Genomic DNA, 551636 nt, shown 5'->3' on the forward strand with positions numbered 1-551636 from the left:
CGGCATTACAAGAGTATAGACACACTTTTTTAAGTAAAAATTAGACACTCTATCTGGGCCAGCAGTAAATTTTTAAGCAGCTCATTAATCTCAGCAGCTCAGTAATCTTAGAAGGGCAAATATTTGTAATCTAAAGATGGTATTTAATGGATGGATATGTACGTAAAGGTTGTTGTTATTTGGTGAATACACAGTTTGGAAACAGTTTATAAATAAATTAGCTATGTCTTGATCAAAATAAGGAGTTAGGTAGGTTATGACTAGATCGCTTATCATTTTGCTGAAGCAAATTTTAGACAGTTGTTTACATTCAGCTCTTCGGTAGGAAAATCTTATGTAGTCATTATCAGAATGATTATAATATAAATATAGTAAGCATGTTTTTTCTTCAGAGTCAGTCTTCTTAGATTAGAAGAAAACCACTTGGAAAAAGTTGAAATTTTATATTTCTTCAATGGCACAAAGTAAGCAATTTCTATAGAAAAAACTTCATCGAATAATTTTGTAATAAGATCAATATCATTAATCATATATAACTGCCAGTCTATGAAAGCAAGGAAGTTGATAAAAGCTATGTAATCGTTATTCCGAAAATCATAAAACAACTCATCATAAACTAACTTATTTCTATTTGTTTCTTTCACAGCGAGGTTTAAGCAACATTCATAACCCACATGATGGATGCTAGGATCTAAAAGGGGATCGCTTACTTAAGATATTTAGCTTCCTAACATTAGAAAAACCCAAATCCAAAAATACATTACGATTATTGGAAATATTATTAAGTTGATATAATTTAGAAAGGCTTTACCAAAGGCTTGAGCAATATTCACAACTGGATCACCTTCACAAATGCAGTTTTTTGTTTCTTCATGATCACATGTGGTCACAAATTTTATAGAAAATTTTTACGAAATCGAATGCCCACATTTAAATCCATTTTACTTTGTGGAGAATCGAGACTAATTTTTTGCTTTATTTTTTTGAGTACTACAGAAGTAAATATGCAACAAAAGATACTGTCTGTCTAACGGAACACCATTCCTAGTTTTCAGGAATTCAGGTTTTCCTCACGTTTCATGAGCCTGCTCACATCGTCATGTAGTTTGACCAAATGAAGGTTGCAGCAGTCGTACCAGTCCATACCTTCATGACGGTTCTACAGGTCTAACCAGCAACGTGTTAAAATATAATTGGCGTTAAATGATATAGGTCTGAAAGATACAGCACCCGTAATTTTTTGTTTTAGAAATAACCAGTACTGACAGTTTTTAAGCAATTTAGAAGTGCCTTCTTTTTGTCAAGTACTTTATTTTTAATCGATTGGTTATATATTACTGTCAACGTATATTGGTTGAAGACATATGAGTAATATTGATACAAATCCTTTGTATGTACATCAATATTATGTTACAGTGCAGCACAGGGTTGATTCGATCTTATTTGGTAATTAATCTACATGAGTTTATACCATTATGCAAGGATTAACCGTAAACTTATTCTAGAGATTAGCGTTTAATTGAAATTTACCTGTGAGCTTAGTAAATTAATTTCCTTCCTTCTGTTTTCGAATTTAAATTTAGCTTGCAGAAATATATTTACCGAATTAATTATTTCCAAACAAGTACACTATTGCAATTTGCAAAAGCAAACAAATGGGTTATTGTTGTCTTTATCGCATTCAGCTTTCATGTCAATAATTAGAAGACGTGCCTATAACTGGTGCGATATAACACAAATTATAACTTTACTAGTTAACAAATAAAACTGCATACCTACTGTAAAATGGTGGTAACTTAACAGTTTGATTTTGGAATGTTTGTTTTTTAAGTTATTGTTTTTTAAGTATGCCTGGAAAGTTTTCAGAAAAATTTAAAAGAGACAAAAATTTTTATTTTTTTCTTTAAATTAACGTGCATATGTGACGTTATAAAACTTACCTTGTATATATGTGTAGATACAGGGTGAGTTGTTAGTGCGACATCAGTCCATAATTCCATTATGGTATAGAATGTCCAAAAAACTTATTTAAAAAAAATGTAGGCAATAATATTCTCCATGCTTGGAAAATATGTAGAATTCTACAGGGTGATTAATGCAAACATAAAATTTTTTAAATGGGACACCCTATATATTTTTTCAAATTTGTATTCTTCTCATAATTCTTGTTCTTATAGTATTGGTTTTTCATTACTAAACGGGGTATTTAACAAGTTATGACCATTTTTATTTCGAAATCACTATGAAATCAGCACCATGTATATAAAGAAGTAAGGCATAAACAATTATTTATTTTATTTAATAACGTAATTTGTCACAATTTTGTTTAGAAGTTGATTTTTCTCTAGGAATTTAATGACCTTGTTGATTGGGTCTTTGCTGTTTAGGACCTCTTTGAAGATAGAACTGGTACAAAGCTGTTGGCGTAATCTAGTATGAATGGCATAAAGAGGCGTATTTTTGGTATAATCCACACTCTTATTTTTTTTTCTGTACATTCTAGTTCTAAAATATAATATTGAAACTAACGGATTGCTGCCAACTAAATTGCACAACAATTAATTCTAATTATTTGACATTTTAGTACTTTAAAACAATTTCAGCTCTTGTCAATTTTCTTTAGCAGAAATACCAAAAATAAAATAGCAAAAACTTACAACGAATTTTAGTTGTCTTACTATAAACTTTGATTGTAGTCTATACAGCTTCATTTATTGACGAATAAATGGATGTATGGATTGAACTAGTTCTCAGATGTTCCAGACTAAAGCTTGTTATCGAAAACTATTGCAGAAGGACCCTGTGTAAATTCTGTCTTCAGTAAGAAGACAGCTGGACATGCTTTATCATCTTGTTGACATAAGGTAAACCAGAAATTAAGAAAACCATGATATAGGTTTCTCAAAAATAATAGCACAAAAATGATTAAGATACACCTATCTCAGTACAGTAGTGTTCTTGCAGGTACGATTTGAATTAACCTACCCCCAGAATTAGAATCCGAACGATCTGACCCTCAAGACGATCTAAACGGAAGCCATTGAAGTGTGCTTCGATGAGATACCTAGCGTCATCGGCTATGTTTTCATTAAACGATTTAAATCAAACGCAATATTTTTTGACGATGAATCTTAAGCAGGATATTTGTTTGTTTAATTTGAGTATTATTTTAAAATCTATGCGAAATCGACAGAAAAAAAGCAAAGTAAAAGCAGGACTGTATTTGATCTCGTTAGCGACTTATGACTGTACAAACAAACACTTAGAATATGCTTATTAAAATTTACATGTCATACAAAGTAAACAAAAAAATGGTTACAGCTAGATCAATAAGTGATAGATTTGGTTTCTATATATTCCTCCTGGAAAACTTATTTTCCTTCCATATTCTTTTGTGTTAAGTTTAAATATATAACCGCCTACATAAGTTTGTTTTGTTCACAGAATTGTAGCAGTCAATCTCCATTGTTGGTTCTTTGTCCTTGTTCTTTTGCATTAAATGCAAAAGAAAGATTTTGCTGTTTATATTGTTATAAGTTGCTTAGGTATAACCTTGCTTAAGCCTACGCTTCTTTAAAGAAGGTCTATTCCCTTTTTTGCGAGTGCTTTTGAGGGAGGTGATCAACGTTAGTTGTAAGTGAATAGTTTTTGGATGGTACGCTGCTATAGAGCGAAGGCTTTGATAGTGCTAGTGTAGAAAAGGAGCGTAATGAGGACGTAAAGTTATTCTATCTCCCTGACTGGAGGGAATCAAACTTTTAGGGGAGCGCGGTGAGTATCTTCCCTCTGGGGTGGCACGGAAACCTTAGAGTTTGCTTAGCTCTGTCGTTGGAGGACGTCTATCTTGCTGAGGGAGCAGATTATGTTTTTTATTGATAGTAGATTCGTAATTTGGTGAATTTATGCTGACGGATAATCTGCGCATTTCCTCATGCACCTTCTGAGGATTTTTCTTTCTGTTGCCACAATAGCGTTGGTTTGACGATTGTTTAGTGACGCATAGACACACGTCTAATATTCGATGATGGGCGTGATGAAAGCTTTTGTTTGAGGTATTTCTGAGTTTTTCAGATAGCGCACCTAAGAGTTTGGCTCTTTTTCTTACCCTATCTACGGTATAGGGGGCAAACATCGTATCTGGGCCACATACCTCGAAACGATAAATACTCTCTTCTGCAGGTCATCATGCAAGGAAGAGTAGAGGAAAGAAAAAGCTTGGGAAAAAAGAAGAAATCTTGTCGGAGGAATATTAGAGATTGGACTAACCTGAGCGTTGAACAGATATTTCACGTTGCGAAAGATAGGGACGCGTTTACAGAAGTTATCGCCAACCTTCGTCAGAAGACGCCACAATAAGAAAAAGATATACGGTGTTTTTAATGTCAATATCCCAGTTAGGAGTCCTGCTAAAATAAACTCCCAAGTAGAACACCAAGGTTCTGAAATCGAGATTTTCTCCTAGTAGGTTTAACCGGTTTCTCCCAGCATGGCGGCTGCGAGGGGATATGAATAAAATTATTTGCGTTTTGGAAGGTTTGAGTGTTACTCCCATTTGTTGCTCCACCAACCAATTCTATTTAAGTGGCTTTGTGCTCTTTTATTATATGTAACTGCAGAGAGGAGTGCAGTATTTTACCAAATAGTAGTATTGACTCAGAACTAGTTAATGGGTGGGGGTTGTCATTGTTGTAGATTGTCATTGTTGTAGACTTTGGTGCTACATTGGTGCTACAATTGAGCCCTGGGGACTCCACCTTGTGAAGTAAATGGCGTGGATAACGTGTTAGGGACCTTGACACGGATTGTCCGATTAGATAGATAGTAATATATAATTTTTATATTCCAATCCGGCAAGGTGGAGCTTTCCGATAAGGCTGTAGGCCAAACCTGATCAATGGCCTTCTGGAGATCGATAAAGATGCCTATAAAGTTCTTATTTGTTCCGTTGATGGATTGTGATCTGAAGGCTGCTGCTTCAATCAATGTATTTTGTGAGGATTGTTCAGTTCTGAATCTAAATGGGAAGTTTGCGATGATGAAGTGTGCGTCTAGGATTTCTATGTCTTTCCTTTAGAATCCTTTTGTAGACTTTACCTAGGGGTGAGTGTTGGTTAAGGCTTTCCCTGGTTTGGGAATCATGACTGTGTTGTCTAACTTCCAAGAAGTAGGAAAGTAGTCTAACGAGAGGCATGCATTGATTATGTTTGCAAGCAACGCAACAATACTCTCTGAAAGTTTTTTGACATCTTCTGTGAAAGTCAGCCAAAACAGGAGATGTGTTTTTACCTCAGTTACACATCTGAGTTCATGGAAATTCTGCTTTTCTTTTAAAGGACAGTAAACGTTTATTACATACAAACCTTTCTGATGTTGCTTTCCCTTCCATTAAAACATTTCTTTTTTTTATTGTCATTATTCCTTTATTAGATACAGATACGGTTTGTTACAGAATTGTCATTTTTGAAAATCTCAAATATATAAATTTATCAAAACTTACAGAATTAAAGATAAGTGGGTAATTTATAATAGATTATATTACCAAAACTTAAAAGTTTTAGAATATACTACGCTACTACTACGTTAAACCTATTACATATTGCCCAGAAAAAAACCATAATTAGACGTATAGACCATATAGACTTTACCGTTAGAAACAACAAATTAAATTATTTTCGCTAAACCAATTTTATCACGACAAAGTAAAAATAAGTGACAAATAATGGTAATTCATCAAGGATAAAACAATTTCTTCGGTTTAAAAACAATTATACACTAATAATATTTTCAGGAAGTCTCTAAATAATTTTAATAGTCTAACATGTGACAAATACTTGTAATTGTTTGCAAGTACTTATTGTTTGATACATAAAAACAATACAAAAACATAATAAAAAAGTTTTTGCTGTGTTAAAATCAACAAAACATTTCTTAAACAAATATATTTAAACAGGATGGACCAATTCAAACAGTACAGTTTTAAATATTTTTATGGGATCTTGTTTTTCCGATAAAACTGTATAAATAAAAATAAAAATAAAAATAAAAACGTTTATTGCCTAATAAAAATTTGACATGTCATTAAATATCTCATTCATTATTGCCTTCTTTCTTCGGCGTCCCGCTCTTGCACCGTCAGCTTCTTGAATATTTGACCTCTCGGCATCCTGGACTTCTTTGTGTGGATTTATCCTCGTCTGCTTCTGTAGGTACTAATTTAAGGCACCGTACCTACTTCCCTGCTTGGCTGTTTTCCGGCAACCATCCGGCTAGACCCTGATCAGATGGTCGATCAGTCTATGGGTAGATCTAAGCATCCTCTGGATCCTGTTATTCTCGAGGATGCCCCTGGTCTTATGGAGTCTTCTTGTGGCCTGGTGGAAGAAATACCTGGTCCTTTTCTCGGCCACCTCCCTCAGTGGTGTATACTGGAGCCTTTCTCTGATGGTTGCATTCGTGATTCTGTTCTCCCATGATGTTCCGTCGATGATCCGGTAGCATGATGTTTCCGTGGCTTCTAGTCTTCTCCAGTGTGTCTCTGCTATGGAACTCCACACTGGTACAGCATATAGCATCACCGATCTAACATAGGCCTGGTATAACTGAATCTTCTTGGCCTTGGACAGCGGACTGGTCCTAAAAATGAAAGGGAGAATTAGTCTTTTAGCTGCATTAGCTTTTACCTTAGTTTTTTGTGTATGCACCCGGAAGTTGAGTTTTCTGTCGAGGTGGACTCCTAGGTACTTGATTGAATCTTCTTCTTGGATCCTATTGCCTCCTACTCTGATTTGGTTTCGTGGTGGTCTCGAACTCTGGCTGAAGACTATGAACTGCGTCTTTTGGGCGTTGATTTTTATCTTCCATTTTTCGGTGTATCTCGTGATTTTGTCCAAGTGATTTTCCATATTCCTGATGATTCTTCCTTCGTCTTTTCCGGATGCATACACTGCTGTGTCGTCTGCATAAAGAGCTGTTGAAGTTCTTGGATCTGTAGGTAGGTCTGAAACAAAAATGTTATACAAAATTGGAGATAAAATGCTGCCCTGAGGCATTCCTTCCTGAATATCCTGGATTGCTGACATCTTTTGGTCCGCTGAAACTTGGAATGTTCTGTTGGACAGATATGTGTCACAGATGTTAATGAGGTAGTGTGGTAGCCTAGCTTTGTTCATCTTGAAGATTAGTGCCTTTTTCCAAACCGTATCATATGCTTTTTCTATGTCCAGTATGGCTAGTCCTGTCCTTTGTTTCCTGTTGAATTTTATTTTGGTGTCGCTGATGATTCTTGCTAGCTGTAGTTCGCAGTTTCTTCCTTTTCTGAATCCGAATTGGTCCTCTTGGATAATTCTTCTTCTTTCTGTGTGCTTCATCAGTCTCTTGTAGATGATCTTTTCCAGAATGTTTCCCATGGTTTCTAGGAGAGAAATAGGCCTGTAGCTTTCTGGTCTTCTTCCATCTTTCTTCGGTTTTAGAAGAGGGATGATCTTGGCGTGTTTCCAGTTGCTCGGAAAATGTCCTTTTTCCAAGCAAAATTTGAAGATATAGTGCAGTTGCAATATGATCTTCTTTGGGAGATAAAACTGTAGAAACCTGGATTTTGCTTTCAAGAGGGACATCTTTTGATCGTAAAATGGAAGCCGTATCTTTAAACCAATTGAAGTGGACACACCTTCAAGAATATTAACCCACTAGTGCCTAGTAAACCGTATGGTAACAAGTTTTACTTACGACAAATGGCCCTAAGTTCTTTGAGTAGATTTCATTATTTCATGTTAGCTTAGTCGTCAGAGAACTGACCCCTAAAAATTATACGAACAAGCTGAATTTTGCAGAGAATATTAAATTTAAGACCCCAAAAAAGATGCAAAAATGTTTACCAAAAAATCGATTTACCAAGAATCAGTACGCCGTAGAAAAAAATGTTTCAAATAAAAAATGTAGCTGAGATAATTTTAAACAAAAATGTTTATTAGCACTTTTTGTGTAAAATGAACCGCTCTCAAAAACAACGCTTGAAGCGGCCGTCGATTTTAAATGTCAGTTACGTGCGCGAAATCAATGTTCAATAAAATTTGTATCAGCTCGACGGTAAAAACTCGATATTTTTTAATCCAATCGAAAAATATCAAGATGCGTTTTGAAGGTAAAGATGCAGCTTTCGTATGCAGTTTTTGCATTTTGACGCGAATAAACTCAGTTTTTATAAAGGTGTTAGGTAAATAAACGTGGCGCAATTTTTGACTATTTTTACGATTCTCGTGAGATCAATAAAATTGATCCCTTTCATTGACAAGTCGTAGTAAAATTTCCATTTTTGGAGATCAATCTTTAAAACCTATGACATGAAATTTCAATTTTGAGTTGTGACAACAAATATAAGGCATTTGAAATAAGAATAAAAAACGCAGAATTTAATGAAAACGCAGAACATTTCAAAAGATCGCACGTCACGCGAAATACCTCCAAGAAGACGATTTTGGGTGTAGTTTATATCAGAAGTTTGGTTTTTTTAAAAACCTTTTGATAAGGTTTTGAAGGTTAGGCTCTAGTAATCGAAACTTTATAGTGGCCAATTCTTTGTTTGAATATTAAGTGCTTGTTGTTTATTGGCTCTAATTATTTTACGTCACTAGCCTCCTTAGTAATGAAGATATTGTTATTAAATAAGAACTAGGATTTTTTTAAAATAAGAAAAAAAATCTAAATATCTCGAAAATAATTCATTTTTGGTATAAGACATTGTGCAAAAATTTTATCTAAAATTTCATGTAAAATTTTAAAATAAAAGAAAAAATATAAGGTTCTTTTTAAAATAAGAAAGTTACGTCTACTTCCGGTATAACCAACAATCAGGACAACATTGTGTTTCAACTCAGTGTCATCCAAAACCTACAACTTTAAAATTTCAGATTTTTAACACAACTGTATCCGCCATTACCTTTAATCAAAACTTGCCGAGCCACACCCTGTATATTATTTTCTTGTCAAGAATTTTTTATGTGACAAGTTGACTTTTTCTATAGAGTGTAAGTTACAATCAAATATTTCTACTGTAAACTCGAAATTATTTTGTAAAAGTTAAACTCTTACGAGTCGCGTTTTTTTTTGTAGGCCTACAAAAGTGGAGTAGGCCTGGTTTTCCCTGTAGGCATACTCTAATAACTATCACGACAATTTTGGGATAATTTAAGGAAAAAAAATATCCGTCAAGTTCTAGATATTACCTTATTATTAATATTGGTTGTTGATATTGCTATTGATTATTGGATGAACTATTGTTTTGATGTCTTTAGATATTTTACCAGACCAGCCTACTACCATACACCTACCACCTACTGCCATACATCAATATAAATAGTATTTTTAGAGTTCTGTGATCTAAAGCTTCATCTTGATAAACATTCCTTAATACATTCAACGAAAACTCTCAATGATCACTCGTTACTATGAACTGAAAAATGTTCTTCATCACCGAATTTACAGTTTCATCTTGTGGATGGCCAATTTTACCTCCAGTATTATGTTTTAAGAAAAATTTGTAACAACTGTCATGGTATTTTGCATCAGCAGCGACTAAATCATACTCAAAATTAGTCCAAGAACAGCGTTGAAACATCATCAGAACAGTCTTTAGCTAATTTCAACAGGGATTCTTTAAATTTTAGTTTGAAGATGCTGTGCTTTCTTTTTCTCAGCGCAACAATTTTTCTCCAATCTACGTGTATCGTAACGGATTTTTGAAATATCTTCTTAAAGTGTCTTCTTCTTCTTCTTCTTCTTCTTCTTTGTGCGACTAGGATTACTCCTGTTTGTCTGCCTCTTATTCTGTTTTAGTCGTTGTTGACTGTACATTATCTTTCCACTTTTTTGGCGGCCTTCCAACGGGTCTTCTGCTATACGGCTTGTTGTTTTTACAGATGTTCGCTAATCTATCTGGACCCATTCGGTTGACACGTTCGTTCCGGTTGTTTTCTTGTTTATATCCACCTGTTAATATTTTGAATTTTGCATTATTAGCGTATACTTCTGTTGGTTTGTCTGTCTCTTGATATGCCCGCTATTGATCTTAATACTTTCATTTCGATATTGTTGATTTGTTGTTTTGTCTTTTTTGTATCGGTCCTTGTCTCCGCTGCATATGTTAGGATTGGTCTTACTGTTGTCTTGTATACTTTTATTTTGCTTTCCGTGGTCAGATAGTTGTTTCTCCATATGGTTTCTCGGAGGCCACCACTTACTCTTGCCGCTTTTGATGCTTGCCTTATGGTCTCTGTTTTTATACCTCTGTCACTAGTGATCTCTACTCCTAGGTAATTGAATTTCATCATTTGTTCTACAATTTTGCCGTCTATTTCTAGTTTGCATCTACGCGGCTCTTTCCTTATCACTATATATTTAGTTTTTTCTACTGACGTTCTCATATTAAGTTTGTTTGCTGTGATATTAAAGGTGTGGAGCTGCCTTTGTAGGTTATCTTCGTTATCAGCAATTAGTACTGCATCATCGGCATAGTATAGTATCGTGATTTTATGCGTTCCCATGTGGTATCCGTGTCGTTTTCTTACTTCGTGAATTATTTGATTCATCACCATATTGAATAACAATGAGCTGAGCGAGTCTCCTTGGCGGATTCCTCCTTTTAGTTCTATGCATTCTGTTTCCCCTGTTGGCATTATACCTCTGGTCTTGTTGTTCTTGTTAATTTCATTATTTGTCCTTATTATCTGGTGGTCTATTTGTTTAGCTTGTAATATATTTAAGATGTAATTTCGCTTCACCCTGTCAAAAGCACTTTTTAAATCTACAAACCACATGTATGCTGGTTTTCCATATTCAATAGACTTCTCTATTATTTGTCTGATAATAAAAATTGCTTCTATTGTGCTGCGGTTCTTCCGGAAGCTTTGTTGTTCATCTGCCATGCTCGCTTTTTCCTCGATTTTATCATTTATGGCTGCCGTTAACAAATTCTAACTGCCGGCAATCATCCTAGCTATTCGGAGTTTTGAGACGGCTGCTCTGAAAAATTCATTTGATGTACATCAGTACATCTCTCTCAGGTTGCGCAGCCATGACATTCTACGCCTCCCTATGCTTCTTTTTCCTTGGATCTTTCCCTGCATAATCAGTTGAGGCAAGGTTTACTTCTCTCCACGTGTAATATGTCCGAGATATTCCAATTTTCTTGTTTTAATTGTATTTTGAATAGAATATTGTATGTATAGAATAATTGTATAGAATACCCAGATGGTTTTTAAGGCCACGGAGTAGAGGGGATACAGTTAGGGGCTGACTATATTTTGAATAAATGTTTTCAGAATAGTAAAATATAAATATAACAGATACACAAATAGGTATTTATATTTGTCTTGTGCCTGATATTTAAGTATATACGTGGCTTATATGTGCATAAAATATCATACAAAATGTTACTCTTAGAATCGCAATATCACAGGAATGGTAACTCTTATAAAAAACAAATCATAAACAATATTTTTGTAGAGAATTTTAAGATTTACAACTGTGGTATAAGGTTTTTTTTGATAAAACTTACCGCTTCCGAGAATAATCTAAAAAACCTCAAATTTTGATACACACATACGATCGATGGACATTTTTAAAACTTTGATTGTAATGGTAAACCCTAGCGCTCCACCAATGTTTGGCGTTTCCCTAATTTTTATTATTTGACCACTATTTTTATGTGGTCTACAGTAGAAAAAGCCTTGACTACATGGAAAAGAAAATGCGAAGGCATGGGAGTACCGGTACGGAACGAATACCTATATACGTTAAGCTTTGCAGACGATCAGGTAGTGATTGCACAAGACCAAGACGACCTCAGCTACATGATGAAGAAACTACAAGAAGAATATACCAAGGCTGGCCTGGATATTAACCTTGCGATTACAGAGTACCTATCTACAAGTGAAGAAGACATAGAAGATCTACAGATTGATGACAACGTAACAATCAAAGGAAAGCTTAAATTCAAATACCTGGGGTTTATAATCACGAAAAAGGCAAGAACAGAGGAAGAAATTACACAAAGATTAGGACAAACAAGAACAGCAATCCGACAACTTAACTCAGTATGGTGGGATAGACACCTAAATATGAAGACAAAAACGCAGATTTATAAAACATTAGTGCGAAGTATTATGACATATGGGGCTGAAAATTGGATCATAAACAAGAAAAACAGCAGTAAGATAGTAGCAACAGAGATGGAATGCCTGCGAAGATGCTGCAGAGTAACGAGAATGGATAGGAGAAGTAATGACGAAATAAAGCAAAGAACATCAATAGAAACAGACATACTAACATATATAGAACAAAAAAGATTAAAGTGGTATGGACATGTAAGAAGAACTAGCGACAGCAGCTGGATAAAGAGAATAACCGAATGGAGCCCCATAGGAAGGAGGAAAAGAGGACGACCCCGAAAATACTGGAGGAACGAAGTAAACGACGCCATGAGTAAGAGAGGCCTAAACGATGGAGAATGGAACAACAGAGAGAGATGGAAACGATGAGCGAGATGAGCGAGGGAAGGCAGTGAATACTGTAGAATCCCTAAATATATATATATATATATATATATATATATATATATATATATATATATATTTTTATGTCTAAATTGACCGGATTATAATAGTTATACCATATTACACGGATTCAAGCCACTTTCCGTTATTTATCTGTGTTGCACAGTGACTTACTCTTTCTTCTTCGCATCACAGAGGGCAACCTAGATTGGTGGATCTGTGATTCACCTAAATTTGCCTTGCAGACGACTAATTTTTACTATTACATGGTTTTGTACTATTTTATATAACTCAATTCAGATACAGAAATAACGTATTTTAAAGTTATCTAATTTATGAAAGTAACTTTCGAAACAATCTGTTAAAAGAACACAATTGTTTCAAATTTGAAAGTAAAAAGTGCGAACCTTCGTTAAACATATTCGTCCATGTGTCAACGCAGGGGATGTATTTATGTGTATGCATAACAAAAGTATACAAAAATCTGTCAACGACACACTATATAAATTATAAAGATTAAATGTATGCGGGCGACATCACTTTAGGGTTTAATTTTCATAAAATACCTTTCTTTGTCTTTTGTAGATAGTAATTTTTAAAGTTTACAAATTGTTTGCTGGGCTGATAGTCAAAGTAATACGGAAAATCTTTTTATGAATTCCTAAGATTTTAAATATAGATTACAAAAAATAATTTAATGGAATTTCTTAGGGTTAATACAAATAAGAAAAGAATTACCTTAATATATAAAGTTGGATTTAAGTCTTAATTTCTTCTGTCTAACCTTATTTTATATTACTTTGCTATCCGTTGTCTATTTTTACATTAGTAAATTCGCTAGGAAAGATACGTTGTATCAAAAACGTTCCTGTCTAACATCTTATTTTAATTGAAGATAAGCTAGTTAGGGCCCTGAATGAAGAGTCTTCCTTACGTTATAGTTTACATCTTTTATGTGGTTTTTCCTTTCTTCTTCTTCTTGTGGTGCCTAACCGTTACGGATATTGACTATTAGCATGGCAATTCTAACTTTATTGAACGCATCTCGAAATAGTCCTGAAGTGGTCAAGGAAAACCATTTTCGTAAGTTCTGGAGCCAAGATATTCTTCTTCTTCCTGGTCCCCTCTTCCTGTAGACCTTTCCCTGTAATATAAGTTGCAGCAGGTTATATCTATGATCGTTTCGCATTACATGTCCAAGATATTCTAGCTTGCGCTGTTTCACTGTGGATATAATTTCACATGTTTTATCCATCCGACGTAGAACCTCAATGTTTGTTATTCGGTCCACCCAGGAGATCCTCATTATCCGTCTATAACACCACATCTCAAACGCCTCGATGGTTTTCCCATGGATGCCTCGGTTAGTGTCCATGATTCAACCCCATAGAGCAGCACTGTAAATACGTAGAATCTCAATAAATGGATTTTCGTTTTTAAGGGTAGGTCGTGGCTCTTAAATATCTTGCTCATTCTGCCAAATGCTGACCTGACTTTTTCAATTCTTTGTTTTATCTCAACTAAGTGATCCCATTGGTCGTTTCTGGTGGTTCCTAAATAGTAGTATCGGGGCACTTGGAGTATTTGTTGCTGATTATACTAGTAATTGACTAGGTGGAAAATGCTTCTTACTGATGACCATGTACTTTGTTTTCTTGATGTTATCATCAAGCCCGTATTCTTGACTGATTCTCCACAATTGCGTTACTAGTGTCTGTAAACCTTCTAAACTGTCTACAAAGAGGATGGTGTCGTCTGCATATCTGATGTTATTCAGGCGCTCACCATTTATGAGAATGCCCTCTTCGATATAACGTCTGAGACGTCGTCTGAATAACATAATATTTGGATCTCTTTGTTCCCCATTCTGTAACCATGACCTTTACGTACTGCTTGTATTATTTCGTCCATTATTATATTAAAGAGAAGTGGGCTTAACGAGTCACCCTGTCTGACTCCGCTTTGTACTGGTATACACTCTGTTAGTTTTCCATTTATCTTTGCCTGTATTCGATTATGAAAGTAGATATTTTTTATGGTTTGTATAATATTGATTGGTATGTTCCTTATATACAGTAGGTGTAAGACGTCTTCGACTTGGATGCGATCGAAAGCCTTTGTCTGGTCTATAAAACATATAATAAATAAATATATAAAACAGATATGCTGGTTTATTCGATTTCCTTTTCGACAAATTTGTCATATAAGCTTCAGAGACCAATATATCAAGATCATATCAAGATTATTTAACTTTATAAATGCCTTAATTTTGCCTTTTTGCCTTTTAGGGTTGAACATTAAGTTTTGATAACATCGTTATGAGAAGGCCGAACATTTTATCCATTCTCTCCAAGTTTTTGGACCACTAATTCTAAACTGTTACTTGTTTCTGTTGTATTCAGTTTTTGCTGTGTAGTATTTGAGATAGATGCGGTAGTATGATTTGGTCCCTCCACAGCGTTTGAGGAACTTGTCGGGCAATGAGATTGTATTTTCTCCTTCAACTTTGGAAATTGTTTTCTTTAGCGCTCTTTCTAGACCAAACATCCTCTGTAGTTGGCAGGATGATTCTCTTCGAAATTTGTGCACTTCACATATTTATTTCGTGTTGGGTTTGGAAATTCGGATGACAAGTGATTGGCTGTACATTTTACGCATCGAGGCATTCTGTTGCAATATTTGTGAGTGTCCGAAATGTTGACACCTGTGACATTGCGGAATTTCTCTTTTGGGATGTGGTGGTTCAACTTCAACTATTAAGTTAAGTAGTTTATTGATTTTATAAATGTCTTTATTGTTTGCATTAGTAACCAATTCTACGTGGAAAAGGGGTAGATGCTTTTATCCTCTTTTCGTTTTATGTTGGAGATGTTTTTGACTGAATATCCTAGTTCTTCGAGTGCCCTTTTAATATCATTAATTTCTGTTGAGGGGTGAATATTGCGGATAACCACTGGAAATCCACGGTCGTGTTTTATCTGATATGTGTGAAACTGCGTTTTTTTTTTTTGGTGTTAAACTTTTAATAATATCCGAATAGTTTTCAGGTGAATCTACTTGGAGTTTAATTTGGTTATCCCTTAGACATTTAGACATGGTATATAGATTTGGTATGATTTCATCAAGCAGTTCGCGTAGCGGTTTTATATATTCGACATTCTGAATGAATATTGGTGGAGGTTTTTTGGATTCGGCATTTTTAGTTTCTTCTTGTATATCATCAGTAGCTAAAGGGCTATATCTAATGGTCGTTGGCGTAGGTTTCTGCAACTAATAATCCTGAATAGTAGTTTGCTTTTTAATTCTACGCGGAGGGCTATCTTCTGATCGCTGATGCTTCTTATTTGGAATTAACGTCCAACCTGTATCATCATCATGCTGACGAGATTGTTCAGTGGCTTCTGTTTGTTGTGCTAGTTTGTTGTCTGACAAACATGTCGACGTGGAGGCACAATGAGATGAGCTATTAGTGGCGTTTATCCTGATTTCATTTGAGGAAATACTGTTTGTTCTGTTTTTAAGCGACCGTGGAGGAGTTCGTGCCAGACCGGACTTTCTTATAGGTGGATTCTCATATGCTGCATCGTTTTATCGTGGGAGAATAACTCTGAATATTATCTGAATTTGGAATTTGATTTTCCCATTCCATTTGAGCTACTTATTTAACATAATGTATTTTACAAAAATATTTTTATGTATATAATGGTTTTTATGTATTATTATTTTTTTGTTTGCTTTACGATAGAAGAATGAATCCAGATCGACTCTTCGGAGATAAATTCTCCTCTTAAAGCTACTTAGTTTTTATATATCCAGTAATAAATACTTTGTTTTCCCTTTCTATATTATTTTTTTGAAGTCTGGCAACACTGTCGGACGTTGAGACGTAGGCCGTTTTCTTATCACAGAACTGGATTGTAGATAACCTTACTTGTTTTCGATGTTATTTTATGGATGTTTGATCGTTCCAAATGAGTTTTTCTAGTGTCAATTATACACTTTCTGCACCAGTATAATTAGTTACTGCTGATGATGACAAAAGTTTTTAAAAAACTACCATTGGATGGGTTATAACCAATTCTTGAAGAACGTTAACTAATATCTAACCACCAGTTTCGATTCAGATAACAACATGCCATCACTGAGCAAATAAATAGTCTTCAATTTTATTCATAAAACTCTAGAAGAAAGGAAATACTGTTCAGCCGCCTTTTTGGATATTTATCAAGCCTTGGTTTACTTTACAAACGACAAGTTCTTCCCTTGAATTATTTTCTTATTCTCAAGTCCTACTTCCATGATCTGCATTTCCTAGTAAGTCATTACGATCAGTACATAAGTCTAAATCCAATTAAAACAGGGGTTCCACAGGGTAGTGTTCTGAGACCTGATCTTAAACTGATATTTACAGCTAATCTACTTACGAGCAACGATATTATCACAGCAACGTACACAGATGACAACACAATTTTAGCTTCACACCTAAACCTCAACGTTGCTTTCCAGCTACAACAGGTCAATCTTAACAAAATACAAATGTGGCTGAGACAGCGGAAAATAAAAGTAAACGGGAACTCTCTCTTCAATTCTGACCACCCGGATGGAGTGTAGTGGTCAACGTGATATCATCTTATATCCGTCTCCAAAGATCTCTTTGTCTGATCATTACTTTCATAACATGTCCAAAGTATTTTATTTGTTGGAGATGGACTTTGCCCTCCAGCTTTGCTTTGTTGTTTGTAAATTGCATTAACAACATATTTCAAGTTTAAGTATGTTATTGGTTAAAACAGTGGATCTATTTAATTATATCTAATTAGCCTTCTTCGGTCCATCTTTGGACATAGGTCTCCCCAATCCTTTTCCATTCTTCTCTGTCTGTCGCTGTAGTCATCCACCTAGAGCCCACGTGCTTATTGATATCTTTTGCCCATCTCATTTGGGGCCTTCCTCTGCTTCGTTTATATTGTCACGGTCTCCAACTTGTAAGAATTTTATTCCATTGATCTTCTTTTTGTCTTATATTGTGTCCGGCAAATCTCCATTTCAATTTTGTAACTTCTTGTCTAACATCCCTCACTTTTATTATCTCTCTTATCCACTCGTTTCTCTTTTTATCCATTAGTTTTATGTGCAATATTTGTCTTTTCATTTCTCTTTGGGTTTTTATGATTTTGTCCATGTTTGCTTTTGTAAATGTCCACATGTGGGAACCGTAAGTGAGAACACGGAGTACGCATTGATTATATACTTTGGTCTTAAGATGCTGTGGATATCTTTTGCTTGTCCTAAAGTTTTGGGAAAAATTTCAAAAGCATATACCTCTGACCACAATAATCTTATATTTTTATTAAATTATTCAACAATTTAACTTAACTATCCTTATTATAAATCAAAATTCAAATGACAGACAAGGGACCATTATTTTCGATTTGCCTAATAATTCCCCTGACACGTTGCATCATCCTTTGGACGACTTCGGCGTCAATTTCTCTAATTTTTGTATATATGCGGCGTCTTAACTGTTTCTGATTTTGTGCTTCCCATCCGTTATTATAGACTTTCCGACTTAATATTGACCAGAACTCTTCAATTGGACGAGCCTGAGGTAGGTTGGGGGAATTGTCTGCTTTCGGTACAAAGGTAAACTAAAGTTTCGACTTGTTGACGAAATGCACTCGCCTTAACGCGCGGCAACATCTCGGAATTCTCTCTAATGATCCTCTGTGTATTTTGGAGCTTTCCTTCTTTTCCGGTAGATAATATTGTTACTCGATAAGGTCCTATATACTGTAGTCTTTCCAACATAAAATCTTCTGGTCAGTTTTCGCTGTGAGACCCCAATTTTGTTCTTAGCTGCTTCAATCAGTCTTTCGTCTCTTATATGGTTCAAAATCCGCGGTCGGCCACTTTTACGCAAGTTAACACATGGTATCCCTTCTTCACATTCTCTGATTGTGCGATAAATTGTCGATTTGCTTATGTTTTGATCTCGATAAATATTAACAATATCTCGTTTCGACGTTCGCCCAACCATATTATACACACCTCGACGAATATCAATTTTATAAGACATTTTGCAGAGCACAAACCAAAATAATCTGCTTTGTTTATTAAATGTCAATAACTGATGACATTTCAATTCCATGGCCTTCTTTGTTAAATGCATTTTGCTTTTCAATCAGACCAGGTGAAATTTTTCCCAAAACTTTAGGACCATACGTTAGTTTGCCAAATGCCGCCCATGCCAGTCTAACTCGTCTTTTTATCTCTGCTGTTTGGTTTTCTTTGTTGTTTTATAGTTAACAAAGAGTAGTTAGTGTGAATTTTTATTGTTGTCATAAATTTTATTTAATAAAATATTTTTGTACACTTATCTTTGTACAAAACATCGTTCAATTTTTTTTGTAATATTTATTTTGTAATCTCTACTAAAGAATCGATTAGAAAGAGCCTATATATGAAACAAATACATACTACGTTAATTTAATTCTCTATACGTGTACTTAGTGTTATTTTAAACATCTTGTTATAAATCTAGACCCCTTGCTGCTATTAAAATATTAAACTGCAAAAAATTTATAAGGGTTAAAGGGCTCCGAAACCCTTGACGAGACACTGACTAACCACCGTGATGATAGCGAACTACCGAACCGCATACCCCTGCTGTGTCATTTTTTAAATCTGTTTAAAAGCTCCATCAACCATAGTGGGGACCAGTTGTGCTAGTACGATCTTCGTACCATGAGGTAGGTCGATGGTTGAGTGTGTAGACCAGTTTAGCGTATCTTATGCGTAAAGTATAGAATATCCGCTGCCTGTGAACTTCAGTGTTTGGTTCTGTAAACAGTGTTTTGAATTGACTAAAAGACTCAAGTTCACCTGTTTGATGTTGCTTTGTTCATTCTGCTGAATTAAGGTTAGTCTGAAAATTTGTGTTTGATCGTTTAGTGTTATTTTGTAGTTTGCTTATTTATTATATTACATTGTACAAAGAAAAAGTAGAATAAAAAGTATTTGATAGCACTAACTTTATGATGTTTACTAACAAACGACAATGTATATATATATATATATATATATATATATATATATATATTTATATTTATATATATTAAAAATTACGTTTATATGGGATAAGCCACAATTGATTGTAATGAAAAAATTACATTTTTTTAACTAATGTTTGACGTTTAAATTTCTACTCCGGAAATCGTTTAAAAAAAAAAAGATTTTTGGAGGGTCCGTCTATATTTATATATTTATTTATTATATTTGATAGATGCATTACTTAATATTCCTGTTTTGAATTGTTTTCTGATACATTATTTTTATCATCTTTCAATCTATAGTGGTGTTTCTCCAATATAATTTTCTTTAGTAACGAACTATGAAAAGCCTGATAACATGCTCAGCGTATTCTACCTATTATGGTGTAGCCTTCCTTTATACTTTACCTTCCCTTACATAGTCCTTCTTCATTTCTACCCACGATTATCTAATATTCTCTTTTATGTGTCATGTACCGGCTTGTTTCCTTATGTCATAGTCGAATCTTAAATTTGAACGTCTTCTTGGTCTCTTGACGCATCTTGGATACCATAGTGTAATTCTAGTGGACCATCTATTATCAGTTCTTCTCGCAAAATGTCATGCCGACTGCCATTTTAAAGATTTAATTCTCTGGATTACATCAGTGACCTTGGTTCTCTGTCTGATCCATTCTATTCTTTTTCGATCTCTCTTTGTTATACCTAGCATGGTTCGCTCCATTGACCTTTGAGTGACGTTGAGTCTCGCTATTATCTCTTTCTTTGGTGTCTAAGTTTTGCAGCTGTATGTGATGATACATTGATAGTAGTCATGGTAGTATAAACTGATCTCATGCTTTTTTCTTCAGGTAAAGTGGCATCCTGGATTTGAACAACTGCATTTTTACTAAAACATGCCTAAGCCAGTTTCATTCTTCTGTTGATTTTTGGGAGTAAGAAGACAAATTTATTTATTAGTTGTCCCAGGTATACATACTCGTCTATTGTTTCAAGTGCAGTATTTATTATTATTACTTCTTGGACATCCACTAGCTCTTTATACTTTTTCTGTAAGTTCACTTGTAGGCCTTCAATGCTAGCTGAATTTAGGTCGCTTATAAGTTCTTGTAGTTCTGTAGGATTATTAGCAATCGAACGATGCTCCATCAATGGATAGACCTTGTTCTGCCAGTTCATTATTCTTACATTACACTGACATCTTGAATTGTAGCAATCTTTTTGGTTATAAGTCAATTTCGTTCTTAGTAGTTTCATTTGGTGCTACTTAAGTCTATTTTTTGTTTGATTTTTTCTTTAAAAATTTATTTGCAATAGTCCTGTTTTGGTAGTGTGTAAGCTGAATCAGTCTTTTGTTTTTTCATTTCTCTCACCGACTCCATACTTTCCCATGACTTCTACCTTGTTGTTTCTCTTTCCCTCTTCTTCTTAAAGTGCCCTCTCCTCAATGGAGGTTGGCTACTACAATTTTAAACTCTTCTCTATCTTCAGCTGTTCTTATTAGCTGTTCAAAATTTAGCCCTGTCCATTGTCGGATGTTTCTCTTTCCCACTTCAGCATTAAAGTCACCATATAAGTCCTTAAAGTGACATTTTTTGCTATTTAATGCTTCAGTTATATTATTGTAGAGTTCCTCTATTTTTTCGTTATGGCGTATATTTGTATAATTTGTAAATTGTATCTCTTTGATACAATTGATACAAAAGTAAGAATGCTGCGATGCTACGTCTTCTCTGTCCTTTTTTATGGTGTTGACTCGTGGACCTTGAACGAAGATATGTGCATAAAACTGGAAGCATTTGAGATGTGGCTATATCTCTCCTTCAAGCCATCCTGCAAGGAAAAATATTTGGAAAACGAGGTCCAGGAAGAAGAAGAACATCTTGGTTAAAGAACCTCAGAATCTGGTTCAATACAACATCTGTGCAGCTTTTCCGCGCTGCTGCAGATAAGATAAAGATTGCCATGATGATCGCCAACATTCGTAACGGATAGGCACATCAAGAAGAAGAATCTCTTTGATAGTTGTAAGGTTAAGCTAGCTACTCTATCCGAGATACTAGTTATTTCTTATACTCTTCGTTTCCATTTTTTGTGGATTAAGAATCCAATACGGCCTGTTCTGCCCGTTGATATTCGTCGGTAATACAACGTGTTTTCAAACACTTATTTCGATACCTCTTCATCTTTCCGTCTTACTTCGCTGAATCCTATGATGTCCCATTTTATATTTTCAGTTTCTTTTACCAGTTTTGTAGATCTGCATTGATATTATAGTGAGTTATTGTTTTATTTGGGTAGCGGTTTAGATTTCGAAGATTCTTAGCACCCTTTGCACTCCTGACTTCATCCCAAAAGCTACCCTGATACCTTCGCGAAAACTCTGATATACATGATTTATTATCTACTGGTGATATCCACAGTGCTGGATGCTTAATACAATTTCAATTCTTGTTGGATCAGATAACAGGTGAGTCCTAGGTGACACTTTGTGTCTTCTCCATGCTCCAGTAAAGCAGAGCTTGGTATATAGAGTTATGAAGAAAAAATAGTAGTTAGGAGTGTTTTGACTAGTAGGAAGCGCTTACGACATTTTGATAACTGCAAAATCTGGCTAAAATCTACTCCTTTTGGATCTTATCAAAAATCATTCAAAAAATTTTGCCTTCAAATGAACTGTAGTAAAAAAATGTATATACATTTCCTTTGTTTTCGTAAACACGTAGCAATACACTGCTTCTCTATTTACATTTTACATTTACAAATTACATTTTTCTTACATCTTTTATTGCTACCTCCCACTATTTACAGATTTACGGTTATTGATTTACAACATACTTAGTTGGCGATGATACGCAGTTAACTTTGAATTCATCTGATGTGACTATTCACTACGAGTAACTAGGTTTACAGCTTTTTAATAATCTATTAGATCAGACTAATAATCTATTATTATTAACCTCGATGATTCCTTGTCTAGCTACTTTTATATTATATCAACCTGTGACGAATCGCAGCGTTACTGGGGTAATTGTTGATATTTCTGTTGTTTTGTTTAGCCTACAAGGCTTCGCTTTGCTGCAACGAATGTGATTTTATAACAGACACGCATATGTTGTACAATGTGTGCTGTAAACTTCTAACTGCTCTTATAAAATTGAGCAAACAACTATTTAATTTATTAAAGTCTGTTTAAATCGTTGTATTGATTTCAATATTCTTAGGATATATATTTTATATATAACATCTGTCTCACCTAATGCTTTTCACACTTCCCAGAAATATCATCTTTTCCAACTGCTTTTCCATTCTTTATTTTTATTTTGAAATGCTTGAACCACATCCTCGTTCTTTTTCTATAAGTATTTAAATTGTCTACCACTAACGACTTTAGTACGCCATCAGGTTTATAGAATAATTGTCACGGTGTCACAGGGTGTAAACTTTTTGTGTCATTAATTGATTCTTCTTTTAATTTATGTACAATCATTACACACATTATACATATTATGTACAATCAGATTGGATTGTTATCTGCAGATTGTTTTAATGAAACGAAGTTGTGTAGCAATATTATATTTTAATAAAGTTTAATATTGCTGGAACAATAAAAATCAAAATACTGATACATACAATACTAAGAATCTTACCCGACGTTGACCAAGTTACTACAATATTGCGCAAATAATATTCATGATGTTTTCCTTTATCGCTAAGTAAGTAAATTACATTTTTTTAGTCTTTAATAATTTTTACAGTACTCTTTGGTTTCTTTTGGTTTCTTTGTTAATGACAGTAGCTACTTCATTGCGATTTTGTGGGGTGTTATCTCCAGAGTAATAAAACACCTAGTTCTATTACACTTCTGTCGCTTTTAGGCCCTCGAATTTCACTACATCCAAGCATATCTATCTTTAAGCGTTATATTTCTTGTATCAGGTTATGAGCTTCTCCCTGTTGTAATCTTTATCCAGTTCTTTCACCCTGGGTTCTGTTCATTTCGCTTCTTGAATACAACCAGTTTGTAACATCTTTCTTTCCACCATATCTGTCAACTTAATACTCTTACATGTAAGATTTTTAAAATTTCAAGGCCTTATCCTGATTTTCATAACATATAATCTATATTTAATGTTTCATTACAATTTTCTTATGTTGAATGTTTTTTCATCATTATGGTCTGAAACATTTTTGGACTTTAATTTAATGCCTTTACTACAAGCATTATATCCAACATGCCTAGATAACAGGAAGTTTATATGGGATCCAATATTGCTTAACTAATGTTTTGTATAAAATATTTTGATTTCAACTCTTTTTTTATTTCAAAATATATTAGAATACTGTTACTTTTCCTGTTAATAATTGTTTATGTGTTAGTCGATTAGCATTAGACCAAAATCTTTTTATCAGAAAAGATTTACACTTGAATCCTCGATTAATTTAAAACCTAATAAAATTATTGAATTTATTAAATTAGCAATAACATAACCAATATTAAATTAGCTGTATTAATGGGTAAATTAACCTTGAGGTTGAATACATCGCGACATAGGAGCTGAATGCAGAAAATATGGTTGACAAATTCAAACGAGATATGACTTACCGTCTATATATTCAATATTATAAAAAAGAAAGGGTTATCATAAATTCTTCTCTTATGCAGGTCCTCTAGTAAGCGATCGTGGTTAAACTTTAATCAAAATATTAACGGCAAATGTAATTAAAGTTAAGGTGAGCTATGAATTTTAGTGAACATGAATGTTTTACTTTTATTATAAATGAACTTTGATGGATAAAGTGTTACCCGTTACCATTCCATTACCCAAATGTAAGGTAAATATCGAGCACAGTTTATTAATTAAATCTTGCCCACGTACTTTCGCTTCCTAGAGCATCTTCACGGGCATTTCGTCAATTTTGGCCTCTCCAATAATCTGTTAAGATCTTCATAAACATAAAATTGTACATAATACTACACTACATAAGGACAAACAGTTAAAATTTTAAAAAGGCGGAAGTTAAAGTTGCCATTAGTAGAGAGAATGTATTATAAATACCTACCAATATCTTTCATAATATTACTATCTACAAGCATTAATCAAAAATAATGTTGCCCCCAACTAAATTACTTTATAAGAAACTTGAAACTCGGTTCATACTTAATAGTATCCTTCAGATTATTACAATAGCAATAACCAAGAAACAACCCAAATGCCGAAAGAGAAACAAATACCTAGAAGAAGACAATTGCGCTCTACAGGAAACAAAAAAGAAAGGAAAATGACAATCAAAATTAGGTGAATACATACTAATCTACAGTGGAGTATCAAAAGAAAACAGGACCAAAGAAGCTTGCCAGCTAATAGCCAGCCTTGCTAATACATCAAAGAAACCAAAATCAAATCAAAGAGTGTCAATACATATCAGAAAGGATTGTAACAGCAAAGATAAGAATGGAGAAGGAAAACCTGAACATTATCGAAGTATATGGCCCAAAAAATAACAAGCCTCAAACAATAAGGGAAAAGGTGTTTGACAAATTACACTAAGCAGTAGATCAAGTCAGAGGGAAAATGATATTATTGGGGGATTTTAACGCTCGAATTAATACCCGGAATTACGCAAAAACGAGAATGTTAAAATCTTCTGGAGGAATAAATAACTCATTTTTGACCACAAAAACCAACACAAATATACAGTTAATAACACCCGTGGACAAAGATCTATGATAAATTACCTTATAACCAATAGAGATATACATCCATCAAAAATAATCGACGTAAGATGCCTCAACTCAGCAGATGTAGGTAGCGATCAGAGCCTAGAATTATGTAAAATAGGAATCATCATAAAATATTTTACACCTGAGAGTTGGTAAATATAACAATCAAATGACACTTACTGCAGGCACATTGAAAAACATACAGAATCATATCAACATAAAAAAGAAGAAAAATAAATCAATTTATTCAGTCTCAGCAACTAACCCCAGCTCTTCTGCAGATAATAGAAAATTGAAGATAATGTTTTATCCTTCGTCATATTTTGTTTTCTATTTCCGCATTATACAGTGTGTCTGTAAAGTATGTCGTAAAAACATGGATAACTGTCACCGAAACCCTCTCTTGGTTTTATCTGATGAGGCTAGATTCACATTAAGTGGCGAAATCAATCGTCATAATTGTGGATACTGGGCAAAAGAGAACTCCAACTGGACGAGGAAACATCATACACAATACGCGCAAAAGGCAAACGTATGGAGTGGTATTGTAAGAAATATAATCATCGGACCCTACTTTTTCGATAACTTCAGTTTTTAAGGGGGTATCTCGTACCTACTTTAGTTAATTTATTCCCCAGTAGACTTGATGAAAGTTTATTGTTTCAACAGGATGGTGCGCCTCCGCATTATGCTGTAGATGTTCGAAGGTACCTAAACTAATTTTATTCGAACAGGTGGATTGCAAGACGTGGACATATTGAATGGCCAGCGAGGTCGCCAGACCTCAATCCTTTGGAATATTTTATGTGGGGTCATTTGAAGAATGTTGTTTGTAAAACGAATCTTGCAAATATTGAAGACTTTAAAACAAGAATTCGTGAAGAAATAAACAATATTTCTCAAGAAACCATACACAAGGTTCTACAAGAATTTGTACAACGTTTGGGTTACTGTCAAATACAACAAGGACTACAATTCGAACATTTAAGATAAAGTCATGTATTAATTACTGGATTACTTTTAAGTTATTTATTATAATTTATTTATAATTTATTAATATTGAAAATCAATAAAAATTAATTCTTTAAGCTCATATCTTTCAGCTTATATCCGTTCGACCCCCCGTATTATACTTTTTTGGAATCAGCTCATTTTTATCTAAAAATGTCCTAGAATACAGGGTGTTACATTTAAAAAGGAGCCGATGACGTCTTCACCTTAATGTGTATCACCTTACATAATGTATAATGAAATTTTATTGTAAAATGTAAAAGACACCAAGAGTTCTGCTTGAATTTACGTGTAAATAGTCTTTATCAAAAAGTTGTTTGGTGTAATTTGTGTCATTATTAGTTTTATCGATTTTCTCTGGATGGTATGGCAAAAATCCAATATTATCTTTAACGTCATCAGCAGTGTTTAGATCCAAGAAAATCGTGTGATGCAATGGAGGAACAAATGGTAGCATATTGATTATGTCTTGCTTTTTCAACTCCTTAACAGATATATTTGAGTCTTCCAGTCAGCTTTATGTTTAGAACATTAAGGTTTGCCATATTCTGCAATGTTCCTTTGTACATTATTCAGTTAATATTATCTTTTTGTAGTCTGATCCATTGAATTTTCAAGGAGTTCTCAGGATTGTTGTGAGCGTTTTTCTTCCTCTTGGAACTTCATTTAAAACTGGTATAGTAGGACCGGAAGAGTGGAAATAAACTCTTTTTGGCTAATTATGGAGTGGTTACATTTACACCAACATCAGTTCAAATAAAGTAAAAATTAGTATCCTTTTGGTTAGAGCACAATGTTATTCTCTATCTATCTCTCGACACGGATTTCTGCTGAATCGTTTGATAACTAGCAACCTCCTTCTCGCTCTTAATAAACGACCGTTGCCTTTGGACTGATATGAGCAGATTGCTATTTTTTATATAGATTTTTCCCGGGCAATTGATAAGGTGCTTATAAAAAAACCAAAAAACCAAATATGTGACAACATCTAAATACCCAATACGATGTAAAATCGAAATTTATGGGAAAATAATTAAGCAGGAAACAAGTTTTAGATATCTAGGAATAGATATAACTAGTTACGGAGATGTTGAAGAAGACGCACGACAACAAAGCTTAAAAGTAGGTAAAGCGGCGGGATCTCTTAATGACACAATCTGGAAGAACAAACACCTAAGACAAGACACAAAAACAAGAATCTATAAAGCATCAATTAGACCTATATTAACATACACGGCGACAGACACATCTAAAACGAGATGACTACTAGAAACAACAGAGATGAAAACACTCTGAGGAGTATTCGGCAAAAGTCTGTTAGATAGGGAAAGAAGCTAAAACATAAGAAGAGCATGCAATATAGAAGATATAAATGGAAGGGTGACAAAACCGAAACAGGAGTGGAACGAACATATTAGTAGAATGGCAGAGGATGAATAGCACGAGATAAGTCACCAAATTGACGAAGAAGTATTGGCAGACCAAGAAAAAGATGGTGCGATAATTTAAACAATTTAGGAGGCTAATATTGAAGTAGAAACAGGCTTTAAAGCCTACATATAAGAAGGAAGAAGAAGAAGACGCATTATTGTGGTTAGAAAACTTTCTCTCTGAAAGAACTTTTTCGGGCAAAATGGAAAATGACAGTGTTCCACGTACAGTAGCCAATGGTGTCTCTCAGGGATCAATATTAGGGCCTATTCTATTTTTGCAGCACGTATCTGATTTCACGTGTGGATGGCAGTCACAATCGGTTTTATATGCCGACGAGTTATATTAATATGCAGATATCGTTATTGTGATATTTGTCCATATCGTTAATACTCTTCAGAGTGACTTTAACCAGCAATCAGAATCGAGCGTGAAATGGGCTATTCCAATAAATACACGTAAGTGTTGTGCCTTTTAATGTGGATATAATAATCCATATATAACAATATAAAAATTATTATCTGTAATAAAAATTGCAGATAATAATTACAAAAATTTAAATGTGCGTATTTTTGTTCAGCATTGTATTATAACCATATTTTGTAATAAAATAATTTCAGTTATAACAGTATTTATTTTAATGGTTCATTGTTAAAACTCTAACATAAAATCTTCTTTAAAATCTTTTATATTGGCGATACAGCCTATGTCGTTTATTGTAGTTGGTCATATTATTTACCTCCCACCGATTTCTTAATGGATTTGTAGACCATAAAGCTATTAGAGAAAATGTAAATTGTCTATAATCTGCTTTTACAGCGTTCGAGGAGTTCCAATATAAAAGATTTACAGGTTATAGATTCCGGTAAATTTATGGTACGGGAATTAAAACAGGGAAGAAAGAAACGGCAATTTTAAGTATTACTTGTGATGGATGTAACGATCCATTTGGAATTATTTTAAGAAATAAATGTTCATATCTGAAAAGTCATAATAAGTACAGTTGGTACAGTATAAATCCCAATGTAGAATATATTGACGTGGCTTGTTTCTAAAAATAAATATTGATGACCTGAACTAAACTCTTATTAGGCGTACTTACTGCTATTATATTTGTAAAAGCTCGTTTTTAACATAATCTCATTAAAAGGCAGTTTATTGTTAGTTAACCAATCTTTTATTTCAATCTTGGTTTAAGACATTGCTGGTACTTTCTCTAGCAATATGCGGGTACTGCTAAACTCAGCACCAATTGGCATAAATGCCTTTATATATAGTATAAATTCATCACGGCGATGAAAGCGGGGATTTTAAAATAGACCCGGATATATTTGCAAACTTATCACTGGCCTACCTGCAACCCATGACAGGTAAATGGTTGTACATCGCTAAAGTAGTAAATGCAACAAAACAAGGAAATTTGGGTTAAGAAGAACTTGTGTCCTATAAAAAGATTTTTATATGTGAGGTCTGTATACACCTGTTAAATACACCAGTAGGCTCAAATACCAGATGAATGGTTATGTTTCATGGATTTTCAAAAAGCGTTTGACCACGTCCGCTATGGTAAACTTATACACGCACTAAGAAACATAATCCTAGATCCAAAGAATATTACTCCAAGTAAATAGAGAGTCAAACAAAACAGATGGGAATTTAAACGGGGGTCAGGTAGTACTAGCACTATGGTAAAGAACTAAAGGTGTAAGAATTGGAGAGGATCTATACAGATATTACCGATGCAATTGAAGCTTAGCGGCTAAATTAGTTTTTAAATTTAAATCGAATGGCCGGAGAGAGATGACCAAAGAAAGTTTAGAAATGGACGCAACTCAAAAGAGATATCGATGAAACAGTGGCGAGCAAAAGCCTAACACAAAAATATTGTTTGGATAGAAGACGCTAGAAGCTAGGATGCAAGAGGCGGCGCCAACCGTATAGTAAATCGCTTGTATAATATTATAATATACTGCAACTTCATCGTTCTACCGTATATTTAGATAAGATGTTGAGTAATTGTTTTTAACACTTTTTCTCAACTACGAAGAATTAATTAAACGCGCTGCTACCTTGAACTACCTTGAGAATATAATTGAATATTTACATATATAAATAGTTTTCATTAATGATCAGACGGCAATGCATGCGAATGAACTAGTTCTCAGATAACTATCAGTTTTAGGATGCGTTAGTTTAGATTTATTTCTAAGGTATATAAATTTATACAAATTAGTTTAATAAAAATGAATTCCACCGTTTATGGGCAGTAAAATTTAAAGTTTGTCGGTCCCAACAGGCAAAGATAGTGTCTAATATAGTGTATTCATCACATTTAAATCTTAATCTAATTTCGTTTAGATCAAAACATTGTAATTTTAAATTTCTTATTAGATTTGCAACCCTTAATTATACGAAAAAAGATATTCCCATATTTAAGCTCGTCCCATGGTTAATATTACTATAAAAAACATGACTCTTATTATTCATTGTATAATTATGAGCATCTAGTATCTACCAGATCACTAAAATTTTAGAAAATATAAAACAAGAATATACAAGTGAGCTAAATAACTATACATCAATAAGACTCCCAAACTAAATGTATAAAGTTTTATTAAAGATAACACTAAAGTAATCACACAGTTTGTTGCTGGACTTTTTTTTACCGTTTCTAGGTAATTTGGGTCTGCTGAATCCACAAATGGTACTAGATTTGCTCCATCAGATAGTTTTCAGAAAATACGACCAAACAGATCACGTTTCTAACATATAGAGTAATTTAACGTAGCACTACCTACATATATGTAGTGATACTACCCATCAAATAAAAAAAAACACGAATAAAAATAAGTTAATAATAAGTACAACAATATACTTACAAAAATCGTCACACATATCTGCAGAAAAAAATTAACTTTACATCTAACCTAACCAGCATCACAGCACAAATCTGTTATTCGGTGTCACCTAAATACTTCCATTTATAGGATTTTATTGCAAAGGCTTTAAAAGGACGCTCTCTTTGAAGACTCCAGCAGTAATCCGCCTTCGTGTAAGTGTCCCACCTCCCGTGATACCTCTCTTCCATCGTTTTGATATCTTGGTGGAAGCATTTCCCTTGTTCCTCACTAAGATCACTAAGGTTTTCTGTGAAACGGTCTAAGTGCCTGTGGAGGTAATGAATTTTAATACTTATATTACAACTGTGTTTGTTAAAATTGTTGAGCATTTCTTTCACTATATTCCAGTAATTTTCCGATTTATTGTTTCCAAGAAAATTTTCCACAACTTTCACAAAACAGCCCATGCATTACATTCCATTTCAGTCATCGATTCTGTAAAATGCGAATCTTTTATAAGTTGTCGTATCCGAGGCCCATCAAATATTCCGGCTTTAAATTTTTCTTTACTGTGTGCAGGGAATTTGTTGGGCAAGCATTCAAAACAAGCACGATTCTGGTCTAGGGCCTTTACAAATTGTTTCATCAGCCCTAGTTTAATATGTAACTGAGATAATATTATTTTCTCTCGGTTGACTAATGCTTCGTTAATTACGTTATCTTCTTCTTGAAATAAAGCATCTCTAAGACACAGGAAACAAGGATATTTTGTATAGTCACCTTGTTGTCCCAGGAGAAAGTTCACCATCTTAAGATCAACACAGATCGCTCACTGATGTTGGTCATACTTGATGTTTTTTAGCACCAGCGATATTGTTTTATATTCTTTAATTTTTGTAGAATGCCCAATTAGTATACTTCCATATTATTGTTGCCATTATGTAGAAGGAAACACGTTAAATTTCGTTTGGAGCAGTCGATAAAAAGTCGCCAATGATCTGGTGTATACACCCATTTTTTCTAACAGTTTTTTAATATTGTTACAAAAAACCATAAAACCATATCATCTTGCTGAGAAAAAAGGCAGAAGATCTTTTTCTCTATTACGGTAGTATGTAATTTTGGTGTCAGAGTGAAGAAGATTCTTTTCCTTTGGTCTGGAGGCAAACAACTCGGAAGAAAATTTTGGAAGGTTCAAAATTCTGATAAGATGGCTTAGCTCTTCCTGAGTGAAGCGCTCAGGATCATGACTTCTAACCATATTTTATACAGATATACAGCTGCACTATCTTTTAAGCTAGATAACTGCCTACGAGAGTTATAATGCAGTTACCCCCGGTACACAGACTGGTCTAAAACTGGAGAAGGGTCAGGTGTAGGAATATTCAGTACTGGTGGAAATGAAAGCATTTTTATTTCACAGGGGAATATATGTCTGTATTTCAGGTAGAGATTTACGCAATCTAGGATTGTACAAGGGAAATTAACAAGAGGGCTTGGGTGCACTTGTAAGCCTTAAGGTGAACTCTAAGCTTCTGTGGGAGTTCCAAGATGAACTACATGGACTGGATGAACACTGATATAAGTATTAGGTCTTTGGGGAATACCTTACAATGGAAGAGCTAATAAACTTTCTAGATAAGTTGGCTTTAGAATTGCCAAAGAATACCGTCTGCAACGAGTAAAAACTTTAAATGCAAACATAGCATAACTCTTAGTTAGATAGTAGTAACTAGTAAAGCTCAATCGGTCAAGTAATGGCAACATATAAAATGGCTGGAACAACATACGCTAATAGGGCTAAATTATTGCAGAAAACAATAAGCTTGAAATCATGAGTCCTCCGTACTGGCGCCAGTTAAGGAACACTTGCATACAATGTAGCTTAACAGGAAAACTGAAAGATTAAAAAGTGATCAAAAGATTAATAAATGGATCCAACATATGATAGCAGTCACCAGAGCAAGCAGGTTTTCATAAAAGTTTCATTTACTAGATCATAAAACACTCGAAACCTTGATCTCTATGTGGGTTGGCCTATTTAAAAATACTACAGAATATAACCCGATTCAAATATATGATATCTATGCTACAAGGCGTTTGAATCAATAAAAATCTTACAATATTTGAATTACTTTTGGGCTTACTACTTCGCCACTCTTGTAGAAGATTATGCATGTCTTTAAAGCTTCTGGTTGTAATGGCAGTATCGTCCGCATTCCTAATGTTAATTATTAGTTCCTAATTTATCAATATGCCTTCTGTATCAGCATAAAGTACTTTGTCAAAGATCGCTTCAAAAAAATTGCATGTCGTTCCACATCCTAGGCGAATTCCCTTTTTAATTGTTATGTTTTTTGACGGCTCTTTATTGATTCTTATTTTTGCTGTAGCAGACAAATTTAAAACACGCCGTCCTATAAACTGTATCATATTTAATGAAGAAACAATGGGTATTCTGGAGGCACCAAAAGTCTATAAAAAAGGATTTGAACCTCCTCCTATAATTACATTATAGCAACTTCGATAACAATCGAAGAAAGCAACAGCCGACATATCTGATTAATAGGATTAAAACAACGTATGATGAATGTGGACTGAAGCTAAACACCACAAAAAAAAGGTAATATTAACTAAAAGATTTTCAGTTAAATTATTACCAGAAGTGGTACCAACGTATGGAGAACAACTGGCGAGAATTAACAGTATCACTTACCTTGGTCGTAATCTGAAGGATAACTGGGGCATGAGCAAAGAACTAAGAATACGTATAGAGACAGCCGAAGCTGCATTTTAAAGAAAATCTTATGTGGAAACAATATTACTTTGAGATTGAAAATTAGATTCATGAGATTTATGTTATGAGAAAGGTTATGTGTTATTTATTCTTTTAGTCCACATTCAACAAATTAAAAGATGTATTAGAAACTGTTTTGCAACAGCAGATCACCAATCCCACCCAAACGGAGTAAGTAAGTGATTGCGATTACGATATACTATACTAGCCCATATCTATGTAATAAATAAAAAAGCAGGGTTATTTTTATTTAAATAAAAATAAATATTTCCTTGTATTCTTTGTTGGATATTATTATATTCTCTTCGGAAGTAATCAACGGTAGTTTCATTGAATAAATAATAATATAATATACCGATAAAAAGCCATAAGAGATAATATAAACAAGCACTAAACAGGTTCAATGATAACTACTCACGAATACTATTACCTATTGTATGTATTTCAAGGTAATTAGAGAAATATGCTAATTATTTTCACATACTTATATTTTGTTTAATTTGATTAGCATTTTGTTGATAAATAGACTTTCGTTTTTTGAAACATCTAGGAAAATATTATATTAATTATAAAATAAACTTTTGTCTTAGTATATTTGACTATAAAGACCGAATTTTTGAACTATTATTTCGGATAAAAGTTTATTTTTACCATTTAAGCGAATTCTTGCATAGAACAAAAAAAAATAGAAAACTAAGATGCAGCAAATACACAGCTTTCATTCAACAAAATCATGTCACTAAACTGAATTACTACTTTAAAATTTAATTTCTACTTCTTCTTTTGATATCATAAACCTGGATTGTTTTTACCTGTCTTTTTTTCTCTGATAACGGTTAACCCATACCTAGGGATACCTGGCGTGTGCTGGATTTAGGGTAGACGATTACATCCGAGCCCATTTACCCTTAGAAGAAGGATGTCATGCAAATAGATGCCTTCTATTTATATATATATGTTATCCTGCCTACCAACTAAAACCACACTCTTCTACTTGTGCGCAGTTGCACTCTTCTCTTATCTATATCTGATCTCGGTCGTTATTCCGGCTGGTGTTTCTCCTCTTCTTTCTTTTTAATTACTGTTCGAATGTAATTATGTACAATTTTCCATCCCTCCTTACTTCCCGTCATCTTCACGATCATCTCTTTTACAGTAACAGGGTTCATACCTATTTCTCTATACATTCTGTTTCTCTCCACTGTCCATTTACCACACTCCAGCATTGTGTGAGTAACAGTGTCAGAGTATTCACAATATAGGCATTTATCTGTATCTGTCTTTCTGAATCTATGAAGATATGTTCTAAAACACTCATGTCCTGTGAGCACTTGCATCAGAAAGTAATCCAGTTGCCTGTGACTACAGTCCACCCAGTTTTTTAGGCTCGAGATCAGTATCAGGTCCACTGAGCAACATCTCTCGTATTGTTTCACTCTTCTTGTCATCTTTCTATTGATCTTTCTCTTTCTTCTTTTTTTATGGCTGCTGTCCAATATTCTCTTCTCGTATAGAGATGTCTTCTTTCTACTGCTACCACATGCAGAGGAACACAACCCGTAATAGTCTAAAAGGCCGCCGCAGATACAGTCCTGTAGGCGCATGTACTTGCAATAGACTTGTTCTGTCTACTCGTATACTCATGAGTCCTTTGTAGGCCCTCCTCCTTTCTGATCTGGGTCCTCCAATGTTAGGCATCACCCTCCTCATGGCAGCCGCACTATTCGCTGCCTTCTGGGCTACCACATGTATATGCTCCCGCCATATTGTTGTAGTGTCACTCTCAGATATTTGACGCATTTGTTTGATGTTAGTTGTACCCCTGCACATTGGAGTTTCATCCCTTGTCTTTTCCATTTACCCTATAGAATGATGGCTTCAGTCTTATCTGCTGCGAGTTTTAGCCCGTGATCTGTCATCTAGTCCTTCACGACGTTGCTCGTATGTCTTACCCGAAATCGGAGATCCGGCTCGTCCCGCGCTACTATCAGCACAGCGAGATCATCCGCAAAAGCCAAGGGCGTTATACCTTCTCCATATTCTCAGTTCGTGACCCCGTCATATGCCAGGTTCCATAGCGCTTGACCCAAGACCGATTCCTGTGGGACTCCAGCCGTTACGTCAACGAGCGTACTCTTCTCAACCATGATCTTTCACTCGAAAAGATATTGCGCCATTACATTCATCAGATAGTTAGGACACTCCTTCTCTTCCAATGCTCGCATTACCTCTTTTCACTGCAGAGTGTTTAATGCATTTCTCAGTTCGAAGTGCAGCAGAGTCACCCAGTGCTCTTCCCTTTGCAGAATCTGATTCTCGGGGATAGGCCTTCTGATCTCTCAATCTTGTCGTCGATCCGTCCTCTCAGCATCCTCTTGTATAACTTTCCGATACATGGAAGGAGGCATATGGTGAGATATTTCTCCACAGTTTTAGGAAGCAGTACCAACCTTGATGTCCTCCAAGCTTCAGGAAATGTCTGTGCTTCAAGCAATGCATTCATATGCTCCAAAAGTCGCCCAGGTTCCACGCGTCTTATTTCTTCGGGCGGTATCTGGTTTGGTCCAAGGGACCTACGTGTCTTCAATATCTCGACCAATTCATCTATGGTAAAGGGTACGGCCAGCTCAGCTCCCTCGTTTCTCCATACTCCATGTTATCTGCCGGACGGAAAAAGCTGTCGTGTTACCTTAAGCTTTTTGTCTAGTTAAATTTCATATAAGGGGTACGCATGGAACTTTTTCATTGCGAGCCTATATCCCTGACCAAAGATGTCGGCATTCAGCTTGTCACACAGTTCTCTCCAATGCCTTTAGAGTTCTCTCTTTCGTGCGCTATATTCTATTTCGATTAGCTGAATTTGCTCGACGACAACAGAGTTTATCCCTGCTCTACCCCTTGCCCTCGTTATCCTTCTCCTCATGGATATGCAATCATCTCTGAGCTCTTGGATGTTCGCACTACACCAGTATGGCATCTTGCTTACCCCTCGACCACCTATTCTACTGCCTTCTACAGCTTCTTTCATGACTGGTCCCAGGTTTTTCACGTTTTTGTCTTTTCATTCATATCACTCAGCACCGATATCTTACATTTATAGTTTTCAGAGGTCGTCTTCCACATTTGCCTTGTTGCTTTCATATCTTCTTGTCTATGGATATTTCTCATGACTTTTACAGATCGTAAAAACATTATTCTTATACTGTCTTCTGGTTCTCCGATGATCCTTCTTTTGCATCTGATCTTATAGTTTTCTATTATCTTTTAAATAACTAATATATTTTAAATAATATATAAAGAGGCATAAGTATAATTCGTTAAACCACAACAAAAAAAATGGGAGAAAGAAAGTGAAGATTTTAAAAAACATTAACATTCATGGAGAATAGATTAGTGAAGATCGATAAAGAAAATCTACGCAATAAATAAATCAATAACAAATATGCTTCTGTTTGGTGATGATTTTCTTCTTAACTAAGTTACTATGTTCCAAAATATTGATCTATTTCTTGTACAGGTTTTCTCATATTGGTTTTAGGTGGATTATAAAATTTACGTACGATTATACGTAATTTTGTATGTTGTTAAAATATTGGCGTCAATCTATTTTGAAGTATTTTTAAAACTCCTCAATTTATTTTTCTTCCTTTAGATAATATTTAAATCTATAGACCACAAAAGCCGGTTGTTTTGTGAATCTCATAGTTACTCAAGTGAATATAACCTTGTTATTAATATAATTATACCATCCTGTAACATATCATCATTCTAGCATATCCAATCAATGAACACCTAAAAAGTAAATAAATATTTAGGCATCGCACAAAATTAAGAATGAATTGCATTTTACTATTAATTTAAAATACCAATTTTTCATTTCTGTATACTTTAGATATACAAATTTTCTCCTTGTTCGTTCTTTATTTGAAGATGCTCTTAAGAGGTCTACTAAGCTGCAGGTATAAAATTATCAAAGGTGTCTCAGTCAGGAAATCATCCTTCGGCCAACGTTTTTCTTCCCGTTGGACTTTCCTTGCATGGTAAGTTTTAGCATTTCATATTTTTAATGCCTAGTAATGTGGCCGAGGTATTCCAGCTTTCTCTGTTTAAGTCCCAACTTTTAGGTGATTTTAAAGATATATATTTTTTTGTGATTGGTGTAAAGCATTCCAATATTTGAATCACTGGAGAGAGATTTATATGTCCATATTTCTTTTATGAGCTAATGTAGTGTCATTATTGATATTGTGGCCACCTTTTTTTATTTCAGTTCAGGCGGGAAATTATCTATCCCGGGTGTACAAAAAAGGGTGTACCTATGTAAAATTATTATTATAATTTCAGTGTATGAGGACTGTATTAAATAAGAGTGGTTCAAAATAATTAGAAGAGGTAGTAAAGGGTTATACAGATAATCATCATTCATCATTTTGGCTTTACAACCCTGTGTGGGTCCTAGCCTCCCCAAGAATTTTTCTCCAGTCGTCCCTATCCATCGCCTTCCTCCGCCAAGCACGTATTTCCATATTTCTTATATCTTGGTCTATGTTATCTAGGAATCTTGTTCTGGGTCTTCCTCTTCTTCTTTGACCAATAGGTCTATCACGGAGCGTTTTTCTTGCTGGGTCGGTTTGCTCCATCCGCATTACATGGCCTACCCACCTCAGACGTCCTATCTTTATGTGTTTTACGATATCTGGTTCCTGGTATATCCTATAGAGTTCGAAGTTGTATCGTCTTCTCCAGACACCATTTTCATTTACCGCTCCATAGATGCGCCTTAGTATTTTTCTTTCGAAACATCCTAACATGTTTTCATTGCTTTTTGTTAAAGTCCAGGTTTCTGAACCATATGTTAGGACTGGGCGTATTATTGTTTTGTAGAGTTTTACTTTTGTATTTCTTGATATAACTGTAGATTTAAAAAGGAGATTAAGCCCAAAATAGCATCTATTAGCCGTGCAAATTCTGCGGTTTATCTCTGCGGTAGTGTCATTTTCAGTATTGACGAGCGTTCCCAGGTATACAAATTCGTTAACTGCTTCGATGACGTCATTTTCTATAACAAGTGGCCGTAGTGTTTGTGGTTGCGTACCTATTTTCATGTATTTTCTTTTGTTGGTGTTTATTATTAAACCCATTTTTGTAGCCGCTTCCTTTAATGCTACGTACGCCTCTCGTGCTGCGTTTTCCGTTCTCCCAACAATATTGATATCATCAGCATATGCTAAGATTTGCACAGATTTGTTATATATTGAACCGGTAGTTGTGATTTGTGACGTACGTATTACTTTTTCCAGAGCTAGATTGAATAGTATACAGGAGAGTGGGTCTCCCTGACGTAGCCCGTTATTTGTTTTAAAAGGTTCAGAGACTTCCCCCTGGATTCGTACTTTGCATTCAACTTTTTCAAGGGTTAGTTTGGTTAAACTTACCAACTGATTTGGTACTCCTAGGTCTATCATTGCTCTAAACAATTCTCTTCTATTTACAGAGTCGTAGGCTGCCTTTTAGTCTATAAATATGTGGTGCTTGTCTACACCGTATTCCAGTGTTTTCTTTAGAATTTGTCTTAGGGTTGAAATCTGATGAATTGTTGATTTACCACCTCTGAAACCTGCCTGGTATCGTCCTATTATTCGCTCTGCATATGGTGCCATACGATGGCATAGTATATTGGAGAATATTTTATACGCTGCATTTAGGAGCGTAATTCCTCGATAGTTAGAGCATTCAAAGATATCACCCTTTTTGTGTATGGTGCAAAGTATTTCAATATTCCAATCATTGGGAAGGGACTTCTGTATCCATATTTCTTTTATAAGCTGCTCTAGGGCTATTATGATATCGTGGCCACCTTCTTTATATAATTCCGCTGGGAGATTATCTATTCCGGGTGATTTGTTTCTGGCTAGTTTGTTTACAGCGTCTTTAACTTCCAGGATCGTTGGTGGATCCTCCTCCCTCTCGTCTGCTCCGCTTACCTCGCAGCTTTCGTCTTCTGGGTTTTCTTCTTCCTCTATATTAAGTATCTGGTTAAAATATTCCGTCCATCGGTTTAGTACGTATGTTCTTGTTGTTAAGAGATCGCCATTTAAACTTCTACATTAATTTGTGTTTGCCTTAAATTCTTTTCTGTTGATGTTTATACAGATAATAGCCAAATCAATTTTATAAAAAGTCCTACCAATACTTCTATTACACACACACTCGCGGTATTTATAGGCTTTAACTTGCAGTTGTTCCTCGTACCTGGGGACCTGTCTTTGCCAGTTTCTAAACACGTGCCTCGCAGTACTAACACTAAGATCAAGGGATAGAGCATATTTGCATTTGTTGACTCTACGATTCAAAAGAGGATTCGCGGTATTTTTCGCGTAACTATCAGAGAGAGAGAGAGAGGGAGAATATCTGTTACTAATGGCAGTCAACAGTCGAGTGAGAGGACGTCTGTTACTAGCGAAAGTCAATAGTCAAGTGTAAGGACGTCTGTTGCTAGCGAAAGTCAACAGTCAAGAGAGTACGTCTGTTGGTAGTGGCAGTCAACAGTTGAGAGAGAGTGGTCGTTTTCTATGTTAAAACTGTCTGTATTTCTAAAGGAGTGGGGTAGAAGCGAGAGTAGAAAGGGATGAATTAGGGTAATGATTTTAAAATTGAGTTAGATAATAATAGAAATTAATACAGCGAAAATATGACATGGTTTTTCGCATGTGAAAAATTGAACACGGGGTAATTTGCTTCTGGCTATATTTTAACTGTCTTTAACTTCAAAAATTGTTAGTGGTTCCTTTACGTTCTGGTCTTTCAGGTTTTCTCCTTTTCCTCTATATTAAGTACCCAGTTAAAGTATTCCACCCATCGATGGAATACTCTTTTCCTTATTGTTAATAGGTCACTATTGTCTATGTTTACTGCTGTAATAAGAATAATTTCACCTATACATAGGAAATACAACAATGTAGTTGGTTATGCAGCTTTTGTTAAAAATAATTCCTATTTTACAAGTCATCTTTGTATTCTTTTAATATATCATTTTATATTCACCTCATATTTTTATATTAAATGTTAGTAAAAAATATGCTAAATATAAAAAAAAAATATTTATAACTTTGTGAATCCTTTTTGGAAATTTTGTTATTGTTAAAACTACACTGTGACTCACCTAAACCAGATTTGTTTTTTTTTTTCGTCATTGACGTAATAAATTGTATATTTCGTTTAAAGCTTGTGCTTGGATCAGATGCAACTAAATTTTGTTAATTATTAAAAAAAAACTGCATATTAATTCGCAGAATATATACACTAGATTATTTTTACATTGATATTAATACTTTTTTTACTTCCACATCTAAATCTTTGTATGAAATGAAACTCATCAATCAGACTGATCTAATTTTAACAATTTAATAGCTACATATTATACATTTAATGGAAATAAATCGCTAGAAAATTATCCTTTTTGTCGTAAAATTGTATTAATTATGGAATCTTATCTGTATGTAAGTTAAAATGAGTTCTGTAATTTACAAAGAGACTTGAAGAAAACATTTGAAAAAGTAATATTTAAACATGTAATACATCTTTTGTGTAATAGAGAGACACTGCTGGAGATTATAAAAGCTATTGAAAACGTCTATCAAAACAACAAGATGGAAGTCAGAATACATGGACAACTTACGCAATCTATAGATTCATGCAATGGAATAAGAGAGGGAGATTCAGTAAGGCCTACGTTATTCAATCTTATCGTGGATAAAGTCATAAACAGCGTCAATAAGGGTAGAGGATACAGAATAGGGAACAATGAAATTAAAAATTTCTGTTACGCAGACGATACAATATCGATAGCCCAAAATGAAAATAGCCTTCACAGACTAGTTCACCGATTTAATACAAAAGCAAAAGAATTTAACATGACAATTGCAACTAAGAAAACCATAACAATAGTAATTAGTGACGAACAAATAAGATGTCGATGGAGTTATCATTGAACAAAATATGAATATAAATTAACTAACGATTATACTGTCCAGCTGTGAAGACGTCTAAAAATAAGTAAGAGATCAAGTTCAAAGAGCACATAAATAAGCAGGATGTCCTAATAACACTACAGGGTGTTTCAACAAAAGGTAACCCCGTCTCTAGGGTAGGTAAAAAACTGAAAAATAATTGGGGTTTGTTTAGTAAAAAATTTTTGTAACGCCATCCGTTTTCAAGATACGGGGCGTTGAAGAAAAAAAAAATTTACGCATTTTTTATGATTTTGCCGAAACTACTGGCAACATTGTAACAAAATTTTATACGAATATGTTTTGGAAGCTGATACATCCCATGAATTTGTTTTTATATCTGATTCTCAGAGAGGGCGCTAGTTACAAGGATTGTACTAAGTATTTGTCAATATAACTTTTTTAAGAGTATAATTATTAATCAAAATTTTAAGTAAACTTAAACATCATTCAATTTTACACGAAAAAGGTACCTTTGGTAAATTTCGATACTGTGTACCGTTTTCGGAATATTTTGATTTGAAAATTATGAAGTAATAATTGATGCTGGTAGTAATGATAAAGTTCTAATAGGTATACCTCTATTTTTTCCAAGTGTGCCATGGAAATCTGATATTTATTGATTGTTATGACGATAAATCAACAATAATTAGAGTTTTGAAACCTTGTTATTTGTAAATTCAAATCAAAATGTACTCAAATGTTGAATACACTGACATGTTATTAACCTTACGCGAATGTTTAGGATGTTCTAGTGCAGCTGTGACACGTTATGCAGAAAAGTTTCCTAGAAGAAACTTAGCAAGTAAAAAAACATTTAGAGCCGTTGAACGACGTTCTCGAGAAACTGGGAATGTGAGACCAAATAAAATAAATTCTGGTAGACCAAGAACAACAAGTACAATTAATACAGAAAATAATATTTTAAATTTACTTGATCAAGATCCAACAGTTAGCGTTAGGAATATAGCAAGACAAACAAATACTTCTTCTTCAAGTACTTGGCGGATACTGAAAGAACAGCAATTACATCCTTATCATTACAGACAAGTCCAAGAGCTCTTGCCAGATGATCTACCGGTTAGAGTGGATTTTTGTGAAACATTGCAACAAAGGACAGCCCACAATCCAAATTTTTTAAAATGCATTCTTTTTATGGACGAGGCCACCTTTACGCGACAAGGTAAGTTTAACTCCCATAATGCGATGAGAATCCACGAGTCAAAAGGGTATCACATTACCAACACTCATTTAAAGTTAATGTTTGGGCAGCAACTTTAGGGAACAAATTAATAGGTTATCATATTTCTACCTGGAAATTTAAATGGTCTTGATTTTTTAAACAATTCCTTATTCGAGATATTAGAAGATTTAACGCTAAACGAGCGAAAATCTTTATTTTTTATGCACAATGGAGCTCCACCACACTTTGATAGAAGGTGTCGTAATTGGTTGAGTAATCATTTTCCGAATCGATGGATTGGTAGAGGTGCAGAAGCTCCGATTTATTGGCCTCCTCGGTCATGCGATTTTAACCCTTTGGAATACCCAGTTTGGTCGTATATTAAGGAAAAAGTCTATGCTACAGAGGTAAATTCACGCCAAGAATTGGAAGAAAGAATTCAACGTCAATTTAATGACATCATAGCTGATCCCCTACCGTTTAGAAGGTTAATGGAATCTTTAGAAAAAAGAATAGACTTGTGTATTCGCGAAAACGGAAAGCATTTTGAACACTTACTGTAATTGAATTTTATTTTATGTTCTTAGTCATTAATTTAATTTTCTTCTTGTGAGTTTTGTTTAATTACTAACTATTTTATATCAGCATCAATTATTACTTCATAATTTTCAAATCAAAATATTCCGAAAACGGTACACAGTATCGAGTTTTACCAAGAGCACTTTCTCGTGTAAAATTGAATGATGTTTAAGTTTACTTGAAATTTTGATTAATAATTATACTCTTAAAAAAGTTATATTGACTAATACTTAGTACGATCCGTGTAACCAGCGCCCTCTATGAGAATTAGATATAAAAACAAATTCATGGGATGTATCAGCTTCCAAAACATATTAGTATAAAATTTCATTACAATGTTGCCAGTAGTTTCGGCAAAATCGTAAAAAATGCGTAAAATTTTTTTTCTTCAAAGCCCTGTATCTTGAAAACGGATGGCGTTACAAAAATTTTTTACTAAGCAAACCCCAATTATTTTTCAGTTTTTTACCTACCCTAGAGACGGGGTTACCTTTTTTTGAAACACCCTGTATATGACATAACTGACATATTAACATTAAAATAAAATCAAAAATTTATAAGGCCAGTGTAAGATCAATCCCTACCGTAAGAGCCTACGAATCAGAAACAAGACCCGACACAGCCAAGATACAGAGGAACCTAAAAATAGTAGAAATAAAAAAAAATAAAAATACTCAAAAGAATTACAGAAAACACGCTAAGAGAGCGAAAGGAGTGGCGAGATCAGATTTAAATGTAATGTACAGATTATAAACGAGTGGAGACTATACAGAAAAAAGAATAGAATTCGTATCAGTAGAATGATGGACGCAACAGTTGCTAACATAGCAAAAGATAAATCATTGTGGTAGAAGTATAATCTGACCGCGCAAGAGATGGAGTAACATCTTCCATAATGTCAACAATCCGCGAGTAAACAAGGATAATTGCTTATACAGAAATAAGAACAAGAAGAGATTTTGAAAAAATTATTTGGAAGTTTTTGATAAGAAAAACGGGAAAATTTCAATACAAAAGAACAAAGGTGGAAACGTATATGGTCAGTGGGCATAAGTCAGTTAACGCTAGCTGACATGGTTCAAAAATAGTTGGGATGGGGCAGTGGTGCTTGCCGTACTGAATTGGTGCGTGGCGTTGTCGATGTACGATGTTGCTGTAGTATCATGAAATTGGTGCAATGAGAGATGGGAAATACATTACAGAAGAACGAATCTGTCTGTTGACTTCGTACCTGCGTTATCATGTAGATTATTAGACGATATTCAATGAATTTGCCACGACGTATCCAAATAAGCCTGTTCTTACAAGGAAAATGGTTTAAAAGTTGCATAAGAAGTTTCAACAAAGTGAGTCGGTGTTAGACGCTTAGCGTAGCGGTTGCCCTTCTGTGGAAGGGACAGAAGACAATATGGAACTCGTTGCTCAAACATTGTTGAGACACCCAAGCAATCTGCAGTTCGTGTATCGTTTCAATTAGATTCCAATTAAATTTCAACATTGTAGGTCAGTGTTAGATGCTCAGCGTAGTGGTTCCCGTTCTTGCAAGCGACGGAGGAAAATATGTAACTCGTTGCTCAAACACTGTTGAGACGCCCAAGCAATCTACAGTTCGTGTATCGTTTCAAATAGTTATATCTCGCCGAGATTAACTCTACGCATTTTAAAGAAATTAAATGATCACTGTTATCGTAAACGCTTATACATGCGCTAAGGAAAGACGACTCTGACCGTAGACTTAAATTTTGCGAGTGGTATACTGCTTGTGCAGAAGACGACGCACAATTTTATAAACAAAATCTTTGGAGTGATAAGCGGAGTTTTAACTAAACGGGCGGATTAACCGACACAATTGTGTTTACTGGGCAGATGAAAACTCTCACGAAACTATTGCTCATGAGTTAAATCTTCAGGCAGTAACAGTGTGGGCTGTGATCACGCCAGTGGTCTAGTTGGTCCGTATTTTTTGAGTGCACCTTAATGCAGAAAATTTTCTTGAACTGCCTATTGATTTGAAGGGTACTTTTGAAAATAATCGAGAGTTTGCAGGTATTTGCTATTGGTTAAGATTGCGCTTCGATGCACTTCGAACTTGCAGTTCGCGAATATTTGAATACCGAGTTTGGCATGTGGATAGGAAGAAGAGGAAGAAGTGAGAGCACCGTTACGCGCCATGTGATTTTGTTCTGTGGGGAGTACTCAAAACCAAAGTGTTCGCCACCCTATTACGATATTAAACATTTTTAAAAACAAGAATCCAAGAGGAGTTCGATGCAATCCGCAGGAACACAGAATTCTTTGATAGAACCTGCAAAAGCGTAAATAAGCGTGTCATACCTATATTGACGAGGGTGGTCTGCAGTTTGAACCCAAACAGTAACTTTAAAACCATAATTACTTTTGTATATAAATAATCAAAACAATAAACCAGTTTTCTGTATAGTTTTTTTCTTTTTGTTTGGTATGCAAATTGGTTAACTTACTTATGCCCACCCCGAATAAAGGCACATGGAGTACATGCACAGCAAAAATTATGAAAATCTGAGAAATGCTCAAAGGGAGCAGTAGAAAAAGACATAACTAAAAAATCAGAACTGAGTTTGTCAAAACAATTTAAAATTGCCTTGCAATATTTAAATAACTAATATAATCTACTACAGTATTTTAAGAACTTATATCTCTAGAGTAAAAACTGTACTATAAAAAGGCAAAATTTATTTTAAAATAATTGTGTTGCCCAGTATAATATTAGTTCGTATACGTTTTCTCAAACTATCCAAAAATATTAAGTTTTTACGAACACCTTTAAGGTTCTTAAATCTTCAGACATTTACGTAACTATCATTTATTCAAGGTTAATGCATTTATGTATAAATTTTACTTTATTAGTATAATATACTGAAAAAGAGTTGTTTTTTAAAGACTATTTTTGTCCATTACTAAACTTGGCCAATATCAACAGGATTCGTCATCCTATTTTCAAAACAATCTGCGTTTAGTATTAGAAATGAAAAAAATCAATGCCGTTTGCAAGTTTATAGTGGCAAATTATTCCACACGCAAGAGTCAAGCAATCAACATAATAATATAAACATTATTTGTTTAGTACGCATTCCCTGCATTAAAGAATCAATCCACTGAAAAATCTATATCCCATGACAGTACTAATACTTTTGTATTTTGTATTTAGTAATAATAATTTAACCACAAAATAAAAAAAATTATCAAATGAATTTATCATTTCGATCAATTTCATAATGATCAATTTGTTAATCATTTAAGATCAATATAGATTATGCTTAATCAAAAAGGAGAATTTACCCATCAATAAAAAGCTAAAAGAAAGCTGTTTTATGAGAAAACGAATTTCAACAAACTTAATATTATTATATTAACATACACGAAAATCAAAATAAAGGTAGTAATTTCGAAATCTACACAATATTTACACAAAAAAGAGAATAATAAAAATGCTGGAAACGGAATAATACGGGTGAAGTACATCATCATCCAGCTTTTCTCGTCTACTGCTGAACATAAGCCTTCTCTATACCCATCCAGAAAACTTTTATTTTCCTAAATTTTCATCCAGTTATGTGCTCGATTCTCCGTATGTCATATGTCTATGGCGTCGGTGCTCTTCCCCTGCTTCTTTTACTTTCACGAGGTTTGCATTCCAATAATACCATAGCCCATTTATCATCGCTAAGTCGTACTACATCAGTGACGAATACACGGGGGAAATGGAAAAAGTTCCTCTCTAAGAAGATCCAAAATTAAAAAAAACCTATCATCTATGTCTTTCATGTAGTTTGGGTTTATCTTTTTTATCTCCATTGGTTGGTTTTTCATTCGAAGGTCCCCTCTTTCAAATTGGAAGTTGTCTTCTCCCAAAGCAAAGGTCTAGATCCACTACTTTACTACATATTCTGCAAATCTAGATTTTAGAATTTAAATTTTTTCGATGATGTTTTCTATTTCCGTTCTTTTGCGAATGTCTTCGATTTTAACGCGATCTTAAATTGATCAATACTGATCTTTTCATTTTCGTCTGTGCGATTTTCAGTTAACCAGCATTATTTTTAGTGAGCTTTTAGTAAGCATAAGGATTACACTATTAAATATGTTCTTCAATTTTTCTTTGTATTGTGTTGTTTTCTAATTTTATTGTTCCTCGGATGACCAAGTTTGTTATAAAATTTGTTTTACTTTTTTTATTTGCAATCCGACTTTTTCCTATTCTTTGGTTGCATGTGAAAGTTCATTAACCATTATTTCTGCTCATAGAGAAATCATCGTCCGTGAGGACCATATCGTCGGTAAATCAAAAATTATTAAGCATTTTTCCGTCGATATTATCCTGGTTTTGTACGAATTGAGTTTTTCGAAAACACTTCAGTATTGCTGTGAATAGCTTGAGTGACATAGTGGTCTCCTTATCTAACTCTTCTCCCCAATGGAAATTCGTTATTTTTTTCATGGAGTCGCATACTTGCTTTTCATTTTTTATAAAAGTTATAAATTAACCGTATGTATCTGTAATTCACACGACACTAGGCTAAAGCTTTGATTTTTGCGTTCAATTCTATCGTATCGAAAGCCTTTTGAAAATCAACACAAAAACTAGTACTAGTGGCAGTTGTATTCTACGGTTTTCTCTATTAAGGTTTTTATCGATATGAGATGATTATTCGTACAGAAACCAGAGCGAAAACAGGTTTGTTCTATTGGTTGATAAAAATTTAGTCCATAGGTGACTATTTTAATAAAAAGTATATAAAAGTGGAAGAGGAGAGTTATAGATATAGTTTTCGATTTTCGTACGCTCCTGTTTTATAGATTAATATCATTAAAACTTTGGTCTAATCACTTGGAATTATGCTGTCATATAGACATAAGTTGAGTAGACTTTTAGTTTTCTGTAGGAGAACTTATTTCTAATTTTAAGAGTCTTCTCACTCACTGCTATATATTCTTCTCCCATTGCATTCCCAGTTTTCATCTTTTTAAACGCATGTTTTATTTCGTCCTTGGTAATTTCTAGTATATCTTCTAAAGCCTGATTAACCACCCCCCTTCTCTTTTTATCTCGTTAAGTGTGCTCTGTATTTTATGTTGACCTTCGTTAGAATTCTTCAGCTATTTTATGGATTTCATTTCTGTTATTTGGCTGGTGTCTTCTGAACAACCCAAATGAGGGTGTCGTTTCGGGTAGAGACCATCGTAATCCCGGAAAGTTAATCTTTAAACATCGACAATATTATGTCGTTTTAATTTATAATTTTAAGCATTTATTATGTAATCTCAACATATCGAAATACTTCTTCTTCTCAACACTGCAACTCGAGGTGTGTTTTCGCAGACTTAACAATCTGCCACCACTTGCAAAGCTCAATCATTAGTGCTTTTGCTTCTTCAATATCTTCTCTAGCGGACGCTTACTTAACTGGTTCTCCTACCAGACCAGCTTTACGACAGGCTGATCTTGTCGCTTGGCGTGACCAGCACCTCTTAATCTTTATGCCTGTATTATTTGTACTTTATCTTTAGGGCTATATAATTCATCCAATTCTCGGTTATTTCTTACTCTATATTTTAGTGTGGTATTATTCTTAACATGTCTATATATTTCTATAAGAATTCTTCTTTCTGCGATCCTTAATCGGTTCTCATTTTTTCACATAGTCTCTGCAAAAAATTTGTATGTTTCACATGCAAAAAAAGTGGGAAATTAAACTTGACATGTAATGGATGCAGCATCCCAACATACAAAATATCCAAAAATACAGGGATTCCGGAATATTTTCAAAAAAGAGCACAGCAATTATATTATCGAGTAAATAGAATTTATAATTAATTCTTTGGATAGTAAAGAATATAAAAAATGGTTTTTAATCAAGGGTTGAAACTGTTATAAAGAATGACGAAGGTAAACTGGTTAAGCAGAAAGCTTGAGTCATAGAAACCTAGAACAGATACTATGAGCAACGTGGACGAACTGCTAAATGTGCAAGTAAATAAAGCCAGGCAGCAATATGTGTAGTTTAAGGCGGAATCCATAGTAAAAGTTACTACACTGGAAAAAATGTTAATAGCTATCTGGGAGCTAAAAGAAAACAAAGCCCCAGTAAACCTTACTAAGTATATCTGCATAGTGTTTTAAAAATGGAAGAGAAACTTTAGTAAATTTAATTAATCAGCTGATCTTTCAAATTTGGAAAAAGAAGCAAGTACCAATATTTTTTCTCCGTGTGTCAGGTCGTGTTTCTGTCGCATATGCCATTAATGGTCTGATGACTAATTTGTAAATTCTGCCATATTGTTTCATTCATGCAACCTGTGGCTCTGCTTGCTTTATTCGCTTGATCTTCCATTTCTGTTTCGAACTTTCCATAGCTAAATAGTGTGATACTAGATATTTAAACTCCATGACTTGTTCTATTAGCTGACCCTCGAGCTCTAATTTCGATCTGATCTTAGTAGATTTGCTGTTACCCCAGTCGACAGAGACGAAAATGCCACTGAACCTGTAAAAAACATAGTAACAAGCTGAATTTTACTAAGAATGTCAATTTTGTGGCTCCAAAACATCTGCAAAGAATTAACCACTACCACGCACTGGCTTTCCCCTAAAACCCCATTTGTATGGGGAAAACGGAAAAAAGCGATTTACCAAGAATCTATACGCTGTAGAAAAAATGTTTTAAATAAAAAATATAGCTGAGATCATTTTGAACAAAAATGTTAATTAGCACTTTTTGTGTAGATTGAACAGTTCTCTCAATTTCAATCAATTTGAAATAAAATTTTGTATCAACTCGACAGTAAAAATTCGATATCCTTTAATCAGAGTGTCCTATTCACAAAGATCAAAATGCGTTTTCAAAAAATCAAAATCAAAAATTTAAAAAAGTAGCTTTCGCATCCAATTTTTGTATTTTGCCGTAAATGAAGCCAGTTTTTATAAAGGTGTTAAATAAGTAAACATTTCTAATGGTCACTAAAGAATTTCCAATGTTATAGCCTAATATTTAAAACTCATAGCATGAAATATTAGTTTTTGAGTTTTGGCAACAAATGTACCTAAAATAAACTTTCACATTACGAACGATATAGAACGTTTAAAACTGTGTAAAGTACAAGTTTCAATTCTGTGTTTTTTTAGGCATATTTCAAATGCCTCATATTTGTTGCCAAAACTCAAAATCGAAATTTCATGTTATTGGTTTTGAAGATTAGGCTCTAATAATAAAAATCCCACTACGACCGGTCTTTAAAATTAATAAATTTTATTGATATTATGAGAATCCTAAAAAACGGAAATAATTGCGCAACGTTTATTTATTGAACAGATTTATTAAAGTTGACTTTATTTGCTGCAAAATATAAAAATGGCTTGAGAACGCTGTTCTCTTTACCTTTAAAACGCATTTTAATTTTTGTCGATTGGAAACTCTGATCTGAAGATATCGAATTTTTACCGTCGAATTGATATAAATTTTATTTAAAATTGATTTCGCGCATAACTAACATTCAAAATCACCGATTCTTCAAGCACTGTTTCTGAGAGAACCGTTTATTCTACACAACAAGTTCTACTAAACATTTTTATTCGAAACTATTTCAGCTACATTTTTTATTTGAAACGTGTGTTTTTACTTCGTACAGATTCTTACTAAATCGATTTTTTCGTCCAAATCCCAAAATTGACATTCTCAGCAAAATTCAGCTTGTTCGTATGATATCTCTGACGACTGAAGTATGTCATAACCATGTATTTTGATTTTTGTGGGGAAAATGTTAAATTTTATGGCGGTTATATTAAATTGGTGCAGCATACGTTGTAAATCATCTTCACTTTGACAGATTGATATTGCCTTATCTGCATAGCAACTTATTTTAAGTTGTTTTTCTTCCATTTGGTATCCTTTTTTAATTCTTACTTTTTTATTATTTTATCCACGATCAGGCTGAACATAAGAGAAGTCAGGTAACTAAGCATACCGAAGAAATTAATTAATCTTGCAAAAAGTTGTGTAGAGGAATATATAAGTGCAGTAAAACTGAAAGAAAAATTGTCAAACTTTTTATAATAAATAGTGGCTTTAAACAGGGAGATATGCTATCTCCAGAAGTCGCAGTATTTCAAATTGATACGTTCGAATTCGATGAATGCTTTTTGTTAATATCACTTAACAAATTAACAATATTATAATTGTAAAAATACTATTATATTATGATTTAAATTGATTTATTGTTTTCATCTAAATTTTAGTGTACTTTCCAAAAATCCAAACGATTTACCAAAATATTTTTGTTTCAGGGCACAGTTAAACTAGGATAATCTTTTTTGAACCTCGGTAAGTTTTTGTCTATTGACGAGTTATTTTTAAATTAAATTTCTGGTAGTGATAATCATTATATTAGATAATATAAATATTGGATTTGAAATCAATATAACTCAAAGATTTAAGAACTTTTGGAACAAAGGTTTAAATATAATTAGAATAGTTTTTTTGTGGAATTAAGTTGTTGTAACACTTCATTGTTAATACAACTATGTAGATATAAATCCTTCTACTGTACGTCCTATTGTCAACGCATAAAACTGCCCTACACAACCATTGGCAAAATACTTAGAAAAAACTCTACAACCTCTAACCGAATATGCTTCATCCTTCGTCAAAAATTATTTTCATTTTATCGAACTTCTTAAATAATACCCTATCTTACTCTCAGACATTCTAGTAAGTATCAACATCGTTTCACTCTTTACAAACTTTACTATAAACGAAAACCTAAACATTCTGTAAACTAAATACAGTATCCAGCAAGACCACTTATCTCTCATTAAAAATTGCATGCCCAACACTTATTTAATCTTTCAAAATCAATTCTACAATATCTACCAATAAATGGTGCCTTAATGAGCTCCCCACTCTCTCAATTAATTGCTCAAATCTTCATGAAAGACTTCGAAATCCAAGCATTATCCGCATCAATGTTGGCTACATGTTGACGTTGACAATACATTCGTTACTAGGCTTCACATCAAGGATGCTTTGGTATTTTTTAAAACTTATTTAAGAGGTATATATCCTAGCATTCACTTCACGATTAAGACGAAAAGTAATTCATTCCTACCGTTTCTTAACGTTCTCATAAGAGGAAAATCAATCCCAAGGTTTTTAGTACTATGTTTACCGAAAATCCACGAATACCAACTTCTAATTGCATGTCAACTCTTATCGCTTACCTTCACAAACTAATTAAGCCAATAATATCCTTGTCTTCAGATCAATACGCCTTTGCAAAAATGCAAGTAGATCCTCTAACCACTCTTCTTTAAAACCAAGTCCTCATCCAAAATGGCTACCGCAAAAATCACATCAATAGGAGCATCTACAGGCATCAATATCTCACTCATTTTCAACCCAAAGACTTGGATCCTTATCATACGAAAGCGTTTCTTTCTTGGGGAAGCACTTTTGTTTCATATTATATGTCATTGAAGAAGTAAGAAGTTAATATGTTAACTACCATTTCACTGAGGTATTTGAAGTATTATACTACTACAGAGTCGCTTGCGAGCAAAAATTTAGATCGAGTAAAGGACCAAGTTCTGGGAGTACATTGCGATAAAAGAAAAAAATGTATAAATAAGGATCAAAACCAAAATCGTAGATGTGTCGAACAATTATTACCGATTTTACGGACACAAGTATTTTTGTACGGAAAAATCACGTACTCGCCAAAATTACAACTATCACTGTATAAAAAAAAGGTTTAAATCTTTGTATGTAAGTATATTAAGGGCTACATCAAAAAACACTCTTTTGTGTTTTTTGATGTAGCCCTTTTAAGGGTTTTTTAAATATACCTACATACAAAGATTTAAACCTCTTTTTGTGATACATGGTATACAGCCAGCTGCAGGAATTTATTTTCCTTGTGGATTTTATCACTGTATACGCTTGATAATATTCACTCTGTTCACTGCACTTCCGAGGGATTGATCGGGAAATAAAACTGCTTAGACTTTAGACTCAATTTGATCAAGGTACGAAAAATTGGATATCTCGGTCATATTCTGAGAGGAAAAAAATACGCAATCCCTCAACTAATCATCCAGGTAAAGATTAAAGGCAAGAGAGGAGTAGGTCGCAAACAAATTTTGTGGCTACGGAACATAAAGAACTGGACAGGCATAAATAACACTGGCAATCTTTTGCATGGCGCAAAAGACAGACATCTGGCTTAAGATAATTAAAATAATAATGAAGAAGACTTTAGATTGATGTCAGTTAGAAATAATATTTCTGACTGATACTGACAAAAAATCAATGGTTTAATGAGTGTGTTCTAGAACTGATTGGTTAACCCTAATTTTGTAGAAAGTTCTTTTGGTATTCTTTCCATAAACAATTGCTAAAATTAGATTTCTTGAAGTATTTTGTTCATTTTGCATATGTTTCTTTTAAAATTTGTCTAATATAACACATAATGTTGAAATTCTGAGCAAACTCAGGTAACAGACAAACACCGTTTTCTTTCAACTTAAAGAACAAATTTATTAATTAATTTCGTATACAGTAAAAATAGTTAGTGATGTTTACATACATTAAAGAAAATCGATTTTATAAGTTTTCGCATCCAAATAAATTTTGATTAACAATAATATTAACAATAATAACAAATTATAAATTAGAAAGTACTGTTAGCGAAATTTACGAAACAAGTGTCTCCTTCTTCTTCTTTTGTTTCTATGGCTTCCATTCCATGGTGATACGCCAGCTCAATTTGGTGGTGACGCTGAAAAAGTCTGGCTCTAAACCAACTCAAGGCCACTTAATAAGGGCCAAATAAAAAACTTCCTTTTATATGATGTTAAAAACTTCCTTTTATATGATTTTCTTGCAAAAGCTTTAAAAGGACGGTCCCTTTGAAGACTCCAGCAGTAATTCGCCATCATGTGATTGTCCCATCTTTCCTGATACCTCTCTTCCATCGTTTTGATATCTTGGTGGAAGCGTTCCCCTTGTTCCTCACTAAGATCACCAAGATTTTCTGGGAAACGGTCTAAGTGGCTCTGGAGGTAATGAATTTTAATACTCATATGACAACCATATTTGTTAAAATTAAAACCATAGTCTAAGTGAGATCTTATTAAAGCATTAAAGACTATTAAAAGAGTCCTAGGGTCTGCACCCCACCATACTCTGCAAATTATCAATAAAATATTAATATTTTTCTTGTTTTTAACTAAAATATTATCAACATGTTTGTCCCACTTCAGATGATTTTGAAAAAATATGCCTAAAAATTTAACTTGATCTTTTAATGGTATAATTGTGTTACTAAGTTTGATTTCTGGGGTAATCTTCTTCTTCTTCACGTGCCATCTCCGCGACGGAGGTTGGCAATCATCATGGCTATTCTGATCTTAGATGCCGTAATAATGGGGTAATAATTTTGCGTTTTTCCTTCGAAAACCATACAGCTTCACATTTATCTATAGAGAGAGATAGATGATGTTCTAACAACCATTCTTATACATTATACAATGCCATATTAACTTTATTGATCATTTGTTGGATAACTCATCCTTTAGCATATAAAACCAAGTGTCTATTTATTTTTCTATGCGTCAATTTATTCTTCATCGATTTATTTGGAATCTTCCTTAGTCTTTTACATTCTGTTTAAACAACTTAATGATATATTCATTTTTACCTATATTTGATTTGATGAAAATGACCCCTTTATATATCTTTTTGTTAAAACTTGTAATTTAATTTTAAGCTTATTACAGTTTTATTCTTAAAACCTATCAAACTTTTATGTACGTTCATTTTAGTATCATTTTATGGGCTAACGTAAATGAATACTATGATTATAAATACATTGTGCAAGGTAATGCATAAGGTTACCATTAATTGCCTGAAATTAATGTTAATATAAACAAACATACTCCTATGTTATTTCAACCATTTGTTCATTTTAAAATAGCTTGAAACTTGTCAACGAAATCTGTTAATGGAACTAATGCTTTCACAATTTTACCAAAAATAAATTAATGATACAAAAAGATGCAAAAACATCAAAAAAATTAAGAAATCATTGTAATATTGTATATTTTTCTGTTAATTATATTCATTACCAAGCGGAACATTATAACTACAAAGCAGATTAGAATAAAGTAATTATTATTATAATATTTATGCGATTAATTTGATGATATTTGACATAAGGGGACATCTAGTCAAGATTAGTCCACTTCAAGGACTTTTTTGGTCACTATTTATAAATTGTTTGGATGTATATAAGTTGATTATTTTACATTTTTTTATCAACTATGTTATCGAAAAGGGCTATGTATAGCTAATTGGCGAATCAAACGGAGCTCTCAATGTGACTTAATTTGGCAAGCTTTAATATAACAGTAATTTTTGTCAAATTGTTGTTTAGGTAGTGTGATATGGTATATCACAACGCATTTTCTCCATTTTTATGGCCATAAAAATCCTTCAATCATATGGCCTTCCTTATTCATATGGCCTCCCCATATGAATAAGGGAGATATGAAGTGTATCCCAGAAGATACATAATCAAATATCCAAATTTATTGTAAAAGTTTATTATGTATCTTATAAGAGACATAGTCTAAGATTGTAGATGAAACCTCACAATAAAAGCAGAAACTAAAAGTACTAAATCTAGTTCTTTAGTAAAAAATGAAAGCAAAAAGTGATAAAGTAAGACAATAAATTTTCATTCTAGTCAAAATTAACCAAAACTGTTGTAAAACTCACTTAATGTACTATTATGAAAAGAATTAAAACAATTTCTATCCTTTACTAAACACAATCTAAGAGAACATGACCATTGTGTCTCTACTACATTTGCCTTTGGTATCATAAATAGAAAAATGATCAACTTTATTAAATCGTATTTCCTCTGATGGTCTCGGCAGAACGCACTTTTTAATTTTTCTTTATTTTCTTCGTTTTGCTCGGCAAACACTCTCTTATTTTTTCTGCCCTTTGCTGTTAGAGCCTCTGCTATGCACTGTCTAAAATATTTGAGAGTAATCTTTGGACGTGTGTTGTAAAATATTTTTATGCCTTCTATACAGAATCCATGCGTTATTTATACAAATATCTGGAATTTGTGCAAATATGGACAGATACCAGCGATGAGTTTTTAGGGGAATTCTGTAAAGGCTTACCAGCATACCCATCAGATCTAGGGTAGATCGGGGCTAGTTGTGACAGGGGCATGTTGTGACAAATAGTTTTATAGACTAACCATAGGTAGCAGCGTCGCCCGGTTACCCAGAATTCCACGTCCGCATGTCCTCAGTCTGTTTGTGTAGTTTGGTTGTGATGCTATGCGTTTCTGCCGCTTTATAAAATTATATGTCATTTCGTTGTAACGAAGTAAAATTTTGCTGTTGTCTTTGAATTGTTATTTCACTTTCAAACCACAAGGTAAGAAACTTATTCTAGTTGTAGTAGATAGTTTGTTTATTTCTCTCTAGTAAGACACAGTTTGGTTTCTATACGACGTGTCAAGGTCTGTGCAAGTGGCTTTATGTAAAATGGCGTACGGTGGGGCTAGTTGTGACGAAAGGCTTGGGGCAGATTGTGACAGTGTCACAACATGCCCCTACTAATTTTAATGCATGTTTATGGGTTTGTTACAGATAATGGTGAGAAATTATAAAAGGAAAACGGAACGTGGTCGGAGTAATATAAACAGTTACGAGTCGGCTTCGTTAGATGTTAAGTCTGGATCGTGTAGTTTAAGGCAAGCAGCTGAAAAATATGGCGTTAACCGGATGTCCTTACTTAGATATATAAAAAAACAACAAACCAATCCAGATGGAGTGGTAGAAATGGGTTACAAAAGACCTCGAATGATATTTTCACAACAACAAGAAGAAGAGCTCTGTGAATATGCTGTTCAGGCAGCGAAAATATTTTATGGTATTAGCCCAAAAGAAATGAAAAGTTTAGCTTTTGAATTTGCTATAGCGAACAAAGTTCTTGTGCCTGAGAATTGGGTAGCAACAAAACACGCCAGTAATGATTGGTTTACAAAGTTCATGCAACGTAACAATAATGTGTCTATTCGTGTTCCTGAGGCTACCAGCTTAAGTCGGAGTACAAGTTTCAACAAGCACAATGTCGGACTCTTTTTTGATAACCTCGAATTAGTATTAAGTCAAAACCATTTTACAGCTAATGATATTTGGAATATAGACGAGACAGGGACTGGGACTGTCCAAAAACCGGTAAAAATCATAGCGAAGAAAGGCGAGAAAAGAGTTGGTGGTATCACTTCAGCTGAGAGGGGGACCAATGTTACTATGGTTCTTGCTATTAACGCAGAGGGTAACTCAGTTCCTCCTATGTTCGTTTTTCCACGTAAGTTTTACAAGGAGCATTTTGTACGTGATGGGCCAGTAGGTTGTTGTGGTACTGCTAACCCAAGTGGCTGGATAACAGGCCCGGACTTTTTGTTTTTTATGAAGCATTTTGTAAAAAAAGTAAGGTGCTCAAAGAAATCACCGGTTTTAGTTCTGTTAGACAACCACAGTGCTCACCTATATATCGAAGTCCTTGACTATTGTACAGAGCACGGTATTACTCTCTTATCGTTCCCTCCCCATACAACAAATAGACTTCAACCACTGGATGTTTCCGTTTTTGGTCCATTTAAGAAGTTTTTAAACGACGCCATGTGTGGATGGATGAAATCTCATCCTGGAAACACAGTCTCAATTTATGACATCCCAAGTATAGTGAAAACAGCATTACCTAAAGCTGTAACACCAACAAATGTTCAGGCAGGATTTCGTTCTACAGGAATATGGGAATTCAATAGAAACATTTTTAATGAAGAAGACTTTCTGTGTTCTTCGGTGACCGACCGACCTTTGAATAGGCCTATTGACATCGTAGATGGTAATGAGGAAGCCAGTGCTGGGCAGCTTAAAGAGTTTCAGCATCTCGATGAACCTGAACCGTCGTCATATTATGCTAACCAGCCAGGACTCTCCCATACCTATCAACCAGGACCATATCAACAAGGATCATCGCAGGCCAACCTACCAGGATCATTCCATGCCGAAGTTCTGCCTGTCAGCCCTATGGATATAAGACCTCTGCCAAAAGCTGGTCCTCGAAAAAATAAAAAACGCAAGAGCTTAACATCTGGAATTTTGACTAGCACACCTGTCAAGGAGACAATTCGCAGTGAAGAGTTAAAGAGGAAGGAAACAATAAAGTGCAAAGAGGATAAAATAAAGAAAAAATTATTTGACTCAAAACAACTGTTGCCTAAGAAAAAAGCAGCGCCAAAGAAAGAGACCGCAACAAGAAAAAGAGAAGACAGCTCAGAAGAAGAGGAAGAAGATTACTTTTGCTTAGTTTGTATGGGACCATATAAAAAGTCTAGGTTAGGAGAAGACTAGGTGCAATGTATGGAATGCAAGAGGTGGGCTCATGTAAAGTGCACAAAAGATGATCTTTATTATGTTTGTATAAACTGCCACTCTTCAGAACTACAAGTAGAATCAGCACAAATTGACGATAGCGATTAAGTTTTTTATTTTACTTTAAATTCACTAGATGTTTTTCTACACATTTGTTTCTTACATAAACATTTATCAAACATTTATGTATCTATACTTAACTATAAAATAAATTTATTATGGAAACTTTGTTATTATTCTCCAACTAAAGTTTATTATATTTAAAAATATTTACTGTCACAACCTGCCCCAAGTTCGTCACAACTTACCCCATATTGGGGCAAATTGTGACAATATGTGCATTTTGTAAAACTATTTACATACTGTAAGGTATTGCTTAAAAATTGCTGATGTTCCCAAATAATGATTCCCATTTAAAAATAGTACCTCATTAAAGTAATCTAACAGCCCTAAAAATTACGAAAAAAATGTTAAAAATTATTTTGTCCAAAGTGGCACAACTAGCCCCAGTCTACCCTACTCCAGTCATGTGAAAATTGTTGTGTTTAATGAGAGAGGGACAAGGGATTTCAATTTTTGCTCGCTGACTTTTATCATACCTTTTAATTCTTTGGACAGATGTAGAAGATATATATGTACTAGCTAGGACAACAGGTTTGTTGTGAAACCATTTCACAGCATTTATTTTATTACTGTTGTCACTTCTTGAACAAAACGACCCTCTTCCTTTTTTCTTCAGGGATTTATCATCTTCTAAAACACAATTTTTTAGTAGATCCCTTCTCATTGTTTCCAGGGCTAAAATTCCATAATCATGGCGAAGAACGTAAAACAAATCAAAACTTGAAAATAAATTATCGACATAGATAACACAGAGCACCGGTGATCCCATTGATTGTTTTAGAACACGAGCAACTTTAGCAACTATCAATTGTAAGGATTCTTCTTTTTGTGAAAAAGTATGCTGACTAAAAGTATCATCTCCCCATAAATTATGAAATCGTACACGAAACCCGAAATACCGGCCCTAACAAATATTTTAAAACCCCATTTTTTTGGTACTGTCACCGTGAACCAATCTTTTTCCTTTTATAAGGGACCATCATCTCGTCGATACTCTGGCGTTATTCTTCTTCTATAATACAACAATTTCTTCTCACTATGTTTAAAACTGGCCGAATTCGGTAGAACTGATCGTTGTTTATATATGATCACTTTTAGCGAAGTGAATATAGCCAAGTATGATGGCATAGCTATTATACCCATTAAAATCTTTATTGCTATAAAGTCACTTATCTCATCTTTAGTAACTTACCTGTTTGCTGAATGGAATAAAGGTTTGTATTGTTGACAATCAACTCTAATAGATCATTTGAAATATTCTAATGGTAAAAGTTATTTTCGGGAATGTTCACATGATATTGAAATTCTTCTTTTGTCCAGTGGTATTTAACCAAATTCTGTTTACTTTTGTAATTTGCCTTTAAATTTGTTAGTATTGTCGTTAATCTCTTTAGATGGCCCGAGTATCTGATGTAACGATCGTGTTTTTAGAGGACTCAAAGCAGGTTTATATACTGCAAATAGATTTAGGCGTACTATAAGCAGATTGATGTAATGATAGCTCTGGTTGTCAATGTTCAGTTTCGGATACTGAATCTGTATCTTCTCTTGAACTTCAGAAGATAAACTTTCGACTTCAGAACTTATATCGGTTTTAGAACTTTGAGTTCTAGATGGTTTAGTATAACTTTCATTTTCTTCATCGCTCGAATCATCCATATCAGATGAAGGTGGTGGAAGTAATGCCAAAATTTTTTCGGACCTTGATGATGTCATATTGGTATTTCGCTGAAATCAAGAAAGCACTATACTTATATAACTAAATCAATTCATTTTGAAACGTTTCATTAAAACAAATTCTACTAATGTAATTGGAAATAAAGTGTGGGATAGGTACAAAACAAAAATATTTCACAATCCTGAATATATGGCAAAGTAAACTATAAGATATATAACAAAAAAGTTCCATTAAGCTTTATCTTTGGCAAAGTAGATTATAGGATACAGCTTAAAAAATGGTTCGGTATTGTCACTTTTGGATATTTATATATAAATATTCATATATGGATGATCACAACACAACTAAATACTACAACTTCACCTTCTGTATTAAAACAAAATACTTATTTTTACACTAATATTGAATAAAACTTAGCAGCCTTTTTCTAATCGGCGTTCACTAGACAACCATCTTAAAAACAATTGTGACTAACTTTGAATGATCACTATAGATGGCAGTACAATTAGCTTTTTGAGTTTAGTAGACGTATAGGCAACACAATTAACACACAATAGTGAGTAAATGATTTAAGAGAAAGACAATTTGAATATTTGAAAAGGACGTAGCCTATAAGATACAAATCCAAATTAAGGGTTAATATAATACGAGTACACCTTGTTTAAAAACAAAAAGAAACAAATGCAAATTTATGCATCACGACCAGTTCTATACAATATATATCTATACCATTGATTTCCAAAGTTGTTTGGACCGCGACTCGTCTCTTAAAAACTCCTAATTCTGATCAATTAGATGTAAATAAAAAAAAACAAAGTAAAATAAGCAAAGTAGTAAAGAAACACAAAATAAAGAATAGCAAGAAGGTATAAAAAATATCTTACCCTTTAACAGGGGTCAGGAAACACACTAGTCAAACATCACTTACCTTGGCACAGCGGAAAATAAAATAAAATTGAAAAAATATGTCATTTTAAAGAGATATATTTAAATAGAGAGATACCGTTACTTTGATGTTTTCTGTGTTGTCGAAAATAGACGGAACTGTAGGGTAATCGTTGAGCGATTATTGTCTATACTTGCAGACAAAAACCCCCGATAGTTTCAGTCAAAACAGCAAAGTGGATAGTCCTAATAGGGATTATATTATCACCCAAGCGGTAAAAAAGGTTTGATAGAGGATGCAGGGCCAGACTGTGGACAGCGATGTAGGAACTTGGTTTTTCAAAAAAACTAGTCAGGTTGATATGGATGTGTATGGAACGGTAACGATGTAAGGTGAGAGTTGGACAACAATACTCAGAGACATTTGAAATAAACAATAGACTAAAACAGGGAGATGCACTTTCACCACAACTCTTCAACTTAGCTCTGGAACACATAATCAGAAGTGCAAGAATCGAAAAACCGAATATAGTATTTCATTGAGAAGGACCAAACTTACTACTGGCATTTGCAGACGATATCGATCTAATAGGAAACACAAGATTAAGGATGAAGGAGACTTTCGTGAAGTTCGAGAAGGAAGCAGAGAAGATGGGGCTTCAATTCAACGAAAACAAGACGAAATATATGTATATGAGCCGCAATAACCAAAGCAGAGACAGAACATCACCATCGATGACTAACTTTGAGCGCATTAGAGAATACAAGTATCTTGGAACAACAATAACTAAAGACAATAACGGATCACAAGAAATAAACAACAGGATCCAGGTCGACAACAGATGTATTTTGCCCTCCAAAACCTTATAAAATCGAAACAACTAACAAGACGTACGAAGATACAGGTCTACAAAACAATCATACGACCCGTTGTGATGTATGGAAGCGAAACGTGGACGATAACAAAGGCAAACGAAGAGAGACTATGTGTTTGGGAAAGAAAAATCCTAAGGAAGATCTTTGGCCCTGTGCTGGATGAACCATCAGGACAATATAGGATAAAAACTACCAAAGAGCTCGAAGAACTTTACCCAGACGCCAACATCATAAAAGAAATAAAGTCCAGAAGACTCCAATGGGAAGGACACCTCAGAAAACATTCTGGCGAACGAACAGTAAGACTGGTGTGGGAGGAAGTCCCAACTGGAAGGAGACCACGCGGACGCCCTCGTCTCCGGTGGCGAGATAATATAGTAGGAGACCTAAGCACTATGGGCGTGGAGAATTAGATGGAGGTTGCTCAAGACAGAAAACAGTGGAGGCATGTTGTCGAGTCGGCTAAAACCCACGAAGGGTTGTAACGCCACGGAGTAAGTAAGTAAAGTAAAAAAAAAGGTTTATTGAGGGTTTATTATACTTAATAACTGTTTTGTACAGAAGAGTCACAATGCAAAATAATAATTTAGGTAAGGATTACACGAGGCGCTTAAATTATAACGAGAAGTTTATTGGCACGGCCAGCAAAAATGATATTTTTAAAATTTTTTACAGAAATTGAAATGATGTACAGTGATATAGGACAAAATATAACAACCGTCATTTTGACACGTTACCACATTACTGAATATAGAACCCGTACTTTCCGGATGTCTCAATATATGCGCAAAATTTATATTTTTCTAATTTTACATGGTTTTCAGAACTTAGCTATTACCTTTATCCTTATTTATCTGAGGAGATTAGTTGATATTTAAATTAATAATTTGACACGTTTTTATTTTACATTTTTCTATTTACTGTCTTATAACTACCTATCTTAAATTGGACTTAGCTCGATAATAAATAAAATAGGTAAGACAAACCAATTTATCTAAGTACACTTAATAGTACATGAAAATAAACCGGTTTTCCTTCGAAAAACTTGATGGGATTTGTTAATGTTCAACTCCGAGAAAATAAAGGAAATAAACTTGTGCGTCATTTTAAGGCTTAGTCCCAGGATATAAGGTTAAGATCAAGAGAAGTAAACAAGATATTAATCGATGTAAACAACTTGGCAGTAGCGGACAGCTGTTACATTTATAACTTTACGTTTAACAAGCACAGCGTGGAATGGCTGCCTGAACGTTTACGAATCATATAAAAACAAACGTTTATATTTGGCTTGATATGTACTAAAAATGAATCTTTGATGAAAGTTTAATTTTATAATAACATGGAAGATGTGTTCTAATAGTTTTAATAAATGTAAAACCCACGAACCTTCATAAACCCATGGTCAAAAACTTCGGCTCATTTTTTTAATAATTAAAAAATATCAAAAAGGAATACATTCTGATTATAAAAAAATATATATTTTTTAGATGATGTAAACGTTGGTAAACGATTAGACACATTTAAAAAAATAATATAAAATGATTATAAAATCAAGCAAAATAATTAAAACAAAAAATAGGACATTCTGAAATTTTAAATAATAATTTAATAATTATTACACCTAGTCAAAACTGTTATATTGTTTGAATGTGAACTGCACGTACGTATGAATTGCACCTATTAAAAAACTTTCGAGATTTCCTGTAGTCCACTCGTCAACAAATTTTGAAGCTGAATTTTGCCGGGAATATCAATTTTGGGACCCCAAAATAATGCAGAAACTTTACCACTTTTACCCCCCAAGCTTCTCCATAAAATTCCCCTCGTAGGGGGGTAAAAACCCCCCTAATATTAATATTAATATTAATATTAATATTAATATTAATATTAATATTAATATTAATATTAATATTAATATTAATATTAATATTAATATTAATATTAATATTAATATTAATATTAATATTAATATTAATATTAATATTAATATTAATATTAATATTAATATTAATATTAATATTAATATTAATATTAATATTAATATTAATATTAATATTAATATTAATATTAATATTAATATTAATATTAATATTAATATTAATATTAATATTAATATTAATATTAATATTAATATTAATAATATTAATATTAATATTATATTTTTAATTAATATTCTCGGCAAAATTTACCTTGTTCGTATGAATTTTAGAAGTTCAATGGCATTTTCCTCTCTGACGACTGTGGTACCATAGGGTCGCCTATGAACAGGATCGTAACATGGGGGTGATATTGTTCGAGGTGTAAAATTATATAAAGAACGAATCATTTCATAAAACAGGTTTATGGAATTTGATACCACGAGCAAGAACCCTCTGAGCTGAATATTAATGAGTCTCTTAGAAATATGGTAGTACTTTACTGTCTTTACTTCTAATGAATAAAAAACATCGCTGCTGTTTGATAAAGACGGAGACAAGTTGTTTATTCCTCACATTTAATTCTGGCTAGAATTGGTAGACGTATTAACTGTAAACTTAAGAAAATACTAAGGCCCTATATGTTGAAAGATAACATCTGGAACTTGGAAAAGTTTTTAGTGGTTTTGTATGGAGTTTTTATTTGGAGGGAAAAAATTGATATGGTTGAGGAACTAGTTGTAATTTCCTTTTGGTGTAACAGTTAAAACAATAACTGAATGAGACACGGATCTCCAGAGCTCCAGCAGCAAACCGAAGGATGCCTATGTGAAAAGTAAGCTATGGACATATGTTATAATCATAATGAATGGGGATGTGGTAGTTATCGTAGTTATGATGTAAATATATCAGATGTTGCTTCAGTGTTGAGAGGTCAATATAGTCATATATATATATAGATAGACATGATCATATCTTGACCTCTTAACACTACAGTAACATCTCTGGTTTTAGTAAATCACATCCTACTTCTTGGATTCTAAATGGTATTAATTTTGGAATACTGGGATATTTAAAGTTGCAAACATAATACAGCTAATTATAAAACTTTAAGTAATAAATCATTCCAATAATAATAAAAATGCAGTTTTTATTATTATCTGCTGCGGGACGAAGCGCCAATTCCGTTGCGCAGAAAAATCGCTGTCCGATCCCATATCCCTTCCAGTCGATCCCTTATTCCAATTACACATTCTTAGTCTTATACATTACATTAGTTATATGTCGCAATTTTCAGAATTTTGTGGATGTTGAACAGATAAGTATTTTACTCCTTTACGATCTAAGAAGAGCTGATGTTCTTATTCTTTCTTCGTTCAAAATTAGTAATTTGTTGCTTGTCATAGTCTTTAGTCTGCTGTCATATAACTATTGAAGTCCACCCCTATGCTTAGCAAACAAAATGCTACCTCTAGAACGTCAAGTCTTGCACACATTTTGTTGGAAGATAATTACAGTTTACTGCTGATTTATTTGGTAACAATCAGTAAACTCACTTTACAGGCCATCAAAAATTTTATATCAAGCCTATACTACTCGTAGAACAACGTACTTTACTTGAGCAGTTTATAATAATATTAAAACACTTGCCGTAAGCTTTAGAAATTTTTTTTTAAATTTAAAAAAAATAGGAAACTATTTTTGTCGTATATTCATTTAAAAAATACAAATTATCGAACACGAAGTAACTTAATCAAGAATAAACAATTTATTAAATATCGTAAACATTCTCTCACGTATTACCGAATACAATTATTACGCTGAAGCCGTGAAACAGTTCCCAATAGTTCTTTACGACTATAAATTTAAATGCAAAACACGAGAAATCTAAAAATAAGATGAAACCGAGATTATGTTAAAATATCCATTTTAAAATTTACACCTCCGGAAGACTACCGAGTGTGTCCTACTTTGCAGCACTAAACGTAAATTATACTCCGAATAAATTCTTACAAGATACAGAAACAGATATATTTCAGATATTTAACCTCGGTTACAGTTAAATTTTCTGTTCAAAAATAAAAAAATACATTAAGTATTATATTCATTAAAAAGGGACATGAGAGTGACTTTTATAAAATGATCTGATTTTGTTTACTTTCAATTCAGTGCTATATTTGAGTTTGCGGTTGGTGAAAGACAAATACAAACAATATATTCTAACGGATATTTAAATAAAAAAATTTAAAACCATACACGTTATAGGTAGTTAAAAGTTCTAGTTCTCTTTACTTTAGACACAGGATGCTAAATATTTTTTAATCAGTTCAATCGGTGCAAATGGAGAATATTTGCAAATGGAGAATTTATCGATAAATATTCAGCAATACCAATACCCATCAAAAAGTCAAGCCGATGTGCATGTTGTCAAACCATTGTTATTTAATTTGCACTTGGAAATTCTGCTCAGAAAAGCCCTAGAAGGAAATGGTGATGGCATTAATGTTAATGGACTTTCATATATGCAGCTGATACTGTATTTTGAATCTTCTAAAAATTTTTATTTTCAAGTGATGTTGGCGACCGCCTTGACTCATCTTATACTATTCACAGCAGCTCTAAATAGATCAGTTGATATTAGATCAATTCTTATCAATCTATACTGGCATTGTATTTTACTTTTTTTCTATGTGAAATGCTAAGGCGAGCGTCACGGAACTAGTATCACAAGATGGCGTCGTCACGATTAGCGTTACAAACAGTTGCGAGTAGCGTCACATCTACTCACTACTCTCGATCAATTCGTTTCTAGTCATTTATATTTACACTAAGCAGGTGTAAATTAAAAACTACAAACTAACTTCAAAATTCATTATAAATGTCAAAAATCATAAATATCACCCCATTAAGTTAATAACAATATAAAATCGTCTGTTTAATAACGCCTAAGGTCATAATCAATTTAAAGTGCATATTAAATAAATGTAAAGTCAATTTTTAGTTTAAATTTCAGTTTCAGAATACCTACTATGACCCAACTTTAACTTAAATGGTAGAAATCTGTCAATTATATATTATACCCTCAAAATTCTGAGCTTTTAATTTATTTTAAGTTTGTTTAAAATGTTTTTTTTTTTCAAATTTTAAATAGTGCTGATAATACTGCAAGTTTGAATTAATCCAAAAATAAATTTATCTATATATTAAGTACGCCACTCAAAAGTTTACAAAAACAGAAGAAATTGTTTAGAATAATATGAGGATTTGTATATCTTTGAAAGGCTTTTGTTGACAAAAGATACAGTTATGTCTTTATTTAAACAAAATCAACCTTTAATAAAACTTCGTAACAAAGAGGTAAGTGGTATCATTAAGGTATAATAAACTTTGTCATCACAAATAAACCAATCTATATTAATATTCTACAGTTATTTTTAACATTAATATTTTTTGCTTCTAAAAAAATATAAATAGTGTCTTACCTACTTTCGGGAGATTGTTTGGAAAGATAATAAATGGAAAAATACAAGATTATGTAGGACATCTAATTAGTGAAGACCAAAGTGGATTTACGCCTGGTAGATCTTGCACTGATAACTTGTTTATACTCCAAGAATTAATAGAAAAAAGAATAGCGGTTGGTATCAAAGTACACCTAGCCTTCATCGACCTAGAAAAGGCGTATGATACAGTTCCAAGTCTTAAATTGTGGCAAGCTTTACAACAACTCGCCATTAGTCCATACCTTATAGGAATAATCACAGAAGTACACAGTGGTAACACTACTTACCTAAAAATCGGAAATAGACTATCGTAGCCAATAAAAGTCACTAACGGACTAAGACAAGGATGCATTATGTCACCCTTACTGTTTAATTTATATATTGAGGCAGCCCTCCAAAATTGGAAAAACCACTGCCAGGGAATGGGAATCCCCATAGGAAATGACGTACTGTTCTCCCTGAACTTTGCGGAGTACCCAGTCGTCCTAGGTCAAGATTCTTATGATCTAGAATTTATGATAAAGCGTCTATACAGAGAATATGTAAAATAGAGGTAACAAGTCAGGATGGGATGAAGAAAACAGAATATAATTCAGATGCAAGGTTTGAAGTATTGATAGACGAGGACGTGGAAATCAAACAAGTGGAAAAATTTAAATATGTAGGTGCACCCATTGATAAGAACGGCTTGGGAGAAACCGAAATTAAACACCGAATTAATCAGGGACGTAAAATTGTAGGATGTCTGAACTCCTTATGGTGGGATCGCAACATTTCCAAAAGGAACAAAAAAAGAATAGGGCAAACCATGGTTGAATCAGACCTGAAGGGAAGATTGTTGGCAGTTAAAATGGATTATTTGAGAAGAAGTGCTAGAACATCAAGGATGGAAAGGAAGACCAACGAATCTATAAGAAATAACATGTCATTGACAGCATAGAAAGAAGAGGTTTAAAATGGTTTCTACACCTATTGAAAATGCCTGACGAACGTTGGCCCCAAAAACTTCACAGATGGAAGCACCCTGGAAGAAGAAAAAGAGGTAGACCTCGACGCTCATAGAATGAAGGAATTAGAAGAGCGATGGAATCGAGAGGTTTAGAGGAGGAGCATGCCTTGGACCGGGAGGATTGGCGGAGGAGAGGTCAGCTACGTATTTAGATTCTCCTAGATGTTCTTTTAATGTTTTTGGAATGTGGTGATACAGTCTTTCAACTGAATATATTGGACAGTCAATCAAAATGTGCTTCACGCATACTTTACATTCACAAACAAAACACACTGGTTCCTCTTCTCTCTTCAACAAGTATTCATGTGTTGTAGAAGTGTCTGAGACGTGTTATTAGGACTTGATATTGTCGCTTTGAAGGCCAGAATTTCCATGGAAGGACGGAAGATTTTTTTTCTATCAATTTAGTGGTGCTTCTATTCCATTGGTTTTGCCAAACATTGTGCAAGAACACATGATGTCGAATATAAAAGACCAGAATGGAAAGTTAATAACAGAAGAAAACCAAATAATGGAAAGATGGAGAGAACATTTCAAAGAGCTAACTCATACAGACGTAGACAACATAGTGGAGATACAAGAAATAAATGAAGAACAAAAAGTAGAACCCATAACAACAGAGGAACTAGAAAAGGCAATTGAAAGAGTTAAATTAGGCAAAAGTACCAGGCAACGATCATATTACCACGGAAATGATAAAATTTATGGGAATAGAGGGAGTGGACAGCATGAAAGAACTAATGAATGAAATCATAAAGAGAGCAGAAATACCACAGGACTGGAAGAAAGACATTATACTACCAATACACAAAAAGAGCTACAAGAGAAACTGAAATAATTACCGAGGTATTACTATATCAAGTATTCCTGGGAAGGTATTCGCAAGAATAATAGAAACAAGAATAAAAACCCAAATAGAACCAACTATGGAAGATACAAAATGTGGATTCAGTAAGGTCAGAAGCACGCAAGAGCACATATTCACAATAAGACAAGTAAGTGAGAAAGTAATCAATAAAAATAGAGAAATACATATATGCTTTATTGATCTGGAAAAGGCGTTTGACAGAATACAAAGAAAGGACGTATGGAGGACATTAAAGGAACGTGGAGTTGACAGGATAACAATTGATGTAATAAAGGATATGTACAATAATAATAGAAATACGGTGAGAACCAACAACGAGGAATCCGAAGAATTTACTACAACTCAAGGCGTCAAACAGGGATGCGTGTTGAGCCCACTGCTGTTCTCAGTGGTACTGGATGAAGCAATAAAGAAAGCCAAGAGAAGAATGAGAAAACTAACATTAGGATACTGGCAAATGAAACAGACTCAACTATCAGAGCTTCTATTTGCAGACGACATCGTTTTAATAGCAGAAAACAGAGAAGACCTACAGAACAACCTTGAAATCCTAGAAGAAGAACTGTCAAACATAAATATGAAAATAAATACAGAGAAAACAAAAACAATGATAATTTCAAATAAGAGAAAGACACACGCAATACAATTAAACGGAAAACAACTAGAACAAGTGGAACATTTTAAATACCTAGGAGTAATAATTGAATCAAACGGTAAACATGGAAGACATGGAAATAAATGAGAGAATGGGACGAACAGGAAGCTTATTTAACACTATGAAAACAACATTTTTGGGGAAAAAAGAAATACCGGAGAAGGTAAAAACGGCAGTCGTTAAATCAGTAGTTAGACCTACAATCTTGTATAATAGCGAGTCATGGACATTGACTAAGAGACAAAAATCTCGAGTCAATGCTATGGAAATGAGGTTCCTGAGGAAAATAGCAAACAGAAAGAGGACAGACAAAATACGACACGAAACAATCAGACAAAACCTAAAACTAGAACCAATAAACGATAAAATAGTAGAGGGGCAACTAAGATGGTTCGGGCACGTGTGTAGAATGTCGAATGAAAGATTAACAAAACGAGTGTTTAAAACGAGAGTGCAAGGGAAAAACAAACGAGGAAGACCAAGAGTTAGGTGGGTAGACGAAATCAGAAAAGAAGTTGAGAAGAAAGAATTGACATGAGAAAGTGCACGAAATCTAACACAAGACCGGAAAGCATGAAGACAACAGTGCAAAACTTAACTCCACCAGCCTTACACCTAACGGTAGAAAGGCTTAGGACTAAGTTTAAGCTAACATTGAGAAAGTGAGTTTTAAAAAAAGGTATCACGTTATTTTTGTTATATGCTCTAAGTTTAAGGTTACAAACCGGAGAGGGAACAACACAAGGAAAACATAAATTTATTTTACAGGTAGGATAAATGGAAGGTTCAATATTAAAATCTAATAAGTATCTATTAGCTCGTTCATAGAAAGGTACAGGACCCCAATTTTTCTGATATGTCTGCGGGTTTTTAGTTAAATTCTTCGTTGATTAAACTATTAAGGTATGTTTTACTGTTCTTTGTTTTCGATGTAAATTTTATGTTAAAATATTATATGGTTTTTGTCTTAGATACAATTTTTAAAATCAAATTGTTGAATACATAAACTGGTTACAGGACTATAACTATTTATAAGTCCTTTGTGTGAAACTGTATAAATGTTGTTTATCAGGCTTACCTATTATAGTATGTTAATTGCTACTCTGGTAACTTTTGCATTAATACTTTGGTCACATTTTTTTAATCGATTTCAAAAGTATTTATTTAATTTTAATAATTATCATCTATGACGGTTATTTTTTAATTTTTAATATTATTTACACATCACCAATAAATACTTTATTTAAAGTTGCTTTACATAAGATCTTTATTACTGGTATACAACGATACTAAGCTATTTATTCTTATTCCACTTTTTTTAGTTTGATGCATTTCTTGTACGTCTCTTCATATTTTACAAGTTTATTGGAAAATTCTCAAAGGAACTTTATGTAAATCGGCGATATTGACAATCTTTTATCAAAATATGTCGAATAGAAAGAATTCCTATAATTCTGAAAGGGATTTTTCCATAAAATATTATTTATCCTTTTTGGAATTATTGCTATAACATATATTCGTATTTTATCCATCAGAAATATTTATTGCTGAAGGTTACCCATCTCTGGTGCATTTATTCGGTTGTAACAACTGTACTTTATCTGTAAAATCTTTTTGTCTGTTCCTATATTGTTAAATTTATAGTTCCATTTACCTCCACTGACATACACTTTCATGTTGCTTTATGTTATATATTAAGAGTATATACTATATACAAATATGTAAAAGACATACAATACATTTAGTGCTCAAATTTCAGCGCTATTTGCCTTCATAATTATTGCGAATTCAAGTAATCTTCATACTATTTCGTCTTCGTATTAGTACGAAGTTCTGATACGAAGTTCTTCAATAGTTCTTCGTACATCTAATTTTTTTAACTTGGTTATGATTTCGTCAATTAATTGGTTCATTTGTGTGAAAGTCAACCGAGTATGGTGGTTTTATAAATTACAACTCGTATCAGATATCAGATAATCAAAAACCAGCGCCCACAGCATGAAAATAGCACTCAGGGATTTGTGTTAATAGCTTAAATCATTTTTAATCTCCTCTAAGACCATTTTTATGATTTGGGCGCCGTTAGTATCAATATCCGCAGATTCTGTCATAATATTAGAGTATTTTTCCCACAATTATTGGTCTAAAAGATACACGTGCAGTTTTCTGCCATCGCTAACTGCATTATATGTATAGGACTTTTTTTGTAAAGCGTAATTTATAAAATACATGTAATAACAAGAAAAATTAAGATTACATTTTGACAGGACGGAATTTTAGTTCTTTTTATATGTGGTTAGTATAAAGCTTAAGTTTAAGTTTGTGGGGTCGCCACCCTTGGGTGGACATTGGACATCTTGGAAAAATGGGGGCAAATGTTTTCGCCCTGTATCTCGTAAATTAGCAACACGACAGAAAATTTTATAAAACATTAAATTAAATTTTCTACAACTTTATTTGTATTACTTTTATCGTAAATAGGAAATACAAGAGCTATTAACAAACATAATTTTTTTTGTGTCTTATAACATAGCATCTCAAGACTCGTGTTCTTACATCAATGTTCAGGTGTCTATTACACAAAATCTTCCTGAGGCGATTGAAGACAGCTCTCGCCTTTTCCATACGACATCTTATTTCCTGTGAGTGGTCCTATTCCTTATTTAAGCTGCATCCAAGGTATGTAATTTTGTCGATTATTTTCAAGGAATCATTATTAGCTGTGAATTGGTGCTGTATTACGTCGTCTTTACTTACTACAAGAATTTTGGCCCTCTTACAGTTTAATTTCATGCCGTATCTATCACAGGCTTCCTCTACACGGTCTATTAATGTTTCCAGATCCTCCGAATTATCAGCAATCAAAACCGTGTCGTCCGCATATCTTAAATTGTTTATGATTTCACCTTTGATTTTTATACTTTCTCCTTAACCATCAATAGCTTCCCTGAACAGCATTTCCGAGTAAGTATTGAAGAACGTCGGTGATAAAATGCATCCCTGACGTACTCCCCGTTTTATCATGAATTCTTGTGAGATTTCGTTGTCTACTCGTACAGTTGCCCTTTGCTGTAAGTAAAAATTTTTAATTAGGCGTAAATCTTTGTCATCAATACTAGATTCTCTTGGTATCTGAAATATTTTTTAATGTTGCACCTTGTCAAATGCTTTTTCAAACTTTATAAATAAGGCGTAGACTTCGCAATTTACATCTTGAGCTCTTCGTATCAATACTTTTACGGAAAATAGGACCTCTCGCGTTCCCAGTCCGCTTCTACACCCAAACTGAACACTGCTAATGTTTTCTTCAAGTTTTCTATATATGCGAGAGTGAATAACAAAAAGAAGGATTTTGAGTGCATGGCTCATTAAGCTTATAATTCTGTAATCAGAGCATCTGGTGGCATTTGCCTTTTTGGGGAGAGGGATGAAGGTGGAAACTAACCAATCTGTAGGAAATTCTGCAGTTTCATAGAGTTTGTTCAGTAAACTCGTTAGGAGTTTGAGTTGGTTGTTTTCAAATAGTTTCAATATTTCAGCTTGTATGTTATCAGGTCCAGGTGCTTTGTTGGTTTTTAGTCTTTTTATTGCATAATTATATTACTTCACTGAGCGTTATTTCTGGTCCTGAACATCCAGAAACACTCACTTCTGCCTCTTGCTCTTCCTTGAATAATTCTTCCATGTTTTGCCTCCATCTCTCAAGTATTCTCTCATTTTCATAGAGCAGATTGTTGTGCTCGTCTAGTATTAAGTTATGATTAAGTTACAATTTTATCACAACAATTTTATAGAGGATTTTTCATAGAAAAAATTTTACTACAAATTTGTTTAATTTTATTAATTTTTCTGGATTTTACGCCATTTTGGAATAAGGGGTGCAAAGTATTTTCGCGCTGTATCTCATAAAGTAGCAACCTTACAGAAAATATTACCAGACATTATTTGTAGCCTATTAAATTGTCTACAACTTTATTTCTATTACTTTTTATCGTCAAATATAGAATAAAAAAATTATTAACCAAAATACCTAAAAATATTTAAACAAATTTTCTTTTGGGCTTTATAACTTTTTTCTGGTAATTTTGCAATAAAAAGACATCAAAGCAATATTATAGAGGGTTTTCAACAAATAATTTTTTACTACAAATTTTGTTAATTTTATTAATTTCTCTGAGATTTCCAGCACTCCGAAGTTGTCCCGGTTCTTAAATACTCATAAGAATACGATAAAAACGAACCATTAGGTTTAGTTTTTTATCGTAAATCATTTACTAAAATATAAAAATCGCACCACAGAACATACCAATGAATTGATAAATAATTTATTCACCCAACCACTTGCCGAAAGAAGACTGAAGAGAGTATAGCCAGAAGACCAACCGCACCAGAAGAAGCCAGAAGAAGAACCGTAACCGAACGGTACCCAACTCACCTTAACTTAATTATAGACTATTTACTTAATACTTCGTGTATAGAGTAGTTTGTAAACAAGAAAAAAATAGAACAACGACTACTTCACTAGACTATTTTTTTAACTGATAAAACATCATAGAAACGCAACAACACAAAACTCCTTCATGTCCGTGATTTCTCAGTGACAAAATTATGACATATTCGTCACGAAGGTGTCTGGTAATTCTATTGTTGTCAGTTTGACAAACGTCATTGAGGCGTAATCAATTTTGGACAGATAGAATCAATCCAGACGAAAAATCGTAAGTGGGATGCCAGCCAGGTTTTATTCAAGTTGTAGCCTTTTGGTAATTTTCGGTTATGGAATTTTGGCAAAATCACTCTACTGATGTCTCGTGATATCACTGTCAAAATTTAGTTAGCGAAAATTTTCTCTCTTATGATATTTTATACGATAAAAATTTAAAATCGCACATAGACAAAGTTATCAAGATAAGGAAATTAGCTCTATGGCGAATGGATTTAGTATCTTAAATAAATTAGCTTATTAAGCAAGTTTTACAATTAAAAAACGATACAGAAGAAGACGGAGTCAACTAAAATTATCAGAAAGGGAGTTATACTAATCACCAAGCAACATGAATTTTTTCAAATTTTTCCTGGCGGGGCTTGGCGTTTTCCATTTAGAATTAAGCTTGCCGCTTTTTTTTTAGCCAGTCCGCTCCTGCTGGTATGCTATTTTAAACAATTAGAATAAAAAGGTAATCCTACCAAACATGTCACTGTTCTTGAATAATTCAATGCGGAAATAGAGCTGCTGTAATTGTGTCCAATGATCAAACCATATAATATTATGATAATTATTATTTTCCATATGTGAAATATCAACACCATTATTTATATAAAATTATAGCCTTTTAATAGGAAGTCGGACGTCAATAAAATTTAATGATTTATTCTTCACACTCACCCAAATAATTTGAGTGTATTACAAATACAGGGTGGTGCATCATCGAATGAACTAGGAAATACAATGGAAAATCGTAAACTCTTCACTTCCTGCTTTTCTAATTAATAAACATGGAAAGTCATTAGAAAATATTATAAAAGAATAACATCTTTAGTGAAAACAACTGATGGAACTGTTAAAATTATATACGTTACTTCTTCGTCGTCTTCTACTTCGAATATGGCAAATTGCCTATTTTTCTTCGATGTCGTCTCCTATTCCAGAGGAATATTACAATTCAAACTTTTCCGTAGACAATCTGTGCTCCTTCTGCCGTTAGACTGATATTTCCCTTCCATTCTTTGTTTCTTCGTTGTACTCATTAATTAAGCTTGTTTTTTCTTCATAGGTCTCTAATCGTATTACTCTTTGTTTTGTCTAGTAGTATTTTCCGGTTATTCTTCTTAGGATTTTCATTTCATTTGTCTTCAAAAATATCTTCTTATCGTGCCTGTGTCTGATCTTGCTTTTACTGTGCATGTCATGACAGCTCGAATTACCGACTTGAATATTCGCGCAAGAGCATGTTTGCCAATATTGTGTCCTTAAGACATACTATTGCTCTGCTTACTTTTGCTACTTAGTCATTTACTTTATTTTTAATATGTTTTTCTCGCTCTATAACTTTATTCTCAGGCATATAAATTACATCACTTTCTATTTATCATTTAGTTTTTAATCTCAAGCTTTCACTTTTCTGATCACTCTGATATTACTAAGCTAACTATTACTAAGCATACTGAGCTTAAATTGCTCGGCTTTGGTATCAAACTTGTGTACCATTCGGTGTTCCAACCATGCTGTTTGTTTCTAGCACACTCAACGAACGTGTGGTAGAGACCATGCACAAAGAGCGAAAATTGATCAACACCATCAAAATGAGAAAGGTTCAACTTCGGTCATATAATGATTGGACCTAATATGGTTTACTCTGTTTGATCATTCAGAGCAAAATAGAAGGAAAGGTCGAACCAATGAGGAATTGTTTCATGTAGCTACCGACCGAGAAGCTTGCTTGTTAACATGAGCAGCTTCTTAATCTGACTGTAACCAGCCTTCGCAATCAGGCGTGGCACATAAAAAAGAAAAAGCATTTGTTGTAAACCATTCTTATTCCATGCTATCAGAATTGGATCGTGCGTCGGCGAGATGTAAATATTGAACGACCCATTAGAAACGATGGGTGCCAATGGGTAACACATTCTTTTCAACTTTCTTTTGGAGCCAATTGTAAGGCCTCGTTTAACTTAGTCTCTCAGGTGTGACACCGTCTTATCTTAGAAGTAAATGTGAAAATGAGTTTGGCTAGGACAAATAAACCAAGATATTTTTGGATTTTTGTTGCTGGTGTATTTTATGTAGACATTGCGTTTTTCCTTAGCTGCTTTACGTTTAAACCATGGTTTATTGTTTTTGGTCTGTTTGTTTTGACTGTTCTTTGTCGTATTGCCTTTGGGACATTACTTGTAATATTAGCTTATTGTTTTCTTAAGGATTCTTCAACACTATCAACATTTTTTGCTGAAGTTAGCGTTCTTACTTCAAGTATGTGGATAGGGTACAGTTTTTTGTTAGTGATTACAACGTCGATCAATGACCGACGAAATCTACGATCCGAGCGGTCGAGTGATGATATCACTATACTCCTTCGAGAGCCAACGGATAAAAAGAAAAGAATTAGATATTTTTCACCGAACCAGCATCAATAATATAAACTAACTACATTAGAAGTACAAAAACAATTTTTGTATACTACTTCTACGAATGTATTACTACTTGTAAACATGTATTAAAACCACATGCGTAAAGATAAAATAAACAGAAGATAGTAAAATGAAATAGGTAAATTATACATTTTACGATGGATGTAGTTTTACGTTTGCTTAACGGAAATATGCAGTAAATTTTACGACAAATGTAAAAGGCTATTAAGGCTCGTAATAACGATAAACAGGGTTGTACTCTGGCTTTAGAACAACCGCACACTGTACCTAGTTAATTTTGGATTTATACAAGATGATTTTATGTGCGTTAATGCTTAATTTCTTACATCCTATTAGATTCAAGACATGGAACAGACGTAATAAACTGCAGAAGTTATAGAGGCGCAAACATAGACTGAGATCATTGCCAAGTGATCTCTACATTGAGGGCTAGAATTATAAACACCAGTAAAGAACATAAAATGGATAGAAAAAATGGAATGTACAAAGGTGAGAGATGCGACAATTACAGAACGGTACTTGGAAAACATCACCAACAGGCTAATGTCTCAAAATATAAATGAAGAAGACCAGCACTCTGCTTGATGATAGGAGGGCTAATAATCTCTATTAAAAAATAGACATCGTTTTCAGATCCCAAAGATATTGTCCCTCTGGGGTATTATTTCTTATGTGATGACGAAATGGATGATTGTGATAATGATCCAGATTTTAACCCTACTTCGAGTAGTGATGATTTTGACGAAGACAGTTTTCACCCTGCAAAACTAAAAAAGAAAAGCGAAACCAAGAATAGGCACGAATATCCTGAAGAAATAGATACGAATGGTTTGAAAACTGTCCTGGGAACACATGAACAAACAAAAATGGTAGAAACGAAAACATTTTGAGAAAAATAGTAGTCGATTTTCCGGAAAGATTTTCCGTAACCTAAAGTTCTGAAATTGGGCCAGGCAGAGAAATAGAACATAGGAATCAACAAACTTTTGGGAGTTTGGGAAAATTTGGGAACAATTGAGAAAATAAAAAGCAGGGAATATTAAGATCAAGAACTGAGTACAGCGTCAGAAATTGCTGTTATTTCCGAGATAACTGTACAATTTAAGGACGACAAATTTTACTTATGTACAAAATCAACAAGATGATGCGAACAAAAAAATATTTTGAAGAAAGTTAAACAGGATTCAAACAAATATAACGACCTGGATATCATTGGGCATGTAAATGAGAACAATAATTTGGAGGAAATGGAACAAAAGAAAAAAACGGCATAGATTTTTAGATACCCAAATGGCAAACAACAAAAATAAACATCCAATAAGACAACCCTGTAATTGTAAAATAAAATGCTGCGATAAGATCACTGCTGAAGGTAGAGTACTGGAAAATAAATCGACATTTATAGCGAATATGGCTTTCATCTAAGGTTACCGAAGAACTTTCTAAAAGAAAACTTCAAGAGGAAGGTCGAACAAATATTAATATAAATAATATAATATAAGAAATCAAAAATTGTAGCAAATCTAGTCTCTAAAATGCCTGCAAATAGGAAGCAGTTTTGGGTCGACCTTCCAGAAAACGACGCATCTGTAGATTTAATTAATGAAGGTGTATAGTTCATTTTAACTTATTGACAATATATTTGGTATGTGACGAAAGTTGGTGACAATGTATTTTTTCGTTTTTTGTTGTTAGCTGATGAGTATCAACTACAATGTTAATTCATAATGATGTTTTATCAAATATATTTTCTGTTTTTTCCCATTGTAAAACTGTTTGTGAATTATTTATACTGTTTTTCTTGTAATAAGAAATATAATATTCCAGAGTAAAATAAGGTAAAACAGCATAATAATATGTCATTTTACAAGCATATTTAAAAAGACTGCACGTATCGATTGTTACAATAATTATTATAATAACATACTTTTCTTACATTCCAAATTTCGTTTATCTAACTTTATAAATGACAAAACGGCATGGTAATACAACAAAAAGTCATTTATCTCAAAACTCACTTTTTTCACATACACTATTTTACCTTTGCAGGCAAGAGGTAAACTCAAACCTAACAACAAGGTAGTGAAGATTATAGATTTTACATAATTTAGTAATAAATGAGTTTAAATTTTTGGAATTTACGACCTTAAAAATTTTCAGAATTATTTAATTAGAATTTAAGTCGGTCCTGATCATTTACAAATTTTCAACAATACAAGATTTTTAAGGGGGAATTATTTTTATTACTTTACCATTATTTTTAAAAGGCGGCTAGGCTAATGAAAGCTCTATATTGGTTCATTCTTTATATAAACATTCTTTGCTAGTTTGTATATTTTATACTCTGTAGGCGTTTAATAATAACAATAAACTTAAGTAATACATAAATCTTTTTCTGAAGAACAAAATTTTTCCCGTAGAAAAAATTTATATTCGAATAAGCGTAACAAATGATTTTGAAATATTTTTTTAATTGGTACTCTAATCACTGTCGCCAGTTTGGCAACACTGGTTTTTACTCTGGTTCCATACAACACTGCTGGGAACATCTTCTCGCAAATATGTAGCTAAAATACCGGTTTTTTATTAATGAAAATTCACTAGAATTTCATTTACATATATTTTCAAGCAAGGGATTGCCGCTCATAAACACAAGATGTAAATGCATCAAGGTCGGTCTTTGACTGGCGTTCCGAGGTTGATTGAACCCCACAGGGTAGGAGTTTTAAGTCTGAATTCCCTGAGGTTGTGAGCTGGGTTTTTAATCTCATTTTGTGTTGTAATAACCTGATTTGGCGGCCTTGGTTGCGTTGTGCAATTGTGGGTATATGGACAATAACAAGCTGCTCTGTATATGTATGTTAAATAAGTAAGGCAGCAGACTACATACAACCGTGAACTTGACGTAGATCTTTCTGCAATTTACAATTTTGACACTTTATACGAGGGGTTGAACAATTTTCACGTGATGGTATTTTTGTATTTTTTGGATTCTTTTTTTTACAGTTTATTTTGCACTGCAATGTATAAAAAGTTATATAAAAAAAACTAAAAATTAAATGTCAAATAACAATAACAATTAATTAAAAAAAAATAGTAAAAGCAACATTTATTCATTTCATCTTACAATATTTTACCAATAATGTAAAATTACAACATGTCTTCTAGTGGATTTAGATCGAATAAATGTTACAAATAACGGTACTGCCAGTTTTTAACATAATAACGTATGTCCTTAAAGTCCCTAAAGAAAATTTTAGATTTAAAAGTATCCTTGGTAGGAAGACTTGGAGTGAGACAGGGATGCGTATTGTCGCCAATTCTTTTTAATACCTACTCCGAAGAGATTCTGAAAAAACTCTTGAGGGTGAAACAGCTGAAATAAAGGTAAAAGGAGTTCCCATTAACAACATTAGATATGCGGACGACACTGTGATCTTAGCCGAAAATATTGAAGATCTTCAGATACTGGTGACCAGAATAGCGGAGTATGGAAAAGAGTACGGTCTAACAATGAATGTCAAGAAGACGAAATTTATGAGAATACCGAAAATCCAAAGAAATAACGACAATCTTCTAATAAATGGAACCAACGTCGAACAAGTGGACAAATATGCATATCTGGGAACAATGATTAACTTCACAAATAATTACATTCAGGAGATTAAAATCAGGAAAGAAAAGGCCCTGTACAAGGGATTTAAAATTGGAACTAAGAGTTAGGTTGGCGATGTACTATGTTTTTTCTACTTTGTTTTATGGAATGAAATCTTGGACCTTGAATGCGACATCAATGAAAAAACTGGAATAATTCGAGCTGTGAATGTATAGAAGAATTCTGAAAATATCGTGGACAGAACACGTCACAAACAAAGAGTTCTGAGAAGGATGAATAAAGAAATAGAAATTTTAATTACAATTAAAACAAAGAAATTGAAATATCTCGGACATATTACACATAGAGAGAAATACACCTTACTCCAACTAATTATGCAGGGAAAGATCCAAGGAAAGAGAAGTATAGGGAGGCGTAGAATGTCATGGCTGCGCAACCTGAGAGAGTGGTACGGATGTACATCAAATGAACTTTTCAGAGCAGCCAACTCAAAAGTTTAAATAGCTATGATGATTGCCAACCAATGAAGTTGCCATTGGAAACCAAAGTTAGTAAACAGCTTAAACGATATAAATAATGTCAGCTTTGACAAATACTTGACAAAAACATAAAAACTTGGCATTCGTCAAAGTAGTTATCGTTTAGTTGGACATGTACCAAAACGCGATATTGTAAGAATTTTTAGTGCTCAAAATATTTCTGTGTCAACGATTTACCAGATAATTAAAGAATGCAAAAATGGTATACCACGCCTTAACACATTCGCTGCTGTGTTACCCAGGAGCGGCAATAACTTTTTTCTAAAATATCATTGTAATTGATTAGAATATATAATATTATTAAATTAATTACATAAAGTGTTTATTTATTTATAAAATGTAGTTTGAATTTTTGATTCCGATGGGAGTCATGCGCACCTGGCTAAGAATTTTAGTCTGTCGCTGACTGGCTCCGATCGGCACAAGTCAAATTAGAACGTTTTTCTAGAAAAATAATTATATAACGGAATTTTAGAAAGAAAAAGTTTATTTATTCCATAAAATACAGAAAGATTCACATATTGATTTGATTTTGATTCAATTATGAGTAATTTCAAAGCATTCAACACAAAATCGGGGTTGAACAGGATATTTTTTGTTGTGATATGTTGTCTGCTTTCTAATTTTGTTTTCGAAGCGTATTTTGCAACGCTTTCTCTTTGTCCCTTATTAACCATATGAATTTTTGAAATACTACGTGTGGAGATAGGAATATTTCTTGTTTTTCACACTTTGAAAAACATTGTTGACACTTTAAGTCCTCACTTACACCCTGATAAACATTAACACGTCGGCGTCGTACTAAGTAAAATATACCGTCTTAAAAATCAACGGGTTGCTGTCCCCGATCGGAGTCATGCGCACCTAGCAAAAAACCACTTTGACTCCGATCGGAGTAATGCGCAGCGAAATTGTTAAGTTGTGTTTAATTTTTCACATGTGAAAACTCATGTCATTTTTCACTGTATTAATTCCTATCGTTCTTCAACTCAATTTTACAATTATTACCCTATGCCAACTCTTTCTACTCTCACTTCAATCCCATCCCTTTAGAAATACAGACAGTTGTAAGATAGCAAACGAAAAAGACTCTCTCTCGCTAGCAGCAGACGTACCCTCTCTTCCCTGTTGACTATCATTAGCAACAGATGTACGCTCCCTTTCCTGTCGACTATGGCTAGCAATAAACTTCTTCCCCGTACGAAGAACAACCGCAAGTGAAAGCCTGTAAATCCCACGAGTGTGTGTGCAGCACAGGATTCGTAAGACTTTAACTTGATTTGCTATTATCTGTATAACCCCTTACTACTTATCCTAATTTATTTTGAACCAGCCCTACGTAATACAGTCCTCATACACTGAAATTATATTTAATTTCACATATGTACACCCTTTTTGTACAATTTGCCCGGAAGTGGAAGACCAAGAGTTTTAACTCCTGCTCGGGAAAAAAAGATTAATTCAGAGGATGAAGAACCTGTGAGGAAAGTCTTTGCGAAATGTTGGCCAAAGATATAATGTTTCACGAATGTAATTACTATTTTATTGGGAATAAGCCACAATTGAGGGTTAAAATAGGTTTATTGACTTTTCAATTTTCACTTCGAAAATCGTTCTGTTTTCTGAAATGTTTGTATTTTGAGAACGATTTTCGAAGTGGAAATTAAAACGTCAATAAACTTATATAATCCTTCAATTGTGGCTTATTCCCAATAAAATAGTAATTACTTTAAAATGTCACAAGAAAATAGCTTCAGAACAATGTTTCACGAATGACTGTAAGTAGAACAATTTCTAGAAATAATTTAAAACGATATAAAAGAAAAAAAGCCCTAAGTACACACCAGCCCAGTTAGAAAAATTCCTAGATGTTGCCGCGCAGTAGGACGTATTCATTTTCCTGTAAAATTCTCATTATTGATGATGAAAAATATTTTACTTTATCAATTTCCGAAATGAAGGGCAACGAAATTTTATACACGTAATGTACAAGATGCACCGAACGAAGTATAGGTTTAAGGGAAAAGTGAAATTTGCCGATAAAATTTTGGTATGGTGTGCCATCTCACAAGCTGGTATTTCACAGCCGTTTGTTGGAGAACGCCGAACGACAGATTGGTTAACTGCTCAAAATATAAATTTTGTTTGCCTCTAGAAGAGTTTTGTGGAGATGAAGACTATGGAGGAACATTCAATAACCTAAATAAAAATATGTTGGAATCAGAAGCTGTAATTCATCCAGAAGAAAAAAGAAGGATCAACGAAGAAAATATACATCTATATGAAAAAGAGCAGATCTTCAAAGTGTGGCACAAATTCAGGAAGAAGAAGATATGGAAGAGATTGAGATGGAAACAGAACTAGAGAAACAAAATAAAGAAATTCAAGATATTCAAGTGGAATCTACTGATATTCGTGCAAAATGTGTAGCTCTCCAACCGCGGAAATGGATTAAAGGAGATTTACAAGATGAAAATTCCCTTTATTTGGATATTGAACATAAAAAACTCAATGGAGCACATACACTTCTTCATTTTATTTACGACCACTTACTCTTTTACAGATCTTTAATTTTTTTAATGAAGAGCTTTTATTGTTAAAGACGTAGTTTGTTAGTGGGTACATAACGAATCCAAGGAGACGCATATACTGGAAAGAATGTGATGACGTTAAAAATATACGATACATATTTCAAGTAATATGTATCGTAACCGATTTAAAACCATTATAAGATTCCTCTGTTTTACCGATAACCTAAACATAGATCGTTCAAACAAACCATACTAAATTTCTCCGTACCTTGAAAGTCTCCGCAAATCATTTACTAAATACACTGTATGGGGAAAAATCGTGGTGTCGGAATCAGAAATCTGTTTACCTCATAGATTTCAATATTTATTAAGGAGCCAAGGGAAAATCCAATAAATACAAAAAAGAATTTGGCCTTGGAGGTGGAATAATATTGCAGTTTGCTCAACTTATTCCTAGGGTTATGCCTCCTTGCTTATATGCTGATAATTATTTCACCTCTATGAAAGATATTGATTTTTTAACATCGAAGGGAAAAGGTTACATAGGAACTATACGATCAAATAAAACAGAAAAGTGTTCATTTAGTGAATGGGTTACAAAATTCATACGTGGAATTTACGAAAATTTGTACGACTACAAAAATAAGATTCTTTTATGTAGGTGGAATGACGACAGCATAGTTACTTTGGCATTGAATTACCATTATAAGATGGAAGTTTATCAAACGAACAGATACTCCTTTGCCCAAAACAAAAAAATCAAAGTAACACAACCACATCTTGTTCGGGCCTATAACGAAAATATGGGAGGAACTAATCGGATGGATCAAAATGTTGCCTATTACAAAACAAATATCCAAGAAATGGTATTGGCCTTCATTTATCTGGGATCTTTATATCCCCAAACAAAATGCTTGGTTAATTTACCGTAGAATGAGACACATGAGCTATCCCTGAACAACTCGAAATGGATTTGCTGCAGTTTCATTGAAATATAGCCAAAGCCTTGTTGACGATGTTTGGAATTCCTCCAAGAAGACCTGGTCCATCTCAATTTTCCATAAACCAGATTACAAGATGTTCGATTTGACAACATCGGCCATCTTACTTCTACCGAAGAAAAACGAACCCAATACGTCCTTTGTCACTCAACAACCAATAAAAAATGTATTCAATGTAAGGATGCCTTACATGAAAAATGTTTTATAAAATTTCATATTAATATGCATTAATTTTTTTATATTATTTTAAGGTCAGTTTATTTAAAACTCTTTTATATGATTTAATAATATATTCAAAACAACGTATTCTAAAAAAAATTACATCCTAACTGCCCAGTGTTGCGTTTTCATAACAGCCAATTATCAAAAAAGTTTTTCATTTTTTAAACATATATTCTTGTTAATTTTGTTAGTTTTAGAGCACAAATTTTTCAGAAATTAAAAAAAAAGCATAAATAGTTCTGGGCATGAATGGGTTAACTTAAAATTTTATCAAAAGATTCAATAATGTGAATAATTTATTAAATAATATTAATAACTTTTTGTGAGGACTCGTTCCGGTACTGGTAATAGCAAATCTGATTTTTCTGAGTTTACTTTTTGTTGATCAACACAAAGAAACGAAGAACTGCATGTTGCATCTGAAAATAGATTTCAAAGACGTTTAAAAATAACCCATGGGCTTTTATAAGAACAAAACCCAACCGGTTTTGTAAAATGCTTATTTCCTTTTATGCCTCTAATGGTAATCTTCACATTATTTTGCGCTGGTTGTAGACAAACAAGGTAGTTTTATAGACCTGTTAGTATCTTCTATTTATAAATCATTCTTGATCTCAGACATTGACGAGTAGGATTAACCGTTACGATATCATGGGAACTGATGCAGACACCATAATGTGTTTTTTAGAGTTAATCTATTGATTTAACAACAGATAGAATTTGTTTTGATGTCGATGGTATTATTCATTGCTAAATAAAATTTGTTATTCAAAACTTTCCGGTTATCGAAGGATTTGTAAATCAAAATAGTTTTGTTTGTGTTTTAAATATCAAAGGAATAATTAATTAATTCTACGAAGATATCGTCATATACATTGTCTCACGTATTCCATAGGTTAGCAAGGTCCAAATGGCTAGATCAACATAAAAAGTAATATATTTCATATTTTGTCATAGTAGAGAAATTATTATTTGTAGAAAGAATTAGGGTGCCACCATAAGCTGTACTTGGACGATCATACCTAGCAATCGTGGTATATTTTTCTACAAAAAAAGACTCGTTAACTTCAAGCCAGTGTTCGGTAATCGCAACTATCGGGGAAGATCCTAATTCCTCTAGGAACAAAACTAATGTAACTATAACTAACTCATGTAACTATTTAAGCATTTAAGTATTTTTTTAGTTTGAAAGCATGTATGTATATTTTTAGTTTCACAGGCAACATTTAACCTCTTTTTTTATCCGTTATATTAACGTGGAAATACTTATTAGGTTTTCCCTGATGATGGTCTGGAAACGTTCTAAAACTTGAACCTTTTTGGATAATTTAAATTTTTTTCAAATTAATTTTACACTGCAATTTTTTCAAAATGTGGTATTCAGCCAATAACTGATATTTTCTCTTTTTTAACTAAAGATATTTATATTTCTCAATAATTTTACAATTTTACCTTTTATGGGAAACAACTTAGATACTTCCAACCTCCGAACAGTAAACATATTAGCAATTAGCGATAATTGATATTGAATATTAGCTTGTTAGTTTGGACAAAATAAGGATTTTTTTTATTCAAATGTAGAATTTTATTTATATCTAAAATTTAAACAAAGGCGCAGTGTAAAAGTGAAACTTCTTCTGAAATAAAAACTGTAAGTTTGATTTTCGTATATCATCTATACAAATCAAGGGTAAACAACTATTTTGTATATTTGGCGTAAGGATAATTACCAGTCCTTCAGGTAATGATCCATTATAAGCACCAGGGCCATATTCAGGTTATTTAGCCCAAGCATGAAAATGAATTCAGCAGCGGGAGCTTCCACCTTGGAAAGTTCTGGCAATCTGCTTGTAAACCAACTATTAAAATTATATTCTACAGCTCTTAATCAACCTACGAATAAATTTCCAAACAAAAAACAAGCAACTCTACTTCACTCACTCCCAAACTCTAATATTTAAGTTTACCTGTTGCAGTAACTTCTAAAGTGGATCCCAGAAAAATACATTCTATCTCTAAAATTATAAATGACCGTATTTGTATCTTCTATACCAGTAAACAGACAGTCGATGAGTTTCTAGAAAATGACAATGGAATTGTAGTAATTAATCAAGAACGTATTCAAGCCCGAAGACTAATAACTCCAAATGAACGATTGATTATTTCCAACGTATGTCCAAATATTCCGCACAGCGTTATAGAAAAACAACTGAAAAACTTAAGTATACATCTAATAACTCCAATTGACTTTCTCAGGATAGGGACTTCAAATCCAGCATTCAAGCATATCTTGAGTTTTCGACGATACACTTTTATAGCGCCAATTAACTTAGACAAATTACCTAATTCTATGTTAATTAGAGAATCTACAAGCTATGTGAAAGTCAAATTTTCCCCAACTAGTTCGGGTTCACAAATGCTGTTGGTACTAGAGAGGCTTTGTTCTAGAGAAGTCCTATTCCAGAAATGCAGAGATGTCAACTGCAACGTATACGCATCTGGTTGATTACGAAAAAGCGTTTGATCGAGTACAGTACGCCAAGATGATGCAAATACTAAAAGAAGCAGGTATGAACACTCAAGATCTAAAAATAATTAGAAATCTTTACTGGAATCAGATAGCCAATCTCAGAGTTGAAGGTAAACACACTAACTATGTGAAATTCATACGTGGAGTGAGGCAAGGCTATATTGTGTGTCCTCTAATCTTTAATCTGTACTCTGAAAGAATATTTATGGAAGCTTTGGACCTAACTGAAAAAGGTATTCTACTAAATGGTTACCGGATAAACTTCAGACATGCAGATGACACCATAGTATTTGCGGACAACTTAGAAGACCTACAAGCTCTTATGAACAAAATCACGTACAGTTAACAGTATGGACTCAATATAAACGTTAAGAAGACAAAGCTTATTATAATTAGCAGGAAAAGGATAACAGAAGGTCAACTCTATGTCAACCAATCCCCTGTAGAAAGAGTGACTCACTACAACTACCTCGGCACCATAATAAATGACGGAATGGACCAACAACCAGGAGATTAGAGCATGCATCGGAAAGCTAGATCCACTTTCAATCGGATGGGGGCCTTTGTCAAGAGTCACAACCTCTCTCTTGATACAAAAGTAAGAATGTTGCGATGCTACGTTTTTTCTGTCCTTTTTTATGGTGTTGAATTGTGGACCTTGAACGAAGATATGTGTAGAAAACTGGAAGCATTTGCGATGTGGGTATATTGGAGAATACTTAAGATACCGTAGACTGACCGAGTCACAAATGAGGAGGTCCTCAGAAGAATAAATAAGAACCGAGAGGTACTGACCACCATCAAATCTCGAGAGTTACAATTCTTCGGACATATTATGCGAAATAAATCCAGATGTGCTCTCCTCCAAGCCATCCTGCAAGGAAAAATATTTGGAAAAGGTCAAGGATGAAGAAGAACCTCTTGGTTAAAGATCCTCAGAATCTGGGTCAATACAACATCTGTGCAGCTTTTCCACGCTGCTGCAGATAAAACAAAGATTGCCATGATGATCGCCAACATTCGTAACGGACATACATATCAACAAGATGTTAATTAACCACGAGGATAACAACTACCGAATTTTCTTTTTCATCGAAAAGCAATCTTGCTACTTATTCAAGCAGCAAAGACATTTTGCATCTCAGTGTCCCAATAAAAATAATCAGACTCCTTCAAACAACACCCAATATACTGTTTATCTAAATTCTCTACAGAAAGTATACCAATCAGCTCCCTTTTCAACAATTTCTTCTACAAAATCCTCTCCTACTGAGACTGAAACTACAATACAACAATCAACTCCTTTGTCAATAAATTCCTTTACACAATCCTCTCTTACTGGGGCTGAAATGTCTAGAAAAATCATTTAATTAATTAAATAAACATACTCCGATAAGCTGCGTCCTACCCAATAAGACTCAAATGGATACCTTTGATCAAGATACATCCTCATTCCAGCACCCTAAACGAAACCTATCTGAAATTATATCCCACCAAATAGAAGATAACGAAAATGCCTTCGCTGAACCCAAGCCACGAAGCAAAAAAGCCAAAACTCAACAAGAAAACAACAGAAACCTAGTAGAAGATCTTACCAAATGCACCAGTCAATTCTTCAAAGAAAACTCCAACAATGGATACTTAACACAGGAAGAACTTATGGACTTCTTTGAAAATGCGCATGGTTCTTCAGATCCTCTCAGTGTCGCCAGAACTTAATTGGAGGATATCGAAGGATTGATAGACTTTCTAAAGAAAATACATCATCATCATCATCAGCCTTGGTACTACAGCCCTATAAAAGAGTTTCGACCTTTCCAAGTCTATTACGCCAGTCAGTTCTATCCATTGCCAACTGTTGCCAGTTTGCTGCGCCTATTTGTCTACCATCCTCATGTACACCATCCTTCCATCTGAGTTTTGGCCTACCCCTACTGTTACTTCCCACAGGTTGTGACATAAGGATTCTTCTAGGAGGGTTATTCTGCTGTGATATTGCCAGATGTCCTGCCCATCTTAGTCTTCCTATTTTTATAAAGGATACTACGTCTTTACCACCAAATATATGTTTATATCTGTGATATATCTCGTAGTTGTACCTCCTTTTCCAAACATCATTTTCATAGATGCCACCGAATATTCTTCTCATGATCCTTCGTTCAAATATAAGCAGGAGATTTTCACCTGCCTTGGAAATGGTCCATGTCTCCGACCCATATGTCAACACTGGTTGTATAAGGGTTTTGTATATGGTTATTTTTGTTTTTTGGCTTAACTTTCTGCTTTTCATATCAGTCCAAAATAGCATTTGTTTGCTAGAATTATTCTTCGCTTGATTTCTTTCGTCATGACGTTCTCCTTGGTGATTAGGGAGCCTTAGTATGTGAATTTGTCCACCACTTCAAAGGTAGAATTATCAACCGTGAATTGGTGGCCGATGTTTCTGGTTCTATTGTTGGGTGTTGATGCCATTATGTTAGTTTTATCTTCATTTACTTGCAGGCCCATATCTTTTGAGGCGTTTGACAAGGTGGTATGAGAAGAAAATACACCCTATGTTAAGTTCAAGATATCTTAAATTCCGTTGTTCTAGAGTTAAAAACAAAATTACAGAACACATTTTAAGTAATACTTCTACCAATGATCCTAGCGATTCCGGAGACTTATTAATTAAACTATTTTTAATTCTATTATTCAATGGAATGTAAATGGGTACCATACCCATTTAGATCTTAAAATTCTTATAAATAAATTTCATCCGTCCATCCTATGTTTGCAAGAAACACATTTCAATGGAAATTCGTGTCACAAACTTAAAAACTTTATGTCCAGACTACGATTAGGACACACCAAGATCACACATGATTTCCTACTACAGAAGCAACCCAAACCTATGTGTTACGCTGTTACGCATGTGATAGTGATCTAACAGTACATCACTGATTAGTGGAGTGTCCGTTGTACGCATTTGAAAGACAATATGAACAGTTACTTACAACAATAAAAGACATTCTAAGTGAACATACTGACCGCTATCGTACCACACTTTTTTTTGGTTTCCTCAGGACTAATTAACAAAATCTAATTGTTTTCTTTATTTTTTTAACTTACTTCCAAATACTAAATACTTCCATTATACTAAAATACGAAAAAGCGTGACCCCTGTCAATTATTTTTTCAGAAATAATTTTTTTTTCTGCAGTTGCATATTTTTATGATAAATTATTTTTTTATTTTAATTTCAATTTAAATAAACCGCAAAATATATGCAATAATTCAATGAGTAATATTGATTTAAATTTGTCAATATCATAACACTACTAAAATATTTAAATAAATTAATGTATTCACTATATAAACAATTATTAATTGTCAATATATGAATGAGTTCATGAAAAATTAATTTTCTCTTACCACCGATTACTCATTTTATATAATAACAAATTAAATATTAGTTCCTGGAATACATAAAAATAACTTTGTTTATCACACAAGCTATAGTAAATTAAATAGTATAATTACATTATGTATGTGTCTTAATTGGTGGTTATCGAATAATTGGTTTTGGTTTTGATTTTGGTTATTCCAGAACTCCCCTTGATTAGAAACGTAGATGTTTTGGTTCTCAAATAAAAACATGTTGTTGCTAAACATTATGTATACTTTATAACAGAGGTTTTTTGTAAACCGTAAAGCATTAGAAAGAGTTTAAAACAAGAGAATTGGAATCACTTTAGAAATATCCGTATTAACCTTTTCTCACATGATTTTTTTTAACTCGGCGTAATTACTCGGCGTAAAATTTAAAATTTTTAATATTGATTATTAGAATTTATTTAAGATTTATGTAGTTTGTTTCAAGTCAAAAAGTTTTTCTATTTTTGAAAAATAGCATGTCCACACATGAGGACACTGTGAGATAACGGGGTAAAAATACTGTGGGTTAGAGAAAAAATAAATACTAAGAACAATGATAATATTTCTTCAATGCACATTATACATAATCTATATACTGTGGTACTCCATAAAACAATTGTTAATATTGGTCAAACATAAATGAACTTTGCATTTGAGGCAAGATATACGAGTTTTTCCCTTGCATCCAGGTTTCTTGCAACGCGAAGCATTTTTCGATTTATCAACAGTAGATAAATGTCCTACATTGTCCTATCTTACTTCCTTCACTGGTAGTACATCAATGTTATTTCTTTTAGGTGTTTTCGGTTCAGGCCTTATCGAAAGTGGTTGTCCTCTTTTTTATTGACTGTTTTTTTCTATAGCTAAAAAAATTTCAGCAATGTCTGCGCGAAAGTGCACGAAATCTAAGATTCTTTGCTTTGGTATTTGCAAATTTGTTGCTTGCCTGCTATATTCCAGCCAGGCATTCGTACAGGCTAAATCTATACCATGTGTGGGCATTCGCAACGTCCATTTGCATGACTTAATAATGGTCCTGCACAATGTTAGTAAGAAAATAAATTTGTCAACACCTCCCATTAACAAATTGTAATCCTTTATTACCTGTGGCCTATTTATAGGTCTTGTTTGTTTTGTCCCATCGTTTATAGTTATTGATCGTCCCAATTCCCATATAATTTGATGACATTATTACAGGTTTGTTATCAAAACACTTTGTCATAATTACCCCTCCATCATTGCTGATTATTTCTTTTGTAGTACCACTTCCATGGTTTTTCATTATTTTATTAGCAGAGAAGCTAGGGTTACTGAATCTATTTTATCGTGCAGTACAAATGGCAAAGATATTTTTTGGCACAGAGTTTATAACAACTAATAACTGGAGAAATAATTATCATGATATACCTTGCAATTATCCTCTGTGATGCGATCACAGAGCTTCAAAACTACAGCTGCGCCTTGCCCGAAAACTGTCATTTGTGTTTGATCCAATTCCGTTTTAGATCCCTGATAAATTATAAAATCGAACATCTGTCCACTTGCACTGCAAATTGCACATATTTTTATTCCCTATGGATTTCGTTTGTTTTTTATATATTGCTTCACATTGAATGATCTTTTGAACGGCACCATTTGTTCATCACTTGACAGATTTGTCTCCAATGGAAGTGACAGCAAACGGGCGCGTATTGTTTCGTACAATTGACGAACTTTCCAAAACCTGTCCTGATGCTCAACGTCATCCATTATATCCACAAAATGTAAAGTTTGCCTCAAGGAGTAAAATCTATTTATAGAGATACTCTCAGCAATTTTGGGCACTCGTAATTTTGCATCCCAATAAAATAGGATTCTAGACATAGAACTTTTGACCACCATAAAAAGGCGAAAGATAGCATATTTGGGGCACATTCTTATAAATAATAAATACGAGTTGTTGCAGCTGATTATGAAGGGTAAAATCGAAAGAAAAGCGGTCCTGGTAGACGACAAATATACTGGCTGAAAAATATTCGCGACTGGACCGGGTTAAACACACAGACGCTCTTAAGAAACGCAGAAAATAGAGACGAATTTGCACTGGTTGTAGCCAACCTTCATTCGTGGAGACGGCACTATAAGAAGAAAAATTAATGGAATATGAAAAACTTCCGCACACTTTTCAAGATAGCATATTGGCATCATAATCTATCGATTAAAACAAGTATCAGTTTGTTGGAATAAAATCAACCTTTTTCGACGAAAGCCACCCGCCTAATATGCAAATTATGTCATGCACTATTTGATATTTGTATTTAAAAAAATGTCCAAATCAAAATTTAATTACATATCGAAAATAAGTTATATAAGATAATAGTTGGGTCTTATATACCATTAGCAAGAAGCTTCGCTTTTACCGGGTCTCCCACGACCCCTCGCGCTCTTTTGATGGCTTCCATATTTTGACAACAGGTTTTGATCCGAACACCAATACAGTATATAAAGATTTTTTAAATTATATGAAATTATTCCAAATAGATATTGTAAAATTGTATAATAAAGCTAAAACGAAATGGTAATCTATGCAAATATATTTAAATGAAATAGATCGCTCGGAGACAATGATAAGATTTGATCAACAGTGTTAGTCATCAGAAAATCTGTTGATTACCACCTATTACCCACTGCATAACCAGTTCCTATTTATATCTACGCTAGCATTAATAGCATTGATTATTTGAAGGTAAATTGAGGAATAATTAATATTTGCAATTAAATGAGCATAGGTTTTTACATAATATAAATATGTAGGTACTATTAATAGTAAATCTGGTAGTGTATAACATTTTTCTTAATGTTTGACAGTACGATGTAAATGAACAATATCAATTGAAAATATAACAAGCTATTCGGCAGTATAATTTATCTGAAACCGCAAACATTAGACAATATAACAGAGGATCATTTAAGCCAGGTTGCCTAATCAATTATTATTTTAGATGTTTGTTTTTGAACTGTAAAATTAGGTTAAATGATAAAATATGTTATTAGGTAAAGTATTCCTCATAATTATTAAAATTAACAAAAGTCTACTAAAGTAGAAAGCCAATAATAAGCTATTTAGGTAAAATAAATTGTTTTCAACGGTAGTGGTAAAAGCTTATAAAAATATACTTACCAGTTTTTATTCAAATATCATCAAAATCGCTGTTTTCACTGTCAGAATTTGATTCAAAATCTTCGCTGTCTGAACCTTCGTCTACATTGATAACCATATTACCCAGGACTATATCAATTAATGGCTATTTTGATATTAACTCACGTTCAGTTGCGATGACTTTTTCAGGTATTTTTCTTCATTTCTCCAGCGGAAATGTTTTAAAAAATTCGAGGATTTTAAAGCTGCCCAACCCATTTCAATATATAATAACAAGCGAGTCTTCTGCAGCTGGCACCGCTTCTCGCATCCTAATTTCTAGCGTTTTCTGTCGAAGCAATCTTCAGTTGTTAGATCTCTGGAGGTCATTGCATCGTCGACATCTCTCCAGGATCGTCTTGGTCTACCTCGTTTTCTTATAGTTGGCGGAGTCCATTTTTCTATTTTTTTTTTGGCCATCTATTATCAGGCATTCTCTGAAGGTGTCCATACCAGTTAAGTCTTTTGGCTTCGATTGTGTCTATTATGTCTAGATCTATTTCCATTTCTCTCCGAATATCTTCGTTTCTCACTCTATCAAGTCTAGTGAGCTGGCAACATCGTCTCCAGTAGTTCATTTCCATGGCCTTAATTTTTGATTGGTTTCTTTGGTTTATTTCTCAGAGTTCGGCGCAGTACAGCCCAATACTTTCTATTATTGTTTTAAAAATTCTTCTTTTATTTTCTTTTGTTATTTTTTTATTCCATAATAGTCCGTGTAGCTGTCTGGTGGCTGATCTTGCTTGGCCAATCCTGGAGTGTATTTCTTCGCTACTTCCTGCTTTTGATATTATTTGGACTCCCAAGTATTTAAAATTGTCTTTTGGTTTTATAGTTCCCATTTCGATTTGTAGGCTTTCCGGTTTTACTCCTACAACTAAGTACTCAGTTTTTTGTATATTAATTGTGAGACCCCATTTGGTATACTCATCTTCCAGTTTTCTAAGCATGTAGCCTACATCACTCTCGTCTTCAGCTGGAATGGTTTGGTCGTCAGCGAAGTGTATGGTGTACAATCTATCATCTCCGATTGGGATGCCCATATTGCAGCACTTTCTTCTCCACACTGAGAGTGCCTCATTTAGATATATTTTAAAGAGTGTAGGCGCTATGAAGCAGCCTTGCTTTAGGCCCTTACTAATAGGAATTTCTCTAGTTAATCTATTTCCAGTTTTAATGTTTGCCGTCATATTTTTGTAGAGCTGTTGTACTGCTTGTATATTTTTTTTGCTTATTCGTTGTTTTTCCATTGCTACCCAAAGCATTGAAAGTGGTACACTATCGTATGCCTTTGTCAGATCTATAAAGACTACATGAGTTGAAAGGTTGTGGGCTAATCTCTTCTCGATAACTTGCTTTAGAGAGAATATACTGTCCGTACAGGATCTGCCTGCACGAAAGCCATTCTGTTCTTCAACATCTGTCATCTCTTTTTTAATTTTGTTTTTTATTATTTTTCCATACAGTCTTGAGGATGAATTTATGACACTTAGCCCCCTGTAGTTTGAACAATTCTTTCTATCTCCTTTTTTGTAGATGTTGTTAATATGTGCTTTTATCCACTCCGGTGGTAAGTCGTGTCCATTATAGAATAAGGTGAAGACATACGCCAGTAATTCCCGTAATACTTGTGGGCTGTGTTTTAATAATCCAAACCATTTCAATAGGGTTCAAATCGGGATGGTACGGTGAGAGTCTAAAAACATCATGTCGTTGTACTTGTATAACTTTGTCGATTGCGTATTTTACATAACGAGGTTTATGCAATTTTATTATTTTATACAGATTAGGCTGTAACATAGAAGCAATATATGGAATATTTTTTTCTCGAAGCCATTCCTGCATAACACACTTCTTCGATAAAGATGTGGGACATTTATCTTCCTGTATATTATGGTATGGTGCATTATCCAATACTATTGCACTATTTGTAGGAAAGTTACTTAAAAGTTGTTTTTCCAACCATTTTTTAAAATTTGTAAAGTTCATGTCATCATAATAGTCTCCAGATTTTGACGACGACCCCCACCTCAAAAAAGATCCAGGAACAAAACCTTTTTCATTTCCTTTCCCAATAATGAACCGTTGCCCTTTTGATACGGGTTTTGTAAGTCCATTATTACTCGTGTCACACCTATTGTTTTTGGAAATATGACTCCGTAATAAATAAGTCTCGTCAGTAAACACTATAAATTTATTTGCTTCTCTACAGTCGGTTCACAATTTGTTGATAGCTTACTACAAGTTTAACCCTAATTAGAAAACTGAAATACAGAGAGGATAGGTAATACGATATAATGGTAAAAACCAACCTAAAACTGACGGTTTCAGACGTTTTCGACTAACCCACCTTATATCTGAAGAAATACAATACCTTATAATCCTATTACGGGGGTATTTTGAATGGTTAGAGATGAACGACCAGTGTCGTAGAGTATATGATTGAAACATTTATTTGAACTAAATAAATATATTTTTTAAATTGTACTTATGTAAATTGTATTTTTTAATAAAACTTATTTATTTTATTTAAAAATAAAAAGTTTCTTGCCATTTGTAAAAGATACATTTATTTAATTAAGGAAAAAGGCGCCAAATGTCGCCTGGCAAAATTTCCAATGTGTTTTAAATGTATCCATTATTTTCGAATCCGGAGAAAACTAATAAATATTTTTGAAAAATTTAAATGCAGAATGAAAGATTACATTACTCAGGGCAGAAAGTCCCTGAAAACTTCTACTATGTTTATTTTAATATGTTATGTAACAGGGGTGAAAATAAAAGAGAAAATATAGTATAATTTTTAATTGAAAATATTGCATCCAAAAGAAACTTTTTATTTATTCTAAAAAATATTTCATTCCGCCTTTAAATTTTTTAAAAATGCTGTTTAGTTTTCTCAGGATTTGAAAAAAAATGGATACATTTAAAACACATTGAACATTTTGACAGGTGACATTTTGCGCCTTTCCCCTTTAATACCTGACGATTACAACTATTATTACTTACCTTATATAATTACGATTAGAAAACTATTCAAATTCAAAATAAATAGGATCAACTTCGGAATCCGAGTCATCTTGAGGGTTAATAATTAGCGGTTGTGTCTCTACGGTCGTATCAATTATGTTATCAAGATCCCACATTTTTTGTTCTTCTTCTATTACATGCCTTACTGCATCTTTCCAGTTTTGTTCTGTAATATGTTGTAAAGACTCGTATAACAATTCACGTACAACTTGTATTTTATATAACGTATTTTTTCTAGCCACATAACTTTTCATTTGTGCCCAAATGAGTTCAATTGGATTTATTTCGCAGTGGTAGGGTGGAAGTCAAAGGACTGTAATGTTTCGCCTTTCCGCCATTTTGTCAACTACGTATTCCTTGAACTTAGATTTGTGTTGCCGGGCAATTTTTAGAAGTTCTGCTTTTACCATTCCATCTTCGTAAGGCAGATACTTATTCCGCAGCCAGTCAAGAATATCCTGTTTCTTCCACGCAGTCGTTGGAAGTCTTTCTTCTAGTCGTGAATGATAAGGTGCATTATCTAATACTATAATTGAATTTGGTGGTATGTGTTCAATCATCTGCTCAAAATACTCTTCGAAAACATCAGCTGTCATCTCCTCGTGATAGTCTTTTCTGCTTTTGGACTGAAATTCCAACAAACCATACTTAACAAATCCTTTTTCACTGCCAATGTGAGAAATTATTAATCTACTGCCTTTACCAGAAGGTGGGGAGATACCAGTAGACCAACCTTCCATAAAGGCTTGCCTGGAGCTTAATATATTTTTATCTGACCAAATTTTTTTTAGAGTATGACCTGAGTTTACCCACGTTTCATCCTGGTAGAAGATGGGCCTTCCTTCAGCCCGGAATTTTCGTATGGATCTTAGATAATTTCTTCTCCAACATATTATCTCCTCCCGGTCAATCAAAAGTGATTTTCGGTCTGATTTCTCCCACCGGAAATTTAATTCTTTTAAAACTTGCCACAATTTAGTTCGTCCGATATGAGACAAATCCGGGTCGTCTCTAACTTCTTGTAAAATTTTGTTTAGGTTTGGTATTTCTTTTTTGAAAAAAATCCATGAATTTTCTTTCGAATACCATTTTTGGCAAATTCATCAATTTCAATAGGCTTTTTCCCTCTCTTTAAGCGTTCGTTTGTGTTTGGGTTAGCTATACCGTGTTTTTTTCTTTCTGATAGGAACCTATATATAGTTGACTCTCCTACGCCAGTCATGTTGGCACAACTTTCGACTATGTTGCGAACAGTGTTTGTGGGATTCTGAGAAACCAGAGTATCGTGAACATTCAGGACAATAGTCTTCTCTCTTGGTGAATAGACAGACTTACTGACTGTACGCAACAGTACCGGTGTAAAACTTGATGATGTTGATGATGAAGCCATCACAAACAATCCAACAAAACGAGCACGAGCGAAAGGTACGTATATGTTCGTAGGTATATGGAATAAAAAATCACTCACGCACTGCATATAATTCGCAAAAGAAATATTCGAGACGCTAATTACTGCCGTAGACGCGGACACATGCGATCAAAAACGTACTAAACAAAAAAATTGTTTTCGTTCGTAATAACTTCACCCTTTTAAGTTAAGTTTCGAATATAAACTGAACAAACGAGGCACGTGGCCAAAGCATACCCATTATATTATTAAAAATCTGGGGATTCCATCCTAATTACGAATAGTACCTTCGGATATGAATTCCAGGTTTTCTAGTAAAGTGATTAAACGCGAAGATTAGTATTGAAATATCCAAAGAGATAAGGTATTCTTATTTACAAAAGTGTTAATGGTTAAATTCTTATTTTTATTAATATAATATAATTACATAACATTAGCCGTGAAAGTTTTAATTGTTTTTTTGCTAAATATATTAGTATTAAAATATTATTAATATTATATTTATAACAGTATTAAAAATATTATATTATTATTTAATGAATAAACACCTCAGGAACGCCTATGGTTTACGACCGTTTTACTATTAAAAAAGTTTGAGGCACATTTCGTGCTCTCAACAATTTATGAACAGAGAATAGCTTCCTTAATGTTCCTCGGGTATTGCAGCCTTAAATGTCTAATTTTATGTTTTTCTATTGTCGACTGTTTTTTTCGTTTATTAATTGTAGAGAATTTAAGAGTTTCTCAATTTTCAACCTTAAGACCCACTTTAGCGATTTTTTTGACGCTGGATAAACTGACACCTGGAAACATTAATTATATAAACTTTTTTCTCTCATTCGATTATTTCATATATTTTCTTAGATAATCAAGTTTGCACAACAATAGCATATTTTTTATAATATAAATATACCATCAATTTATCAGTCAAAACAGCTACTCGTTCTTGTACTTTAAATATCTTAATACAATCTATACTTTTCATTGACTGATCACTATAAAGTATTTTAGTTTCGAGTTTTGCCAATAAATGTGATTCATTTGAAATATGCTTAAAAAACGTCGAATTTAAATTTTCACATTACAAACAATCTAAAACGTTTAAAACTTTTTTTTTAAATTACACTACTACGTTTTTCAAAAGAACCAAAACTTCTGCTATAAACTACACTCAAAACCGTCTTCTTGAATGCATTTTCCGTGACGTGCGATCATTTGTAATGTAAAACAATACATTCTGCGTTTTTGATGCATATTTCAAATGCCTGATATCTGTTGCCACAACTCAAAATTAAAATTCCATTTCATAGGTTTTAAAGATTGATCTCTAAATATTATGGACTACTACTTACGTACTTACTACGACTGGTCAATGAAAATGATCAATTTTAATGATCTCACGAGAGTGTAAAAAATGGCAAAAATCGCGCTACATTTATTTATTTAGCATCTTTATAAAAACTAAGTTCATTCTCGGCAAAATACAAAAACTGCATACCAAAGCTGCCCTCTTTACCTTTAAAACCCATCTTAATTTTTATCGATACGACACCTGGATAAAAAAATATTGATTTTTTACCGTCAAGATGATACAAATTTTATTGAACATTGATTTGGCGCGCCTAACTGACATTCAAATTGACGGTCTCTTCAAGCGCTGTTTCTAAGAGAACGGTTTATTCTACACAAAAAGTGCTTATTACAATTTTTGTTCAAAATTATCTCAGCTACATTTTTTATTTGAAATATTTTTTTCTACGGCGTACAGATATTTGATAAATTGATTTTTTTGCGTTTTTACCCCCCTACGAGGGTGGTTAAGGGGGGAAACCCGTGAGCTAAAGTGGTAAACTTTTTTGCATCTTTTTTGAATTCCTAAAATTGGTATTCTTGGCAAAGTTCAGCTTTTTCGTTTGATTTTTAGGGGCCAAATCTCTGACGACGACTAATTATGTATTTTCATTATCCATTTATTGTTTGTAAACTAAACTCCTACAACTTTCTGTCCTATCTTGACTTCTACCATTATAATCAGTGACTTATATTTTTTATGTAAATAATAAAATTAAACCTACTTTTTCATCTATAAATATCGTATTTGTTTACGGTTTTAATTTGAGTACAATTTGACACCACTTTGTTATCTAATTGGCGGGTGTTGGAGAAAAGTGGTATAAGTCTAAATTTTAAGTTTCGAGAAAAGCGCAATTATAGTTTTTTCAAATTTAATATTGTTGTTACGGATACAAATAAGATATTTTCGTTAAACAATTTTTGGAAATGGCTTTGAATTTGTTGGATTAAAATAAATCTACTAGTAAAAAGGACCTAGTTGTACAATTTTTAAAAAAAAATATGACTTATATCACTTTTCACAATTATTTATTAAAGAAGAAAAGCCCTTCCGGAAGATATAGTAACAAATCTAATTAATAATTATAAATAAAAAAATGTGAAACTGAAAAGTTTTATGTTTACTTAAGGGGGTACATTTATAGTCAAATACAACGTAAAAGTTTATTTAATTTTTAAAAATTTCAATTTCTGTGTGTACACTCTCCTCGTCACCACTATTTTCATCCTCGGGTAACGTATTTGGTATATCCTCCTTCGTAGTTAAATTTCTATAAAAATCATGAAATGTTTCTGAAATATAAGGCAATAGCTCTATCATGTTCTTTTTTTTATCGATGTTTATTGGATTGGAACCTTTATATGACAGAGGAATTTTTATGTTTTTAGGACACGTATTACCTTTTCTTAAAAAACATACGCTTTTAAATGGTTCGTCTACATTTAAGCTACTTTTGTATTCAAGGACACCAGGATTCTGTGAAAATCTCAACCATTTCATTTGTTTCCACATGACTTTTTCTCCTAAGTTGTTAATTTTTCTTTGTTGAAGGACATTCTTATACAAAAAAGAAAACTCAAGAAAATCCGATCTGCACATTTCAGTAACTAAAAAAGTTCGCTTATTTCCACATAGTCTTACCAAATTCATCCAGTCTGTTGGGTGTTCTATCGAACATGGATATCTTTTCTTTTTTTTTTTTTTTCTCTATAATTGCGTGATCTGAATCACACTCCATGTGGGTGTGACCAGGAACAAGAAATTTGTGGTTAATGTATGATAGATTGGGACCATCATGAACATTGCAGGTAGAAAATAGTTCTTGTTTTGTCCTGCACACGTATCAGAATATAAGGTGATCTCTTTTATTTCAGGTGAAATATGTGAAATCTGCTTGTATAAGCATGACGCAATCAGATTTGCATCCCGTCCAGCTACGCCCTCATGCCACATAAAACACATTGCTTGATTATCATTAAATCTATGTAATGTTAAATTAAAGGTCCACAATTGCCTTTTATAGAATGCTATTGAAGTCTGAAGATCAGGTGTGGGGAGACACTGTTGCAAATCAAACGTATAAATGATTTTTGATTCATTTTCTAACGCAGCATTTTTATCTATACGCTTAGCCTCATAAACGTTTGATGCTTCTTGTTGGTGATTATCAAGAAGATTTTGAATTTCTTGCATTTTTTGTGCATCTTTAGTTGTTTTCAGGAGTATGATATTTATCGCATGTAGCGCAGGTATCCTTTTTAGGCTGTTTGATTTTTATTTCCATGGAATGGAATACTTCGTGATATTTGAATTTCGATACTGGGGTTTTCTCGTGAGGTAGCCATTTTTTGTATTCTTCATACATTTTTTTTAAGGTATAGTAATGAGGAAGATATATCTTTGATGAGTCACGACGACAATAGTGACTCTCATACGTTGGGATTGATCCAATGTGAACTCTTACTAATTGAATATCTTGTTCGGAGTTTTGTTAGATGGTGAAACAAGACCTCGCAAATCATCATGTGGCATTGCAGAAGCTGAAGAAATCTTATTTTTTGTCACATCGGTTAAAAACCGTTTTGTTTCGTTAAAAGTTTTTAGGAAACAACTTTGACAAACGTTAACTAGTAGTTGACCATTTAGTGGTAAAAAATATTTGTGTGACAGAAGCCTATTTTTATGTTTTTCGTTTTTTAATTTACGTTTTGTGTTTTTTTTTCCGTCTGTTGTTATAAGCCTAGCTATAAAAGACACGCGTTTGATAAAGCTCGCTAAAGACCAATATTCTTTGAAAATTTCCTGTCGTTTTTCTTCAGTTATCCTGTCTTTGCATTTTAAGCGGCAACTTAATAGCTCCTGAATGTCCGTGCTTTTATAACCTTCCCACTTTTCGTGGTGTACGATAACCCAAGGTTTCTGTTCTGCTTTCGTTCCTCACGAATTAGCCTAGTTTCATTTTTTAGCGATTTTCGTCCAGGTTTATTTTTTAAGATTTCTCTCTCTTTGAATTTCTATTACCGTAACTACTAGTATATCTCAACATATATCATCAGTTTTCAATTTTGGAGTTTTGGAGTTTTGATATGTCAACATATAATGTTTTTCCCTATATTTTTTAATGAGAATAGTGATATATTTTTACATATACCTTTATTCACAATCATATTTTACCAATAACTTTTGATATATTTGCACTTGTATCACTATTCACAAATATTAATCATAAAATTATATAGGGAAGACTATTATAACTAGACTTATTTCAGTTTTCTCTATAATTTTTTTTCCTGTCTGGCAGATGGAGGCAAAACAAATAGTACTAGAATATTTATAATATTTTTCACTATATTAAATGATATTAAAAATACTTATATCATGTAACGCAAACAAATAAAACCTGCTTGCCTATTAAATTGACTTATATTACTTCACCCTATCAAAGATACATGCATTTGAAAGTGGTATCTATGTTTAAATCATTTTTTACATTTTTCGACTTATATCACTTTTCCCCAACACCCGCCAATTGTAAGTAATATGGAAATGCGATTTTTTATTTGTATAGCGTAGCAGCCCATTTGCATAAAGTAAAAGCTTGACAAAAATTGCTTTTATTAGTAAACTCGTGATAATTTATGTATAGTGAAGACAACAATAGCGAAAATTGGGTTTTAGATTTTTTGTACTATGTTTAACTTTTGTATTATATATGTATTATATATAAACACAGAATGGGAGACGATCAAAAAATCAATAGAAGAAGGTGCAAATATGCAGATAGGTAAAAGTCAGGTTAAAACAAAAAACGGATGGTATAACCAAGAATGTAGAGAAATAACAGGAAAAAAGTGCAAGCCAGAAATAAATGGCTAAGAACAGATAAAGAGGAAGACAGAGAAGAATATGAAAAATTAAGAAGGAATGCTAAGAAAGTGATAAGGCAAAATAAAAGAAGATGGGTAGACAAAAAAATGCAGGAAATAGAGCAGGAAAGAACAAACAGAAATACGAAAAGTTTTTACAAAAAGATTAAAGAACAAAACAAAAAAGACAAGGGCAAAACAAAAGGAATAAAAAATAGAGAGGGAATAGTGATAATAGAGGATCAAGAATACAAGCAAATATGGAGAGATTACTACAGAGAGCTCTTGACGGAGGAAACAACAGAAGAAGAAATACATAACGAGGAGGAAACGGTGCACGAAGAAGAAGCAGATGAAGTAGACATCGAAATTTTAAAAGAACCAACATTAGAGGAATTGGATGAAGTAATACAGAGAAGCAAAAATGGAAAAGCCCCTGGTAAAGATGGAATTAATATGGAACTAATAAAATACGGGGGAAGGGAACTAAGAGGAAAAATACTGGCACTATTGAAAAATATATGGAAAGAAGAGAAAATGCCAGGGGACTGGGAGGTAGGGCAGATCATAACAGTACATAAAAAGGGAGACCAACAAATCTGTGAAAATTATAGAGGAATACCGTTACTAAATACAACATATAAAATAATGACATCAATAATAAAAAAGAGGTTATCAAAGATCACAAAGAAGACAGTATGACAGTACCAATGTGGATTTACAGAAGGAAGATCTACAATAGATGCAATACACACAATAAAACAAATAATGGAAAAAGCAAACGAGTATAAATTAGAATTGGAAATGTTATTCATAGACTTCAAACAGGCATTTGATTCAATTAAAAGGAACGGATTAATGATGCACTTAAAAAATTAAAAATTCCACAAAAACTCAGAAAATTAATAGAAATGACAATGAGAACTACAAAAATAAGCATAAAGACAAAAAGAGGAGAGACAGAGGAATTCATTATAAATAAAGGGATGAAACAAGGAGATGCCTTATCAACAACGCTATTTAATCTAGCATTAGAATATGTACTACGAAATATAAATAAAGGAAATCTCAGAACAAGAGGTGGTCAAATAATTGCATATGCAGACGATATTGCTATTATTGCAAAGAACAGAAAAATAATGAAAGAAATGCTAGAAGAAATAAGAGAGAAAGGGGAGGTAATGGGGCTAAGATTAAATCAAGAAAAGACAAAAATATTAAGATTAGGGAAAAAACTAATGAAAGAAAAAATCAAAATAGGAAGTTCTGAGTTTGAAGAAGTAGAATACTTCAAATACCTAGGAGTTACAATAAGTAAATCCGGAGAAAGAAAAGTAAGATGAGCATTTATAACACCATAATTAGGCCAATATTATTATATGCAGGAGAAACAATGACGATGGTTAAAAAAGATGAAGAAGACTTAAGAATAGCAGAGAAAAAGATTATGAGAACCATACTAGGACCAGTCAGAACAGAGCAAAATGAATATAGAAGCAGAACAAATACAGAAATTAAGGAAGAACGTAAGGAAGACATCGTAACTAAAATAAAGCAATGCAGAGTTAGATGGTTAGGTCACATTTGGCAAGCAGGCGATGAGGCAGTGACATATGCAATGATAGAATGGAATCCAGGAGGAAAAAAGAGAACGGGAAGACCGAGATCAAAGTGGCTGCAAGAAGTTGAAGAAGACCTCCAAAGGGCAGGAGTCAGAGAATGGAGAGGAAGAACTAGATACAGGAAAAAATGGAGAGATATTGTCAAGAAGATAAGATAAACAAAAAAGACTGATCCACTTAAGAAATAGGATCTAGAAAGCATTTGTTTAACCCCACACTGGGGTGTATCTGTATAGCCATTATATATATATATATATATATATATATATATATATATATATATATATATATATATATATATATATATATATGTATATATATATATATATATATATATATATGTATATATATATATATATATATATATATATATATATATATTATATGTATTTCGTTACTAATATTATATATATATATATATATATATATATATATATATATATATATATATATACACATTGATAGTTGATTAATTTTTATTCTAATACAAGTCGCATTCAAAATCTACTTTGTGAATTTTGAAAAATCACTAGTCGAATTAAAGCAACCAGGGACGGACTAAGGCCTAGGCAACCTTTTTTTTATTAGGGTTTTTTATTATGTTTAGAACCTTGTTCTAAACATCATACCATCGGTCGGTGTGTGTTGGATTCAGGGCAGAGTAAAACTCCGAGCCCATTTTCTCCTGTGTAGAAGAGGTCCTGCAAACGGATGCCTTCCTGTTGCCCTGCCTACCAACTAAAACCACCCATTCTTCATCAAGACACCCCCGTACGTGTTCAGTTAGTGAACGAAACTTAGGGATGTCTTGCGCAGCCTAAATTGAAAATGAAGATTTGTTGCCGGTTCTTAGCGAGAAGTGGTATGGAACCAGAAGAAAATGTATGTAAAATAGAGACATGGCGTTGCCGATGGTATTACCTTAGAGGAACCAGGGGGAAAGTATATGGAATGTAAAGGTATACTAGGTAACAATAAGGTATAGGAATACTAGATAGAATACAAGACTTTTTGTTAATGGTCTATAAGAAATTCAAAGTTCTCTCTGCTTGCCATAGCGACACGTATTAAGTTGTCAGAGTATATCTCTCCTAGCTTTGTTTGCACCTGAAAATATAACGCTTCGCATCCTCTTCTACGTTATATATGACACAATTATCGTCGCTGGTTTTTCGTATACGATAGGTGTAAGACCTGAAAGATCCATGTCGGGTCAGGAACTGCATAAAATAAAAATTTACTCGCTTGAACTTACATTTCTACCACTCTATTACATTGGGTATTAATTTTTTGGTCCATTGTACCTTGTCTATCTGTGCCTCCTATTCTGCTTGCCATTCTGTTAGTAACTGTTCTGTAATTGTCATAATAAATTCTTTTGCACTTATGTTAAATCTGTGGACCAGTCTTTGCAGACTATCTACATTTTGCGCTATCAAATGCGAATAATAATTTTTGTACTAGACAAATAAAGTAACTTGACCAATATTATTCGCCTTTTATTAATGCTATTTCAATTTTATAAACTAAAGTACACTTCTTTAATTGTTCTTGTTGGACTTGAAGGGATTTTAGATTAAAATTTGCTAATTTTTCGTTGCTAGACAAATAAAAATACTTTAATAACGATAAGTTTTGAATATCTTTATGGCACTCAAAAGTGTGTGAAAAGTGCCTTAACCCATTAGCGCCGAGAAAAGAAAATTCTTTTTATATGCAATAATTTTATTTAAAACTACGTAAAAGCAACATATTTTTGTTAAATTTAAGCCGAAATAAAAAAAATTCTTTTTTTTTGGAAAAAAAGGTGGTCCATACGGGACCACTAGGCGTTTGGCAAGATCAAATATTGAAACAATTCATTAATTTGTCCCATTTGTATGAAATGGTTTAAAACATGAAATGCAAAGCCCAACGTTGCATTTTTCACACATTGTACGCCCTTTTGAACTGCAAACTGGCATGGCGCACCTCTTTCTTTTGCCCTCAGGTACAGAGATAATCCAATGATCCTTGCAGTCAAACCTGACTCACTTAGGCACTCGAAAATCACTTCCTGCCGCTCTACCTATTTTTCCAGTTCTTTTAGCGGGGACTTTATATGTCGTTAAGTAGATCTAAAAATTTATTGAATCGTAAACATTTTCTGAGTTTTGTATAAAATATTTTACCTGACAAATACTTCTTCTAAACTCCAAGAGACTAATATTCTTCCCGGATTTCCTACATATCGTCCAAGCATTTTGAAGAGCTGCGTCTATGAGGTACGTAAATATCAGCCAGTACCATTTTTTGGAACGTATGCCGGCTCGGTAACTGAAAAAAAAATTACCCATATATTTTCATTTATATAAATATTGCTCTTTATTTCTTACCAAGATATATTACTGTCCAAAAGATCAGTTTCTCCCATGCTGTTATTATACTGGGAAAGAAGATATGGCCTAGGTACTTGTATTGTCTTGCTATCCTTTTTGGAATATCTTTCCACATTTTTGACCGGCTGAACACCAAACCATGTGCTTGCAGCTGTTACAACTTTGTTGTCCCTCCAGCGAACATATTGAATACAAATCTCCTTGTTCAATGTTGAACAATATTCCCCTCGTGCCCTCTTTTCCATCGTCTTTCTGGAAACAAGTGGACAATCTCTAGGAATTCTATTATCCCTCACAGTACCTGTAACCTCGTACCCATTAGCTTTTAGAGTACTTAACAAGTTTGTACTGGTAAATAAATTATCAACGAAAAACTTGTATCTCAAAGATCCCTTGTTACCCAATTCTTCGATCATCTGTACCATGGGAGCTGCAGCTTTTCCGAAATATTTTTGATATTCTTCATTAGATCTAGGATTTTTTCCCTGATATACTTCAAAGTTTATCAAATATCCGTTAGGTGTATTCATACACCACACCTTATAGCCAAACCTTACAGGCTTTCCTCTGATAAACTGTTTAAAGTATACATGCGGTAAATGTAATGTCGGTTGCCTGTTTTATTATAATTTTATTGTGTTAAACAATACCTTTACAGCTGGGTCCATATGGTGACTGTAGGCACTAATGGGTTAAAACTCACCATTTTAACCCTAATTTTTAAAAATTTCATGCAGACCCTCCGGTATCATCCCAAAAAAAATTTCGTAGCCCTCAATGAAAGTCGATCCTAATCCTCCCTTGTAGGGCACTAGAAGAAGAACTTCCCCATAAATATTGGAGAATTAATAAAAATATTATTTATCCACTCATTCTGTAGTATAATTTGTTATTTTGAAATATAAATAAATAATTTTAATTTGTCGTAAATTCACTAGTAACGGAATATTACTAATATATATGTAGTATGCAATGGTCAATAAAATGGAATGAATCAGCTTAATTTGTTCTTACTTAATTTATGTTCATTGTTATCGTCTATCGGCTGAATGAAATGATTAATAAAAACAAATTAATAGCTAGATTGAAAAGCTTTATTGGGAACAGCGGTATTAAAAAGAAATAATATATTTTGTGAGTGGAGTATTTACAGGCTTATTTTAGCCTGAGTGTTAGTTTGAATGCTTGCCAAGTGGGTGCCGTCCTGAAGCACTGCACTCGTGGGGATATAATAGTCTCGACCTCGGGAGATTTATTTCCTATAAATTTATAATGCAGTATAATGGGCTGCAATGTAATTGAAACCGAACTTCCAACATTACGCGAACTCTAAATTTGTTAGAGTTGATAAGGATGGTCCATGATTATATACTAAACAGAATAATCATGTGAAATTTATAGATATCCTATCCTGAGGTTTCGTTGATAAGTCTTACAATGAAAACCGTGAAAACATATCATATATAAGTTTTTATAGAGGTTTTAAAAAATAAGATACTTCTTATACAATTATTGATAATGAATTGTCTTATGTCAAAACAATAAAAGACTTGGAAGTCACATTTGATGAACAGATGCGTTTTGTACAACATATAAATGATGTAACAGTTAATTCATTAAAACTTTAGGCTTTATTATTCGCAACTATCTGAGACTATTTGTTTGGGCTTTAAGAACTGTTTATTATGATTTGGTCGTATCCAGAGTGGAATATGCATCTATTTTATGGTCGCCACAATACCAAGTTCATTCTACTACATTGGAAAGATTACAGAACAAATTTTTAAGATATTGTGCATATAAATGACAAATGCACAATATTAATCATGATTATATAGATATGTTAAAAACAGTCTACATAAATTTATTAAAAACCCGACGAGATAACTCTCATTTAGTATTTGTGTTTAAATTAATAAATGGTTTAACTTGTTGCCTTGAACTTCTCAAATCTATGAGTATATACAGTGTGAGTCATAAATATTGGGACATAGACTAAGGACAGGTTATTTGGACCAAAATATGGCTATTGGGCCAAATATGCCTTAATAAAATGTTGCTGAGAAAAAAGATACAGGGTGTTAAAGTTAATTTTTGTTTTTAGTTTTTTGCTAATAGTTTCCCTGTATATTTATAAATTGCTATCAAAATTGGTACAGTGGCATAATCTTAGGCAAGAAATAGTATTTTATTTACAATTTTACGTTTTGTCATAGAGGGCGCCACGTGGATCATTCCTAATGATCAAATTGAGTCTAAACTTTTTCTGATGAAACTTTTTAGTAAATTTTATTAGAAAATATGACGTAAACATCATTTTTACGTAAAATTGGTACTCTTGTCTAAATATGATAATTTCAACCGTTTTCGATCAAAACGCAGTCGAACTGCTTAGAGTCTTAAAAAAGGATTTCAAATATTATTTCATTGATGAAAAGTATGCTTTGGACTGTCAGATAATTGTTGTTGGTAAATGTCATTTGTTTAGAGTAAATTATTTTTGATGTGACAGTGTAGTGTAATGTTGCATTTTTTAAAAGTAGTCATTACTTTTTTTGATTGAAATGCCTCGTCACAGTCATTTTACTAATGAAGAAATGTGAGATATGATTTGCGTATACGCACAAGAAATTTTTTGCGATCGCTCGACAGCCAGAAGGTATGGAATGTTATACGCAAACAGAAGGCAACCAAATCACAAAACGTTTGCAAGATTATATCGTAGTTTAGGTGAAACTGGGTCATTTCACACTAAAAATCGGGGTGGTTGACCGAAACAAATCACACCTAATCAAGAAGATAAAATTTTGGTTCGAGTAGATGAAAATCCTGAAATAAGTTCACGACATCTATCAGCAGCAACAGGAGTAAGTCAGTCGTCTATTGTTAGAATTCTAAAAAAAGAGAACCTCCATCCTTATCACTTCACTCCTGTGATAAGGTTCAAAATTTACTTCCAACAGATCTTCCACGACTGAATAAACATTGCAATGACAGACACTTTATTAAGAATATTATGTTCACCGACGAAGCAACTTTTACCAGACGAGGGGTTTTTAATTGGCAAAATAGTCATTATTGGGAAGAAGAAAACCCGCATGCTATTAAAGCTAGACATTTTCAGCATTAGTTTAAATTGAATATTTGATGTGGCATTATAGGCGACCAACTACTAGGGCCTTATGTTCTTCCTTCGAATTTAAATGGAGATTCTTATTTATTATTTTTGGAAAATACTCTTAGTGATATTTTAGATGATCTGTCACTGGATGTAACAAGAAAAATGTGGTTTATGCAGGATGGAGCGCCACCTCATTTTTCATTACCTGTTAGAAATCATCTTAATGACGTATTTCCTTAACGATGGATTGGCAGAGGTAGTGATTTTCAATGGCCACCAAGAAGTCCTGAGTACAACCCGCTAGATTTTTATTTTTGGAGACATATGAAGTCCTTAGTTTATGCCAATGAAATTAATACACGAGACAAACTTTGGAGATACATTCAAAATGTAGCTAATCTTATAAGGGGACAGAATAATATTTTTTTAACGTCCGAAAATCCTTTATAAAAAGAATTAGAAAAGGCATAGAAATCGGAGGAGACCATATAGAGCATTTGGTTTGAGTTTTTGTGAGTTCTTTTAAGTTAAAGTGTGTTTAGTTTTGATTTATCGTCAAAACGGAAACCTTACGTTAGTTGCAACTTTGTTTATTAGTTTGGTATTTGATAGTGGAATTGTAAATAAAATACTATTTCTTGTCTAAGATTATGCCTCTGTGCCAATTTTGATAGCAATTTATAAATATACAGGGAAACTATAAGCAAAAAACCAAAAACAAAAATTAACTTTAACACTCTGTATCTTTTTTCTCAGCAACATTTTATTAAGGCATATTTGGCCCAATAGCCATATTTTGGTCTAACCTGTCCTTAGTCTATGTCCCAATAGTTATGACTCACCCTGTATGTTTCCTCCAGAAGTCTCAGATATGTTGATCTGTTTTATATACCTTTTCACCGTACAATTTATGATATGCACTCACGCATTGAGCAAACGCTGAAAATTATAAATAGTAACAATTTAGAAATATTTGGTACTTTTTTGATTATTTTAATTCATCTTCTTTCATATATAATTAATATTTTGTATTATTTATAATTAAGATTTTAATTTCACTTAGTTTTTAAGCAATTACAGAGATTGATTTTTATACTGTCTGTTAATATATATTTTTTGTAATGGGGGTAATCCCATGTATTAAATAAAAATATTACTGGAAGTTTCGAGTTAAATAAATGATTTATTGGGAAAAACTGATATATTTAAATCGAAATCCTAGGGATGCAAATAGTGCAGTGGAGAATTAGAAATTAATAGATCGGGATTAACCTGGAGACTAGAGGCAAAAATATTGAAACGATAAAAAGATACTAGATATATCAAAAGTCTAGATGAAAATCGTATAGCACAACACAGTTTAATACCGAAAAATTGAAGAAGCAGGTACAAAAAGGAGGAAAGTTCAATGAGAAATTAGAATTACCTAATTATTAAAGAATCCAGGAAATTTGAAATTTAAATGAATAAAGACACCGAACGCAGAAGCGCAGAAGAAAGAACTTAGTATACGGCGACAAATGTAAGATCGTTGCGTTAATAGCAACAATGATAAATGACAACTAAACGATGTTTGCCGAAACAAAGGAATTAAGAACTATAAAGAAGCTCATATAAAACCTAAATAATAAATACACAAACTTTACCAACGATAATTTAAAAATACAAGTGTTGAAAAAAACGGGGGAGATACTACATGTATCTCTATATTACACGTTGTAATCTGTGGAGACTTCAACGCAAAAATTGGCTAAGAACCTAACCTTAGACCGACAATAGGACAACACAGCCTCCACGATATCTCAAACGATAATGGACAAAGGCTCGTAGAGCTAGCGTCGGCTAACAATATGCTTGTAAAGTCTAATATGTTCCAACATAAAAACATTTATAAACAGACTTAGGTCTCTAATGACCACTCTACGCGAAACCAAATTGACCACGTAATTATCGTTGCTAGACATGGAAGTAATGTGCTGGATGTAAGAAGCCTCAGGGGAGCAGATGGAGATACAGACCATGACCTAGTAAGAGCAAAAATCAGGTTGAGAATATCTTTAGAGAAACCTAAGGCCAACGAAGCATTGGGACAGTGGAACATCGAGAAAATGCAAAATGAAGAAATCTGAGAAAATTACAAACAAGAAATTAAACAGCAACTAAATACAGTAGACCAGAGCAATGATGTCGAAAGGCTGTGGCAACAAATTGAAAAATCAATTATGGAGTCAGCAGAACTAATAATAGGAAAAAGCAGAAAGAGAACAAGGAAATGGTTTGATAGAGAATATCAAGAAAAACTACACGACAGACCGATAAAGCGAAACATTATGCTTCAACAAGGAACAGCAGAAAATAAAGAAAACTATGCAACTTCACGCCGAGAAACAAGAAAATTAATTAGAAAAAAAAAGGAAGTACGAACAACAGAAATATGAAGAAATGGAAAGGAATAGGCAACAGTTAAATAGTCGAGCATTTTGCAAATCAGTGTAAAACGAAAAGAAAAGCGTGTCTTCAGACCTAGATGCGTGTCTGTACTCAGAAAAAATGATGAAGTAATAATAAATGAAAAACAACTGTTCCAAACATGGCAAAAATATTTCAAAACTTTACTAAACATACATCAAGAGGAAGAATATAGAGAAAATATATATTTTGAGGTGGACCTACCGGTAGAAGACCCCAAAATAGATGAAACATTGCAAGCAATTAACAAATTGAAGAACGGAAAAGCTCCAGGCTCTGACAATATACTGGTTAAATTCCTTAAGTACGGAGGAGATACCCTACATAGACAAATACACAAACTAATGGAAAGAAGAGAAAATACCTATAAAATGGCACGAAATTGTAATAATTCCCATCCATAAAAAGGGAAACAAAACCAAGTGCTCTAATTATAGAGACATCTCCCTACTTAATACGGCATATAAAATCTTGGCGAACATCCTATTAAGTAGGCTGACACCGTTTGTAGAAAATTTCATGGGGAAATACCAAGCCGGCTTCAGAAAATATAGATCGACCATAGATCAGATCTTTACTCTAAGACAGCTGCTTAAAAAGGGTGGGAATTCAATAGAACTATCCATAATCTCTTCATAGATTTCCGACAAGCGTACGACCACATTAAAAGGGATCAGATGTGGAATGCAATGGCAGAACTTTCAGTTACAAAAAAACCTATCCAGCTTGTTAAGTTATGTGTGAATAGCTGTAGATCCAGAATACGGATAGGTAATAAACTCTCAGAATCTTTCGAAATAAGCAGTGGCCTGAAACAAGGAGATGGGCTGTCACCTCTCTTCTTTAATATCATCCTGGAGAAAATAGTAAGAGAAGCACAACTTAAAACAGAATAACTGACAGTAAATGGATCAAAATTACTACTAGCATACGCAGATGACATTGATATTGTGGGAAACACAGTCATCAATGGAAAGGAGACTTTTAATAAATTGGAGGTAGAGGCAAAGAAAACTGGTCTAAGGGTAAATGAAGAGAAAACCAAATACATGTGCATCAACAGACAAAAGGGACGAGATAGAATAGGGCAAAATGTTACAATAGACCCATATAACTTTGAAAGAGTGGAGAGTTTTAAATATCTCGGAGCAACAATCACTACAGATAACGATATCGCGGAAGAGATTAAAGGAAGAATTCAGGCAGCTAACAGATGTATGTACAGCCTCCACAGTACTATTAAATCTAAAAGCCTAACACGAACATAAAAAATTAGAATATATAACACGGTGATTAGACCGGTGCTCATGTATGGTTGTGAGACGTGGACCCTGACCAAAGAAACTGAAAGAAAACTTAGATGTTTTGAGAGGAAAATCCTCAGAAGAATCTTTGGACCTTATCACGACATTAATAGCGACCAATACCGAATGAGAACAAATGTTAAGTTCAAGCAGATGTATAGAGCGAGCGATATAATAGTCCAAGAGATTAAATCCCAACGTCTAAGATCGGCTGGTCATGTCCATAGACTCCCTAATAACCGCCTTGGCAAGCTAATATGGGAGGAAGCCCTCACAGGAAGAAGGCCCTTAGGACGTCCACGAATGCAATGGAAAGACAATATATGGTCAGATCTAAGAACAATGGGGCTACCCACAGACCCAACCATTATGGACGACCGTTCAAGATGGAAGCAAGTTGTGCAGTCAGCCAAAACCCACCCCGGGTTGTAGTGCTACGAGAAGAAGATATACTTTTAGCACAATGTCTATAGTATTCCACCATGACGGCTAAGAAAGCTACCGCTCCATATGTCTCAGATCGAAACAGTTGTTGAATTAGTTTTAAATCTAAGTTTTCTAGATGCTGTTAAGAAATGTGTCCAGTCATTTATACAGATAATATAGCAAGTATACAGGATATTCATGTATCTTCGATGAAAGTTGTTGTTTATAAGTTACTATTTAAATATTTTGTTGCAGTTGTCAGGTAGTTTTAAATTAATTTGTTATTATAAATTACTTATTATTATGCTAGACCTTGTTGACCACTACAATTGACATCGTTAACATCACGGGTAGATGAACTTCAAAATAATATTAGCAGACAAATGTATAATGTATGTAGCCACATTATGTCTTCTACTAAATAATTAAAATATTCTGGGTTATTAATTTAATAATTAAATTATGTAGAAATGTTTTTATAGAACCACGGGGATTTTTGTTTGGGGCCAAAATTTTTAGAATAATGCAAATAAACACTTATGAATCATATGTTTGGAGGTTCTGGCGAATTAAATAACCTGCATGAGTTTTCCAAAATTATTAAATGTTAACGAAGCAGTGTAATTGGTTTACATCGATGGTCATGTTTCTTAAGTGTGTTGTTGTTGAACTATATTGAAAATACACATTCTAGGTTTGTTTAACATTAGTGATAGAAATTCTCAAAGGTGTCTGGTTCCTGGTGTGTTAGTGTTTTAATAGTTTACTTATGGAATATTCTACATATTAAATTTAAAGTAAGTAAATATATTACAGTAGAAGTTTAAATAAAGATTTTAATTTTCGTTTGCGGGAATTTTAAAAATAATTGTTATAAATAATTGTTAAATTGAGAGTTTTATCAGTGAAATTCCAAAATAAATAACTTTAAATTGAAAAAAAGAATTTTCTTTTCTAATTATGTTTTCTGAGCTTAATTTTTAATGTTCACTTGTGAGTTTTGGTCATTAGCAAATATATTACAATTTTAAATCTGTGGAAAATTTTTAATTACTCCTACAATTTCATCAAATAGAGAGATAGAAGAGTCAAACCATTTTTGTGTTGTTATTAAATTCAAATGTTGTTTGTAGATGACGCTATTTCATTGGGCCCTCACTTGTCTCCATACATACTGCTCGGTGTGAATATTTGGAAGTATTTTTTTTAAGGTCCTTTGACAATTAAAGCTGAATGTTACTACGTCAGGATAATCTTGGTTTCCTCTCAGAAACGCATCAAAGCACTTCTTCTTCTTCTTTTTCAGATGCAAATCCACTAATGGATGTTAGCGATCAAATTTTCCAATAATTCTCTATTTCTTGCAATATGTATCAGAGATTGTATGTCGTTAATTCCTGTCCATTGCCTTATGTCTCGGAGCCAGGACATTTTACCCTCGATTATAAGTTGGAGGAACTGGTATTTTTCATTTCGCATGATGTGACCTAGATACGCCGTTTTCCTTTTCTTGATGGTTTCGAAAAGTTGGCGTTCTTGGTTTATTCTTTTAAGGACATCTATATTTGTGATTTTCGCTGTTCATGGTATTTTTAGGATACGGCGATAGAGCCACATTTCGAAAGCTTCTAATCTGTTTATATCCCTCGTTTTGAGTGTCCAGCCCTCTACGCCATATAGCAGTACTGACCACACGTAGCACTTAGTAAATCTTAGTCTCAGTTGAAGATCGAACTCTGAACAAGTCAGTACCTTCTTGAATTTTACTAAAGCTTGTCGAGCTTGCTCAATGCGACATTTTACTTCCCTGTCCGATGCCCAATCTTCAAAAAGCCACGATCCCAGGTATTTAAATTTACTCACTCTTTCAATGGACTTAGTATTCAGTGTTATGGTGGGGTTTTCAAGTGCATCCAAGTTTCTGGAGATGATCATAAATTTGGTTTTTTTTGGTATTAATCTCTAATCCCATTCGCTTACTGTATTCTCCGATTATAGTGACAAGTTGTTGAAGATCGACTATGTTGTCACAAATTAAGACACTATCATCAGCATATCGTATGTTGTTGATCAATACTCCATTCACTTTGCATCCTCCAAAGACTCTTGAAATATGGCTTCCGAATAAATGTTAAATAAGAGGGGAAAGCACACATCCCTGTCGAATGCCCCTTCTTATATGCATAGGTTTGGATATAGAATTGTCTATTTTTAACTGTGCCGTTTGATGCCAGTACAAGTTTTCAATGCATCTTATGTCTTTTTGGTCTATATCAACTTTCTTGAGGATCTGCATTAACTTGTGGTGTTGGATACGATCAAACGCTTTTTGGTAATCTAAAAAGCATAGGAACACATCATTCTTCTGATCGTAACAATTTTGCACTTCTTCACGGTCAGAAACACGCCTTTCACTCTGTCGTTTACATATAGCATTGTCATTCTACGCCATTTTCCTAGTTGTTACAAGACACATTCCATTCCATTCCTAGAACATTTTACCTATTTGTTGGAAATCTATGGGCATTTCTCATGGTGTTATTGCAGTCAGGATGTCTATGCTTACTTCCTATGAGCTCCTAGGCCTTTACCAATCTTTAACCACTGAATATATAGCACAATACTAATCGTTATGGCAAAATGTTATAATATATAGCAAAATTTTGTTGGATAATCCTATAATCACAATGAAACAATTTATTGTGTAGCAGTTATAGATATGACTAAATATTTATAATTATTATATTATAGAATATAAGAATGTTAAATTATGATGTTAGTTAACCAATTTCATTCAGTAATGAATCAAGATTAGGTTAGATATTCTAATCCTATTTGATGGACATCTTCAGTAATCTAACATTTGCTTTATGTGTTGGAAACTCTAACTGAGCGGCATGAAACTCGCCAACATTGGCGAATAATCTCAAATTGACGTAATAATTGGGAGGCTGTCCCTTGAATACACAGTATGTGCCTTTGTGGTAATGTTAATCACTACGGATATTATAAGATATTATATTATCTGTTAAACTGTTTAGATTAATAATTATATATTGACGTAAATCATGAAATATCAATATTAAAAAAAAATTTGATTTCTCCATTTGAAAATAATATTTCGTATTATATATATTAAGCTCTTGAGTACAATTGAAGGCTGCAATTATTTATTTCATTGCATCAAATAAAGCAATGCAACTGACTCCAAATAGGATAAAACTGTGATATATTCGAAGGAGTCATCTCACCCGACGAGCCATCTCTCCCGGACTTACCCTATCTGGCATCAGTGTCGTGTGCGTATCCAACCACTTATATAGATTTGTAAAATATTGTGCCAGTCGTATTAATCTGGTACTAAGGAATATCCTTTTCTAGTGCAAGACTAAAAAAAAGCACGATAGTCCATCACCATATCTTCTTCATTCGATTTTGCAACGGAAGGATCTTAACGTGTCGTTCTGACACTGCAATTCGACCATAACCTGAACAGTTTCTGTCTACCACTGGCTCATAGGCTGCCTTCTTCTTCTCCATCTCGTAGCACTATAACTCGGAGTGGGATTGGCTGACTGCCTAACTCTTTTCCATCTCGAGCGATCGTTCATAATAAATGGGTCAGTGGGTAGCCCTATTGTTCTTAAATCTGGCCATATGATATCTCTTCATCGTATTCGTGGACGTCCCAAGAACCTTCTCTCTATCGGGGCTTTCTCCTAGATTAACTTGATAAGGTGGTTATTAATTTAATCTTAGAAGTTGAGATTTAATCTCTTTGACTACATCGCTGGCCCTATAAATCTCGGCATTTGTTCTCATTTGGTATTGATTAGTATTCGGGTCTAAATAAGGTCCAAATGTTTTTCTCAGAATTTTTCTTGAAGCTACCTTGATATGCACTAATATATGGTGGGTGTCGACAACAAATTCTAAGGTTTTCTAAAGAATCTGCCTCACTGAAAAAATTTGATCAGTTGTTGATTTATTAGGTCGAAAGTCACACTAACATTGTTCCAGAAATGAACATATCGTTTTAAAATATAAAATAAAAATATAGTTCCTTACACTTTTCTTAGTGTAGAATAAGTAAAATATTCACTAATATGAAGTTTGCTCGGGATACCCGACTTATTGGCGCCACAGCCTCTTAAATAGTTTTCACACCTAAATACAAGAGGAATAATCTACACTTTTACGCACCAAGTATTATTTTATTAGTTAATTCTCACGCATCGCCCTTGAGGCACGTGCATTTTAAAACACTCTCAATTCACGTAAAAAATATTTCTCTACGCCGAAATCGGGCATTTTTCTCATAAATACGGTTTTCTCTTTTACGTGTGATAAAGAAAGAATTATTTGATATTGTAACTGTCAGCTACGTCTATATTGATGCTTTTTTACTCTAAAAATAGTTAATTATAAGTCGATAAACTAAAGGTGATTTTATTTCTCTGGAGTTATATTTGCTCACATTAACAATCCTTATCCTTCAACGGTCACTGAAGAACCAAACCTATGGAGATACATCCACTCACAAGTCCTTTGAAGTAAGGCTTGGAATCAAAAGATTTCCAACCCTCGAATATAGGGAGCCAATTACAAGGCCCCCTCAAACATCTTCCGAGTATTTGTTGCGTATGTATTCAGCAATACCAGTATTGTATATAGTATTTGACAGGTGTCACATAGTAGTGATGGATTTATCGTTATCAATGATTTTAAGATATATCTTCAGCAGGTGACTGAATGACAAGGTTGTTCGGTAATTTTTGAGGTATGGCTAAATTCTTGAGACTTCTTCTTAGGGCAATCATTCTTGGGATATAATATCAGTATTATCATAATTTTTTAAAACGGTGTATTACTGTAGTTATGGATTCATAGGTCATGAATATTAATAGTTCTCTAGGGATTTCATTAAGCCCACCAGTTTTTCAATCCCTTTTAAGGATTTTTAATAGCATATTATGATACTACTATCGTGCTTATCTGATACATACTGCGTATGTCTAAGCGTGTTTCAACTTTTTAGTACTCTGCGCAGAATAAACTGTGGTTAAAGAAGTTCTCATTCCCGACGTGAGAATCTCTTGGACGATTTAGGAGGAAGATAGCTTTAGAATATAGAGCGAGCTTTAGAATTACGAGCTATTAAATACATTCTGGAGATTTATTAAAAGTAAAAAAAAAAATTTTTAACAATTTTTCGTAGTTAAATGTTCTATTTTTAACGCAATCGTTTCTTAACTGCGTGACTAAACGATAATCAACACCGAATCTACAACTTACGCTGCTACTACTGTTTCAATTCAAAATCAATCACAGGAAGTCCGTTTTAGATGAAAAATTATCAGCTTTCAAGTAGCCCGGTTTCAGTTGATATAAGGTGTCATTTACTGTGACAATGTGCATTTAATTAAAGTGATTTGAATTTTGAAACTACTAGAGAATGTAAGTAAATTAGTTTAAGTAGATTATTTGAATGAAGACTAACATAGACGTATCGAAATATACAGACATTTTGTAAAATATATATTATAAGAATTAAGAATTTCTTAATACTCATACTGCGTATAAATAAATTAAAATTGCTACATGTGCTTTCTGTCTTTCTTGCTATATAACAGATAGGAGTAGTCTGTTCTCTAAGTTTTTGCCATGGCAAATTTCTTTCGGTTCTTTCCATTTTGTACCATTGGTTTTTCCTCATTCTGTGTTACTCCTCGTGGCTCTTAGTCTCTCTTTTTTATTTTCTTTGCTGATTTTGTTTCCCATTTTTGTTTGTGTTTGTCTGTGGTTATCCATCCTCACCAAATGTTCTTCTCAATGAACTCCAGAAAATATTCAAATTTAAGCTCATCTTTAAATTCGGAAACACGTAATAATATATCTCTTTTTGTCAAATTGTCTTCTGAATTTTCCTTAGATGCTTCATTGCTCTGGTCTAAATCTTGCTTTTCTGTCTTTGGGACAATGTCCATATTTTACCTCCATAAGTTATTGTTGAGATTTCTGAGAGATTTATTTTCTTTATTTATCAACTTATTGTTCATACCGTATTAAAGGTTTATCGTATTTCGTATTATTTTTTTTTCAGCTTCTATGTCTCCTCCTTTTTTAGCTATCAGTACTTTTAGATATTTGTATTGATTTAGTTTGTCAATATTATGGCGTTTGAGTACAAATTTAGTCAAAACTTTCGTTTTTGCACAATTTTAATCATTTGCATAATTTTAATCGTTTGTACATTTAGATAACCCAGTGGGACAGAAAATGGTGGTACATAGCCATCAAAGTAGATGGCACCTCTGTGCGCTAACCACTGAAATGGAAAGTATTTTGGAGACATTAGTTGGACTTTCCAAGTTTGAATTTGTATCAGCCCAAGTGACTGAAGAGATGGGGTCATCGAAGTAATAGTTATGTCGCTCTATTGACACCGATTCAGATGTGAAAGGTTTCATTAAATTGTACCCCAATACCATAATATTTGACTTTTAATTCATCAAAGCAATACCAAGATTCTGCTGAAAGTTTTTAATTGATTGCTCATTTTGATAGCCCCGAGGGACATTGCAGTAAAAGTAGATGGTACGTCTGTGCCCTAACCACTAAAGTGGGAAGTATGTTGTAGACATTAGTTGAAGCTTCTGAGTTTGAATTTGTATCAGCCTGAGTGACTGGAGAGGTATGGACACCGAAATAACAGTTACATCGCTTTATTATTGATACCGATTCAAACGTTAAAGGTGTGACTAAATTGTGTAATGTTCAGCCATATTTGGCTTTGAATTTACCATTACTCAAAGCAATAGCTTTTGCTGAAAGTTTTAAGCTGTATAAATGATATAATTGTCGAAAAATGTGGTTCATTGGGTTAGCAGCTGCATATTAAAAGCCAAAGTGTACTCTTATTAACGATTTCGTTATATTTCGTTAGATTTTTGTAACATCTTCAAAATTTTAAAAATAATGTGTTAAACTAATGATGCCACAAAATTCATTTGATTTGAACGTACCCAAAAGTTTGGGGGGATTTAGGGCTGCACACCCCCTTTAAAATTTTTCTGTGCTCTTAGATTTTGTTGGTTCTTTTGTATGAAAAATGCATTCAGAACAAGAAAGCAACGCGTCCCTTTTTATTACAAAATGTCAAGTAGTTTAGAAGATAATGCAAAAAATCAATTTTTATTTTATAACTTAAAAGGGCTGTAACTTTTTTGTGTCCACTTTTGTACTAAGGTGAGTTGGATCCAATAAATTTATTTTTCTCCCCGAAATGCGTGATTTAATTTATGACATACCTTTTTGAAACACCCTGTATATTGTACATTGGCCTGAAATTATTAGATAGCCAAAATATGGAAGGCAACCAGATAATTGTACTCAGTACGGTGCAGCAGAGTTGGAATGGAAAAAATTAACTTGGGAAAGGATCACTACTGTCGAATGCGACCATTTTGTTGCAATAATATTAGAAGACTCTAAATTTTCAGAGCAACAGCTAAGACATCCACGAAAGAAGCTACAGCAACCTGAGAAAAAGAATGCCAAATTTTTTAGATCATACAAAACAAAAATACAAGGTTAATGCAAGTAAATAATAACAACCTAAGTTAAAAAGTATCGGCATATCTCACAAGAAAAAAAAATAAGTATAAAAGCTGAAAGGAAGCCAAGTTAGAATGGGAGAAAATTAACATTGGAAATAATTATATATAAATAATTATTATTTTATATTATAAAAATACAGGCGCCTGCAGTGATTCTTCCCCAAGCTATTTTTTTTGTATTCAGCAATAATATTCATTCTTAATTTTATTGATTTTTTCACTACACTCATAGAACTAACCATTCTCATTTACGCTACATGCATTGCATGCATCTCCTTCTTATTTCTTATTTCTCATTAATCTATAATAACGAACCCAGATAATTAAAACAATATTACAGTCATTTTCCGTCCAAAGTTATCTTTTTATTTTTGTAATGGCAACTTCATCCTTAGAAAAATATTTTTGATACTCTGTTTTTGTCCTAACAAGCAATAAACCTTTTTCTTCAAGAGTATTCTGTAGCGAACACCAGATATGAGTTTATTTATTTATTTGTACATGTTTCCATCAACTATCTTATATCGAAAATTGCATCTGTTGTTGACCTGGTTTCTCGAAATCCAGAAAACTGGTTTTCGGATATTTCGTTTTCTCACTGTATATGTCTATTACTCTACACTATTAATTACTCTCACTTGATGAGTTACTAGCAATTACTCCCAAAACTTACCGGTCATGACCTATGGTGCGGAACCGATGACTCTAACCAAGAGTACGACTTCGAAATTGAGAGTGGCACAGAAACGAATGGAACTATCTATGCTGGGAATAATGTTGCGGGATCGAATAAGAAACGAAGATATGCGATGAAAGACGAGTGTTGCTGATATTGTGGAATGAATAGCGGAACTGAAATGGAACTGGGCAGGCCATATAGCGAGAATGCACGAGTTACGATGGACGAGCAAAATTACAAATTGAAGGCACAAAGCAGACAAATGTAGTAGAGTTTGGCCACTACACGTTAATCGGACGACATCAGGCGTATCACCAAAAATTGGTAACAAAGAGCACAAAATCATAAAAAATAAAGGAGTTTAAGGGAGGCCTATGTCCAGCATTGGACGTAATAAATGAATGCTGGATGATAGTCATAAATCGTAAAACCTAAACTTAAAAATAGTTTTAATGTATGCTCGTTTCCAGTGAATTTTATTGGAAGATGCGCGCGGCTGAACTTTAGCAAATACTCTTGTATCTTTAAACGTCGTTTTTTAAACCTAATTTTAAGAATATACAATAAATTAAACTTGATATCAAATCCACGAAATATTCTATATCATCCAATCTCTGCCAAATGCTACCTGTTTATTTGGCATACAACCAAATCTCTAATCAGAAATTTTTGTGGCATTAGTTCAAGTTCAAACATCGTACATCCGTATCTTTTTTCAAAACACATATCAACACGTGATAATCTCGTGCGAGTAAGCTGAATATGTTTGGCTGGCATACAAAAAGACAGACTTAACGCAATTGTTGGAAAAGTAGTTTATTTAGTGAGGCTGGTATTAGCGTATAACAAAAGATAGGGGATAATAGCATTATACCTTAAAGAAACAGTCTACGTTTGTATTGTGTTCATTTAAATATTTAAACATAATCAATGTCTAATGTATATCAAGCAGAATTTATAATGAGTAATAGGTGGGTTGGGAAACAAATTTGAGAAACGTTAGAAACAATAAAAAATAAAATTGCATGAAAAATAATGATCTTAGGTGAATTTAATATAAAACAACTGAGGTAAAGAGATCCATTCTGTACCATCCACTCCACGCATGATTTTCACATAGTTAGTGTGTTCACCTTCAACTCTGAGATTTGCTGTCTGATTCCAGTAAATATTTCTAATTATTTTCAGATCTTAGTTGTTAATTCCTGCTTCTTTTAGTATTTGCATCATCTTGGCGTGCTGTACTCGATCAAACGCTTTCTCGTAATCAACCAGACATGCGTATACGTCGCAGTTCACGTCCCTGCATCTCTGAAATAAAATTTCTACTGAGAACAAAGCTTCTCTAGTTTTAACAGCATTTGTGAACACGAACTGGTTGGGGGAAATTTGACTTTCACACAGCTTGTAAATTCTCTTATGAATTATCTTTAGGAACAATTTTAGATGACTCATGAGGCTTATAGTACCGTAATCTTCGTATTTTTGGCTCCTGGTTTTTTTGGAAGTGCAATAAACTCAGTTTTCAGCCATTCTGTTGGTATTACTCGAGAGTTGTATATGTTGTTGAATATCTTTGTCATTATTGTGTGAAACTTTTTTAATGTCATTAAATAAAAATGAAGCTTCGCACCAGTCTACAGTAGGGATAGCGGTTTTTGACAAAACACCGATTTTCGGTTATACCGTTTTTTTTTTTACTTACGGTTTAACCTGGCGGTTATAACCGGCCAAAATAAACCGGTTTTTCCAAAAACCGGTTTTTGGTTTTTTTAATAAAATAGGTTACAAAGTTACATTTACAAGTTAGTTTGCGATACTACATTCGACTCGATATCAATATAATCAAAAATAGTACTATCGAAAGAACATCAATATAAATATAAATAAAACACAATTTTTAATAACTCCATTTATTCTACTAATTATTATATTTATTTATCTTTCTTTCTCCCCTTCCTTTTACCCTAACAGGGTGTCGGAATATTTATTTATTATTTTATTATTATTATATATTTATTGATTATTATTAAATATAATATAGCGTAAGATTAATATATACATATTACAATAATATACAATAAAAGTATAATATAAGTAGAATGAAGTAATATTTTAAGTAAAAAAGTATAGGTTAGAAGGTTACAAATAGGTTATATTATATGAAATGGATTTAGCATTATGTTGGCCAGTATTTTTCATGAAGCCTATTGAGAAAAACTCGTTCATATATATGTTGGTCGGTTAAGCGTCTTCTCTCATCTGACACAATATAATTCAATGATGACACCAGTCTCTCTGATGCCACCGAACTTCCAACCAACGACATGTATTTTTTAGCTATAAAAGCCAAGCCTGGCATACAGGTTCTGTTCTGCTCCTAAAATAAAAACGGATCACTTAATCTCGGCAGCAAAGGCTGCTGCAGATATAAAGTCAAGCAGAACTGGAACCACTGTTCACCAACTCCAGATCGTGTGAAGACCAAGGAGGGTTTGATTTTAAACTCACTTTAGCTTCTTCATTCTGAAAGGAGCAGGAAGGAGAAAGTTTTCCGATTTCGGTAAGATACGTCCTAACTTCCGAGCCTAAATTGGATGTGACTGTCTCCGCCATAGACGGATTCAGATATAGTTTTTTGAACCTCGGGTCCGTGGTTTCGTAAAAGCTTAGTGCCCCTCTCTTGGAGGCTAGTTATAAGCTTTTGGCATAACTTTTGGGCTGTAATAAGGTTTGGCTTGAGGTTTTTTAAAGATCTTTCGATAATAGACACAAGGGGGATAACATGGCTATCAGTAATGTACTGGGAACTCGAGATCTCTTTTGTGGCCTCATCGAGAGGCGATAAAATTTCAGTCGTCAGATGTAGAGAACAGTAAACCAAAATTATTATACTACTGCTCAAGAGAGAGCGCTAAAATAATTCAGGTTCTATTGTCATTGAATATAAATTATGAGAGTAGAATATAATATGCAATTATTGTATTTAATTAATGATGCAAATTTAATTTACCATTTAAAAATATAATCTTCTAAAATACCCACCAATTTTCCTCTTCTCCCAAATCCAAAAAATTCCCCACCCCAACCATTTCAACTTATAAAAAATTTCCCAAAATCTTTCAAATGAGATTTAAAAAAAATTTTATCAACATAAATATTTTACTTGAAAATAAATTGGATAATGCAATTCATCTTTTATTTTTACTACCATCAAAAAAAATTTATCATGTATTACTTTTAACACGTTTGTATATTTGTATAATAGATACATTTTAACTCGTTTAATACTTCCTGTATGGGTGTATCGTTTTTAAAACGTAGGGAAATCTTTTAAGATTCGTATTCGTAATCGGTAATTCGATATTCATAGTCAGAACATTATTTTTGGTAATCAGAAAAAGCCATTCTCCCACTTTCAATGTCAAGAGTCAAGTGTGTGATGGGTAGCTCTTTCGGGGCGACAGACTCAGTAAAACACAGGTTGAAATAAAAAAACAAATCTATTAATTTAGCATATATACAATAAATAAAATAAAATGAATTCTACGCCGTACATACAATAAATAAAAATGAAGTGAATTCTACGTCCCCGTCTGGGTCCCGCGATGAATGAACTCCCCGGCGAACGTCTATAAAAGAAAAGAAATTAATTATTACTAATAAAGAAATGAAATAGGTGAAGGCGATCACACGCAGACTTATGCTCGCTTCCGCTTCAATTCAGCGGGAGCTCCGAACGCACTCGCAAATAAAATATTCGGCTGGGCAGACACACGGTAATGTTCAATACACAGTACCGATGGGTTCCGCTTGGTTAAGGACAGAGTACGATCCTCAATACGGAAATCTCTCTGTCCGGGTTGGCTCTCAGGTTCATTACACCGGCGAGTCAGGGAGCCTAGAGCGATAGCTACAAGACTGTCTAATTCGGCTACTCACACGCCTTAAATAGCCGTTCCGAATCCCACGTCGTCGTCTCGTTGTAGAAGTGGATGCGCAAATATTGACACTCACGGTTCGAACTGTTAAACGATCAGAACATCGTTACAAGTGTGAAAAATAGATGATGTACCAGATCGCTTCTTATGTAAATATTACTACTACAAATACCTTTTCAACTAAATATTATAATAAAACTTAATTATTTCTGACTGATGTGAGTTTGCACTTTCAGTTTGTTTCTGTATTTATAAAATAAAATAAAATTTGAATTATGGTTTTTATGGAATAATTACTTGTGAATAATAATTATGATTGGTATCCAAAATAATACCTAACCTAATCCTAATCACGGTAAAACCTAATAACCGGTTTTTACTTTAAAAATAAAAAACCGGTTATAACCGGGACAAAAAAACAACCGATAAAACCGGTTATTGCGAAGTAAAAAAACCGGTTTTCGGTTAAAACCGGTAGGTTTTTCCCATCCCTAGTCTACAGTACTGCCTTCTGTACGATTCTTGTTTGATATTCTTTATTATGATTTAATTATTTTGAATGTTCGTCTGTCTATACGAAATCTAGTAATAACATAAATCAAAATTATGATATTGCTAGTTTGTTTTTTATTAAAACAATTGTAAAGTTTTTATTGTGCTAAGTAAAATGAATTAACGAGAAATTAATTGCACTTTTGTATTTATCATGTGCTATAAAACGGATATTCTTTAAATCACACACTAATTTTTATATTATACATTGGTCTATAGGAAAAAACGAACCATAAAAATTTTAATGTTGATACTTCGAAATCGTTACAAGGATCTTATTTAAATGAACATTTAAAACAATTATATAGATATATTAAAAATCAAATTCTTTTTAGGTTTGTGTGTCATTTTACTACAATACGACTATCTTGTGCTAGTAATTAACACCGATTTTAGATATTTAAATTCATTTGCTTCGATGTCATATAGTCATATGTCATATAGTGTGATGTGAAGGACTTTTAGAGGAAGAGACAAACATTTATGCTTTCTAGTAGCCGAGTGTCTCCCAAACTTATTTTTATTGTGACGTCCTTAAGCCCATGAAACCGAGCCCACAAAAATACCTAACAATTTTAGTACTAGCCTTTAGTAACAGATTATCAAAAAAAAACTATTTGAACATTTATAATTTTTATAAGAAAATAAAAATAAAATGCAAAAAAAAGCATTAATCTAAAAAAATTTTTATCTAATTATCTAGCTAATTAGAAAAATGTGCTTGCTTTTCTTTAGTTTCCATTTTGTTATTTTGCTAAATGTTTTCGATAGTTTTTATATAATTTAAGGGAAGTCTTACTCTGTCAAACGCTTTCGTTAGGTTAATCAGATACAGAAATGCTAGTCTATTATACTCTAGTGATTTCTCAGTAATTTGCATTGTAGAAAAATAGTTTAAAGAATCAAAACACCGCAAGAGATAATGCATAAACCTCTTTAAACATACTGTGTTATGAGCACAGTACAGATACTTGTGAGAGGGTTATCGATCACAAAAATATTATTCGTGCTTCGTGCTTCGTCCTATCAGTGATAAATTTTGAAATTATCTTTGTTTTTCTGCACTCCAAAAGGAAAGTTTCTACTTCTGTTGTTATTTTTTCTGAGTTTGGTCCATAGTTTTAACTTATTCACTGTATTTTCTTTATGATTGCGCCTGGTGGAAGCGTAGAAGCCCTCTGTAGCAGAAGGCATCAAAATACGAGTACGACCATCAGTTGAAAAACAATGTAATACAAAATATGTTTGTTTTTTTGTTACCAATTATCCTCCCACAAATATCCTTGTAAAATCGTCAAAAAAAATCGTCGATTACATTATTACTCTAACACTGATAACGCAATTTCCAACACATATTATAGCAATTGATATGGCCTTTCAAAAATTAAAATTGACGTGTTTTAAAATTTTTTTAAACGTCGTTTGTTTCTGAAATACTGAATTTATTCCATACTTTCGCATCATAGTGTATACATTCCTCGTTACTTTGTCAGCCGCATTAGCAACAACGTGCAACATCTTCAATACAAGTTTCCGTATTCTTCCTTCTTTCAAAGTGCACGTAGATAAAATTGTTACATATTATATATAATAAAACAAAATATTTGGAATGGGTGGAACCTCTGGAATGGGTGGAATATAGTATGTATAAATTTAAACAGAAATTACAAAACCGAATTTACCTTCCACAAGAAGTAGAAAATGTAAAGAAAAGATTGTAAAAGTAAATAACTAATTAAAAGCAGAATATAAAAGATATAAATAAAGAAATAAAAAACTGGTTTATCTAAATGTCTTGCTGCTCAAAATGTAACTTAAAAAATGGTGAAATATAATATAGATATTACTTTAAAATGCTTTGACACACAATAGAATTGAACACTATCTTTTAAATCCTCATAAATACTAGTAAATAAGTAACAATTTTGTGTAAACACCATCCATGTCTACCAAAGCTAATTACTTTAAAACAGGAAAAAATAATTGTCACATGATGTTTCACAACATACTTTCCTTAATTGTTTTAAATACTTTTGTAAATTTAATTAAAGTATAAAAAAGTAATTATGTATTATCTTGTTTAATGCTATGTAAATAATTCGTACATGAATGTTTCATTTAATGGAAAAATTCTAGATTCTATTCAGGAAACTAACTTTATACAGAGAACAAAAATGTATAAAATGATATTTATCTGATTAAATTTTTAATTTTGCTAGTAAAAAAGTATATTTCTTTATGTTGGGTCCGTTTCTCTAATTAGTTTACGTGTTTCTATCTTAGCCTCTTCTACTAATAGTGATAACCTCTTTGATGGAATAACACTGTCACATAATATTCTTTAGGTTATTTTTCTCAACTAAAACTGAAAATCGTCGTCATAACCTTAACCATATCAGCCGCTTTTTTAAAAAGTTGTAAGTGCAACCAAATTGAAGTATTAATAAAGTTCGTTTTAAGTCCATAATGTTCTAACTCGTTGATAGTGTTGTATTTATGTTGTAAATTGCATTATAACTCTTCTCTGTAATTTTTTAAATGACTTTATTATGACTATATGTAATATTATTGATATTACTTCGGATGACCATGGTACCTTCTGCGAATTAAGGTACAACTATCCACATCAGCTAAATTGCAGTCCATTAATTCAGCTGTTTAACAATTGAAACACAATTTACCAAAAAGTCATCACCAATTAATTCAATATACATATAATGTAAATTTCCTTTTAAAAGTCAGTTTAAATTTAGTTTAAAAAAGTACTGTTCATTTTCCCGTTGTTCTTTTAAAACCGCCTTGACAGTGACAATATTTAATTGGCGCAGGTAGTAGGATTAGTGGGATAGTATTTAGAATATTCTTGTCGTTTTCAAACGTTTACCCGCTACCTAACCAATATATTGTGCAAATTCTTTAATTAATTAACGATGACAAAAGAATAGAAAAGAAACGATACTAATATAGTACGCTTCTTCATATACCATGTTTTTTCAAAACGTTGGTTACCATCATAGCTACCTTAATTTTAGTCACTGTTACCTTAAAAAGCATGTTTGTGTCAATGAAGAACTTCGATTTAAACATTAAGTCTTTCATCGTCCTGGACAGTGTTTGCCTGCTATTTTCCGTTGCACAATATTTTATAGCAACCTATATTTAGGACTTTCTATTATAAGTCCGAAGTACTCCAGCCTTCTCTTCTTGATGCTTCTTATAATCTCAGTACTCTTGCTGATACGTTCTAATATTGTAAAGTTTTGAATCTTCTCCACCCAAGAACTTTTTAAAATTATTTAACAGCACCACATTTTGCCTTAAGATGACTTAGATCACATAAAAATATGCTATTATAATAAATAATTGTTTTCAATCAGAATTCTAGGGCACACATATTGTATAATAGTGCTTGTCCAAAGTTTTAAAGCACTTTTAAGCTCAACCTTGAAGATTCAGCATTTTTACAATAACATCATTGGCCTAATAAATGAAAAAACTCGTCATAGGCGAATAAATTATAAATATAGTAAACAAACAAGCAATTGGGGTCAATTGATAACCGTTATTCATTTTAGCAAGTCAGTACTTTGTTATTAAACAGATGTAATTTTAGTTACGTGTAGTCAATGATCTTACCATACGAATTCAAATTAATTGCGGTACATCGTCAACTAAGTACTATATAAATAATTATCCATAGGTTGTAAAGATGTAAGAACCGATGTATACATATTATATTCTCACTCTCCATACCATTAAGACGACACCCCCCTTAAGACAGAATACCTACCTTAGTTTAAGACGACCCACCTTTTACCATACAAGACTCGATACCATAAAGTAAGACCAAGAATACGTAGCTGGGAAGTAGGTGGATCCGCAATGCCAATTTTAGGTCTCTGTTACATAATACCAGTCAGTGCGACTGCTATGCGTGATGTCAATGTTTTTGATAGTTTGTCTCCATCTGGTGGTTCTTGCAGAATTTAGAGACTCCGGAAGTCATTCATCTACGTCTGGGCCTCTGGTTGTCGTATAGATCATGCAGGTCTTTACATTGTTCGATCTAGTATGTAATGTAGGAAATCTTTTGTAGTTTTATACCTGAGGCTCAATATGTCTAATATCGTTCTTCAATTGAGATGAAACCTATTCCAACTTGCCTTTATAATGGGAATAGTAGTGCTCATAATTGTTATTAATGGTCTATGCTGCGATTTTGATAAATTATCAAAATCTTTTTTAATGGCATGGATAAGGAAATCATCTTTGAAAAATATAAATGTTAGATCTGGGTTTTAGCCTTTTTTGCATCTAGCGGAAAAATGGTAGGCTTCTGTTTTGCATCGTGTAAAAGTGAGCGTGAAAAAGATGCTTGAACTTCTTCGATTCAACTACGTGTTCGCCTTAAAGGTTGCATTGGTTATAGTTTCATGCAATGTGATGACTACTGAAGTCTCCTGTATATTGATGTATGCGAGAATGAAGAAAATACATCTGGCGGCCATGTTGCGTTCGGTTGATTGTATATATTACCTATTGTGATTTTCTCTATTACGGTTTTCAGTATGAAGAGTTCTTGAGATGAGTAAGAGTGTAGCAATCCCATATTCAGGGTGATTAAGTCAGGCTACTAATCTATATCCTGGAATTCGACCTAGGTTATTCAGTTGTGAGTCGTCTTCAGCAGTGTATATTGTCTGAACCGTGGCTATGTAAATGTTGTTTTCTGCAAGAAGCTTGTTAATGTATTGGATCTTGCTGTGGCTGATACCTTTAGTGTATATTTGGCATACTTAGATTGTTGGTCCGATTGTCAGATGATTCTGAGAAAAGCAGTTTTTTGTTTGTTGCATGGTTTCTGGTAATGTATTCGCCTGAAGATGTGAAAGACACTCTGGCAGTTCGATGTTGCTGCTTATTTAGTTTACCCAGGGTACTCCACGAGAAGGCAAGACACCCTTACATTCCAATTTGGGAATTTGGGAATATAATGGTTTTTATTTTTGCTACACCAACGCCTTATTTTTTTCAAAAATATTTTATTTTCAACGTCCGAACCAAATATTGTGTTCTTTCGTGCGTTGGATCCAAGTACCATCAGTGAGTTATAGCTTACCCTTTATGGTAGTTGGCATGAAATAATTCTTTGCAGCTTCGATTATTTTTTCTTTTAAATATATCCAAGTTTTCTCAGGAGCATCGTCTAGTTGACCTGGCAAAAGTGTGTCGTACATGTCGCATCTTATATCTTTTCTATATTCGTAATTAACATTGCTATACGTCCCTGATAATTTTATTATAACATTGACATTGCTAATCTGCTGTAAAAGTTTGCACGTGAGGAACACATTTTTTATTTCTACTTTAATTTTATTGTTATCAAAAAACAGATAGAACTTTTAATCAAAAAGAGAACTGTTTATTCATGTGATTAAATGTTGTATGTAGCAAAATCACGTGCAAGGATTTAGTTAAAACAAAAATGACATATACATAATTAAAGTTACTGTTAATTCTTTTAACTTATAACATAATATAAACACAATTTTTTTTCAGTAATTTTCTTATCTCTTTTGTATTTTTCCAACCTTGGTTTTTCTTAGTTTTTGAATAAAGGTTAAATGGTTAAATAAAATAAATTGTAAAAAATATCTTTATTCACCTGACACAACAGTATTGAGCTTTAAACAATCCGTTAAATAGAGGATTGACAGGAATACTCACGTGACTTAAAATAATTGATAGCCAAAATTTAAAATTTTAAAATCTATAATTTACAAAATATATAGATTTAGGTAGTATATTAAATCAAACACAATGTAAGTCTTGAAGAATATCTCAGAACTTTGCATAAATTAATTACGAATGTCACTAACTGGCATCACTGACACCAGTTAATAAGATCGTACAACTTTACATACAACGTATTTAAAACACACCACAAATTTCTTACTAAATTATAGCAAGGCAACGGACAAAATTTAATACCAGCATCCGTTATATTTGTTTTCATTACAGTTTTATTGTTGTAGCGGTATTAAGCAACCAAGAAAAAAACATCCTAATTAGTGATTAGAGAAACGTCGTTAAATTGTTATATTGTCAATAAGAAAAATGTCCATAGAAGATATTAAAAAGTTATATAGAGTATTCATTATACAGGGTAATTCTTTGGGAGTTCTTATCAGAGAAAATTGACATAATTAATATCTGAAAATATATTATATGGCTAGATAGTTGGAAATTTGTACGGGAGTGAATCGGCAAAATCATTAAATACCTATGTAAGATATAGTTAAGAGAGAGACAGAAGACATATTTTCTCTCTCGAGAATAAAAATGTCCCTTTTGTAAATATATTTAATATTTATTAATATTATTATTATTTTTCCATTCTGTTCAGATTTGTCTTGAGCCTCGTTAGGCATGTTAAATTATATATTAAAACTTGTAAATATCTCAAGAAAGTTTAAATGTGTACTTATATACACATCAAACAACAATTAAATATTGTATTTTTCAATGTCAGACAAATTGACATTTGTATCAAGAAACAATATTTTTATTTTAATAATATTATTACCATGGTAAATTAAACATATGCGTAAGTAAGTTATGTATATTGTCATTTTTAAATACTTATGAATATTGCATTTTAATTTGTATTGTATTATTATATTGAATTATTTTGCAGTGCATTGTATTGTATTTTTATATTAATAACAAAATAAACAATGAATTTTACTGCAGAGTATTTGTAAAAAATTTTTTTTGCATTCAACTCCTTTCATACATATATGAAAATTAAAATATACATTTTCATCAAAATATTGATTCAATTCTTCATTTTTACTATACTCCTATTACAGGTCAAATGTTTTTATATACAGAAAACGATGCACCAGATACCTATATACCTAATTCTGTTTCTCTTTCTGCTCTCTATTACCTATAATATGTAATGGTTGTGCAGATTGACTCCCATATAAATTTGTAACGGCGAACGCGTGTATAGAAGTATAACTTCTACCGGCAGTCCCACAGGACTGCCACACCCGTTTTTTTTTTAATTGGAAATTAAGAACGAAGTCAAAACATAGGCACAAAAATAAAAACGGATAGTTTGTCTTTGTCGTAAAAAAGCTTTAAGCTGGAATCACAGGACAATTATGTCAGTTGTTGAAAGTGTCGATGGCGTGGAAGACAGGAAAATGTTTCTGAACCAGTCATATTGCTCCATATCTTCGGGAAAATGTTTTCCAAAGTGTTCGCTTAATGATAACATGTGTTATGTAAACATATTTTTTAAAGAGTGATCAAGGTGTTCGATTTTTCTTGTAGAATATCTTGCAAAGCAGGGAAACAGTCAATTGCTTAATATTCTAATTTTCTCTTCCATAAGAGCAACTTCTTCTGAAACCCAGTAATTTTATCTGCCAATTGCAGAATATGAGTATTGTTTCTCTGCAAAAACTTATTAAGATTATTTAATTTGTTAAATATGTCACAGAACTATGCTAATTTTATTATAACCTTTGAACTAATAAAGTTTTGCGCATCATCATGTGATTCTGTATGTAAATACGTGTAAAATTCATTTCTTAATTCGTATACATGTGCGAATACGTTGCCTTTGGACGGCCAACGAGAGTTGCAATAATAAATTAAAGAGATGTGCTTTGCCGCCATTTCTTCACAAAGTTTATGTAAAAGTCTTGATTTCACGGGTCGTGTTTTAATGTAGTTCACCACTTTAATAATGCTATCCATCACAACACTTAATTCAGGTGTAATGTTCTTTGCTAATAAGGCTTCTCTTTGTATGACACAATATCCATTTTACACTTGGAGCCTTGGATTTGATGACAGCTTGTAGTCCTCCATACTGTCCAGACATCGGTCGAGCACCATCTGTACACACGCCTACATAGTTTTCCCAGTTAATATTATTTTCAGTCATAAATGAGTTTAAAATCTCGAATAAATCAGCAGATTTACAACTTTAACATATTTTTATGCAAAATAACAAATCCTCACATATATTTGTTTCTTGTATGTACCGTACATAACATATCAATTGAGCATCATCATTACTATCAGTCGCCTCATCCAGTTGAATGGCAAATAAACCTGAAAGTTTCCTTACAATTTGCTCATTACTATCTTCTGCCATGTCGTAAATACGACGACTAACCGTATTGTTTGAAAGAGGTACATTTTTTATTTCTTTAGCTGCCGATTCTCCAATCATCACTGTTACCATATTATCTGCTGCAGGAAAGATCAGTTCCTCAGCGATCGTATGTGGTTTTTTACATTTGGCAACACAGTTAGCTACCATGTAAGAAGCATACAATGCTTTGGTAGGAATTGATGCTCTTGAAACCAAAGCCGTGGTCTGATATTTTAGCTCTCGCAATTTTCTTACAAAAAAGTCTCTTGGCTAACCTTGTAACTGACTGTGAGTTGATTCCAAATACTGTTTTAGTTTATTAGGAAGCATACTTTCACATATTGTGGAAGTTCTACATTCCCTTTAGTATATATAATAACGGATTTATTACGGCTGTCGCCGCTTCTTCGCCCCCAATTTCCATCTTTTTCTGTCATATGCAGTTGCCTCTTCTAAGTCTCTTGCCGCCATTGCTTCATCAATTTCGTTGCGCCAACTTCTCCGTGGTCGTCCTCTCTTTCTTCTTTCAGGAGGGATCCATTCCAGTACTCTCCTAGGCCATCTGTACTCTGGCATTCTTTTAACATGTCCGAACCAGATTAATTCTCTAACATTCTCTTTAGTAAAGCAGGTAAATCCAAATATTGGTCGTCATATTTCCTATATTTCTTCTTTTTACTTAAATTGACATTACTGCTCTCGCCTGATTCTTCACTTCGGTTTCTATTCTTCTAAATATAATTATTCATTGTTGATAGCAAAAAACTCCATGCGACAGTAGGAAACACGGGGGAGGGGAGCCGACCGGCCAAACAGAATGCGTCCGTCGCTCACTCGACTCGTGTCGCGAATGTCCGGATGATTATCCGATTTTCGGATAATTTCGTGGACCATCGGATAATTTTCGGATTGAACAATTTTTTGAATAATTTCCGATAATTCTAGGCCCTTGAATTATACTTTTCGACATGATGTTATATTTTTTATTTGATTTATTTATTAATAAATATATTTTATACTTATTTAAAATCAAATTAATATGGGCGGTGCTGGACGGAGCTTCATACTCTGTTTTCTGTATTTTAAAATAATGTATTTAAAATTAAATTTAAATAAAGTAATTTGATTTCTTTATTTTTTATATTTTAAACAAATGCAATAAACTGGTCTGTTTGCTCCTAACGCCACCTGTTAACGTATTACCAAAGCATGGAAGCATACGTTGTTTATTTCTTAAAAATCTCTCAAATTCATACCAAAAATCAATAATAATACCTATTTGGGACCAAATAATAATAATAATATTATAATAATAATTCGCGGGGGTAGCAGGTAGACACTTTTCTACGATCCTGGTAGAGAATAGGCCTACTTCAGGGAAACGACCCTGCCCACGCGAGCCATGCTTTGCTCTAAATTCCTTACTGAGAGAAATCGTGCCTTTGTCCTTCCAAAATCTAGTTACCTATTTCCTATCCCTCCCTGACAAAGGGCAGCAGCGATCATCAGAACCAGCTCAAGGCGCAAAGGAAATTATCTTGGACCGGCTTGAAATTGCAATACTACAAGCATGACTGGAGCAGTTTGCATGGGTGTGATACTGCGATGGGGAAGGCAACGGGAAAACCACCCCATTATATTTCCCAAAAATCTAAATGGCAGACGGAAACAAGAAAATAGCCTTCAGCACGGAGCACCCCTTAAATGGGGGGAGGGTGCAAAGAACCCCCTTGTCAACTACTATTGAGGTCCAAGGAAGTGGACAAAGAATCCAAATATATGACAGGATGGTAATGATTGCCACCTGGAACGTAGACAGCTTATTTATGTCTGGGAAACCTGCAAACACTGAAGCCGAGATGAGAAAAATAAAAATATACATCTTGGAGATAAGTGAAGTAAAATGGCCTGATTACGGAAAACAAAAAACAAAAGATAAGTACATCTATTGGTCATATTGGTAGTTTTCTACTATCTTTACCGTCATATCCTTCCATATCTGTCCATAGTTAAAATAGCATCTGTTTTTTAAATTTAGTATAAGCCAATTATGGTATGATGGTCATTTATTAATTAATGAATAATATAAATATATAATGCTTATTAATTAATATCACATAGCAGTTCTTTATTGAACACGCTATCTCTACCGGAAGCTGTCCTGAGCTAGCGATCCTTATGCAACACCCTTTACACTAGAGAGTAGTGTGCAAAAGAAAGAATGTATTTAGAAGAAAAAAATGAAATTAAAACAAATGGAATTTATATCCGATCTTTTAGTTTACCAATTTATGTACAAAATCTGTTCGTTATCTACTCATATTCAAATAATATTCTGTATAAGATATAATTTTTAACAACTGATTGTAAGTATCAACATTGTCGTATTGTTGTGTATATTACCACATCGTTAATAAGCGAATTATTTAATCTTATCCTCAGTAGTTGACAAATAAATAATGTCACGTGAAGCAAAACTGATATAACAATTCTTTATCATCTGTCCACTGAATGGTTTTCGGCGTTATTATTGACCACTCGGAATAAACATCTTCTTTTCAATATTTGCCAATCAACTGGAAATAACTTTCGGTTAATATTTCCCAATTAAAACAGAGGCCTTTTCAGTGCGTCATAAACCTGTGAAGTTTGTTGGGAATTCCATCTAACGGGAATCGAGATAGTTAAAAGAGAGTTTACATTCGTTTATTTGCCTTTTGTGTGCTGAAACAATTTTGATAATAAAATAATCAGAAATTAACTTTCACAGAAATGAGGTCGAAAGTTATATAAAAAAAATTATTATAAAGCACATTCCAGTGGCTTATAAAAACATAAAGGGAATTATTAACAAATAATGTTTTGCAATTGTCAGTTAGGTGAGTATTAAAAACAGCATTTGACAGAGTACGCCATGATAAGCTAAAAGACATTCTTGAAAGAAAGGACATAGATAATAAAGATCTGCGAATAATTCTCAATCTATATTGGAATCAAAAAGCTAACATCAAAATAGAAAATGAGATATCACAAGCAAGAGAAATACGTAGAGGAGTACGACAGGGATGCATTTTGTCACCGCTGCTATTTAATGTTTATAGTGAAAGCATCTGCCAGGAAACCCTTTTGCAAGCAAACGAAGGAATCGTAATTAATGGAGAGGTTGTAAATAATATTAGATACGCAGACGCCACTGTACTAGTTGCAAGAACAGTAGAAGAATTACAACTATTACTTACAAATATAAATATTGTCTGCAACAATTATGGCATAAGTATCAATATCAAAAAAACGCGTTTAAAGATCCACTTCTACTTCAAGTGCCATCTCCGCGGCGGAGGTCGGCAATCATCATAGCTATTCGGACCTTTGAGACGGCTGCTCTGAAAAGTTCATTTGATGTAAATCCGTACCACTCTCTCAGGTTGCGCAGCCATGATGTTCTACGCCTCTCTATGCTTCTCTTTCCTTGGATCTTTCTCTGCATAATCAGTTAGAGCAAGGTGTTTTTCTCTCCACGTGTAATATGTCCTAGATATTCCAATTTTCTTGTTTTAATTGTATTTAAAATTTCCAATGATTCCAGTTTTTTCATAGATGTCGACTTCAAGGTCCAAGATTTCACTCCATAAAATAAAGTTAAGAAAAAACATAGCCCCTCGACAACCTAACTCTTAGTTCCAATTTTAAATCCCTTATACATAGCACTTTTCTCATTTTGTTGAAATTTGCTCTAGCCTTTTCTATTCTGATTTTGATCTCCTGAATGTAATCATTTGTGGAGTTAATCATTATTCGTAGATATGCATATTTGTCCACTTGTTCGACGTTGGTTTCGTTTATTAGAAGATTCTCGTTATTTCTTTGAGTTTTCGATATTCTCATAAATTTCGTCTTCTTGACATTCATTGTTAGACCATACTCTTTTCCATACTCCGCTATTCTGGTCACCAGTCTCTGAAGATCACAGTGTCGTCCGCATATCTAATGTTGTTAATGGGAACTCCATTTACCTTTATTCCAGCTGTTTCACGCTCAAGAGCGTTTTTCAGGATCTCTTCGGAGTAGGCATTAAAAAGAATTGGCGACAATACGCATCCCTGTCTCACTCCACATCTAATTTCAATTTCTTCTGACAGCTATTCGTTAACATGTACTTTTGCTCGCTGTTTATAGTATAAATTTGATATGATCCTGAGGTCGTTGTAGTTAATCTTCTTTGATTTCAGGACATTCATTAATTGTTTATGTCGTACTTTATCGAATGCTTTATTATAGTCAATAAAACATTCGTATATATCTTGATTAACGTCCAGGCATCTTTGTGAAATGTGAAATCTTAAGTGAAAAAAGAGCTTCACGCGTTCCTAGGCCTTTGCGAAAACCAAATTCTGTATCATTAGATTCTATGTCCAGTTTGTGATATATTCAGTTATGGATGACTTTTAGTAGTAACTTTAGCACATGAAACATCAAGCTAATGGTGTGGTAATCTCTGCATTCTCTTGCGTTTTTCTTTTTGGGGAGACAAATAAAAATCAACGTTAACCACTCTTTGGGTAATACGCCTGAACTATAAATTTGATTCAAGAGTGTCACTAAACATCAATGTGCTACTCATCTAGAATTTTTAGGATTTCGATAGGAAGCATGTTAGGTCCAGGGCTTTTCCCACTCTTCATTGTAAAGATCTACGCACATTATACAATGAGTGCTGGAAAATTTTAATAAGGAATTCAATTTTCAAAAATGAAATACAGAATTTTCTTGGGTTAAAATCTTTTACGACGTACATACCAACTTTAATTTTATCTTTATTAATAAACAGAAAATGTAAATTACAGCTAATCTGAAATGTTTACAAAAATGTTAAAAATAAATTGTAGAAAAAATAACATAGTTCGTTCAATTTGTTTATATTTATGATAACCTCAACAAAAGTGTCGATGGGACATCACAATAATGGGATTATTGAGAATGTCCACTACAATTATTTCCATATTTATAAAAACGTACATAGATTCATCTAAGTAATTATGAGATAATCGATGAAAGCTACATTAATAAATAAATATCATTTATCATTGCCACAATGGAAAGTTTTTTTAGCAACAAACGTGAACTTTTAATAATTTAGGTATTTAATCTACTTTATTTACTTGTCTTATAATAATTATTATCACAATAAAAAATGAATCACTGACGTCCATAATCACTTAAATAATGAATGGTTTCTCTTTGCTTATCAATTAGTATTAATTGCGCAATAATATTAAATATTTGCACAATCTGGAACTTTTTGTGACTCCTTGTACATTATGTTAAATGTTATTACTATCGAAGAAATAATTCTTTGAAAAATGTTTACTTATCTTAAACAAAACATAAGTTTTATCACCATGTTACTCTTTTTAAATTATCAAGAAATTGGACTACATACACTGCTCTAAAATAATAATTTTTATTCTTATGCATTTAATAATCACATAAAAATTGGAGACTGCAGTTTTATTTATGTTGTTGTCCTTTCAACTTTTTTTTCTTTTTTCATTCTTCTTAGCCCTTCAATGTTCATAACGTGACACACCCATGACATTAGCATAATTCTTATTGTCTCTATGTCAGTATTAGAATGAGTTGACCACCATAATTTTATGGCATGCTTCTAGTTTTGAAGGCACATAATGTTTGAAAGGACACGTTCCAATCTTAAAATTTTTAAATTTTTTTACATTCTTAGTAATTCTAAATATAGGAGATCCATAAAACTTACTGCAACGTACAAATACATTTTTAAAGTTCACATTCCTGTTCAGAGAAAGATACCTGACGGAACTGTTTAAATAAAATAAAATAATAATCAACACAATAACGTACATAAACTAAGACACGAAGTAGAAATTAGTTTTCATGAAGTAGAGCCATAAATTCACTCAAAAATAGAAAGTCACCAGGACCAGATGGAATAATCAACGAGCTTCTAAAACACAAAGGAGAAAGTATCACTCTAGAGATGACAAAACTTATACAAAAATTAATATTGCACTGCAAGATACCAGACGTATCGAGAAACAGCATAATGATACGAACGTTCAAGAAAGGAGATAAAGAAGACGCCAACAATTATAGAGGTGCGGTGTTCAATACTGAACACCGCACTTAAGCTAACCACAAAAGTCCTAACCAACAAAATCAGTAAACTAACAACTTTATCAGATGAACAACAAGGATTCAGATCCGGAATATCCTTTACTAGGTATTTGTACTAAGACAAATCACAGAAAAGGCCATCGAGTACAATAAATCAGCATATCTATGTTTAATAGACCTCACAAAGGCATCCAAGTCGAAGACGTCTTACACCTACTGTATAAAAGAAACATACCAATCAATATTATACAAACCATAGAAAACATTTACTTACATAATCTAATACAGGCAAAGATAAATGGAATTCTAACACAGTGTGTACTAGTACAAAGCGGAGTCAGACAGGGTGACTCGTTAAGCCCACTTCTCTTTAATATAATAATGGACGAAATAATACAAGCAGTACGTAAAGGTCATTGTTATAGAATGGGGAACAAAGAAATCCAAATATTATATTATGCACACGACGCCGCATTAATCGCTGAGACAGAAGACGAGCTCCAAAGATTAACACATATCTTTAATACAACAGCCAAGAAATACAATATGATAATATCAGCAGAAAAAACCAAATATATGATAACATCTAAGTACCCACTACGATGTAAAATCGAAATTAATGGAAAAATAATAAATCAGGAAGCAAGACTTAGATATCTGGAAATAGATATAACTAGTTACGGAGATGTTGAAGAAGAAGTACGACAACAAAGCTTAAAAGCAAGTAAAGCGGCGCGGGATCTCTTAATGACACAATCTGAAAGAACAAACACCTATGACAAGACACAAAAACAAGAATCTATAAAGTAGCAATTAGATATATATTAACATACACGGCGGAGACAAGACCTGAAACATCTAAAACGAGACGACTACTAGAAACAACAGAGATGAAAATACTCCGATGAATATCAGAGAAAAGTATGTTGGATAAGGAGAGAAGCGAAAACATAAGAAGACCATGCAATATAAAAGATATAAATGGATGGTGACAAAACGAAAACACGAGTAGAACGCACACATTAGTAGAATGGCAGAGCATAGGATAGTACGAATAGCACGAGATAAGTCACCAAATGGGCGAAGAAGTATTGGCAGACAAAGAAAAAGATGGTGCGATAATTTAAACAATTTAGGAGACTAATATTGAGGAAGAAACAGGCTTTAAAGCCTACATACAAGAAGGAAGAAGAAGAAGGAAGACATTCAAGAGTTCTGCAATCAGATGTATAGGCTATTGACGTACTTTAGACAAGAATTTCAACGTTAAAGAAGTTTATTACCATAATAGTATATCGGACACTATGAATCCTAAGACCAAACGTCATTTTGAAGTGGAAGGATAGAAGTTTTTTTCTATGAAGCAATGCTTATACCCCTATCTTCATCAAAAAAGTTATGGGGTAAAAAAATCACGTTTTTCTGTATGTTTTTTTGCTTCGTTTATTGAATATATTTTGTTAAAAAATTTGTTTTTTACTTAAAAGGTGACATTTTGATAGGAAATTAAATTTTAAACAACTTTTCTGCAGATATATATGTACGAGAAGTACATACAATTCAAGTAAAAAATAAAAAACTGAAAAATAAACTAACTTACCTCTTTTTCAAAAACGCAGCCTTTTTTGTCATACTTGAGGATCCATCGAAACAATAAAATCTTAACGTTGCTCTCTTAGTTTCTTTTAGTCCCCTTTTTTGGACAAAATCAACAGCCTAGTAGTCGAATAGGAATGTATAGCTCTGTATTATTGTAGGATTTTGAATTCTTTGTGCTTAGGTCTTGTCGGCTTCTTATTTGTTTGAAATCGTATCTTATTTACAGTGTTTTTTTTTGATAAACAAAATCACTTTTTGGTCATTCCACACTTAGAGTTAGTTTTACGTATTTCTTCTAATTTTTTGAATAAAATCCTTTATAAAAAGGTATATAAAAAACCCAGTTGGGCTATGTTGAATTGACAAAACGTTTTCGAAATAAGTATTCCATCATCAGTGTCCTAAAATAGTATTTAACCACTTAATTAAAAAGAACATGAAATAATTTAAGTTTTGACTAAGGGTAATGTAAAATTTGGTTAATACTTACTAGTTAATACATGGATGTAGCCACTAAATATGTGGGTAAAAACTCTTAAAAAATTATTAAATGAAATTTAGTTTACATTATGTCTAATTTACAGTTAAGATGGTACAGTTACCGTTGGATTGGTAACATGGTGACATATGACTCTACATTAAGTTGCAAGTCCTGAGACGGTATGTCTACGAGGACTTTATCAAAGCAACTGATTGAAATGACAATCTTGTCAGGTTATGACGGAAGTTATGGCAGAGCAGTCAGTGTAACTGTATATGTCTATTTAAGACAGAAGCCAACGTTGTTTAAAATTGTGAAAGTTAAAATAAAATAAAATTATAACAGTAATTTTATTCAAAAATTTTTTTAATATATGGTATACAGCCAAATACAGGAACTTAGTTTCCTTGTGGATCTTCTAATTTCTTATCTTTTTTGTAGCTCCAATAAACCACCGAATTAGTTTAGCTAGAGAAATTTCTAGACTCATTTTTCTTCTACCTTTTTAATTTTCCAATAAAAGATTCCGTACATCACGGTCTATGGACGCTGGTAAAGAAAAATTAATATTTCTGTTTCTAAGGATTTTTCTGTTTAATTTATGTTATATATTATAGTTACCGTTGGATTGGTAACATGGTGACATATGACTCTACATTAAGTTGCAAGTCCTGAGACGGTATGTCTACGAGGACTTTATCAAAGCAACTGATTGAAATGACAATCTTGTCAGGTTATGACGGAAGTTATGGCAGAGTAGTCAGTGTAACTGTATATGTCTATTTAAGACAGAAGCCAACGTTGTTTAAAATTGTGAAAGTTGAAATAAAATAAAATTATAACAGTAATTTTATTCAAAAATTTTTTTAATATATGGTATACAGCCAAATACAGGAACTTAGTTTCCTTGTGGATCTTCTAATTTCTTATCTTTTTTGTAGCTCCAATAAACCACCGAATTAGTTTAGCTAGAGGCATTTCTAGACTCATTTTTCTTCTACCTTTTTAATTTTCCAATAAAAGATTCCGTACATCACGGTCTATGGACGCTGGTAAAGAAAAATTTATATTTCTGTTTCTAAGGATTTTTCTGTTTAATTTATGTTATATATTATGATATAATCTAGATAAAAAAATTGGCTTGAACGATTAAAAGATGTCGATTATTCAACACTATTAAGGCACGCTAGTAATTCTGTAGCAATGAATGTTGAATGTATGGACAGGCATCTAATTGGCAGATATACAGTAGTATTTGTCGTCAAACCATTGTTGTATTTGCAAAGTATTCATTGCCGACCTACCTCTGCATGTTTGGCTTTTAGGAAGTGTATCCATTACCATATTCGCCTATTAGTCAGTACGTCTATTACATTTGGTTATTGATGAAAATGGGAACAAGCTATAGGGATAATTTACAAAGCTGATAGTTGATACGATTTGACGCCTTGCTCTCTGCACTGCCTGTACGGCTTTCGTTATTTGCGAATGGTCGTTGCAGATCTATTTGCATATTCACTGTATATCGTATCCTGTTCACTTAACTGAAACATAATCGTTGGAAATGGTAACTTGAAATTATTACTATTGCTAAACGATTAGAACAAAAATTAGTAGTTTGGACTTGACTTGAAGTTTAATTGAACATTTTTATAGGCAAAACAATTAAATGTATTTTCAGTTTATGGATAAGCGTCATCAAATAAAAATTAATTACGGAACATATTGACTAAGAGAATATTTATTTCAAACGGAATTTTTCCGAATAAATCGGTCACTGTAGGAAAATTCTGAGAAAACCGGAAAAAATAACCGCTTAATTTACTAAAATTAATGCCAAAATACCCTATTAACGAATTTAAAAAAAAAATTAAGAATGTAAACTTTTCGACATTTTACGTTAGTTGAGCCAATTGTTTTTCTCTTTTTATGTTGGCAGATGCATCTTGACTAGCTTATTCCTAAAATGTGTCACTATTCTCAACTCACGGTTTGCCAATAAAAACGAGAAATCGGATTTCACCCATTTGCAGTTTTCAATACCCTCCAGGAAATGGAGAAATTGTAAAATGTGTACGATGAAGTGGTGAAATATCTTATCCTCTAGTTATGTATCTCTTAGATTCCTCTCTATTCTTAAACTTAAAAGCCTTATTCGCTATAGTGATTTTACAATTTCTGAGAACCTTTACATTGAAGTTTAGCAGAAATGCCCACACTTTTACCACGTTATCCTGGTGAATAATGCTTTAAAATTTTATAGTACTGAACCAACTAATTTTCATTCAAATAAACCAAGAATAAAAAGCTACAAAATGTGTGTTGTAGTCAGTCCAATGAGCACTGGCTCAAAGGTTTTTATTTGTTCTATTCATCGAGTATAATGAATAATAAAGATTTAAAGAATGAACAGCATTTAAATGGTTCCAGAGGAAAAACCAGTTGGAAAACGTTCGAAAATAATGTGTCGAACAGATGAAGATGTAAGAATTCCATACCAAGGCTATAATTCTCATAGATCGCCAGTTGAGTATGGTCACTCGCATGGTCGTATGGTCGTCGCCACAAAGGACGAGAAGGTGTCCTATTTATCCGGAGCCGATGTTCTCACCGGCGAGGTTTTTCCCTTAGAAGAGGCATAGTTGGCGAAAGTCTTGGTACTAAAAGGTCCAGCGGTGTGACTCAAAGATCAATTTCGTCGCCACTCTTCCTCCTTGAGACATTCGAGGAATTCCTTGTATTCGTGTTTCCCCCGGGCACGCCGAATCTGCTCCTTAGCATTTTCCGAAAGGATTTCCATCAAATGCTTAAGGATGAACCGGCCTTCGTAAATGAATTCTTCCTGTGAGAGATCCTCGTTGGTGAATCTCACTAGCCTGCCGGGATTCTCGTACATCCGTTCGAGCTCCCCGTTGTACGCACCAGGATGAGCGTGGCGCATGTATTAACGGACAATAATGTTATGCTTAAATGTGCGCTCACATATGGCGCAGATGTTGTCATCATCTTCTCTAGGTCCTCGGCAGCGTAGCCTTCGTATGTGAGTGTCCATACCGGCTTGCATGGCAATTTTGGTACCACAGACGCAGATCACCATCTTGTTCGATGGTATTAGAATTAACTAGATGAGTAAGAAACAATAACTTACTTACCACTTAGAACTTTGGGATCTACGCTAATTCTAAAACCTAAGCTCCTAGAAACTGGAAGGGTGAACAGTCTTATGAGAGTTCGAAAACTGAAAGGATAGTAACTATACTGGTATGTAACTCAAGAGTCCGAAGTAAGGAACTAAAGCTCGAATATGGTACACACCTCCGATCAGGTACACCCTGTACAATCAGCAATCACTCTTCGCCGAATCAGAGTACTTGCTCTAAAAAGTGCTAGTATTTCTGATCCAACGAATATGGATTCCCAGCTCTACCAACGAGGAGGTCTGTACTAGGACGATTTTGGTGGTAAGGTGAAACACGACGTTCACCCAGAAGCAAATATGACTGAAGAAGTTCTTACAAGAGATTTAGAAGACTCAAGTACAAGGCAAACTTTAGCTAATTACGTCTGACGAATGACGGGCCAAGCAATACCACTTTATAGAGCCACCTAACTAAAAGCACTGTTAGGTTTGTTATTTTTATCTGCGGCTTTAAAAAATAATCACCTCTCAGCTGACGTTTCGTTTGATAGCACTTATTATGGCCATAGATATAAAGCAACGATGAGTAAAGAAAGGTTTAACTTTTTGATCAATTCTTTACCATTTGATAACTTCTTGACAAGAGAAGAACGTAGAAAAGAAAGTTGTTTTGATCCAATATCTAAAGCTGGTTCATATGTGACAATCGAAGAACAACTCCTAGGATTTCGTGGCAGGTGTCCATTTCGCATGTATATGCCAAACAAACCTAGTAAATACGGCATAAAAATACTTATGGTTTGCGATGTTGCTACGAAATATGTAATAAATGCAACACCGTATCTGGGTAAATCTACTGTAACCAACGGCATTCCTTTAGCAGAACATTTTGTCACAAGCCTGATGAGACCTTTACATGGAAGTAGACGTAATGTGACAATGGACAACTGGTTTTCCAGTATCCCTTTTGCGAATAAATTATTATCTTCCTCTTACAATTTGACAATGATCGGAACACTCCGGAAACATAAAGGAGAAATACCTCCTGAATTGCTCGATAAAAAAAGTTGGAAGTGCGGTTCAAGTATGTTTGTGTACGATGAAAACATGACTTTATTATCTTGTAAACCTAAGCAAAATAAGACAGTTCTTCTACTTTCAACCATGCATTTTTCTGGAAACATTATTCATAAAACAACAAAACCCGAAATAATCCATACATATAATTCAACTAAAGGGGCTGTAGATACGTTTGACCAAATGTCTCAGATCATTTACTGTAATAGGAAAACTGGAAGGTGGCCGCTATGCATATTTTACAATATGATGAATGTTGCAGGAGTAAACGCTTTTGTAATCTACCATCACAATGCAACTAAAAACAAACAGGAGCCATTATCAAGATTAAATTTTATACTGAAACTTCATGTACAATTAACGAAGCCGTGGCAATAAACAAGACTCCAAACAGTACCAACTTTATCAAGAAGTCTCAAAGAGAGTCTTTCCATGCTTTTAAATTTAACGCATGTTGCTGAAGACCGCCGAGGTCTCCAAGGGAAAGGAAAACGGACTTACTGGAGTTTATGCTCTACAGCAAAGAAACGAATGACAACTACCAAGTGTGGGAGTGCCTTGTGTGAAGAGCATCAAATAAAAATCTGAATGGAATGTGTACATCAATAGAAGGTTATCGTTTCTATATAATTTGTAATGTTTCTTGTACATATTATTACAAAATTATGTTCTGTGTCAAAAGTATCTATTTTATGTTGTTTTTGTTTGGATTATTAATATTTCAATGTTTTTTACCATTGATAAAATGAATAACATTGATTAAATGAAAAACTGGCATTGAAGAACTTTTTGCAGACGAAAGACCAGAAATAGCAGTGGCAGAACCTACAGACGACACAACAGGGCCTGAAATCCTAAAAAGCGAGGTAGAATATGCTATAAGGAACACAAAAGGGGGTAAAGCTGCAGGACCAGATGAAATTCCTGTAGAATTGTTGAAACTAATAGACGACGACGCACTTGAAATAATGGTGAACCTCTTTAACACAATTTATAGAACAGGCATCATACCAAAGAAATGGCTCTCCTCTACTTTTGTCACAATCCCGAAGACGAATAACGCCAGAGAGTGTTCAGACCACAGAACTATAGCATTGATGAGCCACACACTAAAAGTATTTTTTAAAATAATTCACAAAAGAATATTTAATAAATTAGAAGAGGACATAAGCGCCACACAGTTTGGATTCAGAGGTGGACTGGGAACACGGGAAGCTTTGTTTGGTCTGAGTGTGTTAATGCAAAGATGTTTGGATGTAAACCAAGACCTCTACATAGGTTTCATAGATTTTGAGAAGGCCTTCGATAAAGTCAGACACCAAAAGCTGTATGAAATCCTAAGAAGCAAAAACATCGACAGTCGCGACATTAACATCATATCCAGGTTGTACTGGGGACAAACAGCAAAAATCAAAGTTGATAATGAGTTAACCGAAAAAATTGAGATTCGTCGAGGTGTGCGTCAGGGTTGTGTGCTTTCTCCACTATTATTCAATATATATATAGCGAAACAATATGTCAGGAAACGCTCCTAGAGCAAAACATTGGTATGAACATTAACGGAGAGGTAATTAACAATATACGATACGCTGATGACACGCTAATAGTAACAGATAACCTAGCAAATTTACAGTTTTGATGGAAAACATAAACACCCATACCAAAAAGTATGGTCTAAAACTGAACATCAAAAAGACTAAATTCATGATTGTAACAAAGAAGCTATACACCAATGTGAATTTAACCATGAATAATCAGCCAGTTGAAAGAGTTACACAAATATTTAGGGATTTGCTTCACTGATACTAATGACCAGACAAGAGAAATCAAGAGGCGAATAGAGATAGCGAGACAATCGTTTGTCAAAATGAAAAAGTTCCTATGCAGCCAGGACATAAATATAAACTTAAGAACGAGAATGTTAAGGTGCTATGTTTTCTCCGTTCTGCTGTACGGCATGGAAGCCTGGATACTGAAAAAGATAAACATCAAAAACATTGAGGCATTCGAGATGTGGTGTTACAGGAGAATATGGAAAATACCATGGACAGAAAGAGTAACAAATCAAGATGTTCTGCTGAAGATGGGGAAGGAATGCGAAGTCATAAAAACCATACAAACGAAAAAACTGGAATATCTGTGCCACATAATGAGAGGAGAAAAGTACTCTCTGCTTAGACTCATAATCCAAGGAAAAATCTCGAAAAAGAGAAATGTGGGACGTAGGAGGATTTCCTGGTTGCGAAATTTAAGGGAATGGTATGGGTGCAGTTCAATACAGTTGTTCAGAGCTGCAGCCAACAAAGTAAAGATTGCTGTGATGGTAGTCAACCTCCGATAGGAGACGGTACTTCAAGAAGACGAAGAATGTTTTTTATTTGTATCGTTCCTAAATATACTTCTCTTGAAATTAAACCAATTTGTTTTAATTAGATATGAAATAAAAAGAAACTACTAGACCTAAATCAGTGAGTACGTAAAATTTACGTATAGTTAGCATTTACGTATGTTAAAGAAACGTTGGTATTCTAGGGTTAAACCGAAAGCAAAATTTGAAAGAACATAATAAAGGAATATTGACACAGGATGTGAACATTAAGTAGCCTTTAATTTCAAATCAATCTTGAAAATATAAAGAAATTACGAAAAACAAATAATATTTGCCAATTCGATTCTAAAATTTTTTCAAAACATCAAAAATAATTAATCATGTATTAAATCTAGGTTTTGGTTTATTTTTGATTGGAATTATTGAGCAGTGTATAATAATAGACGAAGTGCTGGTAAGCTGTCAGATAAATATCCCAATTTAATGAGTTCTTGATATGCCGATTTAATGTGTTATGTTTGCTCGAAGCTTATCAACATAACTTTTAATATTACACCAATTTAAATATTTGCTCGTTTGATTAAAATCATTTAAATACACTTCCACCGAAGAAAATGGCGTTCATTTGTGTTGTTTTTATCAAGTGATTGGTCACTCAACTTGCACTTTAACATACCTGCTAGTGTTTACCTGGACAAGGTACCAAGGTAACTTTTTTTCGGATGTTATGTTTTAAAATGGTTCAAGATAAGATCTTTTATTGTTTTGTTGTTTTTGTGTTTATGTTGTTCTTATCGGGATTTGATTTATTGGACTACTAGTTTGTTTACTTGAAAAAGCAATACTTTATATTAGATAATTTCAATAGTGTTGTTCGTCGTACTACGGAAACTTTTTTACCTATTGGCTTTAAATTATTGCTGTAAAATTCCATCAGGAGATGTGAATAAAAAGAAAAAATATATTTGTTCATATTTTCGATAGAAATTAAATATCTTGACTTTTAAATAAGGCGCTTTGTGTATGGTGAGTAAAAAAATAATAAAAATATTCATGATCATATTCAAGTGTTAATCATGAATTAGTGTGAGAGACAATTATTATTGCTCGTTAGTAGATATTGCGGCACTTGGCGCTGGGAAAATTTTACCGACCGTGGGAAAAAGCGGCATCCTTTGATGTTTGCACCTGCTCAGGTGTTCGGGTGACATCACGCTTACTGACAAGTCGAATCATTTTTTCTTTTCCTTTCTTTCGTCTTCTTCTTTTTCTTTCGCTAATCTGTTTTTCATCTCATGTTACCTTCTTCTATTCACTAATTGAACGTCCACTGCTTGACAGGGGAACCCAATATTTTATACACTGTTACATATAAGCTTTCGTTCTTTCGTCTAGTGCTCGACACAGATTTTTTCGCCCAGTACTCTACATAGGTCTACGATTCTTTCCTCCAGTGCTATACATAGGTCTACGATTGTTTCCTCCAATGCTTTATATAGGTCTTCTTTTTTTGTCCACGGCTAGACACAGATCTTGTCGCAAATCATCAAAGTGTCCCACTGCCCAAATTAGATAACCAATATTTTCTTCTTTTCGTCCGTTGTCTACTTTTATATTTAGATGCTGATATATACAAGGTAAGGTGAGAAAACACAATTCATGTTACAGTGATAGTGGGGATATGATCACAGACGGTTCTTCGATAACCATCAGACAACAATTCCCCGATGCATATTAAAACATACAGAGAACACTTTACGTACTCAACTCAATAAGTGACAGCCCGGTTTGTAAGCGAGTCTGACAGACACCCTAAGTTTACAGTACTACTCCCACAATGTGGTACCTGGCGTGTTTCTGTGCGGCAAAAGTGGACCATCCGTTTATACTATAAAGGGGCCACCAAATATTCAACGTTGAAATGTGATATAATGTATCGATATGATCAATTATTAAAGAATAGTGACCAAAACTCTTGCGAGTTGCATACTATATTTTATCTACGATCATAAGTTAAGTATTTTAAAAAATCCAGAGTATATAATATACAGAAGATATTTAAAAGGACAGTTGGAACAAAAATTCAGTCTTATCAGCAGTCAGTACGGAGAAGGTGCTACTGACAGAAAATGATATTAAAATGGTAGGTAAGCGAAGGAATGAAATTGAGTGAATATATTATGAAAAAAAAAACATATATTGAACGCAAATGTAACCAATTCGGTTCCAACAAATTTTGTTCTTAACAGCATCCACCGCTATTCGGTACGGTTACACGACCGCCGGAAGAGGTTTTGTTAGTATGGGACAAACAGTCAGTATGAAAGCGAAATGATTGTCTTTTTTCCATCACACACTTGAATAAACATTTTTATTGATTTTATTAGAAGATACTTAAACTGAAAACTAAACTCCTGTTGGGTAACTGGCTATTAAAAACATACTTAAAAATTAAATCAGGAAAGAAGACCATTAAGATTTGTCGATCGATTTTCTTATTATTATTTTAGGTGACAACACGAACACTAGATCCTAATTTAATAGGATCGGTTCATAATTCGCCAATGGTCCATATCAGATATCTTTGTGAATATTAAATTTCAGTAGATGTTTTTTACGATCTAATGCTAGACAACTTTGTTACATTTTATTAAAAAGATGGCAACACGAACACTAAATCCTAATTGAATAAGATCGGTTCATAATTCGCCAGTGGTCCACATCAGATATCTTTGTGAATAATATGTTTTAGTAGACGTCTTTTTACAATCTGAGGCTAGACAACTTTTTTTTACAATTTAGTAAAAAAGTGGCAGCACGAACACGGGATCCTAATTTAATAAGATCGGTTCATAATTCGCCAGTGGTCCATATTAGATATTTTTGTGAATAATATGTTTTAGTAGACGTCTTTTTACAATCTGAAGCTTGACAACTTTTTTTACAATTTAGTAAAAAAGTGGCAGCACGAACACTAGATCCTAATTTAATAAGATCGGTTCATAATTCGCTAGTGGTCCATATCAGATATCTTTGTGAATAATATGTTTTAGCAGACGTCTTTTTACAATTTGAGGCTAGACAACTTTTTTGTTACATTTTATTAAAAAAAGTGACAACACGAACACTAGATCCTAATTTAATAAGATCGGTTCATAATTCACCAGTAATCCATATCAGATATCTTTTGTGAATAATATTTTTCAGCAGACGTCTTTTACGATCTGATGCTAGACAACTTTTTTTACATTTTTATCAGATAAAAACGTAACAACTCGAACACTAGATCCTAATTTAATAAGATCGGCTGATAATTCGCCAATGGTCCATATCAGATATCTTTGTGAATAATATGTTTCAGTAGACATCTTTTACGATCTAATGCTAGACAACTCTTTGTTACGTTTTTATCAGAAAAATATGGCAACACGAACACTAGATCCTAGTTTAATAAGATCGGTTCATAATTCGCCAATGGTCCATATCAGATATCTTTGTGAATAATATGTTTCAGTAGACGTCTTTACGATCTGATGCTAGACATATTTTTGTTACATTTTTATTAAAAAAAGGTGGCAACAGGAACACTTGATCTTAATTTAATAATATCAGTTCATAATTCACCAGTAGTCGCTAACGGATATCTTTTGGTAGTCTTAACATCTTCTAAAACTTAATGAACAAATTTTATAATATTTAACCCTAATATGCTATACATCGTTTTAAGATCTTTAAATTAATCAGTAACTCATAACAGATACCTGGTAACGTTGTTTTACTATAAAAATTTTAAAAGCCAACTACAATATGTGATAGAAAAACAGACAACCAAATAGACGCTGGATAATAGAGAACGGAAAACTAATTTATGAAAAATTCTTAAAAGACACATTTAATACTAATATAAAATATGTACATATAACTAAATAATAAAAAGCCGTGTATTAAAACTACAATAATCAATAATATTAACATTATAAATAAATTTATACATATTTTTAAATTTTCATTTTCTTATAACCAAAAGGAACGGAACTAAAATCTTCTAAAAATTTTCTTTTTGTAGAATGTGGTCGATAATTTTTATGGATTTCCTGTGTTATGACTTGATGTTCTGTTGTTCGTCTAACTTGTTTACTTATGATTTTAATACCTTCCGACTTTACAAGTACCATCTTTTTAATAGTATCAAAATTAATTAATTGCGAGTTTAAATAATTAAGGGAAATTCCCTTTAACTTTGCAACAAAATTTTTCGTCACCATTAGGAAGTATGTATTTATAAGCATAATTTTTGGGGCCTCCAGAAACGAACTCTGAAATATGACCACCACTTAGCTCATCAGTTAAATCACCAATACAGTCACCGGTAGGAAGATCAGGCAGACCGTCTCTGGAAATGTACACAATTGAATCGGTATCATAATATAAAGTACGCTCGCCCACTATGTCTAAATAGGAATACAGTTTGAGGCGGGCTAGAGCCGTAACGTATGAGGCCAGAACGACGTTTACAGTGGAAGACATTGAAAATGCTTCTTCCACATACTCCCACGTAACAACCAGTGTTTCCTCGTTTACAGGAACCACAGTATTTACATAGATCGAGGGATTAATCATCATAGCAAAGAATTCTTTAGGATTGTTTACAATAGAAGTTTTGGGAAGATTTTCTCGCTGTGCAAATTTACCCCAGAACGAATTAAGCATTAATTTAGCTAACGATCTAAGGCCAGGATTAGCCGTTATTTCGGTAAACTCTAACCGAACGTCTTCTATCTGGAGAAACTGTTCGATGTATCGGTTTTTTTCTTCGGCTGTTACACAACCACGGGGCCATCCTGAAGCTTGCTGCTTGATTTTGATGAATTTATTCATCATGTCGGAAAAGAGACCATTTTGATGTTTTGACAATTCACGGGTTTCGTACGACCAGATTTCGTAGGTCTCGACTATTTTGTAACCCTTTTCCAAAGCTTTTACAACTTCTTCAATTACCCATGTTCCTGTAAGTGACTTCTGTTCGTCGGAATGCTGACATTCTCCTTGCATAAAGTCCTCGCTGCATTTACGACAAAGAACAAACATGCATTTATTGTTTATTTTTGCGGGTAGAACAGGATGATAAAGGTTTGAGGGAGGAAGTACTTTACACTTTATTAAACCAGATACTCGTGATAAATCTATATGCCGGCATTCATCTCCTACAAAAATTTTAGGATGACCTAGAGGAAATTTTCCACGCTTACATACCCAAGGGTATAGGGAACAAACATCGACATATTTGATCTTTTCATTTTCTTGAGCCTTATAATACTCCACGGTGTTACCAGTACGACCACCATACAAAGCATCCCTAGCATTTATAGGTTGAGTTCTCATTAAGGGGTGATCCTCAGTAAATGATTTTATCTCAGGCGTCATAGTTTTTCTGAAGGCACACTCCCAGATTTCAACGACTTCATATCCCAGAGATTTTAGATATTGATTTTTGGCAGCAGTTCTGTCATAACGATTTTCCATGCAGTGTGAAGGATCGTCATGAAGAGGAGCCAATCTGTTTTCGGGATAACATTGGGGACAACCATGATAGTAACAACCCTGAAATTCAAACACGATATTTTCGTAAAGACCATCCACTTTACAAGTATTAATAACAGCCTCAAATCCTCGTGCAGCATGCTGTATTTTAATATTACGCTGTTTCTCTTCCCAAAGTAGCCACTGCAGAGCTATTTTTGACTGATTATCTTTAAAACGATAACCACCTTTAGGAATAAGACCTATTGTGTCAGATTGTAGGAAATTTCGTCTAAATACTTTACTACAAGTCGAGGCTACGGTAGTAGCTTCCATAAAAGGACAGACATTTGACGTATTCAATAATTGTTTCCTAAATGTAAGACAAGCCTGTGTTAATATCATGACATCGGAAATACAATAGTCAACGATCTCTTTCTGAAAATCAAAAACATAACCGTTAGCAACTTTATCAGTATGCCAATTTATTAACTTATCACGTGCATCCTCCTTCAAATTATCGATATCATAGAATTTTAGAGAAGGTATAGGTCCGAGATAAGATTGATTTTCCCCTTTATTAAACAAATGTGGGAAATAGCCCTTTTTTAACTCTGTTAAACCAAAAGCTTTTGGTAAAGCTGACAAGGCCATAGGAAAATAATTAAGACTGTCGAGAAAACGAACATTCCCAACACTCATCGAAACTAACTTCGTACCCCGCATGATAAGATCAGGGGTTAAATCGGTCTTTGTGAGGATGTAATTCAACACGAACTGATTATCGAAACCCCCTCCGTTATGTGCCAAAACGACAACATTCTTAAATTTTTTCCTAATTTGAAAAACATATTCAATAAAAACAGAAATAACATTTTCGTTTAAAACATTTAGACGAAAACCGCATGTTTGACAAAACTGTAATTTTTCTTCCTGAAGACAATTGTAACATCGCTGACTAAATACACAGAGATTTGGTTCTTGAAGAAGTGAACCATCTAGCAATATTTTTTCCTGGCGAGTCTCAAGATCATAAAAAATGAACAAAAAATCTTTTGAGGGAGGTTTACCAGAATCAGGCTGCATGTAACAAAGATGATCTGATGGGTAATTTTTACCACAAGTTTTACAGAAGATCTCCCCACAGATATGACTTTTAGTGTAGATTTTGTAACATTGCTTACACCTTTTAATTTTGTCACATATGTCGTTAATGTGAACGTTGAAACATACCTCACCATAAAAGTCCCGGCCGCATTTATCGCAGGGAACTTTAACAGCTTCTTTGGAACAAGCTGGTGAACGACGACATGCAAAGCACGTACCAACGCAGCTGTGTCCGTCTTTATGGTCGTAGGGTTGATAACATTTATCACAGAAATACGTACTGATAAACGCACTGGTCACTGACCTAATTACATTAAAATGGCCTTTATGAAAGAGAAGGTTTAATTTTGGTCCGTAAGTGTGCCCCTCATAAATGACATCACGTCCCTTAGTTCCATATCTATAGACCACAATCTTATAGTCTGTTAGATATGCCTGAAACTGTTGCAACTCAGGAATTCCAGCTCCCTCACTAGGAATAACAACACCAGACCTATCTATTAACTGCAATGCTCTTTCCCGTTGTATTTTCCCTCTATCGCGACATATTTTTGTAAGTTCAGGGTCTTTGTCAACGTAAGCTTTGGCTACAACCAAAGCGTATGCAAGGCATAGGTTATCGTTGTTTTTAATAACAACAATTCCTCGCCGTTTAGAACACTCCTCTTTAAATGAATTGTACTTACGACCTCTACCCTTTCCAGTAGGCATTTTTACGGTAGTAATACCAAGACAAAACGTTTCGGTGTTTAAACCGGTGCTGTTGCTCTGATATATGGAACTTATGTGGTTCCATATATCGTCAACTGTCACCTCTGAGGCTGGTTTAAACCTCATCCATCCCTGGCCTCTAACGAAATCCTTGGAGCAAAAAGTGAAACCGACCTGATCATGTGGCAAAATATTTACAGTACCCTTTCGAACAATATCCTCGATGGCCTTTTTAATCCAACTTACGGGTTCCTCACCTGGCGGTACATCCTTAATTTTAAATTCCAGAGTTCGTCCCTGGACACCAAATTTACGGATTTTCGTGGTTTGATCTCTGACAATTAAAAACTTTTCCATTTTACGTATAATAAACTTATAAATTATTGTAAAATCAAAAAAAAATCAAAAAGTCAAATTTTTCAAAAAAAATTATTATACTCACCAAAGTACGTCTGAACACTAGAAATATCTGGAACAGACTAAATAAAATACTTTAACGTAGGGTATAAGGTAGACTTCTAGCTAGACGGAAAACTGAACGATAATTCCAAAGGTCCCAAAAAGGTTTAGATTTGTGTAAAAATGTGTAAGAATCAATCTAAAAGAGTAGATCTGTTTAAATTTATAAATTTGGTTACACCTTAAAAGTGGGTAACAGTGCTACACAAAACCGAACATGAAAGTAGTGGAAGAAGCGTTGTATTAATAAAAAAAACTATACCTCACTTGATCGTTTCGTTTATTGTAGCGACCACAATGCCTAAACCGTGCGATTGAAGAACGACGTGAGATTGTCAGGATGTACTGCAGAAGTTAAAAACATGTGTGAAGTATGCAATATAGCTAAGGCATATGAAGTAAAAAGCACATTAAAAAAAAAAAAATTGTAAAGATATTAAATACTATGGACTTAATATAAATGTCATATACTATAAATATCACAAAAAAATTATGAGCCGAGAAAGAAGCCATTTATAACATGTTGCTAAAAGCTTTGAGAAAGGTTCAAAGTTCAAACTTTCCCGAATTATGTAATTTTAAATAATTCGTTAACAATTTATAATAAAAATACTAAAAAGTAACCTTTTGTAAAATATATGTAAGCATCAACACAGAACCCCGCACTAATAACATTAGGTCAAAATCGGGGGTAAATGGATACCGTTTACCACTAAATTCTGGTCTATTAGTTATAAGGCATTTAAGAAATAGCAGTATCAATACGACAAAACTTGGTCCAGTATGAAATTTATGGTAAAATTACGGGGCGGTTTGTATTTATAAACAATTTAAAAAATTTAAGAGAAGGTGCATGTAAGAAGGAAAAGAGCTTTCGCAAAAAGTTTATTTATAGTGATTGTTAGAATTAATTCGGAAGTTTTAATTTGGTATCTTTTCTACTTAGAATTTATTTATTGGGAACAATTATTTACACAAGTAACACATCTCGAGAAAATTTATAAACGGACACTTTCGATAACCCTTTAAAATATATATTTACACAAGAATTTTCGCATTTAATATTTTGCGGTTAATAGTGTATATTTCAATAGATATAAAGGACAAAAACGTTTATTAACATGTATAACAAAGTTGTAAAAGCACAGTAAAAAAATTGTCAAACTTTTCCGAAATAAAATAAAAATTAATAAAAGTATAGCATTTCTTGAAGATATATTTAAAAGATTCGTAGCTTACTTGAAAAATGTTAAGATTTTTCACTAATATTTTCTCTTTTTAAATTTGTTTATCTATACATACCAATAAAAAACCGCATATATTTTAAAAACTATAACGATTTACCTTATGAACTCCCTAATAACTGTTAAGTAACCACATATACAATAAAATATATTTTTTAAACCTACAAAACAAGCAAATTTTCATGTGTGATATCATACAGCAAAATTAAAATACATTTACCGATTTACAAGAAATTAATCAACAGTTTGAATTTTTAAATTAAATCTTATTTGTGTAACCTGCCTTCATCAATTTGACACATTTGTAAAGAAATCACTATAAGGTAAAGAGTAAATGGCCTATAAATCAAATATATACACTTTGTAATACCTGTGACAAGATTTTCTCATTTCTGAGGTAAAACAGTTAACTAGCATAAACGCCTAATTTAATTACTAATATTTATAAAAATCACGTTTTAATACAGTTAAACTAAATATATTTAACTGTCTCTGAATAACTTATTATTTTGTGACATGCAGGGCCCTAAAAACCGTATTATGCGATTTCGAAAGGGTTAAGACAGCTTTTTTCTTTGATCGTATTTATTAATTTTCTCGATTGAACGGTAACGTAGAAAAACTATAAAAATATATCCCTTTCTTTCTAACTCCTTTGTATACGTACAACTACTTTAAAGATTCTTCAAATATAAAAACCATCTTAGTCAAAAAAAATTAAAAGCAATATTTTTTAATTATGTTTTAACAGAACGAAAAATTTTTAATATTAAAAAAAAATTTCGTTCATTTTAATTAATTCGGTAGTACTAATATAGAATACCAAATAACGAGTAAACTATAATATCTAAATATAAAACCCAAGACCAATTCCAAGAAATTCCTATATAATTTTAAAATGTTCATTTCCAAGATCCATTTATAGCAGGGTTAGAACTAATTAAAAATGTATAATTTAATATTATCTTGAATTTAATGGTTAGTTAGGTATTAGGAATAGAAATAGGTACCTATGGGCGATAATTGAGAGATTTATTAATAAATCTAAACTTTTGGAAACTCCACTACGTATGACCTTTTTAGAAGATTTGGTTAAAAAAGAATTTACACTATTTTTATGGTCATTATATATATATATATATATATATATATATATATATATATATATATATATATATATATATATATATATATAAATTAAAGTATCTTAACTTATTTGAAGAAATTGATGGATGTATTAGTACTTTTCAAAAGTTGTAACTGCAAAGTTAAAATTTGGCCAAATTACCGAAATAAAAGAAAAATGTTGAAAGTATATAATTTCATGAAGATATACTGAAAAGATTCAAATCTTACTTAAAAGTGTAAGATGATATTTTTCTTTGTTTTATAATTTATTTAAATTTATTAACCTTTACATACCAATAAAACAAACTGCATATTCAAAAAACTATAACAAAGATTTACCTTAACGCACTCACTAACAATTATTACCAAGCAGCCACAAATAAAATAAAGATATTTTAAGTAAACAAAAAAAAATAAGAACAGTTATCACCGTCAACGCGTTAATTATTTCTACAAAACCAATTATTATTCGAAGTAAAATATCATTTAGCTTACCTTTTAATAAAAAATTCACTAAATCACTAGGTTTATTACTTTACCACAAAATATTAATTAGAACTCATACCAAATATCGACTATTATTTTATATATAGGTTAAGAATACAACTTGTTATGACAAGAAAACTGGGGTGAATGTATTAAAACGCATGTGCTCCTCAAAATGCGGGATGCAAAAGTATTAGTATCCATGCCATTGACCTCCTCCTCATTTTGCTCATACTCACTACTTTTGCATCTCGCATTTTAAGGAGCAGGTGCGTTTTAATACATTCACCCCACTTTTCTTGTCATAACAAGTTGTATTCTTAACCTATATATATAAAATAATAGTCGATATTTGGTATGAGTTCTAATTAATATTTTGTGGTAAAGTAATAAACCTAGTGATTTAGTGAATTTTTTATTAAAAGGTAAGCTAAATGATATTTTACTTCGAATAATAATTGGTTTTGTAGAAATAATTAACGCGTTGACGGTGATAACTGTTCTTATTTTTTTTGTTTACTTAAAATATCTTTATTTTATTTGTGGCTGCTTGGTAATAATTGTTAGTGAGTGCGTTAAGGTAAATCTTTGTTATAGTTTTTTGAATATGCAGTTTGTTTTATTGGTATGTAAAGGTTAATAAATTTAAATAAATTATAAAACAAAGAAAAATATCATCTTACACTTTTAAGTAAGATTTGAATCTTTTCAGTATATCTTCATGAAATTATATACTTTCAACATTTTTCTTTTATTTCGGTAATTTGGCCAAATTTTAACTTTGCAGTTACAACTTTTGAAAAGTACTAATACATCCATCAATTTCTTCAAATAAGTTAAGATACTTTAATTTATATATATATATATATATATATATATATATATATATATATATATATATATATATATATATAATGACCATAAAAATAGTGTAAATTCTTTTTTAACCAAATCTTCTAAAAAGGTCATACGTAGTGGAGTTTCCAAAAGTTTAGATTTATTAATAAATCTCTCAATTATCGCCCATAGGTACCTATTTCTATTCCTAATACCTAACTAACCATTAAATTCAAGATAATATTAAATTATACATTTTTAATTAGTTCTAACCCTGCTATAAATGGATCTTGGAAATGAACATTTTAAAATTATATAGGAATTTCTTGGAATTGGTCTTGGGTTTTATATTTAGATATTATAGTTTACTCGTTATTTGGTATTCTATATTAGTACTACCGAATTAATTAAAATGAACGAAATTTTTTTTTAATATTAAAAATTTTTCGTTCTGTTAAAACATAATTAAAAAATATTGCTTTTAATTTTTTTTGACTAAGATGGTTTTTATATTTGAAGAATCTTTAAAGTAGTTGTACGTATACAAAGGAGTTAGAAAGAAAGGGATATATTTTTATAGTTTTTCTACGTTACCGTTCAATCGAGAAAATTAATAAATACGATCAAAGAAAAAAGCTGTCTTAACCCTTTCGAAATCGCATAATACGGTTTTTAGGGCCCTGCATGTCACAAAATAATAAGTTATTCAGAGACAGTTAAATATATTTAGTTTAACTGTATTAAAACGTGATTTTTATAAATATTAGTAATTAAATTAGGCGTTTATGCTAGTTAACTGTTTTACCTCAGAAATGAGAAAATCTTGTCACAGGTATTACAAAGTGTATATATTTGATTTATAGGCCATTTACTCTTTACCTTATAGTGATTTCTTTACAAATGTGTCAAATTGATGAAGGCAGGTTACACAAATAAGATTTAATTTAAAAATTCAAACTGTTGATTAATTTCTTGTAAATCGGTAAATGTATTTTAATTTTGCTGTATGATATCACACATGAAAATTTGCTTGTTTTGTAGGTTTAAAAAATATATTTTATTGTATATGTGGTTACTTAACAGTTATTAGGGAGTTCATAAGGTAAATCGTTATAGTTTTTAAAATATATGCGGTTTTTTATTGGTATGTATAGATAAACAAATTTAAAAAGAGAAAATATTAGTGAAAAATCTTAACATTTTTCAAGTAAGCTACGAATCTTTTAAATATATCTTCAAGAAATGCTATACTTTTATTAATTTTTATTTTATTTCGGAAAAGTTTGACAATTTTTTTACTGTGCTTTTACAACTTTGTTATACATGTTAATAAACGTTTTTGTCCTTTATATCTATTGAAATATACACTATTAACCGCAAAATATTAAATGCGAAAATTCTTGTGTAAATATATATTTTAAAGGGTTATCGAAAGTGTCCGTTTATAAATTTTCTCGAGATGTGTTACTTGTGTAAATAATTGTTCCCAATAAATAAATTCTAAGTAGAAAAGATACCAAATTAAAACTTCCGAATTAATTCTAACAATCACTATAAATAAACTTTTTGCGAAAGCTCTTTTCCTTCTTACATGCACCTTCTCTTAAATTTTTTAAATTGTTTATAAATACAAACCGCCCCGTAATTTTACCATAAATTTCATACTGGACCAAGTTTTGTCGTATTGATACTGCTATTTCTTAAATGCCTTATAACTAATAGACCAGAATTTAGTGGTAAACGGTATCCATTTACCCCCGATTTTGACCTAATGTTATTAGTGCGGGGTTCTGTGTTGATGCTTACATATATTTTACAAAAGGTTACTTTTTAGTATTTTTATTATAAATTGTTAACGAATTATTTAAAATTACATAATTCGGGAAAGTTTGAACTTTGAACCTTTCTCAAAGCTTTTAGCAACATGTTATAAATGGCTTCTTTCTCGGCTCATAATTTTTTTGTGATATTTATAGTATATGACATTTATATTAAGTCCATAGTATTTAATATCTTTACAATTTTTTTTTTTTTAATGTGCTTTTTACTTCATATGCCTTAGCTATATTGCATACTTCACACATGTTTTTAACTTCTGCAGTACATCCTGACAATCTCACGTCGTTCTTCAATCGCACGGTTTAGGCATTGTGGTCGCTACAATAAACGAAACGATCAAGTGAGGTATAGTTTTTTTTATTAATACAACGCTTCTTCCACTACTTTCATGTTCGGTTTTGTGTAGCACTGTTACCCACTTTTAAGGTGTAACCAAATTTATAAATTTAAACAGATCTACTCTTTTAGATTGATTCTTACACATTTTTACACAAATCTAAACCTTTTTGGGACCTTTGGAATTATCGTTCAGTTTTCCGTCTAGCTAGAAGTCTACCTTATACCCTACTGTCATCAGATGCCACCAATCACGCATCTCGATGTTCATCGCCCTTCCTTCTGGAACATATAATTAAATTTGATTGGTTGAGAAATGAAAAAGTTTCATATAAAAGTTAATTTATCTTTAAATATGGGACATTTTCGGATCTCAAGTCAGTAGTGTACAACTCATGGTTTTACCCGTGTAGGGTAGCTCCCTAGAGCACTTTGCTCGAAGGGCTCTGTTTCTTTCTAAGACTCTGAAGCTGAGTTTTTTTCTACTTAGAAAGAATGTGTTTTATTTACCACCCTAATAAAACCACAAGGGCATTGACCTCTTTAAGACAATGCCACAATAAGAGCGTACCGGCCAACTACGCAATATTACACCATATTGCGCAATAGTTGGACAGATTAATAAACATGGAAACTTGCACCAAGTTGCAATCAGATTTTCATACGTTTATTAATTCCTCCGGAGACGACATGGCGCCCAACCTTTTAACGAACTCTACCACGACTCCGAGATGTCAGAGTTCTCATGCTCCGCGATCGAAAATCGCAAACAGTTCCAACACGATGCCTGCATCAAAACCACTCAAGAAAACAGCGGGGAGAAGCATCGGATGTTAGTACACCAAACTAACATGCCGATATCCACCTTCTGCAGCCCTGAAACCGTCGATGTGCCACATCTCCGACGAGCCAGCCTACTTGACGCTAAGTACCTGATGCAGTGGATGTCTCCGCAGTGGCCAGTCACTGCCTGCCCTACCATTATGTGGTCCAGAGCACCACGGAGGCTCAGGCAAACCCACCGGTGACATGCAGAGGGGAAATGTACAGCTAGAGAGGACGAAGCCGCCGTAGAACGAGCACGTCGTCGAGGATGGACCTGCAGATGCTATCCACGACACCGATCACCGCCTGTGAGTGTTTTTGTGCAGTGCAGTGCCGCGATACGCGAGTGCAGTGTGTGTTAGAGGACTTGTAAGTAATTTGACAATATAGACATATTCATTTCGATATATTTCATGTACATATTTGATATATTTTATGCATTTTTTTCTTTCCTATATGTGTATTGTAAAAAAATTGTTTTCTTAAGTTTTTTAATAAAATCATCTTTTTTTATCAGCCTCAGAGTCTCCAAAGCAGGGGGGATGTCATCAGATGCCACCAATCACGCATCTCGATGTTCATCGCCCTTCCTTCTGGAACATATAATTAAATTTGATTGGTTGAGAAATGAAAAAGTTTCATATAAAAGTTAATTTATCTTTAAATATGGGACATTTTCGGATCTCAAGTCAGTAGTGTACAACTCATGGTTTTACCCGTGTAGGGTAGCTCCCTAGAGCACTTTGCTCGAAGGGCTCTGTTTCTTTCTAAGACTCTGAAGCTGAGTTTTTTTCTACTTAGAAAGAATGTGTTTTATTTACCACCCTAATAAAACCACAAGGGCATTGACCTCTTTAAGACAATGCCACAATAAGAGCGTACCGGCCAACTACGCAATATTACACCATATTGCGCAATAGTTGGACAGATTAATAAACATGGAAACTTGCACCAAGTTGCAATCAGATTTTCATACGTTTATTAATTCCTCCGGAGACGACACTACGTTAAAGTATTTTATTTAGTCTGTTCCAGATATTTCTAGTGTTCAGACGTACTTTGGTGAGTATAATAATTTTTTTTGAAAAATTTGACTTTTTGATTTTTTTTTGATTTTACAATAATTTATAAGTTTATTATACGTAAAATGGAAAAGTTTTTAATTGTCAGAGATCAAACCACGAAAATCCGTAAATTTGGTGTCCAGGGACGAACTCTGGAATTTAAAATTAAGGATGTACCGCCAGGTGAGGAACCCGTAAGTTGGATTAAAAAGGCCATCGAGGATATTGTTCGAAAGGGTACTGTAAATATTTTGCCACATGATCAGGTCGGTTTCACTTTTTGCTCCAAGGATTTCGTTAGAGGCCAGGGATGGATGAGGTTTAAACCAGCCTCAGAGGTGACAGTTGACGATATATGGAACCACATAAGTTCCATATATCAGAGCAACAGCACCGGTTTAAACACCGAAACGTTTTGTCTTGGTATTACTACCGTAAAAATGCCTACTGGAAAGGGTAGAGGTCGTAAGTACAATTCATTTAAAGAGGAGTGTTCTAAACGGCGAGGAATTGTTGTTATTAAAAACAACGATAACCTATGCCTTGCATACGCTTTGGTTGTAGCCAAAGCTTACGTTGACAAAGACCCTGAACTTACAAAAATATGTCGCGATAGAGGGAAAATACAACGGGAAAGAGCATTGCAGTTAATAGATAGGTCTGGTGTTGTTATTCCTAGTGAGGGAGCTGGAATTCCTGAGTTGCAACAGTTTCAGGCATATCTAACAGACTATAAGATTGTGGTCTATAGATATGGAACTAAGGGACGTGATGTCATTTATGAGGGGCACACTTACGGACCAAAATTAAACCTTCTCTTTCATAAAGGCCATTTTAATGTAATTAGGTCAGTGACCAGTGCGTTTATCAGTACGTATTTCTGTGATAAATGTTATCAACCCTACGACCATAAAGACGGACACAGCTGCGTTGGTACGTGCTTTGCATGTCGTCGTTCACCAGCTTGTTCCAAAGAAGCTGTTAAAGTTCCCTGCGATAAATGCGGCCGGGACTTTTATGGTGAGGTATGTTTCAACGTTCACATTAACGACATATGTGACAAAATTAAAAGGTGTAAGCAATGTTACAAAATCTACACTAAAAGTCATATCTGTGGGGAGATCTTCTGTAAAACTTGTGGTAAAAATTACCCATCAGATCATCTTTGTTACATGCAGCCTGATTCTGGTAAACCTCCCTCAAAAGATTTTTTGTTCATTTTTTATGATCTTGAGACTCGCCAGGAAAAAATATTGCTAGATGGTTCACTTCTTCAAGAACCAAATCTCTGTGTATTTAGTCAGCGATGTTACAATTGTCTTCAGGAAGAAAAATTACAGTTTTGTCAAACATGCGGTTTTCGTCTAAATGTTTTAAACGAAAATGTTATTTCTGTTTTTATTGAATATGTTTTTCAAATTAGGAAAAAATTTAAGAATGTTGTCGTTTTGGCACATAACGGAGGGGGTTTCGATAATCAGTTCGTGTTGAATTACATCCTCACAAAGACCGATTTAACCCCTGATCTTATCATGCGGGGTACGAAGTTAGTTTCGATGAGTGTTGGGAATGTTCGTTTTCTCGACAGTCTTAATTATTTTCCTATGGCCTTGTCAGCTTTACCAAAAGCTTTTGGTTTAACAGAGTTAAAAAAGGGCTATTTCCCACATTTGTTTAATAAAGGGGAAAATCAATCTTATCTCGGACCTATACCTTCTCTAAAATTCTATGATATCGATAATTTGAAGGAGGATGCACGTGATAAGTTAATAAATTGGCATACTGATAAAGTTGCTAACGGTTATGTTTTTGATTTTCAGAAAGAGATCGTTGACTATTGTATTTCCGATGTCATGATATTAACACAGGCTTGTCTTACATTTAGGAAACAATTATTGAATACGTCAAATGTCTGTCCTTTTATGGAAGCTACTACCGTAGCCTCGACTTGTAGTAAAGTATTTAGACGAAATTTCCTACAATCTGACACAATAGGTCTTATTCCTAAAGGTGGTTATCGTTTTAAAGATAATCAGTCAAAAATAGCTCTGCAGTGGCTACTTTGGGAAGAGAAACAGCGTAATATTAAAATACAGCATGCTGCACGAGGATTTGAGGCTGTTATTAATACTTGTAAAGTGGATGGTCTTTACGAAAATATCGTGTTTGAATTTCAGGGTTGTTACTATCATGGTTGTCCCCAATGTTATCCCGAAAACAGATTGGCTCCTCTTCATGACGATCCTTCACACTGCATGGAAAATCGTTATGACAGAACTGCTGCCAAAAATCAATATCTAAAATCTCTGGGATATGAAGTCGTTGAAATCTGGGAGTGTGCCTTCAGAAAAACTATGACGCCTGAGATAAAATCATTTACTGAGGATCACCCCTTAATGAGAACTCAACCTATAAATGCTAGGGATGCTTTGTATGGTGGTCGTACTGGTAACACCGTGGAGTATTATAAGGCTCAAGAAAATGAAAAGATCAAATATGTCGATGTTTGTTCCCTATACCCTTGGGTATGTAAGCGTGGAAAATTTCCTCTAGGTCATCCTAAAATTTTTGTAGGAGATGAATGCCGGCATATAGATTTATCACGAGTATCTGGTTTAATAAAGTGTAAAGTACTTCCTCCCTCAAACCTTTATCATCCTGTTCTACCCGCAAAAATAAACAATAAATGCATGTTTGTTCTTTGTCGTAAATGCAGCGAGGACTTTATGCAAGGAGAATGTCAGCATTCCGACGAACAGAAGTCACTTACAGGAACATGGGTAATTGAAGAAGTTGTAAAAGCTTTGGAAAAGGGTTACAAAATAGTCGAGACCTACGAAATCTGGTCGTACGAAACCCGTGAATTGTCAAAACATCAAAATGGTCTCTTTTCCGACATGATGAATAAATTCATCAAAATCAAGCAGCAAGCTTCAGGATGGCCCCGTGGTTGTGTAACAGCCGAAGAAAAAAACCGATACATCGAACAGTTTCTCCAGATAGAAGACGTTCGGTTAGAGTTTACCGAAATAACGGCTAATCCTGGCCTTAGATCGTTAGCTAAATTAATGCTTAATTCGTTCTGGGGTAAATTTGCACAGCGAGAAAATCTTCCCAAAACTTCTATTGTAAACAATCCTAAAGAATTCTTTGCTATGATGATTAATCCCTCGATCTATGTAAATACTGTGGTTCCTGTAAACGAGGAAACACTGGTTGTTACGTGGGAGTATGTGGAAGAAGCATTTTCAATGTCTTCCACTGTAAACGTCGTTCTGGCCTCATACGTTACGGCTCTAGCCCGCCTCAAACTGTATTCCTATTTAGACATAGTGGGCGAGCGTACTTTATATTATGATACCGATTCAATTGTGTACATTTCCAGAGACGGTCTGCCTGATCTTCCTACCGGTGACTGTATTGGTGATTTAACTGATGAGCTAAGTGGTGGTCATATTTCAGAGTTCGTTTCTGGAGGCCCCAAAAATTATGCTTATAAATACATACTTCCTAATGGTGACGAAAAATTTTGTTGCAAAGTTAAAGGGAATTTCCCTTAATTATTTAAACTCGCAATTAATTAATTTTGATACTATTAAAAAGATGGTACTTGTAAAGTCGGAAGGTATTAAAATCATAAGTAAACAAGTTAGACGAACAACAGAACATCAAGTCATAACACAGGAAATCCATAAAAATTATCGACCACATTCTACAAAAAGAAAATTTTTAGAAGATTTTAGTTCCGTTCCTTTTGGTTATAAGAAAATGAAAATTTAAAAATATGTATAAATTTATTTATAATGTTAATATTATTGATTATTGTAGTTTTAATACACGGCTTTTTATTATTTAGTTATATGTACATATTTTATATTAGTATTAAATGTGTCTTTTAAGAATTTTTCATAAATTAGTTTTCCGTTCTCTATTATCCAGCGTCTATTTGGTTGTCTGTTTTTCTATCACATATTGTAGTTGGCTTTTAAAATTTTTATAGTAAAACAACGTTACCAGGTATCTGTTATGAGTTACTGATTAATTTAAAGATCTTAAAACGATGTATAGCATATTAGGGTTAAATATTATAAAATTTGTTCATTAAGTTTTAGAAGATGTTAAGACTACCAAAAGATATCCGTTAGCGACTACTGGTGAATTATGAACTGATATTATTAAATTAAGATCAAGTGTTCCTGTTGCCACCTTTTTTTAATAAAAATGTAACAAAAATATGTCTAGCATCAGATCGTAAAGACGTCTACTGAAACATATTATTCACAAAGATATCTGATATGGACCATTGGCGAATTATGAACCGATCTTATTAAACTAGGATCTAGTGTTCGTGTTGCCATATTTTTCTGATAAAAACGTAACAAAGAGTTGTCTAGCATTAGATCGTAAAAGATGTCTACTGAAACATATTATTCACAAAGATATCTGATATGGACCATTGGCGAATTATCAGCCGATCTTATTAAATTAGGATCTAGTGTTCGAGTTGTTACGTTTTTATCTGATAAAAATGTAAAAAAAGTTGTCTAGCATCAGATCGTAAAAGACGTCTGCTGAAAAATATTATTCACAAAAGATATCTGATATGGATTACTGGTGAATTATGAACCGATCTTATTAAATTAGGATCTAGTGTTCGTGTTGTCACTTTTTTTAATAAAATGTAACAAAAAAGTTGTCTAGCCTCAAATTGTAAAAAGACGTCTGCTAAAACATATTATTCACAAAGATATCTGATATGGACCACTAGCGAATTATGAACCGATCTTATTAAATTAGGATCTAGTGTTCGTGCTGCCACTTTTTTACTAAATTGTAAAAAAAGTTGTCAAGCTTCAGATTGTAAAAAGACGTCTACTAAAACATATTATTCACAAAAATATCTAATATGGACCACTGGCGAATTATGAACCGATCTTATTAAATTAGGATCCCGTGTTCGTGCTGCCACTTTTTTACTAAATTGTAAAAAAAAGTTGTCTAGCCTCAGATTGTAAAAAGACGTCTACTAAAACATATTATTCACAAAGATATCTGATGTGGACCACTGGCGAATTATGAACCGATCTTATTCAATTAGGATTTAGTGTTCGTGTTGCCATCTTTTTAATAAAATGTAACAAAGTTGTCTAGCATTAGATCGTAAAAAACATCTACTGAAATTTAATATTCACAAAGATATCTGATATGGACCATTGGCGAATTATGAACCGATCCTATTAAATTAGGATCTAGTGTTCGTGTTGTCACCTAAAATAATAATAAGAAAATCGATCGACAAATCTTAATGGTCTTCTTTCCTGAGTTAATTTTTAAGTATGTTTTTAATAGCCAGTTACCCAACAGGAGTTTAGTTTTCAGTTTAAGTATCTTCTAATAAAATCAATAAAAATGTTTATTCAAGTGTGTGATGGAAAAAAGACAATCATTTCGCTTTCATACTGACTGTTTGTCCCATACTAACAAAACCTCTTCCGGCGGTCGTGTAACCGTACCGAATAGCGGTGGATGCTGTTAAGAACAAAATTTGTTGGAACCGAATTGGTTACATTTGCGTTCAATATATGTTTTTTTTTTCATAATATATTCACTCAATTTCATTCCTTCGCTTACCTACCATTTTAATATCATTTTCTGTCAGTAGCACCTTCTCCGTACTGACTGCTGATAAGACTGAATTTTTGTTCCAACTGTCCTTTTAAATATCTTCTGTATATTATATACTCTGGATTTTTTAAAATACTTAACTTATGATCGTAGATAAAATATAGTATGCAACTCGCAAGAGTTTTGGTCACTATTCTTTAATAATTGATCATATCGATACATTATATCACATTTCAACGTTGAATATTTGGTGGCCCCTTTATAGTATAAACGGATGGTCCACTTTTGCCGCACAGAAACACGCCAGGTACCACATTGTGGGAGTAGTACTGTAAACTTAGGGTGTCTGTCAGACTCGCTTACAAACCGGGCTGTCACTTATTGAGTTGAGTACGTAAAGTGTTCTCTGTATGTTTTAATATGCATCGGGGAATTGTTGTCTGATGGTTATCGAAGAACCGTCTGTGATCATATCCCCACTATCACTGTAACATGAATTGTGTTTTCTCACCTTACCTTGTATATATCAGCATCTAAATATAAAAGTAGACAACGGACGAAAAGAAGAAAATATTGGTTATCTAATTTGGGCAGTGGGACACTTTGATGATTTGCGACAAGATCTGTGTCTAGCCGTGGACAAAAAAAGAAGACCTATATAAAGCATTGGAGGAAACAATCGTAGACCTATGTATAGCACTGGAGGAAAGAATCGTAGACCTATGTAGAGTACTGGGCGAAAAAATCTGTGTCGAGCACTAGACGAAAGAACGAAAGCTTATATGTAACAGTGTATAAAATATTGGGTTCCCCTGTCAAGCAGTGGACGTTCAATTAGTGAATAGAAGAAGGTAACATGAGATGAAAAACAGATTAGCGAAAGAAAAAGAAGAAGACGAAAGAAAGGAAAAGAAAAAATGATTCGACTTGTCAGTAAGCGTGATGTCACCCGAACACCTGAGCAGGTGCAAACATCAAAGGATGCCGCTTTTTCCCACGGTCGGTAAAATTTTCCCAGCGCCAAGTGCCGCAATATCTACTCTCGTTCCTCCTGTAGATTCCATCAATATTGCAAAAATTTAGGATTACTGTACGTGTAAAGATTTTTTGAAGATTTTTTTCAATCCTCCTTTTCTGAATCATTAGTTTCACGGTTTCTGCATTTCTTCTAACTCTTTTTCCTCTTCGCTCTTAAATTCACTCTTCTGAACTTTCATTGCGACTCTTCAAATACCTACTACTTTGTTTCTTCTTTCTTTAAACTCCTTTTAGATACCTAAAGCTGCTGTAGACAAAATTTAATTTTTTATTTCTTTTCTGCACTTCTCTTTTTTAGTTCCTTCGGTCTATCGACAGTTCTTTCTTCTCCTGATATATTTTTCGTTCGTATTTTCTGGTATTTCTCACTTCTTTATTTATGGAGTGTTTTTTTCCTGCTTCTTTAGGTATATTTTTCAGCAATTCTTTCTTTAATGTTACGTTTAATTGGGGAACCAGTACCTAGTCCTTTATTAGTTTCTCTTATCGCGCATATCTGTTTTGTTGCATTACACAGTACCTATATATCTCAAGCGTTTCTAATTTTCTTCCATATTCCACGTATCCTAGCTTTATTAAGTTTTCCATTTTTTTTATTTCTTTTTGATAGGTATAAAATGCGTTTTAAAACTCAATGCAAATTTAAAAAGTTTGCGGATAGTCGCAGTTTCTTTGTCTATTTATTGCTCCTGTTACTAGTCTGTGCTACTTTCTAGTTTGCATCCACTCTCTGTTTTATCATAAATTTGATTTCCTAATATACTATATAATTAACTCTTTTCTTTCGATGCCTCCATTCTAGACTCTAGATTTTCCTTTAAGGAACTTATTATTTCTATTCTACCGTATTATACAACGTATGTTGCCATAAATAGTTCTACTAAATGCTTCGTAATAGAAGTCGGAATCCCATGATGTGGCGCCATACACATTTCGATTAGCACAAAATTTAAATTCCAGTGTTGTTTACAGAGGAAAATCGGGGGGATTATTAGGAATTTACAAAACAATGGGATAACATAGTTAACAAAAAAACTATACAGTTTTAGGTATCTTTTTAAATTTTCTCTTAACTTCTTTCAGCTAAACATTGCTTCTCGTTTAAAATTGTGGGAAACAAAAATTTTATCAATTAGTTATATAAATAATTTTTCCTGGGCTAATTTATGCAAGGTAATTATTCAGTTGGGAAGTACTTTAGTAAGGTATAAATATCCAGTGACCTTGCATCATTTTCTATTTCGACCAATTTGTGAACAAAATCTGTATCATTAGTAAGCAATTACATTTGGTCCTTTTACTCGTTAAAAATGAGTGATTGCGTAACTGGCATAATCAATAATCGTTATTTATATGTTTCCGAATGTTGTTTACGCCGAAGTTTTTATATCGATAATTTGAATGTTTTTTTATATATAACAATATGCTGTCAATTGAGGGACTTAAGAGAATAAAAGTGATCCAAGTGTAAGTGTTAAAGTTCTTTGAATAATTAAAATTCTCCTCGTACATTAAGTACGATCGTACATCATATTATTTTATTATTAAAAGATCAGAAAACAATTCTATCCTTACAAGTTTTCAAAAAAAAATATAACCAATTCAGCTGTATTTTGAAAAAAAAAGCACTTGTACCCTTCTTATTCTAAACGATCAAGTAACTATTATCTGGACTCAAATGTACTCTTAATCACTAACCGGTGAGGTGCAATTTCAGTTACATTGAGCGTGATGTGCAGTCCCACGGACTCCTTTTTAAAAAATAAAAAAAAAAGATTTAGGTATTTGAAAAAATTTCGCTGAAATAAGTTACAACTGGATCAAATTTATTCATAGGTATATAAGTATTATATAAAAAAAAGTTATTCTTCTTAACGTGCCCCATCCCTAAGGACATTGGTGATCATTATGGCCCATTTTACTCTATCTGCAGCCGTTCTGAAAAGTTCTATTGACGTTTTGTCTGAGACAATGGAGCCCACTCCATTGTCTGAGATTTTTCAGCCAGGACGTGCGTCTTCTCCCCGGTCCTCTATGGCCTTCCACCTTCCCTTGTATGACCAGACGCATCAATTCGCATTTCTTGTTTCTTAGTATGTGACCAAAGTAGCTCATTTTTCTTTTCTTTATAGTGTTGAGTATTTCTTTCTCTTTTTTCATTCTTGGTAGCATTTCCGCATCTGTTATGTGTTGTGTCCAAGATGTTTTCCACATTCTTCGATAACATCAGATTTTAAATTTAATGAGTTTTTTCTCTGTCGCCTCTGTAATTGTCCAAGCCTCAACTCCATACAACAGGACAGAGAACACGTAGCATCACAATACTCTAGTTCTAATTTCGATGTTGAGTTTTCCATTGCATAATATTGCTTTAATCTTATTAAAAGCACTTCTAGCTACCTCAATACGCCGTTTTATTTCCGTACTTCTATCACATTCTTCATTTAGTTCGCAACCTAAGTACTGATATCTGTGCACACTGCCTAAAAGTTTTCCTTTAGCATAAACACTGTCTTCTTCAATCTTGTTCTTGCTTACCACTATGATTTTTGTTTTATTTATATTCAGTGCCATTTCATACATTTCGCAGTATTCGGTAATGCGATCAACCAAGATCTGTAGTCCTTCTCTGCTGTCTGCAAGGGGTATTGTGTCATCTGCGTATCTAAGATTATTCAGAAGTGATCCGTTAATAAATATGCCTTCATTAACGTCTGCTAATGCCTCTTTAAACAAAAAAGTTATTTAAATACCTTTATTTTACAATAGTACTGAAATTTCTCCTTATTATAACAAGTCTCCATAATTTCATCAATTAATAAAAATTTTTTTTGCAAAGTTTAGAATATATATTATATATAAAATATATAGAAGGTTTAAGTGAATACTAATTAATAATTTTTATGCAAAAAATTAAACGAATTTATTTAGTAAAAAAATTCTGACGACAGGTGAACTACACTAATTTTAATCATTTATTTTCGTTATGATTATTTTGAAGCACATTTTGTGCATATTTTCTTACTACATGATAAACATATAGGCTTTTTACAATCATAGCATAAGTACAATATCTTTCTATGAAGTTTAGATGGGCATAAATTACAGTATTTCCGAATCTCTAATTTTTCTTCAGGTGCAAATTTTACTGGTTCTTCGAGTACAAGTATTAGTTTCGTATCGAGTTTCTTACATTTAAGCTAATTCTAGGATTTTCAAATGGTTTCCTCATAAAAGGTTCTGTCAGGTTTTTCGCTAGTGCCTTCATGAATTTGATTGGGATTTACGCCCACGGCGTAAGCGTTTTAAAACTACGGTCTGAAACCCATTGCACTCGCAACTTTTTGTTATCTCGGCAGCGTAAAAGCATGAGAATTCGCTCACGAGACGATCCGTCTAGAACTGGTTTATAACCAGTTTTCGTCCGTATTTGTTTTAAATCAGTTGCATCCTAGGCGCTAGATCTAATTTTACATTAAGCAAATTTTACAATCACAATCCAGCACTGTTGTATCTTCCATATTATCTTTGCCAAACTTAGTTTGCTGTGATGCTGATTCCAACGTTTTAGTTTCTTCTTGAGACCTTTTCTAGACACTTGATTGACGGTATTTTCTTTTGATTTATTTTCGTGTTGATTGGAGAAGGTTCTTGTCATGGAAAACTGCTAAAATAAAGTCACGAGTTTTTTGTACATGTAAAAAAATAAGAACTCTTCATTAAATGTTCCCTTAAAAGAAAACTAAAATGTTTCTGAAGAGTTTTAATATAGTAATCACTGGTCTCCATTTAAAAAGAACACCCTTAGTTTCTTTTTTAGGATCACTTATCACACTGTGTCAAAACTGTTAAAGTTTTCTTGACTCATTTGGTGAACATTAAACTTTTTACAAAATGATTGACTTAGCTGGCCCAAAGACCAGCAAACTGACGATTTTCCCATTACACTTGTTGATACAGGTACAGGAACTGCTTTTGATAAATTTGGTAATAATAATATGCGATAAACAAAATATGCAAAAGATTAAAGGTCATTTTTTACTTTTAAACTATATATAAACAATGTAAAATAGCTACTTTATTTTGAATACTAAAGGTAAAGACCGGTAAATTATATGGAAAAGTGACACAATTTTACTGAAAAACCTTAGAACATCTTTAAAATAAGTGTTTGTAAAGGTATTTTTGTTAATTTGGTACTTAATTATTCCAAAAGTATTAATAACTAAAATTCTAAAAATACACAAAAAACTTTGATTTCGCGTGAGATTAATGACAATACCACAAGTATTTAGCTTTAAACTTTTATTTCTAAATTTTATTTTTAAAAATATATAGCTATAATACATAAATATTTAATGTAGCTATCATTTCATAACCTTTTCTGCTAATAATAATAAAAAAAAAGTAAAATTTTACAAAATAAATATTTATTTTAAATTGTTTAAACAAATTACTCTGTTAAATAAACAATTCATAAATTAACTAATACAAAAATATATTAATTTACGTTGATATTGTTTCATTTCGTTGTAATATCATTGTTTTTTGTATCACTTATAGTCTAGGCGGGATCTGTTTTGGATTGGACATTTTCCATACCACGATATGCACCAGTCGCAAACCCTGTGCTAAATTTTTTATTTAACAAAATCTGAAAACAATTGAAAATTTCTCATTTTTTTGCTCCTATTTTCGTTTATAATTCGGAAAATATTGATCCTAGAGAAAAAATTATAAGAAGTTAAAAGTTTCGCTATTCAATTTTACATAATATTTCTTAAGCTAGAAATTACAAATTTAATGTTTATTGTTGAAAAAATAGCAATAATTGGAAAAAAAAGTACAAAAAAATGAAGTTAATCCTTTAAATGTTTTAGACTTTCTAAACTTGACTTACAAGCTCCATATTCCGCCTAGAAAAACCTTTTAATATGTTTAAAACGTATGCTAAATTTTGTTAAGATCGGTCTGATAGGTTTTGCATAATAATTTTGCAACCCAGCCTACTGGAAAAAATCATCGCAAATTGTCAAATTTATAGTAGGCACTAAATAAGGCCCTCAAATAGTTGTAAATTTTTTTACACATAAAGGAAGGCTCAAACTTTCAAACGCTTTTTGTAAAATTCAAATCGGTTCACTAGGAGAGCCTAGAAAATGTTTTAAAGTTTTAAACATTTTTTATATACATTAGGCTTATAAACAAATTGAATAACTCTACGAGCTTTAAACATATCAATTTCAAAATTTATACACTTAAAGAACATTAAAATAGGCGAGTTCAAAATTATAGCGAGCGCTGAAAATTGCATTATCTCGGCTTCTTGTTAACCAATTTTGCTCTTTTTTTTTGAATCGATAGCTCGGACGACAAGGATTTCAAATACCATATTTTTAAATACCATTATTAATTGCAAATTGGGAAATTTGCAATAAACAATTGTATGTTAAACAAGTAATTGCATTTTTTCTTCATGCATTTTTTTTGAGCTTGCAATTTATACATTGAAGTAAATTGTTACTTTTAGTAAACAAATATGTATTTATAAATTGTAAATAAATAATTTAAATTGTTAAAGCAAAGGCGAACAAAAAAAATTTTTCATAAATAAACTCTATGTTGACTCAATCTTCAATAATTTTTTTTAAAGTCTTTTGTGGACGGAGTAAGCCGAATGTACCTTTTTTTTTTAAAGAAGCGTCTTTTAATGTTCTTTAAGTGTATAAATTTTCAAATTGATATGTTTAAAGCTCGTAAAGTTATTCAATTTGTTTATAAGCCTAAAAAAATGTTTAAAACTTTAAAAAAATTTATAGGCTCTCCTAGTGAACTGATTTGAATTTTACAAAAAGCGTTTGAAAGTTTGAGCTTTGCTTTATGTGTAAAAAAAATTGCAACTATCTGAGGGCCTTATTTAGGACCTACCATAAATTTTAAAATTTGCGATTTTTTTCCAGTAGGCTGGATTGCAAAATTATTATGCAAAACCTATCCGACCGATCTTAACAAAATTTAGCACACGTTTTAAACATATTAAAAAGTTTTTCTAGGCGAAATATGGAGCTTATAAGTCAAGTTCAAAAAGTCGAAAACATTTAAACGAATAACTTCATTTTTTTGTACTTTTTTTCCAATTATTGCTATTTTTTCAACAATAAACATTAAATTTGTAATTTCTAGCTAACGAAATATTGTGTAAAATTGAATAACGAAACTTTGAACTTTGTATAATTTTTTCTCTAGGATCAATATTTTCCGAATTATAAACGAAAATAGGAGCAAAAAATGAGAAATTTTCAATTGTTTTCAGATTTTGTTAAATAAAAAATTTAGCACAGGGTTTGCGACTGGCGCGTATCATGATTGTCGATATTGGGCACATTCTGAAGGGATTCCAGCAAAAAATAGCTTCCTATGGAAAATGTCCATTATGGTCTGAATTTCTACAGATCCCGCCTAGTCTATTACACCAAAAAGATTGTTGAGTACTACACTTTCTCATCTACTAGTTGGATTCTCTTGCTCCCATGCACGAAAAACTGTAGGTGATCTTTCCCATGGTCTAAAAGTTTTCTTTAGACACAAATAGACAGTTTAAAAAAAAAACAAACAACAAAAAAATACTACAATTATTATAACTACTCACAACAAAATTTCAACACAACTCAAAATTAAAGCAATGCACATCTATCTATAAACAAGCTAATAGTTGCAAAAATACAACTATAAATATAATAGACTAAAAATTTGCAAGTCCAGTCCTTTAGATAAGGCACATGCCGGTATTTTTACAACCGGATTACTCATCGTAAATCAATCAGTTTAAAACTTGAAAAGTCATACTTGGGCATTAGCACAGTTAAAATTGTTAGACGATTATATTTAGACGAAATATTAAGCAATATAATTGAAATTTTTTCTACTTTTAAGGACAAAAAAGCAAGTTCATTAGCGGAACGTAATTCAAAATTATTCTGCACATTATATTTGAAGCATTATTTGGTTAAAACATCTCATTTTTGGTGGTAAAAAATATATTAAATACATATATTAATTTGTCTGGACTAAAGGTGGTAAAAGATGATCTGGAAGTTATATTATTGTTTGAATTTGCCGACGGACGATAGATAGGTGGTGTTAACTAAATACGAGATAAATTAGACCAAGACCAAGAAAGAGATAGTGCGATAATTTAAACTATTTAGGAGTCTAATATTGAAGAAGAAACAGGCTTTAAAGCCTACATACAAGAAGCAAGAAGCATAAAAAGAAGAAATAGTAAAATCTAGAAATATAAAAAGACCTAATTTGCTTTTTAAGGAAATTTGTATTTTTTTAATTCGTTAAAAATGCCAACATTTCGGAATTTTTAGACTACAGCAAAAAGCTAGTTTTGCAAAAATTAAGCAACTAATAAACAAAAATACCTTTACAAAAAACACAAAAATTGTATAAGATAAATTATATAATCTTATAAGAGTTATAAGAAGTAACAAGATAAAACATCGGCTAAGATGACCAATAATTATATTAAAGATAATATTAACTGTCTACGAGATCGTTTTATATATACATTGAATATTGGTTTTATGAGGTGTAAATATTCACTATTCTCGGTAGTGGTTGATTTTTACACTTATTTAAATATTTTCGAAAAATCCACGATTGCTTCAAGATATTGTAAATATCGTTTTATTCTTCTACGAAATCCGGACATAACACATTGCTCATTCGTTTTCTGAGAATGATTACAAAATCGATAATTAGTATTATTAGATTATTTGCAAAAAGCAACGAATACGTTAGTTTGTTGGTTACTAAATGCTCCTCATCTGTCAATTATTTTGGTTATTGTCAAGGTTATCATAATAAATTCAAACGGCAAAAAAATAATTAACTGCAAAATTCCCTAACACAATAAAAATAGTCATGTTTAACAGCAGAGATCCTATTATTAAAAATATTATTTTAATATTATGCTTACTAATAAACTTTAATGTATGTTATTAGTTCAACGCCTATAGATGTATTCTAACTATTTTCAAATCATTATTCTTTGAACTGGTATTTAAAATATCAAAAAAATTATAATTAACATTTTCCTAAATATTATACTCATATAGGAGTTTTTAAAATAAAAATATGCTTGTACAATATACGGAGTGCACAGTAGATATACATAGGCTAGGTGTATGTATATATATTATGTGTGTGTGCGTGTGTTCATATGTGTGTGTGTGTATATATATAAAGAGCTTACTAATTTAAAAAAGGTGTTAACCTTAACTCTACACAGAAAGTACCAGACCCTATATCCTACACTTTCCCTGCATAATCAGTTGGAGCAAGGTGTATTTCTCTTCACGTGTAATATGTCCGAGATATTCCAATTTTCTTGTTTTATTTTTATTTTAAATTTATATTTCTTTATTCATCCTTATCAGAACCTCTTTGTTTGTGACGTGTTCTGTCCACGATATTTTCAAAATTCTTCTATACGCCCACAGCTCTAATAATACCAGTTTTAGCATTGACGTCGCATTCAAAGTCCAAGATTCCATTCCACAAAACAAAGTCGAAAAACATAGCACCTCGCCAACCTAACTCTTAGTTTCAATTTTAAATCATTTGTACATAGCACTCTTCTCATTTTGTTGAAATTTGCTCTAGCCTTTTCTATTCTGATTTTGATCTCCTGAATGTAATCATTTGTGGAATTCCTGAATCATTGTTCCCAGATATGCACATTTGTCCACTTGTTCGATTTCTCATAAATTTGGATACTATTCTGGCCACCAGTCTCTGAAGATCTTTAATATTTTCGGCTAAGATCACAGTGTCGTCCGCATATCTAATGTTGTTAATGGGAACTCCATTTACCTTTATTCCAGCTGTTTCACCATGAGTTTTCTTCAAGATCTCTTCACAGTAGGCATTAAAATGAATTGGAGAAAATACGCATCCCTGTCTCACTCCACGTCTAATTCCAATTTCTTCTGACAGCTGTTCCTTATCACGTACTTTTGCTCGCTGTTTATAGTATAAATTTGATATGATTCTGAGGTCGCTGTAGTCAATCTGCTTTGATTTCAGGGAATTCATTGATTGTTCATGTCGTACTTTATCGAATGCTTTATTATAATAAAACATGAGTATATGATCCAGGATATGCTTTCACGACTTTAACAGCATTACGGTATCTTTCATTGATCATAATGAAGTCTATCTGGTTCCATGTAAATTAAATCAATATTATTTGTGAATTTTTGTAAGTTTAATTTTAATTCGACCCCAGAAACTTCAATATCAGTCAAGGCGAGTGGTTTATGATTGTCCGTATATTCCGCTAAACTCTTTTGTACTCCCTGAATATTCCTATAATTTAAAAAAAATTTAAATACTTTTTCAACTACTTACAGAAGAATCTACTCATTCAAAAATTTTTATAAACATCGTGGTGAGTTTTTACCAATAGAACTCCCTTTCTGAGGTTTGATAGATTTTGTAGTGTACTTCAAGGCTCCATAAAAAATACAAATAGAACTATTTTATAATTCTATATAATTTATTTTATTTATGGTATGGCAATTACAACACATTTAGAACAAATACACAAACACTAGTAATATAGGTATTTGACAAACTTTAAATAGTTACAAACAAACATCAAGTGTATTTATATAATCAATTGACTCTGAAGTTGCAAACAGGAAGTCCATTCTATATAATGAATCTGCTCTTTTAAATGTCTAAAAAAATCATGTTGATTGATGGTTAGTAGAACACCTTATCTGATTTTTCTAAGATTTCATATACAGTCAAAATAAGCTCGAACCGAATTGCAATGTAAATTTTTATAGAAACTAATTAAAATATCTTGCTTCCTTTACGTCACCTGTCATTATTAAAGTATCTTTTGGAAAAAATGTTGCATCAAAATTATTTTTAAGATCATTCGCATTGAAACATATGAACCAATGTATGCACTATTTACAAATATTTTTTTTTTGTTTTAGATTTTACCAATTATTAAAAATAGACAGAACCAATCACAATGTCAAAGGACGCGAAAAGCATGGTATGGGACTACCTCGTGTTCTTCATCTTTGTCATAGCTAGTACATTTGTGGCAGTTTACTCAAAGTTCTTCGGACCCAAAGAAAAAACAAAAGCAGACTATGTATTTGCAGCTGGCAAAGTGTCAATGGCGGCGATGATGCTGAGTATAGCCAGAGGGACGTTGGGAGTGCGATCGTTTTTAGGTAAGCTTTTTTTAACTATTTTTCTAATACAAGCCCCTTTAATTTCCTTTCAAGCATCCCTGTCTCATACCAGACGTTTCGATGTTGGTACTTGATCACTTTTAATGTTATTGCTCCACTGCATTTTGGGTCTTCCTCGCGATTTTGCGTTTCATTATAATATATATAAAATTAATTCCTTATTATCCGTCTAAAAATGAATACTTATATAAGAAATTTTAACTAATATTACGGTAGTGCAGACCTTGGTGGCCATCGGTTGACATTTTCTCAATTTTTTTCCTTCATTGCAGTTGTCCTCCTTCTATTTGTTGATTATTTTTACCTGCCTCTAACAGTCTTTTTGTAGTCAAAACGAGGAATGGTTTGGCAAAGATCTCAATACACTAATAAGAGATAAGAAAATAAACATATAAAACTTGGCTGGAAGCAGAAGGTGCCAAAAATCGAAAATGATATTCTAGATTAGAGGAGTGGAAAACAAATTAGCACAAAGGAAAAACGACATATTGAAGAAAAAATAAAAACTAATGGATAGACAGATATACACTAGTAAAGACCTGGAAATGTATCAAGAATTTAAGAAAACACAACCGAGAAGTGAAATCTTCGAAATCTGGAGAGATATTTCTATTGAATTTGTAAAATGCGATTCCGATATACGCATAAATACAATCACAAAATTAGGTAATAAATTTTTATAAGGAGAAGACGTACCAAAACGGTGAAACTTTGGTTTAAAAACGATTATAATAAAGAAAAAATAATTATTCAATTTATGACCCTGTCTCTCTATAGATAAGTACCTACGTTTAAAGGAAAACCATTAAGATTGTCCTTAGAATACCTTATTTTCAAATTAAAATGCCTTGTCTACTCAATTTATAATAAGGAAATGTAAAAATAGTAGTCAGTTTATCGATAACAATTTAGTAGTTCTTTCTGCTCTCTCTGTCCCTTTTTGATACTCAGACATTGGTCCATTATGTTATGGACTTTATTCGTATATATTCAGACGTAGGGTAATGGATCCAAATATGAGACCCTTTTTTAAACATCTTGGTAATCGTAAAGTTTAGGGATCCAAGTCTTAAATTAGATACATGGCGGCTGATAATTTACGCTATTAATTAATAAATTAATTATTTTAAAATGTCAAAATTCCCATCTTAAGAAAAGGTGTCTTAATATGAGACCATGTGGTATCCTAATATGAGATAATACGTTATACAGGCTATAAAGGTGATACAAATTATTATAACGCATTATTCTGGAAATAAACTGTAGACATTAAAACACGTTAGCAAAAAATTTGTTACACAGTAAAACTTTGATTGCTTTTACATTTTTAGCGATTTTTAGCAAAAAATTACTTTCCTTTGGTTTATAACAAAAATTGTTCGCACTGCTTGCACAGGAAGTTGTCATCTGTCCCTTTATCAGAAGAATAAAAACATCCACAGAAAATTGGGCGTCAATATAATACACGTTGTCGCTGCTGTCGTGTATAGAAATCTTATCATGTTCTTAATATAATGTTTTCCTTTGGTTTGGTTTGATTTAAGTTTCACTCCAGGTGGTTTTTCTTATTCTATTTGGAACTCCTGAACTTATCCCTTCACCTGAAACGTTTTTCTCTGTCTTTTTTTTCCTTTCTTAAGTATTTTTCCCCTTTTTGGGCGTTCATAGGATTTCGGCTTGCATTATTCTGAACAACTGTTTCTTGGCTACAGATGCTGATATTTTAGCAATACTCTCATTTTTTGCTCACGTGTTGCTTTGTAGATTGTGGATGTAATTAAATCTACTTTGCGAGATTTATCTGGCTTAAAAAGGTCCTTGAGGAGGTCCTAGTCGTGGAAATGGGACTGTGTGTTCTGTGCTGACAACACCTTACTAAGAACCGCTACAGAATAGTTGTGGTTCTGCTAGGGATAATCTTTTTTCTGGAAGTAGATTTGCAGCGCCCGGGATGTGAATAGGAAAGTCTTGGCCACTAAAAATGTGTTTGTTCAGTGGATATAAACCTGTCTTTTTGTAACTGTTGACAGAGTCGTTAATTATGGCAGCTCTGTTGTAGGCGATTTCGAACAATTCTCGGACCTTTAAGTCTGTCACAATCTTGCCAGGGTTTTTATGAAGTCAATCTTTAATAGCATTTTCGTAAAATGTTTTTAATGAGAACAAAAATCCAACGTCAGGGGCTGTGGCTTGAGTGAGGGGCAGGTAGACGATGCTTACATTACTGATTCGTGCCCAGTTTATAAGGTCCACGTTTCTCGTATGGCTGTTATCTACGTCGAGGGCAAGGAAGACCGGGTCATTTTTTGAGGAATTTATGTTTTTCACAAAGTGCACAAACCACATGGTGAATATGTTGGTTTGAAATCATCCTGATGGGTGATAAGCAGGAATGTTCCGTTCATTAACTCATCCTTGGAATTTTTTTTGGCCATACAATTAAAGGCGCTACATAAGATCCCGCAACATTCATGCAGACTATAGTAAGAAGACGCCTTCTTTTGGCAGATATTAAATTGGCAACATTTTGTTTTACCCTTCACCGAAAAAACTTTTACAGACTTATGCTGCACAATTGTAATCCCAATTTCGTTCACATTTAACAGTCTGATCGGATTACTGTTTATCTTTAAAAGTTCTGAAAAACACTGCAAAAACAATTTCACATTTTCCGGGATGAATCCCTTAACCTGGACAACAGACGTTCCTTGGGGTTTTCTGAAAAAAAGTTGGGGATGGCGCTTTAAAAAACCTTTCAGCCACTTTTTACCAGCTGATTGTTTTGTTGTTGAAAACGGATGGACCTTTAGTATATTTCTAAGCAATATTTGACTAATAGTTCTTCAATGTCCACAGACAAAACCTAAGCACACAGCTACTAATGGTTCAGGAGCCTTTTCGGTATTCTCAACATAATGTTTCTTGGGAACTTCAAAGTATTTTAAAGCTCGTTTGTAGCCAATGTCACTGTTTCTCGCAGCTGAGACAGCTTGCATCATCATACCTGAGTCCCAGGTTTTGTGTTTTTTAGCAGGCAGTGTCATCTGAAGTATTAAAAAAGAAACGCTATAGACGTGATGCTATACACGAAACGTTATAGTAATCTAATTTGATATGAGAACAGTCGCCTTCCCCCAGTGTAATAGAGAAAACTGACGCAAGGCAGTCCCTGCATCTCTTTCTAGTTTGCCAGGTTTATCAGCCACATGACCCAAGTGGCCAATGAGAAGGTCACGTGGTCGATAAACCCGGCCCTTCAGAAACAATATATCTTTCTTCTTCTTCTTCTTCTCATGGTGTCATATCGCGGATGTGGTTAACAATTATAATATTCTTCTATTTAATGCTACCGCCCTGCTAGTAGAAGTAAAGGTAAACGATATAGAAACAAATAATATACCGATTGCGAGAGGGGTTAGGCAAGGATGCGTCGTGTCTCCGACGCTTTTCAACGTGTACTCACATGTCATATTCAGAAAAGCCTTATGGTAAAGAAAAGAGGGAATAAGAATTGGTGGAGAAATCATAAACACCATAAGATTTACAAATGACACGGTAATTATGGCTGAGAGTATAGAAGAACTACAAACTTTACAGGATGCAATAAATAGTGAATGCATTCAAATGGGACTTGACATCAACACAGATAAGACCAAATTTATGATAGTATCAAGGAGTCCAATAAATAATGAACAACTAACTCTTGGTGGACAGCAAATAGAGAGAGTTACAAAATATAAATATCTGGGAGCTTACATCAACACAGAATTAGATCCAGACCAAGAGATCAGGATACGAATAGAAATGACAAGGGCGGCGTTCTTAAAATTCAAGCAATTGCTCTGTGACAAAAATCTGGTCACAACTATTGTACGGGGTAGAAACATGGACATTAAAAGCGCAAATAGTTAAGAAGCTTGAAGCCTTTGAACTTTGGATATACTGGAGAATATTGAGAATTCCATGGACTGCCAGGGTTACCAATGAGGAAGTGCTGAGAAGGATGGGTCGAGACAAAAAATTGTTGGGAACAACAAAAGTACGCAAGACTGCATACCTTGGACTCATACTGAGAAATAATAAATATAGTCTTCTGCAGGTCATCATGCAGGGTAAAAGCGATGGCAAAAAGGGAATAGGTAGAAAGAGGAAGTCATGGCTGCGAAATATTCGAGACTGGACAAACATGACTGTAGACGAATTATTCCACGTTGCAAAAGACAAAGAAGCTTTTAAAAATGTGGTCGCCAACCTCGGTTAATGGGGACGGCATAAGAAGAAGAAGAAGCCCTGAACAGCTCCATATAATTCCAAGCCTTCTCAATAGCTCTTAATTTTACCCTGCATGATCTATTACTGTAGGGTATATCTCTCTTCTGTCATTCAATAACGAAAGTATTTATGACGAAACTTTTGTCTTCTGGTTGTAGATGGCAGATATAAGCTTATGTGGTTTCTTCATGACCCTCAATAGTTACTCCACATCATATGGAGTAGACGTAGTACTGGGTCATTCTCATCTTCAGTTATAAATTAAAATTTCTGTTAGTAATACATGATGTCATTTAGATAAATGAGGCTTGTGTCATTTAGTTTTAAATAGAATCGTTAATTTTTACTGGTAGGTTATTATTACCATTATATCACCATACTCCCAGATCTATGAGCATTGCGTACAATGTGATTTTATGTTTACTACAGTTCGTTTGTATTTTTTAGTTAGAAAATTTGGCCAGTAATCGATTTTTTTAATCATTCTTGATATTATTGTATTTTTTACTGGTACCAAGACTTAATTTTTTTAAATATTAAAGTTAAAATGTTTAGAAAATTATTTTATAATAAATGTATAAAAATTATCTTTAGATTTTTTACAGTGTGTAGATACATATAGTTGGGAAACATCCCAAACGCCTACCTTTAAAGTTATGCATTAAACAATGTTTCGAATATGATATCGTATCATATCGCGGCGACCCAAAAACCTCTACCTTGTCATCCATTAAACTAAAAACTTGTTTTTCCCTTAGGTTACCCTTCGGAACTATTCTATAGAGGAGCCACAATGTGGGAAACCCTTTACGGCATGGTCCTGGCCTATCCTATAGTTTGCTTCATATTCGTGCCGGTGTATTTCAGCCTTGGAATAACTTCAGTGTACCAATATTTGGATATGCGGTTCAAATCCCGACTGGTTAAACAGCTGGCTTCGGGAACTTATATTGTAAGAGCGCTTCTCAATCAGGGAGTGACAGTTTTCACTCCTTGTGTTGCTCTTAACACTGTTATTGGAATTCCGTATTGGCTTTCGATCACTGGTATTTCAATAGTCAGCATTATTTTCAATATATTGGTAAGTTATTGGGATGTTTTTTACGATTAGATTGACGGCTTACCGAATGGGCAAACGGTTTCTCTTTTGTACTGTGTTTATATTGCTACGTGAAATAAAATATCGGTCAATATGCATTTATACATCATTGCACTAATTGTTTAATATGTTTGATATAAATTATGCTAAACAACATATGATAACATAACATACATTATGATACAAAAACAACTTTTGACACAAAATTGATTTGTAGTAAGTAACACTTTAAGTAATTATACAAAAAGAAACAGTAGATTATACATTTTATAATATTTAAGTGGGAAAATATTAGAAAAACACAAATATTAGATTTTTTTTGCAATTTGAGAATTTTTAAGTTAAAAATGATTATTTTAACAATAATGATTCATAGCCCATAAGAAAATAGATGGACAAGCATACATCTAACTATTTAATTTTGAGGTAAGGTAAAAAAAAATGCGAAAGGGATAAAAAACGTGGTATTTTCGAATTTTATCTTTATGGAAGAGTTAAATGGGGACTATTACAAAAGAATGTGATAATGTGGAAGAAAAATGTTGATTTATCAACTGAGTTTTGAGGTTATGTACAAAGAAATGAGTAAAAAAACGTTTTTTTTTTATTTTTCGATGCTTTCCGCTCAGAAATTGAACATTCTGCTTTGGCCATTTAAAAGAACGAATAAAAAAAATAGATAAAAAATTACTATTTTAAAGTTAGCCAAAAATTATTAACATAACCTAAGAAATTATTGAAAATTTCAATGATTTTTCGTGAGCTCAATTTTCAATATAAAAATTTGAAAAAAATCAGGCTATTTTATATTCAAAACATACATCTTCATGAATTTTTTCAGATTTTTTAAAGCAAAATTGCGCCCAGAAAAAAATAAAGTCGAAAAAAACTTAGTGCGGGTGCACTTTTGATCATCCTATCCCGCTATAGCCTTTGAGCTCAATTCGGTTTCGGCAGAGTTCGGTTTCAATTAAATTAAATCTATGAAGATAGGCTTTCACAGTAGCATGATTAACAAGGCATCTAACAAACATTGAATATACTCTTCCCTTGGGATGACTTATTGCAGCAAAATGCGCAGTAGGTAAAACAGGGTGAATTTTGAAATAAAGGTTGTTACTTCTGTGACAGAAAGCATTCCATTATATTTCCCAGTTTTCTTTTATTTCTTGTTTACGCAGCGAGACTAAATCACTTCTATTGAGCCAACTAATTGCTAATCCTTTTGAAGTCGCTTATTTAGCAAAATAATCTGTTTTGGTATTACCCGAGATACCAGCATGTCCCTTTACACAAATGAAAGAGACTGAAGAGTGGAAACTTTAGTTGATCTTCAAAAAATTTTGACGATAATATTGTTTTTGTACATATGCATATGCGAATTATCTAAAGCAGACCAGACCATGCAGATTTTGAATACGACAGGAGTACTATTAGGAGGAGAATAAATGGAACATTGTTGGTTTAATTTAACCTCAATTTGTTTTTGATTGTTTTGGATATATATCGCACAACCAACTCCTGGAGCCATCTGGATTTTGACCCATCTGTGAAAATCCTATATGGCTTATCAAATTTAGCCAGTTGTTTCTGAAATTGAATGACGTTGTTATCATGAAATAGGGAAATAAACTTTGGTTTGGGAATAAAGAATATTAAAATTAGATTGGAGGAAATTAGTTTCAGCTGGGATTTCTAAATAGGAAGAAACATTAGGAAATGCTGTAACTAAAGTTGGAGATAGTATTTCTTTTAATTTTGGTTTACTTCCGGCTATCAATACTATGTCATATTAGCGAATGGCAAGTATTGGTGTTTTCGTTGATATACAAGTCCTGTCCGACTAATTCCGGCTTCTTTGGCAACAACTTCAAAAAATATACTTGATAAAAATGATGACAGTGTGTCTCCTTGTCGCACTCCTCGCTGACTTCAAACATCTGTTTCTTTTCCATTTATTTTAACCTTGTTCTCTGTTTTTGTGAGTGTCACTTTTATCATTTTTACTAATTTTTCACTAATTTTTATTTCACGTAGTGCTTTATATATTTCTTTCTGCTTAACTGTCAAAAGGTTATTGAAAATAGATGAATAGGAACACTTAGATTTCTCATATTCGTAACCGTACACTTGTATTTCACACAGCAAGAAAATTTGATCCAATGTGCCGCGCCCTCTTTTAAATCCACATTAATATTTGAATATGACATTATATATTTTTTGTGATATCTTATCTTTTATATATATTTTGCAAGTATTTTATATGTAACTTAGTAGCAATATTCTCCTGTAATTATGGCATAAACTTTTGTCGCCTGTTTTATGAATTGAGCACAGTGTGGCTTCATTCAGTCCATTCTTTTAGTATATGTTCTTGTTTCCATATTTTCTTTGGCAACTTTTCCAAATGCTCAATTAGTACTGGTCAAATTGGTTCCAAATTCTGGAACATTTCAGCTGTTACTTTATTCTTTTCTGGTCATTTATTTTTCTTTAGTTTCTCTACTATCTCTTTTATTTATATTTTTCACCAGGGGGTCTTTCCTCTGTTCTTCTTCTTCTTCATATTTTGTGGTGGGTATTTTATTTAGAATCTCTGAAGTATTATTTTCATCTGTTCGGTATTTCCTCATCACTTACTAAATTCCTTCCATTTTTGCTTTTGTAGTGTACAGATATTCTTTGGTAGCCCTTTTTCTCAGTTTTCACCTCTTGGTATAAATTTCTTATTTCTTTATTTTTAAAGCTTTCTTCTATGCATTTCAGTTTATCTTCATTGTATTTTCTTTTCTTTGACCTTATGATTCTTTTGGCTCGTTTTCTCTGTTCGTTGTATTTTTTCTTGATCTCTGGTGTTTTTCTTGAATTATTTTGAGTCTTAATTTTTTTGCTTTACTTAGTGTTTGTACAATTCTCATCGAATCATTCTTTGTATTCATCTGTTATATTTTTATTACTGGTTTCATTCATGTTTATTCAATATTGCCATTTTCTGCAATTTTATCTAATTCTCCAGTGACTATTTTTTCAGCTTTATTATATTCTTCTTCTGATATTAGTCTTATAGGATTAGTTACTTTAAACTTTTTTGTCCCTATTTTTTAAGAACTGGTATAAGCTGCTTCATTTGTTATCGGACTATAAAATCATCTGCGTCTGCATCTGATCCTTTGTGTTCTTATGTTCCTTATACATTTTTCCATGTCTTTTTCGAAGAGAACATGATTTATTTGGTTTACAGTTTTCCCATCTGACAATCTCCATGTTTCTAGGTGTATTCTTTTGTGTTGGAAATACGTGCTTCTTATGATCATATTTCTTTCTTTTGAAAAATCTATTAAGAAGTGACTATTCTCGTTTATTACTTTAGGCAAGCTATATTTTTCGATAGTGGGTAAGTATAAAATTAAATTCTACCACTACAAATAAGTATATAAGAATTCTTAAAGAAAATATAAATAAAGATACAATTGTGCATATGTCGCTTGTTAGCGTTTTAAAGTTACGCAGATCAACACTGATTAAACCAGAACTTAATGTGATTAAAATGCTTATTAATTACCAAAATAAGACCAAGTTGATATTAAACCCGCTGATATTTAGAAATTGACTGGATAGTGATGCTTCCCAAAGGTCTGACACTAACGATTGCTAATATCAAGGAGGAGTTTAACTGGCAGGAAACTGATAAAGTTTCCCGAAATTTCCCGAATCGGGAAATTAATCTAAATATATATACTCCCTAACCGTAGGCTAACAATTTCCATAAATCGCTATTTGTTTAATTATTCCGATTGGCGAATTAGAATGCATTTATGATTTGCATTTTATTGTTACACTACGAAAATTTGTTGAAATGGTCATAAAAGAAAAAAAATTCTAAAATTCGACATGCAAAACAATAAAATCTTTGTATTAATTATGTACAATTAACGCAATTTTTTTATTTAAATTTTTATTGCTAAAATTAGTTTTTTGATTGGAACAAAGTACGAATTATATATTTTGCTATAAATATACATGGTATAAAGACTAAATGCTTAAATTAATTTAAACCGTGACTAATAAAGATAAAGAACTACTTGAACTACATAAATTTATTATTTACGTGCATAAAAAAGGAAATACATAATGGAATAATTTAGAGATGTATGCAAAAAAAATACTATACTTAAAAATGTACATAATTGTCACTCAAAGTAAAGGTATATCAATTTTTGCTTATGCTTTTCACAAACTGGGGTTTGAAACACAAACTTCTCAGGTACTAGCTGAGGCAAAATTAATTACCTTATTGGTAAACGGTCTAAACGGTATAACTTTTGCAAATGACGCCAAATGTCAATTCGGTGTTGACACTTCAGTAACAAAACGCAGAATACAAATCGACAAGCTTTAAGTCGGTTTACTCCGCGAGAACTCGGAATAATTGTTTACTGTTTTTGCGCAACAATTCGTCGGTTGTGTTGGCGCAGCGTTAATTTATTGCCAGATTTCCTGACCGTCCAGCACCAATATTCCAGGAAACGAAGCTTAAAATGGGACAAAGCCTTGCAAATTTTTCGGAGAAGACCGATTTGCATAAAAATTTGGGATACATTTTAAGATACACTCTACTTCAAAATCTATATTGTGCCGACAGGCGCTTTTTATTTTTAAAGGCTGAAAACTATCCCTACTTGACGAAATCTGTAAAAAAAAGTTTAAAAATAGTGAAATTTGGTTCAAAAGAATTAAATAATAATTGTATGATTGTTGATTTATTTCAACTCTTTAAAAATTCATTTTTAAGGGTAAACACCTCCCGTAATTGCTCAAATTTATTAAAGAAGGTTAAGGAGGATAAAACTTAATTGATATTCTTAATATAATTTCTGAGTATTTTAACCCTTTAAAATTTATTTTTTGTGAAAACTACTCTTTATTCCGAACTCTATAAATAAGTTTATAAACAGTGAATGTTAAAATCACTTTTAAAAGTTCTTCAAGAGCAGGCGATTCTTTCATTTTTAATGGATGCAACGATCCATCTTTTGAAAACCATCCCCAGTAAGTTGGTTTATATTGTAGTTTCCAAGCCACTGCTGGACCTGAAGGTAAGTCCTTTTTGAGTGCTCATCTAAAGCATCTACAGTAGGCACGAGTAATGACAACTTGATATCGGTATATTTTATAGTAGCTTTGATGAATGACTCGTATTGCATTCGGTCGAGTAAAACTTTTAAGTCCTCACCTTTTTTCAATTTATTAAACTCTTGAGTTGTTTCGTACAATAAAATTAAACAGTACCAGTACTGATGAATAAATTGCCTTATCTTCTTTGGCTCTGGCAGTTAAAATTACAAGTATGTCGACATCTTCCATTTTTTTCCAAAAAATTGATTGATTGGATTTTTAAACATAAATTTTTTATTTGGTACCTTAGAAAGTTCTGTAAAAAAGCGTTTTGTGGGTTCTTATCAGAGCTACAAGACTATTAATATAAAAACCTTTAAAAACTCTTAGTTTCAAAAACTGGTGACTTTGAAATGGTTGGTAAAGGTAGTTTTTGCATGTTTGTACAAGTTTTAATTATCAATATCTCACTTAATTTTTGCTGTATAAAAATTTTCGCAAACCAAATTCTGGGAAATTAAAAAAGCTAAAATTGTATTTATAAACATTTTTTCGTATCTCTAATGCTAATCTTTCTATTTTGAAGAAAAGGTCATTTTTAACCAAACTACAAAAATTCGTTATTCGCTTGTAACTCCATTTTTCTTTTAAACTGATAATTCTAAGTAGGTAAAACCCTTATAATGTAATAGTAATATATGAATTAAAAAGATTAAACAAGATCAACGACTAACTTTAGTTAGTGTGGTAATTAGGGGTAATTGTTTCAGCTCATTTTCTCGCTGAAAAAAATAGGGACTGACTTTTTTCATCATAAGTCGTTTAACGACTTGTGATTGGCATTCGACGAAGAGTTAACCTATAAGAAAGAATAGTTCAATTCATATTAGTTACAAAGAACATTAAAAAAACCATTTTGTTTATTTTTCAAAAGATACATTTTTGTTAAATACAGTATTAAACGCATAATTTTTGACTTATTAGCAGAAAACTGACTAAAAACATTGATTTTTTCGATATGAAACTAACACTTTCGATAGCAAATAACTCGAAAACTATTATTTTTATCACAAATGAAATTCAAATTAAAAAAGGAGTTAGACAAGGATGTGTGCTGTCACCAATGATATTTAATCTCTATTCGAAAGAAATTATGAAGAAAGCATTGGAGGAAAAAGAGATTGGGATAAAAGTTAACGGTCAACCAATTAATAATATTAGATATGCAGATGATACGGTTTTAATAGCGGAGACAGTAGAAGACCTGCAAGCCATTTTAAACAAGGTAGTGAAGAGAAAGGGTTAACAATGAACGTCAAGAAGACGAAATTCATGATTATTTGAAAAACAAACAAAGATTAAATGCAAACCTGTATATTCACAATAACGAAATCGAACGGGGCACAAATATAAATATTTGGGAACAAGCGTTAATAACAACAATGACATCACAGAAGAAATAAAAACTAGAATTGCAAAGGTTCGAGCTGCTTTTGTTAATATGAAGGACATTCTGGGAAGTCACGACATTAACTAAAACCTGAAAATGAGATTGGATAGATGCTACATCTTCTCGATACTGCAGTAGGGAGTAGAGACTTGGACTTTAAATAAGAGCAATACCGATAAACTAGAGGCCTTCGAAATGTGGATATACAGAAGAATTTTGAAAATACCTTGGACAGACAAAATAACAAATAGTGTAGTTCTTCGAATAATGAACAAAGAACGGGAGCTGTTGATCACCATCAAGAGAAGAAAGTTGGAATATCTTGGTCATGTAATGAGAGGGAAAAAGTACCGATTGCTCCAGTTAATTATCCAAGGAAAGATTCAGGGCAAACGAAGCGTGGGGAGATGACGTATATCTTGGCTGCGCAATTTAAGAGACTGGTTCCAGTGCACATCTAACCAATTATTTAGAGTAACAGCTTCAAAGATACGAATAGCAATGATGATTGCCAAACTCCGTAGCGGAGAGGGCACTTGAAGAAGAAGATTATTTTTATGAAAAAAAAATGAAAAGAATATTTTTTGGTTAGAATTAACTTTTCTATTAACTTTTGTGGTCAAATTATAATAATTGACCATTTTTCTTTTAAACTAATAATTCTAAGTAGGTCAAACTCTTATAATGTAATAATAATACATACATAAAAAAGACTAAACAAGGCCAACGAATAATTTTACTTAGAGTGGTAATTAGGAGGCTGTTTCATCTCACTTTCTCGCTAAAAAAAATAGGGACTGACTTTTTTTTGTTCATAAGTCACTAAAGTTTTGTGATAGAAACTAAATTTTTTTAAAAATACTTTATATCAGTTTCTATAAGATTTTTTCGAAAAATTCAGTTTTCCCATTATTTGACTTTGAAACTCCAAAAGTAAGCATTCGACGAAGAGTTAGTAAAAGTGCCTTTCGGCATCATATAGATTTTGATTCTTGGACTGCCCACTACTTATTCTCAAATTTTCAAGTAATACGATCTTTTCCTAAAAAATGGCGAGGTGAAAACCTTCGTTTACTGGACTACAAATTGGACATTGGACAAACACTGCGGAGTTTGGCCACTCGCCTTGAAGAGACTGGGATCACACGAGATGTTCCCCTGACCCCGAAGTAGCCGGTCTACTGAGAATATCGCTGCTGTTGCCCAAGATGTGGAAGAGGAGTCCAAAATATCGACAAGATGACGTGTACTTATAAAGTGCAGACAATACATCAGATGTTAGCTGTTGACTGCCAACCACGTCTAGCATATGCTCAAGAAATCCTGAATCTCAACGAAGATAAAGGCGATTTTTCATCGAAATTATCATAAGCGATTAGGCTCATTTCTATCTTAGCGATTATTTTAATAAACAAAATTATCTTTTCTACGCCACCAAAAATTCTTGTATCATCCACTCAAAGTTACTGCATGATGTGCTGTTTATGCTGGAGGAGTTATCGGAGCATTTTTCTTTAAGAACGCCGCAGGCGTTAACGACTGTTGTGGAAAACACGCGCTATTGATCCATAAATACCAAATTTTTTCTTCCTCAATTGGATGAATTGGGTCAAGATAATGTGGTTCCAACAGAATGGTGCAACACCGCACAATACTCGAGCTACAACCGCTAACTCTCGTTTTGGTGATTAGCACTGGCCGGCTAGATCACACGATTTAACCGTTTCAGACTTTTTTATGAGGTTTATTTATTTAACCAAAATAGGTCCTTTGAAAAACCTACTTGACGGAACTTGTGAATGTACAGTATAGAGGACTATAAATAAATGGTTCTTTAAAAATTCAATTTAACATTTTAGTTTCATCCATAGACATTTTGGTCCATATTTATTATTTCCCCTTCGTTCGTTCTTGTAATTCATCTGTTTTTTTTTATTACATCTTACTGTTCTATATTTAGCCCACTATTATATTTTCTCATAGCCATTTTGTATTTGATGATAGTATCTTAAATCTTAATGTTTTGTAGATATTAACAATAATGTGGAAAAATAAGATGACACATTTTTGCACACACAAACTCTGGTAGCATGAAAAGATTATTAAATAATTTTAGGAACAAAATTAAGTGTAGTTAGGCATGGTTTATGATTTAATATAAAAATATTATTAAATGTTTATAACCTTCAACAGTAGATTTATATAAGCGCAATATTTACCATAATTAATATGTTTAGCTTATCTCTACAAGTGCAAAAATATTAATCTTACATAATATTTACATACGTAAAAGGAAAATATATCGAATAAATAGATGTTCCTTTAATTTTTTTAACTATGTAGTTGATCTACACAACATAGCTGTTTCATACAAAATATATTACAATTTAACATCCAAATAATTTAAATATTTCATCAGCGTTGGCGACGCGCAGAAAAAGTCTAGCAGGTATCGATCTTATTTCGTCAAAAGGCATTTACTGTTTACAAGTCTGCGCAATTAACGGGTCCCGTTCGTATTCTGTTAATACCAAGCAAGCAATTTAATTTAACCCAGGCTGTGAAACTTGTACACCCCTTAAGAATGACACTCGGGTGTTACAATTCATTGGGGCGAGGAGGATTACCTCTTATAGTCAGGAGTCACTCCACCGCGCCCCAATGCTCCAGACCATCCCTTTCTACCTATAGCACTCTGATGCGCGATAGGGGCACAACTATCAGCAAAGTGCTTGTCGTGTGGAAGTTCTGGATACAACACGATATCCTATCCCGATCAAAGCAGGTTAGCGTAAGGCACTATTTTCCTGCTATCTCTGGTGACTTATCATCGAATCTGAAATTGCTTGCGTGGGCCCCAAGTCTCCGGGCTACGCCCAGTTCGGCGACTTGGCGCTCAAGGATATGGGTCTCTCGTATCCGGGTTTACGGTTTCTTGTTAATTTTTTTGGTGGCTTTTGCCTTTCTGTTAGTAGTTTTGTAATTTTTTTTTGGTGGCCGGAGCAGTTTTTTAAACTTTTTGGTAATTTTTTTTGAGAGATGTCTAAAAAGTAATATCATTAGTCATTATAAAAATTACCAGTGCTATGTGCTGGGTTGTCTTCTGTTGATAGAGCTACGTTTTTCTAAACTTTATAATATGTTGGCCAAGATTTGCTGTAGGTTTTTTATTCTTCCATCAATGGAAAGCATCATATCTTATTATCTCTCGTAATATCAGGCTTGGGTGGTTATCTAGAGGGTTAGGTTTATTATTATTTAGCTGGGCTCTGTATGTTCTTCCACTGGGTATGCATTTGGAAATTGTTGGACCTCAAGTTTATTGCATATATAGTTTGTGGCTTTCTGGAGCGCAAGCCATATGAGTTGGCATCCGTGATGTATTGGAATTGGGGTGTTAAGTTTTTTTTGTAAAAAATCTCCAAGTAAAGAATGATGAAGACGGGGATATTAGACGCAGCTTTCTTGGTTAACCTGCCTCTAAGTGAGTAGTTATAAAGGGTACTTGGTAAGTGTAGCTTCTTTGTTGCCTAAATTCTGCTTATTTTATTTTATTGGATCCAATGATCAGTCTTTAGAGGAGCTTGTCGACTTTCTAACTAGTATGCTGGTCTTCCTAGTTTAAGAGTAGCCATGGTTTTTATTTATTTAAATAGATTTGGTAGGTTACCTGATTTAAATGTATCTGTAGAAAATTTAGACAACCAGATTTTTGCAGTTTCGAGCTCGAAACTAAAGTGGAAGACCAAGTGAATAGAGCAAACAGAACCGCAGGCTACCTGAATGAAACAATATGGAGAAATAACAATACTTGGAAAGAAATGAAAGGCAGAATTTACAAAACAGTCATTAGACCAATAATGACAAACGCAACAGAAACACGACCTGACACAGAGAGGACAAAAAGGATGTTAGAAACAGAAGAGATGAAAACACTTAGTCAAATATGACGTATATGCAAGCTGGAGAACATCAAGAACTGGATAAGAAATAGAAGAGTAGAATGCAACGATCATATAAGCTGAATGACGACAAATAGAGTAATAAAGACAGCAAGAGGAGGTTCCCCAATAGGAAGGATTTTTGCAGATTTTTTTAATGAATTAAGGATTCCAGGGATAAGCCATCTCTGTCAGATCTCTTGCTAGATTAATTATATTTAATAGCATTTGAGATTTCTTCTTACATGTACCGAAGAAAGTACTCTGGATTCTAATGGAGATATAGTTTTAGAAGTTTCTTATTTATAGTACAGTAGACTCCCTCTATAACGAGAACTGAAATGGCAGACTAATTACCTCGTTATAAGCCGATCTCGTTATATCAAACAACAATAATACTGTGCATACATATGAATATGTAGTTTTCTAAAACAATAACTTCCTATAGTGAAGCCATTCGGGGCAATATAAGATGCTAAATATTGCTATTGAATGGCGTTTTTGAAAAAAAGTCTTTACTTTACTTAAAAAGTTTACTTTTATTGTCAATGATATACGTTAAAACAAAAAATCCTCATTCTGTAAATCTGTATAAAGCGTATTTTCAAGGACAACATAAACTATTGCTTCTGCAATTGGAAAAAGTCTGTCATTTTTGACTGCTTTAAATTGTCCAGTATTCTATCTATCATATTTTCTAAAGATGTGAAACAGTTGTATACTCCTTCATTTCCGTTTTGTCTTTAGATAAAGTTTCTTATAATGTTTACAGCACTTTCCACTTGTCTATTAGGACCTTCTTATTATTATGTGCGAATTGTCAACTCCCTACAATGACACTTGTGAATCATAAATTGTAAATTTCGGAAGAAGTTTATTGCAGGCGGCATTTAAAAAGAGTATTTATTTATAGCAACGGCCGGACCAAAAACGTAAAAAAACACGTTTTTCGATCTTATTTTCTCTCGTTATAACCAAATTTGCCTCGCAATAGGGAGTTATAGTTCAAAAGAAATTTCACAGGACATCTAATGTACCTCGTTATAAGCGAAACCTCGTAATAACCGCATTCGTTATAGAGAGAGTATACTGTAGTAGAAATATTTTTATCCTGTACTCCTCTTGTACTCCTTTATAGTATCTACTTTTGGGAGGCTATTTTTTCTTTCTTTCATTTTCTTCTTCTGGTTTTATGGTTAAATTTTTTCTAGGGATTCAACTTGATTTGCCCATTTTTTTATTATAGCTGCGTAAGAACTCAGAAGAAGTTGGTTTAGAATGGCTTGTTCACCGGTTTGAAGACATTCCTAGTATGTACTGCTTACGATAGCCTCTAGGAATGTATTTATTTGCTATAAAAATTACTGCATCTTTAAACCTTTCATAATTTTTGTATGGTTACGGGATCTATCGCCAGACTTTATCGAGCTTGTTGGTAAAAACGGTAAAAATCTTGATAATAATCGGACTATGCTGGCTAAGGAGATACAAAAAGAAAACGTGATTGTCATCTTTAATTATACTTTATTAAACAAAATATATGATAACAAATTCCTAATTAAGAATCTAATTTAATAGTCCATTCGTTAGAGATTTTATCTTTAAAAACGAGACGAATGCTGAATTTGGCTGAGAATATAAATTTGGAACCCAAAAAAGATGCAAGAAAATTTGCCTGTCCTACCCCTAAAACCCCTAGCCTAGGAGGAAAACGGAAAAAGTCGATTTAGCAAAAATCTGTATGCAATAATAAAAAATGTTTTAAACAAGAAAGTAGCTGAGATAATTTTGAACAAAAATGTTTATTGGCACTTTTTCTATAGAATGAACTGTTCTCTCAAAAAAAACGCTTGAAGGGACCGGCGATTTTGAGATTTTAAATGCGAGTTACGCTCATGAAATCACTGCCGGTTGTTTCTAAAAGCCCGGAGGTAGGGTAGAAGACTTTCTAGCACCGTTTTTTGGGTCCAAAGATTGACATTCTGAGCAAAATTTAGCTTGTTAGTATGATTTTTAGAGATGCAGTGACATTTTTATCTCTGACGGCTGGATTATAAATGTGTAAACGGAAGGAAAATGAAGTGACAATGAACGAACAAGACCCTGTTATAAAAATAATAAAGATGATAATCATTATAAACAAAAATTCTGCAACTCTTCAGAGATTAGATTCTATTATGTTGTCTTTCTTATCGTTTACTTTTTGGGCGTCACCTTTTGTCCTTGCTGAATATTTAGATCTGATAGCTAATCAATATCCGTCTTGTTAATTTTACAAGTTTCCCTAAAGGTCAAGTCTAAGATATAGTTAAAAAGTATTATTACTTATCATATTGAAAAGAAAAAAGTGTTATTATAAGCAGAATAGCAGAATGGATAGGAGAAGCATAGTGAAGACAACATAAGATTATTCACGGGCCAAAAAGAAATATGGAATTCCAATGGAATCAAATTCATTGAAAAAATCTCCTTACTAAAAAATTAAAAAAGTAATAGGTCAAGATAAATACCCTTCACAATAGCCTTAATATTTATGGCTATAAATATTTAACCGTATTATTTTATTATTATTTATATAAATTATATGTAATATTTGTTTATTTATTATATATAATATTATATATTATATATAATACTTGTTTATTTTATATTTATTATATAATAAATATCTATATAATAAATATTATATATAATATTTGTTTTAAATATAGAAGTATACTTTTATTTATTGTTACATTTATTTTATCAAAATTGAAGAACAATACCTATCATTATTTGTGTTTTAGGGAGGTCTCAAAGCAGCCATTTGGGCAGATGTAATGCAGGGCGTTACAATGATAGTAGTTAGTATGGCGATCATATTCCAAGGCTGCTTCGAAGCTGGCGGACCTCTAAAAGTCATTCAAGTAAACAAAGAGGACGGAAGGCTAAACTTTTTCAAGTGAGTACATATTATCTTGTTTACTTATGTTGGCAGTCTCTTTTGCACTCGTTTAACCAAAATATTGCGATAATTTTAATTAGATAACATGTAACATCGACTATCTTGTTTAAAAATTGAGAGTTAATGATATTTTTTGGATTTTGCGTTTTGCAATTTACAAATTAAGATAAATGATTTTTGTTGTATTAAGTTAGTTTTCAATTTCACCATATTACGAAAAGTATTGTTTATTAACATGTCTTTTATCTTTTTATCTCAGTTAATAAAAATCTACAGTTAGCATTTTAAAAAAAATAAATATTGTAAAATATAACTAAAATTTCCCTTTAAACTAATATGTTTGTTGAATTCTATAATGAGTTAAAGTCTACTCTATACTTTATATATAAAACAGCTCTTTAGACCTGGGGACCCATGGCTTTTTTCTTCAGTATTTTTTTTCACTCATCTCTGTTTTTCGTCTTATCCTTCCAGTCCGGTATTCTTAGTTTTCTTACATCGGTTTTAACCTATTCTAACCACGTGCTTTGTGCTTTTACTTTTTATATGATGCTTGGTTGGTTGCAGAGTTCCATTAGTTCCTTATTTGTTCTTCTTCTTCATACGCCGTCATTGTCCTTTGTTCCTCCATATATCGTAATATATGCCTTGCCCCAACTGATTATGCAGGGAAAGATCATCAAAGGAAAGAGATACATATGGAGCCGTAGAATGTCATGGCTGCATAACCTGAGAGAGTGGTACGGATGTACATCAAATAAACTTTTCAGAGCAGCCGTCTCAAAAGTCCGAATAGCTATGATGATTGCCGACCTCCGCCGCGGAGATGGCACGTGAAGAAGATATCGTAATATATTTCTTTCCCATCGTTGAAATTTTTATGTATTTTTTGACTTCACAATCGTTTTATAAATTCCGATTTTCATATTCATGGATATTAACTTAGAGTTGATCATTCTGTTTTGTGCTCCTAAAGCTTAACTTCTTTTTGATTCTTTTCTATATTTGAGTATCTTCTTCGGTTCTATTTGTTATCGTTACTCCAAAGTATTCGAATTGATCCGAATTGTTTTATGTTCGTTTATACATAGTTTGAACTTTTTCAGTATTGTTTCCATTTTTTTTGCATATTTTTATGAGTTCTGATTTTGATCTCGCAATCAATGCAATATGGTCTGCAAAAGCGATAACTTGTTGTCTTTTGTAGTAAATTATTTCATCTATATATCTATCTCTACACAACCTTGTTGTAGAATAGCTTCTAGGGTAAGATCTCCTGATCTTAATCCCTTCCTGTAAGTGAAAGTATCTGATAACCTTTCTTCCAGGATCACTTTATTATTTAATGTTTCTTTTAAATAAGTGATGCATTCGACCGTTACTTGATGAAAATTCATTTTATTTAACAATAAAACACTAAGGACTTTTGATGTTTCAGTATACAGTGTAAAAAACTAAATAATCTAATTTGCAATAGTAAAAAACCCAAAGTTCATTATACAAAAAGTTTTTCTGACCATATTTTTTTCAATATATTTATAAATTTAACAGATACTAAATTTAGTAATAGCGAGATACAACTTTTATAGAAGAAATTTAAACACAACTTGCCTGAACATATTTAGGTATAGGGCATAATATATAGGTATATATAGGTATAATATATATATATATATATATATATATATATATATATATATATATATATATATATATATATATATATATTTAGGGCATAGGTCTTTTGAAATTTCTTTTGATCTGATCATCTTGTTGGAGATCTTCCTTGTGAGCTTCCGCTTTCTAGCTTCACTTGAATGATCAGTATCTCCATAGTGTCTATGTCTGCCTTCGTTGCACCTCCAAAAATTTAATTGTTACAGTTTGATTTTGCCAGATAGTCTTTTACTGATGTATAGTTCTTTCTATTACTCCTGTACCGGATATATTAAAGAGTTGGCCAATCTCATTTTTTGGTTTTTTGAAATATTGGGATATTTCCATATTTTAGTTCTTCTCCATAGCGATCTTGGCTAGATTACATGTAGGTACGCTTTATATCCTCCTGGAGTGTACCTGTGTTTATGATCAGTGATCGCAGATACAAGAATTAGTTTACAACATAAAAGCGCTCAATTTTGGTTATATTTTATGTGGATAATAATTGTTGTGTTGTCTCATCAGTAACTATCATCATTTTTGTTTTGATATATTTAACTCCACACCACACCTTGGATTCTTATTTTCAACTAGCCGTAGGAGATCAATCAGGTCTTCTTGACTGTTGCCAAGGAGTGCAGTATCGTCGGCTTAGCGTAGATTATTTATTTTTCGAACATTTGTTTAGATGTCTTTTTCTCATCCTTACAGCCCAAATTCAGCCTTAATTTGGTTCAACTACTATAAGAGATTAAACTTTCACATACAGATGTGGTCTATGGCATATTCTCTTTTTTTACACTACCACTAGAAGAACTCGTATTATATGTATTCTATTTTTAGAAGACAGAAATACTTATATTGACGGAAATTTATCTAATATCATTATGAGTAAAGAAATCGAAACGATGCTACTTTATCATTATTTATTCCTTTTGCGTTTATCTGTACGCAGGTTTGGCTTCCCTAATTACATTTTTCTGTCTGGAGTCATAACAAAATTAATCCCTTTCACAGACTACTTTGCTTAGCGTCCCACACCTCTCTCTTCTACTCACCAATAATTTGAAACTCTGCTATTATTTTTATAAGGTAATTACAATTCTCATTCTACCTTAAGCATGCCTCACGTATTATAACCTAAGCTCTCTTATTTTTGTATCAATTATGCCACACTATAAAAAGGAGAGGGAGCTAAAATTATGACTTATAGAGAGATTAAAATATATTGGCTCTAGGCTAAACTTTTCTTTCCGATAACAAGCGCATTGTGGAATCAATCCTGAAGAAATCTGAGTTGCTCAACAATTATAACCAACGTTTGAGAAAGGATGGTTAGAAAACTGCAACTCTTAGTATACCGTAATTTCGGGTGACTTTGACTCACTTTCGAAGTTTGACCATAGATTTCAGTATTCTAAATACATAAAAGTATATTTCTTAATTTATTTGTATTTGAGTCTTTAACTACTTTTTTACAAAAATTACACTAAAACACAACGAAGCGCTTACTTTATTACAAAAAAAATAAAAATGTGGTGTGCAAACTCACCCGCTGGTGTCGGGCGACTTTGTCTCAAGCTACATTTTACATTAATTATCTGTGATTATTAGTGTTTGCGCTTAAGTTACCCTACAAGATGAATAATAAATAAACATTTTATTAGTTAAAAAAATATTTATTTAAATTTCAAACAAAAAAAACTAAAACTAAAATGAAACTCTACATAGGACCCTCGGTTTACAAAGAACATCATTTTTAAACAAAAAATGAACAATAAAACAATATACAAGCTTGTTTTTAAATCTGGAAAGAAATATCGGTTATGTCCAAGTTCCAATGGCTCTGTGAAATCAATATTACCCAGGTGGTAGGATTTTCTTACGTTGACTTCGGGCCATTGCCACAAACTTCAATTTTGCCAAGTTTTAAAGTACTTATTGGCACTCCGAATTCTATTGCAGCTTTTCTTTGAGATAGGACTCCATTTCTGATAGCTTCTAGAGCTCTTTCTACTGTGTCTGCAGTGTAATTTCCATAATTTCTACTACCAGCAACACGTTTGTAATTTGAGGGCATCTAAAAAAAAGTCGTTAGTTCTATACAGTTAACAAACTCTGCAGTTGTTACAAGGCTAAATTCAAATTAAAAATCAGCATTTACTTACTTCAATTTAAATATAGAACCAACGAATAACCAAAATCCAACATTCAACAAACTGGGCCAAAGTCACCCGAAAACCGTTAAATTCTGTACCACTTTGCAAATAACAACCGACCTTATTAGCATCTACGTTTAGACTGAAATACTGACGCTAGGCGGGTAAGAATTCACAGATATTCAATGTGCAGCTATGCAATTAATCTTACTCTTGGAAGTATTATTGGTTGCCAACCAATTTTTACAGTCAAGAAATCTTACGTAAAATGGCTATATTTAAAAAATTCATTTTTTTCTTATTATAACCAGTATTACCGTGATTTATTAAAATTTTCCTAAAGTTAATATGGTACTGATGTTGAGGTATAATGAAATTTACATGATAATATATTGTACATACGCACTATTTACTAAAATATCTTTTTCCCAAAATGAGCCAAAGTCACCCTGGCGGGCCAAAGTCACCCGAAATTACGGTACGTGTGGAATTCATTCCACAAAAATTTTCATCGTAAAAGTCTCAATACCAAGAAGTTGCCGTCACGTCTAATCTAAACTGAATATATATCTTCTGAAACTATTTTCTTGTGTCATTTTACTTTTATAATTACTATATAATGGAAATAATAATAATAGAATGATCATCTAAGGAAAATTAGTTGAACAAAAAACATATTTAGCAGAATTACTTTAACAACTCATTTCGAGGTAATAAAACCTGAAGTAATAAAAAAATTAACGATATTATAAACCATTCGTGCTTTTATATATCAACAGCATCAGGTGAATAAGATACTGGAAAATTTTTATTTCATTGAAAGAAAGATTAAAAAAAATAAAACCAATGATAAATATAAAGGAAAATCGGCAGTACATTAGATACCATTCCTATTATTTCCTGACTTTTATAATAAAGGAAAAACATTAATATAAAAATATAAAAAAGTCAGTTACGATTTGATTTCACGTATGGTGCCGCTTAAATTCGCCTATACTTATTTCGTCTAACAAGACTCATCAGAGCGACTGGTGTAGAAGTCCTGAACGTGAAATCAAATATTTGCCGCCATAGGAAGTAATGATAATATACCTTCATACAGACGCTACAGACGCCATCTGAGAATAAAACCAAATACTTAGAAAACCGAAGATTTCTAATGTTCGAAACCAAATTCAGAATAATACCTAAAGGCGGCTACATACACACATGAAAGCTTGTCCGGCATGCTTGTTCAAACTTTTTGTATAAGCACGCTTGAGTGTCTGTAGGGAAAGGTGGTATAAGCTTTGTGATTGTACAAGCGGCTTGGATTGAGAGTATCTTAATTATGCATGCTTGAATTAAGCCTGCTTGCGCAAGCAAAACGATACGTGTGTACCCAAGATTTTCAAGCTTGAACAAGTTGGCGTCCGTTGTGTTGCTTTGTGAGGTAGCATTTGAGTAATTTTCGTCATGACTAGTGATCCCAAAAGGGTTAACCGTGAATTACTGGAAGAGTTTATTCAAGAATACCAAAATCAGCCATGTCTTTGGCACGTTAAATCCAAAGATTATCATAACAAAGCAAAGAGGGATACAGCGTACAAAATATGATTAGAAAAATATAGGTTAATTGATGTTAATGCCGACAAGGATGCAGTTGTTAAAAAAATAAATTCCTTATGGACTAATTATAAAAGAGAAAAGAACAAAGTTAAAGATACGGACCACTCTATAATGGGTGCAGATAAACGTTATGAGCACACACTTTCTAGTGTCTAGGTCTAAGTCTAGTCTAAGTCTGCTAAGCTAATGTAAGAGTAGCTCATCTTGCTTACAACACTTGTTTACACTACGCCGCACGCTTTTTTATTCGGCATTTTCTTTTTTCCACAAGAACAAAAGCGGCCAAAGCGAGCGTATCGTCGTCCGAGCTCGACATATTTTATTAAACCACCTCTATTTTTATCAAACATGCTTGTACGTGTGGTGCCAAAGGCAAATTGTACATACTTGTACAAAAATATTTAACAAGTATGATGGACAAGCTTGCAGTTGTGTCTGTAACTGCCTTATAAGTCTGTGCCATCTATGATTTTTAAAGCAAACAGACGGTGAATATTGGATCAACATGGGGAATATGAAATTGCATTTTACATGTCGATTACCTAGGTAAGAACCTTTGATAATTGATTTCTTAGACTCAAAATAAACGAGTAAATAAAGATACAGAAAAGACAGTTATCATCAATATAAAACTTACAAAATAATATGTTTTTTGTATAAACAGTAATAAAGATATTTATTATTATTAACTTATTAAAATGTAATAACATGTGATAAGTATGATTGACAATTATAAAATAAATTATACCGCAAATCTACACGTGGTAAAATTTTTACTGGTAATCGTATGCACAATTACAATAAAATTATATATATCTAGTTTTTAGTTACTTAACATTTATTTTTTAGCCAAATGTTTTTGTTTTAAAAACAGTAGTTTCTGTCAGTCTTTTTGTAATTTTTTCTTTGCAGTATCAACTTATTTACCCATTTTTCCAAAATCTGCCCGTTGCGCAAATTATTTTCTACAAATGTATTTTTAATTTTTTTTATTTGATTTCATTACTTTCCTTTGAATTTTTAAATTCTTTACATCTGATGATTCGTGTCATTATCCATATTTTTTATTTACAAATCATTCAGCTTATATAATGATCCCATTATTGTGTTTGCTGAATATTAGTTTTTAATTTCACAGGTACTTCTGATATCGCAGCTTATCTAATTATCCATCAGCAGCTTTATTTGTTTCTATTTTTCAATTTACAAAATTCAATATTGAATTTTAGATCTATTGATGTAGGGATTTTCAAGTAGTACAATATTGCTTACTTATTTAATTTCCTTATTCAGATTTCACGGGGCTTCTATACGTTTTATTACTCCGCCATATAAGTGGCTACTCCATTGGCTAGAGTGAACTATTTGAGCCCGCATACTTCTTCCAGATTTGGGCAGTTAAGGAGGTGTTGCTACTTTTGTACCTCATAGCAGGCATATCTGTCATTCTCTGTGTAGCCCTATATTGTTCTTACATCTTGTGACATAGTATGATGACGCTTTTCGATCTGCTTAGAGGTCTCCAGGTACTATACAGTAATTCATACCCTGCTGATATCGCTTCCTTGGGGTTCAAGTAATCAATAAGTTAGCTCTTCTTAAATAGATATTTTCAAAAATCCTAGACTCTGTTTTTAATTGGCTCAATACAGGTTAGAAAGCGTTTATGGAACTTAAATGTTGATGACAGTCTTAGTTAATAAAACAATGGGTGTTTTGGATCTACTATTAGTTTCTTTCTGTCTGCATCTGGAGATTCTTAATACGGAGAACAATTTCAACAAAAGAGTAAATTTTATTTACGATAATGTGCGTTAGAAATCCCATAATATTCTCCCTAAGCCTTTTATAGCGTTAGTTTTTTTGAGAAATATCTATAGGGCAGCTCTGCACTGAAGCTAAGTATTCTTCCGTAGACAAAACTAGCACCATGGCCGTACTATGTTAGTTTTCCAGAATATTTGTGATTTATTATTGTTACAAGGACTTTTAAAAGACAATTTTTTATCCGATTTCCCTCGAAGATATTTTATATTAAAGCAATGTTTCATAGGCTATCTTCTCCAAATTATGTTAATCTTCCTCCTTGTCCACTTCTTGTCAAGATGGTATGCGCTGGCTTGTTTAATTGTGAGGTTCGACTCGGAGAATTCTTCACATAATATTCGTTTACGTCTTTCAAGGTAACTGAGTGTTTTCCGTCTCCATTTTCAAAATTTCTTTCTTGAGGAACTGTAGCAATAATTATGTCGTGTATGTTTTATGTGGTGTATATGATGTCGAAAAAACAAGCGAATACACTTTCTTGAGATAGATCCTTCTTTTGGTTTCTCCATCGGCTTTTCTTTTCTTATATAGCCAATCTCTAATTCCGAATACATACTGCAAAAGCGACGTTTTTGCAGTGTATATTAGGTAAACCAACCATATATTTAGTAATATTGTACACTTGATCAATAATTTTTGGTGGTTTACAATGTCATAGGTCGCAGTAAGGCCAATATAAGTGACTCCGCTAATTTACTTTCCTTCGAAATCATCTGGTATATGCTCTACAAGCTGTATCAGATATAATACTTGGCTACAACATGACTTGTCTGTCCTGTCAGATTTGTTTGGTATTATTTTCTCATCAATTGTTTTACAAATATGGATCAGTACTGTTCTTTTGAATTCTTTGAGCGAATCGCATCTAGTCCTAGGAAATTAGTCAAAGTCAAATAATTAAACTTGCCCAGGTAGGTTCTTCAGAGATGAATTGATTTCCAAGAGAGTTTGTTTCATTCCGAACATGATTGACTACTTCAGTAACTTTCTACTCTCCGGAATTTTTACATTCAATAAAGAATGTTATGCAATTTGATGTAGGTCAAAGTAGAATTTGGTTCATAGGGTCATTGCTGGGAGTTTCTAAGAGTTTACAATCGTAGCGACTATTTTGCCCATATATTTGATTATATTATGTAACCTTACACATAAGTTTTTAACTAATGCTCTAATAACTGCCATTATAATATTTAATTTATTCTCAATTATACAAGTTACTATATTTATGTATGCCTGGGCTATGCCATCAAACTGGGAAAACCAAATCATGATGCTGGAATTAAAAGAATCTTCTTCTTCTTCTTCTTTTTATATAGACATGACTCCGTCTGTTTTTCAATGTGCTTCTAGTAAGTTGTTGTTATATCGTTTTCGTGGTCTTCCTACTGATCGTCTTCCTATTGGAGAACCGTCTCTTACCGTCTTTACTACTCTATTTATTGTCATTCGGCTTATATGATCGTTCCATTCTACTCTTTTATGTTGCGTGGTTTTATGTTATGTGTGCTTAGACCAGTAGCGAGCAACGTCAATCCATTGTGGGTTGCATACATTAGGACTCCGTGGCTGCATTGGCTGAGACACTCTAAACATGAATATATATATATGTACTGTCGACTTGACCTCCTGATAATAACACAAGTTTAATGGCACGATGTGTGCCTATCTCTGAAAGTTGTCTTCACATCTGATAGTCCCATTCTGTAGTCTGCTAAGAGCTTTTCAGATTTTGCTTGATTCATTGTGACCAAAAGCTAGTTCTTCTAATTGTGCCATCGAGTGATGATTTTTTATTGCGATTTATTTTATTGATTGAACTGTAGTTTGATGAACTTTGTACTCAGTTGCTCTGAGAAAACTACATCGTAATTTAAACCTACCTTGAAGCTGGTTGGATAGGTATTTGTGTGTGTTTTGTAATTTTATTTTCAATAAAGGTTTTTAATAAATGTAAAACACTGAAGTAGGAGTAAGATTAACGAGAAGTAATGCAGATTACTTGGTCTTTACATTCCTATTCGTTTATGGAGGTGCGAAGTTTTGAATTTATGGAGGCGTAAAGACTATTGAATATTTTTATTTTATTATTGAATATTTTTATTCAACCTACACCGCCATAATACCATTCACTAACTTACTAAAACTGTCTATATTTCCCAGATTTGTTTAGATTTACGCTTAGTATGTGTAAAGTCAAGTGTAAGGCCTATTGATTATTGTTGAAAAAATTGCTAAAGTAGAAATATTAGAAAATTTATTTTAATCATTTATTTTTTTATTTTATTTTTATAATGTCGTTTTGCAAATACTAAAAATTGAATATAAACGTTATTGTAAAAGACTTGTTTTATTGTTAAATATTTTCCATTTTTTAATATAATAAAGTTTTTTCATCCAATGAATTAATTACAATCTATATAATCTTATACAATCCCTAATTCAAGTTATTAAAAAACACGAAAAACCCTCGACAGGGAATAATTCCTTTCGGTATAATATTTTGTTGTAAAAACTTTTTAATTTGTCGCCTATTGGTGACGACTCGTCGATTCTGAAAGCTGGAACTCCCTTTTTAATAAACTTCCAACGGCATTTCGACTCAGAACTAGGCAGCGGGGGTGTGCTGCCCCAAGTTTAATAAAGACCGAGATTTTAATAACAGATTTGAATATTATTGTAGCGAGGCAGTTGGAAATATTTGTTACCAATAAATTGGGCCAAAATTATTCTGTCCTTCATGTGCTAACACAATTTGCTACTCAGGGAAGTACCTGTTAATACTTTTATAAGGATATAGCAGCTAACTTTAGAGAAAAGTGCCCACTCTAAACCTTTCACTGTTGCAATGTGTTTTTAGTTAAATTATTGTTTTACATCCCGTAGTATCTCTTTAGCCTTACTTATTTTCTCTCATATGCACTCCAATTCTACTATTACGAGTAGATTTAGAATTTAAAGTTAATCTTATTCTTCTTATAGTGCCGTGCATCTTTAGTGCGTTGGCGAATTATCTTAAGGTCAGACGTCTGTCTTTTGCGGCATGCAAAAGATCGCCAGTGTTATTTATGCCTGTCCAGTTCTTTATGTTCCGTAGCCACGACATTTGTTTGCGACCTACTCCACTCTTGTCTTAAATCTTTCCCTAGATGATTAGTTGAGGGATTGCGTATTTTTTCCCTCTCAGAATATGGCCGAGGTATTCAATTTTTCGTACGTTGATCAAATTGAGTAGGTCTTTCTCAGTATTTGCCTTTCTTAAGACTTCCTCGTTTCTCACTCTATGTGTCCATGGTATGCGGAACATTCTTCGCAACGTTCACATTTCGAAGGTCTCCAACTTATTAATGGAAGGTACTCTTAACGTCCATGTTTCCATGCCGTATAACAATATGGACCATACATAGCATTTAACCATCCTGTGGCGGAGATTAAAGGAAAGTTTGCGGTTAAATAGTAGTGGTTTAAATTTGATAAAAGCTTGTCTCGCTTGTTCGGTACGGCATTTTATTTCTTGTTGAGGATCCCATTGGTCATTATCATTATTCCCTAGTATTAAAATGTTTTCACTTGATCGATTGGAGCATTATCTACTTGCAGTTGTATTCTTAAAAGTGCGTTTTTTCTTATTGCCATGCATTTAGTTTTTCCAGCATTTTCTTCAAGCCATATATTTTTTGTACGGTGTTTATTTTATTTAACATCAACTGCACATCATGTTCGTTGTCTGTTATTATCGCGGTGTCGTTGGCGTAACGATTGTTATTTATCGGGAACCCGTTTTTCTTTATTCCACACTCAGAGCTTTCCACTGCCTCTGCAAAAATGTTCTACACAGATATTGAAGAGCATAGGAGACAAAATACACCCCTGTCGCACCCCTCTTAAAATTTAAAATGCTTCTGTGTTGGTTGATTTCTTCAGTCTCACTCGTGTTTTTTGATTCCAATAGAGATTCTGGATAACTCTTATATCTTTCTCGTCAATGTTAGCGTTGTGTAGCATTTTTATCAGTGCGTCATGTTTTACGCTGTCAAACGTTTTTTCATAATCGAGGAATGTTATGACTATATCCTTTCGTTGATCCAGGCAGTTTTGTACAAGCGTATTCAAGCAGAAAGCTGCTTCACTTGTACCCAGTCCGTGCTTGAAACCAAATTGTGTCTCACCGCTTAGATCTTCTAGCTTTCTGAACATTCTTGTGTGAAGGATGCGAAGAAACACCTTAAGCATATGGCTCATTTAACTTATCGTATATAGTTAATATATATTTATATTTCCTTTGTGCATGACCATGAAGGAGATTGGCCAAATTAGGGTAGTCGCACGAAACTGTATTAAACGCTTCCAATTGAGTCGTTGACTGACTAGCAAAACCCTGACGTAATACAGTACTGCCAATGTGGATTTGTGGATTTCCGAAGTGGAAATTGAAACGTTAATAAACGTACTTTAACCTTTAATTGTGGCTTATTCCCGTTTAAATAGTAATTACTTTAACATGCCACAAGAAAATAGCTTCAGAATAATATTAAGAATTTTAAAAGTTTCCTGGGTGGAGAAGAAATTCCACAATACTAGAACGTCTCAGCAAGACTACTGAGATCATAAAAAGCATCAAGCAGAGAATGCTGGAGTATTTCGGACAAGTAATGAGAGGTCCCAAATATAGGTTGCTACAAAATATCATGCAAGGAAAAATAGCAGGCAAACGCAGTCCAGAACGAAGAAGAACCTCATGGTTGAAGAACTTGCGAGATTGGTATGGTGTTGATACAAGCATGCTATTTAGGGTGGCAGTGAATAAAATTAAGATAGCTATGATGGTAACCAACTTTCTGAAAGGACAGGGTACATGAAGAAGAAGAATACCTCTGTAGTTTTCTGGCTGTTTTTATCTCCTTTTTTGAATAGTAGAATTAGTTCGCTCGTTCTCTATTCTTCTGGTATTTTATTTATGTGTTTTATAATTTTATTAATTAATATTGTTAATTGCTCTGTCATTGCTGCTCCACAATATTTCAGTATTTGCTGCTTCCATTAAATTGCAGATCACTACGTAAAACTTGTCACTGCATCATCTAACATTACGAATTACATCCAAATTTGCAAGGATTTAAAATCTTGATATATAACCTTCTGTAAACAACCATCCTACATTTGGCTCTATAGGCCTCTCAATACGAGATCTCTTAGTTAGTGATAAGAAGACTTCTCATAAGTCATTCAAAACTAACTTTTGGCCACTTAATGTCTTCTCTTACCCGTTCTTTTTGTCAGAGTTGTCCATTTCGCTTGACAATCAAACTCGTACTAACGAAATGCCACCAATATTCAGCCAGAAGCCTACACTATCATCTTAAGTATATTGTTTAATGTAACGGTTCTTCTGTAGGTGGCGATCTTAGACGAGTACGTTAATTCTGAATAAAAAGAATATCCCGAAAATTTAATGAAACTAAAATACCTTTTTCTTTTGTAAGACTTCTTATAATCTTCATAAATGTAGAAAGGACTGTTCTTATTTTTATTTCTCAATTTTTAACAAAAAAGGTTAAAAAATCTACTTAAAAATAAATACATCACTCTCGCGCTGAAATTGATTTTATAATTTTACCCCTTTGTATACAAATATTCAAACCGTTATTGAAATAAAATCAAAAGAACCTTATTGATTTGTAATTTCTGCTCTTTTTCATTAGACAAAGCTTATTTCGCGAGCCAAGAAAATGATAAAAATAGCTCAGCGAAATACTGAAAAAGTGTTTTCATGTTTTCTTAACGAAACACTTCTTTGTCGATTGCTAAATATCTTTTCCGCGCCACTGATCTTTCCAGAAGTCAGCTTCGCGGCAAAGAGATTTTGGTTAGCAAATCGAGTCGAGGCATTTGCATCAGAAATGCTTAATTATAAAATTTACTGTTTGAATTTCATTAAAAGGCAAGTCTTGCAAAACAATTAATTCCCAATAGGGGTCAGTTTTAACCCGTTTTTCTACAGAGCCGTTTACAGGCAAGTTTGAATACGCACAAGACTTAGAAACCCTGCTCAAAAGCTGTTGTTATTATTACAGTTCTGTGGCTGGAAGGCAAAAGGGGATAAGTCGATTTTTTGCAAAATAGTGTTATGTATACCATTCGACAGCATTTTTGATTCTGCACAATCTTGGTAAAGAGAGTTAAGTGAAAGTTTACTAATTAAAATATTATTATTGATCAAAAAGGGGTAACTGGGCTACAATTTAATCGTTTCGACTGTTTTAAGGATATAACTCAAGATATCTTCTGGAGAGCAAAATAGTAATTACTAGTAAAATGGTATATGTGCACATATTTTCTAACATTATGAAATTAACTGAGAAGCAAAACGATTTAAGTCATGTTAACTTGAGAATTATTCGAAACGTGTGCTAGTAAAAGGCATTAAATCAAGATATCCCCTTTTGCCGGAATGTGATAGAAGAAATATATATGAAAGTATTGCTAGGATATACAAAGTTATCCCTTTTTGCAAGAATGCGGTGTCCACGCAAATCATATTCGTATCAGTTTCTTGTCAGTACTTGTCTAGATTGTGAAGAGAGCACACGCAAATTTTATCAAGGAATGTTCACTACGATGGCAACTCGAAATAACAATTATTATTCCTCCACGTGTGGTATAATTGTTGATTATTGATCACTACATTCCATATTCTTTTTTAGTAAAAGAAAATGTACAGCAAGATTGTGACTCTTTTACGCTCTCGTCTTTGACAAGACGAGAGCGTAAAAGACCCGGCCTATGATCACATTCAAGAAGACCACCATAGTCATTCTGACACCGAACAATGAGAGGAGAACAACAGGAGAAAAAGGGCTCAGATAAACCAAATTTTAAAAATAATGAAGAACATGGCCAACCAATGCACAAAATATTGAAACGAAAAGTAGGAAAAAGAAAAAATAGACAGGTTTTACGAAATACGGGTAAAGGATATGAAATAAAACAAATAAAGGAAATGCAGTAAAGCTAGGCAGTCACAGTCACTGCGAGATTGTAGAAGAAAGTGTAAAGAAAAAATATTTGATGAACATAGATTATCTCTGTTTTAAAATTACTGGGGAATGGGCAACTACTATAGAAGGGTAAGTTGTATTGCCTCATTAATTCAAATTTCTGACAAGAAGATTACTACTAACAGAAGTGATACTGATAAACCTTCAAAAAATAGGGAAAAGTGTTTTACATATTTTATAGAAATCCAAGGAGGAAGAATCCAATGCTGCAAGGTATGTTTTTGTGCTATTTTTGACGAAAGTAATAAATTTATAGAAACTGTTACAAAAAAGAAAATGTCATCCAACTGTGGTATTTCTATGGCTGATGGCAGAGGCAGGCATGAACCAAAAAACAAAATTTCCGAATCTAAAATGGAACTCGTCTATAGCCACATATCAAAATTTCCTGCCTATGAGTCTCACTACTCACGAAAACATACTAGTAAAAAGTATCTAGTAGCAGAATTAACAAAAGGTAGATGTATCAAATGTTTACCCAGGACATAACATCTGAACCGGTTTCTTATAAAGTTTAGTCTCAAACAATCGATAAATTAGGCTTAAAGTTTAAAAAACCAAGCAACGATACCTGTAACAATTGTGATATTTTTCATAATCATATTAATATCAGTAAGACAGCTGATGCAAGGAAAAAGCATGAGAATTTATTAGCAGATCATCATATAGAAGCTGAAACTGCTTACGAGTCAGAGATTAGACAAATTAAAATGTATAAACAGCAAAAGTCAAAAAATATTTGTATTTGACTTACAACAGGTTTTTCCTACTCCTTACTTACAAACTAATACCGTGTTTTACGTGCAAACGAAATTGCTTCTTGTTTATTTGAGAGTTTTGCTAATTTACCTTCTGAAATGCTTTCTGCTAAAAGGAATGTTAATAAAGAGAAAGAAGAGAGACAATAAGACTGAAATTTGCTGGAGAAATATCAAATGGCTAAGATACACCAAGGAATTTGGCAATATTAATTTTAAAACATCGCTTCAGGAATATCAGCCATTACAAGAAATAAATTTTAGAAGACAAAAAAAGAAGATACACCCAGCGATATCAAGAACATTACTTTAGATAATTTGTATTTAAGCCAAGACAAATAAGTGAAAAAAAAGTAAGCGATCTTTCAGACGATATTGAGTTAGTTGATGAGAGTGCAAAAGAATGTTATCGTGGACTTGCCCAAATCCCACGAAATTCACAAGATCTGGATAATACTGCTGACACAGATCCAGACATAGATAATTATTTTAGTGATGACGATTTTTAATAAAATATTCTTAAACAAATATTTGTGTAATTTATTATTTTAAAGAAACAGCTTCCGAAAAATATTTGTGTTCATCAAAATTTTTTTTCTTCCTGCTAAAGCTATTTTGTTCGTATTATATAGAATATATGTTTTTATTTTATGTTTAGATTGCGCCTTTAATCTCTTTCTAAGTAACATCTTAATCAATTGTTAATTTGTAAACGTATCATCAGATTGCTGTAGAAACCTCCATGTTTAATAAACTTTTTGAAAAAATTTACGTTTTATTTCTTGTTCTGTCAATGCTATATCCAGAACAAAATATTTTCTTTGCTTTATTGTGGTTGCCCGTTGTAAGTAGAAATAACTGCAGTTAACACTACAGTGCACATATAATGTTAGCCAAGTTACTACCGAGTATAAGGGTATAAACCTACATAACCCCCTTTACCAAGATGATTTTATGTGCATTTCAACTATAACTTGACTTATCTCCTTATGCTTTCTTGAAATAATTAAAAATAATAAATATCCTAAAATATTTTTTTTAATTTATCAAAATATTGGACACATAGATATTAATTTAAGAAAAAACACTTAAATATATCTAACAGAATGTAAGTCGGATCTAGAAATATACAAACGTTACTAATATTAATTCTATAAGGTAACAAAAAGACCATATGAATTAAAAATGCCTTTACTCAAAAACTTCTAAATTAGAGTTATCCCCTTTTGCCTTCTAGCCACAGAGTTTAGATGAAGTTTTAAACAGCGCAATTTTTCGGTCATCTTGACCATGTTACTTTTTCTTGTTGAGCGAGTATACATATAGTAGCAAATATTTGCCATTCATTAGGAAGATCCTAATTTAGGCTGTGTCTTCAAGGAATGAATATAGTTTTTTTCCGTGACGGACATGGTGGGTTAGATTTATAACTCTTGAACCAAAGAATTGAATAGTTTGATAAATGTCAGGATAGTGTTCGATGTACGGTTCTATTGTACAATTGATATTGTTTAAAAAGTATTTTCAGAATATTTTAAACCTTTTATTAAGCAAACACAAATGGAGGGCAGTGGACAGATATGATGTAGATGCTATGTTTTTGTCACAGATACTCGTTCAACGTGCTCTGTCAATATCGTCTCTGATACAACTAGGGGAGTATAATTCAAACTTGAGCTTTGACTATAGTTTTAAATTAAAAATGAAAATTTGGATTGATGGGTAAATTGAGCAGGGTATGTAGTGCATATTTTAATGCTTTGAAAAAAACATTCTTGGACATACTTGGAAAAAGTAATAGAGAAAAAATGTTTTTATTACTTTACATTAGCGAAAAAAACCCAATTTCGAGAAGGTCGGTCCTGTTCTAATGTAAAAAGGTCCCTTGTAGGTTAACTGCCAAAAGGCCGTCAACAAAAACTTTTTACGTTTCATAATTTAACGTGTTGGTTGGAAGTTTAATTATTTCGAGATTTATGTACCCTGATAAGTCTTTCGCGACCAGATAATCTTCATTTTATATATATTTAAGCGATACTGAAAGTGTCAGAACATATTTAGTAAACAGGCCAACATTGGATATGAAATGTTGGTATATGACTAATGACCGGGGATATTAATTTAAAATATGACGAGGTCTTTAGATTATGAAAACGTTAAATTTTCCTATATACAAGTTTTATTTTTTGTTGATTATGTCCTCTTTTTTTGGTAATACCATAGAATGCTCCAGATTAATATTTCGAATCACATATTGTCAATCTTCACCATTATTTACTATATTCGACGATATATAAAAAAATTAAATATATAAATATTGTTATTTATTAGAGGGCACATATTATCAGAAACTCGTAAAACTGTTAAAAGAAAAGAATGTGGATAGTCGAGATATACGGGTTATTGTCAATCTGTACTGGAATCAAAAAGCAGCGGTTAGAATCGATAATCTCGTTATAGAAATCAAAAGAGGTGTTAGACAGGGTTGTGTGCTGTCCCCATTGTTACTTAATCTGTACAGCAAAGCTATTTTTAAGAAAGCAATATCAGAGGAACAACAGGGTATATCAATAAACGGAAAAATCTTGAACAACATAAGATTCGCAGATGACACCGCTGTTTTTGCGGGCAGTCTGGAAGCCCTGCAATGCTTAGTAAATAGATTACATCAAGTCAATATAAAATATGGACTACAAATGAACGTTAAGTAGACCAAGTGCATTATTATTTCTAAGCAACATACAGTAGGAAGGCTAGATATCGAGGGAAAGCAAGTAGAAAGAGTAAATAACTACAAAAATCTGGAAAACTGGGTAAATGAAAACAATGAACAAGATAGAGAAATAAGGACACGCATTGAAATTGCAAGAAAAACATTTATAAAAATAAAATCAATGTTTGTTAATCGAGACCTTCCTCTGGAGCTGAGGATAAGAGCCTTAAGATGCTACGTGTTCTTAACTTTGTTGTATGGAATGAAAGGCTGGACACTAAAAGTGGATAATATACAGAAGTTGGAATTATTTGAGATGTGGTGCTATAGAAGGATTTTGAAAATACCATGCACCCAACGAGTTACAAATGCAGAAGTGTTAAGAAGGCTACAAAAGTATTGCGAGGTCATAAAGCACATCAAAACAAGAAACCTGGCATATTTAGGCCACATTAACAGAGGTGCGAAATATGAGATATTAAGGCTCATAATGCAAGGTACAATCAAGGGTAAAAGATCCATAGGAAGACGAAGAATTTCCTGGCTAAGAAACCTAAGAGAGTGGTATAGTTGCAGCTCAGTAGATCATTTCAGAGCAGCCGCCAATAAGGTACATATAGCTGTGATGATAGCCAACCTCCAATAGGAAAAGAAACTACAAGACTCACGTGGTCGATAAACACGGCCCATTAGAAAAAGATGCAGGGACTGTTTTGCGTCAGTTTTCTCTGTTGAACTGGAGGAACAGTAATATATTGCAGCGATCAGTCTATTTGTATTATATGTCTATGGTTATCATTGGCAATAATAACCTACCAGTAAAAATTACCGATTTTATTGAATACGAAATGACACAAATCTCATTTATCTACTTGAGATCATGCCTTACTAACAGAAATCTTAATTTATAAGCGAAGATGGGAATGACCCAGTACTATGTCTACTCCATATGTTGTGGAGTAATTATTGAGGGTCATAAAAAATCACATGAGCTAATATATGCCATCCAAACGAAAAGTTAAGAGGGACAGCCAAGGTAAGAGGAAGAATACCATAATTGTTAAACACATCCGCAACATAACACCACAAGAAGAAGAAGAAGAAGAAGGATATATTTTTTCCTAATTTTCCTTTATTATATTTATCTTTTATAAAAGTACTCTGTTGTTGTTATTTCTTATTATTCTAAAATTATTTTTTGGCCTTCTGTTTTTCAATTTTCACTAAATAACGCCTACTACTTTTTTCTACTCTGTATTAGACAACAGCTGAAATCTGTATCTTCAAAGATATTTTTATCCTACATGTTTTTTATACGCTCAATTGAGGCCATTAAATAAAACAAAACATATGATATTGATTATTTCAACTTTTATACAGAAATGCCTACTGCCATCAACATTAAAAAAACAGAAATAAACACTTAATTACCGTGTAAACACCTCGTTAAAAGATCTGTTACATCGCCATATTCCTCGATGGGTCCAGATCTTCAGTGGCGCTAGACACCTTACTGGAGGGGGGGCTTACTTTGGGTACTTTTACACTCTGTTATTCTCTACACTGACTTATTTTTGTTTGTCGAATTCTATTTGGTAGGTTATACTTCCCTAAACCGGTTAAGGTGTAACATCTAGTGTGTGGATCTTCTGCTTATGTGTTTCTCCTTATGTGCGTTCATAACGGTGACCATCGCATCGTATTCGAGGGTCGGTGATCGGCACCTCGTAGTGTTGATCGTAGAGTACTATGGTCGAGGGTCGAAAAAGTACTAAGCTCGAATACTATGGTTAACTCTATGGTCCGATACCTGGCTCGAGGCTGGGCGCTGCCCTTTGCCAGTGAACGCTATTTTTAAAATAATGCATTTATTTTACATGACGATGATAATATGATACTATCCTATGGTCCGGGCGAGGGTCGCCGCCTCGTTATTTGCGCACACTTAGGCGGAGGATGCTTAGTTTTGATTTATCGGCTCGTTGTTAATTGATTGACAGCTTCGGCACTGAGAAAGTAAGGAGAATTCGCCTTACATCTACTTCTATTGGTTGATTCTTTTCATAAATATTGCTCTGAAGCTGTATTCTTGTGGCATTTTAAAGTAATTACTATTTAAATGGGAATAAGCCACAGTTAAAGATTAAAGTAAGTTTATTGACGTTTCAATTTCCACTTCGGAAATTGTTCTCAAAATACCTGGTATTGTTGTTGGTATTGTTGGAGTTGTTATCGAAAGTCGTCATATGAGTTGTTTCGCTTCTATATTTATGCCGAACTAGTTGGAGTGCGTCGCTATTTCTACTGAGGTTTGGTTGACGTAAAGTTGACCTTTTCCATGGCTTTTGGTTAATACTTATTTCTTTAACTGCAGTTTTTTTTCGCCTACTTAGGCATGTATCCATAGAGCTTGTGAATGCAGGATTGAAGGATTGAAGTTTTTTATCATACCATGTTTAGGTTCTTAAAGTACTTTGCTACAATGTCTATACTTGGCCATAGCGACTCCTTTACGGTTTGGTCTAGAGGAAGTGTGCATTGCATAGCTCTGTAGTTACCAGCTCATTTAACAGACTTAGTGAAAGCGTAACATCTGATACTTTTGTATTGGAAACATTGCACTTATAGGTTTATTAGTTTGTTCAATTTTCTCATTTCGTCTTTTGACATCTGTACACTATGGATGAGGAGAGGCCTTTATTCTAGTCTTGACTCCCTAATCTTTAGTTGTTTTTCTGTCGTTTGGTGATATATTCGTCGCTCTCCAGCGCTGATCTAATTTTATTTTTTTCTTCGTTGGTGGCGGTGTTCAAATTCACTTTCATTTTAGCTTCTGTTGTTACTTTTCCTTGATCTTGTATGTTTTCTTTGCCGATCATGTCCGCTATTTCTCTATCCTTTCCTTGATGTACCTATCCGTGCGAAATGTTGGCGATCATCGTGGCAATCTTTATCCTGTCTGCAGCAACGCAGAAAAGCTGCACAGATGTGTTAAACCAGGATCTAAAGTTCTTTAACCGAGATGTTTTTCTTTTTCCTGGACCTGGCTTTTTAAATATTTTTCCTTGCAAGATGGCTTGTAGTAGGGCATATCTGGATTTATTTCGCATACTGTATTCTCCTAAGGACCTTTTCATTTACGGCTCGATTCCAGAGAATCCGATATAGACACATCTCGAATGCTTCCAATCTTCTGCACATATTTTTGTTCAAGATCCAAGATTCAAAACCATAAAAAATGATAGATAAAACAAAGCATCGCAGCATTCTTAATTTTATACTAAAAGAGAGGTCGTAACTCTTAAAGAAGGCCCCCAGCCGACTGAAGGTGAGTCTAGTTTTACCGATGAAGTCTCTTCTTCTTCTCCTTTCTTTTTTAAGGACTGTTTCTTCTTCCATATTAGCCTCCTAAATTGTTTAAATTATCGCACCATATTTGTCTTAGTCTGCCAATAGTTCTTCGTCCATTTGATCACTTATCTTGTGCTATTTGTACTATTCTCTCCTCTGCCATTCTACTAATGTGTTCGTTCTATTCCTGTTTCTGTTGTTTCACCCATCCAATTTATGTCTTCTATATTGCATGCTTCTCTTATGTTTTCGCTTCTCTCTCTATCCAACAGACTTTCTCCTGATATTCGTCGAAGTATTTTTATCTCTAATTGCTGCTTTATAAGTTCTTATTTTTGGTCTTCTCTTAGGTGTTTGTTCTTCCATGGAATATCAGTTATGTCATTCCATAACGTCGGTGTTTGTCATTTGTAGTATTGTCCTTGATAGATCGTACAAAGCAAGAAAAATAAAGCTAGTGTTTGGTAAATTCCCTTTGATTTAAACTATCTATATTATTTATGACCCCTCTAAAATAATGAATAACGTCTCTGGTATCGTCAATATTGGATTATTTAGATTAAGTGTGAGTGACAGATGGGTATATAGACCAATCGAAAACTGAAGATCATAATCGATTTCTTACAGCAGTATTAACTTAAACGATAGCATATAATTTATTAAAAATAATTTCTTATGGTAAAAAATTGTTTTTCAGTTTCAATATGGATTTAACTGCAAGAGTAACCACTACGTCAGCAATTATTGGTCAACTTTTTATGTCTCTATCAATTTTTGGATGTCAACAAAATTTTGTACAACGGTATTGCAGTATGGACTCACAAAAACAAGTAACAAGGTAAGAAATTGAGCTTTGTAGATAAAATACTAAATTTTTTTCATATAAAAACCGTTTGGCCACTGCAGCTGGTTTAAAGGCCAGTTATTATTTAGTTGACCTTACTATGCTTTCCAGCTCGGAAATCGTTTTCAAAATCCAATATATTTGTATTATTATCAGCATTATCCTCTGACAAAACAAAGAAGCATCAAATTTTTTTATTAATACATGGTAACATCAGTCAATTTTTAAATCCAATTAATATACTTCTAAAAGTATTCTTTGTACTTCTAAAAATAATTCTTAAGTTCTTTTGAACGCTCAATTTTATTATGACAACGTGTTTACAATCACTTTAATCTTTCTTTGCATAAATTAGTTTAAAAAAATTAATAACGGTTATTGAAATATTTCAAAAGAACTCAAATTTAAACGTTAATCAAATCGACTTGGCACCTTTTGTTTGATATTTTGTAATAAATACGTTTATATACGAAAGTTTAAAAGTATATTAAAGAGATTTCTTTTGAAAACAAAAATTAAGTTTTTGTTATGCATTGCTAAATATAAAATTCGGTAAAGAAATGTTTGAAAATGACATAAGAGCATAAATATTTGCGAAATTATTTTTCCGGACGATATCAAAATCGATCAAACATTTTCGCTGTAAACTTTCACGAAGTATTATATAAAAGTTTCTATGGAATATACTTTGTTGCGAAAATAAAAGTGTTCATTATTAAAACTGTAATGAATGACTGTAACAGCGTCTTGGATCAACAGCAAAGTGCTCATAAAAGTTATATAGTGGAACTTTGTATTCCAGGTAATAGGTAAACTTGGTTTATGATTACTTTCAAATCTCTGTTGGGCGTTACAAGTTAGTCAAAAAAAATCATTCCATAGAATTTAGTTTATCTAAAATTATATATATTATTATATGTTATTATTTTTTTTACTTGATTGATTGAGCAAATCAAAAACATAACTTAATTGTTCTCAGGGTGAAAAATCTCCTTATATTAACCTATGTTGTGTGGGTCCAAAGATTTCCTAGTTGTCCTTTATCGGGATAGAGAAAAAAGGATAATAATAAAAATAGTATGTTACAAAAAATTGGTATTCTTTATTTTATTTAAAGAAGAATAAAACAATTATCAAATTTTGCCGTTATCTTATCAATCAGCGTAAATGAATACAATAAAATTTACACAAAAAGATAATTTTAAGTCTTCTTGAAGACAAAACCAATTTAAAGCCAATTTCAATGAATATCTTCAAAACTTTTTATCTTTTTGATTTATCAATATTTACTTTATTGCAAAAACAAAACTTTAACACATTTTACAAATGAAGTCTACTCTTGAGTTAAAATGGTAACGACAATGATGTCAACAAAATTTTCAATTCTGAACAGAAAATCACTGACTTTTCCTTCGTAGATTGTATTTGGACCATACCCAGAATCGTCCACGTTCCACAGCAATGTGATATGCCACTATTCGCCTCGGCTTTCTTCTTTTCGTATCTGCAATTCTCCTGCAGCGACTTTACGAAACACCTGACTCAATTCTCCAACAATTAACACTTGAAATTTAATTCTCCAAAACACTCAGCTACTTCTCAATGACACAAGGACCTCTTTCTGTCAACTTGGTGCCGCTAAACTATTTCTTACGTATTCCAGAAACTGCCCAATTTAGATCCAAGGATATCTTTTCATCGACTTGTAATCTCCTTCCACAATTCTGCTAACTTCCTTTCACAATGTCGATATCCAAACCCACGAACACACCCTCTATCGAGACGCGACCTTTCCTTTCGATGATCAAAATGACAACTGCCACTTTCTTTCATACATCCACTATCAATTCTCCCACTCAAAAAAAAATGTCCAATCAAAAAGCTTTATTTTGTGTACAATCATTAAGAAAAAACCCCATTACTGTTTCCATAGAAACTAAAATTTTTGCTTTAAAACTGGCTTTCCCTTTGGTTACAAATACATAATTCATTCCTATAACAAAATGTTAATTACAATATCTTAATCTTAGGTCATATACAAACAATGAAAAGATTATAATGAGTATGGGCTTTCTAATTCTATATAAAAACATTTTACCTACGAGTGTTTAAAAATCAGTTGTTGACAGGCAAAACTTTCTGTTAATTTAATCTTATATTAATCTAATACATAAATTTTGTTTAGCAGGATGTCTTAAAGATTTATTTAATTGGTCTATTTATTAATTTTTCTTTTCCTCTTTGGCTGAGAAAAAGAAGTTTGACAATATATATATATATATATATATATATATATATATATATATATATATATATATATATATATATATATATATATATATATAAAATGTAATGGCATGTCTTGCAAAACAGGAAAACAAAAAGTAAAATAGATATATCAATGGAAGGCAACCGTATATACGTATTTCTGACTAATGGTCGTCTTCAGTACGGTGCAGCCAAGTTAGAAAAGGAGCATGTTAACTTGGTAAAGGATCACTACAGGATCAATGTGACCAATGTGTGGTATTATAGTTAGAAGACCCTGATGGTTTCCAGGGCCACAACTAACAATACAATAACCGTGGAGGAAGCTACATCTCTCTAAGGAAAGGAATGCCAAACGTTGAAACGTTTAAAAATTTTTCTTTCCTCAGAGAGTTTCCTTTTCCAAGTTAAAATGCTCGTTTTCTAACTTGGCTGCACCGTACTGAAGACGACCGATAGTCAGAAATACGTATATGCGGTTGCCTTCCATCGATATACCTATTTTGCTTTGCGAAACATGCCATTACGTTTTACTTTTATTATTCACTCTCATTAACCTTTTCTATATATATATATATATTTAGATATATTAAGAAATACATTGTAATTGCAGATCGTAATTGAGGGGTTTTTTATCCATATTTTGAGTAAATCTTTTTTATCTGCCTTTTAGTAAAAACCTGAAAAACTTAAGACTTAAAACAGAAATCAAATAAATAGTTATTTTGCACTTAATATATAGCAATAAATTAAATTAATTTATATAACTAGGCTGTAACAAAAAATCTTAAAATTAAGATTGTGCACCAAACCTAATATTAGGGGCTTCCGCATAATTTCCATAGAATAAATGCAAAATAAATTGAATCTAACTAATGCTTCTTATTCAGAACCATGATGTGGAACATTCCAGTAATCACCGTATTATTCAGTTTATCCTGGGTGGTAGGGATGGTGGTTTACGCAGTCTACGCCAGCTGTGATCCCCTTTCATCTGGATACATCGACAAATATGACGAGGTCCTTCCATTTTTCGTCGAAGACCGATTCAGTTATTTTCCTGGCATACTGGGGTTGTTTATGGCCAGTCTTTTCAATGGGGCTCTCAGGTGAGTGATATATAAGCAATTATGTTGTATTGTCGTTGTACGTTTTTTTTACTGGAAATACCGTGTGGAAACGTCTCATTTGTCATGCAAAATGTAACGATGGGGTGGCGAAATGAAAAAGAAAAATTTGTAATAATTTTCGGGAAGCTACAAATCATTTTTGCTTTATGTCGGTAATATACGAGGGTATATTTTTCTCTATTGTTCCTGTGCACGAGAAGTATGCTTTATTTTGGGGTCGATACATCTATATACGACGTGATATGACTAAAAATATATTTATTGAGGGAATATACAGATTAATTATTTTGTGCAAGTCTACAATTAAAGTAAATTAAAATTAAAAGCCCAACATAATACCTAAGGTATTTGGAAAACTAAAAAATATATGTCAAGTTTTATTCGGCGTTAATCACGAAAAAAATACTGCACAGAACATACACATAGACGCATATTAAACTATTTAGGTGGTTCCTCGGGTAATCTGCACTATGTCTCTAATCTCAATAAAAAAGCTACTCGTAGCTCTTTAGTTTAGTTATTTAAAAATGAAAAATGTTTAGTTCTTCACAGATTTTTTTTTTCATTTGTGACGTGTTGTATTCTGGTTATGTTGGGAAATATTTCATTCAAAATTTGAGAAAAATATGAGCATATATTATGTTATGGTAAGAAAATGGAATTTTAATGTATAACAAAAAAACTTGTTCTTGCTTACGTTTATATAAACTGTATAAACTAGTTAATTTGATAATTTTTCGACTGTTCTAACAACCATTCAAATTTCGTCATTTTGTGACATGTGGAACAATTTCACCCAATCATGTCAACATTAGACTGATAATTGCATTCAGTGCAATTTTCAATCCCTATGACAACACGATCGAGTTTGACAACTTCATCCAAATAAATTTCAAAATGTCCACCACAACAAGATTATAAATATTATGCGTGGTAATAGATCTTCTATAGTAGAGAACAGCAACAAATCTAATGTTAACTTAAATTTTAATAATTGTACTTTCACTAACTGTACTTTTAATAAATAAATGTTTCGTTATGTTGAGTTATGATTTTTTTTTCGAAAAATTATCCGCCGAATATCCCTCGGACATTGATGAATGCCTCATAATTTCATGACAAATTTCTCAAGCTCGTTGCTTGGTAACAGCACTCAGCCTTCGGCTTCGTGCTGTTACCAAGGAACGAGCTTTCGATTGTCATGAAATTATCTCGTCTGTTATCAATGTCCTAGGGATATTACTACTGAAAATAAAATCAATAGTTAACTTGTAATAATATACAAAAATAAATAACGCTGCAACATACGATATCACAGAAGTGTTTGTTTTTCTAAGCATTGAACAGAACGGTTAAGTTTACAAGTTTTCAGTTTGCCAGTGGAGAACAGTTTTATGGGAACGTGTATTAACCATAGAACCACAACGTATTCCAGCCGTTTCATTTTTCTTAAGAGCGTAGGCCCAAAATTTCGGGCCAATGCTTTTTAAATGCATTCATTTTTTTCGAATCCTGAGAAAACTAACAAATATTTTTGAAAAATTTAAACGCAAAATGAAAGATTACATTATTACCGAGGGCCGAAAGTCCCTTAGAATAAACAAAAAGTTTTTTTGAATGAAATATTTGAAATTAAAAATCACACTAAATTTTCTCTTTTTTTTTCACCCCTGTAACTTATTAAAATAAACATTATAGAAGTTTTTAGGGACTTTTGGCCCTAAGTAATAATGTATTCTTTCATTCTGCATTTAAATTTTTTAAAAATACTTATTAGTTTTCTGAGGATTCGAAAAAAAAATTTCAAAAGCATTGGACCTCGGTCTGTGGTTCCTAATAGCCTCAGTACTGAATCGCTTATTTCAGAAACAACCTAAGTCACATTTTGGCGATTTTGAGTTTATAACACCAACATGTATTTCTGTGGGTTACATACAATTTAATGCAGAATACACCTAAGTCCCGTAAGCATAGTTGATTTTATTAAAATATTCATATATTTCTGAAACCACCTTAGTCCCGGACTAAGGTTGTTTCTGCACTAAATTGTGAGTTGTCATTTTGTATATCGACGTTTACCATAACCTATAAAATTTATACTGTTTCTATGGTTTGTTCTAATTGCTGCTTACAAAAAGTTGTCTGTATATTGGAAGAAAAACGTTCATATTTTTTTAGTAGCAGGCTCAACGAGAGCCTGCTACTAAAAGGCGAAAGGGAATTAGAAAATCGGATGAATATCAGTGTAATGGTATCAGAAACTATAGAGTTAAAGGGCAAACATATATTAGCTACAAAAATAAGGCCATGGAAGCAAAGCAAATAGGACCTCAGTGCAAGTAAGACAATAAAAATGTATTATCTTTGAATTTGTAAAATACATTTCTTAGGTATCTACTCAAATGTTTTGAAAAAGTAAACGAAGGTCAAAGGAACATTATTTTTGGTAACTTTTACGGTATTACAACAAAAAACGAACAAGATATAGAAGCAATGGAGGTGTCTAGAAAAGGAAAACGTAATGAAGGAGGTAAGGATAGGACAAGAAGTACAAGCTCTTTGTTAATGTTGATCAGACTAAAAAAAAAGATATGCAAAGGTGCTTTTTTAAGTATTCGCGATATTTAAAGAGAAAGCCTAAAGAGAATTAAAAGACTTGTGGTATGTGGTGTGATACCTACGGATAGCTAACCACATAGCTACATTTCCAGTCAAAGAGTTTCATTACTCTGGTAAGGAATTTAAGTACTTAGATGCGAAACTTAATATAAAAATAATACACAAATTATTTATTAAAATGTATCCTGAGAGTACAGTAAAATACAGTAACTACAATAAATTTTTTCAAGAAAATTTTAACCTAAATTTTGATAGGTCACAAATTGACATGAAATGTCTGTGAGGAACTAAATTTAAAAATTAAAAAAGCTTAATATAAAAAATAAAAGCCCTAGTCTTGGTGAAGCAGCAAAAAAAGTAGCGGTTGCCGAAAAAAATTTACACTGCCCTCAAGTTGAGGAATGCATTAAAAGAGATGATGTAGAAGCAATCGCCTATGCACCCATTCCTGTGCAAGACCTATTTTATCTGTCGCAGCTTACCGTTAATGCAGAAGCAGAAGCATGAAAAAGCCCGAATAAATTTTGCAGCTTTCTATTAGATTATATTAAAAAGTATATTGGAACAGATGTAAAAGAACTACGCCTGTTTTATAACAACTGCCCAGGTCAAAACAAAAACCACTGTGTTACAAGAATGTGTTTGGCTTGTGGTATCTCACTGTGTGTGATATATATAAAAATTTAATAGGTAGTTTAGGATTACCAAAAAAGAAAAAGTTAATAGTTTTGAAACAATTATTAAAAAGTTAATAGTAAAATTTCATTATAAATAATACAGTTAAAAAGACATCTGGCATCTGGTGGTTTGTGGGTTCTGACTGCAATTAATATCCAGAGAAATTAAAAATTTACTTTTTAAAAGCTTTCTCTCTTTGTATTTAACCCTGCTGTCCTGTTCGGGTCTATTTGACCCAAAAAAAAATTATTTCTTATTTTACAAATTATTACGCGGCGCAACGTTTTGGTATTCCGTGACTTTGTTACCTAATCTGAGGTCTTTCAATTGCATATGAGATAAAACTTCAACTTCCTGATTTTTTTGATAAAAATTAAATTGTTACCTATGATACGTTCGGGTCAATATGACCCACGTATTTAAACCGTTAAAAATTTCCTGTGTACGTATGTTTAGTTGGCAGTGTTTTATATTTTCTAACAGTGTTTGTCAGTCATGTAAGTTTATAAATAAAAACAAGTTTCTGCAAGCTAGAACTGGTAAAACTTTTGAAGTGTAGCTGAACGATGTCAGGTAGAAGGGCACGTCATGTAGAAGGAAGTGGGGGTGATAGACAAGTAGTAGGACACTGATGATATGTCAAGCACATTCATGCCATTCATATACATTTCAGTCTATTTTTGCATGTTGATAATGTCACATCGAAGAACGCTAACCGAATATGAGCTGCGCGAGCTCGCGAACGTGTCAGACAGTGATGAATACATATCAGAAACAGAAAACCATACAAGTAGTGAAAGTGAAGAAGAAAGTAGTGACGATTCTGTTATTCCATTCTACGTACCACATCCTGTAGAACCTTCTGTAACAGTTCCTTCGAAAGATGGTAATATTCAGTGGTCGCTTGATCCTCCTTATCAACGCGGTCGTTTTTCTACGGCCAATGTTATAAATAATGCTCCAGGAGTTACAAGGTACGCATGTGCACGAATTTTCGATATCAAAAATTCATTTTACGTGCTCTTTTCTGACATAGTTGCAAACCAAATTATTAATATGACAAACATGGAAGGCAAGCGTGTTTTTGGAACCAACTGGAAAGACTTGGATAAAATTGGTTTTCAAGCATACATTGGTCTTTTATTGTTAGCTGGAGTTTTTAAGTCCCATGGTGAATCAACTAAAAGTTTGTGGAATGAAGAAACTGGTCGTAGTATATTTCGAGCAACAATGTCCCTTGAAGTGTTTACAAAAATTTCACAAGTGATACGTTTTGATAACAAGACTACTAGACAGGATAGGAGACGATTAGATAAACTTGCTGCAATACGTGAAATTTGGGGAAAATGGGTCGGAAAATCTACCAAAATTTTTTAACCCTGATGAAAATGTTACTATCGACGAGCAATTAGTAGCTTTTAGAGGTCGCTGTCCCTTCAAACAGTACATTCCAAGCAAGCCAGCGAAATATGGCATAAAAATTTGGGCTTTATGTGACACCAAAAGTTCTTATGCTCTAAAATTGCAGATCTATACAGGAAAAGAAGCAGGTGCCGCGCCAGAACGAAATCAGGGAATGCGTGTGGTGTGTGACTTGACTAATGATTTGAAAGGCCACAATATTACTTACGATAACTTTTTTACATCGTACAATTTAGGCCAACTTCTTCTAAAAAGAAAAATACAATGCTGGGGACTATAAGAAAAAATAAACCGGAGCTTCCAGCACAAATTGCGAATAAAGAAGTTCATAGTTCGTATTTTTACTTCACGCAAGATACCACTGTTGTTAACTATATTCCTAAAAAGAATAAAAATGTTGTTCTTATGAGTACTTTGTATCATGAAAAGGCTATTAGAGACAGAAATGACAAAAAGCCCCAAATTATTTTAGATTATAATTCTAGTAAGGGAGCAGTGGATACTCTAGATCAGCTTGTTGGTACATATACATGTAAGAGAAAGACAAATCGCTGGCTCATGATTGTTTTTTATAATATGGTGGACATTTCTGCCTACAACGCATTCGTTTTATGGACATCAATAAATCCCCAATGGAACACCAATAAACTTACAAAACGGCGAATTTTTCTTGAGGAATTGGGAAAAACACTGGTGAAACCACTTATTCTTTCCAGGAAAAATTTACCAAGAACCAAAGACTCACAAGAACTGGTAAAAAGGACACGAGCAGAAGTGAGTAGAGAAGATGGAAATTCTAGTTCGTGTGAACCGTCTATGAACAATCCAACTCCACCTGCTAAACGATCACGCTGTAAATTTTGTTCTAAAAACGATAATAAGACTAATATTTTATGTTGTATATGTCATAAACATATTTGTAAAACCCATTCTTTTTATTACTGTCCCAGTTGTAAACTGAATTAAATTTTGTAGATATTTGTTATTAGGCTTTTCTGGTTAATGAAAAAAAAAATACCTTTTGTTTTTGTTAATAAGGTTTAATTTACATTAACAACATCATTTTTGTTTAATTAACCATAATTTTTTGTTAGTAAAGTTTTGTTTAGCTCTATTAGCTTATTTTATTTCGATTAAGGAGCGTAAGCCATAGTTGGGTCATATTGACCCGAACAGTACATTTGTGTAGTTGAATCGAACGGGACAGCAGGGTTAAAGCATATAATATAACATATATTATAAGAACATGACATCACTGCAAAAAGTCAATATTTCGTTTTACGAGCTATATTTGTAGCTATCTTCAAGCAGACTAATTGTGAATGATGTTTAAGTTAATTTTATAGTTTCAGTTAAGAATTTATGAAAAAAGTCAAAATCTGCAAAAAACACCTAAATAGGCAAATAATTTTGCATATGTTTTGAGCTTCAGTTATAATTTTCTATTTTTAAACCATTTGATACTTTTTTATTATAATGAAATTTTTATAAAATATTGTAAATAAAAAGTAGATATTAAAGAATTATAAATATATTTGAAACTGAACTTAAAAATTAATTACAAAACAAAAATTTCAACGAATACAAAATTTATTTCCTAATTCATGACGATTTAGTAAGAAATTGTATGATTCTCCATTTAATATAAAACACTTCGATGCACTACTTTATTTGTTTGTTATTGATTTGAAATGTGTTTTCTAGCTTGAATGTCTCGAACTTAAATTCCCTTGCGACAGTGACCTTCGAAGACTTCGTCCGTCCGTTATTCAAAGACATGAAGGACTCTCGACAACTTTGGTCCATCAAATTCATAGGAGTCGTCTACGGACTTGTCATCATGGGAATCAGCTTTGGAGTGGGTCTCTTAGATGGCGTTATTGAATCCTCTATGTTGGTCACTTCGGCTACTTCTGGACCTCTTCTAGGTGTATTCGTGATGGCTTTGTTAATTCCGTGCGCCAATTGGAAGGTAAGTGGCGATTCTTTATTCGATTTTGGTATTTGCGTGCTTCGTCTTTGGGGAATTGACTAGCATAAACAGGGGTGGGTCTGTGTTAGATTTTGTAAGGATCTAATAAAAACTTAAAACTCCTAAATGTCTATTTTTAGAAGTCTTATTATCATCTTGATAAATTATTTTGAGATCGGTCGTGTAATTAAATAAAGCAGAATTATATTAAATTAATACAGACATAATCTGGGATTATACGTGAGTACCTATAATATATTATTAACAATTTAATATTGCTAAAGTAAATATTCTTATTTCGCAAATGTTTGCATTAAAATATATCTATTAATCGAGAACAGAGAACCATTGGGTTCCAAGCAACATTTACAAATTTGTTCAGGAAACGAATTTCAAAGTTTGTTGTCAAATAAAACGGTTATGACAAAATTATACTTTGGCAGATATATTATATTTTAAACTTATACATAAGTAAAAAAAACTTCAAAATTTGTATATTGGTATAAAAACATTTAATTTCAACGAGCAGGGAATGACAATGGAATGTGGAGAAGACGATACAACTTGGAACTTTATCGAACAAACCAGGAATTAAATATCGCAAATATATTAAGATAGGACGTCTGAGGTGGATAGAACATGTAATGCGGATGGAACAAGCTGACCCAGCCAGAAAACCGCTCCTTGATAGATCCATTGGTCAGAGAAAAAGAAAAACCCAGAACAAGGTTCCTTGATAACATTGATGAAGATATGGGCAATATTGAACTACGTGCTTGGCGAAGGAAGGCTATCGAGAGAAAAACCCAGAACAAGGTTTCTTGATAACAGTGATGAAGATATGGGGAATATCGAAATACGTGTTTGGCGGAGGAAAGCGATGGAGAGGAACGTCTGGACAGAAATTCTTCAGAATATAGGATAGTAGATGGTTGTAAAGCCAGAATGATGATGATGAACCAAGAGTGTTTGAAACATAAAAAATATTTGAAACATCTTCAAGGATAAATTATTTAGTGGGGAACCTATTCGCTGATCAATTCTGAAACATTCGTGTGTCTCATTACGCCATTTTGTTACTAACCTCTCTAGAAATAACAATTAAGATCTCTCTTTCTAGTTCGATCCCTCCTTGAGGTGTATTGGAGCTTATGCGTTTCTTGACCAAAAGTGTAAGATTTCTGACTAACAGATACATACCAACAGGGTACTCTAAGCTGCATAGGTAGTTGAATCTGATGAGATTGGAAGATAATGACCTATGCAGAATTAAACCTAGAAGAAGAAAAAGCGGAGCACATTTTATGTTAGTGTCACAGTCTGGCTGAAGGTTGACTATAACTACAGCAAATTGCTCTCTATCTTGAGCTGTTCTTAGTATCGAATGTGTGTCCATGCCTTATTGTATTAGGCGAAGAAAAGCCACCGGCAAAGATCTACCATGGAAGGTTCAGTCCTGAAGATAATAAACCTTTCAAAAATGGTCAGGCTAAATATTGTAATAGGGCTAGAGGACCACAATATATCTAAGAAGGTTCCTGTGAAATAGTTTAAAAGCAACCTTATTGAATATATCTGCCTAATTATCGAGAATTCAGTTTCTTGTAGATTTCTATAAGTTTCTCATGTTGAAATTGACATGAGTCGTATTTAATAAGATCGAATAGTGTTATAAAATACACAGAATTTTTCTTTTTTTCACAGAAAAAAAAACAAAATATCTCAAAAATTTTCAGTTTTCATTATTTTATTTTTAAAAACAGGGGATGGTACTACGGACAACTAAAAAAGAACAATTCTATTCGTAACAGAGAAATTTATTTTTAAAATATTATTTTCAAAGATTATACTTCAAAATAGTTCTTGTATGAAGGTAAAGACATATTTATTTGTTTAGACATTAATATAAATTGATTAATTGGCTTCGGGTACAAATTAAGACTCATTTATCAACATAATCCTTGAAAATTTCTAAGGGTCCAATGTAATTCACGGACAATCAATCTAATTCGAAATATACCGATCAAATTACCATTTTCGCCTTAGATGGATGGTTATGTGCAATTCAGTATTAATCAATTATGCATCGATAGCAGTGAATGAGCATGTTTAGTTTCGCGAGCCATCTCTACGAGAACTGGACCAAGTCGTTCCTTTTATTGATTCATTTCCTTGGTGTTCAGTTCTTGCTCGGAATCAATTGTTTATGTCTTCTTCATTTTAGAACCCGAATATAAATTTATGCAACTAAATTAACATTGATTCATTTGCAAATCTTCTTAAATCTAAAGGGTATGAATTTATTTTACATTGAGCATCAATTAACTATTTTTCCTAGAAGATCATCTTGTGTTTATCCTTTTGTATTTCTCTGCAAATGAAAAAAATGAAAGATGGGAAAAAACATGCACAGAGATAGAACAGCACATAGGAGGAACGAGAAATTCAGAGTCATGGCGCATCTTAAAGTCGCTCCAAAGAAATAAGACAGAGAAAATCAAGATCGGTCAAATCAAAGAAAACGAATGGCAAGAATACTATAAAAAATTGCTAACCGAAGACCGCCCCGAATTCAAACAATCAGAAATAGACGGAATAGAAATCTACACACATGACGAAATCGAATTAAGCCTAGCAGAGGTAAAAAGAACGATCAAAACTCTAAAGAACAAAAAAGCAGAAGGTCCCGGCGGAATACCAAATGAATTGATAAAAAACGGATCGGAAAAGTTATTCCGTATGATACATAAAATGTTTGAGAGAGCACTGAATGGAGAAGACTTACCGGCAGAATGGACCCAAGCATATATGACATCAATATACAAGAAAGGAAATAGAAAAAACTGCGAAAACTATCGGGGAATCAGCATTATATCGTCTATAGGCAGACTGTATGGAAAGACCATAAAGGAAAAATTAGAAATATATGTACAAGATAAAATCGGAGAAGACCAGGCAGGTTTCACAGCGGGGAAAGCATGCTTAGATCACATTTACACGGTCGAACAACTAATAGAAAAAAGAATGGCCAAAAATAGATCCGTCCATCTGGCTTTTGTTGATCTTAAGAAGGCATATGACTCAATACCTAGAACCAAGCTATGGGAAGCAATGGAAAACATCGAAGTTCCACGAAGATTAATAAACGCGGTAAAAGCACTCTACAAGAATAACGAAGTAGCTATCAAAACGGGCAATAGAATATGCAGTCAATTTAAGACGACAAAGGGACTACTACAGGGTTGCTCCACATCCCCCACCCTATTCAAAATATTCCTGGAAAAAACCCTGAAACCATGGAAAAGAAAGTGCGAAGGAATGGGTATACCAGTAAGGAACGAATATCTATATACGCTAAGTTTTGCCGACGACCAAATAGTGATCGCACAAGACGAGGATGACCTCAGTTTTATGATGAGAAAACTGGAGCAGGAATATACAAAGAATGGGATGGAAATAAACCTAAAGAAAACTGAATACCTAACAACGGAGAATACAGAAATAAAACAGCTGGAAATAGACGAAGGTAAACAAATCAAAGGAACAGACAAGTATAAGTATTTAGGTTTCATAATATCAAACAAAGGAACAACGGAGGAAGATATAAAAAATAGACTAGGACAAACAAGAGACTGCATACGAAAATTGAACCCGGTACTATGGGATAAGAACATCAGCATGAAAACAAAGAAAAAAATATATAATACCATGACAAGAAGTATCCTCACTTATGGGTGTGAAAATTGGACAATAAATAAGAAAACTAAAAACAAAATAAGAGCAACAGAGATGGAATTTCTAAGGAGAAGCTGCAGAGTAACAAGAAGAGATAGGATAAATAACATGGAGATTAAGAGGAGAATGGGCATGAACTCCGACATAATAGACTACATCGAACAGAAGAGGTTAACCTGGTACGGACATGTCAGAAGAGCAGACCAAAATCGGTGGATAAATAGAATAACAGAGTGGAGCCCGATAGGAAGAAGAAAGAGAGGCAGACCCCGAAGATCTTTCAGAGATGAGGTGGACGAAGCAATGAGTAGAAGAAACCTACAGGAAGGGGACTGGCTAAACAGTAAAAATTGGAGAAAACGGTTGAGTGAAGAAATACAGTGAAAACTGTGGAAATCCTTGTATATATATATATATATATATATATATATATATATATATATATATATATATATATATATATATATATTTCTCTGCCCACGTTTGGCGACCCTCCCGTGTCCTATATCTATAGTTTCTGTATTTTAATTCCCGTAGCTCAATATTTATGACTTGTTTTTCATTCCGCGTTCTGTACTGAGAAGTGTCATCACTAGTATCGAAACGTATCGAATAGTAACGAAACTTTCCATTGAACTGTAACCGTTGAGAACAAAAACATATTTGTAAATCGTAAAGTGTGAATCGATTCCCATTGCGGTATAGTTGATGTTGAGTTATTCGTTCAAAACCAACTCATCTCTAATGCTATGCTCCTAAATGCACAAACGTAAGTGTTGGTGTTTGGGCTTTGTGTTAAATTGCTTTGTAAATTCACACACACGCGCTACCCGCCACACTATGTGCCGTGAAGGAAGATAATTTATTAAATGGGTCTTTGTTACACAGGAAGATTATGTATATCGGTAATTATGGAAATTAGATTCTCGTATTGATGTCATTTCAGCGCCATCGTCAGCAAAGCATTTGTTTTACTTGATATTAGGATCTACGGAACAAAAAGTTACGTACTAACTTACATTTATTTTTATTTCCGGGTATGATGTTTTTATTTTTTTTTTAATGTATCTATTACCTCGCAAAAATCTATTAATATACGCCGGAAATTCCTTTGTCGTCTACCTATTGCTTTTTTCATTATATAATAATTTAAAATGAGGTGCATGGTTAAAATTAGACTTAAGCAAATATGCAAATAAAATTTGCGCATAAATGAGGAGGTGTCAATTAAAAATCAATCATGTCCACCTTAAGAAGTTTTAGGGAAATCGCAAAAAACGTATTAGTAAATAACCTTACATGAAAAATCGGATAAATTAGCATATATCATTTTATTTATTGAAATTAACTGACTCTTAGTAAATATTTCAAAACTGAAGGTATAAATAAACCTGTAAATACTTTAAAAACTGTAAAAATTTTAAAAAAAGGACATGTTCTTATTTGATTGGACTTCATGGACGTTGATAGAAGGGGTTGATAAAAAAACTCTTAGACTACTTAAAATATCTATTGTATTGTTATAAAAAATATCTTGAAAAATGGCTAACATTTACCAACGACACTTTCCACAAAATATAAATGTTTAAATGTGTAGTCCAATGTCAGGTTCTAGACAATCACAGGATTCGTCCACTTCGTCAGCATCAATTTCGTCGTCCTGGACTTCCATTATTATGGTCTTATACCAAGATAAAACGTCATGTTTCTGCCAGTCATCACCATACATTTTCACAAGTAACGTCTTCACGTCCTTCTTCTTAGCTGCTTTCACTATATTGCTCAGTGGAAGTGACTCTACAGGAGTTGAGAACGACCTTGCAGAATGCCAGCCTTTTTTTTTGAGGCTTGTTGTAAGTTTCAAAATCACTTTCAAACCTAAAATTCTGTGCCGATTTCACTTTGATAACAGTAAGTTCTTGTCCATTGCGGTTGACAGCTTTCTCTTTCCTTACAAAAATCCTCTTCTTTTCAGATATCATTTCAATGTTTTTAAATCGTGTAGCCAAACTTTTAGCATCAATCAATCCCCAATCCTCTCCAAGTTTCCGTACTTCTCCAACAGAACTATATACATTGTAGTACTCTTCCTTTGTTGCAATGGTAGGCTGCTTTCTGAGTAACTTTTCAACCCTTCCGAACACCCGATCAGCGGGGAGGAAGCTATGCCCGCGAACAGGGTATGTTAGAACAATCTCCTCTAAAGCATTTTGCACTGATCCTAAGTAATACACTAATGTGTGAACAACGGCATTGTTTTTGTTTTGACCGGCACACCCATCACAGAACAGATTCAGTCTTGTTACATTTGAAAAATTAGCGGAGTTCAAGAAATTTATAAATGCAGATGAAACTTCGGTCGCATCCCTTCCTGCAAGTTCTTCAGTCCATACGTAAAATATGGGGTTTTGTGCGTTTGATGCTACAATGCAAAAAGAGTAAAAACTTAATTGTCTTTTGTAGAATGCGTCTTGAATAGGAGTTTTGGGAAGTGCTTGAATTTGCTGGAGATCAAAACAGAAAGTAACCTCATTTTCTTTGTTTTCCTTTGAGAGCCCATAAAAAGCATTAGCTCTTAATCTGTGTATTCTTTTCTCCATCATAAATTGGTTGACCACTACCAAGTCTTTCACAGCTTTAGCCTTCTCAATTTTCAGCTGAAGATCTATTTTATTGCATGTACTGCAAACGTCAGAAGCTGGTGATGAAAATCCGATATTTAATTCATTGAAAACTCTCCTAAACATAGATTTCTTAACTTTAAGATTATCAAGTACAGAATCATTGTATATTAGCCACAACTTCTTAATGTTTAAGTCTGCACCAAGATAAATCCTTTTCGATTTTTTTCGATTATAGTTGCTTTCTTTTCCTCTTAAATTTCTCAAAAAAAGGCGGACTGATTCCTTGTTCGCAGCAGATTTGTGACTCTTCCTATCGCCACCCCTCTGATCCTTAACAGCCTTTCCCTCTTTCACCTTTTTAGAAATATTAGTCAATCTTGTTCCCTTCACCATGGTAATATGCATGAAAAGTTTCCTACATACAGGTATAACTTTACCGGTTGATGAAAGTATAGAATATTGTACACTAAAACTTTTAGCCTTTGATTTTTCAGAGGTAGGCCTAGGCCTTCGCCGCTTTATGTTACGTTGATTTATCCAACTGGCAATGGTGTTATCTTGCGTGTTTTTGTCAGGTATTTTGTAGAGGATATTTCGAACAAAAATAGCATCTACAGGCCTAACTAATGCACATTTCATACCTTTGTTCATGTGTTTACATGGAACAAACACACGACATCCCACTCTAGTACTGTATCGCTTAAGCTTGGCTCTAGTTTTTTTATCCACAGTCTTTTTATTTTTACGAGATCCTTCATTGGCATCGCCCACTCTCAATAAGTTTTCTTCATCCATGGAAAATTTCAATTTTATTTAATAAAAACTACTATAATAATATTAAAATTAAACCACAGTGCAATACAAACTCAATACTCGCTATCGACATAACCTAGAGGGAAAACACAGACAATGTGTTGACATGGTCAAATCACGTGACCAAATCGGGGCACTCCTATTAGCTGAATGGACATGTGGTGGTATGATTGAAACCAACTGTGGACATGATTTCATTTGATCTGGGAACCTAATATTGTGTATTCATTTTAAACAGGACATGATTTTTTTTAACCGAAACCGAAAACACCATAGAATAGGATTCACTCTTTATATTATGAAACAGCTGCTAACTCATTTTTTGATTTTTATGGACATGATTGGTTTTGATTGACACCTCCTCAAATATGCACAATTTTACCTAAAAATATGAATATTTATCTAGAAAATATTATGTTTATCAACAAGATTCTACAGATTCAACATTCCACAAATAAGATGTAATCCAATATTTGTGGAATAAAATCTCAGAGTATAAAAAATATCATGGACTGATATAATTACAAACAAAGAAGTACTGAAGAGGATTGGTAAAGAAACAGAACTAATCACCACTATACAAACCAGAAAACTGGAATACCTAGGCCACGTGATGAGGGGACCAAAATATGAATTTTTGAGGCTCATCATACAGGGAAAGACTCAAGGAAGAAGATCTGTTGGCCGAAGGCAGAACTCATGGTTGAAGAATCTACCTGATTGGTATCAATGTAGATCGATTGATTTGTTTAGAGCAGCAAGCTCTAAAATAAAAATAGCCATTATGATTGCCAACCTCCGTAGGGAGACGGCACTCTAAGAAGAAGACTAGATGTGGGGGTATTCAAAGTATTCTCATATTCAAACATGTTATAATGCATCTGTAGATACCTGAATGATGCAACATCCAGGTAAGCCTTTCACCATATATAAGGAAGCTGAGTGCGTCGGCTTTGCTGACGAAAAAGCTCTCACACCGAGCTATATTATAAATGCATTCAAAAAGTGTGGTATATATCCATACGATGCCAATGTCTTCACAGATATAGACTTTCTACCAAGCGCTGTTACCGTTCGCGATTTAAAAGATGATGTAAGGCAAAAAAAGTCCATCGATCTACCAAATACATCAACAAATAAAATATCCGTGAGTGACAATATTCAAGAAAATATATCGGATATAGAAAATGATGCTACCTTAGACACCAGTATTGAAAATAGCAATCAACAGAACGATAAAAATGTCAAGACTGTCACAGATGTTTTTAAAAGCTCAGAAGAATTTAAGGGCTTTCAAAACGCAGGAGAATGCAAAACTAAAAATACGCGAAAAACGGACAAAAGTATCCGTAAGTTAAATAATCCATTTCAGCTGCCAACAATCTTCTCTTCAGGTCTGCATTAATTGTCCATACTTCAAAGCCATAACAAAGAACTGATTCAACCATGGTTTGCCCTATTCTTTTTTGTTCCATTTGGACATGTTGCCATCCCGCCATAATTAGTTCAGACATCCTACAATGTTACGTCCCTGATTAATTCGGTGTTTAATTTCGGTTTCTCCCATGCTATTCTTATCAATGAGTGCACCTTAATATTTAAATTTTTTCACTTGTTTGATTTCCTCGTCCTCGTGTAAGTCTTGGATCATTTTTCCTCGGTTTAGTTTGCCCAACGCCTGTTTAAAGTCTAGGAAAATTATATGTGTTTTTCCGTCGTACTCGTATGTTTTCTCTATCACTTGTTTTAGCGTATGTATAGCTTCTATCGTGGATCTTCCTGTTCTGAAACCGTACTGGTAATCTCCTATGCTTTGTTCTGTATATATGGTTAGTCTGTCTCTAATTACATTAGTCATTACTTTATATGTTACATTTAGTCAATTAATTGCTCGGTAGTTTTTGCATATTCTATGGTCTCCTTGTTTTGGGATTGTCACTATATTTCCCTTCTTCCATTCTTCGGGCAATATTTCTTTGCTCCATATATTCTGTATTAGTTCGTAAATCTTTCTGAATAGTGCCTCCCCACCGTATTTTATAAGTTCTGCACATATTCCGTCGTCTCCCTCTGTTTTCCCGTGAAATAAGCAAGAACCTCCTAATATTTACAGAAGGCTCTTTGTCTTTTCTGTTTATATTTAAAGAATAAATACTATGAGCACAAATTAAAGGGAATTAATTACTTAAGTCTAATATCTATGCTTTTTTAGTCAAGTAAAGGCAAACTAACGCTATTTTTCGGGAAAACAGATGAATACCTCAAAATATAAAAAAAAATATCTTCTTCAATCCGTGAAAATAAAACACAAAATATATCTTAAGATTATCATTTACAGTTTTTATTATGGATGCTAACGATAATTTTTCTATTGCAAATTTTTCATTGATATTAAAACTTCATTAGTATTCCGAAAATACCTCGAGTCGTATTATGTACATATATTTTTTTATATTTTAACGTTTTGTACATCTTTGAAATAAATTAATCTGCAATTACCTGTTTAGTATTCTCACAAGTACTTAACTAACGTCTTGCTATTAAAATTGCCCTATCACATCAAAGAAGATAAAACGAAATTACTACGTTGATTAAATATAAAGCTTTGGCCGTTTTTGTCTTCCCATGTGTACAATGACAACTACATTGAACATTCTTAGACTTTTAAAAATAGTTCGGAGAAAATTCGTTATTTTATTGCAATAAGAATATGAAATACTGAACAAAGTTTGGGAATCGACTCACTAGAATTTTATAACTTGATTTATTACGATCATCAGTTTTATACAGCTCTATAGTTTTCTAAAGCACTCAAAGTTTAGTTTAAAATTACAAGTGTATTAACTTTATTAGCTAGAGCAGTATTTCTCTAAGTACTTTACACTGTAAAAGTATATAAAAAGATTTTATTATCAAACTATTTATTGTACATTGTAAAAATTTTATTTAAAAATGCGAGACGATGATCTGCTGCACTCTGTTTATGTAGCTCATCCCATATTATCCATTTTTTACTTTTAGAACTTTCCTTTGTTGTTTCATTTTTGAAAACCAGCTTTAAGGTTCTTAATACGTCTGTTAAATATTTTTTGTCTAGTCGTCGTTCAGTATATGTTCACTTATGCAAAGTGCTTTCGCTGTCTGTTGTTATCCTTTTTTTAGCTGCCAACATCTAGTCCCGTTGATTATAACTTTTCTTATAGTATGGTATGTTCATAGAGTATACTCATGCTTTGTATCTAGTAAAACTTTATCTTTGTCTGTTAACCTAGGTCTCTTAAAACATTTTCTTTCTGTTTTCTTTTAACTACTGGTTCATGCCCTTCTTCAGGAATGTGCAAAAACTATTTCAGTGTACGCGTTTGTGGCTCCTTCGTCTGTTTCCAAGCCCGACTCATTAATATTTTCATTAGTCCCGCCAGATTCTTGAGTTTCTATTTCCAAGATGTCAATATCAGTATTTTCAGTGACCACGTCAAGTTCTTGAAAAACAGGTACAGCAAAACTCTTCCCTGTATCCATAGTTCCGTCATCCATGTCTGTTCCGTGAGTTTTAATATTTTCATTAGTCACATTAGGTTCTGTAAAAATCTCCATTGGAAGCTCAGTTTTATCGGGAAGAAAATAGGGATCAGCAATGCTGTCATCATCATTCTCATCACTTTCTGATTCATCATTGAATTCTTGTATTAAATTCTTTTGGATCCTAAAACAAAAAAAAATGTACCCAGTTTGTTTTATAAAAGTACCAATATTTGCATTCAAATCGATTCTGATTACATAGGTATATGATCCTGTTTTTGACTTAAAGTTGGTATTAAAATGTAATTTTTAATTTAGCTATGAGTAACCAAAAGGTTTGAGGTTTTTTTAATATATTCTAGTAAAAGTAGATAAAATTACAGCAGTATATTTATTTTAACTAACTTCTATGTCAGGTTACTATTAGTAGGTGTAATTGACAGCAAAATACACGACAATAAAACTGAGGATAAAAGTACATAATGCGAAGTAAAAATAGTATGTTCCTGAATATCTTTAATATCAATCATGCCCTAACCTCAAAAAAACTTATCGTGAACATCTTGGCCCATTTTCACCGTCGTTCACATCGGTATTACTGTTTATCATTGACAATATGAGACGTGTACGCCTTTTAGTTTTATTTGCAATTTTTCTTTCACACAATACAATTTTCTTCTTATAATCTATCCTTTTTTATAGCCAGAGTTTAGTTAGACTAAACCATTTACGTAGAATATTTATCAGGATATTCAGCCAGGAGACTATTCATGGAAGAGTTGTTAAAGAATTTAGAAGAGAATAGTCAGAACAGCGGTAAACTATTTGTATACCTAAAAGCTTGACAAAAAAAATGCAGACCAGTGATTAGAATTGACAATGGGTCATGGGAAACATACTTCACAGAACTATAAAAAAACTAAATATGGAGAAAATGAGAAGAAACAGAAAAAGATATCTGGCCCATATAAAATTCCCAACGAGCTGATTAAAAAAGGAGGAGAAAAGTTATTAATAAGCATCTACAACCTGATATCAGTAGTTGAAATATATAAAGCAGAAGAAATGCCCAAGAATTGAAAAAAAAAGCAGAATTATACAAATAATAATAAAGGAAAAGTAACATACAATAACGTATGGAAGCGAGACATGGACTCTGAACCAGCGGGAAACGACAAAATTACTGGTACTGGAAAGAAAGATACTGCGGACTATCTATGGGTCTTGCAGAGAAGAGACAACAGGAGAATGCAGAAGAAGACACAATAATAAACTCCAGACAGTATATGGAGATGAAAACATAGTACGCTACATTAAAGAATACTGAATAAGATGGGCGGGCCACGTACTAAGATCGAGTGACGAAACACTCCTGAACGCCACGTTCTGAGAAAGGCCCGATAACAGAAGGTCAGTTAGTCGCCCAAGAAAGAGATGAAAGGACGCAGTGGCCAGTGATCTACGCAAAATGGGAATAGAGCAATGGGAAATAGCTGCTCAGGACCGACAACAATGGAGGGAAATAGTAAACGCGGCCAAGACTCACATAGAGTTGTAGAGTCAAATGATGGTGATGAACAGACTATAGCAACTATAGAGAAATATCTCTACTGAGTACAACATACAAAATTCTAATAGCCATCATTAGACAAAAACTCACTCAATTCACAGAGAAAAAATGGTGGACTACTAGCAAGGATTCATGAAAGGCAAATCCACTACAGATGTGATCCACATGAATACACAAGCAATCTCGAGCTAAAACAACAGAAGAAAGTAACATAAACACAATTGCAATAGAAACGTGTGCGACTGTCGTCTCGTCGGAAATGAAGGGGTCTACCCCTTTTGGTCCTTGTACGCTCTGCAGAGTTCTTATAAGTCGAAATAAAAACACCAATTGTAGTTGAAAAATAAACTCAGTCTCAGAGTATGGAAGTAGAACTGGAGCAGAGCCCCTAGAGTGCAGAACCTAGAGATTTCATAGTACAAGCAACAATTAAATTTATATAATTATCTGGGAATATCTGGGAATTCATGCTGAAAGCCTAAATCAGGAAGTTTTTATTGTATGAACAGTTATATCCAGTAGTGGTACCCAGTAAGTTACCCAGTCAGTTGGAGACGTGAAGTCTGCACATAAAATACAAAAGAGGCTCCCTACTGATAATAGTTCCGTAGAGGTGATGGCAAAATGTAGAAGAAAAAGAAAGTTTTCGATTGTGCGTCCCCAAAGATTTTGTTGAATGGTGTAAAATGGCCCCGTTGCATTGTCATCAAATTAAGATTTTAAAGTAACAAACAACTATGATGAAAACAAATGAAAACAAATTTGACTCAAGGACCACAATATTTAATATTGGAAACGGTAGGAAAGATCGCAACCTTCATTAAAGAATGCAGAGTTACCACTTTTTTGTTCAGATGGTAAATGACGTGTCCTCTGAAAAGCTATCAGATTTAGCAGATGTGTTTAAGTTATGTTCTCAAAAAACAGATGGTTTTGTGTAAATCTAGACTTTAAACTTGAAGATGAAACTAAAAATGATGAGTCGTAACAAGAATCAAGGTTTCATTAAAAAAAAATTATTATAAACATTTTGTTCTAAATGTACTGTAAGAAACATTATTCCTAAATTTATTATGTGGAATAAATGATAATCAGAAACGAGTTATTCCAAACTTTTTGTTTATATTTCTATGAAAACATAGGATTATAATTTTTTTAATGATGGTAGTGAGTGATCGGAATTAATTTACTTTAATCCCAAAATTTCGCTTGGAAATCTCAAACCAAACGGTTATAATATTTTATGAAACAATTTTACTTATTTTCTCAAAACCTCATGGCGGTGGCTTAACCCATTATTGCATAAAACCATGCAAATATATTGTACTTTTTATTGTAGTAATGTCCAGATTGATACATATACGTGTAACTAATAACTCCTGTGTCTCCTCTAGGTAGATGAAATCTATCACTCCCAGTATGTTTTTAATAAATGAGCTTAGATCCGATTTACATTTATATTGGATTGGTTTTTTGTCGTTTCCCTAATCACAACATTAAAAACTCCGTCTACGAAAAGCTGCATGCAATTTTAATTTAGGTCCTTTTGAATAAACTTACTTTGTTCTTTAGGCTTAAGACTTCATTATTACGTAATAGTAGATCCCTTAATGATCTCATTAATTTAATTGACAATGTTACACAGATCTCCGAAAAACACTTTTCTCCCTTTTTCGTTCTGGGTCCCCTGTTTCTTTTTGTCCAAAAAGCATAAATCTTTGCTGTTCTTTTTTCTAATTTCGAAATTATAATTTGTTTTAATGAAAAAAGCATTGAGTGTAAATATTAGCAGTTCTCGGAACATGAAATGGATATCCTTTTTTAATTCTGTTTATATTACTTTATTAAGAAATAAATTAAAGAACGTTATCGTATAAAGGTTTTTTTTTATCAACTTTGAAGTTTTTTACGCAAAAAATTTAGAATACAGTGTGAGCATCTGTATCGGAAACCATAAAGTAGTTATATCAACCCATTAGAATTCAAATTACTATTTTTGCTTTGTTTTTTTATTATAAAATTTATCGCTTTTTATTAACTATAATTATACACTTCTTCTTCCTTCTGGTATGTAGGCTTTAAAGCCTGTTTCTTCTTCAATATTAGCCTCCTAAATTGTTTAAATTATTGCACCATCTTTTTCTTGGTCTGCCAAGACTTCTTCGTCTATTTGGTGACTTATCTCGTGCCATTCGTTCTATTCTATCCTCTGCCATTTTACTAATGTGTTCATTCCACTCCTGTTTCCGTTTTGTCGCCCATCCATTTATGTTTTCTAAATTGTATGCTTTTCTTATGTTTTCGCTTCTCTCCCCATCCGACAGACTTTTCCCTGATATTCGTCAGAGTATTTTCATCTCTGTTGTTTCTAGTAGTCGTCTTGTTTTAGATATATTAGGTCTTGTCTCCGCCGTATATGTTAATATAGGTCTAATTGCTGCTTTATAGATTCTTGTTTTTGTGTCTTGTTTTAGGTGTCTGTTCTTCCATATTGCGTCATTAAGAGATCCTGACACTTTACCTGCTTTTAAACTTTGTTGTCGTACTTATTTTTCAACATCTCCGTAACTAGTTATATCTCTTCCCAGATATCTAAACCTTAATTCCTGCTTTATTACTTTCCCATCAATTTCGATTTTACATCGTAGTGTGTATTTAGATGTTGTCATACATTTGGTTTTTTTTTTGCTGATAGCATAATATTGTATTTTTTGGCTGTTGTATTGACGATGTGTGTTAATCTTTGGAGCTCGGTGATTAATGCGGCGTCGTCTGCATAACATAATATTTGGATTTATTTGTTCCCCATTCTGTAACCATGACCTTTACGTACTGCGTACTACTACTTTTATTATTTCGTCCATTATTATATTAAAGAGAAGTGGGCTTAAAAAGTCACCCTGTCTGACTCCGCTTTGTACTGGTATACATTGTGTTAGTATTCGATCTTTGCCTGTATTCGATTATGGAAGTAGATGTTTTCGATGGTTTGTATAATATTGATTGGTATGTTTCTTTTATACAGTAGGTGTAAGATGTCTTTGACTTGGATGCAATCGAAAGCCTTTGTCAGGTCTATAAAACATAGATATGCTGGTTTATTGTACTTGATGGCCTTTTCTGTGATTTGTCTTAGTACAAATACGGCATCTACGCAGGATCTTTCGGATCTGAATCCTTGTTTTTGATCTAATAAAGTTGTTAGTTTATCGATTTTGTTCGTTAGGACTTTTGTTTTTTTTTTTTGATTTTTGTTCAGTAGATTTATACCTCTATAATTGTTGGGGTCTTCTTTATCTCCTTTTTTGAACATTGGTATCATTATGCTGTTTCTCCATGCGTTTGGTATCTTGCAGTGCAATATTATTTTTTGTATAAGTTTTGTCATCTCGAGGGTTATACTTTCTCCTCCGTGTTTTAGAAGCTCGTTGGGTATTTCGTCTGGTCCTTGTGACTTTCTATTTTTGAATTTATGGCTACCCCTACTTCCTTAAAACTGATTTCTATTTCGTGTCTTAATTCAGGTACGTTATTGTCTTGATTATTATTTTCCTTTCCTTTAAACAGTTCCGTCAGGTATCTTTCCCATTCTTTTGTCGGTATGTTATTGTATTCCTTCAATTCCGCCATTTCTTTCCGTTGGTTTCTGATGAATCTCCATATTTGTTTATGTGTACCATAGAAGTCGCTTGCCATCCTTTTTGTAAACTGTTCCCAGTGTTTATTTTTTGTTCTTTTTACCAACTGCTTTGTTTCATTTCGTATTCTGCTATAGGTGTCTCGGGATTCTGGATTATTTGATGTTTTTTACTTCGTGTAGGCCTCTCGTTTCTCTTTTATTTCTTTTCTGAGCCATGGCGTAATGTTGTTGTTTCTTCTGTTCAGTATGATTTTGTGTTTTCTTAGAGCTTCTGTTGCTGCTTCTTTAATGTTTCTTTTTATATCTTCGATGTCATCTATTTGTTTCAGCTCTATCTTTTGTGCTAGCCTCCTGTGGTACATTTGTCTTGTAGAGTCGTTCCACAGTGATTCTACATTAAGCCGGAGATACACATGCCTGTTACTAGCACAATGGCACACCAGTACCTAGCAAGCACCAGCTACTGTCTACAAACTGGCAAGTGTGTATGTTAACTGGCATGCTAGCTAATCGCAAAGAATTTGATTTTTCTTGCTAGTAGCATGCTATGAGATGCAAGGCGCATGCGTGGGGTGTGTCACTGGCATGTGTGAACGCCCGCTACCGCTACAGACATCCCAATAGCTAGCAGCGAATTGTCAGATTTGTTGTGTTGGTGATAAAAATGAATCGTTTCATTTTTACTCTTGTTAATTTAAAAAATGTTTCGTTGGGGTGATGAAAAAACCATCAAATTTAATGCTATATATAGAGAATTTGAGTGTCTTTTGAATTCTAAATCATCTCTATATAAAAATAAAATAGTCCGTGACAATGCTTACACAAAAGTTCAAGAGGGAATGGGTGAAGGTGTTACTATAAAGGAGATAAAGGAAAAAAATGCTCCAAGATTTTCTCGCCTACCAATCCAATTTCTGACATAAATTTTTTTTTTTTTTTTGAGTTCCGCTTCGGATTCATTATTAAATTTCTAACAATATCTGTGGCCACTAGCAATATTTGCTTGTTGAATTCATTCTGAATACCTTCCATGGATCCCCTTTTTTTTTTGTTGGAAATTCAAAAACTTTTAATAACAAAACAAGTACTTTAGTTTCAAATGAAAACGACTCGATTGTTTACTAACATTGGCATGTGTAAAAATTTACCCTGCTTTTTCGTCTTGCCAGTATAGGCAAGCGAGCTACTGGCATGCCAATTACTAACAAATGTGTTTTGTGCTTGCCAGTTACTGGCCTATGTCGGCAACTGGCATGCCAGCTACTTTCTCAATTTACTGACAAGTGTGTATCCGGCTTTAAATATTTCCTCGGTCACATACACACACACACGCAGTGATCAACCCTGCCCCTTGGAACATGTGTATACTAATGTAAGAATGGGATCCACATGTCCGAAGATCAAACCGGTCACACTTCCCTAGTCGAAGTGGTACTTATCTGACCCCCAGGCTTTTCCTCCACCCCTCCTCATCGTGTTACTTACGTGAGGAGGCTTATGATCTGAAAGTTACTTAGGGTGCCCTGGGTAATGGGACACCCTCTGTTTTTAATGACTGTGGTTATGCCACCTAACTGTAGGGGTAGCCACATCTAGGCTTTTCTCCCTATAGGGAGATTTTTCCTTGGTGATTTCCTGTAGAAAATGTTTTGGTGTTAATTTCATGCTTATTTTTGCTAGTACTTGTTTGTGTTGACTCCCTGTGTCTGCTGAGTTTAAAGTTCGGATATCTCGAATCTGCTTTCGCTGGATTTTTCTATTAGTAACTATAAAATCAATTATAGATTTGGCTTCTTGGAGTTTTCAAATGTATATTTATACTGGAGCTTCTGGTCGAAAAATGTTTTATTGATTCTCAGTTCGTTAAAAGCACAGAGATTAGTCATGTTTTCTCCATTTGCGTTGACATGGTTTTGTCATGTCAAACCATGTTTTACAAATTTAATAAAGTAAATTATAATAATAAAGTAAATAATACACATTAAATAAAATTAAAGTTAGTATAAAAAATAGTTGCCAAATCTTGAGCAATCAGTGTCAACACGCAACTGTTAACTCTGATACAAATACAAGTCATAATTGTTTCAACAATCCCAACTGAATTTATTTGTCTGACTTGTGATTTTATGCAATGAACTTTATGAATTATGCAATTGACCGTTTCTTTTTTGTTTTAGGGTGCCGCCATCGGAGTAATTTCTGGACATTTGGTAACTCTTTGGATCACCTTCGGTGGTTTGACGATAGAGAAACCACCTGCAAGTTTCCTGCCTGTGTATACCGATGGGTGTGGTAATACATCTTTCAACGATCACATCTTAAAACCTGAACACAGGTATCCAAAGTGGACACCTACCACAACTCCTTCGCCTTACTACATCTATAACGATACCCATACTTTACTTAACACTACAAGAGCGGCTCCATCGTAAGTATCTTAAAAAATAATTTATATAATACGTTTTTAAATGAATTGTTTATTTTTTATTTATTATATCTACAGCGTCTTCCTTTTTATGGTCTAAATTTATTAGGGTGTTTTCCACTATACTTTTGTAAATGTCGAAAGTCGATTTTTTACCTGATCACTCTTTAAAAAGTCTTTTTTCAGATATTTATGGCGTTATAGAACAATATATAACAATTGCGTCTGCAGTTGCAGACAATATACGTGGTCGTGTGTTCAGTTTGCTCATTTTACAAAGAATACCTCTGAGTATATATAAATATCGTCCAAGTCCAACATAAATAAAAGTTACAGTGGTCTGACAGAACCTTGCTGCATCACCTTAATCTTACAACTTGTGTAAACATCTAAACATCTTAAGTAGAACATCTAAATGTAAATAGATTAGACATGGAGATGTCAAACATATAAATAGTGACTGCTCTTCAAGACGCCCATTGAAAATATAAGAAAAAATGAAAAAAGAGGAAGACAAACTTCTTCTCCTTATCAACTTAAAGATCTTATAAATAAGAAAAAATGAAATATAGATATAAAAAAAAGTTTGTGATTAGACAGTTAAGTAAAGACATCTCAAAATCAATTCGAAAAGATATCAGAAATTACAATACTCAACAATTCACAACATTAATTAATAAAATTATAAAACACAATAAAATACCGGAACTTACAGAACTTATAGAAATAGGCAGCGAAATAAGATAAGGGAATTTATTGAGCCCCATGCTATTCAATTTGATCATGGAGGAAATCATCAAAAGCGTTAACAAAGGGAGAGGATACAGCATGGGAAACAAAGAAATAAAAATACTCTGTTACGTAGAGAACGCAATATTGATAGCCCAAGATGAAGATAGTATGCAAAGACTGGTCCACAGATTGACCATAAGAGCAAAAGAATTTAATATGACAATCTTATCTCAGAAAACTAAAACAATAGTAGTCAGCAAAGAACCAACCAGATGTAAAATAGAAATTCATGGCATCAGTATTGAACAAGTAATGGAAATAAAATACCTGGAAATTACACTGTCTAGCTATGGAGACCTGGACAAAGAAGTGAAAAATCAAGTACAAAAAGCAAATAGACTGGCAGGATGCCTTAATAACACTATATGACGAAACAGAAACATTAACACTGAGATGAAGTCAAGAATTTTTAAAGCCAGTGTAAGACCAATAATACGCACATATGCCTCAGAAACAAGACCCGACACAGCCACAACGCAAAGGCTACTGAAAACGGCAGAGATAAGAGTACTGAGAAGAATTACAGGAAATACGCTGAAAGATCGAAAGAGAAGTGAAGATATTTGAAGAAAATGTAACATACATTGGAGGAGAATGAAGGAGACCCGTGCCGTCAAAATAGCAAGAGATAGGTCACCAATCGGCAAAAGAAATACCAAAAGATGGAATGGCAACTTTCCATAGAGGTATTAATCCATCAATGAACAAGAAGAATTGCTTATAAAGAGGAATAAGAACACTCAGCAAGTTTAAAGGTCCTGCACTGAAAAATGACTGAAGGATCGAAAAATATTTGCAAACTTGTGAGCAAATAGAAAGATTATAAAACAAGTAAGAAAATGCTTGAAAAATTGAGATCAAAAAAATAAATCACCTAGAGCAAATGAGATCCTTTGGACGGGAAATATCGATAAATGTGATAAAAACATTTTCAATGATGCTTGTTTTATAAGGATAGTAACCCCCAACCAATTATATAATGCACAATAACCATAACGTGCAAATAAGGTGACATAGCAGATCTAAAGAAGTATTAGTTTGCTCTTCCATATATAGAAACTATTCTTAAAGATAAAACTATTTCTACAAAACGGCTTGTGAACACACTAGAAAACTAGATAGTTATCAACCTTGATAGACAGGCTGGATTTCCCTCCAGATCTGAAGAAATGATTATCTACGAAAAGTTCTTAAAACGCTAATAGATAATACAATAGAATAAAATAAACCTATATTTCTTATAGTCGTCAAAATCGAAAAAGCATTTGATACAATAGATCATCAAAAAAAGCGTCGAGCATAGTCTGACTGCCGCATTGACTACTGCTGTATGCATTACCATATTAAAAGTATCTACGAAGCAGGTACAGTTTGTGTCCGAATTCATGGAGGCACCGAAAATTCCAGTTATTAGACAAGGTGACAGTGTTAATTAGATAAGGTGACACTATCTCTCCGAAATTATTTACAGTTTTGCTTGAATCTATGTTCAAGTCCAATATTCCAGTGTGTTTGAAAAGGAGGGTTTTTCTTTTCAATAAGAGTTACACAACATGTTACAGAAAGATCTATTACCATAAGATATAAAGTACCCAACCTTAAAAAATGAAGAACAGGAGTTACGAATGCAATTAAAAAAATAACCACGGCCAAATAAAGTTGACATATTTTCAGACTGATGGATGATAAATTGACTAGAAAGATTTTGGAATACGACCAAGACAAAAGGCATACCGAAGCAGAGGACGTCTATCGACTAGATGAACAGATAATATAAAACGCATTACTATGAATTAAACGCAAGAAATTTAAGATAGAAATAACTGGAAAAGAGGCCTACGTTCACCAGTGGAAAAATATAGGCTAACTGCTAATGGTAATGTTCTTTGAGTAAGAAATATTCAGTGAGAACACCCACGATAAGAGTGCAGTCGTCTGAAGCTCTATGAAATGTTTGCATAAAAAACAGAAGGTTGCGATAACCTTTTTACTTATTTTTAAAAATTTACAGTAGACTACACAAGTTCCTTTTAAGATTATCAGCAACGTCCTTATCAATAATGGTTTTATGTCCTGGCAACCATAATTAACTTGCTCTGTTGTACTACGCCAATTGCTTAAGGGACTACGGTTCCAAGTTGTCACGGCAACTTGGCTATATGGGAAAATAAATATTTTGACCGGAAAGAAGCCGCGAGTCTCACATAAGTAAATCATTGCACTTTTTCAACTCTATTATTGCGTTTTGCTACAAAACTTCTAGTAAATAGGCTTGTTACGTAGTAGGATATCAATGCCGTATTATAATAGGGCTAAAAAGATACCATCTTTCTCAGAAGATCTGTTGAACTATTGATAGCTCATTTAATTCTATTGTTTGTGAAGATATTGAGTTCTAGGCTCTGATGTTATTGATGATCTATATGTAGATTCATAAAACTCAGCTTCTGCTTCGTGTTCAATAAATATTGCACCATGAAAGGGAGCATTTAAAAGGTATCCCATTTTTTCCTTTTGGTTTCTCTAAACTCACCGTTTAGTTCTTATATTTTATTAAATCCTTTATTTATGGTCCTAATAATTACCTGAATTTTCGCGTATGTTAAACGGTCTCTACGCACTAGCCTTTTTTTATCCACTGCCTTGTTTCACTAAGACACATCTCGTGCTTTATTCCTGATAGCATAAGCTTCCTTATACATTTTAACTACACTTGTAACTATAACGACACATAAAATCCTTTACAGTTTATAAATTATACTTAATCTACGACAGGAATTATAATTAAGTTTACAAAACTTGCATAGGTATATGTTAAAAGAGCTCGTTTTTTGTTTTAGTGATCCTCTTACTCAGCTCTACTCAGTAACCTATATGTACTACTCCTTTATTGGATGCTTCATTACCATACTCTTCGGATGGACAGTCTCATACTTCACAGGCAGCGAAAGTGACAGATACGACGAAGAGCTCATCCATCCTATCGCAAGAAAAATGGCCAACGTGTTCCCAGGAAAGAAAAGAATATACTCACAAAAAACCATCGACGAAGAAGAGAAAATAGAAAAGAGTTCAAAATTAGATAATTTTGTGCAGCCATCGACTAGTTATGGTAATGCAGAGAAAAAGGGTTCGATAAATCCCACTTTTAATTCGGATTTATCGGATGAATCAGTCGATGGAATTTACAAGACGAAGTTGTGATTTTAGCTAGAGTTACGAAGAACATTGTAATGGTATTAAGTTAGGTGCCTATTACTTTTAGCAACTTCTGTGATCTCTAGCTGTTATGAACATATTTTGGTGTAATTCATACGTTGTGTTTGTTGATTGATTAAAAATAATTGTCAGTTAAATCGTAGATCGTAGGTTTTTAATTTATGAATTAATAGGTTTATTCATCTGACAGTTACAATATCATCCGTAAACAAATATTTTGTTAAAATAAAACCGAACCGAAACCAAAACGTTTTATAAAGCTTTATAGGTAGAAAATACTGTCAGGAAATTGGAGTGATTAGAGTTTTAATGAAATGCTTCTGATGTATAAAAAAGATATTTTTTGTAACTCACTATAACAAAGATGCAATTATTAATTTATTTATTGCATTAGAATTCAAACGCATTATTAAACAAGTTGCTTATAAACAAGTTACAGTAACATACAATTGCAATACACTTTAAATTAGTTAAAATGGAAATTGTCTATTATTATAAACTATTGGTTAAGATTTTGTGAACATAAAGTTTTCAGGACTATTATTATAATATCCGCAATAATCTCTATCTCTCTCCAATGGTGCTACAGCCCAAATCGAGCCATGGTCTCCTCAGAACTATTCCTCCAACCTTACAGTCCTGCGCCGATCTTCGCCAAGTTCTCACATCTAACAAATTTTGCGCGTCCGCTACAACTTCATCATCCTACCTGCCATTTTCGTGGACTTTCTTTTGGTCTTGCGCTCTGTATTTTACTATTCTTGCGCCCTGAATTTTACTATTTTTGTGCCCTGAATTTTATTATTTCGCGAACTAAATTTTACTATTATCTTGAAGATCTAGCTAGTATCAAGGATGCTAGTAGTCTAGTAATGTTGTCAGCGTTTGCTCCTCTTTAAAGTAATGTTGAAATAACAATCACTGATCCTACTCGTACAATATCTAGGTGCATTTTTCTCGTTGACATTGGATCCTACGAATCCTCAAAACCTGATAGCTTCTGGATAATGTTGGACGTACTATTATTTTGACATGCAGTCCACTCTCAATTGAGACAATGCATTTTTTAAATTGAATGCTTCTTCTTCTTCTTTTTATATAGACATGACTCTGTATGTTTTCAATGTGTCTCTTGCCGTCTTTACTACTCTATTTGTTGTCATTCGGCATATATGATCGTCCATTCTATTCTTCTATTGCTTACCAAGTTCTTGATGTTCTCCACCTTGCATCTACGTCGTATATCTGTACTTCTAGCTTTGTCCCATAGTATCTTATCATCAATTTTTCTAAGTGTTTTCATCTCTGCTGTTTCTAGCATCCTTTTTGTCGTCTCTATGTCAGGTCTTGTTTCTGCCGCGTATATCATTATTGGTCTGATGACTGTTTTGTAAATTCTGCCTTTCGTTTCTTTCCCGACTGGGGTAATTGCGGGGTGGATTAAGTAGCTATGCGGTTAAAAACAGCCGGTTCCAAGCCCGGATAAAATTTGAAGAGGGATTGGCAAGATTAGCAACCTACCAATGGTAAAAACCAATACTGCTCAAAGAAACAATGTTCAGCCTCGGAACCGGATTAATACTATGAAGAAATCGAATGCTTTTTACAAAATTGTATTTGACATTTGATTGAAGGCAATTTATTTACACTATCAGTTATCTTCATTATGCTCAACTGCTAAGAGCCAAAACAGTAGAGCGAAGAGTGGAGCAAATACTCCAAAGGTGATACGTTAGAACTTTTGAATAATCTCTTTGACTTCAACTTTTTGGCAGCTTTTCCTAGATACTCTTTAAAATATAGTGATCTGTATAATAAACTGTATCCAGCTCCACCGTTATAACATCATCAGTTTTTTCTATTGTTCTACCCTCTGTAGTGAGGACTCAATCGTCGTCGTACACAAAGTTTCTTAATTGTATTTACAGCATAGCTGCAGTATACAAACTGCTGGTGTCAGTGCTCATAACTAGGTATGACCTAATTATAATAAGAATTTTTTCTGTCAGACGTACTATTGGTTTACAAGGTATATCAAGGACATGTTTGCTGTTTTAATTTTCTTTGGAAACCCGCTTTGATGAAGATAGTTAGTGACTTTTAACCTGCATATTAATTTGAGATCACCTAAAACTTTTCAGAGCTGATTCTTTTGTATATAAGGATATCCACTGGTTTATATATTACAGACAGAAAAGTTGATATTGATATGTATATGTTGATAAAAATTGATATGTATTTTGTTAGGCTGTTGATTAAGTTCTTGTCAGATGCGTTATGTATGTGAAAAATCTCACTCAAGCTTTTGTGAACTTTCCACAATTTATCCAAGACTTAACTAACTATTTTGTCGAATCATGGGGCTTTTGCTGGCTTAATATCCTTAAGAGCTTCTGATGTCTTTATTGGAGAAGGTCGAAAATGTTTGATGCATAAGTTTTTTTATCACTCCCCATGAAATCCATGTTTTTTTAGTGCCCTAGATTTCTTTATGTTATGTAATGCTAATGGCTATCTGACTTTTGGGGTAGTGTACAGACACAGCAAGTTTTCTTATTATTTACTACGCTTGCCCGACTGATGTCTGCTGATTAAAGTTGACCACAGTTTCAGTTTGTGTCTTTCGTCTAGTGACATCTATGCTATGGAGTTACGCTGTTCATTGGCTGTTTTTTGATTATCAGTTTCAAGGAAGCTTTAGTATAATTCTGTTTTGTAACCAGCCACTGATTTATTGTTTGCGATACCCTCGTTTGGCTGTTTGGCTACGTTTTTAACGATACCAAGTGTCTGTGATAATTTTTTCTTTTAAGTATTATCCATCTCAAACATTTGTTCAGATATGTGAGGAACCTAATACAGTTGACTTTTTTTTGACGATAGCTAGGGGATACTTAGGGAGATTTGTCCCGCTACTTCCTATTATTACTAAACGATATTGGTTGTGTCGAAAATCAGGTAAAACTTCTCGTAAAGCTAGGAAAATACGACGAGGTTTTTTTCCCGTCTTCTTCAGGCTAATTTGACAGTCTGTCGATTTTTTACGTCAAGCAAGGGGTGTACCTGTTCGTTTTCTGTCCCTTTTATTAATACTATTCTGCGCAGCTTCAATATTTTTTGTTTACGAATGGTGTTGTTGATCTAAATAGAAAAGTCAGTTTGAATGGTCAAAAGCATCGACTGAAGAAACTAAATGCTCATTTAATCAAATTAAAAGAAGACTCGTATGAAAAATTTAGAAATTTAATACATACAAAATATAAATATGAATAATGGCTCAGTTACGGTAGTAACTAGCTGGCAAGTTCTAGACTAGTGAAATATTGACATTTCACGTGTCATTATCTAGACGCTCGTTGTCTTGACTAAAATATATTAAAGCGAAGAAAATTAATTAATAAAAAAAGATTGGACAGTGTGATGAAGACAGTAAAGCGAGGCATATTCGTGAATATAATTAAAACGATAATTCGACGACAAAAATAGGTATTGATCAGGAACCACAATTTTAATTCAAATGGGAATTATTATTTTAGGAGGGAAAAAATACCAGACAAGAGACTGGAAATAAATAAAAAAGAAAAGGGGTTAAAACTTAAATATGTTTAAATGTATGAATGAATATTATACTTTATAATTTTTATTGGTACTTACTTTACTATCCGGTGTAACACATTTTGTTGTTACTAAGGGTAAAATTTAATAGACTACTTAATAAACGATAATTATTTACACAATAAATAATAAAAAAACGTTCATTTCAAATTCAAAAAAAGTAACTATTTTAACTGTCAGATGGGGAAATGTTTAGCGCTTAAATGCATGTACTATTTATAAAAAATTGGTATGTCATTAGGTTAGCTGACCAAACTTGTTTGTATGATGTACTTTAGCTACTTATCCAGGTGTGTGTGAACTTTTAACAAAAAAGACAAATCTAAAAATTGTATTCCACTTATATTAAAATAATTGCATGAAGAAGACTGTCCAATTATAATATTGTATCACTTTGTAACTTTCAAAAGAAAATTTATAATGTTGACATTATAAAAGAATGTATTAAAAATATTACTTTATGTTAAAATAAAATTGTTATGGCTGAAATATTATGAGGTTCATCGCCAAACGTTCGTGAAAGAAGCTGAACATTTTTTGCTTAAACGTTGCATTTAAGATCACGATTATTGAGTCCATTAGATACGTACTAATCTACATTTTTTCCATTACGAACATTACTTTTGGCCTATTCCACTGCGACCTTTTCAGATCTATTGTGGTCTTCTAGTCCTAGATAACATTCCCTAGCCTGACCATTTTTAAAAAGTCTAATAGCTTCGAGACTATACCTTCCATGTAGCTATTTGCCGGTGGATTTTTTCTCCTAATGCAAAGAACCGCACATTTGCTAGACTGTCACACTGACATAGAATATTCTCTGCTGTTTCTTCTTCGAGGTGAATCTGCACAGGTCATCATCTGATAATCCCATCAGCTTCAAGTGCCTATTCAGCTTACAGTGCCCTGTTAGAAGACCTACTATGGCTTTTACTGTTTTTCTGTCTTTGCTTATTAAGTCTGCCGTAAATTTTGGCGAATGTTCTGTAATGAACTGTTTCGCCTGTCTTTGTCCTGGTGAATTCCTCCACAATTCCAGAGATTTGTGAGCTACCCACTTCCTTGTAGCCGTTCTCTTTACTGTCTTTGCAACGCCGTAGAAGGGTTCCGGTTTAATGAATGGCATTGATGAGCCTTGTTTGGGCATTTCATCTGATTTTTCATTACACTTATGACCCTCGTGCCCCGGTACCCAGGCTATGGTAATCTTACTACTGTCTCATAGTTTATTTAGGGCGCACAGAGAACCCCATACTAGTTTAGAATTGACATTTATGAAATTGAGTGCCTTGAGCGCTGCCTGACTATCTGTGAAGATAGCAACTGAAGGGAACGTTCTTTCCTGCCTTTCTATTTCTTCCACGCAGTGATGGATTGCCGTTACTTCCGCCTGGAAAACTGTCACATCCTTAAATAGACTTACCGGGAAATGATCCCTTGGTTTGTCCCTATTGCGTTATTCCATACAGGCTAATACCTACTTGATTTATATATCAGAATTTTGTTATATATATATTTTGTTGCGATTTATTTACTCTAAGCCAATTTATTTTACCAAAATCTAACTGTTTTACCTTTTGGGTATTTTACCCATATTAATCTAAGTTCCTATACTCTTGACTATTTACTGAAACTGGTACAAATCTATTTCAACATTTATTTCACGTTTTATTTAAATGTTGCATTTTATTATCTGTTTGTAAGCCCCCTACAATTTCCAATTCAACAAACTACAAAAATCCTTTTTAAAGCAAGCTGGTTTTAAAATATTTGAAAGTGGCTCTGAAACTGGTCAAAGAGTTAGATCCTTAAGGTATAAGAACTATGGGTGTCATCACCAAGCTGAATCTCATGGACGAATGTACTGACTCCCACGATATATTAGAGAATAAACTGTTGCCTTTAACACAATAATACATCAGCGTTAGTAATCAGTCTCAGAAAAATATAGACGGCCGGACTAAAAGACCTAAACGTTGCCTTGAAAGTCAAGGGAAGCTTTTTTTAGCTATCTGTCATACCTCACATAGCAGAACGCATGGTCTAGGTATGCCTTATCTATAACGAGTTCTCAACCAACAGCTCACTAAACACATCAGAGACACTCTGCTCAGTTTGCTAGATAAACTACAAAAGCAACTGTTAGAAAAAGATGTGGACTAGTCTAAGACTAAGGTTATGTTAAGGATGATCCAGCAATTGCAGCACAGATGAAAAGGAGATTCGTAGAGAGATCGCCTTCGCTATTAGAAACATTCACGGTATTAGGATTGTTTCATTTACTCTAGATATGGCTTTTGATTCCATACTAAAAAAACAAATATCTCAGGTTAATAAACATTTCTTGCAGTTTGTCGACTTGATCGTGCTGGAGCTATCAAAGATTGTTTGGATATGCAGCGATAAGATGGTCTATTATCCACAATTAAGAGAAGAAGTAGAAAAAATCGTTAATTCGAATATTAAAAGCAGGTAGCAACACTGCCAAGAGTAATTGTGCCTACGTGTTGACTGTTAAGTAGCGTAAGGAATATTAACCACGAAGACTTCATTGGATTTACAAATGCATAAAGTCATTCTGAGAAAGCGACAGCTACAGGCATTCGAAGCACTTTCCTTGACTTTAAGTTGTAAGTTTTGACCTGCAACTTTATTTCTTTTTATAGTGTTTTTACAAAGCACAAGATCAAAATACTATATCTATAATACATCTTTTGTTATTATTTAATACCTATATATTTCAACTCTTTTTATAGGTATTCTTTCCATTGGTTTTGATAATTGTTTAAATAAGTTCAAAAGTCTTTACGTGGTACTTAAAGTGACAAAATATAAAACATGCACCGAGATAAGTAGTAACTTTTAGGTTTAGATACTTTTTTATTTAATTTTCTATGATTTTTATTACTCTGATTCTCTAAGTTCCTTTTTACTAAAACATAAACAGTATTAATAAGGGAGTAGTTTACTGTGCGTGTTGATTTTAACAATAACAAACTCTTATCATAAAACTTTTAGACATATCGTCGACATACAGTGATTAGTTTTAGTAAATAATGCTCAATACCCTTACTTTTAGGTAACAATATGTCGCTATGTAGATGTAATGTTTCCTTTTATTGAATATGTAAAATATATTTTTTTTATATAATTAGTTATTTTTGTCCTACCTTGACGATTAAAACTTATTTATATATTACGCCTATATATATTACACCCTACTATATATTTTTTACCCAGCTCCTGATGATCCAGATAGTTTTTTTACAGTTCCAGTACCATCGAAATCCACATGCATCTACAAGCGATCTACAAGGGGCACTGTAATAAGAGGAAAAAATATGCAAAATAATTGTTAAAACAGATCCCCACGGACACCCATGTACAAATCCCACCCACAATCGATTTTTGGAGGTCCAACTCTGAAGTTATCTGCACATTTTAGACATGCAAAAATAGTGATTAGTAAACCCACATACTTTATGGCTGAATATTTTGGGGAACCAAAAACAGGGATTGGTAAAACACATAAAACATTTTTTTTTTTTTTTGTTAAGCCCATCTTTCTATTCGGATTGCCGAATATAGACCTCTCCTACTTCTCGCCATTCATCTCTGTTATTTGTAAGACGTTTCCACTTTGGTCCTGCAGTTCTTTTAGTATCGTCGCTCCAGCGCATTTGCGGTCTTCCTCGTGGACTTTTGGCTTCATAAGGTCGCCAATTCCCGATTACTTCCACCGGCCATCCTTAAGAAGTTCGTTATGTCCAGCCCATTTCCATTTCAGTTTAGCTGCCTCTTCGACAGCATATTTTACTTTTATTCTATAACGAATGTCTTCATTAGTTTTATGGTCTTTGAGTGAGATACCCAGCATCTGTCGTTCCATAGCCCTCTGAGTTTTTCTGATCCATGTTTATTTTAGTGAATGTCCAGGTTTGAGCTCCATATGTAAGTACAGGTAGGATACAGGGATTAAACACTTTGGTTCGCAGTTTTTGAGGTATATTTTTATTTTTAAGTACGTATTGAGACTCTTTCGAATGCTGCCCATCCCATTTTTACACGTCTGCTTATTTCGGTAGTCTGCTTTTCTTTGCTTATCTTGACATTTTGACCCAGATATGTATATTCATCTACGTGTTCTATCTCTCTTCCTTGGATGTTCCACCGTCTATCTCTTAATCCGGAAATTAGAAGTCCTACGTCATCTAGGCTTTATTCTTCTCGGCCTTTGTAGTATAGGACGTTACCGGACTCTAGTGTTATGCACTCTTCCCCTCTTCTTTTTACCTCTGCTGCTCTGTTCGACCAATTTAGACATGCAAAAATAGTGATCAGTAAACCCACATACTTTATGGCTGAATATTTTGGGGAACCAAAAACAGGGATTAGTAAAACACATAAAACAGTGCTGATAAAATGTTGATTTTGTTCGTACGTTAGCTATGGAAGGACAACCGTTAAGAGGCTATGAGGTGAAAAAGCTTTCATAGCAACGAAAGAGAATTGTTTCTCCAGATTGTAAAGCTACTATAAAGATATGACCAGAATTTAAAATATATGAAAAATGTTATTTTACGATTAATACGTGATAAAATGAAACTTCGGTAAAGGACATCACGAGCAGATTGCGATCGTGCTTTCATACATATATTCTGGTTCAGAATTGGCAATTAAAAGATTATTTTCGTTAGAACAGTAAAAAACGTAACGAAAATCAAAAACTACATTAATAGAAATTCTTTTGACGATAACCATCAACTGATGTATTAACTACCTTTGGAGTAAGCAACAATTGATGCTTACCTGCTTCAATTGGATGAGGTGGTAGGTCACTCTTTTGTCCTGGAGTTGAGAAATCAACCCCGAACAAGCATGAACTAAATATGTGATTAATGGTATAAAGATGCAAAAAGCAACCAAAAACCATTATATTAAAGAACTCTTTATAGATACTACTATAGATATTTAGAATCTATTGTTCATGGACATCAAACACAAAAATTCATTGGGGGAAGAAATTCTCATTGTAAGCTTCTGGGTCTCCCAGGTAGTCAGAAAGCGAAGTTTCCAAGCATATGATTGCATCATGGATAGGTACCTGAAATGTGAAATCTTTATTTATACTAGGGGGATCTAGGAGACACACGAGATGCGATGACTTTAAAAATTTAATATAATGGAACTAGATGAGACCAGATGGTTGGATCTGACAAATTCGAAATCGAAGTATACTAATCAGAAAATAAAGATACGAATTATCATAGTGTTGTAGTGACCTGTTTATATATCAAATATAATACTAATAATAACAGCTCAAGCAACGTGTACAGCTCTGATTATTATTCAAGTGTACTCACCCAATGTAGACAAAGACGAAGGTCATATAAATGTGTTCTATTGTGTTATTTAAAGTCCAGGTCATTATTAACCATTTAGATAGAACCATAATAAAACAGGATTATAAAGCTACACTATGAAAAGATGAATTCCAAGATGTCACTGATGAATTCAGGAAGAAAGAGAAGATTATTACAAATATATAGACTACATGTTTACCAATAAGAGATACCATATTCCATTCTCTCTTCTCTCTCTTCTCTTTGTCAACCATTTTCCATCCACTCCTGAATGTAGGTCTCTCCCAATTGCTTCCATCTTTCTCTATCTTGCGCCAATCTAATCCACTGTTTGCCTGCCACTGTTCTTATGTCATCTACCCATCTTTTTTGAGGTCTTCCCGTGCTTCTTGTTGTCGTCCTTGGTCTCCATTCTAGAATTCTCCGTGTCCACCTGTTGTCATTATATCGGGCTACGTGACCTGCCCAGCGCCATTTCATTTTTGCAATTTCTTCCACAATATCCCTAATCTTCGTTCTACGTCTTATCTCGGTGTTTCTAATCTTGTCTCTTAGTGATATTCCAAGCATGATTCGTTCCATTGCTCTTTGCGTTGTTTCTAATTTTTTAGCAGATTTTTTGGTAAGGGCTACTGTCTCCAAGCCGTAAGTACAAACTGGTAGTATGCATGTGTTATACACCTTTTTCTTTAAGTTTACAGGAATGGAGGTGTTTTTCAAGATATATGCTAATTTACCGAAAGCGCCCCATGCCAGTTGTGTTCTTCTTTTAATTTCAGCATCTTGATTTGGTTTTCCTAGTTTGATAACATGACCTAGATATACATAATGTTCAACATTTTCTATGGTATGATTTTGTATTGTTATATTTGTCTGGTCTCGGCTCAGTATTTTTATTTTGCTGTAGTTCATTTTTAAGCCTACCGCTCCTGAAACTGCATTTAATTGTTGTAACATATCATTTAATTCTTGGATATTATCGGCTATTAAAACTATGTCATCTGCGAATCGCAAGTGGTTTAAGTATGATCCGTCGACGTTGATACCCTTATTGTTCCATTCTAGTTTCTTAAAAATGTCTTCTAGAGCAAGGGTAAATAGTTTGGGAGAGATGGTGTCTCCTTGTCTTACTCCCCGTTGTAGTCTTATGGGATTAGTTTTTGTGCTTTCGTCCAGCTTTATCTGCATGGTGGCATTTTCATATATGTTTTTAATTATGTTAGTGTATCTTGAATCTATACGTGCATTTTCTAGAGATTCAAGCACTGCCCATAATTCGATGGAATCGAATGCATATTCCATTAAGTTGGCAAAAGTGTATGCAGGACCAGATTTGGCATCATAATTTAGCAAATATCAAATTCGTAGTTCCTTTAAAGAAAATAAAAGCTCAACAAAAAAATTCTCTACTAATGCAGTTAATAATTAATTTCCTATGTCACGCTAGTCACAGAATCATAGTATTGGAGTGCAGCAACGCAGAACGGATAATGCCTGTATATGCATCTGATTCAGCTTGGACTAAAACCTACCTCTGATAAGCAGTTTTGAGAAAATCTGCTAAGTTTGTTTTATTCTCTTCATTATGAAGAAATTTATCTTGGGATAATGTCGGTACGGTGCTCTTATTAAACTTTATCTCTATCGATTGGTGCTATTTTGTGCGACACAAGCGCAATCACGACTTTGCTACTGCGATATCAGGGTTTTCGGAGTAGCTATCAAATATTATACTTGCAGATATTCCATAGTGTTCTTGTAAATAAGTTAATCGACATTTTGTACAATTTTGTTTTTTTTATTGTATATATTTTAATCTTGGATTTAACCTTCCTACTCTCCCGAAGTAAATGTTACATTCTTTGTCTATGCGGGTACGGGTGGACCCAGTGGATAAAACTCATACCTGTTGTGAATTAAATTTTAATTTTTTTTTATTAATTCGTAGAAGCTTTTGTAGTTTGATGTTATTGATGTATCAAAACTAAAAACATTTTATTTTTGTAATAAAATGTACAGGGTGGCGCACCGAAAACGAAACAGATGCATTTACTGGCAGATGATTCCTTTTATAAAAAAACGCTTGGACCCGTCGATTTTGTTATCGAGGGGAAAGCCCCTCGATAACAAAGCCCCCGGAATTTGCAGCCCCCTAAGCGGGGGTGGCACCATCCCTAAAATCTTAAATGGAAAGGGGGGTCGAATGATCCATCATTTAAAAGGTCTTTCAACTCCCTTTACAATGATGTAAAATTCATGTACTTCAATTCAGTAGTTTTGGAGATTTATTGATTTAAAGTTTAAATACATCATCGTAAGAGGAGATCAATACATAGCAGCAAAGTTGTTAAAAAATAAAGAATGAACTGACCTGTCAGCCGAGTAAATGTTGAAAATGACCACCATTACTTTCCATGCAATAATAAAGATTTTGCTGAAAACGTTGCCGGACATTTTGCAATATTTGAGGAGTAATTTGATGGCACTCATTCACAATTCTTTGTAAATCTTCTAAGGATGTTGGCTGAGTAGCATAGATTTTGCTTTTTAAGTAACCCCACAAAAAGAAATCCAAAGGTGATAAATCTGGCGATCTTGGGGGCCATTCAACGGCACTTTTTCTACCAATCCATTGACCTGGAAAGGTCTGATCTAAATAATGCTGAACTCTTAATGCGTAATGTGGTGGGGCACCATCCGGTTGGAACATCAACATATTCTCAACGTATCGACCATCATTCTGATTTTCAATTATATCTGTTAGCGCAGGATCTATGGCATTTTGCAGTAATTTCAAATACATTTCACCAGTCAAATTTCCAGGTAAGAAAAAAGGACCAACCAAATGATCGCCAAAAATGCCAGCCCAAACATTTAATTTTTGTGGCTGCTGTGTGTGTACCTCATGGTAAATTCTGGGATTAGAGTCCGACCAATATCGACAATTATGACGATTTACTTCGCAATTAAAAATAAAGGAACATTCGTCGGAAAAGCAAATGTTAAATAAAAATTGTTCATCGTTTGTAATTCGTTCACTCATAACTTCACAAAATTCTAATCGCTTATCAAAATCGTCTTCATTAAGTTCTTGTACAAGGTGAATTTTATACGGATGAAAATTATGGGCCTTTAGAATCCGTTGGATAGTACGTCGACTAACACCACACGAAGTTTGCAATTTGCGGGTACTTAATGTAGGATCTACAATAACTTGCCCTAAAACCCCCACTTCTGTTGCTTCGTTCCTTATAGGATTTTCAATATTACGTTTTTTATTGGCGACTGATCCAGTTTCCCGAAATTTAGCTACAAGTTCTAGAACATATTTTCGGTGCACATTATTGTTCTCTTGTCGCTCATTAAAAATTTGTGCTGTTCTATTAGCGCACTGATTATTTCCGAAAAATATTTCAATAATTTCAACCCTTTCTGCTGGAATATACCATAGTTAATTTATGTATAAAGCAATAAATGATATTTTAACAACAAAGATTGGTCAAATCAATCTCAAACTAATGTACTATTTCCTATTTAAAATAAGTACGTGGCATTCTCTACTTATCTTTCTTCAAGAAACAACTTTTTTTGTCACAAAGGACACTTTAATTGCTATTTTTATTATTAATAAACCATGGGCGTAGTAAATAAAAGCATTTACTTATCAAGAAAATGTTTTTACTCAAATTTCTTCTGAAAGAAGTACAAACTAATTTGATGTACCTATTAAAGTCTACTTTAAACTTTAAATCAATAAATCTCCAAAACTACTGAATTGAATACATGAATTTTACATCATTATAAAGGGAGTTGAAAGACCTTTCAAATAATGGATCATTCGACCCCCTTTTCATTTAAGATTTTAGGGATGATGCCACCCCCGCTTAAGGGGCTGCAAATATTAAAGTGATTTTATGCCAATTTTGTGTCCCCCTCGAAAACAAAATCGACGGGTCCGAGCGTTTTTTCAAAAAAGGAATCATCTGCCAGTAAATGCCTCTGTTTCGTTTTCTGTGCGCCACACTGTATAATAAAACTTTATATTCAATTAAAATTATATATTTATTCAATGCAACTTTTACAAAAGATATTTGAATGATCAGGACAAATAAACCTCTTACATGCTTGACATCTTTACATCCTTTACATTACTTTACATCCGCAGTTTTTACACCTTCTTCGTTTTGGACTTTCATTTGCATTTCCACTTGTTCCAGCTACTGCATGTACATTTATTTGGATTTTTTGTGGAACGTTTAGTTTGTTCTTATTATATTGACGATTTACATGCATATATAACACATATGCGTTAATTACCGCCAAATCTAAAATATTATAAAATAAGCAAAGTCGCCACCCTCTAGTTCCTCTTTTGCAAGTATAAGCTGACGCTAATTTATCTGTTGTATCTACACCTCCTTTGTTTCTATTGTATTTTAAAATAATATCTGGTTTCTTATGTTCTGAAACCCAAAAATTGATTATAGGGCTTCTTTTCTTTTATTTAGTAAAAATTCAACTGAAATAAAAGTTTTGTTCTTTCGCAATGTTCCAATTAGTGTTAGTTTACGTTTTAATAATTCAGTCGCTAAATGGTAGTCAGTAAAAAAATTATCCGTGGTTATGTTTCGCCCAGAATCCTCAACATATTTTATAAGTCGTAAAACCACATTTCTGTCCTGATGTACGTCACGAGGCTGATTTTCTGCTTTTCCTGTATACATTTCTGCAAAATACACATACGCAATTTTGACATCAGATAAAAGCCATAATTTAATTCCATACTTCCCACGTGGTTTTGTTGGAATATACTGTCTGAAGGGCCACTTCACTTTACTTACCACTTACCTCTAAATGATTCAAGTTGTTCGTCGAGACTGAGGCTTTCATATGGAACAAACATTTTGGGAAGTTGTGCTACAAATAAATCAAAAAAACTTCTAATTCATAGACATAGTAGCTCTAAAAATGGGCCTGCCATCAGAATTGCTCCAAAGTTCCTGCAGAGATTCTCCGGCTGTCTGGCATCTTTTTGAACTCCAGCCAGAAGAAGTAAACCTTGAATAAAAATGCAAAATTTCAAGTTAATTTATTTTATAACTGTAATGAAAGTATTTACTTATAAAAGCTTCTAACTCTTCCAGTGATATTTCTTTTACAGTTAACATTTTTTCATTACGTATGCGACCACGTTCTCTGTTAGTTTCCACTAAGAGTAAATTGAGCATTTCATCAGTGAAAAACAATCTCATTGAAGATATAGGTTTATCGATAATTCGTTGAGTGGCATATTTGGTGGAACCTGGCACAGGATTTAGTATATTGATGGATCTAAACAATATACCACGCAATTAGTAAAACCCACAAATTTAGTAAGAAAACATGTGTAGCACTTGAGCCACCACTTACCTTACACGTGATTGGGGTGGTGGATATTTGTTCCAAACTGTCCCATCGCGAGCAGTATATTGTAAATCTTCTTGTTCAGGAACTTCTATTTTATTTTTCAAATTTTCGCTTTCATCTTTGTCATCATCAACCGTAGATACATGATCTTCTTCAGAAAATTCTTCATCTACTAACTCTTCATCACTAGTGACTGTTTCTAAATTGGTAGATTCATCTTTATTTTCTGAGTCTTCTTCAAGGATTTTTCGTAATTCCTCTTCCGTGACTCCTCTCCTGGAGCTCATTTTTCAGCAAGAGTATAATTATTATTCTGTTTTTCACAAATGATTGTACACCACACTCTCAACTCTAAACTTCAAGCGATCAAGTCTGGTACAACACTAAAGATACTCGACAAACGCTTTCGACAATAGAACCCATAAAATCTAATCACCCTTCTCAGAAAAATAAACAAAACAAACATCACGTACATTTGGAAACACCTATGGGTACAGGTGGACCCATAAACAATAGATGTGTTTCTTTAATTTCAAAGAAAACCACACTGATATTTCAAAACGCAAATACATTAAATTGTATATGAACCTTATCTTAAGGATATCATGAAACATCACATCTCAAATTTACGATATAATAAATAACATTTGAATTTTACTACTGGGTACAGGCGTACCCAGCGTAGGTTAAGTATATTTATTAGCTTTGAAAACTCGTTTTTTTTTTCAATTTTACATAGACTTTGTTAAAACTCCCTATGTTTGCATAATGCCAGCTAATATAGGCATATATATCAAAATGGTGTTAAAACCTGTCAATAGCTACATGGAAAAAATGTTAAATTGAATGGAAACTTTCATTACTTACGCCAATTTCATATACGAGTATTTCTTAAAAAAACTTTATGAAACATTGGGGGTAATTTAAAGCTGACAGGTTCTAAAAGCTTATATTTATAATAAATAACGCTCCAGTAAACTACAAAGGTCCATTAATCAGCTATCAACTTGCCACTTTTTCTAAAGTAATGAGACTATCTGCTTGGTATATTGCTTTGTTATTTTCTTATTAACTTTTACAATGTGATGGCAGTTTTAAAAATGTTGACATTATTAATCGAAACAATAATTAGTCATTTTATAACTAATGTATAACATACATAAAATATTATAAAATATAAATGGCTGTCCCACAATTAAGTGTCGATCTTTATCTACTCATTTTTTATTTTCTATACAATATGATGCTAATCTATGGAATAAAATCATTATTTCAGAAACAGACACGGTTAAAAAGGTGTTAAAACATGTCAATTTCAATTTTTGAATGGGAGTAAACGAAGGTTTTTAAGTACAAACCGAGGTCAAGGGTCACTTCATTTGAACGGTCTTCCATTCGCTTGTGCAACCATGCAATTATTTGAATATTTATTCCTACAGGGTTAACCAAAACTGGTTTATTAATACAATTGAGGCCATGAGAGCAAAAGTGGCCCTAAATATTATATAATGAAAGAGAAGATTATAAAGGGTGATTCATTTAGAGGTACTTTTTTCAACAAGAAAAAACAATGAAAAAAATAAATTTTATTTGAAAATATTTATTATCATACAAAAGATCCATTCTTTACAATTACTTCTTAAAGATAATTTCTTTTAAATGTTGGCCATGACTACGATTAAGTTGGTTTATTCTGAAGTTCCAATTTTCGATGACTCGTTCCAGCAAATCGATTGGTATTTCACCAATGACTCGAGTAATATTGGCCTCCAATGCCTCAATCGTATCTGGTTTATTCATGTAGACTTTGGACTTTAGGTAGCCCCAAAACAAAGAGTCGATGGGTGAGATGTCACAGGATCTAGGCGGCCAATTCACTGGCCCAAAGCATGAAATAATTTGTTCACCGAATCGTTCTCGCAGTAAAGCCATGCTTCCACGGGCCGTATGGCAAGTGGCGCCATCTTGTTGGAGCCAAATGCCGCCGAGACCACGAGCTTCAATTTGAGGTACCAAATAGTCCGTTATCATGACACGATAACGGTCTCCATTCACACTAACATTCTGGGAGGCCTCTGTTTTAAAGAAATATGGACCAACGATTCCACCAGCCTATAAACCACACCAAACAGTTGTTTTTTTAGGGTGTAATGGCAATTATTGAACTTCTTTGGGTTGTTAGTCACCACAAATACGGGCATTTTGTTTATTAACGTACCCATTAAGCCAAAAATGGGCCTCATCTGAAAACAAAATTTTTCTCGAAAACAGTGGATCTTCTGAAAGCTTATCAAGAGCCCATCGACTGAAACGGTGACGACTCGGAAGGTCGTTCGGCTTCAGCTCTTGCACTAATTGAATTTTGTATGATTTTAAACCAAGATCCTTACGTAAAATATTCCAAGTGGTTGCCATATAACAAGCCAAGGGATTAAGAACGGCGACGAATCGATTCTTCATTATTTTCGAGTACACTATCCGTTATCGCCGCTATATTTTCTTCAGTACGTGCTGAATGTGGTCTATTTGGTCGCGTGTTATCCAATAATGAAAACTCGGTTTCAAACTTACTAATTGTAAAGCGAATTGTACGTTCGGTAAGCGAATTGTATGTGGATCATAAATTGCTCTAAGCGCACGAAACACATTCCTCACAGAACTTCCATTTTCAAAATACAACTTAATAATTTCTAGACGCTGTGCCGTTCTAAGTCTTTCCATCATGAAATGTCAAACAATACTGAACAAAAGCGAAATGTCAGTTTCACAGTATTCATGCACGATCTCCAAACAAATCCCTACCAAAAATAGTACCTCTGCATGAATCACCCTTTATAAAGAATGGGAAAGAACCTGCTTAAACATTGAAACATACATAGGAGGTACAAGAACTTCGGAGTCATGGAAAGTACTAAGAGAAAAAATTAAATTGGGAAATATACAGGAAAAAGAATGGAAGCACCATTACGAGGAACTGTTCACAGAACAAGGACCACAATTCATTAAAAAAGAAAACAGGCGACGACGAAGCAGATCCCCATAACAATAAATAGAAATAACAGATTGCGAAATGAAAACGGCCATAAAAGCAATCAAAAATAAGAAAGCACTGAGACCTGGAGGCATCTCACCTGAGGCTATAAAGTACGGCTCGAAAAAACTTTACCGGATGATAAAATGGATATTTTAGAAAGCCATAAATGGAGAACAGCTCCCAAAGAAATGGACGGAGGCATATATGACATCTATATTTAAGAAATGAGATAGAAAACGGTACAAAAACTACAGAGGAATAAGCGTAATATCATAAATAGGAAAATTATATGGGAAGATACTGCGAGAAAAGATAGAGAAAGCAATAAAAGGCAAAATCGGGGAGGATCAGGCAGGAGAAGATCATGCATAGGCCACATATACACACCGGAACAACTGTTGGAAAAGAAAAAAGCAAAAAATAGAGATATACATTTGACATTTATGGACTTGAGAAAGGCGTATGACTCTGTGCCAAGGTAAGAACTATGGGAGGCAATATACAAATTAAAAATACAGACGGAACTCATAGAAGCTACAAAAGCTCTGTATAAAGAAAATAAAGTGTCCATTAAAATTGGAACAAGAATGATAGGAGACTTCACCACAACAAAAGAGCTCCTGCAGGGTTGTTCCACATCTCCAACCCTATACTTAGAGAAAGCCTTGACTACATGAAAAGGATATGTGAAAGCATGGGAGTACCGGTACGAAACGAATACCTATATACGTTAACACGTCGCATGCTTAAAGCCTAACGATATGCTACTGCTAGGTGCTGAGAGTATTTTTTTTGTAAATCGTTATAACTGCAATTGGTTTCTTGTTGGCAGAATACATTTATAAAGTTTTTGCTAAATTTTGTCTTTTTTAACGCGTGACGCTCATAGGCGTCGTCAGCACTAGATCATTAATGTTTCATCCATATGCTAAGTGACTCACATGTGCGTCTTTGATTTTTAAATTGCAGAAAGTCATTATTGTCAAAAGAAACATTTACTGGAAATTTTAATAGAAAACATATTACAATAATAATATTAATAATTACAAATTATTATCATTATGATACTGTACAAAACAATTTCCAACACAAAGGCCAGGTTTTTCAGGACAGAAGCTGCACTCAAATATCGTGTCTTTTCTTAATAAATTATTCTTTGAACATACCTTACATCTTTTTCTCTTTATCCGACCTTTAGTATCAACATTTAAAATTTTTGAAATGTTGTGCTTGTCTGTTGTTTGTTGTTGTTTGTACACTGGAGTAACCAATAGTGTTTCAGAATTTTTTAAAAGATGTCTGATAATTTCTAAACGATATTCATATAAATTCATTTTTCTACCAGTATACGGAGTATAACTTTTGTACAAATAATAGGAATTTAACAACAAAACTTGAAATATGTGAATACCTATTTTTTTATACCATCTGAGCGTCTTTCGCTCACATGGATAGTAAGCGAGCATTTGATCTTTGCGATCAACACCACTCATAAACTCATTATATTTGGATATAGGTAGGGGTTTTATTTTTATTTGGTTTCTTTTGTTTTCAGTTTCGATAAGATCATTTTTAAATTCCGTGGATATGTACATAACTTCTCTTTTATCTCTCCACTTTCCTACTAAAATGCCATCTTTGTATTGCCCTACTGTCTGTCCTTGTGCTAGTTTAGCTTCTAAAACTTTTTTAGGGTTACCTTTTCTCTTGGAAATTAAAGTTCCTGTGCAGAAAGTATTGTTTTGTAAAAGCGTTTTTGCTAAATCAACACTTCCATAAAAATTATCTATAAAAAGAGAATGCCCAACGTTAAGTTTATCTCGCATTAGTTCTAAAACTACTTTTTCAGAGTGGCCTTTTCCACTTGCAGAGTCATAACGTCCTGTATATAATTTCATACGAAGCGCTAAGCCGTTGGGTTCTGCCAACACATACAATTTAAGTCCGTATTTGTGACGTTTGCTTTTCATATATATTCGAAAAGATAATCTACCACGCCACAACACCATACTTTCATCAAGGGATAGATTTTTTCCTGGTTGATATATTTCAGCCATTATATTATTGAAGTAATTTAAAAGTGGTTTAATTTTATAGATTTTATCTTCTATTGTACCCTCTTCTGGATTTCGGGCAAAATGTAGACATCTCAAAATAAGCAAGTAACGATCTCGGCTCATATTATTATGGAAACATTTCAATTGAAAAAGAGGATCGGTATTCCAGTAGTCCTGGATTCTATTGGTTTTCCATGTTCCCATATGCAATGTAAGTCCAAAAAATGTTTTAAGTTCGTTAACAGACACAGGCTTCCATTGAGTTATACGTGAATGTTCTGCAACACCGGATAAAAATAACGATTCGGCATAAACATTTGTTTCCTGCACTATCATCTCAAAAAAAAATATCTTCTACAAGAAGGCAAAAAAAATCATATGGAAGACCAGTCCCTGGAATATCTACTAATAACCCAGAAGATTTGGTAAAATTAAAATTTTGCATTCCAATAGGATCGTCTTTCCACGAATCCTCACTTAAATTTGGCTCCTCCTGTATATTTTTTATTCCTATCTGCATTTCCATGTAACGCTTCAACCAATCCAGAATAATCATTTTCTTCTTCAAAATCTAAAAAAAGAAAATATAGCAATTGTACAAGAAAATATAATGCTGCAAAATAATTCTGTTGATAATATTCTAAAAGGTTGATATTAGAAATAAACATTTCAAAACATGTATACAAATGAAGTTATGATATAATTTTGAATTCATTTCTCAAATCTCGTATTGGAATCATATCTGTACTTTATAATAAACATACCTGTGTCTTCATCTGACAGAACTACACTATTATTGGATTCACTGAATTCATCTTCACTAGATGAATTATTATTTAATATATTATATAATTGATCAGTACTATATTTTGATCTTTTACAGTTTGAATTATTTGCATTCAATTTACCACACGAATCTTCGATCTTTTACAATGTGAATTATTATTTGCATTTATTTTAACAAATGTCAATAGTTTGATAGTTTGACAACTAAAAAGCATGGCAACCTATTATGTAGGTACGGAATTCTGTAATAGGTTTTAATAAATAAATAAAATAATACAATTATTGTAATAGATAGATACGGATTTCGGTTGTTGACTGTGATAATCAGCATTATCTTTTCTAATAATATAAATCCAACATAAAAAAGTCTAATAGCAAAAAATAGAATAAGGTTAATTTAAATTTAGAAAATATATTAATTTAATAAATTTGATATGGCAAAATAAAGATAATACAGAATCTAAATTTAAATAATTTTATGAATTAGTTTTTGTACTTGGAGAAAAGATTTTCTTTTTTGATTACCGGTGGCTTTTCTTTGTTTTTTATTTTTATAGTGTTGGTGCAAAACAGAATTATTGTGAGTTCATCTTTGGAAGCCTTACTTGCAGTGCTCATTTCTTATCTTAGGGCATAAGTTATGTTAGATAATGCTTTCGTCGAAATAAAAATAATCCCGACACATCTGCGTTAAAATATCTAGCGGTGAGTATCGCTTCAATAAATTGAGCAGTTTTTCCTTTCAATCAGAAACCACTAAGTAATTTTCAGCAGCTGTTTTGTCATATACAAATTTGAAGCAACTATTCTGTCGCTTTCAAAATTTCTCAAGCCTAGAAGAACTAGAAGCCTTCATATCAATGCTTAGTTCACTTGAAATTTCTACTGCTTTTTTTTGAATAATTTTACCAGAAACAATATTATTTTTTAACCCCAATTTACGAAGCAAATCGATTCAATACGGCACCCGAGAAGAAATTACCGAAACACAAGTGAAATTGAAGAAGGTAATGGAAACATTCTAAAATGAGAAAAAGAAAAATTATAAGTAAAATTGAAGAAGGTAATGGAAACATTCTAAACGGAGAAAAAGAAATAATAAAGGACATAGACAGAGTATTTGTCATTATGTATATAAAAATGCCGTGGCCGGTCTGCGCTTTTGTGGAGGAAGTATTCTGGACAAAACACAGGACCAACCTGTCACTTCTGGAACAGCTTCATATAAACGACAGGCTAATAAAAAAAGTAAACCGAGAATACCTAAATTACTTCAGCCATAAGAACGGGAACTATGGAACTATTGGTAGTAGAAGGAAAGGTAGAAAATGTTTTTGAGAACTGCTTGATAAATAGGTTAACAGATAGTTTTCTCTACAAACTTTTCCAAAAAGCAAACTTTTATACACAAGGGTATTTATGCTAGACAATACAAAACATAGGTATCTTGAAAACTCACATGTGCGTCATCAGCATATGACTGAAGCGATATCTTGACGCTCATAGGCGTGATTAGCATGCAACGTGTTAAGCTTTGCAGGCGATCAAGTAGTGATTGCACAAGACCAAGAAGATCTCAGTTACATGATAAAGAAACTACAAGAAGGATATACCAAGGCTGGCCTAGATATTAAACTCGCGAAAACAGAGTACCTATCTACAAGTGAAGAAGACATAGAAGATCTACAGATTGACGAAAACGTAACAATCAAAGGAAAGGAAAAATTCAAATACTTGAGGTTTATAAACACGAAAAAGGCAACAACAGAGAAAGAAATTAAGCAAAGATTAGGACAAACAAGAACAGCAATCCGACAATTTAACCCAGTATGGTGAAAGAGACAGCTAAATATGAAGACAAAAACACAGTTTTGTAAAACATTAGTGGGAAGTATTATGGCATATGGGGCTGAAAATTACGTTATAAACAAGAAAAACAGCAGTAAGATAGTAGCCATAGAGATGGAATGCCTGCGAAGATGCTGCAGGGTAACAAGAATGGATAGGAGAAGTAATGATGAAATAAAGCAAAGAACATCAATAGAAACAGACATACCTACTAACATATATAGAACAAAAAAGACTAAAGTGGTATGGATATGTAAGAAGAACTAGCGATAGCAAATTAGTGAAGAGAATAACCGAATGGAGTCCATAGGAAGGAGAAAAAGAGGACGACCCAGAAGCTCCTGGAGGAACGAAGTATTCGACGCCATGAGTAAGAGGGGACTAAACGATGGAGTAAGAGGGGACTAAACGATGGATATACAGAAGAATTTTGAAAATACCTTGGACAGACAAAGTAACAAATAGTGAAGTTCTTAGAAGAATGAACAAAGAACGGGAGCTGTTGATCACTATCAAGAGAAGAAAGTTGGAATATTTTGGTCATGTGATGAGAGGGAAAAAGTACCTATTGCTCCAGTTAATTGTCCAAGGAAAGATTCAGGGCAAACGAAGCGTGGGGAGACGATGTATATCTTGGTTGCGCAATTTAAGAGACTGGTTCCAGTGCACATCTAACCAATTATTTAGAGCAACAGCTTTAAAGATACGAATAGCAATGATGATTGCCAAACTCCGTAGCGGAGAGGGCACTTGAAGAAGAAGAAGAAACGATGAAGAATGGGACAACAGAGAGAGATGGAAACGGTTGAGCGAGGGAAGTCAGTAAATACTGTAGAATCCCTGAATATATATGAAATTTTATAAAATAAAAATATACTGTCAAGAGGTTTTCAAATGTTTACAAATCATTAACTAGTAAAAAAAACTCAAACATCGTGCAGCATATCTAACAAAAAAATAAAAATTTTAGCTCTTTTTGTAGATTAGACCCCTTTTGAATCAGAGTGCCCTTAAAAATTATGATAGGAATGTGGATTAGACCTAGAGTACAATACAATTAAATAATATCAATATTGAAAATAAACTTTTAATAAAACACAAAGTAACAAAAATACTTAATCTTCCTCGTGAACTCTTCTGGACGTATAGCGAATCTTATTGTTCTGGTGCTTGTGTAAAATCCATAATATATTGGAGGTGTGAATGAAAGGAATTTCAAAAGATCTTTTTTTTGGGTCGCTTATTGGATGTCTACTAAAGATGATCTAGCTGAAGTATTTTCTTAGTGGTCCTGTTTTTGATATCTAGTGAGTAAAAATGTTCTCGTTTGTAAAAGTTATAAAGGATTCCTAAACTCATATCTGGTGCAAAATAACTTCTCTGTTTACTTTTATGTCTCGTATAATGTGATTTATATATGGGAAATTTAATAATGAATTCTTTTATTTTAGTAGTTTTTTCATCACCTGTGTTATTTGCTGAATTACTTCGTTCTCTTTTATCCTGGGGTGCAACTCCAGTTTGTGATTTTTTTTGTAAAAGTCTATCTACTCTACCATTAGAAATCTGAAAGGTTATAATAAAGAAGGTTTACATATCGTAATATCTACGGGACTATCCCGCAAAGAGAATGGTTAGCCCCTTTTTTGCATGCTTTTACGTATTTATGTATTAAACAATTTTGGTGTAATTCACAACTTCGTGGGTTAGCCCATTCGTGTTTTCAAATTTTTGTCATGATCTATGATGCACAATGGACCTGCCAGAGTGATATAAACTGTAATATACGGAAATGTTGGCTAGAATGGTTTTCTTTAAAATTTTAGGTCGTTAGAACTGATTGCGATCTATTATCAACAACATGTTGGTTAGACCACTTTCGCTCTCATAGCCTCAATTAACTTTGGTTCTAACAAATAATTATCTAATAATAAGTCCAATAAGACAATAATACCATACAAGAAACAGACACTTACAAATATCTGGGACACGAGATCAAAATAAGCAGAGACAATCAAACACATGAAATACAGAGGCGAATAGGCCTGACATGGGCAGCAAAAGTTCAATTCCCATGTGTCTCAAACGAAAGGTTTATAAACAATGTGTTTTGCCTGTACAAACTTATGGAGCAGAGACTTTAACACTCACGCAAAAATCTGCGAATAAACTCAGAGTTACACAACGACCATGAAACGTGCAATGCTGAACGTGAGCCTTCAAGACCACATTACAAACCAACAAATCAGGCAAAGATCAGGAGTTCAAGACGTCATTGAAAGAACCATGACGCTTAAGTGGAACTGGGCAGGGCACTTAGCAGAACACAAGATGGACGGTGGACAAGACGTATTTTAGAATGGAGTCCAGAACCTATAAAAGAAGCCGAGGACGACCGCCGACTAGATAGACCGATGATATAAAACGTGTAGCGGGAAACTGGTTACAAGCGGCCCAGTGTAAAGAACACTGGAAAGAACTGAGGGAGGCCTATGTCCAGCAGTGGACGCGATTGGCTGATTGATGATGACGATAACAAATAATAAATGTTATGTAAACTACAATCAAATTGACGATCTTCGGCAAATAATGCAATAAGAAAGACGGCAGTAAATTCTTTCCTAACGTTTTCCATGACTTCAGGTTTTACAGGATTAATACAATTTCCATTCTGATGTTTCTTGATGATACTTGTTCTATATTATTAGGTCGACTTTGATACACTTTGCTCTTCAAAAAATATCTCCATAAAAAGTCTAAAGGAGTCAAATCTGAAGATCTTGGTGGTCATTCGATAGATCTCCTTCTACCTATCCAACTACCTGGGAAAACGGTATAAAAGTAATCTTATCTCAACGCGTGATCCTGACCGAAGAAGAACATCATGGTTAAAAAATCTGAGACGTTGGTACGATAAATCGACTTTATCATTATTTAGAGCTTCTGTTAATAAAGCCACAATAGCAGATGTTAGCCAACTTAACATTCAATGATCAATAGCGGTCATGGAACAAGAAGAAAAGAAGTCAAAGTATTCAAACGTGTATATTTTCTTACGTTTTTCTTAATAACACTCTTGGTGCATAAACAACTATTAAACCATTATTTGTTAATTGATAATGAGGCGCGTACAATAAGAATTTAAACCAGAAAAAATTTGTGCCCCAGATCTTGTTTCTCTTATACACGCCACAGCCCGAGCGCCCGTCCTATCCTAAACGCTTCATTAACGATTAAAAAACAATGTTTTATAATGATATAGTCCCAAATTACTTATTGATCAATGACAGAACAAGATTTGAACTTGAATTTATGTCTTGAAAATCGTAATTTTGTGGTTTTCTCAGTTTTAAATTATTTGTACCTCGAAAACGATCAAGTTTACAGAAAAACTACAAGAAACAATTTAAAAAAAAAATGTCCATGCAGAAAAAATTTATTTTTACATTTTGTTTAAAAAAATTTGAACAACTTTTCGCTTGGGCGACTCGAACGAACCCGAGCTGCTCGACTTGTCTAAAATAAGTTCTTTATACGTAAAATAAAGGTATGTTCTTTTTTTATTGGTTTACTGCTTTAACAAATAGTATTTTAGCTTTACTCACACATCTTCAAAAAAACAATATATTCAGCACACTCGTTAGTGAAGTGATTAGTAACACACGCCCAAAATTAAGGTTTTACCAATCTTAAAACTAGTTTTACTGATAACAGAAGTAAAAAGCCTGTTCCAAATTTATTGGACTAATGTTTTGGGTATTATCGAGTTGTAATTGGTTTTAATTTGAACGAATCACATTGGCAGTTACTTATTGTGGAATAAATTCATTTTAAATACGAAATTAGAAATTTTTGACAGTTTTCAGCGTTTTTATTAAGAAAATGTGATATTAAAATAAAATAAAAGAGAATAAAATATTATACAAGTAATGTTTGTTAAAGTTTTTCTTTTTATTTTTTGGTTTTTTGGCTTTGGCTACCGCTACTCAGCTCATCATAACAATTCTATTAGGTATAGTTATATTATGATATCAATATTATGTGTATATATATATATATATATATATATATATATATATATATATATATATATATATATATATATATATATATACAGTAAGGTCTCTTTTTATGCGGAATATTTTTATGCTATTTTAAAGTTGTGTGGTAATTTTTCTTTGGCGAATTTTCAAGTTGTGTAAGTTTTGACAAAAGGTAAGTTTTTTTGATTATTTATGTATTGAACTATTATATTGAGACTAAGCAACTGAACCTAACCTAAAATACCCTTATAAAATTTAAACTGTGTGTTCGATGGTGTGGGTCTCTTACGAACCTTTGGTATAGACGGGCCACAGTGTATCGGTATAGATGGGCTAATAATAAGTATTGGGTTTGTATTATTCAACAATTTTTTTAGTAATAAGTATTATTAATTAATTTCTATATAGTTACAGGTTACAGTATGCCTTCATATTATAAGCGGAAATCTACTGTTGGAAGAGGTAAATGGAGCGAAGAAGCACTACAAAATGGGGTTGCAGCTATCAGAGCAAATCGCATGGGACTAAATCGAGCTGCATTAGCTTATGGCATACCTTGAAGTAGCATACAAAGAAGAATGAAAAATAATGATCTAAAAAAACACGATCGTCTTGGACCTTCTTCAACTCTTGCTGCACATTAAGAAATTGCAAAAGTATGGTTTTGCACTCACTCGTGACCATGTACGAACTGTGGCGTTTGAGTTAGCAGAAAAATTTAACGTAAGTCACAAATTCAATAGAAACAACACTAAAGCTGGTTTTGACTGGTTGCAGTCTTTTTTACGGCGCCATCCAGACATATCAGTGCGAAAAGATAAGGGAGTTTCTTTGGACAGGGCAAAAGGATTAAACCAGGAGGTAGTTAAGCAGTACTTCGATCTGCTGCTAAGTATTTTAACCAATAGTCAACTAATAAATAAGCCGAGGCATATTTTCAACGTAGACGAGACAGGTTTGCAGTTAAATAACAGGCCTGGACATGTACTCGCGTCTAAAGGATCCAAGAATGTCCCTGTTATTACATCAGGAGAGAAAGGAGAAACTGAGGAAGTATTTTTACCTCCGTATTTTATTTTTAAAGGAAAACATAAAAAAGAAGAATACACAAATGAAATGCCACCTGGAGCTATGTTTGTAATGTCCGAAAAATCGGCCTACGTAAATGCAGATATTTTTTTACATTGGCTAAAAAATCTATTTATTCCTCGAAAGCTTCAAGGCAAAGTTTTGCTGATATTAGATGAACATACGTTCCATACAGCAGCAGTGGAAGTATTAGAATGCGCCAAAAACAACAAAATTATAATGTTGTGCTTACCCAGTCATACCACGCATTTTCTGCAGCCGTTGGACCGAACTTTTTTCAAATCTTTAAAGGCTAATTTTCATTCAAGATGTCAAAACTATATCAGAAATAACCCAAAAAGAAAAATTACACGTTAACAGTTTGGTGAGTGGTTAGGAAATGCGTGGAAAATCTCAGCAACGGTGAAAACTGGAACATCTGGATTTGCTGCCACAGAAATCGTACCGTTTGATACCGATAAAATTCCAGAGCACGCCTTTTTGTCCACAAATGAGAGCTCCTTAGCTGTAGTATAGAACAAAGTAATACAGAAATAGATCTAAATATTTTAGATCAACCAGGTCCTTCACATGCAGGCATTACTTTAGTCGTTGATGAAGAAGCTGCAGCTGGTACGTCTAATATTGAAGACTCAAATGTAACACCTGGAAAAGTATTGGACACGTTATCACCCGTACCTAAAATTGATGCTGCAAAAAAGAGTGTAAGGGGCCGAGCAAGAAGAGGGCGGAAATTCTTAATTCTGCAGACAAAATTCAAGAAAAGATAAAGAAACAAGAATCAAAAAAGAAGACAGTTCCAAAGCAGCAGAACAAAAGCCGTCAATGTAAAAAGTATGAGTTAGATTCGTCTGATGATGATATGAATGCAGATGTGCCAGTTTTAGATGACAGCGAAGACGAAGAAGAATTTAATGAAAATGAGTGCATTGGTTGTGGTGAAGATTACAGCAAAACATCCAGAAAAGATGACTGGGTTCAATGTTTGATTTGCAAACACTGGTGCCATGACAACTGTACAAAATTTTGAAAATGTTTGTGATTCGTGTGGAAAAATTGCTAGTAAAAAGAAATAGGTTAACATCATTATTTTATGTGTTTCAAATTAGCCAACTCTACCAATAGCAATGGCCCATCTGTACCTACGTATTGGTATAGATGGGCCAATAAGAAGTATTTATGTTAATTTCTATCACTCTTATATTCCTCAAGTTACATGTTTATTTTGCACAATAAATATATAAACTATAATAAGTATTCTTTTCCAAAAATCGTATCATACACTAGTGAATTTTTCAATTAATCTGTGTAAGAACAAAAAGTAAAAGCTTATATTGTTAAGTTGACAGTTGAGCTGCATAATTTATGCAATTAATAAAAAAATTATATTTCTCCGCTATTGAAAAATTGCTCCGCTGAGATTTCGTACACGGAGCAATTAGCCTTTCTTATATTCCATTTACTTTTCGTGATGATTTCTTCAGGTAAATGATTGTTTGTAATCTCTATGTAGATCATAAAATGATTTAATCCCACAGTATCTGGATATATAGACCAATTAATTTTATTGACTAGACCTGCAGTAACAAATAATGTTAACATCGATAGCTGACGTATTTTGATCTGGGTGGGTTAAAATAGTACAGTACTGTGCTTGAAATCATAAGCTGTTTTAATGAAAAAACAGTTTATTTAGCAAAAAATTTTTTTTTGACAAAACTATAAAGGTATATGCCCTTATAGTTTTGTTAAAATATGTCCCCATTTGGCTGCTTTTACCCGTTTTGGCATATATTGTACGAGCTTCTGACAGTTCCCAGGTATCCTTTTATCTCGAAACCAAACCAGAATGACCGCTTCTATTATTTTTATTTTTGTAGTACAGTTGATTTTGAGCAGTCTAGCTTTGCAAATGACCCATAAATTTTTAATGGGGATGAAATTTGGCGAATTACTGGGCCAATTTAAATCATTAATCTTCTTATTTTTGAAAAATTTCATTATTTGCTTTGACTTCTGACAGAGAGCAGAGTCATATTAAAGAATCGCTCCTCCTTGGCGCTGTATCCAAACGATGTTCCAACATGGATTTGTATTTTTGGCTGTTTATCATGCCTTCCATTGGTACCAAAGATCCAACATCCATGTATGAAAAACATCCCCAAGACATTTTTTTTTTGACTTTATGGTGTAAGGTTTTCATTTCCGACTTCCGAATTTCGAGCGCTATTCCTGAACTATAAAGTGAGTTTCATCTGTAAATAGGACTTTTCTCCAGTGGTCTACAGTTCAATTAGAGTATTTTTTGGGCCCACAATAGCCTTGGATTCTTTAGTCGTTCAGTTAGAAGCTGTTTTTTTTTCTGTGGATGCATTGCCCTTCAACCATTCTCCAAAAGTCATAAATCACTACACCTGATGCTGCTAGATCTTGTTGGAGCTCATGTTTTTCTTGGGTCCAATTTGCTCTTTCGAAGTAAACATTTTTCATCTGCTGGTGTTGATTTTCTCTTTCTTCCGGATTTTCCAAAACTTTTTACATCTATAAAGCCCGTTTTTAGTCTACGCTTCAAAATCTTGCTTACTACCCCCTGACTCACTTCACACGTTCTTGTGATTTCTCTTTGTGACATAGAAGTGTGTTCACTTAACGTGATAATCTTTTTACACTTCCTAGGCGTACAAAACAACACAAACTTAGTGGGAATGTTTTAAAACACCATCAAATAAAAAGCAGAGAAAAGTAAGGTTATGTTTTTAATGCTTGGTCAGTTGTTAATGTGTGGATAGTGTTGCCAACTGTGAATAATGAAAACTGTCACAATGGTTCTAATAATTCGCACAATACTGTAGGTTCTTCATTATTAATTACAATAAAATTTAGATCATCTGCAGTTTTATTAAGTTTATGCAGTTTATTACTATATACTATATTATATATTCCAAAATTGTATGATGAGCATTGAAATCTCCACCTATAATTAATGGCCCACTAACCTGTGACGATTGGGATTATCTAGGAGGTGAAGTGGCAGATTAAGTTAAATATAAAATACTTGTTAATTATAGGTTAGGTGCTTTTCTGCTTTTATAAATAACAAAATTTCTACATCTTACTACTTTTATAATGATTGGGCAACATTGTAAAAACTTGACAACAAATTTGAATAACTAATCCATGAGGTGAAACGGAAATATCCTATATTAAGAAACGATCTGCGGCTAAGGAAAAAAAAAGTAAAAGAAGACTTTTGTTTTAAACTTTAATTTAATCAATGTATTTCCTAATATAGAATTTGTAATTCTACGTTGAACGTGATAACTCGTAAACTGGCGGGCAAATTGAATTACACCTAGTTTATGTAATTATGAAGTAGAAGTCACGTATCAAGTGCCTAATTTTTTACTACAATGTTTGACCGCACGAGTTTTAATTTTATTTGTCAAGTTCTGCTGTGGTATTTAACTACAATACCGGGAGAGCCAACAATTTAAGAAGTTTCTTTGTTAAATGGCCGCTACTTACTATTTATGGATAGAAGAAAACAATACAGTGCTAGAAACAATTTTTAAATAAAGTAAATGATCAAAAATTCCTCGGTGCCAATACAGAAAAACATTTTGTATTGTATACGGAGTGATCAGAAATCTATAGATTTATTTTTGTTATAATGCAGGGTATATTAACTCAGGAATTACTCAAAATTAAAAAATGGAAGTCACAACCAAAGAAGATAAAAAGAAATTTTGGAAAGAATACTTGGAGAAACTTTTTCACCCTTAGAACAATACAAGAACCCACAATTAAAGAAAATTTAGGTCCCGAAATCCTACCAGAAGAAATAACGGCAGCCGCCAGACAAATGGAAAGGATGTAACGGCACCGGAACTTAATGAAATTCCTGCAGAACTGCTGAAATTATTACAAGAGAGGAACAATACCAGTAGAGTGGCTCAAATTGGAGTTTGTATCATTGCTCAAAAAACCAGGAGCAAAAGTTTGTGAAGTTTGAAGCTGAATCAGTTTGGATTTGACCTCTAAAAGATATTGATGAAGGCATCTGAATAAATGGATTCAAGCTTAATACCCTGCGGTATTTAGATGATACAATAGTGTTTTCCAATACAATAGAAGGGCTGCAAAACTTAATGAACACAATGACGGAAACACGTAGAACATATGGACATATGGACTGGAACACCAGCAAAAACAAGCTAATGATCATCAGCAAGAAAAACATAACTGAAGCAAATCTGTATGTGAACCAAATGAGAATTGAACGTGTCTCACAGTACAACTACTTGGGAATTATAATCAATGAATCGTGGGACAATACCCAAGAGATTAAATGTTGCATCGGAAAGGCAAAAAGTACATTCTTGACTATGAGCTCTGTGTTCAAGAACCATGACCTCAACCTAGAAATAAAAATAAGGCTCCTTAAATGTTACGTGTACTCAGTGCTTGTATACCAAGTAGAAATGTGGACATTGAAGGCGGAAACTCTATCAAAACTTCAGGCTTTAGAGCTAGGGTTAAACAGAAGGATTCTAAAGATACCATTTACATACAAAGTCACCAATGAAGAAGTACTAGGGAGGATAAACACAACTACGGATTTGGTGAACATCGTAAGCTGCAGTATTTGGGACATATAATGAGAAATCAAGGCAGATATGAGCTACTCATATCTGCCCCATAAAAGCCCCAGAACTAAGAAGAATATCCTGGCTTGCTAACTTGAGGGCATGGTATAGAAAGAGCTTAACACAGCTATTCCGACCGCAGCCAACAAAGTCATCATAGCCAAAATGATCGCCAACGTTCGGAACGGAGAGGTACCCCAAGAAGAAAAACAAATGGAAACCAATGTAGTTGACCAGTAGTTTAACCATCCATGGAGGTATGAAATAGTTTTCAAAACTTCCACTATATTCTTCTTAAGATGCTTATCCGTTACGGATATTAGCATCTAACATCGCTATTGTTACTTTATATGTTTCTGCTCTAAACAGTTCAGTGAGAGAGATTGAAAACAACTTTATATGATTAACATATTGTTTGAACCATGTTCTTTCAACCATCAACTAATAGAGTACCGGCATGTAAGTAATATTGGTTTATTTATTAATTCATTACAGTTTAATAGACTATGTTACCAATTTGTGGGTCGTACCTTGTCTGCTTAAACTTTTTATTCATTTATAAAACCACAGACATGTAATATTGGCATAATTACTGTAATTTATATAATTTATATCACCTACCTATGTTTTTATCTTTGTTTTTATCTTTATTAGACAACACCCTAATATGGGATTATTATTTTCAGCATTTTAACTTTGTATCGTGACCTGAAGATGCTTTGCATATTATAGAAAGCGAAACCGGTCGTCCGATTAGTTAAATTAAATTGATTGTGAGTAAGTCTAACTTATTATTTCTTTTACCTTTTGAAATGGACTCACACAAGCAACACATTCATGATTTGATTAACATATTGTTGTAAGTATTGGATATTCTTGAATCGACGCTTTTATACTAGCGTTGTATTTTTTTTTCTCTATAGTAAAATGCTGAGACCAGCGTCACGGAACTAGTGAAACATGGAGAATGCGTCACTGATACCGTCACAAAATAGCGGTTCTTTGCATCGATTCACTAGTCTCGATCAATTTGTTTCTAGTAATTTATACTGTTTATATCTGTATGCCGGAGGTAAAGGGCACTATGTCACAAATTTGTAATTTTACAGGAGAAGCGTTGTAAGTTTATTTTTGTGTTTGTTTATTCACAGGATGTATGTTAATACACATTATGTCACGAACCCTTGTCTAATTTATTCTTCAGATTATTAGCTTTCAAAATTATATTATTTAAAACACATATTGTGATAATAAGCTTAGTTTATTTTTATTAAAAAAAATTAAAACACAATGTAGTGGACATAGTGCTGTTTACCTCTTCAAGATCTTTTCGGTCATAGTACAAGATGTATACTAAAAATGCATTATACAATGTTAAAATTTAATTTGTTTCTCCTTCATGTCAAAAATTACAGGGTAAAGTATAAAACTTAATATTTGTTTACAATTTATGACCGGAATACTGTTAGAATACTAAAAGAAAGATAATGTATATCCCTCATGCATCAAAAACTTCCTCTTCATCATCTTCTGGGTAATCACTAGCGTTGTTAGATGTAGGTAAATTTTTATAATAAAATTGATGACATTCAGATGGTAAATATGGTAGCAGTGATCAAGTCATCGAACTTTTGGCGAGAAATCGGTAATAAGTCATTAGTGATAGGCAGTAGAACGTCTGGCCATGTAATTTTTTCACTTCTTCGAAATCGTATTATATCAAGTTCTTTAAAATTATTATCATCAAAAGAAGTTTTAAAAAATAGCTTTCCTATAGCCTCTCGACGAACTTGAAGATGAACACAGGCAGATTTTAATACACGTTGTTTTTCAGTGTCAAGTTTTCTTAAGACAAAAGGAGCTTCTTTTCCGACAGATAATGAGTTGAATTGCTTGAAGTCCTCACATTCCATATTGTGTAAATTGTATTTAGTAGATTTTTGGCGTACAAGTTGTTGCCAATCCCAAGGAGTTAGTATTGTCATGTTTGGCACTATTTTCCTTTTCCTTTCAAAGTGACCATGAACAGTGTCTGCTTCCATATGAGTATGGCTCTTTAACAAAAACTCTTGATCTATTTGCTGAATTTGTGGGAAGGTCTTCAAAATCCAGAAATATGCCATTGCAATAAACGTATTTTTATTTTGACCATAACAGTTGTCCGTCCATATGGTTATTTGTTGAATAGTAGAGTCAGGTATTACACTATTTGTCCATTTTAATAAACACGAAGCCATTTCCGCCACGAGCTGCTTTACTTTCATCCCACATCATTCAGTGTACTGAAGAGTCGAAGGAATCATAAATCGTAAAATTAAATGTCCACAATTTTCTCTTATAAAAACTGATGCTGTTTGTAATCAAAGGTGTAGGTAAGCACTTCTGGACATCACAAGTCAAAACTTTATATCTCGGATTATCCGTGGAAAGTTTAATATCTCGATTTTTTAAATCATATCTCTTCTTTGACTCTGCAAGAATAACTGTTATATTATTTCTTAGCTCTAGATTTAGTTCATTCGTGGGCCTAGCACTAAATGAATCACAAACGTCACATGTGTTTGTACCAGGTAATTTAAAGGAAATATTAAATTGTTTGTTAAACACATCAGAATACAACCAGTGTTTAGCAACCAATTTTGAATCAACATTATTTTCAGCACAATAGGTTGTATAAAGTCTGTACATATTCTTAATATTTAATTCTGATCCCAAATATTTTTTGGCGGTTTTTTCTCTGGTATAATGGCTCTCATAGTTAGAGAATGATGAAATATGTTTCTTAACATTTTCAATAATTTCAGGTAATGTTTTATTGCTAGGAGAGTGCTTCCCTCTTAGGTCTGGTTGTACCAGACCTCCTTGTTCTGTCTTTTGTAAAACGTTTACAACCACTTTATTTGAAATATTTAAAGTATTCAAAAACATAACTTTGCAAACGCCAACATTCTAATACGCTTTTGCGGACATTGAGTTTTGTTTTCCTAGGTTACACAGCCTTGTCCGAATGTCGGATTCGTTTTTGACCGGCTTGTTTAATACTGAATTTATTTTGTAACTTCCTTTTCTTAGTTGGGTTCTCATTTACATTGTCGGTATTTCTACTATCTTCGTCATTGGAATTATTACCAGTACTACATACTTCATCATCGGATCGAGATCTTTTTTCAACTGATCATTTGGTTGTTCTCTTAACTCGTGACCTGTTCTCTTATTACTGATTCCCGCCTTTAGCTCTGGCGAAAAACATCTTAATTTTTCATCAGTATCACTAGATGTTTCACTGGGAAGATAGTCCATCATCTGGAAAAAATATCTCTTTTTAACAAATCTTTTTCAAATAATTAAAAATAGTTTTAGGAATACGTTATTCCGTAAATACCTTAAACATGCCAATATAATTTTTCATAATCAACGTTATTCTTAAACTTATCTTAAACCTAAATTCAATATTTTGGCAACACGTGAATGTTTTTTGCACTCCATCAGTTGTATTCACTTATTATAATCACTTATTTACTGCATATAACTAAACAAAATCTGAAATGTAAACAATCAATTCCAAGGCACTGTGTCTAGATGATACTGCAATGTTAGCAATGTACACAGAGGTATAGGGTTTCATGTCCACATGGTGCCCTCTGCCTCTAAACAAAATGTGACATGATACTTTTTTTAAAGTGCTTATCTTCGTTATTTTATAACGTAGGACATAGTGCTTTATACCTCTGTGTGGAGAATTAAAAGTTCATTATAACTGCAGTATAATCCCAATATTGACAAAAATGGACATAGTGCCCTTTACCTCCGACATACAGATATGTTGTATTTATATGTATATATGTTTATATGTTTAAATTAAAAAGTGCATGAAAAATAACTAAAAAAATACAGACATTAAATGAGAAGTGAAAAATTAAAAAAATATCTATCAATGAAAGATTCGTTGTAACGATTTGTCAAAGTTTTAAAGTCATAAATGTCATCCAACTAATAACAATATTAAATCATTTGTTTAAATTGTTATCTAGTTACTAGAGACACCTCTAGTTTTAAAATAATCTCATATAAATATAATTATTATTTTTAAAGATCTTATTTAGTTTATAAAATAATTAAATTAACTTTCAAATAATCTTTATTTATATATATATATATATATATATATATATATATATATATATATATATATATATATGTCTGTCAGAAGTAAACAACGTACGTTTTGTTAATACGTTAGTAGGTGGCGTTAGGAAAACCTAATAATTTATTGAAATATTCCAATATATTTCAATTTGTTGGAACCGGATAATGAAGCCCTGTTATAACATACCTAATGTAGATATCAGACATGTTATGCAGTGTACGAAGGATAGGGCCATGCAAACTAAACAAGAATTTTGTTGACAACGTTGCCGCTCTTTACCACAGGAACCGTACGAACAACATACAGTCAGAGATTCTCAAAAATTCCGTCACACAATTAGATTTTTAGTAAATATTAGAAGAAGTAGAATTTTAGTAATTTCATGCGAGTATAGTAAACAATTTCTTATGACTGCCATAATGAATAACGGGATTTTAATAGGTTCATAATTACTTATTATGAATAGAAAAGATTATTTGTTTAGCGTCGGTTGTGTTATTTTTTGCAAGTTTATATAAATTTAGTAATTGTTGCACCGAAACAGGTTATATTTTCGCGGGGTGTTTCAGAAAAGCAAATCATTATTAATCTTACGAACTATGTCCGTGGTAATGATTCATTATCAAATATAATAACGCTTGTGTCCGAAATGAGTGGCGTTTCTGAAAGAAGTATTTACAAAGTTAGCCAGTATGCATCACCTGCTTGTCTCCAACAACCGTAGGTAAATCATGAAATCGGTAAAACTTTATCATCTCGTGAATAAATTTCCTTTCGGAAAAATAGACCACCAACAATCAACTCTGTTTCGGCTACAGTTAACGCTACGTGGCATTTACCCAATTTTTCAAGAATCACACCATATCGTTTATTGTGCGATATCGAGTTTAAGTTTGAAAAACTCGGTAGAAAGTCGATTTTAAGTAAGAAACAGGAGATAATTTCATGGCGTCGTCGTTAAATACGATTCATTCGTCAATACCTCGAAAGAGTCTACAATATCGTCTATTTAAATGAGTCACGGGTAAACGTGGGTCACAGCTTATCAAAATAATAGGTAGACACATCCATTAAATCGCATCGAAATGCATTTGTTCGTGACCTTACTACACGCTTAAAATCTCCTGCAGCTCCTGGTCCTCGTTTTGTCCCCCTACATGCTCGATGTGAAAATGGCTTTTTTATGGAACAGAACTGACTATTCTGGCAAAGAAAAACATCCAAAGAGGGTCCACTCTTTGAAAATTGGTTCAAGCATAACTCAATTCCTAATTTGCCAGAACACAACTGTTTTTTCTGGATGGATAATGCTCCTTATCATAGCAGGAATTTGGAGAAAGTTCCTAACATTGCTTCCAATAAAGAAGAAATAAAAACATTGCTCCTATAGAAAGATATATTTTTTGAAGAAAATTATTTAAACACAGAACTTGTCAACACTTATAGGGCAAATTACGATCGATATTGAAGATATTGCACAACAACACAATTGAAAATTCATTGCCTACCGCACTATCACTGTGAGCTCAACCCCATAGAGTTGGTATGGAGCGAAGTGAAAAGCTTATCATTATTCTTCCAACTTCACTTCATATTATTTAGCCAATTATTATAAAAATGTTCGTCAAAGAATGTAAGAAAAAAGACAACAATAAAGAAGAAAAGAAGAAACTCAGGGTTTTTTGTATAAGAAGCACACCTCAAGGATATGCTTCTTTCTATGGGCAATGAGTTATTAACCTGGATTATCCAATAGGCTTACAAAGAATAAAAAGACAGGTATACCGCTGTTTAATAGTAATTCAGTGAAACGGAACGATTTGGCAACGCTGCTGGCGAAAAAATAGAGGAGCCGTGGGCTTGGGACGTAAGTGTTGTGAATTTTAAGAGTGGGAGGTTTAGTTATCATGGAAAAGTGGTCGTGTGAACAACGCGCATTTGCTGTGAAATCTTATTACAAAAATGACGAAAGTTGTGTGTTTCGAGCGTTTCGTTACACTACCATTAAATATCACACCACAGAATATTGAAGCGGTGCAAAACTCATTACACGTAAGTTCTTGAAAATCCCTGAGACATCGAAGCTTAAATTCGGAATTCACTGTATCAATATGAGCAGAATTTTGCATAAAGTATCTCCAGTATCATCCATACAAAATCCAGATTGTGCAAGCCCTTAACATTCGAGATTATCACACCTGACTAGGGTTTTGTGATCAAATGTTGGAGTGTATTAATAAAAATAATAACTTGCTACCTAATCTATGGATAAGTAATGAAGCCCACTATTATCTAAGTGGGTATGTAAACTAACAAAATTTCCGCTATTGGTCCGACAATAATCCGCGGCAGTTACACGACAGACCCCTATATTCAAAAAAGATCATCCGTTCTCTTTTTTTGGAGGACGAGTATCGGCATGCAGCAACAGTATACTCTGATTGCTACATGCACATGTTAAATCATTTTTTCTTCCGGCAATCAAAAATTACAGAAGTGAAGACATGACCTTTTAACAGAATGGTGCAAATGGATTTACTAGAAGATTGTTCTCCGGTGGTCTTATGAGTAAAAACGGCGATAATCCCTGGCCACCTTGTAGTCCGGACCTCTCCCTATGCAAAACTTTTCTTTGGGGGTATCTAAAGTCCAAAGTGTTTCAAAGTAACCCCCCAAGAACTATCGAGGCTTTGAAAGAACGGATACGCGAAGAAGTGGAAGCAATATCTGAAAATATCTGTAAAATATCGTAAACAGCTTTGTACCACGGCTGCAGGAATGTGTCCGACAAAATGGAGGCTACCTTTTTAATATAATCTTCAAAAACTGAATATTTCTTCACTTATACGTTAATTTTAATAAAAAGATATTTTTCTAGTTTTTTTGTTTGTTTAAAATCGTACCGTTTCATTGAATCACCTAGTATTACGAGCTTTTAGTTTTATAATTTTTACTATAATTTGAAATTGTACGTTCCTGTAACTCCAGTACCTATTATTAAGTACCTGCGTATGTGTTTTAATTCATTAATATATTTTTTAGTACACTGAGTATATGAAACAATATGCGTTCAAAAAACCGTGGCCGGTTAAGCAAATTGCTTTTTATGAAATTTGACAAAAATGTGAGTATAGGAACGTACCTATTTATGCAAGATGCATTGTTTCAAGCTCTATTTAGTTTGTGGTATGTATGGCATTGATAAGGCGATATTTTTATGGAATTAATAAAACAACAGTTTAGAACATTAGAAAGCCGTTAACTAAATATTTTTAGAAAAACCATTAGCCAAATTAATCGCTGTAGGCTCTTTTGTAGATAGCGTCAAATTTATTGTAGCAAGTGATTCGTCAGTGATATATGTAATTTTAAATAGTTTTAATATATACTGCGTAATCACACACATGCATAATCACACGCATACAGTTCACACGCACTCTTCTACATACATTCATATATTTTTATCTATTTAACCCTTCTGACTTTGGAAGGAAATACTACACCCCTTGAAAAGTTTTAGCCAGCCTGTTAGCTTTGATCTAGTCCTTGTAATGTTAGATAAACATTATTTGTACATAAATGTTTTATGTACAAATAAACAATAATAGTTTTTATAACAAAATAACAATAATAGAAGAAATAATAAAACTAAATGTATTCTTAGAGTAGCGAAAATTAATATATTGTTAGACAACTGACCAATGTGAAGCGCAACAAACTTGTATTCTTCTTCATGTCCTTTCAGAACGTTGGTTACCATCATAGCTTTCTTAATTTTATTCACTGCCACCCTAAATAGCATGCTTGTATCAATACCATACCAATCTCGCAAGTTCTTCAAACCATGAAGTCTTTCTTCGTCCTGGACTGCGTTTGCCTGCTATTTTTCCTTGTATTTTGTAGCAACTTGTATTAAGGAATCGAAAGATCTTAAAAAAATAAGAAGAAGATCCTGAAGATTCATTTGATTTACTACCAAGGACATTAATCGAAGATATATACGAGCCCCTTCCCACATTAGTTAGCCCACCTATGGAATTTGCAGTTTAAGTCGATTACCATATACAAATCATACTCTGCATGTTTTTATTTAAGTTCCCTTATTAATTAATATGGCATTTTTAAATATATTTATTAAAAACATTACCCTTATGTTTTTTTTTTAGTTTCAACAATAAAAAAATTCACTAAACCATGGCAATGCATTTACTTATGTGAACATAGGTTGATCTTTTCATAATAACGTTAAATCCAGAGGTAGCTATGAAAGAATGGCATCAAAACAATAATATTGTTAGTTAATGTCAAATGTATTTTGTAGTATTGTAAAGCTTTTTGCCGTTCCAATCCAATTCGGAAATCGCAAATATGATTGTCACGCTATAGTGTAAGAAATATAGTCAGAAGATACAAAATTACAGGTTCGGTCGTCACACAACCTAGGAATGTACGAAAAAGTAAAATAACCGAAGCAGATCGAAGGGCATTAAGACGCATTATAGTGAAAAATCGACGAGCAAATTATATGGAGTTAAGCGTTTTATGGAGTGACGTTATTGGAAGACACCTTCCTAGATCAACATGTCACCGAGAGGCCCACAAATTAGGATTTGGTACTTAAAAAATAAGTTTTATAGTAAAAAATTAGTACGAATTATTTTTAATAAATTTCATTTTATTTTAGGCTAAGGAAAAGCCACTTTTATCATTACAACAAAAGAAAAATAAACTTAGATGGTCAATAGAGCATAAAGATTGGACTCAGTCGCAATATAATTCAATACAATGGAGTGATGAGTCGTGCTTTGAAGTAAGTATTGGAGACAGTAGAAGTCGCGTCATCCACAGGAAAAATGAAGCTTTCTATCTCGACTGTCTGAAGAGAAAAGTCGAAATTCCTGCATCTGTCATCATCTAGGGCAGCATTTCGTCTAAAGGTGTGGGACAGTTACATTTTGTCGATAGGATTGTAAATACGGACAAATATTTTAGAATATTTTAGAAGAATTTTCTTTATCGATTATGGAACACCGTTTAACATCAGCAGAAGATTTTGTCTTCCAATAGGACGGCACAGGCTGTCATACCTCAAAAAAAGTTTAAAATGGATTGAAGATGATGGCATACGACTTCTGGAACGGGTTTCTGACAGTACCGACTTGTCCCCGATAGAGACTTTGTGGCGCGAAATGAAAAAAGCTTTGAGAAAACATCCTGCCAGATCCGTGTCAACGACTTAAAGGAAAAATTGCAAGAAATATGGGATTTGTTTATATAAGAATTTTGTCAGAACTTGGTAAAAACTATACCTCGAAGAATTGTGTATGTCATTAAAAATAAAGGGGATGTAGGTAAATTTTCAAATTGTTTTTGTTAATATTACATATTGTATGCGTTTTTTTAAATTTATTATTATTCTGTTTAATCGATAGTTCTCACTCAAACTTGTAAAATTTACGCTGCGCTATTATTTTTGTTCTCTAAAATTAAATTTTCTTATCAATCTATCGTTGGGCCAACTGATATGGGAAGGGGCTTGTACACACACCGGCATACACATTCGAAATTGATGAATTTTTGCTCCACTTTTTGAAGTTATACTTCTATACGCGCGCTCGACGTTGGAAATTTGCACGGGAGTGAATCGGTGAAATCATTACATATGAAAGATAATAAGTAAGAGAGAGACAGAAGATATATTTTCTCTCTTTCTCTCTCGAGAATAAAAATGTTCCTTTTGTATATATATTTAATATTATATATATATTATATATGATATGTTTTGTATTATTTATTAAATATTCATAATTATTTTATTATTAGATTTCAAAATAATAATTACAATAAATCACTGTATGATCGAGAACTGTCAATTTTAAAAAACGTAAGTGTCATGTCTAATTGGCAAATTTTTTACGTGTTTGATTCATACGCTGGTATATGTGAGTTCGAATCCCAATATGAATTTCCTTTTTTATTTTTGAAATATTTAAAAACCTCACGTTAATCTTATTAAATATATGCAATATAGGCAAAAATGCTAAATTTTAAAATAAAATGAAACATAATCCGAGTTGCTGGTTTCTTATTTTTATCTTCCACAAACATTTTTGAAAGTTATACTTCTATGCGCGCGTTCGACGTTGGAAATTTGTACGGGAGTAAATCGGCAAAATCATTATATATGTAAGATATAGGTAAGAGAGAGACAGAAGATATATTTTCTCTCTCTTTCTCTCTCGAGAATAAAAACATTCTCGAGAATATTTAGTTTTTATTAATATTATTACTTTTTTATTAATATTATTATTATGGTAAATTAAACATATGCGTAAGTAAGTTATGTATATTGTGATTTGTAAATACTTATGAATATTGCAGTTTAATTTGTATTGTATTATTTTATTTTCAATTATGTTGCAGTGTATTGTATTGTATTTTTATATTAATAACAAAATAAACAATGTTTTTTACTGCACAGTATGTGTAAAAATTTTTTTTTGCATTCAATTCCTTTTATACATATATGAAAACAAAAATATATATTTTCATTAAAATATTGATTCAATCCTTCATTTACTATACTCCTATTACAGGTCAAATGTTTATATACAGCAAACGATGCACCATATAGCTATATACCTAATTATTTTTCTCTTTCTGCTCTCTCTTACCTATAGCATTACATATGTAATGATTGTGTAGATTGACTCCCATAAAAATTTGTAACGGCGAACGCGTGTATAGAAGTATAACTTCTACCGGCAGTCCCACTGGACTGCCACACCCGTTTTTTTTTAATTATTACGTAAGGTACACAAAAAATAATTCATTATAACCGTTGTTCCGTCTCATTATAATTCACTTCATGTTATTGTCGATTTTATTTTATTATTTTAGATTCATATCGGTAATTCTTAAAGTTTGGGTAAATTAGCTTCCAGAAATCTATTAAAAGATTAAAATGTTTGTCAGTTTTACATATTTCTGGTGAAAGTTTGTTGATTAAACCCTCGCTTTAAGAAGTAGGTACTTGGCAAATCCGTCGGCTATTGTTGTCGCAGTCGCTGCGTCTGTAGATGGTTCTGATAAAGACAATATGAATAAATTTGTTAAGTACGTTATTTCCAAAAGTTAAAATCTTATAGTTTTTAGAAACGACCCCCCTCCGCTAGGGCCTTCTGTTATACGTTTTGTAATGTATTTTTAGTAGTAGCATCCGACACTCAGTTCTGTAAACATGTATCATCATCATCAATCAGCCAATCCCGTCCACTGCTGGACACAGGCCTCCCTCAGTTCTTTCCAGTGTTCTCTACACTGGGCCGCTTGTAGCCAGTTTCCCGCTACTCTTTTTATGTCGTCGGTCCATCTAGTCGGTGGTCGTCCTCGGCTTCTTTTATAATTTCTGGGCCTCCATTCCATAATTCGTCTTGTCCATCGTCCATCTTGTGTTCTGGCTAAGTGTCCTGCCCAGTTCCACTTAAGTCTCGTGGTTCTTTCGATGACGTCTTGAACTCCTGATCTTTGCCTGATTTGTCGGTTTGTTATGTGGTCTCGGAGGCTCACATTCAGCATTGCACGTTCCATGGCTCGTTGTGTAACTCTTAGTTTATTCGCAGATTTCTGCGTGAGTGTTAAAGTCTCTGCTCCATAAGTTTGTACAGGCAAAACACATTGGTTATAAACTTTTTGCTTGAGACACATGGGAATTGAACTTTTTAGAATATGGCTTAGTTTGCCAAATGCTGCCCATGTCAGGCCTATTCGCCTCTGTATTTCATTTGTTTGATTGTCTCTGTTTATTTTGATCTCGTGTCCCAGATATTTGTAAGTGTCTGTTTGTTGTATGGTATTATTGTCGATAGTTATATTTCCACTCATTACGAGATTTGTCATAAGTTTAGTTTTCTCAAAGTTTATCTTTAATCCTGCTCTTTCAGACAGACTTTTAAGCGAATGTAGCATAGAAACCGTATCCTGTAAGTTATCTGCGATTAATACGACATCATCTGCAAACCTCAGATGATTTAATCTTTCTCCATCTATATTGATGCCCATATCTTGCCATTGGGTGTTCTTAAATATTGACTCTAGAGCTGCCGTGAACAATTTTGGTGAAATATTGTCTCCTTGTCTTACTCCTCGACCTAAGCTGAATTTTTCTGTGTCTTCGTGTAGTCGTATACTTGATGTAGCGTTCTCGTAGATGTTTTTTATTAGTGACGTGTACCTGTAATCTATTCGGCTTTGATTTAGGGCTTCCAGTACGGTTTCAAACTCTACAGTATCAAAAGCCTTCTCGTAATCGACAAATGCAAGAACCAGTGGTATGTTGTACTCGATGCATTTTTCAATTAAGTTCTTTATGGTGTGCAAATGGTCATTTGTGCCATATCCTCTCCTAAAGCCTGCCTGTTCTTTGGGCTGATAGAAATCAAGTTTTGGTGTTAGTCTTTTTGTTAAGATTTTCATAAAGAGTTTATACATATGTGTCAAGAGGCTGATGGGTCTATAATTTTCTAATTTAGTAATATCACCTTTTTTGTGTAACAAGACTATCACTGCATTGTTCCAGTCTTTAGGAATCGTACCCGCATGTAAGCATTTATTAAACAGTTCGCTTACTGATTTTAATAGAATTTCTCCTCCTGCTTTTATTGCCTCAATAACGAGTCCATCGTCACCAGGCGATCGATGGTTCTTCATTTCCTTTAAAGCTGATCTTACTTCTGACACAGTAATGGGTAAAAGTATTTCCGATACCTGATTTATGAGAGTCTTTACTCGTGTCGGTAAATTTTCTTGTGATCTTTGGCTGGTATAGAGGTCTTTATAAAACTCTCTAGTTTTAAATCTCTCTAGCAATAAATAGTTCTATGAAAATTGTCGTCGTATATTATTTTAATTTAATAAAATAATATTTTATAGCAAATATAACTCACGATAAACTAATCGTGGGTCGTGACAACCGTTGACTCTCATTTTTTTTATTAAAAATTGTATTCCTATAAGTTTACAATGTTTACATAGTTTTATTTCAGTTTCATACCCATATATACTGTTTTGGAATAACACGTAGTATACCAAGAAGGAAAGGTGTGGTCGAAATATTATAATTAATCTTAAACGATTCACTTGGAGATGTTAATAAGAAGCCACTTTTTTATTCCAGCAAGTTGTTATCATTGACAGCTTCGCGCAATATTTTACGTTAGCCCTGAGGCACGCCCAGATAACTGTGGTATTTTTATTGTACTTTTTTATTCAGTTAGGAACTTATTTTATACGACTGTTTGTATGTTAGGTGGTTTTGACGCAAATGTGGCAAATATAATTGGTTGATTAAATCAGTCGATCCATATTACAGTGACTGTAATAGGATTCGATACACAGATAAAAATGTTAATGGAATAACAGTATAAGTAATAAAATTATCTATGGGATATCTAAGGAAATCGTACATAGTTATGAAAATTGAAAGAATTATGATATCAAGTTAAAAGATTATTCTATAGTGTATTCAATTAAATAGTGTTTAATATAGACAAAACTATGTAACTACAAAACTACAAAATGCAGTTTTTTACCTGTAGGATTTTTTATTCTATTATGAGCATGTTTCGTATTGTGCAACTATTGTGTTAAGAAAAGACGGTTAATTTAAATTTTTACAATTTAAAATTTATCAGTAACTTGCCGGGATAATTGCAGAAAAATCATTGATGGTAATTACTTATTTCATTTTCTTTTTGTTTTTAATTGTGATGATCAAAGCTTCTTTTATAGAAATTCGCATTACATCTAATAATGGGGCCTTTACACATGTAGCTTAAAACTAATTTTTTTAGCTGAACATTTTTTCTTGTTCTTTGGATAACTGAGGCATTTGTTCGAACTATTTTTCACCACGTAATTTTTCTAAATATAATTAACAGTTAAGGTTTAACGAATAATTATCCCAAAATCGGTATGAATTAGCCCGAAAACAATGTAGTTGTGCATGTCAAAAAGGAAGGAAGGTTGTAAGACGACCTTCTGAAATCTGCTTATAATAATCACTGACTACCGTGTCTGACTTGAAAACAACTTTGGTACAGCATGAATAAGATGCCAATGGTAATTTAATTTCGGATTAAGGCATTTCATTTAAAAACCTGATCTGATTTTTATTAAAACTTGATAAATACGTGATTGCTAACCTTCGGTTAAATGAATTAGTTTTTTCTTTTAATTTCTTGTTTACTACATCTCAGGCATTTTACTTAAGCAAACAACCACTGCTAACAACAAGTCTGATTGTACTTGTAAAGCAATACTTTTATAAAAAATGCGGGTGTCAATAAAAATATTGATATAAGGATTTTGTCGTATTTAAAATCATAATATGTTATTTTAACCCCCACTAACGAGGAAAAAACAATATTGTAGTATAAAGTATGCAATAAAAAGCAGTTATGTTAGGATACTAGAAAATGATATCATTGGAAGTCTAAACGTAAATATATAGAGTTAACAACTTCGCCCAAAAGAAGTAGATAATCAATAATTTATATCTAACATAAGAAATAACACGTTGTAAAGGTGAAAGAGGTAGATGGAGTATACAGTTTTTTCTTTTCATTTCCTTTATTTATTGAAATCAGATATTAATATAACAATAAATAATGCGTACCTTTTACATGTATTTAGTTTTATTTTCAGATTTCTACGACAACAACCAGGAGATTAGAGCACGCATCGGAAAAGCTAGATCCACATTCAATCAAATGGGGGCCTTCTTCAAGAGTCACAACCCTTCTCTTGATACAAAAGTAAGAATGCTGCGATGCTACGTTTTCTCTGTCCTTTTTTATGGTGTTGAGTTGTGGACCTTCAACGAAGATATGTGCAGAAAACTGGAAGCATTTGAGATGTGGCTATATCGAAGAATACTTAAGATCCCGTGGATTGACCGAGTCACAAATGAGGAGATCCTCAGAAGAATAAATAAGAACCAAGAGGTACTGACCATTATCAAATCTCAAAAGTTACAATTCTTCGGACATATTTTGCGAAATGAATCCAGATATGCTCTCCTTCAATCCATCCTACAAGGAAAAATATTTGGAAAACGAGGTCCAGGAAGAAGAAGAACATCTTGGTTAAAGAACCTCAGAATCTGGTTCAATACAACATCTGTGCAGCTTTTCCGCGCTGCTGCAGCTAAGATAAAGATTACCATGATGATCTCCAACATTCGTAACAGATAGGCACATCAAGAAGAAGAAGATCAAATTTCTGACCTTTGTACAAATGAATAACTATTTTGTAGTTCCTAGTGGTGAACAGATTTATAGGATCCAACCTGTTTAGTCTTCTAAGCAGTGCTGGGGTCAGAAGGTCATTGACGAGTGGATTTGGATGAAATAATAGTCATGAAGTAGTTTGTACACAGAGTGAATTTTGTTTTTTAGAGTGTCAGTATTTAGGTCATGATGAATTACATAGATTGGCACGTACCATGGGCATTGGATTAAAATCTTTGTGGTCTTTGCATATTTGTATTTGTGGCAGTTCCATAGATTTATTTGAATCCCATACATTCATATCAGTCGTAGTATTGCTTAATAGCGAAGAAGTTTGTTTTAAATACTTAAACCTAACTTCCGATATATAAACTAGTACATTTTCTTGTAAAGCATGCCCAGTTGTATTAGTTTGGACCATATAGCTTTTCCCCAATTTAGATCATTATCTATGTAGATATCCTGATATTATCTGACATCGTTTCTAACAGGTACTAATTTTTGGTTTATAGAAACCAAAGGGTAGTTCTTTCTTTTTAATGTGAACGTAGTATTAGTCGATTTAGTATTAATTATTTTGACACGCTCTAGTTTTAACCAATTTTCTAACTGGTTTTAGAAAGAAGTTCTGGATGATAATCTTGGATTCACATGAGTGGCCAATATTTCAGTATCATCTGCATACGTAGCAATTGTAGTAATATTTGAGGTAGAAATGTCAGCTGTCAGGCAGCTTTTTGGGTTGACATAGTTAGGTGTATTGCATCGTCAATATTCTTTGTGGATTTAAGCAGCAAGTTTAAGTTGACTGACTCAGAGACCAATTCATTTAATATGTTCCAGTTTGTCATTTTGTTAGTTAATTAATTAAAAGCGATGCCTTTTATGACAGCGTGACAAATGAATGGAGGAGCAGAAACAACAATGAAATAGAGACTCTCTTCGGGAAAGGAAACATCGTAAGATACATAAAAGCCAATAGATTAAGATGGGCAGGCCACGTGGTACGGAGTGATGACGACAGACTGATTAGCAATGTGTTTTGGGAAAGACCAGATGGTAGAAGATCGACAGGAAGGCCTAGAAAAAGGTGGAAAGACGCAGTCAGGGAAGACCTGGAGGAGATGGAAGTAAGACCATGGGAAATAATAGCACAGGATCGGAATCAATGGAAGGCAATAGTAAACGCAGCAAAAACTCACGAAGAGTTGTAAAAGCCAATGATGATAATGATGATGATGCCTTTTATGACATAGAAATCAAATCAAATCAAATAAGGTTTGGAAGAGTTCTTTAGATGTAGAAGAGACCAAGAATATTATAAATAACAATAAAATTAACATATTCTTCTTCATCATCATGATCCAACCTTCTGCGTCCTAAGTTGAACATAGGCCTCCTTTGATTTTTTTGACGTCGTCTGTCCATATTCCAGAAAGAATAAAATAAACTCGAGAGTAAATAAAAAGAGACTGACTAAGAGGTACTAAACTCACTGAGTTCTTCTTTTTCTTCTTCATTTTATGTGGACATGACTTTGTCTGTTTTTCAATGAGCCTCCAGAAAGTTGTCGTTCCATCGTTTTTGTGGTCTTCCTACTGATCGTCTTTCTATTGGGGAACTATCTCTTGCCTTTTTACTACTCTGTTGCCATTCGGCTTATATGATCGTTACATTCTACTTTTGGCTTGTCCTCTCTATGTCAGGTCGTGTTTCTACCCCTTATGTTATTGTTCTCATGACTGTTTTGTGAATTCTGCCTTTCATTTCTTTCCCGATACTTTTTTTTCTTCATATTGTTTCTCTATTTACTAAATTCCACTTCTGTTTCGAGCTTTTCTTAGCTAAATAACATGATGCCTAGATATTTAAACTCCATCACTTGTTATATTATCTGACCTCTCAGCGTCAATTTACATCTTAGTTAATTTGCTGTAATTACCATGCATTTTGTCTTTTTTTTGAAAATTAACATGTTAAATTTTCTGGCGGTTATATTGAATTGGTGCAGCATACATTGTAAAAAATTTTCACTTTGAAAGAGTAGTATTGCGTCGTCTGCATAGCAGATTATTTTAAGTTGGTTTTCTACCATTTGCCATTTTTTTTAGGATTGAACTGAGTCGATAATTCTATAAATTTCTAGTGAGTTTAACGTCTTCTTGAAGTCTACAAAATAGATTTTATCTTAGAGAGAAGTTATTAACCAAAAAATCTAATATTCAGTCAGTAAGGGCTTTCTGTATTTTAATTTCTTATTAATGTATATTTTTCTGTTTTTGTTATACCTAGGTCATCTATTTTGCAACCTTTTATCTATTTTTAAAATACTTCTTTAAATAATAAAATAATTTTTTAAATTCGCGATGTTCTCCGTGGACAAAAAATTTTTGGTAGTCAATGGAAAGACCAAACAATCTATAGCACAAAATGATCACAGTAATTCATTTATAGAACAGTACATATTTTTAATTTTAAAACTGCGTTTAAACTTCTGTATACTTTACTATTAGAAAAAACTCCCACTTTAACTGTAGAACGATGCTAATGAGGAATATTTATGATTTTTACTCAGCGTGTACCGGCTTAGCTATCATCATCAATTAGACAGCCAACTCCTTGCAAATTATCATGACAATAATAATAAATTCGAACCGTCATATCCACTCTGTAGAGATACACCAAAGCATAACCACATATTATTGTTTATGTAACTTATGCAAAGATATTCCGCGAGGTTATATTCAAATGATTACTTAGGAAATTAGGCTCTTCTCTTAAAAAAAAATTGATGCAATTACTATCAATCAAATTCCATTCAAATTTTCAACCTTGCTTCCACCTACAGTGTAAGGGTGTGACGATTAAGCATAGAATTGTTGTATAAAATAAAAATTGAAATGGTCAAAGTTATTGACAGGAACACTAGTCATCATTGTTTTCAATGTTCTTTGTATGGTAATTTATTGGTAGATAATCTTAAATATATTTGTCGCTGCTTGTGGCTAATCTGATCAATTATCAAATATTTAACTAAGTTGCCTTCAAGTTCCAGATAAGTAAAAATATAAATAACTAATGTAAAAGAATTCGAACGACATAGTATTTCTTTCACAATTTGCATTATACTATATAAACTTAACCGCAAAAGTTTTGTATTACCAAAAATTGTACTCATTTTAAAAGTTAATTTTCTCGTGAATGGATTAGCGGATTACGCTAATTTTTTTTCGTTTATAATCTATATGACATTTCCTTCTACTTTTTTTTTCCTTCTACTTGATTTTAGTCAAATTATTGTTATTTACTCCTGCCCCAACCGTGTTTATAATCCGTTCACAAATTGTTAAGGCGTTCCTGAGGTGTTTATTCATTAAAATTAATGCGTTTTACTTCAATTTATTAATTTATTTAATTTTTCTTTCCAAAATGTTTATTAATATTAATAATGTTTTAATACTAATATATTTAGCAAAAAACAATTAAAAATGTACGGTTAATGTTGTTATTATATTGTATTAATAAAAATAAAAATTTAATCATTAACAATTTTGTAAATAAGAATACCTTATCTCTTTGGATATTTCACTACTAATCTTCGCGTTTAATCGCTTTATTAGAAAACCTAAATCCGAAGGTACTATTCGTTGCAAGATAATTAGGATGGAATTTCCCGGGTTTTTAATAATATAATGGGTATAAAGATGCCAGCTTTGGCCACGTGCCCCGTCTGTTCAGTTTATATTCGAAACTTAATTTGAAAGGATACAGTTATTACGAACGAAAACAGTTTTTTTGTTTAGTACGTTTTTGATTGCATGTAATTTACGGCTCGTCGGTGTTTCCGCGTCTACGACAGTAATTAGCGTCTCGAATATTTCTTTTGCGAATTATATGCAGTGCGTGAGTGATTTTTTATTTCATATACCTACGAACTTATACGTACCTTTCGCTCGTGCTCGTTTTGTTGGATTGTTTGTGATATCTTCATCATCAACATCATCAAGTTTTACACCGGTACTGTTGCGTACAGTCAGTAAGTCTGTCTATTCACCAAGAAAGAAGACTATTGTTCTGAATGTTCACGATGCTCTGGTTTCTCAGAATCCCACAAACACTGTTCGCAACATAGTCGAAAGATGTGCCAACATGACTGGCGTAGGGGAGTCAACTATATATAGGTTCCTATCAGAAAGAAAAAAACACGGTATAGCTAACCCAAACACAAACGAACACTTAAATAGAGTGAAAAAGCTTATTGAAATTGATGAATTTGCCAAAAGTGGTATTCGAAGGAAAATTTATGGATTTTTTTTTTAAAGAAATACCAAACCTAAACAAAATTTTACAAGAAGTTAGAGACGACCTGGATTTGACTCATATTGGACGAACTAAACTGTGGCAAGTTTTAAAAGAATTAAATTTCCGGTGGGAGAAATCAGACCGAAAATCACTTTTGATTGACCGGGAGGAGATAATATGTTGGAGAAGAAATTATCTAAGATCCATACGAAAATTTCGGGCTGAAGGAAGGCAGTCTTCTACCAGGATGAATCGTGGGTAAACTCAGGTCATACTTGAAAAAAAAATGTAGTCAGATAAAAATATATTAAGCTCCAGGCAAGCCTTTATGGAAGGTTGGTCTACTGGTATCTCCCCACCTTCTGGTAAAGGCAGTAGATTAATAATTTTTCACATTGGCAGTGAAAAAGGATTTGTTAGGCATGGTTTGTTGGAATTTCAGTCCAAAAGCACAAAAGACTATCACGAGGAAATGACAGCTGATGTTTTCGAAGAGTATTTTGAGCAGATGATTAAACAAATACCATCAAATTCAATTATAGTATTAGATAATGCACCTTATCATTCACGACTAGTAGAAAGACTTATAACGACTGGGTGAAAGAAACAGGATATTCTTGACTGGCTGCGAAATAAGTATCTGCCTTACGAAGATGGAATGGTAAAAGCAGAACTTTTAAAAATTGCCCGGCAACACAAATCTAAATTCAAGAAATACGTAGTTGACAAAATGGCGGAAAGGCGAAATATCACAGTCCTTAGACTTCCACCCTACCACTGCGAAATAAATCCAATTGAACTCATTTGGGCACAAATGAAAAGTTATGTGGCTAGAAAAAATACGTCATATAAAATACAAGCTGTACGTGAATTGTTATACGAGTCTTTACAACATATTACAGAACAAAACTGGAAAGATGCAATAAGACATGTAATAGAAGAAGAACAAAAAATGTGGGATCTTGATAACATAATTGATGCGACCGTAGAGACACAACCGCTAATTTTTAACCGTCATGACGACTCGGATTCCGAAGTTGATCCTATTTATTTTGCATTTGAATAGTTTCCTAATCGTAATTATATAAGGTAAGTAATAATAGTTGTAATCGTAAGGTATTAAAGGGGAAAGGCGCAAAATGTCGCCTGTCAAAATGTTCAATGTGTTTTAAATGTATCCATTTTTTTTTTCAAATCCTGAGAAAACTAGAAAGCATTTTTGAAAAATTTAAAGGCAGAATGAAATATTTATTAGAATAAATAAAAAGTTTTTTTTGCATGCAATATTTTCAATTAAAAATTATACTATATTTTCTCTTTTATTTTCACCCCTGTTACATAACATATTAAAATAAACATTGAAGAAGCTTTCAGAGACTTTCTGCCCTCAGTAATAATGTAATCTTTCATTCTGCGTTTAAATTTTTTAAAAATATTTATTAGTTTTCTCCGGATTCGAAAATAATGGATACATTTAAAACACATTGAAAATTTTGCCAGGGGACATTTGGCGTCTTTCCCCTTAATTAAATAAATGTATCTTTTACAAATGGCAAGAAACTTTTTATTTTTGAATAAAATAAAGAAGTTTTATTAAAACAAAAATACAATTTACATAAGTACAATTTAAAAAATATATTTATTTAGTTCAAATAAATGTTTCAATTATATACTCTACGACACTGGTCGGTCATCTGTAACAAAAATACCTTCGTAATCGAAATATAAGGTTGACTGCTGTATTATATTCCTTCAGATACAAGGTGGGTTAGTCGAAAACATCTTAAACCGTAAGTTTCAGGTTGGTTTTTACTATTATATCGTATTACCTATTCTCTCTGTATTTCAGTTCTCTAATTAGGGTTAAACTTGTAGTGAGCTATCGACAAATTGTGAACCGATTATAGACTATCGCTGCACCTCCTTTGAGATTAAGACTGTCTAAAACTCCTACTCGTGATTTATCTCCAGTGATTTTCACCGTCCGCTTTACTATATTTTGCTCTTTTTTTTCTTTTTGCTATATATTTGTTATGAAATAAATTTCTTGTTAGTGTTTGTTGTTTTGCCTTATTAAATATCCGGTAAAATGTGTTTGACTTAAACGAGCAATATACAATTAATATCACCAATAAATAAATTAGCTACCAATAACAACTATCCACAATTACATTCGTAGGTTTAATGGTAATGAACTAGATATAATTAAAATATTTCGATCGTTAAAGTCAAATATTAAAGAAATATTCATTTCTACTGCATACTTGCGACCTTACGGTTAAAAATTATATAGACGATAAGCCTCTATGAAAGTATGTATATCCTGCACCGGCATTCCGAAGCTTAAATAAGCAATAAATGATTTTTTGCTATAAGTTATAAGTACCTATCTAATATGCAAGCAGAACAGAAATATTTTATTTTTATGGGGTTTTAACTACATATATATACACTTTATAAGTTAACAATAAAACGTAGTCGTGCCCATGTAAAATTATATAAAATGGTACAACATAGTATGAAACAATACAGGGGCTAGATATACACATTGAAAAAATGTACATAAAGAGTTTATGAGGAGGATTTTTTCCAAATATATTTAATCATCAATCTGTACCAATTTTAATCAAAATTTCCTAATTCAAGTAAGCAGCCCCCCCCCACCCCCAGCAACACCTCATGGCCTCAAATGTAACCCCCTATTGCCCCGCATCAACCCCCAGTTTTTTTACATAGCAAGTGTGGTCGAGTGACACAACATTTGAAACGTAAGTTTTTGATTACACCATCCTCTATTTTTTTTAATTTACGTAATAACTTTGAAGATAATTTTAGATTTAACTAATTTATTGGTTAAATAGAATAGCCAGGGAGAAATTCGTAACAATAAGTCGTCACTATACTACTCCGGAAATGAAATGAGACAAGGTGAAAGAGCAGTAGGGTTTATAGTAACCAAAAGACTGCGAAAAGCCATGATCGAATTTACACCAATATCAGACAGAATTTGCACAAGTCTTAAAGTTAAACTGCATAACGTGACAATGGTTAACGTATATGCACCGACGAAAGAGGCTGATGAAGACGAGGTTGAAAGATTCTATGGAGAACTTCAGAAAGTTTGGGAAACATAGTTTGCATAATAAAACCAGTCAAAATAGACTTAGGGTTGCACAATTTGCAACAGCAAATAATTATGTAGTTGTCAGCACTAAGTTCCAGAAAAGATATCTATAAAGGAACATGGAAAATACCAGGAACCAATGAAGCCAATCAAATTGACCACATCCTCATCTCAAAAAGAGGGGCAACAGACATAACGAATATCAGAACGTATCGCGGGGCGAACTCTGATTCAGATCACTATTGTTTTGTGGGGGCAAAATTGCGGCAGAAAATCGTGACAGTGGCAAAAGGGAAAAATAGCCAAATTAAAAAATGGAATCTTAAAGGATTCAAAAAGCCTACAAAGACACAAGAATATCAAAATACTTTCCAAATACAACTCAACGGAATCAGAGAGGAAGATACTCCAGAGAAAGAATGGAGGCAATTAAAAACAATAATTATCATATCTGCAGAGGAAACTCTCGGAAAAGCCAAAAGGCAAATAAATGTGGAATGGTATGATGATGAATGTAGAACTGCAGTAGAGGAAAAAGACAAGCTAGGTTTAACCAACTACAAAGAAGCACAAGAAATAGCTAGCTAATTTACAACGAAAATAGAATACAAGCAACTAGAATATGCAGAAGAAAAAAGAGAGGCTTTAAAAAAATAAGTGCAAGAAATCCTAGAACATAACAACAGACACAAGAGCAGAAAATTCTATAAAAGAATAAAAGAAAGCACGTAGTCATTTCGACCAAAATTGACAAAAAATCCGAGTTATGAAGAAGTAATTCAAATAACAAAGAAACTAAAAAACAGTAAAGCGCCAGGAACGGACTGAGTTGGCAGAATTGTTGAAGTATGGAGGACCCGAACTCTGGGGAAGAATCCACTACCTAATAAGGTTGGTATGGACGAAGGAGCAAATTCCGGAGGAATGGGCAGTTGGCCTTATACAGCCAATATATAAAAAAGAAGATGAGAGGGAATGTCATAATTAATTGCTAAATGTAATATACAAAATCTTTCTAGCATTGTCTACACTCGAGTCAGTCATAATGTCAGAATACTCCGAAAATATAATTGGTGATTATCAAAATTAACACCGAATGACCGAATAGAGCCACTGCAGACAATATATTCATAATTAAAATATAAGAGAAAGTTAATGAATACGACATAGAACTAAATAATATGTAAATAGACTTTAAACAAGCTTTTGATAGTGTAAAAAGAGACAAAATTCTGAAAGACCTCCGAAATCTAGGTATACCAAAAAAATATATCAGCCTCATAAAATGACGTTGCAGGATTCAAAAGCCGCAGTTAGAGTATGGCTGGATAGAGATGGAGAACTCTCTCCTCAATTTGACATCAACATGGGGGTGAGACATGGAGACGCACTTTCAACCATGCTGTTCAACCTAGTTCTTGAAGTAGTCATCAAAAAAAAACAATTTAACCAGCCATATAAACACCAAAACAATAATAATTACTTCACATACAAACGATGTTGCCATTATTAGTAGAAGAAAGACACGACTAATGATAAGGAAATTGATCCTAAAGCACAAAAAAGAGGGCTTAAAATGAACGAAAAAAAAACTAAATACATAACCATCAAAAAAACACCTGAGAATGAAAATAAAATAGCAATAGAAAAATATACTATTAACGTGTGGATACCTTCACATATCTGGGCACAGAAATCAGTCAGAAGAATTCCGTAAGTAGCGAAATTAATGCACGTATTTCCAGTGGAAATCCTACATACTATGCTACTAAAAGGTTGATGACATCGAAATTACTAAACAAAAAAACCAAAATGACTATCTACATAACTTTGATTGGACCCGTAGTAACCTATGGTTGTGAAACCTGGGTAATGACGAAAAAAGTATATGGCCCGGTGCAAGAGGAAGACGGCTTCGGCTTCGAAATTGAGAGTGACACAGAGACGAATGGAACGATCTATGCTGGGAGTGACGTTGCGAGACCGAATAAGAAACGAAGATCTGCGAAGAAGGACGAGTATTGCTGATGTTGTGAAACGCATAGCGGAACTAATACAGGCCATGTAGCAATAATGCATGACTCACGATGGATGAGCAAAATTACATATTGGAGTGTATTAATGGAGGAGTTTAAGGGAGGGCTATGCCCAGCAGTGGACGTGATAAATAAAGGCTGGATGAAGAGGAAGACGGCACATGTAGAATCAGGAAAAACGACGAGGTTAATGTACTGGATGAAGGGTATGGTATTTGTAAGATTTGTGAAAAGTCAAAAGACTGTCATGGCTGGGACATGTTCAGCGATAAGAAGACACGAAAACGACAAAGAAGATGTTACATTGGAAGTCGGTAGGAAGGCGAAAAAAAGGAAGGCCCAGCACGAGATCGTTGGATGACGTGGAAGACGACCTGAAAACCATGAAGATAATGGGGGAGAAGGGCCCAAGAGAGATCTGAATGGAAGGACATAACCAGACAGGCAAAGGCCCATCCAGGGTTATGATGAGGCCCATCCAAGATTGGTTAAATATCAGTAATAACAAAAAAAAAACATAAAATTTCACCAAATTAACCAATTAAATGTTCTAAGTGACCTCCAATACAATAATCAATTGATAAATGACAGATGTCTAAATCGTTAAAAAAATACCACTTTAGAATAAAAATCGAACCTGTTCCAGCATCTTTACAAAATCCAATAAATATTACCAAATATCAGGGAGGATTTTTTTTAGTGCCAACCCTGTATATACGACGAGGTAACATGCAAACAGCCTTAAGTCACACAAAAATCAAAGTTGAGTTAAATGTGCCAATGCATTGTTCTCTTGCAGTCGAAGTGGTTTATTTTATCTGATTCATGCAAGAAAAATGATCACCAATGATAAAAGCCTATTACAAACCACCTTTGCATGCAAAACAACTTATTTCTACTATACTGGTCCATGCTAATCAGCTTATTTCCAACCAACCAATAGGAGCTCTGCAACTGCCACTCGGCTGACTCAGTGAGTCTTAGAAATTTGAGGATATGTGAGGGTATTTTGTCAGTCTTTAAAAAATAATAATAATTACTTTATTATTTAAGGGATAATGGATGAGGCAGATGGAAGTGTAAGTGTTGATGAAGAAAATGAAGGGACTAGAAAGAAAAGAGTTAGAGGAGGAAAAAGGAAAAGTGAACAAATAACCAGGTATGTAGCTCCCAAAAAAGCCCTACTTTTTGTACCGTTTAATCACAAATAATAAACGTTTCACGTGCGTAAAAATAGGGCCTATTTACATCAACGCTTTCAAATAAGAGTTTTATAAGGTTCCAGACACGAAAAGACAAGACAATATAATTGCGACTCTGATTCATACAACACAAATCAAAAGACATAGGCCTAGGTTGGTAAACAAAAACAAAAAAAAATTGGACCTGATTGAAAGTATTCAATACAATACTTTTTTCAAACTGTCTCTGATGCTAAAACTTTTCTATATGTAAAGCTTTTTTGCACTGTTATTGGTATTAGAGAAACTATAATAAAAACAGCCAAAAGAGTGCATTTTGGGTTTGCTGTTGAGGGAAAAGGAGAGGTGACTCTATCAAAAATAAGAACTATCTGAAGAAGAAAAGTGTTGAGAGTACATAAGAAAGCTCCGAAGAACTGAATCACATTACAGAAGATAGAGTTCAAAAGATTATATCTGAGTAGTGAGTTAAGTATTACTAAACTAAGTAACAATTAACATAGGTTTTAAGCCAACTGCCTCCAATACTTACAGTACGTACTGCCTTCTCAAACAACAAATTAAAAGTGCACCAGCACACTCTGCTGAAGAAGGCAGCTAATGGTTGAAAAGCAGATTCGTTCAAGAAGAGCCAAAGCTTTTTATGAGTACATGGAAATGGATATTTCTCATTCTGTTAGCCTTTGCTTTGATGTTTAACAAATTCAGCCACAACCGAAAAGTCGAGTTCAAAAAGAGAATTATTAAGAAATATTACGCGAGACAAATTTGGTTTTATAATTTTTGTATTACTGATCTAAAAACTCAAAACCACATGTTCTACACTTGTACAGAGAAGCAGACAGAAAAGGGCAGTGTGGAAATATCATCCGCTCTCTTTAACTATTTGAAACAAGCTGATCTTTAGAGTATTGTGTACTAAGGTTGTTTTTCTTAAAATAAAAACAATATTGTCCTGAGAACACTGATTGATTTTTTGGGCTTGAAAAACCATAACCATGAAGGAAAGAAGTATTTTATATATTTGAGAAAGAAATATTTGAGAAAGAAGAAAAATAATCTTAGACAAGTGAGACTGGAAGAACTCCCACTTCCTCATGTGTTAACCATAGAAAATACAAAGATGTTCATAAACTTAAAAAAAAAAACTGACCCACGCCTTGGTTAGTACAAAGTTTAATTTTTGATGAACCGACTACAGCAGCTGGTGGGAGGAGGTGAGGAGCAGGAAGTAATGAATGACTGTCTCGTTGATGAGCGCTGTGACTTCCATAATAAAAAAAAACTTTTGCATTAACTACCTATTATGACAATGTTTTTCACTTAGGTAAGGCCTATATTATTATTTTACAAAAATAGAAGTTCATTCAGAAAACCATTGTTCCTTTACTTTATTGCTTTTTTACTTCATTCACATGCAAATCATCTTATGTCCACAACATTTTACGTGTAAATCGAATTATTTCCACTGAGTTCGTGCAAAAGGTCTTATTGCCAAAACAAAATCAATTTTTTAAACTATATTTTGGCTACCCTAAGTAAAATAAGTATTTGAATCTCATGTTTGAAATCAATACTATTGCGCTCATTATCCTATTTCAGAACAAAGCTGCGCCCTCCCTGAAAAATTACTTATTTATGACTTAAGGTTGTTTGCATTTTCCCTCCTCATATATGGATGTATTTAAATTATCGCATTCATAATTTATATCTGGGTTGATAGATTGTAGCAAAAAACAATAATCTATTAGTATTTTAGATCAGTTTTGGAAATTAAAAAGGCTGGTCATATTTCTGTCTTATATTTTGATTCTTTTTTTATACATTTCCTTCAGATTAGAAATTATAAACAGCAGTGTATAGAAATAAATTAAAAAGATTATGTACGTGCGCTTCTTTTAAAGGATAACCTCCTTCCCAGGAATCGTATATTCCGAATGTTGAGTTTTCACTGACGCAGATAATCGCATAATCTTCCTTCCTCTTGCCAGCGTGCCGGGTGTTTGTGATATACACCAAGATTTTTATCACTACATCCCTAATGTGCGGATGTACACCCAGTTAAGATGGAATGCAAATTTTAGAATGAACAGGAGCCCGATATAACATTTTCTCTTCTGAAATATTTTAATAATTTTTTAATTGCTCTACACGCTTCCACTTACATCCTAGAACTTTAAATCTTGTTAATTAGTAATTTATGGTACATTGAATAGATTTAAGTAGGTAAAAGTTATTTTAATACAGAAAACACGTCGGTCTATTACGTGGATCTGACGTATTATAACTTAAAAAATTAAAATTAGCAAAATCAAATTAATTAAGTATGCTGAATATATTGTATTACACATACAGCAGTAGATAATACATATTTTAAAGAAATCAGGTGGTAACAATAGAAAAAATTACTAAGAACCACTTATTTTATTAAATAAAATAAATTTTATAATTATTTAATAAATTACTGATGTTAAAAGATGCAACGAACAAGAAAATTTCAAATTTGTAATTTTATCGGGTAAACTGTCCTACGGCCGTAGTGTCCTCCTGGTTTTCAGGGGTTTCTGGACGATCCACGACCGCCGCTCTCGAAGAGGATCTCAAGTTTCGAGAGTCCATCTTCGTTTCAAGGAGTTAAGTTGGGATACCGGCCTCTACGGGCGAGAAGTTCCGCCGAGCCTTTGTGGTAGGTGAGGGGCCACCGGCAATCAGAATTCTCTAACAGTTCGAGCTTTCTTACAGACAATATTTCTTACAATGACTTAATTTGTGTTAGAATTCTGATGCGTAGTGTATACCTCAAATTCCACAGAGATGTCGGCCTTCTTACTTCGTGTAGCCGCGTTCTCTCTCGCCGGCAATGTCGACTCTTCCTGCTGCCAGTCGCTTCGTGTTACTACCTTTCGCTAACAGTAATTCTTATAGTTACTATTTGCATAAGGTTTCTGGAGACGAAGTATTATTGCAGCTCAACCTGATCGGAAAAACAATTACAAGTCCCCGTCGGGGCTTTCATTCGCTCTTTACCATGACAAGCCCAAATAACGCTGTGGTCAGTTCGACACAATTTGAAATAGTTCTAAGACCAATGTCTTTCTATCTCAGAAAGTCGTGTTCTACTGCCAGGAAGCGTTTTGTAGTCGACACGCCGGCCGCTTCTCGTACTCTTGATAATTTAACTTCTAAATTGGATAACTTTTCTTGAGTTTCGACGTCTATGACGATAGCAGGATATTGGTTAAATAATAAAACTCAAAGTAGCGTGGTAGCATACCCAGCTAACAAGGTCTAACGGGGCTAGTAGTGTAAGACGACTGGATCCCGATCAAGCAAGCAAGCAATTTGATTAAACCCAGCCTATGAGACATGTTCACCCCTAAGAATTACGTTCGGGTGTAACAATTCATTGGAGCGAGGTGTGTTAACTCGAGTATATACAGGAGTCACCCCACCGCGCTCCAATGCTCTAGACCATCCCTTTCCCCCCTATAGCACTCTGATGCGCGATAGGGGCACAACTATCAGCCAAATGCTCTTCATGTGGAGGTCCTGGGTAATAGAACCCCAACATGGTTTCCTAACCGATTGCAAAACTCAGGACAGCGCATTGTCGCTATGATCCTGTTATCATGATGGATCCCGATCGGAAGATGTGCTGCTCTTTTATACACATCGTGTTTAAGAACTCGCAGCAATCTTCCGCCGAGAGGCCAATGACAGCGCAGTTAATAACATGCGCTGTGGTTGGCCAGCCAAAGTAACAATCTTTGTCGTGATTGGTTACCTTGGCGACAAAACACTACAATATCTACAAGGAGAACAAGTAGGCAATAATAAGAGTGTGTTCTAATTTTATTTTTGTTATGTCCTATCCTTCTTTTGATCTATTCATCTTTCTCAGCCTTGTTCTTTCATCATCGAATAAATATTGGATACATTTTTCCATTCCTTTAGTTAATTGTACAGATAACGACATTGTTTTGTTGACCATAGGATATAAGATTCATTGCAATCCCATCTCTAGAGTATATTTATTATAATGCTCTAAAACTATTTTTTTGGTTATTTTGTAGCCTTAATAGCAATACAAATAAATAAGTAAGTAAGTAAGTAATATGCTTTATTGTCACTGAAAATTGTACAAGTTTTATGGACAAAGCTTATAACAATAAGACAAGAAAGAAGAAAAAAATCAGAATAAGAGTCGTTTGTACTTTTAAATAAAAAAAAAACATTAAAATTCTTCCAAACTTAAACATAAAAAAATACTACCTAATCAAGAGCCTACTAACTTCGTAAAATGTACCTAACGAAAAATAAAAATTAGGAAAGCAGATTAATGAATTAAGGGCTCAAATATTCCACCTCCTTGTGCTAAACAGTAACCAAATCTGTCATATAGATTTCTCCTCATATTTTGGAGTAGGGCTGGTGTAATGCTTGCAGAGAAATTAAGTATTTTTGCCATTAATTCGACTAGGTTTATGGCCCTTTCAAACTGATGCCTATAAATGTTTTCTTTGAGAAAACCTCAAAAAAAAAAGAAATCGTTACGCGCTAAGTCATAAGATCTAGCGGGCCATTTAATTGTACCACGTGTATTTATCAGTGGATCAGGAAACGTTTGATTGGGGAAGTCAATAGTCGCTCTAGAGTTGTGAGCCGAACACCCATTCTGTTGGAAATAAACCTCCCGAAAATTAACGGGAAGGCGTAGAACTGCCGGAATGATCACATTCTGTAAAAGTTGTAAATATTTGGGCCCGTTTAGGTTTCCATCGATAAAAAATGGACCGAAAATATGGTCGCCTAACATCCCAGTCTAAACATTTAACTTTTGCGGATGCTACGTTCGCACTGCAACAATTAGGTGCTTATTTTTCCGAGAATAATACCCTGCAACGGATGGATTGTTTTTTATGTAATGAAAATAAATATTCGTCAGAAAATAAAATATTCAAGTGGATATTTTCATTCTGTTTATCTAACTTAATTTCACAAAACTCCATCCGCCTAAAGTTATCTTCCGGGAGCAGTTCTGTGTTGGTTGTATCTTAAAACAGTGATACCCATTCCTTTTGAGAACTCGCTGGACAGTTCGAGCATTCACCTTAACTTCTCTAGCAATTTGTACACTATTGCAGGGTTCACTAGCTTCCACAAAAGCACAAATATCAATATATATAGAGGTAGAAACGTGTAACATGTCACAGCGATTGCCATTGTGTTGTATGGTCAATAAAACAATGTCGTGATCTGTATAAACCACTCAAAATACTATTATTATTATTGTTTGGGAAAGTAGGTACAATTTCTTTTCATATTTTTACTATTAATATTTTTCTGTTACGGTACTGTAATGTGATCTAATTCAATGCTGTATTCTAACGACTCTGTTAAAATATATTGCTTCCTGTTATTTCGTAAAATTGTTAAACTGGCTATCTCATCTATTATGTTTTAAGTACGGAGAATTTGGCTTCTCTTTTGTATTTTGGGTCACAAATATAGAAACAAGTGTACAGTTTCGTATTACCAGGACAATTAACTGAAATTATCGCCACTGAAAATCGCAACACAATAGAGTGATTTATTGGTGTACCCTCTTGGTATACAGACCACACTCAACAGTTAGAAGGTTCTTTTCTGACCGTCTTAAGTCTCAAAAACACTTCATCCCAAAACAGCGAACCAAACATATCTAGTTTGATCGGTCTCCTATTAGTAGCCTCGGCGTCCCGGGCGTCGTGATGCACCGCTACCAAATCTTCAGCCTGTTACGAATACATCAATATTTTAAAAGGTAAGTCTATATTCTTTGTACAGACAACAATAATGAGTAAGACCAGTTAATTTCTTAATTTATTTACAGTTGTATTTGCTATTTTTCGCTAATTTATTTACAAACAAAATATTGCATTTTTTCTTCATTATTATTTATTTAATATCATTTAACCAGCGACCTCTTAAGTTTTATACAAAACAATTATTATTATCTAAATAGCTGATCTTTTAGTTACTTTATAAGACTGTAAGTAATATCTTTGAGTAATTAATATTTAAATGGGAATAAGCCACAATTAAACTCATTTATATTGACAATTTAGACATACATTATACATTTTAAAGTAGACGGCTTTAAAATGATATTTCCAATATTGTTGAGTTGCGTTCTTGGGACGACTTTACTTGTAAGATAGTTCATTCGATTACATGAAATCAACTTTAATTTGAGAATATCCGTCAGAAAAAATCATAGCATGTTATTCGTCTTTAAAAACACAAACACGTGCCATGATGACATTACTCTTGCTATATCAATGCAGAAGAAAAAGGATATTTTGGATCTTTTTCCTCCGATAAGTCCAGCATATCACGAGTTTTATAAAAATTTAAAGACAACTGATGCTGTTGATGTGGTGCCAGATGATGAAGATTCATCTGACGCAGAGTAATACTTTTCTCCGTTAAGGGATGTAGCCATTGGTCTGCTAAAACCGCATTAACATTATTCCTTTATTTTTATATGTTTTTTTAATAAATATTGCATCAATATGTTTTATTTAATTATTTTTTAACACTACAGCAGCTTTTTTGGGCTGAACAAAATAGTATAAGTCATCTGGTACATGTAGTCCAAATAACATAAGTCACAGTTTTTTTGTAACTTCCATTTATTTCAAAAAATATACATACTTTGTTCAAGATTAGTATTTACAAAGTAAAATCGGTAAATATAACAATTCTGTGTACTACGAGTTAGGAGACACGACAATTAATTAGCTTCAGAACAAAATTATTTATTGTTTTTTGCTTCTCCTGAAAAGTTGACTAAATTGACTTATACTACTTTTATCGACCACTCCCAAAATTGTTAAATACATTTTTTTTGAAACAACAAGTTATCAAGTGTGTGATCCACATTTCTATCTGCATATTATTGAATAAATTATTGTGAAACACCTGAAAATTATATTCAGGATCAAACAATGTTTGGAGTTAAATTAAATATATCAGAATTTTAAACCATGTGCACATAAAAATTAATGGCGGTAACTCTATTTTTGTTTCATCGAGATCCGCTCCAGATCGTTTTCCTTTATAAATATTAATAATGATGGGCTTCTAATGAACATCAGGATTTGCATAATTCTATTTGCACTTTTTAATTGGCAAATTTGGAACGAAATTGTGGAGGTATTCCACATGAATAACTAGAACATTTAAAATACGAATGATAATGTATAATTAAAAAATGAAGTAATCTAACACCTCTTGCAACTTCATTACAAAACGTTGTTTCGTATGTTATCATAATTTTTATGATTACTTATTTAATGTACAATACAACTGTAATTATAGGAGTAATTATCGCTTTTATTAGTATGTAAAATGTGCTTCTTTACTTTCATAAATAACATAATCAGTGCTGTTTTGTCGAACAATCATAATTTCAGATCTAAACAATCGTACACGTTAATAATTTTATGTACTAAAACATTTGTTTACTGTAATTAAATTTATAAATTGAAGTTAAACTTATGCATTAAAAAATGCTGACCGTTAATACTTAATCAACCAAATTTAGGACACCATTTTTCCTTTTCTCGTCAATAACAAGTCTTTTAACGAGAATCAGAAGAGTCATCAGGCTGTTTTTGCTCCGATGGTTTCTTTAACTCCTTCCAAACGTACAATATGTACGATGTTTTGATGTAACAGGTGTCATCGTTTTATTATTCGAATGCTCGTCAAGGGTAAAGTTACCCTTGACGGGCCTTCAGTGTTGGGATGGCAAGTATATTGGTCCGCAACGGAGAGCTCTTTTAACCTCTTTCTTCTTTTTCTACTTCCTCTTTATAAGCAATTCTGCTTGTTCATTGGCGGATTGATATCTCTATGGAAGGTTGTCACTCCATCTTTTGCGCGGTCGTCCGATACTTCTTCTGCCGATTGGTGACTTATCTCTTTTGCTTATGTGGTTATTCCATTCTTTTTTTTGTGTACATTCATTTATACACTGTACGTTATATTTTCTTCTAATTTCTTCACTTCTTTTTCGATCTCTCAGAGTATTTCCTGTAACTCTTCTCAGTACTCTCGTCTCTGTCGTTTCCAGTAGCCTTTGCGTTGTGGCTGTGTCGGGTCTTGTTTCTGAGGCATATGTCATTATTGGTCTTACACTGGCTTTATAAATTCTTGACTTCATCTCAGTGTTAATGTGTCTGTTTCGCCATATAGTGTTATTAAGGCATCCTGCCAGTCTATTTGCTTTTTGTACTTGACCTCTCACTTCTTTGTCTAGGTATCCATAGCTAGACAGTGTAATTCCCAGGTATTTTATTTCCATTACTTGTTCAATACTGATCCCATAAATTTCTAGTTTACATCTGGTTGGTTCTTTGCTGACTACTATTGTTTTAGCTTTTTGAGCTTTGTTCCAGTCTTTGCAGACTATCTTCATCTTCTTCTTCTTCCTATGCCGTCCCCATTAACGAAGGTTGGCGACCACATTTTTAAAAGCTTCTCTGTCTTTTGCAACGTGGAATAATTCGTCTACAGTCATGTTTGTCCAGTCTCGAATATTTCGCAGCCATGACTTCCTCTTTCTACCTATTCCCTTTTTGCCATCGACTCTACCCTGCATGATGACCTGCAGAAGACTATATTTATTATTTCTTAGTATGTGTCCAAGGTTTGCAGTCTTGCGTACTTTTATCGTTCTCAACAATTTTTTGTCTCGACCCATCCTTCTCAGCACTTCCTCATTGGTGACCCTGGCAGTCCATGGAATTCTTAACAGTCTCCGGTATATCCAAAGTTCAAAGGCTTCAATTTTTTTAACTATTTGCGCTTTTAGTGTCCCTTTTTCTACCCCGTACAATAGTTGCGACCAGACGTAACATTCAACAAACCTCAGTCTCAGCGCAGTATTCAGATTTTTGTCACAGAACAATTGTTTGAATTTTAAGAACGCTGCCCTTGCCATTTCTATTCGTACTCGGATCTCTTGGTCTGGATCTAATTCTGTGTTGATGTAAGCTCCCAGATATTTATATTTTGTCACTCTCTCTATTTGCTGTCCACCAAGAGTTAGTTGTTCATTATTTATTGGACTCCTTGATACTATCATAAATTTGGTCTTATCTGTGTTGATGTCAAGTCCCATTTGAATGCATTCACTATTTATTGCATCTAGTAAAGTTTGTAGTTCTTCTATACTCTCAGCCATAATTATCGTGTCATCTGCAAATCTCATGGTGTTTATGATTTCTCCACCAATTCTTATTCCCTCTTTCCTTTCCCATAAGGCTTTTCTGAATATGACCTGTGAGTACACGTTGAAAAGCGTCGGAGACAAGACGCATCCTTGCCTAACCCCTCTCGCAATCGGTATATTATTTGTTTCTATATCGTTCACCTTTACTACTGCTTTCTGGTTCCAGTATATAGCCTAAATTGATGTTTTTTAATTCATCTATTAACTTCATATGCTGCACTTGGTCAAAGGCCTTCCTAAAGTCTATGAAGCATACATATGCACTCTTGTTATATTCCCGACATTTCTGCAAGAGTACCGTCAACGCAAATAATGCTTCTCTTGTACCCATGCCTCCTCTGAAGCCAAACTGAGTTTCATCTATCTGCTCCTCACATTTCTTATAAATTCGGTTTTGAACAATTTTCAAGAGAATCTTTAAAGGGTGGCACATTAGGCTTATCAATCTATAGTCATTTGGGATTTGGGATTGTTGTTTTTTGGTAGAGGTAAAAATATCGATTTAAGCCATTCTTCCGGGATGTTGCCCTCTACATATATGTGGTTGAGAATTCGGGTGAGTCTCTTTATATTACCGTCATCTAAGGCTTTTAACAGTTCAACTGGAATTTGATTAGGACCCGGTGCTCTTCCTTGTTTTGCATTCTGTAGGGCATTCTTTACTTCTGAGGGTAAAATTTGTAGGTATTGTTTTTCTTCACCTATATCTTGTTCATAAATATCATATCTTCATCTTGGACTGTCAATATTGCGTCGTTTGCGTAACAGAGTATTTTGATTTCTTCGTTTCCCATTCTGTATCCTATTCCTTTATTAACGGTTTTGATGATTTCATCCATGATCAAATTGAAGAGCATGGGGCTCAATGAATTCCCTTGTCTTATTCCGCTGCCTATATCTATGGGTTCTGTAAGTTGTCCATCTATTCTGACTTCCATTTTGTTATTTTGGTAAATGTTATCGATAGTTTTTATAATATTTAAAGGAACTTCTCTATTATACAGAAGATAGATTACATCTTTGAGTCTTAGCCTGTCAAACACTTTTTTTATGTCAACCAGATACAGACATGCTGGTCTATTATACTCTAATGATTTCTCAGTAATTTGCTTTATAACGAATATTGCATCTGTACACGATCTTCCACTACGAAAACCCTGTCGTTCATCTGCCAAACTTATCCTCTGATTTATTAGCACTTGTAAAATTTTAGTTGTAAGTTTCAGCATAGTATTTACCAAGTTTATACCTCTGTAGTTTTCTGGATGTTTTTATCTCCTTTTTTGAATGGTAGATTTAATTCACTCATTCTCCATTTTTTTGGTATTTTATTGTGTTTTATAATTTTATTAATTATTGCTGTGTATTGTTCTGTCATTGCTGATCCACAATATTTCAGTAACTCGTTTGGTATCCCGTCTTTACCTGCTGCTTGTCTGTTCTTCAGGTTTTCAAGTATTTTCCGAACTTTCTGTACATTTATATTAGGTTCTTCATTTGTGGTAATTTCTGGTGTTTCCGGTTCTAGTGTAGAAACCTCTTACTGTATGGGTTAATGAGCTGCATCTCACTCGTTTTGAGTATGACTTTTAAGGCGGAGGAGAAGGTATTTCGACGTAACGGCCACAATGTTAAATATGGTACGGCCGTGTACGGATTTTTACACGAGAAAGCTAGAGGGGAAGGTGCTATGGAAAAGAAGGAGGAATGGAGTTTCTAGGCGAATAAACACCGTTTAAGTTAGAGTTTTAAAAAACTGGCAAAGTTTCCCTCAATTCCATCTGTGTGGTGAGAGGAAGAAGGGAGAAGAATTAAAATGCAGTGTGGGAATCTTTGTAATGTGAGTTAATAACCATTTCTTGTAAGCTACGTCACTAACCAGGACGTTTTATTAAGAATGTAAAAAGAAAATGAGTTGTTAACTACAATAAAAATAGCCAAAATCGAATACCTCGGTCACATTACAGATTGCTATGATGATGGCTAACATCCGAAACGGAACGGCACTACAAGAAGAAGAAGTTGTAAGCTAATCCTGTGTCAGCATCAACAGCATCCTGAGTTCTAAGTAAGCCGACATTTGGTCATTCACTTATCTGCGGCCCAGCTCTCAGAAAAAAAAACCCTGAATAGCCGTTCGCAAACGTTTCGGTTTGTTTTGCTTACCCTATCTCTAGCCCCGTAACTTTTGTCCACATTTTTCAACCCCCTATAGTAATACTCTAGGTGGTAGGCAAAATAATCGTTACAATCTTAGAAAATGCCATTCATGCTACCGTTATTAGTTTAAAATAAACCGGCATATCTTCTTCGTATAGCATAAAATTCTGTTTTTAAAATCATTTAAAATTAATTATAGATACCTAATTCTGTTTTAGTTGACATTTAAATTATTGACTGGGAGACAATTTAACAGAAAATATGCATTTTGGCTTATATGCCAGTTTGTTTTAAATGGTACCGCATAAGTGTTAATAAATAATAAATGCAAACCAGATTATCTGACAATAATACAGTTTTGGGATAATAAACAAACATATTATTGTGAGATAATTCAGTTTGACTTATATTTCGCACTTTTCACCTTAAATTTTATGGCGGTTTAACAAATAATCAGACAAAAAAGAGACATTTTTTGACACCAATATTTCAAAAATCAAGTTTTTATACTTATGGTGGTTTGATTTCACAGCGACGATATGCTTCTATGTTCAAAATTTTATTGCAAAAAGTTTGGCCCCACAATCCGATCCATATATATTTTCACTTCTTCTTCTTCTTCTTCAGCCTTCATTCATCCATTGTTGGACATAGGCCTCCTCCAATTGTTTCCACGCTTCCCTATCTTTTGCAATTCTCATCCATTGCTTTCCAGCTATAGCTGTTATATCGTCTATCCATCTCTTTTTGGGTCTTCCCACGCTTCTTTTTGTTTCTCGAGGTCTCCAGAATGTCACTTTATGAGACCATCTGTTGGTGTCTTGTCTTGCTACATGTGCTACCCATTGCCATCTCAATGTCGCTATTTTTTCCATGATGTCGGTTACTTTAGTTCTTCGACGTATTTCGGTGTTAGGAATTTTGTCTCTGAGGCTTATATTTAACATGGCCCTCTCCATGGCTCGTTGAGTTACTCTTAATTGTTCTGCCATTTTTCTTGTTATTGCCATAGTTTCCAATCCATAAGTTGCAACTGGTAGTATACAAGTGTCATAGGTTTTTCGTTTTAAGTGTATTGGGATTTTTCTGTCTTTTAAAATAAAGCTCAACTTCCCAAAAGCAGCCCATGATAATTGTGTCCTTCTTTTAATTTCTAGGGTTTGATTTTCCTTTTCGTTTTTAATTGCATGTCCTAGATATATATATTGTTCTACCTTTTCTACATTGATGTTATCTATCGTCATTTTTAATCCTATTTGATTCGATTTGTGATTTAAATCTTGTAGCATTGATTTTAGTTCATGGATATCTGTGCTTATTAGTACTATGTCGTCTGCGAAACGCAAATGGTTAAGATATACTCCATCTATTTTTAATCCCTTTTCGACCCAATTTAGTTTTTTGAAGACATTTTCTAATGCCAAAGTAAATAACTTGGGTGAGATGGTGTCACCCTGTCTCACGCCTTTGCCAAGGTCTATTTTCATAGTTTCCAGATCATCATCTATTTTTACGTGAAAAGTAGCATCATCGTATATATTCTTAAGGAGGGCAGCATATCTTGAATCTACTCTGGCGTCGTCCAATGCTGTTAAGAAAGCCCATTTCTCGATACTGTCGAATGCTTTGTGATAATCGACAAATGCCAGATGTAGTGGTATGTTGTACTCTATTGTTTTTTCAATAACTGTCCGGATTGTTTGCAAGTGATCGATAGTGCTAAAACCCTTACGAAAGCCTGCTTGCTCCACCGGTTGGTATGCATCTAGCTTAGCTGTCAATCTATTTGTTATTATTCGGGTTAGTAGTTTGTAAAGGTGTGACAACAAGCTTATTGGTCGGTAGTTTTCTATATTTGCGGCGTCTCCTTTTTTATGGAGTAGAATGACTTCCGCATTTTTCCATGCTTTTGGTATTTGTCCTTCCAATAGGCATTTATTCAGTAATGCTCTCATTGCCTCTTCTAATGCAGTGCTTCCCATTTTTAGCATCTCTGAAGTAATTTTATCTTCTCCTGGTGTTTTCCCATTTTTCATTTGTTTTAGGGCGGCTCTAATTTCTGATGTTATTATTTCAGGGAGATCCTCTGAGCCCACATTTAAGATATGTTTTGTTGGTATACCGGGGTTCGGAATAGTAGAAGTATACAGCTTCTCGTAAAATTTTCGGATTTCTCTAACGATCTCTTCCTTATGCGAGCACAATGTTCCACGGTCGTCTTTTATCTTTATGATTTTATTCCTGCCAGCGGATTTACATGTTTTTAGTACTTTCATGTTCTTATTGTTCTCTATGGTTTCAAGAATCTGGTTTGTTCTATAAGCTCTGAGGTCTTTTCGAATATTTTTCTTAACGCTTCTGTTAAGCGCTTTATAGTCCGGGTTATCTCTGTTCGTTCTTCTTCTTTTCTCTATCTGTTCTAGAGTCTCGGGTTTTAGTTTAGCTTCTTTTTGTTTTCTTATTCTGCAACAAAGTTTCTTAGTGACTGTTTGTATGTCTTTAGTTATTTTCTCAGCTAGTTCATCTATATTCTTGTGCTCAAAGGTATTTGCTACTACTTTCCGTGCTAATTCCTCTTGATATTTCTCTTTATTACTGGCTAGGATGTCTGCCGTCGGTAAAGGGTTTGTTGTTAATAGTTTTCGTCTTTCTCTCTTTACGTTAATATGTATATCGGCACGAACTGGTCTATGGTCACTGCCAGTATTAAATTTGTTCAGCACCTCGATGTTTTTACATATTGATCTATCACTGGAAAGGATAAAATCTATTTCATTCTTAACCTGGCCGTTCGGGCTACGCCATGTCCACTTTCTTTGTATTTGTTTTTTATAGAACGTGTTCAGGCAGAACATTTTTTCGGTTCTTATGAAATTTGCTAATGTCTCTCCTCTGGTGTTTCTGTTGCCTAGACCGAAGTTTCCTATGTAGTCTGAGTCGCCTGGTATTCGCCGCCCTATTTTTGCATTAAAATCTCCGGTGATGATAACATAATGTGTTTTTTCTAGGTCTTTAGCTCGCGTTATATCTTCGTAGAGTTGTTCTATTGACTCGTCATCCGCAGTGGAAGTTGGAGCATAGCAGTGTATTATTTGTAAGCTATATCGTTTATTCAGTTCTAATACAAGATATATCACTATTTCCGACACTGCTGAGTATTTTACAATCTGGTGTTCTATTCTTCGGTTGACCATGAAAGCCACTCCTCCTTGACCGTGGTTCTCTTCTGAATTATATTGGTATAAAGTCTCGTTTCACATAAGCTTACAATATCCCATTTAATAGCCCCTAGTTCCTGCTCTAATTCCTCTAGAGGGTCGTTCGTTCTCATGGTTCTAATGTTGTATGTAGCAAATTTAAATATTTGAGAATTAATTTGTTTATTATTGTCATGTATTTTTGCTTATAAGTTTAATTTTAATGACTGTTTGGTATGTGTTTCAGGGAAAGATAGACAAAGGATTAATGAAGGGAAGCAGAGTGATAGGGTCACTAAATTCATTACTGAAAGTAAAGAATGTGTCAAGAAGTTCCAAAAATCGACTGCTGACAACAACATATAGGTTGTTGTCATAGAGGTTCATAATACCCAAAACAACTGTCGTTTATTTGGACGGGTCAGTGTCACGAGAAAAATCATATTTCCCTGTACCATGTGTAGATTTCAGCACTGCACATAGTTTGGCAGACTGAGATGGATAGGTTATATAAGCCGCATGGAAATCCTGAATCAGCAATAATCATAACTCAACAACAAATGGTGAGATGAAAAGAATGGAGAAAAAAACAGGTCAAGGCCCAATATGAGCTGTGGTATGAGGACGATGATGGTCCACCTTACAAAAAAAATTTAAATGTTTTAAATTTTTGGATAAAATCTTTTGTTGGAAATAAGCCCTTTCGGTAGATTTTCGATAAGCCACACTGTATATCTTACTTTAGGATAATAAGCAATAAAATATTTTCCCAAACAAATATTAATTTGGCGCCTAAATTTCTTCTAATTTTTTTAATCAGTAGTCAAATTATAAATTGCGTGCTCTTTTAACTTTTATCTTCATTCATTGGGTTAGCCGCTGATGATAAGAACGAGCAATATATTTTGTCATTAATCATTATATATACTAATTTGGCGCTAATGATAATAAAGTAAAATGGCTCCATTTTTATTTGAAACTCTAATTAAAGTACCTTTCTTTTCATTTTGAAAAATGAATTTATCCATTCTCATTCCCAATGAAACTTTTTCTTAGGTAGAACCAGATAAAACAATGAGATTGAAAACAAAGCTTTTAAAAAACTTTTGACGGCAAATTATAAAGTTACACTCTAATTACATTGTGCCGCTTGATGTTCCCTGGATAAAAAGATTGGAAGTATGGCACACTATCTAATCATAAATTATGAAGTTGAAAATGACTAAGGGATTTGAGAGTATAATATAGATGGAGTTTTTACAACGTTATACCCCACTTTTTATTATTTTCACGGTGATGTCAGGAAGTAGGTTATTAAGATTTTTTAAGATTAACGCATATTGGGTTATTAAGTAAATTTTCTCTTCATATTTTTTTATTTTCTTTCCCATTAATTTCTCGATACCATTTTTACACTAATAGACAAGGCGAAAAGCTCGGGTTTCTTTGAAAAAATATTATCACGAGATTTATTCACAATCATTTTCGTGACCCCAGTATAAATTTGCCTATGCGAAAAGAGGTCCTAATTTATTTATACAATTATTTGAGACCTCTATTTGCAAAACAATCATTCTCCACCCTGGCAAAATTGCCGTAAATCGTAATTTTTTACCGTGAATATTTGTAAAAACCTGGAGCCACAAATTTCCTTATCCATAAACTTTAAATGTTAGTTTAAGCAAAATTAGTTTTTCGTTGCTAGTTTCTTGGTTGTTATTAAAATACTCTTGTAATTAAAGAAAAATATTTGGAGATTGGCTACTTTGCAACTAACTCAGTACTTAATACATTAAATAATTATTAATACCAAAATTCTGTACTCTTAAGACTTCTTCGTCGTTGTCATTATCGAGTGATTCGCAATAAACGTCGTCTTCTTTAGAGATGCTTGGAACATTTTCGTAATGTAGGACGTTTTTGCCAGTTTTGCCATTCTTCGTCGTAGTGACTTTCCAGTAGATTCCTCACGTCCTTCAATTTCTCTTTGCTAACGTTGGCCAAGTTCCCGACTTCTATTTCATTTGGACTAATGTTAATCGTCGATCTTCCTTTTTTTAAAATACTTCGATCCAAACCGATGCTTGAATTGTAGCTTTCGTCCCCTTTAACCAATACAACGTTATTTTGTTTTCTTGATCTTGCCAATCAAATCCTTTTTATTTTCGATATCTGAAAGTGCCAACTCTGCAGTGCTTTGAATGTAGACAATGCTTCGGTTTTCCAATCGTCGAAATTAAAATCAATATTGGGGCGCTGCGAAGTTGTACTTTCAGATATTATTTTAAAATAGTTCTCAGATGTCGGAATAAGTTTTTTCTCGATCGTCCCAAACACCCTGTCCGATGCCAAGAATGAATGCCCTCGAACGGATACACCATTTCAATATGTTTTATGTTTTTTAAAGCTTGTATCAGCCAGCGACTTGCCATGGATAAAATTATTTGATTCTTATTCTGGCCTCCACATCCGTCACACAATAATCTTACGGCACAGATATGTTTTAAGTCAGTATTGGACAGTTTGTGATACATTGCCGAAGCCACTTAAATAGAGCCCTTACCATAATCATCCTCGGATCATACATAAAAAACAATTTTCTTTCGTTAATGGGGCTTTAGAATGTCCCACTACAATTGTCAAGTTATGTACATATAGCTGTCTGCTGTAGTACGCTGCTTGAACCGGGACTTTGGGCAGCGGAAGGTTTTTTTGCAAGTCGAAGGATAAAGTCAATAATTCAGGCTTAGGTTACTTCAATAATGTAAAAAAGGCTTTCGATCAAAGCTTGTAAATTCTTTTAGCGGCCATGAGGGATTGCTTTACCGATGGTGTCGTTTCCTTTAAGATTTTTTCAGTCAGCGAAAGACATGCCGAACACAGGCGTCCGTCTGTGGCGCCTTAAATAAAATGTTAAATTTTCTATAAAAATCATTCAAAAATATCCTTTTTTTACCCGTGTCTCTGATTTGGCTTGAGCATTGTAAATTTTCCAAACTTTATTAATACTCAGATCACTTCTTAATGTATACTTCCCCTCACTTCGACCCCTATAGTAATGAGACTCCACACATTTTATACTTTTAATAAATTCGACATTCGACCACGCTCCTCAGTTTCTCTTTATATAAATGCGTTCGTTTGTCTCCTTCCCTTTTCTCACATGGAAGATGACTTTTCCCTCTAAAATTGTTCATTATAGTTAGGAGTCGGCTCCTTGTGATTCTCAAGGCATTACTTAAAGTCTTTTGGTAAATGGATAACTTGCCATCTGGACCTTTCATGAAACACTTGCATGTAGTCGTCTTATTACTATTGACTCCAGTTTTTGGGCGACGTCTGCGAACAGGGTTTAACTCTAGTAATTGCAGTATAAAGGTGTCTTGTTTAACTTTCTGCTAATTTTAATAAAAATGCCATTACATCCACAATATTGAGTTTTGTGCACTGGTAGGCTCTCCCGTTGTGCTTGCATGTTGGCGTTTTAGGCGTCTTCGTTTCCTCATACCTACAAATAAATTAAATTCACATTATATTTTAGATATCTTTAGTAATTATATTTAAATGATTTTTTAAATATGTATAAAAAACAATGAAACTTATACATGTTCCCTGCATTTAAACAAAACTGCCAAGCATGTTACACTCAGGACAGATGACATTTTTTATTCTAGATAGATCTAAAAAATAACTAACCTAGCCGTTTTCTCACATTTTTTGCTCATTTCTCTGGCTGTGCGACTCTTTTTCTACACTTTGTAGGCGTTAATACTTCTGGTGTTGTCTCCATTTATTACTAAATTGCCAAAACTTTGAAGAATAGTGTTCCCTCTCTCAGCTTTGACACTTAAAACACAGCCATCTTAAAAATGGCCTACCACGTGATACAATCTAGCGCTCTAATTGCTGCAGAGGGATATTGGTTGTTTTGAAACCTACACGACATTGTAGAATGGTCGTTTTGAAATAACAACCAATTTTCTCCATTTAATTTTAATGGGAGTTTGATGGTTATGTTACGAAATTTATGCATAGCTGAATGCGTCTTTCTACAAGAAATCCATTCAGGCGAGATTGTCCAAAAAGTGGAGATTGGTTGTTTTGCAAGTAGAGGTCTCATTATTAGACAAATTATAAAAGTCAACTTAATTCAAATTAAGTCAAAATTTAATTAAGTAATTAAAAAGTCAAATTAATCTGAATAAAAAACTCCTCTTGCAATTATACAGTTGTTCGTTTTCGGCTAAAATTGAAAAAAAAACAATGGAAAATAACTATTTTCAAGGCTCAAAAACAAAAGTAACAAATAATATTTTTAAAATTACACACACATACACACCTACACACACACACACACACACACACACACACACACACACACACACACACACACACACACACACACACACACACACCTGTCACAGTGATCAATCCTGTCCCTAGGAACATGTGTACAGAGGCACCCACATATCTGAAGATCAAAGCGGTCTCACCTCACCATAAAGTGGTACCTATTTGACCCCCAGGTTTTTCCTCCACCCCTCCCCAACGTGTGACTTACGTGGGGAGGCTTAGTATCTTGAAAGTTACTCTAAGTAGGTGTCCTGGGTGATTGAACACCCTCTGTTTCTTATGACTGTGGTTAGGCCACCTATCTGTAAGGGTAGCACACATATCGGCTTTCCTCTCTATTTACAATACTGACTCTACAGAAGTTACTATAACATGACTTCGGGACTTGAGTCCCTAAAAGAGATCTGTGTTTTGAACAGAGAGCCACCCACCTAAGTTGATGACTCTCTATCCGAACTTTGTGTGTGCGCGGTCACTCAGCCGCCGATTTGGCAAAATAAATTTTGTTCTCATCGTCGACTGGACATCCCTGTTTGTCAAACATGGTCTTGCTGCTCAGGTTACGTGATATGGCCTCAATGTGACCTGCCATAGGGGCCTACGCCTAAGCGGCTGTGTAGAAGGTCTGATGGGCCTTTAATATTTTTTTAGTTTAAGTGAAAGCATCGGTATTTGGTCAAACTTGTACAGAAAATTTAGTGCGATGACTGAAGGCGTTTTTTTTATCCTTTACTATGGGGTGTGCATTCTTAAGTGTATAGTGTTCTCACACACCTCGTGTATATGTTTACTTAAATACTAAAAAGTGTGCGTGAGGTGGGATGTGCATTCCCAGGTATATATTGCTATCACACATCCCGTGTATATTGTTTTGAATGTTTTTTTATCATTCTTTCTCCACTTTCTTCAAAACTACCTCGTGCCTAAATTCAAGTTTAAATCTTGTTATTGTTCTGAAGCTATTTTTTTGTGGCATCTTTAAGTAATTACTATTTTAATGGGAATAAAAGACAATTGAAATTTAAAATAAATTTATTGACGTTTTAATTTCCACTTTGGAAATCGTTATCAAAATACAAACCTTAATAAATTAAACAAATTTTGGTTTTTGTTGCTTTGTGAAAAATTCTTCTAATAATTTAATTTTATCTGACTCATTTATATTGATAATTCAGACATACATTGTACATTTTAAAGTAGACGACTTTAAAATGATATTGCCGATATTGCTGAGTTGCGTTCCTGGGACGACTTTATTGTAAGATACTTCATTACAGAAAATTAACTTTAACTTGAGAATATCTGACAAAAAAAAACATCAGAGCATGTGATTCATATTTAAAAAGACAACCACATGCCATGATTACAGTAAAATTCTTCTGTTAGTGATTTCATAGTAAATTATGGGAAAAAACCCGGAAAAAACCTCATAATATTATTCCGACACTGTAAATATTTGGTCTTGTATTTAGTTTACTCTCAATAATAATTCTGATTTTAGATGTATGTTTTAGAGTTTGCGACACAATTGGTCTCATTGAGAATAACTACAGTCGCTTCTTTGATTTTTCTCTTTTTAGCATCTGTTTCTTTTAGGACTATACTCTTTCGACTAAGATCGTTCCATTGACCCCTATGTTCATTTTCCCATGCGTGTTTACATATTTGAGATCTATCAAATTCTGTATTTTTAATATAAGATTGATGTTCACTTATTCTAACATTTAATGGCCCTGATGTTTCACCTAAATGAAACTGATCGCATTCACAAGGTATTTTATAAATACAATTCATTGTTCTTTCTTGTTTATTGTTCAGGTTTAGTTTTAGATAAAATAGATCTTAATGTGTTTGTTGTTTTGAATGTTGTTGAAATGTTGAATTTACTTCTTTTTTTTAAATCTTGTTTTATCAGTTTCCAATGAATATTTTAAGCTTATTTTTTAAAACATTGTTTTTAATTGTTAGTGAAGCGCTTATAATAGAGCAGGCGTTGCAGCTGCTGTGCGTCTGCTCTATATATTAAGGCGCGTAGAGAATTGTACATGCATGTTTGCCTATCGTATGCCAAAGTTGAAGAGGGGTGGAGGAAAAGCCTGGAGATCAGATAGGTACCACTTTATAACGAAGTGTTACTGTCCCACTGTACAATGGTACACACATGTTCCTTAGGGGTAGTGTTGAACGCGCGTATATGGGCGCGTTAAAGTTAATCAGGTTAACGTCGCGCAAGCTGACCGTAACAAAACTGCGTTTGTGTCACCGTTCGGGATTTACCGGTACGGTACGGATGTCTTTTGGACTAAAAAGAGTCCCATTGAATTGTCAAAGACTTATAACACCGTTTTTGCCGTGGTTTTAATAACTTAAATCGAAAAAAGTGCGTATTTGATCGCGAAAAAGTGAAATATAAATATACTAATCGACGTTTAAAGGAATTCAGTCGATTCAATGGAGATTTAGTATGGAACAAAACAACTGCTCCTAGTAAAAAGTCGAAAGGTTAGCTAAATTCTACCCGAAGAGAGATGGCCAATATAGGATAAAGCGAGTGGTATCGTCAGTTATGAGCTTTTTGAAGTTGAGACCCTTACTGCCCTTGGTGTCCTGCCCTCAATGACGTTGAAGTTCCAACGCCTGTTGTGCCAAGACAATGACGAGTACGCCCCAGAAAGAAAACCAGATCTTCTGATGGCCCCTCCTCTAACGAGTTCGAGGCCAGTCGAAAAACTGTAACAAACCAACCCCTGACGCTGTGCCTCTGGAGGCCGAGCCTTAATATTATGATTTTCAACATAAGGCATCTCGAGAGTCATGTTAAATGGACCAATGACCTGAGTGTGTGTGGTCAGACCATTTTGTATATATTTTAGTTTTACAGATGTAAATAGAATACAAAAAGATAGTATTCGCATTATATTTAGTAAGTTAACGTTTAGCTTTTTGTAAAAGAAACACGATTATACAGCTCTATCAAATCATAGTAATTTTCATTCTAAAATAAACTCTAAAAACCCTGAGATTAATTATTTTTAGTATAACATCGTATTATATGTTCGGCTACTCCACGTATTAATATGTTATAATATTTTTGAAGTTATACTTCTATACGCGCGCTCCACGTTGGAAATTTGTATGGGAGTGAATCTGTGAAACCATATACACCAACATATGTAAGATAATGAGTAAGAGAGATACAGAAGATACATTTTCTCTTTCTTCCTCTCTCGAATATAAAAATGTTCCTTTTGTATATATAATTTAATATTATATATATCATATAAAGATATATATACCTATATTATTATACATATAAAAAATATTTATTAATATTATTATTTATGTGATATGTTTTGTATTATTTATTAAATGTTCATAATTATATTAGTCTTTTGTATTTCAAAATAATAATCTCAATAAATCACTGTATGATCCAGAACTGTCAATTTTGAAATATCTTTGTGTCGTGTCCTCGGTAGTATAGTAGTCAGTATCCCCGCCTGTCACGCGGGAGACCGGGGTTCGATTCCCAGTCGGGGAGGACTTTTTTATTAATATTATTACATTATTGTCATTTTTAAATATTTATGGATATTGCATTTTAATTTGTATTGTATTATTATATGGAATTATGTTGCACTGTATTGTAGTGTATTTTTTTATGTCTATTATTGTATTATTTTTAAATACTTATGAATATTGCAGTTTAATTTGTATTGTATTATTATATTAATAACAAAATAAACAATGATTTTACTGCAGAGTATGTGTAAAAAAATTTTTGCATTCAACTCCTTTCATACACATATGAAAATAAAAATATACATTTTCATCAAAATATTAATTCAATCCTTTATAGTTAGTAAGTTGTTATTAATTATATTTCTCTTTCTGCTATGTCTTACCTATAGAATTACATATGTAATGATTGTGCAGATTGACTCCCAAATAAATTTGTAACGGCGAATGTGTGTATAGAAGTGTAACTTCCACCGGCAGTCCCACTGGACTGCCACACCCGTTTTTTAGTCACTAAAATCACTAAATCACTAAATTTTACGTGATTATATTTTTTTTCATATCTAACATTTTCTAGATAACTTTTTCCATTTTATTTATTTCTAAACTCACAATTATTGGTTATAATAGTTATCGAGTTGTTTTATTTTGTTTAAATAATGTTTGCAATAGTTCCGACATAACCATTGCATTAACAAAATTGTTTTCCTTTTGGAAATATTTGAGTTGTAAAAATAATATTGTAATAACCATTCATTTCAACAAATAATATGTCAACATGTTAATAATATATTGATAAAGCTTTACAATATTTCAATGAACAATTTGACCACAAAATAAAAGTAAACTATGAAAACATTGGTACGGGGACTGGCGTGACACTAATTTTCAAATAAAGAAAAAGCAGTGGTTTTTATTTACTACAAATAAAATAATACAATTTTTGTAGGAATTTTAAAATATTTTCTTAGTTAAGAATTAATTATGAAGCACATTACGTAAGATTTGATCATATTATACAGGGGGAGTTTTTAGTGCGACTTTGGTTGACAACTCCATTATGGTACAAAATTTTCAAAAAAGTTTACCAGAAAAACTGTAAGTAATGATATTCTACAGACCTGGAAAATATTATGTGAAATTCTACAGGACGATTATTAACTACGTGATAAAGTAAAGATGCAAATAAAAGGCATAACGGATGGCTCTGAAAATAAAAAATTTGACCGTGGAAAAGTTGCTGAAAATTAGGGCGTATGCGAAAAGGATGGATGGAAATATAGACGTGGAAGAAAGAGAGAGAACGATAAAGGAGTGGCAGAGGGAATGGGCGAATGATAGCGGAATGGCAAGGTAGACGAAGGAGATGTTGGACGCTCCCGACCACATTTTTAATTACCAGAGGTGAACAAATGAAAGAGAGGACTTCGAGAGGCAAACGGGTTTCAGGCTAGATGAATGGAACGTAAACATAATGATGAGAGGAGAGACAGAATGAAGAGAAGTGCACTGTCTGATGTCTGGGGCGATAAAGTAGAAGGAGCAGGAGGATACAGAAGGGGATTAAACCAGTTACCTAAAATCTTGTTTCTTTTTTCTCGAGAGCCAAAAACCCGTTAAATATCAAAATTAGTTTAAGGATTCGCGGAAATATTTTCCTTGTTTTGTTTTTTTTTTTGGTAATAGGCAGTTCTTAAATTTTTTTTTCTGATTTATGGTGATAGGAATGGGTAATTGTAAATTTTCTTTAATATAATACAGTTATTCTTCTTTTAAGGTGACGGATTTTAGTTTTTTTGTTGAGTCCACTATTCTGGAACAGTGTTTAAAGTTTTAGCCGGAAAACGGTATCACTACTCTGGGATCTTCTGGCCTAGTGTCATACTCGGCAACTAAATAAAACAAAAAGACATTGAAATGGAGATGAACTGGCAACGTGCGAAGGATGAAGCATGAGAGGTAGATACGCAAATTAACCGAATGAAGACCTACAGTAGATAAATGAATCAGGGAAAACGATCTACACGATGGCAAGACGATTTGCTAAAAATAACGAAAACTTGCCATTACGGATTCTAAGCGGTAATAAGTGCTTTTATGCATAGAAAGTCTTAATGAAATGTAAGTTACTGAATAGTGAGTCTAAGCTTAGAATCTACAAAACAGTAATTAGACCAGTGGTCACATATGGATGTAAAACGTGGATCCTCTCAACCACTGATGAAAATCAACTGAGAATATTTGAGCGCAAAATACTAAGGAAGATATTTGGACCAACCCAATGCAGTGATGGTTCGTGGAGAATTAAAATGAACCACGAGCTCGATGAACTTGTCATCGAATGCCATAGTCTGTGGACTAGTACGCATTTCGATCGCCCCGCCTCGAATTTTCCCATTGGCTCTTGACCTGGAAATCCCTATTTATCGCTCGAACAGCGCATATAAATATTGGCGATTTTCAGGTCAGCTAGGTCAGTCCCTCACTGGCCCTCCGAGAGCTTAGTGCTCTTGGGGAGCTACTTCCTGCTGTTCCAATTATACTCTGTGGCTGAGATATTATTCAACTACAATCTGATGTTTTATTTCGACCTATATTTTTCTCATGTAAAAAATATCTTGTCTTTTTCAAGACAAGCCTTCAGAAGACCACGACCTGATGCTTTATTTCGACTTGGTGTACCTTTGTCATGTAAGAAATATCTTGTCTTTTTCAAGACAAGCCATCAGAAGATAAATATTTACAAGTCCATACCCAGTAAATGGACTTGGGTAGAGGAGCTCTCGACTGCGATATTCGAAGCCCTCTACAGAGCACCCGAAGATAACAGAAGGTGGTTAGACCCTTATTTGTTCCCCCGAGGTGACAAACTAATGCAAAACGCAGATATTGTTAGATTTGTAAAGTCACAAAGACTAAACTGGCTTGGTCACCTAGAAAGAATGCCAGATAATGAAGCTGTAAAAGTAGTCCAGAGATGGAAGCCCAAAGGAAACAGAACAAGAGAAAGGTCCCGTAAAAGATAGATAGAGGACGTAGAGAGGGATCTTAAAACCATGAATACTAGGCAGTGGCGAAGGAAAGTATCCAACAGGGCAGAATGGAAGGACATTGTTAAGCAGGCTAAGACTCACAAAGGGTTGTAGCGCCATTAGAAGAAGAAGAAGAAGTATTGCTGATTTAATTGCCAAAAATCCACAAAGCACCCACATTATAATGATATGTCTAATTTTAAAACTTCTGTAGTTTTAAGTTTTGCAGGCTCTGCTGGCCTTAGACAATTTAACAATGTTGTTAATCACTTGGGTAGACTGCTAGATTTGGTCTTATCGCATTTTAGTTGTGAAGTGAAGCATGATGACTCACCTTTGGTCTATGAAGACTCATCACCCAGCTCTTCTAATAACATTTACGGATATATTTGTAAAAGAGCCTAAATTTAGGTATGGTTGGGAGCAATTAACTTACAACTTTAAAAAAGCAAATTTTCCTGCTTTAAATCGAGAACTGTATGAAACGGATTGGAACTCTCTGGATACTTCTAATGACGTTAATGAAACTTTAAATAACTTTTATGATAAGATTTTTTCTGTATTTAATAAGTATATTCCAGTTTACAAAAACTTTAGCCATAAATACCCACCCTGGTTCGATGGTGATATCATTCACAACATCAAATTAAAAGCAAAGTTTAGACAAAAGTTTAAACGATTCAAAAATCAGTGTGATTTGCTTGAGTTTTAACGGTTAGGACATCTTGTCAAATCAAAAATCAGTTTGGCCTACAATGTATATGTCAAGAATATCCAAATTGCTTTATCCATCAGCCCCAAGAAGTTTTGGTCGTACGTAAATTCGAAAAATAATATTTCAAGAATTCCTGGTGTGATGAAAAATAATGACATTACTACCTCCGACCCACAAAATATTGTGAATATGTTTGCAGAATTTTTCAAGAGTGTTTTTCTGTCATCAGATATTAATTTCAAGGCCAACTCTTCCTCAATTAACGCAGATTACTTAAATTTTTATCCTATTTTAGAGTCTGAGATAATTTTGGCTAGTAAGAAATTGAAAGACAAAATGACGTGTGGACCTGATAATATTCCATCCTTTTTGGTTAAGGATTGCATAGGTGCCTTAACTGTGTCACTATTAAAAATTTTTTATTTATGTCTTCTTAACAAGGAATATCCGAGTCTCTGGAAGGAGTCAAAAGTGTGCCCAATATTCAAAACTGGTGAAAAGGGTCAGGTAGAAAACTACAGACCAATTTCCATTATTTGCAATCTATCGAAAGTCTTTGAAATAGTTTTGTATAATCGTATTTACTCACGCACTCGTAATCAGCTGTCTCAATATCAACATGGTTTTGTCTCCAACCGGTCCACTGTGACAAACTTATTAATGGTCACACAATATATCTCAGCGGCCCTAGATAATAGAAGTCAAGTTGATGTCATATATACTGACTTTACGAAGGCGTTCGACAGAATTCACCACGGCGTATTACTTTCTAAATTGTGTCTCTTTGGTCTTTCTGAGGATGCCGTGACTTTTATGCGGTCTTACTTGTCAAATAGAACGCAGTTTGTTGCTTATAATGGTTACAAATCGGAAAAGTACCTAGCTTCTTCAGGGGTTCCACAAGGTTCTAATCTAGGTCCATTATTGTTCTTGTTATTTATTAACGATCTGTGTGAATCAATTTCTGCACCATGTTTATGTTATGCCGATGATTTACAGATTTATTCATTGATAAGCGACCTTAATGATTGTCATTTTTTGCAGAATGAACTGAATCGTGTACATGAATGGTGTAATGCAAATCATTTAAATCTTAATGCCAATAAGTGCAAAGTAGTTAGTTATTCTAGGAAACAGTCTAATTTATACCATCCTAATATTATCAACGGCAATGAACTTGAACGTTTAAATAAAATTAAAGACCTTGGAGTTACATTTGATTATAAACTCACCTTTGTTGAACATGTAAATTTAAAGGTTAAAGAAGCATTTAAATCTTATGGATTCATAATTAGAAATAGTCGAAATCTCACTAATACCAAGGCAATTAAATTACTTTATTACACTTTTGTACGCTGTAAACTGGAATATGCCTCTGTCATTTGGTCACCTTTTTATGATGTACATATCCAACTTAGAGAGCAGGTGCAGCGTAAATTTTTAAAATTTTTGTCTTTCTAAATTAACGGCATATATCCCAAGCGGGGCATCAGCAATAGTGAGTTGTGTAGCGGTTTGGACGTAGTATCATTAGAATCTAGGCGAATTAATGCTTCTCTAATATTCCTGTACAAGCTACTACATAATCTCATTGACTGCCCTGATATTCTTCGACAAATAAATTTTAACGTTCCATCTTATCCAGTGAAAAATTCGATTACGTTCACAAATACACAAGCTAGAACTAATCTTATGTTAAATTCTCCTTTATTTCTCATGTGCAACTATTATAATTCCTTAAACGCTTACTGCGATATATTTCACTGCAGTTTAAGGAGCTTACTAGGATGGCTGAGATCTACCTAGGTGATTGAGTAGTTTCTTTATGTTAAGGTAAAATACTCGAAAAATGTGTTACTTAGTTAGTACTTATGAATTATTAATATATCATTTAACTTTAGTATTGTATTTTGTCCTATAAATGGATTCTGTTGGACAATAAACGCTATTATTATTATTATTATTATTATATAGTGATTGAAGAATTTAATACATGTGATTTCCGTGAATAGGTTAAACAGCATAATAAATTTAAATGGAATAGCAATTGAATTTAGTTCGGTGAAAATATAGCCAATAATTTTATTTAAATTACAAACAACAGTAGCTGGGAAGCAATTTTACATAGTTATTGTACTAAATAGAAACATAATGTCGACTTTTTTAAGATTAAAAGTACACCATTAATGTTTTCTAAAGATCATTTACAGAAAATCGGAGTCCTCCTAACAGGCAGTTGTGAGTGTGGAACTAACATTAAAAGCTTTCCTGAACTTTAATGTACTATTAAGTGAACATAATACAAAAATTGTGAAACTATGTAATCATGAAATTTTGGCAAAAAATTAAATTAAAGATGTAATTGAAAAATTGATCGTTTGAATGGATATTTCCTTTGTATATGTACCTATATGTTGCATATCTATCTAATCGTAGTTATGTCCTGTGTGTTATAATGAAGTAGCATTAATTAACCCCTGAGCATGAAAAATGTCCTCCCTATACAATCCTGTATGAAAGAATATCAATATTTATATGTAATTACGTGGCTAAATATTCCAAACCAAAGACAAAAATATAAAAAAAAATATTGTAGAACAGCATTTTTTAAATCTAACATTAATTGACACTTAATTAACACTTAACATTTAATTAACACTTTATTATTTGATATCGATTAAGTATATTATAATAGAAAAAACTAACTTTGAAATAAAGATATGCGTATTAGGAAAATGTTAATTACGTATATCAGAATTATAATTCATTTGGAAATATAACAGTAACTTTAAACTTTTTTTTTAAATAAATAATACATAACGTTCTATCTCTTACTACGAAAAAGATACTACATTAAACATAAAAAATCCTCGAGCATGCTATCTCTCTCGGCTCGCTTCTTGGCGGGCTTCAAGAACCCACGAAATGTGAAAGGGGACCTTGCAGCTCTTGGGGAGGTACTCTTGCGGGGATTTTTAGCTTTGGGGGGACTTCATATATACAGCGTGGGGCTGAAGTGTAAAGCATAGTCTTTTAACAGTCCTAGTTCTAGGAGGTTAGGGAAATCATTTATCTCAGCAAAATGAAAATTTTGGTGAGTACACGATAGTGGATTGTGATAATGGTGGTGTGTGAAAATGCGCGATTTTTTAAAAAGTGTTAAAACAGTGTATGATAGAGGGTGTCCCTGATTAGTAGTATGTGGCGGAACAATTTAAAATATATACATCAGTCAATTTTTTTATTCTAATAAATCTTTTAATGAGTTTTCTATACTTGGTTATCCTTTTATGTCTTTTTTACTTAATCATCAATTTTAAAAGATAAAATCAACACAAATTAATCAATTTGATAATTATTTTGATGGGACACCCAGTAATTCATTTTTTTAGAAGTTTTTGAATTTTATAAGGTTGCTTTACATTTTTTATTATATACGAGAACAAACAAATTAAAATTTTCAGTAATTAAGAAAAAATCCCTAAATTGGTATAGGTTTGGCAATGTGTTAAGATATTTATCCAAAATTAAAGTCATTTTTATTGCGGTTTTTTAATATCTACAAACGTTAATAAAAAAGAATTAATTTTACAATTTTTGCAAACTAATAAGTAGATTAAATAAAAATCTACCTATATCGTAAGAAATAATGCAAAAGTTTATATTTACTTCAGTTAGGAACAAGCAGTAGTTTATCAAAATTAACTTTATAATTATTTTGGTTGTTATTATATGTTTGTTTCATCATTTGTATAAGTTTTCAATTAAATTATAGTTTTTCACTTATTAACTGAGAAACAAGTAGTAGTTTATCAAAATCAACTTTATACATAATTATTTTGGTTCTTATCGTATGTTTGTTTCATCATTTGTTTGAGTTTTTCACTTAAATTGCTAATTGGTTTAGAAATACACGTCTGTCTTCTGTTTCCGCTAACTCTTGGAGAAGCTTTCGATGTTAGTCCAGTTTGATTTCTTCTTTTTCTTCCTTTATGATTTTAGGTCAATTACCTGTTTTATACAATTATTTTTATTGTTATTCCGTTATAAAATATTTTGTTTTATTGTTTTTTACTCGTTATTTCATCGCTCCACCACTTCCGTGAATGGCTGAGGCTCCAATGTTCTATTAATGATTTATCTTAAGCGAATCTCCCTTCCTTAAGCGAAGAGAATGTATGTATGTGATTTTAGCACATTATGTGTATCAATGCTCTAGTATACGCATTCAGATATATCTTAAAATATGTGATTGATAATTCGGTTAGTTTTTGAGCTATGAAATACTTAAAAAACCATTTTGTAGGTATTTTTAAGAACAATTAGATCATTTAACTTATTTTTTTTTTAACCCTTATTGTTAAAAGGGTTGTAATTGAAGGGTCTTGAACAAGTCACTAATCACGAATAAATGTAAACTTTGAACAGTAATATCTTAACTAAATTTTGTCTTACAACATACCGAAAAAAAAACAGAAATACCGAAATAGTTTTTCATTTTGTTTTTTTATTAACAAACATTTTTCTTTCACTTTAATACCAAATTTTTTCAAAAATAAGCACTTTGAACCGGTTAAACTTCCACATTGGCCTTCGAAATTGATTTCCTTCGAAATAGAATGGACCATTTAAGGTTGCTGTCTATAAAAATACCAAGAAATTTTACAGAATCAACGATACTGATCTGGCAATTATTAAAAAGCAAGGGTTAAAGAGCTCCTTTACAGGATAATGCTACTATCTTATCCATCTTAAAAAAAATTAGAGTCGGACCAGGTTTTTATTTTAGATAGATTAGAAGTTGTAGATGCATGAAGAGTTGCAATATTAGAGTTCCTCGAGGCGATACTGATATAATCAGCAAAAAGAAAATTTTTTTATCAATTTTAAAGTGAGTGATCTCATTTATAAAATAAGGAAAAGTAGAGGACCCAATACTGAACCTTGTGGTACTTCACATATAATGCTTTCGTGACTAGAGTCACTATCATTTGCTCTAACTAGTTGTTTTCTATTTTCCAAATAAGATTGGAATAAATTCCAAGAAATACCTCGAATTCCGTAGAAATTTAGTTTTTTTTATCAAAATGTCGTGATTTACATAATTAAAAGCTTTGGCATAGTCGCAAAAAACAATGACAGTGTAAAGATTATTGTTTGGTGCTTGGTAGACCTCACGTAGTACAGAAAACATGGCATTACGTACATTTATTAGATTAAAAGTCAAACTGACGTTGTGATAAAATGTTATTTTCAACGAGAAAGGACATAAGTCGGATTTTTATAAATCTCTTAGTAATTTTGGATAGTAGTGATAGTAAGACAATCGGTTTTTTGAATTGGGGAGATAGGAAATAGGATCTTGTTTTGTAAAATAGTTAATGTTATATTTTTACTCACATTAACGAAGTATTTATTTAGATTTTCAGGGTTTTGAAAAGAAAATGTTCGAGTTATGTTAGTTTTATTTTGAAGATCGTTTATTATGGACCAAGTTTATTTTGCAACATTTTTAGAACTTCCCAGACCATTTTAATAGTACATTATTTTAGCCGTTTTGACAAATTTTAGATAGGTTTCTCTGTGCTTGGTGATATATTCAGTGACAAAGACGTTGGTAATAAATTTCTTGATTTACAGTAGTAAACGGATATTCTTGGCTGATATGCAAATACCTTTGATAGTCCAGGGTTTATGATGTTATGTTCTCTGAAAAATTGTTCCTCTACTGTGCTTTAAAGTTTTTTTACCTCTTTGTTCTATCAGTACAAAATTATCAATATATTAATAATTTTTATTTTTTTTATCGCATGCTTTATTCCACTAGAATGCAAGCTTTACATTTGATGGGAAATTGGCCTTTTCAACTTATATGCTTCCCTTTTTCTTTTGATTGATTTATCTTCGGATAGTCTCATCTTTGCTGCATTTTTTTCTGGCTTCTGATTGAATGTCCTGCTCATATTTATTTTAAAATTGCCAAAATGACTAGCTAAAATTGGTAATATAATTATGGATGAAAATGGCTATTTGCCTGCAGATTAGCATTATTTCGGCCAAAAGCCTTTCCATTTTTCTTTCGTTTTTTTATCTTAACTTTTATAAGACCATTTTTGGGAACGTTGGTAATAGTAGGGAGATCGTATTGTTTGAATACTTTCCCTACTGATTGATATATACAGTTTCTGTGAATATCTCTCTATTCTCGACTTTTATTTGCCTTACAACTAAAGTTTTGCCATTACCTTTTTTTATTGGTTTTGCTGCTATATCCTTTATAAGCAAATAAAAATTACCTCCTCTATTTGATAGCAATATTATATCGGCTGCAAATATTAGGTTTTTCATATAGTGTCTGTTAAGTGAATAATTTTGAGAATAGGTATTTCCCTACCTAACATCTCTTTTAATGTAAATCGTTGTGAATCAGTATTATAGTCGTATTATTTGTGCATAAATATGATGATCTTAATCTATCCATGGTTAATTTGACTTTTCTTTTTACTATGGCTATCCATAATTTTTTTACCACAGCGTGGAAAACTCAGAAATCATAATAGTTATGTTGTATAATTCTCGTAGATTTTATATCAAAGAAAAACGTCCCCTTCCTAGTCCCTTTGTGCTACTAAAATATCCTACGAGAATCAATTGGAGGTGTAGTCTGTAAAATTCTCTATTTTTCACCTATATGTCCTAAATAGCTGTCTGGAATCAGACAGCAAATCTCAGAGTTGAAGGTGAACACACTGACTATGTGAAATTCGTGCATGGAGTAAGGCAAGGCTGTATTTTGTCTCCTCTAATCTTTAATCTGTACTCTAAAAGAATATTTATCGAAGCTTTGCACGAAACTAAAAAAGGTATTCTGCTAAATAGTTATCGGCTAAACAACATCAGATATGCAGATGACACCATAGTATTTGCAGACAACTTAGAAGACCTACAAGTTCTTATGAACAAAATCACGTATTACAGTCAACAATATGGACTCAATATAAACGTTAAGAGGACAAAGCTTATGATAATTAGCAAGAAAAGAATAAGAGAAGGTCAACTCTACGTCAAAATCCCCTGTAGAAAGAGTGACACACTACAACTACCTCGGCACCATAATAAATGAAAAATTGACCAAGAACCAGGAGATTAGAGCACGCATCGGAAAAGCTAGATCCACCTTTAATCGGATGGAGGCCTTCTCCAAGAATCACAACCTCTCTCTTGATACAAAAGTAAGATTGCTGAGATGCTACGTCTTCTCTGTCCTTTTTTATGGTGTTGAATCGTGGACCTTGAACGAAGATATGTGCAGAAAACTAGAAGCATTTGAGATGTGGCTATATCGGAGAATGCTTAAGATCCCGTAGACTGACCGAGTCACAAATGAGGAGGTCCTCAGAAGAATGAATAAGAACCGAGAGGTACTGACCACCATCAAATCTCGAAAGTTACAGTTCTTCGGACATATTATGCGAAATTAATCCAGATATGCTGTCCTTCAAGCCATCACGAAAGGAAAGATATTTAAAAAACAAGGTCCATGAAGAAGAAGAACATCTTGGTTAAAGAATCTCAGAATCTGGTTCAATACAACATCTGTGCAGCTTTTCCGCGCTGCTGCAGATAAGATAAAGATTGCCATGATGATCGACAACATTGGTAACTCATAGGCACATCAAGAAGAAGAAGAAGAATGTCCTAAATATTCTCGCTTTTGCACAGTACGCCCGCAGTGATAACTTAATGAACCCAGGTTTTACGTAAAATACTCCTATCTCGAAAGCCTTAAGCCGAATCATAGTAGCTACAGTTAATGTCAATGGCTTTAACCCATAATGCAGAACTTTGAATATGTAGCATATTAATAGGCTTAAGCTTGTTTTTAATAGTCTCATCTACTGAAAATGGGAATCAACCTAACAACTTCCATTTTTATTTGTATTATTTGTTAATGAGTTTCTATTAAAATTATTCCTTTGGCTATTAAGATTATTGTCGAGATATGTATAATGTTTCTCTTTTCTTTGGTGCGTTTATTAAATTTCTCAATTTTCCACAATATAGAACGCTTTTTTGAAATATATGAATGACATAGATAAGCAAATGTTTTATTTTTGACTCTATGTAGATGGTCTACAATAATCATGTGGTCTTTTATAAATATATTTGCCTTTAATAATATATAAACCAGCATCATGTTTAAAAATAACAACATTTAAGAATATTTTTCTTGTTACTTAAACATTGCTTGAATTTTTTTAGCAGAATTCATAATTTTATTCTATCGTTGAATATTTTACTGTACCTTACCGTATTTCACGTATTATACACACAGATGCATCCATTATTGTATTTAATCTGTTGCTATTATTTGTAGCTTCTTGTATTATGTAAAACTACGACATTTTATCTTCTTTTTTTTACTAAAATACATTCAAATGTCAGTTACCGGTCAATTGAATCTTAAAGTTCAAGTAACAGCAGCAACTTGTTTTTGTCATGTCGTGCGTTAAATGTATTACACAAAACTAAAATATGCTCCGTGACTCTTTTGTTTCATGCTATCATTTTCATTAACGTACTAGTCAATTATGTTAAGCAATGGAAGAAACTTTTTCTAATGACAACTATTGTACTCTTTGATTGTCTTTTAAATGTTTAACAGAATAGATCAAATCGTCATTTGTACGATTTGATCAAACGAAACAAATATTTATGTCTTAATAAAGTTAATACCTTTATATATATATATATATATATATATATATGTAACAGTGCTACAGGCCATGGAGGCCCTTGAATCCTATTTTCTTTGTTTATTTTTTGCCCTTCTTCCGGTCGTTTGCTTTCTCTCTCTCTCCAATTCTGCACTCCTATACCACTTAAATCACTTTTAGCTGCTTTTAACCACTTTTTCCATGGTCTTCGTCCCTTCATTTTACCCCTGCCTCCTCCAAATAGCACCTTCTTACACAACGTTTTTCTGGCATTCGAGTGATGTCACCTAACCACCTAACTCTGTGCTTTGACTTTTTGTACAATTAGGGGTTTTCCATACATTTCCATTACCTCTTTATTTGTTCTTCTTCGTCAGTTTACATTCGCCGACCTAATTCCACTTAAAAATCTTCCGCAACACGTTTCTTGTCCAGATCTCGATTTTCATTTCATCTTTCTTATTCATAGTCCTGGTATCACAGGCATACACTGCCACTGGCCGAATGACTGTTTCATATATTCGAATGCTGCCCTACATATATTTTCTGCTTTTAGAATATTGTTTAATGAGACCATTGCTCTACTTCCTTTTAATAGTCTCTTATCTATTTCTTTTTCTTCTTTCCCTTTATTTGTTATTGTTACATCCAAATACTCGAACTGGCTGACATTTTCAATTTTGAAATCCTTTCCTCTCGTTTTAAGTGTGACAAATTTATTGTGTTCTGTTATCTCACCACGCATTTCCATATACTTTGTTTTCGCTTTATTCATATACAACCCAAACGTTCTTGCTTCATCTTCAAAGTTCTTAAAAATGTGTTTAAGTTCTCTTTTTTTGTTCTTGTTAAGAGGATTACATCATCTGCTTACGCTATAAATTGCTGTTTATAGTAGAAAATGGTACTCGTAGTTTGGATCCTGCTCTAAACTCTCCTTGGTATTCACCTACTATGCCAGGCTCGTATTTTTTCAATATATTACGTATGATTTTTGCTAATATTTTGTACACAATATCCAGTGGCGCTATCCCTTTGTAATTTTCACAATACCTTTCTTATGTATAGGGCAAATTACGGCATCACTCCATCTCTCTGGCATTTTCTCCTATCTTCACAATCTCACCATCAAATTACACAGCCTTCTTTGCAGTGGGACCCCTCTGCAGATTCTCCCCTGCTGTTTTACCGTTTTTAAGCCATTTTATTGTTTCCTTTATTTCCTGTTCTGTTGGTTCCTCTACGTACTCATCATCATTATCCTCTGATTGGCCCATTGCCTCATCGTTTGCATCTGTTCTTCAGTATTAAGCAGTTCTTCAAAATATTGTGCTCATCTGTTTTATTCCTCTGCAGTATTTCCAAGAAGTAGTCCTTCTTTATACCTACAAAAGATTGTTTTTCTGTTTCTCTTCACTTCTTGATAGAAATTTTTATTTCTTTGCTAATGTAATCCTCCTCTATTGTTTTTAATTTTCTTTCCAAATTATCTCTCTTTTTTGCCTGCAGATCCTTTTAGCTTCTTTTCTTTTCGTCGCATGTTCTGTTATGTTTCTTGGGTTCTATTATTGTCTTTTTCCAACTTTGCCTGGTTTCTTAGCATTGGTGCTCTTTTACATTCCTCGTCGAACCAGTATTCTTTTCTCTTCGCTCCTGTATTGCCTAAGCAAACATTAGCTGCTTCTATCATTGCTGTTTCGATTTTACTACATTCTTCTTCCAATGTATCAGACATTAACTTGTCTTCCTCTAATCTTGCGTCAATCTCATTTTTTAACCTCTTGTTGGTCCTTAAGTAAGGCCACTTTATATCTCTTTCTTTCTTTTAAAATACAGGTGGATCTTGTTTAAGTTTGGCTATTACCAATATATGATCACTACTGGCATTATTTTATATACGTCTTTATAGTCCAATTGTGTAATGATTATCTTCATTTTATTCTCCATTGCCAATTCTATCAATTTTATCCCGTCTAGGTTACTTTCTTGATGTAAACTTTTCCCTCCTGTTATATGCCTTGCCTATGCCTATTTCGCATTTAAATCTCAGAGGCTTAATTTCATGTCGTATTTCGGTATTTTCTCTAATATTTCTGCTAGCTTTTCGTAGAATTCGGCTTTAGTTTTTATATATTTTTGCTCCGTGGTTGCGTGTACGTTCACAATTCTTATTTTTCTATACTTTCCATGTAACCTTAAGTAACATATTCTGTCTGATCGGTTGAAAATCTACCACCAATCTTTTGATTCTATTATTTACCATAAATCCAACACCGAAGTATCTGTTAACTTCTCCACTTTTAAAGAGAGTGCTTTTCACTATTTCTACTATTTCATTTCCTAGTTGTTTTGATTCTTGCAACGTTAGCACGTATAATACATATTTCCCCATGGTATTTGTTAAGTTTTTTAGTGCTTCTACTTCGTATGTACTTCTGACATTCCACGTCCCTATTTTCAGCTCACTTCCTCTTTGATCTCCAATCTCCTTAAATTTTTGTTTCCCATTTATGTCATCCACGTATCTTTTCTCAGTTTCTAAAGGCGGAATAGCTTTTTCTTTGAGGGTATCAGAACTATACTTAAATTAAATTAGAACTACATGAAAGAAACACCAAAAACCAAAACTTAAAATATATTTAAAAAGCAAAACGGCAAAGGTTCAGATAATTACGCGACTTAAGGAATCTTATCAGGTAAAAGAGATTAAATATTAGGAAGAAATATTGTATGAGAATTTCTGGAACAACTTCTGCATGATTCATTATATTTTAGCATATTTTTTTTTCTTCTGTTCTAATTCCTAGTGAAATCTTCGAGTTTTTCAAATCTAGTAAATATTTCCTAATATTATTATCACTTATATCATGTCTTTGCTTATGTTTTTTGCCTATTAATTACTTGCTATTCTCTATTTTATTGTAAGTAGTATTTAATAAAACTAACACATTTTAATACTATATTAAAAGAAACAGTTAGATAATAGGTAAACGAATATTCTGGATTGATATCTTATACACCAATCAGCCTTGAATATTTCTAAATAGAACAGAAATTTGAAACTACAAATACCGTTAACAAGTATATCAATTCAAAACACTAATTGTTCATGTTAAAATATAAACAAACTAAAACTAATAATATAAAATTGCCTCATTCTTCTGCCAGTATTTAAAAACATCTTGTCCTTGATTTCGCGTTACTAAAACAATAGATTCAAAACATAAAGCAGTAGGTGGTTAAAATTAAAGAATAAATCATTTTTATGCAGAATATCATGAATATTGTGTGGTAGTTGCAGCACACTTTATAATAGTTTGTGTGTAGTGAGCAATGTACATGAGCACATTAGCAATTCAGATGCTCTATGAGAGTTATATTAATTCATATTTAACTGAAATATAAATAACCTGCATTTATGTATTTCTCTTTCGCAATACTTGAATCAAAGAATAGACCAACATATATAATGTTTTTCTTGTGTGTTGACTCTAAATAATTTGATAAGAAAATAAAATATCTTCTTATATGTCAATTTTACTCAATACAATAAACAATTATTTATGATGAATTATTTTTTTGTTTCGACGGTTTTTTCAAGTTATATTATTAGTTCTAGTTTTATGTTATGATATACTTGCTTAAGTTGTTTGTTTAGATGATTTCCCGCGGCCCCCAGATCAAATGACACTCGTCAGATATTTGTATAAAGTGAATAAATTGTTTTGCCTTTTACTAAAAAAACCTTGTTAGTCACAGTGTAAAATCAATAAGACTGAGTCGTATGAGCTTGACGGAAGAGGACAATTGTCGATCTTTGTCTAGAAGACGAGAAATGCTCTGCACGTCTTGTGTCAATTTGGGGGCCTCACAAGGACCTTATTAAGAAGATAGGGCTGTATGAGGAGCTTTAAGTGATAAAGGATAGCACCACAAATCTGTAAACGGTCATAGTGTGTCAGGCCAAGAGCCACCCTAATTTGTAATATGTAATATGTACAGTGTAGGATTTGTTTTCTTCTTCTTAAAGTTCTATCTCCTATCGGAGGTTGGATATCATAACGGCTATGGTCACTTTGTTGGCTGCTGCTCTGAAAAGTTGTAGTGAACTACAGTTAAACCATTCTCTAAGGTTCTTCAGCCAGGAGATGCGTCTTCTTCCTATGCTTCTTCTTCCTTGGATCCTTCCTTGCATAATAAATCTCAGCAGCTCATATTTTTCTCCTCTGGTTATGTGACCCAAATATTCTAATTTTCTTCTTTTTATGCTGTTCATAACTTCTAATTCCTTATTTAGACGTCGTAGTACCTCAGCATTGGTAATCCTTTGAACCCACTGAATTTTTAATATTCTTCTGTAACACCACATTTCGAACGCTTCTATTTTTCTTATGTGTTGTTTCTTCAATGTCCAAGCTTCCATTCCGTATAGTAAGATAGAAAATATGTAACATCTTAGAGCCCTCAATCTGAGATGCAACTGAAGGTCTCTGTTGGTAAGCATTGTCTTCATTTTCACAAATGCTTGCCTTGCAGTTTTAATTCAGACTTTTATTTCTCTGCTTTGGTCATTTTTGTCATCAACCCAGGTTCCCAGATATTTATATGTCTCTACTTTTTCTATTTGGGTTTGCTCTATCATTAATCTTTCATTTCCATGTTGCGTATTTTTAGTCCGTATCTAATGCAATAATCGTTAATTCTATTTACCAATTCTTGTAGCGATTCCAGGGTGTCTGCCATTATAACGGTGTCATCAGCGAATCTTATGTTATTTACTATTCTTCCGTTTACAGAGATTCCATCACCCAGATCCGCTATCGCTTCCTGGAATATGGATTCACTGTACACGTTAAACAGTAATGGTGACAGAACACTGCCCTGTCTTACTCCTCTCTTTATATCTATATTTTCGGACTTTTGTTCTTCTATCTTTATATGTGTAGGATTTGTCACAATATGCCTATCCAGAGCATAATGACCAATTGTGTTCGGATTTGTTTTCAGACGCTTGTTTCTTTATTGTTTACAAATCAGTCTGTAATACTGCGTCAGATATACCTTCTAGTGTCCAATACTGAATCGATTGACTTGGCATCAATTCCTTGAGCCTGATACTAAAAAGAAAAAAATTTCTGGTCTAGATTTGTAACGATTTGTATCAAGGATTTGCTTTACGGTATTGCCTAGAGAGAGACTAATGCTGGACTCAAAAGAGTTATACTGACTTCACCTCTTCCTAAGGGTTTATGATTACCAGTATCTAATCAATCCAGAAATAATATAATATCTCGTCCAACCTTCTGACTTCCATATTTCTACTGCATATTTTATAAATTAACATAAGCAGAATAAATGTAGAATAAGTCCAAGAATGTATTTACTCAGAAAAAGCTTTTAGAGCAGATCAAAGTTGATTACAATAAAAACCAAAAAATATCTTTTATAGTAACTACGAACTAATTTAATGAATGTGTCGTACCTGTTCTAAGATACCAGCTACAGACATGGGCATATACCAGGAATAAGTTCAACAGAATAAAGAAAACTCAAGGAGCCTGGGAAAAACAAATGCTTCTTTTTTCTTTTTATATAGGCATGACTCTCTATGTTTTTCAATGTGCCTCCAGTAAGTTACCGTTCCATCTTTTTTGTAGTCTTGTAGTTTTGTACTGATGCCTAGATATTTAAACTCCATCACTTGTTCTATTATCTGTCCTTCCAGCTCCAATTTACAACTGAGTAAATTTGCTATTATATCCATGCATTTTGTCTTTTTTGGGTAAATAAACGCGTTAAATTTTCGAGCGGTTATAATAAATTGGTGCAGCATACGTTGTAAATCATTTACACTTTGAGAAAGTAGTATTGCATCGTTTGCACTCCATTTGGTATTCCTTTTTAGTTCTTATTTTTTATTATTTCATCCATAATAAGGTTGAACAATAAAGGTTTCAGAGAGATTTCCTGTCTTATCCCATTGCTAGCTTTTCTATCGTTTTGATTATTCCTAAAGGTAGGTTTTGATTATTTCTCTTGCGTACAATAAGTGGATCACGTCCTTTAATTTGACCCGTCTAAATGCCTGCATAAGGTCTACGAAGCATAGATATGCTGATTTATTGTATTATAATCATTTCTCTTGTATTTGCCTAATTAAATATAAAGTGTAAGTGCATGATCTTCCTGACCTAAAACCTTGTTGTTCTTCTGCTAGTGTTATAATTTCATTCTGTTTATTTGTTATTACTTTGTGTTATTAATTTTAGGGTTGTGTTTAATAAATTCATTTCTCTGTAATTTTTTGGGTCCGATCTGTCTACCTTTTTGAAGAGAGGTATTAGAATAATTGATCTCCATTCTTGAGGAATTCTGTTTTGGTCTATTATTTTTTGGATTACTTTTAATAGTTGTTTGGTCAGATCTGGTCCTCCGTACTTAAGGAATTCGTTCGGTATTCTGTCCTTTTCTGGTAATTTTCTATTTTTTTCCTCAATATTTATATCTTCGTTTGTCATTACCTCTGGTGTTGTTGGTTAATTATTGTCACCTTCAGCAAATATGGATTGAAAGTGGTCTGCCCATGTTTTCTTTAAAATATTTTTCGTTTTTATTAGTTCGTTTATCTCTTTTTTTGTCCTCTGATCATTCTTATTTTTTTTTATGTTTTGTAGAAGTCTGTCCCATCTGTTTTGAGAAGCTCTGCTAGTATTCCCTTTTTATTTGTCTAATTAAAGTATTCGTTTCAATTCTGATTCGTTTATAACGGTTTTATGCCAGTTGTGTTTGTTCTGTTTTATAAAATGGCTTTCTTCTTTTCTTCATATTTTGTCTTCACTTCCTCTCTAAGTCATGGAGTTTTCTTTTTTGATACGTTAGTGTTCGTTACTTTCCTTTCTCTAAGTGATGCTGTTGCTGCGTTAATTAGGATTTTTTTTTTAGTTTGTCCCAGCTTTCCTCGACGTTATCGTTTTTTAATATTTCCTGTGATGCATATATCATTAAAAAACAAAATATAAATGGATACGAAGCAGAACCATAACAACAAACTCCGCTGAGCAACCTCTAAAACTAAAATGGAGGTTGAATGGAATATCAGGATACTGGACTCTGGAGAGCACATACTACCAAAAAATAAAGAATTCGATGATAAATCCGATAAAGCGATATCATTAAGAAAATTACTGTAGGTCCAATTTTAAAAGGGAGAAAGAAAAAAAAGATACATGAAGATGAATGAAGAGGCCAATCTTCATAATATGAATTAAAAATGGGCTAAAAGTACATTATGTTGACTACTTTATTGCTTTTTTATGTGGATTTAATACAGCAATATCAATATTTTTAATGATATCTAGGAGGCTGTAAATTTTTGTTGTGATGATATTTTAATTATTATTTTTTCGCAAAAAATTTTATTCAAACCATCTTGACCTATATCTTGCATTATTTTGCTCTGGATCTTCCGAGAATTTTAAGATTAACTTACAGTCACTGTAGTGATAGAAGACTTCTGGAGTAATATTGTCAACTGTTGCACTGAACTTTCTCTCCCATTATTTCTATATTTCCTCCGTTCTTTTTTCCTTGATATTTGTTCTATAATTTAAGTTTTGCGGATATTCATTTAGGTATACAGTGCAGTAATTTCGTATATTTAACAAAAGAATATACTAGAAAAGTATTTATATTAAAATCAGTAGCCTTAGTCTACTGTGGTGTCTTACACTTCTACAGCATTAATGAAAATAATACAGTTTTTACTTACTTTTAAACATCCTTGACCATTATAATTTTTAAATTTTTGTTCATTCAATTCCATTATTTTTATTTATAATATTAGTAAATTTGGTAAATTTTGTATCGTTGTAGCATTAGTAGTATTATAAAGATTTTAACATGTTAATTTTTTTTTCAGATTCTCCTTTCTTGCACTTTTGCTATCTCTCAAGCAGGATTTGCTTCTCACTACAACTTCTATCCCCAGCACTATCCAGTTATAGGTCCTGATGGTCATCCTGTAGAAACGCACGAAGTGCAAGCAGCTAAAGCTGCCCATTTAGCAGCTCACGCAGCAGCTAAATACCAGAGTGCTCCTTTGGCTCAATATGGATACGCTTCTCATAACGCTCTTCCCGTAGATACACCCGAAGTAGCTGCTGCCAAATTACAACACTACCATGACTACGCTGTCGCTGCTCAAAGGAATGGCGTTCATGCTTATGCTCCGGCTGTAGCTGTTGGACATGGCCAACCAATAGATACACCTGAAGTTCAATTAGCTAAAGCTGCCCATTTTGCTGCTCATGCTGAAGCTGCTGCCCGTTCCTACGGACATGGACACTACAGAAGACGCCGTGGAATCTACGATTTTCACATCCCTGTTTTAGATCACAATGGTGTTCCAGTAGAAACCCCTGAAGTACAAGCTGCCAAAGCCCACCACTTCGCTGAATATTCTAAAGTATTGAGCCGCCCAGGACAAAACATTCCTGATACTCAGGACTATAACAATGGCGGTGCTGGACATTACGCTGCTGCTCAATATGCTCCAGCTGCTTACTCTCACGCTCCCGTTTCTCACGAACCACTTTACTACAGAGGACCTGGAGGCCCACCAGCTCAAATTGGTCCCGATGGACAACCAATTGAAACTCCTGAAGTACAAGCCGCCAAAGCTGCTCATTTCGCTGCCTATCAAGCGGTACAGTCAGGACATCCAGGTCACTACCACTATTAGTTCAAAATTTTCGTTATAAGAGCGACTGGAGTTTGTGACTCCAAGATATTTCTTGGAGTTTCACATAGCCAAGGGCCTGCTGTTGGACAAAAGTGATATATTTTTGTATTTAGTATAATTATTTTATAAAGAATTGTTAACCTATAAAAGACTTACTTATCAATAAAATGTTAACGATATAAATAATACCCATCTTTTTTACCCTTAACTACAATACAAATATACATTGAAATATATAGATACATTGTGGATAGATTTTTAACGAATAAGACTGATTGGAAGCACGACACAAAGTATGTAGCAAAGATTCTGCTTATAGAAAAAAAATAATTTGTTGGAGGAAGTTATATTCAAGAGAAATTCTAAAGAAGATTCTCTAAAAAGAGAAGGCCATAATATTTGTATATGGATATCAATAACAAATAGTACTACATTTAATAATTATAAATTCTTTATGTGGTTGTTTTCAGAAGATCTATTCGATGAAATAACTTTCCAAAGTAATTTATAAGCTCAGAAATTAGGTGGTACAACACAATGTTTGCCAATAACTAGAAATTAAATGGAAGTTTTTATTGAAATCAATATTTTGATAAGAATTAAAACTGCCAGCTCTAAAAGACTACTGGTTCTCAAATTTAGAGATGAGAGATACTCATATTTCCAATAAAATAAAATTTTGTGCACATTACTCCTAGTGGTAAATGTCAATATGAAGACAAGAGGAGAGCCTGGTTATGATAAACTTTTTAAGATTAGACATCTTTTCAAAAAGTATTTGAAAACTTTAAGTTACCACTACGAACCCACTGGGAATCAGTCCATCGATGAATCGATATGATTCAAAAAAAGGATTCACCCGTCAATATAAAAAGAGTAGGGGCGGGTTATGATTAACTTTTTAGGATTATACCTCTGTAGAACAAGTAGTTCTACATACTTGGGATCCCTAGTCACGTCTGATAATAACGTTACGGAGGAAGTGAAGAGGCGAATATTTATTGCAAATAAATGTTACCATGGCTTAATTAGACACCTAAGATCAGATAACGTCGCAAGAAAGACAAAATGCCAAATATATAAAACCCTAATAAGACCGGTACTCACATATGGCTCAGAAACCTGGACACTTACTAAAAGAGAGGAAACGTTGTTAGCCACCTTCGAAAGAAAAATCTTACGACACATATATAAGGGCACAAAAGAAAACTGAATGTGGCGAAGACGATACAACTCTGAACTATACAAAATATACCAGGATCCGGATATTATAACATTCATCAAAATAGGACGGCTGCGTTGGATAGGACATGTAGAAAGAATGGAAGAAGGCGAAATACCAAACAAAATATTCAAACAGATGCCAGTAGGAAAAAGAGCAAGAGGAAGACCGAAACTGAGATACTTAGAACAAATAGAAAATGATATAACAACCTTAAAAATAAAAAACTGGAGAAAAAAAGCACGAAACAGATCGGAATGGAGAAGAATCCTAGAACAGGCCAAGACCCAAAAAGGGTTGTCGAGCCAGTGATGATGATGATGATGAGAACAAGTAGTTATTGGAAACTCTCAGTTACCACTACGAACCCACTGGGAATCAGTCCATCGATGAATCGATATGATTCAAAAAAAGGATTCACCCGTCAATATAAAAAGAGTAGGGGCGGGTTATGATTAACTTTTTAGGATTATACCTCTGTAGAACAAGTAGTTCTACATACTTGGGATCCCTAGTCACGTCTGATAATAACGTTACGGAGGAAGTGAAGAGGCGAATATTTATTGCAAATAAATGTTACCATGGCTTAATTAGACACCTAAGATCAGATAACGTCGCAAGAAAGACAAAATGCCAAATATATAAAACCCTAATAAGACCGGTACTCACATATGGCTCAGAAACCTGGACACTTACTAAAAGAGAGGAAACGTTGTTAGCCACCTTCGAAAGAAAAATCTTACGACACATATATAAGGGCACAAAAGAAAACTGAATGTGGCGAAGACGATACAACTCTGAACTATACAAAATATACCAGGATCCGGATATTATAACATTCATCAAAATAGGACGGCTGCGTTGGATAGGACATGTAGAAAGAATGGAAGAAGGCGAAATACCAAACAAAATATTCAAACAGATGCCAGTAGGAAAAAGAGCAAGAGGAAGACCGAAACTGAGATACTTAGAACAAATAGAAAATGATATAACAACCTTAAAAATAAAAAACTGGAGAAAAAAAGCACGAAACAGATCGGAATGGAGAAGAATCCTAGAACAGGCCAAGACCCAAAAAGAGTTGTCGAGCCAGTGATGATGATGATGATGAGAACAAGTAGTTATTGGAAACTCTCAGTTACCACTACGAACCCACTGAGAATCAGTCGATCAAATGATTCAAAGGAAGATCTTTACCACGTCAATATATGTCTATGAAGCCCATAAAAAAGGCTTTAGGGTTTGGGTTGAAGCAGATCACAGTTCGGAATATATACGGGTAAACGTGAGTAAAAACTGGGAAAACCTTACAAAAACGTGTTTTCATGAATTTATCTCAATGTCTCAAAGTCAGTTATTGAAAATTATATTTTGATAGTTATTTTACTTTCTTGTCACTTATGAGTGATTGAAAAAATCAAAAATTTATGGATGTGGTACAGTTTGCAAGGATATCAAAGGACTCCTTAGTGAGTTTCCTACAAATAAAGTAATGACTAGAGGACGATTTGACTAGAGAAGCAACTATGACGTAAAAAGGTAAGAAAACAATATTTTTGTAGTAATTTTCTCATTTCACATGGTATTACAACGCTAAAAGAGATGGGCCCTTTAAGAAATAATTTGTTCACTCTTATAAGCAGATAATATCACTCTTATGAGCAGAAATAAGCATAAAGAGCAAAAGATCGTACTTGCACATTTTTTGGCATTTTGTAGATGTTTCCTCGTCAATTCTTTTATTTTATATTCAGAAAGGAGTGAAGAACAAAAACAAAAATTGACTACAGGTTCCCTGTCTCTTATTGGCGTATAGGAGTTAAAGGTATTAGAAAGAGACATAAAAATAGCAGGAACAAGTTATAGTTAGTTTAAGAGGCATGTTCCAGTCGAGACGAACTTGGCTTTAGCTCAAAATATGCCATCTCATGGAAATCCACAGCGTTATGCCCTTTGCAGCTCTAAAAAAGAACCACAGAGAAGTAGACAACAGTGTTTCACTTGTAATGTAAGACTACCTCTATGATAAAAAACTTTTTTTATGTTGTACCATCAGGTCTGACCGTGAAACGACAACGACATTTTTGAAAAACCAAAATTTATGTGGGGAGAGAAATGCGAAGAATTGAACCGATGCTTAGGAGGAACCAAAGTGACACAAGCTTGGAAATTCATAAAAAGTATTAGAAAAGAAAGAAAAGATGAGGGAAATATAAACCTGATTCAAAATAAAAAGTGGGAAAAATATTACGAAACGCTATTAACAGAAAGTAGGCACGAATTTATGGAAAGACCTGACCATATCTCAGTGACAAAAAACTCAGAGGTGCATAAGATAAACAAAGAAGAACTGAAGAAGAATTGAAACAAATGAAAAATGGAAAAACACCCGGGCCTGGAGACATTCCCATCGAGTTGGTGAAACATGGACCAGATGCTCTTTTGGAAAGCTTAGTGAATATTTTTAATAAATGCTTAATTGAAGGCCAAACGATTCCAGACGATTGGAATTTCGCCCACATTAGCCCCATTTATAAAAAGGGAGACAGAAAAGAATGCGGAAATTATAGAGGCATTAGCGTAACTAGCTCGCTGTAAAGGTTATATGGTCGTATATTGAAAAGAAGAATAGAAGAGGAGTATAAAGAAATTAAGAACAAAGCGGCTTCAGAGTAGGAAGATCGTGCGTGAAATTGAAAAACGAACAGCTCGAAACCTCCCTACGCAGGAGGAGACTTATTTAGTGTCTTGACGAAAACGGACCTTAGTAAAACATATCTAAAAGCAATACTGAACATCTATAAATGTCCTCAAAGCACTGTAAAAACAGGAAATACTTTCTCAAGGGTATTTACAGTAACGAAAGGCTTGAGACAAGGATGTTGTCTTTCCCCCACCCTATTCAAAATATATATCCAAGAAGCACTGCACCAGTGGAGACAAAAATGTGCGGGAATGGGGTTGAAGCTTAACAACCATTATCTGACAACGCTGTTCTTTGCAGATGATCAAGTACTAATTGCAAGCTGTGAAGAAGATGCAGATTATACGCTTAGAAAGCTCAAAGATGAATGCGAAAAATGGGGGATGAGTATGAATATGTCTAAAACAGAATATATGCGAATAGGCAGTGAAGACGAAGACCCGGATTTGGAAATTAGACAGATGAAAAGGTGCTACGAATACAATTATTTGGGAAGTATTATCTGCAGTAAAGGAACAACGGAACGAGATATAGACTATAGAGTGCAACAAGGCAGGAAGACTGTTCAAATTCTGAATTCGATACTTTGGTCCAACAAAGCTACTATGAGAACTAAAATGACTATCTACAAAGTAATTGTAGAGCCCATTCTTACATATGGAGCAGAATGTTGGCAAATGACAGTAAAAGGAAAGAAAAAAGTTGACACGGTTGAAATGGCGCCCTTTTTCTATCATATCTTATCTTTGGTAATTTTACCCATCTATCTTTTTGTTTATTTCTGCATCTTTTCTAATATATCTTATCCTGTCCTATCTTTAGTTATTTCGTCCGTTGAACCCATTGCCGGTTCCAAAAGCTAGTTTCAAACCCAGGACTCGCTCTCCACCAACTGGCTGTCGTCCGCAGTGTTTTCATTGGTGACCTTTCTAGCACCATTCAAAAAAGGTTTCCGAGGTTACAATTCCTTGTCTATTTATTTAATTATTTTTGGTTGATTTTTGACCCCAGAGAAGCTAGGTCACTTCGCTAAATGGTAATAGGTAACGCATAAGCCTCGCAGTGCAGAAACTGCACTGCAGAAGAAAAATATTAGCAGAGAAACAGTTAAGACATGATTTTACGTATAGGGCCTCTGTATATTCGCTTATCCATATTTTATCCTAACAGTACTCATCAGAGCGTTTGTTATAGAAGGTCTGAACGTGAAAACAAATATTTTCCGTAGAAAAGAAGCAACAATAATTTCACGAATTTTGCGAATCGCGAAACTAGAAATCTACGGATTTTTAGTTTAGCGATTTAAGAAAAATATTATTTGTTAACATTATAGAATTAAAACATATTTTTATACGCCATATTTATATATTAAATGCATTACATAAATTTGTCATCCAAACATAACAGAATGACTTATTTATGTCATTACCTGTTTATATCTCAATTTGTTTTTAAATTCCAGATTTATTTATAGTTGCGCTAGACATGTTTTAATTACGCGGAACCAATAAAGTTGGTCAAAAATTTTAATATACGTCAACTGAATCGTGAATTATCGTTGCGCCGTTTTATTAATAAAATTATATAATACACATTTCAGGGTGACATAAATTCCTCGAAGCATAACGTCAACATGAATTTTCCAAAATAAAATCGAAGCAAAGTATTTAAATAGTTCACGCACGAGTTGGTAAGTACCTTTATTCAGCATTATACTCTGCGACTTGCTCGTGAAATTAGAAATTATCCGTATATACTTAACAAATACCGTCTGAAAATAAATCTTTTAATAAGCAATGGCACGCCTTACGTTAACGTTAACTTCAGGGCTTATATCGATTTTGCCCTCCTAGTCGTCATTATTCGAAACCAATTTTATTGTTATTGCTATAATCACATAACTTATTACCAACCCTATGTGTGTAATACCTCAAATACGTATCAGAACCTTTTTAGTATTATTTTTTGTTTCAAAAAATACTTACCTGTGAAAAACAGACCTTCTGTGAATGTTAACCATTTGATTCATAAACGTGTTTAATTAAGTTATGAAAATTTATTAGATTAACTCTTTCAGTACTGCTTTTTTTTAGCAAACGAAAAAATATTTTTTGCGTAAAATTTACTTAAAACAGTTCATATAACACTGTATCTGTATCTGTAGAGTAGGGAGGGCGAGTTAAGTTTCACAGCACTTAGGTCACAATTGACCCATTGTGCGTCCTCCCAGGGAGCTGTCATCCTTAGCTCATTGTCCATCCTGCCATTTCTAGGAAGGTCGACAAGTCACTAGGAGGCATCTCTCTTATGTGGGCAGGCCAGGACTCGCCGAACGCGTACTCTCGTATTAACAATAGCTCTGGGCATTCACATAGGACATGCTCTACAGTTTCGTCTTCTCGTTCACACTTTCTTCATAGAGGTGTGTCTGCTAGCCCCAGTGTGTGGAGGTGTTTGCTTAGTGAGAACAATGACCAGTTAAAAAACCAACTGCCAAACGTAGGTTTTTCCTGGTCATTCCCAAGTACTTCTTTGATGTTGACTCTTCAAGGTTACTTAGTGTTACCCTGGCAAGTTTACATCCTTGTCCTTCTTCCCATCTTTTTACGGTTTGCGTATGAAAGTGACATTTGACAATTTTCGCGATTATTGTAGTTGACCAACCAAAAAGATCCCCAGGTCCCAAGAGTCTTAGGCCTGCCGCCTTCCTAGATAATTGGTCAGCAATGCGGTTGCCTTTATTCCTATTATGTCCTTTAGCCCACCTCAGGATGATGGTATTACCATCCGAAGCTTGAGTTAGTAACTCGTGACACTCCATTACTAGACCTGATGTGACACGTGGTCTATTCAAGGTTAGTAGCGCTTGTCTGCTATCTGTGCAGATCATTATAGTTTTTCTTTTGCGGCTATGGAGATACCAGTCAGTTCCGTCTGAACTACGCTGGCATTTTTGCCTATACCCCACTTTATTCTTAGGTTCAGTGATCTGGAGTATATCCCGCATCCTGAGCCTTCTTTCATTTTGGAGCCATCGGTGTATATGCAATAGGCATTTGCCACCTTTGTCTCCATATACTGTCTTGTTTCAATTTTGTAGGGTTTGTTAAAGACAAACTTTCGTTAAATTGAGTCGCAGCCGCAGTTTTTTTTGTATGGTGTGGAGACATGAACTTTAAATAAACAATTTCGCGATAAATTAAAAGCATTTGAAATGTGGACATATCGAAGAATGCTGAGAATCTCCCGAACAGACAGAATAACCAATGAAGAGGTACTAAGAAGAAGAGATAACAGCAGGAATATACTGGATTCCATAAAAATAAGAAAACTACAATATCTGGATCATACAACACGTGGTGACAGATAGGAATTTCTAAAACTAATAATGCAGGGAAATATTCTAAGAAAGCGCAGCATAGGTAGAAGAAGATTTTTCTGGCTGAGAAACCTCAGAGAATGGTTTGGGTGCAGCTGAACTGAACTCTTTCGGGCTATACAGGGTGTTTCAAAAAAAGGTAACCCCTTCTCTAGGGTAGGTAAAAAACTGAAAAATAATTGGGGTGTGCTTAGTAAAAATTTTTTGTAACGCCATCCGTTTTCAAGATACATGGCGTTAAAGAAAAAAAAATTTTACGCATTTTTTACGATTTTGCCAAAACTACTGGCAACATTATAATGAAATTTCATACGAATATGTTTTGGAAGCTGATACATCCCATAAATTTGTTTTTATATCTAATTCTCATAGAGGGCGCTAGTTACACGGATCGTACTAAGTATTAGTCAATATAACTTTTTTAAGAGTATAATTATTAATCAAAATTTCAAGTAAACTTAAACATCATTCAATTTTACACGAAAAAGGTACTCTTGGTAAAACTCGATACTGTGTACCGTTTTCGTAATATTTTTATTTGAAAATTATGAAGTAATAATTGATGCTGACAGTAATGATAAAGTTCTAATAGGTATACCTCTATTTTCTCCAAGTGTGCCATGGAAATCTGATATTTATTGATTGTTATGACGATAAATCAACAATAATTAGAGTTTTGAAACCTTGTTATTTGTAAAATCAAATCAAAATGTACTCAAATGTTGAACACACTGACATGTTATTAGCCTTAGGCGAATGTTTAGGATGTTCTAGTGCAGCTGTCGAGAAACTGGGAATGTGAGACCAAATAAAATAAATTCTGGTAGACCAAGAACAACAAGAACAATTAATAAAGAAAATAATATTTTAAATTTACTTGATCAAGATCCAACAGTTAGCGTAAGGAATATAGCAAGACAAATAAATACTTCTTCTTCAAGTACTTGGCGGATACTGAAAGAACAGAAATTACATCCTTATCATTACAGACAAGTCCAAGAGCTCTTGCCAGATGATGTACCGGTAAGAGTGGATTTTTGTGAAACATTGCAACAAAGAACAGCCCACAATCCACATTTTTTAAAATGCATTCTTTTTACGGACGAAGCCACCTTTACGCGACAAGGTATGTTAACTCCCATAATGCACACTACTGGTGTGATGAGTATCCACAAGTCAAAAGGGTATCACATTACCAACACTCACTTAAAGTTAATATTTGGGCAGCAACTTTAGGTAACAAATTAATAGGTTATCATATTCTACCTGGAAATTTAAATGGTGATATGTATCTTGATTCTGATATGGTGATATCTGAATTCCTTATTCGAGATATTAGAAGATTTAACGCTAAACGAGGGAAGATCTTAATTTTTTAGGCACGATGGAGCTCCACCACACTTTGATAGAAGATGTCATAATTGGTTGAGTAATCATTTTCCGAATCGATGGATTGGTAGAGGTGCAGAAGATTCATTGGCCTCCTCGGTCATGCGATTTTAACTCTTTGGACTACGCAGTTTGGTCGTATATTAAGGAAAAAGTCTATGCTACAGAAGTAAATTCAAGACCACATCAAGAATTGGAAGAAAGAATTCAACGTCAATTTAATGAAATCATAGCTGATCCCCTACCGTTTAGAAGGTTAATGGAATCTTTAGAAAAAAGAATAGACTTGTGTATTCGCAAAAACGGAGGGCATTTTGAACACTTACTGTAATTGAATTTTATTTTATGTTCTTAGTCATTAATTTAATTTTCTTCTTGTGAGTTTTGTTTAATTACTAACTATTTTATACCAGCATCAATTATTACTTCATAATTTTCAAATCAAAATATTCCGAAAACGGTACACAGTATCGAGTTTTACCAAGAGTACCTTTTTCGTGTAAAATAGAATGATGTTTAAGTTTACTTGAAATTTTGATTAATAATTATACTCTTAAAAAAGTTATATTGACTAATACTTAGTACAATCCGTGTAACTAGCGCCCTCTATGAGAATCAGATATAAAAACAAATTCATGGGATGTATAAGCTTCCAAAACATATTTGTATAAAATTTCATTACAATGTTGCCAGTAGTTTCGGCAAAATCGTAAAAAATGCGTAAAATTTTTTTTTCTTCAACGCCCTGTATCTTGAAAACGGATGGCGTTACAAAAATTTTTTACTAAGCAAACCCCAATTATTTTTCAGTTTTTTACCTACCCTAGAGCTGGGTTACCTTTTTTTGAAACACCCTGTAGTGTCAAAAGTTAGAATAGCAGTGATAATTGCTAACCTTCGTCGCGGAGATGGCAGGTAAATAAGAAGACGTTTGTTAAGTATGTATTTTCAGCTGTACCTAAGTAATATATTGTGAATATTATATTGGTAATATAGAGTAATAATTTTTATAGAGGTTGATACTGTCCTGTTTCTTGTAGCGGATTTTGGTATGTTGAGATGAGTGGATTTAATGCATTTTGGGCTACAGTAGATTGAGTATAATTATCTATAATTTATAATATTTCTTGTCAATATGTCTGACATAATTTTTACTGCCACTTTGACGACTTTAAGCTCAAATCTTTCTACTGTAATGTGATCTGCTACTGTACACTTTATTAATATTAATTTAATCTTCAACTTAATAATCCATCATATTATGATGAAATATCCTGTAAGTTCTTTTTCAATGATAAATCCGTGTTTTATTTGCTGCCGCAGAATTTAATTAGCAACCTCTTGTAATATCGCATTTATAATTATGTTTATAAATTAAAGCTAAAGCTTTATAGTTGCTTTTTTATATATATACAGTAATACTGTCACATTTAAATAATATTTATTGTTTACACGAAACAGAAGCAGGTGTTTCATTAAAAATATTGCGTATGTTGGCTACCTACTTCTTTGTTGTCCCAACAAGTATTGCACAGTGCACCAAACCAAAGTAGGACACAAAAAGAGGAATAAAAAATTATTCTAACGTAAATATACGAATACAATTCCATGTATTGCGTGGCTTTACTTTACTTTTATTCGGTGATTGTATAAAGTAGTTCTGGTTGAGTGGTTTTTATTCGTTAGATTGATAACAAGTGTTGCCTTTATCAAATAACAATCGGCGCACTTTCTAGTTTATTATTATCTATTCGAATCAAACGTATGCATATACGTTAGGTGGATAATGTAAAAAAAGCGAATACATTGTTAGAGATAAGAAATTATAATTTTATTATACACCTTGTCTCACGCAAACGAAACTTTCTTCTTTAATTAACGTATATTGTAAGTTCATAAAAAACTATATGCTACCAAATTAGTAATATATTCACTGTCAATGTTATAATTGATTAATGAACTAATTGACACTAACTAATGAGACACGCACAAATATAATTGTGGATGTTGAATTTTCATTATCCAAGACAGAATTTTTGTATACAGAATTATTTTTTAACGAAAGTAATAGAAAATTTACCATTTTCAATTATCTCATACCTAGAAAATCCCCTAAAATTTTGTTTTCTTCTCTGTAATGTACACTTAACTACTCAAGGTCCTAATAACGATATAAAGGAAAAGTAATGTTAAGTCTAGTTAAAGATTCATTTTTTTCCTTTCTATTGGTGATAATCTTTTTTATTTCTGCATCTTGTGTTTAAAATATTATAGTAATATTTCTTTTCAAACTAATTATAACTATTTGCAAGATTATAAGTTTCTGCCAAAAGTATCGCCCCATCTGCCTCCTTCCGTGTATCGGTAAGCTGTAATGGCTGCTGCAAGGAGGCATGGAAGAAAGAAAAAATACTCATTAGTCGATTACAAGATTTGGAAGAGAAAGGTTGTTTGTGTTTTTTGATAAAATTATTAACTAAAATTAAATTTAATTAATTAATAAATTAATTTTAAATAAAAACTCTGCGAGTTTTTTGATAAGTAGTTTAGAAGTATTGAAAGAAAGTATCGAAGATCTTCAGTTCCTTACAGATCAAGTCACTAGAGAATGCTCTAATAACGGACTATAGTTCATCCCAAACCCTTCTTTCAGTGCGTCACAGTTGATCGAATTCTTTCTAATGCATTAAGCTAGAAGTGACAGAAAAAAACGTGAGTCTGTGATTATTATACATAGAACTTATAGAAACTTATAGAAAATAGAAAATTATATATCGTTCACGGGTATTTGCATATTAAAGCGGATTCTACTTACGGATATATAATTTGTTGGAGTTTAGAATACGCTAAATAAATATCCAATCAATGATGCGCATAAATATAATTTGACGCAGATGGTCTCGATAGTGACAGTACTTTGACAATGTCAACTGATAAAATGATAATTGTCATTCCAGGTTAGTATTTTCAGGCATTTTACAGTGAAAATTTAATTTTTGTATTTATTGTCATAAAAATATTTTAAATATGCTGAGATATACCGAGAATGAACAAAGACTAACATTAAAATTATTAAATTATTTTCAATTAGAATAAGAGGCTGGGACAACTTTATTATCAGTTTCTGCCGTTCGTGAAGTAAGTTTTAAATTATTCTAAAAAATATTCATATTAGTAGTTTAAATACTATACATTTTAGCTATAGTGTTTGTAATAAATAATAATAAATACATAAATAAATCTTAGCTAATTAAGCACTTTCCTTGGAATGTATAGAATAGGAATTATGACAAACTGCCGTTCCAATATAATGCGCAATAAAAATTTTTATACAGGACGGGACCTCTAATATGTAAATTAAAAAAAAATTGAATTCTTAAGTTTTTGTTATGAAAATGTCATGCAATAATTCTCGACATTCTTAAAATCCTATATGACGTCAAAATTAGTGACGCACTGAAAGAATGCTCTAATAACGGACTAAGCATAAATACAACAAAGACAAAGTTACTTTTGGTTAGTAAACAAGACCTCGGCGCTATACAACTAATTGTCAATAATGAACCGATAACAAAATTTAACCATTTTAAATATAAACAAAACACTAAATCCGGTTTATAAAATTAAAACTCATATAGAAATTGCAAGAGGAGCATTTATGAAACTTAGATCTATTCTGAGCAATTCTCAGCTGAACTTACAGCTGAGAATTAAGTTCCTAAAATGTTATGTGTATCCTGTATTACTGTATGTATGTGAAACCTGGATTATGAAGGTAAACATGATGAACAAATTAGAAGCCTTCGAGATGTGGTTATATCGTAGAATGCTCAGAATACAGAACACATTTCAAACAGAGAAGTCTTGAACAGAGTAGGTCAAGGTGAAAGCGACTTAATAAAGATGGCTTCGAAACCTTTGTCAATGGACTGGTTTATCAGCAGATGAATTATTACATGCCGCACAAGATTAAGAACGATATCGGCAAATCGTCATGGAAGCTACCCAAGCCTAAAACTTGGGCACGGTACTCAAAGAAGAAGTAGTGTAGAAGTAGAAAAAGCCATGGAGTGAGTGATTTTGCAGCCAAGCAGTACAAAAGCAGAGTTTTATTCAATATTAGTTACCTGAGGTGAGACCAGGGAAATCTTTTTGAGATGCTACCAGATTTTGGAGCGATTGGAAACAGAACCATATTGGCAGAGTTTTTTTTTTATTTTTGTCCGATAAAAATACACACTTTGGGTAAAGTTTTAACCAGAAGGAGAGGTCACTTAACCAGGAGAAACCAGATTCCAGAACAATAAGACGATCTAATTTGCAATTTCAACTTTGATCTTACATTTCTCAAAAGGGACCATTATGGGGAGATAAGTTTTTTTTTACTAATATTTATCGAAGTGATTAGAGAAACAACTTTCTTTTGTTCCTACAATGTGTCAAACATGCTAGCGATATTTGATTTGTATGTTTTGATTTTCTCATAATTTTGCATATGACATTTTCTATTGATTTTTTTTATTTATACAATATATCGATGAAATTTATTTTCGATATTTATGTGTTTCAATATTCCTTATGGTCCTCTTACTTTTATTATTTATACCATAAGTTAAATCTAATTTAACTGAGCTGCCACCGTGCTTTGGAGGGCACGTAAAGCCGTCGGTCCCGGCTACGAAAGTAGTCGTTAGGTCATGTTAGGGGCGCTTGCGCGACCTTAAAACCCTAACACTAGACCATACCCAGAAGGTTACACGAACTTTACTCTTTTGTTAAGTTAAAGCCATCAAGGAAACTATTCTCCACTAAGAAAGTCCAAGGTATGCTTCTCAAAACTACTGATATTATTTTTCGAAGTGTTCGATTTAAAAACATATTATTTTGTGTCTCAATTTTTATTATAAGTGAAGCAGAAACATTTAAACTGTTAGAAGAGTTTTTATAATTCTAAAACACAAAACACAACATAAAATGATTTGTTTAACTTTTATATTGAGAACGATTTCCGAGGTCGAATTTGAAGCGTCAAATATAAAATATTTTGATGAGGTTGCGGTTTATTCCTTAAAAAAATATATTGAAAAATATTATCTATATTTTTAAGTATTTACCGCTGCAGTATGTTACATACTTCAACATATTATATCCAATAAACATATTTGTACACAGGATTCGGCAAGTTTATACCTTTTAGTTACTAATAATTATTAATTGGTATAACCGCTTTTCTAACCTACATGTTTATCCAAGCTTAGGGGAATATATCTACATTTTTAAGCAGTAACATAGGTGTTATAAGCCCAATGAATTCTGTTCCTAATTAATTGTACAAGTACTCTCATACATAACTCCATTATTTATATCTGCTTTTAATATTTAAGAAAGTATTTGTTTTATGTTTTGGAAATATAGTAATTAGACAAGTCGAAAAGCTCGGGTTCGTTCGAAAAAATATTCCGTCAGATTTTTTTGCATAATCAGTTTCATGAGATATCCTAAAGTAAGGTTCAAGTTGCCAAGACGAAAAGTTCAATTGTTTTTAAACAAGTTGTAACAAAAAATTCTTTTGGTCTGGATAATTTGTTTTTTAATTTTTTAAATCAATCAGAACAAAACAGGTCTCTTGTAAATATTTTGTAAACAAAATTTCGATTTTCCAGATTCAAAAGCACAAGTAAAAATATTATTTTTGAATTTACCAAGGACCTTAATTCAAGTTTCAATCTTGTTTCATTATTTCCATGAATATTTTGGGCTTATTTCATTTTAAAAGATCGTTTTTTAATCGGTAATGAAGCGCTCATGACAGGACGGGCTCTCGTGCTGCACCGTGTGTAAGAGAGGGAAACACGATCTATGGCACGAATTGCTGGTTTGAACGTAGAATTCGTTCTCCTTTACTATCTTGTCAGTTCTTCTTTATGTGCCGTCTTCTACCGAAGGTTGGCGACCATCAAACGATGGGTTTCTCTGTTTTGTGCCGCATGTATTATGTTCGCGCTTCTGGTATTTGAAACCATTCTCTCAAGTTTCTCAGCCAGGATTTCTTCTTTCTGCCCAAACCTCTTCTATCTTCAATCTTGCCTTCCACGATAAGCTGTAGCAGACTCTACTTATCATTACGAAGCACATGGCCTAGGTATGACGCTTTCCTCCTTTTAACAGTTGTTAACAATTCCACCTCTTTACCCATTCGTCTTAATACCTCTGTGTTGGTCACTCTGTCTGTCCAAGGTATTCTCAGTATGCGTCGATACAGTCACATTTCTAGAGCCGCTAACTTCTTTATAGTTGCTGCTGTTAACGTCCACCCTTCAACTCCGTAAAGTAGCGTAGAGAGTACGTAGCATTTCGTGGCGCGCCATCGGAGGTTAACGCTTAGGTGGCGGTTGCTTAATCTTGTCAGTAGGTGTGGTATATCTTGTCATGGTAATTTACAAGCTTAAATAAGACAAACATTTTACTATTAATCTACTACTAAATCCACATTAGGTTCTCATTTTTTTTTTCTATTTCAGAATACCAACGTTATTGCTTTAAATAATGTAGTTATATTCTGGACACTTAAAGAATTTATAGCTATCAGCAAGGTCCAAGCTCTCTTCCTCTTTTCACATTAAAATGTTTAAATTTCATTATTTGCATCAATCTGTATGCGTCCACTGCTGGACATAGGTCTCCCTCAGCTCTTTTCATATGTCTCTGTCTTGTGCGGCTTGCATCCAGTTATTGCTAACACGCTTCAGGTCGCCAGTCCATCTACTTGGTGGACGTTCTTTGCTCCGTATTGCTTCTTGCCTTGGTCTCCACTCTAAAATACGTTTTGTCCATCGATTGTCTAATAATCTGGTGACGTGTCCTTCCTAATTCCATTTCAACGACGCGATTTTTTCGATAGCGTTTATTGTTTTTGTTAGAAAGAATAAGAAAAAGGCAAGGAATATTATAGTTGCATCTACGTCAATATTTGATATAACGTGAAATAAAACAAATAAATGATTTTTACGCCTTGAGAATACGTAAACATGAAGTCACTAAAATGTTTGAGTGTGATCACCTTAAATATGTGTATAAAATCTAACATAAATTATTTTATGTTAGATTATATATGTGTGAAAGCAAACTGATAGGACGGTAGTTTTTTAAAGTTATATCTCCTTGCTTGTGTAATAAAATATTGACTACATTATTCCATTGAGAAGGAGTTTTTCCTTTGTACGTGCATTCGGTGAAAAGCTTGGACAAAGCCTGTATAATGTGATTTCCACCTAGTTTGATCGCTTCGATAACTATTCTGTCATCGCCAGGTGATTTGTTATTTTTCATTTCTAAAAGTGCCGTTTTGATTTCGTATGTAGTTATTTCTGGCATTAATTCTGATCCCTGGTTTGTGATTTTGGGTAGGGGCTGATCTTGCCTTTCATCGGTGCTGTCATACATTTCGCGATAAGAGGATTCGACAACCTTCAGGATTTTGGTTCTATCAGTAGTCAATTCTTACAGACTGACAATTGTTTTTCCATTATTGCATTTATTATTTATTTTGCTTATTATTTCGTTATCAAATGTTTGCTAATAACATTAAATTCATTTATTCTTTGTAAAGGGTATGCCAATATTATTCACAAATTAGATAACAATATCCATTTAAATATTTGGTCATTACATCAAAGTCATTTCTGTTTACTTCACATCATCTAGTTAGTTGACCATATTTACAATCCTAATAAAAGGGAAGAAGAACTGTCATACTATAACCTACAACTACATTAACTATATTAATTTTACAACAAAAAAATTGTTCCTCTTAGCCAGTTCCTCCTTCACACAAGTAATGTAAAGCACAACCTACAAACTATCCCCCTTTTTAAATTAAATGTTGTTTTGTCTTTTCAAGGTGTTCTGTTTGTCTTATGAATGTTTTTTAATTTTGATTTCTTAAAATTTATTTTTAATTCAATTTTTTGCCATAATAATAATTTTTTCTGCCTAAAAATAGAGCAAAATTGGATCTTTATTTACTTGATAAATATAATTTGTAGTAATTGCAAATTCAAACTAACATCAAAAATAGAACATATCTTATTCTACCTTGTTACAGTGCTGTATGTTCTAGATAAATAATTTCAATATATAACACATATTTTAAAATATACCTCTTTGATAAATATTTTTAAATAATATAACATCACATTTAATTTTCAACAAACAATTTACAGTAATACCTACATTCCTATCCAAGTTATTAATATTATTTTTCCCCTCAATAACTGTCCCTTTTCTCGTTAAATAGCTGCAGTAAAACCGATGATCACCGGTCACCAGTTTACCATAACGGATTTTTGAACTGTTTTCTCAAACATTTAATAATATTCCTTGTATCGGCATGTAAGTTCAATTTTCACTTAATTTTTATTTAATTTAAACTTATATTTACTAATCACACACATGTAATGTTAGCATAATTGCTGTATATTTTGAACCAGACATTACCCTAATACGGGTTATTATATATTTAGCATTTAGTTTACCATGTACCATTGACTTAAAGATGACTTGATGACTTTTTTCCATGCAATTGCAGTTTGCAAAAACTCTAACCTGTAACACACTACTATTTTCATCAAAACTACCTGATCTGGTCCATTGGATAATATTCGACCCATTGACCTAAGTTGAAAGACAAAAACACCGAAGTGGTAGGTAAATATGTGTACCTAAAGCAACAAATCTCGTCACAAAAAGATAAGCAGAGCGTACTTAATTATAAGAATCAGAAATGCTCATAATTCATTCTGAAAATTGCCTTGAAAAACTTTATAATGATAAACAGAAAGCAAAGCACATATCAAAGCAATTACAACCCAAAAGAAAATACGGGTGACGACACATATTAAATAGATTAAAACTATGTAAAGAAAAGGAAGTTGAGTCGAATATGCAGCAAGGATAAAAAATACTAGGTTCAGAAAACGTCATAGTGCAGAAATGTGTGAAAAAGAAGAAAACGAATCCGACCAATGGCCAGTTAGAACGGCGAAGTCAGAAAGACAGCAAGGAAAACATTTATGGTCATATCTCAAAACCAAGACACGCGGAAACAGATAGGGGAGAGTGAATATCCAAATATGGACCGGGAAAACACTCAATAAAGAAGAAAGAAGAGGAAGAATACGAAAAAGATAGTAACACTAAATGGTCGTTTGATTTTTCCATTAATATTTTTACCATTACTAAATGACCAGCATAATTAAACACATTTTTGTAACAAAAGGACTTTTTTTATTCTTTAGCCTTTTTGTTTTACCCGGTAACTACTCGATAGAACTATTTACTTTTACAAACTATGCATTTTTCCGGTAAAATCAACATAATAAATACATTTGAGATATTACAATATCTTTATCCTTTCTTAAGTTCCTCGTGTATGTATTTAGATAGATCATGTTACATACTTTAGTAATTTCTATCTGTGAGCCAGTTCCTCTTCATATTCAGGCATCGATTACTGCAAATTTACTAGAAAACAATATATTTTTACCTTCTTTCTCACATAAATAATTTATGTTGGATTCTTACTTGTTTGTGTAACTTAAGGAAGCTACAATTTGTTCATGAGGAAAAGTCATTACCATAACGTGTATCGATTTCACTTAAATAGAATCATTTTATTTCTTTATTTTTAATGATATCGTAAAAGTTTAAATATTTTAACATCATTGAAAACAAATAACCATTAAAACAGTTAAATCTACTTCTAGATAAACCATATATGAAGGTTTTAATTTATTACATAAAGCGTAATGATAAGTATTAGTAAATTGAAGAATATAAAATTCAACTTGCATTAAAAATTAAAATTAACAATAAAAATCAACAGAAAATTAACATGAAGAACAGAAATTATTATTAACATATAAATAGTTATATTTACAAAAAAAATTGTTAAGTATTGAATTTGGCATTTAAACGCGTCAATTGAATTACTTATCAAGTTTGTTAGGTGAAAAGAGCAACACATTTTTTTCAAACTAGATCTATATATCTAATATCTCTTTTTTTGCTATGCGAAATCAGCTTCAAAAAGCTAAAAAACAGAAAATCACCTGGAACAGATGGTATACCCGATGAACTCTAACTAACAACTAAAATATGGAGGCCCTAAACTTGCAAGTAAACTGTCACAACTATTTAACAAAATCTTAAACGGCACAAAAACACCAGAGGAATGGCATACAAGCATCACAATCCCCATATTTAAAAAAGGACAAAAAACTTTCCCAGAAAACTACAGAGGAATAACCCTCTTAAATACAACGATGAAAATTTTCACGAGTATTCTTAAGGACAAATTGGAAAGGCAAATCACTAATGGTGAAGAACAACAAGGTTTTACAAGAGGGCGGTCTATAACAGATGCAGCATTCATAATAAAACAAATAAAAGAAAAAGCTATAGAGTTTGGCATGCCAGCGTATATTTGCTTCATTGATTTGACGAAGGCGTTTGACAGGGTTCGCCTGGGAGATATTCTAAATATATTAATAGAAAATAAAACGCCCACCAACATAACAAAGATAGTCCATAACCTAAATAACAACAATGTAACCAAAGTTAGAGCAGGAGACCAATTCACTGAAAATATTCGAACACCGGGAGGAATTAGACAAGGTGACAGTTTAAGCCCCTTCATGAGCAACAAAAGAATTGGTATAGTGTGTTCCGCAGATGATGCAGCAATTATTGCCGAATCAGAAGATGATCTTCAGAGACAGCTCTTTCAGCTCTCTCAAATAAGCCGCCAACTAAATATGATCATTTCGACCAACAAAACTAAATGTATGACAATAGAAAAGATCAGCTCAGATCTAACTTAGTGGTTGAGAACAACCCCATAGAACAGGTGATGCAATTCAGATATCTGATCATAGATATATCAAGCACACATGATCCAGTAAAGGACCTAAGGAGTCAGATCAACAAAGCAACGGCATTGTCGGGATGTCTGCGGGAGATAGTGTGAACAAATTTATATATGCGCACTGATAGTAAAATTAGAATCTACAAGACTTGCATACGACCGATCATGACATATGGTATAGAAGTGCGCGAAGATACCAACAAAACGAAACAGATGTCAAGGGTTGCCGAGATGAAAACCCTAAGAACAATAGTGGGCAAAACAAGAAGAGACAGGGTGAGAAATACAAACGTCAGAGAGCTGTGCAAAATTCAAGATATTGTAAGATTGGGAAGGCAGCGTAAGAGGATGTGGTATAATCATGTAAGACGAATGGATGAGAATAGACTCCCAAAAATTGCCCTAGAAAACACCCGCCCAGTTCAAGACCTCCTGGAAGACCACCTAAAAGATGGAGGGATAATTGGCAATCTACCTCCCAAGAAATTAACCAAAGGCAGCTTCAGAATTAAACAGATCGAAAGATCTCCAAGAAGTAGTAGAAGAAGAAGAAGAAATCAGCTTCCTTAATTTCATTTCTTCCTATATTACCTATTATCTCTGCTCAGCATAATATAAAATCTTCTTTTATACTCTCATTAACTTGATTCTCGCAGATTTTTGTACTGAGAAATTCAAATCAGTTCATTTTAAATATTCATTGAATTTCGATGTCATTTTAACATAAATGAAACCCAATCTTGTCTTTTCCTAATAAATTTATTGTTAGTCATTCAGCTTATATGATCGTTCCATTCTATTCTTCTATTTCTTACCCAGTGTTGATTACATCTTCGTCGTAAATCTGTATTTCTTGCTGTGTTCCGTAGTGTTTTACTATCAATATTTCTAAGTGTTTTCATCTCTGCTGTTTCTCACATCCTTTTTGTCCTCTCTGTGTGAGGTGGTGTTTCTGCCACGTATGTCATTATTGGTCTGATGACTATTTTGTAAATTCTGTATTTCATTTTCAAATTTCGTTCCCGATATTTTTATTTTTCTACTCTCCCAATTTTTTAAACTCAATCGCTTGTTCTATTATCTGACCTTCCAGCTCCAATTTACATCTTAGTAAATTTGCTGTTCTAATCATACATTTTGTCTTTGTTGGTGAAAATAACATGTTAAATTTTCTGGCGGTTCTATTAAATTGGTGCAGCATACGTTGTATACGTTGTACGTTATCTTCACTTTGAGAAAGTAGTACTGCGTCGTCTGCATAACAGATTATTTTAAGTAGTTTTTCTCCCATTTGATATCCTTTTTTAGTTCTTACTTTATTATTTCATCTATTATTAGGTCAACAATAGAGGACCTGGAGAATCTCCCTCTCTTATTCCATTGCCTTTTTAATAGAGTCAGTTAGTTTTTCTTCTACTTTTAAAATTATTATGTTGTTTTGGGATATATGTTTGATCGTTTTAATTATTCCTAGAGATCTTGCGTACAATTAGTGGATAACCTCCTTTAATTTGACCCGGTTAAATGCCTTCTTGAAGTCCATGAAACATAGATATGCGGGTGTGTTGTATTCCAATGATTTCTCTTGCACTTGCCCTTCTCTTTATATTATAAATAATATAACGTCGGTGCATAATCTTCCCGACCTAAAACCTTGTTGTTCTTCTGCTAGTGTTATAATTTCATTTAGTTTATTTGTTATCACTTTTGTTGTTTGTAATTTTAGTGTTGTGTTTAATAAATTAATTTCTCTGTAATTTTCCTGGTCTGATTTGTCTCCCTTTTTAAAAAAATATATTAGGATGCTTGATCTCCATTCTTGAGGAATTCTGTTGTGTTCTATTCTTTTTTGGATTAGTCTGAATAGTGTAGCGTGTTTCAATAAAACGAGCGGTTCCAATTTATGTAAATATATTTATTTATAAGTACAATTTTATCTTATCAACTGAACTTAGCTAATATCAGCGCTACCTATATATATATATATATATATATATATATATATATATATATATATATATATATATATATATATATAGATTATTATGTACTAGAATATTCTGGAATAGTCCACCTCTATTCACTTATATAAGCGCGTCGATCTTAATCTCGGTCGATAGATACGGAAGGTCCCCAAACACAGATTATCATCGTCTCGAGATGCAACCGTTATATGGGCTATGTCGGAACAAGCATGTTCGGTATAATAGTTATTTGGTCAGATCTGGCCCTCCGTACTTTATGAGTTAGTTCGGTATTCTGTCCTCTCCTGATTTTTCTTTCTATTTTTTAATTTCCTTAATTTTCTTAAAAAAATGTAAAACATGTTTATTACAATCTATTGTTGTTTAATCCGGTATAGATATAATATTTAAAATGAATATGCCACAAGGAAGCAGTTTCAGAACCTCATTAAATATATATACACGCCAACATTTTATGCAACCAGAAATGCATAGTACATGTTTTATAATATAATAATTATTACAGTTAATATAATTTTGTGTGCACTGTTAGTTTAGAATAATATTTCCATTTGTCATCAATAATTATATAATTGATTCTTTAGTTTTCACCTTGGTGGAGTTCTAATTTGGATTTATTCGCGCGTCAAAAATTAATAATGTTCACTACACCGATGTTTAACATATAATATAATAAACAAAATAATGATAAGAGTAATATATTAAATTGTCACCTCGTTACTACCACTAGATAACTCAAAAATTTTCGTTTTTGCGGTAAGTTTGCCACTAGATGTAAATATATCATCTTCATGTTAGGCTACAACTAGATAACGCACAACATATAGTGGACTATATCCAACTCCACGGTAAAAATTCTATATTTTTTGATCAGTGATGTATCGACAAAAATCACAATGCGTTTTAAAGCTGAATAGTGCAGCTTTTATATAAAATTTTTATATTTTGCCTCAAATGAAGTCAGTTTTTAGTGTGTTATATAAATAAGCGTTGCGCGATTTTTGTCATTTTTTATGACTCCTGTGAGCTCAATAAAATTTACCACTTTCATTGACTATGAAATTTCCCTTGTTAGATGATAGTCCTCAATCAAAAGATATAGCTTGAAATTTCGGTTTTGACTTTTGGCAATAAATGTGAGGCATTTGAAATATGCCTAAAATACGCTGAATTTAAACTTTCACACTACAAATAATATAAAATATTTAAAACTGCTCTTTTTCGATTGCACAAGCAAGTTTTTTGAAACAACACAACTTCAACTACATACTGAACCCAATACCGCCTTGGTGGAGGCCTCTCCCGTGACGTGTGTTCCTTTGATCTTTAAAAGTTTAAATTCTGCGTTTTTTAGGCATTTTTCAAATGCCTCATAGCTGTTGCTACAACTCAAAATCGCAATTTCATGTTATAAGTTTTGATAATTAGGCTCTAACAATGTTTATTCATTTAACACTTTTATCTTCTTCTTTAAGTGTCATCTCCGCGACGAAGGTTGGCAATCATAATGGCTTTTCTGACCATCGAGGCAGCTGCTCTAAACAATTGCCTTGAGTTGCAACCAAACCACTCTCAGTTTCTTCAACCAGGAAACATTTCTTCTTCCTACGCTTCTCCTACCCTCTACTTTACCCTGAATTATGAGTCTCAAGATGTTGTATCTTTCGCCTCTTATCACATGTCCGAGATATTGCAATTTTCTTTCTTTTATTGTATTTTCCATTTCCCTTTCTCTGTCTATTCTTCTTAAAACTTCTGTATTCGTGACTCTATCTACCCATGGAATCCCTAACAATCTTCTAAATGTCCACATTTCAAACGCGTTAAGTCGCTTTATTGTATTCCGGTTTAATGTCCATAATTCAGCTTCATAGTAGAGTACACTGTGTACATAGCATTTAATTAGCCTTATTCTGAGGGCCAATGTCAGATCTTTGCTGCATAAAATCTTTTTCATTTTCACGAAGTTGGCATGTGCTTTTTCAATTCTGACTCTTATTTCTGCAGTATTATCGTTATTTTCTGTGATTATCGTTCCCAAGTAAGTATATCTTTTTACTCTCTCAATCTGCTGGCCGCCTACCGTTAATATTTCGTTTGTATTGTTGTTCTTGCTAATTTTCATGAATTTGGTTTTTTTGATGTTAAGAGAGAGTCCATATTCTCCACTATATCTTAATATTTTGTTCATTATTCTTTCTAAGTCTTTCAAGTTCACTTTTATGCCGACTGTCTCGTTTACCAAAGCTTCTTGTATGATTTCTTCAGAATAAGCATTAAACAACAACGGCGACAGTATGCAACCTTGCCTGACCCCTCTCCTAATCTCCACTTCTTTTGACACTTCTCTTCCAATTTTCACATTTGATCGTTGGCTGTAATATAAATTTGATATCAATGTTACATTCCTCACATCCAGATTCTTGTTTCTAAGTACTTCTATAATTCGGTCATGTTTTACCTTATCGAATGCCTTGTTCTAGTCTATAAAGCATACAGAAAGATCTCGAATAGCATCCAAATATCTTTGGGTCAGCACGTTAAAAGAAAATAGTGCCTCTCTTGTGCCCACTCCATTTCGAAATCCAAACTGGGAATCACTAATATCCATCTCCATCTTAGCGTGTATTCTATTATGGATGATTTTTAGCAGCGTTTTTAAGGTATATGACATTAGACTGATCGTTCTATAATCACTACATTCTTTGGCATTTACTTTCTTTGGTAGACAAATAAATGTTGATGTCAGCATTTCACGTGGAATGATTTCTGTGAAATAGATTGTGTTCAGTAGTTGGACTAAAAGATCTGTTTTTTCATTGACCAGTTTTAGCAATTCACTTGTTATTTCATGTGGACCAGCAGCTTTATTATTTTTCATTAACTTTACTGCATGCATAACTTCTGACTTTGTTATTTCGGGTCCCTCGTCTTTACTCTGATTATCTTCATATATATTTTCCTGTTTCTGGTCATGGAATAATTCCTCTATATATTATTTTCATCTTCCTAATTTTTGTTCTGTCTCCACTAAAATGTTTCCTTGTTTGTCCAATAGTATGCTTGAGGTTTTTTGTTTTACTACCCCAGCTAATTCTTTAACTTTCTTATGGAGATTTAAGTTATCATATTTGTTTTGTAAGTCTTCTGTTTCTTGGCATTTTCCAGCCAAATATGTCTCTTTATCTTCTCTTATTTTCCTTCTTATTTGATTATGCAGTTGTTGATACTGGGTTTCAACACTTTTATAAAAACAGGTAAAAGTGGTAAACGTTTTAGCATTTTCTTTGGGGTCCCAAATTTGACATGCTCAGCAAGATTCAGCTTGTTCGTATGATTCGTATGACTAATCTGCTGACTGTTGTTTCTATTGAGATAGTACAGACGTAAAATGACATCACAGATTTCCGGTAACATGACGAGTTTGAAAATATCTGTAGATTTCAGAAATTAATTTAGGGAAAAGCATTAATCGATCGTAGGAAGTAGGAATTGTGGAAATTCCCAACAGTTGACGGTCTAACATTTGAGTCTTATCAATAAGTCATCGTCTTCAATTAATTGTTAAATTTGTATATAAATAGTTAAACACTAACCGATTGCAACTGTTAGAAATAATGCAGCATCTTATAAAGAAAAATTATTATTAACCTTGCATTTATTGCTGCTGGAATTATATTGCAGATAAAACACTAATATTTATAATTAAAATTAATTAAATAATCATTTATAATTAAGATTAAAATTTTTTTATTATAGGTTGTGGGAGATTTCATAGGGATACACAAAGCTACTGCAAGTCAAATTATCCATGCAGCTCCAAAAGCGATTACCAAATTGATTAAAAAATATACACAAAACGCTTAAACGGAAGAAGAAATTAGGTTGATAAAGCGTAAATTTTATAATGTTAGCAATTTTCCCCGATGTGAAGATGCTATCGACTGTACCTATAATAAATTGCAATCAGCAGTTGAAGAATGCTGAAATATTTCAAAAAAGAAAAAATATTTTTCCATAAATATACAAGTAATCTACGATCCTGACTTGCTAATTAAAAAGATTTTTATTTATTGACTACATGATTCCCCAATCTTCAATACCTTCAAAATATACTTTACTGCTATTTGCTTAATGATATTCAGTTCTATCTCGAAGTTATTTTAATAAGAAAATAGCTGTTAACAATAGGTACAACGAACACACAATAAATTTTAAATCAAAAACTACATAACAAAGTCCTGAAATTAGTATTTCCACCACCAAAGAAAAAACCCAGTACCTTCTGCTCGAGTATATATACAGACAAGATATCAACAAAGAAAAAAGAAAAAACAATTGCACAGCGGTGTGTAAAATGTGACGACTGTCCAAAAACTTACATCGGTTAAACTGGTAGAACTTTTATAAAACGTCTAGCAGAACATAAAAGGGCTATTAATAATAGAAAAACAGACTCTACATACGCACTTCTCCTTCTAGACCATAATCATTCTTTTAATGACGAATTTCAAAATCTTCACATTCAAAATAAAGGCCTTAAGCTATCTTTAGTAGAATCTATGCATATCAACAAATTAAAAAATACAGACATAATTCTGAATAATCAACTTGAGACAAAAGGTTCTCCCCTCCTCAGCTTATACAGTTAAAGACTAGAAAGTGTAAACACATACCAAAAGTACATGATTTGAGTTAAAGAATAATAGTTAAAAATAAATTTTGTGAAAGTATTGAAAACAAAAGTTTTCAGTGTTTAATCGGTAGATAAAATGAATTTTTTATCAAGTTACGGTCGAATCACTCATTTCAAACATATCTTTCATTTGTGACACAAATCTAACTTATTTTGTGAAGGACTCGTATAGCCAAAACTCACAACGTACCCAACAAATCCAGTAATATTTTTTTACGTTAACCTTTTTAGCGTTTTACCTTTTAAAAGTTTCTTATCTTTTTTTATTTTGATTTCGCTGTTCTGGAGATGTTAGAATAATGGCCACTTTCTTTGCACGTTTACACACCATTTCTGTCAGTTTTAGAGCAGATGAAATATCTGAAATGACGTTTGTAAATGGCGACGTAATCTCACCAGATTCCCTTGATGTGCTTGATTGTAGTTCTGTATTTTCAACGTTTTGTTGATTTTCATCATTCAAACTTGTCTGTCTTATCTCGTCTTCCAGGGGACTTGCATTATTATCGGCTACAAAATAGGCGTAGTCTGGGATGGTATTGAGATTGAAAGGATAAATTCTTAAAGATTTAAATCCATCGGTAGCGTTTTTAGGGGTAGCAGATGTTTCCCAGTATAATTTTCGAAATTTATCGAACTGGTAGCGAGTGATATGCCGTTCATGGTGCGCTTTCATCCAAAGTTATAAGACAGCATGGAAGTGGTTTTTCACAGACTTAAATACATTCCTGTCAAGCGGCTGGAAGTGGTGAGTTGAGTTGAGTAGCTAGGAAAGCATAGCAAAATAATTTTTTGTTGAGTAGCAAATTCAAGAATTAATTTCAACCGACCTTTAATGAGAAGTGTGGCCGTCCAATATTAAAAAAACTTTGCCATCAGGTTTTCTTGTAAGAAAATGATCTTTTAGCTACTCCAAAAATAATATTAAGTATTCACATATGCTAATTTTATTGGAATGTAGAGCGCAGACAGAACCAGAAGGCATATTATCGGGTTACTCATCTTTCTTATCACCCTTCGTCCTTCATCACGCGAGTGTAATAGTTTCACCTCCTTTCATTGAGGTAATGTTGGACACTTTTTTTGAACTTTTCACATCTAATACAACTCCTAGACGGGTATTTAGTTGCAGTTCTGGCTTGTCCATGCTTAAAATGTGTCCAGGCTTATTCATTGCATAAATTTTTGATTAAAATAGTGTTTGCTTTCAAATTAATTTGCAAAGTGGTAAACTATAGAGCGAACATCGTCACTTGTTAATGGAAAATGTTCATAAATTTTATAATATGACAAACAAGCCTAGGCTCGTGGTCTTTTCCAAGCCGGCGATCACTGCATATGTTACCTTTGAGCAGATTTTCAGTTGTCACACGCCTTTCTAATATTTTTTTCGAAACGTCGTAAGGTATAAATGCATTTTTTATAAAAAACTATTTTTAATAGCTTGGATTGAAAATAATTTTTTATAAGAAATGCATTTCTTATAAAAAAAATGCATTTCTTATAAAAAAAATGCATTTCTTATAAAAAAGGCTTATATATAAGCTCCGCAATTGTTGTTTTGCTTGGCCCGTCGTTCGCCAGACGTTATTGGCTGAAATGTCTGCGGCCAGAGTTATCCAAACCTCTCGTTAAGCGGCCTTCAGTTTTATTTGCGTTTGGGTGAACGTCGTCTTTCATCCTTACCACATAAAATCATCCTAGTGCAAACCTCCTCGTTGGTAGAGCTGGGAATCTATATTCGTTAGATCAGAAATACTAGCACTTTTTATAGCAAGTACTCTAATTCGGCGAATAGTGATTGCTAATTGTACAGGATATATCCGATTGGTAGTGTGCGCCATATTCGAGCTTTGGCCGGTCCCTTTGGGATCCTTGAGTCAGCGCACCAGTGTAGTTACTAACCAGTCAGATTTTTTTAACTCCTTTAAGACTGTACACTCTTCCAGTTTATTTAAATGGTGGGTAAGTTATTGTTTCCTACTCATCCAGTTACTCTACAAACTATCGAACGAGATGGTCATGCTTCTCGAACGGAGAAGATTTACAGGAACTCCATAAACCTCCAAATACCCTAGGTTTTCTTATGTATTTATTTGGCATCTAAAAGAAATAAAAGAATAGTTGTTCAATTTCTTGGAATTTAACAATAAATGTATTATAAAATGTTATAGTATTCGCACTTTATAATATCTATTGACGATTAGCAGTTTACAGTTAGCAATTAAAAACAAAATATTTTTATTCATTTCAGCACATTTTTTAATAAAAAACTCTTTAATTACAAATAAACCTTTTCATGTTGTGGATATATATTTGTTTGTAGTCTATAATATTTGCTCTTTATTCAATTGTTGATATTAATTCAGTATTGTGATGTGTATTCTTTTTATATAAATATCGGAAAGCACTGAAAATGTTTCAATTATTAATAAAAATATAAAGAAATATATAACTAGAAACTAGCCGCTGGCGACTGGAATTAAATTGGTATTTACTCAATTACAAGTTAAAGTGTCATCATTAAAGAGTTTTATCACAAACAAAAAGAATTTTTATGTAAGACTCTACTGTAAAACTGTAAAATATATATACTATATAGTATGCAAGTCTAGGCATGAAAATCATGCCTAGATCATACGTACACATTAGAACAACTGATAGAGAAGAAAATGGCAAAAGGTAGACCGGTCCATCTGGCCTTTGTTGATCTAAAGAAAGCATATGACTCAATACCTAAAGTCAAATTATGGGAAGCAATGAATGATCTCGGAATCCGACAAACACTAATAAAAGCAGTTAAAGCACTATACAAAGAAAACAAAGTAGCTATTAAATGTGGAAATAAAGCCTACAATCCATTTAAGACGACAAAAGGACTTCTACAAGGCTGTGCTACGTCCCCTACTCTGTTTAAAATATTCTTGGAAAAGACACTCAAACCATGGAGGAGAAAGTGCGAAGGAATGGGCATACCAGTAAGAGACGAATACCTATACACCTTAAGTTTTGCCGACGATCAAGTAGTCATCGCACAAGATGAAGAAGATCTCAGCTTTATGCTCAGAAAACTAGAAGAAGAATATAAAAACAACGGAATGGAAATAAACTTAGAGAAAACCGAATACCTAACAACAGAAAACAAGGATATGAGAAACCTAGAGATAGACGAGGGAAGACAAATAAATGGAACAGATAAATTCAAGTATTTAGGAACCATAATATCGAACCAGGGAACAACAGAAGAAGATATAAACACCAGACTGAGACAAACAAGAAACTGTATAAGACAACTAAACTCAGTGTTGTGGGATAAGAACATTACGATAAAGACAAAAAAGAGAATATATAACACCCTGACAAGAAGTATCCTGACATATGGGTCCGAAAACTGGACAATAAACAAGAGAAATAGAGGTAGAATAAAAGCAGTAGAAATGGAGTTCCTGAGGAGAAGCTGTAGACTTACAAAAAGAGACAGAATTGAAAACGCAGAGATTAAGCGGAGAATGGGAGTGCAATCAGACATAATCGACTATATAGAGGAGAAGAGACTATCCTGGTACGGCCACGTCAGAAGAGCGGACAGAGGACGCTGGATAAACAAAATCACAGAATGGAGCCCGATTGGAAGAAGAAAGAGAGGAAGACCCCGAAGGTCATTCAGAGATGAAATCGACGAGGCTATGGAGAAAAGAACCCTGCGAGATGGAGACTGGAATGACAGGGAAAATTGGAGAAAACGGTTGAGTGAAGGAAGACAGTGAAAACTGTGGAAATCCTTAGTAGTAGTATAGTATGCAAGTATTTGAATACGCAGTTAGATTAATTTAGACGTCAGGTTTAACCTACGTAATAAAGGTTTTCTGAATTGAGCAGAAGTTTTTAATATTTTGCGTAGGACAGACTGGGCGGGAAGTCTTGCCTTCAAGAAGACGATTTTGGGTGTAATTTGTAGCAGAAGTTAAGTTATTTTGAAAAAAGTACTAGTATAAGTACTAGTAATTACATAAAAAAGGAAATCAGTTAGAATGTGGAAACTACCGTGGAATCACGCTGCTGAATGCAGCATACAAAATAATGTCTAACGTCATTTATGAAAGACTTAGACCACATGCTGAAAAAATAGTTGGCAAATACCAAAGTGGCTTTTGTACACAGAAGTCAACAATAGACCAGATATTTGTTCTGCGACAGATCCTCGAAAAAATAAGTGAATATGACATCGACACACATCATCTCTTCATAGACTTTGAAAGCGCATATGACAATATACACCAAGAATTCTTAATAAAAGCAATGCAAGAATTTAATATACCAACACAACTAATAGAACTGATAAAAGAATCTCTAAAAGTAGAAAGTAGAATCCGGATACAAAATTAATTAACGGAAACAATAGATGTGAAAAAGGAACTACGCCAGGGAGAGGCTCTATCATGCATCTTGTTCAACATCGTACTAGAGAAAATACTGAGGGACACAACAGTCAATACACGAGGAACAATGATTAATAAAAGCGTGCAAATACATACTAGCATTTGCAGATGATGTTGACATAATCGCAAGATCAAGAAGAGAAATGATAGAGGCATACAACCAAATAGAACGAGCTGCACAAAATAGTGGTCTTAAAATCAATCAGACCAAAACAAAATATATGCAGATAAGTAAAAACGCAGAAATAATGCAGCCACAAAATATAACAATAGGAGAATACAACATTGAAGGGGTAAAAAACTTTATATACTTGGGATCCCTAGTCACATCTGATAATAACGCTGCAGAGGAAGTGAAGAGGCGAGTATTTATTGCAAATAAATGTTACCATGGCTTAATTAGGCAACTAAGATCAGATAACGTCGCAAGAAAAACAAAATGCCTAATATATAAAACCCTAATAAGACCGGTACTCACATACGGCTCAGAAACCTGGACACTCACTAAAAGAGAGGAAACGTTGTTAGCCACCTTCGAAAGAAAAATCTTGCGACACATATATAAGGGCACAAAAGAAAACGAAATATGGCGAAGAAGATACAACTCTGAACTATACAAAATATACCAGGATCCGGATATTATAACATTCATTAAAATAGGACAGCTGCGTTGGATAGGACATGTAGAACGAATGGAAGAAGGCGAAATAGAAGCGAAGAAAAAGAACAAGAGGAAGACCAAAGCTGAGATACTTAGAACAAATAGAAAATGATATAATAACCTTAAAAATAAAAAACTGGAGAAAAAAAGCACGAAACAGATCAGAATGGAGAAGAATCCTGAAACAGGCCAAGACCCAAAAAGGGTTGACGAGCCAGTGATGATGATGACTAGTATAATTAAAATAGAGCAGTTTTAAACGTTTTAGATCGTTTTGTAAAGTAAAAGTTTAAATTCAGCGTTTTTTAAGCGTATTCCAAATGCTTCACATTTATTGCCAAAGCACAAAACTAAAATTTCATGCTATAGGTTTTGAAGATTAAGTTCTAGTTATAAAAACTCCATGGTGGCGAGTTAATGAAAGGGATAAGTTGTATTGATCTCATGAGAATCATAAAAAATGGCAAAAATCGTGCCACGTGTATTTGTTTTAACACTGCTATAAAAACTGAGTTAATTTACGACAAAATACAAAAATTACATACAAAAGCTGCATTCTTAACCTACTTAATTTTTGTCGATAGGACACTTTAATCAAAACATAGAGGATTTTTACCGTCGAGCTGATACAAATATTATTGGGCATTAATTTCGCGCGCGTAACTTACATTCAAAATCGCCGATCGCTGAAATCCTTGTTTCTGAGAGAACGATTTATTCTACACAAAAAATGCTACGTTTTTGTTTAAAACTATCTTAGCTACATATCTTATTTGAAATATTTTATTCTATGGCGTACAGATTTTTGGTAAATCGATTTTTTCCATTTCCTCCCTCTCTAAGTGGGGAGTTTTAAGGGAAAGCCCGCGGGTAAAAGTAGTAAGCTCTTTTGCATCTTTTAAGCGTCTTAAAATTGACATTTTGTGGAAATTCAGCTTGTTCGTATGATTTTTTGAGGGTTAGTGGCTTTTCGTCTTTGACGACTGGTGTGTGTAGGTTATGCATGAAAAACACCAATTTCAAAAATAGTCTTTGAGTAATTAAGTTGTTAGAAGTTGTGATATTTAGCGAAATAATATTATAATGTGGCTCCGTGGAATTGTGATAACGATAACACATGTCCCATTCAGAGACAAGAATCAGTAAGGCGTCAAATAACCCATATGCCATTTAATGCGAAAGAATTAGTTAATAATGTTTTTTTTTTTTATTTTTACCGATAGGCATAAGAGTAAAACTGCATCTTTAATGAAACTGCCGCTTTGACACGGACACCACTTTTAACCGTTCGAAAAATTATTAATAATCCATTACATTACAATATAAAATATTAATATTAGCAGCTGGAAAAATAATTACACGTAGAGAAAAAGTTGAAAATTCCTATTTTCATAAATCATTTTTGTAAATAAATATTTAACTAATATTTAATAAATTTTTCATATGCTTTTAGTTCTTCAATTTTCTTTGTTCATAAGCCTAACTTTTTTATAAAAATTGGTAATCATTTTACAACTCTAATTTTCTATGTAAATACATACAGTGGCCCAAAAGTCTAGAAACGACTAATTATCTCGTAAATTTGCTAGTCATAATTTTACATCCCAAAATAGAGGTACATCTATTTTTGGGATACGAAGATTCCATATTTGATATTGTAATGTATCAGCCACATACCCAAGGAAAACAACCCCACCCCCAAACGCAATCGTTAATCAGTTAGTCGGTATGTAACAAGTCAACATAGCAAGTAAATAAAAGAAACAAAATAAGGGGTAGTTAGCCTAGAAAAGAATAATTAAAATTAATTAAATAATTTTTTCATACTCCAAATTAATAAGAATAAATTCGACACAGCTTAACGTATACATTTCAAATTAAAAAAAGAATAACTATTTGACCTAGTTTTGACACAAGCCTGAATGTTTAAAAAATTACGACACTGTAGACCTTGTTGGAAAATAATACAAGGTACGAATTATTAAACAGTGATAAGAATTGAGCTGAGTAAGAAGTTTTCATGGCGTGATCGACTAAACACATGGCGTAGATGGAGAATCAGCGAAAAACGTAGAAAAACTCAGGGTACGCGTTGGGAAGCATAAAAACAAGAAAGTCGGGAAAGGGGGCAGTCGGTCAGTCAGCGCGGGGCAGAGGGTCGCTCGGCCAGCGTTACGGCCAATTATCGTGATATCGTGTCCGACGGAAGGTAGAGAATCGAAAATACGAATTTTCATCTCGCTCAGTACCGCCATAACGTACAGTGCAATCCAGCGTTCATCCAGACTGTTCCTGAGTTCCAGTTTGGGCTACAAGGCGTATTCGTTAGCTAGGGCCTACGTACGCTAAGGTAATGAACAAATATATACTAACCATTGAGAGAAACAATTATTAGTGGGTTGTCCGCCTTTTAAATTTCCTTAGTAAAATCTCTTTTCGTCTCCGTTCGCAAACATTGATAACCACTACTAGCTTCTTGTACGTCTTGTGTGGTAGTTGTAAATTTACGATTTGTTAAATATATAGTAAGTTGAAAGTGGCTTGTTTTATTTTACCGTTAGATAGAGACAAGAAGAGAACACATTTTTGCTTTGTACATCTTCCTGGCTTCTAACGCCAGCCCATAGCCTCTGACTCTTTACAGGGCCTGCATCGGAGTATCCTTCAGCCCCTATCCTATTTTTTTCCTACCCTCTTGTAAAACCACGAGGGCAAAAACACGACCTATTCGAACTAGTGGACCAGTATGCCTCAAATTCGCTCGAACAGCCTCGAACAGTCGAAATCTCCTTTAATCACAGGGGATATTACAGTGGTGACAGTGTTAAGCCTCCCTTAGCCTCAACCCTCTTTTATGGACGATGGATTGGAAGACGAGGTAGAATTTAATGGCCTCCATGTTCACCTGATTTCAATCCTAAAGATTATTTTTATTGGGGATACTTGAAAAGTTCAGTTTACAAAACTAAACCAGCAAGTCTTGCAGAGCTAACTATCGATGAATCTCGAATAATTTCTAGACAACTACGGAGAAATCTAGTAGACGCAATCTACCATCGATTAGGGTACTGCCAACTCACAAATGGAGCATATTTTGAGTACTTGATAATAGAATAGAATAGAATAGAATATTCTTTATTAATCCCATCAGATCACATTGTGATATAGGACAAGTCATATAGTACATAAAGCATGATCAACAAGTTATATAGGACAATTACATAAAACAAAATCAATAAAATATAGATTAATATAAAAAAAAAGATATACGATATAGAGCGTCTCTGAACCCGTCGGTCCTCATTCCCTGTAGTCTTTTATTAATTCAAAATAATCATTTAGGTTGTAAACGCATAATTGGATCAAGCATGCTTTTAATTTATTTTTGAATTTTTGAATAATATTTTCATTTCTTATATTAAGTGGCAAACAATTGTAAAATTTAGATCCTGCAAAATCAGGGCTAGTTTCACTTGTGGAGTGTTTACACACGCTTATCAACCTCCCGTGTCTTGTCGGGTAATTATGAAAGTCAGAGTTGAGGGTAAAATTTTGAAATTTAGTTTTGACGTGAATAATACACTTATAAATATATAAAGCATGAAAAGTCAACAGTCTGTGTTCAATAAAATATTTACGACATCATTGTCTATTATCAATATTGAATATCAATCTAAGAATTCTCTTTTGAGTTATAAAAACTCTAGAAGAGTTTCTAGAGTTTCCCCACAAGACAACATTATAGGCCATATATGAATAAACCAATGGATAATACACACTTATCAATTGATTGGTGTTAAATAGGGTTTTCAACTGAAGGATCGCATAGTAACACTTATTCATTGTTTTGCAGACTTTAGTGACATGAGATTTTCATCCCATGTCATATTACTTTCTAGAATGCTACCAAGAAATAGTGTATCGCTAAAGGGTATTTCCTCAGAACTAACTGTGATTTTACAACCATGGGATGGCTTACAGCGCGAGTAAAACTGCATACAAATAGTTTTCTTTGCATTTACCATTAAAGAGTTCTTTTTACACTTGGTTGTAAATTCCTGTACTACTAAGTTCATTTTTGAAATGAGTTCGACTTCAGTTGAACTTTTTTTTTACATTTCACCTATCTCTACTTCATTGGATTAAATCTGTCTCCTCAAGAACTTCCCTGTTTACTGTTAAACAATTACAATAGTTGACTTGAGTTCTCCAATCAACAATACTAGATAGTTTGAACCATGTTCTTTCAACCATCAATTAATAGAGTACCGGCATGTAAGTAATGTTTTATTTATTTGTTTATTTATTAATTCATTACAGTTTAATAGACTATTTTACCAATTTGTGGGTCTTGTCTGCTTAAACATCTTATTCATTTTGGAAAACCACAGACATGTAATATTGGCATAATTACTGTAATTTATATAATTTATATTATCTATCTTTATTTTATCTTTATTAGACAACACCCTAATATGGGTTTATTATTTTCAGCATTTATTTAACTTTGTATCGTGACCTGAAGATGCTTTGCATATTGTAGAAAGCGAAACCGGTCGTCTGATTAGTTAAATTAAATTGATTGTGAGTAAGTCTAATTTATTATTTCTTCTACCTTTTGAAATGGACTCACACAAGCAACACATTCATAATTCTTTGATAAGTTTCTATAAGTAGCTATCTGGGATGTAGCAGTATTGTTACTCTCAGATATGTTTAAACTAAAATGTAGTCCTAGATGATCACCTAAATTGTAGTTCACGACAGCCTCATTGTATCACTTAAGGAATATTAGTAAGAAAATAATCTAGTTTCGATCGTGAAATTACACCGTTTTTGTTTGTAAATATTCTAGTTAAAATAAGTAATAATCTATAAATTGTTACGTTTTAACGAAGTTGATTGAGATAATTAGGCGTTGCCAGACTTCTGTTTTATGTATTTAAGACCTTCCAGACTACATAAAATCATAAGTGTAATATATAGTTGAACTCGTATTGAATAGGCGATTCGAATAATGACTAAATATACAGGGTGATGAATTTGAAAAACCAAAGTTACTAATAATATAAGCGTAACGACAAATCTGGCAACATTGCAAATATCAAATATGGAATCTTTGTATCCCAAAATAAATGTGTCCCAAATTTTATAAAATTATAACTAGCAATTTACGAGATAATTGATCGTTTCTAGACTTTTGGGCCACTCTGTATAGAATTCGTACGGTCCTTGACCTTAGTACGGCCCTTTTAAACCCTTGCTGTGTTTTTTGCTTAGTTTACTACTTACCAAAATTATGCATAAGTCAAGACACTATATTTGTGAATATACCTTACACAACAAGACGACTGCTAGCTGGAGGGAAGGATTGAGGGATAGATATTTGATGAAATGAGTACAGAAAATAGCTTTATCAAAAATGACTGCTGCGAATATTATAATTGCAGATTTGAAATCTGCTGATCATAAATTACTTACTCTTAAAAATTAGCAATAAAATATGTGTTTATCAATGGTATTTGTACGCATGTACAATTTCAAGGATCCACAATATCTGTCAACACCCAAAAACCTTTCAAACTACCTGTTTCATAAATGCAATCCTATAATCTAGTTATAGATTCAAATAAAAGCAGGGCGGGGTACCCACATAGTTTTAAAATGTAAAGGTCACTTCTAACAACAACGTTCGAGATCTAGCTAACCGAATCGAAAGTCAGTTGAAGTGTAGAAAATGCATTTACTGGTAAGTAATCCTTTTCAACTTAAGAATTTTATTACGACCTTTCGTGCCAGAAATGCACTATAAACGATGATAGATCAGAAAATCATTGGGAGGAGTATGCCATATTACAACATCCGTTGGATAATCGTGCAAGTTTGAGGTCAGTGCGATATTACGACTAAAATGTCAGTTCGATTTTTTAATAAACACACAATGTATGGTTTATAGGTAATTTAAACTGTAATTTAAACATTATTGATTCTTTGATTATGCTTTATTACGTTTAAAATATGGAGCAAGTGGTAAATTATAATTTTCAGTGCAACGTTATGTAAATGGCATTTAAACTGCAGACAAAGGAATTGGTAAATATAAAATTGAAAATTGCATTTTTCAAATTTTTGCCGAATGTAATTAAAAACTTTGTAATGACAGAGAAACGACTACTGTTTCGGTGTCAAAGCTACATTCTCAACAATTTTAACATTTTTAATACGGATAGTAAACAGAAGATTATAATATACCATGCGGTCCATATGTATGGAATAACTTCATTTTTAGCGTTATTATGTACTATGTGAAAAAAACCTGAAACAGGTTGATTTTTATTCTTAAATTGACAATTTACAGCATAAAAATATTATACTCCTCCAGCACCCCCTTTGAATTATAAGCACCCCCTCGAAAATTTTAAATAACAAAGGGGGTCGTATGGCACCTTTTTAGAAATGGATTTTAGTCCTCTGTTCAGCAATATAAAGTTTTTTAAGTTTGGTACAATCATAACTAAGAAAATTAATTTTTAAGATGTAAAATTTGGATAATGTCTCTATCACAAAACTTTAGGTTGAATAAAGATAATAATGTCACATAATATTTAGAATATATTTGACCACCATTCCCTTCTTGACAATAACCAAGGCGATTTAGGAATTCTCGTATATTTTGTACGATCTCGGGAGTTATTTTGTTAATTTCTTCCGTTATCTTAACTTTTAAATCAGCAATACTTTTTAGTCTATTAAATTATACTTTAGATTTTAATTAACCTCATTAGAAGTAATCGAGAGGAGTCAAATCGGGACATCTAGTCGGCCATTCGATCGTTCCACGTCGTCCAATCCACCTACTGGGAAAAACCGTGTTTAAATAATTTCTAACTTTATGTACAAAATGATTAACATCAGGAAAAAATCTTCGTAATGTAGGCACGAAAAAGTTAATAAAAAAATCTAGATAAACCTCACTATCAACTGTGCCCTCAAAAAAATAAGGACCAATAATTTTATCGTTAATGATACCAGCCCAAACGTTCACTTTTTTAGGATATTTCGTGAGTCTCACACACTCAATAAGGATTTTCTCTGCTCCAATATCTACAGTACTGTTTCTTAACCACTCCGTTTAAATGAAACGTCGCTTCATAAAAAAAAAACTATTTTGTTTATAAACTGCAAATCTGCGTTCATTCTGTCCATCATCATTTCACAGATATCTTGCCTTCTATCACGATCATCTTCATTTAACTCCTGATCCAACAGAACTTTGTAAGGGTGGTATTTTTCTATATGCAAAACTCTCAAAATAGATGATTTACTTACATCATTGACGGCGGCAAGTTCTCGAGTTGTCTTATACGAATTTTCCTCAATCTCATGAAGTACATCTAAGTTTGTTTTATCAGTTAATTTAACATTTCTACCCGGTTTTTTAATATTATTTACATGTCCAGTATAACGAAATTTCTTCTCAATTTTGCTAACTGTAGACTGCGAAACTTGTTGACCAGGGTATTTATTAAAAAACATTTCACAAACCTCCTTTTGAGTTCTGGTTTAATTACCACAACCAATCATAATTAAAATGTTCTTTGAGTCTCGGACAAATGAACCATAATTAAATTTAAATCGCGCACATATATTATACTGACGTCTTTTAGTAACTTTAAATACCTAAATGACAGCAACGCACTTCATATCAATTGTTTATTTGGCTTTTTGACTAATATGTTATTATCTTCAAAGTGTTTTCCCTAATGTTTAGCAGAACAGATACAAAATATCTCATTATTTCTAAAGTATATTTTAATAGACCAGGTAATATTGCTGATTTAAAAGTTAGGATAACGGAAGAAATTAACAAAATCCCGAGGTCATACAAAATGTACGAGAATTCCAAAATCGCCTCGGTTATTGTCAAGAAGTGATTAATGGTGGTCAAGTTGAACATTTAATTTAATTGTAAATATCAATTTTCTCAGTTATGATTGCACAAACTCAAAAAACTTTATATTGCTCTTTCTAACAAGGTGCCACACGACCCCCGTTGTTATTTAAAATTCTAGAGGGGATGCTTACAATTCAAAGGAATTGCTGGAGGGGGATAATATTTTCATATTGTAAATTGTCAATTTAAGATTAAAAATCGACCTGTTTCAGGTTTTTTTTAATAACGCTAAAAATGAATTTATTCCATACATATGGAGCACATGGTGTATATATATATATATATATATATATATATATATATATATATATATATATATATATATATTGTTATGATATGTAAAATCGAGAAAAATATTGGTTTGTTTAAAAATATTTCAAAATTCAATAACATTAAAATAATTCATATAAGTAGGATAATAAACAACAAACATTTCGAAGAAGGAAAGTTATTAAATTCTTGGATTTCCTGTACTAAACAAAATGTAAGCTTTGCATAAATTATTTCTTTGTTATACTTGAGTGACCCGCATAATTATAAGTGAAAACAAAAAGACAATTGAACGGGGTTTTCCAAAATACATTAATGCAGTGATTAGAGACAAATAGAAGAGATTTTAGAAAGAGGTTTTTGTTAGTTTTTAAGAATTATAGAAAATATTATTTGTAAATAAGTTTTAGGAAATTTTATAATTATAGGTAAAAATTTGTTTGTTATCGAAATGAAAAAATGGGGGAATTGTGACGAGTTTTGATTGGCGGAGATTGAAAAAGGTGGGATAAGTATGTAGGAAAAAGTTTAGCGAGATTGAGGAGAGAGAAAAGATAGGCAGTTGGTTTTCCAAATCTGTAAGAGGAACAGTGATTGTTCTCTGGCGGTTCCTGAAATGTAGCAAGCAGTAGTGTTGAATGTTAGTGAGTTTTTGTGGAGTTAGTGTATCTGACAGAGCTGAAGCAGCAAAATATTGTAAGTCATATTTCTCTACTTATATTCCAAGAGTCACTGTTCAGGCCAACGAGAGATTCAGTTTATCGTAAAGAGAAGATATTCCAAGAGTCATTTTTCACTCGGGCCAACGAGAGATTCAGTTTATCGAGAGGAGAAAGGCTATCATAATTTGAATGATTTGTGCTTTTGAAGGAGATCATTAAGGACGATATACTTGCAACAATCTGTGTAAGATTGCTGATTACATAGGGAGCGGTTGAGAGGAGATAATATAGTCTACAAGGAACAAGGATTTGGACCACTCATCATCAGAGAGAGATATTTTGTTTTCTGCAATTTTTTTCTTTTATTGATAACACAATTTTTACACTTAATTTAGAAAGGATATAAAGATTTTGATTAGGAGAGTTAGAATAGTTCGGAATTTTGAGATTTCAATTAATATTGTTTGTACCATAAATTTTGATTGTTCACGTACGGAGAACAAAATTTTGAGAATCCTTATATGAGATTTGTTTATTGAAAACTTTTGAGTGTGAATTATTTCATTATTTTTATTTCAATATATAGTGTTAGATCATATGTGTTTTTTATTATTCCGGTATTCTCTGGACCTTACCTTTCACATGTAATAGCATAGATATTGAAGCACGAATTTAACCCTGAGATAAAAGAATTAAAAATTGTGATAGAGTCATAATCATATCATTTAAATAATTTTAATTAATCAAAAAAATTAATTAGCTAATTATTGCTTGGCGCACCAAGACTTTAAATATCACAATAATATATATATATATATATATATATATATATATATATATATATATATATATATATATATATATATATATATATATATATATATATATATATATATATATATATATATAAAGTAGTTGACACGTTATTGACTGACACGTTATGTAAACTAAAGCTTTATTTTGAGCTTTTTACTTTACTTTCATTACAATTAGTTAGTATATTACAATTACCTACTTAGTTTTAAATCGATTTATTATTATTAAAATAAGCATTAATTAATATAACATTATTAAATATATGTTTCCATTGGCAGTATGCATATTTTCTAAAAGAAATACACATTTAATGCATATTTTTGGAAAAATTATTGCATAATATGGTCTATTTATAACAATCAAGAGATCTAGTTAGCGATATTTGAAAGAACGTACTTTAAGGCTTTAATATGCCAAATTCGAAAAAATTTGCCCTGAAACTAAATCGTACACAAGGTTTCAAAATGTGGTTCTCAAAATCGGCCGGCTTTGAAACTCGCGGGAGTGATGTTGACGGAAGAAGCGCTGTTAACTGCATCTGGTTCTTGTTTATGGATTTCGACATTTCTTTTTTTAATTCATATGTATTTTTTGCGTAAATTACGAATCTGATTTATTTAAATAAATAAATTGTTAAATAAGCCATATAATTTGTTTAAACCATATGAATAATAATTTTTATTGTATACGTAATTTTGCAGACAAAACGTTTGGTGTGATTTAGGGGAAGATATAATTACAAACCACGGCCTGTAAATTCCATAAACAATCTACCTTGGTTAAAATATTTGTAATGGTGAAACTAAAACTGCATGTTAAATTAATTAACTTAATGACGGACACAAACGTTAGAAAACTAGAAAATGTTGATGCACCAATTTTAGATTACTATGTATGTTAATAGGTTTAAACGAATTTGCTCAGTCAATTGTAAAAAATGTTTTTTTATTTCGAATTGTGAAATGAAATTGTATATTGTTGGTATATAACTGTCTATGTTAATTTGTGGTGTAGACGGTAATCTTACACATAATGTTAATATCGATTTCATTTTCAATTACATATACTTAATAAAAAGTATTTTGGTGGCGAAAAAAAGTGTTACAGTCTGTAGACAGGAAAATTGGTATAACTGTTTAGATTGGGCAGCAGAGAAAGTATGTGTGATATTCGAATAGTTCATCGTGGTTTCATACAGTGCACCACAAAACTAGCTTAACTTATATATATTATAACTATAATTTTTGTATGCGAGAATGACTATGCAAATTAGACCAGAGCCGATAGTTTTTGGGAACAAAAAACATAGTAACAGGAAGAAACCCATTGTAAAAGAAAGAAAATATATTAAAAATTTAAGAAGAAATAATTTACGGGCGATGTGAAGTCTTCAAGTGAAAAGGGGTGAGTTTTTAAGGATATAATAAGGTTTTTTACGATTTCCGAGAAAACTATGAGTCCTATGAGGAAAAGTTACATAATAAATTTCTAAGTAGTAAAAGATTTTGTATTTACGTTTTTTTACATAATCCCAAAAGTTGTATTAAAAATTTAAACAACCGAGTTTCTGGTTTTTTATTTTTATCAAAAACTTTTTTACGAAATTTATTGAAAACTTTTTATGTTCCAAACAAGCTGACATTTTTTTGATTGAATATATTTATTTTTCCCCTTAGTTTGATTTATTATCCAAAAAGCTCCCTAAAGCATCCTAAAATTCTCCCGTCAAAATGTCTGTTTTTTTCTAGTTGTTGTACTTTTTGTTCGATAAAATATCTACTTTCTGATGATGTCAAATAGTATACGTTACTAAGCCGCATTTTCATAAAAAATTTAAAAAGAATGAAAAAACTTTGAGCTATTTATTAAAATTTACAGTTTAATTACTCGAAAAACGTAAGATTCTATGTTACATTGATAAAGAAAAAATTACAAATGCGTAAAAAATAGATAGTGTTGTGATACAGTATCCCTAGGAAAAGTGTTTCTGATGCGGATTCTTGTTAAAAAAAAGTCCCCTTTAAACAAATCTGAAGGGTGCCGGTCGAAATTTTTTTACAGAAAGTGTTGAAGGTGGTATGTCACAATGTTAAAATTTATATACTTATTAAGTACAGTTATCGTCACTATTTCAAAACAAATCTTCAACTTATGATTATTTACATGAACTTTAAACTTTTTTTTAATTCATAATGACGGTATTAGATTTTTGTTTTGATACAGAGCAGCGACAACAAAATCTGTATCAGCTGTATCAAAACAAAAATCTAATACCGTCATTATGTTTTATTACTTACTTCGTTTGGAGTACCAGAAACTGAGTTCACTACGAATTTTGACCAGGATGAACGGCATGTGGAATGCAATTTTAGATTCCCTTGCCAAGTAATTTATCCAGCTGTTTGTTTCGCAAGTTTTAGGAAACACAGTTTCAGTAAATTTGAATTCGGTTTCGCTAGGTAGAAATCGTTTGATATCTCTTTTTGTTTTTTTTTAATTATTTTTTTTTATAATTTAGTTAAAACCTCCAAAAGTAATAAATTTTTCAAAACCGTACTTAACGAATTTACGTCAAAGCTTACTTGGTAACCTGGCTAAAATTTGGTACTGTCTAATAATTTTTGAACTTGAACTTGAACTTAAGGTACAAAATAACTACGTTAGATGATTTTCTATCCAAAAAGCTTTATTTTATTCAAATGTTTATTATCCATAGGTACTGCCATAATTTTTAAATTAACTATACCTAAAAATTAAAATCTACAAACTAGGGATTTTGTTGATATTACAGTAACAAGTTGTCATTTTGGAACTGAGAAATTAGTTCGACTGTTACTTAGTGGATTAAAAAATAAGTTCACGTGTTATTTAATAAATTTAATAAAAGGCAGCGGTGATGTATTAAATGGCAACAGATGCACGTTTGCCGAATTTAAGAAAAATCTGCAAAATATTGAAAACGAGTTTTGTGGTTATGCAGTAACCATTGGAATACAAATCACGTGGTTTTATTTAGCAAAGTGTCCCTTCGCAGTAAACATTTTGGCCTCATTTGACCTTCAATCATGACTGGGTAACGTCACAGTATCTTAACAATACAATTATACCATTTCTATCCTTGGCACTGTGACATTAGATGGATGAAAGTCAAACAAGACCGAAAATGTCTCGAAATGTTTACTTTTCTGAGGAAAAAATTTCACCTGTTGACGTTCGATATGAAAACTGTTATTGTAAAGTTTATTCATTTAGCAAATTCCCATCTGTAAACATGAACATGTGTTGATATTCGCCCTCATTCGTCAAGAGGCTATTAAATATAATTTATTGCCTTAAGCCAGACGGATTCTCATGTTACAGATCCAAACTTGCCATTCTGTTTAAATTCAAGTTGTAGTGTGTTGCTTTTTTATTCAAAATGTTTACTTTGTTATGTATCTCTCAGTTAATGAATATTTTATTTTAGCACATTTTCCTTCAATGGAACATTAAATTTTGCTCACAGTGATTAAATTCCAAGAAATTCTTACACTAATAGTTTCAAAAGTAAATATTTTTAAAAATCATATAATATACCTCAGTACGACCCTGTTTGGCTTTCATGTGCGTTTGTTGACGTATGGGAATATGTAAAACGAATGAAGTTTAGTGACGCTGTTTTAAAACTGACTTACGTATTTTAGATTTCTTAGAAATACTGATCTTATAAATAAAATAGTAACTTAATCTTCATTCACTTGAGAATTAGCATAATCCCATTTTTGATCATTATTTACTTGTATTTCAAACAATTACAAATTTTTTATCAGTTTGAAATAAATATTTTTGAGCAGGTAAATTAAGCAATAAAATATTTCCAAATTAATGAACGTTTTCTATCTATTAGTGAGAATTACTCTTCGGTACATTATTAAAAGCATTAAGAGCATGTCCATTGGAAGAAAAAACGTCCACAAATTAAGAAATGAACAGGGGCAAATCATTGAGGATAGAATTCAAATTATGAATACGATAGAGAGTTTTTATAGACAACTATACAAAGAACAGCAATGTAACCGGAGTGGATCATTACCAAAGATAATCAATCAGGGATCTGAAATTTTACCGGACGTAACACCCAATGAAGTTCGAAGGTCAGTGCAAGAAATGAAAAACAATAAGTCCCCCGGAGGCGATGAAATAGTGGCAGATGCCTTGAAGGTGGCTGGAAAAAGATTATGGCAGGTCCTTGCCAAACTATTCACTAGATGTTTGCAGGAAGCAATAACACCAACCCAGTGGTATAACGCAGAAATTATCATACTTCATAAAAAAGGGGATGCTACCGACCTCAGGAATTACAGGCCCATAAGTCTACTTTCACATATTTATAAACTATTTACAAAAATAATTACGAAACGACTAGAAAATAAATTGGAATTTTATCAGCCCATAGAACAGGCGGGTTTTAGAAAAGGCTATGGAACAAACGATCACCTACTGGTAATAAAAAATCTTATAGAAAAATGCACTGAATATAATAAACCACTAGCTTTAATATTTGTCGACTATGAAAAGGCATTCGACACCGTAAATCAACAAAAAATGTTGGAAGCCTTGACAGAATGCCGAATTGACTATCGGTATATAAATATAATTAAACATATATACCAAAACGCAACAGCCAGTGTTAGAGTGGGTGATCGTCAAACCCAGAAATTCCCGATACAACGTGGAGTACGCCAGGGGGACACCATATCGCCGAAACTGTTCACTACGCTTTTGGAATATATATGTAAAAGGGCAAAACTGACCGACAAGGGCATAAACATAAACGGAGAAAAGCTTAGCCATCTAAGGTTTGCAGATGATATTGTACTAATAGCTGATAGGATAGATGAGGCCAAAGAACTTTTAAATCAGCTCTACCTTTCCTCGCTAGAAGGGGGATTGAAAATAAATATATCTAAAACCCAGATGATGACAAATCTTGTAGTCAGCGAAGATATATGCGTAGGAACAAGATCCATAGACCAGGTAATGGCCTATAAATACCTAGGTCATGAGATTCGCATAGGAAAAGATAACCAAACCGTTGAGCTTCTCCGTCGTATAAGACTGACTTGGGCAGCCTTCGGCAAGCTGAACCATATTTTCAAATCGTCTGATATACCAATATGCCTTAAAAGAAAAACGTTTAATCAGTGTGTTTTGCCAGTGTTAACTTACGGTGCCGAAACGTTGACCATGACAAGGAGAACAGTTCAAAAGATCCGTGTGTGTCAAAGGGCGATGGAGCGTGCTATGTTGGGCGTTTCACTACGAGACAAGATCCCAAATCGCCAGCTACGACAAAGAACAGGAGTGGCTGATGCAGTAGAGAGAGTAGCAACACTGAAATGGAACTGGGCAGGTCACGTGGCTCGAATGACAGATAATAGATGGACAAAGCGGATACTGGAATGGAGACCAAGAGATGATGCCTACCGAAGCAGAGGTCGTCCACCAACACGTTGGACTGACGATCTAAAACGTTGTCATAGGAATTGGATGCAAGAGGCACAAGATCGAAATAGATGGAAAATTATGAGGGAGATCTATGTCCAGCAGTGGATAAGCGAAGATTGAATGATGATGATGATGATGACATTATTAAAAAACCTCTTTTGTTGAAGTACCATGGTCATTAAATAATTATAAAAAGATATTTGTTATTGATTAGAGCGATTAGTAAAATTTTGTTTATATTACATTAGCTTTTCCTATTCTTATAATTCTCTACACAAAAAAGAATGAAGCAAATATGATTATTTTTATTAAATTTTAATTAGAAAAATCAGTAAACGTTTGAAATTAATTAAAAATGTGTATAGTAGGATAAACACATAGTGTTTACATCTATTTTCAATACTTAGAAATGTTAAAAAATATTCAGAATCAATATTAGGAAACAAGACTGGCATACACTATTTGAAAATGTTTAAAAAACTAAAAAAACAGCACTGAAAATCAAAACAGCAACTTAACCTTAAAGGTAAATAAACAACAACACTATACAAAAGTTATATCAAATGATCCAATCCGAAAATTAGAATTTGTGAAACTTCAATTAATAACTAATACCAACTAACATTGAAGAATACTGCCGATTAAGAGCGAACTGTACCCATCGTAAGTTCCAGTACTTGGAATCGCTGGCAATAATATCGCTGTTCAGAGAATTAAATTTGGGAAACATTAAAATATTAAAATATTATAAAATATTATTTATCTATGATAACGTGATGCTATCTACTCATGTGTCATTCATGTCATTTTTCTCTGAAGTGGCCCTTAAGGAAAAAAACAGGTAGGGGAGAGTAACCTAAAACGGGACGGTAACCTAAGATGAGACACGTAATTTGCCCGTCTATTCTGTGAGGCTACTGACATCTACCGTCCCGTGCGGAAACCTTTCTTCAGTATGAACAAGTTTTACGAATATCGGCCATCATCGATCTCGCAGTGTCCTGTGAGAAGCCGTTGCTTGTTATCGTGCCATTCGTTAAAATATTCTGGTTTATTCGAGGCGTGTTTTTACTCGGAAAATGTAAGTGCGTTTTATTTCTTTATTTGGCATAACATTAGGTACTTTATACTGTACATATTGCTATGGTTGCATGATTTTATTTTCGACTGCTGATAAGTAGGGTTATGAAATTTTTTTGTATATTCATTATTCCTAAGATGGGACAGAAAGAAGTTTCCTAAGTCGAGACGTCCCATCTTAGGTAACTTATTCTATTTTCTTCTCTTATATTTGGTATGCATTACAATAAAAATAAAACATATTTTTATAAAGTGTTATCGGTTAGTAGGGTTATTTAAAGAGTTACTATGTGAATAGTAAACAGCATTTTTTCTTGTTTCTAGATGCCCAACTTAGAAAAATACAAATATGTTAGAAAAACCAATCGCGGCAAGTGGTCTCAAACAGATATGTCGCAGGCGATTGTCAAGGTCCATAAAGGAGAGCTTTCCATCAGAGACGCGGCAGAACGTTACAATGTGCCAAAAAGTACCCTCGCAAGAAGAACGGGAAATAAAAATAAAACGGTACAGAACAGCGAAAAACATCTGGGCAGATTTCGTAGCGTTTTCAATGAACAGCAAGAACAGGAAATTATAGCATACGTTTTGGAAATGGAATCAAGATTCTTTGGAGTTTCCTATAAAGAACTTCGTCGATTAGCCTTCGATTTCGCTGCAATTAACGGCATCCCCAACAACTTCAACCAAGTGACAAGAATGGCTTCCAAAAAATGGCTCTATTGTTTCCTGTCCCGTCATTCGAACATTTCTCTTAGAAAACCAGAAGCAACGTCCTACGCAAGGGCGACGGGCTTCAACAAAAATGCTGTCTCGACATTTTTCAAAAATTTAGAAGCCATCTTTGCCAAGTATGATTTGTCTCCTGATCGAATATGGAATGTGGATGAGACAGGAGTAACAACAGTACAAAAGCTGTCTAAAGTACTAGCTCAGAAAGGTAAACGACAGGTAGGAGGGCTAACAAGTGCCGAACGAGGAGTGAACACCACACTCGTCTGTGCAATGAGTGCGACGGGAAATTTTCTAGCACCAGCATTTATTTTTGCTCGTAAGAGGATAAAACCTGAGCTTATGGATAATGCTCCCAATGGAAGTGTAGCATTTGCTCAAGATAAGGGCTGGATGGACCGCGACGTTTTTTTGAAATATTTGAAATATTTTGTGGATAATGTAAGACCTACTGCCGAAAAACCAGTCCTATTAATATTAGACGGTCATGTCTCGCACACCAAAAGCTTAGACGTAATCAATTTTGCAAGAGAAAACCATCTTATCCTTTTAAGCTTGCCTCCTCATTGCACGCACAAAATGCAGCCATTAGATGTGTCATTTTTTAAACCTTTTATGACATTCTACGACGCTGGGCTAAATAGATGGATGAAAAACCACCCTGGACGTACTTTTGGCATATATCAGGTTGCTGCAGCGGTAACTGATGCTTTTTCACAGGCAGCCTCTGTTAAAACTGCTATGAATGGTTTTAGAGCAGCTGGCATATGGCCATACAACCCCGACATATTTCAGGAATACGAATTTGCCCCAAGTAAAACGACAGAATTACCTTTGGAAGAAAACGACAGAACTGAAGCCCCTCCCCCTCTAGTTATTGAAAGTAACACCAATGAAGTGTCCATTCTGGGTAAAGATCAGTCACTAAATATCCCGAATAAGAAAAAATCAAAGGAAAACGCCGGAATCTTAAATAATCCACAACCTTCAACATCAAAAATCCAGGACGAAAGTGAAAAATCTCAGAAAAAGCATATCAGCATATTGCAGATAAGTCCTGTTCCAGTAGCCCGGAGCAGAAAAAAGAAAATGAATTCTAATAGGTCCCTACCATCAACCATTCTTACTGAGTCTCCGTATAAAAATGAACTTGAAGCGAATGAAAATACAAAAAATAAAAGTGGAAAAGGCAAAAGAAAGCTAGACTCAGAACAAAAAAAAGAGCGCGAAGAAAAGGAGTTGTGTGCAGTGTGTAAATGTATTTACGCATCTAGCAAAGAGGACTGGTATCAGTGCAAAAACTGTTGCCTTTGGGCAAATGAAACTTGTGGAATTTTAGATGAACTTTATTTCACATGTATCAACTGTTGTACTTAGTGTCCCTTTTTGAGTAACCCCATGTCCCATTTTAGGATATAGGTTGCCTAAAATGGGACATTTGCAAAGTTTTTTGCATTTTAAATTAGAAAAAAAAGTTTTGTTTTTTTACATATTATCTATGAAAATGTTTCTTGTCAATGTTATAAAGTTTCTGTTTCCATATTTTGTTTTTTCATTTGCCTTAATGATTGTTTAAAATTCGTTGGAACAAAAAAAGTGTCCCATCTTATGTTACTCTCCCCTATCAGTGATGTCGTCGAACGTATAGCCAAGCTGAAATGGAATTGGGCAGGTCACATAGCGAGACTGAAAGACACAAGATGGACCAGAAAACTAATTGACTGGCGCCCACGAGAAGACAAACGCAGCAGAGGACGACCACCAACACGCTGAATGGACGACATTAGACGAATATCCAAGAAATGGCAACAAGAAGCACATAACCGTGAAGAGTGGCAAAAAATGGGAGAGACCTATGTCCAGCAGTGGACAGAAGAGGTTGCATGATGATGATGATGGCCATTTTTCGAGTTATAAGCGATTTAAAATCTGAAAAATGCAAAAATAGGCATTTTCGAGACTTGTAAAACTTATGTAATTTATTATTTTTGAGCTTGCCATGCGCCTAAATTTACACGTGCATAATTAACAATTAAAAAACAACAGTATAAATTGAAATAAGCTCAATTGCTCTTCAGAATCTTAAAACTGTCTTTTTTCTTACATTAGTTGCTGAATGTCGTTGCTTATTTTGTATTTTTTAGTTTTTGTTTTCTTTTTCACCTGTAGTCTGGCTTCAAAAAGGTTATATTTATGTTTTTATTAACGTCGGTCGATAGGTATGGTTCTGATTATGTGGAGGATTAGGCTCTGAGACCTAAGTATTATTGTCTCATGTGTATACATAGTTTTCTTCATTTGAATAATAGGTATTTCATACAATTTTATGATTACAATGATTAAATTTCATATTATTGAACTAGAGAAATTTCCATTATCTCCAAATAAGAATTATATTGAATAGCTATTAATGCCACTATAATTGTAACAGAAACTAACTAGAAATATCTTAGTTAAACGGTCTCTCCCATTCTCACATTTTCAGAACATAAATTTAAATTGTGATTATCGTCATTGGAATATGAAAATTCCCACAGGAATGCGCCCGTACTCTCGTAATCGCTTAATAATTGTAGCAATGTTCGAATTCTGTTGCAGTTATTAGCGGTATTGATTGGGGTAGTCCCTAGTGGCCAGATGCACCGCAACAGAAATTAATTCTGAACCGGTAGCAATAATACAACCTGACTCTTATCGACGCAAAAAGTAAAAATTTCCATACAACTGGGAAAAATGGTATTATTTACCATGTGCATTAATAGTTTTTTACCCGGAAGGACGCAAAACAGGATATTTAACACCGATTCATAAAAAAGGAGATAAAACCTTATGCGATCACTACAGAAGCATTCAGAACTTCGTTTGAAATTTTTAATGTGAATGTGACAATTACAGCAATTCGTACCTACTGTGAAATGAGTATAGAGGTGGAAACATGTAGCATGTCACAGCGATTGCCATTGTGTTGTATGGTCAATAAAACAATGTCGTGACCTGTACATATAAAAAAAAAATCTCAATTTCTGCCATAGTTTTTGCTTCATTTTGTCTAAACTTTTACATTGGAATTTAGCAATGCCCAGAATAGCAAGGAACGAATTTTAGCATTTTCCTAAAATTTGTTTTACTATAATAAATAATTAAAAGTCCATATTTAAATACACGTAAATGATTTTTATTGATCAAATTACCTTCAACATGTTTATGTTAATGTTGTAATTATTTTTCAGTTTTTCCCGTTCTTTATTGGGTCAACCCTACTGACCATCTGCACCGCATCCGACATTAATTCACAAGTAGCTACACAATTTGGTCTCGACCCTCACTACCACCCCATTCTCTCACTCTACCACTCCCAAGACAAGCTGGGTCACTATGTTTATGGATACGCAACGCCTACTGTTGTGAAAAGCGAAATTTCGGATAAGGGAGTAACAAGGGTATGATAAATTACAATATTATAATTTCAAACTCTGTCCTATTTCCGGATTTATTTTAAATAAATATATTTGAATAAAATATTGAGAAAACATGCTTGAACGATTTTTTTATGAAGATGTTTATAATTCAACTTTAAAATAATATTATACAAATCTATACCCTTTTAACTTCAGACAAAATTGTATTCTTACTATGTAGTTCGTTCTAAAAATATATATAATTATTTTCTCTTTTTTCTTTTTATTTTTTATATATTCTGATTTTAATTATGTATTTATGTTTTACCACAAACATATTATCATTGTTTCGAGCTCTTTATCTTCATATTAGTTAGTATATAAGTACAAATTTAACCAAATTTTAACAGTTTACGCACTCTATATCACTGCGTTTCTGCAATCCCATTTTTGAGCACTGCTGGCATCGCCTTTGCGGGGTTTTCTGCGATAAATGACCAACATTTTAAAAAAACCTCCATATTCAATAGCCTCCCAATTTTTTTTCTCGCAGAAAAATCTTTTATAAGACTGGTAGCCAATTTGGATCTACATTCAAGGTGAGATATTGCTTTTTTTCTACTCTTACTTTGCCTAAGGATTATTTGTAAAGTATATAAGAATTTACTATGATTATGTCAAATAGCTGATAAAATAACTTGATCCACCATCGACGACTTTTCCAAGCTATTGAGTATGTCTGCATTCGTTGGTCAAACTAATCAACACCGCCCATATACATATTGTAGTCTACAATGGCTTGAGTACAGCGGATGTTTTCTCGTTCTCCAGTTTTTGATGTTCTCAATAAAAAACAAAACCAGTTTTTGCATGATTATGCATATTGCTGCATGTGGTCACAGATTTTGAGCCACGATCCTTCCACTTACTTATAGTAATATCATTGCAGACAACTCTATCAATGTCACCCATTTTCATTTTTCTATCATCTACTAAATGTATTTCTGGAAAATATTTTCGTGTTTGTCTTACTGTTTCATAACCAAAATGACCTGGTTCTGATAACTTATTTATAAGAGGGGGTATGTTAAAAAAATTGTCAAAGTACATGCAGTATCCCCTTTTTCCAACACATTAATTAAATTTAGTATAACTCTTTCCCCTAGAGTATGTTCGTTAGTCTGTTCAGGTTCTCTACCCTGATATACCTCAAAATTGATGAGGTAACCTGTTTCAGCATATGCCATTGCCCAAATTTTTATACCCCTCTTTATGGGTTTCATTGGCATGAACTGATTCAAAGTAGTCCTTCCTTTAAAGGCAACCGTACTTTCATCAATTGAAATATTTCTGCTCGTAGAAAAAGATTCCATAAAGGTTTTTTTAATTTTTGAATAAAAGGTCTCACTTTGTACAATAGAGAGTTTCTCTGGTTGGTATTTGTTGGTTATCATTTAAATTGATCTATGTACCAGGGATTTAAAACTGGAACTAAGAGTTAGGTTAGCTAGGTGCTATGTTTTTTCGACTTTATTTTATGGAATGGAATCTTGGACCTTGAATGCGACATCAATGAAAAAACTGGAATCATTTGAACTGTGGGTGTAAAGAAGAGTTCTGAAAATATCATGGACAGAACACGTCACAAACAAAGAGGTTCTGGGAAGGATGAACAAAGAAATGGAAATTTTAAATTCAATAAAAACAAGAAAATTAGAATATCTCGTACATATTACACGTGGAGAGAAATACACCTTGCTCCAACTGATTATGCAGGGAAAGATCCAAGGAAAGAGAAGCATAGAGAGGCGTAGAATGTCATGGCTGCGCAACCTGAGAGATTGGTACGGATGTACATCAAATGAACTTTTCAGAGCAGCCGTCTCAAAAGTCCGAATAGCTATGATGATTGCCGACCTCCGCCGCGGAGATGGCACTTGAAGAAGAAGAAGATTTAAATTGATATATCTTAATATTTTAATAAATCTCTTTAGAGGAAAAATACTAGTAATTCTTTTATTATGAAAATTTGGATCTGCAGACCAGTATTTTTTGATAGAAGGTAAACTATTAAATTCCTAGAAAAGCTTTTAATTCTTTGAAAGACAAACCTAAATTTTTGTTGGCTTGAACAGCATATAAATTTGACTGTTCTGCAATGTATTGTAGTAAGGTGTCATTAAAAAAAACATTAAAGAAACTTACTGGGTCTTCAGAAGGCGGTATCACTTTCGAACCCTAGAATTCTGGTTCTTTGGACCACTCCTTAAAATCCCTGGTAACATCGAAAGTTGCTTCATCTTCTTGCTTAGGAGCTGCTTAGGACATCCTAAGCGTAAAGCGGTTTGAATTTCTCTATCTGTACCTGTACCACCGAAGCTGGCCCTTATTTACCGAGGAATTATTTGCAAAAATATCATTTACAGAAGTCTTTTTGATACTTTTAGGCTTACTAAACTTGTCATAACAAGATAGATATATTTCTGCACTTTATAAATGTAAAAAGTAAAATATTTTCTCCTCTTTCATTTATTTTTCTTATTTTCTGCTGAAGTATTCTTTTGAGCTTCTCATACCTTTTTGTCAACTTTACCACTGTTATTAGAAAATATTGTCACACAATTAATCTTTGATTCTCAAATAAAATCCAAAATATTATAACATTTTAATCGTCTCCTGACCTTCTTCTTCATTTCTCGGTCTGATATGACCAAACCATTGCAGTTTTTGTTCTTGAATCTTTTTTGTCTGTAGTCATCCCGACTCGTTTTCTAATCAAGTAGTTTCTCTGATCCTTTTTCCTATAGTCCTACCCAACATCCACCGTAACATTTTCATTTCAACTACCTCCATCGTCTTTTCTGAATCTTGTTTACAGGTCACACTTCACCGCCGTACACCAATGCAGGTCTCGCCACACTCTTGTCTCCTTATAAAAATGTTAATTATTTTGTATTATTATACACCCAATCGCTGTATAATATTTTTTTTTGTAGGGTGGTTACTCTTATATAGATATAAACGGACAACTGCAAACAGTTGAATATGTGGTAGACCCCATTCATGGATTTAGAGTGGCTGCAACCAACTTGCCTCAAGATGATCCTGACGTAGCTGCAGCCAAAGCACAACATATTGCAGAATACGCAGCCATCAAGTCAAACAATGAGAAACTTGCAGCTGCTACCGTGGCCTATTCTAATCCTGTTGCGGTTCCTATCGGCGCTGTTCCAGATATTTTGCTGCATCAAGAAGTAAGTAAAATATAACCTGTGAGTAATTTAAAATTTTTATTACTAATCTTTTTAAATAACTAGAAATGGGAGATCATCTAAACGTAAATATGTAAATATTATAATAAATAATCAAATTTTTCTTATAGTACGTGACAAAATACGAATTAAGTGTAAGTCTTTAGAGTAAAGGCTATCTACAACACAGTTTCTTCTCATACAAGGCTTTAATATATACTTGTAGACTATATAACCAGCTCAAGATTTAGCACATATTATGAAATAAGAAATAATCGAGTATACCTACTGTTCTATAATGACTTAATTATAAAACATGAAACATTATTCCAAATTCATGTCCAATATCATATTATTAAATAAAATTTCAGAACACAATTTCAATATACATATTTATTTAAAACGTAACATTCTTCAGGATATTTGTAAATTCAGAGTCTATTAGTTATGCGACCAGTAATACACTGTAAATGCCACTCATTGCTTGATAAGTTTAACCTTTTCCTTTGAAAAGAAAAACCCAAAATAAATACACAATAATAGAATTAGTACACTTCATACATAATCGTAATCCCTTTGTATTACCTTATTCTATATTCATATATTTGCAGCTCCCACAACCAGTAACTGATCTCCCCGCAGTAGTTAGAGCCCGCAGTGAACATCTAGCCATTCTGAACGCTGCGTACGCTAGTACACCAGTATTACCTGTTCCTCCACGACCAGTTCAAGACTTACCCGAAGTCATTAAAGCGAGAGCAGAACATTTGGCAGAGGTAGAAAGAATCAAACTCAGAAATGAAGCACTTGCTAGACAAATAAGCGTAGGATACGTTCCCGAAATTGGCGATGGAGCAGTTGTTCCGATAAAAACTGTAATTAATTCCTATGTAGCGCCGGCTCAAGCAGTGGCACAAACTGCTCAGTATTCTTATAATCCAGTTGCTCACAGTGACGATAATAACAATTTGGGGAAATATTCATATGGATATGTAGGTAAGATATAAATTATTGGGAGCTCTATGATGTATCGTTTATGTAAACTAATTAAATGGTGTAAATCCCAATTTTAACACATTGTAAAATTTTTCAAATCGGTATGCTGGGTCATCTAATTATAACGGGTTGCCTACACACATATATATGAATAGTCAAACGGGCCACAGGAAACGCAACGGGAAATTCTAAATTGTTGAATTCCTGTTTCTCTAATTATTTTGAAAAAAAATGTTAAAATTGTTCCAAGACTTAAGCACAGAATATTTGAAGCACATTTGCCAGAATATTGTTATTGTTGTAAAAGTTAGGTCACAGTTAGGTTATCTTACAATAAAAAAAAATGTTTCAGGACCTCACAGTTCCCACTCGGAATCGAGATCCGAAGATGGAGTTACTAGAGGAGGATATTCTTATATCGATGCTAATGGTATATTACAAACAGTGCACTACATAGCAGATGCTGAACATGGTTTTAGGGTAGCTGCTTCAAACATACCAGTAGATCCTTACCACGCAAAAAGAGCGGTGTATAAAAGATAAAATTTTAAATAGTAATTTACGCAACGAGTGCACAAAGTAGTACTTACGTCGTTTTAAAACATGTTGTACGACTTGCGATTTCCGATCTTTGACCATCTTCATCTTCTCTTATGCCTCGATATTATAAATCGTCTTTCACTCAGTTTCTCCAACTTCATCAGGATCTTTTTTTTTTCACCCACATCGTCTCCATTTTATAATTTGTTTGTTAAATCTTGTATCTGGTATTCTTTATACATGCCCAAACCATATTAAATATTTGTCTTTTATTTCGTCGGTTACCATATATCTTACTTTCATAATCTCTCTCGTTATTGCATTTTGCATACTACCCCTCCTTGTCATATTCTTTATTAACTTCTATTATTAGAAGATTTAGTTCCTAATTAAGCTAATTTATTTTCTATAACCTGGGTCACTGAGAGATTGTGGTCTGCTGTTGATCTTCCTGTTCTAAATCCCGCCTGCTCTTCTGCTTCTTTATCATTTTTTATCTTGAATTTTAAGCTTTTTACATACATATGATTTACTTAGGTATTGTTTACTGCGATGTCTCAATGTCACATTTCTTTTCATATAATTAACATTTTAATATATCTCATATGATTGGAATAGTATTGTGAGTTCTTCGTAAAACAATAATACCATGTTTTAATACAAATCTTACATATCGCTGCATCGTTAATATAATTTTGTTACCTCTTAAGTGAAATTGTAGATTCAGGAGTTCCTGAAGTTTCTTTTCCATGCTTCGTTTTTTTTCTGGGAGATTTTTTAGCGACTTTCAATGTATTTTCATATAATTTTCATTTCACCAATAGGGCTTTCTTTTTTTATTGTTGTCCCAGGGCTTTCTGTGCAGCTAAGTACATATATTGGTAGTTCTTTCATGCTAACAAACGAATGTTTTTTCTGTTGCTTCTAGTCCTCTACCCAATCATCTAACACTTTTTTTCTTTACCAACCTCAGCTTGTATTTTTTTGTTTCCAGCTTTTCTTTTAGATTCTGGTTCGTCATCTGTGATAGTCTTAACGTTTTTTTATATAGACATATATATTTGCTCTAAGTAGTTAGTGATTGCTATTACACGCAGGATTCCCAAGTACTCTTAGGTCTTTCAATTTTAGATTTGACATATTTTTGGCTACTATGTAATCAATAAACAATATTTGCCCCCTTGTGTCATTTCTTCACATATATTTATGTATTCCTTTATTTTAAAGGTCTATTTCTTAATTATTTCAATATTTAGTTGTTGATAAATCGTTTCTTACATTTCAACAGGTTCGTTATCTTGTACTTCATAGACATCATCTGTATAAAATGTACACACAGCCATCTTACCATCCTTTCAAAGATTGCTTCCCCCAAAGTTTTCTTTATTTATTATAATAGATACTCCCTTTCTTGCTCACGCTTCTTTAGAAATGCTTGATAGAAAATTGTTGTAGTGTCCAAGGTTTTCTTAGCCTTGTCCAGTCTTCTTAGTTTTCGTTGTCACTAGTAGATCCCGTTTCTGCTTCTAAACTTTATCTTTTTAACTATCTCCTGTAAGTCGTTGGCATGTTACTGAACTTTCTTTTTTTTAGTCCAGGCATAGGACTGGCTAAGGAAATTTATCTGTTAATCAATCCACCCACAAATTAAACCCCGCGAAGTCCTTTTTTATAGAAAACAGTGTGCAAAATTCTGTGGGTAAAAAAAAACTTTGTGCATCTGTAGCATCCAATAGCTTTTTATTAAATAATAAATATTACCTATATATTGTTTATATTTGTAATATTACAGTTTGCCTTAAAAAATAAAACTAATTGTTAATTTAGATTAAATAAAAATTTAATTAGAAGTTATTGATAATCATTTTGTGGTGTAACGAGAAGAACGACACAAGAAAATATACCTAAACTAAAGAAAGGCACAATGATCAATGGAGAAGCGAAGTAAAAAACGATTTGAAAAAAGAAGAAGTAAGAAGTAGGATGGAAAAGGAGAACGTGGGCATAAAGAAATGGGTAAAATAAAACATAAAGCCTTGCCTAACTAGACCTGGGGTGCTATATAAGTTTTCTAGATTAGAAATGTTGAGACTTGATGACAATTATTTATATTTTATAAACTAGACAAATACAACAATTTTTGTAGAACCCTATCTCCGAGTGACATGTATATTCCAATGGACCCACATATCCGAAGGTCACCGGTCACACTCCGTAATGGAGTGGTAACTATCTGACCCCGAAGCTATAACCAACCACCTCTACTCATTGCAGGACATAACGAATGGGCAGGCTTTGTACTCAAAGTTACTTTGGACGCGCTGGGTAACGGGACATCCTCTATTTTACTTTATGTGGTTAAGCCACCTGTTTTTAGGGGTAGCTAGAAGAGCTTCTCTCCCTATGAGTGACTGAAGTTAATTTTAACATGACTTTGGACTTCTGTCCAAAATGTGTGTCGATACGTGACCTTGTAACCTCGGAAACCTTTTTTGGATGGTGCTAGAAAGGTCACCAATGGAGACACTGCGAACGGCAGCTGGATGGTTGGTGGAGAGCCAGTCGGGGGTTTGAAACTAGCTTTTGGAATCAGAAATGGATCCAACAGAAGAAATAATAAAGATAAGATAAGATAGATTATAAAAGACAGAGAAATAGATAACAAGAGAAATAGGTAAAATTACCAAGTATAGGAGAAGATAAGAAAAGGAGCGCCACTTAACTTTTTGGGGAAAATTAAGAAACCTTAGAAACGAAAAGAGATAAGAAGGGATAATTAGGTTCTGAAAGCAGATACAAAAAAAAGTTATTAATAGTTAATTATTAAATAAATGTGGTCAACACACTACATAAACAAATAATAAATAATATGTTCGATGGAATTCGTCCACCTACTTACCTAGAAGCATATACAGCCTGATCTTTCTTCTGGTCGAAGATATCGTGATAGTTAAATATTTTTATTATCAAATATTTAGAGATATTCTATTATCAGGAAACTTCTTAATATTATTAAGTTAATAGGAAACTTCTATTCTAACTTATCTATTATCAGGAAACTTCTTAAAGTAAAATATTAATTATAAAATTCAGTAGGTAAACAAAACAAAGTATATTCAATAAATGAATCACCAGAATCGTGAATTCCAAAATCAAGAAATACAAATAAATCTACAGGCTAAGTGTGATGAACTGGACAGATTTATGGGTGGAACAAAAGTGGCACAAGCTTGGAAAACATTAAAGCAGTTTAGGAAAAATGAGAAAAGTGAAGACAACATTTCTCTCATAAAGTTAAATGAATGGGAAGAATATTATACGAAACTGCTGAAAGAGGATAGAGTAGAGTACAGATGGGAAAAGATAAGGGAATTAATAGACAACAGAGACGAAAGACAGGAAATCCCTATAATAACATTATCTGAATTGACGGAAACCTTAAAAGAGGTTAAAAACGGAAAAGCCGCAGGGCCTGGAGACATTCCCATAGAGCTGGTTAAATATGGACCGACTGCACTTTTAGAATTAATAGTAGACCTTTTCAATAAATGTATGTGTGGAGACCAGGAAATTCCTAAAGATTGGAATAAATCATATATAAGCTCCATATATAAGAGAGGGAATAAAAGAGACTGTTCCAATTATAGAGGTATTAGTGTGACGAGCTCTGTGGGCCGGTTGTACGGCAGAATATTAAAGAAGAGGGTTGAAAGACAGATACAAGATATTGAAGAACAAAGCGGCTTTCGTACCGGGAGATCCTGCCTTGATAATATATTTATCCTACGACAAATAATTGAAAAGCGTGTCGAAAGAAGTAGAGAGACCCATTTGGTATTTATAGACCTTGAGAAAGCATATGATAGTGTCCCGTTAAAGAAAATGTTTGAGGTCCTCAAAAGGTCCGGATTGGATTCGACGTATATCCGAGCGATATATAAATTGTACGAAAATGCAGTTAGTTGTGTAAAAATTGGAACCAGAACCTCAAATGAATTTAAAGTCACTAAAGGCCTAAAGCAAGGATGCTGTTTGTCACCGACACTCTTTAAAATATACGTCCAAGAAGCATTGAGGAATTGGAGAAATAAATGTAGATTTGTGGGCATCGAAGTGGGACAAGAAACTCTGTATACATTGTTATTTGCAGATGATCAGGTGGTGGTTGCAACCGATGAGGAAGATATAAATTATATGAATCGAAAATTATTTGAGGAATATGCCAAATGGGGGCTTACTGTAAACATAAGCAAAACAGAACATTTAAAAATTGGAGGAAATACCACAGATCTGAGGGTTGAAAACGCAGTTATAAAAGGCTGCAACCAGTATAAATATCTAGGAAGCATCATATCAGCAGATGGCAGAGTTAAGATAGATGTACAAAACCGAATAACCCAAGGGAAAAAATGCATCCGAATACTGAATTCATTACTGTGGTCTAATAAAATAAAGATGCATACCAAACTTCGCGTATACAGAGCAATTGTAAAACCAATTACCACATATGGTGCTGAATGTTGGACGATGTCAAAGAATGAACGAGATAAAGTAGACGTTGTGGAAATGGATTATCTTAGAAGGTCATGTCGAGTATCGAGAATGGAAAGAATCAGGAATGAGGAAATACGAAACCGTACAGGAATTAGAGATACTCTTTCAGATAGAATACGATGAGAATGGAGGAGGAGCGGTGGCCAAAGAAAGCCTTAATGTATGTTCCGCCAGAAAGAAGGAAAAGGGGAAGACCACCAAATTCCTGGAGAAGAGAAATTACAAAAACAATGCAATCTAGAGGCTTAGAAGAGGGAGATTGGAGAGATAGGAAAAGATGGAGGCTGAAATGCGGGAAGCGGCAATCGCCGTAGGACCCCCGTTATATGATGATGATGATGATGACAAATAAATCTACCGTAACATTTAAAAACAAAGAACAACAAGGCAACAGGTGCTGACGAAATATCTGTAGACATAATACGGTTAATAGAAGAACAGCAAATTGGAATATTGGTCGACTTATTCAATACAATATACAGTACAGGAATCATTCGCAGAGATTGGATGATGTCAACATTCATAACATTACCAAAAAAACCAAATGCAAAAGAATGCCAAGAGCACCGGATAATAAGTTTAATGAGTCATACGCTCAAAATATTTTTAAAACTTATACACCGGAGAATACACAACAAACTTGAGCAGGACATAAGTGACACACAATTTGGATTTAGAAATGCACTGGGAACGAGGGAAGCCCTGTTGAAGACTTCTAAGATGCTACGTGTTCTCCGTATTATTTTATGGGTTGGAGGCTTGGACATTAAAGAAAGATGTTTCGGTCAGATTAGAAGCCTTCGAGTTATGGGCCTACCAAAGCATATTAAGAATAAGTTGGGTGGATAGAGTCACGAATGTCGAGGTGTTGAGAAGAATGGGAAAAGATAAAGAGGTTTTAAATACAATTTAAGTCAGAAAACTGCAATATTTGGTACATGTCATGAGGGGCGAGCATTATAACTTGCTGCAATTAATAATACAATGAAGAATACAGGGTAGAAGGAGTAGCGTAGGAAGACGCATCTCCTGGTTAAACAATTTGAGAGCTTGGTTTAACTGCACTTCTGCTGACCTCTTTAGAGCAGCGGTATCGAAAGTGCGAATTGGCATGATAGTTGCCAACCTTCTTAGAGGAGATGGCACATGAAGAAGAAGAAGACCATTTATTAAAAATGCAAAATCTTTCAATAGGATAGACATACGACACATGTACATATAAATAAAATATAACATTAAGGAGAACTTGATGTTTTAAAAAAGTTCCAAAAGAGTAGATTATATAAATATCTCTCCTTAATGTTTTAGGCTTATCTCGAGATAACTGGCTTTAAAAGTTAATGAAAGTTCTGAAAAGTTCTATTGATGAAATAGTTATTCCCTAGGAACAAGGCTACTTCTACAGACCCAACGGCACATACCTAACCATCCAGCTGTCCGCCGTCTTTAATCTGTAATTCTCATATCGTATCTACTCACATCGCATATTGGAATTCGAGGTAATGAAGAAGCAGATAAGTGTTCGCGTGAAGCCGCCAACTCAGCTGAGTCTATGAACGTGAACTATGTGATAACTATGATGTTTTAAGTGTTACCAAATTACGAATCCTAAGAGAGTGGCGAACAAAACAAAAATAAAGGACGCCGCGAAACAAGCAGTTAAATTAAAATGGAAATGGGCTGGACACAACGAACGTCTCGAAGCTGGTAGATGGAACAAAGAAGTCGGAAACTGGCGACCGTACGATGCGAAGAGACCAAGAGGAAGACCTCAAATGCGCTGGAGCGACGATATCAAAAGAGTCGCAGGACCAATGTGGAAACGCCTAGCACACAACAGGGATGAATGGCGAGAAATGGGAGAGGCGTTTATTCGACAATTCGGATAGAAAAAGAAGGGCTATATAAAAAAAAAAAGCAAAACGGGTGGCAATTTTCAGTGTCCCATCTTCGGAATATTAAACCAAATATTAAACCTTGGATATGTTTCCCCACCGAAAGAAGAGATCAAATGACCATAACCCGTCTTAAATTAGGTCATACCGGTGCTACATATAAGTTTTTAATTACTAAAATGCGAACCGAAATGTGAGTACTGTAACAGTAAGAGTATCAAGCTCTCGATGAAACATATTATCAAAGAATATAGACGCTATATTATTATAAACTGTCCAATTTTCTCCGTAGCAAGAAGCAATTACGGTATCCCACTAGAGAAATCACTTGGTGCAAATTGCTCCTTCACAAATATGCTAAATTACTTAAAGGCTATTAATTTTGTAAATTTTTTTTTTTTTTATTTACAAACTCGCATCAGCCTGTAAGGCTATTAGCGAAAAAAAGAAAAAGTAATAACAATAATTGAACAGTGTAACAATTAAATTTTGTATAAATAGTTTATTGCTTTAAGATATTGGATAATCACTTTGGCACCGCACTTTAAGAATAGTTCTCTCAAATTTTTCGGGATTCCGAATTTACACCTTTCCGCACTGTGTAACGGGCACTCCACTAGAAGGTGTTTTATTGTTAGCGGGGTCTCGCAAGCATAACACTCCGGTTGTGGATCCCTTGTCATCAGATGTCCATGTGTGAGGCGACTATAACCAAGCCGCAGTCGTGTGATGATAACCTGAGAAAAACGATTGGTGGAACTATCAGACCATGGTTGAAATATTGGTTTTATCTCAAGTAGTTTTGCCTGTTTTTTACACCATCTGCTATTCCATATGTTGACTATTTTGCTGTGGAAATATGATTTGAGATCTGTCGCTGGAGTTTTTGGATAGAATTCAATAGTTGTTTCCTCTAAGGCTTCTCGTGCATATTTATCCGCCAAATCGTTTCCCGTGATTCCAACATGAGATGGCACCCACAGGAAAGCAATGTTTCTGTGGTTTAGATTATGCAATTCTTGTCTAATGAGTTTGGCCACAGGATGGGAAGAATAGATTTTTGAGATGATTTCTAGAGAACTTAATGAGTCAGTAATTATTAAGAAATTAGTTTCAGGACATTTTGTAACATGACATATGGCTTTATATATTGCAAAGAGTTCTAGTGTTAAAATAGTATTCGTCTCCGCTAGTTTATATTTCTTTATTTCATCATTTGTTACAAAGGCAGATGCTACACAACGCTCTGTTTTAGATCCATCTGTGAATAACTTTTTGAAGGAAGAAAATTGAGAAATTAACGTTTGATATTTAGAATTAATTACATGACAATTGCTTTCTTTTTTATTTTCTGATAATAGATCCAAATTTATGTAAGGAGAAGACATTAGCCAAGGAGGGGAAGTTGGCATCTTGCTAGGATAGATTTCGGGGACTTTAATGTTTAATTCATTTATGATTCGTCTGCATCTTTCGTAAAAGGGAATGTGGGTTTTTGCGCGCTGGATATTCGAGCAGCGAATGGTTTGGTGATATTGTAAAGAGTACCGCTTCGATGCATAAGAGAGCATTAATTCCTGTCTTCGTAAATCTAATGGTAGTTCACCCAGTTCGGCCTGAAGACTTAAGATAGGGGTTGTTCTAAATGCGCCGCTTATTATTCTAAGAGCGTTATTTTGAATGGTGTCTAAAACTTTTAGAGTTGTTGTTGAAGCACACGAGTAAGCGTGGCAACCATAATCGATCTTTGAGCGGATCAAATTTTTATATAGTATGAGTAGAGTTCTACCGTCTGCTCCCCAGTTCGTACCAGAAAGACATTTCAAGAGGTTTAGTCTTTTTTGACATATAGCTGATATATATTTGATGTGGTCCTTCCAGGTTAGAGCTTGATCAAATATTAGACCTAGATATTTAATTGTGTTTACATATTCAAGTGTTTGACCACCAAGTTTTAAAGTAGGTATTTCTTTTATCTGTTTTGGTCTCTTAGAGAATATGATGCAGCGAGTTTTAGATGAAGCAAATTGAAAACCACTCCTTTTAGACCATGCTATAAATTTATCGAGTTGATCTTGTAATAATTTGGCCATACTCTGTATATTGTTTCCATTTAAGAATATTATAAGATCATCCGCGTACAATCTCGCTTGAATGGGTTTGTTCATTGATTTGATTATATCATTGATAGCTATAAGGAAAAGCGTCGGGCTGATTACCGAGCCTTGGGGTGTACCATTTATTTTGTAAATTTCTAATATGTAATATTGTAAAGATTTGCTTCCCGCCAATAACCTTCTGGTTGACGCGAATTTGTAAATAAAAACAATTTCAGTGTTTTGTTCTTAGATAATACAATCTATATTTGAATGTAAAAAATTCATATAATCTTAACCGATACACCTTTAAAGTTTTACCCGATCCATTTTTTGCTGAACAATAAATATAATATCTCAACAGACATCGGTATAAAACAAAAAAAAACTCCCTAAATTCCATTTAATACGCTTGAGCGTTTAACGACCCTCCGTGAGTATCCAAAACAAAGGATTTATAATATTTAGAATCTTACAAGTCCGTAATTCATGCGGAGATACAAAATCCACAATCACCCCAATAATGGCCACTTATAAAACCCGTACGACCCAAAAACAAATTTTCCTCACTGCTACAAATTTCTTGTAGCTCACATAGGCGTATCAGGAGACGCCAAACTTTATTCGTATGTAAGAAATCTTTTCGTAATGTTTATGAAAACTACACATATTTATTTTAAATCGATAAGAAAGTTAGTATGCATTCGGACAGGTATTCAGGTATCAAATTATCTTATGTCATAATACTGAAAATACCTTCTTCATAAATCAGGAATGAGGGTGGTTTACATGTTTCTTTTCCGAGGGTGGAAATTTTCTCAAAACCGTACTATGTTGACTCATCCCTAGAAATGGCCAACGTGTATTAAATTCAGTGTAGAGAAAATACATCCGATCCCAAAGGGAGGTTCTGCAAACGGATCTCTTCCTGTTATCCTGCATACCAAATAAAACCACTCTCTTCTATAACTATGTCCTCTACTATATTCTTTTCTATAACTATAGATAACTATACTGAAATGATGGTATTTTCTGAGGTAAAATATTCCGGAAGTAAACTAATCCTTGTTGGGATATCCAAGTCTGAACTGTCATATCAAAAACATACAGCATTGTGGGTTAAAATGATTGTGGGATCTTAGAATCAACTAACACGTAAGAATATGAAGTTGGTGGACGCGTTTAAAAGAAGAAAAGTACAGATTGCTTACATTATCGTCATTCTGACTTTACAATCCTGGGTAGGTCAAAGCCTCCTCAAGAATTTCTCTCCAGTCGTCCCTATCCATCGCCTTCCTCCGCCAAGCACGTATTCCCAGATTTCTCATGTCTTCATCGATGTTACCAAGGAACCTTGTTCTGGATCTTTCTCTTCTTCTCGGACCAATGAGTCTATTAAGAAGCATTTTTCCAGCTAGGACATTTTGCAGTATCCGCATTACATGCCCTATCCACCTTAGACGTCCTATCTTAATATGTTTTACGATATCTGGTTCCTAGTATATTCTATAAAGTTCGAAGTTGTAGCGTCTCCTTGACACTCCATTGTCAGTCACTGTTCTATAAATTTGCCTTAGTACTTTACTTTCGAAACATCCTAACATGTTTTTATTGATGACATAGTACTGTGGAAAATATTTTGTACGCTGCATTTAGAAGCGTAATTCCTCTGTGGTAAGAGCATTCGAAGATATCTCATTTTTTGGGTATGGTGCAAAGTATTCCAATTTTCCCATCATTGGAGAGGGATTTCTGTGTTCATATTTCTTTTATAAGCTGCTGTAATGCCATTATGGTATCGTGGTCACCTTTTTTATGTTGTTCAGCTCAGAGTTTATCTATTCAATTGCTTACATGCCAGAGATGAAATAGAAATGACTAGTAACGAAATAACTAAATAAAGAATACAAATTGTCAAATGTGGGGAATAGTAACATTAGGAAAGGAATTGATTTAGTTACATATAGAGAACGAAAGATAGGATCATTAACAATTTGCCCCGATTTGTCCATTGTTGAACATATGTCTGGTCTAGACATTTCTATCTATTTTTTTCTATGCCTCTGCAATTCATTTTTGGTCGTAATTCTTTTAATGTCATCGGTCCAACATGTTGGAGGTCTTCCACGTCTTCGCTTGTCTGCCTGTGGTCTCCATTCAAGCAATTTTTATCCACCTACTGTCTTTCATTCTTTCAACATGTCTCACTATCTCCATTTTTGGCTTCTAATATGTTCGATAATGTCTTTCATTCGGGTTAGTTTACAAAATTTTCTCGTTAGTTAGTCTATTTTTCACACACATTTCAAGCATTGATTTCTTTATTTACGTTGTGCCCTCCTCAATTTTTGCGCTGTTGTTTTTGTTAAAGTTAAGGTTTCTGCTCCGTGTATGTAAGAAGTGTTTAATCTTGTGTGTGTGTGAGTGTAGCCCTCTGAACAGAGACTAGGTAAGAATGTCTCGGGTGAACCTGTAATCTCTAGAGAGCGCTTCCCTAGGCGGCGGATAGGGGAATACCCGATCCAGTTTACCAGTTGGTAAGAGGGAAATATAATACCTCCCGTGTATTAACAGGTAATTCACCGAATGATTGCAAGTATAAGCAATCCTCCACTTACTGACCGGATTCAGAAGCCATTGTTCTGGCGGATGAGTTAGTAAGTGGAAGAGCACTCTTTTAGCTGTCTTATCGACAGCGATCTTAAATGGTCCTTGCATACTGACTCCTTAAGGAAGAAACTAGCCTCAGCTTGCTTTGCAATAAGATCTCTTTTGAAGGAACTAAATTTATCTTCTGTCAAAATGGCATATTTCTCATTGTTCGAGTCCCATCTTCGATATGGACTTTCATTTTGGGGTTCTAGCACAGCGGCCTAATTTGATACTATTTTTAACTTGCAAAAAAGAGCAATTCGTTATCTATTTGGTCTCAAACAAACAACTCATTGCAAGACCTACTTCAAAAATCACGGAATTTTGACGCTTCCCTCTTTATTTATTTTGGAAACGGTTTGTTTGATTCGCAAGTATCTAAACATTTTTCCCGATAGACCTGATCATGGTTACTCCATTGGAAATTCGGATTGTAACGTTTATTTACCGATCCCGTCCACTCAGCTAGTAAAGAATTCTATTCTATATAGTGCAAAAAAACTTTATAATCACCTTCCAAGAGAAATTAATTCCGCAACATCTTTCATTATGTTTCGTAAGATGACAAAAATCTATTTCTCTGAAAGGCAATATTATTCAGTTGACGAGTTTCTTAATATATAACAAAGAAACAAAATTAGTATTGTTTATAATTACATTTGGGTGTCTCAAGCAGTGGCTACAATTTGTCTCATTTGTTGTTGTCTATACAAATTATGTAAGTAATACAATAATTTTACTAATTTAAAATTGTATTGTTCTGTTTTTTTTTATTATATTTGTTTTTGTTTTATACTTTTTATACTTTTTAACTGATTTTTTTTTAGTCCATAAAATTGTTCAATAATTTTCAGTGACAATAAAGCATATTTCTATTCTATTCTATTCTCCATTGGTTGGAAAGCTGGCTCTAAAGGCAGACCCGAAAAATAGGTCAACGGCGTAAGGATGCAGAATGTAACAAGAAACCACAACATTACAGACTCATAGAGTACCCCTAGTAAAGTCATGAATGACAAATGAAAAAAGAGTAAAGAAACTTACTGATTATGGACCACGGAATCCAAAATCCGACAGGGGAGTAATAGCTGTAGACCATCTAGCCTCTCAGGTCGTAAACCAGAGAAATCCCTGCGCATTTAAGACATTAAAAGAAAAGCCAGACCTGGAATATCAGAAGTCTATATGCAAGTGGTAAATTAGCAAAGGTACTACTTGAAATGGAGTTTTTTTAAAACCTTAAAAATGAAATTGCACGGTCAACTTTTAACATTATGAGAAAACTTCTATAATCACAATATCAGTATAACGTTCCGGATAAGAATGGTTCTATGTTATATTTTCTCCACCCTTTTGTATAGAGTTGAGGCCTGGATACTGAAACAATCCAACATTAAAAACCTATTCGGAAGTATTCGAAATGTGGTGTTACCGGCGTTTCTGAAAATATCATGGACGGATCGCGAAACAAACGCACAAATTCTCGAACAACTAGGAAAGCAATGCGAAGTTTTAATCACGCCACTGTCCACCTCTTCGGATACAGTTGGCACACGCCACATGCCCGAGGTTTGATCTTCCTACCTATGTAGCATTTACAGTACAAAGTCAATTGTGCTCGAATTATTTCTCCTCTATCAGCTGACTGATACAATAATTGTTCTTGCTAAATCGGGTCGCTTGTCCACATTATATCTTAGTGTTGATTTCATGATTGTTTTCTAAATTTTACTCCCTTCTTAACTTCTTAATTTTTACACAAGTGTCTTCCAAATATCATGATTTACCTTAATTATTTCTTCTTCTTCTCTTCTTCAGCCTTCATTCATCCATTGTTGGACATAGGCCTCCTCCAATTGTTTCCACGCTTCCCTATCTTTTGCAATTCTCATCCATTGCTTTCCAGCTACAGCTGTTATATCGTCTATCCATCTCTTTTTGGGTCTTCCCACGCTTCTTTTTGTTTCTCGAGGTCTCCAGAATGTCACTTTATGAGACCATTTGTTGGTGTCTTGTCTTGCTACATGTGCTTCCCATTGCCATCTCAATGTCGCTATTTTTTCCATGATGTCGGTTACTTTAGTTCTTCGACGTATTTCGGTGTTAGGAATTTTGTCTCTGAGGCTTATATTTAACATGGCCCTCTCCATGGCCCGTTGAGTTACTCTTAATTGTTCTGCCATTTTTCTTGTTATTGCCATAGTTTCCAATCCATAAGTTGCAACTGGTAGTATACAAGTGTCGTAGGTTTTTCGTTTTAAGTGTATTGGGATTTTTCTGTCTTTTAAAATGAAGCTCAACTTCCCAAAAGCAGCCCATGATAATTGTGTCCTTCTTTTAATTTCTAGGGTTTGATTTTCCTTTTCGTTTTTAATTGCATGTCCTAGATATATATATTGTTCTACCTTTTCTACATTGATGTTATCTATCGTGATGTTTTCTAGGCTGTTGCTTAATATCTTTGTTTTGTCGAGATTCATTTTTAATCCTATTTGATTCGATTTGTGATTTAAATCTTGTAGCATTGATTTTAATTCATGGATATCTGTGCTTATTAGTACTATGTCGTCTGCGAAACGCAAATGGTTAAGATATATTCCCTCTATTTTTAATCCCTTTTCGACCCAATTTAGTTTTTTGAAGACATTTTCTAATGCCAAAGTAAATAACTTGGGTGAGATGGTGTCACCCTGTCTCACGCCTTTGCCAAGGTCTATTTTCATAGTTTTCAGATCATCATCTATTTTTACGTGAAAAGTAGCATCATCGTATATATTCTTAAGGAGGGCAGCATATCTTGAATCTACTCTGGCGTCGTCCAATGCTGTTAAGAAAGCCCATTTCTCGATACTGTCGAATGCTTTGTGATAATCAACAAATGCCAGATGTAGTGGTATGTTGTACTCTATTGTTTTTTCAATAACTGTCCGGATTGTTTGCAAGTGATCGATAGTGCTAAAACCCTTACGAAAGCCTGCTTGCTCCACCGGTTGGTATGCATCTAGCTTAGCTGTCAATCTATTTGTTATTATTCGGGTTAGTAGTTTGTAAAGGTGTGACAACAAGCTTATTGGTCGGTAGTTTTCTATATTTGCGGCGTCTCCTTTTTTATGGAGTAGAATGACTTCCGCATTTTTCCATGCTTTTGGTATTTGTCCTTCCAATAGGCATTTATTCAGTAATGCTCTCATTGCCTCTTCTAATGCAGTGCCTCCCATTTTTAGCATCTCTGAAGTAATTTTATCTTCTCCTGGTGTTTTCCCATTTTTCATTTGTTTTAGGGCGGCTCTAATTTCTGATGTTATTATTTCAGGGAGATCCTCTGAGCCCACATTTAAGATATGTTTTGTTGGTATACCGGGGTTCGGAATAGTAGAAGTATACAGCTTCTTGTAAAATTTTCGGATTTCTCTAACGATCTCTTCCTTAATTATTTACCTATATATAAATAGGTAACTTTCCTATTTTACTTTTGTCTAGTAGCTAAATTAATTCAACAAGACATCTTAACCTTAAAAGAAATGATTGGCTTACGCCTGTGTTCAGTAGCCGCCTTCAGCTATTATCGGAGACAAAAACAATGGGTAAGAGCGAGGTATCTATACCAAGTTTTGCGGCATTCTCTTGCGGCCAATATATAAACGAGATATTAATCGGATAACTCCAAGAATACAATCAAGTATTTAAATCCCAAAACGAGTTTGTCTGTTTGAAGAAAAAACAATAATTATTACCATCGCAAATTGTTGTCGTCATGACAATTCTCAAATCTGTTTAAAAATATTGTTTGATATTTTTATAACTTGTCTTTTATCAACGAACTTTAACCCTTAACTGGGGGGGGGGTGAAATATTTCTACAATTTAAGGGAGTTGGTGTCAATTTAACCCCAAGAAAAGAATAATATTGTAAAAAGATGATTTTAGAAGACAAATTTTAATTGTATTGTATTAGAAGAAAAATATAATAAATGTATTACTGTAAGTGTAAGTTTTTATAATTTATTTTTTGCAAAGAAAAGTAAAAAAACTATCTCAAACTGAAAAAACTAACATATATATTTTAAATAACTGAAAAAGTAGGAACATATTTAAACAAATCAAAAACAACTCAGCAATGAAATAAAAGTGCAATATGAAGTGTTATTTAAAAAATGGCAAGTCATTCACGAGCACATTCGTTACATGTATTTTTTGACATTTACCACAAACTGGCTTTTTGCATGAACTGCAGCAAATTGATGTGTTCTTGTCTTTACTTCTAGGACATCAACAGCACCTTTTGCGTTTATCTTGGGTATTATTATTCTGATGAAGCTAGAGAAGAAGTGGTTCTTGAACGCCAGAAACTCTTCTTTGCTGTTCCTAGTAACTTAGGGTTGAGCCTTGAATTATTCAGTCGCCGCAATAGGTAGACGCTTTACTTATTTTATCCACAACATTTTTATAAAATTAAAGCGGGAAATTTCAGTTGGTAGATTACGAGATTCATAGAGAGCATAGCTATTTGATGTAGTTATGTTCAACAGTGTATAAAAAATCGCCATTGGCCAACGACGGGTTCTTCTATTTGACGAATACTTGGAACACTTGTGGTCCAATACGTCCACGCCACTCTTGGTAGAATTGTAAAACAGTATAATATCTGGTTTACCTGTAGTGTTATCTCATATGATATTATGGTGTTGCGAAGATACAAGAATATCTAATTTTTGTATGCTATCTTTGGTGAATCCAAAAATAGAGGATCCAACATCCCTTTTTCGGTTTGGTAGGAACTCTTTAGGAATTTCTCTTTTGAAAGTTCCAACAAATATCAAACCCATTTTACAATTGGGTACACAATTCTATAGAGGAAATCCAATTATCTGCGGTTAATGGGGTATCTGAACAATTCTATTGGTTTGCAGAGGCGTATTACAGACTGTGTAGGGACTTCAGAGGCTAATGGACAGAATAAACGAGTACAGTCAACAGTACGGACTAAACATTAATACCCACAAAACGAAACAAATGATTATCAGCAAAGAGTATTTAATTGGGGCTCATCTTTACATTAATGGGACGCAGATAGAGCGAGTAAGACAGTATTGCTACCTGGGAACTATTAAAACGAACAGTGGAGCAATGTACAGGAAATAAAGTGCCGCATAGGAAAGGCAAGAACGGTCTTTAACAAAATGAGCGCCATCTTCAAAAGTCACAACATATCCCTAGATACAAAAATGAGGCATTTGAGATGCTATGTTTTCTCTGTGTTGTTGTACGGGGCGGAGGAATGGACGCTTACAGACACCACTATTAAAAAACTTAAAGCATTTGAGATGTGGCTTTATAGAAGAATGCTGAGAATATCATGGACAGCAAGGATCACAAACAAGGAAGTTCTAAAAAAAATGAAGAAGGAACCAGAGATTGTGTTTACGATCAAACGCATAAAATTGCAATATCTGGGACACGTTATGAGAAATCAGCACCGTTACTCCCTGCTGCAGTCTATCATCATCCAGCCTCAAGAGTCCACTGCTGAACATAGGCCTCTTCCTCATGTTTCCAACCCCGTCTATCTTGCGCCGCTTTTATCCAGTTTTTATTGAGTCTTCTTAAATCGTCAGTCCATCTTGTAGGTGGTCGACCGACGCTTCTCTTGTCTTCCCTTGGCCTCTATTCCAATAACCTCTTTGTCCATCGCCCATCTGTCATTCTGGCTATGTGTCCTGCCCATCTCCATTTTAGTCTGGCTATCTTCTCGATGATGTCAGTCACTCCGGTTCTTCTCCCGATGTCTCCGTTGGTTATTCTGTCTCGCAGAGTTATTCCTAACATGGACCGCTCCATTCTTCTCTGCGTGACTCTCAGTTTGGTAGCTGCTGCTTTTGTTAAGGTAAGTGTTTCTGCTCCGTACGTCAAGACTGGGAGGACGCACTGATCAAATACCTTTCTCTTTAGGCATGTGGGCAGCTCACTTTTAAAAGTTTCTCTCAGGTTTCCAAATGCTGCCCACCCAAGGCCGATTCTTCTCTTCAGTTCATGAGTCTGGTTATCCATGCCAATCATAATTTCATGTCCCAGGTATTTATATCTATCTACGAGTTCTATTTCTTTCCCACCAATACTGATGTTCTGGTTGGGTACCAAATTGGTCATGATTTTTGTTTTCGAGATATTTATATTTAAACCTACACTTTCTGTAGCCACAACGAGTTCCTGTACCATCTCTCTTGCCATACCTAGATCTTCAGCTATTATAAGTATATCATCGGCGAAACGTCGTTTCGCTGCAGTCTATATTGCAAGGTAAAGTCAAAGGTAAGCGAGAACCCGGTAGAAGGAGAATATCATGGCTGCGGAATTTAAGAACATAGTTTAAGAAAACCTCAAAGGAACTGTTTCGAGCCGCAGCGAGCAAGGTCATGATTGCCAATATGATTTCCAACATCCGAAACGGATAGGAACCAGAAGAAGAAGAAGGTACACTAAATTTTTTGTCAGATTCGGATAGCACTCGCCCATCGCTATTTCTTCCACAGTATAATTAAGCATTATAAAGATAGTTGGTTCGCACTTCAGTAAGGCACATTATTTTCAAGCCATACTTGTTGGGCTTATTCGGCATGTATATTTTAAATTTACACCAACCTCTAAAACCGACTAACATTTCATCGATACAGGCACTATGTGGTGTACATTCTCTGACAGTTTTGGATAACTTCTGTGAATATTTCATCAATAGCTGCAGCAGGATATTTTGTTTTCTTTTTTTCACGAAAATAGTCCTGACTGAATAACTGAATCTGAAAAATCTTCAGTTGGTTCAACATTAAATGTGTATCATCAACAGATAAATTTTGATCTCCTTCTTTATCAGAAGATTGTTCAGAGTCACTTTTATGATTGCTGAGAATCCAGTACTCATCTGAAACATTTTCACTTTCACTGTTTTTAGTACCACTGTCCATCAGCTCTCTCAGTCCATCAGAAAACTTGGGTGCAATCCAAAAACATGAAAATGCGATGTTACCATAATAAAAAGGTATGTTACGCTCATGGATTTAGTGCATTTTGTTTCTAAAGCAATGTTTAAGATGCAATTTTATATTGGATTAGATGTGTTTTGCGCTCTAAGCATATACTAATATATGTTTTGTGTTTTTTCTATGAAATTGGAAAACATAACAACGAGGTGTATTAAAATGGAAAAAAAGAAAACACAAAAATTTTAATAAATATATTTTATTTTCAAGACAGTTTTTGAACTCTGAATATCACAACACAGTAACTATCTCAGCTGTTAGTGAACTTTTGACTATAGTATTATTTTTAGTAATCATTTTCATCAACTGATCAAAAAGTCTGAGTTGAAGTGTAGTCAAAAACGAGCATATCTATTATGCTAGGTCTAGAACGTAAAAAACGTTAAAAATATAACTGTTGTTATTCCTATACATTAAATAGCGTATAGGACTTTTCATCAAAAAATAGTGTAAGCCATTTTTTTCGAACAGAAATTTTCTAAACAATCATGTTAGGTTAGGTTAGTGATATAGATAATTAATATCAAAAATACCAAAGAAAGTCTAATTATCGAAAAACAATAAAGTGCCACAATTAGCAAATCAACTTTTTTAATCTACATTTTTTGTATTATTATGATAGACCAGTGTCGAAGCCTTTAAAAAAGGTAAAAAGTCAAAAAAAAAATATAGTAGAATGAAACCTATTGCAAAAGAAAGAGAATATGCTAAAAATGAAAAAAAAAAATAAATTCCACTCCATCCGAGGTCGGGAAGTGGGAGGGGGTGAGTTTTTAACGGTAAAAATAGGTTTATCGTGATTTTCGGCGAAACTACAAGTGCTGTGGAAAAAAGTTAAATGGCAAAGTTGTAGGTAACAAAAAGATCTACAACTTTTGTATTTACTTAAGTTTTTGATTTTTTATTTTTATCTTTTACAAACAAATTTTTTTTGACGAAATTTGGTGAAAACTTACCTTAGTATGTACCAAACACACTGTAATTTTTTGGAATTGAAAAATTAATTTTTTTACCTGATATTGATTTAATCTCGAAAAAGCACCCTAATTTTCAATCGAAAATTTACGCGTCAAAATATCAGCTTTTTTAACAGCTATTTTCACGTATCTTTTTGCAATCTTAATGTTTTGTGGATAATTTTTTTGTTTATTAATGTATCATGAAATCTTAAGCTACATGACTAATTACAGTATTAATTATAAGAAATATCTCAAAATTGTACATAATAATGAAAAAAAAATTTTCGATTTGAGTTTTTTGCGTTTTTAGAAAACATTTGGCATAGTAATGTATATTTTTTTTATACTATCTGAAAGTAGAGATTTCAACAAACAAAAAGCCCACCGACTTTTTTTAAAAAGCTGATATATTGACGCGTGAATTTGCGGTTGAAAATTAGGTAAAAAAATTAATTTTTCAATTCCAAAAAATTACAGTGTGTTTGATAAATATTAAGGCAAGTTTTCACCAAATTTCGTAAAATTTTTTTTTGTGAAAGATAAAAATAAAAAATCAAAAACTTAGTTTTTTGAATTTTCCACAAAAATTTTGAGGTTATGTCAATTATAATGTACAATATAATTCGTTAATTTAACATTTTTGACAAATTTAACTTAAAAATGCCACAAGAAAACAGTTTCAGAACCTTTGTATACACTTTAAAACGTTACAATTACTCTAATCTCCTGAAATTCAACAATAAAAGATAAACAACCGTATTCAGATGGCATATCAGTAGCCAAATAAGCATATATATTATAATCTAATGAGTAAGGTGGGCCGAAAAAAAAGAAAGTACTTGATACATTAGTATTCGACATCTCTTTAAACAATTCTTGCATACTGTTATTTAGAAAATATATTTTCTTCGAGACCTTTTGTCGCAATATTAAATTTTTTTAAATCTAACAAATCTAATGTCTTAGAAGCATAAGAAAATCAAATTATGTAGCAATTGTAGTTATTTCAATATTTTAATTAGCTGTAAAAAAATGATACTATAGCCAAAAAACCGTCATATCGATTGATCTTGCACGTCTTATAGCATAACTTATTTTATACTACATTTTATATTTCGATAAGGCACATTTTTACACAGTTTTAAGCAATATGGAATGTACAAAAGTACCACATTTCAATAAGCAAACAAATCTGGAATAAAATATAAATTCACCCTAAAAAAATGTCGCAATCTATCAATAAACTTTCACTTTAATTATTAGACTATTCAATAAGTTTTGCTGTTCGATAAGAGAGGGCGTTGCTATTTTATTATTTTTTTGTTGTGTTGGTACACTCCTCATATGAACGTATGTGAAGTTTCATTTCAATATGGCAATTTAATCTTTGTTTACAAGTCATTTAGTATCTAGTATCATGCAGGGATTGAATTTAAATTATTGGAAGGTTTAACGCAAAGGAAGTTTATGAACGAATGTTAACAGTGTGTAAGTACTTTAATTAGCACAGTAGAAAGAAGGGTTGCTGAATTTAAACGTGGTCGTACAAGCCTTGAAGACGATCCACTTCAAGGACAAAAAGAGCAGAAATTATAGAAAAAATAGAAGACATCGTATTGGAAAATTATTGAGTGACTGAAAGAGATTCAGTAGGAGCCCTAGGCATTTCATTGGAAAGTGTCTGCAATATTTTGACTAGTGTATTAGGTTTCAGAAAGCTGTGTTGACAGTGGGTGTCGCATTCGCTAACAATGGAATAAAAACACAATCGAATGCGACTCTCTCAGCATCATTTAGACCGTTTTCCAATGTATTAAGATAATTGTATGCATTGATTCACCACTATGGAAGCGATTTGGGTATATCACCATAATTCTAAACCAAAACAAGACACTAAAGAGTGGTGTGAACCTAGTTCTTCACCTCCGAAACAAGTTCGTGTCCAGAAATATGCCAAAAAGGTTTTAGCATAAGCTTTGTGGGATGCGAAAAGAATTTTGTTTGTAGATAACTTGTAAACTGGTAAAAAAATAAATTCATAAAATTACTTTTAGATCAGCTGAAGGAAATAATTTATGAAAAAAGACCCTGTTTGCAGAAAAAAATCCTTTTTGATTAGAAGAATGTACCGTATCATATTAGCATTTTGATAATGAAATAAATCCATTAAGTAAAGTTCAAATTGTTGGAGCATCCACCTTATTCACCAGAATTGGCCCCTAGTGACTTACATCTATTTTATTACCTAAAAAAATTCATACATGGAAAGTGTTTTTTATCAAATGATGAGGTCATAACAGCTATAAAAGCTTTCAGATTCTCACTTCATGGATGGAATTCATAAATTAGCATTTCGTGAGAACATATGTACCAGACGCATGGAGAAACAGCATAATGATACCAATGTTTAAGAAAGGAGATAAAGAGGGCCCCAACAATTATAGAGGTATAAATCTACTGAACACCGCACTTGTGCTTACCACAAAAGTCCTAACCACCAAAATCAATAAACTAACAACTTTATCAGATGAACAACAAGGATTCAGATCCGAAATATCCTGCGTAGACGCCCTATTTGTACTAAAACAAATCACAGAAAAGGCCATTGAGTACAATAATAAACCAGCATATCTATGTTTAATAGATCTGACAAAGGCTTTCGATCGCATCCAAGTCGAAGATGTCTTACACCTACTGTATAAAATAAACATACCAATCAATATTATACAAACCATCGAAAACATCTACTTTTATAATAGAATACAGGCAAAGATAAATGAAAAACTAACACAGTGTATACCAGTACAAAGCGGAGTCAGACAGGGTGACTCGTTAAGCCCACTTCTCTTTAATATAATAATGGAGGAAATAACACAAACAGTACGTAAAGGCTATGGTTACAGAATGGGGAACAAAGAAATCCAAATATTATGGTATGCAGACGACGCCGCATTAATCGCCGAGACAGAAGACGAGCTCCAAAGATTAACTTCTTCTTCACGTGCCATCTCCGCGACGGAGGTTAACACGGAGGTTAACAAGATTAACACACATCTTCAATACAACAGCCAAGAAATAGAATATGATAATATTAGCAGAAAAAAAACAAATGTATGACAACATCTAAATACCCACTACGATGTAAAATCGAAATTGATGGGAAAATAATAAAGCAGGAAGCAAGGTTTAGATATCTGGGAATAGATATAACTAGTTACGGAGATGTTGAAGAAGAAGTACAACAAAGCTTAAAATCAAGTTAAGCGGCGGGATCTCTTAATGACACAATGTGGAAGAACAAACACCTAACACAAGATATAAAAAAATCTATAAAGCAGCAATTAGACCTATATTTACATATACATTTCTCCATTAAAAAAGGAGTAAGGCAAGGTTGTATACTGTCTCCAATGCTGTTCAATTTATACGTAGAAAAAGCCTTCGCAGAAGCAGTGGCAGACTCTAATAAGGGTATTAAAGTTAACGGTATTCTTATTAATAACATCAGGAATGCCGATGATACAGCCATAGTGGCAGATAACATCGAAGATCTTCAATCCCTTTTAAATGATCTAACTCTTGCAAGTGAAGCTCGAGGCTTGAAAATAAATATCAAGAAGACAAAAACAATGATTATAAGTAGAAATGATTACCCCAACGCAAAGATATATGTCTCTGGACAAGAAATCGATCAGGTCAGGCAATTTAAATACTTGGGTTGTTTGCTAACTAGGGTTTGGACCTCGAGAATGAAATAAATAGCAGAGCTGAACAAGCCAGAAATGCTTTTTTGAGGCTTCGTAAGTTTCTGACTGATCGCAAATTGGACTTCAACCTCCGATACAAGATGCTTAAGTGTTAAGTGTGGCCTGTTCTCTTGTACGGAATGGAAGCATGGACGTTAAAGGCCAGTTCCATTAATAAACAACAAAGTGTTTGAAATGTGGTGCCTGCGTTGAATGCTTAGAATATCATGGACGGATAGGGTCAGAAATGAGGAAGTACCCAGAAGAGCGGGCTTACAGGATAGGGAGCTTTTTCGTTATGTAAAAAGTAAGAAGACTGCATACTTGGGATACATATTACGAGGAGAAAGATATCCTTTTCAGCAACTTATACTCGAAGGGAAGATAGAGGGTAGGAGAGGTCTAGGACGTAAAAAAATGTCATGGCTGCGCAATATTCGACAATGGACAGGAATCCACAGCTATGAAATGCTTCGCAATGCTGCTAAAAACAGAATTATTTAATCCTGACTATTTAACATCTCACCTGGCAAGACGATGTACGGTGGACGCCTACGCAGAAATGCACGGCACCTTAAGAAGAAGAACATACACGGCGGAGACAAGACCTGACCCATCGAAAACAAGACGACTACTAGAAACAACAGAGATGAAAATACTTCGACAAACATCAGGGAAAAGTCTGTTGGATAGGGAGAGAAGCGAAAACATAAGAAGAGCATGCAATATGGAAGACATCAAACGGATGAGTGACAAAACGAAAACAGGAGTGGAATAAACACATTAGTCGAATGGCGGAGGATAGAATAGTACGAATAGCACGAGATAAGTTACCAAATGGACGAAGATGTTTTGGCACACCAAGAAAAAGATAGTGCGACAATTTAAGCAATTTATAAGGCTAATATTAAAGAAGAAACAGGCTTTAAAATCTACATAAAAGAAGGAAGAAGAAGAATACGTTCGAACATATCTGTTGATGTTTAGGAATCTATATTCAAAAATAAAGTGTATTTCAAAGTTTTTAAAGAAATAATACAGTTGGTTGTGAAAACTAAAAATTTATTAACAGTGTGACTTTCAAATCAAAAGTCATTTATATAAAAGCTTCAGTTTGCTTGCTTATCATACTGCGGTAATCTTTAATATTACACTTGTTCATTCGTTTTTTTCTCCTCTTGAACGTTATCATACTCGCTGAGGCTTTCGCAAGGTTTAACATCCTCCGCTTCGGTTTGTTGTGGAATATTTGGAGTACTGACAGCGGTAAAAAGTGGAGTTTCTTTGTTATCGTTTGGAACGGGTTTAATATCAGCGGTGTTTTTTACTATGAGCATCGGACCAGTTTCACTGTCATCTACGCAATCACAATCCAGATCGCTGCACTTCGGGCACTTATCGATGAGATCAGATTTGATTGAATTTTTAAACTTCTGTAACAGAAAATATTTAATAGTATCTACAGAGTTGGAACTCTAAGAAATGAATATACAAGAAATATAGAAATATAGAAGACCACACAGCTAGTCATTTTCACTCATTATTTTGATATGTTCTCTTTTATGCTATGATGTATATTAGGGACTATTTCACTAGACTATTTTTGACTGATAAAACGTCATAGCAACGCCACGTTTCCTACTGACAATGCATCTATGAAGGTTCATGTTTCGACACTGTATAGATGTACTGGAGAAATATTGCAGGGAGGTAGCTGAACTTTAATTTTTGTCTTAAGGTCATTGCTACAAAATAATTTTGAGATCCTCCAAAAGGGCAAATTTTATTAATAATATATTTGAATGCTTGTGGACATAAATTTTGTCATTATATCATAGATATCATATTTAATTCGACAAAAAACATTAAAAAACGAACACTTTAATTTTGCCATTCGTACAGGTCAAATCCCAACCTAATTCTAATTAATCATTAATTAAATGGTAATGCAGTTTTATTAACAGTTTTCAAATCATTTGCAATTGGTTCTAGGAAGTTAAAGGTTTTTTTTTTCAGGTGGTAGTTAACTTGTTAATTAGCAAACCTTTTTAAATGCATAATATCTTACTTTAACATAAAATCTGACTTACCTCAATATAAGTAGATCCGGGAGCTTTCAAAAATACAACTATCATCGTAATGGGTATACAAAGAATCGAAAATGCACAAATTATCCATCCTACCACTATTGCCCAAGTGGGATAATGGTAAGATCGATTGTTGTATGTGGGCGGTTCATAATCGATTATCAAAAATACCCACAGAGCAAAAATCATTAGTGGAGTTGCAATCAACCAACAAAACTTAATGAAATAGCCAGGATGTCTTCCAGTCATAGTTTTAACGTTTTTGCTTAGCCTCCATGCGCCATAGAACCAAGCCACTCCGATCACCTCGAAGAATGCAAGGTACATTATGGATATAGAAGCAGCGTAATGGTCTATTAGTTGAAAGAAATATATTCCTCCCTAAAACAAAAAATGTCATGATTAGTGTTGCCCAAAATTGGTCTTGGTCTTGTTCTTGCGTTTTCGCAAGTTGCGAGAGTTTGAAGATCTGGCAGGACCAATGTTCAAGAGAAACAGACAAGGCTGCCTGGACGAGGGCCCTTATCTCAGATGTAGTAAGGTGGTATGAGTGTAAACTCATATCAATTTATGACGGGGCATGGATCTTTCCGGTTTTATACATATAGAATAAAGAAGACCGAGGACGATATGTGTCCCGAGTGTGGAGTGGTGGATAACGCGCATCATGTGGTATTCATATGCCCTGCATATAATGTGGGGCGAACCTTGCTGCAGCTGGGCCTGGGGTCACCTTTAGGCGAGGCACCTGAACTAATGAATAAAGCAATTGAAAACAAAAGAATTTTTGACTTGATCATTGGTTTTGTGACAGAAACCATAAAACACAAGAAATAGAAAGAGAGGAGACTGCAACAAAGGTGAACTGTTTATATTATTGTGTCGTATATGTCGGCGTCAGTGGGATGAGCCAATATTCAGCTTCCGCTACTGACGCCGAAATCTTAAATGAATTCTCAAAGAACTTGACTACATTCCAGAAATCAATTTACATACGTATTGTTTTGTTTCTACTTGTATCTAGTGTACGGTGTGTGTCTTCTTTTGGAGCAACCTATTACTAAGTAATGGGCTGGTGTAGATGGAGGAATGAATAAACCAACCTCCGGGGGTAGAATATGAATATCTGGAGTTGCTTGTACCTGTTGTCTGATCTTTCTCGTTAAGTTCAAGATGGTTGAAATAACGGCGCGGTCGCTCCTTCCTGTCTATCGCTCTGCACAAGGATGGTTACCTTACAAAACCAAGTCCGGTACAGACGTGGGTGGGATGGCGCGACTGATGGTAATGCTCGCTAAGAGAGGTCCCAGGTCCGTCCGTTGGAGAAAGGAGAAAGAGGGGGTGGGTTTAGTTGGTAGGCGGTCAACTACGGCGAGGCGTAGTCGTCCGAATCCAACACACCTGGGATACCTTCCCAAAGGTCTTTTGAAAATTCTCACCTCCCAAAAAAAGTAGAGGAAGAAGAGTATTTGATTGGTAAAAATCAGTAAACCAAAATCGTTTGGTTTACTGATTTTTACATAACCTATTTACAAAAAAAAATTACATAACCTATAAACAACCAAGTGTCAAATGTCAAGACTTCTTGTATATACAAACATTTCTTTCTTTAAAACAATGGTTTATTTTCATGAATAAAAGTAATTATTGTGAGATGTAAAAAGTATTTTTAACTTTTCATCGACTTTTTCAAATCGAAAAGAGCTATGATAAAAATACAATACACTTACCTTAGTAACGTTGGGTATGCCACATAAAAACGAAACAACGCAGATGACTAGGACGAGAATCTCGTGGCATGTCAAATTTCTAGAAATCCATCCCGGAAAGCCGTCTTGAAGTGATGTCACCACGACCTCCACAATAGCGAACTAAAAATTATCTTAATGAAATTTTATATAACTGCCTTACTTAGAAATATTTTTAATTACTTGGCTATTCAGCGCTAGGCAAATCAGCATGAAAAAGAAGAACACGGCCCAGAGTTGGGAGGCTGGCATCTTTGCTATTGCTTGAGGATACACGACGAATATTAGACCAGGTCCTATTAAGAATAATATAAATTTAAATTTGTATTTTGTTTAGTCTATATTAAAAAGTATAATTCTGCATTAAACATTATCTAATTTTCTTCTCTAAATCGTAGATCATAATAACTAAATGTGAAGTATGATTATTATCCTATATCATAATTAACAAGGGGTCTTGTTTAGCTGTCTGTCCCCAAAAAATTCAAAGAGTTAACCATAGACGTATATATTAACATACACTGAGCAATCTGTAGAGCTGTGACGATACCACCTTTTTTTTCGTTGTTTGTTGTGTCTCTGTCTTACATCAAGTAAGTATAGCAGCGTCTTTTTTTGTTGGGCGAAATAGAGAGAGAGAGAGAGAGAGAGAGTGGGAGGTTACAATGCGCTAGAGAGAGAGTGGGAGGTTACAATGCGCTAGAGAGAAAGACAGATCGAATAAACGCAAGAGATCTTGTCGTCAGTACCAGCGGCCGGTATGCTCGGTCTATGTTAACCCTAGAACACTAACCATTCGTAAAATTTACGAACGCTGATTATTTTTTAAGGTTTGGCAACATTGCCTGAATAATTGTAGAAGCGTAGGTATTGGAGTAGCTTCTTTTGGATGTGCCATTTTAGGATGTATATCCCGAATAAGCCAGCCATGTGCGGAATTAAAAATGTAATGACTTGCGACGTCGGTACCAAGTACATGTTGAACGCAGACCTTTACCTAGGCAAACATACGCACACAAATGGAGAATCTATAGGAGAATACTATGTTATAAAGTTGACGGAAATTATTTACGGAAGTTACCGAAACGTCACAATTGGTTAACTTCAGTGAACCTTTCGGATACTCTTTTGAAGCCTCCTTACAGCCTTACAATTATTGGTACTTTGCGGCAAAATAAACGAGAAATACCCCCTGAAATGAATAATCTTAAAAACAGAGAAATTGGAAATTTAAGATTTTGCTTTGACCGAGAGAAGACGTTAGTGTCGTATAAATCCAAAACGAACAAAACCGTTCTAGTTTTATTGACAATGCACGAAGGTTCAGTTGTTTGTTCAACTACTAAAAAACTAGAAATAATATTGCACTATAACCAAACAAAGGGTAGTGTGGACACTTTCGACAAAATGTGTGGCCACCGAAGTTCCTCCCAAAAAAACTCGAAAATGGCCGCTTTGTATATTCTATGGTATGATCAACATAGCGTGTATAAACCCTTGGATTATACATAATAATCATAAGTTATTAAGAAATAATCAGGAACCAATCACAAGAAAGGCTTTTAACATCAACAACCCACAAGATTATGGCTTGAAAAGCGTTTTGCGATACCGACTTTGGATCGGTCGGTGAAGCTTCAGATTAGAAATTTAATTCAAATTCCTTTGAAAGTTGCTGACCTTAATCAACCTTCTAACAAAGGTACTACATGCTACATCTGTCCCTCCAAAAAAAAGAATGATGTCACTTCATTGCAATCACTGCAAACAAGCATTTTCCGCAGAACACCGTGCTCGTTGTTGCGTTACCTGTGAAGTATATAAATTTGGAATTTTTTTTGCATATTTTAGGTATATAAATGTTCCTTTGTTCATTTAAAAAAATATTTAAAATTTCATCTTAATTTTTTGTTTTACTTTTTTGGAAAAAAATCGTAAATATTACGAATGTTTAGTGCCTACGGGAGTGTAAACTGTCCTCCGGAGGCGTGTCGGTCGGGAGCGGACAGCCGTGCCGGACGCATCAAGGAATTTGGATATTGGTCAAAATACTTGGGAATTCCAAGTTTGGCCAAATCCAAATTTCTAATGACTCGATGCAGGGAAATTCCACTTTTGCTACGTAAAACAAAGGATTTGTTTTACATAAAAGCAGGTAGATTTTCTCTCATCGATCAGTTGAGCTTGCCTCTTCTACTGTAGACCTAGTCGGTGCTATTATTGTTCCAACTAAGTTATTGTTTTATTTCTGATTTCCTATATACCATTTTTATTTTAGCATTATTGTATATTCAGACCTTTTCAGGTTAGAATATTACATTGATCTATATTTGTTCATGTACTGATTGTTTGATATTTTATTTGATTATTTTGATTGTTTATTTTTCTTGTATTTTATGTCTAAGTTGTTCTTCCGTAAGTTAAGAACACTTAGAAATATTTATCTTGCTTTTTCTATTTTATATTTTGATTTGTACTTTGTCTAAGTAGTTCTTTCCGGTAAGTCAAAGAACTCTTAGAAAAATTTCTCTGAATATTTGACTTGTTATTTTGATTGTTTGTCTAAGCCGTTCTTTTCCGGTAAGTCAAAAGAACACTTAGAAATATTTTCAAAATCATTGTTGCATTATTATTTCCGATATTTTATCTAAGATATTTTCTTCCTTAAGTTAAGAAAATACTTAATACATTTGTCTCTTTCATTTTCTATTTTATGCTAATTTGTTTCTTCCGTAAGTCAAGAAACACTTAGCAATATTTCCACATCTTTTCTATATTTGATTTTTCTTATTTTCTATTATAAGTCGTTCTTCCGTAAGTCAAGAAACACTTATTTGTGCATTTATTTTACTATATTTGATTCTCTTCTTTATTTTCTGTTCTAAGTTGTTTCTTCCGTAAGTCAAGAAACACTTAGACATATTTCTATAATCTGTTTCATTTTTGCATTTCTCGTTTTATATTTTGAGTATTTTATTTTTCCCACTCTAAGTCGTTTCTTCCGTAAGTCAAGAAACACTTAGAAATATTTCCATATTTTACTCTCACATTTACATATTTCATTTATCTATATTTCTGTCCTAAGTTGTTTCTTCCGTAAGTCAAGAAACACTTAGAAACATTTTTTTTTTCTTTGCATTATATTTTTATACCATTTAATTTACTTGTTTACTAAGTTATTCCTTCCGTAAGTCAAGGAATACTTAGATCATTTTTACCTGTCTGTTTTCCATTTTTGCTCTGTTACTTTGTAACTGTTCCTTGGAACCGTTACCTATAACAAATATTTGTCACTGGAACTGTTATTTATAACAGCGGTGGTATTTAACCTTTCTACCAGCGACAAACCAAAGATGGTGAATACCCGATCCAATTCCGGGGATAGGAAGAAGCCCGAAGAGCCGGCGATGGGTCCTACAGGCCCAAATGCCCCCTCTCGGCAACAAAACTAAGGTTAATATTCTATACTTACCCTAATAGGGTTAATATGTACGTCTATGGGTGGTCAACCGCTTACATATACTTCAATTAATTATTACATTTTACACTGAAGCGACCCGTTAGCGTATCTACAAACTTTATTCTCAACTTTTTTACCGCGTTGTGAACAAATTACTTTTACTCAAAAGTGTCTTTATACTATATGGAAAAAGTTCACTTAATTGTTATAATTACCAGTTTATTTATTAGATAAAAGATTTTAAAAAGTTATGTTATATTATATTTAAATTATCCAATTATTATATTTGAAATTAGCGCCACCTGTTAGAGGACTTATAAAGTTTTGTTGTAGCTTTGTTACGGCGTTGTTGCTAAGCATACAAAATTTTCTTACTGATTCTGAAGTTAATGGAGATGTACAACTTTACGTTGCGCGTCGTCTTTCTTCCGATCGAAATAAAAGAAATGTTTAAAGTTAACTTTTGGCTTTTAAACTTGTGAAAGCATATTCTTCTTTATCAAAGAATCATGGAAATTTTAGGCATAGGATTTTATGCTAGTTATAAATTCGATTGATGGTTTAGTTTTATATATTTCAGCTAATGCTTGATGTTTATATTTTAATGCAAAGGCAGCTGTATCGTTTATACTATTGTTATATGAAAGGTCATTAGGAAAGGCTTAGTTATCTTTGTAGCAGATGGGTCTAAATTTTAATTGTCATTATTTGCTTCTTAGAATTTTCTTTATCATCTTCAGAGAGTTTTCACCAGCAAATACTTGTTTTTTTTTCAACTTTTTCTTTAATAAAAAAAGAACAATGATAAAGATTTTAATATGTACTATACAATATGTACTATAAACATGACAATTAATGGCAAGTACGTATCAATCTTTCTTGAGTGAGATATTTCTTGGCGCTCTATATATGGGTACTATTATTTTGTAACTTATCAAATATAATAACTTTAACATATACATATATATGAATAATAACGTTTACATAACCAAAACTTACCGTCATCAATAACATCCTCAATACGCGTTCCTTGTTCAGTAGCTATATTTCCAATTGTAGCAAAAGCAAAAATTCCTACGATTAAACTAGTTATACTATTCAAAAGCCAGACTGCTACAGTATTAGGTAAAATACTACTATTGTACTTATTATAACTTGCGAAACAGATCATTGATCCAAAAGCACAACCCATTGAGTTGAAAGTTTGACTAGCTGCATTTACCCAAACCTGAAACATTACAAATTTAGTGATTATATGTACAAAATAGTATAATAATTTCTCTGCTTTTTCGCCAAAAATGGGGAAAAGTAAAGGAAATGCAAATACAGAACAATATTGCAGGTTTTCATACATTAGTAATAAATATTGGTCAATATATAGAAACCTACTACACAACAGCAAAAAAACAAAAACAAAATCAAGAATATAGATTTTATACATTAGTAAAAAAGATAGTAGTACGAATGTGCAATTAACTTAAATGTAAAAAAATAAAGGAAGAAAGACTAATAGAATCTTAAATAAAAAACTGTTGCTATGACTAGAAATTTATTATTGAGAGATTATTAATAAATTGGAAATTGTAAATATAAGATTCAGATCCGGAATATCCTGCATAGATGCTGTATTTGTACTAAAATAAATCACAGAAAAGGCCGTCGAGTACAATAAACCAGCATATCTATGTTTTATAGACCTGACAAAGGCTTTCGATTGCATTCAAGTCTAAGACGTCTTACACCTACTGTATAAAAGAAACATAGAAATCAATATTATACAAATCATTGAAGACATCTACTTCCATAATCGAATACAGGCAAAGATAAATGGAAAACTAACACAGCGTATACCACTACAAAGCGGAGTTAGACAGGGTAACTCGTTAAGCCCACTTCTCTGTAATATAATAATGGACGAAATAATACAAGCAGTACGTAAAGGTCATGGTTACAGAATGGAGAACAAAGAAATTCAAATATTATGTTATGCAGACATCGCCGAGACAGAAGACGAGCTCCCAGAATTAACACACATCCTCAATACAACAGCCAAGAAATACAATATGATAATATTAGCAGAAAAAAACCAAACGTATGACAACATCTAAATATCCACTAAGATGTAAAATCGAAATTGATGGGAAAATAATAAAGCAGGAAGCAAGGTTTAGATATCTGGGAATAGATATAACACGTTACTGAGATGTTGAAGAAGAAGTACGACAACAAAGCTTAAAAGCAAGTACAGCGACGGGATCTCTTAATGACACAATCTGGAAGAACAGGCACCTAAGACAAGACAAAAAACAAGAATCTATAAAGCAGCAATTAGACCTATATTAACATACACGACGGAGACAAGAAACAAGACGACTACCAAAAGCAACAGAGATGGAAATACTGGAAACTATCAGGAAAAAGTCTGTTGGACAGGGAGAGAAGCGAAAACATAAGAAGAGCATGCAATATAGAAGATATCAATGGATGGGTGACAAAACGGAAACAGGAGTGGAACTAACACATTAGTAGAATGGCAAAGGATAGGATAGTACGAATAGTACGAGTTAAGTCACCAAATGGATGAAGAAGTATTGGCAGACCAAGAAAAAGATGGTGCGATAATTTAAACAATTTAGGAGGCTAATATTGAAGAAGAAACAGACTTTTAAGCCTACATACCAGAAGAAAGAAGAAGAAGAAGAAAATTGTAAATTTAAGATAAACGTAGATTGTAGAATAAAACGATATAATAGACCAAAATAATAGAAATGAAGAATACATAAAGAATCTTCCAAAAAAAATATTCAAAGGAAACAGAAAAAACTTGGCAGCTTTACCCAAATCAATTTATAAAAAATATTTCCTTAGTCTGTATTTTCTTTTTAAATATTAACGCAACAATTATTAAAAATTTAAATAAATCTTACCTCTGCATTCAGAAGCAGCTCGAATTTTGGTTTGAAAAAATACCTCATTCCCACATCAGCTCCTTCTAATGTCAAAGATTTTATTAATAATATGATGATGATAACGAATGGAAACGTCGCTGTGAAATAACGCACTTTCGCTGATGATTTGATGCTCTTCCATATGGCAAAATAAATGAGGATCCAGGCGCACAGTAAACAGGCCACAAGCTCCCATCTAAGATTGTGAGAGTCTTCTATACCTTTACCTATTTGAAGAACCTTTAAACTGAAACGAACGAATAACGGTTATTAACTTATTTTTTATTTACGCGTCTATAAAATTTTTGTTTATCTAACCTAAAAGTAAAAATCTAGGCTCCAATATAAAAGAATATCAATCTTGTCGATAGTGTAAATATTTGAGGTTCTCTAGTGTGCTTCAAAACTGCCTTAGTTAACAATGAAAAATAATAGGCATTCTTACCCAGAGTAAAAATTCAATTAATCTGTTTCTAATCGAATTGACATATAAAGTGAACATATAAAAATTAGTGGATGGAACAGGACGTTTTAGGCCAACGTACTTTCCAATTTTACCATTAAACTTTAAAAAAGCTTTGAAAAACATTCAATATTGACTGATTGATTTTCATAATTTGAGTAACAGACTGCTTATACATAAAGACAAGGATTTGAGTGGCTTATACTTACGTTTTTCAAACAAGAAATTCTAAAATACAAATGTTAAAAATAAAATTTATTGAAATGAAAGTAGATTATTGCATTTATTTTCAATTCAAGATCCACCATTTCTCTACATAGCGCATTGTAGATCCAAAAGTAGTAATGGGAGACTTACATGCCAAGATTGATACTGATAATACCAACCTAGAGAACGTTGTGGGAAAACATGGTACTGTTCATAGAAATAATGACGGCAAGCGCTTATAATAATGGAGAATATCTCTCCTAGATGTTAGATCATGGAGAGGCGCGCAGATGAGGCCAGGGATTACTACCTAATAATGGGCAAAATTATTTAAAGATATATAAAGAACCGCCTTCACCTTAGTATGTGCCGCTACAGCATCTTCAATGGGTAGCCCATGTATTTAGGATGTAAGAAAACAGTCTTCCAAAATTACTGTCGAATGCAAAAATGCAGGGGAAGAGACCTATTGGTAGACCGAGAAAGCAATGTGTGAATGATGTGGATGAGGACTACAGACCGTAACGGATGGAAAGGTTTGATGAGGGAGGCGAGGACTCGAATTGGGCTGTAGAGCTATGTGATGGGTCGGCCGAAATTGGGGTCAAGATAACTAGGAATAAAAAGGAACCGAACAAACCTATATGAAAGAAGTTCGACGTTGAGAAACTACAAAAAGAAAAACGTAGAACAAAATAGAACTACTAAATTCAAGAACAAAAATAGAAAAGGAACGACTTAGAGAAGCGAATGAAGTTGTCAAGAAGACAGCAAAGAAAAATAAAGAAAGACGGCAGAAATTCTTGTTGAAGGACGTCGCCGATGAACTTCAAAACATGAGACAATTATATAATATTACTAAGAAACTTGGCAATAAAAGATATGTCATCCACCAACAAATTGTAAAAGCAATACAGGTGAAGATATATCATCGCCATAGGAACAATTCAATAAATGACATGAATATTTTAATGCATCTGAGTGCAGTACTAACACTACGAGAAGACTCACAAAATATAAACCCCTATGTCAACAGACTTAATACAAAAACATTAAAAGATACAAAGAATGAAACACGGGACTTACAAAAACGATTTCAAAACGGATAACAAAAGATATTGTGAAAACTGGAGAGGAATCACACTTCTAAATACCATAAATAACCGATTGATAGACAGTGTAGAACCATTGTTAAGAAAGGAATAGGCTGGTTTCAAACCAAACCAATCACGCATAGTCCAAATTAATAAACTTAGAGGACGGTAAAAGGCATGGCAACGTGCGACTTCATTGGGGATGCTAATCCTTAGACAAAGTGAGGTCTGTGATAGCAGTTGCTAACAAGTCCTCACAGACCCTTCGTTTAAGGACTAGCAGCCCCAGTGGAGTCCTACATTGATATGTGATCGATTCCTTTGGAAGCTTAAACATCATAGTTTTTAAATATCAAAGATGTAATCCAAAGATAATCTAACTACATTTAAAGGGGGTTCTTACCCACATATTAAGTGGCTTCAAACGTGTACAACCAGATAGCACTGATGATGGAATACTTATTCCGAAAACGTTCTGAAATGCAGCCTGATAGGGATCTTTTTGTTAATATATTTTTTATACCGGAAATTTTTTAAATAACATTTTTTTATGATACATGCTATACAGCCAACTACAGGAATTTAGTTACCTTGGGGATTTTAAAAAGTAAATATCTTACTCATAAAATTCTTCAGCAGGCGATTGAGTATATCTAGGTTTTGAATGGTTTAGCTTCTGCTTCATTTGGTCCCAGCAATACTTCGTATTCCATCGATGTGTGCAGTCGTCCCACGGTTGATTTACTCGAAATGAAGTGAAAAAATAAAAGATTCCATACGCGATGATAACACTATAGTACGTTGAAAGAAGAAATGATATTACTACACTTGCAATACCAGTTCCTAAAATAAATAAAACTCTGATAATATTGACAAGTTGTATATACTTTATTTGGTATTTAGGGAGAAGTAATAGATAGAACAGAGTCAAGTGGCCATTACTTAGATGTACCTGCTTATAGATATACAGTTTATTAATATCATTTTTAACGACTAATATGCAGTATATTTTTTTCTTTGGAAGTGATCCTATGTATACCAGTCATATACAGATCATGACATTGTTTTATTGACCATACAACACAATAGCAATCGCTGTGACATGTTACACGTTTCCACCTCTATATTCATTTCACAGTAGGTACGAATTGTCGTAATTGTCACATTGACATTAAAAATTTCTAACGAAGTTCTGACAGAATAAACAAATATTAATAAAATGCCTATTACGTTGTATATCGTCCAAGAAAAAGTGCAACTTGTAACATGGTATTTTTAGGGTCATTCGATACGCGAAGTAATTGATTTATTTATTGTTGCCTTCGAAAATAGACCCCCACCAAGTGTTACAACAGTTAAAAATATCATTAAACATTTTCAAACTTCGGGATGTGTAAACAGTTGTAAAAAGTGTCATGAAGGTAATGAACCAGGTAATGTTAGACCTGCCGATGAGGAGCGTCAAAACAGGGATATTGATATTTGTGCTTTTGTGGAAGCTAGTGAACCCTGCAATAGTATACAAATTGCTAGGGAAGTTAACGTGAATGCTCGAACTGTCCAGCGAGTTTTCAAAAGGAATGGGTATCACTGTTTTAAGATACAACCAACACAAGAACTGTTTCCGGAAGATAACTTTAGGCGGATGGAGTTTTGTGAATTTATGTTAGATAAACAGATCGAAAATGTACACTTTTTAGAAAATATTTTATTTTCTGACGAATCTTAATTTTGATTACATAAAAAACACAATCGATCCGTTGCAAGGTATTATTCTCGGAAAAATAAGTGTTGCATTGCGAACGCAGCATCCGCAAAAGTTATATGTTTGGACTGGGATGTTAGGCGACCATATTGTTGTCCATTTTGTGTCGATGAAAACCTTAACGGGCCCAAATATTTACACCTTCTTCAGAATGGGATCATTCCGGCAGTTCGACGCCATCCCTTTAATTTTCAGGAGGTGTATGTCCAACAGGATGGGTGTTCGGCTCACATCAATAGAACAACTATTGACTTCATTAATCAAACGTTTTCTGATCGACTGATAATTACACGTGGTACAATTAAATGGCCCGCTAGATCCTGTGACTTAGCACCTAACGATTTCTTTTTTTTTGGGTTTTTCTCAAAGAAAACATTTATAGGCATCAGTCTGAAAGGGCCACAAACCTAGTCGAATTAAAAGCAAAAATACTTCATTTCTCTGCAAGCATTACACCAGCCCTACTCCAAAATATGAGGAGAAATTTATATGACAAATTTGGTTACTGTTTAGCACAAGGAGGTAAAATATTTGAGCCCTTAGTTCATTAATCTGCTTTCCTAATTTTTATTTTTTGTTAAGTACATTTTACGAAGTTTGTAGGTTCTTAATTGGGTAGTATTTTTTATGTTAAAGTTTGGAAGAATTTTATTGTTTTTTTTTATTTAAAAGTACAAACGATTCTTTTTCTGATTTTTTTTCTTCCTTCTTATCTTATTGTTATAAATTTGTACAATTTTCAGTGACAATAAAGCATATTACTTATTTACTTACTTATTTATTTGTATTGCTATTAAGGCTAAAAAATAACCAAAAAATTAGTTTTAGAGCATTATAATAAATATACTCTAGAGATGGAATTGCAATAAATCTTAATTCCTATGGTCAACAAAACAATGTCGTTATCTGTATAGGTACCCTATTAAGTTAATAATATATATATATATATATATATATATATATATATATATATATATATATTATATGTATATATGTGTGTGTATATATTGTGTATTTTATTTTCTTGGACCTTAAGTTTATAATTTTTGAGAAAACTTTCTTGGGATACCGTTCAATACAGCTTACTACAAGGCACATTACACTTTTGACAAAAGTACCTTGAATACTTTTAATTGTGCTTGTGGCACAAACTACACATCTTTTTGATGATTGTCGTTTGTTTTCTTGAAATGGATACAGCGTAGGAAAGTGTCTTTCTACCAACCATGATGATCACCAGTATTCGATCTGTTACTTCGTGAAAGTTTAAGAATGCTTTTTTATACTTTCTTACAATTTGTTTTGCCAAATCCCTCTGGGAATCTAATAGATGAATGTTTTTTGCACTTCGCAAATAGTATGTAAATTTAGTTCCTCCAAGTCAAGTATATGAAAAAAGACCTTTTTGTACCATTTCAAGTTTTTGTTTACTAATTCGGTAGAACTTAGAAGCATATCAGTTCTGTCCACTACCCATATTAATAATATACTCGATAATATATTAAGATGTTTCAACTTCTTTAACTCTATATTAATCAGCATTGCAACGTCTCTCTTGTCTTTCCATTTTAGTATGTCAATTAAACATTTGTAGGTAGAGAAGTATTGTATAAACTCTTTTTTAATATTGTTTTTACATTTTGGCATAGTTTTCTATTCTGCTCCCCAGTTTCATAACAGTTAATTTTTTTTTTTTCAAATAAAGCTTCAGCCAGTAATAGCGCTAATTAACACGTTTTTAACTCTATTTAGCAGAAAGCATTTAGCTTTCTGTGTATCAAACACAATATGACTTCGCTAATATTTCATTTTTCCCTGACGAAAGGGTTAACCATGTTACAGTTAAAGATGCATATTACGATAATCGTTTTTTTGGGGTTTTATATTTAGTGTAATTAATTTACATTTTCCGTCGACCATCCATTTATAATCAATTTTAACACCCTCAAAATCATTGATTAATGACCCCTATTAATGAATGATTTTCTATTATTGAACGATTTTCTTATAGGCAACACAACATACATTGCTTGCATAAATTAATTTAGCCACATTTAACGCTCTGTGATTGGCAGTTACCTGTGGTGTAGGCAACCAAACATACCTATTTATATTCCCACTAACAAATTATTTAAAATGAAGTAGCCGCTGTAAGTACTGTCTGTCATTGTATGTCATTATTTATCGTTAAGTAAATAAAAATTTAAACTAAGATATGTTTATTTCTGAAAAGTATGGTCGACGGAAAAGTTTTGTAACGAACTCGTGAATTAAAATGGCGATTAACAATCTCGAACATTAACGCACTCGCTTCGCTCGCGCGTTAATATATCTCAATTGTTAATCGCCCTTATTAATACACTTGTTGGTTAAATAACTATTTATTATGCATGTCGTAGAACTAATAAACAAGACGTAAATACAAATTATAATTCCACTATTGCAAAAATTAAATGAGTGGACAAATATTTCTAATTTATTATAATATTAATAATATTAATATAAAATAAACATTAATATAAAGAACTGTAGAAAAGAAGAAATAATCTGATAAGACGGCAATATCTAGTGTATATTTACCTTTGAATAAAGGACAGAGGTGTCCCAATGCACCTATCGGACCTCGTCCTGTAAATTGACCTATTGCTAATTCCATATATAACATGGGTCCCCCAATAAATATCATAATTATTGCATATGGAATGAGAAAAACGGCTAAAATAGAAAAAAATAAAATTAGCCCACAAATACTTAGTTTTTATAAATACTTCAATTTTATGTTTGTGATTCTTGATACCGTTTTCGTTTCATTTAGAAACAGTGAGTAGCTTACCCATGGCTATATTACTAATAATAGCATGTTTTACTTTTTTTAGGTTCTCTAATTTTTTGGACTAGTTGGTTTATTATAGTTAGTTTGTCTCTGTTTTATAACACGTTTTAGGTATTCTGAAAAAAGCTATTATTTACGGTTGTGTAAAAGCGAATATCGCTATGTGCACGGAAGAGTGACACCTAGTGTCATAGATCAACGAAATTATTAGCATTTAATATATATTAGGTACTCGTATGTAAACTGCAAATAAAATGACCCAAATTTATTCATTTAATACAATAATTATTGTAATTTATATCAATATTTGACTCCGAAAAATTTTTAAATGCAATTTTAACTGTAAAAATGGGTAAATATATTGTTTACGTTTAGATTTCATCATTATGATTATTGATGAATATATTATGAACTCCGCCTGCAGTTTTGTTGGTTGGATCGACTAGCTCGATAGAACTGTTGCCGGTCCCAAACCTGGATAAAGGAGGAAGGAGTCTACAGCCAAGTTAGCACCCTACTGATAGATTTTAAAACCATGCAGCTTATAGAAACAGGAGTATGCCTCGGAACAGGAATAATTTCATTACGACGACTAACGCGAGAAAGAGGACAACGAATTTATGGAAAACGGGAAATATACTTTGCATCGGTAATTGTATCGTAAAGTCTCTAAACACAAGAGAGCAGAAAATTACAAAAGAGCTTATAGAAAAAAATATAGACATATGCGAACTACAAGAGATGAAGAAAAGAGGAAAGGATCAAATTATGCTAGATGACTATCTTATGATTTACAGTGGTGTTCACGAAGTTAAAGTGGTGTACACGAAAGAAACCAGAGCCAAAGAAGGAGTCGCCCTCTTAGTACACATTAAACGATGTCAAACCTCTGAATGTAATAGCAATCTATGCACCGGAGAACAACAGAGATACCATCACAAGGGAAAACTTCTACGAACACATTCAGACTGTAATAAACGAGACTCCAAATGATATATATATATATATATATATATATATATATATATATATATATATATATGTATATATATAATCATTATGGCTGATTTTACTGCCCGTGTTGGCAATGATATAGTTCCAGGAATAAAATAGCGATATAATAAAAATATCAGAAATGAAAATGGAGACCTTCTGAAGGACCTCTGCAGCATAAACGAGATACGTACTAATAATACAGTTTTTCCTCACAAAGAACAATACAAATATACTTTCGAAAACAGTAGAGAACAAAGATCTATGATAGACTATATTCTGTCGAATAGAAAGTTGTAAGAGCAAATCTTGGATGTAAGAGCACTAACATCAGCAGAAATAGGAAGCGATCATAAATTGGTATTGTGCAAAATCCGAATGAAAACACATATATGTGATAACAAAACACCAGAACACACCACAAAGATAAAAGTCGCAAGCTTACAGGATGACTCTACAAGACACCTACTCCAAAAAAGAATAACCGAAAAAAGCAGAAACGCATGTATCACAGAAAGTGGTGGAGTCGAAGAAAGCTGGGCAAAAATGAAGTCCAATATCTTAGCTTTGGCCAAGGAAGTTCGTGGTGAAAGAAATATAAATAAAAATAAATCGTTCCCAAGGCGAAGAACTGCATGGTTTTGAATAGAAGTGAAGAAAAAATTTAAAGAAAAGAAAAAGCTTACCTGAAATACATGTCAACCAAAACATAAGAGGCATACCATAATTACAAGACAATTAGAAACAAATCACATGCACTTGTAAGAAAAATAAAAAATGATTACTGGGAACGCTTTTCGAAAGAAATGGAACATGATTTTTACGGTCTGCAAAAGGAAATATGGCGCTTCATAAGAAGTCAAAGAACGGAGATAAAGCAACTAATAGAACCAAAACACATAGAAAAGAATTCGTGCATTGACTATTGACTAAAAAAGCTCTATGCAGAGGAAGAACAAACGACGCTAGAACCGGAAACACCAGAAATTACCACAAATGAAGAACTTGAACACCTAAAGAACAGAAAAGCAGTAGGTAAAGACGGGATACCAAACAAATTACTGAAACATCAGCAGCAATGATAGATTAATTAACAACATTAATTATTAAAATTATATAACATAATAAAATACCGGAAGAATAGAGAACGAGCGAACTAATTCTACTATTTAAAAAAAGAGATAAAAAACAGCCAGAAAACTACAGAGGTATAAACTTGTGCTACGCTAAAACTTACAAATAAAATTTTACAAGTGCTAATAAATCAGAGGATAAGTTTAGCAGATGAGCAACAGGGTTCTCGTAGTGAAAGATCGTGTACAGATGCAATATTCGTTATAAAGCAAATTACTGAGAAATCACTAAAGTATAATAGACCAGCATTCCTGTGTCTGATCGACCAATATAGAAATGATTTGATAGAGTAAGACTCAAAGATGTAATTTATGTTCTGTATGTTATCGTCAACATAGCAAGAGATAAGTCACCAATCGGCAGAAGAAGTATCGGACGACAGCGCAAAAGATGGAATTTCAACCTTCCATACAGGTATTAATCCATCAATGAACAAGCAGAATTGCTTATAAAGAGGAAGAAGAAAATTGCATCATCTGAATATTAAAGATAGAGGTTATTAAAAGATAAACATTTCGGAAGAATGACACCTAGTGTCAGAGATCAGCGAACTTTTTAGTAAACTTAAAATAAAATGATTTAAAATTGTTTATTAAATACAATAGTTATTGTAATTTATATTAGAAATCCAGTTTTCTTTTTGCATTCATTGTTGCTTATAAATTGGAAATGAATAGAACCTGAATTGACTATTTTTTTTTTTGTTGTATTTTTACAATTTATTGCTTGAATTGTTCTTGAAATCAGTTTCTAGATTTTTTATATTTTTGTAATGGACTATTATCAAATCAATATAGCTACAACTTTTTACACAGGATATTAATAAAAGGGATAAAAAATAGTTTTAAATACAATAATAATTGGAAGTTATTAAAATAATTAAAAGTTTTCATATTTACCTCCTCCACTTTTGTAACAAAGGTAGGGAAACCTCCATATTGAGCCAAGTCCAACACTATATCCAATACAAGCCAGCACAAACTGTAACTTATTAGACCACTGTTGTCTTCTTGGTTTCCCATATTCGTCGTTGTCTTCGTCACCTGTTTCATCGTCTGTATCATTTTCCAGAGTATACGCTTCTGGTGGTCTGAAATTAAAAAAAATTATGTGACGTTTGTTACATTTTATAGTTGAGCATTTTGCTTAGAATCATTAACATTATTAAGAACCATTTAAAAGTAGCATATTCCAGTAGTAACATTATTAAAAACTATCTAATCTATGATGGGAGATGCACTTAGAAAAACAAAAACGGAACTTCAAATTTGATCAAATGTTTAAATAGTTGATGTTTTTGTTACAATTCATGTGTTATAATTTCCATCATAAGTGAACAAACTGTATTACTACTGGCTATAAGTATAGAGGATAAAAACTGAACTGGCAAGACATCAGTTAAATCATTGCGTCACGTTTCAATTTTCTTCTTCGAAGCGAAATAACTGTCGATATTTAAAACCTAAATATGTACATGCATAGAATAATACATATAACCGTTCTCTTATATCTTTAGGTGTCGAAAGTTTTTTTAATCTGATTTTGATAAATTTTTTCCATTCTTTTTTGTGCTGTGACATTATGTTTGCTTCGTGTCATGATTTACCCGAACGTTTGAGTATTTTCGTAATGTCACTGTACCAGACGTTAACAAAACCTCCTATTCTAGTTTTCTCTACTAGTTTTGCCTTCCATAGTTTCTTTAATCCCTTTATTTGTCTAGTAGGTATCGTCCATCTGGAATAACTGTCTGAACCAGACCAATTTTAGGGTTTAATTTTGGGCTCTCGACACCGGGTACTTCTAAGATAGATTAAACGCCGAGTGTTTCCGATGTTACAACATTTACAATATTATTTTATTAGAAATCTAGAAATTAATTAAAAGGTTTCAGGCAGTCATAATCCCGGAAGTTTAGGTCTGCGTTGATGAAACCCTTGTAACTTTTTGAGGTCGTCTTAAGTTCAGGCAGTACTTACATATAAAATAAGAGCTATAACTGAAGCATTGAACTTTATAAATTATGTACTGCCGATGGGTATACCCTTGACTTACGAATATATTATATAAGATATAAGATCTTATAGAAGATATTTTGGACAGTGACCAAATATTTTATGTTAGTAAAAATCACAGTATGTTTTACAGTTTCACAGTTTTAATTACAATATGTTAATTAGATATACATATTATATTGTATCATTGAAGCTTTTGCAGAAAGGCTTGAAGAGGTGTACGACTGGACTGGAAGTGTGAGTTCTCTCTACAGAATTGTGAAAGATTTGGGATTTAAATGGAAGAAAACGAAAGATAATCGACGTTTATTAATTGAACGGAATGATATTCGTGCTCTACGCATTAAATATTTGGATAAAATTAAATATTACAGAAGCGAAGGTAAGTCAATAATTGTATATGTTGATGAAACCTATGTACATGCAGGACACACTACGCCAAATAGCTGGACAGATGACAGTGGGAAAGGATTGTTCAAAAACATTTCAACAGGAAGTAGGTTGGTTATCGTACATGGTGGTGGGGAAATGGTTTTCATACAGAATGCCGTTTTGAATTTTAAGTCAGGAGCTAAGACATGAGATTATCGTGATGATATTAATTCAGAAAATTATGAAAAATGAATGAAAGAACAGTTAATCCCCAATTTGCCTGTTGGATCTGTTGTTGTTACTGATAATGGCATCATATCATAATGTACCAATTAATTAAGCACCCACCAGTAATTCTAAGAAAATGGATATATTATCGTGGTTGACAGAAACAAATTTATCATTTGTAACGTCAATGTTAAAACCGCAATTGCATTAAATTATCAAACGACACAAACAAGATCATATTCAATATAAATTTGACAATGTGCTGCAAGAATGTGGACATGTTTCTTTAAAACCTCCGCTGTTTCATCCAGACTTGAACCCTATAGAAATAGTTTGGGCGCAAATAAAAAATGAAGTTGCAAAACAAAACGTTTATTTTAAGTTAGAAGACGTAAAACTGTTGGTGGAACAGGAATTTGCTAGAGTAACTGTAGATAACTGGAAGAAAGTGTGTGAACATGTTGTTAAGGTTGAAGATAAGTATTTGGAAAGTGAACGTCTCATAGATGTAATTACTGAAGAATTAAGGATTGATTTAAATGATTCTAGTGAAGACGACAGTGCATCTCAGTATGAAAGTGAATAATATAATTTAACATTACGATGTACCTATGTAAGCTATGTGAATATTAGTTTTCCAAACTGTCCTGTATGTACGTATTATTTTTTTATTTTATTACAATCATTTCGTATATTCTTCTATTTAACGTTGTGACGTTTAAGTGAGTAATAATATAATTAATAAGGGTTTTAAAGTTAAAAGAATCTTTGTTATTAATATTTATTAATACTGTAATCTGTAATACGTATCTATGGTTTCACATACAGAAAATATAGATATGTAATAATAATAATAAAGTAGAGGCCTTCGAAATGTGGGCTTACCGACGTATATTACGTATATCCTGGACTGAGCACGTGACCAACGAAGAGGTACTACGCCGGATAGGTAAAGAGAGGGAGGTAGAATTAAGTATAAAGAAAAGAAAGTTGGAATACTTGGGTCACGTTATGAGACATAATAAATATAGAGTACTACAACTGATCGTTCAAGGGAAAATAGACAGCAGAAGGGGTCCAGGGAGGAGAAGACACTCGTGGCTCCAAAACTTGCGGCAATGGTTCGGATTATCATCTGCTGAACTATTCAGATCTGCCGTAAACAAAGTCAGAATAGCCATGTTGATTGCCAACGTTCGGAACGGACAAGGCACATGAAGAAGAAGAATAATAATATGCATTAAAATGTAGTACAATATTACCAAAAATATAATCTAATATCATTGTTTAATACATTGTGTGTACCTATCTTTAACAATTTGATTTAAATCATAAGTATTTTTTGGAACGCCACTGCTTTGTTTGGTGAGGCTTTACTGTTCCTAGAAATTTCCGCCACTATCGTTGAAACATACTCTAACAGGTAATCAATGTATAAAAAAGCTATAGCGGAGACGATGTTAGAACAAACGAAGCGCCAGGAGACTAACAGCAAGGCGAGAAACAACGACTTAAATAAAATGAATAAGAGCGGTGCATAATAGCTGGGGTTGAAAACAAAGGGGATCTGTGTTCAGCAGTTGACGTTCAAGCCTGGATTTTATGACAAAAAACAAAACAACAATCCTAAAGCTTTTGCATAATAAAATATTATGAAGACTTATTTTATAACAGTGAGAATGTCACTTTACTTCTGTTATGCGCTTGCGAGTTTCATTATGGATTTTTCATTGATTTAATAGTAATAATGAAAACTAATTTACTAAAAGGCTAAGCACAAACGATCCATTTAAAAGCAACAATAATCAATATTACAGTCATGACCTAAACTATAATTTATTATTCCATGTAATTCTGTAACATTTTTATTATTTGTTTAAAGTTTATTTACGTGACGATATAAATCGCGTAACTGTTGTGGGAAATAATGTAAAATACTAACTTCTATTAGTTTTACGGCAGATATAACGCCAGCTTTGTATAACAAATGTGATTGTATTCCAAACAAAAGTACAAACTTTTCAAAAACTTTTTTATTGGTTATTAAAACCTTGCGTAAAATATAATTCATTCTCGTCTACATTCGAAATACTTTTTGGAAACACATAAACATAAAATTGATTCTTTTCTAAGCATTACATTAAAGCAATTATATAAGCACACGGATATGCTTTATTATCACTTATGTTTGAGACGATATTATTATTTTTCACTGTGTGACTAAGTAATTATGTATAACTAACAATAAGAATTTTCAACACTGCATGCCAAATTAACATGGTAATTAATGATGTACTTACGGAATTTACTTTTTAAAAATAATTGCTTAATATTATAGTAGGATATGACGTAGATATGTTATCAGCTTTTTTAATTTATTAACTAAAAACCTCGTCAACTTCTATTGGCGTCAAAATATTTGTTTACCTGTAGTCCCAAAATTAACTCATAGTTATAGGCTTTCAAAATTCGTCGTTTAAATTTAAACAACTAACCGATGTAAAGCAATGGTTGGAAAGATTTGGACTCTGGCAACGGATACAATTTCTGAAGCAGTTTTAGACGCTTTCTAAGGATTTTTGGGGTTTTATTTTCATATGTTGCTATACGTATTTATCATACTGCTACTATGCTCAATATTTAACTTAATTACAAACCATTGTACTTAATTTAGAGTAGAGTCGATGGCAAAAAGGGAATAGGTAGAAAGAGGAAGTCATGGCTGCGAAATATTCGAGACTGGACAAACATGACTGTAGACGAATTATTCCACGTTGCAAAAGACAGAGAAGCTTTTAAAAATGTGGTCGCCAACCTCCGTTAATGGGGACGGCATATGAAGAAGAAGAAGTACTTAATTTTTCAAAACTAAAGGTAAAAGAAGACAGCTTACGAAAAAATACGGCTCCAACTACACAAAAATGAAGAAATTAAATAAAGATATCTACCGGTCAATCCGAAAAGACGTAAGAGAAAACGATACAAGAGTAATAACTAAAATAAATCAAGAAAACAAAAGTTTAAAAGTGTTGAGGCGAAATACGAACAACATAGGCAACAAAAACATGTACAAAATAAAAAACAAAGATGGAAACAGTACTACTACTAGAACCAAAATCTTTAAGGTTGTCGAATCCTTTTATTGCGAAATGTATTAGAGCACCGACGAAAGACAAGATCAGCCCCTGCCTAAAATCACAAACCAGTGATCAGAATTAATGCCAAAAATAACTCCATACGAAATCAAAACGGCACTTTTAGAAATGAAAAATAACAAATTCCTGGCGGAGTAGTGATCGAAGCGATTAAACTTTTGGCCAACCTTTTCACCGAATGCATCTACCAAGAAAAAACTCCTTCTTAATGAAAAAATGCAGTCATTATTTATTACACAAGCAAGGAGATATAACAGATCTAAAAAACCACCTTCATATCAGTTTGCTTTCACACATATATAAACTTTTCACAAAATTATCAAAAAAAGACTGGACGCTAAATTAGACTTCTACCAGCCCAGAGAACAAGCTGGATTTAGATCGGGGTACGGCCCTAACGACCACTTTCTAGTGATAAAGAACCTGATAGAGAAGTCTGCCAAATACAACAAACCATTGGCACTGATATTTGTCGACTACGAAAAAGCATGCGATACCATAAGCCATCAGAAAATGTTAAAAGCATTGACATAATGCCGAATAGACCATCGCTAGACTAACCTAATCAAATATATCTACCAAAATGCCACGCTAGCATAAGACTATCTGAACAAGAAACAAATAAATTCTGTATACAGCGAGGAGTGCGGTAAGAAGACACCGTCTCTCCAAAACTATTCACGACGCTTTTAGAACATACTTGTAAACAGGCCGAATCTGAACCAGCAGCCTCAACAGAATCTCAACCTTTCTCTTTATTAATTTGACCACCATCTTGTTTTAATTCTTCCTGTTGGTCAAGTTTTCTTATCGTTGCATTGCCAACCTTGTGTATATTTACTTTATTATTTCATAACATTTATTCTATCGTTTTAGTAGCTTGTGTGTAATATATTTGTAGATATCTTTATTGGACAAGGTGTTATTTAAACAAAATCTTCAATACAATCTTCTCATACCTGTCAACTGTATCACTGGTTATTATGTTTCCAACTCTGACACTTGCATCAGTTTAAATCCAATTGTCTTCTTTTTTCCATTCCAGCTGACAAGTTGTTAAACAAATACAATGAAACCTGTTATAATCATAAATAAAGATAACCGAAAATAGATCAAAATTATAGCAATCAAGAATAGGTAGAATAATTCTCTGGCCTCAATGCGAATCGATCAACATGATCATTGGGAAAATTTTAGAACAGATAACTTATGCCAAACAATTTGGCTGTTGAATTAACAACATATTTTAAATGCGTAGTCCGAATTAAGAAAAAGCGACTGCGAAGAGCAATGTGAAATCGAAAACTCCCAAATCCGCCAGTAAATGTTTTTCACAAATAATGCAAAAAGTAAGTATTTTTTCGAAAAAAATACTTACTTTTTGCATTAACTGCAAGAAACTTGCATTAAAACTAAGCGAGTTACGCTCAAAATAAAATGGTCCCTTTTTTGGTAAAAACATCGTGAAAGTCACCCCCTAACTAGCACTGAAATTGAAATTAATCGTTACCGCTTTACAATTTACTTTATTTATGTATTGTTTATATGATCAATAACTTGGACTATATAGTGTAAAATAGTTATTATTGAGAAAAGATGATTTTAGAAGTGAAAAAATTGGAAATTAAAAAAAAAATGCGTTTATTCCAAAAATTAATTAAAAAGTATTAGGGATACGAAAAATATCAAGGAATAAAAATATAGGTTTCGCATTGCTGAAGATCCTAGTCTTTTGTTTTTTTGTAGGACAACAATTAGATAAGATATGGCAGCTCAAAGTTTGCATACACCGTGATTAGTGACTCGTCCAAGCCCTTTTAACCACAACCATTTTAAATAGAAGGATTTTTCTCCAATGGTCTCTATCTTTAGCTGCTCTGAGACTTCGCAGAATGAGTTTTCAGCTGAATTGTTAATTTGGTCAGACCATCTAGTTGGTGATCGTCCTCTGGATCTTCTCTCCGGAACGTTTTCCAAACTATCGTCACCTCTGCGAACCATGTGACCGAAAAATGGCAGAATACGTTGCAGACGTATTGTGGACAGCTTTTTTTTAATCTCGAGTTGGTTTAGAATAAAAACGTTTGTCCTATGAGCTGTCCAAGGTGTGCGCAGTATTTTTCGCCAGCACTAAATGTGAAAGGCATCAATGTTTTAGCGCTAGCGTCCGCGAAGAGTCCAAGTCTCTGTCTCGAATAGAAATATTGCGAATACAAGGGCATTTGCGAGTCTTATCTTAATATTTTAAGGAATGAATCTGTCTTTCCTAACTTTAGTGAAGCGACTTATCGCATTTTTTGCCATACCAATACGTCTCCGAACTTCTGCTTCAGAGTTACCATCGTTAGTTATACTAGACCCGAGATAGACAAAACTGTCCACTATCTGATATTCCTATAACATCGTAGTCAGTGGAATAGTGTGGAATCTGTCGACCACCTATATTTTTGTCTTAGCATTATTAATTTTCAGACCAACTTTATTGCTTTCGTACTCATCTCTTCGGAGGAGATTAAACATTTCTTGCTTATTTGCTGCTATAAGTGTAGTGTCATCAGCAAATTTTAAATTTGAGATTTTCCTACCAGCCACTGTTACTCCACCGGTCCATCAATCTAAAGCTATTTTCATGACATGTTCACCATAAATGTCTAATAAGTCAGTTGACAACACGCATCCTTGTGTAACACCCCTCTCGGTCTTGAATTGGTTTGAAAACTTCTGATCTAGTCGTACTGTTCCTATATTGGACTGGTACAGATTTTTAATAAGTGTCACCAGGTGCATTGGTGTGCCATTTCTATTAAAATGGACCACACATTTATCCAGCTTACACAATAGAATGCCTTTTGGTAGTCAACGAAGCATTTAATCATAAGTACTTGAAATTCTCTAGACTTTTCAATGAGTTTTCTTAGGTTTAGGATTTATTTCTGTGCATCTAGTATATTAAGGGAGAAAAATAACAGGCGAAAAAAGTGAATGGCACATCATGTATTGGAAGTTATAGAAGAAACCTTGAAAAGAAGATACAATCAAAAAGAATATAGTGAATTGCAAAAAATAATCAAATTGCAATTGGGATTTGATAAAAGGCAAACAGAGTATGCCGTGTAAAACCACAGATAAACAATTAATTAATTAATTAATTAATTAATTAATTTCTAACCTCCACTAACCAAGACAACATTAAAAGAACATATATCACTAAAAGAAGTAGGATATATCCAACAGCAATAACATTACTTGTAAAGTAGTAATGACTCAATGAGTAAGTTAAAAAAACTTTGATTAAAACAATGCCATTGAAAGAAAAAAACATTATCTTAAACTTGTTACCACATTTCCATCACTAGTAAAGGTAGTATAATAAAATAAAAGAAGACTTGTCAAAATATATGCGCAGTTTATATAGTTATGACTGTATGTTATATCAAAAGTTGTAAAAAAAATTGAAACACTCAAACTTACTGTGTTATTGTTGGAAAAACAAAGGTATTCCCCTCCTTTGGTCTCTTTGGTAAAATATACACCATATTTTTCCGCAAGTTATCCATCAACCTACTGAGTTAAGAATCTCAACCAGTACTGCGATTTTTTAACACAATTTATTGGCAATTTCCTGTTAATTTGATCAACCTTGTTAATTTTGTCAATATTTGTTTGTACAAAGGTGACGAAGTATTCTAATATAAAGAAAAAATCCGTCAACCACTTTTAGATCAATTACAGTGATGTTACTAATGAATTTTAACAAGATAATTTTTATTTGTACTACAAATTATCTAGATTTCGTATTTATTATTTTTGATTTGGATTAGTAGTGTTGTATGTAAATCACCAAGGAGTAATTAGCAAAATACCTTTATTCGAGCGAATAGAGATTCTAGTATTGATAGTATTGTGACCTTCACGATAAAATATTGTACCGTTTTTAAATAAAACGAGCGATTCTTAATTTATATAAATATATTTATTTATAAGTTTACAGCACGAAAATATCTTATCAACTAACTTTAACTCATAAAAGGTCTGCTTATATATAAAAGTTATTATGTACTATAATATTCTGGAGTAGTCCACCTCTAATTCGTTTGTTTGACGGGTCGATCTCTCCTGCGCTCGATACATCTGGAAGCTTCTCGTCGTCTCGATCGAATGCATGTTCATAATAATATAAACAAAAACGATATGCAGATAGTTTCAACAATTTATAGAGAAACTTAGATTGAATTGATAATTTGATCATCATTAGTACGGTGCAGCTAAGTTAAAATAGGCTCACTATAGAAGTGATGTCACCAATTTGTGGCAATAATGTTATAGAAAACCCTGAGTTATCAGAGCAACAACTAATACATCTACGAAGAAAGCTACAGCTACATGAGAAAAGGAATGCCAAATATTAAGAACGTTTAAATCAAAAAGAACAGGTTAAAGGGAGTAAATAGTAGTACTAATGTAAAAAGTATCGGCGTATCTGGCAATAAAAAAAACATAATGGGTATAAACTACTGGGATTTCCTTTTAACTTTTATTCCTATTATATCTATTCTCCTTGTTGCGAGATATGCTAATACTTTTTACCTTAGTTTTACTATTTACACACATAAATAATATATTATATGACTATAATGTGCAAATACATGTAAAAACCAAACATTAAGCAACAACCTAGTCAAGAATTAAAGAAATGAAAACAATTACCGATTCTCGAGAAAATTCTAGATTCTTAGAAGTTCTTGAATACCGAGTTCCGGATTCTTAGCCTTTTACTACACGCGCGCGGACTGACAGTCCAAGTTTGATTGAAATATAGAATTTCCCGCATACCTCCCACTATTTTCTGTAAACGCTTTGTAAGTCTTCATTCACTCAGCTGCTTTAGGTAAGTCTAGACTGAGAAGTTGGTACGTTAACTTGTTACCAAATTATAAACAAATGCGGATTGAGAGTCCCCGAGCATGTACTGGTATAACTGACATAGGTTTTATATTTATTGGAGTATTTAATTAAAACAAAAGGCAAGATCATATTTTTTTCAACTTATATTATTCTAGTTAGTATGTGAGCATATATTCCCATAATATTTATGTGTAAATTAATATTTTTTCTACATAATCTTACAATTAAAATCAATTATTTTTATAAACAAATAATCCTTGCAAATAATGAGAAGGTAACGCAATTTTTGACTAAGTTTATTTTTTCCAGACAGTTTTAGGGATCAGAGCAGAACCGTCTTCAAAATTTGACGAAGGAAGTATTATTAGATGACGAGGAAGAAGAACTTTTCTATGATGATGATGATCACCAAGAAGAAGATTATGTAGAAGAAAGAAGTGATAATTCAGAGAGCAAACAAAATATATTTCGGATATTGAAGTAGAAGCATCTCCTGTCAGAGAAGCATTTTTTATTGGCAAAAACAAATCTACTAAGTGGAAAAAGATGCAATATTAAAGATTGTTAAAACCATATCTGTAAATTTATTGAAACATTTACCTGGTCCGAAAACTTAAACTAAAATATTAAAAGGAAAAAGACAGTTAAGATTTGATTTCACGTACAGTGCGTCTGTGTATCTGCTTATACGTATTTCGCCCTAAAAGGGCTCTTCAGAACGGTTATTAACAGTCGCTCTGAACGTAAAAATAAATCTTTTCTGTCTTAGGAAGCAACTCTAACATGGCTTCGTATGGACGCAAATAACGACATCTGATATTAAAATCCGTAAACTAATTTTCGAAACCAAAATCAGATTTTTGCTTTAATCTGTACCTTCTAAGAATTGCAAGGCAGATTTTAATATCAGATGTCGCTATTTGCGTCTATACAAAGCCATGTTAGAGTTGGTTCCTAAGGCAGAAAAGATTTATTTTCACTTTCAGAGCGACTGTGAATAGCCGTTCTGTATATCATACGGAAAATATTTGATGCCTTCGTTACCAACTGCAAAACTGCTTACAGTACTTTTCATTTGGTAACAATAGATGAGAAACTGGAAGCGTTTCGAGGGCGTTGCTCATTTAGGCAATATCTTCTTAAGGTGCCTTCTCCATTACTGAAGGTTGGCTATAAGTACCGCAAATTGCTCTCTATCTTGAGCTGTTCTTAGTATCGAATGTGTGTCCATGCCTGTCCAGTCTCTTACATTCTTCAACCAGGAGCATTTTCTTCTTCCTGGACCTCTTCTTCCTTCCACTTTCCCTTCCATTATAAGTCGTAGGAAGTTGTATTTTTCTCCTCTGTAAATATGTCCTAGATAACTCGGTTTTCTGTTTTTTACAATATTTAGGAGTTCTCTCTCAGTACCCATTCTTCTTAGCACCTCGTTGTTGGTCACGTGCTCTGTCCAAGAGATCTTCAGCATCCTTAGAAAAACCAACATCTTAAAGGCTTCTATACGCCTCATACTTGCAATTCCGAGAGTCCATGTTTCCACTCCATATAGCAATATGAAATAAATAAACGTTTTTACAAATTGGTATCAGATATCCAACGATAACGTAGAGTTTATTAGGAATTTTTTCATTCGTTGAAATGCGGACCTAGCATATTCTATACGAGCATGTATTTCGACCTCGTGGTCAAGATCGTTTGTTATCCAGCAACCAAGATACTGGAATCTTTGTACTGGTTATATATGTTTGTTATAGATACAAATATTAATATCGACATTTGGTGCACGTGTAATAGCCATTACTTTTGTTTTATTTATGTTTATATTTAGTCCCAAGCAATATAGGCAATATTAGTCAATATATTCCAAATAAATCCAATAAATATGGAATTAAAATTTTTGCCCTAATTAGTTGATAGCAAGTGTTAGTTTACTTTAAATCTTGAACCTGATGGCCCTTATGCTGGCTGTGAGCAACTTTCCCATTGCGGTAGTCTAGAGATTATGTGAACCCATATATGGATCAGGAATGAATATTACTACCGATAACCGGTTCACAAGTTATACGTGAGTCATTGTACGCCTAAAAGCTGACGTTAGTTGGTACAATTCGTAAAAACAAAACAGAATTACCACCTGAGTTTTTCATCCTCCCAAAGTCACGGTTAGTTAACAGTAGTTTATTAGGCTTTCGACAAAATGCCACTCTCGTATCATACAAACCAAGCAAAATAAAAACGTTACTGTTATCCAGTCTTCATTATGAATATAAAAGAGATGAAGTAAAAGGTAAACCCGAAATCATAATGGATTATAAAAATAGTAAAGGATGTGTTAATACCGTGGACAAGCTGTGTGCTGCCTATACAACTGCAAGAAATACCAGGAGATGGCCAATTATAGTTTTCTATTCGATGCTAAATATTGCAGGTATTAATGCAAATATCATTTTTCATTGCAACAATCCCGATCATGTGACCAGCAGAAGATACTTTTTACTGATACAACTTTTTGAGGCGCGTTTACTGAAAGGTTTAAAAGAATTTGATTCTGCTCGTCACTAAATATCTGAAATATCTGAAATTTTTGATACTTTGCGATCTTCAAAGTTACCTATCTACCCATATATCCGCTACAGTGGCTTCCTTTTATTTTTGTTTGTTGATAAAACTACCAAGAAAATACACAATACATATTATATATCCTAGGTTTTGATATTATATCTACGTGGACCGCAATTCTCATTTCTATAATTCCGTGCTATGGTATAATTTTCTAACATAAATTAAAAGAAATGAACCAAATAGGCATAATTTTTAAATTATTCCGGTACTTGGATATGACCTTCACAAAAATTTATTTTTTGTCAGTTTCTGGTGGACTAATCAAGCAAGTGTCCTTGTATCGTCTTATTATTTGATGAACAGTAAAATGATATTAATTGACAAACCTAACCATTACACAAACTACTCTTACAACAATAATATTAGGTTAACTTTATTAACAGCAAAATATCAGGCTTTTAAATAAGATTTTATTTGCATTATGATCCCGTTTAAAATAATTCATATTAACTAAATCTAACTGACATTTTTTTTACTAGAAATATTTATTAAAAATGCCCATACTTTACGGATTTGTATTCTCACTTAGCTACTGTTGTTTTGTAACGTTTATCGTAAATTAATATAATCAGATTCAGCTAAAAATAAATCAGTATCAGGTTCAACCTTTCCTCTTATTTACTTTTCAATTACAACAAGTACGCAAAGTAATTTGTTTTTAACAATGATGTTAACACAAATATTGATCCAGCTTACGTATGATGAATACATGGCATGAATAAACAGACTCGAAGTGACAGGTGTGAAATATGGGTGCCGCAAATTTCAATATATGTATGTCATAATAATGTAGTAATGATACGATGATGCTCAAGTCATATGATTCGATCGGATTATTTTCAGACAAGATGGGCATGCATATACACGGTGGTTTATTAGTATGTAAATAATTTAACTGGGGATTGTTTTCATTTTTGGAAGTCATCTCTCATTAATTCATAAAACCCACTCCATAATATAGTCGCCTAGTATCAAAATCGCCAAAACGCCATTTTTCCTGTTTTGAGATATGTACTTCCCTGGATTCGTCTTATTAATACCTATCGACTGGTAGTAACGTTCAAAATTAAAACAGCCAAAATTTTGTCTAAAAAATATCACAAAGTTTGCCAAAGTAACCTATGTTTTGGGAGATTTCCGTATCAAAACAACCAATGTTTAATAGAGCCAATCAGGAGACTTTCTTTCATTCACGTGACCTAAATATCGTAAACAAGAAACAAGGTCGATTCACTTTAATCAGTGCTTGGTTATTTACAAATTTTTAGCATTTAATAGCACATTAATCGAAATTTAAGAACTTTTAAGTTAATACGAAAAAATGCCGAAAATGAATTAGACAACCTGAAAAATGAAAATTTAGAAACGTCTCAGGTATAAAACTGCAACTGCAAAAAAACTGCAACAAACTTAAGTTTGGGAATATGACTGATACCTCGACGATGCGCAATGAATCGTGTTTACTAGTGTTACCATGGAAACGACCAGTGTGCTGCTTGGCAGTGTCGTAGTCTGAGAAGTACGGATGTATCAGTACGAACAAAGAATATAGACGCTTAGTATATTCTTTGGTACGAATCACAGAGAGTATTTGACTTGTCTTGCTGATTTGATTGTGTTGGATATTTTATAATATTTTTATAAATGTGTGCTTAGTATAATAGTAATGCTTGGTAGTAGTAATTAGTGTATTATAAAGTAATTTAGTGTGTTTAGATCAATTATTAATAATAGTTATTTAACAATGTGGTTCCTAAAAAGATAAGAACAAAATTAAACCATCATACTTTTGAAAAAATACTGTTCAAATCAGCTGGAGCAAATTGTAGGTGTCGAATAACCGGAGACAATAGGTGTGTCCTAATGGAAAGTTATGATATTCGTTTACAACGAATAGAATATTTAAAACAGCTAAATCAATCTCAATCTCATGGTACATCCATAATTTATACCGACGAAACATATATACGTAGCAGCCATACTCCACCTTACCACTGGGTAGATCAAAGTAGAAAAACTTTAAAGAAACCGATTTCTAAGGGCAAAAGGCAGAATATTGTTCATACTGAAGAAGAGACGGGTTTGTACCTAACGCTGTGTTAATTTTCAAATTAGGTGCCTGTTTATAATAAAAAGTCAATTTTAATAATAATAATAACAGTAATGTAAGCCATAATTACGTTTAAATTTTCATAATAAATCAAATTCTATTGTTAAGAAAAATTCGTAAAAAGCTTACGAAACTAAGAACATGGCAAAAGTCGTTCGGCAAAAAGTTTTTGATAGACATTTAGTAAAAATAATAATATACAATGATTATTTTAATTCGGTCCTGGTAGTTGATAATACATTCTATCATAATGTGCTAATAGAAAAAAATGTGACGTCTGCTAGGCGAAGGGGTATTATCGTAAAGTGGTTACAGGAAAAAAGTTTTCCTTTTCAACAAACACTAACCAAACCGGAGTAATATAAAATTATACAAGCCCATAAACCACGTTTTCTACCTGTTTATGTATTATATTATGAGCTTGATCAACATGGACATAGAGTACTTCGCTTGCCTCCCTATTATCCGGAGTTAAACCCTATCGAAAAAATATGGGCTTTGGTAAAACGTAGAGTGGCACCTGATTCATCCGAAGATAGCCTTGCTGAGGATGAAGATAGTGATTTAAATTCAGGAATAGAGATCTTAGAATCATGCGAGGAATCATAACTAAGGCATTCTTGTGTGGATAAATACAAATATTATTTAAATAGTTAAAATAAACTACTTAATTATTTTTTTTTGTAATGTTAAAACCTCTCCTTCGTGATAATTTAATAAATTGTAAGTATTGAGGAACTTGTTATTTATTAAAGTACTTCTAATATTTTACTCATTATTTTATCGAGTGCAACTGACTATAAACTTCATAATGATTAAAAACTATGAAAATAAAAATTAACAAATTCATTCTTCACTTTAATTGAATATACCTATGAAAAATTATTTTAAATCTACCTGTTTCCGCCTGCCACTGGTAGAAACAGTCCGCCCACCGGCGCTAAACACTACCTCACAATCCCAAACTTAAATTTGTTGCACGTACTATTGTAGACATGTAACAGCGTGTCTTAAACCTCTATTTGAATTTAAACTTTCTTGTTTTTGACCCACCAATTTTTCAGGAGATCTGAAAACAGTTTTCTTTCTATTTCAGATACATCGGACAAGTACCAAAACAACCGCAGTGCTAGCACAAATCAACAGCTTTTAAGTGTAGAAAATCGAAACTAAGTTAACTTGCAGAAGTCAACAAACGATCCTACTCCAATCCAACAAAGATTAGACAAGATGCATTTATATTAAATAGTATTAAAATATAGGATGTAAAAAGACGACATTAGCAGTAAGATCTGCAAGAAGGGAGGTCCAGTAGGTCAGCGAAAACAACGACGTGCAAATATCTTATTAATTTAAGTGGTAAATAACTGCCTCAAGGCATTTCTGAATATATTTCGTATTACACGACAAAGAGTTAGAACAATCATTGAAAATTTTAAAAAGGCCAATAACGTACCTATTGAAAGAAGAGTGGAGACAGAAAGACAACAAAATTTTTAACTAAGAACCAAAGTGTTATGGCTTTTATAATGATGCTAAAATGTATTGAGTCACATTATTGCCGTGGCAAATCCGAACAGAGATATCTATCTGAAAACTTAAACATTACTAAGCTCTACTGTTTTTACTCAAGTGATCCGTCAAATGAACCTGTCAAGAGAGGCTTTTTCCGGGAGGTATTTAACAAAAATTTCAATTTAGGCTTTCGTACACGACGTACAGACATGTGTTCCACATGTATATCACTAGAGGAAAAAATTAAATAATCTAAAGGAGGTAAGAAAGTTAATTTAATATGTCAAAAAAGAATCCAGAAGCTACGAGCCAGGGCATTCTATAATTTACTGAAGGAAGAAAATACCAACATAATCACTTTGTCCTTCGACCTTCAGAAAAACCTGTCCTTACCAAAAGTGCTAGACCAGCAGTCAGCAGTCATATTACAGCAGGCAGCTTTATTTACATAATCTTACTATCGTTCAGGGATACTCAAAGGCTGCATTTAGGCCTCAGAACCAATACGGGAAATCTTCCATTTATGTAGCCTCTGCAATCTGACACCGTTTATACCAAACAGATATGTCAAAGTTGAGACAAACTTTGAGACTTAGGGGGCACTCATTTATCCCTCCCGATAGGATATTTGGGCTGATTGAAAGAGAAATAAAAAAAACTTAAGGTTGTATCAAATCCTGCAGAATATTACAATGAAATGAAAGATTATACCACTGTTTTGTTAGCTGACCAAGATTTTAACTTTTTCGACTGAAAGACCGAGGCTGATAGCTTTATTAGCTTTATTAAAGCTACGTGGCAGTGGCATTTTAAACTTACCGAATGTAAACGACTTTATCCGAGCGATCCATTAAAAAACCTGGAGGCATTTTGGTGAAGGGTGATCCAAATTTCAACGTTTCAACTGGAGTGTTTCGAAGCTTAACCAAGACCAAAGAAAAGTTACCTCGTATCAATCCTACCATACTCAAAGCCAACAATATACAAAATGTCAGTCGGTAGAAGTTAAAAGACGTCAATAATTTGCTTGAAATCTATTTTGGAGACACTTGGCTCCAAAATCCAAGGTTGTAATACTGCAAAGCACCTTTACAGAACATGGATCTACCAAGCGTACCTAACCACGAAGACTCATTCTGTGATCCACAAAGTGAAGAAAATATAGCACTATCTGTGTAATTTCATTAAAATTTTATTAAATAATAATTAATTTTGACAATAATGACTTTTGATTTAGCTAAAATTGGTTCCTATACAATTGGTCAAGGTAAAGATTGGCGATTTTGATAATAGGCGACTTAATTTTAGAATCCCGTGTTGTGTGTCCATCCAATCTTTCTCATCCTATCATATTAATAAATCGCCGATTTCTTTTAAATATGTTACTAAATTATAGTAACATATTTCTCATGGGCTCTCGACACTTAAAGATGGCTTTAGCCTCGGATTGTTTCCAACTGATGTTTGATCTTTCTGTTTTTCGGCGTTCTGGAAACCAGCCCGGAAACCAACCAAGTGGGTAAGTAACCAGTACATTAGTAACCTAAATGTACAAAGAGCGTCTCGGCTCTGATACCTGCTAGTTCCTCTCCACTTCTGCTGCTACTCTTTGTCTTTTTTGTGGTGGCGCTTAGAGCGTCTGAAGTTTCTCGATAACAAAACAGTATGAACGACATATTCAAAACAGTTTTCGTAGTAGCAAGTCATACCGTACTACAAATTAGTATCTTAAAATTATTTCATGAAAAGCACAGCAGATCAAATAATTGGTAAATAATTGAAATCAACGCAAGAACAATTGATGTAATCATTTTATTCACATTAAAGCTATTCGTCTCTCACTCCCTCTAATTCACTGATCCCAGATACCTACGTTATCAAAAGGGTTGAGATCTGGGAGACTCTTTGCACGTTGTTGAGCCCTAAGTGACCTGGAATACTAGAGTATCCATTAAAATTTTCTTACACATCTAGAGGTCACGAGCCCTTTGTACATGGTCTTATAGATAGAGTTGTTCACTATGACCAAGCTATTTTATGTTCTCTAGCAGCTTCTTCGGAATGACACCAGTACTAGAGAGAATAATATATATCATTTTTATACTTCCCATTCTGTATTGTCTTCTTGCATCTCAAGAGATACATATTTGGTGATCTTTTCGTTGCATTTAACATGCGATGTTACTGTTGTTAGGTATGTTACCATCTATAAGTGATGTTAGTAAGTCTAGTAAACTATCGCCTACTGAAATTAATATTAGATTGGCAGCCACCTGAGCGAAAAAAAACGATGAAAACAACATGGCTTGATTGAGTCAATGTCAGTCACTAGGAGACTGGGCCGATGGTCATGAATAGAGACCGATGGACCGGAAGGCGTAGAACGCACCTTCCTTCATAAACCGGACATTATAATACACAATAAATATAATTAGGCTATTAACTAGTATGAGATCCGGTCTATTAGGCACAACTGGTTGATTTATGAGTATACTACCGTCCCAGTATAGCTTGTAGTTTTCATTTTCTAGTATAGAATCTGCAACAAATCTACAAATGCCTGGCAACTCACGGTAAGCGGTTGGACAGTTTCTTGGTCTTGACATCCATAACGATATTTTTCGTTTTGCACCTAATATTTAACTATATATTTCAGGTATTTCTTGGAATAATTTGGCAAGTACGAAATCTCTATTTCGAAAAACATTTTTCCTCATATCAACTAATAATTCGACGCTGTATTGTTGATATAGTCTTAAGATCTCATTTGGATCCCGCTCATGTATAGGTTTTTCCCATTCATATGGGAATTTTTTTGTCTTAATAATATTTATATCTCAAGTTTATCCTCGGGTCTTGTTTCCTCAAGCGGTTTTGTGTCATCTGCTCTGCAAATTTAGAAGATGTAAACTGGATGTCTCTAGTCTCTTCTGACAATATACTCTTAAATTATCAGCCTGTTTGTCTAATAGCTCACTTATTTTAAAAGTCTTTCTATATTGTTGTTGAATATTAAATATTGTTCGTTTTTACATGCTTTAGTCCACTTAATAATACCAAATGAGTATGTTAGGGCGAATTATGCAGATTGACCACACAACTAACCACAGTAGATTCAATGACTCTCCTTGTAATACTTCGAATAATTAGGTTATTTTTAGTTTCAAAAGACTTTTAGACTATTATTAACTTTATTATTCTGCCACTATGTTAATTTAAACTTACAAACAAACAGATAATATACAAAAAACGTTGATATGACAGGTGTGAATTAAAGGTGTCGTTGTATGCTGCAAAAAATCGTTAATGAGAGGAAATTATTAATAAAAATAGTTTCCGTTCATTATTAAAAACCCAGCTATCTTTGTTATCTGGGTAAATATCTAATTAACCGAGGTATTCATCGAAATATTATAATTAGAGAGAAAATCAGTGTTTTGTCATTGCGCTCATGATTAAAAATCTGGTCGACAGAGCTTTACACAAATAAAAAATTTTATTATGCACAATTTACGTTTAAGTATCTTTTAAAAACAAATCATTTTGTTTGTGGAAAGTATGTAGGTACCTAAAAATGAATGGGTTTATAAAAGAACAATACGACGTCCGGTACATCGTAAAATGGGCTAGATAGAAACGCAGGGAGTGAAGAGATCACATCAGAAGACTGGACGATGAGAACCTCTTAAAATAAAAATTCTACCAGGTACAACAAGATCTAAAAAATTTACGAGTATAAAGATCTAGTAAGCCTTTGGTAAAAACGTTAACTATTATAGGTTAATACTAATTACACCCTGCGAATTTCCAATAAATATGAAAAAGACAGTCAAGATTTCATTTCACGTACAAATCGTCTATGTATCTGTTTATACGTATTTCGCTTTAATAAAGCTCATCAGAACAGCTATTCATAGTCGTTCTCAACGTGAAAAATAAATCTTTCCTGTCTTTAAGAAGCAACAATAAAATGGCTTCGAAACGGACGCAATAGCGACATCTGATATTAAATCCGTAAAATAGTTTCGAAACACAATTCAGATATCTGCCTTAATCTGAGCCTTCTAAAAATTGCAAGTCATAGCCAGACGTTGATAAAGATGTTAATATAGACATGGGGAATCTAAAATTTGCATTCCACGACATGTCTCCTCAACTAAGCAGAAATCGTTAGCGAATTGGTTTCTTGTACTCATACAGAGTAGATCCGAATAAAATGAAAAAGACAGTCAAGATTTCATTTCACGTACAAATCGTCTATGTATCTGTTTATACGTATTTCGCTTTAATAAAGCTCATCAGAACAGGTATTCATAGGCGTTCTCAACGTGAAAAATAAATCTTTCCTGTCTTTAAGAAGCAACAATAAAATATCTTTGAAACAGACGCAATAGCGACATCTGGTATTAAATCCGTAAAATAGTTTCGAAACACAATTCAGATATCTGTCTTAATCTGAGCCTTCTAAAAATTGCAAGGCATAGCCAGACGTTGATAAAGATGTTAATAGAGACATGGGGAATCTAAAATTTGCATTCCATTTGCCAAGTCTTTATTACAAAAAAAAGCTCAGGACACTAAGCTGACCATGGAAGAACGGTAAGATGAGTGTCACGAAACAACTTTATAGATTGACGATGTTTGAGGTTTGACATTATCCTGTTGGAATTCTAAGCCTCTGAAGATATAGTACGTCAACAGATTTTAGTACATCGTGGATGTAGTTCAGAGCATTCACGTTTTTTGAAAGATTATGAATGAAAACCTACTTTCATGTAAAAATTAATTCCAAACATTTAATCTTTCATCCTCTTAGTCACGAGTCCATAAATAAAATGGAGACCCATTTAAAAAAATCTCTCAGATATACAACTATAGGGAACAAATTTTTATCAGAATATACCTTTAGAATACCGCAGTAATCGCCAAAATTCATTTGTTATGACTGTATTACTAAGTTCTTTATTTTTGTTTGTCATATCGCAAGATTTTTAATTAATTTACAATGTTTTAAAAATTCAAAATATTTTACTAAACTTTTTTAAATACCACGAAATAACTCTTTTAAATGCCTGTATTGGTATGGGGTGAATTGAGTAGCTCTATAACCGATGCAGCTGGTCCCAAGCCCGAATAAAAGAGGAGGGATAGAGGAGTAAAACCTCTAAAAAAGGCGGTCCAGATGACCTGCCTGATAGCACCCTGTCAGGTCCCCTGCCTGGCTACAGGTAAAAACCGGTCAATGGTCTCAAGAGCAGAGGATGGCTGGAAAAGTCATAATGGTCGAGAGGACTGAAGAAAAGGTACTCCAAACGGGGGTTGTGGCGTTAGGAATTAATAACCTAACACACAGAACACACAAAAACTTAAGGGTAAGAAAAACGAAAATCGCAAGATGAAAAAGCCAAATACGGAAACATATCCCCGGGTGGAAATCCACATCTATGATAGAGAAAGCCCCAACGGATACGGGGGGGGGGCACTGTTGCAAAGAGTGAGTTCGGAAGACCCAGTCTTATCAAATATTGGAAGGACTATTGCAAAGGAACTGTTACCAGAAGAAAGACCACAATTCATTGGAAAAGAAAACAGGCGAAGAGAAGCAGATCCCCAGAACAAGAAATTTAAATAACTGATAAGGAAGATAAGAAACCGGATGAAGGCATCTCACCTGAGCTTATAAGGTAAGGCTCAAAAAAATTACACTGGATGATAAAATGGATATTTCAGAAATCCATAAATGGAAAACAGCTCCCAAAGGAATGAAAGGAGGCTGATATGACATCTATATTTAAGAAAGGAGATAGAAAATGATGCGAAAACTACAGAGGAATAAGCGTAATATGATCAATAGGAAGATTATATGGAAAGATACTGCGAGAAAAGATAGAGCAAGCGATAAAAGACAAAATCGGGGAGGATCAGGCAGGCTTCACGGCAGGAAGATCATGCATAGACCACATATACACACTGGAACAACTGTTGTAAAAGAAAAAAGCCAAAAAATAGAGATATACATTTGGCATTTGTGAACCTGAGAAAGGCGTATGACTCTGTACCAAGGTCAAAACTATGGGAGGCAATGTACAAATTAGAAATACAGACGGAACTTATAGAAGCTACAAAAGCTCTGTATAAAGAAAATAAACTGTCCAATAAAATGGGAACAAGAATCATAAGAGACTTCACCAAAAAAAAACGGCTCCTGCAGAGTTGTTTCACATCTCCAACCCTATTCAAAATATACTTAGAGAAAGCCTTGACTACATGGAAAATAAATGCGAAAGCATGGGAGTACCAGTACGAAACGAATACCTATATACGTTAAGCTTTGCAGACGATCTAGTAGTGATTGCACAATACCAAGAACACCTCAGTTACATGATGAAGAAACTACAAGAAGAATATACCAAGGCTAGCCTAGATATTAACATATTAATCTACTAGTGAAGAAGACAAAGAAGATCTACATATTGACGACAACGTAACAATCAAAGGAAACGATAATTTCATATACTTGGGGTTTATAATCACGAAAACAGAGGAAGAAATTAAGTAAAGACTAGGATAAACAAGAACAGCACTCCGACAACTTAACTCAGTATGGTGGGGTAGACACCTAAATATGAAGACAAAAACACAGATTTATAAAACATTAGTGCGAAGTATTATGACATATGGGGCTGAAAATTTAATTATAAACAAGAAAAACAGCAGTAGGATAGTAGCAACAGAGATGGAATGTCTGCGAAGATGCTGCGGAGTAACAAGAATGGATAGGAAAAGTAAAGACGAAATAAAGCAAAGAACATCAATAGAAACAGACATACTAACATATTATGTAGAACAAAAAAGAGGTAATGGACAAAGGTAAAGTGGTATGGACATGTAAGAAGAACTAGCGACAGCAGATGGATAAAGAGAATAACCGAATGGAGCCCCATAGAAAGGAGGAAAAGAGGACGATCCCGAAGATCCTGGAAGAACGAAGTAGACGACGCCATGAGTAAGAGAGACCTAAATGATGGAGAATAGGACACTAGAGAGATATGGAAACGGTTGAGCGAGGGAAGGCAGTGTATAGATTTTATAGTTAATGTTACTACTTTATATCATCATAACAAGATTTTTATGTTGGTAGCGGTTTTTAAAATTGTTAACGCTCTAAAAAATCTAATAAACCTTTTTTCTAAGTGTACATTTTAATCTTAGTTTTTTCCAATGTGCAATAATGTACAACGAATGCAGAGTTGAGAGTCACAAGTATTTTATGAGTATATCACTAGTAATTATTATCTTTAAATTTATTATTTGTTTAAAACGTAATCTTTGACAAGATATTTTACACAAATTACTAAGAAAATGTAAAAATACCAAAGATGATGAATAAAACTTTTACCTATATTGATAAAGAGACCTATAATAGATATGATCTGTTATGCCACTTCCTTAAATTTTCGTTAAAAACATTTAATACTAGGTTGTTTGTATTGTTATAGTACTCACTACCACAGTTAAGTTTAATTTTATACACAAATAAGAACAAAATAATATTAATTTCTTTAGAGGATTCGGACCTATGGACTCGAATCGATTTCAGTCGATTTCAAGTAACTACTAAGTAACACTGGTAAGTAATATTTTCTAATTACTATTTAAATGGAAATAAGCCACAATTAAAGGTTAAAGTACGTTTATTGACGTTTCAATTGTCACTTCGGAAATCGTTCTCAAAATACAAACATTAGTAAATTAAACAAATTTTGTTTTTAATTAATTTAATTTTTTAAATTTAATTAATTAAACAAAAAAAACAAAATTTGTTTAATTTACTAATGTTTGTATTTTGAGAACGATTTCCGAAGTGGAAATTGAAACGTCAATAAACGTACTTTAACCTTTAATTGTAGCTTATTCCCATCTAAATAGTAATTATTTTACAATGCCACAAGAAAATAGCTTCAGAACAATAATATTTTCTAGTTTTTTCTGGTCCTGAGGAAAAGTTTTCTGATTTCATAATTTTCCCCGAGATAATGCTTAATATGAATCCGTTATCAGTTTTTTTTGTATGTGTTAAAGTTTTGACTGCACCAATTCACTAAGGGACGCACAAAATTCAAGGATAGATTCTTTTTTATTTTTATTTCAGTCCAATTATTGAAAAATCTATCTTTTGGAAATATTGTTAACAATGGTTTTAAAAACAATGATCTTATTTATACTACAAGAACATTGTTGGCCCTTGAAACATTTCTCCAATTGTTTTTCGTAAATAAAGGCAATCAAAGAATTATATGAACCACTTAAATTCTCACGTGAATAATGAGCATAAATTAGAGGTTACATTGGCGTACAAGGTCAACAATTTTGTCGTATCCTGCACAGGAAATCACCGTTTTGCTCTGCATGTCCGTTTGATTTTAATTTGTTGATTTCATTCATGATGTCCTGCTACAAAGGAGTTCGAATATGTAAATGGTGCCCATTATGACTATTATTACTTAAATTATTATTTTTATAGTATTCAAATTTGTATTTTATGTTTGTGTCAGCCTATATATTTCATTTTGTTCTATATAAATCTTTTTAAGTGTCTCTGTACACAGTGTAATATAAAAAACGTTTAATCAGAAAATACTAAATATAAAACTATCAGGCTAACAGCGAAAACACCTTTATATTGATATACCCATGAGCACCTAACGTTCTATCAATCTCGTATCCATCTATCCATCTATCCATTGTATCTTGAAGTAACGTGGCAACTTGTTGATCCTAATAATGGCGCTAATAATATACAGTACTCTTTCCTTGCATCTGTTCCGTCTTCAGAAGAAATCAAACTATTTTCATAGTCAAAATTTTCTTGTTATCAATCCACACGGTTGAATAAAGTAACTTATTTGCAACTCAGAAAATACCTATGAATTACACTGTCCAGCTATGGAGACCTGGACAAAGAAGTGAGAGATCAAGTACAAAAGGCAAATAGACTGGTAGGGTGCCTTAATAACACTATATGGCGAAACAGACACATTAACACTGAGATGAAGTCAAGAATTTATAAAGCCAGTGTAAAACCAATAATGACATATTGTAACCTCAGAAAACTTTTTTGGATGGTGCTAGAAAGGTCACCATTGGAGGCACTGCGGACGACAGCCAGATGGTTGGTGGAGAGCGAGTCGTGGGTTCGAAACTAGCTTTTGGAATCGGGGATGGGTCCCACGGACGAAATAAGTGAAGATAGGATAAGATATATGAGAAAAGATACAGAAATAAATAAAAAGATAGATGGGTAAAATTTCCAAAGATAAGATAAGATAGAAAAAAAGCGCCACTTAACTTTTCGGGGTTCAAGGGGAAAATTAAGAAACCTTAGAAACGAAAAGAGATAAGGAAAGATATTTAGGTTCTGAGACCAAATCCAAGGAAAGATATCAACAGTTAATTATTAAATAAATTTTGTCATCACAGTACATAAACAAATAATAAATATATTAGGTGGACTCCGTCCACCTACTTACCTACGAAACTTAATCAGCCTGATCTTTCTCCTGGTCTAAGGTATAATAATAATTTAATGTAATAAGAGTTCTTTGAGAACTCCGTGATAGTCGGTTTGTTCCAATAAAATTTGCTAAGGGTGAGCAAGCCCACCCGCATATCTATTTGCGGATACGGCCATGGGCGTATCAGCAACAGGGGTGAAGATATAAAAATTATTTACTATTTTAATTATAAAAAAAAATGTTACAATATGCCTCAGAAGCAAGACACAGCCACAACGCAAAGGCTACTGGAAACGGCAGAGATCAGAGTGCTGAGAATAATTACAGGAAATGAGCTGATACAGTGTATAAATGAATGGACACAAAATAGAAAAAAAAGAATGGAATAATCACATTAGCAGAATTTAGAAGACCCCTGTCATCAAAAGAGGAAGCGATTAGTCACCAATCGGCAAAAAAAGAATCGGACGACCGCGCAAAAGATGGAGTGACTACTTTCTATAGAGATATTAATCCGCCAATGACAAGCAGAATTGCTTATAAAGAGGAAGAAGAAGAAAAAGGTTATTGTCTTCGTGGTCATTAACTATTTTCAATTATTCTTCTAAAATGAGATAAGTCTGGAATATTTTACTTGAAGTTGAAACAAATTTTAATGTCGACATGAATTGACAAATATGTTAAAGACTAAAAATAAAATTTATTTAAGCAAAATTAAAAGTAAAGTAAGAACAACTTAAATCTAATAAAAGTGTACTAAAAACACGCGACAGTAGGATAAGGAGTCATGAAGGCCGGCGCCATTCTAAAGGAAGTTGGCAATTCAACCACACTTTACCATGGTGGGTCACGAGTGAACTCACGTTTTTGTATTATTGTCGGAGCGTCAGGATATCCTTTTTATGAAAAATACTCCTTTTCTGTAGCATCTTATCTTTTCTACATCTCTATCTTACCATATTACGTACAATAACATTTTTTGTATTGCTGTTTTAATTTCCGATTTGTTCCATTGACATTTAACGTGTTAATTGGGGGAATTTTTTATATACATCGTGAACTCATTAATTTTATGAAAATGGATAGCTAAATCGAGATAAAATATTTTATTTTACCATATTATTAAAATTCTTGGAAATAGTTTATAAATATTATCAACTTATTCTTTAAATATACATTTATGACATATAATTGGGTACCTGGGTGGTGACTCACTATTTTTATAAAAAATTGCAATGAATCATGTAAAGATATTCCTACATACATTAATTAATATATCCGTGGGATGTTATAATGATTTTTAATCATAAATCTTAAGCACTATTTGTCATAAAATATCACTATTCCTTATATTGTATTAAAAAATTGTTATTAATATAAGAACGAGAGTACACTACTGCACTCTCTTGGTAAAATTTTAATCCACATGAAAAAAAATATTTCAGGTAAATTCTTCTCGCACTAGGTTTCTTACAAAAAAACTTATTATGTACTTATTACTTGTCTATAGAGACATGACCACAGTTTAATGATTCAAAGAATTCTTTTAACCATATGCTGTGATATGACCGTATCCAAAAACATTCAGAAAATATCTTGTAGTTTTACCACTATAAAAAAATCGCCAAAGCTTATGTACTTCTTTCAGGTACTATGGAAATAATAAAAATATTAATTGTAATACTTACAATAACTTATTCAGTCATAATCGTCTTAGATCTTTGCATAATTATATGAAATTTTTTTGTAAATGTACATATTAAATTGAACTTTCTAACATTTATAAAACTTTTAACAAACATTTTACATGACATGTGGTTAATACTAACAACAGAAATATCTTATACATCTTATATAGTTTAAGTATATTTATTAATTAATAATAATCCATTCATTCACAATATTCAAAAATTTGGACATAAAAAGTAAGTTTAACATACTGCATCTTATTTTACTTGCCGAAAATTCTAACATTGTTGAATTTTAAGCTTGTCCAAAATAGTTCAATTAATTCATGAATCATATAAGCTATTTAAATAAATGTCTGAACTTTTAGAACTATTTTGCACAAGTTTATTGGATTTCCTCAAATGTTTGAACATTTTTTCATTCAAAACATTAAACGCCTATTTAAAACTTCGGTTGGCATCGGCTATAATTGCTTGTTGTCGTGAATCCGCACTGGCTATCCGGAGACGCAAGTTATGGCCGTTATGATAACATACCATGCTTGAGTACACTAGTAGCGACGTCTATATGAATCAACAAGAGATCAGGCGACTTCTTCGATGACGAATTAGGTGAACTGCGAATCCAAGCATGAAGGTATTGGACGATGTTAGAAATAACATTTTATTCTGACGAGATATCTACAGTTTATCTTGCACAACACCAACTTTTTCACTCTTCACGTAGAGAATAGACGTTAAAATAAAGTAGACGTTACGTCCCTCCACGCATATTAGTTTTTATTAATATTTTTTATTATTTTATTTTTATATTTAATTCTTTAATTAACGTGTGTGTATGTCTTATAATCGTAAATTAATACGGACCTGTACAGTCCGCCCCTAACAGTCTTAAGGGAGCGAAGCTACAAGACGACACGCACCTCAATCTCAGTCTTGTATAAATCAGCGCGCTAAACACTCCAGTATTTTTTGTGTAAACCTGATGACGCGGCTTTAAGAAGATTCTGCCCCCCGAGTTCCCCCAGTGCACTGTGGAAGAAGAAGAAGTATTAGATCAACATCACAGGTACCGTAATTTGATTGCATACACACACAGTATTTATATTAATTGATAAATTTTACATACAACTTATTTTCGCATAAAATAATACCAGCAGCTAAATAAACAATTATGAGCGAGTGTTTCTCTTATAGAAATTACAGTTGTTCAGTAGACGACTGCATTTATTTTCAACTTGAGCTCCACTATTCTTCTACACGTATTTCAAGGTTTGATATCTCATCAGGAAAACTTTTGGTAGCTCCAGTTAAAAGGAAATGCTGTTTATCTACATAATTATTATAGTAACATAACCTGTCTGATTACTCTTGTAGCGACTTCTATATAAAGCAACAAGGAGTCTAAAAGAAGTCATTTTTTCACAAAAGCCTTTTGTAGCTTAGAAGCATTTAAGACAGTATATGTCGTAGTCGCACGATTTATAATAATGGTAAACATCATCATACTATGGCGCTTGTTTTTTAAATCTTTACCTATTTAAATACAAAAACTGACAAAGCAAATTATTTTTTTTTTCGGATGCCTTTAGTCTCTAAAATTTCACGATTGATCAATAGTCTATCAACTATTGGCTATTAAATGAATTAATGATTATTTCAGCATTAACACTTTTTGGAGGTCTTAAGCGAGGATCATCTTCGAGCCTTGAAGGAATATTTTTAAACGTTGTAGTCCACTTAACGTAGGCGTATATCCTGGCTGCCTAACCTTAGGAAGTGGACTAGTCTAACGTCAACTGATTTATTTCGAGCTGCTGTGAATAGAGAAGATGGGTCAATGAAGAAGTCCACTTAAATATCACTATTTTTTAAGGAGCGTAATTGTCACCTCGGGGGAACAAATATGGGTCTAAACACCTTCTGATATCCCCGGGTGCTCTGTAGAGGGCTTCGGAGTAAACGTCGTGAGCTCCTCTACTTAAGTCCATTTTCGGGTTATGGACTCGGAAAATATTTATATCTTCGGTGTCTTGCCTTGAAAAAGGCAAGATATTTCTTACACAACAAATTCCTCGTCGAAAATGGTACATTAGGTTGTGGTCTTTCGATGGCTTGTCTTGAGAAAGACAAGATATTTTCTTACATGACAAAGGATTGTCGAAATAAAAACACCAAGTTAAAGTTGAAAATAACTCTCAGCCACAGAGTATGGAAAATAGAACAGGAGCAGAGCCCCGAAAGCACTAAGCTCTCGGAGAGTCCGCGAGGAACTGACCTGGCTGACCTGAAAATCGCCAATATTTATATGTGCCGTTCGAGCGATAAATAGGGATTTCCAGGTCAAGAGCCAATGGGAAAATTTGAGGCGGGGCGATGCGCATCGAAATGCGCACTAGTCCACAGACTATGGCATTCGATGACATAATCACACAACACATTAACCATTTCGATTATAAATTACCATAGCAATTAACCCTTTTTCCACAAAGAATTTTATTACTGCACCACGTTTAATTTTTTTTTTTTTAATAATAATACACCCAACTCTACCGATAAAATTAGCATTTAAGACTAATTGAATAAAAAACAACAACAGACAAATTTTGAACAATTTAAATAAGAAATTATTAAAATTAATTTGCACAAAAATATTAATGGGTAATAAAGTGTAATGCACATCCACATAAAAGATTATTTTTGCATTTGTTTATTACAACGTGGCTTTGCAAAATCGTTTGCAGATTAAATTGTATGACATTCAATTTTTCACAATAAGTATTTTATTTTTTGTCTGTGGTGTGAACCTAAATAATGTTTGTTTAATTCTTTGTGGTATTATTGACATTTCCTGTACAGCAAATCGGGTCTTTTTCCGGTCGAGGTGTTTATTTTTTTTATAAATCTAATTATGAATTTCTAAATATCATTTTAGTTCATTTTAAATTTTTCTTAGTATATCGCTTTTTATATAAAAAAAAAATTAGGAAAAGAAGTTAGGAATAGACAATTATTATATATTGATCAAATCTCGTTAGATTATACCTACTGCGAGAGAGAGAGAAAGAGGGAGAGAGAGAAACTTATTGTTTCTAAAATGAGTTACATTTATAAAACGCAACATGACAGTACAAAAAAATACAAGATACATTAAAATATATATACTAAGGTAAATGTGGGTATAGTTGACAGTGTAGCAGCAGTTGACATCATTAGTTTTGTTTTCATTTTAAAACAAATTGGTGTAAGCTACAAAGCTCCAGTCACCAGATGGTTATAGTCTGTGGTTTCAGTCTACTTATATGTGAAGTTTGTGGCTATGTGTAAATGGTCACCGGCTAAACAACATCAGATATGCAGATGACAACATAGTATTTGCGGAAAACTTAGAAGACCTACAAGTTCTTATGAACAAAATCACGTATTACAGTCAACAATATGGACTCAATATAAACGTTAAGAAGACAAAGCTTATGATAATTAGCAAAAAAATGATAACAGAAGGTCAACTCTACGTCAACCTATCTCCTGTAGAAAGAGTGACGCACTACAACTATCTCGGCACCATAATAAATAAAGAATCGACAAACAACCAGGAGATTAGAGCACGCATCGGAAAAGCTAGATCCACCTTCAATCGGATGGGGGCCTTCTTTAAGAGTCACAACGTCTCTCTTGATACAAAAGTAAGAATGATGCGATGCTACGTCTTCTCTGACCTTTTTTATGGTGTTGAATCGTGGACCTTGAACGAAGATATGTGCAGAAAACTTTAATTTGAGATGTGGCTATATCGGAGAATGCTTAAGATCCCGTGGACTGACCGAGTCACAAATGAGGAGGTCCTCAGAAGAATGAATAAGAACCTAGAGGTACTCACCACCATCAAATCTCGAAAGTAACAGTTCTTCGGACATATTATGCGAAATGAATCCAGATATGCTCTCCTTCAAGCCACCCTGTAAGGAAAAATATTTGGAAAACGAGGTCCAGGAAAAAGAAGAACATTTTGGTTTAAGAACCTCAGAATCTGGTTCAATACAAATCTGTGCAGCTTTTCCGCGCTGCTGTAGATAAGATAAAGCTTGCCATGATGATAGCCAACATTCGTAACGGATAGGCACATCAAGAAGAAGAAGAATGTCCCAAATATTCTAGCTTTTGCACAGGACGCCCACAGTGATAACTTAGTGAACCCAGGTTTTACATCAAGAAGAAGAATATAAAAGTTCTCTATACTTATCTTAATACATGTGTAAATACTGCAATGTTATCAAAAATTCACAAATTAAATAAACTAAAGTAGCAATAAATAAAATACATCAAATTCTTTATAATAAATAAAATATCTTCCCTTTGTTAAACTTAGCGTCATCTTCACAAATATTTAGATAAGAAGGTTATCTAAGAAACTTACAATTTTTAATTAAGGAAACAATTGAGATTGGAATTTATAAAGATCTGTTGGTTTATGGAACTAAAATCGTAAATCACGCAGACTAACAAATTCAAATTTCTTATAGTCTATGAGCACCACAAAATGAAGTTGGAAAAAACAAAGGTAATTTCGCATTCATTCCATCGACTCTTTTATTAAAACTTTAATCCCTTTTTGCAGATATTATATTAAAATGAGTTTTGATTATCTTCACCTAATAACAAGTTTAAATTAAAGGCGTAGCAAGACCTTGTTTTAACAATTTTATCAATAACGATTTCTTGTTACCATAATTTAAGGGCCTGTTAAAAATTATATATAATTTAAATCACGTTTATTTATTCTAAAGGGTGTTTTTTAGAGGTATAGAACTTTGAAATAGAATAAAACAAAGATGGTTTTTATAAACTCACATGAAATGACTTTATTCGAAAGATAATCTTTTGGCATTATAATTTAAATATGATTTCTGGCATATGAACCTCATGGCTAGCTCTGAAGTAGTCTTATCTCTAGGCAGTGGTGGCGTAGGGCGTGGGCCACAGCCCACGGCCTCGCCGTCCGAGGGGCCTCGCGCCATGGAGATTTAAACCTAATAGGTACTAACGAGTAAGTAACCAAAACAAAAAATTGTAATAAGCCTACTAATATCCAGAGCGCGCCCACACTCGCGCTTTTAAAATTTTCAAACACCAGTCGACTCCGACCGATAGCCGACGGACCAACATGTCTATTCACAAACAAAAGTGGTAACAACAAGGCATGAACGCGCCGAAAAAATTGCTTGCGTCGCTGTCGCTAGCGAGAAATTCTCGCTGCAATACACGTCACCACTGGGCCTTAAGAGAGATAGAAATGCTGGGATAAAATGGGAATCCGGATCAGCAAAACGAAGAAGAAAAGCTGAAAGAGCAATATCAAACCAGGAGTTAAGTATAGGTATGTAAGTTTCTTAATCCAACTGCATCTGGTAGTACAGAACCATCTGAATCGATAGCGTCGACTTCTAAAAAACATTCAGTCACAATTGAGATTCCTATGAATTTGAGAAGTACTGATGGAGAACCACTAAATACTGATACCGAATGACAGTCTGAAATTGATATAAAATCAATATCTAAGGATTCAGATTCCGACGATGAAATTCCTGTGTTTCCCGGGAGCAATATTCTAGATCACGAAAAAAAATTAAAACCAACTAGCAGCGATGAGAGTGGCGAAATTATACAAGTATTTAATAATTTTAATCCAGGTATGTGGTCGATGCCCATATTAGAAGTTCAGCATCATGATATAGTTCAAAACGGCCCCTCACAACGATTAAATATTGGAGATGAAGATTATCTCAAAGACGCCGACCGTAGGCACTAATTTTCATTTCTCTAGAAAATTGAATAATGGTGAAATTCAACATCGTCGCTGGTTAGTTCATTCTAATTCTTAAAATGAAGTATTCTGTTTTCCATGCAGACTTTTTGGCAACTCACAAACACAAAAGGTACAGGGAAAATGCTGTTACTGGAAACATCTAAGCAGTATTTTACAAATACATGAGAATACCAAAGAACATATGGTATGTATGTTCCAATGGATAACATTAAAGAGAGGCATAAAACAGGAAAAAACAATAGACAAAGAAAGCGAAAGGCTAATTTGCGAATCTCAAAATCATTGGTACAATTTGTTTGAGGGATTAATCGAGGGATTTTGAGGGATTAATCGATAGACTTTTTAGACTCTCATAATCTCGCATTCAGAGGTCACAGAGAAGCTATAAAGACAGACGGTGACTTTAGAAATACTGGAAACTTCATTGATTTATTTAAATTGATATTAAAATTTGATCCTAGTTTTCGAGAACATATGAGACGTATTACTGACAAAAAACTTACGCATCATTATTTAAGTCACGATATACAAAATGAATTGACCACACTGATGTCAAAAACGGTAACTGGTGAAGTGATTCGCAAATTAAAAGAGGCATAATATTATTCTTTTTTGTTTGACTGCACTAGAGACTGTAGAAAGTAAAACAAATGTCTGTGATCTTAAAATTTTGTAATAGATCAACGTGCACAATAGAAGAACACTTTATTAGATTTCTTGTTGTAAGTGAGACAACAGGAAAATATTTAAGTAATGCCATACTAGGAGAATTAGGAAAAAGTGGTTTAGATATTCAAAACTGCCGTGGCCAAGGATACGACAATGGCGCAAATATGGTAGGCATTAATAGTGGAGTTAAAATTCGAATATTAGATATAAATCCTGAGGCATTTTTCACACATTGCAGTTGTCATAGCTGGAATACAAATAATGATCCCTAATTTAACTAAATTCATAACAGACGTAAAACACTTGCTTCAATACATTACAGATAATAACTTACGAAAATATACTCAAACTAAACTAAACTAAACGAAATATACCCAAACATTTACATCGTCATTAGAATATTATTAACAATACCATTTAGTACAGCCTCCGCTGAAAGGAGCTTTTTAAAATTAAAACTCATTAAGAATTATTTAAGGAGTACGATGTCACAAGAAAGACTTTCTGCGGTTGCAATTTTGTCTATTGAGGCTGATATAGCATCCAAGCTTTATGAATTATGACTCTTCTCATCGTGTAAATGAACTCTTTCACCTGTTTACTGTGACTGCGAACAAGAACCCCTATTTCGAGGCACTACTTCCGTGGCGCTCGCCTCGGCATTTCGCTATAGAAAAAAAAGTAATACAGCACTAACATAGAAGCTTCGCTTCAAAAAGACGTTAAAGCCATAAGTAACACAATGAAAACTATGAATGATACAGTAGAATAGACTACCTCAAAAATAGAATTTTAAGACCCAGAGATTGGCCATAATCCCAATGGAAATTGCTTTGAGTATAATAATATTGTAATGTTTTATATTTGTCATAATACTATTTCAGTATACAGCAAGGCGATGTGAACATTTTTGAGATTTGCATATTTAAGACATATCCAAAAAAAAAACAAGTCTAACAGATGGAACTACGCTGATCTCAAGATTATTTAATTGTTTTTCTTCTGCCAGTTTATCTATAGGCCAATAATCTCCTCCAGCCCAATAACTTTTAAATCGCCTGTCAAGTTTTCTTTAATAAATAAAGGCTCTGTATGTTGTTCTCGAAAAATGTACGAATTTTCGTTGTTTATTTATTTGCTATTGCAAAAAAAGAACATTCATCGTCGATACAGATATTCTAATATTTAGCAGAATTATTATTTATCGCGGTGATCAGACATAATTTCATCAAATTGTATTTTGCTATTAAATTCATCATCATAGAACTCTTGAAGAATCTATATTGTATTTTATTGATGAAATATGTACATTTTTAGTGCATTTATTATAATATAAGTGTCATAATTGTATACTCTTTCCAATCTCTCCAGAAATAAAAATAATTTCAATTCTTTCTTGGAGAGAGTTAACCATTTGCAAACTTTTTCACTTATCAAAGTTTTAGCCCAACAGCGTAAAAATTTTTAAACTATTAACTAAATTAGGCGATCATTGGAGAGAAAATTAAATGAATTTTAAAATATTGTGCCACTGGACTTCCCCTCCTATTAAAAATTTTAAGGGAGTTTACCTTTGCTGGGGATAAACTCTCGAAGACTAAAAATATTTAATGAAGTCCCCTATTAAAAAAAATTCAATAGGTTATTCAAAGTTTCACCCCTGTGGCGCACCCAGGGGGGGGTTTTGGGGGTTAAACCCCCCCCCCACCCCCAAGGCATATAAAGTAAACAATATATAAAGAATAGTAGAAAAATGTAACTTGTCTTTCACACACAATACAAAAAATCCAAAACGCTGATTGAATAATTAAACTACCACTTTAAATATGTAGAACACAATAATTATTGTATAAATACGCAATAATTAATAATATTTTTCATTATATTTAGATATAGATACCTAATATTAGGCTTATAAAAAATTAGACAGAACGAGTCTGTTGCGAGTAGCATGCGCCTACAGGACTGTATCTGCGGCGGCCTTGTGGACTATCACGTGTTGTGTTCCTCTGCATGTGTTAGAGCAGTAGAAAAGAAAAGAGACATCTCTATGGGAGAAGAAAGCATTTGACAACAGCTATAAAAAAAAGAAAGGGAAAGATCAATGGAAAAATGGCAAGAAGAGTGGAACAACAAGGAAGATGTTGCTCAGTGGACAAAGATGCTGATCCCGAGCCTAAGGGACTGGGTAGATTGTCTGTTTTAGGGCGTTTCTTCATAGGTTCAGAAAGACAGATGCAGATAAATGCCTATACTGCGAATATTCCGACACTGTTACTCACACAATGCTGGAGTGTAATAGATGTACAGTGGAGAGAAACAGAATGTATAAAGAAATAGGTATGAACCCTGTGACTGTAAGAGATGATCGTAAAGATGACGGGAAATACGGAGGGATGGAATAGTGTTCACAATTACATCCAAGCAGTCATTAAAAAGAAAGAAGAAGAAGAGAAATACCAACCGGGCTAATGACAGAGATAAGATCTAATTACTATTTTAATGGGAATAAGTCGCAATTGAAGGCTAAAATAAGTTTATTGACGATTGAATTTTTGATCTTTGATCTTGCACTGATAACTTGTTTATACTCCAACAATTAATATAATAATAAAAAAGAATAGCGGTTGGTACAGAAGTACATCTAGCCTTCATCGACCTAGAAAAGGCGTATAATACAGTTCCAAGACTTAAACTGTGGCAAGCTTAACAACAACTCGACATTAGTCCATACCTTTTAGGAATAATCACAGAAGTATACAGGGATAACACTACTTACCTAAAAATAGGATATAGACTATCAGAGCCAATAAAAGAAACTAAAGGACTAAAACAAGGATGCAGTATGTCACCCTTACTGTTTAATTTATATATTGAGGCAGCCCTCCAAAATTGGAAAAACCACTGCCAGGGAATGGGAATCCCCATAGGAAATGACGTACTGTTCTCCCTAAACTTTGCGGATGACCAAGTCATCTTAGCTCAAGATTCTTATGATCTAGAATTTATGATAAAGTGTCTATAGAGAGAATATTTAAAATGGGGGTTACAAGTCAGCATGAAGAAAACAGAATATTTACTTAATTATCAGTTCAGATGCAAGGTTTGAAGTGTTGATAGACGAGGACGTGGAAATCAAACAAGTGAAAAAATTTAAATATTTAGATCCCCTCATTGCTAAGAACGGCTTGGGAGAAACCGAAATTAAACACGAAGTAATCAGGGACGTAAAATTGTAGGATGTCTGAACTCCTTATGGTGGGATCACCACATTTCCAAAAGGAACAAAAAAAGAATAGGGCAAACCATGGTTGAATCAGTTCTTTGTTCTATGGCTCTGAAGTATGGACAATTAATGCAGACCTGAAGAGAAGATTGTTGACAGTTGAAATGGATTATTTGAGAAGAAGTGCTAGAATATCAAGGCAGGAAAGGAAGACTAACGAATCTACAGCCTTACAGTGGCCATCCCACTTTCGGAGTACGGTACGTGCGACAGTCAACTGCGCATAAGTAAGAGAGGGTGGTTTTAGTTGGTAGGTAGGATAATAGATACCTGAATCTTTGGAACTGCTATCTTTAGTACTTTAAATTAAACTAAAACCCAAATTGTAGGGACTCAACATGGAGGTAGCATAAAAAAATTTCAAAACCCCCCCTCCTAAGACAAATTCTGGGTGCGCCACTGTTTCACCCTACATAATATGATTCAAATTTCTGGTTTTTATTATTGTTAAGTTCTTAACATTGAGCTTCATTAGTATTTTATTAGAAAATATTCTAATCCGTATATTTAATAATCCCAGATCATTTATGAGAATTGTGATATCACCGTATTTTATTAATATGTCTAGAAATTAAAAAACTTGTGCATGTATTAATTGCACTTACTATAAAATTACCTATGTATAATAGTACAGTAACCTTGGATGACGTTTCCAGAAATAGTAGCACTAACCTTGGCACTCGTTTTATCAACGTATTGCAACAAAATGTTAGTTTACTGTTATTTGCCATTTTTTCTGATAAGATAAACGTTTATCCACATCAAAGTGTATTTTAACGAACATTTTGTGATCGACAGATCATATTAAATCAGTATTAAATCTATTAGGTAGTAAGTAATACAACTATTACCAATACGGTACGTATATAATAAGCGTTACGAAGACAGTACAACAGTATATTAAAAATAAATTATCATTAAAACACAATATACATATATATATATATATATATATATATATATATATATATATATATATATATATATATATATATATATATATATATATATATATATATATATATATATATATATATATATAACAAGCGAGTCTTCTACAGCTGGCGCCGCTTCTCGCATCCTAATTTCCAGCGTTTTCTGTCGAAGCAATTATCAGTTGTTAGATCTCTGGCGGTCATTGCATCGTCGACATCGTCTCTCCAGGATCGTCTTGGTCTACCTCGTTTTCTTCTAGTTGGCGGAGTCCATTTTTCTATTTTTTTGCCATCTATTTTCAGGCATTCTCTGAAGGTGTCCATACCAGTTAAGTCTTTTGGCTTCTATTGTGTCTATTATGTCTAGATCGTTTTCCATTTCTCTCCGAATATCTTCGTTTCTCACCCTATCAAGTCTAGTGAGCTGGCAACATTGTCTCCAGTAGTTCATTTCCATGGCCTTAATTTTTGATTGGTTTCTTTGGTTTATTTCCCAGAGTTCGGCGCCGTACAGCCCAATACTTTCTATTATTGTTTTATAAATTCTTCTTTTATTTTCTTTTGTGATTTTTTTTATTCCATAATAGTCTGTGTAGCTGTCTGGTGGCTGATCTTGCTTGGCCAATCCTGGAGTGTATTTCTTCGCTACTACCTGCTTTTGATGTTATTTGGACTCCCAAGTATTTAAAATTGTCTTTTGGTTTTATAGTTCCCATTTCGATTTGTAGGCTTTCTGGTTTTTCTCCTACAACTAAGTACTCAACTTTTTGTATATTAATTGTGAGGCCTCATTTGGTATACCCATCTTCCAGTTTTCTAATATATATATATATATATATATATATATATATATATATATATATATATATTGAAATGATATAGAATATAGGAGAAAGAAAAATAGTGAAAAAAAATAAAATAATAGTTATACACTAGATAATATTAGATATAAAAAGTATTTGGTTACTTTAATAAGTTATATACTAGGGAATATGATAAAAATTATTTATGTGAGGGCATTTTTAAGAAATTAGCATATAATAAGTGTAAAAAGTTTTTTTTAATAAATATAATATTGTAAATATATTTAAGTGAGCCATGTGCATAGGCAACCAGATATACATACTCTGAAAGTGACAGACATTTAAATAATAGTTGCGAATATAAAGTGGGGTTATTTGTTATTTAAAATTTTTAGTTTACATATAGTTACGGATTTGAGGTAGTGTAATTTATTAATTTAGGTTGTTTAAATTACATATAAGTTTATATTCTGATCTGAAAAGCCTAAATGTCAACAAAATTCTCGATAGAAAAGTAAAGATTTCTCTAGAACACAGAATTTAACCTTTGTTTACGGAAGAACTTTCTCGAATATGGTTATGTCTGTGGATCCAAGATATACTTTTTCGAGAACATTCATATATAGCACAATTGGAATAGGATTTCTTGCCAGATGGTTCTGGAAGATTGAAAAGGTATAAATACTCGGTGATTTGGATTCAAAGAAGGAGTCAGCAGGTCACTTACTATGAAGTCAATATAAGGTCAGACAGTTAGTTATTAAAAAGACAGACACAGTTAGTTACAGTTAGTGAAGCCGGTTGTTCAGTAAGTTCAAAATTAATCAGTCAGAATTAGGAAGAAAGTATAAAGTATGCAATAATCAGTGATTTAGTATTAAAATTAATAGTATTGGAAAGTATATTAGAAGAATATTGGTTGGATATTGGAAGAAATTAAAAATTATAAATATTATGATTGGAGATTAGTATAAATCAACTTATAATAATTATATGGTGATTGGATATTGGTGTATTAAAGAGAAGAATAAATATAAATGCTATTAAGAAGAAAAATATCTTAAATTGGTGGAAGCTGATAATTGGAAAAAGTAATTTCACAAATTAACAAATTTTGTTAATATAATTTAGTTAGTGTCATAACAATTTCAATTTTAAAGATAGTTTGTTTAAAATTTACATTGTCTATATAATTTAATTAGTTTCATAAGAATTTCAATTTAAAGATAGTTTATTTTAAATTTACATTGGCTATGTTAAATATATATGTGTGTTTCAAAATAGATATAATAAAGATAATTTAAAAAAGTGCTTACAAACTAATTCTTTAAGAACCGCGATAAAAACCCTATATATATATATATATATATATATATATATATATATATATATATATATATATATATATATATATTATTAAAAACACTCATTGCTCATTAAAACATCATTCACAAATTATAAATCATAACAATATATATATAAGGAAACTGGCATATTCAGACTGTTTACAAGTAAAAAAATACTAAAGTTCATAGAATCTTTGAAGGACACGTCCGCGAGATAACGAACTTACTTCTGTATACAACAATACCTGCCTATGCTCAGAGTCCATAGCAGAAAACAAATTGTTAAATAATCTCGCTTTGTCACATTGTCTGGATGATCTTTCTTTATGGTTGGATATTATCTCGTTTGTGTTTTGTTGTCCTGTTTTAAGTTTTTCACCTCTTCAGGACGTGGTTTGTTTTTCTTTGGTGGGTTGGCTTTTTCGTTGAATTGGTTCTACTGGTGGATCGCTTCGTGGATGTATCTGCGGAGGAGGATCCTGGACAATCGAAGTCAAAAGGGTTGTTGAGCTAAAACGGTCCTCTTCAGAATTGTATTTGTGAAAATATGGTTATAAATTGATTAAATTTACTATGTATATATTTAAATTTAATTAGTAAGTGTATGATTGTGACTCGCGTGAGGTCAGCTGTGACTGTATCCTCTGCAATAGACAGGTACCATTGTGCAATGAGATCGAGAAACCACAGAAAACCGATCCCTCCCTGTGTAGGCAAGCTCGAAGTGAGTATTTATTAGTTGTTACGGCCGTAAAAGAGAGGAGTTTCCTCTAGGATGTTAATATATTCATCAGTGAGTTCGTTGCTGACAAGGGCCAGTAATTTAGTGGGTAGGAAAGGAAGTTTGGGTTTAGATCGTCTTTTGAATACATTTCCGATGGATTGGCAGGTAATTTTCAAGATATTTTGGGATCTGAAGTTTTGGTCACGGATGGTTTTGATTGTGTAACTCCTGCTTAGAGAGGAGAGCCTCTCATTGATGGGCTGGATGTTCGACAGTTGATGTATAAGAGCGGAGGGGTAGTCGTGTCGTTTGTTGTTTACTCTTCGCAGGATTCCCCGTTCCAGTCTCAGCAGTCTTTGTGTGAGGTGACGGTGGATCGAAATATAGAGGTTAGATCTATACTCGATCACCGGCCTGATAAATGTTTTGTAAGTATGTATGAGTGTACGTGGGTATTTCCTTCCGAACTTACGACAGAGAGCATTGAGTAGACCTACTCTGCTCCCAACCTTGTTACAAACTACGTCCAGATCGGACCTCCAGTTTAGTCTTTGAGTAAACACCACAACGAGGTACACAAAGCGGTCGCCCCAAGTTGTTTCTTCCGGCTATGTTGTATGAGGTGAATCTGCTGAGACTGGGGTGTCTAAAGAGAATCATCTGAGTTTTATTAGGGTTAGGTGTTACTCTCCATCTCCTGCACCACCTGTCGACCAGGTCAAGATTATTTTGAGCAAACCTAAATACTGAATTTATGTCTCGTTCTGTTGTTACGAAAGCGGTGTGATCTGCGTAGAGCAAAGTGAGCGTGTTAGTGTGACGTGGGTTTGGAAAGTCGCTATTGTATATAGTGTATAATATGGGTGCCAACACTGAACCTTGTGGAACTCCTGCTGTAGGAGTAAATGGGTCAGAGAAATGACCTCGCACTCTTACGGTGACTTGACGAGAGACATATGAGTGGATAAGTCTAACGAACTTTTAAAGGCCTTCTTTTTATGTTAGTTGCGGCTACCGCATTCTGTTGGTCGAGTGTTGAACTATGGAAACAGCAGACAAGCGCAGAACAGAAGTTTTATTCAATGAGTTATTATCACGGTGAATTAAAAAAGTAAATACTAATAAAAAAGATGGTAAAATTTCGCGGCACACCTACAGGGACTTCAGGGCACACAAGTGTGCTGTGGCAGACTGGTTGGGAACCTCTGCATTATCGTGTTGATTTCCGTATAAAAAAAGGTCTACTATAATCACTTTTTCATATTTTTTAGACGGTTAATACTAGAGTAATGTTGATATAGCCGTTAATGGTAAATAAGCCCAAAATAAAATATATGGCACGTGCAATTTCATACTCATATTAATTCCGCTAGTGTTTATTTGTCCGAATATTTTATTAACAAGATGTGTTACAAATTGTATAAATACTTATATAAATATTGTATACCACAAAATAATGTTACGTAAATAAACATTATATAAATTTCCTCACTTCAAGGAAGTTGTCTGGCCAAGTTCATTAAATACATACTTAAATTTAAATTTTATATAAGTATCAAAGTATTCAGTATTCTAGGCTAGACAGCTGGATTCTATTCAAAAATCGAAATATTAATGTGTCTAGTTATTAATAGCTTTTCAGTACAAAGTCACCCAATTACCTGAAGTAGTACGTTAAAAATAAAAATATTGCTCGTAGATTTTAAGCTTGGCAAATGTTTTCATACAATTAAAGTCAGAAGATTTTTTAAATATTTCGTTTATATTCAGTAAGTTATTTGGTAAACATTACTGCATAAAAACGCATTATTTAGATTGAGAGCGGTAATTTCTCGTACACTAGACCTAAAACCCATAAATGACATTTGGTAAATCTAATCCTTGCAATTTTTAAATGAATTACATAAGGTATATATATATATATATATATATATATATATATATATATATATATTGTGACAATTAGGGTTTATAGAAAATGATTTATAAGTTATATACTACATAATATTAGATATTTGGTTGTTTTAAATAAGTTATATACTAGAGAATTTTATAAAAATTATTTATGTGAGGGCATTTTAAGAAATTAGCATATAATAATTGTAAAAAGTTGTATTTTAGTAGTTATGATTTTGTAGATATTTTTAAGTGAGCCATGTGACTAGGCAACACACTATACCCTCCATTCCTAAGTGTCATTTTAAGAATTTTACGAATATAAGTGGGGTTATATTGTTTGAAATGTGTATTTTATTAAATTAGAGTGTTAGTTACTAATTTGAAGGTTTATTCTGATCTGAAAAGCCTAAATGTAAACAAAATTATTAATAGAAAAGAATGGAATTCTCTGGATCTTCAGAGATGGCCATGTTTGCGAAATGGTTTGTTCCAGAAAATTCAGACATGTATTAAATAGAACTAAATAGAACATGATATCTTACGAGATGGTTCTGGAATATCCGAAAGATATAAATACCCGTGATTTGGATTCAAGATGGAAGTTTTTAGGAAGTTTTTAGTCAGAAGTCAAGCAGTTTATTATGAAAGTTAGTAGAAGATAGACACAATTAATTAGTGAAGTCAATTGTTCACAGTTTTAGTAAGTCAGTCAAGCAGTTTTATAAGAAATATGAAAGTTAGTTGGAGATAGTCCAATTGTTTAATATAGTGAGTTAAATGAAGATTAAAAATTATGCATATATTTAATGCACATTTATAATTATACACAAATAATTATTGAAGATTATAAAAGTATATTAGAAGAATATTGGATGGACATTGGAAGGAATTAAAATTATATTATGATTGGAGATTAGTATAAATCAACTTATAATAATTGGATATTGGTATATTGAAAAGAAGGATAAATATAAATGGTGTTTGGTTGGTGGTGTATAAATGCTGGTGAAGAAAACTATATCTTAAATTGGTAGAAGCTGATAATTGGAAAAAATAATTTCACAAAAAACAAGGATAACTGAAGTACGAAGACAATCAGTGGTGATTAGAATCTATATAGTAGAAAACAGTTCATTTAGGCATTCAGTGAAAGAAAGGTACAAAATTTTGTTAATATAATTTAGTTAGTGTCATAACAATTTCAATTTTGAAGATAGTTTTGTTTAAATTTTAGATTGTCTATAGAATTTAATTAGTTTTATAAGAATATCAGTTTAAAGATAGTTTATTTTAAATTTACATTGACTAGGATAGATATATATGTGTGTTTCATAATAGTTATAATAAAGATAATTTAAAAAAGTACTTACAAGCTAATTCTTTGAGAACCGCGATAAAAACCCTATATATTATATTATTAAAAATACTCATTGCTCATCATTCAAACAAAAAACACATCATAACAATATATATATATATATATATATATATATATATATATATATATATACATATATATATATATATATATATACATATATATATATATATATATATATATATATATATATATATATATATATATATATATATCGAGAAAAGGAGTACGACCGTCAATCCAATATAAATTAAGGATCACTCAGAAGAGTGGTGGGTTTTTTCGGTCAAAAAGTGGAGAAAGAAGACAAAGTTGATGGCTACTTCATCTATTTATTGAAGACGTTTCGTTTTCTTAATCAGAAAGCATCATCAGTTCATTTTAAAAAGATATGTAGCAGTCAGTGATATTAAAGTTGTAAAGACGCTTAAGTAAATGGACATTATACGATTACGATGTATAAACAATAAATTGAACTAAATAAAGTTAACAATTTGTTCAAACTAAGCACAGCAAAAAGAACATGTGGTTTTTTTTATATAAACATGTATAAGTAAAAAAACATTGAAAAAGAGAATGAAGAACTAAGAAAATCATAGATGCACTTCCAACAAGTGCAACAAGTTCGAATAGATGCACGATAAGATCCGTCTAATTTAATTGATTATCCAGAGAAAAATATGCAGCAGGCAGCAATATGATGTATAAAAAAAATTGTTTTGCTTGATTTTATAAAGCACTCGAAGGAAAAAAAATATGCTCTTTTTGAAGATTATTGCACCAAGTAAAAATTGAACAGAGAGCAAAACTAATTTTAGATCGTTTTTAACCAATAAATTTCGATGTGTTTGCAAAAAATTAAGAATATGCTTTTACTTAGTATTGAACCTCTTCTTTGTTTTATATCTTATATGATTGATGGTCTGGTTTGAGTTAAAAACTAATTATATTTAAAAATAAATTTATAAATATAAGAGATATTTAAATTCTTAGTAATCGTTTAAAATCTTGGAAATATCAATCAAATTTAGAAGCAAATTCTTTCTAGGAACCAAAGATATTATATACCTATTAATTTCCTAGAAGGACTAGCTAAGATAAAAAGTGGAGTCCATATGATACGTATTCAGAGAATTTTTATATTTATTTTATTCTAGTTATTATTATTAGTCTTCTCAGTTATAATATTTAGATATTAAGTAATTGGGTAGATTTTTGGTATTCTTCAAATTCTTTGCAAAACACTTTGGTAAGAAAAGGTTACCGGAACGTCGATCCATCTGGCTTGCAGGGATTGCTTATAACATTTATTTTTGTCATTCGTAAGACGCTGAACCTCTACCAAACAATTTTCCCAAAAATTTGTTAAAATCTCTCAAAATCTTCTCAAAAAAAGTTTTCCGAATTTGTTCCCCTGATACAATCTACATTTATCATTCCGATTTCCAACATATAATTAACATTATTCCAAAATAGCTTAATTCTTCAGTACTCTTCCAGTTTAAATCATGTTTTTCTATCAATTTTTTAACTTCAACTGCTTTTTCTTGTTTAACTTGTAAAGTATATTTTGGTATTATTTTAGGACAAAACTGGTCCATATGTTTTTGTGACTATTTATATTTATTTATATGGTGTAGATCAAAAGGAAAACAGGGGAACCTGTTTATTCTACTAGTATTGTTGTTAAAAGTAAACTTATTATTTATGAACTTCGTGAAAACCTTGTCAAACGCCTCAAAAAATATGGGCCTGCAAGTAAACGAGGAAAAAACTAAGATAATGGCATCAACACCACACAATAGAGCCAGGAACATCGGCCACCAATTCACGGTTGATAACTCTACCTTTAAAGTGGTGGACAAATTCACATACTTAGGCTCCCTGATCACCAAGGAGAAGGTCATGACGGAAGAAATCAAGCGAAGAATAATCCTAACAAACAAATGCTATTTTGGACTGAGTAGACATATGAGAAGCAGAAACTTAAGCCAAACAACAAAAATAACCATATACAAAACCCTTATACAACCAGTGTTGACATATGGGTCGGAGAGATGGACCATTTCCAAGGCAGATGAAAATCTCCTGCTTATATTTGAACGAAGGATCCTGAGAAGAATATTCGGTGGCATCTGTGAAAATAGTGTTTGGAGCAGGAGGTACAACTACGAGATATATCACAGATATTGTTACGTCCCTCCACACATATTCTTAGTTTTTTTTATTAATAATTTTTATTATTTTATTTTTATATTTAATTCTTTTAATTAACGTGTGTGTATGTCTTATGATCGTGAATTAATACGGCCCTGTACACAACTCAATATGAGACTTAAGTTAAGGGAAGCGAAGCTGCGAGACGACACGCACTTCAGTCACAGTGACAGTGACAGTACTGTATAAATCAGCGCGCAAAACACTTCAGTATTTTTTTGTGTGAACCTGACGACGCGGCTTTAAGAAGATTCTGTCCCATCTGAGTCAACCCCAGTGCACGGTGGAAGAAGAAGAAGTGTTACATCAACATCACAGGTACCGTAATTTGATTGCATACACACACAGTATTTATATTAATTGATAAATTTACATATATTATTATTTATATTATACACATATTATTATTATATATTATTTTGACTTAATAAAAGACTACAGGGAATGAGGACCGACGGGTTCAGAGACGCTCCATATCGCATATCTTTTTTTTATATTTTATTGATTTTGTTTTATGTAATTGCTATATAACTTGTTGATCATGCTTTATGTACTATATGACTTGTCCTATATCACAATGTGATCTGATGGGATTAATAAAGAATATTCTATTCTATTCTATTCTATAACTTATTTTCGCATAAAAGTAATACCAGCACCTAAATAAACATTTATGAGCGAGTGTTTCTCTTATAGAATTTACAGTCGTTCAGATATAAACATATATTTGGTGGTAAAGACGTATTATCCTTTATAAAAATAGGAAGACTAAGATGGGCAGGACATCTGGCAAGATCACAGCAGAACAACACTCCTAGAAGAATCCTTATGTCACAACCTGTGGGAAGTAGAAGTAGGGTTAGGCCAAAACTCAGATGGAGGGATGGTAGACAAATAAGCGCTGCAAACTGGCAACAGTTGGCAATGGATAGAACTGACTGGCGTAATGGACTTGGGAAGGTCGAGGCTCTTTTATAGGGCTGTAGCACCAATGATGATGATATAACAATGGAATCCCCGAATAGCAGAGGCTCACTTTACATACATCTGGATATGAATAGTTGATATTTAATTATAATAGTTAATAATAGAAATTTTTGGATGAAATACAAACGGCACAACTTTAAAATCGCATACAAAATAAACCGCATAAAAAGAGACCTTACTGTATCTAAATTCTTCCAGCACATATTCAGGTTCACAGATTCGGGTAGCATGATGTGTTAAGGCTTTTCTAATTCTTTTTTTTTTTTCTTAAACTAGTGATTTGAGTAGTTGTTGAAGTAAAGACCAAGATTAATAATAGTTTTTACTATTATTGACCTAAGGTAAACGATAGTCACGTTTCCCCAGTGCGACAAAGAAAACTGACGCAAAGCAATCCCTGCACCTTTCTCATTGGTCATTTAGATCACGTTGTTGATAAACCTGGACCATTAGAAAGAGATACAGGGACTGCTTTGGGTTAGTTTTCTCTGTCGCACTGGGGGAACGCGGCAGCCTATTTGTATTATATGTCTATGGGTTAAGTTAAATTAGATTTTATGCATAGACATATAATACAAATGGACTGACAGCTTCAATACAGTCGCGTTCCCAAAGTGTGAGAGAAAATTAACGCAGAGTCGTCCCTTCATCTCTTTCTAATGGGCCAGGTTTATCGACCACATGACCTTCTCATTGGCCATTTAGATCACGTGGTCGATAAACCTGGCAAATTAGAAAGGTATGTAGGGACCGCTTTGCGTCAGTTTCCGCTGTAGCACTGGGATAAAGCGACTGTATTGGAGCACTCAGTCTATTTGTATTATATGTCTATGATTTTAGGGTAAGTAAGGTTAAGTTAGATTAGGTTAAAGCGTTTCTTAAAATCATAGACATACAATACAAATAGAATGACTGCTGCCATATAGTTGCGTTTAACCAGTGCGAAGGAGCCCTTGCATCTCTTTCTAATGGATCCGATTATTTGATTACGTGACCTTCTCATTGGTCATTAGGTCACGTGATCGATCGACCTAGCAAATTAGAAAGAGATACAAGGATTGCTTTGCGTCAGTTTCATCTGTCGCACTAGCGGAACGCGACTGTATTGCAGTTATCAGTCTATTTGTATTATATGTATATGCTTAAAACACGTTTGCTACGTAGAGTAATATGCGGTAGATTATCAACAGCAAATCAAAATAAGAACGAAACGTAAGTATTTAAGAAAATATACAATACATAATAATTATAAAGAAACCTACAAAAGCTATCAATAAGTAAGAATGTGTAAAAAATCTTCTTCACCTTCCTTATTTTTCAAATCAATTCACTATTTAGGCTTAACCAACTGATTAAGGTGGTAATATAGATTAAAAACAGACTCTATGAAGGCTACAGTGTACTATAAGAGAAATTATATCCTTTATAGAATGGTCGGAGAAAAAATTCGCTTTTTTCTTAGTAGTAAAATCAACTAATATTAAACCGTTAAATTTATTCGACATATTACTGTATACCCGTATATAAAAATTCAAAAACATAGTATATAATTTATTAAAAAACCTATAAATATGAATTTAGTTAAGTATGTGTAGACAGGAAAAATCATATGTCGAACACATGACATAAATGGGTCATTAACAAGTGTATGGTACTCGCGCAGTTCAACTTTATCATATTAACCTTTTCAGTCAAATTGGTATTACTCTCATTGTTGTGGAATAATATTAATTGTACTGCTACAAAACACAAATATGTAGCTACAAACTGGCGGCGTTTGTTATTATAGTTGGTTGTTTTAAAGGTCAAGATAACAAAAAACAATCAATTTTTATATTCAGTGCGAGATATTTTTATTTATTATGTAATTTATTGTACCAGATTGATTGTTGTTTTGGTACTCATGGATTGGTTTTTATGCACATAGTTTATGAAAAAATAAATTTTAAAATAAAAAGTAACTGTTTTATTATTTTAGGGTACACAGACAATTTATTTACCAATAGAAAAACATATTTCTTGGTTACACTGGAGTGCAAAATTAACCGGAATAAACGGATGCCCAGAGTTTTCTTAAAAACTGCCGTTTAAAACGGTTTAAGATGTTTCCAATTGAGTATTTAATAATAAACAAAATTTAAGAGTAAAATTTATAACGAAAAATTCACAAAATTTGAAAATCTGCAAAGAAGCAAAAAATAAAAATTTTTAATTTTAAAAATCTTTTAGTAGAAAACGATATTTAGTAGGATGTCTTACCTCCACGAACCCTAATTGCGGCTATCATTCAATTGAGCATAGAAAAAATTCTTCCTGAGGGATTTGCTCTCATTCGTCACAAACTGCTTACTTTAAGTCATTAATTAATAATTTGAATTAACATGGTTATCTCGAATACGAATCCAGTTTTTTTCCAAATCCTAGAATCTTAACACAAATTCATTCGCAAGCTAACTATAAACGTTGTCTCCGATGATCTGCTGTTAATAGAGATCCCATGACAGGTATTCTGGTTCTTAATCCATGTTCATTTTAGCGTTTTTACTGTACTTTGAGAAATTCCTAAAGCATTTACGATGTAACGAATGCTCCGCCCATCATCCTGTAAAGCAGCAGTTTGTGCTACTTTTTCTGGTGTGATAATTTTTTTATTGCAATTTTTAAAACGGAGAAACCAAAAAAATCTAAAGCTAAACTTGTCAACACTTAAATACCAAAATAAACTTAAAACGATGCTGTTTAATTTAAGAAATGATTTTACAATAATAACAAAAAGTGTGTATAGAACTTTTATTGGTCGCAAATATCATTCAAATATGCTTAAACAAGAAAAAAACGTTATTGCTAATAAAGCCTAAAATAAAATTAAAAAAAAATTAAATAGGTTTTTATCTAAAATGAAAAAATACATAAAAATCTAAGTATTCTCATTTTTATGGAAGTTTATCCATGATTTTGCACAGGTGGATAAAAGGTGTTGTATCATTTTTTTAAACCTTTGTTTCTATTCAAATTGTCGAATAAAGGCCTCTCACCTTTGTCGTTGTTTATCCCTGTTGTGGGTGAGGCGTTTGCACATTGGTCCTGCGACTATTTCGATATCGTCGCTCCAGCGCATTTAAGGTGTTTCTCTTGGTCTCTTCGCTTCGTACGGTCGCTAGTTTCCAACTTCTTTATTCCATCTTCCATCTTCATTGTAGAGACTTTCGGCCTATTTCCACTTTAATTTAGCTGCTTGTTCCACGGCGTCCCCTACTTTTGTTTTGTTCCGGATTGCCTTGTTCGTTTGTCGATCTATGAGTGAGAAATCAAGCATCTCTCTTTCCATGGCTCGCTGGGTTTTTAGAATCTTGTTCATTTTAATTTTTTGTGAATGTCCAGGTTTGAGCTCCGTAATTGAGAACAAGGGGGATACAAGAGTCAAACACTTTGGTTCGAAGATTTTGTGGTACCTTTTTGTTTTCCAGTATATATGAGAGTTTTCGAATGCGGCCCATGTCATTCGTACTCTATTTATTTTAGCAGTTTGTTTTTCTTTTGTTTAAGTTAAACTACATGTTCTACTTTTGTTCCTTGAATGGTTATCGTCAGTTGATCATCTTTGTATCACACAACATTGTAAAATAAATTCAGATCATTTGAATTGCGGTATTATCTGCTGATCTGAGCTGAGCTAAAACTGCTGACAATAGCATCGGTTAGTTATACAAAAAAAAAATATTAATAAAGTTCTACCAAGAATGGAAAACCAGAAAACAGAGAATATGAGGGTCAGGAATAGCAATATAATTTTCGCTATATTACGAACAAAAATCTACCCCTACTCCTTGACAGTTCTTAAATTGTCAAGTACAACAGGTAAATTCGATAACCTAGATAAGGAAATAGGAGCTGAAAACAATTAACATAGGCATTAGAAAATTAAAATGAACCGGATTAGAAACGTATGATCATGATGACCAGAACGATATAAATAAGGATAAAATACTTGTAATCTACTACTTCTAAATAAGATATTACCAGTACTTACACACTTGCTATGTGCAGCAACAGTATCTACCAAATATTCACTTCTTCGAGTTTCAGACCTGTATTATCTATGGTTCAATATCGAAACCTTATAAGTCAAAAATTGGGCCTTTTTAGATTTATGAGGATTTGGGTGGAAAATATTGTTCCGAATGCTCTCTCAAAACCCCAGATTCATAAAAACTATGTATTGTGATGTTCTTTTTTTTAAGTAATAATTAAATAAACTTTAACTTTTAACCATCGATATATAAATATCTTCAAACAAGTCCACTCTTCCAGATACTTACGGAATGTTTTATAAAATTCCGTAACTGTACTTTTCACGTAGGTTTTTCATCAATATCAGTACCTTTGTCTTTTAATTTGACCAATTAACTACAGAATGTAAAGGGTGAAAACTGATTGCTTTGTTTATGAGTTATAAAGTTTGACCCTTAACTTTTAATACAGCCACATTATATTTGATACCCCAAAATTCTGATGTAGGATCTTCAAAAAGTCTTCTAATAATTAGAAACATTTGCCAATGCCCAAATAGTGTTTAATCTTTTATTCCAACGCAGGCATAAGCGCAAGTTACCTGGAATTGCTGCAATCCAGCATTTTATGAGATTCTGTTTCAATTTCGGAGCAAAGCTCCTTTAAAGCTTTAATTCTGACAGTGTAAATATGTAAAAATGAAAAAAAATTCACAATAACGCTTTCGTAATCGAAAGGAAGGTCATCGACAGCAGATTTTATTGCATTGTGGATTATATGAGCTTCACAACTAGTTCTATTATTGGGTTTTCAAAAATTAATGTAATTTTATCAACACGTTGTTCGTTCCTTGCCTAGTTACTTCCCTGCCACGACTTTGACAATCAGATTATTATCGGTCAGCACTCAAACTAAACCTATAATTGAAGAATCCTACCAATAATTGAAGAAAAGAAAATAATTCGAGATCATCAATTTGGATTTAGAAATAAGCATTCGACAATTGACCAGGTGCATAGAATAACTGCTATAATTGAAAGATCATTAGAGAAAAGAAAAGTCTGTTCTGCAACCTTCCTAGATGTGGCACAGGCGTTTGATAAAGTCTGGCATAAGGGTTTGATACATAAACTTAAATCGTTCATGCCTAAACAGTACTTAAATATATTACAATCATATCTAGCGAACAGACATTTTAGAGTTAAACAAGAAGATGCATACACTGATCTCAAGGATATTGAAGCAGGTGTTCCACAAGGGAGTGTATTGGGTCCAGTCCTATATCTAATATACACGTGTGATATACCTGAACTAGAAGACGACACCATAACTACCTTCGCAGATGACACTGCTGTCTTAGCGGTAAGTGACACCGTCGAAGAAGCTACAGAAAAACTACAAAATTCAATAAATAAAATCCATGAATGGACCAAAAAATGGAAAATTAAACTGAATGAGAATAAATCAGTCCATATAAATTTTACCAATAAGAGAATTAATAATATTCCTATTAGAATAAATGATGTCCAAGTGCCTATTGCAACATCAGCAAAGTACTTGGGGATCACTCTTGATGCGAAACTTCGCTGGAAAGCTCACGTGAAGAAGAAAAGAGAAGAACTAGGCATCCGCTACAAGAAAATGTATTGGTTAACGGGAAGACATTCCTCTCTATCCATAAATAATAAACTCCTAATCTATAAACAAATACTGAGACCAGTATGGACCTATGGCTGCCAACTCTGGGGCTGTGCCAAGCCTAGTAACATCAAAGCAATCCAGATATTCCAGAAAAAAGTACTGAGGAACATCGTAGATGCGCCTTGGTACGTTAGGAACAACGACCTTCATCGGGACCTCAAGATGGAAGACGTCAATCAGATAATCAAGAAATTTGCAGGGAGCCATGAACAACGACTCCATCATCATGTAAACGTCGAGGCTATCCAGCTCCTCGACAATACGAACCTAGAAAGAAGGCTCAAAAGAACAAAGCCTTTTGAACTGGTATAATGAGTGAGTGAAAAGCAGAGTAAAGTGTTGTGCGAGTATGCATGCTAAATTTAATGCTAGTTATTAGATATAATAGGAAAGATACTAGTGAGTAGACACCTAATTTTAAGATTTCATTAGTAATTTAAGTTAGAAACAAATTGATAATTGGTCTTACTGACCAGATTTTAATGTAAGTACACTTCTGTGTCTTTAGTAAAAAAAAAAGAAAAAAAAATGAAGAATGTTATCTGAAGTTACTCCTGGTTGTTCTTTAAGATACAATTTTTTTTCTTGAAAAAGTTCAACATTGGAGAACTTGAAGCCACAACATGATCGCCATTCTATGTTTTTCAGACTTTAAATGCCTTTTTTTGTCATTTACACTAAGTAACACTTAATGCTGTGAGACACGTTTCGCATCTGATGTCAGAGGGAGTATTTATCAGTTTTCAAGATAGTTATGAATATTAATTAACTTCTGCCCGAATATTAATTAACACCAAAGTAATTTGTAGAAATACGCGTGGTTATTTATCAGTGAAAAAAATTAATAATCTTTGCATGGATACCTAATGCAATCTAGTAGCTTACCCCTCCCTAGGGTTGCTTGGCACCCTAGAGTACCCACGGGCATAACAAGATCAAGCGCGGTCCGGCCAATAAAAATTTTCACACCTCGGGGTTATCTTTGAGGACACGAAAGAGGGAGGACGTCTGGTCACATTAAATGTTATAAAGTTCATGCTAAAGTTTTACTGCACCTCGTATATATGCAAAAGACCGTTTCCATTCAATCGGAGATTTCTCAAAAAGGAAGAGATATTAATTAACTTTTTTATTTTTGTGAAGATGGTACCTTATTTAGCAAAAAACAGAAAATTAAACCTTACCCTCTTGGCTATTTGTTTAATATCGCTAACCTCTAACCTTCATTAGGTAGGTATACGAGATAATGTCCATTCTACAATTACCCTGTATACTGGTCAAATAACCGTTTGAATTCCTCCGGAGATTTCACGAGTTTGCTACTATCAAACAATGTCATTGAACGCCGAATATTAAATAACAAGCTTATATGGTATTGTTAACCTGAATGTATAATAGAACCGGATGTATCTAGTGTATGATTCATTACTGAAATTCAGATAGACACAGCTACATCTACATAGTGGACATTTCGTGACCAATTAATCGGTGACCTTAAACTCCCTGTTTATTTGTATACGCAAATCTTGACAGCGTTGCTTAAAACAAACATATTTTGTTGATGCAATAATTAAACCAGCATACACAGAATAATGGTTAATATGTTGTACTTACTCATTAATGTACAGACAGATCTGTTACAATTATAGTCATTTTAATAGAATGAAAATATAGTTATTACATTATTCGATTCGAATTCTCGTTTATTTTATTAAATTTCATTAAAAACACTCTAGTATCAAAATGGGAATCACATTACAAAACACTATTGAAAAAAAAGAAGACTAGAATATATTACTCCAGCAGAAAATGGTGATCCAGCAAATTTTGGGAGAGTGGATTACGATAAATGAGGAAAAGGCAATAACCTTGTTAAAAAATCGACCCATTCTTAAAAAAAAAACAGTTATCAGACGTTTTAGGAGAGTCATTTTTAGACAAAAACAAAAATATATTTAGAAAATAATTCTTACCGTAACTATAAATAGTACTCAACTTCCGATATTTTTTTATTGCTTTGCAAACTAGAAGTCCCTGTACTACTTTCGTGTGTTGTTTATAGGTGCGCTTTTTATATATTCAAAGCCTAACTGTTTGAGTTGTTTTTGCACTACAAATTATATAAACAATTCATGTACATTCAATTCTTTAAAGTTATTCCCACAAGTAGGTATCATTTAAATAACAATAAAAGAAATGTTGGCTTGCAGAATATAATTAAAGAGTTATTTTAATTAAATCTTTACTTACGCATAGTTTAAAAAGCAGATTACTTAATGTCAATTAGTTTGAATTTTGCTTTTAAGCCACTGTCTCAACAGCAACATATTCTGAAAGCAGAAACGGATTACTTTACTTTATATACCATCCATATCATTGTCATCGTCATTTTCTTCTTAATCATTCCAAGAAGTCGATATGCTGAGAAGAATATTTCTGAATTTTTTACTCTATACCATCTTCTTCTTCTTCTACCTTCTCAGCTGTTTTCTTTTTGAGGTCGCTGTTCTTTACTTTTTTCCGCCACTCAAACCTTTCCCTCTCATGTCCTCTACCACACGGTCCGTCCATATTCTTCCTAGTTTTTCTTAACTTGTAACAGCTCTATCCTTCGTCCGAAATCGTTCTCATTTCTATGTCTGATATAACCAAATCATTGCAATCTTTGTTCTTGTATCTTTTTTGAGACTAGTCGTCCCAGTTTTTTCCTAAACACGTCGTTTCTGATCCAACACGCACCGTAATATTTTCATTTCAGCTACCTTTATCTTCTTTTTGTGCACATTCATTACAGGTCACACTTCCCTGCAATTCACCAACTCAGGGCTGACCAGATTTTTCAAACACAGAGTACCCTGTTCATTCCCTTCCAGTTAAACCAACAGCCTGTGTCCTGTGGGCAATTTGTCGATCTAGTGTCCCATTTTCCGGAATGTAGGAGCCAAGATAGTTGTCAAATTCTCCTACTCGTCCGATCTTCATACTACAATCTGACACAAGTTCTTACTTTGGTGTACGCACCCTCATGCATATCTTTCACGAGCCTTACTTCTCAGGAGCCAATTTCTCTCTCATTCATTCATAGCTATTGTCTAGAACTGTACCATCTAAATTCCTAAATATGCTCTGTCTTTATTAATCTCAATTCTGATAATTATCTGCTTATTTTCCTTCTTTATTTAAGGGATTAGGCATTTATTACATTTTTCGTTACCAAACTTCACACTATCTTCTCAAGTGGTGTCGTACATTTATTCCTTTCAATCAATAATTTACTACTTGTTTAGTGGTTTGCATCATTCATTATCATCTTCTTATTATTATGCCGTCTTCTAACAAAGGTTGGCGATCACTTCTTTAAACGCTTCCCTATCGTTTGCAACGTGAAATATCTGTTCAAGATTTAGGTAAGTCCAATCTCTGATATTCCTCAGCCAAGAATCTGACGAATTTTTAGCCTGTTACTCCCGAAAAATCGAATCTACGCATAAAAAACACCAAAGTGAATACTCAACATGTATATACTCATATATACTCAAAAGGCATGTGATACGCAGTAACGACAATCGCCTTATAAACAATGTGTTCTAGGAAAGGCCAGAGGGAAGAAGGTCTGTAGAGCGGCCTAAAAAAAGGTGGCAAGATGCAGTCAAAGAAGATCTAGAGAAAATGGGAGTGCGACAATGGGAATTACTGGCATAGGACCGACAAACATGGAAGGCGATAGTCAACGCGGCAAAGACTCACGAATAGTTGTAGCGCCATTGATGATGATGATGATGAATACTTAACCCCTATCTTGGCCTCTAGATTATAATGAAAAATGGCGAGAAAAATGTCTTTTGGAAGCTGGGTAAATCAAGTCAGATAAATTATTGGCTATGTTCTACACGAAGATTTTCTAGCACTTCAAGATAGAGAACTTTACAAAATCACAATCCATGGGGACAGGATGTAACTATACTCTTCGGGGAGTCAAAAGACAAAATAAAGAATCCTTGTATTGTTTAATAAAATGCCCTGACCAACCACTAGGCGAGATAATTGTATTTCTTATAAAAAATCTTCTTCTTCTTCTACTTCTTGGAGATCTTTCGATCTGTTTAATTCTGAAGCTGCCTCTGTTTAATGTCCTGGGAGGTAGATTGCCAACTATCCCTCCATCTTTTAGGTGGTCTTCCGAGAGGTCTTGAACCGGGCAAGTTGTTTTCTAGGACAATATTTGGGAGTCTATTATCATCCATTCGTCTTACATGATTGTACCACATACTCTTACGCTGCCTTCCCCATCTTACAATATCTTGAATTTTGCACTGCTCTCTGACGTTTGTATTTCTCACCCTGTCTCTTCTTGTTTTGCCCACTATTGTTCTTAGGGTTTTCATTTCGGCAACCCTTAGCATCTGTTTCGTTTTGTTGATATCTTCGAGCACTTCTATCTCATATACGGATTTGACTATCTCCCGCAGACATCCCGACAATGCGGATGCTTTATTGATCTGACTCCTTAGGTCCTTTACTCGGTCGTGTGAGCTTGATATATCTATGCCCAGATATCTGAATTGCACCACCTGTTCTATGGGGTTGTTCTCAACCACTAACTTACATCTGAGCGGATCTTTTGTATTGTCATACATTAGATTTTGTTGGTAGAAATGGTCATATTTAGTTGGCGGCTTATTTGAAAGAACTGAAAGAGCTGTCTCTGAAGATCATCTTCTGATTCAGCAATAATTGCTGCACCATCTGCGTAACTCACCATACCAATTCTTTTGTTGCCCATTCTGCATCCGAGATTGAGAGATGTTACTTTGTTTATAATTTTGCCCATGAGTAGGTTAAACAAGAATGGGCTTAAACTGTCGCCTTGTCTAATTCCTCCCGGTGTTGAAATATTTTCAGTGAATTGGTCTCCTGCTCTAACTTTGGTTGTTGTTATTTAGGTTATGGACTATCTTTGTTATGTTGGTCGGTGTTTTATTTTCTATTAATATATTTGGAATGTCTCCCAGGCGAACCCTGTCAAACGCCTTTGTCAAATCAATGAAGCAAATATACGCTGGCTTGCCGAACTCTATAGCTTTTTCTTTAATTTGTTTTATTATGAATTTATAATATATATATATATATATATATATATATATAATTATAATATATATTATAAAAAATATATTTCGTATAAAGTATATGACACGTTATTTCCGGCTGTGATAGCATGAAATCTAAAAGTAAAAAACTGACTGCGTTATTTGGAAAATGGTTTAGATGTACATCGAGTAAATTTATTATCAGAACAAGGCAATTTCTGCTGTAACGGGTAGGTAAATCTCCTCCGACATTTTTCAACATCCTATAATGATGTCATTAGGAATCTATTAAAACGACGTTTAAAAGCGATCATAATTATAATGTGTACATCATAAAAAAAAAGAAGTGTGTAATTTAGCCTACGATTGGCATGAGCTATAAAAACTTAAATTATTTAGTCTACAATTTATTTTAATTACCACATAGATAAGACATATCCATCTAAATGGATTCATATGTACATTTTTCGTAGCAATAATAATAACGAAGCAAATTAAGAAAATTGACTTTGTTCTTCTAAACATCTAGTGCATTATGAACTCTCCAGTAACATACTGTTTCCTTGAGATAAACATTTATTTATTATGATTTGAACGATGTTATCTCAAAGATATTTTATAATTGCCTTAAAAAGCTGTTCACTAATATTTATAAAATTTACCAACTCATAAAAACTTCATCAAAATGAGCTAAAAATAAAAATAACCGATAAGCCGAAATTCAAAATGACTATATAGGTATGTTTTGTACGTTTTTTATTAACTGAGTTACAGCAGGTATTTGGAAAGCCCCGCCAACCTTATATTTAGAAGTAACTTGAAAATCGACATCAACCTTGAAATTATCACGATTTAAAATAATGAAATATTAATAACTAAATAAATATATTACAATGTTTATTCACTGAAGTATAAAAATAAAATACATAATGTAATTGGGTAAATTCTAAACAGCATTTAATATTATAAGAATAAATATGGTTTAAAAGATCTTTATCTTTGGCCTGTTAATTTTATTATCTGTCTGTGAGAACAGCCCTTCCAATAAGTAGAGATAAGTTATAAAAAAAAGACAATAGAACATGGAGGGCATGAACTGGATATGGATCAGGGCGGATCTGTATTGAGGTGGATGTGAGAGGTGGCATTTCGATGTTTGCACTGGTCTAATCCTATTAAGATGTAGGAAAAGCTTTATGAAATTATACAGTTTTTACAACTAAATAGCCAATCCTAGAAAAAAGCGCTGAAAGAACTTCAGTCAAATCCAAACAGTTCTTCTTACATTAATAAACTCTCAAATCTCATTAATACTCCAGACTACAGACCTATTCCTAATAATCCAACAACCTATCTGGAGAAAACAACAAAAGCCTTCCTTTCAGTTGACATAAAACAATCTCTAATTCCCCGTGAAAAGTCTTCCACAACACCTCGAATATATGGCTTGCCCAAAATTCACAAACCCAATATTCCTCTACGTCCCATTGTCAGTGCATACAACTGCCCTACACAACAATTGGCCAAGTACTTGGCCAAAACTCTACAACATCTCGCCGAAAATGCTTCATCCTTTGTCAAAATATTTTTCCAGTTCATCGAACTTCTTAAACAATACCCTATCTCACCGTCAGATTTTCTAGTAAGTTTCGATGTCGTTTTACTCTTTACAAACATTATTATAGACGAAACTCTTCACGAATTAGTTCAGTTATTAATACGCTTGTCTCCAGATCAATACGCCTTTGCGATTATGCAAGTAGACCCACGCTGAGCTCTTTAGTTTAAAACAAGCCCTCATCCAAAACTGTTTCCGCAAAAATCACATCAATAGGAGTATCCAAAGATTCAGATTCTCATCATACGAAAGCTTTTCTTCCTTACAAAGGTGTCACTGATAAAATCAAGAGGAATAAAGACAATATTTACCCCCCAACAAAAATTTTTATCTCTTCTGTCCGATCAATCACAGACATTTCAAATGGAGTTTATTAAATTCCTTGTGTAGACTGCCCCCGATCCTATATAGGCCAAACAAATCGTAGAATGCAAAATGGGATTTATGAGCATTCCATTTCTATTCGCAATTCAGACTCAATTTCAGCTCTAGGTAAACACCATCTTTTCCAGTAATGGAGGGAGAAGGTGCCCTCTCCATAACTAAAGGTTGGCTATAACTACAGCAAATTGCTCTCTATCTTGAGCTGTTCTTAGTATCGAATGTATGTCCATGCATGTCCAGTCTCTTACATTTTTCAGCCAGGAGCATTTTCTTCTTCCTGGACCTCTTCTACTTTCCATTTTCCCTTCCATTATCAGTCGTAGGAAGTTGTATTTTTCTCCTCTGTAAATATGTCCTAGATAACCCGTTTTTCTGGTTTTTACAATATTTAGGAGTTCTCTCTCAGTCCCCATTCTTCTTAGCACCTCGTTGTTGGTCACATGCTCTGTCCAAGAGATCTTCAGCATCGTTCAAAAAACCCACATCTCAAAGGCTTTTACACGTCTCATACTTGTGATTCCGAGAATCCATGTTTCCGCTCCATATAGCAATAAGGAATAAATGAATGTTTTACACATCTTCATACAGGTCCCAAAATATATTTTGGAAACTCCAGAACCATAGCATTCATCTGCTTCTATAAACCAAGACTTATCCCAAAAGCCATAGAAATTGAAAAAAGGCCAAATTGCCTCAATAAAAGAGATGACGGCATACGGTTTTCTTCGACTTGAAGACCTCTCATAAAGAAAATGCCGTCCGCTCCGCCAATCAATAAAAATCTTAAGGTGGGTACACATATGCGAGCCGAACGGTATACGTACAGTACGCGTACAGATCCTTGAAAAATATTCTACATCGTACTAATCGCATACTTATCTCGATCCATGGAAAGCGACAAACCAACAACGAACACACATGTGCGAAATGATTCATTTTATTTATAATTTGGGTACTGATTTATGTTCCTGTTTTTGCTTGTTTAACAAAAATAAAATTATGTACAGTAATCATCGACGTATAAATAAAGATTTTATCTTTATTTATACGTCCATGACAATAATCAGTTTACTGTTTTCTCACGTCTCTTTAGGAAGGAACACGTCATTCACACAATGTCGATTTGATGACACAATAAAAATGTTCGCTGCGTCTAGTAAGCGCCGTCCAAACTGAAAGCCGAGCTTCCTTTGAAGTCGTCAAATAAACCGCAACAATTTGGTTCGCGACGAGTCACGATGAAACAGTACGCAAGCGGTTTTTTCTGCCGTACACATTAACGAATATAGCGTTCACAAACGGTTCGCGAACAGTTCTGCTCGCAAATGTGTACCCGCCTTTACTCGTCAGAAACGTTCGCGTCAATCCCCTACCTCCCAGGCAAAAATCCACCTAAGCCACGTCACCATCGACGGTATAAATGACTGGTCCTCTATTCCCAGCCACACATGTTAATTTTTCTTTTTCTAAAGCTGTTTTATGCCTTGTTTTATTATTTCTTGGTTACTCCATAGCATTTTTGGCGGCATTTCATGTTAAAACTGTTTCTTTATGTTCTTTACAGTATGTTTATTTATATTCAGTTTTGTTTTTACAACTACAAATTTGTATTGAATTACATGTTTGCCATAATAAAAAAAAAAGAATTTTTAAATTTTACGTTTTATAAATAAATAAGTTATTGTAAATTTAAACAAAGTGCCTACGAGGACTTGATGATAGGAACTGTTGCTATCATAAAGTCCTCGTAGACGCTTTGTCTCAGGACCAGCAATTTCATGTACAGTCTTACGTTGCCATGTTATCAGATCCTCTGACTGGTAACTCTAACATCTTAACATATAAGATCCAATAATGTAAAATAAATTTAAACCAATAACTTTTAACGGGTTTTTATCCAGATATTTAGTGGCTCAATACATGTACACCTAGACACTGATGATGGAATATGGATTCCGAAAACGTTTTGTTGTTTTGATATAGCCCGATTGAGTTTTTTAATTATATACCTTTTATAAAGGATTTTAATAAATTTTTTGTTATTTTTTCATCGCTCTGGAATATATGGGTAACATATAATTTTCTATTTTTACGCTTTACGCTTAGAGGATCTTCCTTTCTGTTGCGATTTATGAGACCCACGAGACTTGTTGATTTCTTTTGCAATGCCTTGGCCAATTTCATCGATGTAAAGTAGTTATCTCTCGTTTACATTTTTGCCCTTGCCCAGTTCATTTTTTATTATCAACAAAACAACGTGTTGTTATCCGGCTTATTTGATATGTACTTTGTGAACGTCACCTGGCTTTAGAAGGCAGTAGTTGTTCGTCCACAGGAAGGTTCATTCCCGATTTGTAACATGCACTACTATTTTCCATTCCAAACCGCAGAGGCTAGAGCGAATTTGTCGGTTTTTAATCGTTCAGGTCTTGTTTGCTTTACGTTAAATCTAAATTGAATTTGTCTAATGGCATAGTTTGCCTAAAAAATGAGAACTCCATATTGCTGACCACAAGCTGTTGGTTGGGGAATTTTTGGAACCGTAGGCTCTTTTTGAGTACATAATAGTAAGTGCAGCCCCCAGTTCTTTCAAAATACAGTCGAAGTGTAATTTTTCAGACATTTATGTGCTTTTGTAATAGTGCATTTTTGTATATGATGCAACATGCTCTCGTTGATTATAAGATGCCAATCACTTCTATCTATCTATCTATAGCTCAAAATCTATTCATGTGTTGAATATAGGCCTCTCCCATTTGTCTCTGTCTTCTGTTTGTCTTTTCCACATTGGACCTGCGCTTTGCTCACTGTCATCTTTCCATCTCATTTGCGGTCGACCTCTTGACCTTTTTGCAGTATATGGTCTCTAGCGGCCAATTTCTTTATTCCATCTTCCATCCTGATATCTTTCGTTATGCCCAGCCCATTTCCATTTTAATTTCAATGCATGTTCGACAACGTCTGTTGTTTCGGTTTTGCATCTTATCCACTCGTTCCTCTTTTTATCTCTCAACGATATTCCCAACATTTTTCTTTCCATAGCTCTTTGAGTTTTCTTTATTCTATTTAAATTGCTCTTGGTACACGTCCACGTCTGGGCACCATATGTCATAATAGATAGGACGCATGCATTAAATACCTTCGTTCTTAATTTTAAAGGTATTTTTTGGTTTCTGATAGTATATGAGAGTTTTCCGAATGCAGCCCTTCCCATTCTTATTCTTCTGGTTATTTCTTTAGTCTGGTTACTTTGGTCTGCTCTGATAGCTTGTCCTAAGTAAATATATTCTTGGACGTGTTCTATGTTTGTTCCACCTATGGTAATTACTGATCTGTCTTCTGTATTAGTAATTATTTTAGTTTTCTTTAGATATATTTTTAGTCCTTTCTAAAGAGATGTTTTTGCTAGGTCTGAAATGATTATTCGTAGTTGTTCCATAGTTGTTGCTATCAGTAGTACATCATCGGCGAATCTTAAATGATTTAAATATTTCCCGTTTATACAAATCCCTTTATTGTCCCAGTCTATAGATTTAAAAATGTCTTCCAACGCCAGAGTAAATAGTTTGGATAATATTGTATCCCTTTGTCTGACACCTCTACAAATTCCAATTAGTGGAGTTTGCAAATCTCTGTCTAGCTGAATTCTCATAGTGGCGTTTTGATATATATTGTGGATTAACATTTTGTACCGTGAATCTATTTGGCAATTAACTAGCGCTTCTTCTACTGCCCATAGTTCTATGCTGTCAAACGCTTTTTCATAGTCAACAAACGCTAGGTATATTAGAAGGTTGTATTCATTGGTCTTTTCTATCAATATTTTAAGGGTGTGAAGGTGGTCGGTTGTTCTGTACCCCTTTCTAAATCATGCCTGTTCAACTGGTTGGTATGCATCAAATTTGTTGTTTAGTCTAGTTGTGATCACATTAGTGAAAGTTTTATAGATTTGTGACAAGAGAGATATTGGTCTATAATTAGCTAATTTTGATCTATTTCCTGTCTTATATATCAGAATTGAATATGCCTTGTGCCACTCTTGCGGTATTTGTCCTTCAAACAAACATTTATTGAAAAGTATCTTTAGGTAGTCTTTTATCGTTTCCCCTTCTTCTTTTAACATTTCAATTAGAATTTCATCGTCTCCCGGAGCCTTATTTCTTTTCATATCTCTAATTGCTTTTTCTATTTCTTCTCCGGTTATGGGGGGTAATATTTCAGAGTTAACATTCATTATTTTCTTTTCCAGGTTTTGTTGAGTTGTATCAGGTGGACTGTTTTTAGAGCTGTAGAGGTCACTATAATATTCCCTTGTTATCTTAGATATTTGGGTTCTGCTTTTTTCTATTACACCTTGTTTATTTTCCATCTCTATGATTTTATTTCTTTCTAGGTGGGACTTGATAGATCTTAAGTTTTTGTTTTCTTCTATAATCTTCTCGATTCGTTCTTCTTGATGTTTGAGATCTTGTTTTGTATGTCTTCTTATTTCTGTATTAAGGGTTTTGTATTCAGTTGTATTTCTTTTATTTTTTTGTAGTAGGCTTCTCCGTTGTTGTAGCATGTCTAAAGATATGGCACTTAGTTTTGATTTTTTGTCTGATTTTGCTGGTGCTACTTCTAAGCTAGACTTTAGAAGTTCTTCAGTTATGGCTTTGTTTAGTTGATCTAGATCTAGCCAAACACTTACCACACAATTATTCTTTACGATCCTTTTTGCATACGAAGTAGGACCTGATTCCTCTCGACAAATATTGTGCTGAGCGCGGCATTCTATATTGACAGTAAACATTCAATGAATATTACTATTTTAGTTGGAAAGAAGCCACAATATAAGTTTAAAATAAGTTTATTTTTGATGTTTCGATTTCGACTTCGGAAATCATTCTCAAAATACAAACATTACTACAAAAGTCAATGACTATGAAGAAACCAAAAATCATAATCTTACCATGTACTGATCCAGAACCAGTAACTTTCCATGTTTTTCCGACTTTCGATTTCTCGCTGTCTTCGATTGAAATAGCTTTTACTTGTTAACCTCTTTTTCTCTTGTGACTTGTCTTAGATGCACTTGGTTTTACAATATCAGCTGAATAATATTGTTAAGAAGTAGAAGCAGTGTTTACATAAATTGATCACTCTTGTACGATAAAACTTTCTAACTGATATGAAACATCAGAGTTACTTCAATCACTATTTTGTAGTGGTATGTATTCTTTATCGTCTGTCTCATTATTTTCTTCAAAATCAGATTCGCCTCCCGAAACATTTTCTTCTATTTTTCGTATTTTTTCAAGAAGTCAAGTTCTAATAGTCCATGTCGAGACATCTTGAATCTAAACAGCCATCTTGAATTTAAACGATAAACAACGATAAACAAAAAACTTACAAGAAGCAAACACGATGTAACAAAAGACCTACTAGGAACAAACGTACATAAATATAATTTTACCCATCCGACAGGAATAAACAATATTTTTTTTTGTGTTAAATAAGGCTTTCTATCAAAATACTAAGACTCATAAAATTATTTATGGCCTCAATAAAAAAAACTACAATAACTTCATGGCAACAGTGGCCAAATTGGCAAGTTCGAGTTTCAGTGTTAAACAATTTAAAAGGGTAATCTAACAATAAATTTATTAACAAACGGCATATTCGTAATAAACTCAATGAGTACATACAAATTATAAAAATAAACGCCAAAATCTATCAACAAGAACCGGAGATATAGTTTGTAGCTTGAAGTTCATATTTCATTTTTCGATATCGCCGATGATACAGTGCTGGGTCACAATCACGGGACTACAGTATTTCTCTGTACTATAATCACTAAAGCTCGGATTTATAGGCAACAAAAATTGAAGAAAAAGGCGCCTATATAGGCAAAGATTTTTATTAAAAAAGGCAGGAATATTAACATTTAGGCAAAATATAGGCAATAAAGGAATATAACTTATTATTTATTGTACAAAGTTAATTAACGTAATATTAACTTTAAGCAGGTACATGCATAATATTAACTTAAGGCAGGTACATACACTAACATAAACATTAGTATAAATAAACTAGTAACTAAATAACTGTAAATTAATAATTAAACATTGTAACCACTTAAAATTTTATCATTAATAGAAACAACTAAATGTTTTTCAATATTTTCGGTCTTAAAACTATGTCTTCGATCACTTAAAATTAATTTGTACATTGAAAACGAACGTTCGACATCGACAGATGTAATTGGAGCATATTTCAGACCGGATAATAAATCTGGTATAATTTGAAATTCCTCGGAAAATGTCCCATTCAAAACTTTAGCAACATTAGATAAAAACGAAAAACCTTCATTCTTGTCGAAAACATATTTCATTTTTTTTTTAAATTAATTGACTGTTACTTCGAGGTGCCGATTTAATTTTCCTCTTTAAATTATCTATTAATTTTACTGACTCACATAAATTTATCTCTTGTTTTTCTAATAAGGTAATTGTGGTAACTATTAATTTATAATTGTCATTAATATAAGCGAGTTCCTGTTTCAATTTGGGATTTTTTAATATTTTTTTTGCTTCTCGAATGGCTTCGGAAATATCATCATCAAATTCTGACACAACTAATTCTATTTCATTGCAGTGTTCAAAGTAAAAAAACTGCTTCGAGCCAGGTTCCCCACCTTGTAATTAATGGTTTAGGTGGCAAAGGGACACCGGGAAGTCTTTCTTTATATATTTGCACCCTCAACGGAGCCTTTACAAAAACTTTTTTCATAAAATTTATAAAATTATTTACCAACGGAAACAGATTTCTTATTTCTTCAGCAATTTTATTTACCACGTGGGCTACACAAGTGCAATGAATTAAATTAGGATAAAAAATCTTTAAATTAACAGCAGCTTTTAACATATATGCCGCAGCAACTGAAAGCATTAAAACTATTTTATTCACTGGTATAGCGTTGGGTAAAAAGAGGTTTGTTAAACTATCCTGTATAAATCGACTTATTGTTAAATTGTTTGTTTTTTCCAATTCTTTAACGGCAACTAAATAAGGTTTTCTCGCAAAGTTTTCGTTCAAAATTCCAATCATTAAATTAGCTATATACCTGCCGCATACATCTGTCGTTTCATCCACGATAATATTCAAAAAATTGCCCTCTAACTCCCGCTTAATTTTTGAAATACATTCCACATAACATTTTTCCACAGTATGTTTTCTCAATGTACTCTCGTCCGGTAAGGATTTATTAAGATATTTTTCGAAAAAGTATTTAAAACTAGGGTTATTAACTTTATATAGAGGAATGTTGGATGCAATCATCATCTAACATAAATCAAATTTAAATGCGTCTTCCTCCTTTTTTTTTGAGCTGCTTAAACTATCCCGCAGAGATATTTGGACTAACTTAAAAGAATTTAATTTTTCCAAATTACGTTTATGAAGTGGGGTTCCACAATGCTGGTCAATAAAGTACTTTTTTCTACTTGAAATCTGAGAATTAAAAAAAAAATAATTAGAATTCTAAAACCGCTTTAGAATTTAGTTATGTTGTGGGACGAGAAAAAAAGAGAAAAAATAAAACTTACCGATTTGCCGCATGGTTTACAAAATGATCCATCTCGTTCTAGAGAAAGTTCCGAATAAGGTGCGATCCATAGCCTTAATTAAGATGTCATCTTTTCACACAAATGTCTAAAACGTTTTAAAACGTGTTCTTTGCTTTTCGGTATACGCAACAAAACTAAACTAGGATATAGCAATTTGTGACTAAACTCTGATACAGTAACCGACTGTGTAACTAATAATAAACTAATAAAGCTTAGGGATTTCCAAATAGTTAACCCTTAAGTTTCGATCAGGTACATTTTCCTAGAAATCTGTTATATAAACAAACCATTGATATTTTATTTTTGACCAAAATTTTATTATAGAATGGTTTAGTAATAGAATAATATCATGGGTAGTACCATGAAATTTAAAAAACGGCACAAATAGGCGGAATTTACGAAAAAAGGCAAAAAGTGCAAAAATCAATTGTAATAGGCAAATTAGGCAAAAAAGGCATTTTGCCTATAATCTGAGCTTTAATAATCACATATTGTTAAAAGCATAATTTTTTAATCCGAAATCTGTTGACTTTTGCTATTTCGTTATCGTAAAAGTTTCGGCTCAAGACAGTTGTTCCAGTTCGTTGATATTTTTATCAACCTTATTTCTTCGTAAAAAGTTACTTTTTATAATAAATATTTTGTTTACACTAAATTAAAGTCGCATCGATGTTTACTATTTCCATAAAACTTATTTTCTGCCCCATTTCATGTTTATCAAGTTTTATCCGCTTGATGAAAACTTTGGAGTATTCCTGCTAGTCTGCCGATCATAAATAAAACGAAAAAAGACGATGGCTAACAAAGTTCAGCGTAATATAGGTACAACTAATTTTAACTTTAAAGCTGCAAACGGAACAATTCTAATGAAAGTCTTTAAATAATGTATCTGCGGAACTTGTATAAACGAATACGACAGGATTAATCAGAAAAAAATATCAGAAAAAAAACCGAGGTTAATTTATGAGTTTAAGGAAGTTGTGTAATATTTTTTTCGACTCGTATACTAGTAGGAAGTTAACAATTAAACCGTAAATTTTATACATAAACTCGTATTTACATTAACTTTACCGTTACATAATAAATCCGAAACGCCGTTGCATAATACCATGAAAAAATATCTTTTTTGCATGAAAAAATATCTAAGAAACATAAAGCTTTATACAGGGTGTTTCAAAAAAGGTAACCCCGTCTCTAGGGTAGGTAAAAAACTGAAAAATAATTGGGGTTTGCTTAGTAAAAAATTTTTGCAAGGCCATCCGTTTTCAAGATACAGGGCGTTGAAGAAAAAAAAAATTTTACGCATTTTTTACGATTTTGTCGAAACTACTGGCAAGATTGTAATGAAATTTTATACGAATATGTTTGGAAGTTGATACATCCGATGAATTTGTTTTTCTATCTGATTCTCATAGAGGGCGCTAGTTACACGGATCGTACTAAGTATTAGTCAATATAACTTTTTTAAGAGTATAATTATTAATCAAAATTTCAAGTAAACTTAAACATCATTCAATTTTACACGAAAAAGGTAGTCTTGGTAAAACTCGATACTGTGTACCGTTTTCGGAATATTTTGATTTGAAAATTATGAAGTAATAATTGATGCTGGTATAAAATAGTTAGTAATTAAACAAAAATCACAAGAAGAAAATTAAATTAATGACTAAGAACATAAAATAAAATTCAATTACAGTAAGTGTTCAAAATGCCCTCCGTTTTCGCGAATACACAAGTCTATTCTTTTTTCTAAAGATTCCATTAACCTTCTAAACGGTAGGGGATCAGCTATGATGTCATTAAATTGACGTTGAATTCTTTCTTCCAATTCTTGGGGTGAATTTACCTCTGTAGCATAGACTTTTTCCTTAATATACGACCTAAATGCGTAGTCCAAAGGGTTAAAATCGCATGACCGAGGAGGCCAATGAATCGGAGCTTCTGCACCTCTACCAATCCATCGATTCGGAAAATGATTACTCAACCAATTACGACACCTTCTATCAAAGTGTGGTGGAGCTCCATCGTGCATAAAAAATAAAGATCTTCGCTCGTTTAGCGTAAGATCTTTTAATATCTCGAATAAGGAATTGTTTAAAAAATCGAGATACATATCACCATTTAAATTTCCAGGTAGAATATGATAACCTATTAATTTGTTAGCTAAAGTTGCTGCCCAAACATTAACTTTAAATGAGTGTTGGTAATATGATATCCTTTTGACTCGTGGATTCTCATCACACCAGTAGTGAGCATTATGGGAGTTAAACATACCTTGTCGCGTAAAGGTCACCTCGTCCGTAAAAAGCATGCATTTTAAAAAATTTGGATTGTGGGCTGTCCTTTGTTGCAATGTTTCACAAAAATCCACTCGAACCGGTAGATCATCTGGCAAGAGCTCTTGGACTTGTCTGTAATAATAAGAATGTAATTGCTGTTCTTTCAGTATCCGCCAAGTACTTGAAGAAGAAGTATTTGCTTTTCTTGCTATATTCCTTACGCTAACTGTTGGATCTTGATCAAGTAAATTTAAAATATTATTTTCTTTATTAATTGTTCTTGTTGTTCTTGGTCTACTAGAATTTATTTTATTTGGTCTCACATTCCCAGTTTCTCGACAACGTCTTTCAACGGCTCTAAATGTTTTTTTTTAATGGTAAGTTTCTTCTAGGAAACTTTTCTGCATAATGTGTCACAGCTGCACTAGAACATCCTAAACATTCGCCTAAGGTTAATAACATGTCAGTGTATTCAACATTTGAGTACATTTTGATTTGATTTTACAAATAACAAGGTTTCAAAACTCTAATTATTGTTGATTTATCGTCATAACAATCAATAAATGTCAGATTTCCATGGCACACTTGGAGAAAATATAGGTATACCTATTAGAACTTTATCATTACTACCAGCATCAATTATTACTTCATAATTTTCAAATTAAAATATTCCGAAAACGGTACACAGTATCGAGTTTTACCAAGAGTACCTTTTTCGTGTAAAATTGAATGATGTTTAAGTTTACTTGAAATTTTGATTAATAATTATACTCTTAAAAAAGTTATATTGACTAATACTTAGTACGATCCGTGTAACTAGCGCCCTCTATGAGAATCAGATACAAAAACAAATTCATGGGATGTATCAGCTTCCCAAACATTTTTGTACACTTCCCAAACAGTAGTTTCGGCAAAATCGTAAAAAATGCGTAAAATTTTTTTTTTTCAACGCCCTGTATCTTGAAAACGGATGGCGTTACAAAAATTTTTTACTAAGCAAACCCAATTCAAAACCCAATTATTTTTTAGTTTTTTACCTACCCTTGAGACGGGGTTACCTTTTTTGAAACACCCTGTATATATATATATACATAAACATTCCTTAATATTAAGTTAATTTTAAAAAGTGATATCGTTATGTCCTAATTATGTCATTATGATGTTGTAAATATTACGCTCAGATGCAAAAAAAAACGCAACGTAGAAAATTTTGGTCAAATTCAAAGTATTTCAGTTTTTTTTATTTTTAGCCCTATTTTGATGTTTTTTTAGCACACTGTGTAAAAATTTATAAATTTTAATTTATTATAGTAAGTTTTTTAATAAAATTTTGCATTTGACTTATTATGGGGGGTTAATCGAAAGGTGGTTTTTTTTATCCTAACTTTGAAACATCCTGTGGAATAATTCCGTTAGCGGATTCTCGTAAAACCTGGTTTTTCGGTTGCAACCGTGTCTTCTAAGTGTTATGTTTTTTGTTTTATGTAAAAATATTGATTGGTTCATTTTTCGGAGTGAAATGACTTTTCCACCCACAATTTACGACTTTTCCTATTATTACTATTATCTTTGTATTAATTTGTAATACCACGATGGGGGCTTTGGTGACTGATATCGAAGAAATGTAATATCGACATCCCAGAAGCACTATATTTAAATGTTAAAAGCAACGACATGATCTTGGTTTTAATGAACAATGATAATAATAACATAACATAAAAAAAAACAACTAAAATGTAACTCAACCTAAGTACGTAAATAACAAAGAAAAGTTACTAAAAAATAACTTAATACTTTGTATTACCTCCCCTACCCTCTATAACTGCCTGTACACGTCGGCTCATGCTGTCTATGAGGTTGCGAATATCATCTTGCTGGATGTTTTGCCATTCCTCTTCTAGAGCCAAGCGAAGTTCGTTAATTGAGGCTGGTGCTACTTCTCGACCTCTAATATTTCTACCAAGCATGTCCCAAACGGGCTCTATTGGGTTCAGATCTGGCGAACACTCTGGCCAGTTCATTTTATTAATACCAACTTCCACCAAATATTGCGTGACACACATTGCAGTGGAGTCGCGCATTATCTTGCAATAATAGAAAATCATCGCCGATATATTGAGAAAAGGGTACTGCGTGATTCGCTGAAATTTCTTCATATACCGGTGTGCAGTCAGTTGCTATCAACAAGTCCTCGTAGATACTTTGTCTCAGGACTAGCAACCTCCAGTGAAGTCTTAAGTTGCCATGTAATCAATTCCTGTTGTACCTTAAACATCCTAGTACATATATAATATCAAATAATGTAACAACATTTAACGGGTTTTTCCCCAAGTATTTAGTGGTTCAAAACATCTACATCTAGATAACACCGATGATGGAATATTAATTTCGAAAACGTTCTGCGATGTAGCCCGATAGGATGTTTTAATTATATACCTTTTATAACGAATTTTTAAATAAATTTTTTGGTTAAGAATATCTGTAATTAAAAATTAAAAAAAAAATTGTTTGATATTGGCAGGAAAAACTGGTATGACCCTAAATGACCCCGAACATGATTGTAAAATATTCACCCACAACCTGCGTTGATGTAGAAGGGAGTTTTTCAACTTCATTTAAAGTGATTTGGGCACATGAGTAAACTTAGACCGATAAACAGTGCGGATTATAAATTTTGCCAGGCTGAAGACGAGACAGCGAGACACTTTCTGTGTAACTGCCCAGGGTTAGATAGGACAAGGCTTAATATATTTAAGCATTATCAACTGCAGCCCTATGACCTACCTATGACCTACCAAAGACTATTATAGACTTTGTTAAAAACAAACAACTTTAATCTAGGGATTAGCCACAATGCACCTCAGGTTGAGTGGAAGGGTGATTAAGCACCCACTCATATTGAAACGTTACCAAACCTAATACTGAACTTTATACCCAAAGATGTTAATTGAATGTACTTAGTTTTTATTCATATCCATGATCAGAATGAAACAATAATATTTTCGCTTGATAAAATTTGTCTCTCAAAGAAAAGACAAAGTGGCGCCCTTTTTGATACATTATTCATGATATCATCTTCTTATTTTTCTTTTGTTTAAATACTAGTCAGAATAATCCAAAGAACCACGCCCACATCTCTGCCGATTCTGAGCAACGGGTCCTCGTTTATTTTGTGTGCCACAAACACTGTTTATTGTTTGATGTATAACAGTATCATTCCAATATTTATATTCCTATCGCTATATTAGATAACCTTTATCACTATGCCTTCTTTAATTTCTATACTTGATTATGCTTCTATTGCAAGCGTTTCAATATGTGCCGATTGCTCTAATATTGATCTTAAATCTGTTAGTTCTCACAACTATCCAAAGTTATCATTTTATTTGTAGTAGAACTATATCTTCAACTGAATACTCTGCTTTTGACTGTTTTTGATAACCTTTTCTGGTTATATCTAATTCATGATGAATCGTCAAAACATTTGAAATTTGCTCTATAAATCTACCACTAGATATTAATTTATTTATATATATTGGCAATTAAATAAATTAGTAATGAAAATTCCCTACTCTATTTAACAGTTGATGAGGGAAAAACAGAAAGAATTTTCCTATACATCTCAATATACTTTTGCCTTTGCCTACTTAAATATTATTACATTCCCTACAACTTGTCGTAAGTCGTAGCTTATGAATATATAATTTTATTTATGGAAATGAAGGTTTCTTCATAATTAAATAATTGTATTTAGAAAACATATCTGAGAATTGTGCTGACGTCGTAATTATGCGGCCTTTTTGGGTTTCTCTAAATATGGCTAAATAGCTAGATATCAGTTATAAATGGGTTTGAACGTAATGTGATTAATATGATTTTTAATTAATTTTAGAATGATTTAATATGTTTTGGCGACGATCGTCATGAAACTGTGTATGTGGCATATTTAAGTTAAATACCTTTTATTTACTTATATGGTATTAAACCACAATGTGATTATAATAAAAATTACATTTTACATTTGTTTTTCACGGCTCGACGTTCAATCCGGAAATTATTTTATTTTCAAGAAATTATTATAAATAGCAATTTACAAGCTGAATTTTCCTGAGAATATCAATTTTGGGACCCCAAAACAGTTGCAAAAAAATTTACCACTTTTACCCCCGGGCTTCCTCCTAAAAAAAAGCAAAAAAATCAATTTACCAAGAATGTGTACGTCATAGAAAAAATGTTTCAAATAAAAAATGTAGCTGAGATAATTTTAAATAAAAATGTTTATTAGCAGTTTTTGTGTCGAATGAAACAACAGAAACAACGCTTGATTTTGATTGTCAGTTGCGAGCGCGTATCAACTCGACAGTAAAAATTCGATTTCTTTTGATGTGTGTGTCCCATCGACAAAAATCAAAATGCGTTATAAAGGTAAAGTGGAGATTTCGTATACAATAATTGTTGTTTTGCCATTTTTTACTATTCTCATGAGATCAATAAAATTTATCAATTTCATTGACCAGTCGTAGTGAAATGTCCATTCTTAGAGACTAATTTTCAAAACCTTTAACAAGAAATTTCAATTTTAAGTTGTGGCAACAAATATGAGGCGTTTAGAATATGACTATAAAATGCAGAATTTAAACTTTTACATTTCAAACGATTGCACGTCACGGGAAATACCTCTAAGAAGACGGTTTTGAGTGTAATTTGTAGCAGAAGGTAAGTACTTTTGAAAAACGTACTCGTGTAATCGAAAAAGAGCGGCTTTAAATATTTTAGATCGTTTGTAATGCAAAAGCTTAAATTCAGCGTTTTTAAACATATTTCAAATGCTTCACATTGTTGCCAAAACTCAAAACTAAAATGTTATAAGTTTTGAAGATAAGGCTCTAGTAATTCAAACCCTATAGTGGCCGGTCAATGAAAGGGATAAATTATATTGATCTTATCAGAATCATAGAAAATGGCAAAAATCACGCCACGGTTATTTGTTTAACATATTTATAAAAACTGAGTTTTTTGCGGCAAAATACAAAAATTGCATACGAAAGCTGTACCCTTTTCCTTTAAAACGCATCTTGATTTTTATCGATAGGATACTCGGATCAAAAGATATCGAATTTTTACCGCCGAGCTGATACAAACTTTATTGTACATTGATTTCGCGCGCGTAACTGACATTCAAAATCGATGATTGCTTTAAGTCTTATTTCTGAGAGAACGGTTCATTAAAAATAAATTCTAATACAAATTTTTGTTCAAAATTATCTTAGCTACATTTTTTATTAAAATAATAAGCGTACAGCTTCTTAGTAAATCGATTTTTTTTTCGTTTTCTCCTCTCTCCGAGGAGGGTTTTAGGGGAATGCCCCGAAGGTAAAAGTGGTAAGCTTTGTTGATTTTTTTTGTCGTCCTAAAATTGACATTCTCAGCAAAATTTAACTTGTTCGTATGATTTTTAGAGGTTCAGTGGCAATTTCACAGTTGACGTACTTGGCCTCGATCTTTTCAATTAGCTATGGTTTGATACATTCTGAGGGTAATGTTTTAACCTAAAATTGACATTAAATTTTAATTTTTGTGTGCTTATGTGGTTAAGTGTTGGTTAACCTCAAAGAATGATTGTTAACCTCAAAGATCTGTTTCCTGCCAGTATTTGCGTTTTAACTTCTCGTTCTATTTTGTCGTCATTGGTAATCTAAAGACCGATACTGACGAAATATTGGAAACATGATGAAACTACTGGGACGAGCTATATACAAATAGCCTAGAAAACTATACTATCCTACTGTCTTACTCGCTGCAAGTCAAAGATGCAATTAAATCGCCAAAGAGAAATAAATCCCCAGGCCATTGATTTAATACCACGTGAAACACTACAGTTACTAGGTAACGAAGGATTACATAATATTATCCATTCTATTTGTGTCGCTGTTTGTAATTTAGGAAAATGGCCATCTGATTGGCGTACCTCAATTTATATCCCGCAACACAAAAAAGGAACTACTACCAGATGTGAAGACTTTCGCACACCGTCACTAATAATACATGCCTAGTAAAATCTTGTTGCATATCATCAAAAATTAGATTAAAAACCTATCTACATTACCAAATACCTCAAGAACAAACGGAGTTTCTAAAGGGTAAAGCTAGACGGGAACAAATTCCAAACCCAAGACAACTCATTGAAAAGTCTAGAGAATTTCAAGTACCTATGCTTCGTTGACTACCAAAAGGTATTTGATTCTGTAAGCTGGATAAATCTGTGGCCCATTATAATAGAAGTTAGCACACCAATGCACCTGGCTACACTTATTAAAAATCTGTACCAGTCCAATATAGCAACAGCATGACTAGATCAGAAGTTCTCAAATCAATTCAAGACCGAGAGAGGTGTTAGATAAGGATGCGCATTGTCACCTGACTTATTTAACATTTATGGTAAACATGTCATGAGGACGGCGTTAGATGAATGGGCCAGTAAAGTAGCAGTGGCTGGTAGGAAAATCTCCAATTTAAGATTTGCTGATGACACTACACTTATAGCAGCAAATAAGCAAGAAATGTTTAATCTCCTGCGAAGAGTTGAGTACGAAAGTAATAAAGTTAGTCTGAAAATCAATAAAGCTAAGACAAAACACTATTCAACTGACTAACATGTTACAGGAATACCAGAGAGTGGACAGTTTTGTCTATCTCGGGTCTAGTATAACTAACGATGGTAAATGTGAAGCAGAAGTTCAGAGACGTATTGGTATAGCAAAAAATGCGATGAGTCGCCTAACTAAAATTTGGAAAGACAGACCTATCTCTCAAAATATCAAGATGAGACTGGTGAATGCCCTTGTATTCTCAATATTTCTATACGGGGCAGAGACTTAGACTCTTCACGGACGTGAGCGCCAAAAAATTGATGCCTTTAAGATGTGGTGCTGGAGAAGAATGCTGCGCATACCTTGGACTGCTCATAGGACAAACGTTTCCATTCTAAACCAATTCGAGAATAAAAAAGGCTGTCCATAATATGTAGGCAACGTATTCTGCAATTCTGCAGTTATTCTGTGGAAAGGCTTAAGAAAAATAGAATTTTGAATACCCGGATTCATTAACGTGCACCCGATCATCTGTAAAATAAAACTTTCTAGTCTGGTAAACCGATCGAAAATGCTTTAAATGGAACTTAGTTTTGTACGACTGTGAAACAAAGGTACTTAAAAAATACGTTAACAAACTTGCAAGCCTTTTGAAATCTGCATAATCGCAGAATGCACCGCATAAGCTGGATCATCAGAATAACCAATGAAGCAATCTTGAGAAGCATGAACACCCGACCTCGTCTTGTACATATTCCCAAGTTAAAGTTGATTTCATGTAATCGAATGAACTATCTTACAATAAAGTAGTCCCAAGAATGCAGCTCAGAAATATTGTCATTTTAAAGTCGTCTACTTTAAAATATATAATATATGTTTGAATTGTCAATATAAATGAGTCAGATAAAATTTAATTATTAGAAGAATTTACACCAAATGACAAAAAACAAAATTTGTTTAATTTATTAATGTTTGTATTTTGAGAACGATTTCCGAAGTGGAAATTCAAGCGTTAATAAACTTATTTTAAACTGTAATTGTGGCTTATTCCCATTAAAATAGTAATTATTTTACTTTTTGGAACAATCTTTACAAAAGTTCATCAGATATTTTTAAAAACTGCTTCAAAAATTAATAAGCGTCCATATACTTTTACAGCTGTGTAACTATACTCCATACAAAAATAAGTAGATTAAACAGATGTAATATTGGTCGTTATATATCGTTTTTAATTTGGTGTTGAGTTTATTTTACCATATGTTTTCTAGAAAATTGTTCAATGGCAACTTAAAATAATTATTTAACCTCTAAAACATCGAATTTTTAAAAGTGTTTAATTGTTGCCATGTCCGTTATGTTAATTACCGCTAAAGAATTCATTCAAAACTATCATAATATTTTGATTATCTTAATAATGAATAAAAAGACCGGTATAATCGACATTCATTATTTTAGTAGGTCAAAAGTTATGTAAATTTACTATACTATTATTTACATAAACTACCTATTTACGATAATAAATACATAACACAGGGTACCCGATAACTAAAATACATAAAAATATAATAAATATGTTACTCACGTTGGAGGATTAACAATATTAAACAACTCCACCGGTGATGTGGGAACTCTCCTAACAATCATCTTTTTGCCATCGGTCGACCCCATATACACCGATGACCATGACCTGAGTGACGCGGCGTCAGAAGACTTAGAAACAATTCCTGACTCACTACTAGGAGGTTTCTGCCCCAAATCACCCAATAAATGGTGGTAATTCTTCAGAGACCTAACGCTATTATTTCTCCTAAAGTTAGGGCTACTTTGGTGCGAGGAAATTGAGTTAAAACTATACATAGGAATGTCTGAGTGGTGCGTTTTCGGGGCTTTACTTAACGAACTAGCTGGAGATGGTAACTTATGTTCTACAGGCTCCTTAATTTCTTTAATTTGTTTAGGTTCTATAGGTTCTATATCACAGTCGTTTTCTTCTGTCTCTTCAACAGCTGGTATGACTTCCACCTCGTTTTTCAACAGTCTTTTTATCGGCATGTTATTGGGTTTTATTTCCTTCATAACCAACCCAATGTCTTCCATTTTCGAATGTTTATGATGAATGTTGTTTTCGTACATTTTTTCTATTTCTAAACCAAATTACGATTTCATATTCTCGGTTTTACTTTCCAATGGCATGATATCACTCGAGTGTAGATAAGATTGTGAGTTATAACCTAGATTTGTGTTCAAGAATCGCGCACATCGCTCTCACTGAACGTTATGAGTTGTCACGGCGCGCTATGTACCGTCGTAGCCGCGAGACTGAATACTATTTTAACCGTTTGGTATAAAATACAAGGAAAGTCCCACTCTTCTGGCATAATAATATTTAGTTCTCGGCTTTTAATTCACGTTATCTTTGATTTAAGATTTGTGAATGATTTATTGCACTTATTTTTTGTCTTTTATTTTTAAAACGACAGCAAATATCAGAAATGTTATTAATTAACTTTGAATAAAATATTATTGAGTTTTTAGACGATTTTTACTAGCCCAGGAGGATCAGGAAAATCAATCAAAAGTGATTGGCGAGCTGCGTGGATAACATGCTACGCACAACAACCCAAAAAGTTCAGTTATAAAAAAAAACAGAATCAACTGAAAAAAGAAATTCTTGATCTGTAAAAACCGAAAAGACCTGAAACTCAAAAAACTTTGAATTTGAAGAGGCAATGAAGAAGAAGCTGACTGAATATGAAGGAAACGAAGACAGAACACTAGAATACCCGTGGGACCTAATAAGTAGATATACATTAACAAAGTTGATTCTAGAAACTAAATAAAGGAAAGTTGGCCAATGTATTGATGATGAGTGTAAGGCAATTGAAGAACGAAATAAAGCATATAGAATATATTTGACTAGAAGAAGTAAAACATGAAATGCATATCAATTTATCAAACACCTGAAACAAGGATTTAAACCAGAAGCTAATCTGTGCAGCAATAAAAACAACGAAGAACCTTGGAAATATATTTTAAAGCTTAACAAAGTTATTCCATTCTGCCTTGTTTGATACTTTCCTTCGCCACTGCCTGATGTTTATGGTTTTAAGATTTTCTTCAACATCGCTTATCCATCTTTTACAGGGCCTACTACCCTCGTTCTATTTCCTTGGGGTTTCCGTCTCTTGATTACTTTTACAGCTCGATTATCTAGCATTCTTTCTAAGTAGACAAGCCAGTGTCTTTGTGACTTTACAAATCTAACGATATCTACGCTCTGCATTAATTCATCCAGCTCACAGTCCATTTAGTTTTCCACGAACCATCTCTAGAATGGGTTGGTCCAAATCTATTTCTTAATATTTTACGCATTGTTTTTATCAGTGGTTAAAAGTGTCCACATTTTACTTCCATAATATGAGACCTAAGCATAGCACATGTCCATCATTCTTTATCAGTTCTGCAGTTATTCCATCTGTGCCAGGCGCTTTGTTATTTTTTAGATGTTTTATGACGTATATAGTTTCTTTCAATGTTGGTTATTCAACTAATTGTTCTGCTGTATGATGAATTATTTCTTCTTCTTGGTTTGGTTTTTTTTTCTGGGTTTAAGAGGTCTTAAAAATGCTCCCTTCACTTTTCCATTAGTTTCTCTTTCTCGATTTTCTTGCCATTGTTCTTGTCATGTGTCCTTGAGTGTATAGCTTGGTTTCCTTTAAAAATGTAAAAAGTTTTCCTTCTGTTACAATAGTCTGTAATCTGTTTAAAATTTCTCTCTTTTTCCTTCTACAATTCTACTTGTATCTCTTCTTAGTTCTTCATATGTCGTTCTATTCAATCGGAAATTCCTTTCTAGACATTTCTACCTAGCTATATTTTTGCTATTTATTAATTGTTGGAAATCTTGGTCAAACCATTCCTCGTTTCTTTTGCTTAAGGTTTGGCCTAATGTTTCTCTTGCTGTATTGAGATAATAAGAAAATAAAGTTAATAAGACCAAAAAACTTCCAACGATACAAGATATGCTATAAAAACTGTCTTTAGCCATTTATTAGATATTTCACCAGTAATATTAAACATAGTTCAAAAGTTTAGCGAGCACTGATGTGGTATTCGTGAAATATTTTCAAGAGTTTAGTTGTGATGTTGTTTGGGTCAAGTTGCTTATTTGGTTTGGACTTATTTTATGACACTTTAAAATCTCAGATCCTTCTTCTTGAGTTACATTACCATGTATGTTTGGCGGGGCTATGGCGTCCCTCTGTTACTGTTTACTTTACAATTTTAAACTTCTTTGGTCATATCCATAGAAGCTATCACAAAATAGACAGTTTAGTAGTCTAAGGAAGGACTCAGAGTCAATGCCAATGCCACAGATCTTCACAGCGATGGGCAGATATTACAAAAAAGCTCAAAAACGATGTTATAAATTATTGAACTTACAGAATTAAGAGTATTTTAACATTTCCATGTTCAAAATAGTACTGTCATAGAGTTAAAAGCGTTTTTGGGAATCAATATAGTTTCTGGAGAGATGGGATCTTCATATTTAGCTTATAAGCATTTATTTTCAACAGATGACCTAGGTAACGATTTTTTTATACAACTATGAATTACATACCATATAAACGAATATGGCATTAAAATATTTGCTATAGTTGGTACAAGAAGTCTCTATTATTGCAACATGGAAGTATACCTCGGTAAGCAACCAGGGAGTCCTTATTAATTTAGTAATTCTGTAGAAAACGTCCTTTTGCGACTTATAAAGCCAATATCAAACACAGGAAGAAAGGAGACTGTAGATAATTGGTACGCTAGTATACTCTTGGCACAAAAGCTACTCACAGAAAATAAAATAGCCTTAGTGGGCACCGTAAAAAAATTATCGGGAAATTCCTAGTGAACTTCTTTCAGATAAAACTAATCCAAAGTACTTTGTTTGGATTTACAAAAAATTTTACAAAAGATTTACGAGGGTGGTGTTGACACACTTTTTGCAACTTATAATGTCCGAAGGAGAACAAGACGATAGCCTAGGACAATTTTTTTCATTTAGTAAATGTTTGTGCTGTAAATTCACTTATTATATTTAATTCTTGCTAATAGTCAGGGTTACAATGTCTAGAAGAGCATTTTTAAAACTGTTAGGATGAGAACTGGCAAGACCCTATCAGCAAAAACGCAAGTTCCTCAATCCCTGCAAGAAAGCGGTGTTACATGTGCCCAAGAAGCAGAAATCGCCATACCAGATAAATATGTAACATGTGTAAAATGCATATAATATGTAGAGAACACACAAAAAATCTTTTCAATGATAAATAAACATTTAACTACCTATGTTTTTTTTGTTGGCGTTGTATTACTTTTTTTTCTTTAGCGTCACGGAACTAGCGCCACAAGATGGCGTCGTCACGGGTAGCGTCATAGAATAGTGGAACATCTTGAATTTGTTAAAGTATAAAAATGAATAAATATTAAAATTACTTTATTTAATTTTAAATATATTATTTAAATTTTAAAAATACAGAAAGCAGTATGAAGCTCAGCTCCAGTCTACAGTACCGCCTACTGTTTCACCTTTTTTCACATTTTTTGTCTTATTTAGACAAGATTTTAAATAAATATTTCATAAACTATTTTTTTTACTTGTTCAACACTTTTACACATTTCTGTTATTAAAAAAATTAAATTAAGAGGAATAGAAACAGTTGGTGTCTTAAAGGCGCCACCATCCCAGATTCACGCGCCTACTTAATAGCTACAGTTCTTATTTTTAGAGTATTGAGCAGAAATTAATTTGATTAACCTTTTTGAATAACCTTTTATTTTGTTTTGATCGAGGATCGCAATCTATTTAGCAATAGTTTGTGTCCTTTTGTTATTTTTTAGAGTATTAAATAAATACATTTTTTTCATTTTATTATTTGATTAACGATACAACTTTTTTGTAGCATATAGGTAAATATTTGATATGGTTTATGACGATTTTGAGTCCTTCATAAATCTCGGGTTAAGATTTATTGGCGCATTTTCTGAAATTATCAGATTGAACTGTTATCTATTTGTTTTGTGTCTGTTATCTATTTATTATTCTTTTATATCCTTATTAGTCATATCCTTACCCACCCCAATGACACCTCCGATTCTGAGCAACGCGGTCTTCGTAATATTTCTGTATACGATCAGGTAATTACCACCTCACCTTCTTCTCTATGACCACCTTGAGCTGGTCTTTCGGTTCACTAGGAGAATCACAAGTAACTAATTAATGTTTCATTTTTTTCAGAGCACAAAATAAATAATCCGCGACAAATGGATTGACAATTAGAAGACCACATCCTCCTTAAGAGCAGGAATCTTCAAGAATAAAATCTGCAAACAAAAGATCAACACTCACTTTGATACACATGACGACACACCCCAACGCTTTTAATCAAGAAAAAGGACTGCGGACCTTATCACAAAAAATTAGATATCGTAATCTTTTTATAATTTCGTAATTCAATTAGAATAATTTAAAAAGTATTAATTGTTTTTTCAATTTTTAAACAAATATGACTGTGTACAAATTCGATGCAGTTTTATATTAATCTTTAATTGCGTATTTTGGTGCGTTATGCGGAAAAGCACTGCGGTTACCATTTTTATCATTATTTCTACTGTCACTTTTAATTAAGTACCAAATCAGAACAAATGAAAATTAATAGTCGCTATAAACCGAATAATTAAACATGATTGCATAATCAAACAGTGTCATTTTTATTTAAAGAAAAATATTAATTTTGTTTACAAGAATTTCCTGTCAAGAAAAGCTAAAAATATAAACATAATAAGGAATGCCAAGAATACAAAAATCGATACAGAACAGATGAAAAATACGAACACAAAAGATCGTAGAAAAAGTGAACCAAAATCGAATCTGTATTATTTAAAACAACCCGATACCTCAGAACCAATCCGATACTTAAAATAAACCTCTCAGATCAGGGTCCTCCCACTTGCATGGACTTGAGGGCTAATTTGGACATTGTGTACGATAGCAAGCCGAACTATAATAATGCTAATTTTTCATAAAATTTTCCGTGTGGAAACCAATTTTAACAAATGCCTAATCATTTTTTTTCCTAAAAACTATTTTAGAATAAAATGCAGAGTCAAGTCTAAATAAAGAAAAGTTGTACTGAAAAAGAACACTTATTAATGAAAGATTATTTATATTAATATACAAGTAACAAAATAAAAAAAATAAGTATGAAGACAAACTCTAATCAATAATATTATATAGTCTGGTAAATCATAAGTGAAATGAGTCATAGGCGTGATCAGTTGAGTTTTTCGTATCGTTAAACTATTCGCTGTGTGCTAGTACTTGGAGGAGCTACGAGAAACGATCGTGCGCTTGCTGCGGTGAAATCTTGCAACTTCGTTAGCATGTTTCATAAGTAGTTATTGAATAAAATGGGATTTAAAAAATAGTAAATTCATGTTCTATTGGTTTCCAACTTCTGAGCACAAATTATTATTTCGTAATATTTAGCGATATATTTCATAACACAGTCCATTTTCAAATGGGCTTTATTATTATTCCTATTTCATACCATGCAAGTTAAGCGTTTACAGCGTGATCTATATTCCAATTCTTCATTTGGCGGAATTTTCATTTCTTTATTGATACTTGTAAAATGAAAGTATTTGCTTCATTGCAGCAGACTGCTGATTCAGCTGTTAATTCGTCTATTGTGTATTTATTTAGCTGTGTAAACACATTTCGACATTATGTCAGGACATTGATTAATTCCACTATTAAATAGACTAACTCCGTTACTTGACACTCAAGGGAATTAATTTTTTCTAAGAAATAAACTTTGCATCTTGATAATTGCGTTTAGTTGTGTTTACTGCCGTCATTAAATTACGTAGAGTCAATTGTAGGGAAGAATGTCTTTGTAACAATATGATTTATGAACTGCATGATGTTTAACTTCTTCCAAATTAACACGATTTGGCATGTTTTAAGAATATATTATTTACATACAGACCAAACAAGCATCTGCGGTTACTAGTACTTTTTCTATTGACATACTAAATAATTGAATATCCTTCTGAAATAAAAAGAATATACTAATTTGAGTATTTCACTTATTTAGGTATATAGTCGACTTCCGGTTTTCCACTCAGTCGACACATTATTAATATGCATGAGAACTTATTTTATAAACTAGATCTAATGTATAATTTTAATGGTTATAAGCACAAATAACGTAGAGTGACCAACAAAGAAACATATTTTCTTATGCGCCGACAATGATCAAATTCAAAATTTCCGAGAATTCATGATGGGCGCGTGATGTCGGCTACATTTTACTACTTACGGCGCGTGATAGTGGATGACTTATTTAATTTATTATTTGCCAGACTATAGGAATACTGTAATCAATCAGCTCCATCTATAAATAAAGAAATATCTACATCCAGCTCATACATCTCGTATGCTCACGACGAGAGAAATATATTTTATGCAATTTAATCTGTTTCATTTTTTGCTGAAATCAATATTTAAGATCCTAAGCCTAACGAACCCTAGACGGTGACTTCATCAGCAGCAAGCCATAAAAAGGAACGAACCTACGACTTTAAATATTGATTTAAGCAGAATAATGAAAGAAATCAAAATTGTATAAAATATAATGTCGTAAAGTTAATAATAAATGAGATAATTCGATAATTTTGCTTTCCCCTCCCTTCCAATATGTTTTGCCTTAATTCGAAATTGGAAAAATATCCACAGCACGAAAAAATTGGAAATCGCATTTGCAATAATTTCAGTCCCAATTACCAATAATTTCACCCAATTTGCAATCAATCACTTTCGTCGAAAAGTTGAAAATGGCGGAGATATTGAGCAAAAATGGTTCTCCTTTAAAATCAAGATGGAGGCTGACGCAAGTCAGTCGCGATTTTAAATTTACACTACTACTGACGTCCTTAAAGGTTAGAATAATAAAATTTGGAGCAGCTTGCCACGCAAGGCCTGTAATGTTTTGATACAAATCAGAAAATTACGGACGCTGAAAAAATTAGTCCAGTCAGCCCCTAAAGGACTTACATTACAATATGTTTCTCGCTTTCCATAAAATCGTTGTCCTCTTTCTCGCCTTCGTCGTTGTCGTTGGATCTTTCCTGATTTAGACATACCTAATCCCGCCATAATCATTAGCCCTCTTGCCTGGTTGTAGACCTTCTCCTACTGTATCTGGGCATGGGACCGGCAATAATTCTCTTGAGCTACCCTATGCGCCCAACAAAACTGCAAGTGGAATTAAAAGGAAAACATGATGATTATAATTAACTATCGTAGATCACTTGTAGAATCCTTTATTTTAAAACTGAATCATAATCGCCACACAACAGTGGTTGTAACGAGAACTTATCTTATTGTTTATTTGCAATGGCGGACGCTCGAAAACTTCCTCATGATAAGTAAATAAAAATCCAAGAAAATCCGTTTGCTTTTATATAATTTTTAACATTTTATAATTTCATTGTGAAGTTAAACGATAAAAGAATTTATGTTGCTATGTATTTTGTAGTAAAAAAAATATTTATACCAATAAAAAATCAGTTTTATTTTGTTGGACATAGTTATGAACATTAGGATTGGACTGAAATGGAAATGAATATATTTTTATATATAATTTAATTTTTTTAAGCTAGAAGCAATAAATATACATGCATATATTTTTAAAAAAATATGTATTTTCGTTTTTTACATATTTTTATTTTAAATGTGGGTTGTAGTAGGTGATTTACTAAAGTCTATGTAAATATTTTTATTTTCAGAGAGAAAATACGATCCACAAAATGAAAAAGAAGCAGCTATTTTATTGGAATTACTGGACACCGTTTCTGATATTGAACTTAGTAACGAGGATGAGGACGGAGATATTTCAGAAATCTTCTCAAGTAAAATATAAGTCGTGTAGGTGTCAATAAATTGAGACATACCCTTGATGAGTTATCTGAGTCATACTAGAATGGGGAGAAAGATAAAGCTGACATTTTAGAGCCCTCGTCAGGCAAGAAAAAAGAATTAGGGGCTAATCACACAGGGCCTACAAAGATTCAAATCCCTGAGTCACACGAGGATGACGAGAACGAATCTGGGTCACACGAAGCTGATGAGAACGATTACCATTTGATGGATCAACTTTAAAAGAAGGCAATTTTAGCTTTGTAACAACCAAAAAATCTGTAAAATGGCGTAATAAAGATTTTGAACCTCCAGATTTGGTTTGGAACATGGATGGATAATCGGAGTGTACTTCTAGCTTCTAACTTTGTTGGAATTGGAAATACTGATCTAGTTAAGTGGTGGGACAAGAAAGAAAAAAGGCATATGGGTGTAGAAAGATCTAAGGTGGTAAAGCCTTATACTTACAACAATTCGAGTTGATCTATTAGATTAAATGATCAGTGTGTACAGAATTTATATTCGTTAAAAAAAATGGACCCTTCAAATGATTTACAGTGGAATTGGCTGCAGTAAATAGCTGGTTTGAATATCGACAAGAATGTGACACTAAAGATCACAAAAAAGGACCGATTAACCCTTCTGGATTTCAAAATAAGGCTTGCTGAAAGTCTGATAAAGGCAAACAAACCAATTTCTCGCATACATAAGAAGAGGCAGAACAAATACTTCATAAGCCCTTTGCTATTCATAATAGTAATGAACGAATTGATAAGAAACACTAGGGTCAGAACCAATCAACTACAGACAATAATAGGTTACCGCAGATTACAACCGGTAACAATAGAGTCCTTAATGTATGCAGACGATATAGTACTAATAGCAGATTCCAAGAATACAAAGCAGAAACTAATGGGTATATGGGTAGAACAAATAGAAGAACTAAAAATGGAGATAAACGAGGAAAAAAGTAAGATAATGATAATCAGCGGCAAAGGAGATAAGGAAGATAATCAAATTAAGATAAAATGTAAAAACTCAGAATTGGAAATAGTAACAACTTACGAATACCTGGGAAGTATAATAACTAATGACGGAAAAATAGACTGGGAAATAACAAACAGAGCAAAGAAATCAAACAAGGTATATTATGCGTTAGCCCCAATAATGGGAAAAAGAGAACTTGCACGAGAAACAAGAATAAAAATATATAACACAATAGTGATACCGACTGTGCTCTATGCAAGTGAAAACTGGACAGTTCTGGAAAAACATAAGAGCAGGATAAACCCAATGGAGATGAGACATCTAAGAAGGATAGTTGCAAAGACAAAATGGGATAGATTAAGCAACGAGACTATTAGGAGAATGGCCAACCAGGAACCGATAATGAACAAAATAGCAAAGAGACAAATGAACTGGTATGGGCATCTGATGAGGATGCAATCCAATAGAATAACAAGAAAAATTTATGAAGCAAAAAACATCGGAAAAAGAAACAAAGGCAGACCAAGAAAAGAATGGATACAGCAAGTAGTAGAGGCGGGAAAACTTAAACAAAAATCACTCGAGGAATTGAAATTAATGGCAGGAAACAGAAAAGAATGGAAGAGGTGGGTAAATGGAAATTAAAATAGCTAGCCCAAATCCGACACCCTGATAGGGTAAAAGAAAGGGAAGAAAGAATATCGACAATAATGTGACACTAAAAATTACAAAAAAGGACCGATTAACCCTTCTGGATTTCAAAATGAGGCTTGCTGAAACTCTGATAAAGGCAAACAAACCAATTTCTTGTATACATAAGAAAAGGCAGAACAAGTACTTCAATACTACCAATAGCACGAAAAAAATTAAAATTTAACCGTAAAAAACTAGACCAGTTCGTGAAGTTCAATATGATTCCGTTGATCATTATGCCCCAACTGGATGGAAACAAAGAAGGAAAAAGGTGTAAGCATGCCAATGGTAACAAAAGACTCACTTTTTTTGTGATAAATGCTTTTTTGTGATATACTCTTTGTATAAAAAGATAGAAACTGCTCTTCTTTGTTTCACAGAAAATGATTTTTTGCTATTTTGTCTTTATTACGTTTTGAAATACATTTTAGTTTTTATATTTTTTTATTACTAACTAGTTTTTGTGTTTTAACTTAATTTCTTTTATTAAAAGTTTTAGTAAATCTTTTTGTCAGGTCAGCCAGTTTTTGTTCGATAAAATGTATTTACGCTAGGACCCCAATGTGCATAATAATGCACAGATATTTTTTTTGCAAAACTATATAAAACTTTTAAATAATATACATATAGTATGACATTTAGGACCCTACCTACTACAAATTGTAGAAACCAAATTTTATTTTTCTATAAAAAAAATCAGGTCTGAAAACGTGAAGAGCAACTTCTCCTCTGATTAATAAATTATCCCTAAAAATTATAGTAACGAATAATAATAATAAATAAGTTGCTAACACTATTTAAATGACTTAAATATTTTACCGAGTCTTTCTTATGTTCTTAAACCAATTGAAGTGGAAATTACAGGACAATAAAATGTATCTACGACAATAACTATCATATCTTAGATTACAATTAAATAACAAAAAGCTAATTTACGGGGCTAACAAAATAGCTTGGGCACTTAAAATAATTTTTACGTCTCGTAGATTTACATTTTATGAGTTAGAGTTATCTTCGTTAACTTAATTTGAAGTTGTTACGACCGAAAACTCATTTATTTGCACTCACTTAAACGCATAAAATGGGGTTTTTATAATGTTTCTTTGTAGCTCATTTAATGGAATATCTAAACAAATACGGGTGTCTAATCCTATATTTTTCTTTAAGGGCAATTAAATTGGATGTAAAATTGCTTAAAAATATATACTTTGTTCCAAAGCCCTACAGATCTTGGCTTTAAAAAGAGAGATGTTTAAAATATATAATTTTGATTTCAATCAAGAATATTAAAACTAGAAAGCACACACAAACACCAAGCATTTATTTTTAATATGCGTCTTAAGGAAGGGGAGAGTTGTTTGTCTAGGTTTGTCATTCAGAATTATATCTGTATTTTTTAATTTATTAATTTCCATAGATTCTAATGAGGATAGCTTAAGACCTTAATTTTGAATATAGATAATTTAAAATTGGTCATTAAAAGAATAATTATGACCAAGAAGGTAAATAAAAACGTTTATTGCCATTAATAATATTTACATTTCAAACTTGAGATATATGAAACTTAGAAGGTAAAATGCGTAGGGACGGTGGTATATACTGGGACGTGGTGTACATAATCAGTCAATTAATACATCTGGCCAACAATAGAAGAGTTCTTTTGCTTGCAGGTTGCTATTTACCGACTTAGTATGACTGTAATGGCTGCGGTTAAGTTTTCGTAAACGGAAAATAACTTTTTTATGTGCTTTGTATGCTTAATTATTCCATAACAACCATAGACGCATACAGTGTGTCCGTAAAGTATGGAATAAATTCGATATTTCCTAAATGAAAAGCCCTTTTAAAAAAATCTAAAACACGTCGATTTTTAAATTTAATGTTCTACATTTTACAATAAAATTTCATTATACAACGTGATACAAATTACAGTTATGACGTCATCGGCTCTTTTTTAAATGTAACACCCTGTATTTTATGACATTTAGTAACAGTAAGTAAGATTAAAAAGAAATTTCGAGAAACTGGTACCGTTGAAAATGCACGCAAATCAGGTCGTCCCTCTGTAAATTATGTTACAACATTAGATGTTCTACTAGCTTTTGAAGAAGATGCGCACACTTCTCTTCGTAAGGTTAGTAGTGATCTCGATGTTTGCAAAACAACGGTACACAAAGTACCGAAAAGTAAGTAAAGTAAGTAAAATTCACAGTTGTACAGGAATTAAACGAGGATGATCCAGATAAAAGAATACAATTTTGCGAAATAATGACGGATAACAGCCACCGAAACGCTCTTTTTGTTTAAAACATTATTTTTTCTGATGAGGCTACATTGAAATTAAATGACGAGGTCAACCGTCAGAATTGTAGATACTGGGCAAAAGAAAACTCCAACTGGTCAACCGTCAGAATTGTAGATACTGGGCAAAAGAAAACTCGAACTGGATGCGGGAACATCATACACAATACCCGCAAAAGGTAAGCGTGTGGGCTGGCATTGTAAGAAATAAAATCATTGGACGACCCTACTATTTCGAAGGTAATTTAAACGGGCTAGCATATCTTCAGTTTTTAAGTGGGTATCTCGTACCTGCTTTAGTTACTTTATTCCCCAGTACAATTAATCTTGGAGGTTTTGATAAACGTTTATGGTTTCAACAGGATAGTGCGCCTCCGCATTATGATTTAGATGTTCGAAGGTACCCAAACAAAATTTTTCCGAACAGGTGGATTGGAGGACGTGGACATATTGAATGGCCAGCGAGGTCGCCAGACCTCAATCCTTTGGATTATTTTGTGAGGGGTTATTTAAAGAACGTTGTTTATAAAACGAAACCTGCAAATATTGGAGATTTAAAAACAAGAATTCGTAAAGAAATAAACAATATTTCTCAAGAAAGCATAAACAAGGTTCTACAAGAATTTGTACAACGTATGGGTTACTGTCAAATACAACAAGGGCTACAATTCGAACATTTAAGATTAAGTCATGTATTAATTACTGGATTACTTTCAAGTTATTTGTTATAATTTATTTATAATTTATTAATATTATAAATCAATAAAAATTAATTTTCTAAGCGCATATTTTCAAATTATATCCGTTAGACCCCTAGTATTATACTTTTTTGAAATCAGCTCATTTTTATCGATTTAAAAATGTCCTAAAATACAGGGTGTTACATTTAAAAAAAGAGCCGATGACGTCATCACTGTAATGTGTATCACCTTGTATAATGAAATTTTATTGTAAAATGAAGAACATTAAATTTAAAAATCGACGTGTTTTAGATTTTTTTAAAAAGGCTTTTTATTTAGGAAATATCGAGTTTATTCCATACTTTACGGACACACTGTATATTAATATATTATACTGATCAACCTGTAGAGCTAAGTGACGACACTAGTAAGTATCGTAGCGTATTTTATTGTGGAGGCGAGGGAGTGAACAGCTTAAATGCGCTAGAGAGAGACAGATCGAAGAACCGCAAGATATCTTGTTAGTACGTGCGTCCGGTATGCCAGTCCTTAGACAAGGAAAGAGAGGCGAAGCGTAATCGTATGGAATTGACTAAAGCCTAAATCGGCACCAAAAAGGTTGCCAGGTCATATTTTATTTTTTCAGTAGATTGAAAATAGTGAATATATATTAATCACGAGATTTTTTTCAAAATTTATAATTGAACACTGAAATAATGATTACTTTTTAAATATCAGTTTATCATTACATATTTTTTGGTAGATCGATGTAGTGTTTCAGTAAATTAAAGTTGGAATCAGTAGATCTACTGAAAAATCAGTAGACCTGGTAACCCTGCGAGAGATAGTAATGGGGCAACATGGCGGTCACATCGAAACTGGCTTCACGTTTTTCAAGATTTATTAAAGCTAAGCGTCCATAGGTCCGATTCGTACACATCGGATTAAATTTTCATACGGCGTCCACTGTATCGGCAGCGATCGGATTTGCCGATCGAATTTTTTGTCATAATAGAATATCGGCTTCAAAAAGTAAATAAACGATTATTATTTGTAAACGATATATATATATACACACACATTAACACCATTATTATTCCTCAATTGAACTACTGAACTATTGAACTGCTACATATTCACAGTTCTGCTCTACGGAATGGAAGCATGGACACTCACTGTTTCATCTATGAATCGGCTCGAAGCTTTCGAAATGTGGTGTTATAGGTGCATCTTACGTATATCCTGGGTTGACAGAGTTACTAATGTGGAGGTCCTGCGTAGAATGGGGAAAGAATGTGAAATTCTCATGACCGTCAAAACTAAAATGTTGGAATATCTAGGACATGTAATGAGAAATCAAGAACGTTACGGCCTTCTCCAGCTGATTCTCCAAGGGAAAGTAAATGGTAAGAGAGGACCTGGAAGAAGACGCATTTCCTGGCTTCAAAATTTACGAAAGTGGTATAACACGACTACCACTGAACTGTTCCGCGCTGCAATAAACAAAGTAAAGATAGCCGTGATGATCGCCAACATCCGGAACGGATAGGCACTTTAAGAAGAAGACCATTCAATTTGAAAACTTGTTCTCTACAAATCAAGATATGCTATATAAATTAATTTACCAATTGCGCTTAGGCAAAAGTGACAGCGGTTCAAATTCGTACGATTAATTGTTTCAAATTTTAAAGACAGTCTGTATTTACTTTAAAATTTTACTAAAACAAGATTAATAAACGAAAAAATAGTCATGGAGCATCGGCATTTAACACATGTTTAAATGGTAAGTGCTGTGAATATGATTAGCTCCCACTGGACCTTGCGATAATGCTAAATTACGAACAGAGCACGCAAAGTACGTTCACTGATCGGCACTGATCGGAATTCCGTATGACGTCATCGGCAGGCATTGCAAAAGTTGCCTTTGGTTTGGAAGCAACGCTTCGGCATTGCCGATGATTCGATCCGTAAGATGCAGATCAGTGAACGCAGTTACATAATTTTTATATTTTTATATAAGGCAAACTAAAATCCGATGCATACAATGTGTCCGAAACGTAAGATGCTTACCTTTAATCAGTGTTACCTGTCCTCTCTATTTCCTTGTCTAAGGCTCGGTCTATGTTCACAGTATATACCACAAATAGTAGTGTAAGTGAAATAGGACCGGTGGGGAGAGTGAATTGCATAGGCCCAGCCGTTCGTAATGGCGGCGGCGCTACTAGTCACGTTAAGTCATCACGTTAGGTGGGGGTATGACATAGCAAGAGGCGTATGACGTTGATGTAACATTATACAATGTTTTCCAAAAAAAAAACAAAGATTGTAGCAAATTCTACTACAATTACAAATTAAATTTACAATAACTTATTTTTCTAAAAAATTTTTGAGTAGCCACCGAAAAGAAATGTATTAGTGGCAACATTGTAATCCATGCCATTGCAAATGGCGTTATAAAATCATTGTATCCTAAATTTTAAAAATACAAAAGAAAAATAATCATCAATTTTTATATATCTAATAAACATTTCTAAAAGAGAAGAAGGTACAATATTAAAATGTTAGTATTCCAAATCGAAAAAATCAAAAGAATATTTTTTGGTGCATGGGTGAAAGTTAGTTAAAGTTGGACGTTAGACGAAGGGCTTTTAAACATTCTGAGGATTAGAAGTTACCAGGTAAGAACAGAACCTAATTATGTCAGGTATTGAATACAAGCTTAATACTATTTTGCTTTTGTAGTTAAATTGCCTTTAAATCTTAAC

General features: G+C 33.3%; 7 protein-coding genes across 12 annotated transcripts; 4 read left to right on the forward strand and 3 right to left on the reverse strand.

The window, feature by feature from the left end:
- Window positions 1-19268: 19268 nt before the first annotated feature.
- LOC140443985 (sodium-coupled monocarboxylate transporter 1-like) lies at window positions 19269-263579 on the forward strand. Of its 5 annotated transcripts, XM_072535536.1 has the most exons (10): window positions 19269-19467; window positions 51493-51529; window positions 183323-183568; window positions 188620-188942; window positions 202253-202407; window positions 224238-224378; window positions 227543-227761; window positions 234206-234473; window positions 252555-252805; window positions 256435-263579. In XM_072535536.1, the coding sequence occupies exons 3-10, from the start codon at window positions 183361-183363 to the stop codon at window positions 256796-256798; spliced, it is 1929 nt and encodes a 642-aa protein (XP_072391637.1). In that variant the 5' UTR covers window positions 19269-19467; window positions 51493-51529; window positions 183323-183360; the 3' UTR covers window positions 256799-263579. The 5 variants fall into 5 exon arrangements, with proteins under 5 accessions (XP_072391637.1, XP_072391639.1, XP_072391641.1 ...); XM_072535538.1 differs by lacking the exons at window positions 19269-19467; window positions 51493-51529 and adding an exon at window positions 116002-116139; XM_072535540.1 differs by lacking the exons at window positions 19269-19467; window positions 51493-51529 and adding an exon at window positions 120778-120799.
- LOC140444648 (uncharacterized) lies at window positions 101324-136477 on the reverse strand. Its single transcript, XM_072536410.1, is given in 10 exon segments — window positions 101324-101839; window positions 101841-101947; window positions 101950-102383; window positions 102385-102637; window positions 102640-103023; window positions 103026-103170; window positions 107816-107960; window positions 108020-108597; window positions 135980-136136; window positions 136197-136477. Coding segments are annotated over 10 exon segments (3000 nt in total).
- On the reverse strand, window positions 155303-158779 carry LOC140444650 (uncharacterized). The gene has a single exon (XM_072536411.1). It carries the CDS (start codon window positions 158777-158779, stop codon window positions 155303-155305), a length of 3477 nt encoding a protein of 1158 aa, XP_072392512.1.
- LOC140444651 (uncharacterized) lies at window positions 166724-170200 on the forward strand. The gene has a single exon (XM_072536412.1). It carries the CDS (start codon window positions 166724-166726, stop codon window positions 170198-170200), a length of 3477 nt encoding a protein of 1158 aa, XP_072392513.1.
- Window positions 263580-344011: 80432 nt separating the features above from the next.
- Window positions 344012-358698, forward strand: LOC140442878 (uncharacterized). Its single transcript, XM_072533838.1, has 2 exons — window positions 344012-344149; window positions 357691-358698. Exons 1-2 carry the CDS (start codon window positions 344138-344140, stop codon window positions 358510-358512), a joined length of 834 nt encoding a protein of 277 aa, XP_072389939.1. The 5' UTR covers window positions 344012-344137; the 3' UTR covers window positions 358513-358698.
- A 36836-nt stretch (window positions 358699-395534) lies between these two features.
- On the forward strand, window positions 395535-416947 carry LOC140443986 (uncharacterized). The gene is made up of 5 exons (XM_072535541.1): window positions 395535-395660; window positions 410143-410352; window positions 413307-413564; window positions 414173-414557; window positions 414910-416947. The coding sequence occupies exons 1-5, from the start codon at window positions 395649-395651 to the stop codon at window positions 415098-415100; spliced, it is 1056 nt and encodes a 351-aa protein (XP_072391642.1). The 5' UTR covers window positions 395535-395648; the 3' UTR covers window positions 415101-416947.
- Window positions 416948-433510: 16563 nt separating this feature from the next.
- Window positions 433511-536570, reverse strand: LOC140443987 (sodium- and chloride-dependent GABA transporter ine-like). 2 transcript variants are annotated; one of them, XM_072535542.1, is made up of 10 exons: window positions 535820-536570; window positions 457664-457854; window positions 454385-454519; window positions 450660-450882; window positions 448255-448522; window positions 446327-446555; window positions 442051-442163; window positions 441850-441990; window positions 440123-440500; window positions 433511-439465 (listed from the first exon to the last, which is right to left on the reverse strand). In XM_072535542.1, exons 1-10 carry the CDS (start codon window positions 536368-536370, stop codon window positions 439181-439183), a joined length of 2514 nt encoding a protein of 837 aa, XP_072391643.1. In that variant the 5' UTR covers window positions 536371-536570; the 3' UTR covers window positions 433511-439180. The 2 variants fall into 2 exon arrangements, with proteins under 2 accessions (XP_072391643.1, XP_072391644.1); XM_072535543.1 differs by lacking the exon at window positions 535820-536570 and adding an exon at window positions 466006-466199.
- Window positions 536571-551636: the final 15066 nt, after the last annotated feature.

This window comes from Diabrotica undecimpunctata, chromosome 6, assembly GCF_040954645.1.
Source record: "Diabrotica undecimpunctata isolate CICGRU chromosome 6, icDiaUnde3, whole genome shotgun sequence".
NCBI classification, from domain to species: Eukaryota; Metazoa; Arthropoda; class Insecta; order Coleoptera; family Chrysomelidae; genus Diabrotica; species Diabrotica undecimpunctata.

Coding starts and splice junctions, on each gene's coding strand:
- LOC140444650 (XM_072536411.1), bottom strand. CDS start 158,779: ATGGAAAAGTTTTTAATTGTCAGAGATCAAACCACGAAAATCCGTAAA.
- LOC140443987 (XM_072535542.1), bottom strand. CDS start 536,370: ATGTACGAAAACAACATTCATCATAAACATTCGAAAATGGAAGACATT. Junction 454,520..457,663: donor TTGTTACAAAAGTGGAGGAG/GTAAATATGAAA, acceptor TTTCTATTTTAG/CCGTTTTTCTCATTCCATAT. Junction 442,164..446,326: donor TGAGGATGTTATTGATGACG/GTAAGTTTTGGT, acceptor TATTCTTAATAG/GACCTGGTCTAATATTCGTC.
- LOC140444651 (XM_072536412.1), top strand. CDS start 166,724: ATGGAAAAGTTTTTAATTGTCAGAGATCAAACCACGAAAATCCGTAAA.
- LOC140443985 (XM_072535536.1), top strand. CDS start 183,361: ATGTCAAAGGACGCGAAAAGCATGGTATGGGACTACCTCGTGTTCTTC. Junction 183,569..188,619: donor GGGAGTGCGATCGTTTTTAG/GTAAGCTTTTTT, acceptor TTTTTCCCTTAG/GTTACCCTTCGGAACTATTC. Junction 202,408..224,237: donor GGAAGGCTAAACTTTTTCAA/GTGAGTACATAT, acceptor ATTGTTTTTCAG/TTTCAATATGGATTTAACTG.
- LOC140443986 (XM_072535541.1), top strand. Junction 410,353..413,306: donor CGGATAAGGGAGTAACAAGG/GTATGATAAATT, acceptor TTTTTTTTGTAG/GGTGGTTACTCTTATATAGA. Junction 414,558..414,909: donor ATATTCATATGGATATGTAG/GTAAGATATAAA, acceptor AAAATGTTTCAG/GACCTCACAGTTCCCACTCG.